This window comes from Mirounga angustirostris, unplaced genomic scaffold, assembly GCF_029215605.1.
Source record: "Mirounga angustirostris isolate CCGP_5_RB_7025 unplaced genomic scaffold, mMirAng1.0.hap1 SCAF_1, whole genome shotgun sequence".
Lineage (NCBI taxonomy): Eukaryota > Metazoa > Chordata > Mammalia > Carnivora > Phocidae > Mirounga > Mirounga angustirostris.
In genome coordinates, this window is record NW_026991709.1 from 132,668,264 (window position 1) to 133,244,979 (window position 576,716).

At 38.0% G+C, this 576,716-nt stretch overlaps 1 protein-coding gene, 1 non-coding gene and 1 pseudogene across 2 annotated transcripts; 2 read left to right on the forward strand and 1 right to left on the reverse strand.

Annotated features, from left to right (window-relative positions):
• The first annotated feature begins 58,079 nt into the window (after window positions 1-58,079).
• On the forward strand, window positions 58,080-438,626 carry KCNH8 (potassium voltage-gated channel subfamily H member 8). Its single transcript, XM_064575899.1, has 16 exons — window positions 58,080-58,155; window positions 182,701-182,934; window positions 219,646-219,777; window positions 278,941-279,068; window positions 283,885-284,125; window positions 317,727-317,884; window positions 323,241-323,448; window positions 363,772-363,969; window positions 375,078-375,277; window positions 376,126-376,375; window positions 382,348-382,562; window positions 405,163-405,201; window positions 409,097-409,455; window positions 412,209-412,315; window positions 414,863-414,939; window positions 436,458-438,626. The coding sequence occupies exons 1-16, from the start codon at window positions 58,080-58,082 to the stop codon at window positions 437,160-437,162; spliced, it is 3,327 nt and encodes a 1,108-aa protein (XP_064431969.1). The 3' UTR covers window positions 437,163-438,626.
• Window positions 222,133-222,239, forward strand: LOC123834946 (U6 spliceosomal RNA). Its single transcript, XR_006788521.1, has one exon. It is a non-coding gene; the product is annotated as a U6 spliceosomal RNA (small nuclear RNA).
• Window positions 438,627-515,574: 76,948 nt separating the features above from the next.
• Window positions 515,575-518,675, reverse strand: LOC123862943 (transcription factor BTF3-like; annotated as a pseudogene).
• Between the last annotated feature and the right edge of the window lie 58,041 nt (window positions 518,676-576,716).

Below are 576,716 nucleotides of genomic sequence, written 5' to 3' on the forward strand. Positions count from 1 at the left end.
ACTTGGATATTAAATAATGAGACAATATAAAATTTAAGTATTATAGCTGAGAAAATAAAGGTTAAAAGGTCATTAGAGAATAAAGTTAGAAATAGCAAATAATAATGGTAATAATAGTTAATATTTAGATAGCAGTGACTGTCAGGAAGTGTTCTAAACACGCCCACACTTATACACACACACACACACACACACTGAATCCTGAAAATGACACACTATGTTACATCTAACTTGACACTATAAACAAAAGTTAATTTGACGCAGAGCAGAGACTCACATGTGAAAGAAAACTCAAGGAAGCTTCCAGAGAAAAATATAGCAGACTATCTTCTTAACTTTGAAGTTGACAATGATTTCCACAGCAAAAAAACTTAAACAGAAAAAACGGACAAATTAGACTTGTGAAAGTTAAGAATTTCTGTTCACTGGGGCGCCTAGCTGACTCAGTTGGTGGAGCATGCGACTGATCTTGGGGTTGTGAGATCGAGTCCCATGTTGGGCATAGTTTACTTAAAACAAAAACAAACAAACAATTTCTGTTCATCATATAGAGAGTGAAAAAGCAAGGCACAAAGTGGGAGAAGACATTCACAACACACATCTGATAAAGGGCTTGTGTGAAAAATATACAAAGAAATAATAGAAATCGATAGGACAGGGAAACCTGTTTTGAAAAATAGCTAAAGAATAGACAATAAAAGAAGATAGTCTGGGGCGCCTGGGTGGCTCAGTTGGTTAAGCGCCTGCCTTCGGCTCAGGTCATGATCCTGGAGTCCCGGGATCGAGTCCCGCATCGGGCTCCCTGCTCAGCGGGGAGTCTGCTTCTCCCTCTGCCCCTCCCCCCTCTCATGTGCTCTCTCTCTCTCTCATTCTCTCTCTCTCAAATAAATAAATAAAATCTTTAAAAGAAAAGAAAAGAAAATGGTTGGGCGCCTGGGTGGCTCAGTCGGTTAAGCGACTGCCTTCGGCTCAGGTCATGATCCTGGAGTCCCGGGATCGAGTCCCGCATCGGGCTCCCTGCTCGGCGGGGGGTCTGCTTCGTCCTCTGACCCTATCCCCCTCATGTGCTCTCTGTCTCTCTCATTCTCTCTGTCTCCCATTATCTCTCTCAGATAAATAAAAGATCTTTAAAAAAAAAAAAAGAAATGATAAGTATTGGGGCGCCTGGGTGGCTCATTTGGTTAAGCGACTGCCTTCGGCTCAGGTCATGATCCTGGGATCGAGTCCTGGGATCGAGTCCCCCATCGCATCGGGCTCCCTGCTCGGCGGGGAGTCTGCTTCTCCCTCTGACCCTCCCCTCCCCTCATGCTCTCTCTGTCTCATTCTTTCTCTCTCAAATGAATAAATAAAATCTTTAAAAAAACGAAGAAGAAGAAGATAGTCTGGCGGTGCGCGGGCGTCCCCACTGTCTCTGCCCCAACAGTGCTTGCACCCTCCGCTTCCAGAACCAGCCGACGCCGTATTCTGAGCCCGGCTCCCGACTGCCCACCAACCGTGCGCTCCCAGGTTCCTCAGAATCAGGCCACAGAGCGGAGGCCCCATCAGCCGCCTGGTCAACCGGCATCTGCGGGCCTCCGCGCCTACCTTTGTCTGGGCTTCTGTTTCCACCGCGACCCAGCGGCTCTGGGGCGCGGGCCGCCGCCAGGGGGCGCGGAGAAGCGCGAGGGGCTGAGCGGCTCCGTCTGCCGCCTCGGCGCGCTTTTCGGGAGGGCTGAAGCCTTCCCAGCATGAGGGAGGGTAAAACCCAGGACTCCACGGAAGCCCCCCGGGGCTGGAGAAGACCGTGAACTGGGCCCTTTGGGAGCCGCATGCGCTGGATTCTGCCCGCAGAACCCCGGCCCCCTTTCCTGTGATTTAGGGAGAACCACTGCCTGGGTGAGGGCGCGAAATTCATCAAGATGGCGAGCCCCTGACTTGCCTCTTCGGGCTGGCATCACTGTGAAATGCTCAGCCTCTAGCGTGACTAGGAGCGGCCTGAGCCCAGCTGCCTTTGAGGGGCCCCTCTAGGAGTCCCCTGGTGCCAGGGCTTCCGCCTGAGCCTCTCCCTGCAGCCCCTAGGCAGCTTTTTAATCACCTTGGAGCCCTAGCCCACACTGTGGACCAAATGGAAACAATAAAGCTTTTTGCGACAAAAAAAAAAATAAATAAAAAAGGAAAAAAGAAAAGAAAGTCACATGACCAGTAAGTATATGTAAAGATGCTCAACATCACCAGCCATCAGAGAAATGCAAAATAAAACCTCGGTGAAGATCACCCTATATCCCCAGAAAACATTTAAATATTTAGGGCTGATGTTACCTAGTATTGGAGAGCATGTTAAGCAACTAGGACACGTCTGTATGGTTTGCAGGGAGATGGAAAACCTCCCTAAAGACAAATTCAGTGTTCACCACTGAGAATCTTGTTACATATGCTCTTTTGAAAACCTGTAAACTTATTTTTGTTGTTGTTTTTATTGATTTGTATTTCATATATACTGAAGAGATTTACATTGTAAAAGAATTCTGAGGTGGACGCATATTTCTTTTATAATATGAATATGCCATGTTGTATCTGTTTTCTAATTAAATATAACAGTATATAATTGACGTGTTGACATAATCATTAAGAGAGCACAAATATAAAGAAAATATTAATAATCTCATTAAATCCCATCCCTTTCACACTGCCATCCTGTTGAAGTAATGTGTATAAAGAGTCCAGTATTTGTCTTCCTACGTTCTTTTCCGAACTCAAACACAAGGATTTATAAAAATAACAGAGATGTTTATTCTCTGAAAAATGGGATGATACTGTATACATGGTTCTGAAACCTGTTTTTCTCACTGAACAGTATACATCATAAGTAACCATGGAAGTCAGCACATACAGAACTCTCTTTGGAGCAAAAGCTTCCCATTCTCTAGATACTGAGAATTTCTGCTGGTGACAGCAATCTCCCCTGAGCGCTACCTTGGTCAGAGAACTGCGTTACCCAAGATAATGCCTCCTCCCAGTGACTGCCCGCAGCTAGTGATTGACTGATGTGGGAATACAAAGGCCAACCTCTTGTCTGAACTGAGGATGATTCTAAACAGCTGTTTCACTCTAGAACACCCTCATAGCACTGGCTGAGGCCTCAGTGGAAACTTTTATGGGTCAGCTTGTCTTTCTGCCCAGTCTTGCCTTCTCCTACCTCCTAACCAGGGTAATCTCCTAAGAGCTCTAACCAAAAACCTTCTTCATGCAATTCCCTCTCTCAGAGTCAGTTTCAACCTGACCTAAGACAACTGCCTATGTGAGGGAGATGGGGGTAAGTAAAGGGGAAATAAATAAGACAGTAGAGAGATATTACATAGATTTTTATTTTAGTGCATCATAAATTTGGGCAATGATTCTCAAAGTGTGGTGCTTGGACCAACAGTGCCAGCATCACTTGAAACTTGTTAGAAATGCAAATTCTTAGGGCCCACCCCAAAACTGTTAAGTCAGTAACTCTTGGGAGGGGTGGTTAAGGCATCTGTAATTTAACAACACTTCCAGGTGATTCTGATGTCACTCACATTTGAAAACCACTGGCATAGGGAGTATGATGAATTCAACACTCAATACCTAACATTAAAAACAAGAGGACATGTGTGTCATTGATGGCAGAAATGATTATAGAGTAAGAATTATAAAGGTGAGCATTAAGTCTTCATTCTTCTATTTCTGGGCTACTATAAAGACTATGTATTTATTGTGGAATCAGTTACTGAAGCATGATAAAAGTGTGCAGATGTGGATATCAAGCTGTGGAGATAGTAATTTCCTTTCCACAAGACCAGTCAAGTGGCTTGAAATAGAGTAAAACCAGCCTTCAGAGCCCTGTGACCACTCTTGATCATTAGCCTCCTAGCCGCAAGCCTAGCTTATGAATGAACCGAAAAAGGGCTAGAATGAACAAATCCTTTTTTTTAATTTAAAAAAAACATACATATTATTTTTTTAAGTAATCTCCATACCCAATGTGGGGCTTGAACTCTCGACCCTGAGATCATGAGTCACATGCTATATTGACCGAGCCAGCCAGACACCCCTAAATCCTACTTCTTGAACCTACAGTGAACTACACGGGAGTCCCACTGATTAATTTCTATTAAGAGCTGCCATGGTTGTCATAACTTGTCCAGGATAAATACCTCTTAAGGCACAGTGGGTCCTCAGCGATGGACTCAAGAGGAGAGAGGAGTAAATTAGACAAGGAAAGAGCTTCAACAGTGATATTTAATGTAGCTAGAGGACTGGCTTCCAAGGAGGGTGGCTGTCAATGCAAATTACAGCATTAGACACAGCAGACATATTTAAATCTAGTAATCACTAGCCAAGAAGCTAGACCTTCATTTAATGGATTGATATCACAAGAAGTCACCCCCATGGAGAGGATGAGTGACCACATTTAGTATCCAATAAAGAGTAAATACATTTTTAAATATATTTTTTTTTAAATTTTGTATTGGAGCAGAAACATAGAAGACCCAAGGGCAGGAGTCCTAAACTCGGGATTGACGATTAGGAAATGCATCATAGATGAAGGAGAATCTCACCATGCTTGAAAACATGATCTGAGGGTCAGTAAAATCTGTTTTTAGCATTGGCTAAATTAGAGCTAGTAAAGTACATTCTCAGTGGCACACGACTATTTCAAACTTTGGGTTGCAAAGTTCAATTAAATCATCTATGTCAGCAGGTCAGCTGATCCGGGCTGAGTTTGGTTGGCCCAGCTGTCTCATTCTAGAACTCAGGCTGAGGGGGCAGCAGCTACACAGGCAAAGCTCTTTTCATGGCAATGACAGGCCAAAAGTGTTTGACCAAGTACAGAAGCACATTTCAAGCCTCTGTTTACCATCCCATCTGCCAATCTCCAACTGGCCAAAGCAAGTTATGTGGTTGAGCCCACAGTCAAGGAGTAAGGAAGAAGATTCTTCCCATGGTGATAGGAAAATTGCAAAAGTATGTGTCAGCAGGCCTGATTACCGAAAGGGATGAAGTATTGGGGCCAATAATTCAACCTCCAACTTACCTTAAGCAAGAAACATAAACTGTTTTCTCATCAGCAAATGCCAGGAACAGTAGCAAATTCACAGTGTTAAAAAAGTTTAATAAATTTCTGGATAATCGTAACTGATAGACACACACAAAAAAAGAAAATTGTCATTTGCTTATTACTAACTATTTATTCCAGCCACTGTGATAGTTCCTAGCGAGAGCTACTCATAGAGCGCTACTATTATAAACAGCTACTGATTAGCTCAGAGTCTGATAGGGGAGACCAAGATACAAAAATACAAAACACAGTGTATGTACAGTTTTGTGAAAATTTATAAATCTGTGTACTAATAATATGTACATTTCTGATATATCTCAATAAAAAGTTTTGGAAATACTAAGTGTAACAGGTGAAATGATAGGGATAAGTAGTAGGTACGGTGATAACACAAAAGACAGAGAGTCCACCTCTGTTTATGTCCTGGAAGGCCTCCCAGTGGAAAAGAAGCATGAGTTTGAAAAGAAAAAGTAGAAAAGAACAGAGGCTGTCCAAGTGGTTGGGATAGAAAGTTAAGTGGATAGAACATATTCAAGGAAGAGAAAACATCATCTACAAAGTGGATGAGCACTCAATGCTCAATTCCAAATAGTGTATTTAGGGACCAGGACAGAAGTGAGTCAGAGAGTGAGGTTCCACAAGAGAGGAGTGGTCTGCAGCCATTGAGCCAATGAATCCAGACACTCTAGAGATGGGGCATAGGCAGGAGCTCATGTCAAGTTCCATCTGCTGGTTAGGGTAGAGCTTATTGTATACTTTCAAGCCCTATCCTCTTTGATCTTGGGGCTGAGTAGGAGCTGATTCTACTGAAAAGTTTTAACATTTTTCCTCTAGGAATAAAAGACCAATTACCATAGACCTAACATATAGGTTTTGAGATGTAAACTGTATTTCATGATCCTTGTAAGCAAATGGCTTATAACATATTAAAAAACCAAAATGAGTTGAGAAGAGTCCTTACTTTAAATTTAAAGGATTCAGAAACAAATAGAAAAATTAATAATTTCAAAAAATTAATACTCTTCATTGTTAAAAATCTTACAAGAGAAATCCCAAGACAAAAACTAGTTTTACTAGAAAATTCTACCCAAACTTCAAGGTACAGATAGCTTTAACCTTAAACAATAGATAACTCCCTCTAATTAATTTTATGAGATAGTATAACCTTGATACCCAAATCAGTAAGGACACAATGAAAAAGGAAACTTGCAAATTGTTCTCAGTCATTAATATGTATGAAAAAATCCTAAACAAAATATTAGTAAGTCAATTCCAACAGTGTATAGGGAAGATATATCACAACCAAGTTGAGTTCATCCTGGGTGTGCAAAGTACATTTAAATTAGAAGATCAATTAATGTAATTCACAACATTAACAGGTGAAAGGGGAAAAAAATGTGGTCACCTGAATAGATGAATAAAAGCACTCAGTATAAGTCAATGTATATTTATGATTTTAAAAAAAATTATCAAACAAAGAATAGCTTGGATCTTCTTTAACCTCATAAAGACAGAGTCTGTGATTTGCCTCTTTCTACCCATTTTCTTCTTTCTTTGGTAAATAGTCTCACAATTTGGAAGAGAATAGCAATATGGGCTACAGTAAAATGACATTATTAACTTCACTTGTAGCTGGTTGGTTGTCCATGAAACATAAGGGCAAGCTTTATGTGAGACCTCTTAGAAGTCCTCCTAACGGGAACGGATTCTGTTTCTCTTTCCTTTTTTTTTTTTTACCAACTTCCTCCTTCTTGTTCCTAGAATGGTTGCTGTGATGACTGGAGTGGAGACCCAGCAGCTATTTGGGGCCATGAAATGACCTTGAAAGGACAATTCGTGTGAGGAATAGTGGAGGAAAAGATTAAAGAGCTGCATTTCTCATGATTTTATGTAGCTGCTGTATCCATCCTTGGACTGCTTATTTCTGTACTATTTTAAATAACAAAATAAATCCCCATGTTGATAAACTACTCTTGTTTTGGACTTTCTGAAAACAAATTGTGATGAATCTAATCTGGTTACAACTCTAACATAGAATTTGCCAAAAAGAAAACTCATGAAAAAGCATCATACTTCACAGTAAAATACTAAAAGTATTTATTTTAAAATCAGAGTCAAACAAGACTTAGGACTTCTGATTAGCATTGTACTGGAAATTCTAGCCAGTTAATAAGAACATAGACAGGTATAAAAATACAGAGTTTCCAAAAGAAACAAAAAAACTTTGTTATTTGCTGATGAGACTATTTTCTAAAGAAAAAAAGCAAAATAAACTACAAATAAATTGTTAGAATTAAGAAGAGTATTTAACAACATTACTGGATTGATTCTGAATACCAGGGCAAAAGTAGAAAATTTAATTTAAAATGTCATAAAAATGGGGGTGCCTGGCTGGCTCAGTCAGTAGAGTATGTGACTCTGGATCTCAGGGCCGTGAGCTTGAGCCCTATGTTGGGTGTAGAGATTACTTAAATAAATGAATAAATAAAAACTTTTTAAAAATCTTTGAAGTAATAAATTAATTAAATGCCATAAAAATATAAGGAACCTAGGAATAAATCCAACAAGAGATGTACAGAAACTTTCTGGGATAAATTAGAAAGTCTTACTAAAAGACAATACAGGAATTCTAAATAATGGAGAGTCATACCATGTTCATAGTTTAAGAAAGTACAATATTAAGATGGTGGCCCTTTTTCTCAAATTGATCTATCGTTCAAAGCAACTCTAACAAAATTTCCAACAGTATTTTTTATTGGTCTTAACAAACAAATTTTAAATATCGTTGGAATAACAAAAGATCAAGAATAGATAAGATATAATAAAGATGGTGGACAGCACGTTAGATTTACCTTATCAGATATCATTTATTATAAAATCATGAAGGTTAAGATACTGTGGGTATTTTTGGAGCAATAAATAAACAGGGCAATGGAAAAGAATCCAAGAAACAAAATAATATCATAATACAAACTTGTTTTATGATAGAGCTTGCATTTCATATCAATGGTTAGACTAATCAAAAATTGCAGTAGGGTCTCCTAGATGGCTCAGTTGATTGAACGCCTGACTCCTGATTTCGGCTCAGGTCATGATTTTGGGGTGTTCTACACATAAGATTCACAATAGCCCTGTTTCCGTTTCAAAAAGGAAAGAAAAGAAAGCTTTATTATTATTATAGAAACCTAATAGAAACAGAAGAGAAAATGAATCTACACAATAGATGAAGGTAGTAGTAAGGCAATAAGTGAGAATAGGCAAAGTTACACCAAATTAGGTACTTACAACAACCAACTTCATGAGCTGGGGAAGCCTGGTGGAGACAGCCAGGCTGGAGTCCGACTGAGAGGCCTGGGCAGAGCGTCCTTCCCCAGGTGAGACTTCCAACTGATCATTCGCATAAGGACCATATTTATAGGACAAATAATAGGGTTTGAAATTAAGCATCTGTTCGCCTATGTGCAGTTTGGAGCAAGCGGCATTTCCATGTTATCATGTTTCTATATTTTCAAGGAGCCTGGGCTCTGTGTGTCTGCCTCCCCTCCCATAGTCCAACCTACAGAAGGAGGGTCGTGAGAAAAGATTTGTAGCTCTTGGCATCCAGACCAGAGGGGCTAGTTCTGACCTGGAGGCCAGATAATATATTTCAAACAACCAAGCTCCCAAGGTTATTCAACAGCATGAGTCTCACAAACAGGGTTCCTTAACCCTACTTGTGTACATGCAGGCCCAGGTGGTCAGTTATGTGGGACAAATCACAAAAACATCTATCCATACAGAACCTGTGTCAGGCTCTGTGCTCAGTGCAGAGTCTGCTTGTCCCTTTGCCTCTGCTCCTCTCTCTCTCTCTCTAATAAGTACATAAATAAAACCTTTTTAAAAATTGCACTAGAACAATTGGTTATCTATATGGAAGAAAATAAAATCAAAGTATATTAAGTGCTTAAATTTCAAATTTAAAACTTTTAGTGCTTTGTAATAGAGTAAAAAGTCTTTATAATCTCGGTATAAAGAAATAATTATTGGGGCGGAGCAAGATGGCGGAGGCGTAGGAGACCTAGATTTCGTCTCCTCTCAGGAATTCAGCTGGATAGGGATCAAACCATTCTGAACACCCACAAACTCAACAGGAGATCGAAGAAAAGAAGAGCAACAACTCTCTCATCAGAAAAGCGACCACTTTCTGGAAGGTAGGACGTGCGGAGAAGTGAATCCGAGGCGATATTCAGGAGGATAGACGGCGGGGGAGGGGCCTCCGTTGGCCACTTCTGGCAACTGATAGAACCACGGAGCACAAAATCGGAACTTTTAAAAGTCTGCTCCGCTGAGGGACGTCACTCTGGTGGCTAAGCGGGGGGTGGAACCCTCCGGGACAGTGTGGTCTCAGGACCCTCAGGGTCACAGAAAGACCGGGGGTGCCTGAGTGTGGCAGAGCTCCCAGGGATCGGAGCGGGGAAGCCGGCTGCAGAGGCGGAGCCCAGGCGCGGGCTCTCAGCTCGGGGTGGCCCTAAACCGGGATCCGCCGCACAGTCGGGCCCCTGCTCCTCCAGCAGGGACCCAACAAGCGGCAGATCCGGGGAGACTCCCCTTCCTCCCCCGGGAGGAGCCGCGCGGGAGGGCACCGCAGGGATCTGCTGGGTTTGGAGACTCCACCCGGGGTCGGGTGCCAGAGACAGAAATGCGTGGTCACAGGCCGGGTGAGCACGGAGTGCGGCCGGAGACCGGGGAGACGGGAGTGACTGACGGCTTTTCTCTGTGGGCTCACTGAGGAGCGGAGCCCCGAGTTCTCGGCTCCTCCGGGGCGGAGAGTGGGAGGCCGCCATTTTCACTCTCCGCCTCCAAAGCTGTACGGAAAGCTCACAGGGAACGGAAGCTCCAGAGAGCAAACCCGAGCAGATGACTTAGCCCGGACTGGGGAAGGGCAGGGCAATTCCGCCTCCAGCAGAGACATTTGGAAACCACGGCAACAGGCCCCTCCCCAGAAGATCAGCGAGAACAGCCAGCCAAGACCAAGTTTACCGATCAATGAGAACGGCAGAACTCCAGCGCTAGGGGAATACTGCACATAGAATTCATGGCTTTTTTACCATGATTCTTTAGTCTTTCAAAGTTAAGTTTTTTTTAACTGTCTTTTTTTTCTTTTGAATTTTTCTTTTTCCCTTTTTCAACCAACATCTTATCAATCCCTTTTTTTAAAAAACGTTTTTATTTTTCATTTTTAGAGTCATATCCTATCCCTTTATAGTAGTTACCCATATTTTTGGCATATATATATAAGTTGTTCTCTCTTTAAAATTTTGAGATAGTTTCTTCTAACAGATTAAAATATACCCTAAATCTCTAGTATATGGTGTTTTCTACTCCCCTGCCTGATCACATTCTCTCCCTTTTTTTCTTTTTTCTTTTTTTAAATCCTCTTCTTTTGTTTTTCAAACAACTTCTTATCAATTCCTTTTATAAAATTTTTTATAATTTCCATCTTTACAGTCATATTCCATCCCTTCATCATATCAACCCTTATTTTTGTACATATATAAGTTTTTCTTTCTTTAAAATTTCGGGAAGCACTTTCTTCTAAAAGACCAAAACACACCCCAAATCTAGTGTGTGGCACTGATCTATATACCAGCCTGATCATATTTGATCACATTCTGGTTTTTTTTGTTGTTGTTGTTGTTTTATTTGTTTTTGTTTTTATCTTTATCTTTTTCTTTTTTTTCTTTTTCTTTTTTCTCTCTTTCCATTTCTTTTTCCACTGCTTCAGGTCTTTTCTGATTTCTTTAGATTATATTTTCTGGGGACGTTGTTACTCTGCTAGCACTTTGTTCTCTCATTAATCTATTCTCCTCTGCACAAAATGACAAGATGGAAAAAATCACCTCAACAAAAAGAACAAGAGGTAGTACCGACTGCCAGGGACCTACTCAATACGGACATTAGTACGATGTCAGATCTAGAGTTCAGAATCATCACTTTAAAGATACTAGCTGGGCTTGAAAAAAATATGGAAGTTATTAGAGAAACCCTTTCTGGAGAAGTAAAAGAGCTAAAATCCAACCAAGTAGAAATCAAAAAGGCTATTAATGAGGTGCAATCAAAAATGGTGGCGCTAACTGCTAGAATAAATGAGGCAGAAGAGAGAATCAGTAATATAGAAGATGAAATGATGGAAAATAAAGAAGCTGAGAAAAAGAGAGATAAACAACTACTGGATCACGAGGGCAGAATTTGAGAGATAAGCGATACCATAAGACGAAACAACATTAGAATAATTGGGATCCCAGAAGAAGAAGAAAGAGAGAGAGGGGCAGAAGGTATAATGGAGCAAATTATAGCAGAGAACTTCCCTAATTTGGGGAAAGAAACAGACATGAAAATCCAGGAAGCACAGAGAACCCCTCTCAAAATCAATAAAAATAGGTCAACACCCCGACATCTAATAGTAAAACTTACGAGTCTCATAGACAAAGAGAAAATCCTGAAAGCAGCTCGGGAGAAGAGATATGTAACCTACAAGGGTAGAAACATTAGATTGGCAACAGACCTATCCACAGAGACCTGGCAGGCCAGAAAGGACTGGCAGGATGTATTCAGAGCACTAAATGAGAAAAATATGCAGCCAAGAATACTATATCCAGCTAGGCTGTCATTGAAAATTGAAGGAGAGATAAAAAGCTTCCAGGACAAACAAAAACTAAAGGAATTTGCAAACACAAAACCAGCCCTACAGGAAATCTTGAAAGGGGTCCTCTAAGCAAAGAGAGAGCCTAAAAGCAACATAGACCAGAAAGGAACACAGACAATATACAGTAACAGTCACCTTACAGGCAATACAATGGCACTAAATTCCTATCTTTCAATAGTTACCCTGAATGTAAATGGGCTAAATGCCCCAATCAAAAGACACAGGCTATCAGACTGGATTAAAAAATAAGACCCATCGATATGCTGTCTGCAAGAGACTCATTTTAGACCCAAAGACACCCCCAGATTGAAAGTGAGGGGGTGGAAAACCATTTACCATGCTAATGGACACCAAAAGAAAGCTGGGGTGGCAATCCTTATATCAGACAAATTAGATTTTAAACCAAAGACTGTAATAAGAGATGAGGAAGGACATTATATCCTACTTAAAGGATCTATCCAACAAGAAGATCTAACAATTGTAAATATCTATGCCCCTAACATGGGAGCAGCCAATTATATAAGGCAATTAATAACAAAAGCAAAGAAACACATTGACAACAATACAATAATAGTGGGGGACTTTAACACCCCCCTCACAGAAATGGACAGATCGTCTAAGCAAAAGATCAACAAGGAAATAAAGACTTTAAATGACACACTGGACCAAAAGGACTTCACAGACATATTCAGAACATTCCATCCCAAAGCAACAGAATACACATTCTTCTCTAGTGCCCATGGTACATTCTCCAGAATAGATCACATCCTAGGTCATAAATCGGGTCTCAACTGGTACCAAAAGATTGGGATTATTCCCTGCCTATTTTCAGACCACAATGCTTTGAAACTAGAACTCAATCACAAGAGGAAAGTCGGAAAGAAATCAAATACATGGAGGCTAAAGAGCATCCTACTGAAGAATGAATGGGTCAACCAGGAAATTAAAGAAGAATTAAAAAAATACATGGAAACCAATGAAAATGAAAACACAACTATTCAAAATCTTTGGGATGCAGCAAAGGCAGTCCTAAGAGGAAAGTATATAGCAATACAAGCCTTTCTCAAGAAACAAGAAAGGTCTCAAGTACACAACCTAACCCTACACCTAAAGGAGCTGGAGAAAGAACAGCAAATCAAGCCTAAACCCAGCAGGAGAAGAGAAATCATAAAGATCAGAGCAGAAATCAATGAAATAGAAACTAAAAGAACAGTAGAACAGATCAACGAAACCAGGAGCTGGTTCTTTGAAAGAATTAACAAGATTGATAAACCCCTGGCCAGACTTATCAAAAAGAGAAGAGAAATGACCCAAATCAACAAAATCATGAATGAAAGAGGAGAGATCACAACCAACACCAAACAAATACAAACAATTATAAGAACATAGTATGAGCAACTCTATGCCAGCAAATTAGATAACCTGGAAGAAATGGATGCATTCCTAGAGATGTATCAGCTACCAAAACTGAACCAGGATGAAATAGAAAACCTGAACAGACCCATAACCACTAAGGAAATTGAAGCAGTCATCAAAAATCTCCCAAAAAACAAAAGCCCAGGGCCAGATGGCTTCCCAGGGGAATTCTACCAAACATTTCAAGAAGAATTAATACCTATTCTTCTGCAACTGTTCCAAAAAATAGAAATGGAAGGAAAACTTCCAAACTCATTTTATGAGGCCAGCATTACCTTGATCCCAAAACCAGACAAAGACCCCATCAAAAAGGAGAATTACAGACCAATATCCCTGGTGAACATGGATGCAAAAATTCTCACCAAAATACTAGCCAGTAGGATCCAACAGTACATTAAAAGGATTATTCACCACGACCAAGTGGGATTTATCCCTGGGCTGTGAGGTTGGTTCAACATCCGCAAATCAATCAATGTGATACAATACATTAACAAAAGAAAGAACAAGAATCATATGATCCTCTCAATAGATGCAGAAAAAGCTTTTGACAAAGTACAGCATCCTTTCTTGATCAAAACTCTTCAGAGTATAGGGATAGAGGGTACATACCTCAATATCATAAAAGCCATCTATGAAAAACCTACAGTGAATATCATTCTCAATGGGGAAAAACTGAGAGCTTTCCCCCTAAAGTCAGGAACGCGGCAGGGATATCCACTATCACCACTGCTATTCAACATAGTATTGGAAGTCCTAGCCACAGCAATCAGACAACAAAAAGAAATCAAAGGCATCCAAATTGGCAAAGAAGAAGTCAAACTCTCACTCTTTGCAGATGATATGATACTTTATGTGGAAAACCCAAAAGACTTCACCCCAAAACTGCTAGAACTGATACAGGAATTCAGTAAAGTGGCAGGATATAAAATCAATGCACAGAAGTCAGTGGCATTCCTATACACCAACAACAAGACAGAAGAAAGAGAAATCAAGGAGTCGATCCCATTTACAATTGCACCGAAAACCATAAGATACCTAGGAATAAATCTAACCAAAGAGACAAAGGATCTGTACTCAGAAAACTATAAAATACTCATGAAAGAAATTGAGGAAGACACAAAGAAATGGAAAAACGTTCCATGCTCATGGATTGGAAGAACAAATATTGTGAAGATGTCAATGCTACCTAGAGCAATCTACACATTCAATGCAATCCCCATCAAAATACCATCCACTTTTTTCAAAGAAATGGAACAAATAATCCTAAAATTTGTATGGAACCAGAAAAGACCCCGCATAGCCAGAGGAATGTTGAAAAAGAAAAGCAAAGCCGGTGGCATCACAATTCCGGACTTCAAGCTCTATTACAAAGCTGTCATCATCAAGACAGCATGGTACTGGCACAAAAACAGACACATAGATCAATGGAACAGAATAGAGAGCCCAGAAATGGACCCTCAACTCTATGGTCAACTCATCTTTGACAAAGCAGGAAAGAATGTCCAATGGAACAAAGGCAGTCTCTTCAACAAATGGTGTTGGGAAAATTGGATAGCCACATGCAGAAGAATGAAACTGGACCATTTCCTTACACCACACACAAAAATAGACTCCAAATGGTTGAAAGACCTCAATGTGAGACAGGAGTCCATCAAAATCCTAAAGGAGAACACAGGCAGCAACCTCTTTGACCTCAGCCGAAGCAACTTCTTCCTAGAAACATCGCCAAAGGCAAGGGAAGCAAGGGCAAAAATGAACTATTGGGACTTCATCAAGATAAAAAGCTTTTGCAAAGCAAAGGAAACAGTCAACAAAACCAAAAGACAACCGACAGAATGGGAGAAGATATTGGCAAATGACATATCAGATAAAGGGCTAGTATCCAAAATCTATAAAGAACTCATCAAACTCAACACCCAAAGAACAAAGAATCCAATCAAGAAATGGGCAGAAGACATGAACAGACATTTTTCCAAAGAAGACATCCAAATGGCCAACAGACACATGAAAAAGTGCTCAATATCGCTCAGCATCAGGGAAATCCAAATCAAAACCTCAATGAGATACCACCTCACACCAGTCAGGATGGCTAAAATTAACAAGTCAGGAAACGACAGATGTTGGCGGGGATGCGGAGAAAGGGGAACCCTCCTACACTGTTGGTGGGAATGCAAGCTGGTGCAGCCACTCTGGAAAACAGTATGGAGGTTCCTCAAAAAGTTGAAAATAGAGCTACCGTATGATCCAGCAATTGCAGTACTTGGTATTTACCCCAAAGATACAAAAGTAGGGATCCGAAGGGGTACGTGCACCCCGATGTTTATAGCAGCAATGTCCACAATAGCCAAACTGTGGAAAGAGCCAAGATGTCCATCGACAGAAGAATGGATAAAGAAGAGGTGGTATATATACAATGGAATATTATGCAGCCATCAAAAGGAATGAGATTTTGCCATTTGCAACGACGTGGATGGAACTGGATGGTATTATGTTAAGTGAAATAAGTCAAACAGAGAAAGATATGTATCATATGATCTCACTGGTATGAGGAATTCCTAATCGCAGGAAACAAACTGAGGGTTGCTGGAGTGGGGGGTGGGGTGGGAGGGATGGGGTGACTGGGTGATAGACACTGGGGAGGGTATGTGCTCTGGTAAGCGCTGTGAATTGTGCAAGACTGTTGAATCTCAGATCTGTACCTCTGAAACAAATAATGCAATATATGTTAAGAAAAAAAAAAGAAGAAGAAGAAGGTAGTGGGAGGGGAAGAATGAAGCGGGGGAAATCGGAGGGGTAGACGAACCATGAGAGACGATGGGCTCTGAAAAACAAACTGAGGGTTCTAGAGGGGAGGGCCGTGGGAGGATGGGTTAGCCTGGTGGTGGGTATTGAGGAGGGCACATTCTGCATGGAGCACTGGATGTTATGCACAAACAATGAATCATGGAACACTTCATCTAAAACTAATGATGTAATGTATGGGGATTAACATAAGAATAAAAAAAAAAAGAAATAATTATTTTTAAAAACATACAAATGAAGGGTGCCTGGGTGGCTCACTTGGTTAAGCATCTGCCTATGGCTCAGCGAATAATCCCAGAATGCTGGGATCAAGCCCTGCCCCGTGCAGGTCTCCCTGTTCAGTGGGGAGTCCGTTTCTCCCTCTGCCCCGTCCCTTCACAACCCCCTGCTCATTCTCTCTCTCTCAAATGAACAAAATCTTTAAAAAAAAAAATAGAAATGATGAAAACATCATAAACATTACAGAATTTTTACAACAGGAAACAAATATTTTTTTCATGAAATGATTTTCTGAGGAAATGAAAAGATTTATTTATTTATTTATTTATTTATTTATTTATTTATTTATTTATTTTAGAAACCTAATAGAAACAGAAGAGGAAATGAATCTACACATAGATGAAGGTAATAGTAAGGCAATAAGTGAGAATAGGCAAAGTTACGTCAAATTAGGTACTTACAAAAACCAACCTCATGAGCTGGGGAAGCCTGGTGGAGACCTGCCCCGTGCAAACAGAGAGAAAATATTTACAACACTTGAAATTGAGAAGGGATTTAGTATGCAGACTATATAAATAATTCCTGTAATACAACAGGAAAAAAGACCCAGTAGAAAAATAGGCAAAAATTACTGAACTGGCTTTTACAAAAGAGAAAATGTGAATGACAACAAACATATGAAATCTTGGTAATCTTATTAATAATAATCAAGGAAATGCAAATTAAAACCACAATGAAATACAGTTTTACTTGACACAATTGGCAGAAAATTTAAAATGTGACAATACCAACTGTTGATGAGGCTGTGGTGTAATGGCTCCTCACTTTTACTGCTATTGGGCATGTATATTTCTACTCCCATTTTAGAAAACAATGACAAGACTTGCAGATATGCATGATAGATTAGACAGAAAGTTCTTCCCCAGTGAAAACCCAAGATGTTTACATGTGTATTTTAGAAGACAAATACACAAATGATTATAGCAGCATTATTTTTTTTTAGTAAATACTACAAACAACTCAAATGCTCATCCACAGAACAATAGATATGCTAAATCCACAGAACAATAGATATACTAAATCAACAAAGGAATGCTAAATAATGAAATGACTGAACTACAACTATGCCATTAACACGGAAAAATCTGTAATAAAAACTTTAACCAAAAGAACAAGTTCCAGAACAGGACATACAATATCATTCTATTAAAGTTCAAAACCATGTGAAACAAAACAATACATTTTAATTGTAAATACTTACATGGTAAAAGGATAAAGAAATTCATGGGAATGATATGAACAGTGCTCCAGGTGGTGTTCACCTGTGGCTATGGGTAAGGAATGGCTAAGGGCAAACAGGGTCTTCAAACATGAAGGCAAGGGACCATTTCTTAACCTGGATATGCAGGTTTTATTTATTATTGTTCTTTACATTTTAATATATAGTCTTCTGTATGTGTGAAATATTTCGTATTTTAAAAAAACAAAGGCAAACAACAGAAAGTGAAAACTGCTCACAGCTCACTACGAAGATCTATGGGCATAATTCCTTTTAAGCAGCTAATGTTGATAACAACTTTTATGATCTCCTCTGGGTAAAAATGATGGCTTCCGACGCCATTTGATTACAACCATCCTTTTCTCAGTGGATATATTGGGGGCAAGGTTGTATTTCTACCCCCTTTCTCATCAGATTTCTGATAGAACATTTAAACAATAAGTAAGCATAATCTCTGGACAGTTGATTTCTCATAGGAATTTTCAAAGCATGCTGTGCTTCTTCTTTTTTTTTTTTTTTTGGTGGGACAAATACAAATTACATGTAGGGATAGGAAATTCAGGACCTTAATAGTAAATATAATAATAATATTGTTAAAAGTATATATTACTATATTTAAGCGGGGGAAATTTCTGAGTTTCTGAGTAAATATATTTACTCATTTGTCTTTATTGTAACCCTATGAGGTAGGAATTACTATTAGAGTTTACACAGTTATGAGGAGACTGTATTTTCTGAAAAGTATCCACATTATTTTCATCCCAAATTTTCTCCTAAAATGAGAAAGAACACTGCCACGACTGATGCCCAGGGAGCTCAGTCTATAAACATAGCTCTCCGAGAATCTTAAATAGTTGATTGGAGGACGTTCCATTGTCTGTTGCCTGCCTCCTGTATCTCTCCAGGCCTCACCTTAATCAGTGTGACAGACTCATGCATCAGAATGCAATCCCTTCTAATTCTGTTCTCTTGTCCTTCATTCCAGGGCACCCCCTTTATTTCTGTATTTCAGACTACAAATAAATTATAAAACAGATCCCCAGATATATAACAAAGGACATGGCTCAGAGTGGTAGGGAAAGAATGCTAATTTCAACAAATAGTGCTGGGTCAATTGTTTATCCATATGGAGAAAAAATAATATATTGATTCCTACCTCACATTGTACACAAAAATTAATTCTAGATGGATTGCAAATCAACATATGGAAAGTAAAACATAAAACTTTAAGAGGAAACATAGAATAATGTATTTGTGGCTTCGGAGTATCCAGAAATTTTTTTAACAGGGTGCAAAAAGCTCTAACCATAAAATTAAAAAATAATAAATTATATTAAAATTAAGAAATTCCATTTATCAAAAGTCACCACGCAGAAATCAAAAAGTAAGATCTTGACTAAAAGAATATGTTTGGAATATACTCATTCAACAAATAATTTTTATCTTGAATACAAATATTTCCTATAAATTAATAATAAAATCACAGATAATCCTATAGAAAAATGTGTAAAAGGCTTGTTATTAAAAGAAGATATCCAAATGCCCAACAAACACTTGAAAGAAATAATCTGGGGTGGCTGGGTGGCTCAGTCGGTTAAGCATTTGCCTTTGGCTTGGGTCATGATCCCAGAGTCCTGGGTTAGAGCCCCACGTCAGGCTCCCTGCTCAGAGGGGAGCCTGCTTCTCCCTCTGCCCCTTCGCCCTGCTTGTGCTATCTCTCTCTCTCTTTCTCATTCTCTGTCGGCCTGAAGTAAATAAAATCTTAAAAAAAAAAAAAAAAGAAAGAAAGAAGGAATCTATTTTGTTATCCATAAGTAAAATGCAAATAAAACCACAATGAGGTGTTATATACACCTACTAGAATTGCTAAAATGTAAAAGGCAGACACTATCAAATTTTGATCTGGGTGTGGACTGACTATAACTCCCATGCCCAGTGCATGAAAATATAAATTAGTATAAGCACTTTAGAACCGGCAGTATTTATTAAGTTTAATATATGGGTACCTTATGACAAAGCATTTCCATTCCTATGTATATAAATGGGTTCATACAGAAGCTTAACAAAAGACATGTACTAAAATGTTCATGGTAGTAATATTTTTAATAGCCTAAAACACAAAACTACCAAATGCTCAAAAGTTAAATGAAGAATAAGTTGTAGTAATCACACACAAAGTAATACTATACACCATTGAGAATAAACCATCTACAAATCTCAGAAACATAACATTGAAAGGGAGAAACCAGACACAGAGTACATATACTGTATGAGTTCTTACATATAATGCACATCTATAAGCAGGACTTCTCTACTAGATAGAAATCAGGATAGTGATTCCTTGGTGGAGGGATGGCGTAGTGACTGGAAGGAGGGAGGGCCTTGCAGAGTGTTGGTTATGGATGTGCCAAGTTTGTGAAAATTCACCGAAGTGTACAATTTTGAAATGTGAACCTTTATATATGCATATTATAGTTTGATAAAATAAAGTCCCAGTTCATGATGACATTACAGTCCATCCAGGTGGGGACTTGCTTGCCTGAGACAAAAATAAAACTCAGGAGAGAGGAGTAGCAGTTCTGGGATTTTGATGGAAGTGGAGCAATGTAACAGGTGGATTTACTGTGAAGCAAAGGACACATTTAAACTTCAGGGCTCCTCCCAGCCCTGGACCACACGACTTCAAGTCACGCCAACCCTGCACTTGGTTGTGGCATAGAACCATGTGTTTTAGGCTTTCTTGAGGTGCAGGTGATGCAGGTACCTCTGAAAAGCCCCTGCGGAGGAAATTGTTTGGAGGAAATAAGACTTGTTTCCTCTTATGGATGGATTCCTTATTTCCTTTGAGAAGACTTCCACACAGTTATATGAACATGTCAGACAACGTCGAAGGCTTAGGGAAAACTAAAGCAAATTGAATGAGAGCAAAAGAATTTAAAACTATGAGCTGACTGTTGTATTTCCCGTGCTCAAAGGGAAAAGTACTTAATTAAAATCCTTCACAGAGAATATCTTCGTAGGTGTTCCCCATGTTGCAATTCTTGTTCCCTTTATTTTGGGCTTGCTTTCTTTTCAGAGTAATGCTAACCAACCCTCAGGTATGAAAATCTTGATCCATCTTTGAGAAACCTCGGCCCTTACCTATTAGTGGTTAGAGCTATCCCAGCCTTCATCCCCTCCCCCTAGGTTTCATTTCCTCAGTTCTGAGTTATTCAATCTGGAATACTTCCCTGGAGACTCTTAAAGAACAGTTCAGTTTGACTTTGGTGTTCTAAGCTTCCCAGCATTGGGGTGCCTGGGTGGCTCAGTCGGTTAAGTGCCTAACTCTTGATTTTGGCTCAGGTCATGACCTCAGGGGTTGTGAGATCTAGTCCCGCGTCAGGCTCCACACTCAGCACAGAGTCTGCTTGAGCTTCTCTTTCTCTCTCTCCCTCTGCTCATACTCTCTAAATAAATAAATAAATAAATAAATAAATAAATAAATAAATAAATAAATATCTTTAAGCTTCCCTGGCACAACTCAGGCTGGGCATAGCCCCACCAAATTCAACCATTTTCAAGATCTCCCAGCTCCTGTGAATTACAGCTGTTTATTTTTTTCAAGTCTTCAGTGGACAACTGATCACAGAAACACATTCACACACACAATGAAAGCAAAAATTAATTCTCAAATATTCATAATCAATAAGGTCTAAACTTAGAAAGAAGAAGATGATGTTCTAACAGCTCAGTTGCCTTCAGTGGTGTTCCAGAGAACAAGAGAATCTGCACTTTTGCAGTGTTGGAGAGCACGGTTAGTTCTTGCATTTCAATTCCTCCTTAGTCCAGGTTTCAAACTGCAGTCCACAGAGCCTGCTGGAGATGAAGCTGCCAGTGACTGAAGACCTGTAAGGACAAAGCTAAAGTCTCAAAAGAGTGCTTTGTAAGGGCTGGATTCGCTTCAGACATGACACCAAGCTCTCTTTTCCCTTGGCCAGTATTTGTGTGTGTGTGTGTGTGTGTGTGTGTGTTATAAATTGGTGATGGCAAGAAAGGGGGACATTGTCATAGAACTGATTATATTTTTCTTGTTCCCTTGGCCTAGAAAAGTGAATCAGAATCAGCCTGACCTGGAAACTTGAGAAGTTCAAATTCCCAGGCCCCACTGCCAAACTACTCGATCGGAAGCCCTGGGGGTGTAGCCCAGCAATCTAGAACCTCCACCCAACTTCCTTTTAGATCTCTGCCTGGCAAGAATGGCCCCAAATATCACAGCTCTTTGTGGCACCTTCCCAAACCCAAAACCGAGCTTGCTGAGTGGAACAGCAGTGCCCTGAATTGTTCGTCCTCTGTGCTTTCAGGGCAGTTTGGACATATGTACAACTCTCCATTATAGCACATATCACATTTTCTAAAATAGCAGCTTTCCACCCACTTCCACCCACATCTATTTCAACTTACTTGTATCTTATGATGCCAGCTGCAGTCAAAGGTGGAAGAGAGCAGCCTTCTTTCGCTGACAATGTTGGCCCAGTGGTTGTGCATGTTGAAGTGAGTCACTGGAGAAAGACCGCATCCGTGACACAGTCCTGAAATTTTCATAGACATATCTTCTTCCATTCTCAAGCCTCAAGAGAAGCAAGAATTAATTACTAATAAAGTTGTTATTACAAAAAGAAAGAAGTTGATGAGTTGTGGAAGATTAAAGAGCAGGTCCATGATCAGGATGAAGGCTGAATCATTACCCTCTTGCTAGGTTGAGACTACTTTGCCATTTCTTAATTAAGCAGCCTTTTTGCCATTGCCACTCAGAAGGCTTCAGACATCAGTTCCTCATATATTGGGTTACACGTCTTCACCTTGTAAACGAATCATGTGGTGAGAAGATTTTGAACCAGGAGTGCCTGGGTGGCTCATTCAGTTGAGCAACCCACTCTTGATTTTGGCTCAGGTCATGGTCTCAGGGTCATGAGATCAAGCCCTGAGTTGGGCTCCAGGCTCAGCAGGGAGTCTGCTTGGAATTCTCTCTCTCCCTCTCTCCCTCTGCCCTTCCCCCTGCTCATGCTCTCTCTCTCTAAAATAATAAAATAAATAAACCTTAAACAAAAGAAGCTTATGAACCAGAGGTGGATGTTTGAGGTATACTTGCAAACAGGTTCGCAATGACTCATTAGAATGGCTCCTTGATCATAAATTAGGTGCCTTGGGAGACTGCAGAATTCCCTTTAAGTTAACTGAATATAATCAGAAAATTACTGCTCTAGCAAACTAAAAACAATTTTTAAATTTAAATATTAAGCGTGTAATTCTGGGAGAATTCAGCTCACTTTCCATTCTGTGTTGGTAAATCATAGCTGGGTATTTGGAGCTGTATAAGAGATCTCTGCAAATCAATTAATTCCTGTTTTAGTTTTGTATTAGGATCAGCTCCATGAAATGCTTTTCCCACCCTTGGGCTTTTGTGTGGCAGCCAAGTAGCTAGATTTTCCTTGCAGGTAATATTTTTGAAAAATTGAATAAATTCTTTTCATGGTTCTTCTCTCCTAGTCTTTTCAATAAAATTTAATGTTTTCTTATCATTGACTCCCATTACTTTGAAGCTTATTGATAATAGAAATGAGCAACAAGTCCTAATTGATAATGGACAATAAGGGAATGAAACTGTAAGTTATTCCTAAAATATTTATCATCTATCATATAATTTAGTTATGCTACTGTATATTGCTCCAATATTAGAAATAAACATTTTTCAATGCTTCTGTTCGTTTTTCTAAATATGAATTTTGTTTTATTTTAGAGAGAGAAAGAGAGAGACCGCACATGTGAGCAGAGGGAGGGGCAGAGGGACAGAGAATCTCAAGATTCCCTGCTGAGCATGGAGCTTGACACGGGCTCTATCTCACAACCCTGAGATAATGACCTGAGCCAAAATCAAGAGTCAGATGCTTAACTGACTGAGCCATTCAGGCTCCCCATACAATTTTTATTAAATATTTTTTAAGTGGATAAAGGTTATCTTCCCATTATGCTCTTTTAAATGTTAATAATAATAAATATAATAAATAAAAATAATGTGTGTCTATTATGGATAACTAGAAAACAAAAACATATAAACATATAATAAAAAGACACAATCTCACATAGTCCCACTATTCTGGAAAAATCTATTATTAATACTATTAGAAACTTTTCCAGTCATTTATTTATGTGTGTGTTTAATTTTTTTCAGATTTGGAATCATAAATCACTATACAGTTTTAATAATGCTTTACCCAGTTAATATATCTTGTGCATTTATGTCTTCACTTTAAAAAAATTATGAAATGACCTTATTGTTTTCCCATCTTTTTATTTTCTTTCATAATAAAATTTTAAATGACTTTAAAATTATCCAGAAATGATTTTGATTCAAAAGAATTTCCTCAGCTAGGGAAGAAGCTCCAGCCCAATGCAATCCAAGAGAAAGTGGGCCACATGTATAATTTAAAATTTCTAATACTGACATTTTAAAAGTTAAAAGAAAGTTGAAATTAATTCTGATAATATATTTTATTTAACCCAGTATATCCCCCAACTGCCATTTTAAGATGCCATCAATACAAAATATCATTAACGAGTTAGTTCACGTTTTTTTCTTCATTTTTAAAACTTTGAAATCTGGTTTGTGATTTACATACAGCACATCTTCATTCTGACCAGCCACATGTCAAGTGCTTGATAGCCTCAGGTAGCTTACTTGCCACATGGGATCGTGTAGCTCTGTATTGTCTCTCATCTTTTACTTGGCTGCAATAGATAACGGGACAAGCACAACGGTTAAGCTAGTATCCAAAGGCATATGATTTCCACTACAAGTCCCCTCTTGTACAATCTTATTCCTTTCTCCTAGCTATCACATTGTCCCAGGGATTCTAAGAAGTTTCACATAAGGGCGCCTGGGTGGCTCAGTCAGTTAAGCGACTGCCTTCGGCTCAGGTCATGATCCTGGAGTCCCGGGATCGAGTCCCGCATTGGGCTCCCTGCTCTGCAGGGAGTCTGCTTCTCCCTCTGACCCTCCCGCCTCTCATATGCTCTCTCTCTCTCATTCTCTCTGTCTCAAATAAATAAATAAAATCTTTAAAAAAAAAGAAAAGAAAAGAAAATGGTTGGGCGCCTGGGTGGCTCAGTCGGTTAAGCGACTGCCTTCGGCTCAGGTCATGATCCTGGAGTCCTGGGATCGAGTCCCGCATCGGGCTCCCTGCTCGGCGGGGAGTTTGCTTCGTCCTCTGACCCTATCCCCCTCATGTGCTCTCTGTCTCTCTCATTCTCTCTGTCTCAAATAAATAAATAAAATCTTAAAAAAAAAAAGTTTCACATAAAAATTCCCAATAATCTGGAGGTGCCAGCTCCTTGAAGCGTCACCCACACCCACCCCTACCCCTGCTGCTCCCGCCCTCATTTCCATCCCCAGCAGTCTAGGGCTCTAGAACTTTGGTCCTGAACTGTCTGCTTTCGCCATTTCATGCGCTTGTTCTGAAGAAAGTTCTCTGTCTCTGGCCTTGTTCTCCTGACTCATTTCTTTGAGTCCATCCTTCTAGCGGTATGTTCTGATTACTACATACACTTGCAGCTTCCTACACTGGGCCACTGTGCAGCCTGTCCTCTTTGGAAACACTCTTCCAACTGGGCTCTGGCAATCACTGAGTTCCCAAGAGACACATGGGCACATAGATATTCAATTTCCAAATTTTCAACTTCCCTATGTATGCTCATCTAGATTGGGAATTCTTCACAAGTTCTCCTTTCTGGCCTTCTTTTTTCCAACTACCCTCAGCTCATCTTTTCACTAATGCCTTCTATCACTCTATTGTGCCCAAGTTATAAAATCCTCTGGTGCATAAACAACAAAGAACCATTTCTAAATGTCGGTGCGGGTGCCAAGCAAGTGAATAAGTATAAGGAAAAGGTCACAAACCTTCTTCATGTCAGGCCCTTTCTAATTCTCTACTTTTCACAGTTCATCTAAATGAATTATGAGCCTCTAGATGATTAAAAATAATTCTTGGTGGTAGATCACTAAGTATTTTTTATTGTATAACTTGGAAGAGCTGTCAAAGAATTCAAGAGTCATTGCTAGTAACATAACTCTTTTCATTCCCATCTATTTACATATGCAAACACGTTTTCTCAGTACTTACACCAGAAAAAGACATTAAATAGGAGTAAAGCTGATGCTAAACCATGGGTTTTTTTAAAAAAGTAGAATCTACCCTGCATGCATAAAGTCCTTATCCATCTCCTTAAGAAATGCAATAAAATTTTCCTTTTATGCTTATTATTTATTAACATTTGTAATACATCTATGTCACTTTTATTAGCTATCTATTAATAATAACTATAAAGATAACTCAACTTGGAGCCTTATTGTCATAAGAAATGAAATATTTAAATTTCAATTTATATGCACCATGTCGTTACAAGAATTTTGGTAGTGTGATCAATTCAAGCCTTTCAAATATAAAAATATGTTTTTAAGATAAAATCCTATGAAGGAAGTGGAATGGAAATACGAGTTCAAGGTGGCAAAAAGAAATATGTAAGAGTTTCCTACTGTTAAAGAAAATTTTGTTTATATATATATTTTTTAAAGATTTATTTTTAAATAATCTCTACACCCAACCTGGGGCTGGAACTCATAACCTCAAGATCAAGAGGCATATGGTCTACCAGCTGAGCCATCCAGGCACCCCTGGATTTGTTACCTTTTTTTTTTTTTTTTTTTTTTTGAGAGAGAGAGAGAGCAGGGAGGAGGAAAGAGAGAGAGAAAGAATCTTATGTAGGCTCCACATGCAGTGCAGATCCTAACACTGGGCTCCATCTCACTACCTGAGCCAAAATCAAGAATCGGTCCCTTAACTGACTGAGCCACCCAGGAACCCTGGGATTTGTTACATTTAAAAGAGCGGTGTCAAAATTTCATTCCGCTAGAAATTACATCCTTTGTACTTACGTCAAAATATGTTGAAATTTCTTTAAATATTAAGTTAAAGTATGCAATGTGACACAGCTTCTTTTAAAAAATTAGATAGTACACAAACACTTTGACTCCTTAGAATTCCCCCAGCTCCCTGCATGTGGTCCGTAGGGAGATGCCACTGACCAGACCTTTAAACTTTCTGCATCTCTCCACGTCTGTAACATGGAATTATAATATTATTTTCCTGATAGTATTGTAAGGTTAAATTGAGATAACTAATCTAAAAGTATTTTGTAAACTATGGAGTATTAAGGAGATGTTTGTTAACAATAAGTTTTTCCATCCATGAATTCCCTTCAACAAAAAATGTATTTTGATCATCTACTCTGTGACAGGAACTCTTTTAGGTTTGTATTTTTGTAAATCTTATATTTTCGTAGGACTGGCAGAATACACAAATAAATGAACAAAACAAGATGATTGCAGGTAGAGATAAGTGTTGACAATTGCTGAACTTCCATTTCAGAGTTTTTGAAAGAAAAAAGCATTGGCTTCTTTACATGGAACATCTCTTTCCGATTGTTCCAGGGCAGCCAAGGACCTCACGGTAGGTGATACACCCTCTCCAACGTCGCGGGCTACACATTTAATCTTCTCAATAAAGCCTACCCTGACCCTTCTATACAACATTGTAAACTGTCTCCTCTCTCCTCCAACCCCACATTACCAATCTATTTTGCTCTACTTTTCCCCATAGGACTTAACACATTCTAACAAACTATATTATTTACTTATTTATTATTTCCGTCTGCTCCTTCTAGAATGTAAGCCCCAAAAAGGGAAAGGTCTCTGGAATTCTGACTCACAGTCCAATCACTAACCACAATTGAATTTAATTGCAATGTTCCCCCATATAGTACTAATTGTTTTATTATTGCTATCTCATTTAATCCTAACAACAACCACATGAGATACATTCTATTTTCGTTTCAGTTATCTATTGCTACATAATAAGTTACTCTCAAACTAAGTGGATTGATACACAACAATTACCATTTCTCACTGTTTAGCTGGCCAGAAATTCAGGCATGTCTCAGCTAGATGATTCTCTTTCCACACAGGATCACTCACTCATCTGGCTTTGCTGGCAGCTGGCTGGGCTGGAGGATCCATGAAGACTCTCCTCAGATTTCCGGGGGTCTCGGTGCTGCTCCCTGTGACCTCTCTGCCACTACCTGATTTTTTTCTCACCTCAATAGTCTCATCTGAGTTTCCTTATAGCTTGTCAGCTGGCTTTCGTGACCAGAGCCTCCAGACTTCTTCAGGATTATCACAGGAAGTGGCATAGAGTCATTTCCTCTATAATCTCTTGTAAGAGGAATTCACAATGCTGGTCTATATTCAAGGGAATGGGAAATAGAATCTACCACTTAATGGAGCAACATGGGCATGGAAAGAGACAAAAAATTATGGCATCCTGCTTTGGAGACTAGCTACTGCAATGGCTCTTATTTTTCAGATGAGGAAATTGGAACACAGTGAGATCAGGTTGACAAATTAATAAATGGCAGAGATGTGACTCAATTCCAGCTGTCACTTCCAAAGCCTGCATCCTTTTTTTCCTTTTTTTTAAATTTTTTTATTTTTTTATCTTTTTTTTATTATTATGTTATGTTAATCACCATACATTACATCATTAGTTTTTGATGTAGTGTTCCATGATTCATTGTTTGTGTATAACACCCAGTGCTCCATTCAGTATGTGCCCTCTTTAATACCCATCACCAGGCTGACCCATCCCCGCACCCCCCTCCCCTCTAGAACCCAAAGCCTGCATCCTTAAGCACTCTACTTAACAGCCTCTATGAGCGTGACCTCCACCCTGACAAGAGGGGGTCTGGGCCTGTCCAAGACAGATTCTTGGAGGGCTGGAAAGCAGGCATGCTGCTGGGGAGGTAAGCAGTCTGGGCTTCAGGATCCTATCCCTACTTTCATCAGTAGAGTTCAACCTCAGATTTTTGTACCCATTGGGCTTCCACAAAATTCGATTTGAAGAAGGGATTCCACAGATTTAGAACACAAAGCATATGAAACAAATAACTGATTCAAAAATGAGTTTATAGCTTTGCAAGTTAAAATCTGTAACATAGTCAAAAAAAATGTAAGTTCGTTTTTATGCTTGTTGTTATTCTTATTTTGTATATAAAGATAAACTTAAAGAGATAACTTCACCATTTCAAATAGGTATTTTATGCATAAGTTGAGGGTGATTTTTATTTTATTTTATTTTATTTAAAGATTTTATTTATTTATTTGACAGAGAGCACAAGCAAGGGGAGTGGCAGGCAGAGAGAGAGAGGGAGAAGCAGGTTCCCCACTGAGCAGGGAGCCTGATGTGGGGCTCAATTCCAGGACCCTGGGATCATGACCTGAACTGAAGGCAGATGCTTAACTGACTGAGCCACCCAGGCATCCTAATTGAGGGTGATTTTTATACAGTGATCTTAAAGTACAATTTTGGGGGGAAAATACTATTTTTTGGAAGGTTCCTTTCGAGCTCTTTTGAAATTTTATAATATATGATGTATCCAATTTCAAGCTGATAGGGAAACTGTACATTTCTGCTTTGTGCTTTGCAAGAATATAATTTGGGGAACAATTTTCCATACAGTTGGTGGGCATGTTACATTACAATTTTGTACAAACTTGGCACAATATTATTGTAAATTCTAATAATTCTGATTCTTCATAATACTGTAAATACTGGGAGAGGAGAAAATGGTGAGCAGTCATGCTTCCATGCCTCATCCAGAGAAATGTTTCTTTTTTACTTTTATATATTGCATTTCTGCACAAGATTTTATTTGAAGAAAGTTTATCAACTGTGACAGAAAAATACAACTTCAAAGCTATCTTACTAAATGACCTCTAAGCAATGAGGTTCAGCCACAAAGTCTAGGTTTTCTAGTCACCAAGTAATTTATTTGGAAAATCTATACTAAATATATTCCTGGAGTGGTTAAGGGATTTGAAAATTTTATGAAAGATTTTGGCAATGATGTCATTAATTGGAAACAAACAACATAAGAAAGAATGAATAACTTCCCTCCATATGCTGATGATGACCTGGTATAAATATTTTGCCCTACTAATATCCAAAATCTATAAAGAACTTATCAAACTCAACACCCAAAGAACAAATAATCTAATCAAGAAATGGGCAGAAGACATGAACAGACTTTTCTCCAAAGAAGACATCCAAATGGCCACCAGACACATGAAAAAGTGTTCAACATCACTCAGCAACAGGGAAATCCAAATCAAAACCTCAATGAGATACCACCTCACACAAGTCAGAATGGCTAAAATTAACAAGTCAGGAAATGACAGATGTTGGTGAGGATGCAGAGAAAGGGAAACCCTTCTACACTGTTGGTGGGAATGCAAGCTGATGTAGCCACTCTGGAAAACAGTATGGAGGTTCCTCAGAAAGTTGAAAATAGATCTACTCCACGACCCAGCAATTGCAGTACTTGGTATTTACCCCAAAGATACAAATGCAGGGATCCGAAGGGGCATGTGCACCCCAGTGTTTATAGCAGCAATGTCCACAATAGCCAAACTGTGAAAAGAGCCAAGATGTCCGTCAACATATGAATGGATAAAGAAGATGTAGTATATATATACAATGGACTATTATGCAGCCATCAAAAACCCCCAAAATCTTGCCATTTTCAACAATGTGGATGGAACTAGAGGGTATTATGCTAAGCGAAATAAGTCCATCAGAGAAAGACGACTATCATATGATCTCACTGATATGAGGAATTTGAGAAACAAGACAGAGGAGCATAGGGGAAGGGAGGAAAAAATGAAACAAGATGAAACCAGAGAGGGAGACAAATCACAAGAGACTCTTAATCTGAGGAAACAAACAGAGGGTTGCTGGAGTGGAGGGGGCTGGGAGGGATGGGTGGCTGGGTGATGGACATTGGGGAGGGTATGTGCTATGGTGAGCACTGTTAATTGTGTAAGACTGATGAAACACAGACCTGTACCTCTGAAATAAATAATACATTATATGTTAAAAAAAAAAAAAGAAGAAGAAGAAGATAGTAGGAAAGGAAAAATGAAGGGGGGGCGGAAATTGGAGGGAGAGACGAACCATGAGAGACTATGGACTCTGAGAAACAAACAGGGTTTTAGAAGGGAGGGGCGTGACGGGATGGATTAGCCCGGTGATGGGTATTAACGAGGGCACGTATTGCATGGATCACAGGGTGTTATATGCAAACAATGAATGATGGAACACTACATCAAAAACTAATGATGTGACTAATATAATAAAATTAAATTAAAAAAAAAATTTGCCCTGGTATAATTATCTAATTCAAAACCTGTTGAAGGTAGTTAAGATGCCCCCAATTTTCTCTAGACAAGTTCTTAACTTTCCAGAAAATTGCTCTAGATAAGAAATGCATAGACTTTCCATCCAAGAAATTAGTGGAGGACAAGAATAACCGGATTATGTTCAACCAAGGTCCACTAAAGAAACTATCCTGACTTTTCAATAGCTACAGCTCACATTTAATTCAAATTCCATTTGACTTTCTTTACTAGATTTAACTTTGTTTGATCAAAACATTATTTTCAATTTGTGCTTTTAATAAGCACTCTTTTCTTGGGACAATTTACTTTTGTTCCTAGAAGCAACCTGAGAAGCCAGTGGTCACTCAAATTCCTCTTGGATTGGCAAAGAGCACAACAGATATTCATCCCACAGAGTAAGTGCTAGAAATCATCAGGCACTATCAAATCACTAAAAAGTAAGTTGCTCTAGATCTGATTTGGCACTGGAAGTTCATGCACTTTGGATCTAGAAAATACAGAGCAGTTTATATCAGCAAAATAAATCACTTCCCACAGGCCAGAAATGGTCTCTTGAAGTAGCAGAACAAACAGATACCAAGGTTATAGCAGAGAGAAACTTCAGGCTCAAGGAATAGAGTTTAGAGGCCATGCGTACCCTGGGTTCACAAACTTGGAAATGATTGCTAAAATGGACAATAACGGAGCCAATGATGAAAACAAGTTAGCAGGCCATTCTAACAGACCAAATGAAAAATGGAGATGAACTAAGCTAGTAACAAATAGGACAGAGAGGAAAGGGATGGAGAAAGAGATGAGCTGATGTCAGGAAACCAACCATCCTGGTTTGTGCGGGACTGAGAGGTTTTCTGAGATGTAAGACTGTCAGTTTTAAAACCAGGATATTTCTGGGCAAACTGTTCACTTTTTAGGAGCTTGAGGGGTTTCCCAGAATGTGGGGCTTGTAGTGCTGAAACTGAGAAAATCCTAGGCAAACAAGGACAAATTAGTCACCTTACTGAAGTTTCCTTCATTTTCTCATAAGAACCCACTTTCTTCTTGCCTTGACATCATTGCAGAAGCTTTACCCTCCACTGATGGCATTGAACCTCTTTCCCCAGAACAATCAATTACAACTGGAAAGCTTTAGAGAAGTCTATTCTAAATGCCACAAGAACATCTTGAGATGAGTCAGAGAGGGAAAAACATAGTATATGGAGTATTACCACTGACTTTTACTAAAATCGATGCAAACCAGAAGACAATGGTCTGACATTTGGTTGGTTTAAAAAAAAAAAGGAGACTAAAGAAGTTTCAGACAAACACAAACTGAAAGAATTTATTACTGGCACCCCTGCACTATAAGAAATGCTACAGGAAGTTCTTCAGGCACAGGACAAATTATTGGATATCCATGAGGGGGATAAAATGAATCCTGATTCTAGGCATAAACAAAATAAATTCTAGGTAGGTTTTTAAAATAATGTAAAATCTAAGCAGTAAAGTGTCTAGAAGATAATACACAAGAATATGTTCTGACTTTACGGTATGTATTAGACTACATTAAAATTAAAAAACTTTTATTCCTTGAAATACATTAAGTGAATGAAAAGGGAAGCCACAGAATGGGAGAAGCAAGCCACTATATACTTAACTGAGAATTTATTTGTGTGTGTGTGTGTGTGTGTGTATATATATATATATATTTAGAGAGAAAGCAAGCATGAGCAGGAGGGGCAGAGGGAGAGGGAGAAAGAATCTCAAGCAGACTCTGTGCTAAGCATGGAGCTCAAAGTGGAGCTGGAACTAAGAAATTATTTGTATCCATGATATATGTAGAATATTTTTTTCAGATTTATTTATTTATTTTAGAGAGAGAAAGAGTACACTGGGGAGGAGCAGAGGGGCAGAAGGAGAGGGAGAGGGAAACTCAAGCCGACTCCTTGCTCAGGATGGAGCTGACACAGAGCTCAATCTCATGACCCTGAGATCATGACCTGAGCTGAAACCAAGAGTTGGATGCTTAACCGACTGAGCCACCCAAGCACCCGTGTAAGTAGAAACTTCTGATCAATAAGGGAAAGATGACAAAGCAGTAGAAAATGGACAATAGATTTAAGCAAATACTTTACACAAAAAATATCCAAATGACCAAAAATACTTAAAAAGCTGTTCAAGTCATTAGTAATCAGTGAAATGCAACTTTTAAGGAAATGAGATACCATCACAATGTGTGAAATAAAAAATGACTGATGGGGCGCCTGGGTGGCTCAGTCGTTAAGCGTCTGCCTTCACCTCAGGTCATGATCCCGGAGTCCTGGGATCGAGCCCCGCGTTGGGCTCCCTGCTCCATGGGGAGTCTGCTTCTCCCTCTCCCACTCCCCCTGCTTGTGTTCCCTCTCTCGCTGTATCTCTCTCTGTCAAATAAATAAATAAATAAATAAAATCTTAAAAAAAAAAATGATGATACCCAGTGTTTACAAGAATGTGTAGCAATGGAATTCTCATAAATTGTTGGTGGGATTGCAAGAGGCATACCTACTTTGGAAAAATATTTTTAATGAGATTAAACATATATCCACTCCACGACCCAATAATTCTAAAGAATATGCCCAAGAGAAATGAGAACATATGTCCATAAAAAAACTTATATGAGAATATACATTATAGATTTAGTAATAATAGCCCAAGACAGGAAACAACCTAAATGTTTATCACAGTAGAAAGGGTGAACGACTCATTGTAAATCATAGAATAATATATAGCGATGTAATGAATGAAATACGGCTAAAGACAACAGCATAGGTGGAGTCTCATCAAAATTTTAGTGAAAAAGCCAGACAGGAAAGAATATCTACCATATGGTTCCATTTATATAAAGTTCAACATCAGGCAAAATTAATCTCTGCTGTAAAATCCAGATAGAGGTTACCTCTATGGAGGAGAGTAGAGTAGTGACTAGGAGGGGCAGAAAGGGTGCTGATAATGTCTTGATTTGTGTGGTGATTACCAGCTTGTTCATGTTGTGATAATTTGTCCCACTGTATACTTATGGTTTGTGACCTTTCCTGCACAGATGTTGGAACTTAATAACATCTTAAAATAATAAAAATAAAATAGAGCAAAGTAAAGTGGATTGAGTTCCAAACTTGAGTAAAATTCATGACCATAAAATTGGCAACTATTTATTGTCAATTCGATACGAATTTTTTCTGGAAACCAGTATTTTGCATCCAGCAAATGACTGTGGCATGGGCTGTGTTCTTGATCAGCAGCCCTGCGGAGCCTGAAGTGTGAGTCAGTTCAGGTTACATTAGCCTTTGAGTGAGCAGTGCCCAGCAGGGGGCTTCCCTTTGCCCTTTTCTAGCAGTTTTTCCCTGTTTACTTTCTGCTCCTTTCCCGCTGAGAGGTCTCTGGTATTAACAACAAATAAATGGGCAGCTGTAGCCTACACAAAGGGATGCCTTAGGTAATCCCTTTGTGATGAATCATCTAATTTTTTATTAATTCTTGTCCTTTTGATTTCAAGAGAAGGCAGAGGGCACTGCCTAGGATCCCACCACTGATAAATACGACTTGTAGCTTACTTGCCAATAATTGAGGGGATTAATTTTTCTAAAGTGTATGATAATTATAACTATAGCTATGCTCATTTGTGCAGCATCTTACAAAACATTTTTATATACGTTCTCTCATCTGATCTTCCTAATAATCATGTCAAGAACGTGGGGCAAGCGTTGACTATCTCCTTTTTATTCAAGGAGAAATCAAGGTTCAGATATGTCTTACAAAATAAACACTTTATTTTAAATGACGAGAGAAAAGTGAAGATTTAACATCACTGTCTGAGTTTGGGTTTCCCCAGACGCAGATCCTGAGCCATAGATATAAATGTAAAGATTTCATTTGGGAGGATAAGGAAACACTGGATGGGGGACGGAGAAGGGAGGGGGAAGGAAAAGCGATCAATAAACTATGTGTTATCAGTTTATTTACCACTCAGCTATTGGGATTTAATCTTGCTCTGAGAACCAGGGTTATATGTGCACTTTAGAATTATCCCACCCAAATTACAAAATAGCTAAGAGCTGGAGTATTTATCCACCAACACTGGGGACATTAATTTCTATAACTACTGGCCTGCTGAGCCTGTATAAAAAGGATTTTGGAGACCAAAAATGTCCTTAGGCAAGGAGATGTCGGTACTGGCAGTTGGAAATCAGGCATGAGAGCACTGATGTGCGTGGTGATAGGCACAGGAAATTAATGGGCCTGTTATATTTAGTAAATAAGTGTATTTTCTCATCATTGCTAGTCCCCTTCCCTGTGTGCCTTCCATATCCCTTTCTTCTGGTCAGTCCAAGAGTTACCTATGACCTTTGTGGGCCCAGGGACGGTGCATATGACTATGCTGTCCAGAGTTATCTGCTAACTTTTTCTGAATTTCTAGGGGAAATTTCCCACTTTATCCTGATGGATGAGGAAAAAGCCTGTTCGCTCAACAGCTGCTGAGAGTTGTCTTGACATTATAAAAAGAGCTAACCTGGAGATAAAGTCCACAATGTGGAAGGCAGGGTGAGGACACAGAAGTCAATTCCTTGGTGATATTATGAACATCTGGTTCAGAGCTTACCTGAATCAAGCTGAAAAACTGGACTTCATAGTTAAATAAAGTAATTACCTTTAAATTTTTCAGTCTTTTTTACTTACACCGAAAGGATTCTAACTGATATGAAATAATATCTCATCTAAATCACTATCCATTGTAAGAATCATTATTATTTTATATATTGCTGAGAAAAAAATGTGTACAATTAAACTAAGAACTGTTGCTTTCTTAAGTTTTTACATTTTTGTTAACTTTTTGAAAGATCTCTGTTAGACTTTTTTTTCAATCATGTAAATTCGGGAGGCATTCATTAGGGCATATGACTGACATAAGCTAGTTAAAATGTGTTCCCATTCAGCATTCAACTCTTCTCACATCATCTCAATCATCATCATTACTCTTATGTTCATACCAAATATCCTCCTTGGGGACACAGCTTTTTAATATGCCCAACAGCTGTGTCTGCAATTTTTCTCTAAGTCCGTTCTACAAATTTTGATGCTTACTATTTCTTGTCTATGATAGACAATACTTGAGCATTTATATTAGTAACAAAACCTCACACATCATCTACCATGGATTTCTTCCCTTTTTGGTTCTCAGAAAGCATTCAGTTGCAGCTTTGCAAGAAAATGCAGAATGGGCTTATTCGTCCAATGGAAATATTTGCTTTGCAAACAACAAAATTTACGTCCCCATTGCTCTCTTCTGTTGCCTTTCTAGGTACACAATAACTTTTCATCTTTAAATCATAGTGAAATTTTAAAAAATAGGGATGAAACTCAGTATACACAGTATATTTTAATAATGTTTATAGCTCAATTGATGTCATAACAAATAACCAGCTATGACCAAATTTTGGCCATGCACACAGGTAATGATAACTATGTCATGATTGTTGAAAGCCATTTTAAGATGCCATAAATTGCATAGCACATAACAATTTCAGAGATATTCAGAGTAAACAAATGGAAAGATTTGTGTCTCAGAAGAAATATGTTATCACATATCTAGTAATGCAGAATCAAGTCCTCTCTATTTTTCTAGTCTCCTTTCAATACAGTTATGCCTTCTCTTTTTTTTTCAGTTATGCCTGATTTCAATGAAGATGTTTGTTTCCTTCCATTTCATTACTATAGTTAGAATTCTTTTAAGTTTTTGTTGTTTATATATTTTTTATTTTTTTAATTCTTTGAAACATGAGAATGTGGTGGTCCTTAAAATATATTCTAATATCTAAGCATTTTTAGAAATTTGAATAAAATAAGATTTGAATAAGTGGAGATTAATACTGAATTTCTGACTGTGAAGAATTAATACTGTAACTAAGTCAATTTCCAGTAAATTAACTTAGGAGTTCAGTGAAATCCAAACATAATTTTCTGTAGATCTCAACAAGCTAATTATGTGATTCTCCTGGAAGAGACAATGTATAAAAGTAGCCTTTTTTTTGAGCAAAAAAGGAAAAATTTTTCTAAAAGATATAAAATATCCTGTAAGAATACATTAATGATAACTAATGGTCGGCACTGGCAGGGACAAGTAAAATTAATAGAACAGAAAAGAGGGGGCAAACCCACACATTTATGTAGAAATATAGATTAAAAGTGGCATTGCAAACTAGTGAGGGAGAATGGTAAATTCTGTAAACAACATTGAAACAAATCAAAACAATGTGGGGTCTTACATGATCCAAAATTTAAGAAATAGAAACAAAACAACACAGAAATAATCCCATATTAATATTTGGAGAAAATGAAACTTAGTTTTTGTTGTAATTGGCTGGAGCAATTTTATTTTAAAAAGACATGAAATCTGCAAGAATTTAAGAAAAAATCAAAAGACTCTACTAGTATTTTAAAAATATAAGACATAAAAGACTTTATATACAAAGTTTGGGGTTAAATCATACATTGGGAGAAGATATAGACAACTTACATAAAAATAGAATAACTAATTTCCCAAATATGTATAAAATATATAAAGAAAGTAGGCAATACAATAAGCAACTCAGTTTTATATAATGAGATTTTGCAATTAAAAATTGATAAAAAATAAAACAAATTATAATATTGTCATACTAAGAATAAAAGATACATTTGTATTGAGATTATCATAATATATATGTTTTAATTCAGGCTATAAAATATGCAAATTGTAACTCTACTATTGAAAATTTCACGTATTTTTATGATATATGTCATGGTAGCAGTGGTTATATCTGGGAAGTAGGAATATAAACGATTTCATTTTTTTATTTTCTTTTGGGAACTATTTTCTGAATTTCCAACAACAAACATATCAATTCCCACCAAAAATAAAAGTTTTGTAAATGTACTATGGATGTTGTTTTTTTCTTCTTCCACCTTTTACCTGTTTTCCAAATTTACTTTATGAACATATTTATTTCTCAGGATAAGCTAGATTATCCTGCAATAAAAAGTAAACCCAAAATTTTCAGCAATTTAACACATTAAATGCATACCTGATTTCTATTTTTAGCTTCTTGGTCATCCGCTAGTCACATGGCACTACATGTAAGGGAAATGGGAAAAGGGATGAGATCATATTTATTCCATAACTGGTCAGTGTCTCCACCATCATCTGTCCTTCTGGTCAATAAACATGCCTTTGTTAATATCTTTCCACTCATAGAACACACTCAACCTTTCCCAAACAAGACAACTCGGTGTTAACAGTCACTTCACCCAGCTCAAAGTGAAAGCCATACTCCAGTTTCTCCCTTCTCTTGGGCCAGACATCTATCAACTAAAAAGAAGGGTTTTTTTCCCTTAAGATTAATTTATTTGTTTGAGAGAGAGCGAGCATCCCAAGCAGACTCCCTGCTGAGTGTGGAGCCTGGATGGGGAGGGGAGGGGCTCTCGATCCACAACCCTCAGATCATGACTTGAGCAAAAATCAAGAGTAGAAAGCACAACCGACTGAGCCACCCAGGCACCCCATTAACTAAATTGAAAGTTATCTGTTTCCCCCTCACCCAATATAACTGGTGGAACAGAAACAGGATAACCTCAGTAATATCTCTGACCAGAAAGGGAAGAATGGACACAAGCCTGCCCTGGTGGATAGCAATTTTGAAACCTCCCGCTAGCCTCCCTATCCTGGATGTACTTTTACTAGACCCTCATTCAACTGTCAAGGAGAAAATCCATTGACCATTGTTACTCATGGCTTTCCTTTTTTAGTTGCTTCCTGTCTATGGAAGTTTGGGATCCTGATCGTTAGGTTTTGAACAATCACAAATTTTTTGGTCCAAACTCTTGATTTTCATAAGAGTAAAACTCTTCTTTAATAATTTATTTATTTAAAGTAATCTCTACACCCAACATGGGGCTCGAATTCATGACCCCAAGATCAAGAGTCACATGCTCTACTGACTAAACCAGCCAGGCACCCCAAGTAAAACTCTATTAAAAATTCAATATACACACACACAAAAAATCAATATACTTCCCTATATTTGCTTGAAGTCACATCAATGTGCATTTCTCTGCTTTTTTCGCTCTTTCTCTTGCTTGACTTAATGGTGAATACCTTAAGGCTATCATAGCAGTAGATATGAAGGTCAAACCCTTACTCTAATCTTTGCCGAGTCATTTTAATCAGCTGCCCATTTTAAATCTGTTGACAAAAGCCTCCTTAAATGCTGTATCTTATGGGTTGATGTCTAGAATCGGTGACTTTGCCAATCCTACAAGGCACTGAATTTCTGGATTTTCATTATTCCTTTTTTTCCCCACTTACATCCAAGACAATTTTTCAAAATCTCATTTTTTCCTTAAAATAACTTGCCAAATGTAAAAACAACACCACCTCATACTACCAAATTTTACCAAGTGTTCTGCCATAAGATAATATGGGACCACCTTTCCAGACTCTGTATACTTTTTTCTTATTTTTGAGACAGAAAGAGAAGGAGGGTGGTGTGGAGGGGCAGAGGGAGAGGGAGAGGGAGAGAATGCTAAGCAGGACCCACACCCAGTGCAGAGCCCAATGCGGGGTTTGATCTCACAATCCTGAGATCATAACCTGAGCTGAAATCAAGAGTCCAACTCTTAACTGACTGAGTCACCCAGGCACCCTGGTATACTTTTTCCCCCCACTTCCTACTACCCAAACTATTAAGCTAATGCCAGACATTTTGATGTTTGGTTTTTCTTTTTTTGTTTCTATAGCAGCCCTCACTTCTAGTACCAATATTTGCATTGGTAAGTATAACAGTTGAAACTGAAGTAATAAACAAATCCTGAAGCCCCAGAGGCTTAACAACAAAGACGCATTTTTCACAAGTGTATATTCTGTTGCTCATTGGTAACTCCTTTGGTTAGCAGGTGTCTCTTAAGAACTCCTTCCACTCTTCTCCCCAGAGGGGGAAGAAAAATCTGCAGAGTAACATAGCCAAGATTCATCACATGGTCATGTCAAGTGAAAGGGAACTGGAAATCATGAGGTGAAAGGGAACTGGAAATCGTGAGGAAGCATATGGGTATTTGGTGAGTATTAAATGTCTCTGTCACTATGTATTCTAAGTATTAAATACTATATTGAAAAACAAAAATCCATTTTATACAGATTATTTCTGCCCCTGCCAAAAGAAAGAAAAAAACAAAAGAAGTTATTTTTCAAAAGGAAGGAGAAGAAGTTAAAAGATATATTCCAAACTGAAAAATAATACCTTATATTCAGAGAAATATATTCATGTTTTATTTATATGTCTAAAACATTAAGCATAATTTACAACTGTTTACCCACCTTCAACTGATAAAATTTTAGTGACATTGGTATCATAAATGTTTTTATTTGCAAATAGTAACAAGAATAATGCTTAAAATTATGTTATAGTTTTAATCCTAATTTTCTCACAAAATACTTGTAACTTGTGAAAATAAAGCTGAAAACTGCAAAGAAAATAACAATCAAAATCCTGCTTCCCAGTAACAATCACTGTTAGCATTTACATTTTTTCCTTAAATTTTCACATTCATAGTTTACATTATAACCATAATATTTTAATATTATTTGATATCTTTTCATTTGCTAAATATTTAATTTGGTATTTTCCCATACTATTCAAATTCATCTGTAAACATCATTTAATAGCTATTCAATCAACCACATGGATGTGCTATAATTTATATAATTATATCCTGCTTCTTGGACATTCAGGTTTCTTTCCAATTTTACAGGCTAAATTACAGTTATAGGAAATGAGTATATTTGAACATAAATCTTTGGACTTCTGAGTGTTTTATTAGTATAGATTCCAAGGAGTACAATTATTTGACCAAAGGGTATACCTATTCAGAAGCTATGAATATTGGCAAGTTTGTTTCTAGAAATGTACTTATTTGCATTCCTACCATCAGTATACTAATATTTCTATCTTGCCCAACTTTTATTAGCACTGATATACATACATACATACATGATACATACATAAATTATATATCTTGCCAATTTGGGAGAACTAAAAATATTCTTTTTGCAATAGCATGTTATTTCTTGAAGTAATTGATTTCATTTAATAGGAGAATAATTTGCATAAAATAAAATGAATAGATTTTAAGGTTATAGCTTGATAAGTTTTGACAAATGTGTACAGCAGATTGACCACCACCCCAACAGAAATATAGAAATATTTGATTATTCCAGAAAGTTCCCTTGTGCACATTTTGTCAATCCTCCCTCATAAGCAGACATTATTCTGGTTTTACAGTTTTTAAAAATCTTTATCAAAGTTGATGTCAAAATGCACCTATGTTAAGCGTGCACATCAATGAGCTTTAATGAATGTATACACATGTGTAACTAACATCCCAGGGGAGATAAGGAACATTTCCATTCCATTACCTTTCTTTTGTAGTCAGTCCCCTCTATCCCTGGCCTTAGACAACCATTGATCTGCTTTCTATTGCTACAGATTAATTTTGCCTATTTTAGAATTTTTCATAAATGGACTAGTAATACACTATATACTCTTGTTTCTGGCCACATTACTCTGTGCCATATTTTTTATATTTATCTATGTTGTCACGGGTAGCAGTAGGTTATTCTTCTTTATTGCTGAGTAGTGTTATATTGTATGGATATACTTTTTTTTCACCTGCTGGTGAACTTTGGGTTGCTTCCAATTTGGCACTATTTGGATTACTGCTGCCATGAGCATTCCTGTACAAGAATTTACATGGGCATATCTTTTATTTCTATTGGATAAATACCCTGGGATGGAATTAAGGTATCATATAGTAAGTATATGCTTAACTTGAACTTCACTGCAAAATCAACTTCCAAAGTGCTTACACATTCTGACTACCATGTATGAGATTTTCATTTGCCCCACTTTTTTGCTGACATGTGATATTGTCCATCTTTTTTTTCCTTCTTTAATTTAGTCATTCTGCCGGGGCTGAAGTGGTATTTTATCATTTTTTGATGCTTTTTGTAACTTAAGAAGTCTTTTTTTACTCTAAGTGAACAGATATTTTCTTCTTTGTTGTCTTCTAGAAATGTTGTAGATTTAGCTTTTATGGCTAGGGCCATGGTGTGCTTTGTATTAATCTTTGTGTAAAGTGTGAGTTAAGGGTCAAGGCTGATTTTTTTTTTTTTCCCTTAAATGAGCATCCAGGGGCGCCTGGGTGGCTCAGTTGGTTAAGCGACTGCCTTCGGCTCAGGTCATGATCCTGGAGTCCCTGGATGCTCGGCAGGGAGCCTGCTTCTCCCTCTGACCCTCCCCCCTCTCATGTGCGCGCTCTCTCTCTCTCATTCTGTCTGTCTCAAATAAATAAATAAAATCTTAAAAAAAAAAATGAGCATCCAGTTGTTTCAGCATTATTAGTTAGAAAGACTTTATTTTCCCGATGGAAATGCTTTGGTACTTTTATTGGAATTCAGTTAACCCTATATAAAGAGGTTTATTTCTGTAGTCTTTACTTTGTTTCTTTGGTTTATATGTCTGTCCTTGCATCAATACCATATGGAATTGATTCAGTAATCTCTTTGGAGGTGATCTGGGTGATGGTCCATTTAAAAGCCCCCTGACGCCTGGGTGGCTCAGCCGGTTAAGCGTCTGCCTTCGGCTCAGGTCATGATCCCAGGGTCCCGGGATCGAGCCCCGCATCGGGCTCCCTGCTCCGCAGGAGGCCTGCTTCTCCCTCTCCCACTCCCCCTGCTCGTGTTCCCTCTCTCGCTGTGTCTCTCTCTGTCAAATAAATAAATAAAATCTTAAAAAAAAAAAATAAATAAATAAATAAAAGCCCCCTGAATAACTACTGAGAAAGAATTTCCCAAGATATAAAGAAATGTATATTCAGGATACTTGCTGTGTGGTGGCCTTTTTTGGGTTGTTTTTTGTTTGTTTTTACCACCTAGCAAGAAGCTAATGTGGTTCACTTTTATTAAAGGCCTATATTATTTAAAAACTAGAAGGAATCTCAAATAAATGTCATTCCGTGTTTCTCAAACTGATGTTTGCATAGCCTAGGCAGCATTTGTTTCCCCATAACCAGGCTTCTCCCATCATTTAAAAACCTGTTTACTCAGAGAAAGACATGTATCATATGACCTCACTGATATGAGGAATTCTTAATCTCAGGAAACAAACTGAGGGTTGTTGGAGTGGGGGGTGGGGTGGGAGGGATGGGGTGACTGGGTGATAGACACTGGGGAGGGTATGTGCTCTGGTGAGCACTGTGAATTGTGCAAGACTGTTGAATCTCAGATCTGTACCTCTGAAACAAATAATGCAATATATGTTAAGAAAAAAAAAAGAAGAAGAAGGTAGCAGGAGGGGAAGAATGAAGCAGGGGAAATCGGAGGGGTAGATGAACCATGAGAGACGATGGACTCTGAAAAACAAACTGAGGGTTCTAGAGGGGAGGGGGGTGGGAGGATGGGTTAGCCTGGTGGTGGGTATTGAGGAGGGCACATTCTGCATGGAGCACTGGATGTTATGCACAAACAATGAATCATGGAACACTACATCTAAAACTAATGATGTAATGTATGGGGATTAACATAAGAATAAAAAAAAAACCTGTTTACTTTAGGGGTGCCTGGGTGGCTCAGTCGTTAAGCGTCTGCCCTCGGCTCAGGTCATGATCCTGGGGTCCTGGGATCGAGCCCCGTGTTGGGCTCTCCATTCAGCGGGAAGCCTGCTTCTTCCTCTCCCACTCCCCCTGCTTGTGTTCCCTCTCTCACTGTGTCTCTCTCTGTCAAATAAATAAATAAAATCTTTAAAAAAAATCTGTTTACTTTATTTTCACCTGTAGTATTATATATTTAATATTTTATATAATCTCTTTTAAAACCTAAGTATTTTAAGAGCATAAATATTAAACAATATTTTAATCACTACGGATATGGGAAAACTTTTTTATTATGTATTTTCACAATAGATAATTACTGAAATAACATAATGTCATCTTGGTACAATCTAAAATCATCCCACAAAGAATTCCAAGTATCATAGTCTGAGAACTGCTTGAGTCCTATCAAACTGCTGCGATCTTTTCGGGAGATTTCCACAGAAACATGAGCGATGTTGTCTATACTCAGTAAGTTTCATTATTAGGTTACAAAGATTCGAGTATTTATAATATGATTTATGTGTCATAAATTTTCAATAGTAGAAGTTGAGTCTCCTTATTCTAAGTCCTCTACTTTGTCAATTATACCACCATGTGTAGAATGCCCTTTTCCCCTCCATTTACTTTTTGAAACATGTGTATTCAAATTGTTGTTAGTCCAGTTTTTTTTAACTTTGTTTGTTTGTTTCTTTCTTTCTTTCCTTTTTAGATTTTATTTATTTGACAGAGAGAGACACAGCGAGAGAGGGAACACAAGCAGGGGGAGTGGGAGAGGGAGAAGCAGGCTTCTGCTGAGCAGGGAGCCTGATGCGAGGCTGGATCCCAGGACCCTGGGATCATGACCGGAGCCAAAGGCAGACGCTTAAGGACTGAGCCACCCAGGCGCTCCCATTAGCTCAGTTTTTATGAGAATGTGGAAAGAGTCCAACTGCTAAGTCAAGTTATGCTTTTGAGTTTTGCGAATTTATAATCCACAGAAAACCCCCAATTTTTTTGGTTTGTTTAAATTATATCTCAGGAAGCAATAAAATAAAACTTGAAATTTTGTAAATGGGAGAGATACATTTTCAATTTAATTATTAACTTTTGACTATCCAGTTTATAATTTCTAATTTTTTCCTGAATACAATCAATATGATTAAGGATTATTGATTCTCTGATTATAATAATATGCTACACATTTTTCAAAAGAAAGTAGAACTTTCAAAGGAGCTAATCCTTAAAATAAAAGAGAGAATAAGAGGTGATTTTTCTAAAAGATTTTATTTTTAAGTAATCTCCACACTCAGTGTGGGATAAGAAGTGATTTTAGCTACTTCCCTGAAATTCTTCCACATGTGCTTAAATAAGCATTTAATAGCAATTAAAATTGGTAGATGTTCCCGTTTTGTTGCCTTTGGCAGTGAAGAATGAGTAAGCTTACAAAATGCTATCCAGGGGAGTGTTTAACTGTTGAAATTTGAACTTAATATAAAGGAGCTGTAGTGTGGGCTTGTTGATCGATAAAAATACTCTTTATTTCCAAAATTCAAAGAAGTCCACACTTGTGCACCCCACTGTGCAGAAATAGCACATTCAGCCAAGGCACCTGCCACTTGATCCAGAAGTACTTGACTCCATACATTCATTCACTCACTCCTTCTTCATTGGGGCAATCACAGTCTCTACGGTACCTGAATCACTTTGTGAATGGCTTTTATTTTGTATCATTTTGTGCGTTAAGCACAGCAGTGATATTGATCTTTATGTATTTTTAATGAGAAGAATAAGCCATTGGGGGCTTACCCCACACAAATGTATCTTAGCATGTCCAACAATTTTTATGCTTTGCTTCTCCAGATCTAATCTCCCATCTCCCAAAAAAGACCGTGACTGCCATGTGAAATTATTACCTAAAAAGAAAGAAATGAAAAGTTAACTACAAATTGTACTCTTTAAGGCATTGATAATTTTCATTCTTGGGAAACAATTTCTCCATAATCTTTACCTTACAACGTTGAAAGTGTTGACATTTTTTTTTTTTGTGAAAGAAAATAAAAACCACAAATGTAAAGATTTAAAATTCTAATGATTTCATTATTTCAGAAACTGTATTTTTTCCTTTTAATTAAAATTTAAATATTATTTTTTCTTTAATGTTATAAAGAGGCATTTTTATGTGTGTTTCAGAAAAAATAAAATAAGGCAGCATAGAGCATCATGTAACTGTGTAATAAAATGATCAATTAATGTGCTGGTAAAAGTTACTGAACTATGAATGGTTGTTCTTATTACAACCCATGTGCAGAACAGGCTTTATTGAAATTTCCATCTATTTTCTCTCATGTCAGCAATTTTTTTTAAAGATTCTATTTATTTATTTGACAGAGAGAGACACAGCGAGAGAGGGAACACAAGCAGGGGGAGTGGGAGAGGGAGAAGCAGGCTTCCCACAGAGCAGGGAGCCCGACGAGGGGCTCGATCCCAGGACCCTGGGATCATGACCTGAGCTGAAGGAAGACACTTAATGACTGAACCACCCAGGCACCCCTCATGTCAGCAATTTAAAATGAAATTATTCCTCAAGGTAGTCTGGAATTGTCTCTTTCTAATATTTCTTAGAATTTAAAATATCCGCACAGTGCTGTACCTTCTCAATTCCTGTGATCCCTGCTATGGCATAGTTGGGTCTTCATATCTCTTGGGGCGATCTGATATTTCTTTTACCTCTACAAATGGTCTCAATAACTATTTGTCATCCTCAGTATATATTCTACATTTATTGGGGGATAATATGTATTGTGTTCAGTACTTTGATAAATGGTAGGAAACCCAAAGAATGAGATTGACAGATAGTCAAGGCTGAAGCACAAGTTGCATAAGAGACAGTTCCATGAACTGACATTGCAGATGTTTTGCAACTCACTAAGTAGTCTTACATTCTCTATGTCAACTTTTCATCTTGACATCTGCTTACCTCAAGGCAGCCTGAATGCATATTCCAGGAAGAATAGCCTGAAGTAGTAGCCACAACATTGAAATTAAAAAAAAAAAATCCCTTTATTAAAAAGGAAATATATAGCTGCACTTTAATATGAAAATAAAGTTTCTGGAAGATGGGCCTTGTTTATCTTGTGGCTTTAGAAGTAACTTTACCACATACCATGATCCATCAGGGGCACAAATACTTCAGGTCAAGAAGTTTTAAAGGTGATTTACAAAAGATGAACTGCCATGAATATTTTATCAGAAGAGTTGCAACTCAAAAGAAAAGGAGGAAATTAATCTTCTGTGGCCACATTTGGGGAGTGAGCATCAAAAAGCACATATCTTCATAATCCTTCATAGTTTGAAAAAATATTAATCCAGGAAAAGCAGAGATATAAAGAAAAGTCACAGGGGTATGCTGCTGAGACATTTTAGACTTAAGTGTTCCCTCTTGAATTGACTGTTTCACCTTGGAAATGTCATAGCCTTTTTTAGTGCACAACTCTCCCTCTGCTAGAGTCAATGCATGGCTTTTGTGGTCTCTAATTTTGCCAGCCGATGATTCAAAATTGTACTGAATTTCTTGTCACTTTACTGCACTCCACTTTCAATTAACGAACGCAGTAGAGTGGCAATGATCCCTAAGTGCCAAGCTCACCACCAGAAATGGCTTCAGCAGTGTAATTTTAAAACATGCTTTGACTGCCTGCAATTTTAAGGCAGCTACAAGGGGAAGAAACTAGCATTTATTGAGCTACTATAATGTGCCAGTTATTGCATATTCCACAATACAAAAAAAAGTGACTCAACACTGTTCCTTACAGACTATTTAGGAGCAAAGTTTATAGAATGGAATTACATAAACATTTCAAAACTGGGAGGCAGCAAAGGAAAAACTGAATCTTGAAAGTTAAAGTGACGGCCAAAGTGGGAAAGTCTTTCAGAGAAAGTGAATTTTGAGCTGAATCTGGGAGAAGACGATAGAAAGAAGGACGGAAAAGTACAAGTAATAAAAGTAATTAAAAGTAATAAAAAAATGCAGTTGAAGTGAATCTGCAGTTCAAGGATTTTGAATGAAGTAGTGGAATGAAGAAGTTGACAACATGGAGATCATAGTTAAGTCCTTTAAACCAATCCACATTGTGTAAATAACCCACTATGTTTGGAGGACACGTAAGTCTATATTGAAAACCTACAAAGAGCAAAGTTCAAGCTAGGCACCATGAAAGACACAGAGGATCCAAAATACAACCCTGGTACCTAAGATGTCTCTGATCTAGCAGAAGACCCAAGACATGCAGACAATGAAAGGTAATGAAACTAAATTTTCTAGAAAGAAGATATCAAAAGAAGACATGTCTTGATATTTCATGAGATATTACCAAATACAGAATTTGCTACTACAATTCAGAAAAGAAAGAGATCACTGAGCCAGCACTATGAGATTAAACAAGAAATAAACAGCATGATGTCTGACTAGCAAGAACTTATAACTTTTAAACTCTACTTTATCAACACTTAGAACTGTTCGATGCTTCCCTTCCCCTCTCTACCCTTTTATTTCTGTTTTCCATTAGTTGAGTGATGACAGCATTGTCATTTACATCAGCACTGAGCATCTATTCTCATCTTTTGCTAAAACATTGGGTTAAAATACATACAAAAGAGCAGCAGGAGACTTGAAAAAGACTGACTTTATATATATATTTTTTTCTTGTGTGAAAGTCTAAAAACAGAAACCAGGATAGAATCTAGGAAAGGGAAGGGGGTGTAAGAGTCACTCTTTTCATCTTTAATGCATTAGGCAAGACTCTGCATTGTCTTTATCTGTATGTGAGCAAACAGATACAGTTTTTCTTCTAAGTTCTCAGGGGTAGCAAGGATTGTTGCAGGGGTTCAATTTTCCAGTGTAAAGACATGACCTCCAATCTTATTTTGAAATATTCTCCCTAAACATGGATCACATTATATTAAAGCTGGAAGAGACCTTGGAGATCCAAAACTACTCTTCTTTCTCTCTCTGTATGAATCCCAGAGATACTAATTGATTCTTTCAAAGCCTCAAAATTAGTTGAGAATGAGCCTGTAGTGGAACTTGAGTTTTTAATGCCCAATATTTTGCTATTTCAATAAAACTAAGTGACAGTTTCTTCTTGGAATTTAGCACCAGGAAAGATTTTGATCTCACCCAAATGACTGAGATGCTTATGTATTCACCAAGCCCTGTTTTGGCCTCTACTTAACTCAGAGCTTAATTTAATGCTCAGATGAATAAATCACATTTCTTGTACGATAAATTGCTCTATCCTTTACATAATTTCTTTTTTCTTTTCAGGGCTTGAACTCACGACCCCGAGATCAAGACCTGAGCCGAGATCAAGAGTCAGACGCTTAACTGACTGAACCATCTAGGTGCCCCTCTTCTATATAATTTCTGATTCTTGGGGCCTGTGGGTGGCTCAGTCGGTTAAGCGTCTACCTTTGGCTCAGGTCATGATCTCAGTGTCCTGGGATTGAGCCCCACGTCGGGTTTCCTGCTTGGCAGGAAGCCTGCTTCTCCCTCTCCCACTCCTCCTGCTTGTGTTCCCTCTCTCGCTGTGTCTCTTTCTGTCAAATAAATAAAAATAAAAAATCTTCAAAAAAAAATTAATTTCTGGTTTTTCCGAGTGTATTTTAGATTTCATTATAGAGTAATACATATTCATTAGGGAACATCTGGAAAATATGTCAAACTATAAAGAAGTGATAAAAGTTCTTATAATCCCACCACTTATATTATGTACTTCATTTAAACCAACTTTCTGTGTACGTCTTAATAGTGAACTGCCTTGAAATAGTTTAAGAAGTAGGAAGAGAGTACTTTATGAATGTTTGTTTTATTAAGCAGAAATTACATCACCTCACTTTTCACAAATATTCACCTACCTGTTAATATGTGTAGTCCATTCAGCTTAACAAACATCCAACAACTGGAGCCCTCTTTTTAAAAATATGGATGTCATGGAGAGACAGAGGATCCAGCACAAGACAGAGTCATGGGAGCTTGCCTTGGACTCATTGGGAAAGGTTATAGAAGAAAGATTCTATAGCTTGAAATTTTCGTGATTTAAAGAAGGTACGTTATTCTTACATACATTAGAAAGTACCTGTTCAATAATTTGATCAGAGGAGTTTAGATCATATATGAACTTCTCCCTTCATTTTCTGCCTGTAGATGATCAATCCAAAAGAGATTAGATAGCAAAGGGAATTGTAATGAAGGAGCGGTGAAGTCTGTGTTGACACTTGCTGTAGAGGAAGACCTGCTATAGAATAACTTCATTCATCAGACATTTTTAAATATATCTTATGCCAGATACTTTAAATAAGAGATTGAATAAGATAGCTTTCTTAAGATAATAAACCTTTAAAAGTGGTGGTGCAAGAAACAGATAAACTAATAATAGAAAGTAATATATGGGTGCAATGATTGAGATAATAATTGTGATAACTAACATTTATTCTTTGAACAACTATCTCCATGTCTGCAATGTGCCAGAGACCATGTTAGTCACTGGGAATACAATGATGAGTAAATGGTGGTCACTGCCCTAGTCAATTTCTTTGTCTCTTCTCATTTATCCCTCATAATTGTTCCATGAAATGTATGTTATTAGAATTCCCATGAGATTCAGAAGAGGTAAGTAACTTACTTAAAAGCACAGAAGTAAAACTAGGTCAGATTATATACAACTGATATGCAACAGCTGTTGTGAAAGCAAAATGACTCCATTTTAAGGGACATCCAAATTAGGTGGGAGTAGAACGTGGGTATGTGTGTGTTAGTCATGCTAAGGAGGTTTAAAAAGCGCTTTCCAGGAAGTGAGGATAGTATGATCAAAGTCACAGTCTCTTGAAGAGCACTGCATGTTTTGGAAACTTCTAGGAATTTTGTTTTCCTCAAACAAAAAAATTGAGTATGATGAGAAATGCATCATGAAGAGATAAGCTGAACTCAGAACATAGACCTTTGACTTTACCCTCTAGGCAGCATGAGGAGTGACATGATAGATTTACCTTTTAATGAGATCATGCTAGCTGGAATGTCAAGAATGACTTTGAGGTAGATAACACTTGAGGTAAGAAAACCACTTAGGAGGCATTGCAAGAGTTCACACAAGACATGGAAAAGACCCAACTACGACATTGATTAGATGGAAAAATAAGAGAGTCTTTAGGATACAGTTAGGAGATAAAATAAGGGCCTAAATATTTGATGGATATTGGGACTAAGATATAAGAAGGGGGATGCCTGGGTGGCTCAGGTTGTTGAGTGTCTGACTTTCGATTTTGGTTCAGATCATGACCTTGGAGTCTTGGGATCGAGCCCCGTGTCAGGCTCTGCACTCAGCACAGAGTCTGCTTATCCCTCTCCCTCTGCTCCTCTCCCCTACCCCCACTCTCACTCTCTTGCTCTCAAATAAATAAATAAAATCTTAAAAAAAAAAAAAAGGAGGAGGATGTCTCCCTGGGGCCTTATAATGATGGATACAAAATTTGTGTGGGAGAAATATTCAAAGTGTAATATAAAGCCTATAGTTGGATATTGTCAGAAGCTTAAAGGAGAGGTCTTGGCTTCATATAAATATTTGAAAGGTATTCTCATAGAGGAGATATTTGAGATATGACAGTAATTGAGATGAAAATGTTTAGTAATCTAGTTTATGGAATCTTGAAGAACACTGGAATATGAAGACAAGTTGAAGGAAAAGATTTTTTAATGAAAATTAAACATTCAACAGGTAAGGGTCTTTTTACCCAAGACAAGAAAGTTTGCTGTCTTAGAAATTTATGGAGTAGAGAGTTTTAAGAAAGAATTAATTGGCAGAGTCAAATACGGGGGAAAAAAAATCAGGCATATATGGGCTGAAAATATCCATTAGTTTAGACAGCTAGGTCATCAGTGATTTCAATAAGAGACATCTTGGTAGAATGGCTGAAGAAAAATCCAGATTATAAAGGGTTGATGAGGAAATGAGGAGGTAAGAAAGTAGTCATGGTAATTTTAGACTAATTTTCAGGAAATTTGTATGTGAAGGAAATGTGAAAGATTATATAGATCAAGGAAGGATATTTATTAGGATCAGGGAATCTGGAATATTTATAGGTTAAGAGAATAAACCAGTAGAGAAATAAATATATACAAAAGAAGGGCTTGACAAATTGAACACAGTTCTGGAAGTCAGGTATGAAAACTTATGGGGGTTATGTGATACTTCTACAGAGAACACTTCATCTTCTGGGAGAAAAGGAAAAATGGTAGGATGAATGAAGTTACAAAATTACAGGCAGGGGGCGCCTGGGTGGCTCAGCTGGTTAAGTGCCTGCCTTCCCTCATTTCATGATTCCAGGGTCCTGGGATCAAGCTCCCTCGGGGCTTCCCTGCTCAGCAGGAAGTCTGCTTCTCCCTCTGCCTCTACCTGCCGCTCCCCTTACTTGTGTGCTCTCTCTCTCAGTCAGATAAATAAATAAAAGCTTAAAAAAATAAAAAAATAAAATAAAATCACTGGCAGATGAGAGAGCATGAAATTGAGGGTGTTCACCATTAAGGTCTGATGAAATTGGGGCAGCAGTGTTTTGCAAGAGGCCTGAGCACAATGTTGAAAACTTTGGATAGGCACTAAAGGACATAATGTTAAGTTTCCTGTGACAAAATATCTGCAAGGTAAAGGAAAGATAGTTAGACTTAATAAATTAATAAAGCAAATATTAGCTCGAGTTTTCACTGTCCACCCTCCCGAAGAGGCTCACATTCACTGAATGGCAAAGTGGTCTGGCTGCGTGACTTGACTACTGTGAAAATTTACCAAGAGTTGAGGATGCTATTAGATGAATCCCTGTACCTCTAGGAATCAGCTATCCAATTACTGCCCAAGGACCTTTGTAGTGACCTAAGTTCCTAAGGTGAGAGTCTGTATAAGGCAGCCTAAAATAATACTAATATCCTATGTTTATAGAGCTCTTACTATAATTTAGGTGCCATTCTATGTGTTTTATTATTATTAACTCATTTAATTATCACAAAGTCCAAGGTAGGGTAGGATTAGTATTAGTATTATTTCTCTTTTGTAGATGAGGGTTCTCATAGTGCTTCCAAAGTTCTCCCTCTTATAGGTGCGGAAGACCATGTGCATAATTGGTCAATGAGCTTATCTAAATCTCTCACACCAAGCTAATATTTCCCCTGTCCTAAATCACCACAGGGCCAGGTGCCAGGCAGCTACAGACCACCCCTGTAGCCTAAAGGCTGCCACAACTATTCAAACTAGCCAATCTTAAATTCTGCCCTGCTCTGCCTTTCCCACAGAAACCCCAGATTTAAGAGCTCCCCTCACTCCTGCTTCTGTTTCCTGACTAACATCTGGTGTTTCCCCTGTGGCTCTGCATAGTGAGTCATGTCTCTCATTTCTGGGGCAATTGTAAGTAACATTGAACCTCTCTTTCAATGGCATTGACCTCTCTCTTGTCACCTTTATAAATTAAGACTGGGCACAAAACAAATTGTATTTTACCACCCTTTTCAAATTCAGATAGTCATGTGACTCATTTTAACCATTAAGTTGTGGGCAGAGGTTTTAAAACACAGTGCATGTTCTGTCAGATTATCTTTTTCTTATCAAGGAAAACACATTTTGAGCAGAGCTTCCATCAATCTGGACCCCAGTAATGAGCAGAGGTACTTGCCAAATCATGTAGGAAACGTAGAGTGAGCAAGAAATAGCATTGCTGTAATAAGCCACTGCGATTTTATATTTTTATTGAAGCATAATCTAGATTATCCTGACTGTAATCATAACTTTGGAGGTTTTTGCCAGAATATATACACATTCAGTGTATTTTGGGAATAGGAGTCAGTAACCAGAATCCAGTTTAGTTGGACATCACAGCAGGACAACTCAGGAGCATCAGTAAAAGAAATGAATGAATTTGATTTTCTTTCTGAGCTTCTAGAGTCACTTATATTTAGAAGGAAAAACTCAGAAGCCATAGGTTGTGACAGGTTGTTAATACATGAATATGTTCTGAGCTAATAAGACCATATATTGTAACAGTCAGTGATATTTATGTGTGTAAAGTCAACTATATTATTGTGTATAAAGAACTTTGAATTAGGTGTTAGAAAACAACAACAAAAAAAGAGAAATAGATGATTGTAATAATCCCTTATATCATATGCCACACATTACAGGTTTCAAAGATTTTTCACAAATATGTTCTTCTATTCAGTGAAGAAGGTAGGGAAAGTATTATCCCAGTTTTTTTTTTTTAAGATTTTATTTACTTTTTGACAGAGAAAGACACAGTGAGAGAGGGAACACAAATGGGGGTGAGTGGCAGAGGGAAAAGCAGGATTCCCGCGGAGCAGGGAGCCCGATGTGGGACTAGATCCCAGGACCCTGGGATCATGACCTGAGCCAAAGGCAGACGTTTAACCGACTGAGCCACCCAGGCGCCCCATATTATCCCAGTTTTATGGATGAGGATGTGTTAAGTCACAAAGACTAAATGAATTGCCCAAAGTAGTGACAAAGTCAAAAAGGGGTAAGTGCTAGAGACAAAACTAAGACACAACACTTCTGAGTAGACACTCTTTTTTTTTTTTTTTTACCAGCCTATACATTAAAATAGCTACTTCTCCTGAGGACTAAAATTCTTGTTGCCAGAAAAAGTTTAACAATGTTTTCAAAGCCTACAGTCAAATACATGAACATCAAAGAAGATGAAGCATTTGTTTGTGCCAAGGTATTAAATGAATGCTATAATTATAAAATGGACAGGAAGAAAACCTAAAACCATCAAACAAATATGGGGGTGGGTGGGTGGCTTCTGAAGCCCCTTTTCAATCTTATCCAGCCTGAAAGACAGCATGAAATGTTGAGATGTTGGTATGAAACCTCAAATAAAATCTTAAATGTGTCTCCAGAAGGCAAGGAGAGACCAAAGAAAAAAGCAGGCCACTCCAGATTAGTAGGTGGTAGGTTTAACAAGCAAGGGAACTTACATACTAGGCTTGTCTTGAGTAGCTACACAATGAGTAGATGTCGGCATATAACCACCAGTATCTTAAAAGTTTACATGGAGGCCTTAGCTGTGGCTTAGAAGCTTGCTTTCTGAAGCCTGCATCTTTGAAAACGGCTCTAGGCTGTGGGAAAGGTAGGCAGAAAGTACTTAACAAGGATAGGGGAAAAGGTGAGGAGGCTCTGATGAGAGACCAGCTCCGGGGTCAACCAGTGGTCACGTCCTCTCCACGACCTCTACCAACAGGAGAGAATAAACATGAAAGAAGACAGTAACAATTGCCATTTATACGTGGCTTTAGTTCTCAAGTAATTTCAATGTATATTTTTACACTTCTGTCTTAACATTTTGCCTGTAAAGAATTATTGACTTGAGCCCAGATCTTATACCCCGAAATCCTAAACTCTTATGGAAATATTTAAAATAGGCAAAATCAGATTTTTAAATCAAATTTTGGAATAGCATTGTAAGGCAACCTCCTTTGAAACTTGAAATACTCACAACTGATGTGGAGATTTTAACACATGGACTTCTGTTCCCTCCCATCGAATCTGGATTCTGTGCCTGCTTTAGTTCTGGCAGTTTCTGGACCAGGCCTTAAGAAACTGGTATCTCCTAATGCCTGTCTCCTGGGATACTCACTCAGAGAAGGCCTAGATCCCAAGACTCAGAGAAGGCCTGGATCCCAAAAAGACCCTTAAGAAAGACTCTTTCTTGGGGCACCTGGTTGGCTCAGTTGGTTAAGCTTCTGCCTTCGGCTCAGGTCATGATCCCAGGCTCCTGGGATTGAGAGGAGCCCCATATCAGGCTCCCTGCTTAGTGGGGAGTTGGCTTCACCTTCTCCCTCTATCCCTCCCTGCCCTCTGTGCTCATGCTCTTTCTCTCAAATGAATAAATCCTCTCTCTCTCTCTCTCTCATGAATAAATAAAATCTTAAAAAACAAAAAAGACTCCTTTTTGGGGGAGATAAGCATGTAAGAGGTGGTGAAAGCCATCTACAGACCAAATAGGATTCAATAGGATCTCAGGCTTGGATATTTTAGGGCAGGAATCTTGTCATGTCTAGCAGTTCCTCACACATTGTAGGTACTGGAGAAGGGACTAAGACCGTGAGTGATAAATGCTGGACTTCTTTTGCCATAAAACCTAGGCTTTCTTTGGGGTGGCCATGCCATTCTTAAGCCCCTTTCGTTGCTTGTTTCTTGCCAAGTGATCTCATACATCTGGCAACGTACATCAAGCCCACGAGGCAACAGTTTTTACACACAGACACACACAGCCCTACAGTGCAAATTTTAGGAACCCGAATCCTGCTTTACGCCTAATGTATTTCATGCTGAACTTCAAGCCACTAGATGCGAGGCGTTTTTCAGGCTTTTACAGTCACAGCAGCAGAGTGGGTTTTCTAGGACGCAGCGCACCGCCCAAACAGAAACAGGGGCTCCCTCTTCTTTCTCTCCCCACTTTGCCTGAGAGAGCGCCAACAGAGCCACCCGCAGTTGTCTTGGCGCGCCGCGTGGGGGACACCGCCCACGTGAGCTCGGTTTCCGCACAGCACGGCCGGCTCGGGACGGAAGGACTCGGGGAGGGCGGGAGCGACCGAGGGGGCTGGCGAGGAGTCCAGCGGGGCGGGAGACCCCCCAGCCAAAGCCCTGACCTCTGCGTCTGCTGCCCCCGCGCCGCCCACTCAGGAATCCCCTCCCCTGCCCGGAGCCCAGCGCCCCGCGCCCAGACAGCTGCACGCGGCGGCCGGATCTTCTCGAATTTCAACACAAAGGGAATCCTCGGCCGCAGGAAGTGCATCACGGAGAAAGAGGGACTGGGGGCGGGGAGAGGGGGATGCTTCCCTCCCGCTCTACACCCCCGCCCTCCCGGAGCCCTGGGCAGCCGTGACGAAACCCTTAGGGTCCCCCCTTCTACGGGGGAATTCAAACAAGGAGCCCCCCCCCGCCCCTCTACCAACAGCAGAGGGAGGCAAGCGCTCTCGGCTCCCGCCACGCCCGAGCTCCCAGGCGGCGGGGACAGGAGCTGCCCCTCTCCCAGGCTCACACACCTGTTCGCTTCCCCCCGCCTTTCCTTCCGGGTGCGCCAGCACCTGGGCTTACGTTTGTTTTTCTACCCCTAGGCTCTCAACTTTTCCTTCCACATCCCTTCCCTTCCAGGCTTTTCTGTAGAATCCCAGCGCGCGTGTCCTCCTCCACGTCTCCAGGGCTGCGCCCCAGGCTCGCGCCAGGCTTTCCTTGGCAGAATGTTGGCAGACGGGGAGTCCCCGCGTGAGCAAAGGGGAGAAGGGCAGGGAGAGACCACTTTCGTTTTCCATGACACCTGCCGTTCCAGGGACTCGGCCAGGCTTACCACCCGGAGGTTCCAGTCTCGGAGGAAGCCTCGCTGTTGGGCGGGGGTGTGGGGTTGTTGGGTGGTGGAGAGGAGGCGGGCTAGGCTAAGTGGTGTTGAAGCTGTTTTTTTTTTTTTTTACAAGGCAACCTTACTGGTTTTACTCACATTGTATTTTGCAAATCAATAAAACCAGAAACTTTTCTAGGAATGTTTTATTTACATTTCGCCAGAGAATGAGGAGCCATCCATTGTCCATTAAAAACAAAACAACCCCCCCAAAACCCCTCTTACTATTTTCTATTACATTAGAATGGCTTGGGAAGACCAATGACAATTTGGAGTGAGGGGCCGAAACACCCCTTTTTGAGCCCAGGAAGGAGAGGTAGAAAAACCCGGGAGCTTTGGACTAGTTTTCAAGCTGAAAGACCCGAGTGACTAGGGAGGGGGCCGCGCAACTAACTCGAAGCTGCCCTGCTCCAGTCTCGGGCACTCGCAGTGTCAGGTGTGCCGGAAGGGGGCCACCTTCCCCTGGGGCGCCCAGCTGCCTCAGCTCTCTCGGACACCACTGGCGGGACTGCCCCCTCCCAAGCTCCTGGCTGAGGCCGGGTACCTGCCCCAACCTGTCTCCTCCCCTTCTCCAGTACCACACCCACGGGACTCCGGTCTCCCCGGGAGAGGGACGGAGCGGGAACAAAGGGGTCTTTGTTCACTGGCTCCTGGGGGTGGGAGTCGCGCTCGCGCGCGTTTCCCTGCGCCCCTTGGAAACCGGGAGGCTCAGCGCCACCCGGCCTCGCCCTGCAGCGAACGCCGTCCTCCACGACCCCAGCGCCTGAGGTCAGGGCGCGGCGCCCCGGGCCACGGCGGGCTCCTCCCGGGCGGGCGGGGTAGGGGGCGAGGCGGCGCTCGGCGGGCTCTGCCGCCCGCGGAGGGACGGTGGGGGGGTTTCGGCAGCTGGCGGAGGTGGAGGGGGCGGGAGAGGGAGCCTGCGCCGGGCTGAGCCCGGAGGTGCGGGGCGGGCTCGCCGAGCGCTCACCGGGAGGCTCCAGCCAGAGCAGCGGCAGCTGGAACGCGCTCCCTCGCTCCTTCCATCCTCCTCCCCCTGATCGGCCCCAGCACCACGCCAGGTCCCCGTCTGCTGCCGTCAGCACGCTCCCCTTCTCCCTTCTTGGCGCTTTCCTCTTGAGCCATCCTTCCGGACAAACTTTGATGGAGAATTTCACACCACGCTGGAAAAATGCCGGTTATGAAAGGATTACTGGCGCCCCAGAACACCTTCCTCGACACCATCGCCACCCGTTTTGACGGAACACGTAAGTCTTGCACTTCGACGAGTTGTATGGTATTTTCCGAGAAAGATTTTTCACGTATAAATTACTTTCTCTCCCACCTTTTTTTCCACCAGCGGAGTGAAATTCTTTCCGTTTTTGCAAAGGTGTCTTTTGTGCGGAGAAATTTCCTTCCATCCAAGGTTCGGTGTAGTATTAACACTTTGGATTGGTGTAGTTGGCCCCCTTGACTTCCTGGGTTTGTGAGAGCTAGAAAAGAGCCTGAAGGAAGACTGACGCCCGTGTTCAATGTGGGACCTGTATTTTGGTACCTCTTTATGAAATTGTGTTTTTTTAGATTAATTTTATGAGGTGAAAGTAGGAATGTCCATGTTAGTGAATTGCCACCTTATCTTTCTAGAGTTTCAAGGCTGTCTAGATTATAGGGTGAGTTTGGAATATCATGCTTCCATGGAGCATCATTCCTTGAGGTCTTTCGGATAGGCATGATTCCCTATCAGAGTTTAAGAAATGCAGACTAGAATCAGGATTGCCAAGTGTGAGCTTCCTGTATAATTCTAAGCGTTCCGAGTTTGTCAGAATCTTGATTCCTGCTTTTAAGCTAGAAGAGCGTACCTGGGAGGAACTGGGCAATATAAAGGCTGATCTGATCATATGAGAAAGTTTGGACATATTTTTTTGAGGGCGAGTATTATTGGACTTTTAGCTTGTTTCAGCTGTAGTTGAAAACAAGGATATGGTGTTGTGTGGATGCTGGGAGATTGTTCGTAATCACCTGCAAGTTGTTCTCTTTCAGGACCACGGTCAGGTCCCCGGTCAGGTCCCCGTTCCGTCCCAGGCTTCTCAGGCTTGCTTTAGAGCCCGTTGGTCTTTTCAACAGGCTTAGGAGCCTGTACTTTCACCACTAACAAATGCTCTCAGTTGGTTTCACTATGAACATCCCCACCTTCCTCCTAGCTTATGTTGCTTCTGTGTGCTATCTTTCCTTTTTCTGCCTCTTACACAAAACTCAGGAGCTCATTCTAAAGGCTTTTCTGTGGTTCAAGTATAATTATTTTTTACTATGATGGTATATTTCATGGAGCTGACATGAGAGAACACATCTAATTCTATTTCCACTCCAGTAGTCTATATACACATTCCTATTACAGTGGGAAGAAAGTCCTGGGCTTTGTGCTTTAGGAATAGTTGGAAAAGTTTACATGGGAGGGAAATGAAGAATTTACTTGATTTTGTTCAATTTTTATTTTTGATGTCCGCCCTACTTAGGGTAAAAGGTGTGGATATTCTTACAGTGTTTTTAACTTTTGCTTTAGCCATTCTCTCCCCTTTTGTATTCTACATGTATCAGACAGTATTGGTGAAGTGCCGTGTAATGTGTCTTCTTTGGATGGTAAGAGAAAATCTTGTAATAAAACTTATAGTCCCTGCCATTGTCATTACCTCCACCACCCGAACAGCACATAAAATCACCACTGCTTTCTTTAGCCACGTGTGAATGTGGGTACTACTAACTATTACCTTAGAAACTGATAAGTTTCATGTGTATGTTTCTTCTTGAAGTTGCAAATTTAAACCCCAAAAGCTCTCAACATGGATCCCAAAAAGCCTCTACTGAAAATGAGGTTATTGGTAAATGGTAGTTGCTCATCTCATTGTCATTTAAAGTTGAATGGAATGCAAAGTGTAGTGAATCATCCAAGGATAGCTCTGAGAATTACTGCAGCAATATATTCAGATATCAGTTACTAATGAGAGGGGCTTTGGATCATCAGAATGAGATACCTTTGTCTCCTTATGTCACTGTAACATTTGATGAGCAGAGGGCATGTAGATGGGTGTACTAGTAACTCCTTAAAAAAAAACAAATTAAGCATTAATGCTAATAAAATGGAAGATTAGACATTTTAAATTCTTATTTGGGAAGACCATCATTACCTACCAGCATTTAGAAAACAAAAACAAAAAGTAAAAACTAAAACCTAAAAGTGTTGGAGAATATGCTTGGTCTGTGCTCCACAGGGTTTGGGGGATTTCTGTAGGGAACCACTTTGTATGAAATCAGTCTGAAAATCAGTGAAACAAATTGCAAAATGAGGAGTAACATAAAGGTTTACTTTGGCAAGACTTTTGTTGTTGTTGTTGTTGTTTACAACATCTAATGAATATCCCTTGCCCCAACACACCCCCTCCAGGAAAGAAGATTGTATTTTCTCATTTACTTCTTTTTTGAATTGCAGGATGACTTGAATAATCTGAAACTTAAAAAATACTTTAAAGAAATTTTTAACCTCAAATTTTGCTGTATCTAGAATCATGGGCATACCATTTCCCTGGCTAAGTATTTTATCTTATTGTGCTATCTTTTCTGTGTTGACAAAATTTTAAGTATAATTAGTTCCCTGAAACTCTTCCTATGATCATCCTGCTTTCTTTTGCTTTTTTTACAGTATTAATTTCTTGTGCATGACAGAACTATTTGCAAGTTTTAAATTTGCCAAATTGCTACCTGCCCAAATAAAAACTCTATAGACAGTAAATGATGTTATTATACTCAAAATGTAATATGTTTACTTGGTACATTGCCTTATTTGTTAGGTATACTTTATAGTCATCTTAGTTTCTTATTTTATTTTATATTGGGTAATCCTGATGAAAAAATAAGAGAACAAACAGTAGCCCTGGCAAACCACCTTGCTAACTTAACCACCATGCAATATTATTAGCCTTACTGACTTAATACTGTAATGGAAAATAATAAAACTTAAAACATCACTCAAAATTTCTTCCAGGGGAAAAAATAAATATATAACAATAAAGGCTAATAACATAATCTTACTAATTTATCAGTTAAAATATTATCACAGGACAACATAAAAGAAGTTAATATATTTTATCACCTGGTGACACTTTATTGTTTTATATAATAGTTATTCCTTTTAATATTTAAGAAGGGAGCTTGTTGTCAGTATTGAAAGACAATCGTGGACAATTAATTAGAATTTTTTCTCATATCCAATATAATTTTTAAAAACTATTGGAAAATATAAATCTTTTTATATAAAACTACCCTAAAATACATTTACTTCTGAAATATGTTCTCCTGGTTTATGTTTAATTGAAGTGCAGTGAGACTGAGAAAAACTAAGAACCTTGCAAACATTGAATATGTATGCCCTATTTAGGACAAAAAAGTAATGCCAATGAATTTTTTTTAACTCATTACATGTAGCCACAGTTCTCACTGGAAACACTCTAAGACAGACCACACACACACACACACACACACACACACAAAGTGTTAACATCATGATCTGTATCTAGTTCACTTTTCCTACCTACATGTTTTTTTTAAATATCTTTAATGTATTAAAAAAAACTTTTCTGAGCAGACTTTTGTGTTAAGCACATGAATATTAATCTGGACAAAGAGAAAATGTAGTAGAGAACACATAAGTACATATTTTAAAAAATAGTTTTTAGGGCAAATATTTGTCATGGGGTACCATTTGAGAAAAACACATTTCTTTCATATTTTTTTGAGGATATAAAACTTTCAGAGGGAAGTGTCCAATTTCAAACATAATGGTAAAATAGCCTGCATTTTCATAGCTGTATATTTGCCTACATTTTCCAGTCATATCAAAATTTGGCCAGAGTACTTCTCCTTTGGGGTTAGTGAGACAAGATGTAAGCTTTAAAGGAAGTTTGTAGCCTAGTGGACTCTATCAAGGAGATTCCAGTCAAAGTACTCAGAATAACAGTAGTTTAGAAATTCATTCATATTTGCGTATATTTTATGTACTCTTGTATAGCCTGTTTAAAATGGTCCAAGGAAATTTGTTAAAATTGAAATACTTCCTTTACTGAGGTAACTGCAGTGGTTTTTCTTTTCATCTTTCCTTTTTTCCCATCTTTCCTTTCATGCTTTCATCAAGGAACATAGAGCTCTTAACATCACAATCATAGAGAGAAGGGTAATGAACCTAGTGCTGTAGGAATGGGGAAGAATATGGTGGGACAGTGGAGATCTTCCTAAGTCTATGCTGGGTTATAGTTTGGAGAATACCAGCAAAGGCATTTAGCCAGTAAAAAAGAATGAGCTCCATTATGTATGGGTCTGTCTATAAAAGGCTATTACATGAAAACATTCAAGGAAATAGCTAGCATTTTAGAAATATCTCTCCCCAAATAGAAGTTTATAAAGACTCTTTAAAAAAAAAAATTTATCCTAGTTATAGTCTTTTATCCTTATTCTTTATGTTTAAGGAGATAATTCTTTATTAGTTTTCTTTTCCTGTGTAGTAAATTACCACAAACTTCGTGGCTTATTATCTCGCATTTTCTATAGGCCAGACATTGAGGCAAGGACTTTAGGTGGGTCTTCTGCTCAGGGTCTCACAAGGCTGCAAACAAGTCCTTAGCTGGGGCTATGGTCTTTGCTGAGGCTTGAGGCCCTCTTCCAAGGTCATGTAGTTGTTAGCAGAATTTAATTCCTTGTGGTTTTATGAATGAGGTCTCTGTTGTCTTGCAGTCAGTCAGGCACTTTTTCTCAGCAACTAGCAGCTGTCCTCAGGTTGTTGCCACATGTCCTCTCCTATAGGCCCTCTCAGAACCCAACAGTTTGCTTCTTCCTGAGCAGGAGGGCCTCTCTTTTAAGAGTTTGCCTAAGTCAGGCCCACCCAGGATAATCTCCATTTTTATTAACTCACAGTCAACTGATTATGGATCTTAATCAGATCTCTTAAAATCATCTGTTCTGCCCACACTCAAGAGAAAGGGATTTCCATCTCTTTCTCATGCCTCTAGCCATGTTTCAGATTTAAGTAACTCCCCACTATGCACTCTTGCATTGAGATTGGCTGTGTTCAAGTAAATAATGTTCTTTATTTAAACTTCATTCTAGGTTTACTGAAAATTCGAAAGGAAGAGAGAGAAAGGGAAAGGGAGAAAGAAGAGAGAAGAAAGAAGAGGGAGGATGGGAAGAGGGAATTATTTATTCTCATTCTTTAACTGTGTTGATGAATTCTTTAGCCTGCAAAAGATTTATCACAGCAGTTCTCATAACTTCCATGCAATGAACAAAGTGTTTGATTTATAAAATTGGATTTATTAGACATATATTTCTTTTGATGAGTGAAATACACAAATAATAAGAAAAGTTTTATTATATAGTCTTTAAAATATTAGATAATTTTGTTTTGATGTCATTATATATAGGAAAATTGATAGCTAATATGTTAAAAAAGGAAGTTATGCTCATAATATATTTTTCCTAGGCTCTGGCTTTTAGTATCACCTGCAGACCAAAGGCCATGGCATGAACCCTCTTCTGGCATGAGAAACCCATTGAAGGTCCTGAGTTACCAGTTTCTGGGATATCCTAGACCCAACGTACTTCTAGAATGGTACAGTCCCTCTGATGAAATCTTTACTTTATTCATCAATAACCAATCAATCATTTCTTTAACAATATTTAATCAACACTGACTATATACAAAGCCATTATGCTAGGCTCTTTGGAATAAATCAGGCTTGCCCTTCTCTCAAAGAACATGATTAATACATGCAAAAACTACTGTAGTATAGATTGGAAAGAGATAAGAATATTCAGGAGATATAGGCAAAGGGCTGTACACATCTGGATGAGGGAGGAATAATTTCTGTGGGTGAATGATCTGGGAGGGTTTTATGTCATGAATGGCTTCTGGGTGGGAATGATTGGCTCATATATGATAAGGGCAAAGACGATATGCTGTTTACTCGGCTAATTTGTGTAGCATTGTCATTAAAGCTAAAAGGGGGGCGTCTTTAAGTATTTTAGAGGATGTGAATGGCAAAAGGTAGAGGCAAGAGGAGAATGGAAAGTCAATTAGGCCAGACATGGAATGTCTTTAAAGTCACAGTACTTTGTCTTAGTAAGCCATTGAAGGTGGTAGGTTCACATCTTGGTAAGAGAGTACAGTGCCATCTGTGCCTGGTGTAAAAGTTCCCAACATTTCCATATTCCACAGGCTGATGTGTAATGCAGGAGAAATGTCCACCTTGACACCTGAGAAATTTCTTCTTACTATCTCTTCTAAAAATGCTTTTACACTTCGACAAGGGTCTCAGAGAATGCAGTGGATTGATGTGTTCTTCATTTTTTACAAATGTCCGCTTTGCCTAGGAAGCTAATTTTTTTTTAAGATTATTTATTTATTTATTTATTTGACGGAGAGAGACCCAGCAAGAGGGGGAACACAAGCAGGGGGAGTGGGAGAGGGAGAAGCAGGCTTCCTCCTGAGCAGGGAGCCCGACGCGGGGCTCGACGCGGGGCTTGATCCCAGGACTCCGGGATCATGACCTGAACCGAAGGCAGAAGCTTAACGACTGAGCCACCCAGGTGCCCCAGGGAGCTAACTTTCATCTCTTAGGAAAGGGAGAGATTGATTTCTGACTGCATAGCTGAGTACTCTTCTCCTCCAGGGCTGTGTTATACTATAAAATTGTGCCTGTGGAGAAGAAAAAGAATTGAGGGTGTGCTAGCATTCAGTCCTAGTGAAGTCGATTGGAGAAATGCCAACAGGAAAAGGTACAACCTCTCTGCAGCAACTGCTGCAGAGATAGTAGGGTTCACCCTGGCAATGTACATTTGCTGAGATAGTCTAAATACTGTTTTAAATCCATTTTGGTTTAGCAGAGCCAACAAACAAAAAAGATGAGACTTCAACTTTACCTATGACATAGTTCATATTTAGCAACTGGAGCAGTTGAAGAGCTTTCTCAGTAATTTAAACAGTCAAATACAGTTCTTGGCTTATAAATTGCCTGGAAGTTATATTTTGGTTTTCCTTCATAGCCGTTAATACAACTATCAATCTCTCTTAAACCCTTCAAAATTCACATGTCCCCAGATGAATTAATAATCTTTCCTAGCCTATGAAACCTATTTGTCTTCTTAGGTTTTCTGGCTCCATTATTGGCATCACCACCCACCCATTTCTCCAAGCCAGAAATCTGAGTCGCCCTCGACTGCCCACACATCTAATTGGTTATCAAATCTTTGAGATTTTCCTTTAGAAATGCCCTAATCTGGCTCCTCACCTCCTGTTCATTATTTCTTCTTTAGTTTGGATCTTCTGTTTCTTATCTACACAGTTGTAAACTTACTCTCACTGGATTCCTGAGGCCATCGGCCTTTATCCTGCTTACTCCCCACCGTTCAGCCTACGTTGTCCCTAGAGTGATTGCCGATAAAAGCAGTATGATTTAATCATTTAACTCTCCTATTTAAAGCCACCCATCAGCTCCCTGCTACCTCTTGGAGAATGTCCAAAGTCCTTAGTGTCATATGACCCCAAGATGATTCTGCAGAATCTTTTCAAACCATTGTGTCCCAGGCTGCAGACATACTCACCCTGAATCCCCTGCTCATTCTTGTCTCTGGGCCTCTGCCGGTCACTTGAAGAGCAAGATCCTTTATTTTCTTCAAGACCCATCCTGAGGGTTGCCTTGTATCTAAACTTTTTCAATGATGCTTCAAGTTGAGTTGGGTGCCATTTGTTCTCTGCCTCCACATTACCTTGCCCCTCCTCACCTGTGTTCTGATTACATGCTTTCAGATTTCAGCACTCAATTCCTTTCAAGCCCTGACTGTGTCTTTATTCTTTTGTATCCCCCTTGCTCAGACTTATGCTTGGAACAAAGTCATTGCTCAATAAGTGATTCTTTGCGTAAATGACATATCAGATAAAGGGCTAGTATCCAAAATCTATAAAGAACTCATCAAACTCAACACCCAAAGAACAAAGAATCCAATCAAGAAATGGGCAGAAGACATGAACAGACATTTTTCCAAAGAAGACATCCAAATGGCCAACAGACACATGAAAAAGTGCTCAATATTGCTCGGCATCAGGGAAATCCAAATCAAAATCTCAGTGAGATACCACCTCACACCAGTCAGAATGGCTAAAATTAACAAGTCAGGAAACGACAGATGTTGGCAGGGATGCGGAGAAAGGGGAACCCTCCTACACTGTTGGTGGGAATGCAAGCTGATGTAGCCACCCTGGAAAACAGTATGGAGGTTCCTCAAAAAGTTGAAAATAGAGCTACCATATGATCCAGCAATTGCACTACTGGGTATTTACCCCAAAGATACAAAAGTAGGGATCCGAAGGGGTACGTGCACCCTGATGTTTATAGCAGCAATGTCCACAATAACCAAACTGTGGAAAGAGCCAAGATGTCCATCGACAGATGAATGGATAAAGAAGATGTGGTGTATATATATACAATGGAATATTATGCAGCCATCAAAAGGAATGAGATCTTGCCATTTGCAACGACGTGGATGGAACTGGAGGGTATTATGTTGAGTGAAATAAGTCAAACAGAGAAAGACATGTATCATATGATCTCACTGATATGAGGAATTCTTAATTGCAGGAAACAAACTGAGGGTTGCTGGAGTGGGGGCTGGGGTGGGGGAGGGATGGGGTGACTGGGTGATAGACACTGGGGAGGGTATGTGCTCTGGTAAGCGCTGTGAATTGTACAAGACTGTTGAATCTCAGATCTGTACCTCTGAAACAATGCAATATATGTTAAGAAAAAAAAAAAGAAGAAGAAGAAGGTAGCAGGAGGGGAAGAATGAAGGGGGGGAAATCGGAGGGGTAGACGAACCATGAGAGACGATGGACTCTGAAAAACAAACAGGGTTCTAGAGGGGAGGGGGGTGGGAGGATGGGTTAGCCTGGTGGTGGATATTGAGGAGGGCACATTCTGCATGGAGCACTGGGTGTTGTGCACAAACAATGAATCATGGAACACTTCATCTAAAACTAATGATGTAATGTATGGGGATTAACATAAGAATAAAAAAAAATCAAAAAAAAAAAAGAATTGCAAACTCCTTGAAGGCTAGGGTTGTGTAGTAATTGTCTTTATTTCCCTTTGGTGCTAACCGGTTTTCCTTTTATTCAGTATAATGTTGTTTAACTTTAGTTTTGAAATGTAATTCTAGACTGGCTTCCAGTACCTCATTTTCACATGGTTCAAGTACTAATTTATTTTATTAAAGTTTAATGATAATAGTGACTACCATTTTGGGCATGTCTACATATACTCTGTATACCATGCTGGTGCTTTCTTTGTTCCTACCACAACCCAACAGCCCAGCAAGGGGGAAGGCAGCTCCCCTTTTTGTTACAGATCACAAAACTTAAGCTCAGCATTTTTGTATGTTATCACACTAGCCTGTGATTTTTCTACTATAGCCTGTGATTTTTCTACTATATCACACTGCCTTTAAAATGTGTTTTTTTATAGCAAGTATAAACAAACTAGGGCAATCTGTGGTATCATTTCTAGTTTCTAACTCTTGCAAAAAGGAATTTCTGCTTTAAAGTTTTTAGCCACTTCTAGTATATATGCTGTTTTTTTTTCTTTTGATATATTATGCTTTAAGTACTTGTCACTTAAAGAATGTTTTTAGATTGGTATTTAAGACTCATATCTGGAACTACTTAATGCATTCACTGTGCAAAGCAGTTTTGCTCATCAAAGAATATCTACTGTCCTTTGGTGCTTAGAATTTGCTGATTTTAGAACTTGTGATTCTTTTATTGTCAGGCTAATCTCTCTATAGAAGTATTCTAATTCTCATAGCTATTATAGTGACATCATTTTGTGTTTTTACCTTGTTAGCATCTTACCCAAGAAATTCTTCGACCTATTTTGAGTCTGCTTTTATTGGGAGAAATATATTCTCCACTGTCAGGTTTTGTTGACATCTTTCAACAGAGATTATTTACCTTTCTTCCACAATGACTTCACAGGAAGAAATAAGGGTACCTAGCTCTCCAAATTGCAAATATAATCTAAAGCTCTTTTTTTTCATGTTTTCTTTTGCTTTGTTAAGTCTTTTGGATAGGCTTCCTTATTGTACTTGTCAGTCCAAATGAGTTTCTCATTCTAGTTATTGAACTAGAAGGAACTGAGACCAGAGCACTTATCAGTCTTTCCATGTTTTGTTTGATTTCCTAGAAAGAAGGATCCACAAAAGAAGTTCACATGTTATCGAAATACCAAACACCCAGTTTGAGAAGTAGACTTGTCCTTAACTGTGGTGTTCTGGTTATTTCTTCAATGGAGAGAATAATGTAGAAGATAAAAGTGGGCATATTTTTGACCTTCACACCTAAATAAATGTTTCTACTATGATTCTATAAATGGTGGGAAAGAATGCATGTTTTGGGACTGCAACTTTTGTATTGTATTAATTTGCTACATCTTTGGTTAGGTTACATTTCAGTCATCTGAAAATGAGCTTGCTACTCTCTCTCAAACAATATGTGGATTCAGGTTTTAGGATATATAGAATTAATAATCACTGAGGGCTCTTGTCCATCTGTACAGTGCTCCATATCGTGTAGTATATTTTCGGTTCAAAGAAATCAAAAGTTATAAGATTATTTGAAAGATAGTATTAGTAGCTAATATTTGCATAACATTTCAGTATATTCATTTTTTAATCCCATCACTTGAATTACTTTTGAATTTAAGATAAAAAGTGGCTTCCTATTTTAATTTTAAATACATTTTTTTTTTTCTGTAAGTGAAGTTCAGCATTGTTTAATATATTTAAGGTCTACTGAGTTTCCTTTTCTGGGCATTATTTGTCCATATTCATTGTCCTTTATTAATTGGACTATTGGTATTCTCTGGGAGTGTTTTTACATAGCAACAAAATTAATACATTTTTAAAAATTTTATTTATTTTTGCAAGAGAGAAAGAGAGTGAGAGAGAGCATGAGAGGGAGGGAAGGAGGGGCAGAGGGAGAAGCAGACATCCTGCTGAATGGGGAGCCCGATGCAGGGCTCGATCCCAGGACCCCGGGATCATGACCTGAACTGAAGGCAGACACTCAACTGACTGAGCCACCCAGGTGCCCCCAAAATGAATATAATATTTATTAGTAAAGTGAATTGTATATGTTTTTGTTTCCAACTTTGGTTGGTCTTTTTATTTTTATATAGATGAATTAATCAGTTTTCCTTATTGTGTGTTTTGTGTCATATTTAGAGAGGTATTTTCTATACTAAACTTGTTTTTAAAATTCATCCTATGTGCTTTACCATTTCATTTTGTATATTCAAATTTGTTCTCCTCCATTATTAAGTTCTGCAATTTGATCTACTAAATATGATGTAGGGATCAAAATTTATTCTTTTAGATGCCTATCCATGTTCCTGACATTATTCAATAATTCATCTTTTCTATGCTTATTTGAGATGTCTAGTTTATCATTCTATATTCTGTATTCCTATGTGTGTATAGATAATATTCTATAATTCTATATGTACTTTTCTATTTTATGACTTTCAATCCTATTACATTCATCTGTCTTTTTCTTTATATTAGTATCACAGTTTTAATTATAGGAATTTATGGTATGTGTTAAAACTCTATTTCACTATTTTTCCCAGAAACTTTTTACTTGACTAATCATACTTATTTGGAAGTCCCTATGAATTTAAGAACCAGATTATCTAGCTAAAAAAAGTTTGTTGATATTTTTAATGTAATCTGTAGGAAACATGACATTTTTATGATGTCAAAAATTCGTATCTAAGAACTGGCTATGTGTTTCTATCATTTATATCTTTTTAGGGTTTCTCAATAAAGTTCTTGCACATTTCCTATTTATTTTATTCCTAGTTATTTCATCTTTGTAGTGTCTATGTAAAATGGAGTCTTTCGTTCCACCATTTTGTTTTTCTAATTCAGTTATGTTTGTTTATTTGAAGGTTATTGACTCCTATGTGTTATTATTTTTTTTAACCAGCCAGCTTACTGAGTTTCTACTATCCTTTGCAGTAATTTTTCAGTTGGTTTCTTGGGGTTTTCAGCTAAGAAATAATACTATCTTCAAATAATAAAAATTTTTCTTGTTTGTTTCCAATTTTTACAACTCTTATATTTTGTTCCTTAATTTTTTCTATCATCTAATTGCTTTGGTTCATTTTATAGACATTATAAATACTATTAAAAATGGTAGTGGTTAAAAAAGTCCTTCCTGTTCCTGACTTTCAGTGGAAATTATTTTAGTGTTTTTCTAATAAGTATTTTCCTGGCTTTTAGTTTGAGAGATAGATATTTTATTATATATTTCTACTTTATTAAGAGACTTTGTTATATATCCCTATTTTATTACTCAATTTTATAAATTGGCTTTTCATCATCTATCTAAGCAATTCAGTGTTTCTTATTGAATCAATTAATATGATAAATTCAATTGAACTATCCTTGCGTTCTTTTTTTTTTTAATATATTTTTTTAAGATTTTATTTATTTATCAGAGAGAGAGAGAGACAGAGGCAGGCAGAGGGAGAAGCAGGCTCCTTGCTGAGCAAGGAACCTGATGTGGGACTCGATCCCAGGACCCTGGGATCATGACCTGAGCCGAAGGCAGAGGCTTAACCGACTGAGCCACCCAGGCGCCCCGAACTATCCTTGCATTCTTTCAATAAAAGTTACTTGACTGTGTTACTGGATTCTACTTGTTAATGTTTATTTAGCATTTTTACACTGGAAACATACACACACACAAACCCACACACATACATATATGTGTATGTGCGTGTGTATAATATTGACATTAATTTTCTCTTTTAATATATGTGTATTACTGAATTTTGGTGGGATACCCATACATCCATATTTGTGCTTATTAATGTAATCCCATTTAGTTTAGTATTTGTACCAAATTTTTCATTTTTAATAAAGTATCAATATTAAACAGTGCATTAAAATAAGTCAAAATGGGTTGGTAGATCTCCAGTTAATTTTTATAGGTTTTGACTATAGTCTTGTCTACTAATGTCTCAGGCATCTGTGTAGTGAAGATAGGTGTTACTTTAATGTGTATTTAAGTCTGAAAAATGCCAACAATGATACATATCTCTTATGCCAACCTTTTCCAGGTACAAAATATTTAATAATACTCTGTGTATATACAGATTTATATAAACACACACACACACATACACACACATATATATCTTTTCCTAGGACAACATGTGCATTGTGTAGGAAACAGTAGCACCAAGGCCTGTGAAATGTATGAAGTACTAGGCCACACTATAGCAGAGTCAGTAGGAAACATAGGAAATTATCATTTGGGTATACAATAAAATTTAAGTAGAATATATCCGTTTTTGATAGTTTTAAAAATTTTTGCAGTGAAACTTTCCTGGCATCAGTGATCTCATAAAAATGAAAAACGTGTTTAATGAAATACTGAATTCCCAATTATTAAGAAAGTTGATGATGAGTGTATAACTGGAAGAAAATGTTGACATTTATATTTGTCATGGGTGCCCACATTGGGGCAGTATCACTGCCCACTTTCAAATCAGAAGCAACACATCTGCTGAATAAGCATCACCATTTATTTAAAAATGAGTGGCTGAGGGGCACTTGGCTAGCTCAGTCGATTAAGTGTCTGACTCTTGATCTCAGCTCAGTTCTTGCTCTCAGGGTTGTGAGTTCAAGCCCATTGTTGGGCTCCACACTGGGCGTGGAGCCTACTTAAAATTAGTAGCTGATTTAACAAGACTATGTTTACAAATAATGATTCATTCTGCAGACAGTATCTTGGACATACTGCTCTGTGAATCATGATATTTCACTTAGATCAAAGGATTGTTCTTCTAAATGACTCATTCATTTTTCTTCTTTTTTTGGTAGGGTTTATAATGGTATAATTTACATATAGTAAAATCACTCCATTTAAATGTATAGTCCAGGGGCACCTGGGTGGCTCAGTCATTAAGCATCTGCCTTCAGCTCAGGTCATGATCCCAGTGTCCTGGGATCGAGCCCCGCATTGGGCTCCCTGCTCGGCAGGAAGCCTGCTTCTCCCTCTCCCACTCCCCCTGCTTGTGTTCCCTCTCTCATTGTGTCTTTCTCCATCAAATAAATAAAATCTTTAAAAAAATAATAATAAATCTATAGTTCTTTGAATTTGGAAAATGTATACAGTCATGTAACCACCAACACAATGAAGATTTAGAGCAGTATTTTCACTCTCAAAGTTCAAATACCCTCCCACCACTTCCACTTTCTAGTAACAATTAATCTGTTTTCTATCCTTATGGTTTTGGTTTTCCTAGAATGTAATATTAATGATATTATATGATAAATTGTATTTTTTTTTGGTCTGGCTTCTTTCACTTAGCATAATGCTTTTGCAATTTATATTTTTTGCATGTATCAGTAGTTTGATCTATTTTATTGTTGAAAATTTCATTCAGTTTTGATTTTGTTTTCTTAGACATATAAAAAAAGTGAAACAACAATATTTAGTGTATTGTTTGAATAGTAGAAGAACTTAGCAAGTATTAATACCATCAGAGTTTTTGATGAAAATCAGTTAATTTTAATAATGCTTGAGTTCTGTATCTAATTCATGGTATAAGTAAAGCTTTTCAAAGTTTATTCTATAGAAGGTGAACCATACATTATTAAAAATGTCATTGTAAATTCAAGTAAATGGATCATTAATGATAAAGTTACTTAGTGGTGATGAGAAATGTAAATTTTGGCAAAGCATAGTGTCACAGTAAAAACAATGTTTATGAACTTAAAAAAATGTATGAAGCAGAAATGTGCTTGGACTTGGTGGCGGTGTATGTATAATTCATCTTTCTGTCAAAAAAACAATGATATTCTATCAATTACTAAGAAGCTGTAGTGGTCAAAATTGCCAAATATTTTTATATATGAGGAATTAGTTATAGTAGTTACACTACACGATATATGATGTTAAATGCAGAAAGATATTTGGCATGGCAGTGCATGGTGTCTCTTTTTACTGCATCCATCAGTCAGAATTTTAAAATATTTGAGTCTTTGGTGGAGTCTTTCAGTCACCATTATAAACCCTACCAAAAAAAGAAGAAAAATGAATGAGTCATTTAGAAGAACAATCCTTTGATCTAAGTGAAATATCATGATTCACAGAGCAGTATGTCCAAGATACTGTCTGCAGAATGAATCATTATTTGTAAACATAGTCTTGTTAAATCAGCTACTAATTTTAAGTAGGCTCCACGCCCAGTGTGGAGCCCAACAATGGGCTTGAACTCACAACCCTGAGAGCATTTCTACATATGGTATCTTGTTATCTGCAAATAGTGGAAGTTTGACTTCTTCCTTGCCAGTTTGGATGCCTTTTATTTCTTTTTGTTGTCTGATTGCTGAAGCTAAGACTTCCAGTACTGTGTTAAATAGTAATGGTGAGAGTAGACATCCCTGTCTTGTTCCTGACCCTAGGAGAAAGGCTTTTAGTTTTTCCCCATTAAGGAAGATATTAGCTGTGTGTCTTTTGTATATGTTGATGTATGTTCCATCTATCTCTACTTTGTTGAGGGTTTTTTTTAAATCAAGGATGGATGCTATGTTTTGTCAAATGCTTTTTCTGCATCTATTGAGAGGATCACATGGTTCTTATCCTTTCTTTTATTAATGCGGTGTATCACGTTGATTGATTTGTGAATATTGAACTACCCCAGAAGCCCAGGAATAAATCCCACTTGATTGTGGTGAATAATTCTTTTAACGTAGTGTTGGATTTGATTTGCTAGTATCTGGTTGAGAATTTTTGCATCCATGTTCACCAGGGATATTTGCCTCTCAGTCTTCTTTTTAGTGAGGTCTTTGTCTGGTTTTGGAATCAAGGTAATGCTGGTTTCGTAGAATGAATGGAAGTTTCCCTTCCATTTTTATTTTTTGGAATAGTTGAGAAGAATCGGTGTTAACGCTTATTTAAATGTCTGGTAGAATTTCCCTGGGAAGCCATCTGGCCCAGGGCTTTTGTTTGTTGGGAGATTTTTGATTACTGCTTCAATTTCTTTGCTCGTTATGGGTCTGTTCCAATTTTCTATTTCTTCCTGTTTCAGTTTGGTCGTTTGTAAGTTTCTAGGAATTTGTCCATTTCTTCCAGATTGCCCAGTTTTTTGGCATATAATTTTTCATAGTATTCTTTTATAATTGTATTTCTATGGTGGTGGTGTGATCTCTCCTCTTTCATTCATGATTTTATCTATTTGGGTCCTTTCTTTTCTCTTTTTGGTAAGTCTGACTAGGGGTTTATCACTTTTATTAGTTCTTTCGAAGAACCAGCTCTTAGTTTTGTTGATCTGTTCTACTTTTTTTAAATTTATTTGTTTCCATATCATTTTATTTCTGCTCCAATCTTTATTATTTCCCTTCATCTACTGGCTTTAGGCTTTATCTGCTGTTCCTTTTTTAGCTCCTTTGGGTGAAGGTTAGATTGTGTATTTGAGACTCCATCAAAAAATTGCTAGCACTGATACATGAATTGAGCAAAGTCACAGGATATAAAATCAATGTGCAGAAATCTTTTGCATTTCTATACACCAATAACGAAGCAGCAGAAAAAGAAATCAAGGAATTGATCCCATTTGCAACTGCACCAAAAACAATAAAATACCTAGGAATAAACACAACTAAAGAGGTAAAAGGTCTGTACTCTGAAAATTATAGAACACTTATGAAAGAAATTGAAGAGGACACAAAGAAATGGAAAAACATTCCATGCTTATGGAATGGAAGAACAAATATTGTTAAAATGTCTATCCTACCCAAAGCAATCTACACATTTAATGCAATCCCATCAAAATACTACCAGCATTTTTCACAGAGATAGAACAAACAATCCTAAAATTGTATGGAATCACAAAAGACCCCGAACACCCAAGCATTCCTGAAAAAGAAAAACAGAATTGGAGGCATCACAGTTCCAAATTTCAAGCTATATTACAAAGCTGTAGTCATCAAGACAGTATGGTACTGGCACAAAAACAGACACACAGATCAATGGAACAGAATAGAAAACCCAGAAATGGACCCACAACTAAAAGGTCAACTAATCTTTGACAAAGCAGGAAATGATATACAATGGAGAAAAGATAGTCTCTTCAAAAAATGGTGTTGGAAAAACTGGACAGCAATGTGCAAAAGAATGAAACCAGACCACTTTCTTACGCCATACACAAAGTAAATTCAAAATGGATGAAAGACCTAAAGGTGAGATAGAAAACCATCAAAATCCTAGAGGATAACATGGGCAGAAACTTCTTTGACCTTAGCCTTAACAATTTATTAGACATGTCGCCAGAGGCAAGGGAAACAAAAGCAAAAATGAACTGTTGGAGCTTCATCAAGATAAAAAGCTTCTGCACAGTGAAGGAAACAATCAACAAAATTAAAAGGCAGCCCACAGAACTGGAAAGGTATTTGCAAAGGATGTATCTGATAAAGGCTTTAGTATCCAGAATGTATACAGAATTTACCAACCTTAACACCCAAAAAACAAATAATTCAGTTAAGAAATGGGCAGAAGACATGAATAGACTTCTTTTCCAAAGAAGACATCCAAATGGCTAACAGACACATGAAAAGATGCTCAACATCACTCATCGTCAGGGAAATACAAATCAAAACCACAATGAGATACTGGATAAAATTAACAACACAAGAAACAAGTGTTGGTAAGTATGTGGAGAAAAGGGGGCGCCTGGGTGGCTCAGTCAGTTAAGCCTGTTGGGCTCTTTGCTCAGTGGTGAGTCTGCTTCTCTCTCCCTCTGTGATCTCTCTTGCTTTCACTCTGTCTCAAATAAATAAATAAAATTAAATAAATAAAATTTAAAAAAATAAAGATGTGGAGAAAAGGGAACACTCTTGCACTGTTGGGGGGAATGCAAACTGGTGCAGCCACTCTGGAAAACAGTATGAAGTTTTCTCAAAAAGTTAAAAAAAGAACTACCCAAGATTCAGCAATTGCACTACTAGGTATTTATTTACCCAGAGGATACAAAAATATAGATCTGAAGGGGTTCATGCACCCCAGTGTTTATAGCAGGATTATCAACAATAGCCAGAGACAAATGGAGAGAGACAAATGTCCGTTGACTGATAAATGGATGACAAAGTGGTATATAGATACAATGGAATATTAATCAGCCATTAAAAAGAATGAAATCTTGCCATTTGCAATGACATGGGTGGAGCTAGAGTGTACTATGCTAAGTGTGGTAAGTCAGTCAGAGAAAGACAAATACTGTATGACTTCAGTCATATGTATAATTTAAGAAAGAAAACAGATGAGCATATGGGAAGGGGGGAAAGAAAATAAAGGAGAGTGGGAAACAAACTAAAAGAGACTTTTAATGATAGAGAACAAACTGAGTGTTGCTGGAAGGGAGGTGGGTGGGGGGAAGGGATAATTGGGTGACGGGCATTAAGGAGGGCACTTGTGATGAGCACTGGGTGTTGTAAGTGGTGAATCACTGAATTCTACTCCTGAAACCAATATTGCACTGTATGTTAACTAACTAAAATTTAAATAAAAATTATGAGAAAGACAAAAAGAAAAATAAAATATGAGTGTATGAATACGTGCTTTGTAAATAATCTAAGTGCCCAAAAAAGTTATTAGTCTTTTCTAAATGAGCCTTTATTTTTTCTTTTCATTTTGTTTGAAACATTTGAAATTATTTAATCAGGGGCGCCTGGGTTGCTCAGTAGGTTAAGCATCTGTCTTTGGCTCAGGTCCTGATCTTAGGGTCCTGGCATCCAACCTGCAAGGGGCTCCCTGCTCGGTGGGGAGTCTGCTTCTCCTGCTCCCTCTTCACCCCCCCAACCTCGTGCATGCGCGCTCTCTTTTCTCGTCTCTCAAATGAATAAATAAAATCTTAAAAAAAAGAAAATATTTAATCAAATATTTAATAAACAGAGTACCAAAAACTTCATTTTAGTGGATAACAACTATTGTAAACAAAATTAAAAATAGAAATACATTGAAATGTATCTCTAGATAATCAAGGGAAAAAATTAAACAATAAGAACTCAAACTATATACAAGATAATATTTGAAATTCTTTAATTTTCCTTTGGAATATTTCAACTTGAAAGACTCTTGATGCAGGTTGTATTTTTAACTGGGTATGTTCAGACTGAAACTGAATGCAATTGAAAAGAACTGTGATTTTGTAGCACCAGTATTTGGCAAAACACTAAAAAGAATCATAAAGACACCTTTTATTTATTTATTTTTTAAGTAGGCTCCATGCCCAAATGGGTCTTGAATTCACTTCTCTGAGACCAAGAGTCACATGCTTTATGGACTGAGCCAGCCAGGTGCCCCATAAGACAGTTTTTATAAAAATTTTTGTATTACAGAAATATTTTTTAAAAATATTTACTCTGAATAGGGAAAATGAGAACCTATGAAGCTTTTATAATGAAATATTTATACTTTTAAATATAAAAGGTAGAATTGAAATATTCTCAATGAGGCAAAATTTGGGGGAAAAAATAGAATTGAGAATATCATGCATTTAGCAAAATTTGCATGTGCCTACAAGGTATTTTAGCAACTACAGAGTATTTTTTCAATTAAAAATTTTTATGGTCGGGGCGCCTGGGTGGCTCAGTTGGTTAAGCGACTGCCTTCGGCTCAGGTCATGATCCTGGAGTCCCTGGATCGAGTCCCACATCAGGCTCCCTGCTCGGCAGGGAGTCTGCTTCTCCCTCTGACCCTCCTCCCTCTCATGCTCTCTGTCTCTCATTCTCTCTGTCTCAAATAAATAAATAATATCTTTAAAAAAAAATATTAGAAGTGGGGCGCCTGGGTGGCTCAGTTGGTTAAGCGACTGCCTTCTGCTCAGGTCATGATCCTGGAGTCCCTGGATCCAGTCCCGCATCCGGCTCCCTGCTCGGCAGGGGGTCTGCTTCTCCCTCTGACCCTCCCCCCTCTCATGTGCTCTCTGTCTCTCATTCTCTCTCTCTCTCAAATAAATAAATAAAATCTTTAAAAAAAAATTTTTTTTATGGTCTACAGTGAACAGTTAATTGAAGATGTCCACAATTTCAACTTTATTAACCAGAAAATGTACCATTGAGGAAAATTACAGGCAATTTTATGAAAAAAAAATTAAAAGTAATAATACTATATATAGAGAAAAAGATATATTCTTTAAAATAATACCAACAACTTGGTGAAGGAGAGAGATATGGCTAAGTGCATGACTTAAGTATGTGAAAATATAATGAAAAGATCATTGTGCTGAGATAATTATTTTATTTTCTGGTAATATAAAAATACAGATACTGTTTTACAGAAATAGTGTGTTTCAAAATATCTTTGGAAAAAAATTTATATGTTCATTAATGTAGTTAAACCAGTCAAATATAAAAAACAAGTATTTTTAAAATTATATGATTTTATTCTTTTGTACCTGTTTTCACTCTCAAAGGAGTCCCTGCATCATCTTTTGTTATGCTCACCTTATATCAAGATTTGCACAGCTCTTTGATGTAGGGCTTCTTGGCCTACCCCAAGCTGCCAAATATAAATTTCCTTAAATTAGACTTTTTATGTAATTTACTTTTTTAAAAAAATTTTTCTTTCTTTTTTTTGTAAGTAATCTCTACTCCCAACGTGGGGCTTGAACTCACAACCCCGAGATCTAGAGTTGCATGCTGTACTGAGCGTGCCAGCCAGCCACCCCCACCCCCCTTTCATTTACTTTTGATATTATCTTCTAAGGTAGACTAATAGAATTGGGGGAAAAATTTATCCCACAATTTTGAATGTTAATATAAATATTAAGATAAATATTTAATGGTTTATATAATCTCTTTGGTATCCTGTTAATTTTAATATGACAGAAACCTTGCAATGGAAGTGACTCGAGTCTTTATTGGCCTGTGATCACTTTAGATATTTGTATTGTCCTCACTTTAGAGACAAGGAGGCAGAGGACCCTAGAGGGGCTATTTATTTTTTCCCAAAGCTAGTATATGGGAGGGCTGGATTTTTACACTTGCCCTTTAATTTCAAAACCCATGTTTTCCCTTTAGATTTACTCTGATTTTACTCTGAAAAGGGAAGAGGGAAGAGAATTGACATCTAATGAGCAACCATACGCCCAATGTTGTGTTTGGTATTTTCACCTACATTGGTTTATTTTATGTCTGCAACACTGCAAGTTAGATGTTTTTATTCCTATTCTATGGATAAGGAAATTGAAGCCCAGAAAAGTTGACTAAATTGTCAAAAGTCACACACTTTATAAATAGTGAAGCAGGAGTTTATAGATACAGTTTTGACTATAGTAGTCTATGTCTAATAAAAAGAAAAAAATTGGAGCTAAAATGTAAAGCATTACATTTACATGATTAAGATCTTAACAGTCATGATTGACTTCACATTGAGACACAAACCATTTTCATGCTTTTTAAGAACACACATTATTGTACAGGACTATTATCCTGGATTACCCAGGAATTTACCTCCCTTGTTAGAAAAAGTACCAAAAATCATTCTTCTTACCTGAGGGATCATGATCCACTGGTGTTAGAGATCACTTGAGAGCTATACCACAAGCCCAGAAGTCTGATGATATTATAACAGATTCTGAGTTTTCTGTAGAACAATGCCACACTAATTTGAATTTAAAAATACTTCTGGCCAATTAGTGGTTGCTTAGGAGTGGGAGTGGGGTAGAGAGAGGTGGAATTACCAAGGCATATGAGGAAACTATTGGGGGATGATGGGGACTTATCTACTGAAGGGACTATCTCAGGGCTGGCTGTTAACCTATCCTTCAGCTCCCTTAGGGACCTGGCATGTACCACCTGTCCTTCCTTGTTCCCCACACCATCCCTCCCCCATCTAGAGTAACTCTGAGATCACCTATTTTACACATTGAGCTTTGCATCAGCTTTCCTTTGAAGAATGAGTTCTGTGGCTGAAAACAAATTTTGAAAACATCAGAATTGGCACTTAAACATTATGTAATTGTAGCTGTCACTGCATGTGCTCCCCATTGCCACCTCACTGCCTGTTTAACCCCATCTTTATGGGGCCCGTTGTTTCCTTCTACATGGAAGAAATCTAGGTCAAGGTCTGCGATACTTTGGGTTCATATTAGGTAATGAAAAGATCTTTCAGTTACTATAGTTTCAGTTAATAAAGATCCAGTGCAATATATAGTCACAATTTTCATCTTCTTTGAAAGGACAGTTCTTCCCTCCCCCAACATATGTCCATCTTGGCCTGGTTACCTATGGTAGGAAAGTTCCCGACTTTTGAGATTCTCCACCTCCTCCCCCATTCATTAGGCTGCCTTGGGTTCTTCCAGGGTTGAACCTGTAAGAGAGAGGAGGGATGTGGGACAGAAAAGTTCTTTGTTGACAAATATTATTGAAAGCTGCCATTGGCATTTTGGAACAAACCTGGTGTTCATTTGATATGTACTACTCTAGCCAAATTGGTAGGAGCCATGTTGATTGATTTTATTAGAAGCCTTGTTTTGATTGTTTGGTAGATGTGCCATCTGATTATTAAGTCTTTGGAATATGACATGTGTTTGGGGGGCATAGTTCTCTTACTGGGCACTTCGGTTCTTAAAACCTCTTTACACACACACACACACACACACACACACAGTACATCCCAAGGGGTTTGTCATCTGCTGTTTCCTTGACTTGAATGATTACATTTGTCTCTAGTTTAAGACTCTTCCGTCAACCTCAAGACACTCAGGGTACACCTCCATCTTCTTCTTAGGGGCTCACTTCAGACCTACAAGGGTCCCTCTTGTACAGAATCTTTGGTAACCCCATGCTGGCTCCCTTGTGGTCCTGGATTGAATCCATGGAACCCACAGGGAACACCTTCATGTTCTTTGCAGGTCATGTTCCATATAGAAATCTTTCACTGTTCCAGCAACACAGCTGGCCAGCCACTATCTCTCACTTTTTAAATTGTTTTTCCCAAATTTCTAGAGAATACTCTGTTACTGAAGGGCCATTTCCTGGGCTTGAGGTAAAAGCCAAGCCCTTCTATCTCTTGAAACCTCTTCGTAGTCTCCCAAACCCCACTGTTTGATAACCTCAGTGTGGATGAAGGGTTAAGAGTGTGCACAGCTGGTTTTTGTTAACCTCATTTTAAAATCCTGTGTGTAGTTTCTTACCTCCTTTTAGAATGTGGAGACATTAACACCTAATGTTTTAGGACCTCCACAGAAATGGGAAGTGATATGGGTACATTTTATTATCCTGTTGTATAACAAAGATACCTAGCATATACTTGGCCTTCAATAAATGGATAGCTTCAGCTAAAGTGAATTGATGGATGCTTTCAGGAGTCAGAAAATACTCTCCTGATGACTGAAAGATTGTTTATACACATCCCTTGTTTTCTTGTCAAAGAATTTCAACACAAATGTTTACGTTTTATGTTATGTTGGTGGAAAGTATTCATAAATACTTGATTACAAAGCCACACATATTATCTCATTTATTTTTTACAAATACCAGACTAGTTTGGGAAGGATGTAGATATATTTCTACTTGAGATCCATGGAGGAGATTCATATCCATGTGTTCCAACCTTATGTCTCACATCCTTTCCTTATATCACCTTATGTTAATATTTTAGTCTATCAATTTTTTGTGACGTGTTGAAAGAAATGGCATCATTTTTATTTTACAGATATGGGTATTGAAGAAAAAGCATCGTCTCTTAGGTAAAGTTCATGTGTAGTACCCTTACCTTCCTGTTTCTTTGTTTCCCTTCTTAATTAGTTCCCCAACACACACACTCACACACGCACATGCACACACACACAACTATTTATAATTTAGTATTACTTCATTTAAATGATAATTGTCCCCAAAGTATCATATCTTACATGTCATAGTGTCTCAGGCTTAAAGAATTAACATTTTTCAATATCTGAAAGTTAGGGAAAATATTTGGGGAATATTGTGAAACTGATCACGTTTCCTCCATGCATAGGCTTCAGGGTGCTCAAAGTTGAATATTCAGCCTTCCTGTAGCATTTGTACAGATTCTTGTGACATATATTTTAAGTAAAAATAACGTTCTTGGCTACATAGTCTCTTTCTTATTCTTACTTGTTCTAATTTCTTCACTTATTTATTTATTTCAATAAATTATATATATTTTTGTGAGCCACATAAATAATTTCTTTTTTGGAACATTTCATCATATAAATAAACCTAAGTTTTAAGAAAACTTGGTTTTTGACTTTCTGAGAAACTTCCTCACTGGTTTAGAGTTTTCTAGGTTAAATTAGATCCCTTGGAGGATACAGCTCATATTTTTTGTTCCTATTCATTCATTTCTATATATCTTCTTATTTTTCAGTGACTAGAGGGGAAATAACAGGAAAAAATGAATGATTCCTGCTGGCAATATATTTTTCAACTTGTCATTTTTTAAGAGTTGATGCAAATGATAGAGATACATGGCTTTTCTTCAGTGCTTTTTCAGTATTCAAGTAGATACTCAGTAGTGACATATCTCCTCCTCTGATTCCTAAACTCACTTCAGTGATTTCATGTATACTTTTACATTATTGTCTGTGGTGTTTTTTTTAAGTCAGTAAGGAAACGTGTTAATTGCTTCCATTGCTGAGTTTACAGATAAAATGAGAAATATCCCATTAACTCAGCGTGAGACTTGACTCTGAGTTGCCTATGTAAAGTGAGAAGCTGAGGTGGTTTTGAAATCTAGAATAACTTACAGGTAAGTGTGCCGTGCTGGTGTGTTGGTGTTGGTTAGCTGATTGAGTTTTCTCTGCTCATTCAGTTGTGAAGGATCTTCATGCTGGATGTGTATGAGAACTTGACAATGTTTGCACTCAAAGTGTAGCAGTAGAGTAATCTCATCTGAATAGAGTCAGGTAAGAGGAAGCGGGAAAGGCTTCTGATCCTTGTAGTTGCTGTCTGTCAATGAGTTTTCCAGGTAAACATATGTCTCTTTTTTTTCTGATATTTTTTACTTTACAGTAATGGGAGTACTTTGACTATCTTCTTGGGTTGGGCAAAGTTACAAAAGAGTAATATTATTGTAAATCATGTTGCTAATCTATGTACTAACCTAGATTATCGTAACAACATTTTTATTTGACACGATCACTTAGAGAATGATACAGCCTTGTTCATACTTATTATGGTATTACTTTATTATTATATTGTTACTTATATACTTGTTTCCAACGCAAGTGTGCATACTCCTTAGAGGTACCTCTTTTTTTAATTTAAAAAAAATTTTTAAGATTTTTAAAATTTGGGGCGCCTGGGTGGCTCAGTTGGTTAAGCGACTGCCTTCGGCTCAGGTCATGATCCTGGAGTCCCGGGATCGAGTCTCGCATCGGGCTCCCTGCTCGGCGGGGAGTCTGCTTCTCCCTCTGACCCTCCCCCCTCTCATGTGCTCTCTCTCATTCTCTCTCTCTCAAATAAATAAATAAAATCTTTAAAAAAAAAAAAGATTTTTAAAATTTATTTATTTGACAGAGAATGAGAGAGCTCAAGCAGGAGGAGGGGCAGAAGGAGAAGGAGAAGCAGGTTCCCTGCTCAGCAGGTAGTCCAATGCCAGGTTCAATCCCAGGACCCATCCCAGGACCCTGAGATCATGACCTGAACCGAAGGCAGACGCTTAACCGACTGAGCCACCCAGGCCCCGAGTTATCTCTTTATTATTATTATCTCTCTTTGGTCTTGCAGAGTGCCAAAAACACAGTAGATATACAAAAAATTTTTACTGAAAGTTTCAACCTGATAAGTGTGAAACAAGACTTAAAGGAAGTGTTTTTCTTTCAACTATCTAGGCTTTTCAAAATTCCTTGATCACTTATATTCAGGGATCATTATTGTTGTCATCATCATTGTGTCATTATACCTGCCATTTATTGATATGTTATTAAGTATGAGTCTCTCTACTCAGCATTTTTTATACATAAGCTCATTTAATTCACAGAATGATCTTACGTGGTATTAACCACATTTCCATTTCACAAATGAAGAAATTGAAGTATGGAGAAGTTGAGCAATTTGTCCAAGTGTTGCTCTGCAAAAGTAGCAGAATCAAGATGCAAACTCAGGTCTGAGCCACTGTATGGTTCGGTAGAAGGCACCACCCTCCCCTCAAATTTCTGATTGCATAATATGTTTTTTTGTTTGTTTGTTTCTTAAATCCTCTCATTCTATCCCCCACTATTTGCTTTGTTACTTCCTCCTTTCAATATATAAAGGAAAAGAAAGTTGTCTGAGTCAGGTTAACTGACGGAGTAAAGATAACAGATCTATCTTTATAGGTTAACAAACCTAGAAGATTCATTTCCTTCTAAGTAGTTCTCAACTCTGGCTGCAAAACTGAATTGCCTCGTGAGCAGCTGAAAGCTGCAGATCACCAGGCTCTGTCCCAGAGCTGCTGAATCAGTATCTCTGATTCAGGAGGGACCCAGGCGTCTGATTAAAAAGAAACAGATGCCATGGTGTGTTTCTTATGTGCAGCTGGGGTGGAAAATCATGGTTTGGCTCTATGAGATGGGGGCTTTGAAACTCTTGCAGTCTGAGCAATGGACCATCAATATGAGTGGTGTTGCCTTGAGAAATAGATGCCTGGACAGCTCCCAGGTTTTTCCTGGTTCTTTTATTCTAAAAATATTTATTGAGTATATACTACGTGCCCAACAACATGTGAGAACTTGGCACTTCTCCAAGTGTAGAAAGCAGGAAATACTTCAATCAATTGAACTGTTCTATTTTTCTTTTTAATTCAGATTATGAAGTAGATATACTCTGTCTATAGCTCACTCAGCTTCCCATTTTTTAAATCTTTGCTCAGCTGTGAATGTTGCAGAGATCAAGGAGTTAGAAAAGAGAAAGTGGAGAAAGACACAAACTGTATGTGGACAAATATATCATGGCAGAAGAACACACCCATTAACATAAGCTCTTCACAGTGTATGATTTATGAGAAAATGATAGAACATTTTGACCAATATTTAAATGAATTCACCTAAGAACAAAGAATTATATATATATGACTCTCTCTATTTATATATAGATACTATATATACATACGTATATGTACGTATACATATGTATACGTACATATATATGACGATAATTCTCTTGATCACTGCGCATATATGTATATATATACATATATGCATACATATATATTCATCCTCAAGAAAATAATTCTCCTTACCCCTAGGACTTGCATGAGCACAGATTCTGGGCAATTGTGTTTATCAGGTTTGGCACCTGAAAGTTCCCACAGGTGACTTTAATTGCTTTTTGGTATGTTCTAGTAAGCAGCACCTATGTGTAATGTTGCCATTCTGTTTCCCTCTCATCAACATAGTGACCCCTTCCCCTCAACACCCCTGCTTCCACCCCACCATCTCGTTCTCTTTCTTCTCTCCTCTGTGGCTGAAAGAAAGGAAGAAAGATTGGGGGCGGATACCCTGTGGCAGGTGGTGTTCCCTCCTTACTCTCTGCGGCTTCCTCTAGGCTCCATACCGACATAAAATGGGTTTCTTCCCTTAGCCCAGTAGTGTTTTGACATCTTTCCATCTAACCTTAGTTCTAGGCCCTTAGAAAGCAGCTGCATTTTTAAGGATTTTATTTTCTGTGTATTTTCAAATACATTTGAACAGAGTAATATTTAAACACAAATATGGTGGTTTTCTCAAAATAGTATTAAAAAAAACCTCTGAATAATTCTGTAAATATTGAGAGTTAAGTTTATACAGATCTCTTGGCAAGTTCATAAATCTTAGTATTTCCTCTACCTTTAGAGAAATGGAAAACCATCCTGGGTGAGGTCAAGCAAGCTAGTCAACAATCAAGGATTTACTTTAAAAGCTTTAATTTGGACATCCTTTAAATTTTTAAGGAATAGTGATTTTTTTTTTATGTTCTCGTTCTTAAGAAATAAATTAAAGCTGAATCTTCATATTTTAGTGAGTTGACTTTCCCATTGGTAAAGCATGTTCCTTATTCAACTTGCGTGGCATCTCCTCCTTGCTTTAGAATGTAATTAATAAAACTATATTCACAGGACGCCTGGGTGGCTCAGTCGGTTAAGCGGCTGCCTTCGGCTCAGGTCATGATCCCAGGGTCCTGGGATCGAGTCCCACATCGGGCTCCTTGCTCGGCGGGGAGCCTGCTTCTCCCTCTGCCTGCCTCTCCCCCTGCTTGTGTTCTGTCTCTCTGACAAATAAATAAATAAAATCTTTAAAAAACAAAACAAAACAAAACAAACAAAAAAACTATATTCATTATCTCAAGTAGGTGACATCTAGCATAAGAGACAGATATGAATGTTATTTCTAACCATAAAGTCTAGAGAATGTTATAATGGAGAGATTATAAAATTTGATTTTGATTTCTGTATAGTAAAAACTTTGTGCCTTTTTTTTAAGAAAAGGAATTTTGTTTTGTTTCTATTAGTGGAAAATATTGTAAAAGAAAGAAAGAAATGTGCTAATCTACCCCTTTGAATTAAACACTAGTCATTTTATGTTTTATCACATAGAGTATTTGACCAACTAGTGAGAATATAATATAATCTTCTTCCTTTTTTTTTTTTAATGATGAATTTGGCTTCCTCACCCTAGATGTAGTGCCACGAGTTCTAATGGACACTGTCACACTGGGATAAATACTTTTTGAGTCCAAACATTTGATAATGGATTAGCTTGGTCTAAATATAGTAATCCAGAAATACCCTGTTTACATTTATACAAAATATATGAACTCAAAGAAGTGATTTGAAACATGTATAATAACTTTTGTTATTTTATCACTCACACTTTTTCTGTACTGAATCTTTTATTTTATATCGGTCCATAAAATGACAATGAATATGTTACTCTTTATGTGACTCTAAATAGTTGAGATGTAATTTTATGGAAATATCTTTATAAACTCCGTGAGAACATAAAGACTAATTTTTGTACACCTCCTAGTATGTTTCTTCTGGAAATACTATAATACCACCTTTTCATCACTTCTAAAATAAAATTTGGTTCATCATCTTGATTCTTCTGTTGATCATATATTTATCCAATTAAATGTAAAGGCTGAATGTAAACTAGTTCTCCCAATACTCTATGACATTTCAGAGGGGGAAAAAGAAATCTGTGAGCTATTTATATTTACATTTGAATTCAAGTTTAAGTTCCCGTACGGTACTCAGACTTCACATTGCACATTTTCTTCAACTAATAAATTTCCAGCAGCTGTGTGGGAGTATAGGATCAATTTAGCTACATTAGCTTGTTTAGAAATAATGCTACCTGAAATAATAAAAATTCAAATTTGGTATTAGTGCTTTCCTGTGGACTTGTTTTCTATTATTGGAATTTTCTCAGAATATATATGTTGCTGAATTGGGGTGAGATATTTGTTCACCTCTTGTCCTTTAATATTTCACTCTGGTTTCCCTCTCATTTGGACTCAGAAGGCCCTTTTTTGGTAAAGTTCTGAAAGAGACCTGAAAAATTATCTTGTTTCAACTTCTAATTTGAAGATAAGGAAATGGGGCTTAGAAAGGCAATGTGACTTGTCCAGGGTCACATAGCTGGTTAGAACCCATGCTTCTTCTCCAATGTCATGACCAATCTGTAAGCAAATAAGTGAAATTGGAAAGAATATTTGACTTTGAGACTCTAAAATGTCTTTTCTACGTAGACTTTTATTCCATGGGAATTGACCTTTAAGATAATAAAGGTCTTAGAAGTTATGAGATTTGCTTGGACAACAATGACTACAATGTTACCTTTTTAGTATTTTCTTTGAAATGACCTTGGTGTAGACATTGTAAAGTTGAGGTTACGCAAAGGTAGAAAAGTGAAAACATATTGAGGACTCTGTAAAAAATGGAAGACTTATTGAGGTTATGCAGTATGATTCGGAGTTTTCCAGATTTCCCATATAGACAGTGCCTACCTTGGTAGAAATTGTCCTACAGGAACATTCTACGAATTTTTTTTCAGTTAGATACTAACATCCTTGATTATTGGTTGAATGTAAAGCCTCATATGGAGTGTTATGCATGTTCCATTGGGCACCACTGTTCTCTTAGGTTAGAATCTTCTTTTTGCTCTCTGAAGCAAAAGTGACTTTTAGTATCCATCCCTGAAGGTGCACATGAGGCAGGGAAAGAAAAATCACTTTTTAAAATCACTGTTTAAAAGACAAATTAAATGTACCTCATTGAAGATTTTATTTATTTATTTGACAGAGAGAGACCCAGCGAGAGAGGTAACACAAGCAGGGGGAGTGGGAGAGGGAGAAGCAGGCTTCCCACTGAGCAGGGAGCCCGATGCGGGGCTCGATCCCAGGACCCTGGGATCATGACCTGAGCCAAAGGCAGACGCTTAAAGACTGAGCCACCCAGGTGCCCCAAATGTGCCTCATTGAATCAGTGTTTTGGGATTTGGATTAAGGCTCCAAAATCCAAAACTAATAAAAAATTAAGTTAAATATTTGTGTTCAATGAGGCATGAATCTGTTGTTCTCTTTGTGGATAGTCACATCCTAGCCATACAGTGACTTTTCTTCCTATAAGCTTATAAAAGTTCATTCAGCACCATTCCAGTGCTTTCCTTTGGGGGCAGGCATATGAATGTGGACATAACACTATTCTTGACCACTTTAGTTCACAAGACTCTCCTCTTCCCCCCAATTCCCATAGCACTTCATTCTGTACTATTTTGTAATATGTATAATTTATCTTCTATGGTGAAACTCTATAAGCTTTTTTAGAGTGGTGCTTTTATTTTTTTAAGTTTGGGCATTTGCTAACTTGTTGCCAAGTCAGAGCAATGATTCATCCAATACACGTTTATTGAACACATACTATATCCCCAGCACTGTTTTAGGTACTGCGTATATAGCTGTGAATAATTCAGGAAAACCCCTTCCTTCATGAAGCTTATATTCTAATGGCAGAGGTGGGAGGAAATCCTAAGCACACAAATAAAATGAGTTTAGCGAGAGACACACAATAATAAGAAAATATAAGAGAAAAGGGAGAAGAAAAGTAACTTAAGGGAAAGAGGTTCTTTCTTTTGATAAGATGATCATAAAAAGGCCCTGTAAGTGACCTTTAAACTAATACTTAAATCATGGGAACGAACCAGCAATGGAAATACTGGGGTTGAGAAGGGCACATGCAAGACAGGCATGACAAGGCTATATGTTGGGGGTGTGGTGGAGGGTAATATGAAACAAGTTCTGAGTGGTAAGAAGCTGGATCACGTAGGGCCATAAAAGTCATCATGGAAAGGAGCTTGGATTATGTTCAAACTGAAACAGGAAGCCAGTATAAAGTTTTAAGAAATGGAGTGATACTGTACTATCACTTGTGCTGTCTTGGGAGAAAGCACTGTAGAAGGACATGAACCGAAGCCATCTATTCATATATTTTATTATCTTCTACAGATCTGGTTAGAAAGGCATCTAGTTGGTGGGTCTCCCTCGATCGTGTGTGTGCATGTGTGTGTGTGAGTGTGTCTTGAGGGGGATTGGGCTTGGGTTACTCTCCTTCATGCATGGGTAGTTACAGATCTGGGGTCGAAAATGATCTTGATGCTTGGAGAACACTAAGACTTGAAGGAAAAGATGGATTGTATTTGAGAAAAGAATTCAAACAGGCATGATAGAGCAGGCAGGAGGCCAGGCAAAGGGAGTTGCTGACCTCAGCCAGGGGAGGCAGGGAACTCACTAAGGTAGGGGTGGGATGAAGGCCAACTTGGGATAATTTAATGAGCATTATAAATTTTCATGTTTTCTTCCTTTTTCCTCCTTTTGTTGGGCCAAAGGCAATATGGGCTAGAGTGATATGGTGAGGTCCTACATAGTCACATATGTGCATAAAATACACATATGCATTTTACCTGCCTTGTCATTTATTTGTCTCAGCAAATCAAAGTTGGGTACTGCTACTCTACAACCCCTTATCCAAAACCCTGGGGACTGGATGTGTTTGGAATTAAGAATTTTTCAGATGTTAGTTAAGATATTATGGTATATATGCTAGATATTACCTAACACCCTACTGAAGTCTGAGGTGGCACCCTGTAATCAAACATATTAACATTTTTTGCAGCAAAACATACTGTTATTTGCACAATACGGGGAACATTAAGAATGCAAATGGTCTCACATCAGTTCAGAAGTGTAGATAAGAGTTTGTATTAATCTTTCAAAAAGCTTCTCATTTCTAGTGTTGCTGTTTTTTTAATTGGGATCAAGAGATTTTTACTGAGGAGGAAATTAAGGTTTAGAGAGGTTAAGTGACTTGGTAAATAGTTGGGCCAGAATTTAAAGAGTGCCCTGGCTGACCCCAAACTCTCTGTTCTTAACCATCACATTATAAGATCTCTTCAGAAATGGCGACTCCTGCTTACAGATATCTGTCCTATACGTAAAAATACATACCTGTATATTGAGAGACAGATTGCAAAAAGGAACTACAGTAAACAATGACTACTACCAAGGTTAAAATCTAACCATTTTGGGGGGATGAAGACTATGTCTCTGTAAATTGTTTTATACTGTTTCTATCATGGTGCCAATTATAATATTAATAATGAAAAATTATCTTGTAATACTTTGCAGATTGAATTATGATAAATGTAATTAATGACTTAATTAAATAACTTAATTTTGATAAATGATTTAAATTATGATAATTTTAAGGACCCCATTTTCTCCATTATCCCGTTGATTAGCAGAGAGAGTTTTGCATAAGTTGTAGATGAAAGCAATCTTATTTATTTTATTTTAACAAAACTTTAGAATATAAATTCAAGGAGTTGTTAAGGTTGGAGGCCGCTGCCTATCTGAATACATATTCTGCTGGATATATCTAACTAAACAGTATGGGGCCCTGGAAACACTGAATAAGAATATTCTCATACAAATACATCTCTTTATAAGTAAGAACATCCCAGAGATGGAAAGTGCTGGAAAGACCTGAAAATGCTGAGAGTATGGTTATTAAAGCATTTAGTATGCTTTTAATGTGGCAACCAAATGATTTCTTTCTTTCCTAAGATTCTTTTAGGACTGTTTTCTATTTAAGTTATCAAGGAAGTTAACAGAAAAATATGCTTCCTTTTACTGAAATTTAATATATATTTAGTTTGACTAAAGCATACTGATTTTAAGCAGGAAATTTTATATAGTTAAGGAAAAGTAATTTTTCTTTAACATTACCTATGTTTTCATTATTTAATTTTATAACTTCATTTTAGACTATTCTGTGTGTGTGTGTGTTTGAGTGTGATTGTGTTTGCATGTTTGTGTATGTGTATGCCTGATATATAATTGATTCTCATTTTTTGAAGTAGTTATGATCTATAAAGTTGCCATGAACACTGAATTAGCAAATACTGAACCAGTGCTCCTAGGGAAAATAGAGGGTTAGGTTCCAGGGAGCCTCTGGTCAGAACGCTTTTATCAATAATCAATATATAATTTTATTTTATATGTGTCTTTGTTTAAAGACACCTTATTTAATATGTAATTGATTCATTAACATTGAACTCACAGCCAGCAGCACTATAACTCATGCCTGAATGAAGCTTATCCAACACATGCATTTTCTCCATAAGGCACATCACAGCCTTTTTGGACTTAGGAATACCAGGGAGCACTAGGCTTGGAGACCATTTTAAACAGCAAAATCACCAACAGAAGGCAAAAAATGTGAAAAACTTGGCACTAAATAGACAGAAAAAAGACATTTGTTTATAGTATAAGAGCCAAAACAAGAAGACAGAGAAACACATTTTTCAACCTCAGGTGGGGCCCTGTCAGGTGACTCACATTTTTCAGTGCTCTTTTCATGTCTGTGAATGACTGTGAAAACTCTGCAAGTATTGATTTGGTGGTTACAGGTAATTTTAGTGAGTGGACAAATTCTCAAATAAGAAATCCACCAGTAACGAGGATCAATTGTACAGGGATGCATCTCTAGCATGTTTTGGTTAGTATAAAGTAGGAATTATTTTCTGTTACATTTTATCTTCTAATTCATAATACTTGGTGGATAGGGAGGCCCATTCTGTATTTCCATTTATTGTTAGTTATAGGCAAATATCTCTAAGTGTAATATTTATTATCTTTAAATATATGTGTATTAAATACTTGAGTATTTAAGGGCATGCATATTTAAATACATGTGTATTATTCATATATACATACAAAGATAGAGCAAGAGTGAATGAGGAGAGAGAGTAATGACGTGTTGATGTACAGAAGAAAATCATTTTTAAAAGTAATGAATGTCCTAATTATTCATGTGTTAGTGCAGCAGTCTGCTTAAAAATTCTTTGAAGTACATATAATTGACTTAACCTCTTCTGTTTATAGACAAAGTGAAAAGCCTTCATAATTAATATAATCTTAACATTATTTTAAAATGCAGTTAATGGGAAGTCATCCATCTTCTGACATAGTTAATTCAGTTTTTGCCACACTTACAGCTACTGAATTTGAACATGTCATTATATATTAGAAGGTGGTGCTTTGCTTTACTTTTTTTTCCCTCCTTCTTATTATGAAAGTCAGAAGAACGTTTGCTTAGTATATTACCAACTCAATTCTTTGTTCATTCGTCAAAATTAATTTATGCCTTCTAGTAACGCTGAATAGCACAGGAAAGTAAATACAGTAATTGGGTGGCTTTTTCCAGGAAATTCTGTATTTGATTATTAATAAGATTTAGCATTGAGGCCTCCTGGAAATAAATAAATTCACTTGTTTGTATTATGTTTTATACTTCGAGATTTTTCATTGCCATATCTTTGGAGAACTGAAATACTTGGTCATTTTAATTTTTTGGTTTATTTAAAAAAATAATTGAGAATAGGGGATAGAAAGTGGGTGCCCTGTCCATCCCCTAATCTTAAGGCTCTAATTCAGTGCCTCAAACATCAGTTCAACAACTACTTAAGTGTGCCATTATGTCACATATTGTTGAGGGAGTGGCTAAAACAGAAGAATAAGTCTTCTGTCTCTCAGGACACTTACACTCTAGTGGCAGAGGAAAGATTGGTACGACTAGAACACAGGGTAGAATGGAAAGGTTATAGGAGAACTAGTAACAAGGACTATGAATTGATAAACAAAGGGAAGGCTGCTTCTTAAGGAGAATAGAGAAGGGACAATTTAGACTGGGACTTGTATCCTGAGTAGAATCTATCTGTTAGGTAGGAAGGGGAGGTGGTTCTCCAACAGATTTTGCCAGACCAGGGAATTCTTGAAGGTAAATAGCAGGGTGGCTAACTATAGGAATGCTGGAATGGTAATTTGAACATAATAATTCATGTCTTGGAAGCTAGGTATTATAGTTGGACTTTAATAAGACATTAGGGAGCTACTGCAAAGTAGTCAGCTGGTAAAGTTAGAGCCCTACTTTGAGAAGCACTCTCTAGCAATGAAGTTTCAATGGATTAGAAGACGTGAAATACTAGAGACAAACTGGTTAGGAATTGTGTTAATGGTTTCAAAGGACTTGAACCAGAGAAGGAAATTTGAACTAGGAAGATGGGGATGAATGAGAGAGACATTATTGAGAAAGAATGTGTTGGTTTTTTGCTTTTTTAAGATTTTATTTATGTGAGAGAGAGAGAGAGCACAAGAGGGGGGAGGGGTAGAGGAAGAGAGAGAAGCAGAATCCCCACTGAGCCGGGAGCCCAATGCGGGGCTCTATGCCAGGACCCTGGGATAATGACCTGAGCTGAAGGCAGACACTTAACCAGTTGAGCCGCACAGGTGCCCCATGAGAAAGAATGTGTTTTTAATGTCATAAATACTTTTCACTTGGCTGAGAGATTCTTTGCCCCAAATATCGAGATTTTGAAGAGAATTCACTCCTGGAAATTGTTGTTCTGGTTTTATTTAGAGTGGGGAAATGTTTGTTATTTGTTTCTCTGAAGTTTTGCCAAATGTACTTATCAGTGGTGTTAGTCAGATATTATATATGAATTATCTCTTCTTGAGTAACAGGGACAAAATATTTCACTTAACCCTAAAACTATGCTGATTAATAATTTAATCTTTATTAGTTATTCAGGAGATACTTTCATATCATGGACCATAGTGTCAACATTAAAAATATCAGTTATCAAGAAAATGTATCAGTTATCATGATACTTTTTTTTCTATAGCATTGCTGATTAACAGAATTCAGAGGAAGAACCTAAAGTAATATACTCCACTTAATCAGTAATCCACAATAATCTACTTCAATTATCTACCATAGAAATAACTTTTAAACTCAGCTGTGTTGCCTATTTGTGCTACAGTGATTGTTCTCCAAGACGAAAGTTAACAGAGACAATCAAAATGCTTTCTGGCATATGTTATATTTAAAAGTAGAAATATTCTGCTATATCTCAGAGACTTTAGGAGATTTAATGGGTGTCTCATGGATAAATTTCATAAGAAAGATTCAAATAAATGTCTTTGACTAAGTTCAGCATTGCAGTGAATTTAACAGAGCTAAATAATAGTAGCAGTAACAATAAATTAATCCCATAGAAATACAATAATAGGATATTGGGTTTTTTTAAGATTTTATTTTTTTTAAGTAATCTTTACATCCAACATGGGGCTCAAACTCATAAACCTGAGATCAAGAGTTACATGCTCCACCAACTAAGCCAGCCAGGTGCCCCTAGAATATTGTTATTTAAGCAAAGGCATGAGGGAAACAGGTATTTGTTGAAAGATGCTAAAAGTTAGAAAGAGGAGAAGTCTGCATCCAAACACATTGGACTCTTTATCTCAAATTTAATCATTGTAGAGAAGACCAGAATAATGAATATAATGTAAATAGTACATAGTAAATAGTAAATAGTCATGGTAGTTTTGCAATAGAATTGAGGCATAGGAAGAGGAGAAACTTCTTAAGATGAGCATCCTATTAGAAGTATTTAGGGGCGCCTGGGTGGCTCAGTTGTTAAGCGTTTGCCTTCGACTCAGGTCATGATCCCAGGGTCCTGGGATCGAGCCCCGCATCGGGCTCCCTGCTCGGCGGGAAGCCTTCTTCTCCCTCTTCCACTCCCCCTACTTGTGTTCCTGCTCTTGCTATCTCTCTCTCTGTCAAATAAGTAAATAAAATCTTAAAAAAAAGAAGTATTTAATGAAGCATGGAAAGAGAGCTGGGTTTCTGATATAAGACTGATGCTTTTAAACATGACCAGAATGAGAGTTCATAGGTAAAACAGAGGTGCTTTGCACCAAGAAATTTTCATCAAGTTGTACCAACTACTTAATACGAACCCCAAAACATTTTAAAAGTCAAAATTATCACTATGCATCAGAATCATTCTTTTCTTCTGAAAAATTTGAAGAACATATGTTAGGACGAACTAGAATGTAGCACTGTAAAATCAATTATTTTTACCCTTTACCTACTTTTGGAACTTTGTAAAGGTGACCTGATATGACCTACATTTACCACAGGGCCAAGGCAGGTTTTTCCTATAAAGGTAAAGGTATTTTGGGCGCCTGCCTTCGGCTCAGGTCATGATCCCAGGGTCCTGGGATCGAGTCCTGCATCCGGCTCCCTGCTCCTTGGGAGCCTGCTTCTCCCTCTGCCTCTCTCTCTCTCTGTCTCTCATGAATGAATAAATAAAATCTTAAAAAAAAAAAAAAAAGGTAAAGGTATTTTGAAGTATATATTTCAAAATATTCACAGAGTTTCTTATTGAAACAATTAGGAAAGCCACTGTTGAACTGCCTGATATCACTGGATAAGGAGGAGGTTGTCAAAATGGAAGATTAGCTTTAGCCTTAGAAATATTGCACTTTTTGATACTAGTGGCTTCCAGGGTTATTACAAAAATAAACCATTACCAGTTTTATTAAGTTTGACTCTTGTAAAAGTGGTTTCATTTTGGGCAGTTTCCTATGTCTTCTCAGCTTGATTTCAAACATTCAAAATTGCTATTGTGGCTTTATTTATTTAACTTATTTTTTAAGTTGAAGTATAGTTGCTATACAATGTTATATCAGTTTCAAGTTTACAACATAGTGAATAGACAATTCTACACATCCACTATACATATAAAGCAAGTCAGTACCAAAATGTTTCTTTATTGTCGAAATTTTGTTTTTTAAATCACCCCAAAAGACTGTCTGATAGACTATGAGGATGTACTCTTGTAAAATTTTCTGTGAGAGCTTATTTTTAGATTGTTGCTCCAAGTCTAAAATATTTATTCCATTTAATACTTATACTGATAAGTGATTGCCATGTATAATTTCATAGAGTACAGGAAAAGGATATTGGGTAGAGGAAATGGAATAAAATAGGAACTAAATTATTTTAGTTGAATAGAGAATATAATACAGTAGTATAAAAAATATGCAGTTTTTGGGATGGTCCCAATATTATCTTAACAAATATAAACTAACTAAAGGAGGATTAACATCTTTATCTGGTTGTATTTATTTCCAAACATGCATATCTTTATTTGTTGAAGTCTATTTTTGTGAAAGACATTTTTAGTCATACTAAGACTGAGAAAATTCACCCTAAATAACCATTCAGAAAATAATTTTTAAAAGATAGACTTTATCAAGAGATAATTGAACATAGAAGGGTTGTGTGTTAGTCTTTGTTCTGTTCACATTCAGATCTATTTCTTGCCATTCTCTTGCTTTGTTCTGTTTTTCATTCAACTCCAGAAGTTAGAAAAAGAAAGCTAGAATAAAACTTAAGAAAGGATGAAGAACAAAGATAGATCAGAAATTTTCAAAATAAGGCAAAGAAAGAGATGTTCAGCAAAACCAAAAGTTTAGGTTTTTGAAGAAATTAATGATACATAAATATATGTCAAGATTGATCTAGAAAAAGAGAAAAGACACTAAGAAATAAATTTGGAATAAAAAGGGGCTCATAGATATTTTTTAAATCTCTATGACCAAATACCTAGATATCTGTTTCCACATCAGAAAAAAACTCTTAATGTAACATGCTACACTAATAAAGGAGATTCTAGACTGTAGAGAATGACAAACATTCTTTGTTGCTCATCCCATCAAGAGGTGGGCTCGTTTCTTGACCCTTGAATCTGGACTTGGCCATGTGACTTGCTTTGGCCAATGGGACATTAGCAAATATGATGAAAGAGGCTTAGAAAGTGCTCCTGCTTTAGGTCTCCTTCCTTGTTGCTGGGAACCGTGATACCATCTTGTGAAGAAGTGTGGGCCAGCCTCCTGCAGAATGAAAGGACAAAAGGAGAAACATTCCAAACATCCAAGCTGAGACCTAGTAGGCATGATTGGTAAGGATAGCCTTCTGAGTGAGCCCAAGTGAGAGCAGCAGAACCATTCAGCCAGCACACAGAATCATGAGAAAAAATAAATCATTGTTGCTTTAAGCCACTAAGTTTTGGGGCATTTTGTTACTCAGCAAAGGCTAAATAATACATTACTGCATTATCTTATGTTGGGAAAATTTAATTGTTTTCGATGCTTCTTCATTAGGAAATGCCATAGCAAAATAGCAGTAGAGCTTTCTTAGCTTGATTAAAGGTATTTATTTAGAGCTTACTGTTAATGTATGTAGTAGTGAAAATTTAGAAGCAACCCCACTAAAATTTGGAATCCATCAAAAATCCTATTACCTCTTCTATTTAATATTTACCAGAAGTTCTGACCAATGTAATCTAATAATAAAAAGAGAAATGAGATATACAGATTAGAAAAGAAGAGAAAATAGTGTCCTTACATTACATTGAGAATTTAATACCAATAAAACGGAAAGCACACATGAAGACATGTTGAAGAATAACAACGAAGTGTGGAGATTTGCTCTACCAGATGGGAACATTTATTGTTTGGTAAGTTGCAGCAAGTATATTACAAGGTCATGTGCAGGCATAGAAAAATGACCAATGAACAGAATACAGAACCAAGAAACAGACCTAGATATTTATAAAAACCTATTATAGGGCAGGATTGACATTACAGATGAGTTGGGAAAAGGTGAACTACCTATTAAATTCTAACTGAACTAAAAACTTAGGTAAATACATAAATAACTTTAAAAATGAAATATAGAAGAATATCTTTATGGCCAAAAGGAGGGAAGCATTTAAAAATACCCCAAAAAGCACAAACTATTACAACAAGATTGACAAATGCAATTAATTACAATTTAAAAATTACTTAACAACCACTACAACAAAACCTACAATGAATGTAGTTGAAATGTGAACCTGAAAGTAAATATTTGCCACCCTTAACAGCTGACAAAAGAGTGCATACCCAATTTTAAAAGAACTCCTTCCATTAGTCTAAAAAAGAAATGGACAAAGACAAATCACAGAGAAGGAAACTCACAGTAAGTCAACAGGAGACAGAGTAAGGGAAAGATGCTCAACCTCACTAGTAACCAAAGAAATGCAGATTAAAACATTTCACATCTATATGGCTAATGTATTGTTTTGAAAATCTGAATATAACATATGTTGGTAAGAATTTGGAGAAACAGGTTTTAAACATGCTTATTGTAGTGTGACTTGGAACAGCCACTTTGGAAGAGCAATTTGGCAAGTTTTAGTACACTTAAACATGGCATGCTGTTGGACAGAGCTATTCCACTTCTAGAAATATGTTCCAGAAAATAATTCACTACCAGTGCATAAGGAGATATGTCCAGAAAGCCTGTTGCATCATGATTTGTAATAGCAACATTTACTCTACATTCAATAAGTAAATTTTGGATATAATCATATAATGAAATATTACTTATGAAAGTGAACCATCCATAACATGGAAGAATCTCGAAAACACAATTTTGAGGGAGAAAAGACAAATATATTATTGCTTATATAAAGCTTAGAATTATGTAGACAATACCATATGTTAATTTTAGATATATATCTGTGTAGTAAAAGTATAATAATAGGCATGGGAATGAGAAACACAGTTTAGGATAACGAATATCGCTGAAGAAGAAGGGATAGAATTTGGATACATATGCATTTCAACTATATATGTAATATATTTTATTCAATAAAATCTGAAGTAAAAATGGAAATTTTTAATACTTAAAACTGGTTGAAGAATACAAGGACATGTCATTTTCTATAACTTTTTGAATGGTAATGATGCTTAATAAAAAAGCGGTGTTAAATAAAGCCAAAATGTGTTGTTGCTGATGCAGGACTTCTCAGAATCTTTGTTATTCTGTAATGCTCTGTGACTCTAATTTAAGAGGTAAATGTAGAATGCAGTCGTCCTCAAACATATTTGACAAGGGAATGAATTTTGAACATGTATATGGAGACACTAGATTATTGCAGGCCAGGTGGGAGAAATGCAAATCTAGAGATGGACAATGCTGAGGAATACTTTCCTAAGTAGGTTTCTGGGGTCTGGATGAGCATCTGACTTATTAACCAAATGGGTGAGGCTTTGTTATGTATGGTTCCTTTTTTTTTTTAACCAGTGGTTTATTATTTATTTATTTATTTATTTATTTATTTATTTATTTATTTATTTATTTATTTATTTTTGATGTAGTGTTCCATGATTCATTGTTTGCCTATAACACCCTCTGCACCATTCAATACCTGCCCTCTTTAATACCCATCACCAGGCTAACCCATCCCCCCACCCCCTCCCCTCTAGAACCCTCAGTTTGTTTCTCAGGTCCACAGTCTCTCATGGTTCATCTCCCCTTCCGATTTTCCTCCCCTTCATTTTTCCCTTCCTACTATCTTCTTCTTCTTCTTTTTTTTTTTTTTTTACCATATAATGTGTTATTTGTTTCAGAGGTATAGGTCTGTGATTTAGCAGTCTTACACCATTCACAGCACTCACCATAGCACATACACTCCCCAGTGCCTGTCACCCAGCCACCCCATCCCTCCCACCCCCCCCACCACTCCAGCAACCCTCAGTTTGTTTCCTGAGATTAAGAATTCCTCATATCAGTGAGATCATATGATACATGTCTTTCTCTGATTGACTTATTTCGCTTAGCATAATACCCTCTAGTTCCATCCACAGTGTTGCAAATGGCAAGATTTCGTTTTCTTTGATGGCTGCATAATATTCCATTGTATATATATACCACATCTTCTTTATCCATTCATATGTTGATGGACATCTTGGCTCTTTCCATAGTTTGGCTGTTGTGGACATTGCTGCTATAAACATTGGTGCACACATACCCCTTTGGATCACTACATTTGTATCTTTGGGGTAAATATCCAGTAGTGCAATTGCTGGATCGTAGGGTAGCTCTATTTTCAACTTTTTGAGGAACCTCCATACTGTTTTCCAGAGTGGCTGCACCAGCTTGCATTCCCACCAACAGTGTAGGAGGGTTCCCCTTTCTCCGCATCCCCGCCAACATCTGTCGTTTCCTGACTTGTTAATTTTAGCCATTCTGACTGGTGTGAGGTGGTATCTCATTGAGGTTTTGATTTGGATTTCCCTGATGCTGAGTGATGTTGAACACTTTTTCATGTGTCTGTTGGCCATTTGGATGTCTTCTTTGGAAAAATGTCTGTTCATGTCTTCTGCCCATTTCTTGACTGGATTCTTTGTTCTTTGGGTTTGAGTTTGATAAGTTCTTTATAGATTTTGAATACCAGCCCTTTATCTGACACGTCATTTGCAAATATCTTCTCCCATTTTGTTGGTTGCCTTCTGGTTTTGTTGACTGTTTCCTTTGCTGTGCAAAAGCTTTTTATCTTGATGAAGTCCCAATAGTTCATTTTTGCGCTTGCTTCCCTTGCCTTTGGCGATGTTTCTAGGAAGAGGTTCCTGTGGGCTGAGGTCGAAGAGGTTGCTGCTTGTGTTCTCTTCTAGGATTTTGATGGACTCCTGTCTCACATTTAGGTCTTTCATCCATTTTGAGTCTATTTTTGTGTGTGGTGTAAGGAAATGGTCCGGTTTCATTCTTCTGCATGTGGCTGTCCAATTTTCCCAAAACCATTTGTTGAAGAGACTGTCTTTTTTCCATTCGACATGTGTGGTTTCCTTATGGGCAATTTAATCTAAAAGTTATTCAAACTTGTGCCATAAATTATCTGCGGAATTTTACATGTTTTCACAGTTTTTGTTTGTTTGTTTTTTTAACTCTTTCATTGAGGTCTAATTTATATCCCATGGTGAGTGTACAGTGCAATGATTTTTAGTTCATGGATAGAGTTGTGCCACCATCACTGGCACTGTAGTTTTAGAGTATTTCCATCATCCACAAAATTCCCACCAGCCTCTTTGTAGTCAATCCCTATTACCACCCCCAGGCAAAAACTGATTTGTATTCTGTCCCTATAATTGGCCTTTTGGGGGTAGTTCATAAAAATAGAATCATATGATGTATAGTCCTATGTATCTGGCTTTTTACGTTTAACATAACGTTTTTGAGGTTCATCCATGTTTCACTGTGTGTCAATATTTTATTCCTTTACATTGCTGAATAGTAATCCATGCATGGATATGATACTTTTGGTTTATCCACTTACCACTTGATGGTCATTTGAATTGTTTCCAGTTTTTGGCTATGAGTAATGCTGCTATGAATATTCATGTACCAGTCTTTTGCAGACACATGTTCTCATTTCTCTTGGGTAGATTCATAGGAGTGGAATTGTTGGGTCATTGAAAGTTTATGTTTAACTTAAAATAGTGCCAAACTATATTTAGAATGTTGCACCACTTTACATTTCTACCAGTAGTTTATGAGCGTTCTAGTTTCTTCACATCCTTGTCAGACTTGCTGTTATCTGGGTTTTGATTATCGCCATTCAAGTGGGTATATAGTGGTATCTCAGTGTGGTTTTAATGTATATTTTTCTAATGATGAATGATGTTGAACAACTTTTCATGTACTTATCAGCTATTTGATGTCTTCTTTGGTGAAATGTCTATTCAAGCCTTTTGCTATATTTTAAATTAGATTACTGTTATTGCTGTTTATTGAGCTGTAAGAATCGTAGTCTGGATACAAGTCTTTTATCAGGTACAAGATTTGCAAGTATTTTCATCCTATGAGAAAGAAAAGGATTTTAAGTGGGTGTTTATTTTCATGTGTATCATATCTCTCACATGGTCTTAATTTGGGCAGAAAGTACTGCTGAGAAGACAATTTAAAAAAGGATCATTATCACTGTAGCTATTACTTTAGCTGGTTAGCATATTTGTGCTCCTATGATTTATTTGCCCTTTTTCTCTTCAAAGGAGTATTGAGTCCTATGAAAAATAGAGATACAAACTTATCATAAATCATGCATTACAATTATTAGTGATTTTGTCCAAGGACATTGATTCTTAAACATTGCAGGGGTTAAGGATGCTGACCCCCCTCGCTGTTGAAAATCCATGTATACCTTTTGACTCCCCCAAAACTTAACTACTAATAACCTACTGTTGATCAGAAGCCTTACCGATAACATAAAGTCAATTAATACATATTTTGTATATGTATTATATTTGTATTCTTACAATAAAGTAAGCTAGAGAGAAGAAAATGTTATTAAAAAGGTCATAAGGAAAACACATTTATAGTACTGTACAGTATATTTATCGAAAAGAATCTACATACAAGTGGACCCACGTAGTTCTGCTGAAGGGTCAAATGTAATTATATTTACTCTCCACATTTATTCCAAAAATGTCACTATTGTTCAAAACATTGTTTGAAGTTTTCTCAGGATTTGCATTCCAAGCCAGGGTTAAACCCCTTGCATGGTGTACATACACACACTCATTCATACATGTTCATTTTTTTCTGTTTCAAAATATAAATTAATGTTTTGCCAATTGCAGATATTACCCTCATAGTAGTTGGGCAGACTCCAGTTGGCGAGATTTTTGTCTCATGGAAAATACGGATTTAGTGAGAAAACAATAAAAACTATTCCTACATATTCTTTAAAAAACAATAGTAAGTAACAATTCTTGAAGTCAAATCCTTTTAAATGAACTAGATAAATCAGCATTAAAACTTGCTGGGGTAGGTAACTCACCTCCTGAATCACCTTCTCAGAATGTTTAGGAGACATTGCTGCATTGACAGGATCCACTGGGGTGCATTCTCCCACAGTTTTATTTTATGCAGAGTGTTCCTCTTAAAAAAAAAAAAAAAAGTTCTGCAACTTGCCCTTACTGGCTTGAAATGAATGTCCTTTACACTTGAATATGCCTTTTGTTTCATTTTCAAAAGTCTCTCCAAAAGAAAACCTTGTATAGGGGCGCCTGGGTGGCTCAGTTGGTTAAGCGTCTGCCTTTGGCTCAGGTCATGATCCCAGAGTCCTGGGATCGAGCCCCACATCGGGCTCCCTGCTCTGTGGGAAGCCTGCTTCTCCCTCTCCCACTCCCCCTGCTTGTGTTCCCTCTCTCACTGTGTCTCTCTCTGTCAAATAAATAAATCTTTAAAAAAAAAAAAAAGAAAGAAAACCTTGTATAAACACCTGGCATTTCACAAATTATTGTGTTGCTTAAGGGCACTTTTCCTGGGCCTTGTCTTTTATTCCTATATTGAAAGGGCAGAGCATAAACAGATCACTTTTGTATGCTCTACCCTCACGTGACATTAAAGGAGGGGCAGGGAGAATATTACATATTCTTTGATGTGTTCTTTTTGTTCTGCTGAAGGATAAATTTTAAAAAAAGGAAAAATCGTAACTGTCATACAGATACAAAAACAGACATATTTATACAGATATAAAATAAACATGTGTTAAAGATTTTATTTAACCTACTATTAAAAAGGGAACTATGCAGACATGACAGGGTTCAAAAGAAACCTCAACGAATCTCAAATGTATATGGAGTAAAGAAATATTGAAATGAATTCACAGGAAGAGGTGAAACTACCTTTTTCCATGGGGGGTGGTGAAGGGGTGGGGGCCAACGCATGGTATCACATTGGAGACATCTAGTAATCTTTTCTGCTTATTCCAAATTTCTGTATAGTTTTAAGCAGAGCTTGTTGATTTTTTTCTGTAATGTGCCAGATAGTAAATATTTTAGGTTTTATGGGCTTTATGATCTCCCACTCAATTCTGCTATTATAGCATGAAAGCAGCCGTAGATAATACATGAGCAAATGGGAATGATTATTAAATAAAACCTTATTTATAGACACTAATATTTGAATCCCATATTATTTTCACGTGTCATGAAATACTATTTTTTGTTTTTTTTAATTTTTCCCCAACCAAATTGGAATTACAGGCCAAATTTGGTTAACCTCTAATCTACAGGGAGTAACCTAAAAAACTCATAACTAAAATTAGCACAGATTTTCCAAGTATGTGATTTATGGTAATAAATTACCATATATAATAGCAAATATATTTAATATCTATCTATGTATAAATACAAATAAATAATAGCAATAAAAGAACAACAGTAAAGCATTATGCTAAGACAACTGGAAAAACCATGATTGGTTCAGTAAAGATTACTGTACCTTGTTGATGAATTGAGTTATATCACCCAGTTTATCACCCATTCTGCTCATAAGACTCAACTGCATATTATCAAGTTAAAACTGCTTTGAAAGTAAAGATCCTAAAGTGATTCTCTTTCAAAGTTGCCTTTACCAAACTCACATGGAATTCCAAATACATTTGGAAAAATTGATCAAAATTATATACTACTTTAACAAGATTATTCTGTAAGTTAGAAATACAAATTTAGGAAGCCATTATTTGCTTGACAACATGATTCTTTATAGAATTATATAAAGTTAGGTCATTATTACTGCTTTATAAAATAAAGAATTCCAGATTTAATTTTTTTTTTTTTAAGTAGGTTCCATGCCCAGCATGGAGCCCAATGTGGGGCTTGAACTCACAACACTGAGAGCAAGACCTGAACTGAGATCAAGAGTCAGGCGCTGGGGCACCTGGGTGGCTCAGTGGTTAAGCCTCTGCCTTTGGCTCAGGTCATGATCCAGGGTCCTGGGATCAAGTTCCACGTCGGGCTCCCCATGGGTTCCCTGCTCAGCGGGAGCCTGCTTCTCTGTCTCCCATTCCCCCTGCTTGTGTTCCCTCTCTCGCTGTATCTCTCTCTGTCAAATAAATAAATAAAAATCTTAAAAAAAAAAAAAAAGAAAATTGGTTTGCATTCTACAAGTTTTTTTACACAGACTATGAGTATCTTTTCCTTTTGATTCAGCCATCAGCCATTTACATACTTACATATTTGAGTAACTAAATAAATTGCTAACCAAATCCCTAGATATAGGACACATCTTTTCATGCTCATCTTGCAAGTGCAGACTTTTTAGATGTCAGCCAAATCAAGAGGGTTTGGATGAAGAACTTTTTTAATAGTTAAAATAATGGTAGGGCATTCTTTGACAGACCAAAAATAAAGTTTAAAAGCCCATCAGTTCTCCAAAAAATCTATTTGCTGGATGACTGATTTGCAGAATTTATTCTTCTCAAATATGCCACCTCTTCTTGAATATATTAAATGAATATTCAATTGCTGAGTTGATTAATTTTTATGAATGCATTTACAAACATATTGTTTTATTTACCATTTTTGATGACTCTAACAAATGTTTCATATGGGAATTATTTAGCTTATAGTAATCTCTTTTAAATTCCTTTTAAAGTCACTTTGATTATATGTCTGTTAAAGGATCTTTTTATCTTTAAAGGATCTCTTTAATCCTCAAGTAACATTGATTTAGCTTATTATTTAGTTATTTATAAAGATGTAAGTTTTATAGCAGTTCATTTTGCAGGACTACATTAATAGTTTTTAAATATTTCTGTAAATTTTAGTTTGTCTTCATAGTTATAAAATAAATAAGCCACAGGGATGAAAAGTATAGCATAGGGAATATAGTAAATAATACTGTAATAACTTTGTATGGTGACAAATGGTAACTACACAGCCTAATGTATAGAATTATTAATTCACTGAGTTGTAACCTTGAAACTAATATAACATTATGTATCAACTATACTTCAATAAGATCAATAAATGAATGCTTAAAAAATTATTTGGTTGAGGGGCGCCTGGGTGGCTCAGTCCTTAAGTGTCTGCCCTCGCCTCGGGTCATGATCCCAGGGTTCTGGGATCGAGCCCCCCATCGGGCTCCCTGCTCTGCGGGAAGCCTGCTTCTCCCTCTCCCACTCCCCCTGCTTGTGTTCCCTCTCTCTCTGTCTCTCTCTCTGTCAAATAAGTAAATAAAATCTTAAAAAAAAATTATTTGGTTGAAAAGTCATATTTTAAAAGGTCACACGATGAATTAGTTTTCTTATAAATACATTTAATATTCAGAAATTTGTAATTCATACTCAGCAACCAAAATTTAGAGTAAGATTACCACCCCAAATCTGATTTATAATGGTTTACCTATAAACAAAACAAAAAAATTGAGTGATTTTGCTAGTAATTACAAAATTATGGCTCATACGCCATTTGGTTTAATGATGGCAGACTTACCATAAAGCCTGAGGTATAAAAAGTGGAATTGCAAAGAATGTGAAAGAACTAAAGAAAAAAAGGCCCAAAATAATTCCATAGCATATGAAGTGCTGAAATTTTATATTTCAATTTTGTTATAGTTACAAAATTAAGGCTGATGTATTCATAACAGAATCATAAAAATAATATATAGTCATTGACTGTAATTTAAAATTCATTAAGATATCCCTTACAAGAGTTGATACATTTGGTAAAGGTTGATGATTATTTAATTAATTGACTTTTGGCAAAACTGATCCAGAACCAGCAGAGATGGCCCAGTTTTGGGAGAGAAAATACCTTTGCTTGTCTTGAGGAGAAAACCTAAGTTGGGGCATCAGAATCCATATTTCTGTGAAGTCTTGTAGTCAGGTGAACATTTTAAAACTTGTACTCACAGGTTTTCTATCGATTCAAGAACGTAATAAATGCTTTTTTTCCCTCCCATTTTTCACCTACAGAGGTTCTAAGAAAAAATTTTATTCACTGTTCTCTTTATTGTATCAGCAGCTGTTTGTGCTGGGAACAAATCTACTTCCTTGTAGTTCTCAGAAAACTCTAAGTCCCTTATCACATATACTCTGATGGAACAGCCCTTCTCACAAGTGGTCCGTAGGTGCTGATTGTGGGTCCCCGTCATTCCGTTCTAATTTCTCTTCCGTTCTGGCACTATAGCCTAGCTGGAAGCTCCATGGTTCCTTTAGAGCAGTTATGAAATTCCTCTCTCTCTGTTTCATCTTCCCCTCATCTTGTCAAGAGCGTAAGTTGAAAGTATTTATAAGTTTAAACAACCCAGGTGAAATTAATTTGACCTTTGATGAGGCAAAAGGAATAAAATTTACCTCCCTGGTTGTTTTGAAGAGATTTTTTTTTTCTTGTCCCCTGGAATAGCTCTGTGAGGAATAAGATGTGTCCAATTTATTTATAGCCAAAGACATGTTAGCTGCATGGGTAAGAAGCCTAATGACTTTAATGTGAAAGTAAATAGGATGCTGTTGGAGGTTAGCTAATTTCTGAAAGCAACAAGTGGAAATGACAATGTAGCAATCGCTTGGCTTTCACATTATATAATGGATGGCCTGGTTTAAGACAGGACACACAAAGAAACATTCATTGGCAACCTCTTTCAAATTTCCTTTAAAATCTCTCAAATGGAAGCCCTGTGAAAGTAGGAGGACAAGTTTGTATGGCCAGCCTATTTTAAGTATATTGTGTGAGTTTTATTTTTAAGGATTTATGTATTTTATATAAAATAATGTTTTTGATATTTATTAATTAGTAGTTTTCAGTACTACAGTTGTTCCTTAATTTTATAGAATTACTCTCATCAGCCCTGTGGACAAAATTATTCTGAGGAATTGCTATGATCTTATCTTAAAACTTTCAAAGAAACTTTTATCTTCGTAAAATAGTAATAAACTGCCTATGGAGGAATATTTTTAAATTACAAAATTAAAACATGAATGTACAATTCAAATAGTGCATATATACATGTATAGATTAAAAAGAAGAGTCCTCCTCCTGACTCCATGACGTCTTTACCTGCACGCACATACACCCCACACTTGCCTGGTAATCCCCTTCTCCTGTGCAAAAGGTTTTGGTATGCATCCTTACATATCTTTGTTGGGCATTTGCATTCATGTATATAATATAAATGGGTTCATACTTTGATATTTTGCAAATTTTTTCCCACTTCATATATCTTGGAAATCTTTCTATGCTAATAATATATATCTCTTCATTTTTTTTTCTTTTTTTTTTTTTAAGTTGGGGGGTGGGGAGAAGCGTGGGCCTTGAACTCATAACCCGAGATCAAGAGTAGCATGCTCCGCTGACTGAGCCAGCCAGGTGCCCCTCAAAGATGTAGCTTTTTTTTTTAAAGATTTTATTTATTTATTTGACAGAGAGAGACACAGTGAGAGAAGGAACACAAGCAGGGGGAGTGGGAGAGGGAGAAGCAAGCTTCCTGCAGAGCAGGGAGCCCGATGCGGGGCTCTATCCCAGGACTCTGGGATCATGACCTGAGCCGAAGGCATGGCGCTTAATGACTGAGCCACCCAGGCTCCCCATGCAGCTTTGAGAGAGTAGGTATTGAGACTGTCTGGATAGTATACATGACAGAATCCATGTTAAGGCCTCTGCATAAACATTTAGGATTCTGGTAGGTGGATGCCTTTTCTCAAGATAAGCCTCGCACGTAAATTCCCTTGCTTCTTTTTTCTTAAGATTCATTTATTTATTTTGGGGGAGGCACGCGGTGGGAGGAGTAGAGCAAAAGGATGAGGGAGAGAATCTCCAGCAGACTCCCTGCTGAGCATGGGGTTGGGGAGCCTTAATCTCTCTACCCTGAGATCATGTCCTGAGCCAAAACCAAGAGTCTGACACTTAACCGACTGAGCCACCCAGGCGCCCCAAATTCCCTTGCTTCTTAAGAAAAAGCTACTGACCCATCTGGAGTGGCCTGCCTCTTCTGTCTCTGCCTGCCCTCAACATATGGTGAGGGGCCAGGCTGGGACCCAACAATTAGTATGGAGTTGAAGCTCTTTCACATGTTAATTGTTCATTAGCATAGTTTTTCTTATCCTTTTATATCTTTAACTGTTGGAGGATTTAGTCTCTTTATTTTTAAATATTAATTTTATTTTATGAAGATTTTTTCAGGCATAAGGAAATTTTCTTTTGTGGTTTTTTTTTTTTCCTTTGCTTATTTGTTCTTCTGTTACCCTTCTCTAAAACTCCTATTAGGTGAATGGATGTTAGCCTTTCTATTAGCTACTCACTATGTCTTGTAACTTTTTTCTCCTACTATTCAACTCCTATTCACAGCACTCAGCAGAGAGGTCCCCATGGTCCGTCTTCTGGGTCACCACTTTTTATCAGGGTCCACTCTGCTGTTCTGTCTACAGATTTTTAGGTTTAATTTTGGTATTTATGCTTTTCTTTTTTTTTTTTTTTTAAGATTTTATTTATTTATTTGACAGAGAGAGACACAGCAAGAGAGGGAACACAGCAGGGAGAGTGGGAGAGGGAGAAGCAGGCTTCCCGCTGAGCAGGGAGCCTGATGCGGGGCTCGATTCCTGGACCCTGAGATCATGACCTGAGCCAAAGGCAGACGCTTAACAACTGAGCCACCCAGGGGCCCTGGTATTTATGCTTTTCTATAACTACTTTATAACAGCCTAATTTTAGAATGTTTGTTTGTTTATTCCTTCTATTCTCTGGAGTATTAGTTCTGAGGGCATTAGTTCTACTCATTTTTAGTCTTTCTTCTGTTTTGTTCTTAACTCTGTTTATTCGGATTTCCCTTTGGGATAGTAATACTTTCTCAAGTGTTTGGTTTCCCTCCACAGGTCTCAAATTGTACAGTCCCTGTAATGTCAGGGTATTTCTACAGACTGGGTGATAACTGTTCTTTGTTGTGCAATAAATCCCCGTTTTAAAGACAGGAATTTTGCCTGTGGCTATGGTGCAGGAGAGCAAATGGGCAAGGTGGTGACCTCCAACCAGTTTAAGCTTTCCTTGAATGTCCTAGGAAATGCGGTACCTAGGATTTTGTCTCAAATTTCTAGTATCTGTCTCCCTTGTCAGAATTCCTACTTTGATAGAATATACTCATGTTTGTTTTTGGTATTTTTTTTTTCCGGGTAGCAGAAATAGTAGTTACTAACCTTAAGAGTCATTGTCATTCAACATGCTGTATTTTTCTCTTGACTATCAGACAATTCTTCTCCGAAGAGTGCCTTCATTTTAAGGTTGTTTAAGGTCTTCTCTGGTTCAGATAATCATAACTCAGTTGGATTTTGACATCAGTCTGTTCCCATCTGCTTTATATCTTCCAGGAAATCCGTAATTGATTCAAATTTCCGGTGCTCTTTTGTATTTACTTTTATTTTTCAAAGGGATATGGGGAGTGAAGAGATTTGTTCTGTCAGCTCTCTTCCATTTTGACTTAAGAAAACCACATTTCTTTTATCATTGCCATAAAATGCCTCTAGTTAAACAAATGATGCATTCATCTTGAGTAATTGATTATATTTTTCCAAGTTACTCCTTTTCAGCTTTCTATGGATTTGGCTTGAATTTGTGGTTGAATTTGATCCCACTGTATTTATTTTTACTCAGTTTGATTCCTTGCTTTGATTTTGAAATACTTGTAGCAGGTATATTTAGAAATGGTCTTCAAACTTGCTGGAAATTTAAGCCAATCAAATATTATTAGAAGCATTATTCTTCCTTTTTTTTTTTTTTTTACTGTTTTAAGTGCAGGATTGCCTCTGATTGTCATAAAAGATTTAAGATTTCCACATCACTTTTTAAGATTTTTTTTTATTTATTTATTTGAGACAGAGAGAATGAGAGACAGAGAGCATGAGAGGGAAGAGGGTCAGAGGAAGAAGCAGACTCCCTGCCGAGCAGGGAGCCCGATGCGGGACTCGATCCTGGGACTCCAGGATCATGACCTGAGCCGAAGGCAGTCACTTAACCAACTGAGCCACCCAGGCGCCCTCCACATCACTTTTTAGAAAGATTCATTTATAGAGACTCTGAAACTTCCTCATTTTAAGGCATCAGTAATGAGAAAAAGTTTTACTTTGAAAGCTGAGGCTGCTCCCATGCAAGGATTATTTTCAGTCCCTATTTAACTGAAAGTTTTAGATTCTTAAACATATTCCATTTTTAAAAATAGTGAAGAGAACATCTTCTAATTCCAATATTTAATAAGTCCCCTCTTTGCAAAACCTGTAATTTAGTGCTCAACACAAAGTATATGTGTAAGAATTGAGTATTAATGTAATTTAGTGAAGTTTCTGCACAGAGAGAAATAAGAACAATCTTCTGTATCTCCATGGACACTAATCTTTCCTTGCTTTTGAGTCATATCATTCTCTGCCTTTCCTCCATGTTTTTCTTCACCTTCTTCCTTCACATTTAACATTTATTCAATCTCTCATAGATACCAGGCACTGTGTTAGTCCCAAGAGATACAAAGGTGAGTAAATAAGCCATGATTTTGACCTCGTGTCTTCTTTCCTTAAGTTTATTTATTTATTTTTAAGTACTCTACACCCAATGTGAGGCCTGAACTCATGACCCAAGATCAAGAGTCAATGTTCTTCTTTTTTTTTTTTTGGCTCTTCTGACGAGCCAGCCAGGTGCCCCTTGACCTCATGTCTTAAACTTTGAGTGTGTGCAAATTCAAAAGAGATGAAGAGATGATAGGTGTGAAAATGCTTTTGCAAACTGTAAAGTGCTCTATAAATATAGTGGTGTCATGGAAGGTTCAAGTAGGTACAGAACTTAATCAATTTAAATTTTAGGTAGAGATAAAAACAAATTGTAAAATTAGCCCAAAAAGCTTTCAAATTGTTGTCTTAAGTACTGAGTATTAAATTGAAGATAATCATGTTATGCTATTGCAGGAAGAGACTCCTTTTTTTTTCCTTCTAAGATTTTATTTAAATTAAAGTTAGTTAACATATAGTATAGTATCGGTTTCAGGAGTAGAATTTAGTGATTTATCACTTACATATAATACCCAGGGCTCATCACAGCAAGTACCCTCCTTAAAGCCCATCACCCATTTAACCCATCCCCCCACCCACTTCCCTTCCAGCAACTGCAAGAGGAGACTCCTTAAGGAAAGAGCTGTTAAGCAGAGAAAGACAGTTGTCATATGGTTTCACTCATACGTGGAACATAAGCAATAACACCGAGGACTACAGGGGAAGAGAGGGAACTCTGAAGGGGGAGAAATCAGAGACGGAGATGAACCATAAGAGACTATGGACACCAGGAAACGAACTGAGGGTCTCAGGAGGGAGGGGGGTGGGGGGGAGGGGGTCACAGGGTGATGGGTATTAAGGAAGGCATGTGTTGTGATGTGCACTGGGTGTTATACGTAACTAATGAATCATTGAACACTACATCAAAAACTAATGATGTACTATACAGTGGCTAACTGAACATAATAAAAAAAAAAAGAAAGAGCTGTTTCACTGAAGAATTTTGCTTTAACTTTAAGGCTTCATACATTGTGGTGAGCTTATAAGGTATTAACACTTTGCTCTTGTAGTTTTTGTTTGTGTGGGTGCAAAGATCAAATGAGATTGTAAGTGTGAAAGTGTTCTGTAAACTGTAAAGTGATGTATAAATATAAGGTGCCATTACTGCAAAGAGAGGTGGTGTTAAGAGACTATGGACCAAATTGGATAAGGTGCAGAACATGGGCATATTGGGACAGGAAAGGACAGCAGAGTAACTTTTAGGCAAAATTATAACTACCTATATATTTTGAAGCATTCTAGAATGGACTCCATTTCCAAAAACATGTTCTCTCTACAACCTGCTATGGCATTTGAAATTCTGCTAAGGAAATTACTTTTGTTTGATGCTAATCATTGATAATAGCATGTGTTCAAAAGTAGTATTTTTATTTTTATTTTTATTTTATTTTATTTATTTATTTATTTTTTTAAAGATTTTTATTTACTTATTTGACAGAGAGAGAGACAGCGAGAGAGGGAACAAAGCGGGGGCAGTGGGAGAGGGAGAAGCAGGCTCCCCGCAGAGCAGGGAGCCCGATGCGGGGCTCGATCCCAGGACCCTGGGATCATGACCTGAGCCGAAGGCAGACACTTAACGACTGAGCCACCCAGGCGCCCCAAAAGTAGTATTTTTATAATGCAGTGGTTTAACATTTGCAAGTGTTTTGCTCTATTTTTATTAGCTCATGGTAACGTTTTGAGCTAGGTGTTGGTGATGGTATGTTTATCTTCACCATCTTTATTGTTCCTTTTTACTGATGAAGAAGTAAGGATCAAAGTTGAATGAACTAGTCATCCCATAACCAACATGTGACAGGCTTAATCCAGACTGTCTCTCTTCTGTGTTCTTTCTGCTCCATCATGATTAAACCCCCGATGAAAGTGTTTGTGAAGCATCTATTATAGAGTTAGGGAATGTCAAAGTCCGATGATAGTTTCTTTGGAGGGCACCCAAAATTGATTGAAGAGACAGATCTTATGGGTCAGAATCAGAGAATGTCATAGACAGTGTTTGATTTTAAGTACTAAATTGTTAAACACAATTTAACAATTTAGTTGATGGAGGAAACAATGTGGATTAGTTTAGGTTGGGGAATGCTTTGTGAAGAGGTGGGATTGTCTATTTTAAAAAAGTTAGTTAAGAAGTAGAGACCCTTTCAGGGTAAGTTAAGTGCATTAAGAGGAAGGCCATCATAACTGAAAGTGGCAGTAAAACTGGTTAATAAAAACATAACTTGTGTAATCAAATGTTTCCCTGAGCCTCACAAGCTATGATCATAGGAACACTCCTCTTTGGCCAGCTCGAGGCCCCGGGGAACCACCATGCCTTTTTCCTGCCGTCCTCACCTACACCTGTACTGACTCACGGGCTGCTGCCTGGCCGCTGACAGTTCCAAGACTCCATTATGTTCATTCTTCTTGCTGGTTGTGAAATGATTCCTTTCCCTGCCCTTTTATTTTTTATTTTATTTTTTTAAAGATTTTATTTATTTATTTGACAGAGAGAGAGATAGTGAGAGCAGGAACACAAGCAGAGGGAGTGGGAGAGGGAGAAGCAGACTCCCCGCCGAGCAGGGAGCCCAATGCGGGGCTCGATCCCCAGGACCCTGGGATCATGACCTGAGCTGAAGGCAGACGCCTAACGACTGAGCCACCCAGGCGCCCCCTTTTCTGCCTTTTTAGAAGGAATCCTAGAGCAGAGCTGCTTGGCTCTGGCATTATGGGCTTTCCTCCCTTTGATTCCCATAGCCCTGTTCTTCCTCAAGGTACATTCATACTGACAGAGTAGATGAATCATAACGACTCATATCCCATCCTGTCTCCATCCCCAACAGAGAAGCTCTCTCTGATCTCAACACCCAGATAGGCTTGGACATTTGCTTGGTCACTTGACAGTGGAGTATCTATTACCCTGTTTGTGTTTTGGCAGAAGTTACCACTGTGTATTGATTTGGTTGGCTGCAGTGTGTTGCCTCTCAGTACAAAAGTGAAAGAGAAAGACACTCCATCTACCGGATAATTCCCCAGGAGCCAGGGTAGAGTGTGTGACCCAAGTTCAGCCAATCCGATGTTGCAGCCTGAGGCTGATTCTGGAGTAAGTGACCCAGGAAAAGAAGGATCAGTTAGGAGCCATGACGAATATAACAAAGTTCAGCACTGATGGCGATGGCTTCTAGCAGTGGTCATATTTTGTAGAAGCATCAGAGTCTTGTCATTGGACTTGCTTGCTTCTTGGTCCTCCGGCCCAGATCTATACTGGGTCCTGCTCTTTTTTCAGTTTGCACCTTCCTCTAGCCTTCTTGCAGATTCTGCCAAATCTGATCTATTTCGATCAAACGTTCGGAAGATAGAATGTTAGAAAATGTTTGTTCATTTGCTTTAAAAAAATATAGCTCAAATTAATTTATTTTTCTTATGACAAAGTACTCTGACTCTAAACAAAAGACTGCCAAGTTGCCAAGTCTGGCTTATTGGGCCATGCTGACTTTGCTAGTGCCAGATTCTCCCTAAGAGAACTCTGGCGTGCCCTTTGTTGAGCTGTCATTTTCCTCTATCACCGCAGAAGTGACCAGGTGTAAGTGCATATGCCTGATCGCATGAAAGACAACTCAACTCCTTTTCTGAAACTGCTAGTTCACATGTATATTGAGAAAAAGATTAAGTACAATTCAAGGAGTGAGGAGAAGGAAAGTACCACCTAATTCCATGTGTTAGGAACTTTACATTTCTGTTCTGATCCCTATTACTGATATTCTCATTTAATGCTCACACCAGTGTCGAAATGGGCACTTTTACCCAGTGATAGACTCTGAAAGGGGAAAAAAAATGATGTTTTCAGTAGGAAACTAGGTATTCTTTAGCAACATGCTCTTCCTAACTATCTGATTATATGGAGGTCTTGGTACCTTTCCTTGTCTTTGACTGTAAATTTTAGACAATTAAAAATGCAAATGATTCTTATTCCTAGAGATACAAGTGCTTAAACACTGCCTTGGACACATAAAACCCTATGTAAAAGCCTTTGATAACTCCTTATATACAAATAAATTTTGTTTGGTAAGGTTAAATTGACTTCCCTTCCTCTTCTATGGAAAAAGCCAGTTTTAAATCTATTTTTAAGTTCATTTCAACATTTCTTACTGCCTATGTATATGGTTCTTTGGATTCTCCTTTGATATACTTGTAACATCTGACTGGTTATCTCATTAATTAATAAGTTAAATAGGAACACAGGGCAAACAGGGATCCCATTACTTTTGTCCAAATCTGTAAAATAGTATTGTAAGGAGTTTCTTGTTTTCAGTATCCTTCTCCTTGATTTTGCTTTTTTTTTTTTTTTAAGATTTTATTTATTTGACAGAGAGAGACACAGCGAGAGAGGGAACACAAGCAGGGGGAGTGGGAGAAGGAGAAGCAGGCTTCCCGCTGAGCAGGGAGCCCGATGCGGGGCTCCATCCCAGGAACCTGAGCCGAAGGCAGAGGCAGACGCTTAATGACAGAGCCACCCAGGCGCTCCTCTCCTTGATTTTGCTTTACAAGCCACTAACAGATTATTATTCTCAAACAATGCTTTACTCATTTCATTTTGGCCATTTCTCCCAATGACTTCTAGTATCAATTAGAAATATTTTGAACTACTGACTTTAGAATTTAACTCCCCCCCCACCACACACATCTTGCCCTCCATACTCCAGTATTATCTCACAAACAACATACCTTGTATTACTCATCTTTGTTTTCTCTATTGGGAGGCCTTCTTCCACTCTGATTTACCAAGTCCAATAAATCCTGAAAAGTCAATTCCATTCCATTTTCACCTCTCCCATAAAATCCTCCCAAATCTGAGGTAGAGCCATTGTCCCCACTGTAAAGTCATAGCAAGTGTCTATTCAGCCATTCTGCAGTCAACCTCGCAATTGTTTCGGGGCCATGGAGGCATTTATGTGTCATGTTCTTAGAGGCAATATGGTACAGTAGTTAAATATATAGGTTTTAGAGCCAGGCTGCCTGACCACAAATCTCAGCTCTGCCTCTTCTTCCCTCCACAACCTTGGGAAAGTCATATAACTTCTCAGTGGTTTGGTTTCTTTACCTTTAACAAGATAATGAGAACTCCTGTATAGGGACGCCTGGGTGGCTCAGTCGTTAAGCGCCTGCCTTCGGGTCAGGTCATGATCCCGGGGTCATGGGATCGAGCCCCGCGTCGGGCTCCCTGCTCCACGGGAAGCCTGCTTCTCCCTCTCCCACTCCCCCTGCTTGTGTTCCCTCTCTCGCTGTGTCTCTCTCTGTCAAATAAATAAATAAAACCTTAAAAAAAAAAAAAAAAAAAAAGAACTCCTGTATAATTACATGAATTAATATATGTCAAGTGTTTATAAATATATTTGGTTCAAAATTAAGTGTCATGTAAACTTTACCATTATGTTAACCTTATTTCTATTTTACTCATTCTTGGCTTATTTTCCCAACTGAATTTTAAATTATTTGAGGAGAGAAATAATTTTTTATTGAAGTACAATTGAGATACAACATTGTATTAGTTTCAGGTGTACAACGTAATGATTCAACATTTGTATACATTTCAAAAAGGTCACCACACTGTCTATTTACCGTCTGTCACCAAAAAAAGTTAACATTTTTTTCCTTGTGATGAGAACTTCCGAGGATTTACTTTCTTAGCAACTTTCAGATTTTCAATAAAATATTATTGACGCTAGTCCCCATGCTGTACATAATATGCCCATGACTTTCTTATTTGATAACTGAGAGTTTGTATCTCTTGATCTCCTCCCCCCATTTTGCCTACCCCCAACCTACCTTGTCCTCTGACAACCACTATTTCACTATGTCTTTGAATTTGGCTTTGTATTGTTTTGTTTATTCATTTGTTTTGTTTTGTTTTAGATTCCACATATAAGTGAAATCATATGGTATTTGTCTTTCTCTATTTGACTTATTTCATTTAACATAATATTCTTGAGGCCTATGCATGTTGTTGCAAATGGCAAGACTTTATTTTTTTTTTATAGCTTAGTATTCCAGTGTGTATGCGTGTGTGTGTGTGTGTGTGTATGCCACATCTTCTCTATTCATTCATCCATCAGTGGATGCTTAGCTTGTTTCCATATCTTGGTTATTGTAAATAATGCTGGAATGAATGTAGGGGTGCAGATACATTCTCAAATTAGTGTTTTCTTTTTCCACATGTAGCTGTAGATTTGTTGTGTCTGTGGGAGGAGATGAGTTCAAGATTTCCTATGTTTTCATCTTGAACAGCACCTGGAAAGAAATGATTAAAAAACAGACAAAAAAACCTTTTGTACTGTGTATGTCACAAATTTGATGCTTGACCACTTGGTAAAAGGGACTTATCAAAGACTTCTGTATTATTTGTTTCAGAGGCACAGGTCTGTGCTTCAACAGTCTTACGCAATTCACAGTGCTATATGTTAAAAAAAGAAAAGATAGTAGGCAGGGAAAAATGAAGGGGGGTAAATCGAAGGGGGAGACGAACCATGAGAGACTATGGACTCTGAAAAACAAACTGAGGGTTCTAGAGGGGAGGGGGGTGGGGGGGTGGGTTAGCCTGGTGATGGGTATTAAAGAGGGGATGTATTGAATGGAGCACTGGGTGTTATGCACAAACAATGAATCATGGAACACTACCTCAAAAACTAATGATGTAATGTATGGTGATTAACATAACATAATAAAATAAAATCTAAAAAAAAGGCTTTTGTATAGGGTGTTATGTGTTGAAGGCAATGTTCAAGCACTGTGCAGCAAGGTATTGGAAAGGTTGGATCAAGGACTACTTCAGTAATTCCAAACATGCAATAATTTCTTTTTTATTTTTTTTTATTTTTTAAGATTTTTTATTTATTTATTTGAGAGAGAGAGAATGAGAGAGAGAGCACATGAGAGGGGGGAGGGTCAGAGGGAGAAGCAGGCTCCCTGCCGAGCAGGGAGCCCGATGCGGGACTGGATCCAGGGACTCCGGGATCATGACCCGAGCCGAAGGCAGTCGCTCAACCAACTGAGCCACCCAGGCGCCCCTAGTTTCTTTTTTTTTAAGATTTTATTTGAGAGAGTGCGCGCACGTGCCTAAGAGTGCACGGGGAGGGGGAGGGTCAGAGGGAGAAGCAGGCTTCCCACTGAGCAGGGAGCCCGATGCGGGACTCGATCCAGGGACTCTGGGATCATGACCTGAGCCGAAGGCAGTCGCTTAACCAACTGAGCCACCCAGGCGCCCCCAAACATGCAATAATTTCTTATTCATCTCTAATCAACAGACATTTATTGAGTATCCACTGTGTGCCAGACATAGAGATCAATCATAGGGATTCAGAACGAACAAGTAACCATTCTAATCTTTAAAGCACTTAACATTCAGTACAGGATAATTAATAAGCAAATGAATAGGGGCAGTTCATTGCTGAACTTTATACTAGAAGTATGCATAAGCACAGGATACAATGGAAAACAAAGTAATGACGAAAATGGTTTCTCCAAGGAGGTGTTTGTTTTTTTTTTTTAAGATTTATTTATTTGAGAGAGAGAGAGCGAGCATGGAAGAGGGAGGGGAGCAGAGGGAAAGGGAGAGAATCTCTAAGCAGACTCCCTGCTGAATACGGAGCCCAACGTGGGGCTTGATCTCGCAATCCTGAGATCATGACCTGACCCGAAACCAAGAGTCAGATACTTAACCAACAGAGCCACCCACGTGCCCCCAAGGAGGTGATTCTTAAGTGAGCCCAAAATAGAAGGCATTGGGAAGTAAAGTATGGGAGTGTTCTGAGAAAGCAGAGCACATTTGTGGCGGCCGGAACCAACATGGCAGGTAAGAGAACTCCAGTGGGATAAGGCTCAGCTACAACACAAAACAAAGCTGGAGAAGTAGTCGGGCTCCATCCTACCATAGAAAAGATTCAGACTGTTTCCTGTGGCCAAAAAAGAATGGGTGGAGATTTGATTTTCTATAAAATGATTAATAAAATTTATAGACTATTGTGATTCCAAGTGATGCTTCATTATAATATTACAGAGATAAGGATGTATCTTCTGTGAGAAAAATTGATGTGATAGTGATTCCAGACACCAAGAACAGCAGACTTTCCCAACAAGTAACAACCAACCAATCTCCACTCCTCAAAGATGTTTTCAGTGTTTTCTTAACACAGGGAAATATACTATATTTGGTTTTTAGGGTATCTCTGAGAATATAGAATCTTAATAAGTATGCCATAGCTTATGAGATGAATTAGCTGGCCCACTGAGAATAGGGGTTTGCAAAAAGAAGGACATCTCAGAAAATATGGAGGGAAGAGAGATGAGAAGAGAGAGGTCTCAAGCAAGGCCACCACCGAAGAGCCATAGAATAATTAGAACCTCAAAGTAGTGTTTGATGGCAGGTGAGCAGATGATGAAGACTGGCTGGCTGACCAACATCTGCCTGTCATCATCCTCAGGTTTATGGCAGGAAACTATGAAATAGAAAATGCCGTAGGAAGGGATGGCTTGCCATTTTGAAAGCTGTTTTTCTCTCGCCTCAAATATTAACTTCCACCACACTGCATGTTCTTGTATTCATTTTATTGTGTCATCCTATTAATATATAAAGTCTGATAGTTATTCATTGCTAATCAGGTTGAAATAAATCATGTTACATGTTAAACTGAGCTTAATTTATCCTCTCTTTTGCATCTGACAGGGTGCTCTTAGAACAATAGGTTCCACAAATGTCAGAGCACAAACAAACCTTCATTAGAAGCGGTTCTCTACTATTACATAAACTATGATGATAAACAAAGGACATCACATCCTAAGAGGTGAAGTTGTCAATCATCTAAGAAAAGAATACTCCATCAAATTTGTAAATGTTAATTCTTCGCTTGCAATATTAAAGTTCTTGTAGCTGCTGGATAAAAATTGTTACTCAGATAATTCATGCAGCGGAAATGTGCTTAAGTCATTAGTTCCTGGGAACAATTCATGTATATATTATATATTTATATACTTACATAAAACTAAGAAGATATGTACATAAAGATATCTATTTTTAAAATCCCTTAGCAATGGATACCTAAAGTTTCTAATTATAAGGAACTGTCTTTTATCCTCATAAACAAGGATATATTTAGTAAAATACGTAAATCACTAAGTCTTATGACAAGTGACAGAAGAAAGTAGTGTGTGATATAATATTGCTGTTTTAATTTAAACAGTGACTAATCCTGGGCGCCTGGGTGGCTTAGTTGGTTAAGTGACTGCATTCGGCTCAGGTCATGATCCCGGGGTCCTGGGATCAAGTCCCACCTCCTGCTCCCCCTGCTCAGCGGAGAGCCTGCTTCTCCCTCTCCCTCTGCCTGCCACTCCCCTTGCTTGTGCTTTCTCCCTCTCTGAGAGATAAACAAACAAACAAATAAATAAATAAAATCTTTAAAAATAAATAAATAAAAATAAATAAAAAGTGAGTAGTCCTGTCTGTCTTGATGAACTGGGCTTTATTCAGCTAATTGCATTATCTAGTGCCACAATTAATAATGAAGGAGCTTAGAGGAGGATCTCTTTTTAAACTATTTTGCTATAAACTCTGATGTGATATGAATAACTTGATAAATATTTTTATTGTGAAACTGAGGACTATAATGTCTTATTCTGTGAATTACTAACAAGGCCTGGTTTAAAAAAAAAATCAATTTATTTCCTACATCATTGCAGAAACTAATATGAGGCAACTTTCAGGGATATAAATAACTAATTAAAAATAAAATTGTTTTCCATAGAAAAAATAAAAACAAGACAAAAAATTGATAAAGGAATGAATGAAGAAAAAAATAAAGGTAGAAAATAAGATAAAGCCCTAAGGATCAGCTGGATGTAAAAGATGATTTTGAGAAGTTGCTAAATGTGGTTCAAAAATATATCCAGATCAAATAAATAGTAAGCATAAATAACTTGTAGATTTTTATTGTTAGATATTAATTTTTAAAGATAATTAGGGAATGATGAATAATTATTAAGTGAATAAAGCTTACAAAAATTTTATATTCTGAAGAGGAAAAAAAATGCATGTTTTTAGAATTTACTGGAAACCTAAACAATATGGTACCCAAGGAAAGTTGCAAAGCTTTTACTACATACACAGTTGGGATTCCCACTTTTTTTTTCTTTCTTTCTTTTTGGAACAATGCTTTATAATCAGGGTATAATTAGTGTTATCCTTAGCTAACTATGGTTTTCAATTTTACCTATGTCCTTTAAAATTTTAAATTAATGTTAGTTCAACTTCATCTTTGTCAACTAATTTTTGTTATAGGTTTAGTTTAACTCTGTAGTATGTACTAATGTCACTTTATAGGAACAGTAGTTTTGGCCTATGTGTTTTAAAGACTTAATTATTTGAGAGAGAGCAAGGGAGAGAACAGGGGAGGGGCAGAGGAAGAGTGAGAGAGAATACCAAGCCGACTCCCAGTGAGCCCAGAGCCCGACACAGGGCTCCATCCCAGGACTCTGAAATCATGACCTGATCCCCACAACCCTGAGATCATGACCTGAGCCGAAATCAAGAGTTAGACGCTTACCTGACTGAGGCATCCAGGCACCCCAGCCTATGAGTTATAAAAAGACAAACTTGGAGACATGAAGTTCCCAAATGATTACTTTTACAGTGAGACTTCATTGGTGAGATTATACCCTCAAAGTTGTGTTGTCTAATTTATGCATAATACATAACTGGGATATTTTCAAGTAAGTAAGTGAAATATAATTAACAATTATTTTCTTAAAAAATTCCATTAGATACTCGTAGATGCTAACATCTTCATGTGTTTGTTTTATTCTCCAATTCTTTGTTTCCATCTGATTATTTTTCAACATTCAAATTTCAACAAACATTTTTTCAGGGCCTACTTTGAGCCATTGTGTCATTTAATCTCACCTTCTCTCCCCCATGGCTGTTATCCAGGTAAGAAAACTGTCAAAGGATTATAGTAAGTGACAGTGGAGAGGTAATTAAAAATAAACTTGTAAACATTTTTTAGTATAATACCCTACCAGCTGCCATATAACACAATCCCCTTAGTTATGTCCTTAGTGGATGCCATAGTCAAGTCTGAATTTTTATGTCCCTAACCCTGGGTCACACACCTCAATTCAGCATTCTCTTGGAGGCTTGAGGGCTATCCACACTAACATTCACTGAGTCCTCAGTTCAAGACAGAATATGTACACAACATCATAACTCTCTCACCTTAGAACATGAGTTTTCTCTTCAGTAAGTTCTATTCATTTTTCTCTTTAAATGCTTCACTGTATTGTTACTCAAGGGACAACAAGCTGATTGCTTTCACATTTTAGATCAAAGCTATTGGATGTTAGTTTATATTCTTCGAAAACAATTAGTTTAATTCCATTCTGTTCTAGAAACAAAATAACACCAACAGAATAAAATAAAACGAGAGGTCAATTCATTGGGTTTGACAGATGCATCACTAATTTTAAAGATAAAAACTGGCAATCTCAATTTCATTAACAGATCTCCTGTACCATATTAGTGAGTTAGGAGAACTCGAGTTCTTGAATTCGAGCTGGAAGTACAAACAGGCCTCGTGAGGCCGGTGATCATACGTTTTCCTGGTCCAGTCTTGGCTTATGCCTGTTGTCCTATCATTCATTCTGGTTTAATGTCTGTCCAATTTTTTCAGTTTTTTATGGAAATATTGTTGTTATTCATTTTAAGATGAGTTGGGCTGTGTTTCATAGATTTCTGCTTTGCGTGCAGCTTCTGCCCTAGTCTGGTCTAGTAGTTTGTGAGACCCATGTGCAATGGAAAGATTTCTCACTCTTACATGTGGTTAAATCTGAAAGACAATGACCAGCCTGTCTCTCTACTCCCAAGCTTTTCCAGCTTCCCTTCAGCACGCTTTGTGCTTGCTGATAAAAAAAAGAGCTCTCAGACCTCAGGAACTAAGAACAGCTAACTCCTTCTATGCCAGGTGCACAAAACAGCCAGGACACCAGTGATTGGGACTAGTAGTTGCTCGTGGTGTGGGAAATGTATGGAAAATAGAGGATGAGCAGTCTGTTTCATACAGAGTTTCTTGTCGTTTATTGTATGGCCTAAATCTACAGCTGTATTTTGTGGTTTGAAAAAATTTATATTGCAATAAACTCCTTTGGCAGCAATAACAGAAAAAAAGAAACGAATGTTTAATGAAATGCTAGGTACTGAATTTACAGGGCTAAAAAAAAAAGTTGATGCTAAACATGTAACTTGCACAAAACGTTTGTTGATATTTACTACCCATTATGGGATCTATAGGTGTGTCTCTAACCACAACTTCTGGTGAGAAGATGAAAATTTGCTGAGGAAGCACCAGTGTTCATTTCAAATTCTATTTGCCTTTTTAAAAAAATTAGTTGGAAATTTAGAAACAAAGTATTCAAAGAGTGGACTGGCAAAAATACTCCTATTTTGGACATGTAACAAACTGTAATTATTGAAACAATGCTTGCAAACAAGAACACATTGAAATGGTTCCTGACAAAAGGAGCGACTAAACAAATTAAATAATGAGAGCTCAACCAGCATAAAAGACTTAATTTTGGAATTTTATAACTGCACTTTGGAATATCTTGGGTTATGGGAAGAATGTTTTGTTGTCACTCCTCTTTGATTGAATATATTTATATATTTTGAAGTATCTAAATTTGGCTTAATATTCAAAAGAGATGACTTGTTGGTGTATCATATAGAAATGTTTTACAAAGACTGTTATAAATAAAAGGAAAAACCCCAATATTTATAAGGATATTTACATATTTCAATTTAAAAATATTAAAATTGAGATTATACTCCATGTAGCATAATTTGCTTTTTATTTACCAGGTACCTTAGCATTTATAGAGAGAGTATTTTTTCCATTTAAAATTTTTATGGTGTTTAAAAAAAGATTGAAATGTCCCCAATTTCCCATGTATTATCCATAAAATGCATCTTTGAAGAAGTTTGCAGGTAATTTTACACAAAATTGAAAATAATAAGACCATATAGAAAAAAATGCATTTTCAAAAAAATGCTAGTGACATGGTAATAGAGATATAATGAATAAGAACCTGTTTAAGGGGGAGCTTGCTTCTCCCTCTGCCTGCCACTCTTCCTGCTTGTTCTCTCTCTCTTTCTCTCTCTCTGACAAATAAATAAATAAAATCTTAAAAATATATATATGTATATATATATTAAAATTAACCATATAAAGAAAGAGAGAAGGCCATTTCAGGAATCTGATTCTACTGTGAACTGAGGTTACCACTCTCTGTCTCTCCTCTTTGTCATAATTATTTGTGATCTTGGAAATGCAGTTACATTGGTTAAACATGACTGTGGAGCCCATCCCTCTCTCTAATGGACCAGTTTCAGAGTTGACCAAAGCTGAAATTGCAAATGATAGTTTTATTTTTTTTTAAGATTTTATTTATTTATTTGACGCAGAGAGAAAGAGCACAAGCAGGGGGAGCGGCAGGCAGAGGAAGAGGGAGAAGCAGACTCCCATGGAGCAGGGAGCCCGATGCAGGCTTGATTCTAGGACCCCGAGATCACGACCCAAGCCAAAGGCAGACACCCAACCGACTGAGCCACCTAGGCACCCCGCAGATGATAGTTTTAAATTATGATACCCTCTTCCACAAATAGAGAGAGCTAGAGTTCTCAAGGGGATTAAAAAAAAAATGAGGGATTAGAAAAACAAAAAAACACACATCACACAGATGGTCGTCAGGTTTTGTTTTCTTTTAAATTGATATTTTGTCCAAAATATTTTTTATAGTATTTAACCAAAACATTTTAAACTCATTGGGAGAAAAAAATTGGTATTGGGGAGGGGAATCACACTCCATTGTAAATGAGGTATTGGAAGAGATCTTATCTTCATTCTTATAAAGGGAATCAAGGTGCTTCTAATGAACTTCAGAAACATGGGTCTATTCATTCAAATGCCCCAAGAAATCTTTGTACTTGGTCTTCCTGAGTCCTGTCAAGATAGAGGACAAGTATATATACAAGGAGACCAAGTACTGAGGTATAAGAAGTGTTTTCCTAGCCTTATTTTATGAGTAGATGGTTATAAAAAGAAACCAAAAGAGAGATCAAATGAATACAGTGTTTAAACTACCCACCTACCCATCCACTTACCTGTCCATCCATTCATCCATCTACCTATCCACCTATCCATTCACCCACCTATGCATCCACTCACCTCTCCACCCACTTATCCACCCACTCAATCATTCATATGTTCAACTAATAGTTAATAAGTGCATATTTTTACATAATTTATTATTAAAAATACCAGCACCTGACCTTGATCTTAAGTTGTGTACAATCTAATGTGGGGATTAAATGTCAATGAGTATATTTCAGTATGGCTAGAGGATTTCTGCTTATATGCCACTAGTTGGGGGCAAGATGAGTTCTTTTCTGAGAACTTAGAAAAATATTATCTTAGAATTACCCTTTATGTTGTAAAATCCCCATCCTTAGGTAAATACAGTTCATCTCCACTTAACTTTTCTAGTTCATTTTGACAAAGGTTTATCGATTACTTAGAAGCCAGGCATGGCGGTACAGAAAAAACTGACGAAACACCATCCCTGCACACAAACAAAGAGCACAGGCACACATGAAAAATCTGAAAACTACCCCACTGGTGCTCTAACCAAGGCTGTGGGAGCACAGAGAATGTGCACCTAATCAGAACTCAGAGTGGTGGAGAAGGGAAATGGTATCAGAGAAGACCTCTAGGAAAAATCTTTTCTGGGGGGGCGGGGGGGAAGTGCAAATGATTTATTTATAAGTATCAGTCATTTTTTTCTAGTAATTATTAAGTAGTAACAGAAGGTAACATAACTAAGTAACACTTTAGCCCAAGAAAGGTTAAGCAGTGAATTATCTTTGTTCCATTGTACCAGCCCTCCAAGGTATAGGTTAGGATTATACAAGGCAAGAGAAATAATACCTGAGAAATTACCTGCTACCCTTAAACTTCCTGTGCAGGTTGGAATTTGGTTTCCGGACCTTTTTTTGACCTTGATAGGATTCACTTACATTGAGACAGAAGCCATGACCTCTCCCCTAGCGGGACCTTCGCTGCACCTCTAGGAAGTCTTAAAGGATGGATGAAAATTAGCCAGATAAAAAAGAGAGGGAAGGGCATTCCAGAAGTGGGAAATGTATGAGCAGAGGCACAAAGGCAATAAAAGGCATGGTGGAGAATTACAAGCAAACTGGTGCTGTAAAAGCGTAAAGAGAACGGCTGATATCGTGGGCAGGGGATGGGCTGGAGGGGAAGTCTGGAATCTGTCATGCAGGGACTTAGTGGGCTTTCAAGAAGATTGAGGCTTGAGATCACTGAACCAGTTTTAAGAAGAAGAGAAAGCTGGGGCGCCTGGGTGGCTCAGTTGGTTAAGTGACTGCCTTCGGCTCAGGTCATGATCGTGGAGCCCCGGGATCGAGTCCCGCATCGGGCTCTCTGCTCAGCAGGGAGTCTGCTTCTCCCTCTGACCCTCCCCCCCTCATGTGCTCTCTCTCAAATAAATAAAATCTTTAAAAAAAAAAAAAAAGAAGAGAAAGCTATCAAAGACAAGGAATGGGCAGGGGTAAGAGAAAAGCTAGGAAAATGTGACATCACGCCAGCCAAGGAAGCCTTTCAAGTAGGAAGCTGCCTTTGTAAAAATCTACAGAAATGCACATGCAAGTAAGAAATGAAAAATGGTTTTTGGACAGGGCAGTTAGTTTGCAAGGAAAATATTAAGGCTAAATGTAGACAGTATTATTCTTCTCTGTAGACTTGGTGGCTGGCACATATGGGTGCTCAAAAATGTTTGTGAGAGAACGAAAGAATAAATAAGTTACAGTTGGTCCTTGAGCAAGGTAGTAGTTGGGGTGCCAATTCCCATGTAGTTGAAAATATGTGGATAAATTTGACTCTTCCAAACTTAACCACTGATAGCTTACTGTTGATTGGATGCCTTACCAGTAACATAAACAGATTAACAGATATTTTGTATGTTATATGTTTTATTGTACTGTATTCTTACAGTAAAGTAAGCTAGAGAAAAGAAAATGTTCTTAAGAGAACTCGCAGGGAAATAGCATTTACAGTACTGTATGTAAAAATCCGCACGTAAGTGGACCTGCTCTGTTCAAACCTATGCTGCTCAAGGGTCATTGCATATTGAATTATACTGAATAAAGGACCTCTTTTGAGAATACAGAAGCAGGTCTCTGTGCCTAGATTACTATAATGGTCTAACATATCTAAGAAAATGGTGATAATACTTCACGCTATGTTCATGTTATGGTAATACAAAATAATCTGTTAATATCTATGAAGTGTTTTGAGACTCCCAGAAGTGGACATTGCAGCGATATATTTTTATTATGTCATTTTCCATACCAGTACGCACAGTTAGACGACTGAATTATGCCAGTGACAAAATAAGTCCAATGTGTAATTGGACTCATTTAATTTAGAAGTGATCATCTTTATGTCCTGAAATATGCCAAGTTGTGTCTAGAAGGCTGTGAACAGCTGTCTTATGTAGCTAATGGCTTTTCTCACCAAAAATTTAAAAGTATATATAATAGTCATCACCAGCATGATGCATTCTGGATATTGAAGGTGGAGTAGAGGGAGATTTTCTTGCATGAAATTTTCATTTAATTGGTATGGATTTAAGGATTACTTTTTTCTACATATGGTTCAAGGTATTCAGTGTACCTACTATCAATTGGCAATTCTACTAAGATTTTTAAAAATAAGAACCTAATTACAGCTGAACTTAATAAAACTCTAACAATATAGCCTTTGCCTGTTCATCTTCTTACTGTGCAAGTTGAGAGAGTCAAATGCTAAATGCTACAGAAATTAATTTCTCAAGACTCAATTGCAGTTTAAGGAAATGAGTCATTTACTCTCCTTGTCAACGCTGCAAGAGAGAAGCTCCGCAAAAGTTTGCCAGTTTGAAAATTTCTATATTATGTTTTTACTCATAAGTGGATATTTCAGTCTTTGTACTTACTTTCAAAGAGTATACATCTAACATTTCAAATGTCATTATTTTTATTTCTTTTTTTTTACTTTAAAAAAAAAATTATTATGTTATGTTAATCACCATACATTACATCATTAGTTTTTGATGTAGTGTTCCATGATTCATTGCTTGCATATAACACCCAGTGCTCCATGCATATGTGCCCTCTTTAATACCCATCACCAGGCTAACCCATTCCCCTACTCCCTTCCCCTCTAGAACCCTCAGTTTGTTTCTCAGAGTTGAGATACCACCTCACACCAGTCAGAATGGCTAAAATTAACAAGTCAGGAAATGACAGGTGTTGGCAGGAATGCAGAGAAAGGGGAACCCTCCTACACTGTTGGTGGGAATGCGAGCAGGTGCAGCCACTCTGGAAAACAGTATGGAGGTTCCTCAAAAACTTGAAAATAGAGCTACTGTATGACCCAGCAATTGCACTACTGGGTAGTGCAAATATACAAAGATACAAATGTAGGGATCTGAAGGGGTACGTACACCCTGATGTTTTATAGCAGCAATGTCCACAATAGCCAAACTATGGAAAGAGCCAAGATGTCCATCAACAGATGAATGGATAAAGAAGATGTGGTATATATACACAATGGAATATTATGCAGCCATCAAAAGGAATGAAATCTTGCCATTTGCAACGATGTGGATGGAACTGGAGGGTATTATGCTGAGCGAAATAAGTCAATCAGAGAAAGTCATGTATCATATGATCTCACTGATATAAGGAACTCGTAATCTCAGGAAACAAACTGAGGGTTGCTGGAATGGTGGGGGGTGGAGGGGATGGGGAGGCTGGCAGTGGAGCACAAAATTATTTTTATTTCTATTGTGCATCTTCAGTATATAATAAAATATTGTGAATGACCTGTTCAGAAACTGTCCGAGTGCTACCAAATAATACCTCTTAGTGTTATATTAACATCCTGATTCTATTTGGACATGTTTTCAAGGATTTGAAAGATTGAAAACAGTGACGTTTGATTCTCCTTCAAGCTTGTATGACAGAACACTTGTCTGTATTGCAATACTGCTGAGTACCACAAGGCACAAATAAGTATAAGTTTTAATCCTTATTCTCAGAAGTTTGCAAGGCTGTTAGAGAGAAGGAACCATATATAAGTAACTAAAAGAACAATTAAGTGCCGAGCATGTTTTTAAAAAAATTCTTTTAATAAATACATGTGAGCAAATTTGTTTTCTTTATTTATCTTTAAGCACTCTCTGTACCCAAAGTAGGACTTGAACTCATGCCCCTGAGATCAAGAGTTGCACGCTCTACCAACTGAGCCAGCCAGGTACCTTGAGTGCTGAGCACATTAGAGCCTCCTGCATGTGTAGAATGAGCCTAAGGATGGGGGAGAACCATAGGCTCAGGACATCGAAGGAGGCTTCATGGGGGAGATACTCTTTCTCCTATTTTTGTTGATGTTGACAGCAGTCCCAAAGAGAAATTTGTTTTACCCAATTTGTACTAGAATCCCCTTTATGAGTGGGAGATGGGAAAGAGGGAACTGAATTTGCTGTTCAAAAGAGCTGAGGGTTAAAGCAAGGGATCAAGAGATATCAAATCTTCAACATTTTGGGACCCGAGGTGTGTTTTTCCATCATCTCCTTGTTCAGAAAACAGAACAGGTCTGCTATGAACATAGCTAAATTTTACTCAATCCTTTGAGACTTGCAGTAGTAGGGAAGTGGGTCCTTAAAGGATTTGAAAGTCTTTTATGCTTTCCCAACTCCTTCCTTGGCTGTTTTAGTAAGAGCTTTTGTTTAAAGCATTACGACTTTTTATTGTAAAAGATTCATTGTGATCACCATTGCAAGCAAACTAATAATCTCTTTTATGCTTAGAAGTTTATTGATTAATGAAAATAAATCACTAAAACATACTTTTTTCATTTGGTAGAATAGTTTGTATTTCTTGAACACAATGTCATTGCACTTCCTATGGCCAAGGAAGTATACTCATCTAGAAAATAATGCTGATAAATTTAAGAAAAGATTTGAGTCATTTTAAAATAGAGTATGTTCTTTTTTTTTTTTAAAGATTTTATTTATTTATTTGAGACAGAATGAGAGAGAGAGCACATGAGAGGGAGGAGGGTCAGAGGGAGAAGCAGACTCCTCGCTGAGCAAGGAGCCCGATGCGGGACTCGATCCCGGGACTCCAGGATCATGACCTGAGCCGAAGGCAGTTGCTTAACCAACTGAGCCACCCAGGCGCCCTAAAATAGATTATGTTCTTGCAAGCAAAGCTGAATTAATCTTTAAGAGTTTGGAGGGTTATTTAACACTTACCCAGAGATTGGCTATTACATGGTCAAGCATTCAAACTAGTCATGTGGACTGCCTCAAATTATCCAAGAGATTTAAATTCCCTTGCAGAGGTAAGCAAATGATCCTGTTTTCACATCTGTTCTCAAAACACAGCTCCGTCTACTGGATTCCAAGCAAAAAGCAGCTTTGCTTATAGGGAGATGTACTGTCAATGGTAGTGTGAAAATGGAGAGAAGTGTTGCATGTTCACTCCAGTTGCCAATGATGGAAGTCACATCCACGAGCCGTATGCTTGCTGAGGAGGCCGGCAGAAATATTAGTGGAAGAGTTGCAGGTATCTGATGAGTTATCCATCATCTGTGTAATGTGTACTCCTGTTTTTCCACTATTACTACAGCCTGGGCTGGAATGAGACAGGAAGGCCTCAGGCTTCGAGCTCCAAGAAGAGAATTCTTGGGGGAGGCAGTGGACAGCCCTGAGACTGGAGATTCGGTTCAAGAGACCAGCATTCCAGACCTCCCTTTGCCAAAGTAACCAGGTGATCTTGGACAGTTAACACTCTTCTCTGGTGCTCTCTTTCTTTCTTTGCAGAATGTGGAGTTTGAGCTAGATGATTTCCAAGATCGCTCCCAATTCTAACAAAAGGCCCTTTTAGAATTTCTCACTTATTTCTAAGAAAACCTTTAATATTTTAAGAGTGAAGAGGGAAAGACAAAGAATGGACAGCAGCCCTAAGCTCTTAATTATGATTCCTTTTCTGTCTCCTTGCTTTCTCTTCTGCCCATTGTCTGATTTTCTCTAAAGTGACATTACCCAAATGCATAAAATGAAATTATATCCTTTCAGATTTTACATCTAGCTATGTGATGATTAACATCCTGATTATTACACAGGGCTTGGTAGAAAATAATGCAAGAGCCCTACCGCTAGCTTGAATAAAGCCTTCTATTTGGTGTTCCAATCTCATTTAAAGTGTAAGATGTGAGAGAATTAATTTTACTATTTCACCTTCTTTTGTATGATACTATTTTTTTTTCGACATTGCTTCCTTCAAAATTGTCTTTATATTTCTGAAATTTCACTGTGGTGGGTTCCGAGCCATTTTGAAATGGCTGTGTTAGTGTTATAGCATGTTAAGTTTCATACACCTATCTGTAAAAAAAAAGGTAATAAACCTGGGCAATCACATATGTCCTAGTAGGAGTTATTCACGTTTCCTGCAAGTCAAATGAGAGATAAAGGACCTTGGCAAGAATATGATGGTTGGTTTCTTTGATAGCACCACCTAGATAGAGCTCTGTTAGTACCACACTCTGGAAACATGGTGAATTGCTGATAATCTTGCTAATAGCTACCTTTTTCACAGTAATATGAAATCAAAGTTTTCTCAGAAAAACTTTTCCTTGCTACCTAATATTCAAATAGTTTTATTTCAGTAATGCCTAGTTAACATCACTATTCTCAACCCTCATTTAGATTACCTCAGTTCTTCAGTGTAACTATAGTACTTGATGCTCTCATGGACCACATGTTTTAGTCACTTATTCTACATATATTTACAACATGCCTGCCATTTTCAAAGCATGCATAGGGTAATATGGGCAGAAAAGTCCGTCCCCACCCACAATAACTTATATTGGGGAAGGAGTAAGAAAAACCTAGACAATGATAAAAATGCAAGAACAAAATGCCCATGTGACAGTGATAGAACAAATGTCATGAGGAAATGCATGATTTATTTCCAAATGGGTTAACACCAAGAACTTCGGTTTAAAGGCAGGGAGTTTACTGCTGAATGGAATAATCAGGGGAGGCTCCATGGAGGAGGTGGGGCTTGAGGGAGCATTGAGAGACATGGACTGGAATAAACAGAGAAGGCAGGATGGTATGAACCAAGGCGGGGTTTCTCAAAGGCTCTGTACCACTGCTGATATGCACAATATACAGAAGTAACATTAAATAATATTCAACTACGCAGTGACAGAGTTTTCTCTTTCCAGTCATCTTTCAACACTTCTATTCAGGAAAAAAAGGTCTTAATTTCATGCTGATGCATCTGTAACCTTTTTCCATACTGTTAGTTAACTTGTCCCTCTCTCCTCCCTTTGTTCTTTAACATATAGGCCCAAATATGATAGCGGACTACAGTAACTAGAATTCAACAAAAATGGCTTCAGATTGCATTTATTTTTTAATTCTCTTCACCTTATGGAAAGTAATGCTAGATTTCTATTTAAAGTTGTGGTATAAAGTGTTTTAATCAAATAAATGTATTTAAGTGAAAACTTCAATAATTCAAGGAAAAATGGAGGCAAATACTAATAAAGTGTTATGTATATAGTGCAAAATTTGTTTGGGTGGTATATGAATGAATTTGGGAAAACACTGAATTATAATATAATTTATACTTGGGATAGTAAGTAGTTCCATGTGGTAACAAGGAGAGTCATGCTGGAAATTTTAACCAGAATAAAATTAAAAAAGATAGGCTGTGAATAGATCAAGGAAATCAGGGAATACTAGATTCATGAACATTATTCATGTTGTATCTTCTTTTGGGATTCCATTACTACCTCCTTTATTCAAATATTAATAACTCTGGTTTACTGATTCCTTCTTAGATACTAGGTATTGTATTAAGTATTTTACATATAATTATCACATTTTTTATCACAACTATGGTAAGAGGAAGGTATTAGCTTGAGTTTGGAGTGATGAGTCTTACCAAAGGGTAAACGGCTAATTGCTAATACAGTTGAGTTTGGAGCCCAAGCCAGTTTGATTACAAAGTTCCTATTCTTCATTATGCCTAGACACCCTACTCATCGTCAGGCCCTGACCTGAATACTAGCTTTTTCCATCTAAGCCCAGCTTTCCAACAGATGGCCAATCTCCTCTTTGGTCTTTCTGCAGCTAGCACTATGCATTTCTGGGTAGTAATTTTCTTCACCCCTTCACTAGAATTGCTTATCCAGCCTCTACTGACAAGGTTGTGAGAGCCCAGATGGCCTGTTCACATGTCTTAAGGCATCCAGCAATGTACTTCCTTCTGGATCAAGGCCCTTATTGTTTGAATTGTGCTAAATTTTCTTCTTTTGCTATGGCTTATCACAGAAGTACAGCTGTACCACCTCAGCGTGGAAGTGGGAACAGGAGCTCTGGGGAAGATAACTCAGGAACTAACTGGAAAGGCTTTGCCTTTGTCAGATTCCAAGAATCTGATTAATTAATTTTGAATAAATCAGCAACTCTTTGGATTTGTTAAATTGTTTTAGATTTTTTTTTTTTATATCTGAGTTTTATAATGTCTGGGTTAAGTAGAACAGAAGTGGATATCTGGTAATTATAGACTTTTAGATCTCAGAATAGAATGTTAAAGAGTATCTTATCCAACTCCTTTATTTTATCACTGAGGAAATTGAAGACTATGCAGGTTTCATGAGTTCCTTAAGGGCATAGAACAAGTTAAGGGTAGACCTTTAACTAAAGATTTCTCGATTCCTAGTAAATTGTCTTCTATATTGATGGCTTTGAGCTTGGAGGTCATGTGCTCCTTCTTTTCATCCAGTGTTGGAATCCCTATAGTATCTCTGACTGATGGGCAACAGATGCAGAGCAGGAAACAGGAACACATTATCTTTGGAAGCAGTCTACTCCATTTTAAATTAAAGTTTCCTTTCTTTTAAATCCAGTATAACTTCACAATCATGTCTGTTGCTATAAACACCGGAGTGTTCCAGGGCTCCCTTTATGGAAGCTGTCCTCTTTACATCCACATCCACTCTTGTGATCCTGTCCTCCTTAAGACTTTAAATACCTCTATACATTGAGGACTTTCAAATTTGTATCTCTAGACCATTCTTTTCCTATGAACTCCAGATCCATGTATAATTGCCTGCTGGATACATGCCTTTGAATGTCCAGTAGGCATCTCAGATTTAATATCAAAACACGAAGTCTTAATTATACCTTCCCATGAAAAAGCTCTCCCCTATCCCTTAGTCTTCTTTATCTCATGAGACTTTATTTTTTCAGTTCCCGGGGCCAGGAACCTGAAGTCATCCTGATGTGTCTTACTCTCTTTCACTGTGCATCAAAACCATCATCTACCTTATTAGCTCAACTTTAAAATTACTTCCAGAATCCCACAAATTCTAACCAACTCCAGTGTTCTCATTGTAGTCCAGGCTATCAATTTGTCTTACACCGACAACTCCCCCACCACCTTGCCTGCACAACCTGTTCTCTTCACAGCAGCTGAAACATAAATCAATGTCCTCACTGTGGTCTGGAATCTCCTTCGCATGATCTGAAAGCTCCAGCTTTCCTCCTGCCTTTGTCTCCCACTCCTCTCCCTCTCACTCACATGGCTAGGTACCATGCCTCTTCACTGTGCCTTGAATGGGCCACACGAATTTTCACCTCCAGCCATTTGCACCTGAATGTGCAGACTCTCCAATTAACACACTCTTCCCTCTGATAGGCCCACTCACACCCACTCCATCAGCTGCCTTCACTTTTGTGCCCACCTAATCAGAGAAGGTTTTGCTGCCAATTGTCTCCAATACATTATCCCAATACTCTGAAAAATCTATGTTCATAGCCTTCATCACCATCTGACACACTATGCATTGACATGTTTGTTGTTTTTTAGCCTCTGCATATCACACAAAAAGTGTGAGCTCGATGAGAGCTGGGATTTTATTTTATTTTTGTTGTTTCCTGCAGTTTTCCTCAGTATCTAGAATAGTGTCTTCAAAGGCAATAAGTAAATATTCGTTAAATGAATTTCTCCTTCAACTTTGCTATTTAGCCAGGTCTTTTATTTGTACTGTGTTGTTTCTGCAACTCGCATGCAGGAATTTGCCCTTATTCCAATAAACACTATAATTTTAGTTTGGGGTCATTAGGCAAAGTTGGTAAAAATCTTTTCAAACCTGGATTTTTTGCTAGAAAAAGTTAATTTTCTATGTTAATTTATGTTTCTTTTATGTTAATTTATGATGATTATTAATATTAGCCACAGTTACCATGTATAGAACACTTATATGACTAGCATTCTGCCAAGTATTTTACGATATTATTTTACTTGATCCTTACAGTGACTCTGAGTCAACAGCTTTGGGCAGAGCAGTCTCTACTTACCCTCTTTATGGCAGTGCTGGAGGTAAACTGGATGCTTGGTGTTTCTAAAAAGAAGTAGGTAGGAGCAACCTACCATTTCTGTGAATGCTTTCCATAGCTTCGTATCACATGGCAATGATGAAAAGACCAATAGCAACTGCTACTATCTATTGAGTACTTACCGTATGCCAGGCGCTGTGCTTGGCACTGTACAAAATGTTATTTAATCTGTGCAATAATTTTACATAATGGATGTTACCCCTGTTTTCTAAAAGAAGAAACTGTACAGAGTGACCACTAGTAAGGGTCCAGTTGAAACCCCATCTAGGTCTCCTTTCCGGGGCTGGAAGTACTATGTGGGTTACCAATTTGTTGTCTCAGCTCCCAAAGCACTTTTCAATATATGCTCAGTGTTAACTGAATTCCAGTAGAGGGTGCTACAGGGACACTGCAGGTGTGTGTGGCGGGGGGCGTGGTGGGGGACGCGTTCTTCCGCCCATTTCAGAGGGGTGTTGGAGGTTGGCAGAGTGAGTGAAGACAGCCTAGCCTTAATCTTTCCACAGCCCTCTTGACAAAAACCAGAGCCTCAGTGTGGCTCCCACCTGACCCCCCTACTCCCATCAGCATCTAGATTTCCACCACACACACCCACATTATCAGTTGCTGATCATCCGCTCCCACTTGCTCTCTGAGCTCCAGCGGGTGGTGACCAATGGCTGGCTCAGCAAACCAGACCACATCCAGCCAGGCTGAACCAGTGTACTTCTCTGCTCTCTGGTGGCCTGAACCACATTTTTCTTCCAGTTTGCCCTTCCTGGGATTTTCTCCCTCAGTCCTAGCATGCTATACAGTTTTATCATAGTGATTACTTATGCTAAAATTTTTCTGTTTAACTTACTGAATGATTTCTATATCTGATTGGATCCAGACTGCTATAGGCCCATCCTGTAGCTGCTAAAAGTATTGGCTGGTAAACTTCCAGATGCCCCCTTCCTCAGATAATTGCCCTCAGCCAATGGGAGCTGCCTTGCCCAGGAGGTTAACACACTCCCCAATCCTTCCTCTCCACCTGTTGGCCAGGGCCAATAACTAACCCACAAAAGCCAGCTCCTTGGATTATAAGCAGGTACAATTCAGGGGTACATTTACCTTCCAGAGTTCCCCTATTGATCAGGTCAAGGTTAAACTTTACCAGAAACCATGGCATTTCACCCCTTCTCAATTCTGCTCCCCTTATTCTCTCATAAGCTTCTCCTGAGAGTCCTCCCTCAATAAATCAGGTATATCTTAATCTTTGTTTCAGGCTCTGCATTTGGAGAACTTGACCTCAGACATGTACCAAGGCCACAGAACTAGAAGATAAGTTGGTGATTGTACTAGGCTTATTTGACTCCAAAACCTGTATTCTTAACCTTTATGTTCTCATGACCGAGATATTCTCCCTCTTCTAGCATGTTCTCCCTAACCCATTATGTCTTCTATGCTGAGCCATCTTGGCTTTGAGGATGGACTGTCACTGGTTCAGAGAGAAGTTTGTGATTACTCTTCAAGAGTATCTAAGACCTGTGCCCACTGTTATGGAAGGTCCACAAGCCCCTTATCTGCTCTGTGAAGGTTTACATACCCCTTGCTGTTATTGCCTTGGTTCTGTATCTCCTTTTCTCCACCGAAGAGTGTGGATCAACATCCTAGTTGGAACTCTACCTTTCCAGTTCCCTGAAGTCAGTCGGCTTGTTTAGCGAAATCATGCTGCGCTTCTTCAATCATGTTTATTTGAGGTAAACTAATTCTCTGTCTTAGGATTTGTGCACGGGCATTCACTAAGATTCAGAAACTAAGGTGACAGCTTGACACTTGAATGCCTTTTAGGTAAATAATGGTTTTTATTGGGGGCCATAGAAGCAGGTTTATTTATAACTCCTGCTACCACACACTGGCACGTAATGGGGTTTGTGGGTAGGGGGAGACAGTTGAAAGGCTGTTCGGGGACCTACGAGAACTAGGAGGGCCTAGATTTGCCAGAGATTTTGTGTCAATCTTGAAGATAATTGGGCCAACACTGCATGAGAACAGCTTGTTTCAGCCCATTCCATTTTCAGATGCTCTGACGGAGAGTGAAAGATTCAGCAGACAAGTCAACCAGTCTTGGATTTTAATTGTCTCTTTTCCATGATCCCAACATGTATTCTGGTTCTGTGGTTTGTTCTTTTGATCACCATCTAGAGATTCTTTTGGGGATTTCTCTGCCTAGCCAATGCTCCCCAGTTGACCCTAAGTGACTCCTATTTTCTTATTTGGTATTAATTACTTGACAGTGACACAACTTCTCTCCCTTCCCCCCACCAAAAAACAAACTAATAAAGAAAGAACTGGTGTTCTTCTTAGTAGGCTCTCCTTTCTGCAGGGAGGCAATCTATTCCACTGCAGAAGGTGGTTCCAGTCTTCAGCACTGCCACATTTTCTTTATGGCTAGATGAAGTACAGCTGTAGCTAATTCGGTCGCATTTTTAGTTGTCCCACAGTTAGATGAAATTATTAGCCATCCCTACAGAGTGTCAGCAACTGCAAATAGAATGTGCCTTTGAAGGCAGCTGAATCCAACTGGGAATTGAGAAATTAATAGGAATTTAGAATAATGGGCATGCTTGCAATGAACCATTTATGAGTTCAGAAACCTAGTTCCTCTGGTAATTTGAATGAGCAGTTTTGCTAATAAAGTTTGTCTACGTTTAGTGAACCTGGGGGCTCTACCTGTCATTCACAAACAACTTGAATTATCACTCTCCCATCAAATTTTGCCCTTTCCCTTAGCTTGATGGGCTCTTGGAGCTGATTTTCTTCATGCAGGTGAGGAATGGAGAGAGAAAAAAATAGGAAGAGGTTTGAGCACTAGCTGGGGCAAGCTGGCCTCCCTTTACATCAGGGTGAAGTGTGTTTATTTTATGCAGGTAATGGATGAAATTCAAATGGTGCCACGTTTATTTGAAGATTTATTTATTATTTGAGAGAGAGAGTGAGGGTGCGAGCGGGGGTAGGGGCAGAGGGAGAGGGAGAGAGAAAATCTTAAGCAGACTCCCTACTGAGCCCAGGGCAGGGCTTATCTCACTACCCTGAAATCACGACCTGAGCAGAAATCAAGAGTCGGTTGCTTAACTGACTGAGCCACCCAGGCGCTCTGGTGCCATGTTTATTTGAAAGGGCACATGTTCTCAATTGAAATAGCCAATATATCTACTGGTAGTTCTTGACCCTTTTTCTTAGTAGATCTGCTCATGTCATGATCCCCACTCTTCTCACTACAGTGGATTTTACCTTCAGGAAAATGAGCAGATGTCACTGGCAGCTTCAACATTTTTAACAATTATAGTGATTCCTCATACCAGGAAAGTGAGTTAGAGTCTGCCTGCCACCTTGATTTACATGCCCCGAGCCCCTTTCGTAGAATTTCTGTTTTCCCCAATGAAGAGAAATGTCTGCCCCTTAAGGAAATGGAAAATGCTGCCCACCCTCCAAATACATCGGGAACCCCTTTTGTGTTCTCTGCAGTTTCCCCAGGGGTTAGAGTGGTGTTCTCCAGGAAACAGCTTTCAACAGGATTGATTTTTCCATTAGGCCCCTGAGATTGCAGCAGCATGGCGGCGGGCCAGGTCCCGGGTGCTCAGACTCCCTGAGAAAGGCAAGGAAGGAGGGCAGGCTGAGCAGGCTGAAAGCATGGCTCTGTGCACGTCAAGCAGAGGGGTGAAGAGCTCACACTGTAGGTTTCCCACTACATTGTAGCTGTGTGAGCAGAGGGCAGGTATATAATATCTCTGAGACTGTTTCTTCATCTTGAAATAGAAAGTGATGACAGGATGCACCTCATGAGGTTATTGTGAGGATGAAATGAGGGAATCATGTAAAGTCTTAGCCCAGCCCCTTGTAGACGCCTAATATTTTTGCTTGTGTTCCATTATCATCACCGCTAATAGAGCTGAGGGGAAATGATCTGCCTTTGTTGAAAAGCATTCTGTTTTAGTTTATCTAGCCAATAGGGCTTAAGAACTTTCACCTTGCATTTCTGTAATTTATAAAAATCTGTCATGTTCCAACTTTTGAAGCAGGTGACCATTTCGTGAGCAGGTGAGCACTCATACATAGGTAAGAGTAGTTGTAATTAACACATACATTGCTTTCTGGAGGCAAAACATTTTAAGAGCTTGAAGAGATTGTCTTTAATATATGACATGTTTTTCCTCTATAAGCAATTTTATTTTTTTATTTGTTCATCAAAACCCTTGTCCAGGAAAAATACATACTGGTTTATATATTTAACAAATACTTCTATAATTTTTACTGAGTGCTGAGCAAGTTCTATGTCTGTACAAATATTAACTCACTTAATCCTTATTGTAACAGTATCAAGTAGCTTCTATTATTATCCCCTTTTTACAAGTACATACATTGAAGCATAAGCCAATTAAGCAAGTTGCTCAAGATCCTGTAGGTAGTGAGCTTTCCAGGCAGGATTCTAATCCAGGCAGGCTGGCCTCAGAGTCTGTGCTTGTAGGTGTCAGGCTAGACTAGTCTAGTCTGTTTGTATAGTGAGGCTTTGATTTTTTTTTTTTTAAGATTTTATTTATTTATTAGAGAGAGAGAGAGAGACAGAGATAGCGACAGAGATCATGAGCCGGGAGGAGAGGGAGAAACAGGCTCCCTTATGAGCAGGGAGCCCGATTCGGGGCGTGATTCCATGACCTCGGTTGAAGGCATACACTTAACTGAGCCACCCAGGTGCCCTTTTATCCTGAGGCTTTTAAATGACAGGAGCTGGGATTATTTAAATTGTTCTGTGTGTCTGTCAATATGAGATTTCAGGGTTGACATACAGTCACCTTATTTAGTCATTTTAGGGCTGTGGCATTAACTAGGAATTTCCCCTTTGCATGAGGCCATGTATTTGAGGAGTTAGGGAAGCAGGGGATGCCATGAAGTGGGGTTACAGATTCCCTCTTAAGAACCTGTGTGACAGTTATTAGGAGCCGCTGGAGTTGAGTGAATTAAGCTGTTCTCATTGCCCTAAATGAATCTGAAGTAGATTCTAAGACCTTTGGTATTCTGAATCACCTTGTAAATCTCTGCTTAGTGATTCAAAGTAATTCTATTCAGCACAAATAGAAGAAGCCCTATACAATGAGACCAGATATTACCACTTACCTTCTTTTTTTCTTCTGATAAATAATGTGTGAATTTTAAGAAATTTAAAAACTCCACTAACCATAATGAACCCCATGGAATTAGGAAGGTTTTTTTTAATTTTTTTATTTTTTATGCTTCAACTGGCTTGTGTATGCTTTTGAAGAAGTTGATGGACTTCTCTGTCTTCCCTCTTCAGCGATGATCCCTGATCCACTGACAGTGGGCCGCTCTTACAATACCATCTGGCCATCTTTGAAAAGCACCATGAGCTTTCCCTCCTGTACATTCTCCTAGTTTTTCTCCTGCATCACTGGTGACTCTTCACCAGCCTCTTTGCCATGTTCTTCCCTTTTCTGAGACTTCATAAAGTTGGAGTGCTCCAGAACTAAGCCTTTGAGCAGATCATATAATTCCTCTGCTGAAAATGCTGTCATGACTCTTCATCCAGAGTCCTTGTATTAAAACCCTTCATCATCTGGTCCTTACTGTCTCTCTGGCCTAATTGCCTATTGTTGGTTTTCTAGGGCCGCCCTAACACAGTGACACAAACTGAGTGTCTTGAACAACAGAAATGTATTATCTCACAGATTTGGAGACTGATAGTCTGAGATCAAGCTGTCGGCAGGGCTGTGCTCCTTCCCTCAGAAGGCAGTAAGAGAGGCTGTTCTAGTCCTATCTCCTGGCTTCTGGTGGCTTCTTGGTCTGTGGCTGTGTCACTCCAGTTTTCACACTGTGTTCTCCCTGTGTGCATGTCTGTGTCCAAATTTCCCCTTTTTATGAGAGCATTAGTCCTACTGGACTCGGGGCCTGCCCTACTCCAGTATGAGTCATTTTAATTAATTACATCTGCATTGGCTCTAGTTCCAAATAAGGTCACATTGTGAGGTACTGGGAGTTAGGACCTCAGCATATGAATTCTGAAGGGACACAGCTCAACTGCTAGCACTACTATGCTGCTTCTTGTTCATTGGGGGCTGGGGCGGGCGGTGGGGATACCTTGCTACTTTCTTTGCTGCTCCTTGAATGCTTGAATGTGCTCCTGCCTGAAGGCCTTTGCATTGTCTGTTCCCTTGCCTGGAACATCCCCACACCCCAACTGTCCACATGACTCACAAGGTGTCCCCTGCTCAAGTCTGTCTTCAAATAGGCCCTCCTTAGTAATGCTTCCCTCTCCTGATCATCCTACTTAAAATCATATCTCAGCTCCTCTCCATGCCCCCCCCCAGTTCCCCTTGTCTATTTTTTTTCCCCTGTACTACTTACCATCTTAGAAGATGTCCAACATACCAACATGTCCAACAAATTACCAACATACTTGGTAATTTGCTTATTGCTAGTTTTACTGTTTATTGTTTGTTTTCTCCCCACCCTGATTCTGGAGTGGGGCTCTGTGAGGGGCTCTTTGTTTCATTCTCTGGTGTATTCCAAACACCTAGACCAATAGTACCTGGGGCATAATAGCAGCTCAAAAAAATGTGTGCAGCTTTCTTATTTCACCTTATGGGTTTAGTTGCAGAGACACATATTTTAATACATCGAGGGAAAGCAGGTGGGAGGAGGGTGAAACATAAACTGTTTTATTGAGCACTGTGGCATGGCTTTCCTGTAGGACCCTACACTTGGGACTTTTAGCCAAATGTCACACTCATGATGACTGCAGATCGTGGCAGGGGCTTGCCATCCCTCCCTTCTGAGAGTTCAAGTCATTTTACACATACAGGATGAAAGCAAAACCCTTCTGATGAGACAATGAGAGGCCTCTCTTGACCCATTTCCACTGTCATTTAGTACATAGAGAAGCAATCAGTGAAGCTCTTGGAAGAAACTGCTAGGTTGAGAAGTCAGGCATCATGACTTGCTGTGATTTTCCTACTAGCGTCAGAAAGCAAAAAGCTCCTAGAGTGACCACAAAGTGCTCTGGGAGACATTTCTTTGGCTTCACTGGAGTGGAAGGGGTTTAAACGGCCCATAGATGTCACATCCAATTTTCTTAATAATCTCATCAAGGCCTCTCCTAGGCCCCTGGTAGCCAAATGTCAGGAGTGATTCCCAGCAGAACCATGTAGTTAGGCAACTCACTGTGCATTTCTTGGTCTTGAACTCCATCATTTTCTATGAAGATTATCTGTGATCATCCTTCATCCTCATAAATATTGTCTATTCTGTATGAGTCCCTGGCCTCATAGAATGTGGAGCTTAATGATGGCGAGCGGAACGTGTCTCAGCCAATGCTGGCTTTCACTCTGGTGCCAGCACAGATGCTGGCCCCGAGCAGATGCCTGAGAAATGCTTCTTAACCTCCATCTGCAGCACAGCTGCAGAGCACAGCCCATGTCTCACGTAAGCTGCATCTCCAGCCAGCCTTGCAGTGGCCATTTTGGTTTGGTTTCTCCTTGAACTCAGGAATGGCTTTGAGAATAAATGCTAAAATACCACTTTAAGATATTTACCTGTCAGGGGGGAAAATTTGGCAGTTTGTAGGAGAGCATGGAAGGGGACATCACGAGGCCCAGGAGGTGAACCTTCTTAACAAGGCTTCAAAAACGGAGGAGACTTCGCAGGGGAAGGCCTGGCCACACAGATGTGAGAAACATGCCATTGATTTTTCTTCCAGCCACACTTATTCATGGATGGCAACATTATCCGTGACTGACCATAAAACAGCTGGGGTATCAGGAGGTAGAAGTTGACTGAGGCAACACATTTGATCCCTGAATCCACAGGTAATAAACCTGTCTTATTCCTCGTTCAGCCACCTGTCATATGCTTCCTGAACAATGTCTCTTTTCCCTATCCTGTTGGGAAAATTAGAATGGAAAGAAACAGTACATATTTTAACCACGACGGTTTCATTGTACTGTTTCTTTCCATTCTAATTTTCCCTCCACCACACTTTCCTTTGTGTTTGCTGTAGGCAGTTTTGGGATCCAGGTAAAGTGGAAGTTGAATTGGGAATATTTATTTGGTTTAGGTTGAGAATACATTTCTGTAGGTTGCAGTAATTTCCAAGTATAGCATTGCTAGTTATCCTGGCGTAGGAATGAATGGTTTGCGGGAATACTCAGGCCACCCACTGCATGACTCATCAGGTGTCAGGACACATAAGAGCAGGGCTAGAGATCTTGCTGCAGGAAGAGCAGCTCCTGTGATGCCCCACACCACACTTACCTGAACAGGGAGGGAGAAGAGGAGTGAAGCAGACAGAACCAACAACTTGTCTATAAAAAGTACCACAAAGAGTATGTCAGGCAGTCCATTAATGAAGACATTATGTCATTTTTCAGGATTTGATGATGCTTGTGTTTGTTGCCTTTTTACAATTTGCCCTTTTAGTGATTATTGTCATCCTAAATGAATCTTCCTCTCCACTTCTAATATATTTTCATTTTTTCTTACAAAATTCCCCCTATTTCAAAAAAGCTTTAGGACTTGCAAAACCTGGATCTTCCCAGCCTCTGCCTTATCAATTCTTTTTAATTTGTTACATTTTTATAAGTCTTCCGGGATCAAACGTACACAAATTTCAAATAAAATATAATGTCATTTTAAGTTAACATTAGTAATTTCACTGAAAGAAAATTTAGTAATTTCACTGGCCTCTGCATCTTCTAAAAAATATGTAGATGTTAAATAATTAGTCTTTATCAAGTCTCTAGGCAAGAGAAAGAAAGAACATGAGCATCCCAGTTTTATAGGACAAGTGGAGTCAGGCAACTTGGGTAGACTTTCCTAGCCTTAAAGCTTCTATAAATTACTCAAGAGTTCTTATCTATCTGCCTTCCAAAAGGGACCATGTTCATCTACATAGAAAATTACATTTCTACATTAGAATTTTTTTTTCCAATTATTTGCTGATAATGAGAAAATTGCTAGGTGCCATTTTTGCTGAATGTCTTTGCTCTCTCTATACAGTAGATACTTCAGTTAAAATAAATGTTTTATATAGCCAAAATATCCTCAAATTTTCAGGGAGAAAAGATGGTAGTGAAAGGTTTCATTGTTTCTACTTGAACTAGGATTGATTCATTAGACTAGGTCAAAGCATGTGTACTTGTGTACACAGGATAATTTTGTTTGGCCTTTCTGGTCATCAGGATAACTGCAGTAAAGGTTTCAGAAAACATCAGTAGTGCCTTGGAAAACTGGCTGGGGTGTGACGAATAGTCCCAGCTCACCCTTTAAATAAATTGCACTCCAAGAAAAATAGTGATAGTGAGCTCTGATAACAGTAAGTGGTTCAGAAGAACTTTCCAGCTCAAGGGTAAGCCAGCTGTAGAGACTTTAAAACCTTTGAAGCTTCTGCTTTGACCACAGGCAAATCTGCTACAATATCAGTAGCATCCATTTTGTTCAAGATACTCTTTAGGATGAAGCCCATTTGGGGAATAAAAGAAAGCCTCCATATGATGCTTTTCTTATGACAAAGACCTGTATTTCCTGTCCCCAGAAATTTCTCAGGTGCTCCAGTGTGCACTGCCCCATGCACAGAGAGACCTTGGTCAAATCCCTGAACTTTTGGGTGTTAGTTCCTCATTTTATAAAACAAAGGTTTAGGGCTCCATCTCCAACTCTCTTTCCAGCTCTGGCACAGATATTCTGTGTTCTTTATCTCTACCTATGTATTAAATGGGTCGGATTCCTAAGGGAGAAGAGCAATTAGCACTCTACATGTAATAGATGCTGTGGGAGAAGAAGATACCATTGGAGCCCTTAAGATTCCACTGCATTATTATTGCAGACACTTGAGCAAGAGTTACTGGAGAGGATAATTTTGGCTTGAGATCTGCAATTCCAAACATAGGGCATTAGAAGAGTGGCACGTCCTCTGCTAAGATCTCTTCTACATAAGATTAAGTTTGCATGTGGTTAAAATTACCCACCACTATCCCCTCTGAAGTAAGTCTATTGCAGACTGACATTTTATCTTTTACTAACACAGATTTTCCCTAGCATTGAACAGGTAACCGACTCTTGAGTTGAGCCTCTAATAAAATAGTTGCCTTGTGTTTTGGGGCCACATTATTAAAAAAAAAAATCTTAACTTAAACCATTCCAATTGAACAGGATAGTTACCTGTACTATTTAAATGCTTGCTTCTTTTTCCTCTCTTTTAAATTATTTGCTTATTTATTTACTTACCTGTATATCAACATATTAAGTTTGTGTAAGTTAAATGTGTTTATTTGGGATTGGAGTCCACTGTACTACTTTTCATTTGAGGTCTCAAAGCTTATTGTGTATAGCAGGGGTCTGCCTCAGCCATTCATTACCAACACCCATTACCAGAGTGGACCCTGTTTATAGCTCACCATCTTTGCCTCCTAGTCTTAGCATGATCATTTGGGACCATGAAACCACAAACCTCTGGCCCAGTTATTCAAGGGCTCACCATTTACTTGCCATTTTCTTCTATTTGTTTGGAAAAATTTTTAAAAATAATTTCTGCCTTTTTTTTTAAGATTTTATTTGTTTATTTAAGAGAGAGGGACAGAGATATCGAGAGAGAGCATGAGCCAGGAGGAAAGGGGGAAGCAGGCTCTTCATTGAGCAGGGAGCCTGAAGCAAGGCTTGATCCCAGGACTCTGGGATCATGACCTGAGCCCAAGGCAGACACTTAACGGAGTGAGCCACCCAGGCACCCCTAATTTCTGCCTTTCTGAATGTTACACTGCCACATCACTTTCTAATTTCATCTGAAATATTTTGATCTTTAATGTCTTAGATAAAAAGATATGCAAAGTCAAGGATGGGGAAGATTTAAAAAAAGTGATTTGAAATCATATTTGGTAATGCGAAGAAGAATAAATAAAGGCAGATTAAGACCTATAGTGACACATCTTTTATTGATTTGTGCTTCCCTGTAGGACAATATGTGCATATCTTAAAAGAGAGAGCCAAGATTTCTGTTAAGATTAATTGGCATTGACTGGTTATTCTCTTAGTAAAGTTTTTTTTTTTAACATGGGACATAGAGTAGCCTAACTCAAATAGGAGAACTTTTTTTTTCTTTGAATAAAGGCAAATTCTGACATGTTTCAGTGGTGAGTACATTATATGTTCCAATGTAGAAAATATTTAACCTTATCCAGCCATAGGATTTTGAAGCACTTGACAACATAATTCATTAAGAGTTGCTGTGAAGTCTATGAGAAATTAGACTAGTAATGTTTTTCTTGTTTCCCGAACTATGCTTGCTTTGAAAATTATGAGTCCTGGGTATTCTATGTTTAAAGATAAATAAACCTTTTGTAATGATCTGAAATGTTGTTTAATTCTCTCTCCTTTTCAAAGGCTTTCGTTTCCACAAGGATGAGAAGAATTGACTTCTGTTAAGGCCCACCTTGATTTTTTTTTAATTTTATAAATTTTCTTAATATTTAATATAAAAATTTTTTGAGTATAGTTGGCTCACAATGTTACATGAGCTTCAGTTGTAGAATGTAGTGACTCAGCTTCTCTGTATGTGATCCTGTGCTCATCACAAGTTGAGCTACACCTGTCACCATACAACACTATAATAGTATCATTGACTACATTCCCTGTGCTGTTCCTTTTATTCCCGTGACTAATTCAGTCCATAACTGGAAGCTTCTATCTCCCCCTGGCAACCACCAGTTTGATCTCTGTATTTATAGGTCTGATTCTGCTTTTTGTTTGTTTGTTTATTCATTTGTTTTATTTTTTAGATTCCATATATGAGTGCAATCATATGGTATTTGTCTTAGTCTGATTTATTTCATGTATTATAATACCCTCTAGATCCCTCCATGTTGTTGCAGATGACAAGATCTCATATTTTTTAATGGCTATGTAATATTGTATGTGTGTGTGTGTGTATCACATCTTCTTTATTTATCTATTGATGGACACTTAGGTTACTTTCATATCTTGGCTATTGTAAATAATGCTACAATTATCAGTCATAGGGGTGCATATATCTTTTTGAATTAGTGTTTTTGTTTTCTCTGGGTAAATGCCCAGTAGTGGAATTATTGGATCATAAGGTATTTCTAATTTTAAGTTTTTGAGGAACTTCCCAAACTGTTTTCTACAGTGACTGCACCAATTTGCCTTCCCACCAACAATGCATGAGGGTTCCCTTTTCTCTACATCTTTGCCAACTCTTGTTATTTCTTGTTCTTTTTATTTTAGGGCTCACTTGTTTTGATTTTTAACAAAAGTATAAATAGGCTTTTCATTCTTTTACCAAGATTAAAATCACCAGTCGTTCTCAAGGATATATTTTGGACAGGGTGTTGCTGGCTACTGAACTAATGGATGCAGCCATGCATAAGGCCCACCCTGTGACACTGAGGAATATATAGCTTCTAGTGATGACGGTTATAAAGGACTCTAACAAAGAGATCGTTTTGGAAAATGATAGAATGGAATAAAAGTTCAGTTGAAGAAAAGGGAAGAGAAACAGAGGTAACCCTGATGAAGAGCAAGAGAAAAAGAGTGTCTGAATCAAACACTGGTGTGGTTTCAGGAATAAAATAAGATAAAGGTGGAGACAAAAGCTGTTGTCAGTATATGGAGAATTGAATGCTAACCTGAGAGGTTTGGACTTTATTCCCAGTCCCTGAAACTAAATGCTAATGTGAAGGAAGATTTGAAGAGACATAATAGAGTTCAGAATGTTAGAACAGGAAAGGTCCATAAAAATCCAATCCATTGTTTCATAGGTAAGGAACCTGAGGACAGAGAGGTCACATAGAGTATTAGTAACATAGCAATGTCAAAAATCTTTCTGCTGACTCCCATCCTGGAAATCTTTCCATCACATCTGCCATATTAGGCTATTCAAGGTCAAAGACTTCAGCAGTTACTGCTTCTTGAATATGTAATGGATTAACCTAATTGTCATTGTTTTTAATATCTGTTTTTTTCCCAAGGACTTCTAAGAATTAGCGCCTTTTCCCTGATTCCTGAATGTGGCATGTATATTCACTGTAATAACATCCTTCATGTGTAAAACTCATAATTCTCCTTCTTACAAAATGATTGGCTTACTACATGGCTTGTGAAAGGTGGTATATTTTATTGATGTGGACTTGAGAGTTCCTTGGAAGCCTTCTACTCTAGAGTATGCTTTCTTATCTGTTCTGGGAGTCCTTTTGTTTCTTGTGCTTCCACATTTATAGATAATTGATGTAGATAATATTTATGTCCATGATATGTGACTAAAGTTAGGACAAAATTTATATGTTTAAAATACTTATGTTATTGGGGTGCCTGGGTGGCTCAGTCAGGTAAGCTTCTGCCTTCGGCTCAGGTCATGATCCCAGGGGCCTGGGATTGAGTCCCGCATCAGGCTCCCTGCTCAGTGGGGAGTCTGCTTCTCCTTCTGCCGCTCACCCCACTTGTGCTTGCTCTCTCTCTAATAAATAAATAAAATGTTAAAAAAATACTTGTTATTTTTTCCCATAAAGTATTTTGACTGTTGTGGTAGGTCAGGTGTACATACAATCCAGTGATTTTAAGTGAATATGCTGTTTGTATATTCACAGGTGTCTATTATGAATTTGATGCCTATGAAAAGTGATACCATGTGTAAATCACATTGTCAGGAACTATAAATATAAATTTTGAAATAATCTTTTTGATTTGAAATTCCTCTTGACCATATGGAACTTCCTCTAGTCTTAGATATTCCAATAGTGTAAATATCAAATGCCTATCTTGTAAGGCATAACTTGAAAAATGCTTCCAGCCTTCATACTGGGAATACTGATTTTATTGAGCAACGCTTGAACTATCAGCAGTGTTGGTAGGATAGCTTTAGGAAAAGCAGTACCTACAATGTTTATTTTTATAAAATGTCTGTGTATGTTTGGTATAATTGTATATAATATTTGTGTGTGTGTGTGTGTGTGTGTGTGTGTGAAATTTCCATCCTGGGTCCTACGAAAGGTAGTTTTCATCAGTCATGGTTGGAATACCCAGAGACTTTTTGCTTCAGACTTTGCTATTGGTATTTGGTGCTTCGTATTTTGTGGAAAACAAGACCCTCAAAAGAAAGTATAGGTTCTAAAATCCTTGTCTTGGCACTAAGAGACCAAGTTACCCTTGGAGGCATCATGCGTGGTTCAGCATTATGATTTCTGCTCTACCACCACACATAAGCACACATGCACATGCACACACACAAGGGAAAATTCACTCTGCAGGGGAGGCAGCTGTCTACTCACTAATGCTCAGGCTCTGCAGGCTGTGCTCTGCAGAACTCCAGCAGGTGCCATTTGAGTGAGACTACGAGACTACAGACTGAATAGTGCCTCCTGGAGCTCTACAGTATTCTGCAAGAGGAGTACTCATCTTAAAATGTTCCCAAAAGATTTCCAATAATGGGAAACAGCACCAGCACACATGAGATCTGCAGCTTATGCACAGTTCTGAAGATCCACAGTGTCCCATTTTCCTATCCCTGACTTTTCCACAAGACCATATGATTTAGGATCTGTTTTCAGAGCCATACTCACAAGTCTTCATCTGGATTCCTCACTGGGCTCCTTTTACCTAGATTCACCCAGTGACTCCTTCAAATCACTATCTGGAATTTATTGCTTATACTCACTCAGCTATAATATAGTAAGTGTCATGGTTCTCCTCTCAGAGCCAGCATCACTCTTTGGATGCCTCAATCTGGTTTTCCCACTAACCTTGAGGACTAGACAAAACAACTCCCTCCATCCTTGCCTTATTCTTTAGCCTGTCTTGTCCTTGACCCCCTCCTTTTATCCATGTCTTCCCAACCCAGGCAAAGTTGCCAATCTCCATAGTATTAGTGTTCTGTACTTCTGGTGAGCCAGTAGTTTATTCTTTTCTGATACCACAGAGAAGTGAGGAGGACGGGGAGGGAGTACGATGGTTACTTGACACTTTTCCCTTATTGAGAACTTTTGCTCCTAGAGGTGACCCAGTGTCTATATTGAAAACCAGCATACACATGAGAACTCAAGAACTCCCAACAATCACCATGGGTTATACTTGAATGTGAGTGCTTTGTTCCCAGTACAGAGCTTGACCAGAGATACACACAGACGCACACACGGGTTATAAGCGGTACAGAGATAGAAAGCATATCAACTATGTCCTGTGAAAATTAGGAAAAAGAGTTTAGCGTAAAACAACAATAACCAAAACTTTAAGAACATCTTGTTCATGCCAGCAACTCAGTGAAACATTCAGTAGGTGCTATACACCAAGCTTTCACAAGCAATCCTGCTTGTAGGCTCAGTGTTACATCTCAGTAAAGTGGGTAAAAATTAGTGGTCAGGGTTTAGGTGCAAGTCCGTCTGGATTCTAGGATCTGTTTCCACTATAGAGGATGCTTATAAAAATAAAAACGCTTATATGGGACAGGACCTACCATTTGTAGCTGCCCTCCATGCATAACGCAGAGCACTTTTGTGTGTTCCTCATTCAGGTCACATGAAACTCACATGAATGAGGTATAGGTTATTGTTCCAGTTTACACCTAAGTGGAGAGAGGAGACTACTTGGCTCAGGTGGCACAACCCACAAGGGATAAGCCAGAATTTGAGTCCAGCCAGTATGTCTCTAGAGCAGGGGTCTGGAAATTGCTGTCTGCAGTCAGTATCTGGCCCACCTCCTGTTTTTGAACAACATGTGAGCTAAAAATAGTGGTTGTATTTTTAAATAGTTGAAAAGAATATTTCATAATACTCTTTGTTTACGTATTTTCTATGGCTTCTTTTGTGCTATGACAAGGTTGAGCCTTTGTTACTGAGATGAGATGGCCCTCCAAGCCTAAAATGTTTAGTTCCTTGCCTTTTACAGAAAATTTGCTGATTCCTACTCTGAGAGCAACCTTCTTAACCTTTAAGCTATACTGTTTTCATTAGACCATGTTAGGCTTGTATGGAGTACTATTAGAATTTCTAGATTATTTTGCATCATGTGAGAGTTTCAAAATGAAAATGACAATCGTATGGGACCCGTTGGATGAGAGTGGCACAGATGTGAGATTTTTAGAAGCAGCTCAATCAAACCATAAAATAGATTCTATATTGTATTATAGGAAATATAATAAATGTTCTACTCACAGTACTGCTAGCTCTATGACTCATTAGAAAAAAATTATCCCTATTGACAAATAAAATGGTGGTTTATTCATGTGCTACATCACCAGTATATTTAGCTAATTGGTATTCATTTATATTCATCAGGCTGTTTTCCAGAGTAGATAAAAGGCAGAACACTAGCTGGAAAGTCATGAATAAAGCCACACACTTAATGGTTTGGTTAAAAAGGCCTATGAGAGAGGCTATAGGTACTGTCCTAGCTATGAAAAAGATTGTTATCCAAGACACCTACTGTGTACCATGCACTTTTATGGGTGGTAACTGATTTCATTCCTACAATACCATTTCATGGATAAGGGTACCAATGCCTTGAAGTAAAATAATTGCTGTAGATCAGTCAACTAGTAAGTGACAAAGCCAAACCAGATCCCTGAACTCCAAATTTGGCATCTTTATAGAACAAATTCTAAGACATTTATCATTTCAAGTTGTGAACTAATCTAGAATTACTCTTCCAGTGGGACAATTGATTCTCGTTCTAAATGTTGCCCATTATTTGGTTCTGTTACTTCTTTTTTTTTTTTTTTAAGATTTCATTTATTTATTTGAGAGAGAGAGAGAGAGAGCACAGAGAGAGAGTGAGAAGGAGAAACAGATTCCCCGCTGAGCAGGGAGCCCAATGTGGGGCTCGATCCCAGGATCCTGAGATTATGACCTGAGCCGAAAGCTGACACTTAACCGACTGAGCCACCCAGGTGCCCCAGTTCTGTTACTTCTGTTTGTAGTTTATTAGTTATTCAAAGGTAGGAAAGTAGTTGAGGAAGTAAATAATATTGCCATCAATTTGTATCTCACACACACAGAATAGTCGAAGACATTGACCAAAAATAATATGTTTTAATAATTTGAGTTTCAATGAATTTTACTCCCAGTTTTTATAGAAGTTGTAGAGATAACTTTCTTGATTTCCATCTATGTGACTACTTTTTGCTTGTTATTGGTGGTTAACTCAATTTTGTAGTTGCAAAGGGTAAACATAGAAGTTTAATAGAGTCTAAATAGTCAGTGGACCATTTCATGTTACTTGGAACCAGATGACACAGATACCTACTAGGTACAGATGCCTACTGATGAGAGGTGAACAGGTCAGCTGCCATGCCGTCTTGATACGTCATGGTTTTAGGTGGTTGTGATAAAAGGTTACAGCAAAATGTATAATGTGTCACTGATTACGTGATACTAAAATTTGTGTTTTCTTTGCTTTAAGAAAAGTTTTAATTTTGAAGTAGGTATCTTTTACAATCAGACAAAACCAATCATCTCTGAATCTTTATGTAATACAAACAGGTATTTACTTGTGCCTGTGAACGAACAGATTGTTTACACTTAGATAATTTTCAAACCTTGAAGAAATCAAGGAGAGTGTGAATATTTAAGAGTGTGTACTTTTGGGGCGCCTGGCTGGTCAGTCGTTAAGCGTCTGCTTTCGGTTCAGGTCATGGTCCCAGGGTCCTGGGATCGAGCCCTGCATCAGGCTACCCGCTCTGCGGGAAGCCTGCTTCTCCCTCTCCCACTCCCCCTGCTTGTGTTCCCTCTCTCTTCGTTGTGTCTCTTTCTGTCAAATAAGTAAATAAAGTCTTTAAAAAAAAAAGTGTGTACTTGTGTGTGTGTCTTTTAAAAAGCTCAACTCCTGGTGGGCATGTAATTTGGCACAATACTTTTCTTTGGAAAACAATTTTGCAATATGTGCCAGAAGTTTTAAAAATGTTCTTACCCTTTGAACTTCTAAGAATACGCGTTAGGAAAGATCCACCATTATGTTAGTTAAAGAGTGAAAAGTTTTAAAAACTCAGAACATACAAGCATAAGAAAAGGATCAACAAACTATAGTATATCCAAAGTATGAACTACTTTGCAACTAGTAACATGATGTTAAAAATGTATATCTATGGTCGAGGCAACTTGGTGACTCAGTTAAGTGTCTGACTCTTGGTTTCAGCTCAGGTCACTGACTTAATGGGTCTTGAGATCAAGCCCCAGTCAGGCTCCGTGCTCAGTGGGGAGTCTGCTTGAGATTCTCTCCCTCTGCCCCACCCCTGAATTGTGTGTACACATATGCGTGCTCTCTCTCTCTAAAATAAATAAATCTTTAAAAACATATATATATATATATATATATATATATCTACTGTCATAGAGAAAGTTTACATTAACTGAAAATGAAGGATGCAAAGTTTTAAAAATTTGATCATATCTCAATATAAAATATACATCTGTATCTCTATGATAACACTGATCTTTTGATTTTCCTTTGTGTTTATACATATTCCTCATTAGATGACACTAATTTGAAGGCAGAAATTGTCTTATTCAGTGTATTCCTTTTATTACACATAATACTTGGCATGTTGTAGACAATCTATAACTTCTTTTGAATGAATAATAAAGGTGAAAGAAAATGATCTGGTTATCTTTAACAGAATCATGATTTTTCTGTATTTTACATTTTATTTAGTACCTTATTATATGATCAGAACAATTTTAAAAATAACAGTAAATTTATATATTAGAGAAGAGAGGGGCATCTTTTCTGTAGAATTGTTGATATCTATAGTGGAAATGGTTCATTGTAATTTGGCTCTAGTTTAAATAACCCTCTCTTAATGGGCCAGCCTACAAGAGCAAATCTGTTGCTTGGCTTCCTTTCTACCCCAAGGTATTCTTTTACAGAATGAAAGTACCCAACGATGCAATGCTGAATCATTTTTAACTCTAATTTGAGGGACTGAGCCTTGAGGTAATGCGTGTTTGGGGTCTGATTCTCTGAGCGCTACTCACTGTCAGCTTTCATCAGAGGATCTCACCTTTGTGTGCAAACACTCCTTTTCTCCTAGAATCATCTTCCACGGTGTTCTAGCCAGGTAAATACATCTCTGCCTGAGATATTGAATCAATATGTCAGATTAATTGTAATGAGTTGAGACTTGACCCCACAAGTGAATACACGATACCTAAAGTCAGAGGTCACTTTGCTGAAATGCTTTAAAATTTTTTGAATCATACATTTGAGATGTTTGCTCCCGTATCTCAGTTGGAATTTATTTTTAGCAAGAGAATAATTGAGAGGAATCAGTGCCACAGATTTTTGTTTTGGTTTGGTTTAAAGAAAAATACATGGTCAAATGGAAGCCTGCCGCATGATTGGCAAACAAAACACACCTTACAGGTTTATTAACTTCAGTCAATAGATTGCAAATATCCTAATGTCACTGGAATATGTCATCTCTGCTTGGTTGCCAAGAAGATAATCTTACTCTTGCTTTTATTTCCCCAACCAAACCCTTCACTCAGAGTCTAGAACTGAAAATCTCTCAACTTCAGCAGAGGGATTTTTGATGTAGAAAGATTTGAACTACAAGAAAACCAAGGGTCCCTTCTAATAGAGGAGAGTCACCATTTGTATGAGCTATGAAGGCCCAGCCCACCATTCCCTCCCATACCCAGTTCATTTGATACTTCAGTTTTCCAGGCTTGTATAGAATTTAAGAGATGATCAATAGTAGCCTACAGGATGCTTTTGTGAAATTAGAAAAAGGCACACCTGGTGGGCAGATCCGTTAGAAAAAAAGACTTCCTTGGGTGGTCTAGTAACACCCTGCGGCATGAGGTTGATCACCAACCCTCTACCTCCACTTTGGTTGAGATCCTTTGTGAGGTCACCAATGCACAACTCTGGATGGCAGCCTGGATAAAGGGTGGATCTCCACCTATTGTGTGAGAATTGTCTGAAGCAATCTGAGAGGTACCATAGGAAAGGAACACTTCCAAATCTCAACTGGCATGGATCACACATGTTTTGGTCTGTACAGGTCTCTTAGAAATAGTTCTTGACTATTTCAGAAAATACCAATCCTGTTAATGCCCAATCCAGAAAGTCTGAGTAACAGCCTATTTTGACATATTGCCAACATTTGACCTACAAAATGGCAATTTTCTGTTGTTTAACCTAAATAGCTCCCCCATCACCTGGCCATGATGTTCTGATTATAAATGCTACTTGCTTCGTATCCTTACACCTCATGCCTTGATAGTCTTTCTCCATATGTAAACCAAGCTGGTCTCTTAAGTGGCTCCCATCTCTGCCTGGCCCTGTTAATGTTAACTCTTGATACTGTTGAAAAGAGCTTTGATTTGATATTATTGTTACTGTCAGCACACTGAGTGGGTTCCAGTTTCAGGATACCGTAGTAAGTGAAGAACTTTTGTAAGTGGGAAGTTTATATCAGAAGGGTCACCAGCATCATTTGTTAATTATACTTAGAAAAAAGAAAATAAGTGGATTAATTGCTGGATAATTATTTTACAGAATACATACAGTGCTTTTGTAGGTTATAATGCTTAGGTATGCTTTAGCTGTTTGTATGGGATAAATGACTTCTTGCCTCCTAATAAGAAGGCTTATTCAATTTGCTATTCAAAATGTAAGGTAAAAATGAACTTCCAGAAACTCTCACACGCATACTCATGTGCTTTGCTACTTTGTTTATTATAGGAAAAGAGAGGGAGCAATAAGGAAGGAAGGATGGAAGAATAGAAGGAAGGAAGGAAGGAAGTTAAATATCCACCCATAGAGGAATGGGTAAAGAAATTGTGATATATGCCTACAGTAGAGTAGTTAAAATGAGACAATTAGATGCATAGCATATGATGTATGCATATCTATATGTCCTACATATAGATCAATGTGGATTGATCTGAAAAACAAAATTTACTGGGGAGGGGGGGAACAGACTCCAGGATGATCCATAAAGAATAATAAAATTTTTGTAAATTTTACAAACACATAAAACATTTCTATATGCTCTTTATATATGCAAAAAAATGATGACAATGTAAAAACAAAGGCGAACTGGGCATATGCTCACTCCAGGATTTTGTGCGCTTCTAGGAGAGGATGACAGGAAATACCATTGACAAAGGCATGTCAACTGCATCTGTAATATTGCAAAATTAGAAATTAATATGGAGGGACGCCTGGGTGGCTCAGTTGGTTAAGCGACTACCTTCAGCTCAGGTCACGATCCTGGAGTCCCAGGATTGAGTCCCACATCGGGCTCCCTGCTTAGTGGGGAGTCTGCTTCTCCCTCTGACCTCTCCCCTCTCATGCTCTCTCTCTCTCTTTCTCTCTCTCTAATAAATCTTAAAAAAAAGAAATTAATATATAAATATTTTAATATTCATTAATTCTGGATGATAAGGACCTAAGTGTTGGTCACATTAATCTCTTTAGCTTTTGTATTTGAATATTTTATAATAAAAGCCATATAACAATGAGCATCTGTGTAAGTCTGTTATAACTGAAAAAGATACATATTATCAAATAAGTAGATTTTCCCTAAAAGTGTAGGAGCTGACTGCAAATCTTTTGAATGGCCTTAAATTGTCTTAGCTACTTTGAATTCCCACAGAGTTACAGTAACCCAAGATGCTGAATGATAAGTATGCTAGTTGGAGTGACCTCATTTTTAAAAAAAATTGTTTTAGGGAAAATGGCTACATTAAAACTAGCAACAATGACTTTTGGCTAAGATTCAGTTGTACACACTTTGGGAAATAGACATTGCATATTTGTTTGATAGAGTGGTTAGATTACAACATGGGGGCTTGTACGTAGAGATTAAAAAACAAAGTCATTGAATAAATGGTATTTGTGTCCAGATGGGGCACAGTGGTGGTGGAAAGCAGGGAAAAGCCTGGTGGCACAGTCCTGGACCTCTTAGTATAACTAACAGGAGCATCTTATACTAGTATATAAAGGGCTCCACAGATTCCTCTGAGGGAGTTAAATTGTTGGTCTGTCTTTGAATCATTTGAAGTCTTCCTTTGTATGGGGTTTGGTCTGTGCAACTTTTTGGCTAAGAACCACAACCACAACAATAACAAAGGTGTGGAGAGTCATACCTTGATAAATCACATATTATCTATTCTCTTCTCCTCTCATCCTGTCCTCACTGCCCTCTCCACCTGTTAATGTATTTGAGATGAATTACTCTACTGCCTTTTGCTGGGGAGGGAGGTGAAGAGGAAAACACTGCTATGTGCCCCGTGTGAGTGTTTGCGTGTGTCAAGGTGGAGGAGGAAGGCACTGGTTAAAGTCTAGTATGAAAAAGAGACAGGAACATGAAGACTGAAGAAAAGAATATAATTTGTGAATCTTGGTGTTTTGGAAAAGTAGTCCTGAGTTTCCCAACTACTCTCATACTACACTTCACTCTGACACCACATGTGTGGGTTTTTCCACACATGAAGCAATTCCGCGCCACCAGCTGCGTGTCCTACAATTTAAATTCAGATCCCACAGGTTAAGGGCTCAGTCCAAGGATGCCAGTCTCAAGTCTCAGTTGTCACCTGTTCTTACTCACTGGCTGTGAATCAGAGGTTCCCATGACCCCCTCCTTGGGTTCAATTAATTTGCTAGAGCTGTTCACACTAACTTAGGAAAACATTTAACTTATTACATTATTGGTTTACTATAAAAGACATAACTCAGGAACAGCCAGGTGGAACAGATGCATAAGGGAAGGTGTGAGGAAAAGATGCGGGGCTTCTGTGCTGTTCCAGTGCCCCATTCTCCCAGCATCTCTGTGTATTCACCAACCCAAAAGCTCTTTGAACCCCGTCTTTATAGAAATTTCCTTATGTAGGCATGATCATTAAATCATTGGCCATTAATGATTGGTTTAACCTCTAGCTCCTCTCTCCTCTCTGCAAGTGAGGGTGGGGCTGAAAGTTCCAGCCCTCCAATAACATGATTAGCTCCACTGGCAGCCAATCCCCATCCTTTGGGGCTTTCCAAAAGTCACCTCATTAGCATAAACTTAGGTATGGTTGAAAGGGGTTAGTTCTGAATAACAAGACACTTTTTACCGCTCGATTCTTTCATCTTTATCATCCTGGAGCTATTTCACTCTACAGGTATTTGAGGACAAAAGATCAAATATTATAACAAAAGTTTCCCATTGCTCTTATTACTTAGGAAAATTACAAGAGTTTTAGGAGCCGGTGCCAGGAAGACCATATATATTTCTTATTATAAATCACAATATCACATATAGAATTAGGTAAAACCATTAACCTAATGTAATGTAACCACATTATATGCCAGTTTCACAGAACCGGGAAAGGAGGGTATGGTGTAAGTTTGAGCAATGCCTAAAATTTATTCATCCAAATTGCAGCCTTAGCATGACATGGTCTTCATTAATAGGTGTCTATACAGAACATGACTAAATGGAGATAACTAAGACAAGAAAAAGGAAAATAAAAATGTAATTTTAAATACAGAAATTATCCATACTTTTTTTGTAATACAATAGGTCTCAATATCCTGTGTGCCATACATATAATATGCTAAAAAGTATTTTAATACAATTGTTAAAAAAAAATCAATTGGTTCTAAAATCCAGTTGAACTTGGTGTTATTATTCTCCTTCGACCAATTATAATTCCTCTGGAAGTCACTTAACTTATTTATATTTCAATATTTTTATCTGTATTATAAGAAGGGTATGAGATTATAAAACATAAATGTATTTTTCATGGTCAAGTTAAACAATACATGCTAATGCAGCAAAGAGCAGTATAGGCTTTTTTCATTTGTTTTGTTTCTATAATTGTTATTTGTAAATCTCCGGGGACTGGCCATTTGATGGGAGGTATATGGCCAGTGGACATGACCCAATACTAGGGCTCATGGCTTGGTGAGTGGGTGCAAGCTGGATTTCAGTCCCCACATAACCATCAGTTTGGCATACGTGCTCAGGACATGACCTAGTCAATTGTATGTGGCAACCTGGTTCTCTCCAAAAGCAATGATGGTTTATAAAACCCTACTCTTGACATCAGCACAAGGACCACACACCTGAGTATTAGAGGGCAGCCATAGTCGGCACACGCATTGGAGAGCAGTGCATTCATTGATTTCAGTGATTAACATGACTCTGTACAGAAGCAAATAATAAGGGTCGTACAAATGCAGGCAATGAAGATCTTGTACTTCATATACTGAGCTTGGAACAAATGCAAACAGTAACACTGAGAAATCTGTGCAATTAGTATATCCCTTGATCCTGTTTTGAGTCCCACAGAATAGATCCAGGACCTGTGTGTATGTGTGTATGTGTGTGTGTGTGTGTATCTTTCATTTCAAAACAATTTAAATCCAAATCATATCTCTATTGCTTAGGAAAAATGTGATTAAAGGGTCCATTTTGAAACTATTGGCTGTGGGGTAAATATATACATATATTTATAATAACTTACAATTTATAAATACCCTATACATTTTATAATGAGAAATTTAGCACTTAGGCTTGGAATACTTTATATTTAGAAGTAAACACCAGAATTCAAGGCTTGGTTGGAGGGAAACCTTCAACAAAATGACAAGATTATCTCTTAGAGTTTTTCAAATGTCCTTCGAAGTCATCTAGGCCAAGTTTCTGCCTCTCATTGTAGTCCCCTTTCTGTTGAATCTGTGTCAGTCATCCGCTTCAGTGAGTGCTCTTGGAAACAGGAAGCTCACTGTGCTTGAGATAGCTTGTGACCTTTTGGGTAGTGTTAGCTATTAGATACAATTATATTCATGTTAAGATGAAATCTTTTCCCTTATGATGTCAATCCATGGACATTGCTTCTACTTCCCGGGCAAATCTAGAACAAGACCACTCTTCTATGTGGGAATTCTCTAAATATATCAAATGGTACAATTTTCCTGTCACTGGACTGAGAAAATAGTAGACTAGACAATCATAAAACAAACTGGGAAAGGAAAAAAAAATTCAGGAAGTAAAGATTATTCCCAGTCTTTGTTTTTTTGCAGACACTTGCACCCCTTTCTGAGAATTCTTATTTGTATAGAATAATAACTTTGTTTTGTGATTTAATCACCACCTGCTGAGCAAATACACCTTGCTTTCTTATTATGGATGAATAGCAATGCCAGGAGAGCCTTTACAAGGCAAAGAACCAATTACCCAACACTCCTGTCTCTTAAATTGTATTCTAAGATAAAACAGAGGGGAGAAAGGATTTAGGGAGATGATACTTCATACCATATGTTTATATCATGAGATACACATCTTAATTTTTTCCCTCGTTGGACTTTTTGTTGGAAATTACAGAATTTGGTACAAGTCTTCAAGATCATTTGGTATCAGTAAGTGTCTAGGAGTAGATGAGAGGGGAGAGTAATTTTAAAGTCTTTTTTAATTCTAGAAGATGTATCCAAAATACTAACTTTAATTTCTGTTAACATCAAAATCTTCTAAGGAACAGACCTAGAAGGTTCCTAGAAAACATATAATTCCAGAAGAGAAGATTAGCTTAGAAACTTTGGTATATTGATTATTATATCACCATTCAAATTATGTTTATAAAAACAGGAATAAATGGGGAAATATTCATGATATTGTATATTTCAGTTAAGAATGCTGCCATTTTCAAATACCAGGAAACTCAAATATTAGTGGTTTAAATACATAGAACTTCATTTTTCTTACCTAATAAAGTGTGGATATAAGTTTTTGCTGGAAATTCTCTAATCAAAAGATATAGAGTGGCTAAATGGATAAAGAACAAACAAAAAAAGCAGGACCCATCTATATGATGCCTAAAGGAGACTTGTTTCAGATATAAGAACACACACTGAAAGTGAAGGGATGGAAAAAGATATTTTATACAAATGGAAACCAAAAGAACTGGAATAGCTATATTTATATCAGACAAAATGACTTTGAAACAAAAACTGTAATCAAAAAGACAAAGATAAATGTTATATAATAACAAAAGGGTCAATTGAATGAGAGGATATAACATTTGTAAATATTTATGCACCTAACTTGGGAGCACCTAAGTAATTAAAGCAAATATTAACAGACCTAAAGGGAGAAAAATACAGCAATATAATAATAGTAGGGGACTTTAACACCCTATTTAAATCAATGGATAGATCATCCAGAGAGAAAATCAATAAGGAATCATTGACCTTAAAGACACATGAGATCAGATGGATATAACAGACATATACAGAACGTTCCTTCCAAAAGCAACAGAATACACATTTTTCTCAAGTGCACATGGAACATTTTACAGGTTAGATCATATGTTAGGCCAAAAAACAAAACTTAATAAACTTAAGAGGACTGGAAACATATCAATCATCTTTTCTGACTACAATAATGTGAAACTAGAAATTAATTTCTAAGAAAGCTGTAAAAGTCACAAATATGTGGAGATTAAGCAACATGCTACTGAACAACCAATGGGTCAATGAAGAAACCAAAGAAGAAATAAAAAATTCCTTGAGACAAATGGAAATACAACATGGGATGCAGCAAAAGCAGTTCTGAGAGGGAAGTTCATAGTGATAAATGCCTACCTTGAAAAACAAGAAAAGTCTCAAATAATTTAACTTTACCCCAAAGGAACTAGAAAAAGAACAAAAGAAGCCCAAAGTTAGTAGAAGGGAGGAAATAACAGATAGTAGAGCAGAAATTAAATGAAATTTAGACCAAAAAGACAATAAAGATGATCAGTGAAACTAAGAGCTGGTTCTTTGGAAAGATTAACTGAATTGACAGGCATTTAGCTAGACTCACAAAGAAAAAGGGCCCAAATAAAATCAATAATGAAAAATGAGATGTTACAACTGATACCACAAAAATTCAAAGGATCTTAAGAGACTATTATGAATAATTACATACCAACAAATTAGAGAACGTAGAAAAAATGGATAAATTCCTAGAAACATATAACCTACCAAGACTGAATCATGATGAAATAGAAAATTTAAATAGACCAATTACTGGGAAGGAGATTAAATCACTAATCAAAAACCTTCCATCAGACAAAGTTCAGGACCAGATGGTTTTACTGGTGAATTCTATCAAACATTCAAAGAAGAATTAGTACCAATCCTTTTCAGATTCTTCCAAAAATAGAAGAGGAGGGAACGCCTTTTGGGGCCAGCATTACCCTGATTACCAAAACCAGACAAGGATGTCACAAATAAAATTTCAGGCCAATATCCCTAATGAGCATAGATGTAAAAATCCCCAATAAAAATATCAAACTGAATTCAAGAATACATTAAAAGGATCATAGACTATGATCAGGTGGGATTTATTCAGGGATGTCAGGATGGCTTAACATCTGCATGTCAGTCGATGTGATGACACTTCATTAACAAAATAAATGATAAAAAATCATATTATACCTCAATAGGGATGAAAAAACATTTCACAAATTCAACATCCACTAATGATAAAAACTCTCAACAAAGCAAGTATTGAGGGAATGGACCTCAATGTGATAAAGGCCATATATGACAGCCCTCAGTAAACATACACTGCAGTGAGAAGCTGAAAGCTTTCAGGAACAAGACAAGGATGCCTACCCTCACCACTTTTATTCATAGCAGTTAGGCAAGAAACAGAAATAAGAGGGATCCAAATTGGGAAGGAATAAGTAAAACTGTCACTATTCGCAGATGACATTATATATAGAAAATCCTAAAGACTCCACCAAAAAACTGTTAGGACTAATAAATAAATTCAGTAAAGTTGCAGGATACAAAATCAATACAAAAACTCAGTTGTGTTTCTATACACTGATGGTGACCTATCAGAAAGAAATTAAGAAAACAATTCCACTTATAATTGCATCAAAAAGAATAAAATGCCTAGATATAAAGCTAAACAAGGAGGTGAAAGATCTGTATATATATTTGTTAAAGATTTTATTTATTTATTAGAGAGAGTGCAAGTGAGAGAGAGAGAGAGAGCACAAGCAGGGTGAGGAGTAGAAGAAGAGGGAGAAGCAGAGCCCTTGCTGAGACCCTCCCCCTGATGTGGGGCTTGATCCCAGGACCCTGGGTTAACCGACTGAGCCACCCAGGTGCCCCAGAAAGACCTGTATATTGAAAACTACAAGATATTAATGAAAGATATTAATGAAAGAAATTGAAGAAGACACAAATGGAAAGATACTCATGGATTGGAAGAATATTGTTAACATGTCCATAAGATTCAGAGCAATTTACAGATTCAATGCAATCTCTTTCAAATTTCCAATGGCAACAGAAATAGAGAAAATAATCCTAAAATTTGTATGGAACCACAAAAGATCCTGAATAACCTAAGCAATCTTGAGAAAGAACAACAAAGTTGGAGGCATCATGATCCTTGATTTCAAACTGTATTACAAAACTGGAGTGATTAAAACTATGGTATTGGCATAAAAAAACAGACACATAGATCAATGGAACAGAATAGAGAGCACAGAAATAAACCCACACGTACACATTTATGACAAAGAGTTACAAAAATACAAAGAGGAAAGAACAGGACAGTCTCCAATAAATGGTGTTGGGAAAACTGGACAACCACATGCAAAAAAATGAAACTCGACCACTGTCTTACACCATACACAAAAACTAACTCAAAATGGGTTAAAGACTTGAACATAAGACCTGAAACCATAAAACTTCCAAGAAGAAAATATAGGCGGTAAGCTTCTTGACATAGGTCTTGGCGATGATTTTGAATCTGACATCAAAAGCAAAGCACCAAAAGCAAAAATGAACAAGTAGGACTATATCAAACTAAAAAGCTGCAGCACAGCAAAGGAAACCATCAACAAAATGAAAAAGCAACATACTGAATGGGAGAAAATATTTACAAGTCATTTATCTGATAAGGGGCTAATATCCAAATATATAAAGTCTTCCTACAACTCAACAGCGAAACAAAGAAACACAGAAACAAATAAAAAACAAATAATCTGATTAAACTGCAGGCAGAAAATCTGAAGAGACATTTTTCCAAAGAAGACATACAGATGGCCAACAGTTATATGTTCAACATCATTAATTATCAGGGAAATGCAAATCAAAACCACAATGAGCTATCACCTCACATCTGTCAGATGGCTAGTATCAAAAAGACAAGAAATAAAGAGTGTTGGCAAAGATATGGAGAAAAGGGAGCCCTCATGCACTGTTGGTGGGAATGTAAATTGGTGCAGCCACTATGGAAAACTGTATGGGGGTTCCTCAAAAAATTAAAATTAGAACTGCAGTATGATCCAGCAATTCCACTTCTGGGTATTTATATGAGGAAAACAAAAATGCTAATTCAAAAATATATGTGCATCTTTATGTTCATTTTAGCATTATTTACAATAGCCAAGATAGGAAAGTAACCTAGGTGCCCACTGATGGATGAATAGGTAAAGAAGTTGTGATATATTTTTTAGCCATAAAAAAGAATGAAATCTTGTCATTTGCAGCAACATGGATGGACTTCAAGGGTACTATGCTAAATGAAACAAGTCAGACAGAGAAAGGTGAATACCATATGATCTCTCTTGAATATGGAATCTAAAGTCCCCCCCCCCGCAATAACAACAAAAAAATCAAGTTCATGGATACAGAGAGAAAAAATTAGTGGTTGCTAGAGTGGGAGTGAGGTTGGGGGGATGGATGAAGGGGGTGAACAACAACAACAGCAATTTAAAAAAAAAGGAATGTGGGGTGCCTGGGTGGCTCAGTTGATTGAGTGTCCCACTCTTGGTTTTGGCTCAGGTCATGATTTCATGGTCGAGAGATTGAGCCCCGCATTGGGCTCCGCACTCAGTGGGGGGTCTGCTTCTCTCCTTCTGTCTCTCTCCCTCTGCCTCTGCCCCCCCATCCCGCTTGAGTGCTTTCATGCATGTATGTGTTCTCTCTCTCTCAAGTAAATAAATATTTAAATCTTAAAAAAAAAAAGGTTACCACAAACAATTAATTGGTGAGCCTCATGGTAACCACAAAGTAAAAACCTTAGTAAATACACAAAATAGAAAGAGAAAGGAATATAAGCATGCCACTAAAGAAAGTCATCAAACCACAAAAAAAGAATGGGAAAGAAGAAACAGAGGAACTACAAAAATAGCCAGAAAATGTAACAAAATGACAATAAGTACATATATGCTTATGTACTTTATCCATAATTACTTTAAATATAAATGTTGGCATTAGTTCTGCTCTTCAGAGATGTAAAAAATCCAGACTTTTTCCATCCTTTAGTTCTGCCATATGCAGAAAAGGTGTCTCAAGGTCTCAAAATGACTGACAGAGCTCTAGATACCACAACTAAGTTCCAAGGCAGGAATGAGGAGTAAGAGAAGGTAAAAAGGCACAGTGGCCTGCATTTCTCTTTTCATACCAATTTTTAATGGAAATGAAAATATCTTACTGGATATCTTCAAACTGACTTATCCAAATGTCTCATTGGACAGAACATATTAACCTGGCCATGCAATGACAAGTGAATAAAACCGGTTTCACCATTATATGATTGTTCATGATTGTTTAATGTGTGACTGGCAAAAAAATTTTAGAAACTAGTTTAAAATGATTACCAGTAACTGAGAAGGGTTGAATGGTGGGTAATATTTTTATTTCTTCTCTGGTTTCCTAATGCTTTGTAATATGGCTAAATTAGTGTGATGATGAAAGGATACCTGTATAGTAAAAATAAATTCATTTGAACTAAAAATAATTAGGCTTTTGCTGAAAGTCTCATTGATCTATCTAGTGCTTCATCTCACTTCCCATCATCTCCCATATCTGCACTTAACCAAGGCAGGGAAATGGGGTGGAAGTCCTTCTGGTATCTTGAAGGTCATTCTTTTCAGCAGAGTGTGTACAACGTCACAGCGAACATCTTCTCCAGAGTCTCCTGACTCAAAACATGATTATATTGATTCATTTAAAAATCTATACTGCAAATCATATTTAAAACATACAATGTACTTAGCATTGACCTGGAAACATGTGATTAGTTTGCCTGCTTTCCTGACCTCCTTGGTTCTCCTATCTTACTGGCCACTCTTTCTCACTCTTGTTCGATGGCTTCTCCTGAATTTTCCAACCTTTAAATGTTGACATCTCCTCTACTTAGTACTCAGACCTCATCTTTGATTTGTTTATACTCATTTCCTGAATGATCTAATTCCTGCCAAGTCCACATTTATATCTTCAGCATAGATATCATCTTTAAACTTCAGACTCCTCCTTTATCTGGCTGCCTACTTCACATCTTCTCTGGGATGCTTAATGGGCTTCTTAATTTTAGCATATGTAAGACCAAACTCTTGAAATCTCTCAAATCTGCAGGGTTCCTTTTTTTCCCCATCTCATAAAATGCACCTCTACCCTTCTGATTTCCAACAAACACAAAATCACTGGCATCATTTCTTGATTCTTTTTTTTTCTCCCATTGCAATAGAATCCATTGGCAAATACTTTCAGCTAATTCTAAAGATGCCTTAGATCTGGCCACTCCTCACCAAAGCCATTGCTACCACCCTAGTCCAAATCATTTTTCTTTCTTTCTTTCCCTTTCTTTCTTTCTTTTTCTTTCTTTCTTTCTTTCTTTCTTTCTTTCTTTCTTTCTTTCTTTCTTTCTTTCTTTCTTTCTTTCTTTCTTTCTTTCTTTCTTTCTTTCTTTCTAAAGATTTTATTTATTTGACAGAGAGACAGCAAGAGAGGGAATACAAGAAGGCGGAGTGGGAGAGGGAGAAGCAGGCTTCCCGCCGAGCATGAAGCCCAATGTGGGGCTCGATCCCAGGACCCTGGGATCATGACCTGAACGACTGAGCCACCCAGGTGCCCCAAATCATCTCTTTTTAAATAGACTCTTGGGATAGCCTCTTACTGTTCTTCTCAGTCTGGCGCATGTTTTCTTACAGTCTATTCTATACAAAATAGCCAGAGTGGGCCTTTCACTATAGAAGTCAGAATAGTTACCCCTGGACATGAACCCAGGCCATCCCATTACACTCAGCAAAATCTAGAGCTCTTACCAAGGCTTACTCTCCTTGAATGATCTGGAAGGCTCCACACTACCTCTGTGACCTCATCTCCACCCAGGTTCCCTTTGATCACTATGTTCCATCCCCTGGGCTGTATTTGCTATTCCACAAACCTACCAAGCATGCTCCCATCTCAGTGTCTTTGAACTTGTTTTCTTCTGCCTGGAAGTACTTCCTTTATGTATCCTCATGGATCACTCCTCATTTCCCTTAGATCTCTCTTCAAATGTTACTTTATTGGAGTTTTTCCTGATAATGCTAATTTAAATTACACTAATGAAAAAAATTCTTATCAGTACTTTCTCCCACCTTGCTGTATTTTGCTTTCACAGCATTTGTCACCAACTGACTCACTTTTCCTTCCTTCCTTCCTTCCTTCCTTCCTTCCTTCCTTCCTTCCTTCCTTCCTTCCTTCCTTCCTCCTTCCTTCCTTCCTTCCTTCTTTCCTTCCTTCTTCCCTCCCTACCCCCCCTTCTTCCTTCAATACTTAGCACAATGCCTGGCACATAATATGTGATCAATAAATATTTGTTGAATGAATGATGAATATGTCCCTAGAATTAGAATACAATACAAATTAGTTTCCTGAATCAAAAACCTTTGTACAATTTTTAACTGATCTGAGTGCCAAGTCCCAGAGAGGGAACTATTTGAAAATAATTAAGGAAATAATAAAGTTATGATTTATTGAGCAATGTCTTTACATGCCAGGCATTAGGTTAGGTATTTTATGTGAAGGAATAATCACCTCTTCTTTTACAAGAGGAAGACAATGAAGTTCAGAAAACTTAGACAGCTTATCTTCTTATCAAAGATAAAAAGTGGCAGAATCTGGGGCACCTGGGTGGCTCAGTCGTTGGGCGTCTGCCTTCAGCTCAGGTCATGATCCCAGGATCCTGAGATCGAGCCCTGCGTCAGGCTCTCCGCTCCGCGAGAAGCCTGCTTCTCCCTCTCTCACTCCCCCTGCTTGTGTTCCCTCTCTCACTGTGTCTCTCTGTCAAATAAATAAATAAAACCTTAAAAAAAAAATGTCAGAATCTGGCTCTGACTCTAAGTGTGTACCAGTATCTCATGCAAACCCTTTCCTGCAACTGCAGAAGAATTTTAGTGTGAGACATTCCATGTTGTTTTAGGATGCTTCTTTTGCTAGATTCTAATATTCAAGTTCTTTTTCCTTTTGTCTGTCTTTACTCTTTTTTTTTCTCCCTGCCTCCCTCCCTCTTTCCCTTCCCTCCCTCCCTCCTTCCTTCCTTCCTTCCTTCGATTCATAAGATTAAAAGTGTATAGTATTTTAAGTCATTCATTACAGTCACTAAGTTCCAGTCACTGTTGACACATACTTCTGTGCCCATAAGTCATTGAACCACCCTGTGTCTGAGCTGGAAGGGATCTTAGATATGAACTCCCTCATTTTCCATATGACGTAATTAAGGCCCAGAAAGAGGAAGTGACTTGGGCACAATCACACAGCTTATTAATGAGAGAGCTAGAATCCAATTTTAAGATATTTGGTATGTAGACCAGTGTTCATCCAAAGTGTAAAATGTCCACTAGATATGTTATATTCATACCTCCTCATGACTGAGGTCTAGAAGGTGCTTCACCTAAAATCTAAACATCAACAGAAATGAGGTTTCCTATGAAAAGACAGTTTTCTGTGTTGTGGTTTAGGTGGCTGCCCCAGTGTCAGGACAGCAGAACCCAGATACACTGATATCATTCACTGAGGAAAAGAATGTGAAAGTGAGTGTGTATGTGTGTGTGTGCATGCACGCACATGTGGGCCTTAGATAATACTCACTCAGAAAAAAAATACACACCCACATCACATGTTTGATGATAGGATATACAACAAGACAGATAATTTCCTTATGGAGTTTACAGTTTAGTGTGTGTTTGTAGTTTTGTGTATAGTGGGTTTGGGTGTGAGTGGTTAATAAATCATAAATAAATAAACTAACATGTTGAGATATCATTAAAAATGGTAATACTCAGTCTTAAGAGAAAAAAAGGCTACAATGATAGAGAATAATGGGGGGTGACCTATTTAGATAAGATGGTCAGGAAAGAATCTTATGAAAAGTGGACATTTAATTGAGACCTAAAGATGAATCACAGGGAGAGGAAATGAGTGAGCAAAATGCCTGAAAGCTGGAATGAGCTGTGAAGAACATTCTTTTTTTTAAGATTTATTTATTTATTTTAGAGAGACAGAGAGTGCATGTGAGCAGGGGGAGGGGCAGAGGGAGAGAATCTCAGGCAGACTCCCCGCTGAGCTTGGGGCCCCATGGGGGGCTTGATCCCAGGACCCATGAGACCATGACCTGAGCAGAAACCAAGAGTCAGATGCTCAACCGACTGAACCACCCAGACGCCCCTGGAAAAAGCTGGGAAGAACAGCTCTGACATTCTTAAATGTCAGATACCAGGAAAAGAGTAAGCGAAATCTTAGTAGTTTATTACAGACCATGATAGAGGGCATTTGGGTTTCATTCCAATTGCAATGGAAATTCTTTAAGGAATTTAAAATGGTAGAGTGGCAGGGTGCCTGGGTGGCTCAGTCAGTTAAGCCTCTCTTGGCTCAGGTCATGATCTCAGGGTTGTGAGATCGAGCCCCCTGTCAGGGTCCCCATTGAGCATGGAGCCTGCTTAAGATTCTCTCTCTTCCTCTGCCCCTTAAAAATAAATAAAATAAAATGGGAGAGTGGTAAGCATAATTTGCTTTACAAAGAGTATTCTAGGTAGTAAGACCAAGAGCAGGTGTTAAAGCTATATGTGGGGTAGGTCAGTACCTTTCATAATCACAGCATTCACATCACCAGTTCGTGAAACAGTGGGGTCCCATCGCTAGGGCACTCGTGCAACCACAAGATAGGATATTGTAGAGGAGGATTAAAGGATTGTGGATTGGATATTAGGTCATATATTGATCTTCTAAATCCTCCCCGAAGTTTGAGCTCCTATAGTTTTATGCACTGAGCTAATTATTGAAAGTCTCTCTAGGAATTATAGAAAGCCATAAAATCAAAGAGGTTATTATATAGAGTGGAATCCTCCTACACTTTAAAGATTGAGTATGTACTCTTGTACAAAGATGATGCCACCTTCTCAAATTGGGGTTAGGGTATATAATCAGATCTCCTTCCATTAGGCAGAAGATCTCAATTTTTTGTGTAATAAATCAAACCTAGTGATTCTGTTTAAAATGGAGATCCTAGGCTCCCATACCTTGGAGATTCTAATAATAGACCCCCAGGTCTGCAAAACTGCCACCTTAATAAGTGAACTAGGAGATTCCAATGGACAAGGGGGACCAGGGCTGCACTTGGAGAAGCACTGGACTTGGTGACAAGGAACCCTTACTCAGATCCTAGCTTTACTCCCCTCTGCCTGTCTTCCACTGAGATCAGAAATATTGTAGCCCTAAGAATATTTCAACTTGCCGTGGAGCATTGTTAGGCTATTCAGCCTTTCTGAGCCAAAGTCCCTCCATCTATAATGACACTTACAGTAAGATGCTTTTGTGAGGGTCAGAAATTTAAAATATAAAACGCTGACCTGAGCGCCTGCCATATCACAGCTGTTTAATAAACAGCATCTCTTACCTGCTTTATTTCTGCCTGTCTGGTTTATTCTCCTGCCTCCTTTCTGTTAATCAGTCTCCTAATGCAGAGACAACATTCACCTGTGTTGGTTTGTTTCTCAATTTTTACTGTCTTCCTCTGGCTGCCACCTCCCCTACAAATTCTCAGAGATCTGTCTCTAGCAGGTATCACCTTAATTAAAGTTTCGCACTCTCTCGGTCTTATTACAAAGACACTAGAATAAATGCACTAATATTACAGCCATGGGCTATCTGTAACAATCAAATTAGTTTACTCTTGTGATTCCTGCTATTTAACTAACAATTACCTCTTGCAAAACCACTCGTCTTTCTTGTTTAATCTAACATGAATACTGTGAAGCAGAGAAGATTATGCAGTGGACAGATGAGGTTCTGGAAAATGCTACCAAATTATGAAAAACATTTGAATTGCATTAGCTCCCACAGAATATAAACAACGCTTGAATGGGGAGAGAGAAGCCAGTCCATCCTGGGGCATTGGACATACTAATTTATATAGTGTGTTTTCAAAAATTCAAATTTAAAAGGCCTTTAAGTGTAAAAATATAATAGAATATGGCTGAATTAATCACTTTTTTTAAACCTTTATGTATGTTTGAAGTAAAGATCCTGTTCCAATCTGTTTGAAATTAAAAGGAAATATTCTTTGAATTAAACATAATTGCGAGCAAACTGTAGGTTGCTCTGGGGGATAACCAGGGGACAAGTTAAATTAAATATTTTGGGGATCTGGGTATTCATAGAACGTGGCTGGTTACATTTGCCAGGTTCCATGTAGACTGCCTTTCAATAGGACAAATAAGATGCCAAAATAAATAAGTTTGTTAGAACAAAAATATTGTCATGTGGTCTTACTTTGTCTTTAAATAAACTACTAAGAAAACTCTTACAAAGGTGTAAAATTTAAACCACGATTAGCTACATATTTGGTAATTTACATTTATTTAAGAGAATAAAATTATACTAAATGAGAATTGGGCCAGAAAATCCAGGCCCCACGACTACCAAGGCACAAAATCTTCCCGGTCATCTAACTGCCTTACCCTTCTTCTGGGGGAGTTGGCAGTGTTGAATCATCCAGTCGTGTATACTGAAAAGGGGGAAAGAGGATAGAGAACACTGAGCTTTCTCTTCCCCTGCTTTTTGCAAAAGCAGGGAAAAAAACTTGTCCTTCCCAGGAGTCTCACCCAAGGTTCATATTTGATTTGGGGGAGGAAGGTAGAGTGGGACAGGAGTTATAAACATGCAAATACAGAGATAATAGATATGCAAAGGCAGAGATATTTACAACATACCTCCTTCTTTTCCCTAGGCTCTGTTTGGAACTGGTTAGCCTCCCTTCACTAGGATAGTGGCCAAAATGTAGCATCCTGGGTTAGAAAATCAGAAAGGGGCTTCTTAATGATCCTAAAGAGTCCCTAACAATTCCAAAATGCTTAATTCATGTTGTTCACATGGTAGTTTTCTTTACTAAGTAGAAGTGCCTTATAATGTCTTCATTTTATATTTTGGAGAAAGGGCTTTGTTTAGCATTATTTAACCTACTGTTTTTGCTTAATGGGATTTTCTAATAGAAAATGAAGTTGTCTATTTTTGCTTACCAAAGACTTTACAAAAAGTAGCATGTCAGGATGAAAAATGGGGGCACACGGTGAGCTGTTAGGGACCAATCTGGTTTTATCTTTAAAACAAAGATAGTAGTTGTAAATGATCCCTGCTATATGATAAAACAATAGATTGAGCTAAACAACAATGCCTTCATTTGGTATACTTTCATAAGAGCTTATAGGTTACACATTTATTTCAGTCACGTGTTTAATAATTGTTGAGCATCTACTATATGCCAGGCACTGTTCTAGAGGTTGTTGATGTGGGAAACAAAGGCAGAAGAAAAATTATTAAATTTCTTTACTACCTAGAGACCACTGACAAGTCCTTGAAACAGGCAGAGTGACATTCCTCTAGGGACTCAACTGCCTCAATGTTAATACTTTGCTAAGGGCAAAAGGTAATCCTAGCCTGATCACCCCCGCCCCCCAACAGTCCCACACCAGCATCCTGTAAGTCTACTTTAACGTATAAAAATTCCTTTGGAAACTTCCTTTATCTCTAACCCCCCCCCCCCAAGATAGTGTTGGTAATCATCCCCCAAGCATATGGCCCACAAATATATATCTGAAGGGTCTCATGACTAAGGTTTTATTAGATGGTAATAAATGACCTTTTCCCAATAATAGCTAGGCCGCTCAAGGTCCTGGAAACCTTACTTCCAAAATTCCAGAGAGACTTATGCTATCCCTAACCCCCTCCCAACTTGAAACTATATAATGGGCGGCTCCTCATGACCCCAGTGCAGCTCTTCCTACGTACGGGTCCTGTCCCTGTGCTTGAATAAAATCACCTTTTTGCACCAAAGACGTCTCAAGAATTCTTTTTTGACCATCGGCTTCGAACCCTAATAATGTCTTTCCTACATCAGTTGTGACTACAGTAATGAACACATAAACCAAACCCCTATCCCAATGGCAGAGTATAGATAGTAATACTAACTTTTAAAAAGTAAACAGATGATGCAAAAAGATCATTTCATCTAAAAGATTAACTCTGTAAGACAAGACCTAGAGAAAAGTTTTTAACTTTTATAACATTTTAACATTATTTTTAACATTATTTCAAATGTGTTAGGGAATCAATTGCAGATAAAACACTAAATACATTTTTATTACTGTCTTTGAGATTTTCTGAAGTTTCTCCCTCATTCATTTTACTTTTGATAAGTACTGTCACCCTGTCATAAGTCAAAATCATTCTTTTTCAAAATTAAACTCATTTCCTGAACTCTTAAGAGACCATATACCTGAGAATTAGTATAGCTCAACACTGAAGCTCACACCATTGAAAAAGTGGAATTTGCAAAACTTAGTGATTTTGCTATTACCAACTAATGATAAAGGGTGTACTAAATTTGGGGCACCTGGGTGGCTCAGTAGTTAGGCGTCTGCCTTTGGCTTGGGTCATGATCCCCCTGGGTTCCAGGGTCCCCGCATCTGGCTCCCTGCTCAGCGGGAAGCCTGCTTCTCCCTCTCCCGCTCCCCTGCTTGTGTTTCCTCTCTCACTAAAGGAGTTTCTCAACCATTAATGTGCATATGAATCTTGATGAAATACAGATTGTGATTTAGGGGCTCTGGGGGAGGCTTGAGAGTTGGCATTTCCAAGAAGTTCCCAGCTGAGGCTGATGTTGCTGGCCTAGGACTGCACTCCCGGTGGCAAGATGGAAAAACACATTTGTTTATATTTGTCTGTGTGTTTGTTCTCATAGATAGATACAGCTTACTGCCTTCTACTACAGCTTCAGCACTAGAATTCCAGCTCTGAGCTTTGCTTTGTGACAGTGTTCTTCTCGTTTTTGTCTGTCTGGAGTGATCATTCATACAGTTTTTAAAAAATCAAAACATAAATAAATGATGAAAGCTACCAATATGACCATTTGAAGCATGCTACTAGGTGATACATAAATCACAAGGACCATAAGAATCTCTCTTTGCAAATTTTTCATCTTTTTTTTTTTTTAATAAGGTTAGAAAAGTCCTCAATCTAAGCAACCTCCTAAATTTGGATACAAGGCACACTGAGGATTTTAGCTTGCAGCCGGTACCATCAATCTAATAAAGATGCTATCATACTTGGAAATGATACAATTAAGCTCCCTGAAATCAATATAAAGTGCAAAGATGGCTTAAATATTTTAAAGTCAGAGACATTCATATTCTATCTGCCTGAATAAAGTATTCTCTCGAGATGACCGTGATCAATATCACGAGGGGTCCAGATGTCTTTCTTGGACCTGTATGTAAATGTTATTCAGAAAGCATGGGGGCAACTCCTAAAAGAAGATTAAAAGTTCATGTTTTCTTATTCTCTGCAAGAATGTGAGCACTAGAGGACTCAAATTTGCCCATCTACTTTGTCCGCAGAGTATTTGCTAGCATGACACAAGATTTGGTTTTAAAAGAGAACCAATACCAGAAACACGTTTCAGAAATAGATTTGGACCATCAAAGTCTCTATTTCTGTGTCATTGGCAGAAAGAGCTAAAGGAATACAGGTTCCTCCTTGATGCCAAGTATCACTGACTTCTTTGGTTTGAACGATTCCAGGGGTCTGCCATGATGGAGAATTTTTAGACTGGATACTGAGATGATTGTCTTGAAGTATTTGAGGCTTCTGGGACAAATTAATTTGGATCTGCCTAATCCTTTTGAGCATGCACTAGTCTATGATGTAGAAATGTTGGGGTTTGGAACAAATGGTCAAAAAAGAATTCTTGAGATGTCTTCGGTGCAAAAAGATGGTTTTATTAAAGCATTGGGACAGTACCCATGGGCAGAAAGAGCTGCACTGGGGTTGTGATGGGTGACTGGTTATATACTTTCAAGTTGGGAGGGGGTTAGGGATAGCACAAACTTCCAAGGTATTTTGGAAACAAGGTTTCCAGGTCCCTGAGGGGGCTAGCTATTGTTAGGAAAATGTTGTTTAGTAGAATTTCAGTCATGAGATCCTTCAGATGTATATCAGTGGGCCATAAGCTTGGAAAATGTTTGCTAACATATCTTGGGTGGGGGGGTAGGGATAAAGGACGTTTCCAAAGGAAATTCTATGTTACAGAAGACCTAGAGGATCCTAGAGGTTGGGATAATGTTAAGATTGCCTTTTGCCCTTAGCAAAGTATTAACATTGAGGCAGCTGAGCTCCCTGAGGTGAGTAAGAGACAGGCGGGTCTATGTAGGGAGAGATAGGGACCGGGCTACAGATCAGGCTCACAGAAATCCCCAAAATGTTGAGGTGTAAGGAAACCAGAGATAAAGGAACAAACCAGGCCACCCTGCCCTAGGCATGTGTGGAGGGGTGTCTTTTTTAGGACAGTCACCTGTGACTAACGAAGAATAACCAGACCCTAAATAGAAGTAAGCCATTAAAGATGTTATCACCAGTCCTTACTCATGCCAAGACATCACAAGAATGATAAGGCTACAAGGTCCCTGGTCAGTTCTAAATAAAAGACTGTCAGTGGAGGCCCACTTTGGCAACCCTGTTGGGACCCCTCTCACTCTTGAGAGCTTTTTCTGTATCTTCATTTAATAAAACTCTATCGCTTTTTTCACTCTCCTTTGTCCGCAAGATTTATTCTTCGATTCCATGAGACAAGAGGAAGGTAACTCTACCTGTTTCAAGGACTTGTCAATAGGCTGTAGGCAGTAAGGAAATTTAATTTTTCTTTTGCTTTTGTTTCCCAGATCAGTCTACCTTGAGTCATGATTCTGAAGCATAGGTTCTGTTGAGGTGTGCTAAATGGTATGCACAGAGTCATAGAAAACAAACAGCACACTTTCCCGAAGTTTCAACTGAGTTAAAAATTTGGTAGGCCCATATTAAAACAAATCAAGAACACTCAAACGTGAATATGCAACACAATAGAATACAAAATTTTGATATATTGTTATTAAACATGAGATTTCAAAAACAATATTGAACTTAGATCTATGCCCCCAGGTCCCTTGGAATACAAATTTATGGCTTCAGCCAGTGGAGGGACTTTTTTTTTTTTAAGGGATATTTTAATGGAAGAGTTTTAGAAGTACTCTGATCTACACTGAAAGGGCATGAGAAGATCAGAAGTCTGATCTGTTGAAAGCAGCTACAGTTCTTTGCATCTGGAGTGAGCCTGTGCAAAATATTTTGGAACCAAGAAAGTTGCTGTCATGTTTTTGAAATATTGATTGTCTGGAGAAAATGAGGTGACAGAGAGGTTGCTGAAAGATGCAGGCTGGTTTGGGAGATGTCATCAATGAACTTTTTTTTAAAGCTGAACTTGCTATTTTATTTATTTATTTATTTATTTATTTATTTATTTATTTATTTATTTATTTATGAGTTGATACATGTCAATGATCTTTTAATAAATGATCTCTGTAGACAAAAAAACTATTGATTGGGCTGTCCACAGAGCAGAAGAGGTAAAAAAATTTTTAGAATAACCCATTTTCTAGAATTAGCTTTTCTATTTTTCTATTTTCTAGAATTATTTTTCTAGAATTAACCCATTCCTGCTGGAAGTAGAGAACAAATCACTTCTTTACAGAAAGAATGCAGGGTATAGTAAACTGAGAACCAGTTTTAATCCCTAGCTTCACACCTTGGGCCAGAAACTAAAGCTCTCCAGGCCTCAGTGTTCTCAGGAGAAAAGGGGACACTTACAAGGATGAAAGGAATTAGTAGTGGTTTCACGTTTACCCTCTCTTCCTTTTTTCTTCTATACCTTTCCATTTCTTCCACCATTCCCATAGAGCCTGGGAAGTTGACAATGAATAGTACATCTCCATTTGAATGGGAAAATGGTGCTGTGTTTTGAGAAGTTGGACCAAATGACCTGGGTCTCTCCCAACCCTGAGATTCCCTCTGATGATCTACACAAGCTTTTTGCTAAGGAATCAATTAGAGAAAGGATCAACTGCCTAAAGTGTAAACACATTTAGATCCTACTGTTTACTGGCACTTCAAAACTGAATTTGCACAAAAGGATGACCTAGAAACAAGCAGGGAAAAGCTGTGTGCCATTTAGATGCATATCACATATGCATAATTGATTCCTTAAAATGTTAAATACTCTTAGCATATGTAAGGATAGTGATATACCCATGATAGGTTCATAATCATTACGGCAATGGCTTTGTTTTACATAATTCTAAAGTAAATGTCATGTTTCTTTGGAGATTCCAGGACTGGTATTCAGAAAAGCATATGTCTCCAAATAGATAGCTGGGTAAGAGGAGCTACTCTTTCCCAAACAGAAGGACTATTCATGTAGCTGTACACTAGCTTTATGAGGCACCGACTGCCGCTAAATTCTCTTTGGAATTGAAATGCAATTACATATCGAGGACAAGTGCTAAATATAAACAGAAAAACCAAAAGATGACTTTTTTTTTTTTTGCTTTGTTTTTGCAGTATATTTGCAGGAAGAATTAAACACCCCAAACACACTATAATCCTTAATTGAAACACACAGTTCAGGCAATTTGGTGAATCCGTTAGCAGCTTTTTTCAAAAGCTTATTGCAGCTCAGGAAGAGCTCGTCTCTTCTTATGTAAACAATTGTAAGGATGCTAAGGAAATTAATAAAAGAACCAAGGCACTAAGAAATATGTAGAAGGAAATACTATAATATATGCCATAAAATCAGGGAAAAAATAGGCAATATGTTGTGTGAGGATACATATATAAGTGGTGAAACTATATGAATGGGAATGGTTATTACAAAAATTCAAGTTTTGGGTTTCTTCTTTGGGGAAGGAGGGAAATACCACCTGGTGGTGCACGCAGGGGGTTTTGTTGGATGTACGATCTATGGCAAATGCTTACTGATGACGTTAAATATTGCTGTACAATTTTTTAGGTAAGCTGTATTTCTTAATTTGTTAAGAATGGAAAAGGCAAAATAACACAGTGAAGAAAAGCACAAATTAAGTTGGTAAAAAAAAACAATGTAAGGTAGTAATAATGATAAAAAGTAAATTTATTGATCTCAGGTTGATCGAAGTATCTTCATATTGTACTTTTTTTTTTTTTTTGATGGGGGAGGCAGTGGGAGAGAAAAAGAGAGAATTCCAAGCAGGCTCCATGCCCAGGGCAGAGCCCCAGGCTCTCACGACCCTGAGATCATGACCTGACCAGAGATCAAGAGTCCGACACTTAACTGACTGAGCCACCCAGGTATCCCTTCTTCATATTGTACTTCTTAAAAATTTAAATACATGCCATGTGCAAGACACAACTAAAATAGGTCCCTAGAAGGGTTGAAAGTAACAAGATGAGAAAGGGTATAGCAGATAAATAGCAACAAAAGAAAACTTTTGTAGGCCTTTAAATAATGGGAAAACTGGACCTTAGGACAAAATGTAGTGTCGTTTATTCTCTGTCTTCAATGACAGTTTCTCCATCCTGAGCCCATTCCATCCATGCATCTGCTTCTGACCTTCCAGGACTTTTGATAAATCAGCTCCACCTATTTCTGTCTTACGTCAAGCTCACCATTTTCAAATCTTAGAATCTTGAATCTCTCAACTCTGGTAGTACGTAATATCTGTGTACCATCGATTTGTTACTTATCGTAAGCTGTGTTTTAGTGTTATTGATGATATTCATGCATTTCTTCAATAAATTGTAGTAATCTAGAGCTAGAGACTATATCTTCTTCATCTTTTAACACCCACTGTCACCTCACCCTAGGACCTGCCATATGGTAGAATCAAGTCACCTGGCATATAGTAGAAAGTCAATAAACATGTCAGCAGTCGACTGAAAAATGGCTTCTTTTTGCATTAAAAGTTCTTTCAGGATGTTTGAGTACTTTACCAATGCTATGTATTTACATTTTCTAAGCAATCTCTCAGCCAAAGTTTTAGAATGGGCAGAGGAAGAGATACTATGGTTAGAGAGGGATCCATAGCTGTGCAGAGTTGCAGGGTGAAGTAACCTAGTAGGAGGGTGCCCACCTCTGGACCTCGCTGGGAACTCATGCAGGTTCATTACTGATCTTCAAGGGCAGAGACTGCATCCAAAAAACTTCTTGTCTCTACACCTGGAACAAAGTCCAACATGTAGTCCACAGTCAATAAATGCTTCTGCAAAGTGGTAGAATTAAATATTAGTCTCGGTTAATCTAATTCACTCCCACTTCAAAATAACACGCCCTCAAAGACTTCCCAGTGTAGGGCTTCAGCTCTGGCTTTTCTCCACAGGGAGAGGGTGACTGGGAGGGTACATGAGCCAGCCCAGCTCAGGCAGGGTGTAAATGTGTGCACTAGAACTAGCATTCTAGGCACAAGGGCTGATTGGAGCAAAGCTGGATGGAGTGGATTTGGTTCTGCCAGCTGATAGTGAACTATGGAAACACAAAACAGACATTTAAAAAGTGAGGAAGCCCACAGAAGAGATCTTCAGTGCTTGTCCTACCGGCCATTGAGAAGTAGCTAGAATTCCTCCTTTCTCATGGCATATAAGATAGGATGTCTGCTGCAAACCTTTTTTAAACATACTGTTTTTTGAATGGGCAATATATAAAGCATATAGTATAACATTCAAAGGATACAATAGGTGTATGGTAAAAATAAGTGTGCCTACCACCTTTGCCCAAAGTTCCTCTCTCTAAAGATATCTACAGTTGCCAAGTTATTCCACTTATTTTTAGGTACACACAAGTATTTCATATTTGGATATACATATACATGTTTATATGTGTTTATATATTTTCAGACAAATACTCATCTAATAACATATTACATTGAATCTTGATTTTTTTCATTTAACAACTTGTACTGTGGTTCGTTCCATTTTTGCCTGTGTTATTTTAAAAATCCCAGCCTCTAATATTATCTGATACACAGTCCAACATTTGTTTCGTGAGAGAATGAATGAATGATTTAATAGTTTCTAATTCATTCTGAACCTAAAGTCACCTACCAACAGATTTTATAAATGCCTTCTACAGCCCATCTCCCATATGCATCTTTTTGCTTATAAATATCATATCCAAACCGCAAAATTAATCTCAAAAGAAATTCACCCGGCAGGAACCTTCCCTGAATATTGTCTCTCAGACTGTTCCCCAGGAGTTCTCTTCAAGCACTTAATACTCTGCTATTTCTGATTGTCCTCTGATTCTTACTTGTTAACATAATAACCATAGGAGCCCCTGGGTGGCTCATTCAGTTAAGCATCTGCCTTTGGCTCAGGTCATCCCAGCCAGGGTCCTGGGATCTAGCCCTGCATTGGGCTCCCTGCTCATCAGGCTCCCTGCTTCTCCCTCTCCTCCCTGCTCTTGATCACTCTTGCTATCTCTGTCTCTCAAATAAATAAATAAATAAATAAATAAATAAATAAATAAATAAAATCTTTTTTTTTTTAAAGATTTATTCATTTGACAGAGAGAGACAGCGAGAGAAGGAACACAAGCAAGGGGAGTGGGAGAGGGAGAAGCAGGCCTCCCGCAGCACAGGGAACCCGATGTGGGGCTCGATCCCAGGACCCCGGGATCATGACCCGAGCCGAAGGCAGACGCTTAACGACCGAGCCACCCAGGCGTCCCTAAAATCTTAAAAAAAATAATAACCATAAAGGTGTGAATAATACTCAACAATTTTTATTGAATACTTATTTGTGCCAGAGACTTCCCTAAGCACGTTATGTACATTTTTCACTAATCCCTACAACATACCTTGCTCTCCCCTTAGTGGGAAAATTCCAACTTGTGGTCCTTGGTCACTTCTGGGGTCCCTATACGACCTCAGCTGCCATGGCAGTAAAACCCTTTTCTCCTACTCTTTATTACCTTTCCTTCCTTCCCTTTCTCAATTCCCCACTTGCTCACTCCCTGAAATCACCTGCCAAGTAAATGACTTACACTCGAATCCTCGTTCAGCGTCTGCTTTTAGAGAAATCAAACCTAAGGAAACTGGAGGTTAGTGTGTGAATAATTTGTTCAAGTTTATGTATACATCAAGTGGCAGATTCAGGGTTTGAGCCCAAAGCCATGCCTGAAAGCACCCTACCTGACTGCCAACTAGATAGTAAGGGCCTCGAAACAGACCAGTGAATACCGTATTTCTTCTGTAGTATGTTTGAAAATGCAAGCCAAAGTCAGAGCTTAATACATATTTCTGCTGGTCAGTGTTTTGGAGTGTCTTCCCACCCTAGCACATCAGGACATGCACTGTTAGCTAGATACTCAAGCTTATAATTTGTTACTGAAACTGTGATTTAAAAGCAAGAGTTCCTCATGCTTGTGTAGTGGCTGAGTGTCTTCCTGTCATTTTACAGATAGCAACTTCATCCTTGCGAATGCCCAGGTGGCAAAGGGGTTCCCCATAGTCTACTGTTCGGATGGCTTCTGTGAGCTCGCTGGATTCGCCCGGACTGAAGTCATGCAGAAGAGTTGCAGCTGCAAATTCTTATTTGGAGTTGAAACCAATGAGCAGCTGATGCTTCAGATAGAAAAGTCACTGGAGGACAAAGCGGAATTCAAAGGAGAAATTATGTTCTACAAGAAGAACGGTGAGTGGCTTTCTTAGACTGGTGCTTATTGAGCAGTTGTGAAGGGTCACCTTCTTTCAACTCAGTAGTTAATCCATAACTGCCATTCAGGCTTAATGGCATTTCACATAAATATATAGACTGTTACTGAAATTCCACAAATGACTCAGGCAATAGCCTCGTTTTAGCCTTTAGCAGCATAAACTGCTTGAAAATTTAGCATTAGAATTAAACCTGTTCAATGTTGATATATTAACTGAGTGAATATATATTAAAATAAAGTGTATTACAATTTTACTAGGTCGTTCTTAAAATACATATTAGATAGGATAGTTGTTAATGTATTATTAATAGATGATCTTATCCAGGATATTCTCCAAATTGTATGCCTTTAAGAACCACATCTCAACCTCAGTCATTAAGGCAGAGGTCCAGGTGTTCATGGGCAGAAAAGGAAGTTAATTTAAAGGACAACAGCATAGACATTTTCTCTTCCAGTTCCCTGGCCACAGAGTCTTTCTCACTACTTTTTTAAAGACAAAATAAGAGACACATGGTATAACTCAAGGTGGTAGTAAATTTGCCTGGACCCAAAACTGCCACTGAGGAAATACAAAGTGTTTTCTTGTGGCTGCCGTTTTGTGACTCTTTTCTAAATAAAAGAAGATGTAGGGTTGGGTATGGTATCTGCTGTACTGGGGTTCTATGTAGGAATTGGTTTCATTATCTCATGGGCCCTGGTAGTTGGGATGAATCCAAGAGGCATTATATTGGGAAAACACTAAATCAAAATTAGAACAGATTGTCATTTTCCAGTTTCTAAAATTCTATCTCTTTCTCTAATAGTTTTTCCTAAAATAACATTGCCGTCTGAGATTTTTCTGTGCTCATGGCTACCAAGCTAGAGAATAGATTTCCCAGCCTATTTTGCAGTTGGGCTAGGCAGGTGACAAAGTTTTGGGCCAATGATATGCAAGAGAACGATTTATGTAACTTTTAGGAAAAAATCTCTAAAAAATGTAATTGTTTGCCCTCTAATTTCTCTTCCTATCCATTATGTTATGGACTGAATTGTGTGTCTTCAAAATTCATAGGTTGAAGCTCTAACCCCACTGTGACTGTATTTGGAAAGAGGGCCTTTAAAGAGGTGATTAGGGTTAAATGAGATCATAAATGTGGGGCCTCCGTCCAATATGACTAGTGTCTTCAAAAGAAGAAGAGATACCAATGATATGGGCACACAGAGGAAAGGCTATATCAAACAGAGTGAGAAGGCAGCCATCTGCAAGCCAATGAGAGTGGTCTCAAGGAAAAAATAACCTGTCAGCACCCTGATCTCCACTGTGAGAAAATAAATTTCTGTATGGCCATCCCATCTGTGGTGTTTTGTTAGAGCAGCCCTAGCAAAGAAGTACATGTGGGTCAGAATGTTCAGGCGAAGCCACAAAGGCAGCTTCAACCATTTGGCAAGGACAAACCATAGAGGAGTGCAGAGCAACAATATGGAAGGATCCTGGATCTTGTTACAGATCCGTCCTCCCCACCCCAGACAAAAGCAAGTACATTCCTGTCTTGTTGGAATCATTTCATTTTGGGGTCTTTTTGTTACAACATCTAAGTTGCATTCTAACACAGGGTTTCTCAGCTTTGGCACTGTTGACATTTCGGGTTGGTAATTGTTTGTTGTGGGAGACTATCCTGTGCATTGCAGATGATCAGCGGCGTTTCAGGCCTCTATATTTTGTTCTCAGTACTTAGTATTGGGGTCACTGTCAGGAAGAGGAATAGGGGCCCAAACATGGGAACTTCATCTTCTTTTATAACTTATTTGTCTTTGGAGGACATTCTTGGATCATGTAAATTTTGGATACACGGTAGTCATGAAATATTGGAGAGTACCATTCTGGGACAGACAGAATATCCAGTGCTTTGGCATTAGAAACATAGTTCAGACCATTGTGTCCTTCCTGGTGTCAATAGATAAGACCTTTGTAGCAAATATGATAAAATAAAAGGACTCCAGCTCTGTGTAATTATACCACAGTCACTGAAGAGAGCCTGAGATAGAAGAAAATAGGAGATGCCACAGAAAATGCAGACTGGACGGGAATGATAAAACCACCCTCAGATGGGGCGCCTGGGTGGCTCAGTTGGTTAAGCGACTGCCTTCGGCTCAGGTCATGATCCTGGAGTCCCGGGATCGAATCCCACATCGGGCTCCCTGCTCGGCGGGGAGTCTGCTTCTCCTTCTGACTCTCCTCCCTCTCATGCTCTCTGTCTCTCATTCTCTCTGTCTCAAATAAATAAATAAAATCTTTAAAAAAAAAAAAAATTAAAAAAAAAAACAAAAAAAAAAAAAAACAAAAAACAAAAAACCACCCTCAGATGGAACAAAGAGAAAAAGGATATCCTTTGTCTAAATTATCTGCTGACTGCAGACTTGTCCTTTTCAAGATAGGCACATTGTATCGGTGACTCCAAATCCATCTGAGTGTCTTCCTTTTTAAGCCACCTCAAAATATCCAAATGTGGCAACACTGAGAAAGGTTTAGGCCGACCAGGAGAATCTAGATGGGAAGCCCAGAGGGCAGAGACTTTAGAGGCCAGAAAAGTAGAAAATATGGAGCACAGTGTGAGAGTCAACACCCAAAAAAATTTCCTGAGCCCAGGGTTTTATGTCTGCAGCCTTGGACCTCTAGGTGAAATCACTAAAGGCACCAGTCCCCTCTAAGCCAATCAATATGGAGATTTGTCTGACATTTTGAGCAAACAAATTGATCCAGTTACAAGTAATTGAAAATTGCTGCCTCTCCTATGATAATCATGCTGTATTTTAGCTATTTTTATAAATACCTCTTTCCACACACAATGGTGAACCTTTGAAGGCACAACCTATGCATTACTTGCTTCCACATGTCCAGTGTTTAGAGCTTCAGTTCAGAGCAGTGTCCATCAAACGTTAGTTTCTCAGTAAATGCTTGCTGATTGGAATTGAAATTGATCATTAGAGGGACCTATGGACACTTCAGAGGATGTCTGGATTTCTGATTATTGAAAATAAGCTTATGCCCTCAAGGGTCCTCCTTCTCTCCTTCAAGGCTCATTTTCTTTTAATTTACTTTAGAAAGGAGGTGCTTGTTTCTCATTCTCCCCAGATACATTTCAACCATCTGTGATTGAGCTTCTTTGCTCATCGACCCCTCCTCAATTTTGTGCTTGTTCTCCTGACCTCATGGGAAAAGGCTGCCTTTTCTCTTCCTGCCCAGGCCTGTAATTCTGATAACCTGACCCGAGGCTGGTGATGTGCAGCAGAATACTCTAAAGGCTTAGGGCATCTAATGGGACTTGACACACTGTAATCAGGATGGCAAATATGCCAAATTCTCACTGGCATTACACACCTGGCAGAACCCCAACTCCTAGTCATGTCTTAAGTCTGTAAGTCTGCCTCCTTTCCCTCTCCACCCCACCTTAAAGACAGCCCCTTCCTTCATACTTCACAGGCTGAATGCCTCTCCTCTTTAGGAAAACCTTGTCTACCTACTAGAGTTGTCCTCCCTGAAGGGTCTATTGTCCTCTCCTGACTAGAGAAAAGTGTGGGACACAGCATTCTCTGGAAGAATTCATCCCCAAATGCAGAGTAATTCAGCCCAAATAAAAATAAAATAAAACCATAAAGAAATTTGGAAGAATAGGTCACATCTGGTCCCTTTTCTTTTTTTTTTTTTAAAGACTTATTTATTTATTTGACAGAGAGAGACACAGCAAGAGAGGGAACACAGCAGGGGGAGTAGGAGAGGGAGAAGCAGGCTTCCCACCGAGCAGGGAGCCCGATGTGGGGCTCGATCCCAGGACCCTGGGATCATGACCTGAGCTGAAGGCAGATGCTTAACGACTGAGCCACCCAGGTACCCCGTGATCCCTTTTCTTATCTCTGCTCCAACATTATGCTTCCCTCTCTCTGGGTTATTGTGGTTTCTTCTAGGTAACTAATAGAAAACAGACATATATAGAACTATATGTAGACACACACATGTACACACACAGAGCCCTCCTAAAATATAGTTATCAAAGAGAGTATAATCTTTTAAACAGTCAATAATGACAACTACAAGAATAATAATGGCTAACACTTAAACAATATGTGCTAAAAACTTTCTCACATATTTAACTTTTACTTATATTAGTCTCTTTAATCCTGGAACAATTTTACTTAAATTTTTTAATTCAAATTTTAATTTTAATGTAAACATACAATGCAGTATTGGTTTCTTTCTTTTAAAAAAATATTTATTGGGTGCCTGGGTGGCTCAGTTGGTTAAGCGACTGCCTTTGGCTCAGGTCATGATCCTGGAGTCCCCGGATCGAGTCCCGCATCGGGCTCCCTGCTCGGCAGGGGGTCTGCTTCTCCCTCTGCCCTCTTCCCTCTCGTGCTCTCTGTCTCTCATTCTCTCTCTCTCAAATAAATAAATAAAAATCTTTAAAAAAAAATTTTTATTTATTTTTTAGAGAGAGAGAGAGCAGGAGCAGGGGGAAGAGGCAGAGGGAGAAGCAGACTCCCTGCTGAGCAAGGAGCCCGAAGTGGGGCTGGATCATAGGACCTGGAGATCATGATCTGAGCCGAAGGCAGACAACCATCTGAGCCACCTAGGTGCCCCTGCTATACTGGTTTCTGGAGTAGAATTCAGTGATTCATCACTTACATACAACACCCAGTGCTCATCACAAGTGCCCTCTTTATTTATTTTTTTTCTTTAATGATTTAATTAATTTATTTATTTGAGAGAGAGCAAGCAGGGGGAGGAGCAGAGGGAGAGGGACAAGCAGACTTTGCAGAGGATGGAGCCTGATGTGGCTCGATGGGAGATCATGGGAGATCATGATCTGAGCTGAAATCAAGAGTCAAATGCTTAACCAACCGAGCCACCCAGGTGCCCTGACAAGTGCCTTCTTTAATACCCAGTACCCATCTAGCCTATCCCACACCTACCTCCCTCTATCAGCCCTCAGTTTGTTCTCTATTGTTAAAAGTCTCTTATGGTTTGTTTCCCTCTCTCCTTTTTCCCCCCTTCCCATATGTTCATCTGTTTTCTTTCTTAAATTCCACATATGAGTGATTCATATGGTATTTGTTCGACTTATTTCACGTAGCATAATACATTCTAGCTCTATTCACATCATTGTGAATGACAAGATTTCATTTTTATGATGGCTGAGTAATATTCCATCGTATATATATACCACCTCCTCTTTATCCACTCATTAGTCGATGGACATTAGGGCTTACTCCATAGTTTGGCTATTGTTGATAATGCTGCTCTAAATATCGGGGTGCATGTACCCCTTTAATCTGTATTTGTGTATCCTTTGGGTAAATACCTAGTAGTGCAATTGCTGGATCATAGGGTAGTTCTATTTTTAACTTTTAACTTTTTGAGGAACCTCCATACTGTTCTCCAAAGTGGTTGCACCAATTTGCATTGCACCAACAGTGCAAGAGGGTTCCCCTTTCTCTTCATCCTCACCAACACCTGTTGTTTCTTGTGTTGTTAATTTTAGCCATTCTGACAGGTGTGAGGTGGTATCTTATCATGGTTTTGATTTGTATTTTCCTCATGATGAGTGATGTTGAGCATCTTTTCATGTATCTGTTAGCCATCTGGATGTCTTCTTTGGAAAAGTGTGTATTCAGTTTTCTTCCTATCCTAGAATAATTTTAAAAAAGAGATACTCTTATATTGTCATATTACAATGAGAAGGCCAATACAGAGAAAGAATAAGGTTTTTAAAAATTAAGTAATAAATGGTTTCACAGATAAACATAATATAAATCTACACTTAGGATGAGCATAGCAAAATGTGTAGAACTGTCAAATCAGTACATATCTGAAACTATTATAACATTATATGTCAATTATACTTCAATAAGATCATCTATTTTCAAAAATAAAGTGATTGCATAATTACCAGAAAAAAGTAATCATTGAGTTATAGAAATTGTTCAGTATTGCATTGTCACATTGTGTATGATTGCATTAGGAATTCCACTTATTTTGAGTAAAATACCTAGATATAATTCAGACATAAAAGAACATAATATGCAAACCTTTCTTTGTCTAAAATGGAGACAGTAATATTTTACACTTTCATGTTTAGGAGTTAACATTTCTTATTACTTGTCTTCCCTTTAGATAGTCAAGGGTCTACCTATATATCAGAAATGAGTACCAGTAAGATGCCTTTTCAAAAAGCAGTCTCCTCCATTTCTGTTGATATCAAAAGGCATTAACCAGAGCTGTTCTGGGCAAGCAGATGTATGGCTACCCTAACTGAGGGTAACCATTTTATTAGTTTTGTGTTCATTCTTTCATTGTTTTGTGTTCATTCTTTCATTGTTTCTTTTATAATATGAGCAATACTAATATCTTTGTGGTTCTCTCCTTTTCTTCTGTATAGCATACTTTGTACACCGTTCTGCACTTCAGCAGAACACTATGTATCTTGTAGGACTATGTATCCCTTGCAGAACAGTATATGCTGGAGGTCAGTCATTCTTTCCGCTGCATAGTATGGTATCATATGGGTCTATCATCATCGATTCAACCATTCCCCTACTGATGGACATTTGGGTTCCTTCTAGAATGTGGTCTGTTTTCTTTGCTTTTTCCACCCCTCTCTCTTTTAAATACTTTTGTTATTTAGAAAGTTTGTATACTTTTCTAAAAGTTTTCCTTTACAGGAGTCATTTACCTTTATTGTACTTACAGTCCCACTTTTTAAAGATTTTGCCTTCATTTCCTACAATAAGCAATGTTGTGACTAGCCAGGAGCCTTGATAATTTAAAGTAATGTTCTTTTTGTACCAGTTAGTATCTGTAAGACAGCATGCTTGTTCTGCTTTCCTTGTATTCTTACTTTGTTCCTCCCTGACTGCTTTCATAGTTATAGTTACATTGTCAGAGCAAATAACAATTACATGTATTTTGTCATTTTTATCTTCCATTATTTAATCTTATTGTTATGATTAAATATGCTTAATGTTTATTAACAACTATATATTGTTAGCCCAAAGCTTCTCCAATCTTTTCTTGGTTTCCTGAAGCTTGTTCTCTGAGCCATCTCAGAAAAAGCTCCTGGGAACTGTTTTCCTTGAGTTCTTGCATGTTAATCACAGTGTGACTGTGGCTTTTAGACTTGTAGATCAATTTGGCTGAAAATGAAACTTTTGGTTCATATTTTCTTCATTTAAATATCTCAATTATGTTATTCCCTTGTGTACTGGCAAAGAGCATTATTTTAGCTTAAAAGTGCTATTTAGCTTAAAAGTTTGCTATTTAAGTATCTTGGGTGTTTTATCCTGGATGTTCAGTGAATTTGTGGTATTTTATTTTGTTTTGTTTTTATTGATTTTTTATTTTAACCCAATATTTTCAATGGAGTATATTTTGGCATGGGCCATGGGTCAGCACACCTTTTTGTAAAGAGCCAGATAGTAAATACTATACGTATTGCAGGCCATACAGTCTATGTCTCAAGTACTCCTCTCTGTCATTGTAGTGTGAAGCAACCCTAGAAAGTATGTAAATGAGTAGGTGGGCCATCTCCCAGTACATCTTTATTCACAAAAACAGGAAGTGGGTTAGATTTGGCCTTCAGAGCAGTTTACAGACACTTGATATAGAATATTTGGGATCAGATTTTTCCCCTGATACAAGAAATGTTCTTTAGTATTTGTTAATGTCTCTTTTATTGCAGGAAATTTTTCTTGAATTGTAATTATCATTATTATTCTTCCTATTGCTTTGGTTTTCCTCTTTAAGAACATCCAATTCTATGTATATTGGGTCTTCTTTGCCTGTTCTCTATAACTATCACTGTCTTTTTTTTCCTTTTTTTCACCATATGTAGTTTATTTCCTTTCCCTTATTTTTGTGGTATTCATTCACACTGTATTTCTTCTCTTTAAGGTCTTCAAGTCTATATCTTTTGTTTATGTGCCCTCCTGAGCTCAGCTTGCTCATATTATTTATATCATTCTTCCCTAGTATATTAGTTGCTGGGGCTGCCATAACAGAGCACCACAGACTGTGTAGCTTAAACAACAGAAATTTATTTTCTCACAATCCTGGAGGCTGGAAGTCCAAAATCAAGAGGTTGGTGGAGTTGCTTTCTTTCGAGGCCCTGGCTTGTAGATGGCTGCCATTTCCTCTCTGTGAATTCATATGGTCTTGCCTCTCTGTGTCTTTGTCCTAATTTACTCTTATAACAAAACCAGTCATATGGATTAAGGTACATCTATATGACTTCATTTTAATTAATTAATTCTTTCAAGATCCTGTCTGCAAATACAGTCACATTGTGAGGTAATGGGGAATAGAACTTCAATATATGAATTTTGAGGAAATCCAATTCATTCTGTAACACCTATTCACCTATTTCTGAGCCTTTATAAATTAATGTGTGCTGTTGTTTCAGAGTTTGTAAGCTTTTCTTAATTACTTTTGCCTTGTTTTGAAATGTTTTGGTTTTGTGTGCCCTACGGAATATGTTAGGTGTGTTTTTACTTTATGTAGGTATGTTATTCAGATAATTTTTGTCTTTAGCTTCTCTTTCATCCTTTTCTGTTGTCATGCTTGAAAAAGATGTGTTTTCTTTGACTTTTAGAAGAATATTGGAAATAGAGGTACGCTAGGAAAACTTTCTTAAATCTATGGCTTTAAGTCCCTTCTGCCATCACCAAAAAGTTTTTTATATTAATTGCTTCTTAGTATAGTTATATTTTTGCTACTTCCTGAGATAGGTTTCCTTTCCTAGCATGGCCTCTCCCACACTAGTATTTGAAACAATTACTCTGATCTTCATGATCTGACCAAGTAGAGTCCTGGTTCCAGCAATTTCCAAGAAAGATTTTCTCAGAATGTTGAAGGTTCAGGCATATCTTTGTGTAGCTTACTTGTACTCACCTTAAACTGGAGACTGTAAAGCACCTTTCTATTTTGTTTTTTTAAGATTTTATTTTTAAGCAATCTCTGCATCCAAGATGGGGCTCGAACTCACAACCCCAAGATCAAGAGTCACATGTTCCACCCACTGAGCCAGCCAGGTACCCCTCCTCTCTAGTTTTAATTGTTTTCAGATCTGCCTTTGGAGTCCTCCACTCTCAGAACATTTCTTCTTTTAGGATTAGATACCTTTTGACGATTTATGAGACCCCAAGCTCCTAGGCCCTATGAGAATTCTCCTTTTCCTATACAGCTGTAGTTCCTATGAGGACCTAGCTTCTTAGTCAACCAATCTTTCACAAGGGAGCCAAAAATAAACAATGAGGGAAGATAGTCTCTTTAATAAATGGTGTTGGAAAAACTGGGTATCCACATGCAAAACAATTAAATTGAACCATAATCTTATACTATACACAAAAGTCAACTCAAAATGGAGTAAAAACTTAAATACTAGGGGTTGCCACATCATCCTGTATTCTGAGGTTCCAGGGGGCACATTGCCATACAGTTTTGCTTATGAAGTTTTTCATGGATTTCTGATTTTTCTACATTAGTTACTTTAATTTTGTGAAAGGATTGGGGATGTTTCAAAAACCAGGTATTCACCACCACTGCTCTTTCATGTAGTAGTTTAAGCAATCTCTTTAGACAATGTACAGTGACTTTGGGGATATAAGCCCAATCCCTGAGAGTTTCCTTCTTTTTTTCTTCCTAAATTGCCATTTGCATGGTTGGGGTGTGAGGGGCATATCTGAACTCAAGGCATAGTATAGAAAGGGCCCCCTGACCTCTTGCTGACCACTGATTCATGCATGGCCTATCTGTCTGATGCTTCCCTTATAGTATTTACACCTGAGTTTTGTGCTGGTGGTACTCTCTAAAGCACTTCATCTCCCTTTAGCTCTTAAAAGGTGAGCACACCTATCCTTCACACATGGAAGCAAAGGGACTGTCTGAGAAAATAAACTGGAGCATCCTTTATGCTCTCACATTTGCTCAAAAGTAGGCAGCTACCTCCACTTTCATAAAGAGGTAGCCTGACAAGCAGTTTCTCTCAAGAGTTCCAAATACAGAAGGAAAAAGCTCCCTAATGCCTTCACTGTTTCCAAAAAACTATCCAACACAGCTTCTTCCTGCTTCAAGTTATGAAACCGGAGTGGAGAGATTATCTCCTGCCTCCCCTACTCTTTTTCACAAGCCCACAACCTAAGAAGGGACAGGCTAAGATATCATTTCATATTGCCGTCTTCCAGACTCTAGCTTCTTGGCTAAGTTTTTTAATAGTAGAATGTTATATCCTCCACCCTGGAAGACCATCATGATTGGCTGTGTGAGCCCCAACCTTTATATGTTAGTCTTAGCATATCCTCTCTACGGAAATCTTATCTTTCAAAGCCCATTTTCTTTTTCTTTTAATTTATTTTTTACTTTAAAAAAATTTAATTCCAGTATAGTTAACATACTGTTATATTAGTTTCAGGTGTACAATATAATGATTCAACAATTCCATACATCATCCAGTGTTCATCAGGACAAGTACACTCCTTAATCCCCATTACCAATTTCATCCATCTCCCCATCCACCTCCCCTCTGGTAACCATTAGTTTGTTCTCTATAGTTAAGAGTCCCTTTCTTGGCTTGTCTCTTTCTCTTTCTCTTTTTTTTTTCCTTTGTTTTTTTTCTTAAATTTCACATATGAGTGCAATTATATGGTATTTGTCTTTCTCTGACTGGCTTATTTCGCTTAGCATATACTTTCTAGATTCATCCGTGTTGTTGCAAATGGGAAGATTTCATTCTTTTTAATGGTGGAATAATATTCCATTGTATCAAGCCCATTTTCATATTAAATAGATCCCAGGAAGAAAAATGCTGGAGAAGAACAAAAACATAAAAAGAATATTAAAATGACATAGTTGATTTTGCAAATATAGTATCCTGATGTATCAGTTTGCTAGGGCTGTCACAACAGAGTACCACAAACCAGTGGCTTAGACAACAATTTATTGTCTCACCATTCTGGAGGCTGGGAATCCACCATTAAGGGGTCATGTTCCATGTTCCATGCCTCTGCCCTAGCTTCTGGTGGTTTGCTGGCAATCTTCAGTTTCCTTAGCTTACAGAAACATCATCCTGATCTCTACTTTCATCCTCACATAGTATTTTCCCTGTGTGAATGGCTGTGTTGAGATTTCCCCATTTTTATAAGGACTCCTGTCATATTTGATTAGTGCTCACCTTAATGACCTCACTTTAACTTGATTACTTCTGTAAGGACTCTATCCCCAAATAAGGTCACATTCCAAGGTACTAGGGGTTAGGATTCTTTCCTATCTCTTGGGGAAACAAAAGTAAACCTAAAACACCTGGTTACATTCACATTAAATATTTTATAACTTAAGTGACTTGCCCAAAATTGTAAACTAGTAAACAAAGAAACCAAGTTACATAAACATCCTCTGACTTCAAGATCCTTGCCCTTAAGCCACTGACCCTCTGTGGAAGTAGGGATGGTACCACTTTCCAGGAGCATTTTGCAAATCTCTGGTGATGTTTGACTCAATAATTGGGGTGGGGGGGTGCTTTTGTCATTTAATGGACAGGAATCAGGGATGCTAAATGTACTATAATGTATGGGTTGGTCTTACAGTTGAAGAACTGCCCAGTGTCTAACATGGCTTTCTTTCTTTTTAATTTTTTAAATTTTATTGAAGTATAATTGGTATGCCAAAAATTACACATATTTAATGTATATGACTTGATGAGTTTGGACATATACCCATGATAACAGAGCAAATCAGATACTAAACGTATCCATCGCCTCCAAAAATTACCTTGTGTTCTTTTTTTTTTTTTAAAGATTTTTTATTTTATTTATTTGACAGAGAGAGAGAGACAACGAGAGAGGGAACACAAGCAGGGGGAGTCAGAGAAGGAGAGCAGGCTTCCCGCGGAGCAGGGAGCCTGATGCAGGGCTCGATCCCAGGACCCTGGGATCATGACCTGAGCTGAAGGCAGCCGCTTAACGACTGAGCCACCCAGGCGCCCCTGACCTTGTGTTCTTTTGTGGCTAGTTTATTTGTGGTAAGAACACTTAACATAGAAGCAGAAAATAAAAATGGTTAGGGGAGGAGGAAAAAGGGAATGGCTGTTAGCTGGGGAAAAAGATTCAGTTTTGCAAGATGATTAAGTTGGAGAGAACCACTGTACGACATAGAACCCAAAGTTAGTAATACAGTACTGTGCACCCTATGACTTTCTAATGCCCCATCAGGTTTTCCAGGAAGTAAAACACTGGTTTCTAATTATCTGAATTTAGAACTTAACACACAGTGTTTTGGGGAAGGCTTTCATTTCCCACTGAATTTCCAAGCAGAAAACCATAGTGTAGTGAGGAATGATTAAACTTTATCTGGTTCCGAATTTCACCCATTTCAGAAACCTCTTGTCACTGACTCACAGTACTTGTCCTGGATGCAGCACGTCTGCATGGGCTCTGCACCCAGAGCTCTTGCATTCCAGATATCCTGCATATTGGTCCAATCATCCAGCTGCCGAATTCTATCTTCTATTGCAGGCAGTCACACCTGAGCATTTCATGTTGTGATGTGTATCAATTTATCAGAGATGACCTCACTTTTATTTTCTGTTAGATTACTGTTAATAATACATAGTGCTGCTTTTCTGAAAACAATCTGTATAATCATATTAATTATGATTTTTCAGTTTTAAATAGAGAAGAGGGAAATACAAGTATTTGTTACAAAAGGGAATCTTGAGTCTGATAGAATTTTAGGTAACTCTTTTCACTCACAGATTCACTCATTCCTAGATCACCTACAAGATTTGCCATTTATTTCTGTGTACCTCCTGAACTATTGCTTAATGTTTTTCAGTTGACTCACTTTTTTAAAATTCAAATTGCAAGCAAATGAAAACTAAATCACTACTCTAAATGGAAAACTGGGATCACTAGCCTCAAAAAGAAGGTAACCATAAATAAATATGCAATGACGGGGGGCCGGGTGGCTTAGTCAGTTAAGTGTCAGACTCTTGGTTCTGTTTCAGGTGTTGATTTCAGGGTTGTGAGATTGAGCCTGGTGTTAGGTTCTGCACTGAGTGGGGAATCTGCTTGACTTTCTCTCTCCCTCTTCCTCTGCCCCCTCACCCAATTCTCTTGTGTGCACATGTGCGTGCGCTCTCTCTCAAATAAATAGATCTTTTAAAAAAAAATATGAAATGAAAACATTGTAATTTCACTTCTTGAAATTAAAAAAAAAGTATACCACAAAATCTAAGTAATAATAAATTTAATGGATTATAGTGTGCCAACCAGCACATACATTATTTTATTTAATTTTCCCAATAAGAATTCAAGTAAAAATGAATTGTCTCACATTTACAGATAAGGAAACTGTGATGCAGAAAAAAATTTGAACACAGAAGTGTGTGTTATGTGATAGTCCTCAGCTTGTTAAGACATGGAAAAATGCCTAGAAATATCAATGTGTTTTTTTTCTTTTTAAATATAGTTAGATTTTCAACTTTCTGTGATAATGGACTTTAAATATATATATTTGTGACAACAAAAATAATTTATTCACAATTTACTATTTGTTTGTTTAGGGAGAATGGGGGGAGTAAGGGAGGTGGGGGGTGGGAATCCTTTTTTCACCCAGCTGCTAGATGTACATTCAGATGCAAATCAGAAGCTGAAAAACTAAATTGTTCAGTAAATAAAAAGTAGTGTGGGGGAGGTGTTAGGGAGAAAGCTGGAACCCTGAAGTGAGGAGGCTTCTCTTGGGTGGCCAAGGGTGGAAGAAGAGAGGACAGGTAGGGGAAGATGGGGAGAGAAGATGAGAGAAGGAGAGCGAGAGAAATGGGGAGACATTGGGTGGTGTTTTGCTCATTTCCCTCAAAATGTCTAAAGGTAGACTGGATGTACTAGCTGCATATTTCTAGTTCAATGGACATTAAAACTAATAGATATTAATGTAATAGATATCTAATAGATATTAAAATGTAAGATATTTATAGAACTACCTAAAATAATCTGTGTTCTACCAAGAGTATGCATACCCCTAGTTGGGCAACAAACTGCCTTTACACACGTAGACTGTCTGAATCAAGCATATGCATACTCAAGTCTCATGAGGTCAGTTCATGATCAAAGACAAAAGGAGGCAGACTTCCTCATGAACTTCCTCTTTTTTTTACAATGAGCTGCTCATAGCAGATAATTATAGTAAGGAGCATCACTTTCCTTCTAACACTAAGTTTATATGTAAGATATTCTTAGTGTGTTCTGTTACACTCAGTTTTTCAAAAGATTCTGCAGATGATTTTTAGAATATTTGATTATGCCTTCTAGGTATTTTAGAAATGGAGCTCTATATAGGAAAAGAGACAAAGCCTTGGGGTTGGAGAATGTCAAATGATTCTCAAAATTAACATTTTAAATGTGCCACATAGTTCCTTCCCATTACTGTTAAGAGATGGGCTTGTAGCATTGCAAATAGAATGGTTTCGTGTAAGATCCAAATTTCAGAGCAAGGGGTGTCATGCCGATCCACGTAATAAATGAACAACAAGAAAGTGCGCTTTAATGGAAACTGTAGTGTCTGAACGAGTGCCTTCTGTGGCTGTGGGGGTTCCCGGCATGGGCGTCACTCACCTTCGCTTTAGCTTTCCACCACGTGGAGGGAACAATGAGGCAAGTCAGCCGCCCAGGAACCAATGTCAACAAGAGTTAGAGAACCAGGCTTGAGATTACAGAAAATAAAAGAAACTTTATCTTGAGGTTGAGGGAGCCCTGGGGTGGCAGGAAAGGTAATTCTAAGTGAAGCAAGATCATTTTTGCTCCTAGCCCGACCCCGAACTCAGACCAGAGTCCCTGAGAAAGGCAGCACAAAGGCAAGTACCATCCCTTCATGGGACCTCCTCAAGCTGTTGAGACTTTCAAAGCCATGGACATTAGCCTGGCTTGGGATGGTCCTTTGGCAGCAACTGAAGGTTTCACAGGGATTCTGGAGGACAGAGCTTAGAGTCTGCAGAGCTTAGAGTCTTGTATTCTTGGAAGCCAAGAGGACTAGATTGTGGAGACACTCCGAGATTTTAGAAGTATCTGTGAAGAGCCCGGTGGGGACTCATGCGTCCTGAAAAGCTAATGAAGACAGGAGCTTGGAGGCTTTGTTCCTGCAAAATGGATGCAAGCATATTCTTACTCGCAGGCGTGTGGAGTCAGGGAGGCAGAGTACAGTTTGTCTAGCGTCCCAGTTAACTATCGCTTTGCCACAGCTACCACAGAATTTAGTGGCTTAAAACAGTGGCTGTTACAGCTTACAGTATTGTGGGTCAGGAACCCAGACTGGACTTGGCAGAATCATTCTTCTTCCTTTTGGAGCTGGCGGAGGTGGGTTGTTAGGCGGTGTGCAGATGGGGGATGCTTGCATGTTCTGACCAGAAAACCTTGGATGACTTCACTCTCCTGTCTGGCACCTTAGAAGTCTGGGATCCATTGGGACAGTGGCCTGAAGTGCCTACACAGAGCCTCTCGTGGAGGCCTCCAGGTAGTCTAGTGTTCCATGAACCAGGCAGAGGCTGGAGACCTTTGGTGACCCAGTTTAGGAGGTCACTTTCATCACTTTTTCCATACTGTATTGGGATTGTGGTTGGAGCAGCTGCAAGGCTACCCACATTCATGAAAAGGGGACCTAGCTCCCAACTTTTAATAGAAGGAGTGGCCACAAATGTGCAGCCATGTTTTACAAACTAGTCTAGATTTGGTGAAACACATTTGCTGAGAGAGAGAGAGTAGCAAGAGGCAAGAGGACATTTAATTCTGATGCTTATAAAATTTACAGTTTTCCTAAATATCTGAAGGGCCACAAAGAGGGACCATGCTTCCCACAACTAAGTGTATTAGAGAACTGCGAGTCCGATTGCTGCAGCTTGCTCTCAGCTACTTTCTAGTCTGATTCCTGTGAGGCTTCCCTTCAGATTTTGCATGCCCCCAATAGAACCGAAATAGAAGGCGTTTTATGATGCTTTTACGATTTCATGATGATTCTCCGGTATGTCTGTTCAGTCTTGGTAGAAGATTAGTATTTTGTATTTCCCTCCGGTGTCGTTTGCATTCAAGAAGTGAGGCTCAGACACGCAGCTCCAGCAAACCACCTTACGGCGATGGTAGCGGGCAGGTGAAGGGCTGGGAGGGGCGGCGGGCACGTGCAGCCTGCGTGGGACGCTGCCCGGCAGTTCACCTTTCTGCTCACGTGTGCGCAGGCTTCGTCCTTGTAAAGGAGGCAGCTTCCTGGGCTCTTTCTCGTCCACCTGAACGAGCTACTCTGAGAGCGAGCGTGCTCTTTTCCGGTGCCCACGGTGAAGGTTGCATTGTTGCGTCAACCAGCGGGAGTTGTCCGTCAGTCCTTTTATTGACGTGCCCACGCCGGCTCTGCGGCCAGGGTGATCAGAACACAGTGCAGCGGACCTGTGGATCAGGCCCCCGGGCCTCGGGCGGGAACGGCGTAGCCCGGCCTGTCCCGTGCAGCCTGAGTGGTCGCTGTTGCCACCTAACGAGTCCCTGCGTGCCTTCACTTCTTCACACTCAGCCTTCCAGCCTCCACGCAGACGACTTCACACAGCAGTCACAGCTCGCACTTCCTGCGTGTTCGCTGCGGCCCGAGCTCTGTGCTCGGCTCTTCGCCTGTGTTGTTATTCCATTTACTCCTGGCATCAGGCCTTTCAGGCCAATCCCATGAATACCCTGTTTCACAGTTAAAGAAACTCATTCACAGAGGAGCGAAGTGGACTCCTGACGCGTGCACTCTCGGACCCTAGGTCAAGCTCATGGGCACGGCCGACCGCAGCTTCGGGCTAGGGACCCCATGACTCCGCCTCACCGACCTCTGCGTTAGGAGAGAGAGCGGCTTCCTAGGTGCTATACGTCACTCTCTGGGAAGAACTGGCAAACTGCCAAGGAAAGAACCTATTAAGTGACTCGTTTTTGTACCTGTGGCTATTCATGATTTCATCTTTCTGAGCCGGAAATGAAGTATAACCACAAACAATGTTTGAGAATCTTTGGAGTGAAACGAGTTCCCTTTGAAATAAGAAAAGCCCGTTGTTTTAAAGGTTCTCTCTCTGTGGTGCCAAGAAGAGGTTTTGAACTTGGAGGATCAAGCCCTGGCAAGGAAGGATCTTCCCACTATATTTACTGTGCCCAGGCCAAGGACCTGCTCTGAAGAGCTAGTATAATCAAAGCAATAGTTAGAATCGGAAGGGCTTGAGGTGGAATCTTTGCCCTATACTAAGTCTGTACACTAGCTAAGTGACTTGGCTTGTCTGAGCCTCCGCTTGACCTTCCCTGAGACAGAGATGGCCATGCTACCCTTACAGAAGTCTGATGGAGGACCAAATGAGATAACCATTGTGCTGCACCCATTATTAGGAAAAGCTACATAATTTGTAGGGTCCATTGCAAAGTGAAAATACAGATCCCCTCCCCCCCAACCACTCACTTTAAAAAGATCTACTAAAAATTTCAAGATAGCAATAGTGGATCATTTAATCAAAGCCTGGGGCCCTCCTGAGTGCAGTCACACTGGTTGCATGCCCATGAGGCTGGTCCTGAACATTATAACCCTTCACCAAACAGCCCTTCTTCCCCTGGCATGTTTCCCTCACAAGAAGAACCTGTCTGCTCCCATTTTTCAGAGCACCAGACCCTCAGAACCTCCCACTTAGATGTCTGAATCCAGTGTCTGAGCCCTGGCCTGTGGCCTGGTTTCTGGTCCCTCCTCACCTCACTAGAAAAGCCATGGCCCTCTAACCATCTTCAGAGGGATCCCATACAGATTCTGTGATGTCTTAGCTGAGAGGCTCTACATCCCCTGAGTTGTAGGAGAATTACAATACTCACACAAAAACTTAACACCATTCTAGACATGCTGTACTCTCACTGTGAATAATTATATAATATTGATCGGTTACAATCGCATAAAAACAGACCTGTGCGGGCGCCTGGGTGGCTCAGTTGGTTAAGCAACTGCCTTCGGCTCAGGTCATGATCCTGGAGTCCCGGGATCGAGTCCCGCATCGGGCTCCCTGCTCGGCAGGGAGTCTGCTTCTCCCTCTGACCCTCCTCCCTCTCATGCTCTCTGTCTCTCATTCGCTCTCTCAAATAAATAAATAAAATCTTTAAAACAAAACAAAACAAAACAAAAAAACAGACCTGTGCTTTATTTCTCAGTGATAACCCTTACTCGGTGACTCTCACCAAATTTACACACTAACTGGTACCAGAACTTCAGATCTCTAGAGCACCTGCATGGACCCTTTTGCCCTGATAAAGAAAGTCATTCATACTGCCACTGCCTTAGTTCAGACTGTCATGATTCAGGGCCTGAGTTGCATAGACTCATTTAACCGGTTGCCTGATCTACAATCCGGTCTCCTCCCTCCCTCCAAATCATCTTCCTACCACACACATCTGACCCCGCTATGTTCCTATGACAAAGCCTTCAGTGATTCTTCCTTGTCCTTCACGGTAAATGCAAACTCCTTAGCCTGGTATGGAAAGCCACTCAGGGGCTAGCTCTGTTCCACAGTCTACCTCTTGAGACTCATCTTTTCTCAATTCTGCCTTCCCTCCTCCCCTCGTTCCTCATCATCCCTACTCTAGCACAGCCTCGCTTCACATTGATTCGTCATTTTATAGCTTTTGAAAAATGCCCCATGTTCTAACTTGCTTGTGCCTTTTTACTCGGCCCTCGCCCTGCCCACACCCTCCCATCGGACCAATGAAATCATCACAGTTCGGTTCAAGCCTGTCTCATCTGTGAGGCCTTCACCAACTGGGACCTTCTGTTTCACATCATGCTTCTGTTCTTCATTGTAGGTACCATCCTGCAAGGAGCTGGATGTGTTTGCTCCCTCAAAATGTAGATGTTGGAACTCAAATCCCAACATGACCATATTAGGTGGTGAGGTTTTGGGGGTGATTAGGTCATGAGGGCAGAGCCCTTGTGAATGGGGTTGGTGCCTTTATAAGAAGAGGTCAGAGAGCTAGCCTACTGTCTTTCCACGGTGTGTGGACGCAACGAGAAGTCAGCAGTCTGCAACCCAGGAGAGGACTCTCACCATAACCTGACTGTGCTGGCACCCTGATCTCAGACTTCCAGCCTCCAAAACTGTGAGAAATGAACTGCTGTTGTCTGAAGCCTGGTCTACAGTACTTTGTTACAGCAGACCAAACTGCCTGATGCACCCTTTGTTACAACTTTCCCTTTATACATCTCTCTCTCCCAGGAGATTGTGCCTGGTTGAAGGTGGCTTTTTTTTCTGGTGCTATATTAATTAATCATGGTATCTGCTGTGCCTAGAACAGTCGTTGGCGAATAAGAAATGCTTAAATACTTGCTGACTGAGTAAAAATGTTTGCTTTACTGTTTCAAATGAAGCCCTGTATTGCCCCCTATTAAAATAGCCTTGAGACACTGTCTGAGTCTATCCGTACAAGCTCCTGTAAACTCATTTTGCTCTCCTGGTTCAGCTTCATGGTACCTCTCCTTCCAAGTTTCTCCAGATCTTCGACCTCAACCTTCCCTTTTCTTTCTGTTTCTAGACATTGGTTCTGTTGCTAGGATATTTTTCTTTTTTTTCTATTTGGAGAACCTCTTCTTGTTCTCTATCTTGCAGCGATAGAAGGAGTGGCATTCTGGAGTTTTCTGCTGGATTCATAAAGCAACATCTATTTGCATGGGAAGTGAACTGGTTGTCCTGAGGCATCTTGCTCCAGGAATGCGGACTGGGGACTTGATTATTCACTGAATCCCTCTGCTTTTAGGCCTTTCTATCTGAGAGCTTGGGCCAATGCAGGCACAAAGGAGGTAAATAAATAAGGCAGCCAAGAGGTGAATGTCTCCCTGGAGCAGCTAGCAAGAAAAGGCAAGGGGTAAACAGCTGGAGAGACAGCCACCAGAGATTGCAGACAAGGCCAGCAACTTGCACACAACTCAGGGATCCTTGTGCATGGTGTTGGAGACACTGGAACCCTTCTGAATGTAAAAGGAACTATTTCACTCTCCCTATAGGTTCTGGCATGTGAATATCTCTCAAAGCTGAAAGAGCTCTCTGAGTAGTCCAATTGTCGGCCGTTAGCAACTTGGCAAGATTGTCAAATGAATTCATATTTTCAGACGCACATTTGAGAACAGAAATGTAGTAAAAATCATCTTATTATAGAGAGCACTTTTTTCCATTTCCAGCACATCCGAATGGAAGGAATCATGAGCTGTGTATGTGAAGATTTGAGTTCAAGTGCTCACTCGGTTGCTGACATGCTATACGTGACCTTAGCCAAGTCATTCTGCCCTCCAATCTCTAGGTTTGCCTATAAGAAGCAAACAGGAAGATAATATTTTATATCTTAAAGCTGTGAAGGGGATCAGATAAAGGAAGTAAGTGATAGAGAATATAAAGGACGTGTAAATGCTAACAATAATGTTTTTCAGAGTCTAGATTTGTATCTACCAGGCAAAAAAGCTCCCATAACTTATGAACTGTGATTTGGGGCAGTTTACTTCAACTTCCTGAGCCTCAATTTTCTCACCTGTAAGACGGCAATAAGAGAGCATTTACTTCTTAGGTTTAAGTGAAATATTGCTTTTAAAGTGCTTTGCGTGGAGCCTGCACATGGGTGCTCAGTAAATGTTAGCTGTCAGTCTCGCAACCAGCAGTATTATTATTGTAAAGTTGGAATCCATCTTATAAAAATTAACTATGTTCTCTGGACACAAATGGTAGAGCCCCCTGCGATGTTTGGGCCAGGCAATCAGCTTTGTCCCATGGGGGAGTGCAAAAGAAAGGAAGTCATAATCCTTGCTCTCTTGTACCTTCTAGTCGGCTGAGAAAGAAAGACTCATCAAATCATCATGGACCTGTTAAGTAGCTTGCAGGCAAGTTGCAGGCTGCCGTGGGATGGAATAATAGGAGGATCTGATCAAATCTGGGAATGAGGAAGAATTTATCAAGAAACTGATGTTTGAGTTGAATTTTGAAGGATGAGTATAGGTTGACTATATGGAGGAAGGAATAAAAGCTTATTCTAGGCAAAGAGCTACATGTGCAAAGGTTCTGGGAAAGACTGCCTCATCTGAGAAAGAGAGAAGGCCAGTGGCACTGGAGAACAGGCAGCAAGGTATCACATCACATGGGAGCAGGACAGGGCTTGCAGCACAGGGTTTGTAGACAATGCTCCAGCTGTGGCCAGTTAACTGAAGGCAGGCAGGGTTCTGAGCAGGGAAGTCACATGATGACTATTTAATCTTACAAAGATCATTTTTTCTGCCTTGGGAGGCAGGTGATCCACATAAGCAATGCTTAGGTGTTACTCGGAGTGTGATCTGAAGACCCGGTAACAGGGACATCACCTGGGACTTGTGAGAAATGCGGATTATCAGGCCCCACCCAAGACCTACTGAATCAAATCAGGAGGTGGGGCTCTGCAACCAATGCTTTTACAAGCCCTCCAGGGGATCCTGTTGCATATTAAAGTTTTCGAAGCCCTGGTTTAGACTGGGATGTGACCAGTAAAGATACCGGAGTGGATTTAAAACCCATTTCAAAGGTTTAGCCACTGGAATTGACAGGATTTGGTGATCTCTTTGGTTTGGGGGTGGGGGTGGGGGGATGAGAAAGAAGGAAGTGTCAAGAATGACCTAAAATGTGTATCGGCAATGGAATCCACCTAACCTGGCCTTTTATATTTTGTTGGGTGTGTATGTTTTGAGATGAGAGGGGAGGGAAGGCTGGGGCATGGCTTGTAGTTTTAGTGTGTTTGTTTTTTTTTAATATTTACTAATCCACAGAGCACTGATGATCAGATCCCAAAACCATCATTATTAAAAATGACATCGGGCACCTGGGTGGCTCAGTTGGTTAAGCGACTGCCTTCGGCTCAGGTCATGATCCTGGAGTCCCGGGATCGAGTCCCGCATCGGGCTCCCTGCTCGGCGGGGAGTTTGCTTCTCCCTCTGACCCTCCTCCCTCTCATGTTCTCTGTCTCTCATTGTCTCTCTCCCAAATAAATAAAATCTTAAAAAAAATAAATAAATAAAAATGACATCAAGTGAAAAAAAACTTATGGCTTGGAGCATCTCTAGCGATGGGCAGTAAAACCAAGCTATAACTGGAGAACTGATTTCATCTATGATAAGGACAGCTATTTTTCTTAAAGCCTTTACTTCCCCAGAATTCTTCAATGCTGAGTCCACTAAATTATCTTTTGAAACAGTATGTTCCATTATTTAAAAAATAAAAAATAAAAGCACCATGTTTCAGAAATTACAGTAGGAGTCAAACAGCAAAAGAAATCTTGTTAACAATGCTACTAAGAAAAGATACTATTAAAAGGGAAAACATCAAACTCGGAATGTATCTTGAGGTTTAAATAAAATCCACTTTTGCTTAAAGTTGTTTCATTGTGTGTAATTATCTATAATGATTTAGAAAACTACCTGTTTTTCTCCCAGCATAAAAGAGATCGCCAGAGTAGAAGTTTCTCACGTATTTGAGCTTCTAGTTGCTTTGGCCTGAGTCTGTACAGACTTTTGACCAGTCTCCATTTGACTCCTTTCTCTTCTGATTTGCATGTATTTCGCTTTTGGGATGCAGCTCACAAAGTTCATACTCAGTGTCATAATCCCCACATAGCTTCTGTTAATGGAATTGCTAGACATGCCTTGTCAGAGATCCCTCTAAGGTCATTAAGCTCGTTTTTAGGTGAAGGATAATTAAGTTTATTTTCATTATCAAAAGAGAAAGGAAATGATTACCCTCTATTTAGGAAAATAGGATCATTCGGATTATCTTCCTTGAGAATGCACCACTATGACATTCACAGTCTACTTGGTTCTTGCACTAACAAATGGTGCTTCTTAAACAGTCTGGTAGTATAGAGTCTGGTCAAAACTCCCAAGGAATGAAGAATTAACTCCTAGAACACAGTAATTTGTAGGCTTCTTCCTAAAGAGTTGGCAAAGTATGGATTGTAGATCTTCTCTGGCAGGATGCCTGTTTTATAAAGGACATTTTATTGGAAAATGGCCATGCTCATTTGCTTATGTGTTGTTTATTACTGTTTTGTTACTACAATAGCAGAGCTGAATAGTTGAGACAGATTCTATGAACTGCAAAGCCAAAAATATTTACTATCTGGCCCTCTACAGAAGTTTGCTAACCTCTGAAGATGAATGTACCAAATCCATTAGGGAATATCCAGTTGGGGCCCACATGGTTTAGAAGCATTCTAAATTGTCATGTTTTAATTACATGTACAGGATCAAAATGTACTTTTGTTGTTGTTGGAGGAAAAATGCCTATAATCATGTGGAAGCTAGTGAGAAAATATTATACATGAATTCAGATTTCACAAAATAATGTCTTGGGACAGACTTGCCAGCGCATGAAAGGCACAGCAGTACTCTCCTGGGCAGTGGGGTTTGGCCTCAAGTTCTGGTGAGGGATCAGCTCCATTTTAGGGGAGGAGCAGTAAATTGGGGAAGCGTCTAACTGTTTTGCTTTAATATGCCTGCCAAGTTGTGACTCAGGGCAATCTGGCACTGTGTTCATGAGTCTTTGCTAAGAGTCGAGTTTGCACAATGGAAGAAATGTTCAGTATGTTTGTTGTCTGCATGTTCTTGGAAAGTGCTAAAATGACACCTAAAACTGCAACCATGTATTTATACACTGGAGAATTGTCATGAGATCCTTAACTACTGCTTTTCAATTTGTTTCCTTGTTTCCAAATTCTCATTTCAAAATTTCTGCTTTCTCCCATAAAACATATTTCCCATCATTCTCACTTGCTCAACCTTTTAAACACATATTCTAATCCCAAATCTACTTAAAAAAAAAATACTGGACTGGGGTGCCTGGGTGGCTCAGCCAGTTAAGCCTCTGACTCTTGATTTCAGCTCAGGTCATGATCTCAGGGGTCATGAGATCTAGCCCCTCATTGGGCTCCACGTTCAGCTCAGCTAGGAGCCTGCTTCGTGCTCTCTCTCTCTCTCCCTCTCCCGTGGCCCCTACCTCTGCTTGTGTGTGTGCATGTGTGTGTGTGTGTGCACAAGCGTGCCCAAGCTTTCTCTCTCAAATAAATCTTAAAAACAAAACAAAAACACACAAAACTTGGGTGCCTGGGTGGCTTAGTCAGTTAAGCATCTGCCTTTGGCTCAAGTCATGATCCCTTGATCCATTGGGCTCCCTGCTCAGGGGGAAGCCTGCTTCTCCCTCGCCCACTCCCCCTTCTTGTGCTCTCTCTCTGTCAAATAAATAAATAAAATCTTAAAAAAAGAAAAACCTAAACTTGATCAATGACGAATTTGTTATGTGTCCTGGATTATTTTATCAATAATATCAATAATATAAATAATATAGGCAAGTATAATTTTTCCTTTTCAAATATCAAAATCAGATTATTCACTCGTGATTATTCCTTTGGAGATTGCTTTTAATCTTTGGAGAAGTGCACTGTGTTTTAGCACAGAGCCCATGAAACTGAAAGTCCTGTGACTTGAGGTCTAGTCCCACCTCTACCGACAATTAACATTAATCATTCGGAATGGTTTACTTAACCACTCTGAATTCAGCATTTTCATCTTTCCAGTAAAGAGTTTCATCTCATCATCTCAAAGATCTTTCTAACCCCGCAATCTGAACTGACTTTATGTTACAATTTAATACTAGCTTAGATGTTCAAGTAAATGCTGAATAATTCTCCATTTTCCAAAGTAATGTTTCCTTAATTAAAAATAAAATCATGAGATGTTTCATACATTCACAGAGATTTTTATAACCAAAATCCACCCTATACCATCAGCTAGCTTTAACAAATATTAATACTGAACCATAGTTGTGCCTGATTTTTTTTTAAAGATTTTATTTATTTATTTGAGAGAGGGTGAACGCGCACAAGTGGGGGGAGGGGTAAAGGGGAGAGGAAGAAGCAGACTTCCTGCTGATCAGGGAGCCCGATGGGGCTCCATCCCAGGACCCTGGGATCATGACTTTTGCTGAAGCTGTGTGCTTAACCAACTGAACCACCCAGGCACTTCCCTGATTGTTTTTTAATAGGTAAAGAATGAAAGCATTACATGTATAGGTAAAGTCCTTATTTTATATAACTAGTCAAAAAGTGTAAAATACTTTGGCACATATTGGCCTCTTCAAAGCTCTTAACCGTGAGAAGTAGCTGGATATCCAGTATGCAGATATGGTGCAGACAGGTGTAAAGCATGCTCAGTGAGTAAATGTAGAATCCAGGACTCGACCACATGCAAGGTCATCTAAGCCTTATATTCTTTCCATCTTGACTCTCCTTTTCTAAATATATCATTTTTGTAATTAGGGTTCCTCATAGGCAACACAAATTGATTCTGGTTATCTTAAGAAAAATACTAGTTTATTAAAAACATATGTTGTAACTTATAGAACCAAAGAAAGTAATGAGCAGCCAGCTCTTGAAAAAGACAGGAAGAAGTTTTCTGTAAAGTCTAGGTAGCAGGAATAATTGAAAGGATTTTTCCGGCCTTCACTGTTAAATGAATCTGCTTCCTCCATTTTGGATTTTGGGTCCCTCTGTTCAAGATCAAAATTACTGGAAAAGAAAGACTGATCGGCCCCGCGTGGGCTATTTGCTCATCCTTCCAGTGAGGGCTAGTCAGAGCACTGGGTTTGATGGTTCTACCAGGGCTACCTGGAGAGGGGTGTTTCAGTTTCTGGTGGAATATGGAGGTTCAGTAACAGGAGGAAGGGCATGGATGCTATTCTGTCAAAAATGTGAGATAATCTTCTCTGCTAATTGTGGGAACCATGAGAACGTGCATCTTGTATCTCTGACTACAGGATAGTAATTGGCTAACGGCCCCAGCTGCTGTGCTCTGAAACCATTTCATTGTGTTGGCCAAGAGGCCAAGCTTCCTACGGGCAGCTTCCAGCCAATGACTGAGTGAAGCAGAGGTGCTAAACAGTTCTGTTCCTGGGAGATACGGACCAGCCCTGATGGTCGTCTTGGCTGGGTGCCCTGATGACCTTGGTGAACTTTCTTTACAACTGCACTGCAGTCTAAGACACTGTTGTCCAATTTTTCTTCCTTCCCTCTCTCCTTTGCTTGACCTGAGACCATCATTATGGCTGTCTCATCATTGCTTCTAAGAGGACCTGCAATGGCACACATACAGTCATTAATATTCAAAAGCAATATTAAGTAGCATTTCCATGAATAATTCCCTTAGGATGTTATTCCCCCTTTCCCACATTCTTTAATCCCCCTTTTGTTGTTGTTCTTATAGCATTTAAAACCTTCTAATAAACTATACAGTTCTTTATAGTTTATTGTTTTTCTCTCCTAAAAGTAGAATATAAGTTCTCTTGGGGCGTAGGACAGAGATCTATTCTGTCCAAACACATAAAACAGTTCCCAGCCGTAGAGGGCACTCAATAAATATTTGTTGAGTGAAGGACTAACTTTATTTCCAATCGCTTGCAATGTAATCTCCAAATATTTTCTTTTGGGTTCTAAACTAAGTAATCCTAGAGTCCCAGACCCCCTTGCCCATGCTGGATTCTTGTGGGCATTATGATTATTATTGGGACCAACTATTATTCCCATTGCCCTGCAAAGACCATAGATTCCTCCAACGAAAGCCTTGTGCAATCAGAGTTAACCTGATCCTTTAATTCTCATTTAAGGCAAGTTCTTTTTCACTGAGCAACAGCAAGTTTGAAGAAATCTTAAATTGCTTTTCTTAAAGTCAAGTACCAAGGGGGCAAGTTTGCTTCAGTGTCTCGTTCTCAGAAGGAAGTGGCTTACAAGTAGCAATCATGAAGCCAAGCCCGTTGGATCAGACATTTTTCTGCTCACTAACAGTTGTCCATCACATTTGGCCTTCTTTCCCCCAGAGGACCGTTAAAATAGAGAGCCATGGCCCAGAGTTGATTGGGACTCAGTGCTCTTTGTTTTTTCCAGTCTTAGAAGAGATGAATCCAGGAAATGTCACTGTGTCTTAGAAGAGATGAATCCAGGAAATGTCACTGTGTGTCCTACCTACCTTGAGTTGCCACAGTACAGAGATTATCATTTCTGAAGGTTCCTAAGAAAGCAAGAAACAAAAACATTGGGAAGATGTGTCAGACAAATGCTTTGTGAATGAGGTCAGAATATGGTGCTAATACATTAACAACTTAGGTTACTACCCTTAAAAACTGTAATCAGGAGGCTTTTATGAGTACATTCCCTTTATCTCAACATGGGGGCTGAAAGCAGTACCAGTGGTGGTTTTCAGATCCCAGTGTCTCATTGAATACTGAAGCAACTTTAAGAGCCATATGTATCTTAATGAAGGATGTATTCCAGTCTGACACTAAAGTAGCTGAATCTTGTTTCAAAGAGTAGGGCCTGCCTGACTTAGTTGGTGGAGTGTGTGATTCTTGAGATCTCCAGGTTGTAAGTTCGAGCCCCATGATGGGTGTAGAAATTACTGAAAAAAAAAAATCTTAAGAAAAAAGAGAGAGAGAGGTTCTACTCTTATTCCTGGTTGAGAGAAATTTGTTGATTATCTTAAGGCTCTATTTCATTTTTTTCTCTCACTATGGCATTTAAGAAAGCATATGTGTCATTATGTCTTATAGCATGGGGAGAAAAATTAAATGACAGTGAAATTCAATTCCTGAAACACTGTTTATAGAACAAGATTATTCCCAGAATATTGTAGTAAAGCAAGATTAGAAAATCAAACTCAGACTTGTGTTTAAATTCTGCTCTGTGGCACTTAATAGCTGTGTGACCCTGAAGAAAATACTGCATATCTCAATGTCTCCATTTGTAAAATGTGGTTCAGTTTGGTAAAATATTGGTCAGGTTGATCAATGAGACGTTTAGATATAAGACATGTAAAGCATGTGGCATAATGTCTAGCACATAATGGAAACTTAAGTGACAGCTATCACTAGGTTCTTGCTGTGTGCATTATATTGTTCATCATCAGGACCCCTTTACCTCTATTTTCTCATTGGACAGTACCCAATTGTCCTGGCTCCTCCTCTAAACCTATCCCAGCTGGATTTGTGTCTAACCATATGTGGAAAATCCTTTCAATTTTAGGTAATAATTATCTCTGTTTACCATCAGAAGCAGTTTGGTTTTCTTAAAGCAAGTAATAGCTCTACTGGTCAATAATATATCCATGATTTGTTGGACAAGGATGGTGCAACTATTGACAAAAGCACATCTTGGGGAAACTTTTTTGGATCTCATGTTCCCAAGCTCTTCTTTTTCCTAATGATTAGAGATTTCTTAAAATGGGCTATACATACTCCTGGGAGAGGAATACGATTTTTATTTAAGGAGAAAAGGAACTTAGAACAAAATGGAAAGAGAAAAAAAAAAAAGTTGGCACATTCAAATCAATCAGTTAAGCATCTCTTGATTTGATATCTATTCTTCCTTCCTTCTTCTCTCTCTCTCTCTCTCATCTTTGGGATATCTGTTAAAACTTAAATCATTGGAATATATAAAAAGTGATCTCCCTAGAAATATGATCTCATCATTCTTACTGCCCTGTCTTGAACTTCTTGTCATTTCTTACCTCAAATCTCTAGAGTTGCCAGCATCCCACTATATATTTCTTCATGCTTATTCTAGAAACCCTGAAAATAAGGATCCTGAGAAGAAAGGAAAAAAGAAGAAACTATAATTCCACAAGCCACCACTATTAATATTTTGTGTGTGTTCTGCCAGTCTTTTTTTTCCTACATAGAAACAAATTTAAAACACATTGTTTTTATGAGATCCTCCTTTTTCATTAAATATTGAAACAAAAGGTATCTTTAGCCACTGCCCACCTCAGGGGGGTCTCCAGCTGGTTCTGTTCATCTCTTCCCAACTCCACTCTACCCTCTGCTGTTTCACAGGTGTCAGGGTCCTAGTGCCCTTTACTTTGGGTCACTAAGATCCTGGGGCATGTGGAGGAAAAGTGTTCACTCAAGGTAAATCCAATGGGGACAGAACAAAGACCTGAAACTCCACTGCACTGTAGATGGATGGCCCTTGGAAGGGTTCTCTGCACATAAGGTACAGATTTCACCTGATATTTCACCAAAGAATCTTTGCTTTCATCCCTTAGTATACAAACGCCAAGAAGAGCTGGTGAGACTGCTGTAGGGCTTGTCCCCCACAGTTCTGGGTACTTCAAGGGACTTCCCCCTCCTTTTTAATATGACCCTTCCTTTAGGTCACCTCTTCACACTACCAATCTCATTCCTGGTTTTTTTTTTTTTCTAGTCCCTTGAAAATAGACCTTCCATATTGGTAAAGACTCTGGAATGTTATGCTAATACTTTAAGCAAGCAATGAAAAGCCATTGAGTGTTTTTATTCAATACCCTATATTTTCACAGCTTATTGGAAGCAACATGGGAAGAAACCTAAAAGCAGGAAGAACACTTTTGAAGAGTGGGTGAGAGATGATTAAGGCCAGAAGAAGTCAGTAGTAGCAAATGTAGTAAAGAGGAAGGGTAGCTAAGGGTTCCATGATAGACTCAGTTGGTACTCCCATTACTGCTCCCCTCCTTCTGCTACAGTTACGAGTGTCCCATCATCCATTACCATCAGGGGTAGCCTTGCGTACTCATCTGCAGTCCCTTTCCCACCCCTGCCTCAGTATATAACCCCTGGACTAATTTCTAAAAACTGCCAAACTCGTCACTACATCATTGATAAGTAGCACTGAGGCAATGGTTGTTGGGAACAAGACTCATCAGACTTAGTGTGAAATATGAAGAGCATCTGAAAATGTTTAGGTCGCATGATATTGATCCTCTTAACACTTAAGATATTATATTACTGTAGTAATAATTTCAAAGACTAAATGTTACACATATTTATCATAAAAAATCTAATCAAAATCCTGCTTGATAGAAGAAACATGAGGATATGCAAAGTGTCCGTATCCCCCTTTCTGCTACTGAATTACACTGGGAAATGCAACTTGAATCTCATCACAACAGCAGTCATTAAAGAGAAAGGAAGAGCTCAAAATTCAATTTACTTTTATATCTGACCTCCTTAGATTAAGTTATTAAACCTTGAACTCATATTGGAAACCTTACTAGTTTTTGCTTATTGCCAAATTTAACCTTTTGGGGATGGGTAGAAAGCATATAAGTCTTCTCACAATTATAAATAATAGCAAGTCAAATTCTCAAATACCCTTGTTTCCCAATGAAGAAAAAGGAAGTACCAAAGTGGACACATGGGACATTCCACCAGATTTAAGCTCTGTGTAATTATTTATGCAATTCCAAAAATACATTTTACCATATAGGGTATAAACCCTGTTTTCTCCCCATGAATTGTATTTATCCACGGAAGTCAAAGGTGTTATTAACTTAAATCCTGGCAGAGTCTCATCTGTTTTAGCACTTACTAACCCACATGGTAATTACTACTGCTATACACAGAAGGACTTAAAATTGACACAGGATTTCTGCCCTCTAACCTGTTTTAAGAATCCTTCATCTCTGGATTTGAGAGTGAGGGATATGCTGCCTCCCATTTTAACCTTATGAGAGATTCATCGCACCAGGCTTGAAATACTGTTGACTGGAAGATGTTGCATGATCATCATTGTGCCCGTGGGTAAGAGAGGAAGAAGCCAGCCTTGGGGAATAGCTTTGAATGATTATAGTCATGCAAGGATGGAGATTTTGTCAGAGAGCCAGGGCAGAGGGCCTGGTAGAGAGATTCAGGAAAGCAGGGAAGGGATGGGTAATAAGTGAGCACATTAATTGTGAAGGGTCTTGCCTACCTGCTATCCTCTTTTTCTGGAAGAAGCAAGTGTGATATGGTTTGCTTTCTAATTTTAGAGGTGGCCAAAGCCATATTTGTAAGGCAGTTTTGTGGATAAATCTGAAGGAGCAGTTGAAAGAAGAAAGGAAGAAGGGAAGGGAGGGAGGAAAGAAATAAGCCTGTATCTCCCTTGAACTGTTTCCCTCATACAGGCCTACCTCCTTTTATTGTGCTTTACTTTATTGTGCTTCGCAGATAATTGTGTTTTTTACAAATCAAAGGTTTGTAGCAATCCTGCCTAGAGCAACTCTATTGTGCCATTTTTCTGACATTTGCTCACTTTGTGTCTGTGTGTCACATTTTGGCGGGTCTCCCAATATTTCAGACTTTTTCATTATTATCATATTCATTATGGTGATCGATGATCAGTGACTTTTGATATTACTACTGTAATTGTTTTGGGGCACCACCAACACTGCCCATATAAGATGGCAAATTTAAATCAATGTGTGTGTTCTGACTCCTGCACCTACTGGCCATTCCCTGTCTCTCTCTCTCATTCCTTGGGCCCCTCTATTCCCTGACACAAAACAATATTGTAATTAGGTCAATTAACAACCCTACAGTGGCCTCTAAGTATTCACATGAAAGGAAGAGTTGCATGTCTCTCACTTTAAGTCAAAAGCTAGAAATGGTTAAGCTTGGTGAAGAAGGATGTTGAAAGTCAAAATAGGCCAAAAACTAGCCCTCTTGGGCCAAACAGCCAAGTGGTGAATGCAAGGAAGTTCTGGAAGAAAATTAAAAGTGCTACTCCAGTGAACACACGAGTACTAAGAAATTGAAACAGCCTCATTGCTGTTAAGGAGAAAGTCTAAGTGGTCTGGATAGAAGATTAAACCAACCAAACATTCCCTTAAGCACACCCTTCTATTGGAAGAAGTTGCCATCTAGGATTTTCATAGCTGGAGAGGAGAAGTTAATGGCTGGCTTCAGAGCTTCTAAGAACAGGCTGACTCTCTCGTTAGGGTTAATGCAGGTGGTGACTTTAAGTAGAAGCTAATACTCATTGACCATTCCAGACAAAATCCCAGGACCCTTAAGAATCATGTAGATCTACTCTGCTTGTGCTCTATACATGGAACAACAAAGTCTGGATGATAGCACATCTGTTTACAACATGGTTTATTGAATATTTTAATTTTAAACCCACTGTTGAGACTTACAGAAAAAGGATTCCTTTCAAAATATTACTGCTCATTAATAATGCAGCTGGCCATCCCAGAGCTCTGATAGAGATGTACAATGAGATTAATGTTGTTTTCATGCCTGCTATCACAACATCCATTCTGCAGCCCATGGATCAAGGAGTAATTTTGACTTTCAAGTCTTATTATTTAAGAAGCACATTTTGGGGGTGTCTGGGTGCCTCAGTCGGTTAAGTGTCCAAAGCTTGATTTCTGCTCAAATCATGATTGCAGGATCCTGAGATAGAGCCCTGTGTCAGGCTCTGCACTCGGCAGGAAGTCTCCTGGAGATTCTCTCCCTCTCCCTGCTCACACACACACACACACACACACACACACACACTCTCTCTCTCTCTCTCTCTCATATATAAAGAAATCTTAAAAAAAAAAAAAGGAAAGAAAGAAAGAAAGAAACACCTTTTGTAAGGCTGTAGCTGCCATAGATAGTGATTCCTCTGATGCAGCTGGGAAAAGTGAACTGAAAACCTTCCAGAAAGAATTCACCATTCTAGATGCCATTAAGAGGGAAGGGGTTATGGGAAGAGATCAAAATATCAACATTAACAGGAGTTTGGAAGAAGTTGATTCCAACCCTCATGGACGACTGTGAAGGGTTCAAGACTTCAGTGGAGGAAGTCACTGAAGATGGGTGGAAATAGCAAGAGAACTAGAATTAGAAGCGGAGCCTGAAGATGGGACGGAGTTGCTGTGATCTCATGATCAAAATTTAATGGATAAAGAGTGGATTCTTGTGGACAAGCAAAGAAAAGTGGTTTTTGAGATGGAATCTTCTCCTGGTGAAGATGCTTTGAAGACTGTTGAAATAACAACAAAGGATTTAGAGTATCACATAGACTTAGTTGCTAAAACAGCAGGAGGGTTTGAGAGGATTGACACCAATTTTGAAAGAAGTTCTATGGGTAAAATGCTATCAAACAGCACCGCATGCTACAGAGAAATCACTCGTGAGAGGAAGAGTCAATTGACGTGGCAAATCTCATTGTTGTCTTATTTTAAGAAATTGTCACTGCCACCACAGCCTTCAACGACCACCCACCTTTGATCACTCAGCAGCCATCTGCATTGAGGCAAGACCTTCCACTAGCAAGAAAGATTGCAACTCATTGAGACCTCAGATGATGGTTAGCATATTTTTTAAAGAAATTATTTTTAATTAAGGCATGTACATTGTATTTTTAGACACAATGCTATGACACACTTAACAGACTACTGTATAGTGTAAACATAACTTTCATATGCACTGGAAACCAAAAATCGTCATTTAACCCAAGGCACCTGGGTGGGTCAGTCGGTTGGGCAGCCAACTCTCGGTTTCTGCTCAGGTCATGGTCTCAGGGTCCTGGGAACGAGCCCCGCATCAGGCTCCGCTCTCAGTGGGGGGAGTCTGCTTCAGGATTCTGTCTCTCTCTCTGCTCCCCTCACTCTTTCTCTTTCTCTCTAAAATAAATAAATAAATTTTTAAATTACTTTAACCCACTTTATTGCAATATTTACTTCATTGGGGTTGTCTGGAACCAAACCCACATTATCTCCAAGGTATGCCTCTACACATTTTTTTGTCATATGTGCAGTGGGAAGGCAGACATCAGCCTAGTGCCGGCCAAATCATTACAAAATTTGAATTTAGAGAGATCTATGTTAATGAACTTTTACAGAATTCATAAAATGTCAAAGGTTACATCTCATTGTAACTTTTTTTTTAAAGATTTTATTTATTTATTTATTTGACAGAGAGAGACACAGCGAGAGAGGGAACACAAGCAGGGGGAGTGGGAGAGGGAGAAGCAGAGGGAGTGGGAGGGGGAGAAGCAGGGGGAGTGGGAGAGGGAGAAGCAGGGGGAGTGGGAGAGGGAGAAGCAGGCTTCCCGTGGAGCAGGAGCCCGATGCGGGGCTCAATCCTAGGACCCTGGGATCATGACCTGAGCTGGAGGCAGACGCTTAACACCTCAGCCACCCAGGCACCCCCATCTCATTGTAACTTAAAAGACAAACCTCAAAGTGATCTTTCGACTTCCCAGAACACGACGTGAAATGACTGCTGTGTGATTAGAGGTACTGTCAGGTGGGCAGCGCTTTCCTTGGCTGTATCTCACCTGATACGCTTTTGCGTCTCTCTAAAATTTTCTGGTCCACCTGTTCAAAGGCTCTGTGGAGACAATAATGATGCTTGTCTGAGTGCCTAGATAAAATGGATTTTCAGGAAAATTAATAGCTTCTGTTCTGATTTGGGTGATGTTTTTGCAAGATAATTGACAGAGAGATGCTTTAAAATGTGATCCACAATGTCAGATTCATACTGTTTTCCATGTCCCCACTATTACTATGTCTAGGGTCTGATTGATAGCTTGCCCTGGTGGGTCTTTTTGTTCCTACCATAGCTACAGAATTAGTGAAAACATCTCCCACCTTGAAATGGTGGCCATAGAAAAAATTAGAATTAAGAGCCATTCTGGGATGATGGGGATAGTAGTGTTTGGCCAGGGATATAGCTCATTTAGAAGGATTCCCCATTAGTCATAGACAATAGAGTTGATTTATTGCCTCATGGTTTTTGAGTTGCTCTATCTACTACTGGACTGATGGATATGAGAATATTACAATTAAGGGAACCAAGTTAATTGGAGAGGAGAAGTTAATTGACTCCCCCATGGTCTCGGGCTAGTTAATGTTGGAGCTCTGGTTAGATCCCAGGTCTCCTGGAGCCTGGTGATGGGATATTGAAATGGCATTGCTGTGGCATGGACATTTAGGAAGATGAATGAAAGGAAACCATAGATCTGTGTCAAGAGAACACGGAGGAATTCATGATGCTGAAGCTATTAGGAGGATGTACAGATCAGGTACATATTCCATGCATTCTTTATATAGTAGAAGCTCATTATACACATGTTTATTGTATGTGTATCCAACCACACTTTTCAAAAAGTACAACAGCAGCTAAAGTAAAATGTGATTTTTATGTCTATATCAATGCCTTCATCTGGTGCTTAAGTAAGGAAAAAAACCTGGTAGATTCCAAGGTTGGATGGATACGTCAGCTGTTTTGGAAATTGTGAGATCTAATACAGTATACACAAAACAACTTAAAATAGCAAGGGTATTTCTGACTGTTATTTTTGTTTTATACCCAACTTTGAAATCAACTCCCAAATAAGGTGGAAATTCACAGTATTAGGGTTTTCCCCCATCAAAAAAAATGTAGGAAAAATATATGTGAATAGATTAATAGTTTTGTTTTTAAGCAATAACTTTTTTGCCGTTTTCAATTTTTTTTTTTTGCCCAGGAATGCTTTTTAGTAGGAAATCTAATATAAGAATTTTAATATATTCTTAAAATATATATTTTAATATATATAAAAACATTTCAAAATATGAGCCTTAGGTTTGAACCAGAAGCTACTAATGGTATTTCTCAAGGTTCTTTTGCTCAAAAAATAGAATTGAACTTGATTATCGCTTCTTAAAATATGTTCTTGAGGAATGCCTGGGTGGCTCAGTCGGCTAAGCGTCTGCCTTGGGCTCAGGTCATGATCCCGGGATCCTGGGATTGAGCCCTGCATCAAGCTCTGCATCGGGCTCTTTGCTCAGCAGGGAACCTGCTTCTCCCTCTGCCTGCCACTCCCCCTGCTTGTGCTCTCTGTCTCTGTCTCTGTCTGTCTGACAAATAAATAAAATCTTAAAAGAATATATGTTCTTAAAGTAAAACATATATACAGAAAAATAGACATGCATAAGTGTAGAGTTTGATGAGTTTTCAAAAATTGAACACTCCTATGTAATTAATATAAAGGTCATAAAGCAAACTTGACCAGGATCCCAGAATTCCCCAACCTGTGTCCCCTTCGAATCACAATCTCCCAAACCACCAACCTGACTTTTAACACTGTAGGTGAGTTTTGCCTGTTTTGTACCTAATGTAAATGCATTCTGCTCATTTGTTACTGGCTACTCTTGCTCAATATTATATTAGTGATATTCATCCTGTCAATTATTGCAGAATGCTCATTCACAGTGCTGCTTGGTGTTCTATTGTGGGAATGTATCTTAATACTGCTGTACAGTTTTTAAAGTATATATGTACTAATTTGCAACCAGCCACCAATGTAGGAGAGTTCAAATGATGATCCATTTTCCCCAAAACTTGGTATTTTCTATCTTTTTTTTTACTTTAGCCATGCTGGTGGGCAATCATTGATTTTTAAATTGACTAAATAAACCTCCAGCAAAGTCTTACCAAACAAAGGTCTTTATTTAGCAACTCATGTGTGCTGGGGGTGGGAAGGGGCAATGTTTCATAAAGTGGAATGCTTCAACAGCAACAAGTTCAAAAAAGAAATACAGTTTGAATTACATAAGCAGAAATATCTCAGCACAGACAAGTGTTTTTGTTTAAAATACAGCCTTATTTTCAAAGAAAGCATTTCATTTGTGAATGAAGAGATATGCATATGGGCTAGGTATTTATGGAATCTGAAAACTGACATTTTTAAGATTTTGGAGGGGAGGTGTGGGATAGAAGAAAACAGTAAGGACTTTATTAACTGCACCACTAATGATTGAGATTTTCATAGAAAAAACATGAGGCAGTGGTTGATTTGTATTTTTATTACTGTTGCAGGGTCTCCATTTTGGTGCCTATTGGATATTGTTCCTATAAAGAATGAGAAAGGAGATGTGGTACTTTTTCTGGCCTCATTCAAAGATATAACAGTTACAAAAGTGAAGATTACTCCAGAAGATAAAAAAGAAGGTTGGTACTGTTTTCAGAAAACATTGACAGATGGAGTAACATTTTGAAATTGTTTACTCAAAAACTCTGGGAGGGAAAAAAAAAGCTGTCTTAAAACAGCAACTGATAAATATTCATAACTGTTAGCAGTCGGTATTTGGTGCCTATTCCAAGATCACAAAGACATTACATGAATTTACATTCTCGTCTTGGTAATAAAGACTCATTTGACAGGAACCAGAAGTTCATATTCCTATGCAAATAGGATGAGGAAGGAAAATGGTTTACTAGAATATGAAGAGTCACACCACCTTGCTTTATTAGGGGAAAAAAATGAGTCAGTAGCAATATAGTGAACTTAAAATGATGTGATTAAAAGTGTATCTCTTGGTTTCATTTAAAGTGCAGTAGCTCAAAACTTAGAAGTGAAAATTTCATGTGCAAAATTAAGAATCAAGTTTAGTGGTTGCTAGAGTGGACTGTCGCAAACAAATATGTATCTGTATCTTATAGTATACAACAGTGTAATAATTTGTTTTAAGGCACAGATAAGCTTTTCGATGATCTTTAAAGCATTCTAAGACTATGTTGCTTTCCTTTTACCTTCTGTTTATACTTATGAAGAAATTTCTTGCAATTCATGCAAAGTGACAAAAATTGACACTGAAAAAATGTTGATATTGTTTCATTTAAACAGGAGTAGGATTAGATACTTTGGTGACCAGAGAAAAAGCAATCGTCATTGCAGGGATGTCCTACGTAGTAAGTTCTTTATGAGAACAAGCTATTTGGCATATCAATGATTAGGTCTTTTTAAGAATGAACTCTTTTACTCCAGCTCTTTTAAAACATGTATGGGAGGGTTTTAATACACAATATCTCTTGAAATGACAACTCAAAGGGAGAACTATCATGGTGTGGTGCCCCCACCCACAATTCCATCATTTAAAATGTTTGCCAATACACGACTATTTTCCTGTGTGTTTGCACGACTGTATAGTGAAGCATATTTTACATACATAAGGAAAGAACAGTCTTACAATGAAAGTTACTTGGATATTAGAGTAAGTGTAATACCTGTCCAGCAAGAGGAAAGAAAATGTGGGAGTCGGTGTGCACAGTTTTTGTCTTTAGTATTTCTTTCTTTTGTCTTTAGTATTATAGGAATACAGAAGATAAGTATGAACTGTATTTGCTCACAGCACTTATGACACCACATGTGTGGGTTTTCTCCATACCAAGAACCAGTTCTACAACTTTCTGGACACCAGCTGGGGGTCCTGTCATTTAATTCAGCTCTGACACTGCTCAGAGTTAGTGTCCGACTCCACAGGTTTAGGGCTCATTCCCACAAGACTGCCCTCACTCCAGATGCCAGTCACAAACACTGGGTGCCCAGGGGACCCGTACACTTCTGTCCAACTTGGCGATAAAGTTGGGGGCTCCTCCAATCCCCCTTTTCAGATTTGATAATTTGCTAGAACAGCTCACAGCACTCAGGGAAACACTTTACTTCTGTTGTTACAAAGGATACAACTCAGCAACAGCGCAATGGAAAAGATGAGTAGGGCAAGGCATGGGGAGGAGCGATGTGGAGCTGCCACGCTCTCTCTGGGTGTGCCAAACTCCCAGGACCTCGGTGTGTTTACCAACTCAGAAGCTCTCCAAAGCTTGCTGTCCAGGAGTTTTTATGGAGGTTTCATTATGTAGGCATGATTGATCCCATCATTGGCCATTGGTGATTAACTCAGTCTCCAGCCCCTCTCCTCTCCCAGAAGGTTAGGGATGGGGTGAAAGTTCCAACTCTCTGATCTTGCCTGGGTATTTCACCACTGAAGCTATCTAGGGACCACCAGCCAGCAATCATTCATTAGTGTATAAAAGACACTCATCATCTCAGAAATTCCAAGACTTTTATAGTGTTGTTTGCCAGGAACAGGAGATAAAGACCAAATATATATATTTTTATTATACCACAGTAAGGATTATTTTTGAATAAAATCACTATTCATATATTAAATGTATATATGTATATTATGTGCACTCACATTTATGTGTAGATAGAAATATAAAACTAAAAAGAAATACATGACTACTTTTTTTTTTTTGCTTCAAAGGTAGCAATTTAATCAACCTGATTTGCTTTGAAAATGAGAATCATGTGTAATGGTTTTATAAAATTTAACTCATCACCTTTGTCTTAGGTCTGTTATGTCTGCAGATAGGGAGAAATCCCTGTCTTCGAAGACTGAAAATTGGTAAAAGGAGCAAAATACACTTACTCATTTGCGGTTTGAAAAGAGCTCAATTAAAACACTCCTTTACTCCACCCAAGTGCTGGACCAACTCATAAGGAAATAAGAATAAAGCAGATAGGTGCTCGCTTCAGCAGCACATATACTAAAATTGGAACGATACAGAGAAGATTAGCATGGCCCCTGCGCAAGGATGACACGCAAATTCGTGAAGCGTTCCATATTTAAAAAAAAAAAATAAAATAAAAAATAAAGCAGATAGGAGACCTCCATATCACCTTTCTTTCTGATAAAACTGATAACAGAGGGTCTGACATATATCTACAGCAAGTGAGCTTCCCCTTTGTGAGCTCCAGATTTAGGTAAAGTTACCCCTCAGTCACAAACAGAGCTATAATGAGGCAAGGCAGAGCTCCCCAAGTTATAATTTCAAGCTTGAAGACCAGAGCAGATCAGGTGTTCCCCAAAGGCAGCTGAGCCTTAAAGAGAAAGGGGCCACCCTATACATACCAATATGTCCTTCCAAACTCAATCCAATTAAGTTCCTCCTCTTCCCCGCCCCGCCCCGGGGAAGAAGTGAGTACAGGAGCAAAGAGAGGCCAAGTGGGTTACACTAACAGAACTGCTTGCACATGAATGACTATACATGTCATTTGGGGGTGGAGGGCATGAATTTGAATACTCTGGAGCCAATAACAATTTTACTAATTCAGAGTTCTATTTTAAAAATGAGTTTTACATTTATATTTAAATAAATATGTTCAGTTATGCTCCGTAATAGTCCAATTTATTTAGGGAACATATACAGTCATGTTCTATCTCTTGAAAAGTTTAAAGCAAAAAATATCAACAAAACGTTTTTAACATTAATTATATAATGCAAAATGTGATTTAAGAATTTTGAAATACTTGATAGCAGCCCCTAAATTTTTTATAGCTTTATAACTTTTTCCTCAAAAGATTGTTACTTTATATGAGACTATGTATTATTTCTAATATGTACTGAACACTTAAGAACATTTTTTGTTACTGCCTTATTATAAATGTCCCACAAGTATATATAGTATTTTTATAGAAGCAAACTATTGTAAGCCAACATGGTTAAAAAATGATCATAAAAAAATAGATATATATTTCTTTACTTTTTTTTTTTACCTGTACTTAATAGAGGAAAATACATTAAAATCCACCAGTTGATGCCATGTCTTGCAGGAAAGGCACATCTTAGCGTATGGTATTTTTAGAACTTCAGGATAAGTGTTTGCAAATCATTAAAATGTCACTGTGTAACTGGAGCAATATTGTATCATAGCACTAGAAAACTCTAAGTGAGCATGTAGCCTGACTCCACCCGATATTGCATCTCATACAAATGTATCACTGAAGTTCCCTGAGTTGTGGAAATAAGATTTGTGTTAACTAGATTAATTTCCTACCGAGGCTCAGACGATGGTCCTTAAGAGGTATAAATCATGCACTTCTATTTTTAAAAAATACTTTAATCATTAATATCTTATATTGTTTGGGGTTTTATTTGAAAGGAGGAAAAACATTTTATAGAGCGGGCTAGCAAGGTATGGGATACAAGGGACAGCACTGATAGGAGATCAGCATAAAATGCAAAGTATTGTTTGTGCACTCAGTAGCTCTCAGCTAGGTGATCTGGGGTGTGTGTTGGGTGGGGAGAGTTGGAGGAGAGGGAAAGGGAGGGACAGAGGGTGTGGGGGATTTCAGCAGAGATCTGGTGATTTTTACCACCTAATTACCCTCCCTTTTTTGGGATACATATTTTACTTCCATTCTAAAAACAGTGTATAAAACACTAACTTCTGTATCTATGTCTAGCATTACTGACGGCGTAAGGTGAAACCCTGTTCACCTCTTTTACTAGCAGTAAGAAATATTTTAATATAACTTAAAAGCGGATTAATAGTGGATTAAGTAATTCGACAAATTCTTATTGAGCACCCACTCTGCCTTCAGATTTGAACTATTGTTTGGGGATGTCAAAATGGAGACAGTGTGCTTTGGATCATCTATACTTTAGCTCAAAGCCTGGTTCCACCACATGTTGAGTATTAGATCTTAGACTAGCTGCTTATCCTCTCAGAGACTGAGTTTTCTCATCTATAAAATGGGGTAATCATACACGTCTGCATTTGTTTCAGATTGTCAAATGACAAAAATTATACAGTTGAATGACGGGCTTGATGCCCTCTATGCAAGGGAAAGCACTCCATGGGTTGGGAGTGTCAGGGCCTCACAAGCAGTGGGTTGCTGTCCCTGAGGGATATTGGATAAGAATGAGTTTTCTAGGGAGAAGGCACAACATGGAAACAGGGCATGATTAGCAAGGAAGTGTAGGGGATTTCCCTCTGAGGCTCGCAAGGTCCTATGTTTTAGGGTAAGGTAAGCTAGCTAAAGCTGATTGGGAGGATTGTGCTTGGAGTATGTCTAGATTCCTTGACGGGTATTTCCCGTAAGTGAAGGCTGCATAGGTTTCGATGTCAGGCCACTGGGTCCCCTTTCGTGAGTCCCAATGTATATATCAATTTTATCAAGGTTTATAAGAAATAATATATGCAAATCACATTAGACACAGGATGAAATGTAATAGTCTCAGTAAAAGATAGTTGTGGTAATTGTTATATTCTCTCTGTTTTATTTTAATACCTAGCTCTTATTCAGTCTCTGCTTCATACCAACAGAAACTTCACTTATTTCTCATTATAACCATATGAATGAGGCATTATTCTTATTCCCATTTACCAGTGAACTTAAGTAACTTGATAAAGTTGATAGAGTAAAAAAAAAATCTTAATAGAACTAAGATTTACATTCATGTAATCAAACTCCAGAATGTACATTCTTTTATTGGGATTTTTTTTTTTCTCTCCCAAAAGGACACAAATCCAGTATTTGTGATATAGTATATTCAGTGATAGTAGAGTGGCAGAAATGGTAAATTCTTTCTAGAAAAGGGAAAGAGTTAGGGTGGGGTCAGTGAGAATTGGAGCAGAGTCAAGAACTTCGTAGGAAAAGTACTATTGAAGCAAATCTGAAAGATGAGTGGAGTTTGATACACTGAATGGAGGGATGTTAATTACAGGAGCTGGACTAGCAAATAGTTGACCCTCTTTTGGAAGCAGATTATAAAAGTCAGGGAGTTGAAGTTTATCTCTACATAGGAAGGCAGAGCTTAAGTCTTAAATATTTTATTATGTGTTTTTTTTCAAGTTTTCATTTAAATTCCAGTTAGTTAACATTTTATTATGTCTTTCTAAGGAGTTTAGGTGGAGCTAGAACTCACCATTAGAATAAGTAGGACTTGACAGAAAGAGATGAAGGAAGACTGATTCCAAGTTTCTGGCTTGGGGACAGTTATGGGCTGAATTGTCTGCTCCCCAAATCATATGTTGAAGTCTTAAACTCACCACTTCAGCATGGGACTGCATTTGGAGATAGGGCCTTTAAATAGGTAATTAAGGTGAAAAGAAGCTCTGATGGTGGGCCCTCATCCTGTCTGACTGGTGTCCTCATAAGAAGAGGGGATTTGGACATAGGGAGACATGGGGGCGTGCATGCACAGAGGAAAGGCTGTGTGATGAGGAAGGAAGGGGGCAGCACCTCCTCTTTTTACTCTAAACAGATGTGCTTTTATGAAAACAGGTCTACGTTCAAATTACCCCTGCAACCCATTTTCTAACAACCATTCATGTTAACCTTCTTGAAGTATCTGGACAAACCAAGCTGATTTGTTCACGCTCAACTAATATAATTCATCCTCTTTTTTCTCCACACCCAGTTCTCAGATTTTTCCTCACTTGAATTGTCTTTGTCACTCCTAGTCACTAGGAGAATCCTACCTCTTTTTTTTTTTAATGTTTTATTTATTTATTCATGAGAGTCAGAGAGAGAGAGAGAGAGAGAGGCAGAGGCAGAGGGAGAAGCAGGCTCCCCGCCCAGCAGGAAGCCCGATGCGGGACTCGATCCCAGGACCCTGGGATCATGACCTGAGCCGAAGGCAGATGCTTAACCATCTGAGCCACCCAGGTGCCCCAGAATCCTACCTCTTTTCTTTGTCATCAGTTTACCTGAACCACCTGAGCTCACAGTGGGGGTCCTTCCCTTAGACAGCTCTGTTTTTGCTGCTGGTTTCATTCATCTAGCTTGTCTTTCTCAAACTGTGAAGGGCCTTAAACCTGGCATACTGCTTCATAGTCTTTGAATTTCCTAAGTACCTTACATATAATAGACACAGAGGACACACTTGCTGATTAATTAATTACTTTTATTAAAGGAACTTCACTTATAGCGTTCAGCTTCTTTTAAAAGTTCCTTTCCTCTGTACTCAGTTGCATGTGCCTCAGTTTTCCAAACTTCATTTCACAGCAGTGCATTCATTATACATCTGGTTGTCCATTCAAACCGGTTGAGTGTATAACGTGTGCCTTATTGTTCCCAGCACAGGGTCCAAGGCAATTATTTTTGTCTATTTCTTGCAGGATATCCCAGATTTGGTTTGAAATGATGGTTGACACTGAGCTATGCATTATCAAGCAACATCATCAGTTATCCCAGACCTGGAGACTTTTAATTATAATTTCTAAAAAGTGGACCCTTCAGATTTGTCTTGAGAATTTAGAGGTTGATGTGTGAAGCTCCTCACATTATCTTTGGCGGTAATACAAACCAGTATTCCAATGCATTGGCTTTGTTGGTAGCCTCCCCTTTGGCAGATAGCAGCAGGTTGGCAGTATTAAGTACATGACAAAAGTTTTACATTGCACCTACCTTTTCCTCTTACTAAGTGGCTTCAGAAGAAATAATAATAATGAATAACTGCACTCCACAATTAGATATCAATTACAGTTAGCTGCAAGAACCTGAAAACCTAACAACATAAGCTTAACCCAGTAAGGGCTTTATTTTCTCATATTGCGAGGGGTCTGGAGCTGAGCAGCCCATGTTTGGAATGGTGACGACATACTGATCGGCACTCACAGGCTCTTTTCTGCCTTTCTGTTCTGCTGTCTTCACGTGCTGCTTGTCATTCTCATTCTTTTCATTTTTAAGTTTTATTTATTTAAGTAACCTCTACACCCCGCATGGGGCTTGAACTCACAACCCCGAGATCAAGAGTTGCATGCTCTTCCGACTGAGCCAGCCTGCACCTCATTCTCATTCTTGTCACCTCGTGGTTGTAAGATGCCTGTTGCACCTTTAGAACTCATTTCTGTTGAGACAGAAAGGATAGTGAAAGACAGAGAGCAAAGGCTTCTCCTTTTGAGGCTTTGTCTTTGTGGACAGGAAGGAGTGTCTGGGGATTTCCATCAAGATGTCATTGACTATAACTCTTTCACATGGCCATCTCTAGCTAGAAGAAAGGCTGGGAAATCAAAGTTTTCCAGTCTATTTTTAAAGTTTTCACACCTTTAGAGTAGAAATAGCCAAAAGAAAGAGGGCTTGGAAGTGAGGTTGGATCAGCCAAGCTAGAGTGTCTATCATTTACTGATGATTTTCTATAAGCCAGACAGATTATCCAAGGATTCTACTAGAATGGAGAAGAGTAAAACTTAAAAAAAAAAGTGCAAGCAAGCGAACTGTCCAAAACCTCAGTGCCGTGAGGAGGTGGAGACAGGATTGAAGCCCAGAACTGCCTGGTCTCAGAGCAGGTATCTTTCCACCATGCCCTGGGACCTCCTATGAAACAAATGATAGAAATTTGGAAATGAAGTGGACAGAAGGCTGGGCTTCTTGCAGTTCCTTCCCCAAGCCTCTACATGTGATTGTCATCAAAATAGAAAGCTCCTGACCCAATTCTTTTTACCGTTCTCATTTCTTACTTCAAGTCCTTATTATTCAATGTGAGGTCTGAGGACCTGACACATCAACATCACCCAGGAGTTCATGAGAAATGCAGAATCTCAGGCCCTACAGCACCCTCTGAATAAGAAGAATCTGCATTTTAATAAGATTCTCGGGTGAGTCACCTGTGCATCCGAATTTGAGAAGACTTGTGCCAGACACATTTCCTAGAAAGGCCTCTGTGACCACCCTGTCTGAAGGAGCCCACCTCCAGCCACTCTGGTACATCAGCTTGTTCATTGTCTTCCTAGCATTGGCTATGATCGGAAACAACCTCTTGCAATAGCTAGTTTCTGTTGTAATAGTTCTGTCCTCCACTAAAATTTAGTTTTCATCAGGGAATAGGCTCTGCCAATCTCCTTCCCGGTCGTATCCCCAACACATGTAGTGTTGAGTGTCTAACACTCAGGAAGTTCTCAAGAAATGTTTGAGGGATGGATGGATGAATAAATGAATGTAGAAATGATGTCCAATTTAGCAAGTTTTATTATTCAGAGAGAAAACAACATAGCCTTCTTGCTTTTTCAAAATCATCAGATCATAACTATCAAAGCTGCATGTCTCAGGTGTACATTCTGATGAATATATTGTTTGGCTCTGTTGTGCTTGATTCAAGTCAAAGACAATTTGACATGTATTTACCCAAAGTCAGCTCCCTCTCAGAATGTGTTCTTACTGCTGGCCCTTAAGTGGCCCTTTCACTTCAAACAGAATCTCTGCTATTGGTCAATTTCTTGTTCTTTTGATTTTTCTGTTTATCTTTCAGTTTCTGGGAATCTCAATTTGGTCAGTATTTTTAAGATAACAGAAAGCGTTTAAAAAAAGGCATTTAAAAATATATATATAAATATTCTCCAAAACATTAAGCCCCAGATTAATTACATCTGAGATGATTTTTGTATACTTTGAGTATTTTCATTTTCAATGTGGAACATTGTAATAATGTTCCCTTCACTTTCCGAAATATTTTGCCTGCTTTGTTTTTGTTTGTGTAATGGAAGAAACAGATGCAAAAATCCTAATAGAGAGTAGTTGTCAAATGGGAGAACTATTGTAAAAATTGATACTTTTTCTGAGGATATCGATTTCTGCCTCCAGGAGATCTATAGCAACTCTTTGTCAAATATATGATGAAATAAGAAATGAAGAGTCCAGGCAGATGCTTAAGGTGATTAAAGAATCTTTATCTCATCTATATTATCTATATTAAAGAGAAAAAGTCCTTTGGGTTTTCTATACATTTTCACTATCATCATTTCATTTTTTTTTTTTTATAATCTTCTAAAGGCAAATAGTGAAAGCCAGGAATTACAAACTAAGTTGCCTTTAGAGACCATGGGATAATAAGATGAGTGAAATTTGTGATAGACTATGGTGGATACTGAGGCCTAATACACATGGCATGCTTCACACAGAGTCATTCCATTTTAAAACTTTAAATATTTTGTAACCAATTAAAACATACCTGTGCACTGAATTTTTTCTTGTAACTTGTCATCCTTGGACAAATCTTTATGAAACTAATACCTTATTAGTCTGATTCTTATAAAAAGTATTATAGTTTTATTACCTCAAGAATGGAGACATGATTTTAACCATTTTGGGGGTGAATTTAACATTAAAACCTTTTTGCAATTGAATGGCCAACTAATAGAGACACCAGACAAATGGGTATTAAGAAGATTAATAAATTCAGGCTGAGAATTTTAAAAAGCCATATAACTGGACCCTCTCTGGCTGGATATATGTGGTCTTAGTGATATTCTCTATATCCAACAGAATTCACCTGGATGTTGGTATTAGGGAATGTTCCCAATTCAGGGATTATAGCTGTCATGCTACTGTCATGAATAATATGGTACAATCACTGGACAAGCTGGAAACCATAGGACAGAAAGATCTGCAGGTTCCTGTGTCTCTGGCATCAGCATTTTATGGAGAGGCATACTTAGGACAGGCAGGACATTGTGGGTTTGTGCTGCAGAGGGTGGTGGTGTGGGAGTGGTTTCCCTTTTTGCATTTCTTTTTATATGGGTTAGTGTGGTGATGGCTTTGCCAGTGTGAGAAAAACAGACTGTTGAGTGCCAAGAGCTTAGGTGGCAGCCTTTCAGAGAAGTGGTGGGAAACATCGGGTGCCCTGAAGAGAGGGCCTGGGTCCCCAGTTTCAGGGGGTTTGAGTTTAGTTTCCGCCTCTCACACCAGTAAAAATCAGCTGTCCATCCCAGCTAGCTTGTTTGCCGACAAGGAGAATGTCTGGGAGCTACACTGAGCAATCCTGCTTGTCTCCACAATGGGCTTCCCCCAAATTCCATGAGGCTTTGAATGTATCTATTTGACACATTTCGTGGGGGAATGATTTTGGCTCAGAAAGAACATAGAAGTTTCACTAGATAAATGTCTACTGAAATGTTCATCTAATTGCTTCAATTTCTTGAAATTATGTGGTAACTCAATTTTATTTAATCTACTTTAAAAATACATCTTTCAGTTCTTGAGAAAAATATGTACAGACTCAATGTGGAAAATCAAATTTTTTGCCTAAGTATTAGCATTTCATAGCAAACATTCATATTAATGTTGATGCAAGATGGGAGGTGAGATGAATATTTATTAGCTAGAAAGCTGCTAAAATGACTGATTATATTGAGGAGAAACTTTGGAAGCTATAAATGGTGCTTATGAGCTCATTGGTCTATGCAGTTGTTTCTTTATTGTGTTCCTTTTCTCCTTCTAGACTCTGAGATGTATGAAGGCAGAGGCCATGTCTGATTCACTTTTGAGTGAATTTAACCAGAATAGAGATTAAGGTGGGCACATGAAAGACTGAACTGAGTGGCATTAAGAGATGAACTTGTGGCTATTTGGAATTAGTTTAGAGTGATTTTTTAAAAATTTATTTACTGAGAGAGAGTTTTTGAGCTAGGGAAACTCCAGCAATAATCCAAGATTTAGTAGGCAAATGGGGATTTTTAAGCATATGGGAGGTCATAGGTAACAAGGTAAAATAAAGTAGCAAAACAGGCAGAGAGAATAAAAGTATTGAAAAGGAAAATAGCAACCTCTAATGGTTAATGAAGAAAACCAGTGTATTACAATGTATTACACATGAAAAAAAGTCAAGAGAAATAGTGGTTAGAATAAAAAGATCTAAAATATGTGGGCTTTTAGAAAGAGAGAAGAGAATGGTGGGTAATAAAATATTAAGGAATTTTCAAAATTAATGCAACTCAATATTCAGATTTAGGAAGCCCCCCAAAATCTGAACAGAATAAATGGAAAGAAACCAAACCTAGAAATGTCATTGTGAAATTAAATACTAGATGCAGAGAAAGTCTTAAAAGCAGTCTTAGAGAAATGACTTTATCTGCAAATGGAAGCCAATTTGACTGGCAGCTCTCCTCTCAACACAGTAAAAGCCTAAAGAGAATTCAACACTATCTTCAAACTGTTGATAAGAATCAGTGCCAACCTAGAATGTTTTATCCATTGAACTCTTGAAAAAATGGAGATAAGATACAGAAACTTCAGCCAAAAACATAGATCATTCACTAACAGCAAAACTTTCCTGTTAGAAACTGTAGTGTTAGAAATGAACAAGAGGAGGGGCGCCTGGGTGGCTCAGTCATTAAGCATCTGCCTTCGGCTCAGGTCAGGATCCCAGGGTCCTGGCATCGAGCCCCGCACTGGGCTCCCTGCTCAGCAGGAAGCCTGCTTCTCCCTCTCCCACTCCCCCTGCTTGTGTTCCCTCTCTCGCTGTGTCTCTCTGTCAAATAAATACATAAAATCTTAAAAAAAAAAAAAGAAAGAAAGAAATGAACAAGAGGAAATGACAGCTGGTACAGCAGAGATTAAGGAGGTAATATAATAAAAAACAACCTTTATGCCAATAATTTTTTTAAATTAGATGAAATGGAAAGTTTGTAGAAAAATTTTTAAAAATTGACTCAAGAAGAGAAAGGAAATTTGAATTATCTTGAATTATCTTGAGTTAAACATAGCAAATCACTTGCTTAAATATTTTCCCCACAAATATTAAACTCAAATGATTTTATGGATGAGTATTCCCAAACATTTAATAAACCTATAAACTCAATCTTCAACAGGTTCTTTCAGGGGATAGAAAAATTATATAATCTTGGCACTAAAACCAGGTAAGGATAGCTTATAAAGCAAGGGAAAGAAAATGACAAGCTAATCTCACGATAAATGTAGATGCAAAGATTCTAAATAAAAACAAACTGAATCCAACAATGAAAAAAAGCAACAATGCATTCTGAGCAAATTGAATTTATCACAGCAAAGGAAGTTTCAACATTAGAAAGTCTATTAATAAATTGCCATATTAACTGATAAAAAGAGAAAATATGCTCATCCCTAAGTTCAGGAGTTCCACCAGAATACACATTAAAAAATATTTTTGTAGAGCTCATGGCAAAAGTACAAATAAGGAAATCTTCTGCTTTTTGACTAAGGTTATGTCTACCAAAAAATTTTAGAAAAATAGCCAATATAATAATCAACTGAAATGCCAAAATTATTTCCTCTAAAAATCAGAATCAAGATAAATAAACACATTGCTGCCCATTTCTGTTTAGCAGTACACTAGCAACTCTGACTAGTGGCATAAGAAGGGAAAAATAAAAGTAAAGATTGTTATGAAAGTAACAAAATTTTCATATTTTCAAATGATATAATTGCTTACACAAAGCCCGAAACAATCTACAGAGAAATTACTGATATTTATTAATGACTTTAGCAAAATTGACAATTCCAAAAAAAAATTCTAAGTCAATTACATTTCTGTACATGAACAACAAACTGTAAGTGAATGCAATTAAAAAAATTCTATATGTAATAGCAAACAAAAAAGATTCCTAGCAAAAAATGTGCCTGAACTTTAGGAAGAAAATTTTGTCCTTATTGAAAGACATTAAAGACTATCTAAATAAATATCTAAATAAGTTCAATAAAATATTTACACATGAATAAAATTTTAATATTGCAAAAACATCAGCTAACCCATAATGGATGAATAGATCCAGTGAAATTCCAATGAAAATCCTGAATCTCAACAAGATTTTTTTTTCTTTTGATTTTTCTTGTTTGTATTTTTTTATGGAACCCAGCAAGCGGACTTTAAAATTTGTATGAAATAACAGAATTGCAAAAATAGCTGACAGTTCTGACAATGATGAACCAAATAGGGAAACCCGTATGAGTATTTATAGTAAACTTATAGTATAATATATTGTTGTAGATAAACATATCAATGAAAAAATGAACCAGTGGAACAGAATAGGGGGTCCAGAACCATACATGTATGTATGTGAAAACCTGATACATGACAGAGCTTGCATTGTATACGCTAATGTCGAAAAGGTGGGCTATTTACTAAAATGAACTTGGAAATATTAAGCATCCATTTATAAATAAAAATGTATTTGGGTTCCTACGTCACATGATAGACAGAAATCAATTCAAAGAGAATTAAGCACATTTTTAAAAAGAAAGAAATATAGGTAAATAATCTCTACTGACTCTGGTGTAGGAAAGATTTTCTTAAACTTGATACTAAAAATATAACTTATGTTTGACTACATTCAACTTGGAACTCTTATTTATTAAAAGACAATGCAGTAAGAACAAAAAGGTGAATGATCACTAGGTTGACAAATGCCAGTGGAAGCAACATACAGTGGAATATTGAGACATAGTAACCACCGGGGTAAGTGATACAAGGGTCATTTATCTAAAAGACAGAAGAAGAAGTTAGATCACTCAAGGTACTTAGCAGAAGGACTTGAATTATTTTCTAATGACAGAATATGATGAAAGCTTCCATGAATGCTGCAAAAGGGTCTCACCAGTGGGCACAATTGCAGACAAAAAGACTATGAGTGATCAATACATCAGATATTCGAGAAGTTCAATTGTGTCTCTCGAGCCAGTCCTCCATACATGAGGCAAGAGCACTTCTACATGTGATCTGAATGTGTGCAGAGGTCCACCTCATTTAGGGAAGTAGAAGTCTTGTTCTTCATGTCATCCATTATACAGTATGACTCAGACAACTGTGGAGTATAGCACCCTCAGACTGAACGCAGTCCTCTCTTATCACTCTTGGCTCCCCTGGGCTAACACAGCCTTAGTCAAAGGACTTTCCTGTACTTGGAATTGCCAGACAATAACAAGAGCCTGTTACTCAGACATTTATGGGTGGCAGAGATGTAAAATTGGTAGGTCCATCCTTCAAAAGTCTGGAGAAGATACTTGTAATCCCCTAAAAACAGGCTAATAATTAGTATCAGGAATATGTAAGGAGGGGTGCCTGGGTGGCTCAATCAGTTAAGCATCTGACTTTGGCTCAGGTCATGATCTCGGGGTCCTGGGATCGAGCCTCCAGGTCAGGCTCCCCACTCAATGGGGAGTCTGCTTGTCCCTTTCCCTTTGCCCCTCCCCCCACTCATGTGCTCTTTCTCTCTCTCTCTCAAATAAATAAAATCCTTAAAAAAAGAATATGTAAGGAATTCCTACAAATCACAAAAATACAGACAACTCGACATAAAAAAATGTCAATAGACATAAACAAGTCAAAGGAGATGAAACATGAATTGGTCATAAACATATCAAAAGACTCAACCTAATTACTAATTAGGAAAGTTCAAATTAAAAACAAAGAGATAGACTTTCAAACCTACCTTATTGGCAAAAATGAGCACAGGACACAAGTGGCTATTTTACTTATTAGATTCTCATTAAGCCTTAAAAAAAAAGGATGAAATCTTGCCATTTGCAAGGACGTGGATGGAGCTAGAGTATATTGTGCTAACTGAAATAAATCAGTCAGGGAAAGACAAATATCATATGATTTCATTCATATGTAGAATTTAATAAACAAAACAAATAAGCAAAGGGGAAAAAAAAAGGAGAGAGGAAAACCAAGACACAGACTGGACTCTTAACTAGAGAGAACAAACTGATGGTTACCAGAGAGGAGGGGGGTGGGGGATGGGTGAAATAGGTGATGGGGATTAACGAGTGCCCTTGTGTTGAGTACCGGGTTTTGATGGAATTGTTGAATCATATTGTACGACTGAAACTAAAATATTACATGTATGGTAACTAACTGGAATTTAAATTAAAAAAAAAAGACTAATTGAAAGACAGCTATAATGATGCTAAATAAACAATTTAAAAAATAGGGAGGATTCACTCAATTTATTACTTTTTTTAAGATTTTATTTATTTATTTGACAGAGAGATACCCAGCGAGAGAGGGAACACAAGCAGGGGGAGTGGGGGAGGGAGAAGCAGGCTTCCCGCCGAGCAGGGAGCCTCATGCAGGGCTCGATCCCAGGACCCTGGGATCATGACCGGAGCCGAAGGCAGACGCTTAAGGACTGAGCCACCCAGGCGCCCCTCAATTTATTACTTTAGATAATTTTGGTATGTTAACAGTGGCTGAAATTTGTGGGTAAAATACAACATTATCCTAGTAAGGAATCAGGAAAGGCATTCACCATTCCAGCTAAGTAGGCATGGCTTTATTTTAGTAGTAAATGTATCCTCAAAACTTCCCTTCTTGTTTTTTCATTTAACAAGGGAATATAGTTTTCACTTCGATGTTGGATATTATTAACTTCACATTTTAAAATAAACTTTAATGTGAATATGTATGTCAATGATTATTCTTTTAATCTAATGTTTCCCAAAGAGTAGTAAAAGTCACGAGTATTGCTGGTAGTGCGCAGTGATTTTAAAGGACACCCAAACACTTCTTAAAGAAAAATATTATACTAACATATAGATTAGAAAAACAAACAAACAAACAAAATGTAATCAATGTGCAGGTATTATTACAATGGTCTAAATACAAATAAGAGAGTTGTTTGGAAGTAAATGTTTTAAAAATATGTACAAATGTTATATAAGTATGACAAGTAAGGAAAATAATATTTAAATGAATGTAATTTGGGACACATTCATCAATTATAGGAAGACTCACCATGGGGTAGGTAAGGGGATGAATACAGAAAATAGAAATGCAGAGTTAACTTCGAAAACATTTCTCCAGCTATTGATTTGTTTACCTATAACTCACGGGGGGGGGGGGGGGAGGAGGGAATGTATGTCCCTGCATTGAAGCATTTTTGTCATGCAGCTGTGTTTGATTTTTGTAGTTTAGAAAACAAAAAGCATACTTGCTTACCCTAAGGAAGTCTGGACCCTTGGGTACTCATTAATATTTACAAATTTAGTTTTAAGAGCATTTAAGAGTGGAGATTGTATAACTTTTTTACATTTTATGTTTAAAAAAAGTTAAATAATCCAGTGACCCCTTTATGAGAATCCTGGGGAAAGATTTCCTTTAGGTCAGATATGAGTTTTGAAAATTTATTTGTAGCTACTATAATTATTATATTCAGCCATATTTTCCTTTTTTAAATTGTGCTAGACATTTAATAATAATATTTAATAATATTAATAAATTAATATCAAATTTTTAGCTCTTTTAGGCTTCATTTTGTTCTTTTCTACCCTTTGCCTAAATTCTTTTTACTTTTAAAAACCTTCCTAATCTATAATTTTGTAAGTTGCCTTAAGTGTTTTTTGGAATAAAAATAATATCTAACATCATTGAATGCTTACCATAAGCCAGTTGTTCTTCTAAATGCTTTCGTATATTTATAAACTTAATCCTGTCAACAACCCTGTAGTGTAGGCGATATTATCATCAATGTGTTTAAGAGTTAAGTAGGGTGCCCACCGTCACAAAGCTGGTGAGTAGTGAGGCCGGGACTCAAACCTAAGCCTTGGTTAGCTTCAGAGTTTGATCTCCTATAATCTCTACATTAGAGGGTTTCTATATCATGGTATAAAAGAATATATAATCACTGTATCCATTACAAAAATGTCACATAGTCATGCATGAAAAAAATGAGGAAAATACAGAAAAAACCTGAAGAATTACATGATTCTTAGCTTCATTATACTAAGAAAATCCTCTTGCATACATTCACTGATATAATGCATCCATTCCTTCTTCTATGTAAATTTCAGTACATGTTTTTAAAGCAATAAACCCATTTTACAATAATACTTCTAGGGAATTCTTACATAAAATTTCATTCCTTTTTGTTGAAGTTAAAGACCATTTTATCCTTCTTAGATCCTTTAAGAAGGAAGAAAACTAACATTGAAAGGCCTGCTATCAATAAGGTACTTTTACCCACCAATTATCCCATTAAATTTTCTCAGATAAAGCACTTAAAAATGTGAAAACGAATGAGTATTGCTTTATATGCTTTAGGGCCATTAGAAAATCATGTAATTCTCTTCTGAATAAACTGCATGTTTTTCTGCTTACTACTTAGGTTCTCCCTATCCCCAACCTTATAATCATATTTGCCATTTTCCTTTAAGCCCTCTTGAAGTTCATTCTACTCCTTTTGAGTCTAGAACAGTACATACTAAAGCATATTATATCTCATCAATAAGGAGTTTAATAAAAGGATAGCTTTTAAGTGCCTGCATTTTATGTATTTTACCCCATCAGGATGGCTGTTAAAGACAGTTACGACTATCATTCAATTTGTGAGCCACCATGATCCTTGAGATAATGTCTATTTTTCAATCTAGACTCATTTATATCATTTTATAATTGCAAAATCTGTAATAACTTCTTCTGTACTGAACTTCAATATGATAGTTAGTTTCCCATCACTTAACAATATATCAACTTTCAAGATATACAATCTCTTACCTACCTCCTCTCCTTTCTGGGATTAGTGCAACCAGAAAGCTTTAATGATGAATATTTCTCTTTACTATACACTATGATCTGCAAATAAAAATGTCAGAAGTTCCAGAGGCAGAGTAAAGTCTACCTCAAGAAACTGGCCAACTAAATGTACATATTTCCAAAATGTCACTAAAATGACAGTGAAAGATTTTTTAACAAAAGACATAAACCTACAGGTCAAAAATAATAGCAACAAAATTTTAGAAACTGAAAAGCAAATTGATGAGTGCGAACTGACTGAATGGATCTGGGAAACCTAAATCCTAACCAGTAGTGTAAAAAGCTCAGAAGCAATGTGATTTCCACTGCAGCGCCTTCCAAAAGCTCAAGAATAGTTTCCTTTGAAAGTGACAATGATGGCAAAGTTAAAACACGAATGTTATTTGAAGGTATTTTTAAGAAGCATCTAAATTCACAGATTTCTTCCCTTCCTTTGTGCAACCAGACAACTGCCCTTCCCAAACTATCCAGTGCCCTGGGAAGCAAGTATTAGTGGGATCACTATCTGTGTGAGAAGGAAAGAAAGCAGAATGGAGCAGAAGACTTTGGGTTCTGGTATTGTAACAGGACGACCTCTCATAACTGTCCTGAGTTGGGTGAAAGGCCTGGACACTCACACTAACCAATCACCATAGACAGACTGTCCCCACAAATAGTGCATGATCATCGGCGAGTGACCCTCTTCAACCATGGGCACTCCCAACAACTGGAAAATAGATCTTTGGTCTATTAGACACACTCTAATAGGTGTCTAATACACTTCCCCACCCTTGCTGAAAATGTGAGACTTATCCTTTCGTGAGGGTGAGATTGAAGGTCTCTGGGCTGAAGAAAATCAGGCACATTTGGGGATACAGGTGCAGTACTAAAAAAAGGAGGAGATAAATGTGTACATCCCAAGTGCTGAGACCCCAGTCTGCTTTCTCAATTTGGCTCCTAGAACACTAGCAGCCAAGTCTATACTCTGTCGATGAGAGTTTGGAAGAATCTTTCAAAATGATATGGACAGCGCACGAGGAAAGTTCTAAATATGTTGGTAGCAGGGTTTGCTCATGGAGATGGCTCAGCCAAATCACCCTATAACAAAGAGCAAAGAGCACATCTTACTCCTGTGCTTAGACCTTCCATTCAGATTTATCATGTTCCACTCTTAAATATGAGCAAATATCAAAAACTGCCTGGACTTCTACTAAAATCTTTTAATATAAAGGATATGAACCAATATAAACACATGAAAATTCTACCTGGAGTAAGAAGAAACTCTTTGGGAATAACAAAACTTAAGCTTAATATTCAATAGCTCTAGACACATAAGAATAGATATTAAATCCATGAGACAAATATAGGGTGATGTAGGAAAAAAAAGAAATAAAAAAAAATTAAATTCCAAATTTTAAAAAAAGCTTGGAAATTAAAAAGATAATGATTTTTTTTTAATTTCAATAGAAATATTGGAAGATTAAGTTGAGGAATCTTTCAGAAATTAGAGAAGACTGACAATGATGTGGAAAATAGAAAAAAAAGATAAGATTTGAGGACCATCTAGGACTGCCTTGTCCTAGAATTTTCTGTGATGTTGGAAATGTTCTATATTTGTGCTAATACGGTATATACAAGCTACATGTGGCTATTGAATACTTGAAGTGGGGCTAGTGGGACTGAGGTGAATTTTAAAAATCTATTTAATTTCAATTAATTTAAATGTAAATGTGAGAAGCCACAGGTGTCTAGCAGCTGTGATATTGAACAGAACAGATCTAGGAGGTTAAGCAACTAGATTAAAAACAGTATCAAAGAAAGAGAGAGAAAGAGATAGGGAGAAAATGAAATTAGAGGGGAGGAATCTGTTAATCAACTAGTACAAGTTTCTAGAACCGAAGGATGTGAGTTTCCACACTGAAATTTCATAACATTGCAAACAAAAAGATGATTCTTTTGGTTTCCTGAAAAAAAAAAAAAAGGTAACATACAAGGGATCAGAAGCCAGAATGACTTCGGACTTCTCAAAAGTTATCCCGGAAGCTGGAAAACAGTAGAGTATTGCCTTAAAAATCGGAACCCTTCTGCACTGTTGGTGGGAATGCAAAATAGCGTAGCCTGGAAACCAAGTATGGAGGTTCCTTACAAACTTAAAAATAAAACTACCATATGATCCAACATTTCTTTTTTTTTTTAAGATTTTATTTATTTATTTGACAGAGAGAGAGACAGTGAGAGAGGGAACACAAGCAGAGGGGCATGGGAGAGGGAGAAGCAGGTCTCCTGTGGAGCAGGGAGCCCGACACGGGGCTCGACCTTAGGACCCTGGGATCATGACCTGAGCCGAAGGCGGATGCTCGATGACTGAGCCACCCAGGTGCCCCTGATCCAGCATTTCTACTTCCGAATATTTATCCAAAAGAATTGAAATCAGGGTTGCCCCTGGGTTGGCTCATTCAGCTGAGCATCTGCCTTCAGCTGGTCATGATCCTGGAGTCCTGGGATTGAGCCCCATGTCAGGCTCCCTGCTCAGCGGGGAGTCTGCTTCTCCCTCTTCCTCTGCCACTCCCCTCACTCCTGCTCTCTCTCCCTCAAATAAATAAATAAAATCTTAAAAAAAAAAAGAAATCAGAATCTCAAAGATATTAGCACTCCTGTTCTGACTGCTGCACTATTCATATCATAATAGCCAAGATGTAGAAACAAATTAAATGTTCATTGATGGATGAATGGATTAAAAAATGTGGTATATACATACAATGGAATATTATTTAGCCTTTAAAAAGAAGGAATTTCAGCCATACGTGACAACATGGATGAACCTTGAGAACATTCTGCTGAGTGGAACAAGGCAGTCATAAAAGGACAAATACTGCAGGATCCCACTTACATGAGATATCTAAGTAGGTAAACTCAGGAAAACAAAGAATAGAATGATGGTTGCCAAGGGCTAGGTTTGCTGCTAATCAACCAACCTGGAATCTATACCCAGCCAATTGTCAATAAAGTCAAGGGTAAAGAAAATAAATATTTTTTTCTTAGACATGAAAGGTCTCTAAAAATCTACTTCCCTTCCGTGCACGTTTTCTGAGGAATTTACTAGAGGCTGTGATACACCAAATGAAGCCGTAAACCAAAAAAAAAAAAAAAATGAAGACATGAGATTTAGCAAATGAAGATGTAATTTGAGAGAGTATATATTATCTTCAGGATGACAGTTCAGGATGAGAGCTGTGTCCTGGGTTGAGCAAGCCATCCTGCCCAGATCAGAGCAGGCAGAAGGCTCTGGAAGTCTTCAAGATTAGTTGATATTCCACCTGCTGCATCAAATTTTATTGAGAGAAAATTCACATAATTGGTGAAGAGTTTGGATTTTTATTAGTGGTAAATATATAGAAAACAAAGCAAAAAAATCCAGATAATTATTAACTCCAAAGAAAGAAAAACTTGTGTAGAGAAGAAAAAGTACTTATCATACACCAAATGGCTCAACTGTCACAATATTGTGAACATTGAAGACTGATTTAACCAAAGTAACTATGTAACCATACTGGGAGGGCGGAGAGATGTAAAGATGTTGTGTGTGCTTGGGGGATGAGATATGGGAGAATTAAATTTTCATCTTTTATAGTGAGAAATAAGTCGGTAGTGCCTAGAACTGGAAAATCAAGAAAGTGGCAATGTAGATATTGGAAGTGATTACTCAAAAAAAAAAAAAAAAAAGCCAAAAGACATGAAAAGTTTTGTTTCTGATACATGAAAAATGGGATGAGGGGATCTGGAAAACTCTGGTTTTCTAAGAACTTTTGGACTATTGACAGCCAAATGCATGTGTAACTGATTTTAAGAAAAAAATTAATGTTTAATTAACTGCACCTGGTGCACTCAGAAATTGTTAACCTTCTGCTCTGTCAGTACTCATCCAAACCTGCCCTAATTTATTGGTAAGTGATGAGAAATTTCCTGAAATCTTTGGGAAAACCTGAACAAAACAAAGTAAAACAAAGAGCACTTGCCTTTTCTCCCCATCAACTATTTAAGTTGATGATATGACACTTAATAATAGGGAGAAAAAAACCCCATATTACTCAAAAGGGAAGAATGACATTCAAAAGTCATCCTTATATGAAGAGTCCATGGGTGCTTCTCTCCTGGGTGCCAGCAGGCATACTGATGGGTGATTTCAGCCTTTGCTAAGGTATCCAACCTAGGTCTGACTCCAGAGCCAGAAGGGGACACTTCATTCTAAAAATCAAGCAAAATCAGGGCTGCATGGAGGCAGAGTGGAGAGCACGAGAGGAGGAGAGCCCCAAGCCCCAGAGCCAGAATCGTCGCCCCATCTTCTTTACCAATAAAGTGAAGCAATATGCAGGATGTGAAAGGTGGCTCCTTTGATTTCATTTTGCCTATCAGGAGGTGTCATATTTTCAGGATTAAATGTTATAGATCATTTACGTCCTTCAATTTTCAGCAAAAGGTCCATTTTTTCAAGGGTTTCTTGGATCTACCAGGGAAAAAAGTGCTCTGTAGTATTAGAAGACCTATCCTGTAAAGCCTATAGATTTTCTAAGACATAAAAACAGGGGATTTCCCCTCATGTTTCTCAAATGATAATTAGAATTTGTACGGCCTCATACTAGCAGGTCTCTGACTGATGTTCACGTAACAGCTTTAAATGAACATTATTCCTATCTGACCTACGGCCTGAGTGATCCCATTGTCTGATTAGAGTCTGATCAATCACCTTTCGGGAGAAGGAATTTCAAGGTCTGTCAGCTCAACAAAATAAAACTTTTGCTGATTCCATCATAATGTTTGTATTTGGGTGAAATCTAGAATGTCACATTAAATTCAATTCCCCTATGGCAGAAGTATTCAAATGATCAAAGAATCCAAATATTTTCAGAAATTCCAGTGAGCCCTTTTTCAGTCTGCTTGGGCTGCTCTAACAAAATACCGTAGACTGGGTGGTTTAAACAATAGACATTTAATTCTTACAATTCTAGAGCCTGGAAAATTTGAGATCAAGGTGCCAGCATGATCAGGTTTTGGTGACAGCCCTCTTGGGGGCTTGTACACGCTGCCTCTTGCCATGACTTCAAATGGAAGGTACAAAGATGGGGAGAGCTCTGGTCTCCTCCTCTTCTCATAAGGCACAAAGCCCATCATGGGAGCTACCCCCTCATGACCTCATCTAAACCTAATCACCTACCAAAGGCCTCATTTTGTACCATCATATTGGGGGTTCGGGCTTCAACATATGAATTTGGGGGGGACACAAACATTCAGTCAATAACAAGCCCATACATAATGAGACCCTGTGAGTGTTGCCTTTGTTTCTAAAAGAAACTCAAGATTTTGATTGTGTTGGGTTTTCAGCCTCACTTGTGATACGTGACAGGCAAGTCATGGAAGCTTTCTGTTTACATTTCAACAGGGAGTTGTGGTCCTGCATTGGCCTTTGGGTGATCAAGTATCTCATCTCAAGGGGATCCTGTGGGGGCAAATTATCAGCAAACCTCAAAGCACTATGCTAACTGCTGAAATCACTCATCTTCCCTTCTTCTCAAATCTCTATCACCTTTAGGCAGAAATTAGCCACACTATCGCAAAGAAGGGGGTTTACATCTAAGTATTTTGTTAAGAAAGGTATAAATAATCACTTTTAGTTTTAATTCTTTGATAAATGAAACAGAAAAGTGATTTCAGAAGAAATGACTAACAGATTTGTCCCATCTCTTCATATGAAAAATATGACTCTTTAATTTCATAAACAGGCAGTGAAAGACATTTTTGTCTTCAAAGGACCAGTTCTAGCTGATGAAAACAAAACCAAATCAAACAATAAAAAGAAACAAAACAACTTTCTCTCCATATGGAGTAACAGAACTATCAAGTCTGTTTTATAGATGAGAAAAAATGGAAGATTCAGTTATTGATTTGCTGGTTCTCGGTGATCTTTCCCACTGGTATCTCCCAAACACAAGATTTGGATGGAAAATACTTATTTAAAATGATACATGTGTTTTTTTATGCTATTGAATTGTCACAGACACTGTGCTATGACACCAGATACCCCACTGCAGGACTGAAGCGTCTATAGCCTCTAGAAGTGCTGCTGGCTGACAGCCCTGAGCTGTTAGCTCCCTCCCAGGGTTACCTGAGCTGAAAGGAGGACCTATCCAGGGAGGTAGCTCTTCCCAGGCAACCTTCATCCAATGACTGGTCAATGGTATGGGAAGAGTGAATTTGAAGGCCTAGTTCTCTCCCCTTGGGGTAATTGTGGAGGATACTCCCAGCTCCAGAACTCCCCAACAATGGCTTTGTTGAGACAGTAGCACAACCCTACTTTTTCCTCTGTCCAGTCCTGCTTTGTTCCCTTCCCCAACAGATGTTGACCCTGAGGGCACTCCCTAATGATTGATCTGCCTAAATGCAATTCTCTGCTTCAGTCAGCTTCCTGGGGAACTTAACCAATCTCTCTCCCTCCTTCTTCTTCTCCTTCTTCTCTCTCTCTCATACACACACACACAAGCACACATAGCAAATTTGCCTTCCATTACCATGAAACCAAGGATTAAATTAAATCTGTTTTCAAGGGAGCAAGGCAGACTGCCTTAATGTAAACTCCAGTGATGTTAACAAGCAAACATTAGTAATATGAGCAACAGTGTCAAACCTGGAAATAACACCAAATCGGAACTCTTTCAGGGTTCAAGCGGAATCAGAGTGTGACAAGATTAAAACTTCATGCTGGCCAAATGCTTATTTTCTAATCTCTCTTTTAGCTTTGGCAACCTTGGTTGTCTTTTGATTCTCCATAACATGAGCTCAGTGGTTTCCAAACTTTTTCAATCCATTAGTGTTGTTCTGTTTTCTTCCTCAGGGGGTCCAGCTGCAAGGGCCCCTATTGTATGAGACACTAGGGCTTCCCTGTAGCTATGAGAGGGATGCTCACTCAAAATGAGAGGGAAACTTTATATAAATTACTGAAGGAGAGGGAAAAGCTGCCTGAAGAAAGGCTTTATCAAACTTGATGTTTGTGGAAAAATTATTTGGAGGTTTAATGGTGTTTCATAAAGTCAGAAAGCACAACTTCTTATGTGTACTGTTTCGAAGCTTAAGATTTAGCCAAAATGCTACCCCTAGATTCATTGTCTTACATACCTATTCAGCAAGAATCATCAGACATCTAGAGACACAAGGGTGAAAAGGAAAATTCTTGCCTTTGCAGAAACCACTGTCTATTGGGGAGTGACACCAATAACTAAAATACACTGTTCTATATAGTAAAGCAGTTGTAGAAAAAGTTCCTTGAGAAAGTGATATGATTATTTCTGAGTAGGAATGGAAGAGGAAGGGAGGCATGAGGCAAAGGCTTCTCAAAGGAGATAACCGTTTCAGAAGAAAAATATTTGCATAAGATGGTGGAACATAAACCAAAACCCAGATTCTTGTAACAAGCAGCCACAGCCTTATTGGAAGCAAGTGTAATAGTTGAGCTAGAAACTGCATGGAAATATGGCGTCACAATAGAGATGGAATACGGCAATTTGCTTTGGCATGGGGTTCAATTTTTTGGTGGGTTAAGTGTCTGCTCTCACCCATAAACTCTGTGTTCTCTTGGGCTTGTTTATTGCTTTAAGTAGCTTTTTGGATTTTTTATGTGCAAGAACCTCCTGGGAGGAAAGTATGTGGACTTTGTATCTCAGAAATGTTAAAATATGTGTGAGACAGGGCTATGACTTTGTTTTCTAGCTTCTAGTAGACTGCCTGCCACACCGCAGGCATGGATTTGAAAAGCAACAACCACCACCACCACAACATATTTTGGAATGCATGGATGCACGAACCATCAACATACTGACTTTTAAGGCGTAATGGGATGAGAGAATTTTCCTTGTGTTTATTCTTTACCCAAGTAAAATTCTGGTGTTACTCTACATAAATAACTGTTATAAAGCTAGTTAATTGTACCACTTTGGTTAGATTTTGACTACTTGTTAAAAAATAATGCCTTCTTTAACATAAAGCAACTCACAAAAATAATTATCCACCAAGGGAGGTGCAGAATTCTTACCTTCAAGAAAATGTTGCCAAATCCTACCCAGGGATGGACGGAAAATACCATGAAATGTCAATATAAAGAATATCATTTTTGTGTTATTTATGGATTCTTGTAACTTAGGAATCATAACAGCATTGCTTTTATGAAGTCTCTGAAGAGAGGCTATGTATGAGAAAGGGGTTAGCAGGTCTGGAGGAGATGAAAGCCATCAGGAGGGTTAGAGTCTTTGCAAGTGAGAATAATAACCCGCAGATCAACACATCCATATTGGCAAGATAGATTGCTGTTCTTGAGTTCAAAGGGTCAGTTTTTACAATCTGTTTCTTAATGGAGTAATTTTACAAATATGTCGTAAACATCACATGGTGATGCCTTCATATAAAATTGTTTTTAGTGAATGGCTTAAATAAAACAGGGGATTTATAATTGTTTCACAATAAAGGACCTATAAATCCAAAATGTAAAAAAGATTTTTTAAAATTACATTTTAGAAGGAACACAACCTGACGGATTTACCTATGCCCAGCATTTTTGAAAAACTCCTGGCAGTTAAGACCTTGTTACAATTTTCCTCTTCACTCTAGACAGACTGTTTAGTCTACTGTGCCTTTTGTTCTTTCCTGCCATTACACTTTGCATCACCCAGAATGCCATATTTCCCCCCTTTCCCTATCACAAGGACCCATCCTGCAGTGTTGAGCACGGGTCCACAATTTATCCCACTCTTAATTCCTTTGTAAGTGTTCTCTCCTTCCTCTGATCTCTTACTTATGATGTTTGCCTCTCATATCCAATAATAATCATCATCATCATGAGAATTAATGTTGACTGAGTGGTTACCATGTGTCAGAGACTATTCTAAGCACTTATACGGGTTTCATCTCATTTAATTATCACAAAATGCCAGTGAGTAGGTACTATTTCTCTCTGTTTTTAGAGATGAATACATGAAAGCCCAATGAGGTTAAGTAGCTTGCCTAAGCTCACATGGCTAGAAAGTGGTGGAGTGAGGATTTGAACCTATACAGTCTGGTTCCAGAGCCAAATTATTAGCCTCTCCACAATTTTGCCTGTCATCTGAACTTCTTGCATATCATTTATATTTTTAATCATTTTTATTGTGTGCATGTCCTGGACATTTTTTGGTCTCTTGGCCATCTTGTATTCATTTGCCCTATTCCCCGTACTCTATTTGGAAGGAGGAGATCCACTATTTCTCCACTCTCAGACCATAACTCTGGTGGAGCTTGCCCCATTCCTCATAGATTTCAGGGGTAGGTCTGACTCAGACTTGCCCAACTTGAGGTGTATCTTCCTCTGACACAGAAATTGGTGAGACACACAGCCCCACCAGAGCCAAGGAATCATGAGATACAGGCATATGTACTTTCTGTTAGATTTGAAACTGAGAAATGCAGTCTTAGAGCCTTTCTGAGAATTGAGTCAACCCACAGCCTGGACCAAAATTCCTTTTTTCTGCTCTTTATTGGAGTTGACTGGGATTTTCTGTTTGGTTTTTTTTTTTTTTTTTGTCAATTGATGAAAAAAATATCCTAACTGGTATAAGATTGACTGCTTCTTCCAAATTAAACGGTGATTTTTTTTTTCGATGTAAAGACTGACTTTCTCAAACTCCCTTCTGCACAGTGCTTTGTTTGCACTTAGATATCTTGCATAATATTAATTGAACCCATTTTGGAAATCAGCTGAATCAATATGCTAAACCAAAATTCATGCTAAGTGTACTGCAAATTACATACAGACTTAGGTTTAACTTTGCTGTGAATTAAACTTTTATCTATTTACTTAAAATCATACATTCAAAAATTGCAAATGTGTATAGATAAATCAATGGCATTGAAAAAAGTTGAATTACCTCTATTTTTATTCTTCTATTTTCCCTTCTTATTTCTTTCCTCTTTTCAGAACATAAGGATAACAGGGCTATGTGACTAATTTGCTATAGAAGATTCCATAGCATACTCTGGTGGAAGGAACACTAACTCAGAAATGGGAAACTTGGCAAACTGTAAGCTTGAGTAGGTCTTTAATACTCTGTCAGGTTTGGGCTTGAGTTTCCTCATCCATACTTTGAATGTACTAAAGTATATCTCTTCTTGGCATTTACCTTGTTAAATGAATGTGAACTATCACTACATGACATGTTTCTGCACTTTGGTCCTTTCAAGGAAATCCTTCTGATGTTATCAGTAGCCAATCAGAGCTTCTGGTCATGTGATATTAGTAAATATTATTCTAGCTAACGTGTAGATTAGGAAAGTATGATTTAATTATGGCTCTTATGGGTATTATGATGCTAAAAATTATTTTTCCTAAGTTTTATGCAATATTAAAATTAGCTCAAGGAGCTTGCTCTAACTTCTCAGCTTTTATGGGCCATAAAATTGAAACTGTGGAATAACTGGGTGAGATGTTCCACAGGGTCCCTTTCAGCCCCTGCTTCCTGTGAAAATACACAAGGCCACTATCTGGAATAAGCCACGTGGAGTACCTTGTGTAGTAGATACCTATTCTTGTTCTAGATACCTATTGTTCCAGATACCTATTCTTGTTCTACATACCTATTCTTTTGGTATTGGATAAATTCTAGTGTCCAGGTTTTTCTGAAGACACTTGTCTTCCTGAACTGCCCTTGGCTACTTGGGCTTCATGAAGACATGCTGGCTTGTGAGCTGTTCTAGAACCTCAGGAATATGAGTGGTGGCCTTGAATGGAGAACCAATAAGTAGTTCAGGCCTCCAACTATAGGTCATGCTAAAGAGTTTGGTCTTTATTCTTCATTCATTGGTGGTTGAGTCCTGTCAAGGCATGCAGTCAGAAGGGAATTTGAAGTTTATGGTTGTCTGAGGACAGCTTTCCTCTATTTCATAATTTTATCTGGTTCAGGTCAGCTTGCTAACTCTAAGATATAGTAAAAAGATCCCAGGAGTTATAAGTTCAAGTCGTATCTCTGCCGCTAGCTAGCAGTGTGCCCTTGGGCCAGGTATTTTGCTTCTCTTAATTGCAGTTTCTCCAGCTACCGTATAAAGTAATTAGACTAAATAATTTCTTAGGCATCTTTTATCGCAAAGATCTATAATTCCATAGTCCTACTACATGACAGGAAATCTTGTAGCATGCTGGGTCACAGAGCCTATTTACAGACTGTGAACTGAAGAATGTATATTTCAAATCTTCCATCTGAGTTCACCAGAGGAAGAGGACACTCTGTATGTTCGCCACGTTCAGAATTACCAGCCAGAAAACTCTTATTCTGACCTAAGTTCTTGAAATTGAAGTGTACGTGTACACTTTCTTTTTCTGATGCTCCCACAGATTCAATTAGAAAAACCCAGTAAGTAGCTTTGTGGCTAAGTGAAGAAGCACTCACTAAGGAGTGTGATGTATAAGACACTAGATGGTCATACAAAGTTTCCAAAGGTCCCTGGTTACTTTATGGTCTTATTCAGGGAGAAGGAAGATAAAAATAGACTTTAAGATCTATACTGAATTTAATGGAAATTAGCATTTCAGTGCCAGTCTTTAAATGGTTTGAGTCTCATAAACCTACATTTTATGGAGTGTTTGATATTACATAATGGTGAAATGAATAGAATTGGGAAATATTTGAACTTCAAATGTACTTGCTGGTGTGCTTTTTTTTTTTCTTTAAACCACCTACATACATAAACCCAGGATCAATTATGCAAAGTTTAATTTTTAAAAGTTTTGATAAAGCTGGGCCATTATACTTTCTCCTCTAGTGAGTTAGTTCTCAAGTAGGAATATATTTGGAAAAATGGTTAGTTCACATTTTCATCCTCATTTGCTCTTTCTCATTTGATCTAGATCAAGGATCAGCAAGTTTTTTCTGTAAAAAGCTTGATAATAAATATTTTAGGCATTGTGAGCCATATGTAGCCTCTATCAAAACTACTTAATTCTTCCATTATGGTAGAAAAGCAGTCGTAGACAATATGTAAACAAATGAGTGTGGCTGTGTTCCAATAAAACTTTATTTACAAAAATAGATGACTGGTTTATGGGCCAGAGTTTGCAGATTCCTGATCTAGATAATTAATTAACAAGTGATTCCTCCCTCACCCTCTCCCCAAACTAGATTTTGTACTAGAAATAGCATTGGAATAGGGGATCTGAATACCTTCTAATTATGACACTTCTAATACTAGGTATGATACTCTGGAAAGTCTCATTGATGTGGGTCTTATTTCAGTCATTACATTCAGCACTTAATATGTGTTAGTTAAGTGCTAATAAGATTTTTGTGCCTTATATCCTGTGTAATGCTTTAACTATCAAATCACAGGAACCTCTGTAGTTTAAAGAAGTTTAGGTCGGGGTGCCTGGGTGGCCCAGTTGGTTAAGCAACCAACTCTTGGTTTCAGGTTGTGATCAAGGGATCGTGGGATTAAGCCCCACATTAGGCTCTGCGCTCAGTGTGGAGTCTGCTTGGGATTATTTCTCCTTCTCCCTCTGCCCTTCATGCTTGTGCTCTCTCTCTTTCCCTCAAATAAATAAATAAATCTTAAAAAAAATGCATAGGTCACATTAGGACTCAGATCAATAGGACCATGTTTCTCATCTAGAGAAGAGGGAGAAAGGAAAAGAACTCCTCCATATGGTCTTGGAAGTGGTCATGTTCCAGAATCATTAAAAACATGCCACAGAATTGTACAGTGTTAAAACTGGGTAGTGAGGTGTTAGTACCAAAAATGGTAAAGAAAATCATATTTCAGTTTCTGATTCAAGAGGTAGGAGGGAGAGGCAGGTCTATGTGAGGAGGCTTAAGGAGACCCTACAGTCAAACTGGCTGAGTATTAGAAGCACAGGAGAGTGGTGGATTCAACCAAGATAATGAGAAATGGAAATCTGTGAGCTCTACAAACCCTTGTCAGCTTCTTTCTTATCCAAGAGTTTCTTTTATTGGACTTTTATTTTTGCCAACTCTTATCTCATAAATCTTATAGGTGCATTTCCTGGCATCTAACACATGGTTAATAGAGGCATAACCATAAAATATTGACATAGAGAGATCATTTGGGGGTCTATTTGATGACTAAAAAGGAATACGTGTTAGTAGTCGATTGCTAGTTTGCTACTATGTTGACTCATCTGGAATGTTTTAGCATGCCTCAAAAATTGTTCTTATGAATTAAGTTTATGATCTTAAACTAATTAATGAATCATAGAGTCAAGGCTAGAGATAGGGCCTTTTATCTTAGATTTTACTGAGATTGTAACAGATTCAAAATCTGGATTCAAGTGAGTGAGACACTATTATTTTTCTTTTCTTTTTTTTAAAAGGTTTTATTTATTTATTTGACAGAGAGAGGGAACACAAGCAGGGGGAGCAGCAGGCTGAGGGAGAGGGAGAAGCGGGCTCCCAGATGCGGGGCTCGATCCCAGGACTCTGGGATCATGACCTGAGCCGAAGGCAGCCGCTTAACGACTGAGCCACTCAGGCACCCCTATCATTTTTCTTTTAAGGAAAAAATCAGAGAATATCATAGTATGCCACTGTGTTTGAGCAGTGCTTCAAAAGAAAATCTCTGAAATTATCAGAGTCTTAGATCATTATTTGGTGAATTGATGGGCATAACTGAAGAAATATGGACCAATTGAGAATTGACTATCTCTGAATTGAATACTTAATGTCACACTGATTGTTAAAGCATGGCCCAAAGCTTTAAAAAGAATTAAGTCATTTATTGATTTCAAGTCATTTGACTTCTATGTAATTTTATTTCCTTATTTTGTAAGAATAAATAAACCTAAAAATTTCTTTTGTGTATGGATGGTTGCATCATTTTATGATTGAATATTATGAAAAGGTTTTAAAGTTCATGTAAAATGGGCATATAGGTAAGTAGTTTTTTCAATCCTGTCACTATTGACATTTTGGGGTCAGATAATTGTTTGCTGTGGAAGGTTGTCCAGTGTACCGCAGAATGTTTAATGGCAGCCCTGGTTTCTACGTATTAGATGCCAGTAGCAAACCACACCCCAGTGTTGGCAACCCGAACTGTCTCCAGACATTGTCAAAATCTCCCCTCGTTGAGAAGCATTGGTACAGAGCAACCAAGTCATCACCCTGTAACATCTAGCATTAAGGAAAAGATGAGGGATCAAATTAATACCATAAATTTCTTTAATAGTTGAATTTTGGTGTTAATGTAAATTAATTTGTTGTTCAGTATTTTTGAGTGGTGCATTATTATGCAAGACTTCCAAGGAAGCCATTCATTTAGAAATAAGGGAATCTTCCATAAAGGGCTCTCTCCCTATTCCTCCAGCTCTTGCATATCATGTTATCAATTTTATGCTGTGGTTGTAAGAAGAGGATTGTAGTATTGACTCTGTTCTTCACCCAGAGATTGCATGCACAGTAGCAATGATGGAGTTACATCTCAGAATGGAAAGTGAATTGAGCCTTATCTTGGGACCTCTGTGAATTAGCTGGATCGCCTTCAAACTTCCCAGCATCCTTTTGTCTGCATAAATCAGATTGCTTACTTTTCCTTAAGGTCAAGCAATGTGAATTATTTATCTTTGTCTCCCCAGCTTAGTGGCTGGCACAAAAATAGATGCTTTAAAATGGAATGAATAGGTTAGATCTATTTGTTGATCATGTAGACAAAGAATTGGCATACTTTTTCAACATCTTCTGTCCTTCTTTTCTCCTCCTTTATCCTTACACTTTCATTCCTGGCTATTTCTTGCTGACCTGAATTCTTCATGGATATTCTATTTTATTCCTTCACTGACTCAAAGGATGGCCAAGATTTTGTTGCTTTGCCTCCTATAAACTGAGAAGAACCAGAACAAAAAAAGCACTAAGGAATTTTAATGTAGGACACTGGGGAATACCAGTGAGAAAAATATTGGATCATTTCACCACCCACTGTCATTGTGATAATGTTTCTGCTACAAATTATAAGGCAAACCTTTTAAAATTATTATTATTTTTACTTTTAATTGACTTCTACACTAGAATTCCTATAAACTTGTTTCTCATCATAAGTAATTTTTAAAGTATTCTATAACTCTAAAATATGGGCCAATTTCCTATAGAACTTGATTATTTTTCAAAGTCAATTACCAACATTTAAAAAAAAACTGGAGGATTGGCAGTCCTCAAGAAAACAGTACCTGAAAACTATGAGAAACTGATAAAGGCAAATGGCAAAGTCTTTGGAATTGGGCAAAACTATGTACTAATTGTCATGCTGCCTTTTGTGAGTTATATGGATTTGAACAAGTTATTTAAGCCTATTGCACTTTAGTGTCATTAGCTTTAAAATGGGCCGATGTCTACCTCAGAGTGTCACTGTGAGAATTAGAGAAATATAAATTAAGTTTGATCTAGGATGATATTTGCATAAAGTAGGTAGTTGTCAGTCAATCATAGTCACAATAGATGATCATGATGGATGGTGATTGTGAAGATGATGGTAGTGGTATTAACTAGACATGGACAGGGCCAAGCCATTGCAAAATCATGAAGTCTCTCTGCTACCTTTCTTATTCCCTTTTTTCTAGGTCAGCCTTAAATAGAATCTTTCCCTCTATCCTGTGCCATATGTTGTGCTCTTTGGCTGTCAATGAATCCTTGCTAAGCAGCTAAATATCTTTTCCAGGGAATATTTATATTTTAATAGAGGTATTTTTAAATGTCATATATAGGGGGCGCCTGGACGGCTCAGTCATTTAAGTGTCTGCTTTCGGCTCAGGTCATGATCCTAGGGTCCTGGGATTGAGCCCTGTATTGGGCTCCCTGCTCGGTGGGGAGTCTGCTTCTCCCTCTCCCTCTGCTGCTCCCCCTGCTTATACACACTCTCTCTCTCTGTCAAATAAATAAATAAAAAATCTTAAAAAAAATGTCATATATAGGCTCAAGGATCTGAATGAAGATAGAGACTAAGGTGACATTACCCTATTGCTCTATCTTTTCCTGATGATTTGTTTTCTCTACTCCAGGATCCCAAAACTAAGTGCATCAGTTAGGCTTTGCTGCATAACAGATTTGGCCCCAAAGTGAAAACTATAATAGTTTATTGTTTCTCATGATTTTTTGGATAGACTCTGTGGTTCTTCTGTTCCAAATGGTGTTTGCTGAAGTCACTCATGTAGCTACTATCATTTTGAAACTCAGCTGGGACTGGAATATCCTAAAGAACTTAACATTTCTGGTGACTTAACTGAGGAAGAGAGAATGACAGCGTTGTCCAAGTTTTTATTTCTCTTTCTTTCCCTCTCCCTCTTCCTCTATCCCTCTCCTTCTACCCCTCTATCCTTATCCTTCTCTCTATCTCTATCTCTCATTATTCAGTAGTTGAGCCCTTGCTACATTGCATAGAGGCTAGATCCAAAGATGACAAATATGGAAGCTGCATAAATCCAGAAGTCATGCACCATCTCTTCTGCCATATTCTGTTGGTCACAGGACCAACCTAAATTCAAGGGGGGAGGAAACAAACTCTGTGTTTTGATAGGAAGAGAGGCATGTATGAATAAGAATGTGAGCATTTGTTAGGTGGCTATATTTATAGACAGTCTACCACTCTCTGGGAAACTATTCCATTTCACCCCAGTTTCTACCTTCTGCTCCTCCTGAGTCCCTTTCCATATTTCTTCTGTCAGGATCAGGGGAATTAATGTTTTCTGAGTTTATAAGCAGTGAGTGGTTCTTATCATTTTCTTTAATGCAGTAGGTTTAGTGAAAGGTACATGGGTTTTAGAGACATACAGGCCTCCAAATGGATACCAGATCCAGCCATTTCTATTGTATGATGCTGAGTGGGGTACATCAGCTCTTTTACCTCAGTCTTCTCATCTGCTAACTAAGCAGAGGAGATTTATACTAACATAGTTTATCCACAATGACTAACTGAAACTCAATAGATGTTCAGTAAATGTTAATTCTTCTCTCCCTCTCTGTTTTTACCTCTTCCTCCCAGTTTTTCTATCTGTTATCTTTTTCTAGAAGAGAAATTTTTTTTGAAAATTTCTAACATTGCTTGTAATAATCAAACACATTTGTCCTAAGCCTCCTGATGTTTCTGAAAAATGCTTCATGATTTATAGAGATTTATAACAATTACTATCCTCTTAGCCTGATTGCTCTATTCTTTCCTGAATTTGCCATGTTATTGCTACCACTAAGCCTTGGTTTACATATTCCTCTTGCCTAATAATCCACCTTCATTGCCTGCTCCTAAATCCACATGAAATCCTTTCTTTTCTGGAAGCATTATCTAATGTTTCTGGTGTCTAATATTTACAACTTTGTGTTTTAATATATTTTATGTTCCTAAACCTTTTTCCCCTCAGTTTTATGTTCCATAATGCTTTTAGGGGTCTTTTAAAGCACATATCCCCCAACTACCCACTCCAAATTCCACACACTATAACTAGAACTCAACCATTGACAACTTTTAATTAACAAAATATTGACTTGAATTCTTTTACAGAACATCCAAAGAAGCATTAAAAACTTGTTTCTAGGGGTGCCTGGGTGGCTCAGTCGTTAAGCGTCTGCCTTTGGCTCAGGTCACGAACCCAGGGTCCTGGTATCGAGCCCTGCGTCGGGCTCCCTGCTCCGTGGGAAGCCTGCTTCTCCCTCTCCCACTCCCCCTGCTTGTGTTCCCTTTCTCTCGCTGTGTCTCTCTCTGTCAAATAAATAAATAAAATCTTAGGAAAAAAACAAACAAAAAAACTTGTTTCTAGGGATACCCCACCCATGAAATATTCCAGAAACTGCATTACTCAATGTCTTGATAAATCCATGATATAATATGTATATATAATAGCAGTGAATAGGGACAATTGAGTAATTGCAATTTTTGAGAGGACAAAGTTGAAGAAAATACATATCTTGCTTGATTAAAATTTCCATTAAAAAAACTCCTAATCAACATGTGACTAAGCATTAAAAAAAAAATCATGAATGGAAGAATTCTGCTTACACCACATTATAGTACTTGTTATATTTAGAATATGCAAGGACTTTCTTTCTTTAGTGTGTATTGCTAATTTCTTTATTTATTTCCTTGGTAAATATTGTCAGAACAATATCCTAAAAGAGTAAATAATTAGACGATGTTCCTACCAATCCATTAGAGTTTTTATGGCTAGACAATATTTGTTTGCTCTTTCTGCCTCTAAAATATTCCTTCAGTGCTTACTTCACTCTAAATCCAAAAGTGAAACTCAAGTCACATCTTCCCCTTCTAGATTACTCCAATATTTCATTTAAGAGTTAAAATTAAATTCTTTAGCATGATCCCCAATAAGCCAAGCCAAAAATGTTCTGTGTCTGTTTTCTACTAAACTGGCAACTCTCAAAACTGAAAGAAATGGCGTAGAAAGCAGAAGTGCGTGGTCCTGTGGCACCTGGGTTCGTTAAGCGTCTGCCTTGGGCTCAGGTCATGATCCCAGGGTCTTGGGATCTAGCCCCGCCCTGGGCTCCCTGCTCAGTGGGAAGCCTGCTTCTCCCTCTCCCACTCCCCCTGCTTGTGTTCCCTCTCTCACTGTGTCTCTCTCTGTCAAATAAATAAATAAAATCTTAAAAAAAAAGAAAAAGAAATGCATAGTCCTATTGCAGGTTGGTATGTTTGTTATTTCTGATTTGTGTAACATACAGCTCTTTCAGTGAAATTATTAGTGCTCACTAAAATATGATTACCTCAGCCTTGGTCCAGTTATTTGAATTTATCACTGAAAGACACTTTCATGAATTCAAAGAATCACTCATCAAGGCATTTTCAATTTCCTTTTTTTTAAAAAAAGATTTATTTATTTATTTTAGAGAGAGAGGTGGGGGGCGGTGTGGAGAGTGTGCCGTGCGTGTGTGAGTGGGGTCAGGGAGAGGGAGAGACTCTCAAACAGACTCCTCACTGAGCATGGATCTCGGGATCGTGACCTAAGCTGAAATCAAGAATCGAGGCTTAAGGAAGCTTAACCAACTGAGCCACCCAGGCGCCCGGCATTTTCAATTTCTATATTTTCTGAAAATTTGTTTCCACCAGTATTGATAAGAAGCATGAATTTTTAAAAAATAGCAATATTTACTCTTCCATTTGTCACTCTGCCTTTGTCAACTGTTCGGTGGTTATTTTTTTCTGATTTTTAAATTTACATATTTTAATTTTCAAATGTAAGGAGTGGTCCCTTTTTAAGGTTCAAAATGGCTAGTGGTTAGGTACCTACATAGATCAATAACCACAAACTTGGATATTTTTTAAAAAAAAATTATTATGAAAAGTTTTAATCAAAACAAAAAGGTAGAAAGGAAATTACAATAAACCTCATACAGCAATTATTTAGTTGGAAAATATTAACATTTAGAAGTGGATAAATATAAATTTGCTCTATCAAATATCAAAGAGTAATTTTTGAGTCATTTTGAAATTTGATATGTTATATAAATGAATTTTATTGCTTTTTATGGCTATTTAAACTAACCATGATCTTCACACCTAGTATCTATCATAATTGTTAGCACTTTAAAATTTCTGAATTCTTGGGATGCCTGGCTGGCTGAGTCAGTAGAATATGTGACTCTTGTTCTCAGGGTCATGAGTTCAAGCCCCATTTTAGGCATAGACATTACTTAGAAATGTTTTTTCTGAATTCTTAATATTAGTTTATCTTAATCTCTCACTTTATTTCCTGCTGTTTCGCTGCTTGGACTTCTCAGACTTTTAAAAAAAATTATTTTAGTTATTTCAGCTTTTCACTCTCAAGGGAAAACTACTTGTTCTTGTAATAATCCTCTGGCATCATTCTGATTTCTTCTAACTCAATCAGAGGTCTTTTCAAAGGAAATCAAGTTCTGCCATTGAATTCTAAAACAATTCTCCTTTGTCTTTTTAGCCAATTCTTGTATAAAGGCTCCTCCCAAACTTCCCACAATCAGTGACTTAAATTCCTCACACAGAACAATTGAAATGAATATATCCACTACATGAATAAAGAATCTGATTAAGTAACTCTAGCAACGTTAGTAACTTACTTCCCTCTGTCCCTGTGCTGAGTAATGAGGAGCAAGATAAACAACATAATACATCTTCCAGACCAGAGCTTGTGGAAAGCCAAAGCACCTACTAAAAATACCCAATACACTTCTCTACTAAGTGTACATTTTTTTCCAGTTTGAGAAAAGCAGAAAGAATAGTAATCTTTTGTTTTGACCCAAGATTACCTATTTAGTAATTTCCATTTTCTCTAAATGACAGAGTTCTTTCATTGAATAAAACCTCATTCCAAAGCTCATTTTTCTAAAACAGACACAAAGAAATGGGGCTTCCTGACCTAGTACATTGCCTGGTGACTTTCTTCTGTCCCACACTCACATATTTCCATCCCTGCGGCACTTCCTCTAAATCCTGGGAATCTAAGTATCCCAATTAAAAGCCACAGTTCCTCAATGACTGGGTATTTGATTATTTTAAAGAATGTGGGTATGTATTTATGTGATATATATTGTGATTTGCTTTAAAAACTTTTTATTATATATCTATGTGTACATATGTATGTAGAGTGTAGGTAGATGTGATAGATGATAGATAGATAGATAGGTAGATAGATAGATAGATATGATGTCTTGAATTTGCCTCAAAAGAAACTGGAGGAGTGGACTGGGTAGAACTACATAAGACCATATGTGTGTTCATATTGTTGAAGCTCGATGATGAGTGAACCAGAGATGGGGTTCTATAGAAAAACAGAATTCATAGGATATATGTATAAATCACACACACATATATTTTTTTTCTGATTTAAATATTTAAGATCAGTACTAACCAGAAATCCAGCTGCACACTTTTGATTTGTCTCTTCTTTTTTGTATATATGTTGTACCTAATAAAATGTTTACTTCAAGATGTAAATAAAATAAATAAACTGAAGATAATTACAACAGAAGTGGGATAAAACATATATGACTTTATACAACACAGAATCAAGTTTTATGCACAGCAGTCTCTTGAGGATTTCTATGGAAAATGAAAAAACAAGAGATGAAAACAATGATGGTGAATATGATCATCTGATAAGCATAGCATCCAGCCACATTCCCACTAATCAATAGATACTCAAATACATAATGCCATACAATTATATAATGGAGAAATATATTTCTTATTTTGTTCCTTAAAAAAAAGTTAAATACTTACTATATGCCAGGCTCTATGTTAAATATTAATAATACAACAATAAGACACAGCATGTGTAAGAGTGACAGATATAAAAATACACACACTTGCTTTGTAGATGTGTACATTTGTATGCCATTAATGATAAATTTTCTGGCATATGACAGTAAAGTGTCATATTCTAACAAGATGGGTTCAGTTTAACAATTTTATAATAGATGGAAGTAACATGTGTTGAGGAAGGACCCCTTTTCCAAATTGACAAACTCTTGGGATGAGCAAGCCTCACTGAGTATGAAAAACCAGCTCCAGGCTTTCATGTAACTTAGATTCTCAAATACTGAAAGCAATTAAAAGGCCTCAATGTACTGCACTCAAAATCACTAAAAACAGACCAATACCTAGACACAATGTGAAAAATATTTTTTGACTCTTATTTTGAAATAGTTATAGATTCACAGGAATTAGCAAGGATCGTAGAAAGAGAAAAAGAGGTCCCAATTGTTCACAGCAGTTACATCTTATATAAGTATAGTATAATACAAAACCAGGGAACTGGCACTGGTACAATATGTAGGTATAGATTTATGCCATTTTATCACATGGATAGATTGGTGTGACTACCACCATAATCAAGATATATGACCACTTTATCACTACAAATATCTCTCCCTTGCTACCCTTATATAGTCATACTCACCTCCTACCCTCCACCATCCCTAACTCCTGACTACTGCTAGTCTGTCCTTCATCTCCAACATTTAGAGAATGTTACATAAATAGAATCATAGAAATATCTATTTGTGACCTTTCGAGATTAGCTTTTTTCACTGAATATAATGCCCTGGAGGTCCATCCAAGTTGCTGCATACATCAATAGTTTGCTTCTTTTTATTCCTGAGTGGTATACCAGGATATATTTAAATATTCACTGATTGAGGGATATTTTGTTTCCAGTTCTTGGCTAATACAAATAAAGCTGCTATGAACAATTGTGCACATGTTTTTGTGTGGACATACGTTTTCACTTCTCTGGGATAATTGCCCAGGAATGCAATGGCTGGTTTGTATGTTTAAGTATATATTTAGTTCGTATTTTTGTTTTTCAAGAAACTGCCAAACTATTTTTCAGAGTGACTGTTTCATGTTACATTTCCATCAGCAATGGGTGAAACATCCATTTCTCCACATCCTCACCAGCAATTGATATTGTCACTGTCTTTCATTTTAGCTGTTCTAGTAGGTGTATAATGATATCTCATTTTATCTCAATTTCCTTTTCCCTAATGGCTAATGATGTTGAACATCTTTTCACATGATTATTTGACATTTTTATGTCCTCTTTAGTGAAATGTCTTTTTATGTGTTTTGCTCATTCTCTAATTAGATTGTTTGGATTTCATGATGTTGAGTTTTGAGAGTTCTTTACATATTCTAGGTATGTAGTCAGTTCTTTGTCAGTGATTTGGAAATATTTTCTCCCAGCCCATAATTTCTACTATAAATGTGCTAGTTTTGAAGCTTACATATATTATTAAAATTCAATAATAACCACAGCAATTGTTTTGAACCAAGACCAACAAAAGATTTTTGGGGGGAGAAGAGTGTTTTTTTTTTTTAAGATTTTATTTATTTATTTGACAGAAAGAGAGAGAACAAGCAGGAGGAGCAGCAAGCAGAGGGAGAGGGAGAAGCAGGCTCCCTACTGAGCAGGGAGCCGGATGTGGGGCTTGATCCCAGGACCCTGAGATCATGACCTGAGCCGAAGGCAGACATGTAACCTACTCAGCCACCCAGGTGCCCCAAGAGGAGAGTGTTTTTGTCACTAAAATTACTTAACATGCCTTCACATGGGGATGAAAAGCTGACCAAAGGTAGTTGGATTTATTATTGTTTTCAAATTGTCTGTAGACAACACTCCTTGTCTACACTTGGTTGGCTCTGCTCCTCCTACCCTGTCCTGGTATTCCACGGCTCCAATAGCCTGAGAGATAAGCAGGCTTTGTGACACTCTCAGAGTATGAAAATTCACGTAGAGGATTATACGGTTCATCATATGGAAAATCATAAAGTATATAACCCTTAGATGTCTCTTGAAAAAAATTACTTGAAGATGCATCCCAGCCAATAGAAATGATCCAGATTATAAATTTAAAAATGCAGAAGTTACAAATTTGTGTCTTTCCTTAACCAGTTGGGACCAGTGATATGTTAGTCCAGAAGAATTCTTCAGTCCAGGGAGTAAGTCAGACCCCATAACAATTCACTACATTTTTCTTCTTTCGCTTCTAATCATTTCTGGTAACTATTTTGTTCTGGTGCACGTCATTACCCCGCAGTTCAAATGTTAACTCTCACCATGTCAGATCACCATTTAAACACCAACGAGTTGTGTTTATTCTGACCTGGTGACGAGTGGTTAAGCTCCAACACTGCTGATGTAGGTCGGGATGGAGACTGCAGGACATTTATTAGGAAATTCTCTCAGGAACAATGCTTGAATAAAGGAAGAGAAGAGAGGGCAGAGCTGAGGGGGAAGATGGGGAGCAGTGCAGCTGCCACAAGGTGTTCTGCAGACTCTCAAGTTCACCACTAGCTAAAACCTGTGCCCTTGGAGTTGGGCAGGAGGGGGACCACCCATTACACTCCCATATTGACTGGTTATTGAATGCAAGCTGCTCTGGGAATGGGTGTCACTTTGATCAAGGTCACTTTCTATAGCTGAGAGCAGTTCCAGAGTGGTCTGACGACTGAGGTGGGGGCTCTGGGCAGGCACACTCCCAGCAACTGCAGACTTAACACCTTTTAATTTAGAGGGGGCATCTGGGCAGTATGGTGCAACATGTGCTACATCTCTGCTACCAGAATCACTGACTTTTTTCATTTCTCATCACAGAAGCAAAGCTTAATTAATGGCCAATGACCATGTGCATTACAAATCTTTTAAAAATGGTTCTATATGGGGCGCCTGGGTGGCTCAGTTGGTTAAGCGACTGCCTTCGGCTCAGGTCATGATCCTGGAGTCCCGGGATCGAGTCCCGCATCGGGCTCCCTGCTTAGCAGAGAGTCTGCTTCTCCCTCTGACCCTCCTCCCTCTCATGTTCTCTGTCTCTCATTGTCTCTCTCGCAAATAAATAAAATCTTAAGAAAAAAAAAAAATTAAAAAAAAAAATGGTTCTATATATATATTTAAAATTCATATTTTTCCATTTTATTTTTTTATCTTACGTTTTTATTTTAATTTCAGTTAGTTAACATTCAGTGTTATATTTGTTTCAGATGTACAATATGTCTTTGAACAGTTCCATACATCACCCAGAGTTCATCACAATAAGTGCCCTCCTTAATCCGCATCACCTATTTCACCCATCCCACCCTCCACCTCCCCTCTGATAATCATCAAATGGTAACATTCCTATTTAATGCACTGAGTTAAAGACTTTTTTTTTCTTAATTGGGTAAAGCTAAGAATCCGGTCCCACGTCCATTGACAGATATTTTCCCCTTCAGCCCTCTTCATTTCTAGGATCTGTGATTATTACTGTATTAATTATTTTTAAGGTTAGTTTACAGTTTGAGGTCAGTAATATTTTTTTTAAAAGCCTAGAACAAAATCAAAGAATAAAACCACCAGAATTTAACTTATTTCTGGAAGATGGTGTTAGGAAAGACATTCATTTCCTGCATTATGCTGTTCTATATTTCTAAATTTTATAAAATGTACATATGTTAGTTTCTGATATTCAAGGAACAAATGTGTATTACTATACAATTGCAATTGAGTTTATAAAAAAATAAATGCAATACAAATTTGGAAGAAAATACAGAAAACCCTTGATGAGGAAAACAACTAGGCATTCTTCATTTTTAAAATTTTTCTGTATGTTCCAAGTGAAACTTCTAATGTCACCCATTAAATAGGAGTTTTCCCTTGGTTACTGCTAGATTCTCTATCAAGTTAAAGAAGATTCCTCCTATTGCAGCTTATTATAAAGTTTTCTTTAAAAAATAAGAATATTTGTTGTTATATTTTTAAAAATTATATTTATTGAGGGGCACTTGGGTGGCTCAACTAGTTAAGCATCTGACTCCTGATCTCAGCTCAGGTCTTGATCTCATGGTTGTGAGTTCAAGGCCCATGGTGGGCTCCATGCTGGGTGTGGCGCTTACTTAAAAAAAAAAATAGTATTTATTGAGATGATACTATGCCTTTTCTTCTTTATAAATCAGCTGAATAAAGATCCCTAAGTTGGAACCATGTTGGCATAAATGCCACATGAGCATGGTATATTTTCTTTTAATACACTTCTATAGGCAGTTTACTAATGTTCTATTTAGGATTCTTGGATTTTTATTCAGAGTAGTCTATACTTATCTTTTTGTATTATACTCATCCAGGATTGGAATCAGAGTTTTCCAGACTTGTAGATTAAATTCAGAAATTTTCAGGGTCTTTTTGTTTTCCAAAGCTTTAAAAGAATTATTTGTTCCTTCAAAGATTAATAACACAGACTTTTTTTTTTTTAAGATTTATTTATTTGACAGAGAGCAACACAGCGAGAGAGGGAACACAAGCAGAGGGAGTGGGAGAGGGAGAAGCAGGCTTCCCACTGAACAAGGAGACCGATATGGGGCTCGATCCCAGGACCCTGGGACCATGACCTGAGCCAAAGGCAGATGCTTAACGACTGAGCTACCCAGGCACCCCAATAACATGGACTTTTAAAACTCTCTGAAATAGCTTTAGTGGAGAGTGACAAGCAGTCTGGGTGAGAGGGTCTCCTTCTCAACTTCCTTCCAAAGTTATTGGTTGGTTCAGGGTGATTATTGTTTTGGGGACCTATTGTGGTGATTGTCTACACCTACCCCAAAGTACTTTTTTTAATCTAGAAGACTGTGTTGATATAATTTTTCACAAATCTCACAATTTTTAAGGTCTTCTAAACTCTTGTACTTTAAAAATTCCTAATATTGTTGAATTGTCTGAATTTTTTTCCCCTGAATACAATTGCCAAAACTTAATTTTTTTGTCTTCCTTTGTTTTTATAGATCATATATTTTTAACTTTGTTTTCTATTTCACTTATTTCTACTTTTATTTCTATATCCTTCTAGTTTACTCTTATTTGGCTTTCTCTCTCTCTCTCTTTTTTTTTATTCTTATGTTAATCCCCATACATTACATCATTAGTTTTAGATGAAGTGTTCCATGATTCATTGTTTGTGCATAACACCCAGTGCTCCATGCAGAATGTGCCCTCCTCAATACCCACCACCAGGCTAACCCATCCTCCCACCCCCCTCCCCTCTAGAACCCTCAGTTTGTTTTTCAGAGTCCATCGTCTCTCATGGTCCGTCTAACCCTCCGATTTCCCCCGCTTCATTCTTCCCCTCCCGCTACCTTCTTCTTTTTTTTTTCTTAACATATATTGCATTATTTGTTTCAGAGGTACAGATCTGAGATTCAACAGTCTTGCACAATTCACAGTGCTTACCAGAGCACCTACCCTCCCCAGTGTCTATCACCCAGTCACCCCATCCCTCCCACCCCACCCCCCACTCCAGCAACCCTCAGTTTGTTTCCTGAGATTAAGAATTCCTCATATCAGTGAGATCCTATGATACATGTCTTTCTCTGTTTGACTTATTTCACTCAACATAATACCCTCCAGTTCCATCCACGTCGTTGCAAATGGCAAGATCTCATTCCTTTTGATGGCTGCATAATATTCCATTGTATATATATACCACATCTTCTTTATCCATTCATCTGTCAATGGACATCTTGGCTCTTTCCACAGTTTGGCTATTGTGGACATTGCTGCTATAAACATCGGGGTGCATGTACCCCTTCGGGTCCCTACTTTTGTATCTTTGGGGTAAATACCCAGTAGTGCAATTGCTGGATCATATGGTAGCTCTATATTCAACTTTTTGAGGAACCTCCATACTGTTTTCCAGAGTGGCTGCACCAGCTTGCATTCCCACCAACAGTGTAGGAGGGTTCCCCTTTCTCCGCATCCCCGCCAACATCTGTTGTTTCCTGACTTGTTAATTTTAGCCATTCTGACTGGTGTGAGGTGGTATCTCATTGAGGTTTTGATTTGGATTTACCTGATGCCGAGCGATATTGAGCACTTTGTCATGTGTCTGTTGGCCATTTGGATGTCTTCTTTGGAAAAATGTCTGTTCATGTCTTCTGCCCATTTCTTGATTGTATTATTTGTTCTTTGGGTGTTGAGTTTGATGAGTTCTTTATAGATTTTGGATACTAGCCCTTTATCTGATATGTCATTTGCAAATATCTTCTCCCATTCTGTCGGTTGTCTTTTGGTTTTGTTGACTGTTTCCTTTGCTTTGCAAAAGCTTTTTATCTTGATGAAGTCCCAATAGTTCATTCTTGCCCTTGCTTCCCTTGCCTTTGGCGATGTTTCTAGGAAGAAGTTGCTTCGGCTGAGGTCGAAGAGGTTGCTGCCTGTGTTCTCCTTTAGGATTTTGATGGACTCCTGTCTCACATTGAGGTCTTTCAACCATTTGGAGTCTGTTTTTGTGTGTGGTGTAAGGAAATGGTCCAGTTTCATTCTTCTGCACGTGGCTATCCAATTTTCCCAACACCATTTGTTGAAGAGACTGTCTTTGTTCCATTGGACATTCTTTCCTGCTTTGTCAAAGATGAGTTGACCATAGAGTTGAGGGTCCATTTCTGGACCTTCTCTCTATTCTGTTCCATTGATCTATGTGTCTGTTTTTGTGCCAATACCATGCTGTCTTGATGATGACAGCTTTGTAATAGAGCTGGAAGTCCGGAATTGTGATGCCGCCGGCTTTGCTTTTCTTTTTCAACATTCCTCTGGCTATGCGGGGTCTTTTCTGGTTCCATACAAATTTTAGGATTATTTGTTCCATTTCTTTGAAAAAAGTGGATGGTATTTTGATGGGGATTGCATTGAATGTGTAGATTGCTCTAGGTAGCATTGACATCTTCACAATATTTGTTCTTCCAATCCATGAGCATGGAACGTTTTTCCATTTCTTTGTGTCTTCCTCAATTTCTTTCATGAGTATTTTATAGTTTTCTGAGTACAGATCCTTTGTCTCTTTGGTTAGATTTATTCCTAGGTATCTTATGGTTTTGGGTGCAATTGTAAATGGGATCGACTCCTTAATTTCTCTTTCTTCTGTCTTGTTGTTGGTGTATAGGAATGCCACTGACTTCTGTGCATTGATTTTATATCCTGCCACTTGACTGAATTCCTGTATGAGTTCTAGCAGTTTTGGGGTGGAGTCTTTTGGGTTTTCCACATAAAGTATCATATCATCTGCAAAGAGTGAGAGTTTGACTTCTTCTTTGCCAATTTGGATGCCTTTGATTTCTTTTTGTTGTCTGATTGCTGTGGCTAGGACTTCCAATACTATGTTGAATAGCAGTGGTGATAGTGGACATCCCTGCCGCGTTCCTGACCTTAGGGGGAAAGCTCTCAGTTTTTCCCCATTGAGAATGATATTCGCTGTAGGTTTTTCATAGATGGCTTTTATGATATTGAGGTATGTACCCTCGATCCCTATACTCTGAAGAGTTTTGATCAAGAAAGGATGCTGTACTTTGTCAAAAGCTTTTTCTGCATCTATTGAGAGGATCATATGATTCTTGTTCTTTCTTTTGTTAATGTATTGTATCACATTGATTGATTTGCGGATGTTGAACCAACCTTGCAGCCCAGGGATAAATCCCACTTGGTCGTGGTGAATAATCCTTTTAATGTACTGTTGGATCCTATTGGCTAGTATTTTGGTGAGAATTTTTGCATCCATGTTCATCAGGGATATTGGTCTGTAATTCTCCTTTTTGATGGGGTCTTTGGTTTGGGGATCAAGGTAATGCTGGCCTCATAAAATGAGTTTGGAAGTTTTCCTTCCATTTCTATTTTTTGGAACAGTTTCAGAAGAATAGGTATTAATTCTTCTTGAAATGTTTGGTAGAATTCCCCTGGGAAGCCATCTGGCCCTGGGCTTTTGTTTTTTGGGAGATTTTTGATGACTGCTTCAATTTCCTTAGTGGTTATAGGTCTGTTCAGGTTTTCTATTTCATCCTGGTTCAGTTTTGGTAGTTGATACATCTCTAGGAATGCATCCATTTCTTCCAGGTTATCTAATTTGCTCACATAGAGTTGCTCATAATATGTTCTTAGAATTGTTTGTATTTCTTTGGTGTTGGTTGTGATCTCTCCTCTTTCATTCATGATTTTGTTGATTTGGGTCATTTCTCTTCTCTTTTTGATAAGTCTGGCCAGGGGTTTATCAATCTTGTTAATTCTTTCAAAGAACCAGCTCCTGGTTTCGTTGATCTGTTCTACTGTTCTTTTAGTTTCTATTTCATTGATTTCTGCTCTGATCTTTATTATTTCTCTTCTTCTGCTGGGTTTAGGCTTTATTTGCTGTTCTTTCTCAGCTCCTTTAGGTGTAGGGTTAGGTTGTGTACTTGAGACCTTTCTTCTTTCTTGAGAAAGGCTTTTATTGCTATATACTTTCCTCTTAGGACTGCCTTTGCTGCATCCCAAAGATTTTGAATAGTTGTGTTTTCATTTTCATTGGTTTCCATGTATTTTTTAAATTCTTCTTTAATTTCCTGGTTGACCCATTCATTCTTCAGTAGGATGCTCTTTAGCCTCCATGTATTTGAGTTCTTTCCAACTTTCCTCTTGTGATTGAGTTCTAGTTTCAAAGCATTGTGGTCTGAAAATAGGCAGGGAATGATCCCAAACTTTTGGTACCGGTTGAGACCTGATTTATGACCTAGGATGTGATCTATTCTGGAGAATGTTCCATGGGCACTAGAGAAGAATGTGTATTCCGTTGCTTTGGGATGGAATGTTCTGAATATGTCTGTGAAGTCCATTTGGTCCAGTGTGTCATTTAAAGTCTTTATTTCCTTGTTGATCTTTTGCTTAGACGATCTGTCCATTTCAGTGAGGGGGGTGTTAAAGTCCCCCACTATTATTGTATTGTTGTCGATGTGTTTCTTTGCTTTTGTTATTAATTGCCTTATATAATTGGCTGCTCCCATGTTAGGGGCATAGATATTTACAATTGTTAGATCTTCTTGTTGGATAGATCCTTTAAGTAGGATATAATGTCCTTCCTCATCTCTTATTACAGTCTTTGGTTTAAAATCTAATCTGTCTGATATAAGGATTGCCACCCCAGCTTTCTTTTGGTGTCCATTAGCATGGTAAATGGTTTTCCACCCCCTCACTTTCAATCTGGGGGTGTCTTTGGTTCTAAAATGAGTCTCTTGCAGACAGCATATCAATGGGTCTTGTTTTTTAATCCAGTCTGATAGCCTGTGTCTTTTGATTGGGGCATTTAGCCCATTTACATTCAGGGTAACTATTGAAAGATAGGAATTTAGTGCCATTATATTGCCTGTAAGGTGACTGTTACTGTATATTGTCTGTGTTCCTTTCTGGTCTATGTTGCTTTTAGGCTCTCTCTTTGCTTAGAGGACCCCTTTCAAGATTTCCTGTAGGGCTGGTTTTGTGTTTGCAAATTCCTTTAGTTTTTGTTTGTCCTGGAAGCTTTTTATCTCTCCTTCAATTTTCAATGACAGCCTAGCTGGATAGAGTATTCTTGGCTGCATATTTTTCTCATTTAGTGCTCTGAATATATCCTGCCAGTCCTTTCTGGCCTGCCAGGTCTCTGTGTATAGGTCTGTTGCCAATCTAATGTTTCTACCCTTGTAGGTTACATATCTCTTCTCCCGAGCTGCTTTCAGGATTTTCTCTTTGTCTATGAGACTCGTAAGTTTTACTATTAGATGTTGGGGTGTTGACCTATTTTTATTGATTTTGAGAGGGGTTCTCTGTGCTTCCTGGATTTTCATGCCTGTTTCCTTCCCCAAATTAGGGAAGTTCTCTGCTATAATTTGCTCCATTATACCTTCTGCCCCTCTCTCTCTTTCTTCTTCTTCTGGGATCCCAATTATTCTAATGTTGTTTCATCTTAAGGTATCGCTTATCTCTCGAATTCTGCCCTCGTGATCCAGTAGTTGTTTATCTCTCTTTTTCTCAGCTTCTTTATTTTCCATCATTTCATCTTCTATATTACTGATTCTCTCTTCTGCCTCATTTATTCTAGCAGTTAGCGCCCCCATTTTTGACTGCACCTCATTAATAGCCTTTTTGATTTCTACTTGGTTGGATTTTAGCTCTTTTACTTCTCCAGAAAGGGTTTCTCTAATAACTTCCATATTTTTTTCAAGCCCAGCTAGTATCTTTAAAGTGATGATTCTGAACTCTAGATCTGACATCATACTAATGTCCGTATTCAGTAAGTCCCTGGCAGTTGGTACTACCTCTTGTTCTTTTTGTTGAGGTGATTTTTTCCGTCTTGTCATTTTGTGTAGAGGAGAATAGATTAATGAGAGAACAAAATGCTAGCAGAGTAACAACATCCCCAGAAAATATACTCTAAACAAATCAGAAAAGACCTGAAGCAGTGGAACAAGAAACGGAAAGAGAGAAAAAAGAAAAAGAACAGAAAAAGAAAAACATAAAGATAAAAACAAAAACAAACAAAACAAAACAACAACAACAAAATAAAACCAGAATGTGATCAAATATGATCAGGCTGGTATATAGATCAGTGCCACACACTAGATTTGGGGTGTATTTTGGTCTTTTAGAAGAAAGTGCCTCCCAAAAGTTTAAAGAAAGAAAAACTTATATATGTACAAAAATAAGGGTTGATATGATGAAGGGATGGAATATGACTGTAAAGATGGAAATTATAAAAAATTTTATAAAAGGAATTGATAAGAAGTTGTTTGAAAAAAGAAAGAAGAGGATTTAAAAAAAGAAAAAGAGAAAAAAAAAGGGAGAGAATGTGATCAGGCAGGGGAATAGAAAACACCATATACTAGAGATTTAGGGTATATTTTAATCTGTTAGAAGAAACTATCTCAAAATTTTAAAGAGAGAACAACTTATATATATATAAGCCAAAAATATGGGTAACTACTATGAAGGGATAGAATATGACTCTAAAAAATGAAAAATAAAAATGTTTTTTAAAAAAAGGGATTGATAAGATGTTGGTTGAAAAAGGGATAAAGAAAAATTCAAAAAAAAAAAAGAAAAAAAGACAGTTAAAAAAAATTTAACTTTGAAAGACTAAAGAATCATGGTAAAAAAGCCATGAATTCTATTTGCAGTATTCCCGTAGTGCTGGAGTTCTGCCGTTCTCATTGATTGGTGAACTTGGTCTTGGCTGGCTGTTCTCGCTGATCTTCTGGGGAGGGGCCTGTTGCCGTGGTTTCCAAATGTCTCTGCCGGAGGCGGAATTGCCCCGCCCTTGCTCCCTCCCGGCGAAGTAATCTGCTCGGGTTTGCTCTCCGGGGCTTTTGTTCCCTGCGAGCTTTCCGTACAGCTTTGGAGGCGGAGAGTGAAAATGGCGGCCTCCCAATCTCCGCCCCGGAGGAGCCGAGAACTCGGGGCCCCGCTCCTCAGTGAGCCCCCAGAGAAAAGCCGTCAGTCACTCCCGTCTCCCCGGTCTCCGGCCGCACCCCGTGCTCACCCGGCCTGCGACCGCGCGCCTCTGTCTCTGGCACCCGACCCCGGGTGGAGTCTCCAAACCCAGCAGATCCCTGCTGTGCACTCCCGCGCGGCTCCTCCCGGGGGAGGAAGGTGAGTCTCCCCGGATCTGCCGCTTGTTGGGTCCCTGCTGGAGGAGCAGGGGCCCGACTGTGCGGCGGATCACGGTTTAGGGCCACCCCGAGCTGAGAGCCTGCGCCTGGGCTCTGCCTCTGCAGCCGGCTTCCCCGCTCCGATACCTGGGAGCTCTGCCGCACTCAGGCACCCCCGGTCTTTCTGTGACCCTGAGGGTCCTGAGACCACACTGTCCCGGAGGGTTCCCCCCCCCGCTTAGCCACCAGAGTGACGTCCCTCGGCGGCGCAGACTTTTAAAAGTTCCGATTTTGTGCTCCGCGCGCGGCTCTATCAGTTGCCAGAAGCGGCCGACGGAGGCCCCTCCCCCGCCGTCTATCCTCCTGAATATCGCTGCGGATTCACTTCTCCGCACGTCCTACCTTCCAGAAAGTGGTCACTTTTCTGATGAGAGAGTTGTTGCTCTTCTTTTCTTCGATCTCCTGTTGAGTTTGTAGGTGTTCAGAATGGTTTGATCCCTAGCCAGCTGAATTCCTGAGAGGAGACGAAATCCAGGTCTCCTACACCTCCGCCATCTTGCTCCGCCCCCCCATTTGGCTTTCTCTTTGTAAATAATTATATTTTGTGTCCTGAAGAAAAGTTCTACATATTTTACATTTTAAATATTTATTTTGCTCTATGTACTGGATATTTTTATATGATAACTTTTAGAACACATGTACTTTAAGTATTAATTTTCCTCTGATCCATCTTCACTCACATTCATTAGGTTTGGATATCAAATACTCTTGGTAACATTGTTTATTTATTATTTTTTTTAAAGATTTATTTATTGGGCGCCTGGGTGGCTCAGTCAGTTAAGCGACTGCCTTCGGCTCAGGTCATGATCCTGGAGTCCCTGGATCGAGTCCCGCATCGGGCTCCCTGCTCAGCGGGGAGTCTGCTTCTCCCTCTGACCCTCCTCCCTCTCGTGCTCTCTGTCTCTCATTCTCTCTCGCAAATAAATAAAAAAAATCTTAAAAAAAAAAAAAGATTTATTTATTTATTTGAGGGGAGAGGGGCAGTGGGAAAGGGAGAAAGAATTTGAAGCAGAGTGCACTCTGAGCACAGAGCCCAACGTAGGGCTCAGTCCCACAACCCTGAGATCATGACCTTAGCTGAAACCAAGAGTTAGATGCTTAACTGAGCCACCCAGGTGCCCCAACATTGTTTATTTTTTATTTATTTTTTTAAAGGTTTTATTTATTTATTTGACAGAGACAGCGAGAGAGGGAACACAAGCAGGGGGAGTGGGAGAGGGAGAAGCAGGCTTCCTGCCGAGCAGGGAGCCCGATGCAGGGCTCTATCCTAGGACCCTGGGATCCTGACTTGAGCTGAAGGCAGACACTTAACGACTGAGCCACTTAGGCGCCCCACCAAGATTATTTTCTAAAACAATATTTGTTCACTTCCAAAAGTCTGTAATTTCAGTTACTAATTTCTTTTAAAATCAAGAGTTATATGGGATTTTAAAAAATCCAAATGATGAGAGTTAGAAATAGGTAGAAGGTTTTTTTATGCACATGACTTCTACATTTTAGGATACTTTAGAAATTGTCTTTGCAGAACAAAATCAATTGTTGTGAAATTTCCACAAGCATGTGAAAATAATGGGCATTCCATGTTGGATGGAACCATAGATATATGTTCATTAACTATAGATTAATTAATATAAATAAGTAAAATATAAATAAATAAATTATAAATAAATACAGAAAATAAATACTAAATAATTAAATTTCTCTATAATTTTAATTTATTGCCACCATGACCTATCAATTTTTGAGACAGTGAAATGATTTCACTCTGATTTTAGTTTTTAAGATTTCTTTGTGGTTTTTAACCATTTTTCACTTTCAACATTATAGAATTTAAAGCATAAAAATTCATGATTTTTTTATGTTCTTCTTATAATTTTTTAAATAAGGGGGAGTTTTGTTTTGTTTTTTTTGTTTTTGTTTTTTAGCCATCTTAAATCAGAAGTCTCTGCCTTACTATCTAAATGGGAATACATATATGCTCGAATATAAACCAATATATTATAAAAGTATTTTACAACGTAAAAGGAGATGTGAGGGGAAGTGGGAAGGACATGGAGCCTAAAAGTGACAACTAAGGCGGTGTGTGTTCCAGTGTGTGTCTTTTGTGATGCAAAGGAAAGAGCAAAATGGGAGAAAAGACAGCAGAGGAAATAATGCCTATCTAGGAGATAGACCCATTCTGACCCAACTGGATGACACAGGGAGGTGAGAACATCTCATTAGAGGCTACTGCCTAGTTGTCCATAATCTATGGTGAGGTGGAAAGAACACAAGATTTCAAGGAAGATTATTCAGGATTCAAATATTAATCAGTCCACCCATTTTGAATTTGGGCAAGTCACAGGATTTCTCTGACCTTTCATTTGCTTTGCAATAAATCGAAAAATTGATGCCTTACAAAGTGAGGATGAAATGAGAACCAAGACAACATTCCTAGCCTGATGCCTAGAACATGAGAGGGGTTAAGGGAATATTGCTAATACATAATGTTTTTTTGAGAAGGTCTAACTCCCTGGAGTGTAAACGTAACTTTTAATTTTTTTCCTTGAAGTTACCGGTATTGCTCAGTAACTGAAATTGCTTCGTGATCGTACTGCTTACAGACATAGTACCTCCTCCCCTTATATGTTACTCATTTACCTTTTTTGAGCTGATGATGATGTACAGGTCACTGGAATCTTCATCTTCTTCCTTTTGTTAGTTCACTACTGTTTTCATTTTCCTTCTGCCTTAGCACTCATATATCATCATTTTATTTTATTTTATTTTATTTTAAAGATTTTATTTATTTATTTGAGAGAGAGAGAATGAGAGAGAGCAAGCACATGAGAGGGAGGAGGGTCAGAGGACGAAGCAGACTCCCCGCTGAGCAGGGAGCCCAATGCAGGACTCGATCCGGGGACTCCAGGATCATGACCTGAGCCGAAGGCAGTCGCTTAACCAACTGAGCCACCCAGGCACCCTCATATATCATCATTTTAAAGTCTCTTGTGCATAGACCCTAAACTCTCTTGCATCTCCATATTTTCTCTATATCCATCTGACAAAGCTGCAAACTCAAAAGGACCAACAATACGTTTTCTTTGGCCTAAACACAAGTGGCTGTGAACTGCTGGTATAATACTTGTGTTAGGGAGGATGGAAATCACTCTAAATTTATTTTTAGCAGACTCAAATGGGGCAAATTCCCCAACAAATTTATCACTTTCCTTACTGGGCTTGACAGCCCATCCTCTACAACAAATATTTCAAGCATTCCTTCTTGTCTTCAAACTACCAGCTCCTACTAATTACCCCTCATCCTCAGCATTTGACTTCACCACCAAAGTCAGTGAGAACAAAAAGGAACAGAGAAATAAAGAAAGGGAGAAGAAAAGAAGGAAAGGCTAGGGGAGGGGAGAGAGGAGGGGGCACCGGGGGAAGAGGAGGGGAGGGAGGGAAGAAAAAGGAAGAAAGAAAGAAAGAATCTCTCAGACAGGAGCTATTTCATCTTCCTGCCATGAAACCTATATGTTCACCTCCATATATATGCAATCAGTGTCCTCCTTCCTTCCTATTAAAAGAGAGGGATGGGGTGTCTCTTCCAGCTGAGGAGAATCACTCAAAGTGAGGTGTGCAGACACCATGGCCTCTCTCTTTCCTGGACCCTTCTTCTCCCTCAGATTCTCTGACACCACAACTATCCTTTCCCTCCTTTTTGTATTTCTCTTTTTCAAGCTCTTTTTAGGCTCACAGTCGGCCCATCATGTTTTGGAGGGCCTAGATTTTCTCCTTTCGCTGTCTTGCAAGATAATTTCATAATCTATTAAGTGACAAAGACATGCAGCTTTTCTCTAAATATATTTCGAACGTGTCAGCCATGTCCCACCTTCACTGCTAGGGCCTGTTTCCACAGACCTCCTAAAATCGCTGCCTGGGTGATTCCTAATGACCTCTATTGACTCTTTCTAATCACTTTCCTCACTGCAGGTTAATGTGTTATTTTGAAAGCTCAAATTTTCTTGTGGCATTTGAACGCTTAAAACCTTGCTATGGTTTCAGTGCCAGAACTGTTAACTATCCCCCAGAACTCATCCATTAATAATAGAACCCTCTCCAGCTTACAACAGAGATTCAACAGGGAACAAGGTTGCCCAGCTAGTGGCTCTCTTTCCTCACCTCTTTGTAGCCAGGTGTGGCTAATACGGGGTGAGTAAAGGATGGGAAAGCTTCATGCCTTCTACTTACTTCCTCTTCCTGTTCCCCCACGGGAGCTGCCTTGGACTCAGAGATGGAGGCCGCTAGTGAAGGATGGCAGAGCTGCTCCACCACTTTAGTGTGCTCTCCTCTGCTGTATTACAGGAAAGAAGAGAGTGAGACAGACACACAGACCCACACATAGAAAGAGAGAGAGTCATTTTCTTATTCAAGAGAGTCATTCAAGCCTAAGCTGTTCCCTGATTAATACTTTTACCATTGCACTTAGGGTAAAAAACAAAATTCTTAATGTGGCCTCAGAGGCCCTGGGTGATGGGTGATCTGTCTACCTCCTCATTTCCCCCTTTACTTCGTTTTCTCCTGTTCTCCCTATGCCAACTCTCCTGGACTTCTTTCAGTTTTTCAGGGATGCTGAGCTCTTTTATGCCCAAAGCCCTCATACATTTTATTTGCTCTGTCAGAAATGTTCCTCCCTCTGCTACCCCTCACCTTGTTTTATTAACAAATAATCCTTTTTCAGATTTTAACCCTAAGTCATTTTTCTTAAGCAATTGATTACCACCCCCCAACCTGGCCACCACACCAAAGAATTGACACAGTTCCCACAGTTAAGTGATCTGATACCACTTTAGTCTTATCTTTTATTTGTTGTGAAATATTTTTTATTAAAAAATACAATATATATAATATATGTATAAGTTAGTTTCCTGGATCCACTCTTTTTTTCTTTTTTTTTTTTTAACATTTTATATATTTGAGAGAGAGAGAGAACACAAGCAGGAGGGACGAGGGAGAGGGAGAGAAAACCTGAAGCATACTCTACACTGAGCCCGGAGCCCGACTTGGGACTCGATCTCATGACCCTGAGATCGTGACCAGTTGAAACCAGGAGTCAGATGTTTAACTGACTGCACTGCTCAGGTGCCCCTGGATCCAATTATAACACACATGTATGTGTGTTGATTATGTGTAGTTTTACAGCACATACATTCCCCTAAACCTATGTTACTTAGTTTTGCATGTGTGTGAACACTATAAATATGTTGCCTTGTTGTCTGTGTTCTATTCCCTGCTTTTGTACTCATTATTATGTTTTCGAGATATTTCTATGCTAACAGGTGGACACTATTTCATTCATTTTCCATTTATTTCCACATATGTCCATTAATAGAATTTTAATATTCTATGTCATAACTCTACCACAGTTTGTTTATACATCTTTTTGTCTATGAACATTTGGCTTATTCTAGTTATATGCACAAACACACATGTCTGTGTTACATATATATATGTTTATGTGTTTGTGTATATGTGCAACTTACAAATATTGCTGTCATGAGTACTTTATATATATTTTTAAAAATAAGTTGTTCCCTATTCTAGTTGTGATTTCTTTTTTTTTTTTTTTTTTTTCAGTCAGGAGCCATCAACCCAGGAGCATTTTAAATTCATTTCTCTGCTTGGGAGATTTTATTTTATTTTATTTTGCTTTATTTATTTTCTTCTTCAGTGTAAAAAGGGGGTTTTATTAACGCACAGGAACAGGACCTGTGGGCAGAAAGAACTTCCGCTGCTTGGGAGATTTTTAGATCGCATAGGTAGAATGATTTTCAACTTCAATCCTGCACAAGGATTAGACTGTAATGAAAAGTTTTCAAGGAAGACTTCTTCTTTTCTTCCATTTAGAGCCAAGATCAAGACAGATAAGTTTTGGGGTTTTTTTGGATATTTCCCTTTGAGGGACCCTTTTTTAAGACTATAAAATTGCTGTTGTTTCCTTTGGAAAATCTCAACTATTAATTAGATTTCTCCACTGAAGGGAATTGGCTTATTATCTGTCATTAATGTCTCTAATCTGGTCCACTTGGGAGTCACATTGTAATTCCACCTGGCATTTTGATACCAGCTGATACAGCAGAAGCAGCCCCCTGGCCTTCCCACTATATTCCTGTAGACATTGTTTTAAAACTCTTGCAGTTTTTATATTTAAATATATTCAAATTTACTCCCTGCTGGATTAATAATTACATTTTCAAATACAGTGTTCAAGAGTTCTGTGTAGACCGAAAACATGAACACACAAACACATGATCTTAACCTTTAACAGTATAACAACATGTGCTTGTCAAGCCATGAGTTTCAAAAAAAAAGTGCCCCTTTTGATGTTGTGTTTTGTGTTTCTTAATATGTGTTTAGTGATTCAAGCCTATAGTAATGTATCATATTTTATTTTAAACATTCTTTCAAAATAAGAGGCAAAACATGAACAATTTAAAAAACAAAACAAAACCAGGTAACATCAGATTAGACTTTTGCAGGGAATAAAACACCCGACTTTCTGGTCGTTAAAAGCATGCCAGGATAGAGTGGAAATTGGTTGTGGTTAAAGCCCTTGAAAGATTTGGAGTCCAAGCTCAGATGGGTCGGGACAACCATCCACATTAGTCTAAGTGACACTCAACACCAGGCAGTTTTCCTGCTCCATGCTCCGTGTGGGAGGAGTAGGGACTTTCAACCAGTCAGGCTTCACATCTTGCCTCTGTTCCTTACTAGCTGCGTGATCCTAGTAAGCCTTTCCGTTTTCTCATCTGTAAATGGAGGATATTAAAACTAATCTCACTGGATATTCATAAGGATTAATTGAAATAATCAATAGAACAAAGCCAGGCACACAATAGCTATCAATAATAGTTATATGGTTTCCCCATGGTAGCAACCAAACCACATCATTTTTATGACAGAGAAAAATCAAAGAGCCTTTGTAATGCTATAGAGATTGGATGATGAAGCTTAAGTAAATAATAGTTTTTAATTTTTATATTTTGCAGCCACTGTAACATAGATACAATTTATTTAGGATGAAATTGTATGTTGATCGACTGACCAAATAAAGACAAAGTGTTTCTTAATGTCATATAACATGTTTTTTTCCTCCTGGACAGTAGCCCTTTGGGAAGAAAATAAAATAGCTGGATATATACCTCATTTTACTGAAATAGAGTCCAATTGGATTAAAGATTTAAATGCCAAAAATAAAAAAGACATAAAGATGTCGGAAGAAAGCATGCATAGATTTTTTTAAAACAATTTTTTAGTGATGGCAGTTTGGCTATATGCAGGACATAAGGTTTAGACACCACAATGGGTACATCATTAAATCTGACAACATAAAAATTAAAAATTTCTATACTGAATAAGTAAAATTCAAAGACAAGTAACAAAATGGGAGCACTGTTGGCAGCACATATAAGAAAATGGCAATTAGTACACAAAGAGCTCTTACAAATAAATAAAAAAATACTAATGTAACTTTAATATTGACAAAAATAATATGAATAGACTTCATAAAAATAAGTGCAAATAGTGTGCATATTTAGAATGATTTACAAGTTACGTTGATGTGAAAAAAAGATTAAATAAAGAGTTTTTATGGGGCGCCTGGGTGGCTCAGTTGGTTAAGTGGTTAAGTGCCTGCCTTCTGCTCAGTTCGTGATCCTGGGGTCCCGGAATTTAGCCATGTCAGGTTCCCTGCTCCACGGGGAGTCTGCTTCTCCCGCTCTCTCTTCCTCTCCCCCCGCTCATGTTCTCTCTCTCTCATGCTCTCTCAAATAAATAAATAAATAAATAAATAAATAAATAAATAAATAAAATCTTTGAAAAAAAAGAGGCTTTCTTGAAAACTTCCATTTATACAAAGAAGAATAAATATAAATGTTGATATAGCGTATATATTAGATATTTTTCTGGAAAAGTATCAAGAAAAAATATTGGGAGCTGAATTAGGGATATGAATGTGGAATAGCAGGAAGATAGGAGTAATATTTTTTGACTTTTGATTTAATGTTTTTCTGAACTGTTTGAAATTTCTTCTATGCTCCTGTATGCTTTACTGTAATTTAAAAAATTATGCAGCTAATATGATGACAAAAATATATAAACTGTAAAGGACTACAATTAAATAAATGTCATTAGGAGCTCACAGATAATTTTAAGTGCTGAAAAACGTGTACTATGTGTCTTGAAAAGGAACTGTCAAAACTTGACTTTCTTAGGATGAAATGATGCATTCATTGGTGCTTAATGAGTTTTATTTTCCCCCAGATAAAGCCAAAGGAAGATCAAGAGCAGGGACCCACCTTGACTCAGCCCGGAGACGGAGCCGAGCGGTCCTTTATCACATCTCTGGGCACCTGCAAAGAAGAGAAAAGAACAAATTGAAAATAAATAATGTAGGTGGTATGTGAGTACACTATGAATGTTAGAGCTTCCCCTGGTGCCAATATTTGATTCACTAAAGAAAGGCTCCAATTACTCATTTATTGGTTTTCCTAGATTTTTTTGCACTTTGGTTTGTGCTTTCCTATAAAGAGTAAACTAGAAAAGGTCAGCAATCATGAAGCATTTCTGCAATAAAAGTGCTTAATCATAGTGTTATCACAGCACAGAGATTAGAATATTACTGTAGTCAGTACAATATGGTACAGGGGACACTGTGAATGGTGACATACTGGGTACATTTTATGAACAAGATGATGCACCAAGTCCTATTACACATTCATAGTTTGTTGATTAAAATTTCTCAAATTTAATTTTAGTTCCATCTATTTTGCATTTTATCTAATTTCACTTAATGCTTTTATCCAGGAGGACCATGAACAAATCAAAGTCATTACTCCATTTAAAAATTCACATCTTGTACAAAATAGAGTTGGAAATGTCACACAACGGAACATTGGATTTGAAATTCTATGCCTTATATCATACGGTTTTGTCAAAAGTTGCACTCCTACTAAATGACAGTAGGGCTACTTTCTGAAATCTAGTACTTGTCTGTCAAAAGCCACAGCAAATAACTGGGCTTCAAAAAGGTGATCCTTTGCAGAGTTTTACATTACACACATCTTACAGGATTTCACATGAATTTTATAATTAGTTCTCAGCACTGAGAGATGTCACTGAGAAACCCAGAACTCTTTGTCTGTTTAGTTATAGATATTTAGAGATACTTTTTCAAATGATGGTGATATAATTAACGTGCATTGTGGAGTCTTCAGAACGTAACATCTTTGTGGGCTGTGTGACTATGGGTGGTAGATACAAATACTCAGGGCCTAATTTACCAGCGACATTAGAAAAAGTCACATCAAACAGACAGAGCTATTTTGGAATCAATCCAAGATCCAGAAGTTCTGGGAGTTAGGGACACAAGGGGTTTCTTTGGCATCTTACTTTCTACATAGAAAGCTGGAGACTAGCTAATACGCATGTGCCGGTAAAACAGCCATGTATCAGACATACAAAGTATCCGCTTCTCTGTAGTGAACAAAGAAAGATGCCTGAGCCAAGGCCGAGGGGGAGATCTGACAAGAAAGTTCTGCAAAGCTAGCTCTGCTGCAGTGTGATTTCTTTCTGGAAACCAGAACAGGCTGCTTTGATCCTTTTGTGCTCTAGGACCATCACCCATGCAGGTGCCGATCTGCCAGGCACCACCATTAAGAGCCACACACCGCTTATTTTGGCCTGACTTAGTATAAAGATTTTCTGGGGATACCTGTGCCTTGGTGTCCACTGATTTGCTGAGAGTCCAGGGATAGACTTGAAAGAGTGCACACCTCTTGATCTAGGCCTCCTTCCACTGGTTCCTATTTACAACTCCCTTCAGTTACTAAGCTAGCCTTAGCGACATTAAACAAGTTCCAGGAAGAAACAAAGGTAACCGCATCTGGGCTTGACTCTATGCAGGTCAACCAACAAAGCACCTAAACAAATATTAGCCAGAGATTCTATAATGCTGAAAGCTGACACTGTCTTCTGCCCTTTAGCTGAAAATCATTTAAACATAGCAAGTATTACTAAGCTTCAAAATGTGTTCGCTGAACATGCTGTTTTTCCCTTTAGATCCAACAAAGTACAGAACAGTACTTAAAAATCTAATTTAAAAAATCATAATTCCCACTGCTTAGCTAATTTGCTAAATTGCCAACCATTTAAAAAATACAAATATGGGAGGGGGGAACATTAAAATAATACCTAGAAATAAGGATGTCTAATCAACGAAATGACTCCAACATACATGTAATATCTTACTTCTAAAAGTAATGTGTAAACTCAGGACTGGCCCTGTTCTCTTTCTCTTTTCAAGGAGAACAGAGTAGAATGGCAAAAGACAGCAGGAAGAGAGAAGGAAGAAGAGGAAAAAATGATCTGGATCGTTTATCAGCTGAACAATCTATTTTGGGGGAATTCTGGTTAAAATAACATTTACACACAAATTCTCAATATTTTTACAACTCTTTCCTATTTACAAATTCCTTGTATTTACATCATATTATTTGATTTTTATAGTAAGCCAGTACTAGATATGATTTTTTATTAATTCCATTTTAATGATGGAAAAGAACTTATTCAAGATCTCAAAAGTAGAAGCAGGATGTGGGACCCCGCTGTGAATCTTCTGACTCAAAGCCATGGTGCTTTGATACAGTTCTGTGGAATAGGAATATATGATTCAACCATAGGCCAATGAACCCATCAGGCCATTAGCCAGGTTTGAGAATCAGTATATAACACCTTTGAGTCCTGGCTCTGACTGCCTGGTACATCTTAGAAAAGGCACTTAATTTCTGCTTTCTTTGATTTGTTACTGTATTATACGACCATGTGAGCATGCAAGTGTCTCTAACGCAAGGAAATGTAAAGATCACATGAGCTCCTTGGGAACTTGAAAGGAGAGTGCTTTAAATGCCCGATTATTACCAGCTGGATACCAGTGGTCCTCAAAAGGCAAGGCAAACGCTTTCCTGGGACTTGGTGCAGTGATTATAGAAATATTTTCCCATCTCTTTACTCATTCAAAAGTTAGTTTCAAAGAAAAGTTATAAAAATGGTTTAGGAAACAGTTATCTTAGTTAGGCTTTGGCTTTAATCATTGTGTTTCAATAATTCGTAGAGGTTAAAGAGCTAAAACACCATTGGTACTAAAGAATATGCTTCAAAATTAATAAATAATATATAACTAAAATTGAGAATTGTTGCTTGCATTTTTCCTTAGGCAAACCCTGTGTTTCAGGGTTATAAATAATAGACCTGTTTTCCCCCAACTTGCTAAAAGCATACTTTCCAATTATAAGAAATTTTCTTCCATTCAAAAGGTTTTTTATAAAACTACGAATCTGGTGTAAGAGGAGAGGAGCAATTATTTTTTTACTCAGGTCAACATGTCACAATGTGCAGGATTTGAGTTAAAAAACCCTTCACAATTTAAGCCTAATCTGAGGTATAATGAATTCTTAGTATCTTTTAAAATAATTTTAAGGAATATGTTTTAAGTACCCTATAAAAATGAAATGGTGTGAATTATTTTCTGACTTGTGGAGAAAACTGATATATTGCTGACTTTTTGTGCCAGCCTCACTAATGCTTTATGTAATCAGCATAATCCAAAGAAAATACTTCCTGAGTTTTCCTAATCCTCTCTCCCAGAGCTGGCATCTCCCTCAAACAAGGTAAAGTTTTAATCTCTATAATATGATAGCAAAAGACTTACTCCGATAGAAATTGAGGTATTCCTCCATGGCTTTTCTACTAATGTCTTATATTTGAAAAAAAAATTTATATAAGAATCCATCATGTCCTTCCGTAAGCAGAAGTACTTATCAACCTTCAGGTGATTAATACTTACTGACCCTAACTCTCTCTTCTCCTATGCACCTACCTAAACCTTTATGAGAAGCCCAACAGATATGTCATCTTCCTCTTCCCAGTTTTGTGCCAAAGCCCACCCTTTACATTTGTTTCCAGAAACCAGAGAATGAGGCAAAAGAGGCAGGTCAAGTTTCAGGGAATTAAATGGAACAGAGATGCAGTGGCAGATGGGCATCCAAAGAACCTTCTGGAAGTAGTGAAGTAGTCCCTCGCCATGAAATCCTGGCATTAAGAGGCGCCTGTGTGGGTTGAGTGAGAATATTAACAGGAAGTAGAAACATGTTGGGAATGCCTACCAAGGGGAAAAGGTAAGACAGGGGGTGCATTACTATGAAGGTAGCAAAAATATTTGGTCACTGATAGTTACCACTAAAGAGCTAAGTATTCCTGATGGCTCTGACCTTTCTTGAATCCTCAAGTACTTCAGGAATCCCTGAACATTCCACATGAATTTGCCCTTTCTTCAATTGCTGAAACAAGAAAACACACTGTGACCTGCAAGTCACATGTATTCCAAAACTTTTAACTGTTCACTTCATTCAGTTTAACTTTCAAATTTAAATTTCCATTACCGACCTTGTATTTCTCATTAATTGAGGTCAAAGCAAGGTCTGCAAGTATCTGGTCATAGGTTTGTCAAATTTCTACACATGCTATTGTTGGGCCTCCCTTTGTCTCATAGCAATAAAGAATTGTTCATCAATTTGGGACTGCCTTCAAAGTGAAGTGCTTTTGCAGTTATAAAACTCCAGCTATTCTTCTGCGTTTAATCGGCTGCACAGTGAACACTGCCTTTCTCCTCCTATGACTTGAATAACTCTTAATAGCTGTTAACCATAGAATGTTGACCATACATCTCTATATCCTTTCTGGGAAGAAAAATGGTAACTTTGCTACTATTAGAAGAATTTCAGGTCAAATATACCCTTTAGATAAGGACGGTCATCTCAAAACTACAAGTATATGGAATGTCCCCATGACAATAGGAATATGAATGCATCTTTGTGTTTCCAGTGTGTATAGGACTATACTTGCCACTGTGGATGTTTATAGGTGACATTTTAGGTAATGATCTTTTTGCTCTTGACGAACAAAGTCTGGATTATTCACTTAACATTCATGACTAAATTCTGCATATTCCTGTTACTTATAACAAAGGTCTTTGCCCAATTTTAGTATGTACATCTCTACCTTTTGCATCACCAACTTCTCAAAGTCACTTGTAAAATACGTTGGCATTGTGTGTCTGAATGATCCTCCTCACAGAAGGGTGTTTAAGGCTGTGTGATCCTTGCTTCTAATGTTGTGTCTCCCTTCTCTCCTTTTTGTCTTTATCCACAGAATGTTTTTGTAGATAAACCAGCATTTCCGGAGTATAAAGTTTCGGATGCAAAAAAGTCCAAATTCATACTTTTGCATTTTAGCACTTTTAAAGCCGGCTGGGACTGGCTTATTCTGTTGGCGACGTTTTATGTTGCCGTGACTGTACCTTACAACGTTTGCTTTATTGGCAACGATGACCTGTCCACGACTCGGAGCACAACAGTCAGTGACATTGCAGTGGAGATTCTTTTTATTATAGGTAAGAACCACCGGCTGCTTTCCTAGAGGATTTGCATAGAGGAAGTAAGTGTGTTCCAGATTTTTCTGACATGAATTTGAACTAAGATCCATCTGCATGGGCATGACTAAGCCTCTGATGCAAATTTTGGAGAAGCACATATTTGGATTTCTGAAAATTGCCTCTTCCAGCTTTCTCACTGTTCCTTTAGTCAAACAGATCTAAACCCATGTTTTGTGTTTCTATCCTTGTTTTGTCAAAAATAGGCTAAAAAAGACTTAATGGCTATTTTGTTGGTACTCTCGCATCCATCATGATCTTAATTGCACAGGGTCAAAGAGGGGGCTTGGCAAGAACCTATCAGTGGTCTGATAATGGTCCAGTCTTGGGCTTGATTCTCCATCCCCTTCCATGCCTTTCTGGCATGTTGGTGGCTGTTACCACAGGTGGCCTGGTTGCAGAAGCAAAGGATTACATAAGCCTTCCAGTCAATCAAGAGAAGCAGGGAGTATCCGATTTTAACTTAAAAAGCGGCCCCAAGGGATGCTTGCTAAAAATATTTATCTCTAGAATATTGGGAACCTCAGCTGAAGCTGTCTGTGCTCCACTCTCATAAGCCTCTTCCTATTTCCCTGTCCCTTAAATCTTCATCTGTTTAGACCAAAGCCTAGCTCTTTCTTGTTCCTTCTAAGACAAATCCTATATCTCCATTAAGGCTTTGATTGACTCCCTATAGAGGGGTGTGTGTGTGTGTGTGTGTGTGTGTGTGTTTTAGATTCGCAGGAAATTGCAAAGGTAGTACAGAAATGTCCCTTGTCCCTTTCATCTACCCCTGTGGAGTTCTTGACCATCATTGGTAACCTTGATGCCTGCTTCTTTACCTAGTCATGGTGATACAGGGCAACATCCTTATTGTAAAGATGAAAAAATGTTCGGAAAATGTTTTCAAGCATGTAGGTGAACAAAGGAATGAGAAATGGATCTTAAAAGTTCAAAGAAAGAAAATAAATGAGGCAAATCCAACCCTTATTTCAGTGGTGATGGTACTTTTTTTCTCTGTGGAGCTGGTAAAGCTCTAACTGAATGTCAGCACATTTTCTCTGGATGAGTTTGTAGGCTCTTGGTGTGGCTTTGGCACCACTATTACCATTGCATTGACTGGGAACCTCCCTCCAAGCTGTTAGGACCCCGGCTCCCACCCCAAAAACGGTGGCTGTAGTATGTGTAGACCACTAGATGGCAATGTTGTCTACTTGGGTAGCTCGGCAAGGCTACAAAGTCAAGGAAATAGATCTTTACTTTTTTTTTTTTTTTTTTTAACTTAAACCATTCTTCATCGGAAAGGTGTAACCGTAGTAAAGGGATATAAAATCACTGGTAAATGGCAAATAACAACATTCCAGCTTGGGAACAAATTGGGTGTATCCATAGGCCAATCCACTGTGGTTTTATATCTTTTTCTTTGCTAACCTTCCACGTCTTCTCCTACCCACCCATGACACACGCATAAATTAGCTCTCTAAAAAGACTCCCTGTGACCCGTTCAAAGTTCTCAAGAACATGAACAGTCACTCAACATGTCTATTATGCCTGAGTATCTACTTAACAAATATTTCATATCATTATTAATAATAATATTATTTACAACTCTGTCATTGGGACACGGTTATATCTTGAACTTTCCACTCTTTCTTGTTCTTAGATATTTGAAAATCTAAGGGCTTAGAAGCCACTTCTGTACTACATGCTCACTGGCAGATGATGACACTTGACACTCAGAACTGACACTTATGAGAAAGAAGTTTCATACAATTTGGGGGGTTGAGTTGGTTGGTTGACTTTTTTTTTTTAAGGCTGCTTTCTTCTACTAAACCAAGGGAGTCTGGCTTGCCCCCCGCCAGTTGCCCCTAAATCTTCTGTGTTCTTTGTGACTGACATTTCTGCTATGTTGGGGCAGCAAGAGGTTCCTCTAGGTAGGCAATACCCACTCCTTACGAGCAGCATGACAAAGAAATGGAAATTCACTCCTGTTTTTATGCAGCTTACCTTCTATAAAGATTACTTCAGAATTTGAGATTTTGGCTGCCAACAGTTTTAGAGTGATCCCAGCCTGGGATCCCTTCTTGACTTGTGTGTGGCAAAATCTGTATGTATATTTAACATGTTTCTTTTCTATTTGTAAAATAGTGTTATTAAACTGGCATCTTATAATCAACTGGGTCAGAACTGTTAAAGAGTAGTTTAAAAAGAGGCTTGGGAAGGAAAGGCTTTCGTACAGCAAAACATGATGCTTTCCAAACATTTTCTTATTTGAACCACTCTATATAAATGTAAGGGGATGTGATTATTTTCTAAATGGGGAAAATGAAGTGTTCCGTGAAACAAGAACATATAGTCAAAATGAAACTTGGAAGATAATATATCTCTTTTGGTGATTCAAAATGCTCATTAGCTTTATAAATTCTCTGAGAAATTCAATGATAAAGAAATGTTTAACTGTGATTAATCCAGCACCTCCTAAAGTTATTTTTACCTCTGAACTCATTCTTCTCCAGGCCACTTAGTAGTACTCTTTTGAGAAGACTGACTTAAAAATATTCTTCCCTGATAAATTCACAGTAAAGTATCTGAGTGTTATTATGCTAGTCAAACTATAAATATGAATGGTAAGCTTGAATCTCTCCTAACTACTCTCTTAATCTTAAAATAAATTGCTTTGTAAACCACATTAATTCTTTAGGATCAATAGGGCGCAAGGTTTGACTGTAAGTTACAAAGTGGTTATAAAATTACTTTAAGTTTGAAAATCATCATGTATAATTTAGCTGCTGACTCAAAGCCTTACAGAAACTTACAATGAGAAGTGACCTACTAATAATTTATCTAATCTAATCTTTCTTACTTTATGGGTGGGAAACTGAGCCCTAGTGATATGCCCAGGCCCTAGAACTAATTCATGGCACACTCAGATCTCCTGGTAATCGGATCAGGTTTCTTAAAGGTTGATAACCAATATGATTCCATTTTCTGAAAAATTCTACTCAACTTGCTTTCTTTTATTTATAGCAATGAGACAGAAAATGAGAGAAAGAAGTGCCAACTTCCTTCTCTTTCTTCCATGAATGCAAAAATCAATAGTTTTAATCTCTGAAATCTTGGTGGCAAAAATTGTGGTATGCCCATAGGTCCAATAATCACCCCATTTCCTTATCAAAAACCCAAAGAACCTAATTTTGTGCAGGCAGCAGGATCCCAGACCCAGGGAATGAATTTGGAGAATTCCAAGCCAGTGGTAATTCCTGTCCCCTTAGCCAGTTTCAGGTGTAGGGGTAAGTATGTGACCAGTTATATCCAATAGAATATATAGAGATTGTTTCAATGAGATCTTTTGGAAATTATTTTTCCCCTGAAAAAAAAAGAGAGACATATGGGGGAAAATATTTGTGTCCCTATTCCTTTCTTTCCCCTAGGATGTGTGGATGGAAGGGTATGAGGTACTAGTTACTGCAGCCATCTTTAAACACGAGGAGAGACATAGGGGAGATGATGTGGACTCCTGGTTGAGTGATATAACGATGTTCTTATTATTGGGGCCACTGTTAATTGGATATTTTGTTATTGATAGCTATATTATTCTAAATTTTTTTAAAAACCACTGCTCTGTCATCTGTGAACCCTTGCACTGAGCCATTTCAGAGGTTCAATGATAAATCCTTTCCAGAGGAACAGAATGCTCTTTCTATTGCCATTCCACTGTGAGCCTATCTAGGATGTGGTTTGCACATACTTCTTATTAGCTGTTATAATTACAAAGCCCTAGAATCATAGACCATGCCATAAAGCTCTAACTCTGACTTGGTTTCTCTAAGAATCCTCAGAAAGGTCAAAGGAAACATGGTATGAAATTGTACTTTCTGTTTACTCTATATTCCCCTTAGTCAGAAAAGGACAGTGGAGAGTCATGTGGGATAAATGGCAGTCATACACTGTGTAGACCATACATTGTGTAGATCATACATTGTGTAGACCATGAACATCTAGCATCCTTACTACCAGCTACACACCACCAGTGCTCCCCAGCTCATATGACAACCTAAACACCCCATACATATTCAAAAGGTATTTTTTCCTCAATGTCATGGTTTTAAGGTTATGCTTCGTGCTAATTTAGGTAGTTCTATTTCACTGGTTCTTGGTGGGAACCATTTTAGAAATATGTAGGTTTGACTTTAATTCATTAATCAGCACTACCATCATCTGGTGTTTAATGCTTTTAGATCACAATTTACTTACCTACGAATGACTTTACCCCAACTAATGAATAGAACTCCTCTGCAGGTAGTTTATCTTGTGAGCATATATTTATATTTTCATTTCTGGTTGTTTTATTTTTTTCCCTTCATAATGCCTTATTAATTCATGCTTCTATTCATTCACATGTCACCAAATTTTGCTATCTCAGAATCTTTATTTCCTCCTATCATTTAATTATTATTACAACCTTGTGACATAATTAAAGCAGGTGTATCTGTTTATACATAGGAAGGAAAAGAGAGAAAACAGTAAGCAGTTTATCCAAGATCTGGCTGATTACTGACCAAGCTAGGACTAAAACCCTAAACTCACTTGTACGATAGGTAGTAGCATTATTGTGAGGAGTTAGTGAGGTTATTGTATCAAGAAATAAGTTTACTCACTGTTTAATCAATACTGATAAGTATTGTCAATAATGTCACCAAGACTGTCTCTTCAGTTTGTTTTAATATCCACTATTTTTCAGAAAACAAGCACTCTTTAATACAAACTGAAAGTTCAGCTAATCGTGGCAGTAAGGTAGACCAGAACATTCCACATCGCTTAGCTTTCAAGAACACGAGTGTCTGGGGACTTATTTACCACTTAAAGGATCTAAGGCTTTTATAGCTATTTCTACAGATTTGCCTTAGCATCCTTTTAGAAAAGCTACGAGAAGATCTCTCACATCTACCTAAGTCAGGCATCCTTTATCTGGCATGCATTACAATGACCACAAATAATATTAGAGGCCATCATTCCAGGTGCATCTCCCATCCAATCTTCCATCAGCACTTGTAGGAACACGGAAAAAAGCTGACCTTCATTTCAGCTCCTCGTCCTTTTTCCTGCCCTGCTCTGATGAGGCCTGAAAGGCGCTAGCTAGGCTTCCAGTAACAGTCGAGAAGGAAGTCATTAGCTAAAGGCTTAATCACTAGCTTTAGAGTAATGGATTATCCTACCTGACGAGACTTCTCTCTGTTCAACAAATTCATAATTTTACTGGGTCTGTATTCAATTTCTTCTTTTTTAAAAGATTTATTTATTTATGTGAGGAGAGAGAGAGAGAGCTCGCGTGCAGGGGGAAGCCAAGGGAGAGAGGGTCTTTTGAGCAGACTCCATGCCTGAGTGCAGAGCCCAAAGGCAGGGCTCGATCTCATGACCCAGAGATCACAACCTGAGCTGAAACCAAGAGTTGGATGCCCAACTGACTGCCACGCAGGCGCTCCTGTGTTCAATTTCTACTGATATTTATAGATACATGTTTGTTTTATAAAACTTTTTTCCAAATCCTGTCTTTGTTGTGCATAATCTTTATGAATATGCCTTTTCCCATTAAATGTGTAAGTGAAGAGTAATGTTCTTATACCATTCAACTGCAGTTTGTTACTCTTCGATAGAAATTCAAGCTTCAAAAGAAATACTTTAATTCTTGGGGCACCTGGGTGGCTCAATCAGTTAAGTGTCTGCCTTCCGCTCAGGGCATGATCCCAGGGTCCTGGGATGGAGCCGAGGGTCAGGATCCCTGCTGAGCAGGGAGTCAGCTTCTCTCTCTCCCTCTGCCTCTCTCCCCGACTTGTGTGCTCTCTCTCTTTCTCAAATAAATAAATAAAATCTTTAAAACAAAAGAAATACTTTAATTCTTTCAGCATTCTTGGGTGTCTTTTTCTGTTAGGATAAAATATATAAACTACAGTGGAAACTGAAAGACTATAGACATTTTATTGCTACTTCATTGCATAAGCAAAGCCCAACTTAGTCATTTTCCTGAAAATTGCAAGCAAAGATATGTCATTTTCCCATTTAGTCAGATGACTAATATTAAAGATACAGACGTGGATACTGAAGGGAAATGTTTTTAACAATAAATAAAGTTGAAATTTTGTGGTCATGAGGGAATTCAAATAAATCTTACCACCAAATGCTTTGGGCATCCTGGTATTCCCAGACTACATATTTGGAAGGCTTAAGTTAGCATTCATTCGTCTCTTAGTATTTGAGTCCCTCCTTCTTTTTCCTCTCTCCCTCCATCTGCCCCATTCTTCCTCTCCTACCCTCATGTACATTATTTCTCTTGTTCTCCCTCTTCCTTTCAAATGGAAACCTGCACACCTGTATACCCCTATATCTGTACCCCCATATCCCTACCCTTCACATTGATCTTGGATTGAGTAATAGGGTCTCTTAATAAGTGGAACTCAAGATGGCATTCATAGCCATGGCTCAGATTTGAGCCATGTGGACATTTTTAGGTATTTTTGTCTCATGTGGGCATTTTTAACCCGACTACAAGAATATCCCAATTTCTACATTCCCAGATAATACATTTGGAGTACTGAATGAATGGAATGTGTTGTATTGAGCATTAACCATTGACTGGACATGAATCAGTACCCACTTGGCTACTGACCAGCTATTTTCTGGTGAATAAATTTAAACCTGAGGATACAGCAATAATTAAACATTAACAACAACCAAAAAAACCCAGAAAACTACTCTGCCACTTCAGATTCCCACAGAAGTGTAACACACCCACTGTCTTATCTCAAAAGTGAAAAGACTTTGATTGTCAGAATGCCTCGGGGAAAAAAAGAGTGCATTGAACAGTAAGGTACTATTTTCATTATTGTTATTAGGGGCTCCCAAATAGGTTGACTTGAAAGTACCTACTCAAACACTTAAGCAAAGTCTAAAATTGCATTTATTTTTGCAAATAAACTGTCAGTTTCATTGTTGCTTCTTTAGGCTTTTCAGAATAAATAAACCTAAAAATTTCTTTAGGGGTAGTTCGTCTTTTGGGTATGGATGGTTTGCATCATTTTATGATTGAATTATATGGAAAGGTTTTAAAGTTCATGTAAAATGGGCATGTAGGTAGGTAGTTTTTCAACCCTGGCACTATTGACATTTAGACCATGTTAATTACATAAATTTTAAAATAGAAGGAGTAAAGAAAACAAACCAGTCACCCCCATCCCAGCACAACTGCTGCTTCCATATTAATCTTTCTGGTTGTTGTTTTCCCTACTTACTTTCATGTGATTGTGATCATAGTCTACACAAATTTTGGTGACTTTTTTTTTCCACATAAGATTTTAATGTACATATTTCTCTGTGTTTTATAAGTATTTATAAACATTTAATAGTTGCATAATATTCCATTATATAAATGAATTATTCTGTTTACTTAACCATGTCTTAATTGTTACACATTTAAGATGATTTTTTTTGCTACTTAAAAAATTATAATGAGCATCTATGTGAAAAATATATTTATTCACTAACTAAACAAATACATATTGAATGCCTATGGTTTGCCATGCCGTGTTTTAGTTGGTAGAGATAGAATAGCAAAACAAATCAGATCTTTGCTTTTATAGGATTTATATTCCAATAGAGATAAACAGGAACCAAAACAAATAAATAAAATGTATAACATGTGAGATAGTGGTGAGTTGCACAGAGAATAGTAAAGCAGAGAAGGGAAAAGAAATGGGTTGCAATCCTAAATGAAGTGGTCAGGGATGTGAATTAAGAACATGACATTTAAATAAAGACAGAAGGGAAGCAAGGAAATGATCAACTGTATGTCTTGATGAAGAATATTCCAAGGAAAGAGATCATCAAATGCATTTAGAATTATTTTAAGGGGTGGAATTATTGGACCAAAAAATATGAACATATACAGCTTATAACATATTTTCAGAGTTTCATTTCTTAATCACATTATCCTTAGAGCATTTATTGGTCAGTAAAGCTCTAGTTGAAATACAATTTGTTCATGCTAATATTTTTTATAGCAATAGCTATTGTGCAAAGTTATAGGCACATGTCACTTTCTGAATTTGTTTTACTACTAAACAGTCATTTCATTTAATGGAGTAATTCAGATAAAAGTGTTATTAATATTGCATCATGATTATTTCTTTCTTTCTATTTTTTTTTCTTTAGGAGATTAGATATATATGGAAAATAGAGTTGTATTTGCCTGACAAATACAAAACTTATTACATGATGTACCTGAATCCATTATGTTTATATCTGAAATGTTTGTGAGGTGGTATATTTGGAGGAAAATTGTCTTAGCGCATCTGAGAATGATGCTGCCCTGTGACTTACATATTACTGTCAATAGACTATGAGAAGGAGCACGTGCTCATAAAATATGAAACAATAGTGCTTGTTTTGAACAAGGCAAGGAAATTAAAAATGGAATATTACTAAATTTAGAAACCCAGAGGAAAATTGTGAGTTCTTGATTTAGAAACTTATTGCAGACTAACAAGGGATTTTTTTCCATTTGCCTCTTACCAAACATGAACTCTGCTAGGTCATTCTCTCCTTTTCCCACTTTTTCAAGTATGTTTCCTTCCAGTATAAAAAAATCATACTCCCTAAGTAAAAATGACATTATATGGTTTATATTTCCCATTTCATCCCATGCATTTCGCATTTGCCATTGAAATAATCTCCTCTCCAATTATGCCAACAGTTTTAAGATAAAATAAATACATAATTTTTAAAGCAAATATATATTGAATATATTGAAAAGTTGTTTAAATATTTTATTTGATTTTTTAAAAGATTTATTTATAGAGATGGGGGAGGGGCAGAGGAAGCGGGAGAGAGAGAATCTCAAGCAGACTCCATACTGATCGTGGAGCCTTATGAGGGACTTGATCCCATGACCCTGAGATCATGACCTGAGCCAAAATCAAGAATCGATGCTTAACCTATTGAGCCACCCAGGCACCCCTTTAAATATTTTAGATAACAGAAAACATTATGGTCACCTGGGCCTAGGTGTAATTCATTATGTATTATTCAATTCATTAAATTTTTGTTGAGGACCAATATGATGTCACTCAAATGATTGCACATGGCAGTTCCTCAGCATAGTTTAGAAGACCCTCCATGGTCTAGACTCTTCTTTTTTTTATCTATCATCACTTTCTCCTTTTTCCTGTGGCTTTAGCCATACTGGACCACCAACAGTTCTTCAACTGTGCCATTCCTTACATACTTTGTATTTTCATATCTTTAATAGTTGCTACTCTAAAAAAAAAAAAAAAGGTAGCAAGAAATCTCCTTAGCTCTTCTTTATCCAATAAAATTCTCCTTATCCTTGAAGTAGCATCTTTGGCCTCTTCTACCAGATCGTCTTTTTAACACTTCTTACCCCTATCACCAGGAGTCTGGGTTAGGTTTCCCTCATGCATTATTTAAATGCTTTCCCTCCCCCACTTTTCAGCCCTATATCATAATTGCCTATTTATACCCCCCTCCACACACATACCATAAATAAACTATGAGCTCCCAGAGGACATGGACTGGATAATATATTTATTTCCCTAGTTCCTTCAGCTAATACATATCTGACCCATAGTAAGCAGTAGACTAATGTTTACTTACTACCATGGTGCAGATAAACAAAATAAGAAGTGTGGCTCATTGAGCTGAACAATAGCCTTCTTTTCCAAAGGCAGGCCTCCATGGTTTTTTCATGTGGTCCCACAGGTGGCTATTGTTTATTTTTAAACAGTATAGCTCACTTTATTTTTTTAAAGATTTTATTTATTTATTTTAGGGAGGCAGAGAGGCAGAGAGAGAAAGCACGAGCAGTGGGGGAGAGGGACAGTGGCAGAAGCAGGCTCCCCACTGAGCAGGGAGCCTGATGCGGGGTTTGATCCCAGGACCCCAGGATAATGACCTGAGCCAAAGGCAGACACTTAACCGACTGAGCCACCCAGGTGTTCCAGTATACTTAGTTACTTTAGAGTAACTAATCCTTAACAAGTCAATGCCAATAAGCAAATAGCAGGTAACTTGAGAAATCCCACAGGTTGTGGTGCCCTGACTGCCTTTTGCATACATTCCAAGAGCTTCTCAAAGTCCCCCAAATGGTTCACTAGGGTGAGTGTGAGATGTACTCAGCAATTCAAAAAGCTAGGTATTAGGATGCCATCCATGTCTGGCAGAAGAGAGACCTATGGATGTGCAGAGAAGCAAGGAGATGCTAGTCTCAACTTGGGTGGATATCCTGCCCACCAGAAAACTAGAAATCTTTTTTAGCAATTAGCTACTAAGAATTATTTAAAGGCAACCCTGACAGAAACCTGATACCATACTTTGGGCGATGAAAAGTGTATTGAAGAAATTGAAGGCGTTCTCCCTATATTTGAGAAGCTTATACAATGATTGGGAAAATTTGCCTAAGTGTGAAAAACGTTTAGCAGACAGTGAAAGAGCAGTGGTAGCCTTGCTCCAGGCTGTGTAGATGATTCCATGATTGTAGGGAAGACATCTCTGGTGTATTTTGAAATAGATGTAAAGCTGGTCAGTATTAGTCATAGAATGTGAAGATGTGATCAGAGAAGTTGATAGGAAAGTGGGGTGAGATACCATGAGGGCTGAGCATCTGGAATGAGGATGAACTTACTAAGGCGGCAATAAGAAAGAAGCTGTGCTTGTGGTTATTCATCCATTTGCAATTCTACCTAAGCCTGGCTTTACAGGCAAAATGAAATTCGCCTCTGGAGTGGAATGTTTCAAAACCCTAATACAAAGTGGGCTGTTGGATAAAGACCAGAGCAGAAGCAGAGCAGAGCATAAAGACATTGGATTCCAGGTGTTGGTGTACAGTAACTGTGCAGTAAATCAATGTTGAATGTTTGAAAGTGAGCATGACTGGGAATTCACTGTGATCGCAAATAAGACAGTCATCATCTTCTTTTCCTAAACTACTCACCTCTTCCCTTCCTGGATTTTCCCATATCTGTGAATATGACCCCATGAGCCATGAACATAGGGCTTTTCACAGATTCCTCCCTCTCCCTTAATCCCCTAGTAAAATCAAGCTCAAAATCCTGTGTGGTCCACTCCTAACCATTTATTGGTACACTGTCTCTTCTTACTCTTCACTGCCACTACTTCAGTTCCAGTCACCATCAGTTCTGACTGGATTACCATATCCTCTGACTAACTTTCTTCCTTGCCTACACTCTTAGGATCTATTCATTATGCTAGAGTCAGGTTTTTGTTGTTGTTGTATTAATATAATGTATATCTGATCATGTCATCTCATTGCTTGAAAAACCCTTCAATCACTTCCTATTCTTTTTTTTTTTTTTGAGAGAGAGAGAGAGAGAGAGAGAATGCACATGCATGAGGGGCAGGGAGAAGCAGAGGGAGAGGGAGAGAGAGACTCTTAAGCAGGCTCCATGCCCAGCATGGAGCCCAATGCATGGCTCAATTTCATTACCCTAAGATCATGAGCTGAACCAAAATCAAGAGTTGGTCCATTAACTGACTGAGCCACCCAGGTGCCCCCCTTATTTTTGAAATTTAAATAAATGCATACTTGCAGTCTCCATCCTCTTCCTCCTTTGCCTTGATAACTCTTATTCATCCCTCAGGACAGAGTTCACTTGTGATCTCCTACCTGTCTGTGCCAAGCTTCACCTTCTAAGTCTTCACCTTCCAAATCAACTATTCCTTTTTGAGTATAGCTCTTCCTCCGGAACACTCATCACATAACTTTATAATTTCCTGTTTATTTACCTATATCCCCTACTAAATTACAATTTCTTTGAATACATGAACAGATTATTAGTATTCTTCTTACTCCCAGAATCCAGCCAATACATGTACATATTAGGCAATCCATAAATATTGGCTGAGTAAATAAATGAGGGGCAATAATTGTTAGTTTCATTACTTAAATAGAAATTAGAACTTAGAAAAGGTAAAAAGACAAAACAAAAACAACTTTTCAAAGTAGACACGGCTACTAAGTGCAAGGGCTGAAATTAGAATCCAGTTATATATATTTTTTAAAGATTTTATTTATTTATTTGACAGAGACACAGCGAGAGAGAGAGGGAACACAAGCAGGGGAGTGGGGGAGGGAGAAGCAGGCTTCCCACCGAGCAGGGGGCCCAATGAGGGGCTCGATCCCAGGACCCTGGGACCATGACACTTAACGACTGAGCCAACCCAGGCGCTCCAAGAACCCAGTTACATTTTTTAAAAGCCATTGTTCATGGGGCGCCTGGGTGGCTCAGCCAGCTGAGCATTGGACTCTTGGTTTCAGCTTGGGTCATGATCTCAGGGTCATGAGATCGAGTCTCACATGGGGTTCTGTGCTCTGCAGGGAGTATTCTTGAGGTTCTCTCTCCCACTCTGCCCCTCCCCCTACTTTTTCTCTCTCTCGAAAAACAAATAAATAAATCTTTTAAAAAAATAAATAAAAGCCAGTGTTCATCCCAAAGAGTCATGACATATTATCATATCATCACATTTAACCAAATTAAGATTATAATTTAAAAGAATAAAATACAAAAAAGTAGTTATATCTTAAATTTACTAATGCTGTGCCCATAGCATGGTTATTATTGCAGTTTTTGTGGGAATCAGTAATTTTGGTGGTATTCATTTGGAAGCCTTCAAAACAATTTTATTTATATGTATAATAAGAAAGTGTAGAAAAACTTGAAATAATCTGGAATGGAGCAAAATTCTAGAATACTGAACAAGAAGTATTCTTCTCATTCATCTTTTTAGGAGACCAATAGCAAACCAAGAGGGAATGTCTAATATTCGCAACTCTTTTTTAAAAATGTGAAGACCTAATAAGGTCATTCCAGGGGTATACAGCAAGACAAAGCATGAGAATGTACAACCATAAAAGCGGATGGGAAAAGGTAGATGGAATGTTTCTTGCTGTGCATGAGTTGAGGATAGAAGTAAGATCTACAGGAAGAAACCACAGGGACGTTAATAGCTTAGCCGACAACAAAGATATTATTTTTCAAAGAATGGAAACAACAGACACCAGTGGAAGAGAGGCAGATGAGGAGGTGATATTTCATATTTGTGTGCTGAAAGATGTTACTTCTGCATAGTGCACTTCAGCATCAGTACCCATCTGGTGGTGTGCATGTACATGCATGCACACACACACACACACACACATATTTAAGGTTCCTGATCAGGACATTGGGTGGATTTGTGCACATGTTTTGGGAAGATGAAGAGGGATGGTCAATTTCAGGTCATCTGGATATCTCTTAAAAGATTTATTAATCCAAGGATGGTTGTAGCAATAAAAGGACTTTTTCTTCTTACGCGACTTATTTATGCTAAAACATTATTCATTTTTTACCTGAAATTCAAAGTTAAATGGTTGTCCTGTGCTAAATCTGGCAAGTTTATACTGGGATAACCTCAGCGGATCATACTAATGCCTTGGCTTTAAACAAGCAACACCAGGAGATTGAATGCCCAGGAGCTGTTGCAGGAAAGGTTTATGATGAAATGATGCTGACCAATTTTTAGCTGAAGATTGTAAAAGAAAACTACTACTTAGGAGTGCGGCCATCCTTAGAAGAGGCTAGAGAACTAGGTGAGTCCCTTGCTCATAATGATAAAAGGTCACATTTTGATTGGACTGTCAAGAACAGCTACCAAAACACTATTTCATGGGAAATGTTAAATTACTAAGTTAATGGAAGGGTGAGAGCAGTGGACTTTGCTTTGTGTATTAGTTAGGTTCAATAAGCTATTGTAACAAGAGATGCAACAATAATTCAGTGGCTTATGAGATGTAGAAAGCTATTTCTCTCTCACTTAATGTTCTGGGGATTGTATTGAAGGCTGGTAGAAAGAAAAGGGGGAAGGTGGTTCCCTTATGGAGTCGTTTAAGAACTGAGATCGACAGTGGCTCTGTCATCTTTAGTGGGTTGCTTCTAAGGTCACTCTGTTCTCCATTCCAAGCAGCAGAAACAGAAAATCAAAGAGTGTGGAAAGGCAAATATGCATGATTTTATGTGCAAAATATAAAATTTACATACAATACTTGGATTGCAAGAGCCTTACATGTGACCACAGCAGTGGCAAAGGGGGCAAGAATTGTCTTCCAGCTGCAATTCTGTTACTCTGGATAAAAAGGAATATGAACTTTGGTGAACAGCTATCTTTTGCTGCTATATTTTGCATGATAGACTACAGTTGCATTACAGGGCTTTTAGACTGAGAGAGAGAGAGAGAAGGAAAACAAGGTACTATTTTAAATATTCAAGGCAATTTCCCCCATCATTCAGCTTAAAGACAAGATGAGGTAAGGTGTGAGATAGGTCTTATTTCCTTTGCTTCTCCCATACAGTGGGGATTTTATTGATTTGAAGGTGATTAGTATTTTGAAGAAGTTACAACATACCCACTGGATGTGGGTCAGCTGCTTCATCTGCTACTTAAGATGCCACAATCTCTTTTGATGGTGAAGAGAGAGGTGATATAGTGGACTTGATGAGAGATGACATTTTAGAATGACATACTTTATGAGTTGCTAAGATTCTTTTGGGTATAATTTTGACTCTATGTGAATTACTTTTTACTCACTGACTTCCCAACCTAATATCAACATAATATGCAAATCTTCTGCTTGCAAAATAAATAGATATGCTCTTTCTCCACATTCATTTATTAAGAGCTTTGCTGTTACATGTTTTGAATGAATTTCAAATCTTGTGTATTACAAGGCACCACGCCAGTTCTTCCCAAGTGGTGAAGCAAATGGAAATAATCTACATGCTCATTAAAAGTACTACCTAAAGGAAAAGAGGAAGAGTAGTGAACAGTTACAGAAGGTGATATTTGATCAGATCAGCCCCTGTCTTGGACATGTTTATTAAGATAAGACAAATGAATCCTTATCACTAAGAGATGTATCTTTGTAACAGATTGAAAATCCGAACTGACCATACACATGAAAAGTCTGATAACAATTGAAATATACAGAATGCATGGTCAATAGCAATCTTGAGGCACATTGAAAAAGTTATGTTTGAATCTCTCAAATAGCAAAGGAGACATTACTGCTTGTACTTAAATACGTATTCCGATTAGCATCAGTACTGATGGACATTCAAATGCTAAATAAGCAGAGAGCATTAGCTCAACTATAGAATATATCAAAACCACTCCAAGGCAAGTAACATACTAGTGATGGCCAAATACCACTTTGGAGTACTCATTTGTTTGAGTAATGCCTCAGAAAACAACTTCTTGGAATAAAACCCTAGACTTCCAGTTTGTGGCAATGTTCAATCCTGAGTAAACTGAATTTTGTAGCACTTTCTGACTCTAGCCTGACAAAGACAATGTGGTTTTATCCATATTGCTAGAAAAACAGCAGTAAAACTATCTTAATTTAATAAAAAGTTAATTTAAGGACAAGACCTTTCCTGAATACATGAATAGATGATTTTTAACAAATAGATGTGTCTTGGTAAACTTTTGGTTATTTATCTTTACATCAATAACCACTGCCCTATAAATAGAAGATAAGTAGAAATAAGTAATTAAAATATGTAGAAAATATGATAAGTAGAAAGACAGAGAGTTGGTAGGTTTTGAGAGTTATGTTTTGCTCTCTGTAGAGTATCACTGAGAACACTATATTTTATTTATATAAACAGATACAGAAGCACCAGACATTATATTTTATTTGTATAAACAGATACAGGAACAGTTCCTTCTCTAGCCTCCAGATACATCCTAAATAAGTTTAAAGGATAAAGTTTGTAAGAACTTAAAAAAAAACAACAACTTGTAATGTGAAATATAAACAAATAAAAATAACTAGAAACTGTTTCTTTTAAGGCTATAGCTCTAATTGGTAACCCTTTGATATTCTACATTTCCAAAGGATAGATTTATCCTAAAGCTCATCTTCTACTCTCACTCTGACTATAAGTGCATCTTGGTATTAACTGGCTCTGGAATTCCTCCTGTCCCACTCTAGTACTGCCTTGTCTTGTTGAGTTCTATATGTGATTATTTGGATTCTATTTCTGCTTGCTTTGTGATTTCCCTTCTTGGTTTTGGTGATCCAGCTACCATGATGAGTTCTTGGCTCTTAAATTCCTGGTGATACTGACTTGTCATTGGGCTTCTCTCTCTACTCAGACAACCCTAAGAGAGAATTAATGAAACCCAGATACTGTCTTACTTCCCCAACCTTCCTTTTGATTTCAGTGACCTGGATTATCGTGCAACTAGAGCAAAGAACCACTCTGTACCCCAACTTTGTCATTATTGCTTGATCTTACTTGTATCTTACTGAAATCAGATAGGTGCGGCTTGACATTATTGATCTTTTTATGATTTTACTGTTCACAAAGACTAAAAGTAGACTAAATTATAGAAACCACAAGTAGAAATGCAATTATGGCATAACACAAATACATGAGCAATTTCTACTGATCACAATCGTAAAAATAGCTATGAAATCATAATGTGCTAAAGTGAGAATCTATTTTTCTCTTAAACATGGTTCCAGTATTTCACATACTGAATATTTTTTCCATTTAGGTTTTTTTTTTTTAAATATAACACTTCAGATTTGTGACTAATCAACTTTTGCATTAAAAGTCAAATATGTTAGTCATATTTTAAGTGCATTTGAGAATCCTTTGATAGAGTTTAAGCTTATCCATTTCTGACTATACTGGAAAAGCTGGTATCTGACACATAGGCCATTGAAACAAAATGTAGAGACCAGAAAAAATCTACACATATACGATCACCTGATTTATGGCAAAAGTGCCACTAAAATACTTTGAGGAGAATGGTAGTGTTTTCTAAAATGGTGCTAGATCAATTGGATATCCATCTGGGAAAATACAAATCTTGACTCTTGCATCAAACCATACACAGAATCACTCTCAGCAAACGATTGTAGATAAAATGTTAGTCAAAAAATAAAACTCCCAGAAGACATCATAGTAGAATATTTTAATGATCTTGGCAATAGGCATAAATTACTTAAACAGAACACAACTCACAATCAGAATATATAATAACAATTTTTACAAATCAGTAAAAGAAAAAGGAGGAAAACATATTAAACAAAAGTCCTGAACTGACATTTCATGAAAGCAGATATCCAAGTATGCAATTAGTATGTGCTTGATATCATTAGGAAAATGAAAATAATTTCACCACCACTAGAATGAGTAGAAAAAAATTAAAATAAATTAAGAACCAAGGATTGTGGGAAGATATGGAACAACATGAAATTTCATACACTGTGTGTAGGAATGTAAATTAGTACAGTCTCTGTTAGATGCTTTGCCAGAATCTACTTAAGTAACATATATAATTATGACCCAGCAATTCTACTTGTAGAGTCAACAGGCCTACCTAGAACTATACAAGGGAAGGTATAGTGTGTGTGTGTATGTGTGTATTTCTAAGAACACTAACTGTAATAGCCCAAATTGGAAACAACCCAAATTTTCACCAACAATAAAATTAAGAAGTGAATTTCTGTATAATCATACAATGAAATATTATACAACAATAAAAAAGTGAATGTGATACCAAATTGATGAAATCACATGCAATGTCTAATGAAAGAATCCATACACAAGAGTACACACTATATGAACCATTTATATAAAGTTCCTAATTAATTAAGCAAAATTAATCTATGGTAATCAGGACAACAGGGATCTTTTGGGAGTTAATGACTGGACAAGATCATAAAAGAAGTTTCTGATATTCTGGTCCTAGTTATATCTCTATCCATTGGTGATAACAAAAATGGTCAGCTTTGGGAAAATTCATCACGCTGTCCGCTTAAGACTGGTACATTTTGCAGTATATATGCAATTCTTGAATTAAAACATTTTTTTTAGGAGAGGAGTTAAGATGGGGGGTGGGGGGACCCTAAACTTGTCCTATCCCTGGAACACAGATTGATAATTATCAAATCATTCTGAATACCCAAGAAATCAATCTGAGGACTGAGAGAACAAAACTGCAAGTCTTTAAGTAGAAAAGCGACCACCTTCTAGAAGGTTAGAATGTGCAGAGAGTTGATTTGGGGGAGATAAGAACTGCAGGTGCTGTGGAGGGGAGGGATCCTTGCTTACAGGGACTACCACAAGGTATTGTAAGCAAGGGAGCACAAAATCTGAAGTTTAAAAGTCCACCACCACCTGGGTCATGCCTGGTTTAAAGGTGATCTAGGTGGGGGAAGAAGGGCAGAGTTCCAGGAGTGGACAACATGGTCTGAGGACCCCCTAGGTCACAAGAAGAACGGGTGGTGCCAACATTCTGCACTGTTCCCAGGCAAATGAGCAAGAACACCAGCTGAGGGCAGTGAGCCTGGGTGCTGGATATTTGGCTCCACTTTGCCATAAACTATGAACCGCAGTTTGGTCGGGCATCCACTTCTCCTGGGATGGGCTGGCAAACATCGAAAGCAAGACAACACCCTCACCAGAGGATTAGCACATCATGGGAGTCCCTAAAATTTGGAGTTTTGAAACCCAGCTGTGCACCTGAGATAAAACACAGGAGTATGGTGCTGCCTAGCAGGCTCAGGCTTGGATACAGACAGGGTGAAGGCAGGGATCTGATGGAAGCTGGGGTTACTAGAGGAGTGATTGTTTGCTCTTCTGTAAGGGCTTTCTGAAGAGTGGTGGGCACAAACCCTCAGCTCCAGGAACAAGAGAGTGGGGCCACACTATTTTGCCCCCTGCCTGTCAGTAAGGACCAACTTCAGTGAGCTAAACAGCACTGCCAAGTGAAGACTGGAACTGCTTACACCAAGCCCTATCCCCCTGTGCCCTGTAAGTATATCTCCACTAGGGCAAGTCTGTCTGAGAATCAGCACAATAGGACCCTCCCCCAGAAGACCAGCACAAACTCCTCACTCACACCAAGTCTGCTGTCATAGAGAGCTGCAAAGCTTCAGCTCTATGGGAAACAAGATCTAGCTTCCTTTTTACTTATATATATATATATTTTTAAGATTTTATTTATTTATTTGACAGAGAGAGAGCATAAGCAGGGGGAGCCACAGAGGGAGAGGGAGAAGCAGGCTCCCCGCTGAGTAGGGAGCCCGATACGGGACTTGATCCCAGGACCCTGGGATCATGACCTGAGCCAAAGGCCAACAATTAACCATCTGAGCCACCCAGGCACTCTTATTTTTATTTTTTAATTCCTTTTTAATTTTTATTTACATATATATATTATCTATATATATTTTAATACGTATGTTTTTATTTTTATTTTTTTGGATCTAGCTTCTTTTAACAAACAGACCAAAAAACACCTAGGAACTAGATTTTCTTTTTTTTTTCCCTCTGGAAAAAATGACAAGATGGAGGAATTTACCCCTAAAGAAAGAACAGGAAGCAGAAATAACAGCCAAGGATTTAATCAATATGGATATAAGTAACATGTCTAAACTAGAATTTAAGACAATTATAAGGATACAAGCTGGGCTTGAAAAAAGCATAGAAGACACTAGAGAATCCCTTCCTCCAGAGAAAAGAGAACTAAAATCTAGTCAGGCCAAAAGTAAGAATGCTATAACCAAGATACAAACCCAAAAGGATGCCAATGAGGATGGATGAAGCAGAGGAATGAATCAATGGAAATAAAATTATGGAAAATAATGAAGCTGAAAAGAAGAGGGAATGAAAGGTAATGGATTATGAACGTAGACTTAGGGAACTCAGCAACGTATTAAAACATAATAACATTAATATCATAGGAATCCCAGAAGACGAAGAGAGAGAAAATGGGGCAGAAGGCTTATTTGAGCAAATTATAGCTGAAATTTTCCCTAATCTGGGGAAGAACACAGATATCAAAATCCAAGAAGCATAGAGAACTCCCATTAAATTCTACAAAAGCCAACCATTGCCAAGGCACATCATAGTCAAATTCACAAAATACACAGACAAGGAAAGACTCCTAAAAGCAGCAATGGAAAAAAAGTCTTTAACCTACAAGGGAAGACAGATCAGGTCTGCAGCAGATCTGTCCACAGAAACTTGGCAGGCAAGAAGAGATGGCAGGATATATTCATTGTACTGAATGGGAAAAATATGCAGCCAAGAATACTCTATCTGGCAAGGCTGTCATTCAGAATAGGAGAGAGAAGAGTTTCCCAGGTAAACAAACACTGAAGGAGTTCCTGACCACTAAACCAGCCCTGCAAGAAATATTAAGGGGGACTCTTTCAGTGGCAGGGGGAAAGACCAAATGCAGCAAACACTAGAAAGGAACAGAGAACACCACCAGAAACTCCAACTTTATAGGTAACGCAATGGCACTGAATTCATGCCTTTCAGTAATCACTCTGAATGTAAATGGACTAAATGCTCCAAACAAAAGACATAGGGTATCAGAATGGATTAAAAAACAAGACCCATCTATATGCTGCCTACAAGAGACTCATTTTAGACCTAAAGACACCTGCAAATTGAAAGTGAGGGGATGGAGAACCATCTATTATGCTAATCAACATCGAAAGAAAGCTGAGGTGGCAATCCTTATATCAGACAAACTAGATTTTAAAACAGAGACTGAAAGAAGAGATGAAGGACATTGTATTATAATTAAGGGGTCTATCCATCCAGAAGATCTAACAATTGTAAATATTTATGCCCCCAACTTGGGAGTACACAAATATATAAATCAGTTAATAACAAACATAAAGAAACTCATTAATAATAATACTACAATAATAGTAGGGGACTTTAACACCCCACTTATGGCAATGGACAGATCATTGAAGCAGAAAATCAACAAGGAAACAATGGCTTTGAATGACACACTGGCCAGATTAATTAACAGATACATTCAGAACATTTCATCCTAAAGCAGCAGAATACACATTCTTTTCAAGTGCACATGGAACATTCTCTAGAATAGATCACATACTGGGTCACAAATCAGCCCTCCCCAAGTACAAAAAGATTGAGATCATACCATGTATATTTTCCAACCACAACACTATGAAACTTGAAGTCAACTACAAGAAAAAAATCAGAAAGACCACAAATACATTAAGATTAAAGAACATCCTACTAAAGAATAAATGGGTTAACCAGGAAATTAAAGAAGAAATAAAAAAGTACATTGAAGCAAATGAAAATGAAAACATGACAGTCCAAAACTTTTGGGATGCAGCAAAGGCAGTCCTAAGAAGGAAGTATATTGTAAAACAGACCTACCTCAAGAGGCAAGAAAAGTCTCAAATATACAACCTAACCTTATGCCTAAAGGAGCTAGAAAAGGAATAGCAAATAAAGCCTATAGCCAGTAGAAAAAGGGAAATAATATAGACTAGAGGAAAATAAATGATATAGAAACAAACAAACAAACAAAAGTCAGTAGAACAGATTAATGAACCCAGGAGCTGGTTCTTTGAAATAATTTATAAAATTGATAAACTCCTAGGCAAACTTCTCAAAAAGAAAAAGAAAGGTCCAAATAAATAAAATCACAAATGAAAGAGGAGAGAACACACCAACACCCCAGAAATACAAATACTCATAAGGGAATATTATGAAAAATTATATGCCAACAAACTGGGCAATCTGGAAGAAATGGACAAATTCTTAGAAACATACTACCTACCAAAACTGAAATAAAAAGAAACAGAAAATTTGAAGAGACCCATAACCAGCAAAGAAATTAAATCAGTAATCAAAAATCTCCCAACAAACAAGGGGAATTCTACCAGATATTAAAGGAAGGATATGTATTAACATATCCTTCTCAAATTTTTCCAAAAATAGAAATGGAAAAAAAACTTCCAAACTCCTTCTATGAGGCCAGCATTACCTTGATTCCAAAACCAGACAAAGAACCCACTAAAAAGAATCACAGGCCAATATCCCTGAGAACATGGGTGCAAATATTCTCAGCAAGGTTCTAACAAATCAAATCCAACAGTACATTAAAAGAATTACTCACTATGATTAAGTGGGATTTATTTCTGGGCTGCAGGGGTGGTTCAATATTTGCAAATCAATCAACGTGATACACCATATTAACAAAAGAAAGGATAAGAACCATATGATCCTCTCAATAGATACAGAAAAAAACACTTGAAAAAATACATCATCAATTTTTGATAAAAAGTATACCTCAACATCATAAAGGCCATATATGAAAGACCCACAGCTAATATCATTCTCAATGGGGAAAAACTGAGAGCTTTTCCTCTGTGGTCAGGTACAAGATAGGGATGTCCACTCTCACCATTACTATTTAACATAATACCAGAAGTCTATGCCTCAGCAATCAGACAACAAAAAAGAAATAAAAGGTATCTAAGTCATCAAAGGAAGAAGTCAAACTTTCACTATTTGCAGATAACATGATACTCTATGCAGAAAACCCAAAAGACTCCACGAAAAAATTGCTCAAACTAATACGTGAATTCAGCAAAGTCACAGGATATAAAATCAATGTACAGAAATCTGTTGCATTTCTATACACCAATAATGAAGTAGCAGAAAAACAAATCAAGGAATCAATCCCATTTACAATTGCAACAAAAACCATAAGATACCTAGGGAAAAAACCTAACCAAAGAGGTAAAAGATCTGTACTCTGAAAACTATAGAACGCTTATGAAAGAAATTTAAGAGGACACAAAGAAATGGAAAAACATTTCCATGTTCATGCATTGGAAGAAGAAACGTTGTTTAAATGTCTGTACTGACCAAAGCAATTTACACATTTCATGAAATCCCTATTAAAATACCACCAGCATTTTTCACAGAGCTAGAACAAACTATCCTAAAATTTGTATGGCACCACAAAAGACCCTGAGCAGCCAAAGCAACCCTGAAAAAGCAAAGAGAGAGGCATCACGAATCTGGATTTCAAGCTATATTACAAAGCTGTAGTTATCAAGACAGTATGGTACTGGCACAAAAGCAGACGCAGAGATCAATGGAACAGAGCAGAAAACCCAGAAATGAACCCACAGCTATATGATCAACTAATCTTCAACAAAGCAGGAAAGAATATCCAATAGAAAAAAGACAGTCTCTTCAACAAATGGTGTTGGGAAAATTGGACAGCCACTTGCAGAAGAATGAAACTGGACCGTTTCCTTACACCACACACAAAAATAGACTCCAAATGGTTGAAAGACCTCAATGTGAGACAGGAAACCATCAAAATCCTAGAGGAAAACACAGGCAGCAACCTCTTTGACATCAGCCATAGCACCTTCTTCTTAGATACATCTCCAGAGGCAAGGGAAACCAAAGCAAAAATGAACTATTGGGACTTCATCAAGATATAAAGCTTCTGCACAGCAAAGGAAACAATCAACAAAGCTAAAAAGCAGCCTAAGGAATGGGAGATGACATATTGGGAATGACATATCTGATAAAGGGTTAGTATCCAAAATGTATAAAGAACTTACCAAATGCAACACCCCCAAAACAAATAATCCAGTTAAGAAATGGGCAGAAGACATGAATAGACACTTCCAAAGAAGACATCCAGATGGCTAACAGACACATGTTCAACATCACTCATTATCAGGGAAATGCAAATCAAAACCATGATGAGGTACCACCTCACACCAGTCAGAATGGTTAAAATTAACAGCACAATAAACAACAGGTGTTGGCAAGGATGCAGAGAAAGGGGAACCCTTTTGAAATGTTGGTGGGAATGCAATTTAGTGCAGCCAATCTAGAGAACAGTATGGAGCTTCCTCAAAAAATTAGAAATAGGACTACCCTACAATTCAGCAATGGCCCTACTAGGTATTTACCCAAAGGATACAAAAATACAGATTCAAAGGGGTACATGCTCCCTGATGTTTATAGCAGCATTATCAACAATAACCAAACTATGGAAAGAAACCCAAATGTCCATCGACTGATGAATGGATAAAGAAGATGTAGTTTATATACAGCCATCCAAAAGAATGAAATCTTGCCATTTGCAATGATGTGGATGGAGCTAGAATGTATTATGCTATGCGAAATAAGTCAGAGAAGGACAAATATCATATCATCTTACTCATATGTGGAATTTAAGAAACAAAACAGATGAACATATGGGGCAAGCTGGAGGAGAGAGGGAAAAAAACCCTAAGAGACTCTTAAAGACAGAGAACAAACCAAGGGTTGATGAAGGGAGGTGGGTGGGGGATGGGTAGATGGATGATGGGTATTAAAGAGGGCAGTTGTTGTGATGAGCACTGGATGTTATATATAAGTGATGAACCACTGAATTCTAATCCTGAAACCAATATTTCACTGTGTGTTGACTAAGTAGAATTTAAATAAAAATTTGAAGAAATAAAAAAACAGAAGTTTTAAAGATGCTGAATAATGTTATATATAGCAATCTATAGTCAAATACTACATATTATCTTCTTATGACTCTAAAAAGTACCTAAATTTCAAAAGGTAGTTCATAGATCTCACCAGAAGAATTCTCTTCCTAAACTGCAAGAAGGTGAAGAATTATAATAAAAAATGCTTTGTGGTTGTATACAGGCAGACTCTAAGTATAAATTCCAGCTCTCCCATTTTTTAATTGGGTAACCATGAGCTAATTAATTCTGAGCCTGTACTCTATCACTAAATGGACATAAGACCTAATTCATAGTGACCATGTAAGGATCAAAATAGGTAATATATATATAAAGCACTTAAGGGGCACCTGGGTGGCTCAGTTGTTAAGCATCTGCCTTCGGCTCAGGTCATGATTCCCAGGGTCCTGGGATCAAGTTCGGCATAGGGCTCCCTCCTCCGCAGGAAGCCTGCTTCTCCCTCTCCTACTCCCCCTGCTTGTGTTCCCTCTCTCGCTGTGTCTCTCTCTGTCAAATAAATAAAGTCTTAAAAAAAAAGCATTTAAAACAAACCCTGTCAGGTAGGAAGACCTTAAAAATGCTATCTATTATTATACTCATTGTTTTTATAATTTTATTGTCATGTTAGCACCATATATTATGTGTATCAGATCTATAAAGTAACAATAAAAGTAACAGTATGAATTTCTTAGGCAACTTTAGGTAAGTCATTCATTGTCCCTGTTTCTCAGTTTTGAATCCTACAGAATGGTAGTAGTATTACTACTAGTAATATTACTAATACTGATAACGACAGTAGCAGCTAATGCTGCTCAATGGGTTATAACCCAAGAAGTGTGATTCCAGATACTCACTGTTAGCCACTCTGCTCTACAGCCTCTTAGGAATACGTATTTGTCAGGATGGGCTGTGGTAGCCTCAAAATCTCAGTGGGATATAACACAAAATGGTTTATGTCTCCCTCACGCTATGTGTCCATTGTGGGTCAGCTGTGAGTTCTGTCCACTGGAGTCAGTCAGAAACCTAGGCTGACAGAGACTCCATCTTGCCACATGTTCCCATGATCATCAAGGCAGGGAGAAGAAAATGTGAGGAATTGCACATTAGCTCGCAAAATTTTGCCCAGAGTGTTTCAGGCTACTTCTGCTCTTGTAATTTTAGCCTAAGTGAGACACACAATCTCTTCAGGTGGTGGGGAAATATAATCATAAAATATAATCCTACCAGGAGGTAGAGAGCCAGGAATTCTTGGTAAGCAGCACTAAAGACTGCCATAAATACTAAGGGCACTATTTTCCTCAAATATGAAAATGATCATGAAAGTCCTAATTAAAGTGTAATAACCATAAAAGACCTTATTTAATCTAAAGTTTTTCTTTCTAATGAGGATATATATGTTGGATTTCACTTTGGGGCAAACATTAATTGTATCAATACATTTTTTAATCTATCTCAGTTTTCATCAATTCTAAGTTTTATTACTTGAATAAGCAATATGTACTTCATATGAAATTAGTAGACTTCAGCGTTTAGGGTTTTTAAAAAATTTCATGACTGGATATTTATAGATATGACAGTCCTTATATTTTCTATTGTACTTAAATTTGGAAAGTTTACCACCTGTTCAGTATAACTATAGACAGAATAAGCATGCCAAAGGGATTTCTATAATTAAGTGGCATATGCATGAATCATCGTCTTAAAGTAGGTTTATGTTTAATCATCAAATTATTATTAAAAATGATCTGGTAATTCTAAAGTTAAATATCTAATTTAGAGCTATGTATCACTGAAACAAAGTTGAATAATTTATAGGGACCCCAAATTGGTAGTTTTTACACATATCAATGTGCATGTTATGCAGAAGTCTTTTTACATGTTAACTTATACAATAAAATGAAAACAATGTACAAAATCAATATAATAAAATAGTTTATAGACAGTAAGTGGGGGGTTTAATAGAGATACATTGGGAGCATGTGCTATCTCTCTTGACCTGGCAGCATATTCACAGATGGGGCTTCCTTATGCACCAAAAGGTGGAATGATACCAGATAATAAAATCAGAGTCTGTGGCTATGAGACAAGGCATCATTTTTTGCACGTTTTGTCCATCTTTAAGTGCCAAGGGCCCTGCATGGGGCAAAGAGCACAACAGGTCATCAGTAGGGTTATTTTTATAGTGCTTAAGGATGTTGCAAAGCTGAAAGAGATAGCTATACTTTAGCCCTTTCAATAAAGAATGGGAGCAGTCTGTATAAAAAACGGGTGGAGATTTAAGTTGGCAAAAGTTTACTTCAAGTTATAGTGACTTTTAGGTCCCTTCCCTACTACGTAGGTCCATGTGATGTTGATATCGAAGGTCAAAACCAATGTACGGGTCCACCATGATAACACAGGCCACACTGGTACAAACCAGAAGTCAATACCAGCATCAATCACCCCTTGATGCACCTGCTTGCCGCCTTCTTCAGGCGATTGCTCTTAAATGCTATTTCTCAGAGTCTGCTGCCTTTTCTTTATCATAGAGCTCTCATTTAAAGTAAGCAAGCCTCTGAAACAAATAATGCAATATATGTTAAGAAAAAGAAGAAGGAGGAGGAGGAGGAGGAGGAGGAGGAGGAGGAGGAGGAGGAGGAGGAGGAGGAGGTAGCGGGAGGGGAAGAATGAAGCAGGGGAAATCGGAGGGGTAGACGAACCATGAGAGACGATGGACTCTGAAAAACAAACTGAGGGTTCTAGAGGGGAGGGGGTGGGAGGATGGGTTAGCCTGGTGGTGGGTATTGAGGAGGGCACGTTCTGCATGGAGCACTGGGTGTTATACGCAAACAATGAGTCATGGAACACTACATCAAAAACTAATGATGTAATGTATGGGGATTAACATAAGAATAAAAAAATAATAATAAAAAAATTTTAAAAAATAAAGTAAGCAAGAGGAACAAATGCTGACAAGATGAGCAAGGATGGAGTGGTATGAAAATCTCATCCACTAACATAGACAATCAATTACATTCTTAGGATTGTTAGTCCCTCAAACTTCTTCATTAATTAGCTCTCGGTTATTCAATTTCCCACACCTTTAGCTCAATTTGCTGTGACATCATACTGTGTTCAGAGTGCCTCATCAGCAATGAAAAAAGACTTGGTATCTTTAGAATATGAGTCGGCAGCTGGTTTAGTTAAATAGCCTTCCACCCACGCTGTACTACATTGATTAATTTTTAAAGAAATGGCTAAATGAAGATATTAATTATTTGTATGTGATGCATATGCTCTCATGAACATCATTATATTTTAATTTACTTCTTAACAAGTAAGCCAATATGATTTTTAAATTATTTCCCAACTGGCTTACATACTAATAAAGAAAAAAAATCTATTAATTTGTGCCATATCAAATTCACCCTTTTTTTCTTTTACTTTCTAATTATATAGTTCTCAAAGAAATCAAACTAGAAAAAAAAAATGGGTTTAACCTTCCTGCTTTTTAGTCCACATACATAGCTGTTTAGTGTGGGAGTGAAATGAAATACTTATTTTTGGAGGTCTTAACAATATGAAAACAGAACATGTACACAGTTAGCTCTCTATTATTTGTCTTTATTTGAATCATGCTTATGTAAAACTGAAATACAACAAGGCAAATTGATTATCCTGAAAATAATTAAGTGCTATCTGAATCGTCAGAGAATTTAATTATATTTTGCCTCATTTTGGTAGTATATGTTATAACCAATTTTTTGGAAATTCTATAAACCACATAGAGTAGATATGATGATTCTCTATTGCCCTGCTTATTTACTCATTACACATGATACCAGCACCATGTGTTACAAGGGATTATGTATGTACATACAAGCACATGAGACAGCAAGGTTTTGAGGCAGTAAATTCTTATAAATTAATTTGTTATGGTTTTTAGAATACTTTTCCTGGTTCGAACTGTGTGTGTGTGTGTGTATTTATGGACAATTGTGCATGTTGATGATAAACAGAATTAATGAGAAAGATTACACAAAGAAATTTGGATAATAATAAGTATGCTTTCTTTTTTTCTTATATTTTAAATTTTATTATATGTTAATCACCATACATTACATCATTAGTTTTTGATGTAGTGTTCCATGATTCATTGTTTGCGTATAACACCCAGTGTTCCATGCAGTATGTGCCCTCTTTAATACCCATCACCAGGGCGCCTGGGTGGCTCAGTCGGTTAAGCGACTGCCTTCGGCTCAGGTCATGATCCTGGAGTCGCGGGATCAAGTCCCGCATCGGGCTCCCTGCTCAGCGGGGAGTCTGCTTCTCCCTCTGACCCTCCTCCCTCTCATGCTCTCTGTCTCTCATTCTCTCTCTCGCAAATAAATAAATAAAATCTTAAAAAAAAAAAAATACCCATCACCAGGCTAACCGATCCCCCCACCCCCTCCCCTCTAGAACCTTCAGTTTGTTTCTCAGAGTCCATAGTCTTTCATGGTAGTATGCTTTCATGTATTTTCCAACATATGTCAAGAAACATTATACTTATGCTTTCCGGATTTCTCAAAATAGAAACCATACTGTTGCCTTTCAGGTAGATTGTGGACTGCCTGGAGGAGACCACATTCTTCCTGTAACTTTTGAATGAGTCACTGATTTAATTGCCAAAGATACACAGCCTTTAGAGGAAGTGAGACAGGCACAGGGGGGAGGAGCAGCTGTAGCCAACGTTTGCCAAGCTCCGCTTTGCTGCTGTGATTCTCTTAGAAGGGACACCAGCTCTGGAAGGAAGGCTCTTTTCTTCCTCATGAGAATCTTATTTTATTCTGTGCTTCCCTCATTCTTAGAGAACTTGCATAACCATCTCTGCCCTCCCATTTAAGCGGATGTTTATAAGCATCGTGTTCCCTTGGTTCTCGAACACAGATACCACATTCTGATCAGTGGAGAGAAAACAGAGTGTTCCCTGTTGTGCCTAGACAGAATCAAAGACAGTTCATTACCTTACATTCAATTCTGTGACTCCTATGTCACTTCTGTGACATTCTTTTACCTGGGTGGTGCTGATGCCGTGTCTGACCCAAGGGCTATGATCAGAAATGCATTTCACTGCACCGACCTATTGTTACTCCCTCTAAAATATATTGGGAAGTGTGGTAATCTTGAAGATAATGGAAAGAAAATGGGATCAAGTGTCAATAGATGCCCTGTCCTCTGTTGCTTACTCTCTCCATGGCTTTAAACAAGGTTCTTAAATCTCCTGAGTCATAAAATAGTACACCTGAGAGAGTTGGTATTGTTACACAAACTCATGAATGTGAGAAAGTTTTTGTAAATCACAATACACCAGGATTATGTCTATTTTTATGCATATGACAAAAGTAGGTTTCTTAGAAATGAGCTTTCCAAAAATAATACTAACCATGGAATAAACCTACAGTTTTGCACAACAATAAGACCATTATCCTGGAAATCTTAGAATATGATATATATGTAGTTTTTTTCTCCCTGAAAATAAGCCTAATGTATTCATGTATTTCAAAAATAGATTTGTATCCATAGATTTAAAAATAATCACTTTTATATTCTTTAACTATTATTACTATTTGTGTATAAAAGTCTTATAATTACTTCTTTTTAAAACCTGAAATTAGCATATCTTCTGTTCACCCAATTAACTCAAATGAGTAACAAATTATTTTTTAAAAGCTTTCTAAACTGATATTCTGTAATGACTCATCCAAGAAAATGTCTTTTCTATTCAGAAGTCTGCACCTCTTTTATTTTTTAGTCAAACACATAATTTACTACACAGCTTTAAAAATGTTTGCTGCATCAATCAACCAAAGGCCAGTCATTTTATTCATTCCTCCATTCATGGGAGTGCCCCAGGAATGTGGATGGTGGCAGGGGATTTTCTGTGAAATTTCTAGAACGGGTGATCAGTTAGTAAATATGCAAGGAATTTGTCCCTCCAATCTTTTTCTTTTCCTTTTTTTTTCAAATCTTTATTTAAATTCTGTTTAGTTAACATATTGTGTAATGTTGGTTTCGGGAGGAGAATTTAGTGATTCTGTCCCTCCAATCTTATAATGAACTTGCAGACTTATGGAATTGGATTCTGTCCCTCCAATCTTATAATGAATTTGCCTGTGTTATGGAAACCACAGATCACCGGAAGGGTTTGGTAAACAACTCTGGATTTCTCACTCATAAGATGAAAACCTAAATGCCTAGGGACGCCTGGATGGCTCAGTTGTTAAGCGTCTGCCTTCGGCTTAGGTCGTGATCCCAGGGTCCTGGGATCGAGTCCTGAGTCAGGCTCCCTGCTCTGCGGGAGGCCTACTTCTCCCTCTCCCACTCCCCGCTGCTTGTGTTCCTGCTCTCGCTGTCTCTGTCTCAGTCAAATAAATGAATAAAATCTTAAAAAAAAAAAAAGAAAGAAAGAAAACCTAAATGCCTAATCTGAGTTTTCTTTTGGAAAGCAGGAAGTTGAAATCCCTGCTTTATTTCAACAGCTGGTGGCCTGACCCATTAAATTGGCTTCCTGATAAGGAAATACATGAACCCAGAAAGTTAAGAGAAAGAATGGGAAGTTCACATGCTACCATAACAGCCTGATGGCATTCCACTGTGTTCTGTTCCTTCTTGGTGGCCATGATGCTTTGCAACTTGGCCATGATAACACTTTTACTTTGCAGCAAAAATCACCTTGGGATTGTTTTCATCTTTTGTGAATGGTTTAGCCACTGCTTCTTCGTTTCAGATTCTCAATATTAGCAATAGAACTATTTCAATATTTTTTATTTTTTTGACAAAAATGTGACTTTTAATAATGCCATTTTAAAAAGTTGGATCATTCACAGTAGACTAGAAAAGTTTGTTTGCTTTTTAAGTCATGTAGAACTTGCTTCCAGACTTGGGAGGTGACTGGCCTCTGTGAAGGTACCAAAAGCCAAAGTGCTGAATTGGAAATTAGGAGACTTGGATTTGGGTCTTGCTCTTTGACTGACTAGCTGAGGAGTTTAATCCTATGCTTCAGTTTCATCATTTGTGTGACCCTGGACAAGTCACTTCAGTTCCTTTGTGCCTCAGTTTCCTCATCTGTAAAAGAGCATAATAAAACTGTCTACCTCTTAGCATTGTTGTAAGGAGTCCATGAGATTATGATTATACAGGGCCCAGAAGAGTACCGGGCTCATGCTAACTGCATGTGTGTTATCTATAATAATGTAATAGTAATCTGTCTTGTCATAGTTCCTATGTTGTATTCATTTTTCTAGTGCTGCAGAGCCAATTGCCACAAACTTGGCAACTTAAAACAACTATTATCTCAGTTTCTATAGGTCGGATAGGTCTGGCCTAGCTGGATGCTCTGCTCAGAGCCTCATAAGGCTGAAATCCAGGTGCCAACTAAAGTGTGTTTCTTTCTGGAGCCTAAGATCCACTTGCAAACTCATGTGGCTATTGGAAGAATGCATTTCCTCAGGATGGAAGTCCCCATTTCATGATAGATGTCAGCAAGGGGCCACTCTCAGCAACTGGAGACTGCCCGCCCTTCCCTGCCACGTGATCCTTTCCACATTGTGGCCGTTGCTTTCTTCCGGGCAAGGAAGAATGTGTCTCACTGGCTTCCAATCCCTTACCACCAGCTGAAGAAAACTTGCTTGGACAGGGCTTACCTGATCAAGTCAGGCCACCTAGGTGACTCTCCCGTTAGCCATATACTACAACATGATCATGGCATGATATCTTATCATGCTCACAGGTTCCACCCCCACTTAAGGGGAGGAGATCATATGAGAGTGAATTCTGTGTACCACAAGTGTGAACATGAAGTGAAAAGTAAAAATGACATGCCAAGTGCACATTATTGTATGTCCTATCACTGCCATCATCACCGTGATGATGATACCAAAATTTATCCTCACACAACCCTATTCTGCTAATTTTCAAAGGTTTAAATTAACTGTAAAGAGTATTCCAATTCATTCAATAACCATGTAACTCAGAGCTTTGCATTTGCTTCATAACTCCCTCAATTCCTATTCTCTTTGACCGGCATATTTCCTTCCCACATTCACTTCCAAGACCAAAGTTCCACGGAGAAGTATGTTCTATTGAATTCACCAGCCCATAAAATACTCATCCATTATCCCCCTTACATGTATGAAGCAATCCCGAAATTCCCTATGGCCTGGTTGTGCTCAACTCTAAAACAAACTAAGGAAAAGGTAATCTTTTCCAGTGCTTTAATAATATTTAACCCAGGGACTAGTATAACAGACTCTGAGATGTTTATTCATAGATAGCAGGAGTGAGCCTAAGATGATCTTTGTGGTTCTGGCTGTCATTTGACCAGCGCTCAGGAGGGCCTCATATTTTGTAAAAAGCTCAATAAATAATAAAATATAAAATAAAAATATAACAAAAGAATGATGTAGGGAAATGATTACATCATCCGTGAAAATGGAATGGGGAAACTTAACCTAGAAATCCAAACAAGAATCTTCTGGTATTTTGTTAATATAAGTGCCTTTAGGGCAGAGATGAGTTCTGTGCCCGCAGAGATTAATAAAACTTAGCTCATGAAATAAAGTAGAATTTTATTAAAAAAAGAATACAGAGTAGAAATTATATCTGTGCTCAAAATCATCTTTGCCACTGTTAACATTATGATCGTGGATGTGTTACTTTTCCTCATTAAGACTTAGTTTTTGCCTCTTTAACATGGAGGTAATACTGTCTACTTAAGACCATGTTCTGAGGATTAAGTGAGATAACCTATGCTAAGTTCTTAGGACAATGCCTAGTACGCAGTGAGCATTTAGTAACTGATGACTATTGTTGTTATTGCTATTTTTACTCGTTTTAATTATGCTAACGTGTGTCCCAATGTCTGGAATGTATTAAGTGCTCAGAGAATATTATTTTCTTCACCCTTCTTCAATACCTGTTTGTTGAATTGAGCTGGATCTGTCAAGAAGAGTATTTCAGGTATTATCAGTCTGAAATACATTAAGAGGTTACCGTTTGTCTGATTTTTTTAATTTTATGCAATTTTCTTCCTCCCCCTTCCTCCCTGCCTGCATGCCTGCTTACCTCCATCCTTCCTTTTTTCCTTGTCTTTCCTCCTTTTCTTCTCTCTGTTTCTTTCTTCTCTTTCTCTTATCTTTTTTTCTCAAGCAGATATTATTTTAAATTTCCGAACAACCTATGTTAGCAAGTCTGGCCAAGTTATCTTTGAAGCAAGATCAATTTGCATCCACTACGTCACAACCTGGTTCATCATTGATTTAATCGCTGCCCTGCCTTTTGATCTCCTGTATGCTTTCAACGTCACAGTGGTGAGTAAAGAGGACTCTTCCACATGACCTTGAAGGTTATTTTTAACCCTGTGTTTATTTTCCACATGTTCAGGTTTTAAGTGTTTGTGACAATTTATGCATCCAGGACTTTGTGCCCTCCTGAATAAAGACACCAAAGTGGCCAATGGTACGGAGGCCACAGATTGTCCACTTGAGGAAGTTAGTTCCTTTTGAAATTTGCATTACCTGTTTGAGTTATTTAAGTACCTAGACTGGGATATACCAAAAGCCTGAGTTTATCATCAATACTGACTCAGAACAAATCCTTTGGTTAGGAAACCATCTGCGGGAATGCAAGCATTACTTTGTGTTACTTAAGCAGATATTTGCCTCCGAAGTTCAGTTGAGAGTTTAAGATTTCTTCCAGTTTTATGACTTTTACTCTCTATCCCTTGAGTATTTCATTATTCACCGGCAAAACAAACAAAAGACCAATCAAGACACAGAAAAATACTGAAATTAAAATAAAAGAATTCAACCACTTCTTAGAAATTCTTGTAAAAATGTTGGGTGGGGCAGAAACCTAAATGACACAGTGACCATGAGCTTGAGAGCTCTGTTGGATTTTTAAATTTTCTCTAGAATTGTAACTTCTCCACTTTCTTCATGGAAAACCTTTATAAAACCTTATGCCTCCTCATGCAAAGCAAATATGTCCACTTGTGGTAGTAGCTATTTTTACTATTAAACAATTGTTCTTAAAAGCATTAAGTGCTCCCTTATACATAGAGAGACTTTTAGGGAGGTATAATAGCATTTTGGGGTCAGTAATGCAATTTGCTGCTAGAGGAACCAATTATAGGCAAAAATTGATTAAACATTAGTTGAAATTAAACATATTTCTTACTCAGTCAACAACCCCTTGAGATTCTCTATCAAGAATTTAAAAGTACAGTTTTCAATATTAAAGTGATCAGTGTTTTTCAAATACAGTCCTTATTGACTTCAGAATGAAGATTGAACTGTAATTCTGCCTATTTAGTACAGATTTGTGCATTTGTTAATTACCTATATAATAGTATTTTTCTTTTCTTTTTCTTTCTATTTTTTTTTTTAAGGTGGAAAGTTGAGAGTGTCAACATCTTTAAGAGGTTTATAAGTCAACTGAAAGGAAACCTCTGGGGAAAAATTTAGTATATAATCTCAATCAGTGCCACATTGAATTGTTATCCAAGCTTCTTAAAGTGCTTTTTAAAATTGAATTTGACTAGATAAGTGTACTATAATGAAAGCATAATGACTTAAAACAAGGCTTTTGCAAGACTGCAACAAAAAAAATTTCAAAAGAAATATATAATTCACAAAATGCTAAGAAAAATTTTCCACATTCTCCTGGAGAATTGTTAAATAAACGGTGTTCAATAGACTGTGCTCTAAATTAACTTACTGCTTTGCTACTAAATACTAATAATATTTTTTTATGTTCCATTTCTCTTTGGGCACTGAACAAATAGAATTATTTAAAATATCTGTTATATAATTATTTATAAAATATATACAATTTTAAGATACATAACATGTGTATATATCATTAACATCCTCATTGTCTAAAATTAACACAAAGGATTTTTGAAAAAGTCCAATTCTCATATTTTGATGAATTTTAAATACTTGCACACTTTTACTGCGTTCTTGCTCCCTTTCCTCCTTCTGTCTTGTGAAATCTGTCATGAAAATTTTATAAAGAATGCAAGTTATAGATCAACATCTGTGTTAGAAAGAAAAAGAGGAAGGAATAAAGGAATTTCTCTTCTCAGTAATAATTTTTCTGCTTCTCACAGGAGTGAGCATATGATCATTAACAAATTGGTGCATAAATTTTCTATGCCTGCAAATAAATTAGTCAAGATGAAATATTCTATTTGAACAGAAAATCTTGTTTAATGTATTATATTTACTCCCCAGGAAAACATAGGTTATGAGGAAAAGTTTTTATACTGCACAGACTTACCAAAAAAAGGGCGGGTGGAAGAAACAGATAAATAAGCAAACACAGATGTTGGCTTTCCAGATTTGAAATACATTCAGTTAGGGGCGCGTGGGTGGCTCAGTCATTAAGCATCTGCCTTCGGCTCAGGTCATGAACCCAGGATCCTGGTATCGAGCCCCACATTGGGCTTCCTGCTCAGCGGGAAGCCTGCTTCTCCCTCTCTCGCTCCCCCTGCTTGTGTTCCCTCTCTCGCTATGTCCCTCTCTGTCAAATAAATAAATAAAATCTTTTTTAAAAATAAATAAATAAATAAAATACATCCAGTTAGTGCATCTCTGTAGATGACATTCAAAAATGCATTACAACCATCAAAAACGTATTGGATGCTCTAATTTTGACGTTGCCCATAATTGCTGATGATAAATGTTTTATACACAGCTCACACATTTCTTTAATAAAATTTACTATGTGTAAGTCACTATGAAAGGCACTCTGAGAGACAAAGTTGTGAATGAGACAGAAAATATGATAGAGTGAAAAAGGCAAAAGTATAAATCCCAGTCTTATCACTTACTGTCTGAGTGACTTCCTTGGGGAAGTTAACATCAAAATTGGCAAAATGAGCCTGAAAATCGCTACAGGGTCTCTCAGCAGCCTAAAAAGGCAACATTTCTATAAAATACCTTGCTAAGTATCAAACACCCAGAAAGACCTCAGTATATGTTAATCAACTTCTCTCTCTTTCTCTTTTTCTCTCTTTCTCCCCCCTAGTGGATAGCCAGGGAGTGATCATGTCCAGCTGGTAATAGGGGAAACTGCCATTTGATAAGGGGTTCTGATAAGTACATCACTGTCTTGCACCTACCTATAAGCTGCTTCTAATTTTTATCAGTGAAAAATTCAGAACAGCATCCCAAGAGTAGAAAGAATACTTTCCCTTTTCCAGATTATATATTTCCATCTAAATCAAATATGCTTCTTTTTTCTTTCATTCATTAAGAGCCCAAACTCACATTTTTAGCAAGAAGCTGTTGACTCAGATGGGAATAAGTATAATTTATTTCAAAAGTGTCAGCAAAATCACTAAGGCTGCCTCATCCTGGACACCAAGTTTTGTGTCCCTTATCTTTCCAAATGACTATTATTCTTTTTTTTTAAGTTTATTTTTATTTATTTATTTTTTTTTTTATTTTTTTTATTCTTATGTTAATCCCCATACATTACATCATTGGTTTTAGATGAAGTGTTCCATGATTCATTGTTTGTGCATAACACCCAGTGCTCCATGCAGAATGTAAGGACAGCCCCCCATTCTTTCCTCAAACTTCTGCTTTCTGGTGAGAGAAAATGGAGAGATTGCCCATATCAATATTCTATGTTCAATGGTGTCTTAGTCTGCTCAGGCTGCTATAACAAAATATCATTCCCTGGGTGGCTTAAACAATAGAAATTTATTTTTCAGTTCTGAAGGCTGGAAAGTCTAAGATCAAGGTTCCAGCCAATTTGGTTCTTAATGAGGGCTCTCTTCCTGGCTTGTAGATAGCTGTCCTCTTGCTGTGTTCTCACATGGTAAGGGGAGAGAGAAACATTGGATTAAGGAGAGAGGGGGCCAGGGAGAGAGGAAGAAAAGATGGGGAGAGAGAGCGTTCTCTGGGCTCTTCTTATAAGGGTACTAATCCCATCTTGAGGACCCCACCCTCATGACCTCTTTTAAACCAAATCACTTCCCAAAGGCTCCATCCCCAGTTACCATCACACTAAGGGATAGGGCTTCAACACGTGAGATTTGGAGGAACAAAATTCAGTCCACAGCAGATGGCTTTCTCCATCTGGGATTTCTGTTTGAGGTTTCATTTCAACTACAAAACTGTCATCTATCTATTGGATTCCTCTACGTATAAAATAAACTCCACCCCTGGTAATTCCTCTAAGCTACAAAGTAGATATTGCAAAGTACTGGCATGTAATCGTCTGGTTTACAATGAGCTGGAAAATGACAGATGAGCACTTGGTTGTGAAGGAGAAGAAATAAAACTTGACACAGAAGAATGAGAAAAAGAAATAAAAGCACAGCTAGCTGGCAAGTGCTTCAAATGACCTTACGATTTTATTATATTTCAGTACAGAATAATTCACAAGATTACAACTGAAAGCACTCTTACTGAATTTCTATTATTATATTGACTGTAGAGTGTTTTGTATCTCTATTACCCATTCATTCATTTAACATATATTTATTGAGCACTTACTATGTGTCAGGCACTACTCTAGGTATGATTTTCTTAGACATAAGGGGAGATCAATAGTGGAGGAAGGACCTAGAAGTCAACAGCTGACTCCAGGACTAATTATAAAGGCAAATTTCCAGAAGATGCTGACCTTGTTTATGATTCTGTCTGTTGAGGTGTAGTCATACAAACCACTTTCTTCCCCTTTATTTATGGTTCCTTCCATAAACACACACCCCAAATTAAAAAAAGGTCAAGTAATTTGTCAAACTCTATTTGCATATGAGCTAATACTTTATTTGCCTTTTCTATTTTAGAAAGCTCATTGAGGCTCTTTGAGGTGTGAAAGAGTATGCATTAGTACACCACATATGTTGTTAACAACGACATCAACCATTCTGGTGGTCACCAAAGGTGCACATTTTTCAGATGGGTCCTGAAGTCAGGAAAATAATCCCTTAGCTATAAGTGTATTGTTTTAGTGCATATGAAGACAGGACCTAGGAGAGTTTTCAAAAATTTTGTTCCATTTTAATTTTGGTTCCCTAAGCATGTCTGTTTGAGAGAGGGCTCAGGATGTATAAGCTTCAGACATGTGTTTTCTCTATCGATGATGTTAGAGAGAAGAAAGCACAGCACGTGAGACAGGAGGTGCTACTGGTATTTGTGAGTAGATCTTACACAAGTTTGATAGATCTAATCACTGTTTGTTTCAAAAACTGTTACCTTTGTTACCACTCCACACAGTTTTACTTCAGTGGGTACAAATTATTGTTATAAGGCCACTCTTACATGGAGGAAGGGATGTGGAATTGAAAGAAAACGTATGTAAGAGGTGGAGACACCCTGATGTTCAATCCTGAAACCTTAATGTGCTTCAGTTGTGTATCAGAATATACAAAATTATATTCAATCAAATCAGTAGAGGAAAAAAGATAAATCTTAAGGAAAATAAGTATTAATTCAAAATTAAATTGTCTTATCATCTTTTATTCTATCACCTCTTGATATAATATGTTGAGAAGGGGCATTGGTATGGTCATAAAAATGACCATAGTGTTGGACTCATGATTATATTTAATTTCAAGAACTTTCCAGAATGGCTGTAAGTTAAAGTAACTGTCGTAGCATGGAATGAGCCGTGTGCCAAGTTGTGCTGCTCTGTCTCCTCCCACAGGTGTCTCTTGTGCATCTCCTGAAGACCGTCCGGCTGCTGCGTCTTTTGCGTCTCCTGCAGAAGTTGGACCGTTATTCCCAGCATAGCACAATCGTCCTGACTCTGCTCATGTCCATGTTTGCGCTCCTTGCACACTGGATGGCGTGTATCTGGTATGTCATTGGAAAAATGGAGAGGGAAGACAACAGCCTTCTGAAGTGGGAAGTTGGTAAGGGCTTACATTTGTCACATTTTCCATTTTTAAGTGAAAAGGAAGATTGTCTAGAATTTGGAGGAGGTGAAAGATGAGTCCATAAATATGTCCTCTGACTGTCGATTTGTCTAATGTTTTTTAGGGGCTGAGTTGGGGGGTCTGTGATACACGTGATTTCTTTTGAGAAAGTTTTCCAGAAAATCCTTATATATTTTTTAAAGAGTAATGGGTTAAGATTTCAATGGGTTCTTTAAAGTGACCGGCCAGGCTGTAGAAGTGTTTAGATAAGTAATGTGTGATCTTATCTGACATATCCAATGCAGGGCTAGTACCAATGAATTACTGGGTAACTGGCCTATGGCAAATCATTGCAGTGAGAGAGAGAGTGAGTGTATTATAATGACACACTTTCCACATTTCGTATACTTTGAGAATTTGTGATGATAGAGGGAACTGGATATTCACAAATATAATTTGTAGAATTTTGTGTCCCTATAATACATGGGAATTTAAGGGAGATTTTTCCAAGTGTTACATAATTCTGCATAAATGAATCTGAAATGTTCTGCACAGGAACACATTTTTAAACTTATGTTAACCACAAGAACTTTACAGAAAATGAAATTCTGAAGGCTATAACCCTCTATCCAAAAATTCCTGCCTTCTTCTCCCAGTCATTGCCTTTAGAGAATTGTCATAGTACCCCACGTAGAATTTTTTTTTCTCTTATTCTGGCATTTCATCAAAAGAATCTGTTTCTTGGTTTGATAGAAAATTCTTCACTTCTTTTCTCCAAAAATCAATCTGGAACTTTTGGAAGCTCAGACCTTTGCACAGGGATGAAGCCACAAGAGATTCTCAAGAGAGAAACATGCTCTAACTTTTCATACCAACACTTAATGGCAGAATGCATTTGGAACATCCCTGGCTTGGCTCTCATAATGCCACCCTCTCACCAGAGGGCATATACAAAGACTTCAAAGTATGTCTTTGGAGAGCGAGCTGAAGACCCTAAGAAAACAGATTCCAGGGAATGAATCGCCTGTCTACATTCTTAAAAATGCTCCTACAGGGCGCCTGGGTGGCTCAGTTGGTTAAGCGACGGCCTTCGGCTCAGGTCATGATCCTGGAGTCCCGGGATCGAGTCCCGCATCGGGCTCCCTGCTCGGCAGGGAGTCTGCTTCGTCCTCAGACCCTATCCCCTCTCAGGTGTTCTCTCTCTCTCAAATAAATAAATAAAATCTAAAAAAAAAAAAAAAAAAAAAAATGCTCCTACACATCTCAATTTTGACCCTAAGCTACACCAAAGCAATAAATGTGTTCTGATAATTTTCATCTCAGACTGGTTTTATCTTCCTTATCAAAGTACTTCTTCTGTGTCTTGCCATGGATCTCAATTCTCAGAAATGAAGTCAAGGGATGGGCACCTGGGTGGCTCAGTTGGTTAAGCGACTGCCTTCGGCTCAGGTCATGATCCTGGAGTCCCTGCATCGAGTCCCGCATCGGGCTTCCTGCTCAGCAGGGAGTCTGCTTCTCCCTCTGACCCTCCCCTCTCTCATGTGCTCTCTCTTATTCTCTCTCTCTCAAATAAATAAATAAAATCTTAAAAAAAAAAAAGAAATGAAGTCAAGGGAGAAAAATAAAACTGCAGCATGAAAGCAGGAATATTCTACATAAAGAGAATATGGGGTGAGATGAGATGTGAGAGTGAGAGAGGGAAGACAGGGAGAGAAAAGACAGTGAGAGAGGACAGAGAAGAGTTGATCAAAAGGAGGACCAAAGTCTAGATTATACTTGGATTAAAATATTTCCTGTTCCTTAGTATTGTTTCCCTTTCTATTTTCTTGTCCTGAAGGCTCCCTCATCACACTCTGGTGTAGTCCTAATGGTGTTCAGTGAATTATAGCATTAGATCTCTGCCCTTTGTTTTGAATCCATATTAAAATTCTGACTTGTGGTCAGCCACCTGATTCCTTTCTGGGCCTGACCTAATTTCCTTCAGGCCCCAGACCTATACACTCTTATTAATTTGTAAGTCTTGTCTAGTCTGAGAGTCTCCAGATGGGGAAATTCAGCTTATTCACGCTCTCAAATTTAGTTAGATGAGGAAAGCTTTTTGTTTCATTTTCAACACACCAGTTATGCTGCAGATGTACAAACTAGCTCTTGTTTTTCTTCCCACAAACACACAGAGGTATTGATTTTCCAGGAAAAAAAGAAGCCAACCATCTAAACTGCTTCAGTATTGCCCATACCACTCCTACTCTTAAACCTGATGCTATGGTTCAATGTAATGAACAGGAACTTGTGAGGTGAAAGTCAACCCACCAAGAAAGCACTGGCATTATACAATAATGGGAAGAAAATTGGGTTGGGGCAACTGAACTCTCCTCATCATGGCTCCACCACTAACCAATTGTGAGATTTGCAGTAATTTTGTTCACCTCTACAGGCCTCGGTTTCCTCATCTAGAACGTGAGAAAACTCACCATATAACTCAAAAGTCTATTTTAGTTGCCATGATTTATGTCTTTAATGGAAGAACAAACCCAGTATTCTGTGCTTATTTTTTTTTTATCATAGTTCAGGGTCCACATAAACTGTCAATAGCAACAACCCAATGTCAACAAGTTTGAGGGAAAGGGGTGTGTCAGGGAGTACATCTTGTGATCACCGCATGTTAAAGAATTGATATGTTTTACCCAGTTATGATAAGAATAATTCAACCTTTATCTTTAGAGAATTAGATTTCCTGTCCAAACACCTCTCAGAATATGATCAGGAAGGTAATATGCTAATAATGTCTGTCAATATTGGGTTTATAGGCTTGGCTACAAGGACTTTCCCTTCCCTTAAAATTACTTGCATTATTGTTCATTTAAAATGTCCTCCAGGGGGGCGCCTGGGTGGCTCAGTTGGTTAAGCGACTGCCTTCAGCTCAGGTCATGATCCTGGAGTCCCGGGATCGAGTCCCGCATCGGGCTCCCTGCTCGGCGGGGAGTCTGCTTCTCCCTCTGACCCTCCTCCCTCTCATGCTCTCTGTCTCTCATTCTCTCTGTCTCAAATAAATAAATAAAATCTAAAACAAACAAACAAAAAAAAACAAAACAGAGCTTTAAAAAATAAATAAATAAAATAAAATAAAATAAAATGTCCTCCAGGGGCTCCCGGGTGGCTCAGTCATTAAGCATCTGCCTTCGGCTCAGGTCATGATCCCGGGGTCCTGGGATCGAGCCCCGCATCAGGCTTCCTGCTCCATGGGAGGCCTGCTTCTCCCTCTCCCACTCCCCCTGCTTGTGTTCTCTCTCTTGCTGTGTCTCTCTCTGTCAAATAAATAAAATAAAATAAAATAAAATAAAATAAAATAAAATAAAATATTCTCCAGCTGAGATTTGGACATAAATTAAATAATTATGACCTCTTCTACCTAATTTTTTAATGAAGCAGCTGAGAATCCAGGCTAATTTAGTTTTTACTATGGAATTTGTACACTAGTATTGTTTTACCTTTTTTAGTCCAACTACCATGAATTAAAAAATTCTTCACACAAATAAAGTTTTATTAGAGAACATGTTCTTTATGTTGTGACTAACATTAAATGTATAAAACAGATTCGTATTCCTAAGGAATAAAATGGAATTTTCTTTCTAATCACTGTTAATTGTCTTGAAATGATTTTTCCCCCTTTTTGTCCTTGTCAGGTCTACTACTTACAGCTAAAGAGAGTGCCAATATTTTGCATCAGATCAAATCAAAGTTAATCTTTAAAAAAGATTGTAATATTGTCTCTCTATAAGATATCTATTTCTGGAAGGAAGAATTAGTACTCGTGGACTAATTATACCAGAGGCTGGTTATGAACTGATTTGCCTGGTGTTATTTTTACGTCATATCCTTATGCACTTTTATACTATATTTTAAGAAATTTAAGGTGTGGTTTATCGTTTCATGGAATTTTAGACTTGGGAGGACCTTAGTCTAACTTTTTTGATTTTATGCTGAGAAATAGACCTCTAGGCTATACATGCTCTGTGATGTAGGGGTTATTATCTGTTGTACCCACTGCTGTATCCTCACTGTGGTGTATAGTTCCTGGTACATGGCAAACGTGTGAAAAAAAAATGTTGAATGAGTCCGTCTTCAAGGTCATTCAATTACTAAACGACAGTCATGGGACAAGAACCTAAATTCCTTAACTCCTTGTGTAGGACTCCTAATAATTTTGAATATTATGAAACTAGAGGAAATGGCTGTTTAGCAAATATTTCCAAGCAGGAAGATTGAGAGAAGAACACATAGGGTGATCACTTAAGATTTGGTTACTCATTCAAAAAATATTTTTTGAGTGCCCACTGCATGTTTGCTTGATCCTGTGTAAGGCACTCGAGTTATCAAAACTAATATCATACTTAATGTCATGGAACTTAAAGTCCAGTAATAGAACAGAGACAAATAGCTCAATGGATGTATCACAGTGTGATAATTCTATAACTGGAACATGCATAGAGGGGAGGTAGCTGGATCTAGCTAGAATATCAGCAAAGGCTTTTCCAAGATGAGCTGGTTTTAAGGGATGAATAGGTCTGGTCTCTACAGATGCCGAGGAAGGGGAATGAGTGAGAGCAGGAACATGGCTACATGAAGCAGGTCACTAAGAACCAGCATAAAGGGTGAATGGGGTAGTAAGGTGATGAAGCTAAAGAGGCAGGTAGTCAGGAATGGGATCTTTAAAGACCATTCATGCTAAGCTTTAGAGTTTGGACTTCATCCTAAGGCTACAGCGAAGCATAAAGGATCAAGCAGTGATCCTTTGAATATAGAACACCAGGGAATAGGGGGAGATGTTTTGCTCTGCTTCATTTTCAATATCTATAAAATGGCAATAATAATAGTGCCTGCCTCATTAGGGTTGCCAGTATTAAATTAGGAAATCTATGTGAAGCATTTAATACTGTGCCTGGACCTAGTAAATTCTCAATAGATAGTAGCCATTATAGCCATCATTACCATTTTATTATGACAGCTACTTCTAATAAGGAAAGTACCATGAACTGTGACTAGTGATACGCATGATTTTATATGGGAAGAGTATTAAGAACTGCTTTAAAAAATATTTCCCTTTAAGTTTAGTTGTAGTGCTGGGCAACAAATTTTATGCTTTTGCCTATCTTCAAGTTAAAAAAGCCCATGCTTTATATTTGAGTCAGTCTCTGAAAAATTAGTAAATTTCACATAGCCTGACAGTTGCACACATACAGATTTCCCCTTCCAGGATAATATAGGCGACAAGTCCAACATCTATCCTATAAGCCTGTTGGGATATAGAAAATTTTCATGGAACTTAGACAGTGCTTCACGGGCAAGATTTAACACTACATTAAAGAGGCATAATACAACTGGGTCTAAGTGTGCTTTTTATTTTATTTTTTTAATTTTTTAAAGATTTACTTATTTGAGAGAGAGAGAAAGAGAATATGGGAGGGAGGGGCACGGGGAGCAGGCAAGAGAGAATCTCAGGCCGGCTCCCCACTGAGTGCAGAGCCCCACACAGGGCTCCATCTCAGTACCCTGAGATCCTGACCTGAGCTGAAATCAAGAGTCAGACGCTGAACCAATTGAGCCATCCAGGCACCCCTAACTGTGCTTTTTAAATTAAAGTTTTTATTCTGGCTGCAGACATGTGTCAGAATGATCTCTTTGGGGGGGTCTTCACTTGTTTTCTATAAGAAGTCTTCAATAAATATCCAGCTAGAAATGTGTGAGAAGACATGTATATTTCTGTACATCCCAATTAATGTAGGGATATATTATTTTAATGATCACTTATGAAGTTCAATTAATGACTTATAAAGTTCAATTAATGACATTGAATTAGTCCTTAAGGAGCTCCTTAGGATACTGAATAGAATGTAATGGTTCTGATTTAAGTGAGAAAGATTTGGATTTGAATCTTGCTTCAGGGATTTACTAGGCATGTGATTTTGGCCAAGATGACTTCAGTGTGTGACTTTTTATACAAAGATCTTTGGTTTTCTTGTATGTAAAGTGGGTATGGTAGTACTGACCCTCGGTGGTTTTGAGTATTGGAGGTACTCAAGTTGACATACCTAACATAGTCTGGTACATAGTACGTTCTTGCAGCTGATAACCACCACCATTACAACACCTCCTCCATTCTTTATAATAATTAGGGCTATTCTCCAACTGCAGCTCCTTGCTCAAACTTACGTCAGTGAGCTATGTAGAATTGAAATAGCAGTACTATTCAAGTCTAGTGAAGAGGTGATATTTCTGTAACAGTCAAGATTCTTGGTTGCAAACAAAAACAGAAAAGGAATCCATCAACAGGACAGGCAGACTCAGAAATAGAGAACATACTACTGAAAGAACATGATCCAAGGCAGCTGCAAATATCCCAATGCAGAAAGCACGGTTGCTGACATTTTGCAAACATGGCCTGGACATGGTTCTGTCTTTGTAGATGCTATGAGAGAGTCCTAAGCACCTGTTTGTCTCTGAGTCACAGTCCCTGAAGGGAGAATCCAATCGGCCAAGCTTAGTCACATGCTCAGACACTGACTTATGGGGTCCCACCTTCCACTTCCCACCTTCTACTTCCACTTTCCATTTCCATGGTGGGAAGTGGGGCCCTGTATCTCTCCCTGCTTCGCATAAGATTTTAGACAGCCCCCCCCCCAAAAAAAGATGAATGTCTTCTACAATAACATCTTTACCCTTACATTTAAAAACAAACAGTACAACTTACAAAAACATTTATTAAAATGCTTCTCTGAATCATACCCTTCTCGGACATCATCATGTCAAATGGAATTAGCTGAAAAATGGAGATGTGGTAATTATCAATGCTTCTTGCTTACTGCAGTACAGTCCGTGCTCCTTATGTGAACGTCACAGCGGCCTTCTACTTACCAAACTGTGCTCCTTCCGCTAGACTGCATCTTGGTCAGTAGCTCCCAGTTGTAGCCAAAATGCTTCCTTATATTCTTTCTCAAAGCTATCTCTATTTCTAAAGCTATGACATGCTGAACTTTAAAATAGATAATCTGCTACAGAGGTTAGAGATGAGAGTGTACCGTAATAGAGAGAAGCTTTTTTATCTTTTAATCCTTTGGCTGGAGTAAGCTTATCCATTGTAGATGCCTAAAAGTGTATCTGTACCAGTGACCAAAAAAAAAAAAAGGAAAAAAACAAACCCAAAAATCTAGAATGGGAAGAAAAGGATTAAGTGAGATATAATTTTCAAATTTTCATTGACCATTTTAATCCTAAATCTGATCCTCATTGGATAAAATATCATAAAAGCTGATTGATTCGAAGGGCTCTCTAGTTATTTACTGCTTAGCATTTACAAGCCTCATGCAATGGGGAAAAAAATGACCAGTCTTATAATATCGTGAGCTGGTTATTTCAATAACTATACCATTTTTTCCTTAAGAAGGTAAAATTGACTAGTACTCTACATTTTTAGGTTTTATATAAAGGATTATAAAAAAAATTTTTTTTAGATAACCTTTATCTATAGATTCTCATTTTTGGGAATATCTGAAATAAAGAAAGGGGAGGAAAAGCCTAAAATGGAGGTTTCCAGCCATTAAAATGTACCCTAGTGAGGGACACCTGGACTTTTTTTTTTTTTTTAAACACAAGATCTTAAACTTTAATGTGTACTGAAATTACCTGAGGATTGTATTAAAATACAGATTCTAATTCAGTGAGTCTGAGGTGGAGCCTGAGACCCAGTACATTTAACATGTTCCCAGGTGAAGTCCGAGCTGCTGGTCCCCCCACCATACTTTGAGTAGCAGGGTTTTAAAAAGTCTTGGAGATTTCTGTGACTTTAATATTCCCGGTTTATAAACAGTCCTAAAACCAGCAACAACTCAGTCCTTCCTATCCTTTTCCATATTCCTATCCCTTTTCAATCCTCATCACATCTGTGAATTTATTTGGACACAGTAATGGACTGGGGAGGTCCATTGAGAAAGAATTAACCTCAATGCTGAGGCAATACAACACGGTGGTTTAAATATCATCAGAAACAATTTATATTATTTGTAGTTCTGAGAAACTAAAATTGAATACCATCAGTTTTAAAAGAGTTGCCAATGTTTTCTATTCTATTTTGATAAAGGTTTCTAGAAAATAGAAACGTTTTCATGTTTTCAGAGCAAGATTTTACTCTTTTGCCATAAAGAGCAAATGGTTTATTCTTCTTTCTTTCTTTCTTTCTTTCTTTCTTTCTTTCTTTCTTTCTTTCTTTCTTTCTTTCTTCTTTCTTTCTTTCTTCTTTCTTTCTTTCTCTTTCTTTTTTTCTTTCTTTCTTCCTTTCTTTCTTTCTTTCATATAGTTGACGCACAATGTCACATTAGTTTCAGGTGGCAAATGATTGATTCTTAAAATTCAGATTTCCATTGTACTTTCTGAATATAATGATAAACTTTGTAAAAATTGAGGAAATAAAGTATATATGAATGTCCAGTTCTGAGGTTGAATTATCTCTGTAGTCTGACCTTGGATGTTTCAAAATTATTTGGGCATTTATAAATCAAGCAGCACAAAATTAGCTTTTAATTGCATAATGTTCTCAATCCTTTGATAGGGAAATTCTGGGTTTCAGGCAGCAGACTGGGAGTTAATATGATTTCACATTGCCAGGGTTGCTCAATAAAAGGGCATACTTCATACTTAACAATTAGAAAATACTGAAGCTGAAATATACTCAGGATATCTTCGTACCAGAGTTTCCAAATACGTTCAAGCTTCAGACGATACACTCCAGGCAATAAATGGTTCTGTTGTCATATAAGTTTGAGAAATGAAGCCACTCCATCCCATTCTGAAGGACTGACAAGGTAAATTAGCACAGTGTGAGATCAGAGAAATCCCAAAGAAACTGATTAAACTTTATTTAACCCAAATGTTGCATATATTTATTTTACCTCATAACCTTTCCTTTTTGTATATGCATTATTAATATTCTGTTAACATCCTATGAATTTGTAGTTAAAAACTCACACCTAAGCAAAAGTTACTAGACTTAGTATCATAGTAGGAGGAATAATTATGATTTAAAAATATAGGATACCACATATATCATTTCACAGTAAATCTATAAGAACAGGGAGAGAGATTATCCTCATCTATAAGACGGAAATAATAACAAATACCTACTTTACAGAGTAGTTGTGCTGCAGGATCATTGAGTGTGATGGTCAAGAAAGAATTCTTGAGGCCTTTTATGGTGTAACCTAGTAAGTTTATTTAAGCAGCACAGGGACAGGACTCATGTGCAGAAAGAGCTGCACGTTTGCTGTATGAAGCTGGTGGTTATATGCTTAGTGCTCAGGGAAGAGGGGATGTGCAGGGAGTATTAAATCATGAGTGTTTCTTTGAATTTCTACTTTCACTGAGATCTCTCTGGTGCTTATCATTCAGCTCTATATTAACTATCGGTGAGGGTCATGAGACCCTTTAAGAACGTAGCAACCAGAACTTACTTGATCCTTATAGAAACTGCAGGCTATAGGTCAGCCTTCTGGGCTAAAGGTGAGCATTTTTTCTGCTTCTATACCTCATCAGATGGGTGAGCTTAAGTAAGCTAATATATATAGAAACAGTTTGCAAACTGAAAATTGCTGTAGAATTATGACACAATCATTGTTGTGTTAGTAACATACACACAAACACACATACATGCATATATGCATATGTTTATATGTATAAGTGTATCTCTCTTTCCAGAGAGACATTATGTACATACTCTATACCACAAACTCCTGTCTTTATGTTCTTCCCATGATATTGATCTTGGTGTGCCTATATAAAGAACCCATGCATAATACATGTATTTGGGCGAATGCAGGAATGAATGAGTGGACCACAAATAAAGGCTCTGTCCCATATCAATGGGTCACCCCACTCAGATTCAAAGAGGAAGAGGTTCTGAAATCAGTTTTCCTTCAGTGTTTCGAAGCAAGTCACACAGGGTTTGTCTTTCCTTATATTATCTCATCATTTATACAATTAAAGAACAAAATTCTCATTGCTCATTTGGCTAAACTGTATTGCCATGAAGTATAGATCATACAATAATAGGAAGCCAGAGGGAGAGAGAGAAAGAGAGAGAGACAAACTAAGAAACACACTCTTTATAGAGAACAAACTGAGGGTTACTAGAGGAGAGGTTAGTGGGGGGATGGGTGAAATAGGTGAAGGGTATTAAAGAATACACTTATGATGAGCCCTGCGTAATGTATAGAATTGTCAAATCATTATATTGCACACCTGAAACTACTATAACACTGTATGTTAACTCTACTGGAATTAAACTTAAAAACTGAATTAAAAATAAATAAATAGCCAAATGTCAGGATTCTATTTCTATTGAATAGCATATTTCTTTAGGATATTTTGACTATCCAAATATTTAATTTCTTCAGTATTCAAATCACATTTGAACAGGAACTGTTTTGTTTCTATGGAAGGAGAAAAATCATTTTCCCTCTACTCTTCCAGATTCTTGGTAGAGACACCCCTGTAATAAAAAGACAGATTAACAGGAGAAAACAGAAGTATAATAACATGTATACATGTTGTATACATGAGAGAAACCCAGGAAAATTGAGTAACTTGCAAAAATAGTCCATACCTTCATCTTAAATACTACCCTCAGCTAAAGACAAAGGATATTGGGAGTGGGGAGCCAGATATGGGAGTTATCAAGAAAGCACAGTAAACAAGGATATAGTTGGGTTAAAGGACAAAAATTCAACTGAGTAAATTTGAACATCAAATTAACTTTTTCAGTGATTCAGGGAAGCATCCCATCTAGCAAGTAGAAAGCAGCCCCGAGGAGGTGTACTAAGCAGAAGATTTTTACAGGCAGAAATGGTGCAGGACAAGGAAGTTATTAGCACAAGAACAAAAAAAGATTGTTGCAGGCAAGGTCATCTTCCCTTAGCAGGAAGGACAGAGTCTCACTCAACATGCAAATGACCTCACCAGTGATGATGAGGAAATTCCCGACTGATTGGTTTAAAATTCCACTCCTGGGAGAGGCTGAAACTGCAGTTAGTTTAGGTATTAGGTTTTGGTGGGGCTTAACAATAGTGACTCAATTTTGGGCCTGTAGTTTCTTTTTAACAATTGATATGAGTATCAATATCATATTAATAGCAATATCCAACTTCAAAACCATATCGTTAAAGCAAGTTATTCAAAACAAGTTCTAATCACAAACGACTTTATTCAAAACAAGGTTTCAAAACATGGATTTGAAATCAACAATTTAGTACACAGGTGGCAATTGGTGATTGATGCAACTTCCAGCCCCTCTCCCCTCCCTGAAGGTCTGGGGTGGGACTGAAAGTTCCAACATTCTGACCACATGGTTGGTTCTCCAGCAATCAGCCCCCATCTTTAGGTTCTGTGCTAAAAGTCACCTCATAAAAAAAGGTGTTTTAGGAGCTGTGTGCCAGAAACAAGATGAAGACCAAATACATATTTCTTATTATAAATTACAATATCACATATACTATTAAAATACATAGACTTTTAAAGGCCATATTCTTCACTTAGGGTCTTGGGATTTGTGTGATGTGGCAGTGAATAAGTCAGTTCTTAGTACGTTTTCAATTTCTTACTGTGTAGAATATGATAAGAAATGTTTCACCCTTACAGGATACCAGAGATGGCTCATCATTTCAACTCTTTCATTCCCTATCCTGATCCTTTTTTGTGTGTGTGTTTTCTGAATTAGTAAATGGTTCAAACATGCTTCCATTTTCTAACTGGAGATAAATTTGGGTTGGTACTGCTGATAGCTCTCATTAGATCCAAAACTCTCCAATGAGCTGTTTCCTAGTCTCATTTGTGCCTCACATCCCTGGAGGAATATGCTTAGTTCTCAAATATCTTGAGCCCTGCCCTGGTCCTCGACTTTGGAAGGGAGAGTCTCCTTTGAGTATTTTCTGCAAGAAGCCTTTGTTTTGAGGTGATGCTTTGCTGACCATTCATTGACTTCCTATGTTTCTCCCAAAGGATCCTATGATTTACTTACTAGAAATTTTGCGTACCTCTGACCTCTTCCTTTCTACCTTATAGGATTTTCCTGAGTTATGTGGTTGTCAAGCTCAGGGACAGTAATATGTTTCTGGCTCCCAGAGTGCCAAATGCTCTTGTTCTTAAATAAGTTCAAAGTTGAAGACACTAGTTTTAGGGTGGTCCAAAAGGTAATGTGAGCATCTAAAGAAGAGAAAGAGTGGTCAGGGGGAGTTTAATATAGCTGATTGAGGCTTGGATCTAACTTCCTCTTTCTTTCTTTTCTTTTCTCTCTCTCTTTCTCTCTTTCTTTCTTTCTTCCCTTCTTTCTTCCTTTCTTTCCTTCTTTCTTTCTTTCTTTCTCTTTTGCATGCATATTTTAAAGCCTAAATAATTTCTCAGTATTATTTATTGAATAATCTATTTACTCACACTAATTAAATATGGCATTTTAATCATACTCAATTATTATGCATACTTATGGCTATTACTAGATTTCATTTTTCTTTCATTGACAATCTAATTTTATATCAGTATTGCAGAGTTTAATTACTGTACTGTTTAAATTTTGGTACAGCAAGTAGAATGAGGCCATTCTGACTCATTTACTCATTTAAATCAATATTAGAAAAAATCCCCTCTCCAAAAAATCCAAATGGCATTTTAATTGGAGTTAATTTCAAGAATTAATTTAGGGAAATTAATGCTTTTAAAACTGAAATATTTTTGTCATCTAAGGTATGGTACTTAATCTCTAATTATTTAAAAGTTTTTATATAATTAAGAGAAAGTGTGTAGTTTTCTTCATACAAGTTACACGTATTTCTTATTGAGTTTATTTCTAAATATTTTACATTTTTGTTCTTATGTGGGTGGGATCCATTTTCCATTAATTTTGTTCCAGTTATTATTGGTATAAGAAAATCTAGTGACTTGAAAATAATATTGTATATATATTTCAAATAATATGTATCTAAGTTTTGATTAAGTTAAAATTAAGTTTTAATTAACTAATAAATTTATTTAATTACATTAATGTTTAGGAAAACAGTCTTATAATCTAAAATACTAATAAATTTCTCCTTGACTTATCTAATGTCTATACTCTTTTTCACAAGGGCTTGAGAAAATTATCTGTTTTATTATTTACTCTAACTTCACTAGATGTTACTGAGATGTTTTATAGATCACTAACAGACATTATTATTGATACTTGATACTCCACAGAGTTACACCAAACTTTAAACTATGGCCCTCAAAAAATATATTTTGTAACAGAACATGGTATAATAGAACAACTCTTAACTTGGAAGTTGGGATCCTCTATTCTAACTGCAGCCCTGCTGCTAATTAGCTATATGACCTATGAAATTTTATCAAACCACATCTGTCCCAGTTATCTCTGTGGAAATGAGATACGAAACTGATTCTTACTGAGTCTCAATTCTTGAGTCATAAGCCCTTTTGGAAAATGAATGGAAGCTGTAGTTCTCTGATGATAAATCCATACCTGTATATAAATACTTTGCATAAAATTATAGTTTGTGTATTCCATGATGCTTTTTCATGAGCTAGTAAACAAAACAAACAAAAACGTCCTAGAGCTAGATGATCTCTAAGATTGTTTTCAACTTGAAGAAGATTTAGTTACAATTCCTTTAAGAAAACTGCCTTGCCCCTGAAACTTGGGTGTGTTGAGGAAATAATACCTTAGCCTGTTGACATTATCTTTCACCATGAGGGAGACTCAATCAGAGCTGCCCTAACTCATTAGTAGAACATTTTTTCAACTTTCTGTTCTTTCCAGGTTTTGTACCATTGGAGTGTAATTGTATTCTGTGCAATAATATACAAGCAGTGAAAATCCCCTCCTTTAATCCACTTCTTCCTAAAGTTCTTAGCCATTGGAGGAATTTAGCTACAGCCATGCCCTGTCAATTTTATGATGCAAACAAACTCAATACACAATTTCACTTTACATGCAACTTTAAAGAAATGCAATGATTTCTTAAACTGAAAGAAAGCAATACTGCTCTCTAGATTGGATATAGAAATAACTTGTGATTGAAATGTTCAAATTTTCATTTCTGATTTAATCTCTAAATGATAGTCAGATGCAAAGCTAATTTCCTAGTATCTTACAACTCCAGTCATTTGGACAGCATTGTGATTAGCCCCGCTGGGGAGTCCCTCTGCATTGCAGCCTTTAACTCCAGCATTTTTTTTCAACCCCTGTACTCAACAACCTTAGGCAATTGGGTTGGCTCCAGTTGAATTACTATTTTATTCCAGCGAACTTTGGTTCATAGATCACAGGATGTTAGTGTAAGGAGAAGCCTTAGAGAGAAATATTCTAAACCTCTAATTTTACTTGCTTGCTTCTCATAATGCGCTAGGAAGAATAGTGGACTGGGAGTTGTGAAATTTAGAGTCCAATCCAGGTTCCAGGCTTGATATTTGTTCTGGGTAAAATGAGGTGGTCAGAATAGATGATCTTCAAAATCTTCAGGACATCAACTTATTTTTTATGTGAAGAAGACAGAAACAAAAGACTTTCAATGGATATTTTCTACTCTAAGGCCTTTCTGAAGCTGGAAATACATATTTCTACTTCCAAAAATATGTGAACTGGTTTTTGTGATTTCTGGCCTAATTCCAAAGAGGGAGTAGGACTGACCTGATGGAGGTCTTTTTAAAATTACATTTTAGCCTATGTGTTCCTTTCCTCAAATCCAAATATAATTAAATTTCCAGTGCTGAAGGGTAAAGAGAATACTTTTAAGAAGTAATAGAAAATAACTTGTGATTTCAATGGAGAAGAATCAGGGTGTCAGGATATTTCTTAAATTAGTATCTTTGTTACCTTTCTTTATCTGTTTCCTCTATCACTAAATTTAAGAAGATTGGATCCAGATAACAGTTTTTCTGACTAGCAACCCTTGATGCATCCTCTCCCATCTTCCCACTAACATTTATATAAATGACCAGGATAAAAACATCTTAACCATCTTAACCATCACTGAAAATTAAGATCAACCATTGATCTCTTATTACAAGAAACAAAAAGAATTTCCACTAAATGACACATAAATAGGTTTGGATTTTAAAATATAACCAACAGACAGCTTGAACTTCAACTTTTGAGAGACCCACACTAAGGGAAGCCTTTCATTCCATACTCATACTCTGCCCTCTGATTCAGAGGGTGCAGGTCTGCAAGGAGATGGGACAATTATCTTTACTGCACAGGTATCACTTTAAAGCAGAGTGATGTCTCTGTCAGGCTCAATAGCTTTTCTATTCCATCCAAGATTAGGAGAAAGTCTCAAGTGTACAAAATTTCCCATCTTAGAGATGTGGGCAGGGAAAGGAGGTTACTACAGTGGTAAATTGTCAATATTAATTAGTAAGTGGAAAAGTATAGATTAGATAGACTTGTGAAAAATTAAATGTCACCACCAAAGAGAACTTAAAATACATATACCTTATAAATCACACAAACCATGGAACATATAGAAAAAGACAGGAAAAAAGGGAAGTATCAAGAAAACACAAATGTAAGAAATAATACATCATGATTTTAATGAAAATTTAATGACATGGGGAATTCTCAGGTTATTTCAAATGATGAACTCAGGATACAGATTTCTCTGTGTAGTAGGATTTCTATTTGGGATAAAAAGAAAGTACACACATACACACACACGGACTAGAAATAAATTCAATAAGTAGTGGAGTTATTTGTAATTTTTTTACAAGTTTAAAAACAATTGACTTAGATCAAATTAATATTTAGCTTACATTTATTTAGTACAAACTACATATATGGTTCAGTGCTTAACATATTTGTGTACACTATCTCATCTGATTTTTATTGCATTTTCATGAGGCAGATATTTTCAACCCCATTTACAAAAAAGAAACTAAAGCTTGAAAAGTTTGAGGTTTCCTAGAAATTTCTTTTTTAAATAACATTTTAACATACAAAAAATTTAGAACAAATGTCATAGACACTATTTGAAATTATACATTTAACATTTTGCAGTATTTGCTTCATTTGTATTTTTAAAATAATACAATATTACAGATAAAGCCAAAACCCCATTACCTGCTAATTCCCACTTGCTCCCTCCTTGGTGCATGAGCTTTTACTTAGATGCTATTTTTCACTGTGCAAGTGTATTAATAAAACAATGTGTTATTTTGTCTCATTAGCTTCCATATCAATTATCACAAATAGAAGTCATAGTAGTAATAATAACAGCAGATAATTAAATAGCAGATACTAGCAGATGATAATAATAACACATTGTTCCAGTGTCTTATTTGGTAGTGTTATATGTGTTCTTTCCCCAGATCTTCACCACCAATTATTACCAATTTTAAACTTGCAAAAATCTGGGGGCAGGGAGAAGTGGCGGGTATGAAATAGTGTCTTGTTTTTAATTTCCATTTCTCTGAGTAAGTAAAGTAGAACATACTTTCCTTTTTTTTTTTTTCCTTTTCTTTTTTGGCTACTACAGTTTCCTCTTTGGTGAATGAGACACTTAACTCATTAATTTGCAAGTTCTTTTCTTTCCTAAATAATCTATTTGGTGTTCTATATTTTTAAGTGTTGAATCTTTAAGAATTATTATTCAGGGCGCCTAGGTGGCTCTTGGTTAAGCGACTGCCTTCAGCTTAGGTCATGATCCTGGAGTCCCAGGATCGAGTCCCACATCGGGCTCCCTGCTCAGCAGGGAGTCTGCTTCTCCCTCTGACCCTCCCCCTTCTCATGTGCTCTCTCTCTCATTCTCTCTCTCAAATAAATAAATAAAATCTTTAAAAAAAAGAATTATTATTCAATCTGTATGTGACTTGTGAATTTAAGTGTCTATTATTGATTTCCAATTGCATGCATTAGTTGTCACAGAATTTGGTCCCTATGACACTGGTTCTTCAGTGTTTGTTGAGGCTCAATTTGAATATATTCTTCGGGTGTTTGGATAAAACATACATAAACTTTTTTTGCATATAATTCTGCAAGGTTTTACATATGTTCATTAGACCAACTTCTGAATTTAGTTATACATATATTATAGATCCTTACTAACTATTTTCTATCAAATATACACCGAAATTTTATTTGGTGTTCTTTCAGATCTCTGTTCATTTACCATGATGTCTGGTTTCTCTTTAATAGTCCTAGTTCCTTATTTTATGTCCATCAGATCAAACTTCTGAATTGAAATTAAGTATTTTAAATAGATTTTCTTAATTATATTTCCCCATTTTTATTTTATTAATTCAAGTTCACTGTGTGTTAATTTTCTTTTCACCTAATTCTTGCAAAAGGTAGACTATTTCCTCATGTATTTTGTCATTTTTTTCATTTTTATGGTCAGCTCACCTGCAATAGGGCTTCTTTTAGAAATCCTGTGCAGATTGAGGTGTGAGAACATTCAGAATTTTGGTTGTTTTTGTTTGCTTTTGCCAAGGACAGTAAGATTATCTCTTGCCCTAGGATCAAATTCTTTTTTTTTAATTGTATTATATTATGTTATGTTAGTCACCATGCCTTACATCATTAGTTTTTGATGTAGTGTTCCATGATTCATTGTTTGCGTACAACACCCACTGCTCCATGCAATACCTGCCCTCCTTAATACCCATCACCGGGCTAACCCATCCCCCCACCCCCTTCCCCTCTAAAACCCTCAGATTGTTTGTTAGAGTCCATAGTCTCTCATGGTTTGTCTCCCCCTCCAATTTACCCCCCTTCATTTTTCCCTTGCTACTATCTTCTTTTAAAAAAAACAAAACCAAATAATGTATTATTTGTTTCAGAGGTATAGGTCTATGATTCGTCAGTCTTACACAATTCACAGCGCTCATCATAGCATATACCCTCCCCAATGACCATCACCCAGCCACCCCATCCCTCCCACCCCCACCGCTCCAACAACCCTCAGTTTGTTTCCTGAGATTAAGAGTCTTTTATGGTTTGTCTCCCTCTCTGGTTTCATCTTATTTCATTTTTCCCTCCCTTCCCTTATGGTCCTCTGTCTTATTTCTCAAATTCCTCGTATCAGTGAGATCACATGATACTTGTTTTCTTTGACTGACTTATTTCTCTTATCATAATACCCTCCAGTTCCATCCACGTTGTTACAAATGGCAAAATTTTGTGGGTTTTTCTGATGGCTGCATAATATTCCATTATATATATATATACACCACATCTTCTTTATCCATTCATCTGTCGATGGACATCTTGGCTCTTTCCATAGTTTGGCTATTGTGGACATTGCTGCTATAAACGTTGGGGTGCACATACCCCTTCGGATCCTTACATTTGTACCTTTGGGGTAAATACCCAGTAGTGCAATTGCTGGATCGTATGGTAGCTCTATTTTCAACTTTTTGAGGAACCTCCATACTGTTTTCCAGAGTGGCTGCACCAGCTTGCATTCCCACCAACAGTGTAGGAGGGTTCCCCTTTCTCCACATCCCTGCCAACTTCTGTCTTTTCCTGACTTGTTAATTTTAGCCATTCTGACTGGTATGAGGTGGTATCTCATTGAGGTTTTGATTTGGATTTCCCTGATGCCAAGTGATGTTGAACACTTTTTCATGTGTCTGTTGGCCATTTGGATGTCTTCTTTGGAAAAATGTCTGTTCATGTCTTCTGCCATTTCTTGATTGGATTATTTGTCCTTTGGGTGTTGAGTCTGATAAGTTCTTTATAGATTTTGGATACTAGCCCTTTATCTGATATGTCATTTGCAAATATCTTCTCCCATTCTGTTGCCTGCCTTTTGGTTTTGTTGACTGGTTCCTTTGCTGTGCAAAAGCTTTTTATCTTGATGAAGTCCCAATAGTTCATTTTTGCCCTTGCTTCCCTTGCCTTTGGTGATGTTTTTAAGAAGTTGCTGCAGCTGAGGTTGAAGAGGTTGTTGCGTGTGTTCTCCTCTAGGATTTTGATAGATTTCTGTCTCACATTTACGTCTTTCATCCATTTGAATCTGTTTTTGTGTGTGGTGTAAGGAAATGGTCCAGTTTCATTCTTCTGCATGTGGCTGCCCAATTTTCCAACACCATTTGTTGAAGAGACTGTCTTTTTTCCATTGGACATTCTTTCTTGCTTTGTCAAAGATTAGTTGATTATAGAGTTGAGGGTCCATTTCTGGACCTTCTCTCTATTCTGTTCCATTGATCTATGTGTCTGTTTTTGTGCCAGTACCATACTATCTTGATGATTACAGCTTTGTAATAGAGCTTGAAGTCCGGAATTGTGATGCCACCAGCTTTGCTTTTCTTTTTCAACATTCTTCTGGCTACTCGGGGTCTTTTCTGGTTCCATACAAATTTTAGGATTATTTGTCCCATTTCTTTGAAAAAAGTGTATGGTATTTTGATGGGGATTGCATTAAATGTGTAGATTGCTCTAGGTAGCATAGCCATTTTAACAATATTTGTTCTTCTAATCCATGAGCACAGAACATTTTTCCATTTCTTTGTGCCTTCCTCAATTTCTTTCATGAGAATTCTATAGTTTTCTGAGTACAGATTCTTTGCCTCTTTGGTTAGATTTATTCCTAGGTATCTTATGGTTTTGGGTGCAATTGTAAATGGGATCGACTCCTTAATTTCTCTTTCTTCTGTTTTGTTGTTGGTGTGTAGAAATGCCACTGATTTCTGTGCATTGATTTTATATCCTGCCACTTGACTGAATTCCTGTATGAGTTTTAGCAGTTTTGGGGTGGAATCTTTTGGGTTTTCCACATAAAGTATCATATCATCTGCAAAGAATGAGAGTTTGACTTCTTCTTTATCGATTTGGATGCTTTTATTTCTTTTTGTTGTCTGATTGCGGTGGCTAGGACTTCTAGTACTATGTTGAATAGCAGTGGTGATAGTGGACATCCCTTCCGTGTTCCTGACCTTAGGGGGAAAGCTCTCAGTTTTTCCCCATTGAGAATGATATTTGCTGTGGGTGTTTCATAGATGGCTTTTATGATATTAAGGTATCTACCCTCTATCCCTACACTCTGAAGAGTTTCGATCAAGAAAGGATGCTGTACTTTGTCAAATGCTTTCTCTGCATCTATTGAGAGGATCATATGGTTCTTGTTCTTTCTTTTGTTAATGTATTGTATCACATTGATTGATTTGTGGATGTTGAACAAACCTTGCGGCCCAGGAATAAATCCCACTTGGTCATGGTGAATAATCCTTTTAATGTACTGTTGGATCCTATTGGTTAGTATTTTGGTGAGATTTTTTGCATCCATGTTCATCAGGGATATTGGTCCGTAATTCTCCTTTTTGATGGAATCTTTGGTTTTGGGATCAAGGTAATGCTGGCCTCATAAAATGAGTTTGGAAGTTTTCCTTCCATTTCTATTTTTTGAAACAGTTTCAGAAGAATAGGTATTAATTCTTCTTTAAATATTTGGTAGAATTCCCCTGGGAAGCCATCTGGCCCTGGGCTTTTGTTTGTTGGGAGATTTTTGATAACTGCTTCAATTTCCTTACTGGTAATGGGTCCGGTCAGGTTTTCTATTTCTTCCTGGTTCAGTTTTGGTAGTTTATACTTCTCTAGGAATACATCCATTTCTTCCAGATTGTCTAATTTGCTGGCATATGGTTGCTCATAATATGTTTTTATAATTGTTTGTATTTCTTTGGTATTGGTTGATCTCTCCTCTTTCATTCATGATTTTATTTATTTGGGTCATTTCTCTTTTCTTTTTGATAAGTCTGGCCAGGGATTTATCAATCTTATTAATTCTTTCAGAGAACTAGCTCCTAGTTTCGTTGATCTGTTCTGCTGTTCTTTTGGTTTCTATTTCATTGATTTTTGCTCTGATCTTTATTATTTCTCTTCTGCTGGGTTTAGGCTTTATTTGCTATTCTTTCTCCTTTAGGTGTAGGGTTAGACTGTGTATTTGAGACCTTTCTTGTTTCTTGAGAAAGGCTTGTATTGCTATATCCTTTCCTCTTAGGACCACCTTTGCTGCATCCCAAAGATTTTGAACAGTTGTGTTTTCATTTTCATTTGTTTCCATGAATTTTTTTAATTTTCCTTTAATTTCCTGGTTGACTCATTCATTCTTTAGTAGGATGCTCTTTAGCCTCCATGTATTTGAATTTTTCTGACTTTCCTCTTGTGATTGAGTTCCAGTTTCAAAGTATTGTGGTCCGAAAATATGCAGGAAATGATCCCAATCTTTTGGTACCAGTGAGACCTGATTTGTGACCTAGGATGTGATATATTCTGGAGAAATTAGGATTAAATTCTTAAAAACTTCTTAGCTTCAAGGTGCCTCATGGATAATGTATATTCAGACTCCAATGAATGCAAGGCACTAGTCTGAATTTTAAAAATTTCTTTCAAGAGACTACTTTTTTCAAACTTTAGTTTCCTTGTCATTCCCATAAGATGGTGGGTAAATTATTTCTCCCCTTCCCTGTGCATGTGTCATGGTTTTATACCAGATGTCAGTTCCAGTGTTTGTAGGATTTAAGTGTTCTCTCCTTTGCCTGCATGAGTGTGAAACCCAAGACCATAGACATCATTACTTCTGGTTAGCTGCCTATCCCTCTCTCCCTGTCAGCACCACCTTCATGTCAGAGTTCAAAATCGCCTCTCCTTATTTTTGCATATGGAGGTTTCACCTTCTCTTATGGAAGAATGTATATATTACCAGTATTTCCAGGTATTTCTATCAGAAACGCTTACACACTACCCAAGTTCATAATCTTGCCAGAACTACAGTATCAATTTCTGCCCCAAATAATGTAACTTAAATTCCATTCCATACAATGTGATTTCATTGTATGTTTTGTTTAAAATATAAGAATGGTTGTCATCTAACCCTAAAAGGCCAATTGAATAAGGGTTAATTATTAAAGACCTTATTCTCACTTATGATGCCTTTATAGGGGAAAATCATTTAAACATAAGACATCAAATCTCCAGTCCTTCAAACAGTTGTTCAGTTACTAGGAAAATAAATTATTCTGCTGTCTAGAGAAGACATCATCAAATATGCTTAATATAGAATTATTTCTTCCAGCTACTATATTAATCATATTCTTTTGGAATAGGTGACAGTTTAATGTACTGCAGATTATTTTCCTAAGACACTATAGATATAGAGAAAAGTAGGATAGAAAAAGAACTGAGACTTTGAGATTGTTGCATTTAAACTCTATGAGGTTTTCAGTATTTACTATAAAATAAACATTTGCTGAGGACCGAAGAAGGACAGTGCTATGAGCTGCAAGCAATACAAAGAGTTGTAAATTAGAGGCCCTGCCTTATAGAAGTGTACTCTCTTCTTAGAGAGTCAAGAGGTAGACACAAAACTACACAAAAAATTATTTTTTAAATGTTGGTTTGGTGCAAATTTGAACAGGCAAAAACTTAAAAAGTTTAGAAATAAATAGGAGTAATTTTAACTGAATCTCCATGAAGATGACATTGGAGGTGGACTTCAAAATGTGAATACTATTTTGGAGGAGAATATTTAGAAAACATTTAGGTGAGGTGCATAGTGTGAATAAATTCATGGAAGTAGGAAATTTCACAGTGCATTTGAGGAACAGTTAGTAGATGAGTTTGTGTGGAGTAGAACATTCTTGAATAAAATACAAAGCTAACATGAGAAAGGGTTATAGCATATATGGATGAAGCAGGCCAGGTACTAAACTAAAGGTTACTGAAATTAAGTTCTGAAAGAAGTGGAGAATGCAAACCCTACATGAGGGAACCAACTGTGGTTCCAGCTCCAGTATCTGATTTTTCTGGAGAATTTGAAAGTCAGGATTTTTTGTTAAGTGTCTGATATTTAAAGATTGGCAAACAATTTAAAACTTGAAAAGCAGAGTGGAAGCACAGTGTAAATAACTGTGGACCTGATCAAGTCCATAAGTTACCAATTTGCCTTTTCAGACACACAATGAGTAAAAAGAGAGATAAGACCAAAATAATGGGTTGGAGTCTTGGCTGAGATGTGCAGATACAATCCCTAAGACAAGAAAGACCAGAGAAGGTGTGACCTGATGAATAGAGTATTTTAGGAATCTTATTCCAAACTCAAAAGGGAGAAACACAGACAATAGTTCTCTTCCTGGTATTTGCCAAACTGCTTAGCCCAGCTGGACATTTGCGTGAAAGGGAATGCACATGCTATTTTTAGGAAATTGGTCTCACACTTCATATACTCGCACTAATGAAAAGTTTTCTTCTGTTTGTTATCCTAATTGTGTGATTATTTTTATAAAGTGGTATTGAATTTATAAAGAATTTCCACTGGAGTACTTTCTCCATCTGAGGTTTTAACAAACATGACTGTAAATTATAGATACATGATAAAAGAGAATTAAACATTTTATCTAAATGTCCATGCCTCTTTTCTCTGTTCTTGTCATGTGTATATGTGTGGGTGTTTGCTTTGTATTTAGAATTTCTCCAACTAGCCACAGACCGAAGAATTCATTAAAATGTGTGTCATAGTCTAAGACCCAATGGAGGTTACTGCTAAAATCTCCTTGCTGACATGTCATTTATTTGGACATGAGTCTTTTGGTTTTTGTTTATTTCTACTGAGATTAATCAGGAAAGACAGAGACAAATCCCAAATTTAATTCCTCAGGAACTCAGAGACCAGAGCCCTGTTAAGATAGAAATAATTTATGAAGTCTCTCTTTGCAAAAACGGTAGATTTGTTTCCTTGTATATTTGTCCATGTCCCTGTCCTCTACCCCAAAATTAAATAGAGTGGCAGAAATTGGATGCTAGAAGATTCCCTCCATGGAAATATCAAGGGCGGAAATAAAAGTTAATGTACATCTAGCTTTATGCAGCTCAATATCCATTTTCTCTTATGAAGACATCGAAAATTAATCTTTGGCTGGACAGCTTCCTGTGAACCTACATTTGGTCTCAAAGGATCAGATGTCACATGACGGTTTGTAAGAATGTGAGTTCTAGATTCGGATATCAAAACCTGGATCCTTTCCTTACCATCTGTGTGGATTTGTGTGTCACTCACCTGTCTAAGGCACTGGCTGCTCATCTGTAAAATAGAAACAGGATTAGCTTCCTCACCTATAATGGAGACGAAGTGATAGAAAGTGATTCTCAGATGCTCAGCTCATGATGCCTCTGCCACCGCAGCTGTTGTAGCTATCGTTATTCCTGCCATTGACATGTGATATTTTATTAAAATCATCGACTCTGGCAGCTGGTTTTGTTTTCAAGAAACTTTGTGTACTTGCTTTACAGTGTTGAAGCTGGAACCCAAACTGCCTGCAGTCCTTACTGAAAAATGTGCTGCTGATGGTCAGATTATAGGCTTATTTTTAGCAGTCTTTCTAGCCTGAAATGGAATTCTGTTAAGGTTGGCTTTTTTTTTTTTTTTTTGAGTGTGATACACAGGAGGGTGGTATTTCTAATTTTACCATTTGCCCATAAAATCATGTTTTAAGTGCTAGCTAATCTCATTAATTTTTAAAATATACTGGTTTAGGCTTACAGGTTGCAAAGCTATTCTGTGGCCGAAACGCTGTATCTTGGAATATGTGATGACTCCGACCCTCTAAGAAATAACCAATGAATGATTTCGAAGAGTCAATTAGCACTTGGTTTAAAAGCATGTCATAACTGAGGAGACATGATTCCTGTCTCCAATACAGTGTTTTGTATGTTTTATACAAAAAATGCTTATTCATAGCGATGCAAATATATTCGCAAAAATACAAAAATAATATCATAGTATAATAGAATTCTGAAGAGTTGGATCTTCTTAAATGAATAATCCAGTATTATTTTGTTGACAACTAAGCATGTGTGACTCTGCAATTTTTCTGTCGACAACATGCTCGGTGAATGGTGTAAGCAAGTCATGTTATGGTAGTCATGCTTTACAAATGCCATGGCCATATTGAGTGTGTACTGGGGGGAGAGGGGGACAGACAGCAATTCATTGCCACTGCCAACTTAGAGGATTTTACATTCTTTAAAAGTGGTGAATCACATTTTTTCATTCTCTGCAAGGGAAAGATTCCATCTTTGGAGGGCAAGCACAATGGAATTATTTTTAGTAAAAGTCTCTATTTTCTATGAGTCAATAAAACATCAATCAAATAATTAAAAAATTAAAAAATCTTTATTTGACCAAATATTGAATTGATTTACCATTTTGAACCTTGCATTTTAACTAACTCTGTGGATGTTTATCCTTACTCTTTTGACCTCTCAGGACATTTCCATTGTATACTTAGTACTACAGATATTTTCACTAGAACAGCAACAGTTCTGACTTCTCATCTAGAAAGCACTTGCTACAACTTCATTATACTTTTTAAAATTTTTGTATCAAATACCTATACAGCAGTATTAAATAATTCCTTTCCATTTCCTTTTTAAAATTTCTATTGAAATTACTTTTATCAAGGTAAGTTTTTTTATATGTAAACTATACCAAAGACTTAATTCATCAATCAATTTTTTCAAATCCCACAACAGGTAGAATGAGTTTTCTTTTGTGACATTTCTACCAAGTCCAATTTTCTCAATGTAAGTTTTAAAGAACAAATTTTTGTTAAGAAGATTTTATTCTTCCTTCAATTTTGGAATGTCAATATATCAATAACAATTTTACTTTGCACAGTTTTAGCTATTGTGAATTTTATTTTTTATTGATTATTTCTACTGTGTCTAATTTGTCCCCAATCAATGTTTGCTGTCTGAAGTGTTCCTAAAGAATGTTTATCTTCAATCAGGTCATTTTGTTTTGGGAACTAGCCAATTTGAACATGCTCTGTTGTAAACATCATCAACTATATTTGTTTCATTTCTACTCACCATGCTTATTAATTGGATAGCATAATTAAAATATGTTTATTTCTTTGAACAAGGAACAAAGAGCATGAGATAGAACCATGATGGCATCTAGATGGAGAGAGGCGTCAAATGTTTTTGCAATCCAAATAGTGAGTCAATATGTCCTTTAAATTTTTAGACACCTCAGTGGAATCAATCAGGAAACATATGGTTTTGCTAAGTGATGGTGATGCCTCAATATACTTTATTGACTGTCTATATTAATGGATCACGTTCTTCTAACACCCAAATTTCCCCACTGGCATATGTCCATTTTTAGTTATATACATGATATATGATGAAAATTAATTGTCAACACATCTTCTAATTTAGAAAGCTAATTTGTTTTGGAATCATCTAGTTATTTGTGACAAAGTGATGGAAGACTGCAGAAAAGGTGAAAAAGATCCAACATTTCACACAGTAATCATACCCCAGGCACCATGACAGATGTTTGACAAAATTATCTTCTTCAAGCCTCTCAACAAACAAGAAGGCATTTTTAGTTCCTTTTTTAGTTGCAGGAACCGGAACTTAGAGGGCTAGCTGCCCTGAAGTCAGATTGTTAAGTAGTCAGTGGGGCTGCAGTCGAAGCCATTCTGCAAACCCAAAGCCTGTTTTGTATTCATGGCAAGTGTCTCTATTCTGTGGTCTTTATGATTGAGAAGGATATGCTTTATCGCTTAATAAATATGTACTGAGTGCATATTAGGTGCCACACCCTAAGCTAGGCTTGGGAATCAAGTGTATAAGACCACGATAATACCCACTCTCAAGAAGCAGCGTCTAATGGGAGCTGCAGGCAGATAATCAGATGAGATTAAAGGGCAGTAAGACCTCCAGTGGCGGGAGGGGAAGGAGAGGAACAGAGGGCTAAGCGATGGAAATGAAAGATTGATTACATAGATTACAGCAAAGTGAGAGGGGATAAAAATAAGTCCTAAATGAAATCACTGGAGGTGCAAGAGTTTTGCAAAATCCTTAAAAATGTTTGTAAGTGTTGCCTCGTAGTGATGATGATTCATAATCATTAGAAGTTATAATCTAGATACCAGCAGAAGACTTGAATGCCAACAACCCGAATTCTTCAATATGAGCCTGTCTGAAGACTGAAAAGTCTTTCTCCTTCTTCTACATTTCTTGAGCTTTGTCAGACCAAATGACCCTAAGATGAACCCCCAGAACTTTCTCCAGCAGTTTCTCAAGGCCTCAGTAGCTTTGCCTTATTGTTTCTTCAAAAGTTAGTTCTAGATTTTAAGAATGTGCATTATTTTTTTGCATTATGAGTATTCTCAAAATAAAGTGGAAGGAACACCCCTGACTCTAGCAAGAATTATACTAAATTCATCCCCATATTATTTGTGATTTCTCTCTCTCTCTCTCTCTCTCTCACACACACACACACACACACACACATGCATATACGTAGAGGAGAATGATTTGACAACTTTTCCTGTTAATTTATTCAAAGGCTTAACATTCTTGCCACAAAGTTATCCATTATATCAAACATTAGTTCTTGATGTAGCAGTCTCAACCCAACTTTTCTTTTGGTTGATTGCTTTTGTTGATTTTTTATATCTTGGAAGAAAAGGAGGATATTTTTAAGTTTGCAAACTTGCAGGTTAAACATACTTTTCATGACTTCCTGTCCCATACCCTTCACTTCAGCCAAATTGCATAAACTCCTTTACTCCATTGTGCATTAAGTGCTCCTGGCCAAGTGCCTTTATTCAGCTTCCCAAAATGCACTTTCCCTCCATCTCTATTATTCTTTGCAGTACAATTTGAATACTCTCCTTCTTTAAACCATTTCTGATTGCTCCAGCAAAGGGCACTGAGTTCAGGCAAACATATGCTATGATTAGTTTCCTGAGTATACTGCAAGGCAGTGATGATCCAGCTCGTTTATCTTTACATCTCACACAGCATCTCCATCTCAAGCATTATGCATGGTTACTAAATATTTGCTAAGTGAGTGAATTAGTTAATGAATGGATTAGGGGCTACTAAGAAAGGGTGGGGAACCAGGGGAGCCAGATTGGGCTCAACCCTAGTCTTAGAGAGAGCCAGGACTGTGACTACAGGATAACTCTTCAGCAATTGAAACTGGGAGCCAAATCCTGCCTCTGCCACAGCCTGTGCTCACCAGGGCCCCGCACTGCTCCCTCATCCCTGCCTGCGCATGCTACTGCTGCTTCCTGCCACTTTCTCTCCAGATGTTCTGGTATCCTTGGACTTCCCTGTTTCCATCACTGCATGCTTCTTGCCACCTTTGCTATATGCCCAGAGTGGGACAGCTTTCTCCCTGAATGACACCTATAAAACCTGCCCCATGGCATTTGAAACATGTTATCCAGAAAAAGGACTGAAGGAGGGGCGCCTGGGTGGCTCAGTCGTTAAGCGTCTGCCTTCAGCTCAGGTCATGGTCCCGGAGTCCTAGAATCGAGCCCCGCATCTGGCTCCCCGCTCAGCAGGAAGCCTGCTTCTCCCCCTCCCATTTCCCCTGCTTGTGTTCCCTCTCTCCCTGTGTCTTCTGTCAAATAAATAAATAAAATCTTAAAAAAAAATGGGACAAAGTATTTCAGAAGATATCATCCAATGAAAGTATAAACACATTTTTTCCCCCAAACTGCTAGGGTAGGACTTAGGCAAATATGTAAATAAACTACATACTGTAGTTTGATTACAATGTGAGTTAAACCAACTTTTGCTTGCCGGGCTGGAGACCAAACCATCTCTTGCCCTTGCTTCCATTGTTTCAAATCCATTACAAAGGCATTATGGTTGCCAAATAATGAATTTGTAAACAGAGTTGGTGTCTGTGGGTGAAATGAAAAGTCAGATGCCAATGAATGGGATGGTTAAAACATGATTCCAAGTGCTTAGTTTATCTAATATTTTTAATAAGGTCTAAGAAACTATGGAGGAAAGCGGGTTTTCATAAGAAAAACAAAAGCTGTGTGGTCTCTAATTTCTCCACAGCATGGGCCTGACCTATATAAAGTCTCTTGCAAAGTCCACGTGAGGGTAACCAAAGAGTTCTATTCCTGGAAAATGAAACCTTGGGGACTTGCTGAGAGTTCAGTCTACAGTTCCAAAAAGCTTTCACATTCCCCAAGCTTTTGCTTACACTGACCGTTAACACATCAATCCCTGCCAACCACCTTTGGAATAATAGCTAAGGCTTCTGGTGGGGGTGGTGGGGCAGCGAAGAGCATCACAAAAGTTTGCAGGCTGAAAATAAAAATAACGCCACCTCTCCAGACCACACGTGCTAGATGATGGTGAGTATAAGCAGCGGAAGACAGTATGGGAAATTTCTATTTGCAGGTGGAAGGGAATAGCAATTACACAGAAAAATCAACTGGGGCAGCCCTTTCTATGAGAGAGATGAAGACGATCAGGAGTGTGCTAATACCAAAACCTTGACTGACAAGGAGGATCAGGAGGTAGCATGTCATATTAACAAGTGTAAAAACTCTCAACTCAGACAAACCCAGAATCAAAAGCTGGTCCTTCTTAACAGATGTCTACTCTTGGTCATGTTTGATTTGGCCTTTCCAAGTACTAATATTTTAATATCAGCATTTTAGATTATAATGCTTGGCTCTTATAGTTGTAAGAAACTGTTACACAATAGAGGATTAAATTAAATACTATATAAAATATTCAGCACATCGTGTGATCAGTGTGTGGTTTCCAGACACAAAGGCACAAGCAGGAATATTATGACAAACTGTTTTTACCATAACAAGTCAAGTAACGGTAAAGCAAATTGATGACAAAATATTCAGAGCCTATGTCTTTCATGTCTTCAGTACCTCGTGATGGAAAGTGGCATTTGTAATATGAATGGTGCAAAATCCCTGATTTGCAAGAATGATGTGATTGTGTACATCATTTCTGCTACTGTGTTCATTATTTTCTATGGATGAAAATGATATGCTGGGTTAATATTTTATACCAGTCTTCAGTAATTTTAGAAGTTTGCATTACTTTCAGTAAGACAGAAAACCTTCATTCCTTTCAAACAACCGCAGCAACAATAAGAATAGTTTTTATCTAGTGCTTGCTATGTTTAATCTTGCATTCCACTAAGCCCTCTATGTGACCTGTGTCACTTGGTGTCACCACAGCCCATGAGGTGAGTTACTGTCATGTTCTTCATTTTAGCCGGGAGGAGACTAGGGCCCAAGAGGATGAGTGACTTAGCCAACATCACACAACTAAGTAGCACTTTCCTATGCTGCATTGCTTGGCTTCTGGATTATCCAGGTTTACTGGACTCCCTGGTCGCACACATTTCTCTGTTGTCGTGTTTCTCTTCTGCATTCTCCCTGCATCTCTTGTTCCTTGATTGGTTGTCTCTGGCCACTCTGTCTATGTCTCATTTGTAAAAATTTCCATGCCACCTGTAGGTGTCTCGGGCACACCCCGTGCCCTGTGTTAACTTCATATCCGATCACTCAGCCACATGCTGGCTAAAAACTTATTTTGAAATGTTCATGCAAACTCCCACCACTTATTGTATTTCATTCCCCATCAAGCCATCAAACAAAGTTAGTTATATGTTTTTAAAGGCATTACTGGACATATGAGTCAGAATCAACTCTTCTAGAGGAGAACAAAGGCTGACACCTCAAAGTTGGTGTTTTGACACGTGGGCATTTCCTAGAAACTTGAAGAGAATGCCTTTAGAACAGTCCCAATACCAAGTAAAGGTAAATAAAATCCAGAGGACTCTTTAATGGGGTATTTGAATGCAACATTCCAGCATATTTTATGGTTTAACTTACTTGAGTTACTTTTATAATTGAGATGTTAGAAAATGTATCTCCTTTAATGCATTTGGAAGAAATGTAATTAGAACTTTATTCTGAAGTTCTACAAACCAGAGAAACTTGAGATTCCTTTTTAATGGATGTCAGAGCCTATTCTTCTAATTTAAATCACTGCCAGGCAACTACTACAGCTGAGAAATGGTTTGCAAACGTGGGACGTGTCGATTCATTTTTCTTCCCTCGGTTTGTAGCAACTCTGAATCTTTGAGAGAAAAGAGAGAACAAAAAGGCAATTGGGGGCAGATAATGAGAATAAATTTTAGCATACCAGAAAAATAAAATTACTTGGCTGGATTCAATTATTTTCATCTGAAATTATTTTCCTGAAACATGTTTTTGTCCCTTTGTGCAAAGGATGAGTGCTTTGGATTAAAATTTTCTTACTGAGTGACAAGTTGTTGTCTTTATAAATGATACTCTGAGCTCAGACACCAACGTATGTCTCACAAACTCATTAAGCCATGAAAAACATATGAGCAATTACTCAGGAAAAAATGCTCATGTTGAGGCAGATCCGAAAGCATTGTGAACTGTATGAGCATTTTATATAGGACAGTTAGTTCATAGTTTATGTTCTGTTAACTTAGCCATGAGCCTAATCTTTGTTAGAATTTCCTCTTTTTTTAGCCAAGATTTGAGAGGCATCTGGAAGTACCTCAGTTGGTTGGAAACAGATGGTCTGTACTGCCTCTTCACTAGGATCAGTCAGAAAACTCTACAGTAGCTGCTCAACTGTGGTTTCAGGTTGTTGCACATTTCTCGTTCTTTCTAGAGTGTGTTTGTTTGGTTTGGTTTGGCTTGGTTTTGGTTTTTTGCTGCATGTGATGATGGTCTGTTTTGATAGTTTACCATAGTGTATAACCTTTAAATTCATCATTGCTTAAGTGAAATGCTATACCTTAGTAATCAATATTCAGGAAATTTCTTTTATACAAATTTAATATTCAAGTAGACTTTAGAGGACTGGCAAACTCTGGACTGGTTTTAGCACAAGTGGTACATTTTTTTCTTGACAGTACCAATATCTCATAAAATTGCTTCTGAAAAATTGTTCAGCAGTGGCAATAGAGCAGAAATGATACATGCATCAAAATGTGAAAACCTTCCATCCTTATCCCATCAATATTTGCTGATGGGTCATCACTCAAGTAATTAAAAACAAATAAGAGATGAATCCATAAGATCATGGATTATTACACAAGCATTTTGCTTTAAGAAAGTCAGCCATTTGTGATGAAACGTTACAGGATCTTATTTCATAAAATCTTAGATCTGAGAAAGATTACTAAAAGATTACAGAAAAAGAGATTACTCAATCCAATCACCTCATATTCAAGATGGAAAAATGGAAGACCAAAAAGGCTAACTGGTGCATAAAGGATCATAATCAACTTAATTAATTAATGGCAGGACCAAGATTAGGACCCTCATTTCCTGACTCAGAGTCCAGTCTATATCATTGTATGGTTAATCCTTTTTGTTTCAGACGTTTACCTCGAGAGTAAGTTAAACCATTTCAGAAATGTAAGACACCTCTTGGTTTATGAGAACCAAAATGCGTGATTAGTGGAAACTCCAAGTGATGGAGTTCCTGTTCAAATTGGGACTTCAGATTTACTGATGCCTTTCCTTAATGGAATCAACAAATCAGTATCAAATACCACTGTAGCCTGGTGTCCTTCTAGTCTCATCCACGGTCACATCCTGTAACATGCGGTTGGAGTGGAAGGTGAAGAATGAGTTCTGGAATCTAAGTCTCTGAACTTCTTAACTCTATTTCTTACATTAAAATATAGAAATTCCATAGTTTAGTTATTAGTAATGTATCAATGTTAATTTCATAGTTTGATAAACATTAAGATATTAATATTAGGGGAAACTGGGTGAAGGATATACAGGGATTCTTTGTACTCCTTGCAACTTTTGTATTAGTCAAAATTATCCCAAAATAAAAAGTTTGTTGAAATCAAAAAACAAACAAAACAAAAACTTATAGTGACAGGTGCTAGTTGAACCTTAAGGAATGGAGATAAATATATAGATATTTTAAGAGACAATGGAGATGAAATCTTAAGCTTTTTTGTAATATTTTGTTTGGGGTTAACAACTCTTTTTTGAATGTGTATAACAGTAGATACAACACCTCACAAATGCTTTGGCTTTCCATTGCCACATCATCACCACCCCCACAAACCCACATAAACACATGCACACACTCAGACTTCTGACACCTATCTTCATATCTCTCAATCACCCCTGCAGCTGGGCAGGCCCACACCTTAGCCCCTTGTGGGAGGCTGAAGAGACCAGAGAAGTTCTCATGTTGTGTGCCACAGCCATTGTCTCTCACTGCTTTGCCTGTCCCAGTCATACACCTCCTGCCTTAGGACTCATAAGACTCATAGTACTTTTCTACCTCTCATCTGAATGAAGTCCAGAAGGATTAAGTATGGAGGGAGGGGAAGCAAATATTAACTATAGTATTTTCTATGCTTGGAATTTACATTAGAAGCCTCTTGATCCCTGTTGAAGTAATATTCAGGTTTTAAATGCCATGTTATCCCATGTCTACAATGTGGATTATGTTTGGATTATTCTTCTATTTTCTCTGATATGATATGTGCCTTTGGGACACAATCCACTGCTCTAAGCAAAATGGCCACTGGAAATGCAAACTTATTTAATAATGGTTTGAACAAGCACAGTTATAAAGATCATTTAAAATGATTACTTCTTTATAAGAGTTAATATAGCAGAAAGAGCATGGATGTTTAGTTTGAAAGGTATGGATTTGCCTCTCAGTTCTAAAACTCCCTAAAAGAAGGGAGAAAATTGCTGAACTTCTCTGTTGGGACCCCATCCTTTAAAAAAAAAAAAAGGCAGAGTAATTATGATAGTCATATGAAAATAATGTTATGTGAAAGCCTAGTAAAATACTTAACATTTAGTAAGTGTTGACTGCTGTCAAAAATATTGTTGATACTCCACGATGTCCACTCAATCTGTATGATTCCCACCCTTAGGATCTGTATCTATGCCTGAGGCACTGTCTTCTGATGAGGAAGGTAGAAGGCTCCTTTGCTAGCAGTCATGGCAATGATGGGGAATTCACACTCCTTCGGAGCTGCCCTCAATCAATGATGGCTGATAGTTGGTGTATATATTCCCCTGTCCCAACATGGGGTATGTTCCACACTGGTCCCAGAGGTTCTCCAGTGAGATTAAGCTCCAATTGCCTATAGCAATAACTTGCTTGATTAGGCATACCTCATTGGATCCTCCACTCTCTGTGTCCCTTCCCTATTCTCTTCTAAAAATATTTACTGGGCTCAATACTTAAATTACTTAGAGTTAAAGTCATGTCTCAGGGTCTGCTTCTGAGGAGCCTTAACTAAGACTCTTTCTTTCTTATTGTGTATGTATACCATAATAAAGAATGGCACCTCGCTTGTAAAGGCATTCAGGTACACTGCAACATTAATACTCTTGGGTCTACAGCACGTTCAAGTACTGTGCATAGTGGTCAAGAACTTGGGCTCCAACAGCACACATATCTGGATTAAAATCCTGATACCGCCATATTGAGCAAGTTATTTAATCTCTCTGAGCCTTAGCTTTCTCATCTTTAAATGGGGATAATAATTTCTAAATTGTTATAATGACTAATGAAATAATGAACCAAAATATGGATGATAATTGTACCTATTCCATAGAGTTACTGCCTGTAAATAAGATGGAAGATGTATTGCCCTAGTAGAGTGTCTGGAGCACAGAAAGTTCTCAGTAAAATGTAAACCATGTGCCAGCTTAGGAACAAGAAAACCCTACCATGGGCTCTGTTCTTGCTTCTAGCTAAATCCTGATACAACATGGTTCATTCATACCGAATTAAGTAAAGTACCATTTTGAATTATAGGTGTGATAATATATGTGCTAGTCCCTTCTCTCTTTTCCCTATCCATACAAGCACACCTTAACACACATATAAATCTGATTTAATAAGCTTATATTTTACTGGGTAGTTTTTCATATTACTAGGGTATTTTATATGATAAAGAAATTCACCGTAGGATTTCCTTAAATAACATGCTGCTATTTCTTTCATTAAACCTAAAATACCTGTTAATTTACCAAATGCTAACCTAAACTGAACTTTTCAAGAATACGTGTGTTGTATATAGCAGGTCACACCTGTACAAACTGCGCACACATATGCATCATAAAAGTAAGTAAATTAATGTAGGAAACCTAAAGAGTAAAATAATTAGAAACTCCCATCTAGAGTTAAAAGTATGTAATTAAGCAAAATATTGGGCCTATGGTAAGCATGCAATGAAAAATATATGGATTGAATTATACTAAATTACCGGCTCTTCTAGGCATGATCATTAAGAGTCATTCTATCTTTGATCTTTATTCCACAAATCTACTTTTATATATCTAGTCAATTTCACTAATGACAGGATTATTTTATGATATCTTTTATTTTTATCAGAGGGCAATGTATTCAGTATATTTAGATTCTACTTTATGTTGTGTATGTTTTTTCCTTCAAATGTTCTTTAGAAAAAAAAAAATTGAGCAGAAGCAGACAGATTGTTCTAGGACATCCCTTCCTTTAGAGACGAGTTTCTCCAGCATAAAAAAAGATTGGCTTCCAAATTGGTTAAACTGTTTCTTCTGTACAGTACAATGACATGTTGTCTTGTTACAGTGAACATGTGCTCTCATTTTGGACAAGCTGTTCTGTGAAAAAGTTTTATTTAGCCCACAGAGACAATCCCTGGATTTGTGGGTGTTACCTCCTTTCCGTGTTACCAAGTTTTGTCATCATCATTATTGCTTTCATTCTGCCAGCTGTAACACCGTTTAGTAGCAACCTTTCTTAAAAAACAAGATGTTTCTGAAAATAGACAGAACAGTTGGCTAGACAGAAAAGAGATATCAACAAAAGTAGGTTTGTTGTTCCTCTGTGTTTTGCTCCCTGAATCACTTCTGAGATAGCTTCACACATTGTAAATGAACATGAACTGGATGAGGATATAATCTAATATAATCTGTATGTCTTAATACAAACCTTTATCCTACTTCATTACAGAAATCAATTTATATGGACACCGATTTGTTTCAGAGAATTCTTAAGTGTTTTACTTCTGTTCAAACTAAGGAAATTTTTTTATTCTTATGTTAATCCCCATACATCATTAGTTTTAGATGTAGTGTTCCATGACTCATTGTTTGTGCATAACACCCAGTGCTCCATGCAGAATGTGCCCTCCTCAATACCCACCACCAGGCTAACCCATCCTCCCACCCCCCCTCCCCTCTAGAACCCTCAGTTTGTTTTTCAGAGTCCATCATCTCTCATGGTTCGTCCACCCCTCCGATTTCCCCCGCTTCATTCTTCCCCTCCTGCTACCTTCTTCTTCTTCTTTTTTTTTTTTCTTAACATATATTGCATTATTTGTTTCAGAGGTACAGATCTGAGATTCAACAGTCTTGCACAATTCACAGTGCTTACCAGAGCACATACCCTCCCCAGTGTCTATCACCCAGTCACCCCATCCCTCCCACCCACCCCCCACTCCAGCAACCCTCAGTTTGTTTCCTGCAATTAAGAATTCCTCATATCAGTGAGATCATATGATACATGTCTTTCTCTGTTTGACTTATTTCGCTCAACATAAATTAAGGAATTTAACCAAATACATTGACTGGGTTGGTTTGTTTGCTTTTTTTTTTTTTTTTTTTTTTGTAAGTGAGAAAACTGGCTTCTGTAAGTAAATGAATACCTTAATTCAAGATCAATAGATGGATCCAGTTGTTTCTTCACGGTCTGATTGTATAGCTGATTCAGCCATGAGGAAGTAGTAGCTTTATTGTTTCTGATTTTTTCTTCCTCTGTGCATCAGTTAAAACAAAAATTGGGTCATGCAATATTTACTCATTGGGCGAAATGACATTTTTCAGCTTCCCAGTAATTAGCAGAAATGACCAATATGGAACAAAGGGACAAGCCCCTCTAATCACTTCCTTGTCCAGTAGAAAAACATGACATCCCTTTCAGAGCACAAGTTGGAAGACACATGAGAAATAGCCAACCCACTAGCCATTCAGCATCCTATGGTTCTCATATTTGACAATGTTTGGATCCAATGCTTACAAGGGCACTATTCTGAGAAATCAACATCCCAAATATGATGATAAATTCAGATGTTATCTCTGCTTCCTGATTTTACCTTTGTGTCTGGACTGTCTTCCTACAGTGTACATAAATATACCAGTAATATTTTTTAAATGCACATTTGATTTGTTTTTGTAATATCTCTTCAATTAATCTTGGATAAGTTGTCTTTATTTCTAAATCTTTTTCTATACAAGATTAAACTAAGTTTTATCAAATCGCCCTTTATCACTTCCTCCTCCCCCTCACTTAAACTTCTAAAATAGAGCTTTTTAATCTGATATGTATGAAAGGGCTTCAGGAAGCCATGAGCCAACTGAAAATGAATACACAGTGGTACAAGTGTCTTCACATGTACTTTGTTCTGACAAAAGGATCATGTCTTTTTTCAGATTCACAAATGGGTGCATAACTTCCCCAATTTTAAGAACTACTGCCATCTGGATTTTCTCCCTCTTGTTGCTATTAGGTAGGAAATGCTAATCCCTACCTTAGGTTCTACTGAATACATGGGATCACCACCTTCCTTTTCCATTACAGTTCACTGGTGGTCCCTTATTTTCTCTTACCTTTCTGGATTTTGTACTTTCTTGTTCCAATGTAAGTAAGAGAAGCAAGAGAGAGAAAAGAGATATGATGCACTAACCCTCTGTCAGTGACAGTGGTTGGCATTTTCATGTGTGGCACCTCATTTAACCCACTGCAGCCCTACGAGTTAGACAGTATCCTTGTTTTTAGAGATGAGAAAAGTGAAGCTCAGAGAAGTTAGTCCTTCCTACAGCCTATACATGGAAGAATCCATATTTAAATCTGTGTTGAATCTGTCAGGGAGGAAATTTTTTCCTTCTTCCCTTTTGGGTTCTTTGGCTGGCCTAATAATTACATTGACATAAGACAAGCAAACAGAAGAAAAACAATTTAATTTAGTATATATAGGAGTCTCACATAGACTTGAGAGGGTCAAAGACAGGCAATTGAGGGCTTATATACCATCCTGAGCTAAGGCAAAGGGGGCTTCAAAGAGAAGGAAGACAATTCATTGGAGGATGAGAAGAGCAAATGTTTGGTAAACAAATGTTTGCTGTTCTGATGTAAAAAGTTACCCTGGTAATAGCTCTCTTCTTGGTACAGGCCCCATAACTAAATTCTTTTAGGTAGTTGAGGAAGAAGTAAAAGGCTCTTCTTGAGTCTGTTAAGCCTTGATTGCCTTCAACTCAAGTAATTCACATGCCAAAGTGGCACATTCTGGGGCATCCTGCCCTGAACCCCATCACTAAAGTTTATTCCTTCACAAAGCCTTTCCAGACAGAGTAGATGGTCATAGCTTACTAACAGCATCACCTTTTATAACTTCTAACTTGCATTTTATTATTATTCTCTATCATCAAAACATACATTTGTTATTCTAGTACAAATTTACAAATGCACATATGCTGTTTTATTGCATCAGTGTTATCATATTGTCTCATACTGTGACAGAGTGCAAGAATCATTTATATATTCATTAATTCATTCACTTTTTAAAATAACATTTATTAAACCTTACTCTTGTCAGTGCTTTGCTAAGTTCTGGAATAGGGATTCTAAGTTCTAACTTCACATTAGATTCTACTGGGGGACTTTTAAAAAATGCCAGTACCTGGTCTTGGCAACAGAAATTTGATGCAGTTAGTGGAGGTGGCACTTGGGCAGTGTATTTGTAAAAAGCATTCCCAGCCGAGGCTGGTGTTGAGAACCACCGTTCTAGAGCGGTGGCTTTTCAAAGAATGGTCCCCTCCATCTGTGGGAGCCTATTACAAAGACAGATTCTCAGCCCCCACCCAACCTCCTGAACTGTACCAGAAATTCCAGGGATAGGACTTGACTATCTCTGTTTAACAAGCCCTTTAGATGTTTCTGAGGCAAGATAAAGGTTGAGAAATACTTCTCTAGACACACAGGGTGAATAAGGCACAATACTTGCCACTAAGCAATTCTCCTTGGTCTCAAGGAGTTCCCAGTTGTTTAAAATATGCATTTTAATTACCTAGCACAGTTCCATGATCTATAACTTTAGTTGATAATGACAGCATTATTACTACTTAAAAAGTGTAATGACTTTCATCTCTTCTGGGGCAGCCATTAAATGAAGTGTTTATAAGAAAGTAGTGGTCAGTGGATAATATCTCTTAACACGTCTTATGAACTTTATGGGTTCAGCTGTGTGACTTTCACAGCTGAAAGTCTATGATGTTGGGGCGCCTGGGTGGCTCGGTTGGTTAAGCGACTGCCTTCGGCTCAGGTCATGGTCCTGGAGTCCCAGGATCGAGTCCCACATCGGGCTCTCTGCTCAGCAGGGAGTCTGCTTCTCCCTCTGACCCTCCTCCCTCTCATGCTCTCTGTCTCTCATTCTCTCTCTCTCAAATAAATAAATAAATAAATAAAAAGAAAGTCTATGATGTCACAGTGTTTTGTTAACATACACACATACAGTGAGAGAGACAGAATTTGGAATGCAAAACTTTAGAGGATAACTATTTCCAAGAAAGGATTTTAAAGTGGTTTTTGTGTTGTGTTTCCATTCTATTATTGTCAATATCACACTTGCTATTTCCAATCTTTATTAGTGTAGCTTTTTTTACAGCTTTATGACAGCATAATTGACATACAATAAACTGCATATATTTAAAGCACTTAATTTGATCAGTTGGGACACATATATACACCAGGACTATAGAACAGCTGCAAGGGGCATCGAGTTCTATTACAGGTACCTCTTAGTTGTGCAGATCTTCCCCTCCAGCCCCAAATGGCAGAATGGGGTTGCAGAGAAGGCTTCCTGAGGACGGTAGCATGAGCTAAGATTTGTAAGCCAACTAGATGTCAGCGCAAGTGAATAAAATGGGGCAAGGTTGTGCAGGATGGAAATTAAGCGCTTCTCATCTGTGTGAAGTCTAGATTCTTGTGGTTGTTGCTATTTATCATCATGTAGGGTTGAAAAGTACCTACTAGACCCCTTTGTCTCTTAAAATTCCAATTGAGAAAGGAGCTTAACCACGAAGGAAATACACAACACTGTTGCTGACACTAGCAATGCTGGTTTCTATCTCTGCAGGTAATCAGCATTAGTGTAACCTGTTTAGCTTTGACCACCCATCTGCTCTTGGATGCCCACCTCTCTGCTGTGTCTTAAACAGAACAGCTTGCATAAAAGTGGTATTTTTGCTTTTGTAGCAGTGGAATCTCATTCCTTGCCTTCAACTTCCTTTTAGCTTTTCTCTCTTCTTTCTTCTGAGCAAATTCGTATGTCCCTAAATGTTCATTTCTCATTACCGCCAGGTGCTCATACTGGGACTTTACTCTTTGGGTTTAAGTTCTCATTCTTTCTTCCATTGCAGGCTGGCTCCATGAGTTGGGAAAGAGACTAGAATCTCCATACTACGGCAACAATACCTTAGGGGGCCCGTCCATCCGAAGTGCTTATATTGCCGCTCTGTACTTCACCCTCAGCAGCCTCACCAGCGTTGGGTTTGGGAATGTCTCTGCTAATACAGATGCAGAAAAGATCTTCTCCATCTGCACCATGCTGATTGGTGGTAAGGGAAATTCTTCTTTCACACCAAGAGAAAATGCCATACCATTGCTGTTCTGTTTACTTGGTCCTAAAACACAATAGCGATATATTATTTAAATTGGAAGAGTCTAAAAGCACTAGTTAGAAAATCAGTGACAAACACTTTAATATACATATAGATTAGCAGTGAAAGTCTATGATGTCAAAGAATTCCATTTTCTGGACAGATGAAGAAGTAACCATTTACTTGATGGCTGATTTTGAAAGGACAGGAACATCGTTTTCTCCGCGTACTGTTTACCCCTAGTGTTTATGAATTACATGAGTCTGAATTGCAGGTATATGTTTGAAACTCCATTCTATAGTCTCAAACAGGTCAGTGTTATCAAATTTTATTAATACTAATATAGTACATTAAGGATGTTTGCTATATCACTTAGTTAAAAATAACAAATAAAGCAAAGAAAAACACCCAATACAATAATAAATATTTAACATTTTAAAATTGTTTTTATGTTCCATTCTCTGTGCTAAATGCTTCAGTACAATACCCTGAGTAATCCTAAAGGCAAATCTATGGGTTGGGCACTATTACTATCCCATTTAAGAAATAGACAAACTAATATACTATTGTCTCCAAGCTCCAAACCCACCTTCTGGGCTGTGCTTTGTAATGCCAGAGTTTGGACTCTACAAACCTCATTTTTCTTTGCCAGCTGACTTCCGTGACTTCTGCCCATAGGGGCGCCAGAGGGAGACTGGAAAGCAGGAAGTGGGGAGAGACCGCCTGCTTCTGATGTGTATGATGCACCTTCAGGGGCAGACTGCCTCAGTCAGCATCAAGCGGTCCCAGCGTTGAGCATCTTCAGGCGCTCCCAGAACCAGCCTCACTGGATCTTGGAGATCCCTGCATTAGTTGGGAGCGCCTCAGCATCCAAAGTCAGAGCCCTGGTTTCTAACGGCTCCTCACAGCACCTCTTTTGGGCTTCTGTGTTCTGATAAGCGCACTTCTTCCAAGAACTTTGTCTATCCATCTCAAAGGACAGAAGCTCCTTCTCGTGGTTATTATATCCACATGACCTCTATACTCTCTTTTTGCTCATTTAGCTCTCTAGCCCCAGGAAAACCAATTCTCTGTAGTGAATTTCCTCTGTAGAAACCGTTAGTTCAATTTCCCTTTTCTGAACCTCCTAACTTATACAGGATTGACACCATTCTTATCCACACTTTTCAGATGATAAATCTAAAGCTTGGCGAAATACAGTAACTTTCCCAATGTCATACCATCAGTTAGTAAAAGAGGCAAGGTTTGAACCCAGATAAATGCTTACTTCCACCTACAAATTCATAATCGGAAACTTACTGAATTACAAGATGGCTCTCGTGGGGTCGTAGGAGATGTGGATATTTACCTGGATCAAGTAAACATTCTTCTTAGACCAGAATTCTTCAACTAGGGTTCTATCAGTGCTTTTTACCCCATGTGCTTCTCTCCAAAAGCCTGTTTTATCGTATTCTTTCAATGGCCTTAATCCCAGCTATCAGAGTTTCGAACCTTATAATAGGGGATGGTTCCTACCAGCTTCCTTGCGTGGGAGATATAAACTGAGTGTGCGGGGCTTTAAGCAATGACTCCTCCAGCCTCTGGCGAAATCAAAGGAGTATCCAGCCAACCCTTCCCTTAAGGAACTTACAATCCAGGTTGGAAGAGATGGCCTGAACGACGTGGAAAGAGTTTTAATTATAGCAGGCGGTAAACACTACGTGCCGCATTTACATTAGGAAGTTCAGAGGCAGTGACAGAGCAAGGGCCAGGGATGGGGAGAATTTCTTGGAAAGGCAGTGCTTGTTGCTGAAATGGCGTGCTGGGACTGCAGCAATTGTCGCAGGCTCTTGGCTGATATATAGCAGCAACAGCCCAGGGAGCCGAGAACAGCAACTCTCATTTTCTGAAGAGCTACAGTGTGCCAGACAGCGTGGTGGCTGTTTTATACCCACTATTATGACTTCTCTAATTGCCAGTCTCCTTGATTGCCTATCTTTCAGCTTAGCAAAATGACAAGCATTTTGCCAATATACACAGTTTATACTTATTTAATATTTGCCCGTGTTTCTTCTCTTCCTGGTGGAAATTCGAGGAAATGTTCAAAGGCTCAAGGCTTAACCTACTGATTTGACATTTCAAGAATCTGCTAGATAATTGAGCTTTTATTCTCTATTGATCCATTTACTGTATTGTGAATGGTCCTGCATCAGAAATGGGTAAGGCAAAAATTATCCCCTGCTATTCACTGTAAGTAGAAAGCAATGCTGGTCACTGGGCCAAAAGACAGGGGAAATAATCAGATAATGTTACTTTGTCACTTGTTTATTGTTCGTTGATCAAGTTATCTCGGTGCGAAACCAGTGTTCATTTGTCAGGAGCATTAAAGCATTTAAGTGACTTGAATAGAACTGAGGAAACCATCATTTTTGAATGGCAAATGGCATCTAAGCAACTTGAATTTATTAGTTAAAGCTTCTCAAATTTGTGTTTGTGGGAAATAACTCTGTATTACTGTGACAATTACCCTAGGCTAGAAGAAATACCTGCATCTTCATATTTCCTAATTAATTAACTAGCATAACTTTGAGAGCTAATCAGAAGCGCTCACAATATGGAACATTTTGTTCACTTAATTCTCATAACACTATGAGATAGAAGTTATTAACAACTTAATTTAGATATAAGGCAGCAGAGGTTTGGTAAGTTCAAATGCCAGGATTCACTGAGACCTAGCAAACTTCTTACAAAATATCCATTTTATTGTATACCATGAATTAATTTTATTCCCTTAATTTCTACAAATATATACAAATAATTTATTTTTTTTAATTCAGGTGTATATTACTATGGAATCAAGTCTGAGGTATCTTATTAGGAATCTCCACCCAAAGCTAATGAAATTACTAATGACAGGGATGCAATATTTACTACAAAAACAAGCAGTAGCAATATTAAATGTTGCAGGTAACTGCCAAAACCCCAGATAATTATCTCGGGCAGAGGCACTCACTGGTTGGGGCGCCTGGGTGGCTCAGTTGTTTAAGCGACTGCCTTCGGCTCAGGTCATGATCCTGGAGTCCCGGGATCGAGTCCCGCATCGCGCTCCCTGCTGAGCAGGGAGTCTGCTTCTCCCTCTGACCCTTCCCCCTCTCATGCTCTATCTCATTCTCTCTCTCAAATAAATAAATAAAATCTTAAAAAAAAAAAAAGAGGCACTCACTGGCTGAGTGAGGACGTGGGAAAAAGGGGAAGATTTCATGTGAGCATCTGTAATGACAATGTGTGCAAACCATTGATTTATGGGAAGAATATTTAAAACTTATCAAAGAGATTCAGCAAAAATAATGAGAAAAAAACCCATACCTGGACAAATCTATGTGAACTTTGAGAATACCCAACACGAAAAATAACCTTAAAAGTTTCAAACAACTATGACAATTAAGCGAATATTGCAAAGCTGACGGATACATGTTCAATATGCAAAAATTAATAGTATTTCTATATGCTGGTAACAAACAGCTAGAAAATGAAATATAAGAAGTAATTATAAAAATTTCACATATCAAATGTGCGATTCTACTATACAGAAAACTACAAAACATTAGTGAGAAAATTTACAAATGGTTTAAAATAATGGAAGGATATACAATGGCGATGGTTTTAAGACTCAATATTATAAATATATCAGATTTACCCAAATTAACCTAAAGATTCAATTCAATGCCAATGAAAATTCTAGTAGATATCTGTTTATGTGTGTTGGTGGGTATGTGTGTGTGTTTGAAAAATGACAAGCCATTTCTAAGGATTAGTGCAAATGCAGAGCTAAAACTCGTCAAAGCAATTGTAACAAAAAACAAAATTAGCACTAAGATTTGCATTACAGATATCAAGATGCATTGTAACATTACAGCAATTAAGAAAGCACATGTTAGGGGCACCTGAGTGACTCAGTCGGTTAAGCGTCCGCCTCTTGATTTTGGTTGAAGTCATGATCTCAGGGTCCTGGGCTTGAGCCCCGTGTTTGGCTCCATGCTCAGCGGGGAGTCTGCTTGAGATTCTCTCTCTTCCTCTGCCCATCCCCAGAGCTCTTTCTCTTTCTCTCTAAAATAATAAATAAATAAATCTTAAAAAAAAGAAAGCACGTGTTAGCTCAGGAACAGACAAATAAACCAGTGGAATAGAAGAGTGTAGAAATAGGCCCATGCACATATGGCCACTTTATTTATGACATAGGTGACGTGAGGTATGAAGGGAGGATAATGATTCTTTCCATAAATGTTGCTGGGTCAAATGTATATCTGCATGTTGAAAAACAATCTTGGCTCCTCCTAAAACTGTACGTTAAAATTAATTCCAGCTGGAGCCCTAACCAAAAAGAAAAAATGGGTAAGTTGAACTACAGAATTTGTATTTATCAAAAGACATTATTTAAGAGTGTAAAGAGAGCCATAGGATAGGAGCAAGTATTTGCAAACATTTCTCTGACAAAAGGCTCTTATCTGTTATATATACTGTCTACAAATCAATAAGAACAGACAATCCAAAAATGCATAAAAACTTTAAAAATTACTTCACAGATTTCCATGCCAAATAAATAAACAATACAAATATAAAAAGGTACTCAACATCATTCATCAAGGACATGTAAATTAAGATCAAAATTATATAGCATTTATATTCACCGGAATGCTATTCTTAAAAACAATGACAACCCAAAAGTCTGAGAGGATATGGAACATCTTGACTTCTCCTATGCTGTTGATGGGAGTGCAAGTGGTACAATAATTTTGTCGATATCTACCAAAGCTGAACATACTTGTACTCTGCCACTCAACACGTCCAATACTTATATATATTTATCAAAAGACAAATAAATGCCTGTGGGAGCATTATTGTAAGAATCTCAAACTGGAAATGCCCGTTAATGGGAGAATAAATAAGTAAATTGTGAAATCATTATTCATTTTATTTTATTTTTTTTAAAGATTTTTTATTAATTTATTTATTTGACAGAGAGATAGAGAGCACAAGTAGACAGAGAGGCAGGCAGAGGGAGAGGGAGAAGCAGGCTCCCCACGGAGCAGGGAGCCCGATGTGGGACTGGATCCCAGGACCCCGGGATCATGACCTGAGCCGAAGGCAGCCGATTAACCAACTGAGCCACCCAGGCGCCCGTGAAATCATTATTCAATAGAGTAATATACAGTCATGAGAATGAATGAACTATTACATCATGCAACCACGTGGATGAATTTTACAAACAATGCTAAGCAGAGAAGCCAGACATCAAGAAGTACATATTGTATGACTTTGTTTAGAGAAAGTTTAAAAGTAGGCAAAGCTTATGGATTGCAATATAATTCACAACTGCGGTTACCTTTGGTAATGGGGCTGGTTAGTGTCTGTGAAGGGGACACAAGGGAGGCCTGGGGTAATATCCTGTTTATTCATCGGGAGAGTGATTCACTTTAAGAAATCTCAATGAGCTGTACATTTAGAATTTGTGTAATTTTCTTGATGTGTCATTGATATTAATTTCGCTTTGTCAAATTATAATAGATGAGCTAAAAAAGAATAACTACGAAGTGTGGGATGAGAATGTAGATAAACAGTGAGCTGAGTTCTCACCTTTTATGTCAGATTGTTTTTAGGTCTTGTCTTAACATGATGAGTCAAGCAATAGAAGTAAAATTATGTTGTCTAAAATATGGGTGATAATCACAAGAACACCTAAAATAAACAATTGTAAAAGATCGCCTTTGGGGCATGGGATAGGGATGGAGGGATGGGTTTGGGGCTGAACTATTCATAATACATTTTCTAAGCTAATTGCTTGTGATTACAAAACTTTTTAAAGAAAGTATCAAATGACCAGAGGTTCACTTCAGTTCCATAAATATTTATGGCACACTTAAATTATGCCAGGCACTGTGCTAGAGGCTGGGGAAACAAAAATGACTAAGACATGATACTTTCCTTCGAGGAGTTCACAGTTTAGTAATGAAAATAGAAACTTGGGCAGATGATGTTCTTTCTTTTTCCATTTTAATTTTTCCCATTATAATGCACATTTAGAAAAGACTGAAAAATCCACACAAAAATTAGAATTACATAAAATCCCATTACCAAAATATAGTTTTTTCAGCCTTATATATATATAACTCTCTCTCTCTCTCTCTATATATATATATATAAAACCCTCTTTTCGACAATATTTATATTAACTCTGCATATCATTTTTGCCACGAAACAAAATATATTAGAACTTTTCCCCATTTCTTTAAAAACTCTTCTATCATATTTAGTAACGGCTGCCTCATCGTCACCTAACAAGTCAGCCCCAATTGATGGGTCCGTCGGGTCAGGCTCGAAGGTTAGACAAAATTTCCTAGTGAAGGTGACTCATCCCTGAGGACATGTCCCGTTTAAATCAGGCATTGTTGTCCTGAAAAAAGTAAAGTGAAATTAGTAACAGTTAAGGCTTTCCTTGGGTCCTCTCATCCTATATATATTCTCCTGACATAATTTTATCGGACTCATATGGGCTATGGTGTTCACAAATTCAGGCTTTTTAAAGATGTCTACACTGCCATCTGAATTCGTCATTTAGGAAATTGTTCTCACTCTCTTTTCTCTGCCATCTGCTATCCACAACCCAGTGTACTCTAACAGGCGTGGAAAATTCCAGGTCAGTGAGTAGGTGGGAGAGAGGAGGAGGGCAGCTAAGATTACCCGAAGCCTGAGCTCTGGTCTCCTTTTATATCAGGGGTACACAATCTGAAGGCCCTGCAAAGTGGTTGGCGGAAGAACTCAGCAAGGATGTTATACCTCAGGAGAACAGTGTTGCCCACAATGCAGAGAGAGAAGTGGGGAGGGAAGAGATGGGAAGGGAAGAGAAATGGGAAGGGAAAGGAGAAGGCAAAGAGGAAGAAAAAGGAGACAACGAAAAAGAAAGCCAGGCAGCGCTCTAAGAATGCATTTTCATTGAAGGTCTGTTGACTTTCTTCCGAGACCCTAATTGTGGGGCCTCCTCCCAAGAGCTGATGTTAAGACGAGATTTTACAAAATGCATTTTATACAAAATTCGTGCACAAAGCAAAAGAACCTCCCACACACTCAGCAGCAGCCCTAGCATGCTACTTTAAGAATTATATACATCAGATTTGCTAGGAGTAATAGGAAAAGTGAATGATGACTTCCAAACTGACCTGGATATTGCAGTTCTTAAGTCAAACTGCCAAAGCAGATGAGATGATTTGGCCTGACAGTTATATTCACTCTTTGCCAGTGGGAAAGTGATAAGCAGTAACAGAGAGGCAAAATAACTTTGGAAGCTGAAAAATTATGGGAGTTGGGGGTTTTATTTTTTAACCACTTAAATGAGAAGTATTTGCCTCTGCTGAAATGAGACAGTGAAATTATGGTGACTCAGAAATAGATGAGGACTTTCCAACAACACTTAGAATGCTACAATTAATCCAGTAATTCATTTTATTGATAATGTACAATTAGGATGCTAAATGATCTGAACATATTACTTCTCTTACTTTAAGTGCTTTACACACATTATAATTAAGTAAAGCAAAGTTAAAATCATACAGATAATTAAGGAAGGCAGTGTTAAAATAAATGAAATAAAATTGTTCTCAGTACTCAGTTTAATCTCCACGAAAGACTATTACATACTTTTACAGATGGTAGGGCTTCCAAACACTGAGCCCATACGTATATTAACTGAGCCTGAAATTGGGGCTTAATTTCTTTGACTTGGAGCAGAATTGTTTCCTTGCTTTGCTGAGTGTTTACTTTAAATGAAGGTCTCTTCTTCCAAACAAAGTACTTGACATCAGAACTACCATGCTTTAACAAACATACAGAAGAGTGGACCTCTATTTAGAATTTACCAAGAGCCATTCAACAGTAAGTTATTAGGCAATATACAGTTTTCTTCTAATAGTTTTCACCTGTTGGAAGACATTTCATTTTGGAAAATTTAAGGAGAATATATACTTACGTTGGTATGGAGCAGGCACTTATTAAATATTTCTTGAATTTCTTTCATTAAGAAGTTATTTCCTCTAACAACCACTCTTAAATATTTAAGAGGTTGCTGGAAAACCTTAACTGAGTCCTTTTCCCCCATATTTTACATCACTGAGTGTGTTAAAAATTCGTGATTACGCTTTCCACTCTCATGGGAAAAACTAACATAAATTGAGCACCCACTGTTTTTCACACAAAATATTAGGCACTTTTAAATATATATATATATAAACTCCTTAGATCTCAAAAAAGCCCTATGAGTAAATACTATGCATATTTATACATTAGGGAACTGCATCCATGGGAATTATGCATCTTCACAAGTTCACAGTTAGGAAGTGCCAAAGTCAGGTTTCAGATCCTGATGTGTCTCATTCTGAAGCCCATATTCTCTCTGTATACAGGAGTAATATAGACCCTAAGTTTAACCTTATTCTAGTAACTTTTCCAATATGTTGGGGGCTTCCTTATTATTACAACTATCTTTATAGGCATGGTGACCATATCTTCCGTAAAGAAATGATGATATATAACCTGAAAGAATTTTAATTCCAGTGTTAGATTAGATTGAAATTAGCATGCCAGTGGTCATTAATTTCTGGCAAATGTAGAGGAAAGAAAGAATTTTATTTGGGGCTATCGTGAAATAGGATGGAGATTCAGGAAGATAGATGCAGTAATATGTCGACATATTTGCACAAATGTATCTATTTTGATGCTAAGAAACTTTAACAGAACTCCTTGGACATTGAGATTTTGGTACAAGGACACTTTGATAGATCCTAATAGACAAACTACTAAATTTTTAGTCTTTGTTTTTTTTTAACCAAAAGCTGTTGAAACAGATGATTTCACCAAACCCCTGAGCTTACGTCATTGTCAGTCCTGTCCAGGATGGGGATCAGGGCTGAAATCCGAGTATCACTGAGAGTTGATCTGCCCATAAATATAACTACACCTGGCTCTCAACTCTCGCAATGCCACAGCCCCAAGTGGGTTCAAGGCCTTCTTGGACTATCTGCTGGAGTCTGCAGAGGCCATTCCATTCTGTTTGGCTAATGACTATTTAGTGCAAATTCCTGTCCTGCCTTTTCTGACTTTTAAGTTTCTTGACCACTCCTTATAGTGTGGGCAACTCCTAGAAATCACTTTTTTTCCAGTAGAAGACCCATCTCCAATCCCCATCAACTCTTGAATTCTTGTGAACAAAGTCTTCTCATTATAATCTGGTGGTGGTCTGAGAAGGGGGGAGGCTCAGCGAGAAAGTGGGGATTGAATACTATCTGACTGAGAAATCTCATCGAAACAGGAATCGCATATATATGAACCATCTAGCTCCTCTCAGAATGGCAAAAATGATTCTAAGCAGAATACCTGTTTTTCTCTATGAATGCATTTGTTTCTTTAATGGTCTCAGATTTTCTGATATTTCCCTTAAAATTTAAGTAACCGCAGAGCTAGAGCGAGGTTGGTGATTGGAGCCATATTAATCTCAGCTTCAGATTGCTCAGAAAATCCTCAATTACATTTCTAGCAACTTTCTCCGTACCTTTATTAATAAAAATGTGTTATATTTAATATCCAAAAACTAATTTTAAGTGATGGCTTAGGGGAAAAGACTAGTAAAGGTTAACTGGTTATAACAGACTTATATTTTTAGGATTTTATTCATTTATTTTTGAGAGAGACTGTGTGCATTCACTCGCAAGTGGGATGGGAGGTAGAAGGACGGAGGGAAAGGGACAAGCAGACTCCATGCTGAGGGCTCTCCTGACCGTGAGGTCATGACCGGAGCCGAAATCAAGAGTTGGACACTTAACTGACTGAGCTACCCAGGCACCCCTATAATAGACTTATTTTTAAAATGTATTTGTTATTATGATAACCATTGAACTATAACTTTATAGTTTATTTTATGAGATTATATTAAAATATTTTCTCACGCTATTAAACTTTACCTAACTATTAAAATAATATAGATGCAAAAAGTACAAAAGTTTGTCATAGTCAGAATAGCAGCTAACAGATTAAGTGTAAGTCAGAGGGGCCTATTTTGCCTATTACTGAATATTTTTAAAAGATATTTTTACTCTGATCAAGCCATTTGGATTCAAATGACTGCATCAACTACTGGGTATTTACCCCAAAGATACAAATGTAGGGATCGAAGGGGTACGTGCACCCTGATGTTTATAGCAGCAATGTCCACAATAGCCAAACTGTGGAAAGAGCCAAGATGTCCATCAACATATGAATGGATAAAGAAGAAATGGAATATTATGCAGCCATCAAAAGGAATGAAATCTTGCCATTTGCAACAACGTGGATGGAACTGGAGGGTATTATGCTGAGCAAAACAAGTCAATCAGTAAAACACATGTATCATATGACCTCACTGATATGAGGAATTCTTAATCTCAGGAAACAAACTGAGGGTTGCTGGAGTGGTGAGGGGTGGGAGGGATGGGGTGGCTGGGTGATAGACATTGGGGAGGGTATGTGCTGTGGTGAGCACTGTGAATTGTGTAAGACTGATGAATCACAGACCTGTACCTCTGAAACAAATAATACATTATATGTTAAAAAAAAAAAAAGAAGAAGAAGATAGCAGGAGGGGAAGGATGAAGGGGGGGAAATCGGAGGGGGAGACGAACCATGAGAGACTACGGACTCTGAAAAACAAACTGAGGGTTCTAGAGGGGAGGGGGTGGGAGGATGGGTTAGCCTGGTGATGGGTATTAAAGAGGGCACATACTGCATGGAACACTGGGTGTTATACGCAAACAATGAATCATGGAACACTACATCAAAAACTAATGATGTAATGTATGGTGATTAACATAACATAATAAACAAAACAAAACAAAACAAAAAACAAATGACTGCATCAAGATCACTCTGTGACAAAGTAGCTGTACCAACATGGCCACATAAGCATACTCTGCTGAATTCAGGATATATAAACCATAAATTTAGACTTAAGGGGTGAGCCCCCCCACCAACTTTCTCTCCCATGTATGCTGTGTTGTCTTCTCTAGCTTTGATGCATGCTTTGGTGTTTGGAAACGTGACAGCGATCATACAGAGGATGTATTCCAGATGGTCCCTCTATCACACTAGAACTAAGGATCTGAAGGACTTCATACGGGTCCATCACCTGCCCCAGCAGCTCAAGCAGAGGATGCTCGAATATTTCCAAACAACCTGGTCAGTCAACAATGGAATAGATTCAAATGAGGTAATGTTCATTTCTCATGTTGACGTTTTCAGGCAGAAAGCACATATTCTTAGGAAAAGCAAGGTGCTCTAATGCAGGTCTCAGAGGCAAAGTACACACCTACCAACTTCTTTATCTCTATTTTTTAATCCCTCATGAAATTCGGTCCATCTTCTTTCATCTGCTTTAGCTTATGTTTTCATGATGCCATTTGGATGGACCAATGTTTTACATTAGTTTGCTACTTTGGTCGATTGGGCGGACTAATTTTCATTCTCATTGACCCTCTTTAGAGGAACCAATCAATTCTTGGAACCATTGAATTGTGTAATGTTAGATTATTAGATTAACCAAATTAATGTGTGCCTTTAAAACAAACAAAGTAAGAAAGTAAACATCTTCCGGCACATGTGTTATCTGTAGACTTCCAGGAAGACCCCAGACCACCACTGTAAGAAAAGTATCCTATAAATAAAGCAACCGTGCTACAACCCCCCAATCACACTGTAATCCACACTTCTAAGTGACTATTTGGTTTCTCTTCTCTTGACATGATCATGATGCCAGAGGAAACATCAGGGGGTCCAAATTCCATATCTTCGGTCCTGAGTGAGAGTCTTTATGAGAAGCAAGTCACAAGAAGCCATACATTTTCATTCTAGAGTCTTTTATTAATTTATCCTATTTCTCCAGACTTATCAGCTGATTTTTCAGTAGTCACTGAAAAATCGCCCCACGGTTGTATAGACATGATTTCCTCTTCTGTACTCTGGTTGGTCAAACAGTGGGAAGAACACCCCTCTTCTCTTGCAGAGTAAATCAATCAGACCAGACTTACCCCAGCTTGATTTCTTCTTTCATCTTGACAGCTTTTGAAAGACTTTCCTGACGAGCTGCGTTCTGACATCACTATGCACTTGAACAAGGAAATCTTGCAGTTGTCCCTCTTTGAGTGTGCCAGCCGGGGCTGCCTCAGGTCTCTGTCTCTGCACATCAAAACCTCTTTCTGTGCTCCGGGGGAGTATCTGCTGCGTCAAGGAGATGCTTTGCAGGCCATCTACTTTGTATGCTCAGGCTCCATGGAAGTTCTTAAAGACAGCATGGTGCTGGCTATTCTTGGTAGGTCGGAGCTGAAACGCTTCATGCAATTTTACCCTAGAGCATAAGTTAAGAAGAGAAAATGGGGGGAAAATACTGCTATTGCGAGTAAGAAAATTCTGGATGAATATGTGGAATCAGGATTATTCTTTAAGTGGATTTAATTTGCCAACTGTTTATTATTAATTGTTATGCCACATAGTGAGTTTACGCTATGCTGTTACATCCAACATATCATTCATTCTTGTTAAAAATCCAGCAGTATGAATCTTAACCCCATTTTACAAATGAATAAATAGTATCTTAGTTAACTTAATTTGTCCCAAATAACATGATAAGAAAACAAACACAGTTCTTTCTGATTCCTAAAGCCAAATTTTTAGTCGTGATGCCTGCTGCCTTTTGGTGAAATAGCTGGTCAATTTTAAGAGGGCATTTCCGTATTTTTGTGGAGAACAAATTCAGAGAAGAACATGAAAATTATTGCATCTGGGCTAGAAATAGTGCAAAAATGATTATGCATTGAGAATAAGCTCTCACTGCAGTCACTAATCCCATATTATCCAGGTGGCCATAAGCTTTTTTTTTTTTTACTTCCTCAAAGAAATTCCACAGGATGGTTTGTGAAGATTTTGTACCACAAAGTTGACTCCCATCTATTAAGACATAATTGGTTTTCATTGAAATATAAGGTCAGCTGACAGAAATGACATGTAGAGTTAATGTAGAAAAATTCTGACTCACATTTTTATGTGTACTTCTTTTAAAATCACTATCTCTTGTTTGTTTGTTTATTCAACTAATATTTATTGAAGGCCTAAGAATGTGTCAAGTTGTGGTCTAAACAATAAATACATTTTGAAAACCAATGTAGTACATCAATGTTTAGGATTTGTGTTAATAAAAAGGGGCAAGTTTTTTTATTTTTATTTTTTTAAAGATTTTATTTATTCATTTGAGAGACAGAGACAGAGAGACAGAGAGTGCACAAGCAGGGGGAGAGGCAGAGGGAGAGAGAAAAGCAGGCTCCCCTGCTGAGCTGGGAGCCCGACATAGGGCTTCATCCCAGGACCTGGAGATCATGACCTGAGCCGAAGGCAGATGCTTAACCATCTGAGCCACCCAGGCACCCTGGGGCTAATTTATTTTTAATATTATTTAAGAACTAAGATTTATAAATAACTTAACTATTTATAAAATTTTTTTTACATATGGAGTCTTATTTAAGCCTTCCTAACACAAAGGGACAGATGGGAGTGGTATTTCCTCTGTTTTTCCAAAGTTAAAGCTAACCTAGGTCTTTTGACTCTACCTCCAATACTCTTTCCACCTCTAAGTGATGCCCGTCATTCTGTATCTATATAATCATCGTAAGCCTGCTGTCACTGATTTTAGTTCATAAGCTTCAAGGCAGATGATACTTTGGGAAAAGGGAAGAGAACTAAAATTTATTGAATCCCTAATATGAACCAGGTGTTTTACGTCCATTATCCAATTTAAATCATACCACCATGTGAGGTTGGTGTGATGATCCCTGATTAAAGGTGAAGAGGTGGAGGCTAGTGAATAGTGAAATACCTGCAGGCTTCTCATTGCTTCGTATTCACTCAGTTTGCCACTTACGGGGGGAAAGGTAGGGCTTGTCTTTTATTTTTATTTATTTCTTTTTAAAGATTTTATTCATTTATTTGAGAGAGAAGGAGAGCACAAGCAGGGGGAGTGGGAGAGGGAGAAGCAGGCTCCTGGCTGAGCAGGGAGCCCGATGTGGGGCTCGATCCCAGAACCCCGGGATCATGACCAGAGCTGAAGGCAAACACTTAACCGACTGAGCCACGCAGGAGCCCTGGGCTGTCTTTTAAAGCTTTGGCTCATTTCTTGACTCACCCTCTTACGTTTTTTCTCCTTAACAGAAAGATTGGATGGGGAGGTGGGGGATGAGGGGATAGGGCAATTGGGTGATGGGCACTTGATTAAATGAACACTGGGTGTTACATGCAACTGATGAATCACTAAATTCTACCCCTGAAACTAATAATACACTATATGTTAACTAAATTGAATCTAAATAAATTTTTTTTAAAAAAAGGTACAGAATAGCAACTGACAAGAGTTTATTTTCAGCTTGGCCAGGTCATTATCAGTGTCAGAGTGAGGCTCTCTATGTCTGTTTTTAAAAGGAGAATTTAACATTCCTGCTCATTTATCAACTTTGCAAAGTTAACGGCCATTCTGTTATTTTGCAATTCCAAATTAAAATTGACAATTATTTCTAAATTTGCTTCGAAAACTTATCTTTAATCATGAAATACTTTTCCATGGGTTTCCTTAGGACCATGTAAGTTTTATATTGACATAGGCTGCTTTTAAGAGGGCATATAGTTATTTTTCCAAAACTATATGGATTCATATGCTTGTAAGCAAAAATAATGTAGCATGTTTAAATATATATAATCTGTCTTTTTCCATAATCTTGGTGTATTTTTACAATAGCAGCAATTCTAGGAATGGAATATGAAGGTATTGTCCATAACATTAGAACATAATAGGTACAAATTCAATGGCTTCTAGGTAATTAACATTGTTTGTAATACATAATTCAACTGGATCTTTTATTTGAAAAAATTCTACTCACAGCTGAAAGACTTAATCCATTGCCTTTTGCTCTTGGCCCCAATTTCCTCCATAAATTATGATTTTCATGATTAACATTTTCACATCTTCGTTTCTACTGTGTCGAACATCAAAAGTGATCTAAATGCAAATTGCCACATGACCATTCTAAATACTCGTATGTGGTATTGGGACTAAACCCAAACAAGGATAAATTATTAATATTTCATCTCTGTGAGTAACATTATTTCAATGGAGATTGGGTATTTTACTTTCCCTATGGTAATATTGTCTTATAGGGCCAATTAAAATCAATACTGACTTTGATAAACTTAATCACATTTGATCTGTAGATATTTAATACATGTTCACTCTGCCAACAAAATGAATTAATATATAATGTTGTAGGGAAGATGTATCGCCAAACAACTGTCAAGCCATAACTTATTCAAGCAACTCAGTTGTCCAATCAATACACGAATGCATTTCTTAATCTGATGTCTGGGGAAGTAGTTGACATAGAGTCAAGGATTTGTTACGGGGATAGAATTTGTTTGCCTTGTACACTTTCATTTCATGTCCTGGTAATTGTGTTTTTCTACCAATTTCTTCATTGTTGTTTAAAAGAAAATGACAAATCACTGATAAATGTGCTCTTCACAGATGGTATTAGTCTGCCTAATTATAATTAAACATGTTATTGCTCTAACCCGGATGGTTTGCAGATGCATCCCATCAGCTTCCCCCTCCCCACCCTCCACCCCCTGTGGAAGAGTAACTGGTTAGCAAATATCAGTAATAGAATTCTGAAAAATGGAGATAGTAAGAGACCACAGAAATCTCTCTCTTCTTTTAGAAATAAGGATACTGAGACCTGGAGTAAATAAGAAACTTAGATCAAAGTCCTAAATCTAGATAGTGAGAAATCCGCCAAGACCATAAAATCGGTGAGGGTAGGGACCATGTTATTATTTACCAGTGCACATGCGCTGGGGCTCAACATGAGGTCTGGCTCGCATGTCAGTGCTTCATAAATACTCCTTAAATGAATAAATAAACTGGAATTCTTTCTAGAGTGCCAAAGTTGGCAAGATGTTGGTGGTGTTTTTATAGCTGGGGTCACTATGGCTTAAATAGCCATGCTGTGGTCACCCAAGGTATGGAAGTATGATGACCCTAAAGTCATTCCAAACACCAATTGCTTAACAGAAAATATACATGCTCTTTGTAGCAAGACACTGAATCATGATAAACTTTCCTGAGTTTTACAAATTTCAAAATTTCTTATATTCAAAGCATCCTGGCTATATTTACGTCTTGCATCGGTACCCAACTTTGAGTTTTTGAGCACCAATTTAGATTTCTAACAAAATATGTAAGAAACCAAATTGCCAAGTTTAGCTGTATGGGTGACAACAATAAATCCAACTTGAATTCTCTAGCACCATGTGGTTGTATATTCCCTTAACATCTAGAAATGCAGATTTCAGTCCTTTTTTTCTTTGAACCAAAAGGCTCAACTTCAAGGTTTGAATCTAATGTTATTTCAGAGATAATACTCGCATGTAATTCAATAATTTTAAAATGATCCATTTTTATGTATTTATGAATATTTCAAGTATTCATAGTTAATTTGGCATGTTTCCTTTTCCTATGGAACTCAATAAAACGGAATTTTACCGAAGCCTGTTACAAGTCAGAGACTTTCCTTCCAGAAATGCTGGGCACCATAAAAAATAAAAATTTAGAAGTTAAAAAATTAACTGAATGGGGGACAAGGCAATTTGTTCTATACCATTCCAAAGATATTCTTTGCCTGGTGGTTTCTCTGTGGATCAGTGGTTGGTTGTTGATTCCCGGTGAGACAGAGCAAAGTGGCCGTTAAAAAAATAATAAAATTTCAAGCCCAGGCAGGAGGACAAAGCAAAGAAACTCCTAAGTTGTAGCCATGAATCTAATGCCAGTGTCCTCTGTGAACGTAGGTCATAATACTTCAGCGTTGATCCTAAGTTTGTCTGAGGATGCAATGGATTTTCTTTCATGGTTCTCACACGGATGCCGAGTGAATTAATGGCTGTGTCTAAAATAGATCTGAAGCTGCAATCAGCTCTTCGTTAGCACTTACATTTATGCTCACTTTCCTGCTAGGCGAAACTGATTCAAATCAACTGAAAGATTTTAAAGATTCAAATACATTGTCCAATATGATCTAATCAGCAAACTCAAGGAAGCAAGCCGGTTCCCAGGCAGGGGAATCCAGCCTAGGACTGGTTGGCGGCAGCATTGCAGGCAAAATAGCAGGGGTGCTGGGTGTGGCGCGGGCGCAAGTGACGAGGTGGTGGTGGGTCTCTCTCCCTGCAGTGGCGCAAGCCGAGAACTCAGTTTTTATTTATTCGCTTTCTTTTTTGATGGGAAAATTGGCCTTCTACACTGTCACAGAGTATTAGAAGTAGGGTGCGTGTTTTACATTTTCATTTGGTAGATTTCACCATCCATGATGTCCAATACCTCTCTCTGTCCCACCCCGTTCTTTTTTTTTTTTTAAGATTTTATTTGTTTATTTTGACAGAGAGACAAAGAGACAGCGAGAGAGGGAACACGAGCAGGGGGAGTGGGGGAGGGAGAAGCAGGCTCCCCGCCGCGCAGGGAGCCCGATGCGGGGCTCGATCCCAGGACCCTGGGATCATGACCTGAGCCGAAGGCAGGCGCTTAACGACTGAGCCACCCAGGCGCCCCAGCCCCATACCACCCCCTCCTCGCCCTCCTGTCTTGTAGACATGTTCAGAGGTAAATAAAACAGCCCGAGTACATTAGCAAGCTGACGATGAAGCCAATTATTGTGTTAGAATCAAAATTATTAACACACATTTTAATGGTCTTCTACAGAGCCTTTTTGTACTCAAAAAAAAAAAAAAAAAAATTGGAGCCATTATTATTTCTCCTGAACAGTTGAGGCAACTGTGACAAAAATGTCAACTGCTTTAACTAAAGTCATTTATTGAATGCCATGAGGAACTTTCTGGAGCCCGTCTATGACCGACAGTTCCTAACTCTGGCTCTGTTAGTCCTTATCCCCCAGACCACCGTTCTCAACCAGGAACAGTTGTGCCCACCACGGGACATTTGACAATGTCAGAAGATATTTTCGGTTGTCACTTCTGGGGGTCAGGAATATGAGATGGCGCTAAACATTCTACTATGTACAGAAAGCACCCCCTCAACAAAGAAATACCAGGCCCCAAATCTCAACACTGCCAAGATGAAGGTTCTTTTTCTTTTGCAGTGTCATCTCAGAGAAGGGAAGCCTGTAAGTCAAATGAAGTTTCCAGTCCCGGCTTGCTTTTCTTTAAAAGTGACGTGTCTCTTTTTTTCACTGTTTCAAGGGAAAGGGGACTTAATTGGAGCAAACCTATCAATTAAGGACCAAGTGATCAAGACCAATGCAGATGTGAAGGCTTTAACCTACTGTGATCTTCAGTGCATCATCCTCAAAGGACTCTTTGAAGTGCTAGACCTTTACCCAGAATATGCTCACAAATTCATGGAAGACATTCAGCATGACCTCACATACAACCTTCGAGAAGGTCATGAGAGTGATGTAAGTCTCACTTCTAATTAGTGCTGAGACCTAAAACATGGGGACTGGAGACCATTTATAATAATAAAAGCACATGTCATGACTTCACTTGTAAAAATCTCTGAATGAATAAGGTATGATTATTCAGCCACTAGTTGAACAATTAAATAATTAGTTAGGAGTCAAGCCTGGAGTTTATCAACATTCTAGGAAAGTATTGTTTATAGATGACCTCCCTTAATTCAGTTTCTTTCTTGTTTATTTTCATGTGCTTATAACTAGAATCAGTTTCAGTGACATAGAATATTTAGCTACAGTTGTGTGATTTCTCCACAATTTAAAGATTTCCAGATAGAATATATGGCTCAGAGTTTGCTGTGTTTCTGTTTACTATTCTGCTTGCTTGTTAGGGAGTTTACTTAAGAATAATCTTTTTTTTAACCAGTACCCAAAACAGTCTATCTTAAAATGACTGAATATGCATAAAGGATTCAAAGCCAAAGATTGTCACGCTGAAAGCATAATGAGCATTTTATGAAATTATATATTTGCTGCATGTTTCAGTTTATACAAACAGCTTTCCTAACAAAATAGGTACTACATTGCATCCTGGGGTTAAGCTGATCGCAAACATAACTTCATTAGATGTGTCAGAGACACAAATGATTTAATAGGAATGATTGTTGAAAGGCAAGCCAGAGCATGAATAGCATTCTGTAACAACAAAAGCCTTGCTCGCTGCCTTGAGTTTGTCTAAGATATTTGCAATACTCGATTTTTTTTCCCTGAGATTTTAAGGAATTTATTGTTTTGACTAACCCATATTGTGCAGGCATTTTGTTAGTCATTAATATTCCTCACTTTGAAAGGTAGAGAAAGAATACAAATTGTGTATTACTTCATCTTGGTTGAGGATATCAAATGACAGTCAATACGTAAATGACAGTCAATACGTAGATGGTATCCCATTCTGAAGTTCAAGATTAACCGTTTTGAATGTGTGCTTCTCTCTATTGACGATAGCAAACAGCAAAAGAGGTATCAATATTTATTGGGAATCTATTTGTGCTAAGCTCTCTGCCTAGATAAAGCATCTCATTTAGTGCTTAAAATGACTTTGTAAGGTAAGTATCAATTTGTATGGAACAGAAAACAGATTCAGAATGGCTAAGTAACTTGTATGTAGTCACATTGTATACACTATTAGTTATGTTGTCCCTGTTGAAAGCACTTTTCATATCTTCTGATTCAACAGATGGACTTATTTTTTAAGATTTATTTATTTATTTTAGACAGAGAGAGCATGGGAGGTGGGAGGTTACAGGGAGAGGGATTGAGAGCATCTCAAGCAGACTCCCCGCTGAGTACAGATTGGGGCTCAATCCCACCACCCTGAGATCATGACTTGAGCTGAAATCAAGAGTCGGTCATTTAGCTGACTGAGCCACCCAGGTCCCCCTCGACAGATGGACTTTTAAAACTACAGTTGTCTTTTGTACTCTCTAAGACAACCTATTTTTGAAGTGTGGAAGTGTGCTAGAGGGTGGAAGCAACCGGAAAGGAGAGAAGAAATGCGGGAAGAGAGAAAGAGCCAAACATGCCTCAGCCTAGTGAAGTGGAAAATATTGGATCTCAACCCCCACCTTCTTTTTATTTGATTCCTTTTTAAGGATCTGTATCTCTGATCAAATTTTTTATCCCTTTTTTTCTGTTTGCTGGAACATAAATCAGAGTGATTTTTAGACTCCAATACCTGAATTGCCTGTGGGATTACTTTCATTATCTGTTCTTTCTCTTGCATTGTTTTGTTTTGTTGTGGTCATTTGGTTCCTTCTTTTTAGCAGATGTTATACTTTTGTTTAAATGTAGATGTTGCTTATGAATATTATTCTATTATTTTCCTCCATGCAGGTAAGATTTTCTCTTGACAGGCAGATCAAGTTCCAACCAACCAATTTCATCCTGCCCAGAGTTCCTCTTAGGTTTTGTTCAGCTGCTCTGTTTCAGCTTTGCCCATCCTCTGGGGCTATAGCCTTCACCCTTAAGATGTGGTTTTTCTAGAATCTCCAGCTGAAAGCCTGAGATGTTTACCAAGGCCTCTCCTATTTGGTGGGGCTTAAACTCCACCCTCCATCTCCTCAGCACCACACGGTGGCTGAACTCTCTGCTCGTCCCAGGTGCTGTTTTCTTCCGAGTCTCTTGGAACACTGCCCTGTGCATGCTCACGTGAGCAGTTGACTCATGCATCTAGGGCCACACTGACGCAGTTGACAGCTCTCTGGGCTTTTACTCCTCAAATCCCAGGTGCTTTAGTATCACCTGAACTTAGCCTCCTTAGCCAGGAAGATGGCTCCTTTCTGTTCTACGCTATTCCACCTCACAGGGAAATAGAATATTCCCCCCAGAAGATACTTGGGTAAATGCAGAGCACACGTTGGTGTGCCCCTCTTTTCTCAGGGACCACGACCCTTCAAGTCTTCCCTGAGCTGATTGTGCTCTGGTGCTTTCAAACAGTTATTTTATGTATTTTGTCCAGCTTCATTTTTTACTTGAGAGTTAGTTCAATATAAGCTATTTCATTACAGCTGGAACCATAAGTATCGCTTCTTTTCAGAAGGCTTATCAGCTGCATTTTTAAGGGCAAATGGGAACTGGAGCTTACCCCTAAAATTTTTATTGTTTTGTTTTTCCTGATCACTTATCACTCAAAACTTCCCTCTCTTAATCTCTGTGTGTGTGTATATACATATATATACACACACATATATCTCCAAGATCTTGGGATGCTATGCCTTCTAAGGCTCGATAAATTTGGACCACCCTTCCCCATAATTCCATACCCTGGGGAGAAAGTCTTCTGCTCTTTCTAAGCATACTCCAACTTCTTGGCGCATTTGTATTCTGATGGTAACCAATGGTTATGAATTCTTGCTTTGCTTTGCAACTCTGCTCTGCTGTCAGACCAATGGGAAACCCAACCTCTTTCCTTAATTTCTGTGAACACACAAACAAAATATCTAATCACACAGGACGTTTAGTGGGTTGAAGCCTTTGATGATCAATGGGTTTAGAAGAAGGACATTTGCATAATGGAAACACAAACAATATAAATGTACAGTATCTATATATCCTTATTCTTAAAAATCATGTGGCCACTGGGCCATGTTGTTCAGCTCTTTCTTATTGCTCTCATCACTCTCCTCTTCTTGCTCTCTCTTCATCTCCAAATTCCCCATTATTTCTGATACATATTAGTTTAACTCCCACTCTTTGGCTGCCTTTCGTCTTTCTGATTTTGCCTTCTGGATTCACCTTGTGCCCCTAGGAACTTATACACTATTAGGTGACACAGAACATCTGGGTAAAGTGAAGACTGATGGTCAATCCTTTTTGAAATAAAGATCATAAAAGCATTTCAAGAAATAGTCAAAATTTAGAAGGGATATGCATGTAGCTTTAGTAACATATAACTCCTAGAGCTATGATAAATTATGTAACTTGAGACTGACAGCTCATCCAATTCTCACAGGAAAATTAACTAAAATATATAATATTCTAAGTTTATGGAGAGGCTAGCTAGCATGATTTGGACCTCATGCTAATTATGCATCTTATGCACCCCGTGTTTTCTATATTTGTCTTATTTATTTATATCTCCTGCATGGCTCAAATAATGATGTGGATTAATTTAGCTATTTCTGTCCATGCAGATTATGAGAAATTTGCTTCACTGCTTCTCATGGTAGACTCTATAAAATTGGCTTTCGCACAATCTCATGTGTTGTTGGTTGTGAAATTTAATGCCTTAATATAAGAATTTTGAATCTGTGATAAAAAAATAAAATGATTGAAGAGTATCTAAAATATGTTTTCAAAAATTAATAATGCTAATACACTGAAAATTGAATATTGATATGGCTACATATAAATACCTATGTGCTTCTCACGTGGTAGACACTGACTGAGTGGTGGTATCATGGTTAGAGAGCAACAAACAGCAATGGTTGTTGAAAAAGGAAAATAAATTCTTACTGAGGGGTTTATCAGTGATGAAACCTATTAAATTTTAAGTGTCTTATCTCATTTTTCCTCAATTTCTCATTGTCATGTAATCCTATCAGCTTAAAAAAATAAAGTCTCCTCCTTTGGTCTTACCACCTCTTTAGTAAAGGAGGGGTGTTTCCCCAGTTTCTTGAGGGTCAGTGACCTCTAGGTGAAGGACTCTGAATGCCCATCTCCAGCATAACACAAGAGGCTACAGCAAAGTTCAGAGAAGGCTCCTGAGGCAGAGACAAGGGAGCCCTCTAGGATGTGCACGGTCAGCTGCTTCTTCCCACTTGGACGTATTTGATCATACTTGGGTGGTTTAAGGTGCTGACCTATCATAGCTGCTTAAAACCTCCACATTATCTTAACAACCTAGTTCCCCACAACCTACATCTACTCTCTATATAGACCCAGCACCATGCTTAAACAGTATAGTTATAAAATTCAATACATCCAAGTCTCAAATGACCCTCAAATGAAACAAATGCATATATAATCATAATTTATTGCAAAAGTTCCAGAGTGGTCATATGCAATAGTTAAAACATATATAAATAAACGTAGTGGAATAAACAAAGTTTCATAGTAATGGAAGAGTCAACTTGCCATCACCAGCCTGTGGGGGTTGTGTGCATGTGTGTGTGTGTGTGTGCGCACGCGCACACGCATCTGTATGTGTGGAAGGTGCTGAAAGAATCTGACCATGACACATGAGAAGGGGTATCCTAAGTGGTCCTCCTGCCCCTGTTCTTATTCCCTTACCACCCTCTCTCCTCAAGGCTCCAGAAGCAACCTTTTCAAAATGACAAATTGGATCATCTCATTCAGTTGCTTAAAATATTTCAACGGATCCCCATGGACTGTTAATAAAATCCAGACTTCTAACCATAACTTTGAAGATCCTATGCATTCCAACAACTGCCTGCCTTTCAGATCCATCCAATGACATCTTGTTTCCAGCTCACATTCCAGGAAACTGGTCTGCTTTCCCTTCCTGCAATGGTGCTCCTCCTGCCTTACCTGACCACCTGCTCAGGAGTTTGCCTTTCCAGGTTATCCTCTGGCACATCACCTTGTTTATCTTTCTTCAGAGCGTTTAGCAAGACCTGAAGTTCTTTTAATGTGTATATTTGCTTGTTCATGGTCAGTTTTTCCTACCAGAATGTCTACTTTATGTGGGCTTTGTTTTATTCTAGACTACAGCCTCAGTGCCTAAGTCAGAGCCTAATGTAGAATTAACATTTAATATATATTCAATGAGTGAATGAATGAATGTCAAAAAGTTTACTTTGGGACCTGGAACTTCTGTGAAATTTTAAGAAAATGAATAAAGTCCTGAAGACAGCAGCCACATAGCCAGTAAATGGAGTTTAAAATGAAAAGTTGAGGCACCTGGCTGGCTCAGTCGGTAGAGCATACGATTCTTGATATTGGGGTCATGAGTTCAAGCCTCATGTTGGGCATATGGTGTACTTAAAAAATAAAATAAATAAAATAAAATAAAATGAAAAATTAAGAGAATTCAGAATTACATTCCTAAGAAGTAACAAAGCCAAAGAAAGTATCAGTGGTAATACTAAAAAGAACAAATTGAAAGAATAGCTAAATTGGAAATGCTATTTTTCACTTCCCTTAAATTCAAGACAAGAGGTTTTCAAGAGCCATAGGAGGTGTTTCAGCTGAACAATAAGGGAAAAAAAAAACCTTGCAATATAGGTAAAATAATTCCTCCAGGTAGTTTGGTATGGTAAGCTGTGTTAAGATGAAAAAGGATCTGCCTTCAAATCTAAGCTCACACACATATTTTCTATAAAAATAGATGAACAGTTATAACACTAATACCCCCCAGAAAGTAGAGAATCAATACTTTTAACAATTAAATCATTCTAGACTGTTATTCACCTCACATTTATTGCCTAGGGTATGAGACTACAAACTTTCTGGGTGAAATGAATTTACATGTGGAAAATTCCAGGGTCTAGCAAAGCAACTGATCTATGCTTATAAAATACTTCATCAAAACGGAACACATGGGCCTGTTGCACTTAATGGTTAGCTGTGAGGTATAAGGTCTCTAATGTGTGTGGTGGAATCCGGTCAAGTATATTTCATGTTCCTTAGTTAGCATTAGCTTCAGTGGTATCTGAATGTGGGTGTCTAGACCCCATGTCTTTTATATGCCAAGGTGAATCTTTATTTTGTTTAAAGTTTTCAGTAGGCAGCCCCTATCTCAAACACAAATAGCACTGGAAAAAGCATCTAATTCCCAAGTACTATTGAGATGTGTCCATTGGACCACTTGGCACTGGACAATTTCTTAAATAATTAAGCTGTACTATATCCATGAGGTTTGACTCTGTGCTTCCTCCCATAGATAAAAACAAGCCTGAGTAGATCTTTCAAGTGAAGTCTGTGATTTGCCAACATCCCTTGCCGCCTATGTGACTATATTATAATTTAATTCAAGATTGTACTGAAAAGAGAGCTATTTCCAAAAGAAGGAGTTGGTTTAAATTTAGTCCCCATTTCAGACTGGAATAAGATTGGGCTACTTGGAAGCAATTTTCTTGAAAATGATTTACCAAATGGTAATAACTTAAAAAGTTGTATCTGACAGCCCAGATACTTAGCTCTTCAAGAGTAGCCTGTGTGTAGGTGTGCATCTGCTAGCCCAGTCTTGGGTAATAAGAGAACATAATTAATTCTGCACCTTTTTGAGATAATTGTTCCTTGAAAATTGCATATTGAAGGATTCCCGTGTTATTTGATCATGTCAGCTTTCCTTGCTATCGTGGGAGCAACAGGTGTTTTGTTTGTCAGTTGTATATTTTAGAATACTCTCCCTACAAGATATATCTTGTAGTCAATTGTTTTACCTACCGTACACTTTTATGATGCTTCAGATGGTTTCAGATGTGATAGGAAAAGCTCAGTAAATAAGGGCCTAGAAATTCGACTTGTATACAGTATATTTTCTAGGTTCTGAAACTTTTCTCATACTGGTCTTTCAGTGGATTCAGAAGTTGTGGCAAACATATTACCTTGAAGGAAAAGATTGCGTGTCAGGTAGTGTCCCCGGAGCGCAGCATCGTGTTTATGTTCATGGCTTTCAGTAAATGAAGATTGCTGTTGAATTTCTGGCACTTAATGAACATCTTACTTGCTCTGACTGCAGCAAAAAGACCCTCAGTGTCCTCTTTTCTTCTAGCAATTACCCAGGCTTACTGCTTCATTCCCTCCATTACTATCAGTCTTGTCCCCGTCTGTTTCCCCCTGAAAGATCTCAGGGTGGAATGGACTCCACTGGACCCATTCCTCTCTAACCTTAAAATTCTCTTTCTCCTGCCTCAGAGAGATGAAGTCTCCATACTCCTAAGAAGAAAAAAGGTTATTCTTAACCTCTTCTCAAACTACAGACTGATTCTTTTTTAAATTCTTATCTTAGGACAGAGCTAGTGTGGGACTTTGGCAAAGGGGCCCAGCCTGAGGACCCTAGTAAGTTTGGGGGCAATTGAGAATAAGGACATTAACTGTAGCCAATAAAAATCCAACTCAAATAGAGCATCAGAAGCAGAGGAGATTTATTGTAAGGATTCGAAGTATCTTATGGGATTAAAAAAAATACACACATGTGCACATGCACACACGTGGATCTCAGGAATTCTTATAATCAGGTCAGGATTCTCTCTACATTTCTTATTTTTTCTTTCTTCTCCATTTCTTTCTCCTTCAGTCATCACGCCGTCTGTCTTTCCTTGTCTAAATCGCAAGAAATGGTCACAGATAGCAGGTCCTCAATTCAAATGGGGAGCAGATTAAGCTGGACTCTCTTAGTTGATTCTAGATTCCTGTAGAAGGACTGAGTGGTTCAGCTCAAGTCAAGTGCCTACCCAGGTTTCATCAATTATTGTGTGTGGGAGTGTTTGTGTGAGGGGATCAAGGGTGGAGGGAGATCACACTGTAGTAATATGGTGGTTTCCATGGCAACCCATGGACTGAAGAGTTGAGATAAGGAAGATCCAGAAAAGTGGTGGGTGGTCAGAGGTAGTTGTTGGACAAATGAAGCTAAACCAGTGACTGTATGAACTGTGGGGAATCACATCATTGCAGGTTGTGCAATCATATCGCAGCAACATTTTATCAGAAAACAAATCTTATTTAAACATATATTAAAAAATAAAGACAAAGTAGAGAACACATAAAAAACTTTAAACCACCCTGAATGGGCTCTTGTTTCACCTCCTCTGGATTCTGTCCCGTGTAGCCATTTGTCAGTCAAACAGCATGAGGCCTATCCTGCAAAGAGATCAGCCAAATTTTGAGGACATCTGGGTATTTCAGCTTGTGTTTGCAAGTTGAACAGTGAACATTTAGATTTTTATGCTCCTTGGGGAAAGCAGGGGTTAGCCGAGTTGAGAAAGTCAGAGGATAAAAGGCCACCTGCCATCCCATAAACAAGACAAAAAAGTCTTTCTTTCCCTACTTTCCTAGTTACTGTCATCCTGCAGGGAGCCGCAGATGTTCAGCCTGTAGTGAAAGCGTCACATTTGCATATGCGCGTGTGCACGCGTGCACACACACACACACACAAAGGCGGGACTCGACTTATGCACATTCCTTGAGAATGAAAAACTACCTGTATCCACCAGGAATCCTCCACCCTGCCCCACTGTTACCCCAGGTCCTCCATTCCCCACTGCACTTTTGATGGGTGTTTTAACCACCGTAGAAGCCCAGAGCCTGCCCCCAAGTTCTGCTGTAGGCTCCGGTAACAGAGCCCACTCTCTTGACAAGGCTCCGTGAAGTGAAGATGATGTTGATGCTGCTGATGGTATAATAGCTCCTGTGAACCAAGCTGTATGCTCAGCACTTTACAAACACTGCCTCCTGTTAACTCTCACAGTATTCTTGGAGTTAAGTTGCTAAGTTCATGTACTAGATAAGAAGACTAATTAAAGACGAGAGAGGGAAAAACTGGTCCAATTCTTCAGCAAGTAAGCAAGGGAGGTCAGGAACTGCAACTTCAGTCCCACACCACCTGAATCCTAAACCCAATGGAAACGTAGTGTAAGTTTATCCATCAAAACAAAGTTATACATTTTTCCTCTGTCCCTTAGTCCTATGAGCAGTGAATGCCAGCTATGTTTTAGGTTAATGGAGCATTCATAGGAAACATGTTTCCATGGGAAAACAAGCTTCACATGAAAGAGAAAATGAACCATTTTTTGATAATTCTTCAAACTGTACACTTTTTATTTGTGCATGTTTTTGTATATGTTATACTTTCATGAGAAAGTTTTAAAAAGATGTATTTTAAAAAATAAATCGTTGAAGAACTCAAATTATCAGTGGAGAACTCAGTTGTATACATATTAGTTGTTTGAGAGCCATAACTATATTTTATTCGTGTTTCTATCATTTTCCTCGTAAAACTGCTGGTACAAAGTATGTGCTTGATGAATGCTGATTGGAATTTAATTCATTCACACACACACACACACAACACACACACACATATGTTTCCATATCACAGAATAATAAAATGTTAGGGCTGGAAGTGACCTTAAGTGCCATCTATTAAAACTCAGTTTTTCCTTTGATTACAAGTGACTTAAAGGGAAGAGCAAAGAAAATTTATTCATTCAGAGAACTAAAAATCCGGTCATTGGTTAGGTATATAACTTAAGTGAATTATATACCTAAATGAGTTAGAATATTCCCTTTGCACAAAGTAGACCTTTACTTTGGGATGAAGTCTTCCATCAACCATTCCAAGTACGTGTTTCAAATAAGATTCAGTCAAAAAATCAAAATGCTTCTCAACAGGTTTTATTTTCTCTTGTCGATTGCATATTTAGTAGCACATCTGCTGACAAGGAAAGGGTGTTAATGTTTATTAAGTATGTATTAGGAGCAAGCAAGTTTGTTTACATTACCTCCTTTCATTTAATGTTTAATCCTGGTGTCACCCCTGAATCCTTGCTTAACAGATGAAGGAACTGGCTGTCCCAGCAGTTCCTGCCTGAGATTACAGAATTAGTGAAAGAATCAAATAGTATAAAATTGAGTCAAATGCTGGTATTCTGAATCCCAGCCTAGTACATTTGTCCACTAAAGCACTCTGCTACAAATCAGAACATAATTCCCCTAAAAGAGTTGGTTTCCTTCAGGCATCCTGACTTACAGCAGTAGCTATACTGAATTTCCAGAATAACATTCACTTTAATCTTCTTAACCTTAATGCTATTACTCGTCATGTCTCATCAAAAACCCACTGTGCCTAAATGTTTCAGGAAAGACATGTCCTTAACAAGAAGGATGAGTAAGATGACAGAGCTATTGTAGCTTGGCCATCCAACTTGTCCTTTCACTTAAGTATTTGTGCTTTCATTTGCTCATAAATCCATCCACCTATTAATAACCCTGTGGTCACTGACTAGCTCTGGGAAAATGTCTTCCCATTCAAGTACATGTTTTTCAGCCTTCTATACATGTAATTGTTCTTCATCCTTCCTTTGTTCCATGTTTGAGAATAAATCTGTGAAATCTCTACTCCACGATCATTTCAGATGTACAAAATAGTATTTCCATTCTTTTCAGATTCAGTTTCATCCTTGTAAGAAGTTGGAGGCCTTCTTATTAATTGAAATAAAATGTTCTCAGCACTTCCTTTATGTGCATATACACACAGTGATGGAGAAGTTATGGAGAAGGATTAAGAATATAGGTGAAAGGAGTGCCTGGGTGGCTCCATCGGTTGAGCATCCAACTCTTGATTTCAGCTAAGGTCATGATCTCAGGGTTGTGAGACCAAGCCCCACATTGGGCTCTGTACTGGGCATGGAGCCTGCTTGGGATTCTCTCTCTCCCTCTGCCCCTCCTCTCACCTTTCTCTCTCTCTCTCTCCCCCCCCCCCTAGCTACAACAACAAAAAGAATTCAGGTGAAAGAAGCAATATTTTTAACATTTCTCAATCAATCTGCCAATACTTTACCTCTGCATGTTAGGATTTTTTTGAAAACATAATTTTATTCTGTTTTTTTCATTCAAGGATTGGATCCTTGGAGTCTTGTTAGAATAATCCTGAATGTTTTACTAAAGTATATATTTCACTGTTTACACTCTGCTAGTCTAATAATATTTCACCGGTCATCCTTGGGCATGTACACCATCACTTCAGTTAGCCCTTTAATCCTAAAGCCAAGCTCAACTGATAAAACATACAGTCAGTGGGTGGTATAATTAAAACTGTTCTAAATGAGCTAAGTTGGTAGAAATTAAATTAAAATTAAAAACAAATTACAAAATCCCAGGATAAACATCTCTAATAGTGCTTTTCCCGTGAAGTTCCCCAAAAGGGTGTAGACAGCAGAGACGATGACATATGGTAGAAACAGTCTGCTTACACCACAGCACAGACTGTGCTCAGCAGGCAGATCTGGAGGCCCCCGGTTCATCAGATTGGAGGCATCTATTTGCTCGCCATTTAAACCCAGCATCCTGGGATGCCAAAGGAGTGGTGGCTTTGACTGAAGGAAACAGTAGTCAAGTAGTCAGAAATCGGAAGCAAACAAGATGCCAGGCTGGAGCGGGGGAATGGAAGTATCTCATGATTATGAATTGGCAGGCCAGCACGGGGTACTAATGACAACTCTGTAAGGGTGGAGGGATCCATGGAGATAGAGAGATGTGAAATGAATTGGGATTTAAAGGATTTGGTTTCCATGTCATTGAGGAAAATGATTAAGGAAAAATTCTGAGATGAACATCTGCAAGATGCTGAGCTTTTAGTGCTGTGGTAATCCCACTTATACGTTCCACCCGGAAGATTAAGTTCTTTAAAAGCAGAGCATATGGTCTCACCGATCTGTGACACTGCGTTTTGCCAGGATTCATAAACAGTCCCAGGTCTGACTAGGGCTAACGAAGCATATTGATATTCCAGGTTGTACAGTTTACATTTTTTCCTTTTATTAGTCACATTTCCGTCTTGATGGGACAAAATGTTATCATGATATATGCGGAAAAGACCGAAAAACCAAAACAGGATTCTGTCAAAAAGAGCAATGAATACAAGGCATTAGACTCAATACGTATAGAAGTTGTATGACTTGGAGCAAGTTGCTTGCCTTCTGCGGGCCTCCAGGTCCTCACCTCTGGACCAAGTGGTCGCTAAGAAACCGTCAGTTGAGCCAAGCTAACTGCTTCAACAAACAACCCCAAGTCTCAATAACTTGATACAATAAGTAGAATAAACGATTTATGCAGTTATTCATATCACAGTGTACAGGCGGCAGCTTCTCACCCGATGACTCAGGAATCCAGGCCTCCTCTATTTGGTGGCCCCATCACCCTCCAGGCCTGAGGCCTTCGCCAGACACGTTGTATGCAGCCAGCCAACCAGTTAAGAGAGAGAGGGTGGCGGCTGCCTTTGCATTCCGGGGGGGCCAGCCCCAGAAACCGCACGGTGCTCTTCTGCTCACATTCCATCGGCCAGAATGAGTCATGTGGTTCAGGCTGGGAAATCTCACCCAGCTGTGTGTCCAATGGGATGCACCTGCCCGGGTGAACAGCTGACCGGTTAGTGAACGATTAACCAGGCTGAACCATGGGCCCCTCTAGTAGGACCTGTCCATTATTTTTTTATTCCAGCTCAAGAAAACTTTTAAACATTGAGAAAGGTGTGCAGCCAAATTAAATGATTTGTTTTTGCTCTCTGTATGTGTTTTATTTTACTACTGTGTTTTTGTTTTGCCTTTAAATGAGAATGTCTTCTTCGGGAAACACGGAATGGGCACACATGGTATCACTTAGTAATTTGAGGAAAACGGGAGGAGCGGCAGATGAATGCAGCTTGCTGGACAGATGAGTGTTCCATCGTTTTATGAAAGCCTAGCCTATAGGAATATATATCTGCCAAATTCATTAATAAATAGGAGGGTAGTCATACCTTAAAATACTTTTTTTCAGTTTTTCTAAATAATTTACCACAGAATCACTTTAATGGTTCTTCTCCAAGTAAAAGTGTTTATTTAAAAAATCTGAATGAGGGGCGCTTGCGTGGCTCAGTCGTTAAGCGTCTGCCTTTGGCTCAGGTCATGATCCCAGGGTGCTGGGATCGAGCCCCACATCGGGCTCTATGCTCAGCGGGAGGCCTGCTTCTCCCTCTCCCACTCCCCCTGCTTGTGTTCCCTCTTTCACTGTGTCTCTCTGTCAAATAAATAAATAAAATCTTTTTAAAAAATTAACAAAAATTAAAATTCTGAATGAATTAACAAAAAAGCAAGAAGAGGAGGAGATGCATAAAGTCAGTGGTTTAGAGCCAGTGGCAAGTAGAAGTTACACCTCCTGAAGATCTAATGGAAATTAGTAGGAAAAATATGACACCCACTGTGGGACTCCAAATGACTTATTTTGGAAGCATCTATATTACCTAAAAGTAGTATGCCTTCAGTCCAACTAAGGCCAAAATTATTCCTTCAAAGAATCCAACATGCCAGCTTCCCGCAATCCCCGAAGACACAACTTCACAACCACGGCCTGATCCAAGAGATTGGAAACTTGAAGGGCCAGAATTGCTTTGCACAAACTCGTGTAAATACTTGTGAAAGCATCGTCCTTCCAGTAAAGTCACTGATGCATATTTTGCAATCATGAAAATAATCACCTTAAAAAAAATTTAATAAAACGTGGAGAGAAAAGTTTGTTCTGAAGAGAATTATCTCTACAGATTTCATGTGTGTAACTAGAAGAATGTCGTCTTTGTATGAACCTATAAGTAACTGACTTAGCTCTTAAGTTTAGAATGCCTCACTCTAAGAAGTTATGCCGATTCTAAATGGATCTGCTTTATTCATTGTTCACATTTTTATGAAGAGGAATTCCACAATCGATACTGCTGTGATTTTGTCCAAACTTGGAAATGGCCATTCTGTAACTAAGCTGTCACATGATAACGCTAAAATCTCATCCACATAGTGTAATTGCAGGAAAGAGGTCATTACCTCACGTCTCCCCACAAGCCTCTCCCCTAAATCCCTCACTTTTTTAAAAAGATTTTATTTATTTGCCAGAGAGAGAGAAAGAGACCACAAGCAGGGGGAGCGGCAGGCAGAGGGAGAAGCAGGCTCCCCGCTGAGCAGGGAGCCCGATGCAGGACTGATTCCAAAACCCTGGGGTCATGACCTGAGCCGAAGGTAGATGCTTAATCGACTGAGCCACCTAGGTGTCCCCCTCACTGTTTATTTTTAAAGGTTAAGGAAAAGTCTATCCTGGGATGAAAACTCAGGCTCAAAATACAAATTTAATAAGAAAAGAAATAAAAAAGACACACCACTATATAAATACTGGGGAATGATTCCTTCACAGACTTTGGGTGAGGATGTTATTAGGAGAGACCAGAGAAGGAAACAAGATATATCAGGCACATTTGATCTATGACAATTGTTGTTCTGGAGACTTCTTGGATCACCACTGGGGGAGCAAAAATGCCAACTCAGACACATTTCTTCCTAAATTTCAGTGGTTTGTACTCCTATTGTGAATTCTCACAAAGACTGTTTTCAGTCGATATATAATTAGTCAGTAATATCTTCCTTACAGTGCTCCATGCATCACCTTTGAGTACAACAAAATGGTAACCTAAGAAGCTTGGCCTTCATCTACTAACTGTGAGAGTTTCTTCTTCACCTAGAAATTATTGAATATTTGGTAAAAGTGTAAATGCTGTGAAACACAATATTCTTCATGCTTAAGTTTCACAGTGCTTTAATTTAAAAAGATATGCATTTGGGGGCTCCTGGGTGGTGCAGTATTTAAGCATCCTTTTTGGTTTTGGCTTAGATCTGTTCTCATGGTCATGGGACTGAGCCCCACGTCCGGCTCCATGCTCAGTGTAGAGTCTGCTTGAGATTTTCTTTCTCCCTCTCCCTCTTCCCCTCCTGCTCATGCTCTCTCTCTAAAATAAATAAATAAATCTTAAAAAAAAAAAAAAAAGGATGTGCATTTGGTCATGTGGAAGCTGCCTATGGCCCCTCTATTATGGTCCCATATAGGCTTCTTCTTTTCTCTGGCTAAGTGAGCTTAATTAAGGCACTGTGGTTTAAATAAGGAGAGTAGCACATTTCAGTTTGCTGGTACAAACACTATTTTCAACATATAGGGCTGTTCACCTTTTTTGTTACAGTGTATAATTGACAGTGAGCTTCCTTGGCAGCAAATTGGGCATTTCACATTAGCTTTAGAAGTGCCATTGGGAGTTATGATGCGAAAACTTCTCATACCAAATTGAGCATCTTCCTTCACCCACCTGGTTTGGAACCAAAGTACTCAGCGTGTATCCCGAAACTCTTATGAAACCAGCTATTGTGTTTCCTTACAATTACATAGTAGCTGATTTTACAAGCTAACCAAGGAGCCATTGTACCCTAATCAGAAGCAGGTCATTGGGGGGCATGGAATCTCAGCTCAATATAATGAGTTTAAACTGCAAATTCTTTTTAGCACTGATTAACTGCTGAACTCCCAAATCATGGAGTTGGTACATAGCTCCTGAAGCCTGAAACCTTTAAAACCCTATGTCAGTGTGGAGAAATTTCTAGTTTTCTCACATAATGGTATGTATTTTTGTCCTTTGCCTTTCTAGAATGATATGAACCACATATTTATAAGTAACTCTCTCTCCCTCAAAATCATCCTGCATTTTCCAAGTTCTTGAATAAGTATTAAGAGACTCTTTGGGTTTTCTTTTAATCCCAAAGCTTTGTAATTCATACATTTGAATTTAGAGATAGGAAGTTAAAATCATGCTTGAGTTAATTTGCATACATTATCAGTGTCTTGACTGTATGGACGATTTGAAAGTGCTTTATTTTGTTTAAGTGAAGCAGGTGAAAGTGTTGAGAGAGAAAAGAATAGAATACCAAGTCATTACTTTATGCAAAGTATTCCACCTAGTGTTGCACAAAGAAGATTTCCGTGGCATGGGATGATAGCCCTCTGCTAGGAGAGCAATGTAGGGAAACTCATGTTTAACAATTTCATGGTCTCTTTATTAAGGAGTCCTACATATATATTAGTTTCAGTTGGACAAATCCATCTGTGTGAGTGTTTGGATATCCATTGCTAAAAACGCCCTTTTTCCCATTAACCCAATTCAAAGAAAACTTTTCTTCATAATCAATATATCAATAATAACATAACTAACATTTATTAACAGGAATTAATTGCTTTTTATGCCAGACACTGGACCAAGTACTTAACAAATGCAACAATGTGAGGACTTTTTTCACGATAAGTCCCTTGTATATCATAAAGTTGAAGCCATAAGAGACTTACATTGCTCGGCGGGCTCCTAATGCTTTCACTCCCTAGAGAAACGAGATGGCTGGAAGGCATGGCACCACCTAGCGGTCAGCTCTGACAGGAACGTTGGGCATTATGACCAGAGGGGAAGCAGGAAGGGAAGTGTGAACCGAAGGGATCCAGAGTTTCAGTGAGAGCTCTGAGAGAGCACCTTCATTATTGCTAATGGAATAGAAAGGGAGGGGTAATTTTAAAAAGTCTTACTGTAGTTTATCAACACATAAGCTTTAAGGTTCTTGAAAACACAAAAGAATAATTATTTTTAAAAAATTACAGTTGACTCTTGAACAGCACAGGTTTCAACTGCATGAATCTACTTATATGTGGATTTTTTTGATAAATACAGTACTGTAAACATATTTTCTCTTATGATTTTCTTAATAACATTTTCTTCTCTCTAGCTTACTTTATTGTAAGAATACAGTATATAATATTTTATAACATACAAAATGTGTATTAATCAACAATTTATGTATTTGTAAGGTTTCTGGTCAGTAGTAGGTTATTAGTAGTTAAGTTTTTGGGGAGTCAAAAGTTTTAAATGATTTTCCACTGGGGGTAGGGGTGGTCGGCACTCCTAACACCCAATGCTGTTCAAGGGTCAACTGTACTTTGGGTGTTATACATTTCTCTTAATGTCCGATGTGGCCAACAGGGTCTCCAAGATTTGTTCAGTTTACATTTATATATCTCATTTAATCCTCAAAACAACTTTAAATATTATCATCATTTTTTACAATTATTTATTTATCTGAGAGAGAGTGAGAGAGAGAGAGAGAGAGAGAGAGAGGTGGGGGAGGGGCAGAGAGAGTCTTAAGCCGACTGAGCTGAGCTCAGAGCCCGACGGAGCCCTGACTTGGGGCTCAATCTCATAACCCTGAGATCAGGGTCTGAGCCGAAACAAAGTCAGATGTCCAACGAACTGTGCCACCCAGGCACCCCATCATCATTTTTCAGAGGAAGAATGAGAAATAAAATTCTTTAGGGTTGGGCACCTGGGTGGCTCAGTTGGTTAAGCGACTGCCTTCTGCTCAGGTCATGATCCTGGAGTCCCTGGATCCAGTCCCGCATCCGGCTCCCTGCTCGGCAGGGGGTCTGCTTCTCCCTCTGACCCTCCCCCCTCTCATGTGCTCTCTCTCATTCTCTCTCTCAAATAAATAAATAAAATCTTAAAAAAAAATTCTTTAGGGTTAAACCATTAAAATTCACCGAATTATTCGTTACCTCATCATTACCTATTTATCCCAATTACTATGCTTCCCAAGGTCACATAGCTAATAAGTGAAAAGACTAGGAAAATCCCAGCTCTTAGCCACTATGCTATACTATCTCCTGAATGGGTCCTCTCCACCCCACCCCCTGAGACACAGACCTTTTATCATAATACACAGCGAAGAAGAGTTTTTGTGGTGTTTCCTATACCATAGTCTCAGCAGTTGAGCTCTCCAGAACTAGAAAATAAACTCTAAATTCACATCTCGGTTATTTGATATGTGCTTTCTGCATCAGAAGTGATAGTATTTATGTAGAGGAAAAGAAGTCTCCTCTAAGTCTTAATAGTTTGTCTTGACCTCAAGGCTCAGGGTGAAATTAGAAAAGTTCAAAATCATCAGTTTTTTTATTAAAATCTCATTTCTGTTTCTAAGTTATACAACAAGCAAGGAAACATACTAGCTACTGTATTACCCACTTAGGGTTTCAGACCAGCTTCAAAAATATCTTCTTTAGATTAGATGGTAGTGAACTCCTAGACTTTTTTTTAGTTGAAAACAAGTGCCCCCTTATTCAAAGCCTATTCTTTCTCCAGAGCTTTCCAATTCCTCTGTCTTCCACCTGCCTTTGGTGTCATTTACTATTTCTTGGTACCTCCACTTAAGTCTACAAGAGAAAGAAGCAGATCAGAAATAAAAGTGAGACCCATTGACTTGCTACTTGCCATATCATATGACAATTATTTATGGTTTTGTAAAAATGGGCCTTTTAACGATGTGAGTTACTGAGTTATGTGGGAGTATCCTCCATTCATACTCTATTTATCCCAAACAGCCACCAGTACTGGTAATGTTGTTGTCCAGAGAACAAGATAAAATATGTGATGATTCCTTTTTCTGAATGAGGACACATGTTCCTTCAATCTGCTTTGTGATTTAATCAGTGTGGCATTATTAACAAAGCAGAGGATATCATGAATCACTCAGAAAGAAGAGCCTTGTAATTTGCATCTCATTTCCCAATTGAGCAATCAGCTGTAGATAACATTCCTACCAGAGCACTTTAGTGTCTTAGGAGATTCCAGAGTTGAGAGGACATTTGCAGACTCACACAGGGGCTTGTAATTCTGACCTGCAAACCAAGTAAACCATGAGAATACCTTCCTTGGGCCACTGGTCCACTGGGTTACAGTTTAGGATTCCTAAGTCTCTGTGGTGGGTTCCATTCCCGTTTGCTTCCTTCCTACCTCCTAGTAGTTAACTTCTTGGTGGTTCAGTCTCTTGAAAAGATCTTGAGAGTAAGAAAAGCTTATCGGCAATGCCTCACTATTACTGAAAAACCAATCAGCTTCTAAAGGTGAGGCGTTAGCATCCCATGAAATCCCAAACCTTATCGTCATAGTACCGTGTGTCAGAATTCAGAGACACTTTAATCCGTGGGCAGAAATAGGTGAAACAAATCAAAGAGCTTGTAGCCCAGCTCAAAGAAAATCCTAAAAGCAAGAAAATTTACTACTGGGGAGTTTAGGAACTTAAGAAAAAAATAAGTTGAATGGCCAAGGTTAGGTATGAGCCTTTGAAAGCTCTTCTAGAATGTCTTCATTCAGTAACATAGACAACATTAAAGAATACAGTGGCATTTTTTACATCTATAATCACCATTAATTTTAGTACATTTGATTTCTCTTTGCAGTTCAAGCTCAATAGTAGAATTTTGAGACCTTCCTTACACAGTTCTTTTTTCAAAAGGACATTGTGAATTTGTTTTGCTTTTTTGTAGCAGATTGTCTGAGTAATAAGAGACCATTTTCCTTCTTCTGGTTCTCCATGCCAGTGAGCAGTGTTTTTTCAATGTAAGGGTCCTCCCTCTTAGCTCCCACTGGACTTACAGAGTGATAGAGTAAGTTAAGTGGTTAGGACCGGGGAATAAAAGAGGAAGAGAATTTATGCAGAAACGTTTTAAACCAACTCTGTATAGCTGAGAATGTGTTTCTTTCCTAGTCCACAAGGTTATAAAGCCTTACCTCATTTGTGATAACCTTGTGCCAAGACATGCCCCTGGTCTTTCTTGCCCACACTTGGCTTCTTCTGTCCTGGCAAACTGAAGGTACAATTCTAAGATCTGAGTGGGTTGACCCTCAGCCTTCTTTATTTCTCTCAAGATTTTATTGCAATGACCTTCATTCCTTGTTTTATGTCTGATTTAGAACATTTTATCATCCCAACCTGTATTACTTCAGTCTTTTTTTTTTAATCATCCCCATTAGAGATTACCAGCAGTTCTGTTGTCTAAAAGTTTTAAAAATTTCATGTGGGAGGGACTCAAATTGGATAAGACTGTCTTCCTCAAAACATCCAAAACCTTTGAGTCTTCCAGTTACTGGAACAAGAAATGAGATCTATAAACATTATCTATTCAAAGGTTGTATTGTGCATTTTTTTTTCCATGGGGGTAGAATGTCAAGAATGCATCATTTTTCTGTAGAGATCTGTAACTCAGAAAAGGCTAACAAGGTGCTTGGGTAACTTAGTATCATGAGATTTGGGTATCTGCTTTGTGGCAGTTATCAAACCTCATGCTAGATTCAGTTCCACAATATGTCAGGCATTTAGTCTTTCAGTTCAAGCAACAGCATGAACTGCTGGAGGAGGCAGCTGAGGCAACTTCCGATTCTGTGCAAGGAACACACACAGTCAGGGCACCTGGCGTCTGGTAGGGTTCTGCCAGAACTCTAACCTGATGCATGGATCGGGCAAGTCACCTCATCTCCCTGGATGGCAATTTCCACATGTCGAGGCAGAGTTCGACTAACTCAGTGGTTTCAGCCTTGACCTGGGGACCTGGTCCTACCCACCACCAACTGTAGGAGACTCTTTGGAGTTGGTGCTCTGGAATCTGCTTTACTTAGGAATGCTTCTCAAACATTCTACTGTTTCCCAGGTTACAAATCATTGTAGCAGACACTCTTTAGGGTGACTTCTAGCTTTAAAATACTGGGTTTCCATTAAACTAATATTCTCTGCAATTGGCAGAATCTGGATCAGCATGAACTGTTGGTCAATGGAATGAATATATCATAGTACTCTTTTAAAATACATGTGCTTAATGCCATATGCAAATGAAATGACTTAATCAGAGAGCCTATCACAGTAGTGCTGGTTATATGATGGATACTTCTTACCTCTAGGATTGCGATGAAAACTGGTGGACATAATGGCTGGGAGCATTTTCCAGGATGCTTGTCACATAGTGAACACTTAATGAATTAATAGGTGATAGGATGATAATAGCAGTGATGTTGGTTATGAGATCAAAGTACGCCCCATGGGCCAGCAACATCAGTATTGCCTGGGAGGTCATTAGAAATACAGAGTCTCAGGCTCTACCCCAGACCTCCTGAACCAGAACCTGCATTTTATAATGAAGTCCCCAGGTGATTTGTGTGCACATAAAAGTTTGAGAAGCACTGATACAGAAAAACAACCTTGGGATTCAGCAACTTGACAGAAGTCATGCTACCAGTAAGTAAACCAGGGAGCGAACAGTCGCACCCAAATCAAAAGACGCTGAGACCAGTTTCTTTTTCCTACACCTCAGAGGGCACCTCTGACCTGAAGCTGTTCAGGCTTCCTAAATCCCACAGGGCTATTCGTTCTCTCATCCAGGCTGTAACTGAAAGGCTTTTTAAAACACATTTTTGTGTCTATGACACTGTAATTTTGGTTTTCACATTTTTAATTATTCAGCTGTTTTATTTGTAACTATTTAGGGAATTATTACAAAACTTATGTCTACAATGCTTCTGATTAATGCATATTTAGGCAACTAAGCAGATGTAGAATGGGTTGACTTCTTTGATAAAATTAAACATTGATGAAACATGTATTTGCACAGCAATAATGACGCCAGCATTTGTATAAATAATAACACATCTATTTCCCTAATCATCTAGGAGAAAACAACAACAACAACAACAACAGTGAGAGTTGACAGAATTACCAAATATGTCTCACTTCCTAGGCAGATCATTTTTGAGTGTAAAGGTTTTTTTTTAATGTGAATAAAGTTATGCTAATTTATAGCATCTATTTACCACTTTAAAATGAAAGAAGTGTCTTTGCACAAAAAACAATGTAGATGAGACCTGAAGCATGTTTCCAGGATATATCATAAGTTCCAGAGCTTCTTTGTCCAGCATGGAAAGCTGCATGTTTTATAATGGACTCCTCCACAGTACTGTAGTTTGATTTTATATAAGATGTAGTCTGAAACCCTGCTGAAGTAATTCTACAACACTTACTTGTTTTGCACCTTTTAGCATCTCTAATATTGGGGTCTCTCTTATCATTGATGGCATGTCCCAATTTGATTGGCAGGATTTTCTTTCTTTTTGTAATCAATGGAATCTTAAATTTGATCAAACAGGAGATCAGGATCCCCAGTGAACTTAATTGTAGTCCACAAGAAACATCATGGTGAGGAAAACAAATGGGACAGAAAGGAGACATCACCCCCACCCGTATTCAAATAAGAAGGGGAGGTGAACAGATGGAAAGAAATCAGATTAAATAAGAAAAGATTCCATGGGTTTCTGTTTTCACAGAGCCAGAGAGAAAAATCACAGAAGACGTGAGAATTTAGCAGAAGGGCAGGAAAGAGGAAATAGGGAGATGGAAAACAAAAGGGAAGCAAATAAAGCATCAAGATGGAAAATATAGCCAATACGTCCACTCTTTCGATCATTATTTCCTAGGTGTGACATTCAATTTGCTGCTCCCTTTTCTTAGTCTGTACACTGGTCAATAGAGCTCCCAGAAGCTGGGCTGAGGGAGGCTTTTTCTGCATCTTTTAGGAGGTGTTTTTCCTTCTGGCCCATCCAGGTGGATCCATCATCCCCCACACTTTCTCTCCCCTGTTTCCTACATTTTACCCAGTCCCAAACCACCTGGAAAGGCTTAAATGATCCTCACGACTTCTGTTTGTTTGTTTGTTCTTTCAGGTGATATCAAGATTATCAAACAAATCTACGGTCTCACAGGTATGGCTTTTTCCAAAGAGCAGAACCGTTATCTAAAATCTGTAGGATTTCCAATAAATCTGCCTCCCACTTCAGGGTCTTATGTATTTAGTTTCTAATTTCCCTGATACACTCACTTCCCAGTGAAATGTATTGATTGACTTTCTGGAGTTTGGAACAGAGAAGTATTGAAACTCATCTCTCTATTTAAGGGTTATATTGTCATTGAAAAGTAGTTGTCACCAGAACCTGCCAAAAGTAGTAAGATCCTGAGGTATTGATCTTGGAAGTACATTTATTATGTTTAAAATTAGTAGCCAAATGTTTTCTTGTAGGCTTCCAACTGATGGTGCAACATGAGTATTCATGACATATATAAAAAGAAATGGTTCAGAGATATTCTGGAAGTGGTTTCACTTGAACACTTATGGTAGTTCCAACTTCCAAGAATCCTCCAATTTCACAGAAAATTTTCCCAAGAAACAGTGATTTATCAGATTTATTACCTAGACTTGTACTACCAATAATCCTGTGACAGGAACCCTATGAAAAGCTCCTTGCCTTACTCAGTACTCTCCTTGAAGCAGAACCCAACACCTTTCACACACGTGTATACACACAGACACACATACATGCAGAGAAACACATATCCAATTATATAACACCTGTCAAAGACATTGATAATTTACTGAAGATAGTTGGGGCTGTGGGGGCACAAACAGGGTTTACTTTTAATACTATTGAGAAACTTCTTAAAAACCCTTAAAACAACTCAGTGCATTCAACCAAGTTTCTCCTTGGCAGTAGCTGTCTTTTCTTTCTCATCTTACAAAATCCCTCCTCAGGAGCTGGCAAAATGTTACTATGTTTCAACTCTTCTCAACAGGCTGCCTTTTGTCACAACTATACCCCTTTTCCCCCAGGCCATTCCTATATTCTCTTTCTTATGAAGAAAAATTTAGCTTTCTTTTGGATTTTCCAATTTGAATTCCTCACCCCGTCATAGCACTCTGAAAATGAAGATCCCTTCCAAGAATGCAACATCTTTAACTTTCAAAAACATTATTGTGTATAATTAAGGTTTAGGTTCATTTACAATAACAAAACCACTAGAATAATAGGGGCTTCAAGGCAACAGATATTTATTTCTCTCTTGTGGACAAGGCCAGAGGTGGGTGATATAACTGTGTCAGTAGGGTCCTGAGCTTTCTTCTTTTGGCTTCATTATCCTCAGTGCATGGCTTCCTTTTTTAAGATCTTCTCATTGTCTAAGATGGCTGCTGGAGATCTCTCCACTTTATCAATAGTCCAGACTAGAAACTAAAAAAAACCAAAACAAAACAAAATGAAAGAGCAGCATAGAGGCTCCCCTCTTTCCAGACGTCTTCCTGAAAGTTCCTTTTAACCTGTCCACTTGCATGGTATCACCCCAGAACTTAACCTCATGGTCAAACCAACTGGCAAAGGAAGCAGAGAAAGGAGATCTTTGGGCAAGGTGCATTGCTAAAAGTTCTGTTAACTAGCAAAGAAAGGGAGATTATGTAAAAAGAGGTAACCAACACTCTGTAGCACCTGCCCTGAGGCAAATGTTTCCATTTTCTTCATGATCATCATCATCACCACAAGGGCAAGCATCTATTAAGTACTTCCACTGCACATTGCTAAGTGTTTTAACGTCCATTATCTAATATCTATTTCCTCACACCGTTCCCAGTTTACAGGTGAGGAAACAAAGGATTTAAGCAATTATATTACTTGACCAAGTAATAGGTAGTAAGTCTCAGGACTTCTAGGACTGTGTGACCAAAAGTCCATGCATTCAGCCACTAGACTTTTTTCTGCTTCCCCTGTAGTCATGACAGGTTTGATTGAATCTAGTCACCTGTGAGTTCGAAATGGCTATATCCCAGTAGAATGTCATGAGCTAAATTAAAGATTCTTTTGACTATGGGGATAAAAACCTCATTGCCCTCATAGAAGCATTTGTCAGGGGAAAATGAAAGAGTGGGTCAGAAGAGAAGGGGGAAATCTGTGGTCGAATTTTATGGCAGTGTATACATGGGTGAATCCAGCTACACAAGGGAAGCAAGCGTTTCTGTGTAGATGGCCTGAAGAAAGTAACCAGCACTCTTGCATAGAGGCTGCATGTGGGACTAGGTGTTTAATAATCTAATACATTTGGCTCCTCTCTGCAATAATGTTAGGAGGAATAGTTAATTCTTCGTGTAAGTACTGTTGGCTGCCTTGATCACAAGAGTCAATATCTAAGCAACTTGCCCAAGGTTCCAAGTCTCCATGATAAAATGGAAGTATGAAATTTAAACAAGCTTGTAGAAGTACAAACACTATAGATTATTAGTCGGAGAATTCTTTTAGGGCCAGCAGAGCCTCCTTGAACCAAAGGAATGATTAAATTGCCAATACAAATGTAAACAGAAGTCCAATTAAAAGAATTCACTCATTGTTTTTCATTTCTTTGATAAGTTTGCCCTGTTGTGTCTTTAACTGGGTGAACTAATTTTTCTGTTCTACGTTGCTACCAAACAAATGTTCCCCCGCAGTTCCACGTGGGTCCAACTTTTGTTATAAGCACAGAACTTTAAAATGCTGTGAAAAGCAAAAACAAATAAAAGCCAAACCATGACTATCCCAATAAAGAACTAATGGCTTCACCATTAATTAAAATAATCATATCTAGTTGGAAAGATGAGTCTAATGCCATTTCCTCAAGAAATTTTGAGCCATTACGATTAAAATACAAGAAAGCTTCATGAGTAAACTAACTATTTTGCTTAGGTTGGCCTAAACTGAATGATTCAGACTATTGCCTGTAAAGTCACCACAGGTTCAAGTTCATTTTTTGTTGTTGTATCTATCATTATAACTGTTACAGGAAAATAAATATATACCAATAAACCAACTGTTTATTAAGATGAAGGAATAACCATGACAGCTCATGAGATTTAAATAGCACTCTTAGATCTGTTCAATTTGTTGTCTTATTTCTCTTAGAAATTATTGATGAGCAGGTAGAAGCAATTGTATCCTCAAAAGAGAATGAGCCACAAAAAAATGAATGACCTTTGGAGTGGGGAACCCACATTTGGGGCAGAGCAAGTAACACCCATTCTGGTAGTGACTCCATTGCAGGCCACTCACTTAGCCTTTACTGTCCTTTCTGCCCTGCCTCTCCATCATTACCTCCATTGCCTTTACCCATCCTCTCCCTTGCTTTTTTTTAGCCCAAAAGTTTGAGTGACTCCAGCCAAGAGTCTAAGATGGGTTTAGCAAGACTTCTCCTTCCCTTCCCAAGGTTCTCAAGGGGAGCAGACCAAATGGTTTGCTCCATTTCCTGCCAACTGACATCTGAGAATAAAAATAACAGGAAGCAGAGTAGCTGCAGATGCTGCTGATCTTACTCCATCTATGTTATCCAAAATAGGAAAGATTTTTATTCTCAAAGATAACATTTTTCTGGTTGATCTGCACATAAAGTTCCACTAAAGACCCTATGACTTTACAATAACAAGGCCTAAGACCTTCCTGTAAAACTGAAAATGTCCTAAGAGCATGTCACCATATACTATTACAGATGACAGGCTGAGTAAAATCTGGATGCAAACCAGGTAAAACACATGTTTCACACAGCTCCCCACCAAGACAATTTAAAAAGACCAAGAGAGGCATTAACAGGCTGACACCAGGATAGCAAAGAGGGTAAACCTGGGGAATATCACAAATGGGGAGACACTGAACCCCTGAATAAATAATAGCAAAATCTGCAAAGTCTTAAGTTTTACTGAGAAGTAAGTTTCTAAAGGATTTGATTTTGCTTAGATGGGCCCACCAGCATGAATGATCAACCTCTCAAGCAGTCTTCGTGATCTGTACTAATCTATGTTATCCACTGATTTAGTCAGAGCCCAAGGGAAATGGCAGCATCAACAAAAGACTCCCATCCATTGTGGAAGATGAAGAGGAGGAGGAGGAGGGAGAGGAGGAGGAGACAGCCTCCCTCTCTCCCATCTACACAAGGGGAACATCCTCTGCACGCAGCAAGAAGGTTGGAAGCAATAAAAGCTATCTAGGCCTAAGCTTGAAGCAGTTGGCCTCGGGCACTGTGCCGTTTCACTCACCTAGCAGAATCTCCAGTTCACCTTCCCCCCAAAACAAACAGGAAACTGACCCCCGTAACCAGGCTAAAAGGAAAGAGAGAAACTTGAAATTGCAACTGTCAGCTTTGAATAGTGCTGGACCCCCAGACCTCAGTCCAAGGTAAGAATCACATCATGCAATTCTTTCCTAGTGAAAAAGGCTGCCTTTTGTCCAAACTAGTACCTAGCTAGTAAATTATCCAGCCTCCTGGGCCTCTCAACCACGCAGGTTCCTAGCCAGGCTTCTTCAACTTTCCTGAATTTTGTGTGCAATTTTTGCTTCTACATGGAGGTGTGTACAGTATGAGAATAATTAGTGTTAGTTGTATTCTCAAAAGGGTCCATTAAATATTCAGAAGTCCTTCTCTACTCCTTTCATCCATTTAGCTCTACCTATTATTAGAAGTGTGTATTTCTACATTGTAGTTTTATAATTTATAGATTTAAGTGAAAATAAAAGATAGAACAAGGCCCATCGATGTGATTCCCTCAATGCCTGATCTTACCAAATGTTTTATGGAACAATAAGTTAAAATCATAAAGGAAATGAAGTGTTGATGTTCATTTTCAATATTATTTTCTTCATCATTGTGGACAACTGAAGCCTGGTTTTATTTCTGGCCTCTTCTCTATGTAACATGGAGTGGCTCTACTCTTAATTTTAAAAATTCACTTTAGGATTAACTAGAGGTGATTGAGAGAGTGAAAAATCCTGACGCAGATAATGTGAAAGGAGTAGTCTATGGTGAATACAAACAATAGTAGAAAATCACATCATAGCTGAGTAATAAGTAGAAGCAAGAAAAAAAAATGGAACGCTTCCTATGTGCCATGTTCTCTGCTAGGTAATTCCACATTCACTATTGCATTTAGTCTCCTCAGGAATTCAGGAGTCCTGGAAGGTAGTTCATATTATCTGTGCTACGAAGATATAAGAAGTGAACTATTTTGTCCAAAATCTCAGAGATTAAGATTGGAAATCTGGATTCAAATTTTGTTTTTCTACTTGTAAAGCAAGTGATATTTGTCAATATATTTAACTAGTCATTTGAAGGATACAATTTATCCATTTAGAGAGAATATTTTTAAAAATAAGCAAAACAGACTTAGTGAAAAGTAGGTGGACATTAAAGGTTCAGGAATTCAGTTGAGGATGGTAATTTGAAAACGTTGCCTTATTTGTCTCCTTCCTAAATTTTTAATAAGAAGAAAGACAATAAATTTTAAATAGGGGAAAATATATCAGAGATGGAAAAGAAAGGTTTATATACAATTGATCCTATGCTTATAAAAAGATTTTGAGAACATACATCAAAATGCTAACAGTAGTGGTGGATTACAAGTGATTTTTATTTTCTAATTTTTGTTACTTTTATGTTTAAATTATCTATAATAGACATAATATTTTTTAAATAATGAGTGGATTAGACATTATTTAGCAAGGAAAGAAGACTAGCCAGTCTTAATAGTCATTTATATGTAATTCTTTAACTCTTGGTTTTGTCCAGGTTCAGAGTAAAGGTGTCATCAAAGTTATTTAATGTGATGCTATAATCATTAGATTAAAACATTTTAATTCTAGATAGAGTGGTGATTTAATATGAATTCAGATAAGAGGACTTCTGTAGCTTAAGGCTTTGAATCCTAGAATAAATAAGATTCTAAATTCTATAGTATTTCTATCCAACGGAAATATAATATGAGCTAAAATTGTGAGCCAAAAATGTAATTTTTTTTTTACTGAGGGATGATTTTATTTTGCAATTCAAACTTACAGAAAAATGATAAGAACAGCACAAAGAAATCCCAATAACAATTGCTCAGCTAGACAATTTGTTAACATTCTCTCCCATTTGCTTTTCATCTGCTCACTCTTGCTCATTCTCATTCTTTCTTCATTTTCTCTCTCATGATCTCTCTTTGTTCTCTCCATTTCTCTATTCTTTTTTCTTTCTTTTTATTTTATTATGTTATGTTAATCACTATACATTACATCATTAGTTTTTGATGTAGTGTTCCATGATTGTTTGCATATAACACCTAGTGCAAATGTAATTTTAAATTTTCTAGTAGCCACATTTTTAAAAAGCAAAAAATAAATAAAGTGAAATTTAATTTTTTTAAAGATTTTATTTATTTATTTGACAGAGACAGACACAGCAAGAGAAGGAACACAAGCAAAGGGAGTGGGAGAGGGAGAAGCAGGCTTCCTGCTGAGCAGGGAGCCCGATGAGGGACTCGATCCGAGGACCCTGGGATCATGACCTGAGCCAAAGGCAGACGCTTAACGACTGAGCCACCCAGGCACCACCTGAAATTTAATTTTAATGATATATTTTATTTGACTCAGTATGCCCCAAATAATATAATTTCAAATGTAAATAATATTAAAAATTTACTAATAAAACTATTTCCATTTTTTTACTCAAATCTTCGAAATCCAATGTGCATTTTATTCTTACAGCATATCTAAATTTGCCTGAGCCACATTTCAGGTGCTCAGTAGCCATATAAGCCTAATGGCTACCATAATGGATAGCATAGCTTTAGAATATGTAGAATTTAGAAATTAAGACAGTATTTTTAAGTCTTCTAGAAATACTAGAATCCAGGGTGCCTTGGTGGTTTTGGTTAAGTGTCTGACTCGTGGTTTTGGCTCAGGGCATGATCTCAGGGTCATGAGATCGAGCCCTGAGTCAGGCTCCTTACTCAGTGGGGAGTCAGCTTGGGATTCTCTCTCTCCCTCTTCCACCACACGCCTCCATGTGCACTCACTCTGTCTAAAATAAATTAAAAAAATATTTTTTAAAAAAAGAAATACTGGAACCCATAAATATAAATGCACAACTAACCAATGCCCTTTATTTTAAACAGGATTGTTGATGGAATTGAAGATGGAAACAGCAGTGAGGAAAGCCAGACTTTTGAGTTTGGCTCTGAACGCATCAGGCCAGAGCCCAGAGTTTCCCCTCCTCTAGGAGGTAAGCTCTATATTTAGCCTTCTATCAAAGGGTGATATACCTTTTTAACTTGTAATGTTTAGCATAGGCACTTTTTTGCCTTCCCATTCTCTGAATATTTTCTATGATAGAATTTTACCAATGCCATGGAACAATTCAACTTGAGTTTGTGCCATCTCCAAGTTATTAAGATATAATTTGTAATTGTTCCTCCAAGCTAGATGTTCTGCCATTTACCAACCAAGGTAAATTGTCTGTCAGGAGACTCAAATTTCTGCTATTCATTAGAAGGTGACCTTGTTTTCTGATTACAAATGCAGACTAATCCACAAAAACAACATTACCCAGAGGAAAAGCTGTGTTGGTTGTACACTGTAGGAATATTGGTTATTTTTAACCAAATTATTGATGAGAGATTATGTACATGCATTTTGTCAGAGGATAAACAACTTCAGAAGGATGTAAGAAGGTTGGAAATGATGGAGACCTATGTGAAGCACTACCCTCTAGTGATGGTGAATTAATGTAAGGGTACCCGCAAACCTAACCCAGCCTCCTCTCTCTCCCTTGCCTTCTTGAGTTCATTGCCCATTAAAAGGAATATATCAACATAATGAAGGCCAGAAATGACAAGTAAATTCTAAAGAAGACACACCTGTAGTTAATAAAGAGAGAATAATGAGCAAGCATAGGCTATCCCAAACAATTTACCAGCAAACTACCAGATGAAAGGCTAGCCGTCCCCTGCCAACTCTGTCCTCCCCTTCCCACTCAGCTCTGTCAGGATCTATTACCGGTTAGTGAATACGTCCATGAACAAAGCCAAACCCAATAAAAAATTTTGAATGTACAGTCCTGGGTGTGTCTCCTTTTGGTAGAATACCAGTATTCCATCTCAATCAACAATCCCACTTCCTGGTACTTATCATCTTCTAGAGAAGTGGAAGGGTCCTTGTAAGTCTCTGGGGAAGGTGGGGGAGTGAGCAGAGGAAAGGAAGACAGGGAAAGAAGGGGTGCAGATGTCAGTTGACAATCCTGATTCATTCATTCAGTTGACTTCCCTGTGTTGATGTTACTCTGGGGAAAGAGGCACAGAAATCATAGTTATAGTCACACTTATGTATCTGCTATGAAAGCTGATGGTAGGTTCCAATTGTAAGTTTTCCTTATTGACTAACCTAGACCTGGAGATGATACACAGAGCCTCACCATGTCCATCCACCTATTTCTGGTCCCACCACCTCCTTAGCCTCCTCTTCCCCTTTTCCCAACATCCAATCCTACACTCATGCATTCAAGCAACAAATTTTCTTGACTCTATCTCCTAAACCCTCAATTCTAAGACTTTGTATCCTTACTGCCGCCATACTTTTCTTTGCCACATCCATCTCTTGCATGCATTGCTACCAAAGTCTCTTCTGTGGTTCTGCTCTCCATACGGAGTAAATTTTTAAAAATACAAATTTATTCTTATAACTCTGATCCTATGCTTAAAACCCTGAGATGGCTTCCTGGTGCCCTTAGTGTGAAATCCAAATCTATTGCCTAATTGTTTTCTCTTTTCCCAGCTAGACTCTAAGCTCCATGAGGGTCAATTATATATATTTTTTTCATTGCTCTCTCCTCTAAAGGAGATTTAGCCTATTGTATATGTTCTCCAGTCATTCATTGAATTAATAGATTAACTTTGCAAAATTCTTTGCAAAATGAGCTTCTACTACTACTCTGCCATTTTGGATTGATTTCAGTGACTTTTTTCTTCCACAACAACTTCTTTACCCATAATTTACCAGAATTAGGGTATTAGGAGGGTCATATCATTTTATATAAATACATTTAAATAATAAATATAAATTATATATATATTCCTTTCCACTCCAGCTAACAGCAATTCATCCTTTCCACTCCAGCTAGCAACAATTCATATATATATATAATTCATTCCTTTACACTCCAGCTAGCAGCGATTCATCTATACTCTTGTCACTGACAGAAATAAATGTATTTGGAGGAGTAACGTAAAGAAAAAGTGGAGTTAAGAGAACGAGGAAATGGGAGATAGTATCTTTCAGAGCAACAAGGGAGGAGATAGGAAACGTGCAGTGGAGTTTAGCACCTGAAATAGAAGTGGGAAAATGTTCTCATGGGCACAGGAATTAATATTTGGGGAAAAAAGAGGAGGCAAAGAACACCCCTATTCTAGGGTTTAGGCATTGACTGTGATATATTTTTAGAGAATGGTCAAAAAAGAGAAACTCTGCCATCTTGGAACATGGTGGTGAGGAAAGGGGAAGTTCAGGGGAAAGGAAGATTTGCCGTGGACACATCCAATTAGTGTGGTCACAGTCCCCACCATGATGTGTGCCTAGTTTCAAGGAGTGTATCAGGCACAATCCAGAGGATTACTAGAAGCATGTCCAATCCCAGGGAGACAGAACCTACAGTGCACAGGCGTCAGGAAAAGGTAAAGGTAGTAGCTTAGGCTTCCTTCTCCATTCCAACTGCCCCAATCCTCAAATATGAGGTTTATTGCTAACAGACTCATTCTGAGTGTGTTCCACTTTTCAGACCCAGAGACTGGAGCTGCTGTTCTCTTTATCAAAGCAGAGGAGACCAAGCAGCAAATAAATAAACTCAACAGTGAGGTATGGAGCTTTCTTTTTCTTTGGTCATGCTGGAATGGTAAGAGCTATAAATCCTAGTTACCAGCAAAAGCGGTATAATAGAGTAATTACAGGCATGTGCTCTGGTGTCAGACCACCATGGATGAATTCCCGCTAAGCCTCATATGAGTTATGTGACCTTTCACAAGTTACTTACCCTCTCTCATGCTCTATTTCCCCATGTATAAGAAGAGGACAATAATTATGCCTGCCTTATGGCCCATGGTGAAATTGAGATAGTATAGGCAAATCATTTAGCATAAACACTAAATAAATGATAATTATACTAATTAGCATCATAAATGTATTGATACTTGATGTAACTGGTGCTTTTTCACTTTTTTCATGTAATTTTTAATGAGTTAAAGCAAGATAATTAATCCAAAGATGAATGCTATTTCTCAGAGTAATCAAATGGCCTGAAATGCTCTTCCTTTCCCTGACATATTTTTGCTGTGTAATTTTAAGCATTTTACCTCTCTGGATCTTATATCTATCCATGTAAAATCAGGTAATTTTTTAAACAACTTTATTAAAATATATTTTACATATCATAAAATTCACCCATTTCAAGTGTACAGTTCAATGATTTTTAGTAACTTTATTGAGTGGTTCAACTGTCACCATATCAGTTTTAGAACACTTTTATCACCTCCCTCCCCCGTACCCCCGCAGCCCCCTGACGAGACTTCTCGTTGCCATTTATGATTAATCCCTGTTCCCACATCCAGCCCTAGGTACCCACTTACCTACTTTTTGTCTCTTCTGGCCATTTCATATACATAGAGACGGTAATTTCTGAATCACTGTCCTAATTTGGGTGCCCTCCCAAAAAAATTTAATTAAAAAAAAACAGATTTGAGACAACAATTTGGGTGCAAATAGTTTATTTGGGAGGTGGTCCAGAAAGCAAGGAGTAGAGAACTAAGACAGATGAGAAAGGAAAGCACATAAATAAGGGTGTGCTGATGAGATAATTAACTCTGTAAGCAGTTGGGGCTCAATCCTGCTGGGGACATTCAAAACTGTTCCCCATAAGACAAGGAAAGGGAACTGAGGGTGGTTCCTGAGACGCTGACTCCCTAGCTCTTCATGCAGGCCTAGCTGCAGAGGAGACTCAAAATGTTCTTCAGACAGGAATATGCAGGAAGACCTGGACCTGTCTTTGATGACCTTCAGGGTTGGCCTAAGGAGAGGACAGGTGGACAGGCACAGACAGTCCCTTTCTAGGACTAAAGTTTTAGATTATCTGATGAGATCTTAGCAAAATGTAACCAGTTATTGACACTGATGAGATATGTGAAAAATGAAATCATATAATCATAATTAGTTTTTCTTAAACCTGTGTGTCTTCAGTTTAGTGAAGATTTACGAGTTACTACCATCTCTCCTTCTGCGCCCACTCTCTCTGGAAGTGTGATTGTTGCTAACAAGACTTAAGAGCTCCAGCGGGCAGACTAACAAGGTAGATAGGGATGGAAAACTAACCAGATTGAAACTCCTTAAATCACAAGGACTTGGCCGTATACTGGATTATCTAAATAACCTCTTGTTTAAAATCCACCAAACCAAACCAAACAAAACAAACTAAATACCTTGTTGGAGAAACTTCTATTGAATAATTTCTTTTCAAATATTGTTCTTGGCTAAAAGCACCCATTAATACTGTTTGAATTCTTTTCCCTCACATTTGAGATCATTTCATGGTTTTAAGAACTGACTGACCAATATTTTAGCTCAAAATACTGGAGTTAGTAATTATTCTGGGGAAAGAAATATATTTATATCTTCACCTTTTCGAATGTACATAATTTTCCCAAGTCACAGCTATAAATCCACACACTGTATGATTTTCCTTTGACAATGTGAGCTAGTGGTAGATACATTAAAACAGATAACCACTTGAAAAACAAAATATTTCCCCAGTGTGATTTGGTATTCATGATTGCTTTTCTAGTGAGATGACATAAATCTTTTTATCTTGCCATATATTGAAATAAAAAGGGCAAGTTAAAATACCAATGGTCCAATTATTCTTCCCTAAAGAATTAGTTTTTCCTTATAGGAAATATCTGATTTCTTCATGGTTGAAGCTTAAGTAAAAAAATCTTATCCTTTACACATAATTTAATTTATACAGTCTTGACCCTTTGGTGCATTAAAACCCACTGACAGGCAGAATGAAAATACAAATTGGTTTCAAACTGTAAAATTATCTTCCTTCCAACCTCCTACTTGTTTTTTCCTCATATCTCCTATAATGTAGCAAAAAAAAAAAAATCTATCTTTTAAAATCCAAGCCTAATTTTTCCATTTCACTTGTGTCCTACTGCTCACCCATGTGATCATTTGATTGCTTTATTCTTCATTTATTCTATTCCTTGTTAGTAGTAAACAGAGAAGAATTGATAATGAACATGGGATGTACTGCATAATAGTAACTCTTTAATAAAAAGGTCAATCCCGAGTATATGTGGGCCGTGTCAAGTATTGTATCCAGTTTGAGAACATGGCAACAACCTCATTCTGATATTTGCTTAAACATTTAAGATACAAAGAAATTGTTCATTGATGTGTAGATTTCATAATTAGCTGGCTAAATACAGAACAAAAATCAGAAAAGGAATAATGTTGGTAATAACCTACATTCACAGAACAGTGAAGAGAGTTTAAAAGATGTAGGGCAGCAGCTAATATTAGAACGCTTTTGAAAACATTGCCATTGCTTTACGGCAACAAAGAAAGAGTGCAATTCTAAGGAAATTGTTTAAAAATAACAACAAACTGTCACCGTGGGGGCCATGGACTGTGTAAGTCAAATGCCCCATTTCTGAAAAGGTCTGTAGGTAAGAGTTAGAATATTTCCTCATTTCTGAAATCTGGCTGGCTCAGAAAGTACTGTGGCGAAGCCGACAAGGGGAAGCTGCATGCTCCACCACAGCGGGCATAAGACATAAAACACACTAGTAGAGAAAGAGAACAAGCTTTGGAGAAAGAAAAATATTCAGATCTCTATTCATAAAATTAACTGTCTGATTTCAGCAAAGTGTTCACCTTCCCTAAGTTCAGATTTTTCTTCTCTCAAATGGTAATGATAAAATCTGCAATACAGGATTGTTGCAAAGACTTAACACCATATATAAAGCACCCAGCATGATGTCTTCTGTTAATAAGGGGTCAAATACTCATTTTCTCCTTATACAAGGTTATACCTCCGTTCAACAGAAGGCGACTCTCAAGTTAGCACCCCCTGCTCCCTCCTGCCCAGTGCAGAGTAGTAGGAGAGAATTAGTCTCGGTGCTTATGGGGGAGAAAATGAAAATGAATGGATTTACGGGAAACATTTGATCATGAAAATGACTACTTTTTACCTGAAACTTCTCTTTTGTTATGAAAATACTCAATATAAAATTAGAATAGAAAATGATAGGGCAGGGGCGCCTGGTGGCTCAGTTGTTAAGTGTCTGCCTTTGGCTCAGGTCCTGATCCCAGGGTCCTGGGATTGAGCCCTGTGTCACGTTGGCTCCTTGCCCAGCAGGAAGCCTGCTTCTCCCTCTCCCACTCCCCCTGCTTGTGTTCCCTCTCTCGCTATCTCTCTCCCTGTCAAATAAATAAATAAAATCTTTAAAAAAAAAAAAAAGAAAGAAAATGATAGGGCAAAATGTTTATATTTTAGTGCATTTTAGCTAAATAGTTTGATGGGATAGGGTCACTGTATTAATGTAAAGAACACTTGCTCTGTAAGACTTAGAGATGTAAGGGCAAAGACACCCAGTATGTCACTTTAACAATGCTTAATCATTACCTGATATTATACTAAACATATAAATAGCAAAATGATTATGAAACTAGGCAGAAAAGAACCTGACAAGCTTACTGGAAACAAAATCATAGCCAAATATTCATTTCAAAATGAAAGAATGCAGGTGGCTTGTTAAATCATCCTTGTTCACCAAAGGGCATTTTGGCTGGAATGCTCTGATCGCCACTTTTTAGCATTTTATTTTGTATGTACACAAAGGAACCAGTTAATATTAGACCATTTTAATCCACCCCAAATCTTAACTATATTCAGAAGAATGAAATGTATATAACATTTCTAAACAAAAAATGGGCTTTGTAGAAACAACTTACATTGACTTTTTAAAGGGAGAAGCCTGTCTTTTCATACTATTTATTAACTCTCTTTTTTTAAACAACTTTTTTGAGATATAATTAACATATCATATAATTCATCCATTTAAGTGTATAATTTGGGGATGCCTGGGTGGCTCAGTCGGTTAAGCATCTGCCTCCAGCTCAGGTCATGATCCCAGGGTCCTGGGATGGAGTCCCGCATCGGGCTCCCCGCTCAGCGAGGAGTCTGCTTCTCCCTCTGCCTGCCTCTTCCCCTGCTCGTGCTCTCTCTCTCTGGCAAATAAATAAATAAAATCTCTATAAAAAACATTAAAAAAATAAAGTGTATAATTTGAAGGCTTTTAGTATGTTCATAGAGTTGTGCATTCATCACCATCATCAATTTTAAACCATCTTATTACCCCACAAAGAAACTCCATACCATACAGTAATCACCCATAATGCCTGAAGTTCCCCTACCCTCAGCCCTATGAATCTACATCCTCTGCCCATAGATTTGCCTCTTTTGAACATTTCATATAAATGGAATCACACGATATGTTCCTCTGTGACTGGCTTTTGCCACTTAGTATAATGTTTTCAAGGTTCACCCATGTTGTGGCATGGGAGTACTGTATTTGTTTTTATCCCCAAGTAATATCCCATTGTGTGGATATACCACTTCTTGCTTATTCATTCATCAGCTGATGGACGTTTATGTTGTTTCAACTTTTTAGCTAATATAAATGATGTTGCTGTGAACATTCATAAGACAATCACACAAGATTTGTGTGGACATGTTCTAATTTTCTTGGGCAATTAAGTGGAATTGCTGGGTCGTATGGTAACTCTATATTTAAACATTTGAGAAACTGCCAGACCACTTCCCAAGGCAGCAGTCGCACTTTACATTCAGTAGATGAAGGTTCCAGGCTCTTGACTTCCTTGCCAATGATTTTTTATTTGTTATAAGACTTTTTTATTTTAAGCATACTAGAGCATATGAAGTGGTATTTCATTGTGGTTTTCACTTGCATTTCCTTGATAGCTAATAATATTGAGCATCTTCTCATGTGTTCATTCTTTGGAAAATTGTCTATTCGGATCCTTTACCCACTTTAACATTGGGTTGTCTCTTTGTTACTTAGTTGTAAGAATTCTGTATATATTCTAGATGCAAGGTATGATGTGCATTTTTCTTCTCCCGTTATTGAAGTTGCCTTTTTGTTTTCTAAACATTTTTCTTTGAAGCACAGATGTATTAATTTTGGTGATACCCAGCTTATCTATTTTTTCTTTTGTTCTTGTGATTTTGAGGTCACATCTACGAATTTGTATCATGAGATCAGTGAAGTCTCCTTAAGTCAAAGAAATAGAATCACAGTAACGGAAGTTGCTCCTTACCTAAGAGTTGCTTTACTACTTTTCTAAATGGCTATGAAAATTTAGAGTTCTATTAATAATTCACACAGGGAAACCTACATGAGTAATACCTTATGGTAGAGGGTAGTCCTCTGTCCTCTGAATTAGTGTTATTATTATATCTTCTTGTTGACAATTGGTTCAACCAAAATGCACTGACAGAATTGCCAGACCATTCCAAGATCTGACTGTACAATCTCTTTTCTTCCTCATCATGATCACATATGCATTCTTGACCATCAATTCTCAAAAGCAAAATAAAAAAAAAGGCTGTACATTCACTTTTTGACATAGAAAAACAAAATCCATTTAACTGCTGACAAACCATTCTGCATTTTTCATTTTAAAACATAAGTATTATTGATTATAATGCTACATTTTGTGGACATAGCTTTCTAAACTGGAATATACCCAACTATTTAATGATTTGCAGGATGCTTTTTGCTTATTTTCAGTTCTTGAGCCTATATGCATAGGTAGATTTGTACCTCTCATGAGAGATTTACTGATAATACATACATACATACATACATACATACCCTAAAGAATACTGAGGATCTCCCAAAAGAAAAAAAATATGCCACTCAAAATTTATCCTGTGAAGTGTGAATTTAACATGGATATAGGTTTTAGATATTAGCTATTTTTGTCCTCCTGGCCTGTAATTACTTATATATAGGCCTCTTCTTATTTTGAGTAGAGGGACTAAATGGACATATCAGTAAGAGTTCAAGGAAGACCAATGCCACATTCCAAATGGACAATTTGAGCAGGGTTGAATAAAAGGAGTATTTACAAAGAAGTTAGTGAGTGTAGGGAAACCATAAAGGATATTACTGTCCCTCCTACTGTGGGATAATAACAACAGAAGTTCACTACAACTCCTAGGTCTAAAGGTGTCAGAGTAGAGAGTGGTTACACAATACTGAGTCTGAGGAAGGTGGGTGGAGAAGGCCACCTGAAAGGAGCTGTGATCTTTTGTTGGGACCCTCTGTGACCTTCTGCCCACCTCAACCCTGCAGGGAAGCAGCCAGAGGAACATATACCCCGACCTCCCTCTCCTACCTCTCTTCGATCTGCTGATGTTCTACAATGGCCAAACCCAACCAGAAGCCAAAGAGCCAATGAGCCTGTTGATGGAGTTCATACATGTCAGCCTCCAAGGAGCAGAATTGGTTGGAAAGTGGATCTATTCTAGGAATAAAAATGGGAAATATTCAGTAAAATGAGTTACTGTATATTCAAGCAAGTACAGAAAATGTAAAATGAATTTTAAACAATTGGTTATTAATTACTTATTACTAGTAATTAGGCAGTTAGTGGTAGCTAGTTATTAATTGGCTACTAACTGATAGCTTCAGAATAACTGGTTATTTTTTAAAAAGATGGATATGGGTGTTTCCCCACCCCTCCATATTTCCTAAATAATTTGTAAGTTGAAATATTTTTTTAAAGATTTATTTATTTTAGAGAGAGAGAGAGCAAGTGAGAGAGTGCAGGCAGGGGGGAGGGGAAGACAGAGTTTTAAGCAGACTCCATGCTGAGCCCAGAGCCAGACGAGGGGCTTGACCATGAGACCCATGACTTCGAGACTACAACCTGAGCCAAAACCAAAAGTCTAGCGCCCAACCAACTGCACCACCCAGGAGGCCCATAAGTTGATAAATTTTTAAAAGAACATACTCCTCTGCCACTTTCCATTCATCAGTAGGAAAATTAAGTTCAATAATTGATCCAATCCAGCAGCTACAGATAGTATTAGAATTTTTTTATAGAATCTTATGGTTGGAAGGGATTACAAGGAACTTTTTCTTTCTTATCTTCCCCTAATACATGAATTTCCCCCTTTTAAAAATGCGAACATCATACATCTTTCAAAAGGGCTCTGATTCTGCCTCCAATCTCCTATTAATTCTCTTGATTCTTCCATGATGAATGCCAATTCTTAAGTCCCTTCTCTGAGCTTTAACACCCGCTTTCTAACCTTGCCATTCAGTATTTGCTTTTATAAACTTTTATGTTATTTTCATTTGTACATTTCTCCCTTCCCCAAGACTCTTGTAAACTTTGATTATATCTCAAAAAAATTCTGTGAATTGCCTCAAAATTATTATTATTGTTATTGTTATTATTAATGTTGTTGTTAAAGTACTCAGACTTTACTGAAGTATAACAGAGAATGTTCTGTATCTCAAGTAAGTCAATGTTCAGTACTAGAAAATAATCATATATGAACTTGGAAAGGTTTGGGGATTTTTTCAGTCTTTTTTATTTTGTTTTATTTTATTTTATTTTATTATGTTACGTTAATCACCATACATCATTAGTTTTTGATGTAGTGTTCCATGATTCATTGTTTGCGTATAACACCCAGTGCTCCATTCAGTACGTGCCCTCTTTAATACCCATCACCAGGCTAACCCATCCCCCCACCTCCCTGCCCTCTAGAACGCTCAGTTTGTTTCTCAGAGTCCATAGTCTCTCATGGTCAGTCTTTTTTAGAGAACGATAAGACACCTAGATAAATGAGAACTAACACTTCCCATTTACTTGTGCCCAGTTAGAAATAAATGTCATAGATCAATACGAAATTAGTCAAACTTCCTTTTTATGCTTATATGACTATATGATAAGATAGAATTTGAAATAATCAATTTTTATAAATAATGGGTAAAAAAATTGTTCTGAAACAAATATTTAAGCAACCTCCTTTGATATTATTGTATTTTCATAATGTGGTAAAATCATAAAATCTGAAATTTGAGAGATATCACAGAGGCCACCTATTTTGGCTTATCTCCCAGTATGGGATTTTTATTTCTGAGGTGATTAGTAAGAAGTTATATTGCCTGAACATTTTCTGTAGTAAGGAGCTCACTATGCCCCCAGAAAAAGCTACACCAGGAGTTCCCAAACCTAGTTGTGCTTTCAGATTCTCTAGAATTTTTTGCATGATTATATATATTTTTATAAATTAATATATAAAATATATTTAATATTAATAAATATTTTTAAAATAACTATTCCTTTGGCCAAGCATAGACTAAATGAATCTCAGAACCTCTAGAGTTGGCACTGAGTATCTGTACTTTTAAAAATTGTCCAGGGGCACCTGGGTGGCTCAGTCACTTAAGCGTCTGCTTTCAGCTCAGGTCACGATCTCAGGGTCCTGGGATCGAGCCCTACATCATTGGGCTCCCCGCCCAGCAGGGAGTCTGCTTCTCCCTCTCTCTGCTTATGTTCTCTCTCTGTGTGTCTCTCAAATAAATAAATAAAATCTTTAAAAAAATAAAAATAAAAATAAAAATAAAAATTCTCCATATGTAGGGTGCCTGGGTGGCTTCATTGGTTAAGCTTCTGACTCTTGATTTCAGCTCAGGTCGTGATCTTTGGGTCCTTGGAGCCCTGTGCTGGGCTCGTGCTCAGCAGGGAGTCTGCTTGAGAATTCTCTCTCTCCCTCACGCTCCTCCCCCGAGTCATGCTCTCTCTCTCTCCCCATCCCTCCCTCTCTCTTTCTAAAATAAATTTAAAAATACTAAAAAAAATCCCCAAATGCTTCTGATGACAGCCAACCTCATTCCTCAATTAGTTTAGCTATTAGAAACCTATTCTCTATATTTAGCTCATGTAACTCTCTGTAAAGCCTTTTATTAATATTTTCTACTTCTATACCTCTTGAGTTGCATAGAAAAAGCTACATAAATGGTTGTTTTTAATGAAAATATTTTAAATTTTGAAGGTAGCTAATATCTCTCTTCCTCCCCACTCTGTGGTCTATTTTCCTCTTCTCTAAATGCTCTCTCTTCCTTGAAACTTTACTCATATGACATGAAATACAGACCCTTAATCATCACGATTAACTTCCTTTGCCACTGCCCCCTTCTCTTGTCCCAATTTCTTAAAGACAACCACAAATGATCTCAGTGTCCTACAGATGACATTTCCAGAACAGACATTATTGTTTATCTTGTTTTATTTTTTTTTAAGATTTTATTTATTTATTTGAGAGAGAGTGAGATAGAGAGAGCATGAGGGGGGTAGGGTCAGAAGGAGAAGCAGACTCCCTGCTGAGCAGGAGCCCGATGCAGGACTTGATCCTGGGACTCCAGGATCATGACCTGAGCCGAAGGCAGTTGCTTAACCAACTGAGCCACCCAGGTGCCCCTGTTCATCTTGTTTTAGTTTATGAAAGCACCTGAGGGTCTTGTATTTGTTCTCTCTGTTCAGAAAGCTCTTCCCCAATATCTGCATGGACAGCTCTCTTCCCTCTTTCAAGCCTATGTTCAAATGTCAACTTCTCAGTGAGGTCTTCCTTGCAATCTTTTAAAATAGAAGTCCCCTCTCCCCAAATTTACTTCCAAATTTGTCTTCCCTCATAGCCTATCAAACTTCTCTTATGGTACATAGTTAATTTATCTACTTTTTCATTGTCTTTATCCCCCCATTAGAATGTCAGTTATATGAGGACAAGAATCTTTATCTGCCTTTTTCTTCGCTATGATTGGCATACAGTAGACACACATTTATGGTGATGAATGTATAAAAAATGCTGAATTATGCATTATATCTATTTTAACCATCAGGCATTAGAACATTGAATAGAAGAGAAAAATGAAATTCCAGTTTTGAGTTTGAAGAGACACTAGAAATCCCATCATGTGAGATGCTTCTATCACAGATGAGTAAATTGAGGCCCAGAGATAATCACATATGCAGCAAGAGGTATAGAAAGGCCTAAAAACAAGACCTGAATCCCAGTTCAGTGGGTTTTCTTTTTATTGGGTCAGCTTTCACAGAAGGCCATCCTTGGTGTGCACTGAAAAGATTTCCTTCTGAAATATTAGATACCCTTGTTAAGACGTGAGTCTTTGGTTCCTTAAATTACCCATATATACTTAAATGTAATATTTGATTTAATCATGGACAGATAACTTTAAGATATGATAACTTTAGAAAGGACTTTTCAAAAAAAGCCTGATAAAATATATGTTTATTCAATGGGAGATATACATTTTTCACATATGTTTTCCTGTATATGTTTCCCATTGATGACTATTCCACATGTTAGCATTTTCAAATCCAGAAAAAGAAAGAAAGAAAAGAAAAGGAGTACATTTTAAAGCAAATTAAATGATAGGTGGGGAGGAGTCCACTGGTAATATGCTGATTTTTTTAAAATGTATTTTTAAATCAAATATGGTAACTGGTAACAAAACACTGTTATTACAGCCTTATACTGACTTCAGTTGATGGTCTGAAAGCCCACTCTCTAAACTGAATCCCCTCAGCCTTGGAGATAAAGGAGTTCTATTCAAATAGCATTTATTAAAGAGTTTGATAGGGAAATTTGTTTTTGTTTAAAACTGTATTATCAAAAAAGCTTGAATTGGGTAAGGTGTCTGCTAGTGGTTAAAAAAAAACTTTTTCTAGACCTCTGAACAGGCTTTAGGTACCATGGTTTCATGATGCTTTATACTAGACCTTGCTGAACCAGACTTTCTCACTGGGGTGTTCATTGCTCAGTTGCTGTGAAAGTAAAAGAAGAGCCTTTGCATTCATTCAAATAGGAATCTACTCTTTTGGGTTTTGTTTGTTTGTTTGTTTTGGACACTGATTTGCAGTAGTTAAAAATCAGTCATTGAAGTTTATAACAACCAGAGATAAAGGTGAAACAATTAATGAAAATCAGTTTTATTTTTCAGTAAAATATTTTGGGGATTTTTAAAGGAATTTCATGATCTTATAAGGGACGTGCAAGGGAAAAATCTAGACTGTTAGACTTTTAGACAGCAACATTTTTATGCAAGAGAATGCATAACATACAAAATATACAAAATGTAAAGAAAATGTAAACTAAGGATTTTATATCCAGCAGAAATGACCATCATGTACCAAACTATTAACATGAAAAAACTCAAGGAATATTGTTCCCATATACATTTCCTGAGGATGTTCTCGAGAACAAGATTCAGAAAACCAAGATAATTTGAAAGACGTTGTCATAGGACAGGTTCATCAGCATTAAATATGTACTTATTTATAGTATGAAGTCTAAATGAAAGTTAAAGAAGAGAAGGTATTAAGTTGTCAAAGGTCATATGATCTGACAATGTAAATATGGATGAACCATTGAAAGGAGAGTGGGGAGAGAATTAGAATAAAATATGCCTTACCCCAAATTTTTAAATTGTTTTCAGTAATCATAATTTATAATGGTAATACTGGTATTGATATACTGCAACTGTTGTATGTATAATGGGGGATAAAGCAAATGAGTCATTATGGGATATCCTAATTCTATCATCTTCTATACCTCAATAACCAGAATTCACAGTGTAAAGGAGTTACAAATGTAATATATAAAATGTTAAAACCCTGTAATCCTGAGATAGACTTAGCAATACTAATATGAATCTATCATGTAGTATCATGTACATGCATACATTTCCAAGCTCTTTCAACAGGAAAGGAGTATAAACAATGACCAGCCCAATAACAGTGAGTATCTCTATGTATCAGTTATGGTCTCAGATATAATTTCCCAATAAAAGAAACCAGAGTCTCTTTAAATAGCTGTTTCCACTTCTGAGGACATGAAATACAAATAAGTCTAGGACACCTTAGTGTACAAGACAACAAGAAAACCATCAAACACTACTAGGATGGTGTCAAAAGAGCTCAGGAGCCAATATAAAGTCTCCCACTCACCAAAGATGGGATAATTTTGGTAAGGATAACAAATACAGTGGGTTGGGACACCTGCATGGCTCAGTCGGTTAAGCGTATGCCTTCGGCTCAGGTCATGTTCCCAGGGTCCTGGGAGTGAGTCCTGCATCAGGCTCCTTCTCAGCAGGGAGTCTACTTCTCCCTTTGCCTGCCACTCTCCCTGCTTGTATTCTCTCTCTCTCTCTCTCTCTCTCTCTCTCTCTCTGGCAAATAAATAAATTTTTTTAAAAAATACAATGGGTTAGGGGCGCCTGGGTGGCTCAGATGGTTAAGCGTCTGCCTTCGGCTCAGGTCATGATCCCGGGGTCCTGGGATCGAGCCCCACATTGGGCTCCTGGCTCAGCCGGGAGTCTGCTTCTCCCTCTCCCTCTGCCTCTCCCACTGCTCATGCTCTCTTGCTCTCTCTCTCTCTCTGTATCTCTGTGTCTCAAATGAATAAATAAAATCTTTAAAAAAAAATACAATGGGTTAAAACACATAAAATAGATAACAAATGTCCCAAAATGACAGCATAATAAGCTTATGAATTTCCCTCTTCCTACAGACACACTGAATGTACATCTATACACCGAATAATTCCCTCTGAGAGAAACATAAAAACAAGAAATAATTTTAAAAAGCTGAATGACTCTGACATATCAGGTGAATGAGAAAATCCCCACATGGAGACAGATAGGGAAGGCTGGGACACATAAACCATAAACACCACCCCAGATAAAGTGCCATGCAATCAAGAGGGAACCCCTAACTCCCAGCATTGTAGAGTTTGGACTTAGTGCCCCCAACTAGGGCCCTCAAAACACTTAGCTCTGAAAGCCAAAGGGGCTTATGTTCACAAGTCCTACAGGATTATAGCAAACAAAAGTAATTTTTAAATGTGTGTAAAAACATATCAGATAAAGGGCTAGAGTCCAAAATCTATAAAGAACTTATCAAACTCAACACCCAAAGAACAAATCATATAATTAAGAAATGAGCAGAAGACATGAACAGACACTTCACCAAAGAAGACATAAATGGCCAACAGACACATGAAAAAATGCTCCACATCACTCAGCATCAGGGAAATACAAATCAAAACCTCAATGAGATACTATCTCACACCAGTCAGAATGGTTAAAATTAACAAGTCAGAAAACAACAGATGTTGACGAGGATGCAGAGAAAAGTGAACCCTCTTACACTGCTGGTGGGAATGCAAACTGATATAGCCACTCTGGAAAACAGTATGGAGGTTCCTCAAAAAGTTAAAAATAGAGCTACCCAATGACCCAGGAATTGCACCACTAGGTATTTACCCCAAAGATACAAATGTAGTGATCTGAAGGGGCACCTGTACCCCAATGTTTATAGCAGCAATGTCCACAACAGCCAAACTATGGAAAGAGCCCAGATGTCCATCGACAGATGAATGGATAAGGAAGAAGTGGTATATATATACAATGGAATACTACTCAGCCATCAAAAAAAAAATGAAATCTTGCCATTTGCAACACCATGGATGGAACTAGAGGGTATTATGCTAAGCAAAATAAGTCAACCAGAAAAAGACAATTATCATATGATCTCACTCATATATGGAATTTAAGAAACAAAACAGGATCACAGGGGAAGGGAGGGAAAAATAAAACAAGACAGAATCAGAGAGAGAGACAAACCATAAGAGACTCTTAATCATAGGAAACCACCTGAGAGTTGCTGGAGGGGAGCAGAGTCGGGGGATGGACATTAAGGAGGGCACATGACATAATGAGCACTGGGTATTATATAAAACTGATGAATCACTGAACTCTGCATCTGAAATTAATAATACACTAAATGTCGATTAATTGAATTTAAATTTTAAAAAGAAAAAAAAATGGGTGTAAGAACATCTCTAAGGTTGTATATCCAGGTTCAGCAGAGAGGGAGCTTGCAAAAATGCCCATCTCCTAGATTCTCCCTGGAAGAGATATGACTGCATACTTTCCCAGCTGGTACCTGAGGGTCCAGGTCCTAATCCACCTGCACCTAGGTGCTCTCTATGATCCTCCACTTTGGGACTCTGACAGATCTTGGGACACCCTCAACTTCTGGGAGCCACCAAGAACAAAGACAACAACTTCAACAATCACGAAGACCTTAAACCCTCAAGATTCCACCAAAATCTGTTAGAACTAATAAATGAATTCAGTAAATTTGCAGGATACAAAGTCAATATACAAAAGTCAGTTGTATTTCTATACACTAATAATGAACTATCAGAAAGAGAAATTAAGAAAAACAATCCCATTTACAGTAGCATCAGAAAGAAGAAAATACTTAGGAATAAATTAAAATTTAAGCAAGGAGGTACAAGACTTGTACACCAATAATGACAAAATATTGTTGAAAGAAATTAAAGAAGATCTAAACAAATCAAAAACTCCAACTACAGACTTGCCAAAGGAATTGAGGAAAGCTGTTTAGACTAAATTCTCAGCTCTTACTGAAAGACCAGTACATGAGGAGTTAACCAAAGGGACTAGATCCATAATAGGAACTCATGATCTGACCCCTTGGAGTACAAGCTAGCAGCATTGGCATCAACTGGGAGCTTGTTAGAAATGCAGAACCCCACCCCACACCTACTGAATCTGAATATACGTGGTGTCAAGATCCCCAGGTGATTCCTCTATACTTTGTCTTGATAAGCGCTGTCTATACAGTTGGTATTCTGAGATGAGACAGACTTTTGTTTGGTGTTCACTAATAGCAGTGAGGATCACTTAGCCAAACAGCAATTTGGATAGTAATCAAACTTTGTCACAGGAAGTAGGAAAATAGATGAGGAAAGCAATCAAAGGGTTGATAAATAATGGATTACAATAATACAGCTAAAGTAATACAGTTGTGTCCAAAGGCCTGAGTTTGCAAAAATTCAATGAAACCATTGGAGTAATCATTTTCAAGACTTGTAATTCTTCTCTTATTATAATTTAAGAGGCATCAGATGCACCTGCAAAAGTAAAGCCCTTGGTACTATTCCTGTGTGACCTCGGATAAGCCATTTCACCTCCCAACATTCTAGCCTCTCCAGCTGTAGAACAAGATTTACAACTTTCGTTAGTAATGGGATTGAGATTCTCATTTGGATGAAATTTATGCAAGTGCCGGGTATGAATATTATTTTAGCTGACAGATAAAAAGATTGTCATTTGTTTTCGAATGTGTTGTGAAGCAAAAGACACAAGGATGAAATTATGCCGATCGTTCTTTTTGTTTTGCCTGCTTATGGACTTTGATTGAACTTGTCTGAATCCCATGATAAATACGCAATATAACAAAAGATTAAATGAAAGACCATTTAATTACCTGAATCAGAGCTCGTAAAAATGTATATGTGTTCATGGCAGGGGGGAGAGGATTGGTGTAATTAGTACCCGGAATTTAGGAAAATTGTGTCTAGCAGGAAAATGTGTACATGTTTGGCAAAAATTGAGTGACAGGTCAAGAACTCTTCAAGCTAAGAAGATTATATCAACGGATGCATTCCCCATCTGCTCACTGAATGCACAAAAATGGAAATGGCATTTTTTTCTATCAGTTGAAGTTCCAGTTATACTCAGAGGCCATGAATCATACCATGCCAATAGCCAAGATTGAAAAATGTAAAACATGAATAATAGAAGGCAAAAGTTAGCTACTTTCGATGTGAAATAAAAGGTATTGTCAAAGACACGTTCTGGTCTTCCTTATGAAACTCACACTCCTGTTCCCAAAAGGCACAATCCAAAGACACACCAGAACAGCAAATCTGTGTTTACACCAAAAGACACACAATCTAACTGTAAAAACTGACAGTGCACAGTCTTATTGGACAATAGGGCACCAGCACCACAGATGGATTTTTTCAACTATGTAATTACACAATGGTTTTTAAATTTCCCATTTGAAGTGATGGGGGTGTCCATGAGACACTGAGATCATATAAAACATTCTTACCTGCTAGAGGTATAGTGATACTTACTTCTGTGTCTTGCAGTGCTATTTATGGGAGATTGGTGAAAGTTATTTAAGTTGAAATGAAAATACCAGAAACTCATATTAAGAAATTAACCATGCAACTTATTATTCATTAAATTACTCATGTATCAACAAAGATTTATAAATGGCAGGATTTATGCTGGGACTAGCGTTATTATAAAGAACAATAAAGACAGTCATACCTGCCCCCATCAAACCCCACAGTGGTCCTTATTCAATTGTTATCAACACCAAGCTGCACATTGTTGTATTTTGGCTCACACATCCTTTATAGAGATTTCTCAATCCATCTGACTGCAATCACTCAAACCTTAGAATGGAAATACGGAATCTTAATCAACATTTTTCAAAGGCTCTGGTTATTGCTATTACTATTTGTTACTGCAAAGATCTACACAAGGTGACGCTAAAACTTGGAGACTGTTTCTTCCAAATTAATTATGTAAAAGTGTTAACAGCATGGTTTGTCTCTCCATGCCGAGGCTGAAGAGGAGTTATATAGATAACTGGCTTTTATTTGGGGGGGGGGCTAAATGTTTCCTGGGCCAGTATTCCCTACCATGAAGAAGTTTCCAACTAAGCTGTTGCATTATCAAATGCAGATACTGGGATCCTGACAAAGTATCAGTAGTATGGGGACCAAATTTTAACATCCATTATATTATTTAATCCTCACAACAAAGCATCTGTGGACATATGATTGAGAGGAGGGTGAGAAGTAACATCACACCAGTGGAGCAAATCAAACATAAGAGAAGAAAACCAGGATACTCTGGAAATGTAGGCAACAATGACTAATTCTAAGCCAACAGAAGTTCTGAGCAAACCTGCAGATAGCCAAAATAGAAGAATTGTGGCAATTAGTGAGTTCCTTCTTAGAGGTATGGAAAGACCACTGTGTAGATTATCATGGATAACTGACCAGTCTGTTGTTGCATGGGTGTTTCTATTCATGACAGAAGGTGCTGCTCAACAAGACCAAATGCACTGCCCCCAAACCTGCTAAACACCTAATGATTTGTGTGGTAAAATACACGTTACTGGGAGAACAGCGGAGGGAAGAATCTTTAGATGCTCCAAAGTTTTGGATAGAAAACTGAACCACTTGGAAGCACAGATGGTGTTTTCAACACTTCTTTCTAGCAGTTGGAACTTTGGAAGGGATAGAGAAATCTTGGATGTGAAGAAATGGCTCTGCAGATGGTGATGGTGAACTGGTTTGGCCAACAGTTTTAAATCCCAGACTGATGGGTTCTTATTCACAGAAAAATTGGGAGAAGGAAGAGGAAGGAGAGGGAAAAAATGGATAAAGGAAATATAACTTAATACACACAGAAGAGAAAATGTGTATTAAGTTATGGTTTATTTATCTATTTTATCTTTATAAGTAGAAATAATCAGAAGGCCACATCTAAAATAGCCAGTGAGGGTAGCAACCAGGGATGCAAAAAGGTTTACCAAATTTCAACTGATAAAACAACTCTGAATAACTTAGTTAAGTTTGTCCCTTGGCACTCAGAACATAGTCATGAAATATGGGAGTCAGTAAATAGACGACACTAAAAAATGTGATGGGGGAGCATCTGGGTGGCTTAGTTGGTTAAGTGTCTTACTCTTGATCTCAGCTCAGGTCTTGATCTCAGGGTCAAAAAAAAAAAAGAAAGAAAAGAAAAGAAAAAAATGAGATGGGGCTTGTGAAGGGTTTTGTAATACCCACTCAAAAAGAGGTTGTATCTTCTGAGTAGCAGAAGACATTTAAAGAATATGATCAGGTGTTGAGGTAAGTGGGAAAACTTTGGTTCATTTGATCTGAATGATTTTTTTGTTTGTTTTTACTGACCTATTTCTGTAGTACCCTGATTTTAAGTTGTATTTTGAAGGCATATCTCCTTAAATGGGTGGAGTTTTGTTCACAAAGTAGCCCCAACAACCTTTTTTAGCAAATGCACATCTTCTTAGCATGCTATAAAAAATGCATTAAGCCTCACCCTCCTTGGAAAGTAGAGACTGCATTCTTTGCTTTCCACATTTGATTAAAAATAAGGTCTTCCCTGTTTTAGAATGAATTCTGTTAGCAAGCCCAGCAGAAAGCAGTAAGCAAAAGCACAGAACTTTCTGTGGCAGTATGTTGTCACCTTCGGTGTCACCAGTAGATGCCATCTTTCCTTGTGACAGTTGCCTTTGTCCTTGTGAAGGGAGAGATCCCTTACCCAACAGGGATTAATTCTCTCATGTAATTTTAATAAGGTGCAGGGGTGTGTCCCGATACAGTGACAGAATTCTTCCCTGATATATATTGATCATTACCCTTCAGAGCTAAAGAAAGCTCTATTTCCTTGGATTCTTTGCAGCTTTTAGTTCAAGCTGATATAGTGATTTTGTTTTCTGGAAATATTAATGCTTGTTTACGTTCCGGCAGCCGGTCAAGACTCTGGATTCCCATTCAAAGTTCATAAACTCCAAGTTGGACAAATGCACGGTAAAAGTTTGATGTCAAGGATGTGGCCATCAAATGGTATTTCACCTGTGGAAAAATACCTGTTTACTTTGAAGTCTAGAAACAATAGTTCATCAGAAATATGTATGTTGACATATTGTCTGGCTCCAAATTCCTCTTGCTGTTTTTGTTGTTTTATTTGTATAATTTGATATGAGGAGATTTTGCTGTGCTTAATTGGTTTCTGACTTAGAGATGATGGTATTTACTTACTTGATGTTGAATTAACATTTCAGATAGATTTTACACACGAAGCTACCTTTTTGTGTCATCTGGACCCTTCACAAATTCTGAACACGTTAGCAAAAATCTCTCAACTCAAGCAATAGCTCCTTTCCCATGTGATAATATACTATAACAGAAAGAGCACCAAACTTAGAAGGCCTGAATTCTAGGCCAAAGACTGTCCTTCATGAAATAAGGAACCTTAAAAATGTCATTTAACCTCTGGGCCTTAGTGTCCGCATTTTACAGGTGGGGAAATAATAGCCAGGGATACATTATCTTAGCACTGTTTATAGATCCAACAGAGAAAAAGGTACTTGAAAGCATATTGTATTATAAATTTACTCAAAGATTTATTGAATAACATAATTGTTGGTGTGCCTAAAATGCAAATGGTTCTTCAAAGACTGGGTTTTTATTCAATCCTAATAAAAGACCTATTGAAAGCATTTTACTGGGAGTTAATGTACCCCTGGTCAGTTTGATACAGGAATGAAGCTTAGACAGTCCACAGAAATGGGTGGTCAATATATCCCTTCAAATATATCATTTAGTGTCAGCCTTCTCTTCTGAAATTTTGATAGAAGAGCTTATCAATTCAAGATGGAGCCCATGGGTATATGTCTGCAGTGCCAAGATTCCGATCTTGATTTAAATGTGAGCCATGCACTTTAAAATTGAGGCTTGGCAGGGACGCCTGGGTGGTTCAGTTGGTTAAGTATCTGCCTTCCGCTCAGGTCATGATCCCAGGGTCCTGGGATCAAGTCCTGCATCAGGATCCTTGCTCAGCAGGGAGCCTGCTTCTCACTCTGCCTGCTACTCCCCCTGCTTGTACTCTCTGTGACAAATAAATAAATAAAATCTTAAAAAAAAAAAAATTGAGGCTTGGCAGGTCACGAAATTAGACAACCTGCAGTGAAAATTTCAAAACACATAGCATCTTTCTCAGATTCATTGTTTTGCTTCTTCAATATGAGGCTCGGAGGTATCTTTTTATCGCCAGAAGTTTCAGATCTGCTGAAAAGCCCAGACAAGCGTTCGATTGAGTCCCTCGAGTTCCATGCTAGCAGAAAGGCAGAAATACTTTTGGCCTGGCAATTTCAAGACAGGTGTTACCAGTTGGTTGCCTGACCCATGGAAAAACCTCCTTCTGGCCTTTTTTAAATGCCTGATTCAAGTGGCACTACCTCCTGATGGGCCTGCCAGGGAGAATTAGTTTCAGAACGCACTCGCAGGAAGTGGAATGAATTAAGCTGCTGGAGGAATTAGGAATGTATACGTCAATGTTGAAAAAAGTTTGCCCCAAACAGCAATCTTGGATCTGGCATCACTAAAGTGGAACTGCCTTTTGTTTTAGTTTTTTGAGGATAGTCAACAGGTTCAGCTGCTTATATTGGAGTTTTTCGATTCATGATAGTAAACTCAAGTCATAGAAGGTCCTTTATAAAATACAGTCTTGCAGCAGTTGAAGGCAAAGTATTACAACATTGTGTTAGTGTTACAAATCTCACCAAAGTTTAGGAGATACATGTTTGTATCCTGCTTTCTGAAATACAGGGTTTCCTCACTCTGAAGAATGTAAACACTCCAGAAAAGCTAGATTCAATCTTCTGGTGGTCTTCCATGGTTAAAAAAAAGTGATGTGGTTGGTAAGAAAACAAATCCTCTGGCAAATTTTATTATTGGTTTTAAGTGTAAAAGGAACAATGAAGACTCTTCAGGGGTTCTTAGGTGTTTGAGAGTTGTGTCTACTTGGAAAATCTCACAAAAACTAAATGACTTACATAGAAAAGTGAATAAAGCACATACCACACAATCTGGGTTATAATCCCACAAGGTTCCAGGTTCACTGATCAACTGCAACACCCCCAGGCTCTCCACTATGCTGATCTGCACCTACCTGCCTAGCAGGTTTCTCTTATTTTGCTATTTTCCCTCCTTCTGCGAACTCCCTTCCTCGCAAACCTGGTGTGGGTTCTCGCTTACCACCTTCATCACCACTGAAGGCCAGTTTGCCCCTGAGCCTACAATAAGCATGGATCTTGGCCAGAAATGACAAAAGTGAGAGCTATCATTTACTATCTACTCTGGACAGATGGTGTGCTGAGTGCTTTACATACAACACCCACCACTCCATACTGGCTTTTGAGGTGTCCAGGATGATTTGTGTGCACCACTGTGTAACCCACTAACTCAGGGGAAGTAAAAGATACTGCCTGTATTTAAGAGATACATGAGATAATTGACCCCTGTCTCTTGATTTTGTTTAAGACCGCCAGAGTTACTGATTAAGAATGCCAGACTATGAATGTCTCTCTAGGTTCCCTCAGAATAAGGATGGCTTTATATCAGGTGCCAACTTCTCCATTCACCCCTTGGATTTGGCTGGAGTTGGACACGGAGCAGCCTTTCAGACCTTGCTGAGAAATCTCGTTTCTCTGCCTCACTGCTCTGAAATCAGTGCCATGCACCTCTGACTATTGTCTTCTGCTTTGCTTTATCCCCACAGGTAACGACATTGACTCAGGAGGTCTCTCAGTTAGGTAAAGACATGAGGAATGTGATGCGACTTCTAGAAAACGTTCTGTCGCCCCAGCAGCCGCCGCAGTTCTGCTCCCTGCACACCACATCTGTGTGTCCCTCCAGGGATAGCTTACAGACCAGGATGACCTGGAGTACGCACCAACCTTGCCTACACTTGCAAGCAGGTGGAGCTGCTTATACTCAAGCACAACTCTGTCATGGTAATGTCACCTCAGACATTTGGAATGTGGATCCCTCCTCTGTGGGGAGCAGCCCCCAGCGAACTGGAGCTCACAAGCAAAATCCAGCAGACAGTGAACTTTATCATTCTCCAAACCTTGATTATTCACCTGCCCACTACCAGGTTGTCCAGGAAGGTCATCTGCAATTTTTAAGGTGCATCTCTCCACATTCAGATTCTACACTGACACCTCTGCAGTCCATTTCCGCGACTCTCTCATCCTCTGTCTGCTCCTCCTCGGAAACGTCATTGCACCTGGTTCTCCCAAGCAGATCAGAGGAGGGCAGCCTCAGCCAAGGAGCCACGAGTTCCTTCAGTTTGGAAAACCTGCCAGGATCTTGGGACAGGGAAGGAGCGGCATCGATGTCTATGGAACCTTTGGAGAACTTTCCACTGGAAATTGTCACAAGCACAGCGGAAATGAAAGATAATAAAGCCATAAACTTATGATATTCACGCACGTGCAGCGGCTGCCAGTTTCAAACCCACCACTGCATGACAGCTTCCGTTTGCCTTTTTTGCCTCGGGCAGGTGTAAAGAGGGGGCAGAGCTGGGAGTCCAGCAGGCGAGTGCGTGAGGGGCCAGCCAAAGGCAGAACCACATCCGTACTGTAGCAAACACTTGCTAGATCCTTAGAAACACAGCAGAAACAGTTCCCTATACAGGTATTCACTTACTGGTCTGTTTGACAGACTTTTTAGAAGTCCAAAGACCCTGAGGGTCTGAGCAGCTAGAAGTCCCAGACAAAGAATTTGTGGATTCGTTTTGTCCTAGGTGACTTTTGTGAAGTGCAGCAAAGGTTTTTCCCGAGTGCCTGTTGGTCATTGCTGAACAATATCCACAGCACTGTTGGCCTCGGGAGTGCACAGCTCCTGCTGATCTATTTTTCTTTTTGTGAAGGCAAAGGGACAATTATCACTGCATGTCATCTCCTAGACAATCAAATAGAGCTGATGGCCAGTGGTTAGCTCTTGCATGTTATTTGCCATGTAAATGAACATGTCTTTATTTATCAAAAAAAAAAAAAGAGAGGCTATTTTTATATCCTTGGTATGAAATATGTATTTAAACTATTTAAAATATTTATAAAGAAATGAATGTTTTCTTTTCATTTTGGTAAAAAAGAAAAAGCTTGCCGTTTTAACAAGAAATGCACTACTGTTATGTCTAGTAGATCAAAAGTTATTTATTATTAAGAGGATGTAGTTTCAAAAGGAATCCCCCTTTTATCTGCATGCAGTTTGCAACAAATGTATCCTCACGCTTCTGGATTACAAAAGAACAGTGAGGTCATATTTTATTAATGAAATAAAAATATGGACGGAGTATCAAATATGTGGGCTCTGGCATGGTGGTAGGGAGGGCTCCACCCAGTTAGGCTCTGCTGATTCACGCCAACGACCTGAATGAAGGCTGCCCCCACTAGCAGCGTAATGTCTACCATAAATGTCTCTCCTCCAGGCATCACACTTTGTTGTTCAGGAGCCCAAAATTGGTCTGTGGGATATGAGAGCACAACTACTTTAAGCCATTTTGACCTCAAAATGAGGGAGAGAACCTTGGCTGTATCCTTCCCCTGTGCTATTCTTGCAGAAGAGGTTGTAGACCAGTGCAAATTCCAAAATGGAGCCAAGACTTCTGAGCAGTGACATGTGAGATTCAGGCCAGCTTACACTGGATCAGCATTTTCATTTTTTTCCATAAATCTCCCAATAATGCTGTAAGTTATGCGGTGCAGGTGTTTTCATTCTCATTTTGCAAAGAGATAAAAAGTCCCAGAGATTACACAACTTGGATGCTGGAGATGGTCTAGAACCTATAATGTCCCCTGCATCTCAGCCAACATGCAAATTCAGATGCTGGCTTGGTAATGATTTAAACACCTTCACTCAACTTTTATTTGATGTTTAAGAACATTTAGGGCCCAATCATCCCAGACATTCTTAGAAAACATCGCATTTACATTCTGGTGTCCCCCTGTTCTTAGTTTGCATCAGAAAGAATAAACTGAGAATTGTACCATTAAAAACATATAAACAAACCAAAACCTCTGATGTGTGAATCTTGTACCCTAAAAGTGGCTAAAGCAGCAGAAAGAAATCTGTAAGAAAAAAGGAAACAGTACCTGTTTATCAGGCAAGTTACTCAAGGCAATGCATTCTACTTCTCCACCTCCAAAATTCACTCTCTCCTTACCTAAGTGAATGGGAAAACTGAGGCAAAGGCAACTTTCCAGATTTAGTATATTTATGTTTGTATTCATTCTCCCTTTTGCTCATCCTGACCTATATAATCATTTTTAGTATCATTCAAAGAGGACTAATTGGTGTTAGTGTGTGAATATTCTGGCAAGCTAGCACTACTATTACTGACTGACATTCTGTTTTTTGAGTAGTGACTATGTACCAACAGATGTTTAGAAATTAACATATGTTATATTTCCTCATATAATTGTCAAACAATGCTAAAAGTGACTTACTATTATCCCCATTTTGTAAATGAATAATTGGGCCATGGACTTTGTTTTAAATTGCCCAGTCACATTGTTTTAAATGATAAATCCAATATACCCATGGCCACTCTAAGTACCCTTCCCTTCATGTCCAAATCCATTCTTGTTGTCTTTTAAAACTTTACTAGTAATTACTTCCTTTTGAAATATGTGAATAGAATAAAATAAAATATTTGGGTTTTGTTTTTTTTTTAAGGAAGCATACATATGGGAAAAATTAGTTAAACTGTGAGGATTTGAGGAAGCTCCAGTGAAATGCCTGGAAACATGCCCATATTTTTCCAGCCAGTGCCCCCTTCTCTGTATCTACTCCTAACAGCTGACTGTAGTTGGCTTAAGAATCAGATGCCTGCCCTCAGAGATCTGCAGCTGGACAAAAATGAATGAGCACCCGCAACAAAGGAGGGCTCCCATTGATTTCTTGGAGGAGGGCACCTGCCTCATCTGAATCAGTCCTAACCTGCTCCTTATTCACCTTTTCCCTCATCATCATTATTCTGCTCAACAGAACTCCCCCATATCCTGGGCAGCTCAGAATGACATGTTTTGCTTTTTTTGTTTATGTGTGTTATGATATTATTCCAGGAAATGAGAATTCCCAAGTTTTTCTAGATATTTGATTTTCTAAACATTATTGCAATATAAGTAGCAGAAGAAGCCCTTCTCTTCTCATCAGGGATGCATGTTTAGATCTCTACATTTTCCTCACCTACACACTCTGCTGAAGAAGCAAAACAAGGATCCAGAGGAAAGAAAAGCACTTATTTTCTTGGTCAAGTATATTTTCTTAAAAACAATGTTGGGGACTAAAGTCTTCTGTGTAGCTCTAATTAAGAGAACCAGACAGACAGATTAACAGGACGTTATTTTAATTCAACATAAGAAATTTCTGGTGATAAAAGCCACTTATAAATGGAGTTTATTGCCTGGAGAGGTGGTAAAATCACTAACAAAGGGTCCTTTCGAGGTTGCATAACTATGCAACAGGAATACTGTTTTCCAGAAGAGCTCTGTATGGGGTGTGAGGTTAGCAGCATTCATGCATCAGAATCACATGGGGTACTTGTTTAAACTTTAGATCTGGCTTCAACCAAGTGCCTTTGGGTGGGGCCTGGAAATCTCCCACTTAGTAAACTCCCTCGGTGACTTATATACACTAAATATTGGGAAATATTGGTCTGGAATCTATAGTAGTACAAGACTGAGTCCTAGCTAATGTATACATAGGTGGACTAGCATCTGCATTCTGTTAAAGATAGGCCTGAGTCTATGATCATATAAGAGACACCTGTTCAGCCCCTATATCAGTAGTTTCAAACTTTCACTCAAATGACGTATTTCCAGGGGATCTTAATAAAATAGAGACTTTAGAGACCTGATCCCTAAGATATGGGCTGGGTCCCAAGTGATTCTGATATAGATGTTCCAGGAAGCAAACTCCAGAAACATTACCCTAAGCCATGTAATCATCTCTTAGATAATGAGGAGTTGGTTCTGTGGGAGGCGGAACAACTAGAATCAAACCAGTTGAAACTGACAATTATGTACAATACTATTTCCATAGCATTCCTAACACATCAATGATTTTTTTTTTCATGAAAATAATTGATCGCTTTCTTCAGAGCGCTTTGAACATTCATTCATTACTTCAACTAGTAATGGCTGAGTGCCTACTATGTGTCATGTACTGGTTCCTCTTGATTTGTTTTAGGTCTTTGTTCTCCTGTTTTATTTGGATTTTCTAGTAAGAAGAAAAAAGTGAAAATGCCTTTTGAAGCCTTATAAACTGGTCAGTTCTTCCTGGATAGGGAGGAATCATATTTGGATGTGAAGCAAGCCAACCACTTGGTTAGAGAATGACAGTTGCTATGGATGGCCCCTGTGTGAAATGGAACTGCTCATGTCAAGATTATGATTTTATCCAGAGCAGTGACCATAGCTTGCTCCGAATAGTTCTTGCTCCGGCTGCTTCTTTTCATGAGGTGTAACGTCACACTTATAAGACATCACCTTTACTATAGAACTCTGTAACGCTCCAAATGTAGTATCCCCTTAGACCACCATCACCACTGAAAACAGAGCCTCAGAACCTGTGCAGTTTCAATGAAAGACTGTTCCAAATGGCTTTTCCTTTGCCTACTTCTTTCAGTTCATCAAAAGGCACACACTCCAAATAAATACAATGTTGAGAAAGGGGCAGGAGTTTTGGAGGGACAAAAATGAGTGTTTGCCTCAAACCATTTTTCCTTACTCTGTGACCTCAGACGAGTTATTTTACACTTCTGAGCCCCCATTTCTTCATCTAAAAATCAAATATTAAAATATATCTAATTTGCAGTCTTTGTGAAGAGTCAATGAAGTAATTTATGTGAAAGCACACTGCCTGACATATAGTGAATGCTAAGCAAATGTCATTTGGTCTCCCCTGGCTCTCCTACTTCCTCTGCCTCCTCTCATCTCCCTCCCCCTTCCCTTCCTCATTCCTCCACCCCTCTTTCCCCCACCTCTTCTTCCCCAGCTTCCTCTTTCCCTCTCTCTTCTCTCTCCTTCTCCCTCCTTCTTCCCCTCCCCTAAGAGTCCCAGGCTAACTTCTGAAAAAAGAGCCCCCTTTGACGTTTTCTGTACAGAGGCCATAATCTAGCTTTTACACTGTGTCGCCTGCAATCTATTCCTTACCTGTATTACCAATCAAGTCAACATTTATCTTTTTAAAAAGTTATGGGGGAAGCACCAGGGGAAAAATATGCCATCTTTGTTCCTAACCATCTTAGGCCCAACCTGTGTGGCTTCTGGATCTCTATCCAAATTTTAGTCATCAAAACTTTATTTTAAACTCTTTACAATTACAGAAAGATCCAGCAAATTTATTCACTAACATGAACATGTTTTATAAACATGTATCTTTTTTTTTGCCCATAAAATTTCTCTACAGAAATTTGCTGTTGCCTCATAAATCAGACATATATATATGTCATGCCCACTACCTGGGACACAGAAGACCTGAGCATGGTCAGCCAAAAGCCTCAGAATGTTCCCTGTGGCAAGGGGCCTTGCCCTGTTGCCCATAGCTCCTCTAGCTGGAAGCAGATGAGGAAATGTGTGCCACTTCACACGGATGCCTTCAAAGGTTCCCCTCGTTATCCCATAGAGAGAGTAGGTCCCGCCAGAGGGAATAAGCTAAATGTCACTCCCTGCAGCTTGTGTCCTGAAAGAATCTGTTCCTTGGGTGGTGAAATTCAACAGAGCCCTGAATAAAGAGCTCACAAAAGACATGAGGACAGCCCAGTGAGGCAGAGACCAGCACATCTGCACCTGTTGTTCAAGGGAATTAAATAAAATATATATTCTAGAAAACACAGCTGGGTGGGCAAGATGCTTCCTATGGGCAAAACTATGCTTCCTCAGACTATTTCCTTCTGCCTTAGATTTTTCCCCTATGGAGATAAGCAGCTGGGAATGGGGTGGAATTTAATACTGAATTTAAGGCTGTTTTGGGTTATTTTTTTTTTTTGTCTTTGTTTTTTCAGTTGGCTTGGTAAAAATAGAACATATATATGTGATATATTTGAGTACAACAGAGAATAAAATGGGAGGAAGTGAACTTAAAAGTGTGTCCATGCTGTTTGTTTTTGTAAGAAACCAGTATACTAACCTGAAGGGACCATTCTTATTTAAGAATTCCCTCTGGGGTAAATAGTGAGTACTCTACCCTTTGGTACTCTTGCTTTCAATGGTAAGTTTTCTACCAATACTAAGGCTCCTGAATTCCAGCTGGCAGTTCATTCTTCACTATGGTTTATCTGTCCTGAGGGAGAATTATTTCTGAACTCAGCACGGAGGTCAGTGTTAACTGCTGCTGAGGAAGGGGCTCAAACTCAGTCATATCTCAGGGAACACAGAGCCATCTGAGTGGCTGCAGCCACATGGCTAACACTCTCTAATGTCTTTGAGGTCCCTTGCTGTGATTGGCAGTGATGTTCCGGAGCCCCCAGGTTGAAAAGCAGATTTCTGAAAGTTGCCATGGTAACCCATTGCCCAAAATGAGTCATGAGAGTCCCTGCTCTAGTCCAAGGACCTGTAGAACATAATCAAATTGTCGTCTCCAGCTTCTAGTACTCAAAAATATTTGAGCCCTAGACCTGAGTTATTTAGTATATCTCTGGTTAACTTACAGAAAAACCGTATCTACAGAAAAGAGCAGCATTTCTGACTCTTGGTCCTCAAAATATGGTCCCCGCAGCAGCCCAGTTTCATCTGGGAGCTTGTTAAAAATGCAAAAGCTTAGACCCCATCCCAGAGCTACTGAATCAGAGTTTGCATTTTATCAAGAGCCTCAGGTGTACACATTATGGTTTTGTAGAAACACTTGGATAGACATTGATTCTTGACTCACTGCCCATTAGAATCACCAGGGAAGCTTTCATAAACCAGATTCCTGGCCCTGACCTCAAAGATTCTGATTTAGTTTGAGTGGGACCCAAGTACCAGTAATGTTTAAAACTCCCCAAGTAACTCCAGGATGTACACAGGGTTGAAAAAACACTGCTCTAGAATAGTGGTTCTCAAAATGTGGTGCCCTGACCAGCAGCATCAGCATTACCAGGAACTAGTTAGAAATGCAAATTCTCAGGCCCCACCCCAGACCTACAGAATCAGAAACTGGGGGTGAGCCCCCTGTGATGATTCTGAAGCCTGCTAAAGTTTGAGACTACTGCTCTAGTCTAGAGAGCAAAGGAACCCAATAGGATAAAGCAGGTCATAAGTGGAAAGGAGTTTGAATATATATCATTCAATATATATATATTGAATATATATGTAATATATATAATGATATATATTATTATATATTGATGTTTAATAAAAAGTACATCAATATTGACCTTCCAGGAGACTCATTTTCTATCTATTTCAAATATCCCTCTATGTTTTAAAACCATTCTAATAGGTGAACATGTCACTTTCTAATTAGCATAGGCTCCTTACATTGCTATCTTTTCTATTTCTAGAGTTTAGCCTAATGATATCCTTGTGAAAATTTTTATTCTTAAGATGGCATTGGTGCATCTCAGTTTTATAAGGCCTACCTTGGTAAAAGAATGGTATTGGTTATAACAGCAAGTCAAAATTATAAGATTAGTGAACCATGGTCTGAGAGAGGAACTTCTCCCCCAAGAGTACAGACAATGTATCCCAAGAAAAACCAGTCTAATGTTTTTTGCTAGTTTTAATTACAGATAGTTTTTGTGCTTAGAAATCAGGGCATTATATTTCAACACAGAAACAGCTGTGTATATAAACCATAAGAGCAATTGTATGCTGTTTTGATCACATTTGTAGATGTGAAGCACCTATAATCTAGGATTTATGTATTTAGACTAGCCTAATAGGTCTGAATTTAATATGCGGTTAAAATGATCTTTATAGAGATATTTGTTGAAGTAAATGTAAATAATGACTTGGACTGAGATGAACTGAGTTTTTAACTCCACTACTCAACTATTTGACTTCAGACAAAACAATTACATTCTCCTCCTCTTCATTCCTTCAGCTCTGAAATGGGATGAATTGAGTTCACCTAGAAACATATCCTGAGATAAAAATTGTAGTGAAATAGTTTATTTGGGGGATGACTTCAGGGAACAGTGGTGGGGGAATGGGGAAATGAGACAAGGAGGGGAAGGAAGCCCATAAAAAATGTGTTATTGAGCAGATAATCACTGTGAGCGACTGAGGCTCAAAAGCCCCAGGTTGCTCTGGAAGACACTGTAGAACATGACCATGAGTTGCTGCACTTGAGGAGGAAGAAGATGGTGTATTCATCCCCAGGTCCCCATCTGTTAATGGCTGAGGGCTGCTCCCAGAGATGTAAACTCCTCAGTATGCCTGGCCTGCCCCATGCAAAGGCAAAGACAAAGCCTTAGCAGAGAGTCACAGACGCTTGCAGAAGAATGCCTTGGGCAACGAGTGGAATGGTGTGTGCACAGCAGAGATGGGCAGAGCACCAGAAGCATCTGCTACCTGAGGTATGTATCAGGTCCAGTCAAAGACAGAAACCACACAGTAATTAGAACAGAAAACACTTGATATAAAGAATTATTATTTATGGAGGATTACCTCCAAAGAAGAGATGAAAGAGAATGCTAAAGAATACCCTAAGGTGGAAAGAGAGTCCCCAAGAGGAACAAATTTGGAAAAAGGGACTCCAAAGCTAGAATCTAGACTTTGTTTGAGTTGTAGACATAGCCCACTGAATGGCAGCGGGGTTTACCTGGCTGCCTGGTTGAGAAATGTCCATGGTCGCTGGACTGAGGCTGGAGGGCAGAAAAATCCAAGCAGGGCAAACAGGAAACCCCTGCTGGGTTCAGGTGGACCAAGGCTGGTGCCAGAATTGCCAAGCCAAAAGTGAGCTTCACTAAATGTCCAGCTCAATACTGGTCATCATGTTTCACAGAAGCCAACCAAGAAGCAGAACACAGAAACCAGAATCCCCTCTCTTCTGCAGGGTCTTTCTAACACACTCACTGGCAAGGGAAATATTTATAAGACACAGCCCAGCATCTATAATGGCAATGAAGTAGGTCAATAACAGATGGATTTTGAGGTAAAAGGCAATAATCTGACACAAAATAATGTTATTCACATAGTATCATTCCATATGAAGTAAATGAAATAACATATATTAAGATTACTTTTTAAAATATAAAGTTCTTTTTGATAATATTTTTAAATGAGTGTTTTTATTCAAAAACATCCTCAGAATTACTGTTTATGGTAAAGCCATGTTTTTCACTGACGCTACTGATTTATTATTTTTTTTCTAAAAAATCTTTAGCATATGATCTTAACAGGGTTTGTCTTCTGTGTAAGAATGTTATAAATTGACTCCTGTGTCCATATACCTCTCCTTTCGTCGCCTAAAATTCCTTTAATGGGGACCAAGTCTTTCATCTACAATTAATGACAAGTGCAATATGTCCATTTTAATGCATGTAATAGAAGGACTCTGGCATATCTTTATTTTTTTTTTCTGCAAATTTTGATAAGCAGCAGGGAAAGAGAAGAAAATGGCTGGGGTACACAGTGAATGAGCATCTGCTGGGCAGCTGATATGTCCTTGCCATCTCCTCTCAAGGACCTTCAGGAAACCACATCTCATTCTCTACCCTTATTAGTGCAGAGTCAGAGAGAGTGTAATCAGAAACACTGAGTTGAAATTCTCTAATGTAACACTTTTCTCTCTTATCCTCCTCACCAATGATATGACTGTCAATTAAAATATCACCTTGAGATATCTTTATCACATACACATCCAATTAATTAACCTTTCCACTAAATAAATTAGTCTCTTGACCCATCAATATGCTTCTGGCTATTAATTTATTGTTTCCTTTCAATTACCATTGATGTTCATAATCACTCATAATTCTTAAAAATAGAAAAACAATCTGTCTTAGATCAGAGCATCCTTCTTTCTTCCTCCTCCTCCTTGCTTCATGAAGCTTCAAAAGACAAAAAGAGATATAACTCACGGGCACAAAAATTAAATGATAAGAAGTAACCATGAATGGGGATACATCCTCCTTTTTTTGAGAACAATTGGCATTTTGAAGGAAATTGTAACAGTGATCAAAGAGTTTCTAGATGACCACTGGTCAAGCCCATTGTGGAGGCAATGTATACAGGGTGAGTTGAATTGGACCAGGTGGCTTCTAAAACCTTTTCTGGTTTAAGATGCTCCAATCATGGGGAAAGGGGAGAGAAGTAAGATTAAGGGAAAAAATTCCATAGGTCACTCGGATTCTACTCAGATGTGACCAAAATTAAAATTGGTAGTTCATAAAAGTATGGAAGGAGACAGTCTAATCAAGACTGAGAAACAACTTGGATCGTAAATATCAAAGTAGTTCATGCACCAACTCTCAAAGCTAAAAAAACTCAGCTTCTAGAACCACCAGAGAGAACTGTATCCCCTCTTCTGTCTGACACAAGGACTGATTCTGGCCAGTTACTTAACCTAACTGTGGTGTTCAACATAATTCTGGGGCTGGAGCAAGAGACAGCAGATATAAGGTGAATCAAAGTGAAAAGTAGCAGAACTGGAGAGTATGCCCCACTACATACACCTGGTGTGTCTGCTCTCTGGGGAGACTTGAGTTGGGTTACTGGGGTTTGTGTAAATGAGTGTCCATGTTGGGCTTCAATACCCTTCTTCCATGGTCTTCCTTCCATGTTTCACCTTTCCCTCTTCTTTTCATATCAACATAAGGTGACTTTTATTGACTATCTGCTATATGCCAGGTACATGAAATATGTGCTGTCTTTTAATATTCACAACAAATCCATAATATGTCCTTTATTATCCTTTTATCACAAATAAGAAAGCAGAGGCTGAGAAACTATGCAATTTTCCACTACAAATAGGAAGCACAGTCCTTCCTCTCATATTCCAAAGACCACATTCGGCACAGCTTCACAGTGTTGTTGGATCTCCCTCACAGCTTCCTGGACATTTACAAACACAAACTTAACCCTGTCCTGAACTTGAACTTGAAAAACAAATCTCATTAATAAACACATACATTGTGCTTTCCCTTAAAAGTGTAAGTGCTTTTATTTGAGTCTCCTGACAGATCTGTTACATTGTCAGAGCTTATGATATCAGGCTTATTTTATTGATGAGGCTATTAAGGAAAGGTCGAACAAGGAGTCTAAACCAGAAAGACACGAAAATAGCTAATATTTAATGGAAACTTACAGGGTAACAGGCACTACACTCAGAGTTTTATAGTATATCAATTCATTTTTTCCTAACAATAATCCTATCAGGATATCACTGCTGTTATCTTCATTTTATAGCTGAGAAAACTGAAGATAAAAGTAGTTAAATAATACATGCAAAGCCACACTCTTAGTAAGTGGCTAAACTAGGGTTTAAACCTAATTACATTGGTTCCAAAATCCTTGCTCTTAGCTCTACTTCATACTCCAGTTTTATGCTTGTCTATTACCTGTGTGCCTCTTTGGGTTATAAGGCGTCCAAGACAGCCAATCTTTTGGTCGATTTATATTCCCCACACAGCAACCAGGACAGAGCCTGACACCGGATGGCTGCTGCAAAATTGTGACTGAAAGACCCTATAATCTCAACAACGACCATTATTTGCAGGAGAATTAATAAAAGACTGGCTTCACATGTCATGTTTAGAACTCAAAGCAAATAACTGAAATGACATTTAAGTCAGCTGCTCCAAAAGATCTCTTCTTGTGCTTCCAGATTTCCAATCAACTGTGCAGCCAAGGTGAGATACAAACAGGATTTGACAAAGTGCAGCATCTGTGTTCCAATCTGGAACCCAGAGAGGGACAGGATCTCCACTCAGCACATTCTATACAGTCTTCCTAATCATTGTTAACTTAAGGTAGCTCCTTTGAGGGACCTTGTGAGAATTTGTATACCTCAGAGTATCAATTATCCAGCATATCAATAACCTAAGTACTTAGCATCACCATGCTTATTTTCTAAGAAATGGAAGTCAAAGGAAATGGCATCTTTTTTTAGGCTTAAGATCTTTGAATTGCCCCAGTCAATAGTTCAGATGCTGCTAGTGTTAAAAAGAACAGAAATAGGGACGCCTGGGTGGCTCAGTCGGTTAAGCGGCTGCCTTCCGCCCGGGTCGTGATCCCAGGGTCCTGGGATCGAGTCCCACATCGGGCTCCTTGCTCAGCAGGGAGCCTGCTTCTCCCTCTCTCTCCCTCTGCTTGTGCTCTGTCAAATAAATAAAATCTTAAAAAAAAAAAAAAGAAGAAGAAGAAAAAGAACAGAAATACACACAAAAGGTTTTATTCCTCTACCCAAACCAAAACAGCAAGGCATTCACGCACAAGCATTCCAGACAGGCAGACACCTTTCTCCTTAGTGTCTCATTAAAGCAGGTACAAGTTAATGTGACTCTTGTCCCCCTTGAACTATTCTGAGTTAAGCATGAATTTTTTTTTTAATCGAGGCTCCCACATCCTTATGTTTGCTACTGGAGCTTTCCTTTAGAATCAAGCCCTTATTATTTATAAAGCTTGATACTTAACAAAAAATGTCTCTGCTCTTATTTCCTTCCCTTCCACCCATCCTTCACCATTGCCTCTCTTCACTCAATTCATCTCTATATTCTAAGTTGAAATATCAACACAAGAGAGTTGGCCTCAATGTGAGGTAAAATATTTCCATCATCTGCTCAGAGACCTCTGCCAAATATCAAGGTTATTGACCCATGTGGAGTGTAAATATACTTTGGAAAGCACATGTCAAGGGACCTCAGTTTACATTATTCACATGGGCTTGCTCACAAGTAGGCTGCTCAAAGAAGAGCTGTTGCCTGAGGCCACAGTAAGAACAAGGCCTCAGTGTGGTTGCTTTTTTATGCCCCTAATTAATATCAGTTATCTTGACTCCTTTACTGAAAAACAAGTGGCTAAATTTTTCATTTACAGAAGGGATATTTGACAGAGTAAAGGGGACTTCAGATTTTTCCTAAGTCATCTGCATTAGTTTTTAGTAATCACGATTGAATCCTATCTTTGCTACAGCAGTTTGTAGATAGCTAAGTGTGATACACAGCTTCTGACATGGCTCTCAGTGCTCCCTCTCTCCTGGTGTTCATGCCTTTGGGTGATCCCCTCCCTGTGAGTGTGCGATGGACCTAGTGACTTTCTTCTAACAAACAATACATGGTAAAAATGATATGCTATCCCTTCCATTTTTTAGGTAACAAAAGGCTGTAACTTCTCTCTTGCTGGTATTTTCTCTCTCAGGTTCTTCTCACTTAATTACTGTGATGGAAAGCATCTCAAGGCAAGGAGCTGAGGGTAACTGCTGGCCAGCACCCAGCAAGGAACTGAGACCTTCAGCCCAACAGCCCACAGAGAACTGAATCTCACCAACAACCACACGGTGAGCATGAAGCTGATCCTGCCCCAGTTGAACCCCACACTGAGCCTTGAGGTTTCTGCCTATATCTTGATTGTAGCCTTACAAGAGACCCTGCAGGGAGGACCCTGCAAATCTGTGCTCAGATTCCTGACTCATGCTAATTATGATATAATAAGTATGCATTGTTTTATGCCAATAAGTTTGGGAATAATTTGCTATCCAGCAATAGATAACTCATAAAGTAAAAATTGGGGAGTATGCCCTTAAATTGAGCAGATGCCCTAACCCTCCTTCTCAGTATAAAAGTAGCTACAAAAAAACCCAAATATTCATGGTCATTGGTTGTTGATTAGCATGATGTAAGATAAAAAAGAATTCATTGGCCTTAAAAGTTCTTTCTCCCAGGGCACCTGGGTGGCTCAGTCATTAAGCATCTGCCTTCGGCTCAGGTCATGATCCCAGGGTCCTGGGATCGAGCCCCACATCGGGCTCCCTGCTCAGTGGGAAGCCTGCTTCTCCCTCTCCCACTCCCCCTGCTTGTGTTCCTGCTCTCTCTCTCTCTCTGTCAAATAAATAAATAAAATCTTTTAAAAAAAAAGTTCTTTCTCCCAGAGTTGAACAGCTCTTAGTCTAAACACTAAAAAACAATTTTCTCTCCTTTGGACAGGGCAGGAGAGCACTTGTAATTTTTGCCCTTTCTTCTACACAGCCTTTTTCCAGACCATCCAGTTACAATACAGTTGATTAGGTTTCTGCTTTCCGTAGTTATTTCTCTGAATTCACAACCCTTTGACCACACTGATTGGCTTGCATGGTTTTCAAGTGTCATGCAGATGGTTCTACTGTCCATCTTATGCTGATTGTTACTAGCTTCTATCTCAAACTTATCCCAATAACTACAGTATTATTAGCTCCCATTTATGTATAAGGAAGAGAGAGAGGTCACATGACATATAAGTGGAAGAGCCAAGAATAGAATCCAGTCTCTAGGGCTCATCTCCTGGATCATTCATCTTCTCAATACCATTCCTTCTGGATTGTTTGTGGAAATATAATATGAATTTCAAGATTTGCAAAATGAATAGTGCTCATAGCTCCCAGTTCTATCTATTTCTACACTAACATCCTGTACTTAATACCAACTTCGTGTCTTCCTGGGTCATATGGTCCCTCCTCCAGCTTTGTGCTTTCAAAAGTTCATTCTGATCTCTTCCCCAGAGTCTTAGAATCCTAGAATCCAGAATCTCAGTATCCTTATCAAATATTCTCTCTCGTCTCCTTGAATGGCTTAGAAAAGGCATGGATCTTGAAGTTTGACATTCCTGGGTTCCAATTCTAGTTCTATCATTTACTAAATGTGGGCCTTTTGAGAAAGTTGCATAATATATCTGGTCCTCAGTTTCCTAACAGTTTCAGGAGATGGGGGGGGGGAGGAATAATCATGTGTGTTTTAATAATTAAGCGAGATGCTAGATATAAAACATCAACACAGTGTCTGCCATGTTGTAAGTACTCAGCAACTCCTAATTCTGTCCTACCTCTCACCCTTTTCTATTATCTCCTCCATAGCCTTTCCTATATAAATAAAAGGGAATAAACTATTTTTCTTGGCTAACCAGTTCTTTCTCTACTTTGGCAAAACCCAGTATCAATTGAATACACTATTGCAATGTTTAAAACATATGCATCCTTCAAGGGCTGATTCTTTCTGTTGCGTATTTCTGGGTAAGTGCTAAAGTTTCTTTCAACATCACCACACAATACTACTACATAGTGTGTTGGATACCACACAACATTTCAAAGTGTTGGGGTAAGGGGACTTTGGTGATGATGATATTAAAGCCCAAGTAATGTGAATGTTGGCTCCTAGGTAAATCAGCAAACAATCCCATGAGTTAATCTGCTTTTAGGAAGTGTTGTAACCCTGACAAAATCCCCAAAGTAAGTCCAAAGATGGTCAGTGTGAGATCATGAATCAGATAATATGACAAACATTGTTTCTTGGCATCTGTGCACTTCTGAGTCCATTTCTCTCTGCTGAGATTTCACATTGTATGACATCAGAATGACACTTCACAGACCTGGTCTGATCTCAGTCCTTCCACATCAAGCCATGTGATAATCATCCTATGTTGATTTCCAAAAAACTATTTGTCTTTGATAGAGTTTATTCATTTTTCTGATTAGTTCCTGCTTTTTGTCTGTAGTAGAGAAAAAGGCCTCCAGTTTTTTGTATGAAACTCTGTTCTGAGCATTAATGTTTGGATGTCTCCACTTCACTCATACCTTTAGACTGTGACACATAACACATGCTGGGCTCACTTAAGAACCAAAGAGGAGCCTAATAAGAAATCTGTTGATGACTTACGGCCCAGCATAGGATAAACTTTTATCCTTTATCTTCAAGATCTCCAGATCCCTATTTAATGATTTCTTACCCACATGATACAAATTGCTTTCTTATATTCAGTGCAAGGTTTCAAGCTTTGAGTACTTTCTTAAGGGATCTAAGAACTGATGGAATTCCTGCTTAATAAAGTTTATATGTGAAGAGTCAGGTACTGTCATCTTTCTTTATTCTCTTCCCCATTGAATCATTTTTTTTACAACCTGTGTGCAGAGATTGGACTAGTTTCTACAAAAATTTTAATATGAAAGTGGAAATTTCAATAAGACACATATGGCAATTCACCCTTCAGGTGCCAGCTCAATGTCACTTTTTATGTTTATACTCTTGGAGCACTATGAGATATCTTTCACAGGATTTAAATTTAAAAATATATGCTACTTATTTGGTTAATGTCTGTTTCCCAATCAAACCATCAACTCTTTGGGAGCAGGCACCTTGTCTACTTAGCTCATCATTATATCTGCAAACAACATAGAAGTTAATAAATGTGTGTTTAAATGAGAGAATGAATGAAGGAATGAATGCATAAATGAATAAAAAGTTGGGATCAGATTTTTTTGTATCACAGAAACTGTCCATAAGAACTCTTATTGAGGGGCGCCTGGGTGGCTCAGTCGTTAAGCGTCTGCCTTTGGCTCAGGTCATGATCCCAGGGTCCTGGGATCGAGCCCCGCATCGGGCTCCTTGCTCTGCGGGGAGCCTGCTTCTCCCTCTCCCACTCCCCCTGCTTGTGTTCCCTCTCTCACTGTGTCTCTCTCTGTCAGATAAATAATAAAATCTTAAAAAAAAAAAAAAGAACTCTTATTGACCCCAACCCAATTTCTAAGTTGTAGTCCCTATATTTGTCATGCTTTCCATTTCATAGGATAGTGGGTCCAACCTGAAATTCATAACAGTAGCTGCTCTGCTAGGTACATGCCTACCAATCTCTAGCTTCCTCAAACTCTCCAGGTCCTAAATCAGCAGGTGATTAGACAACTATCAACATCCCAGACTTCAAGGTTTCTTACCTAAAGAACATGAAATTCGATCAAAGAGTTACCCCAAAACCTGAAAGAAGTTTTGGACCTAAAATTCAACCATACTTGAGTACAGAGGAAAGAAGTGAAGGAGGGAAAAAGATTAAAAGTAAAAGGAGAAAGGAAACATTAAAAAATGTTGATTTTTTTTAAACACAATCTTTGGAAATAAGGGAAAAAATAACAATTCTTATGTAACTAATTATATTGCTACATAATTACCAAAGAATTACAGCACATTTCTCAAAGCCTAGGTTTTTAAAATTGATAAATAGATTGTTAAAACAATGGGATTATCTCTTACAGTTTAATATGTTGCTAGTGGGAACATAGTAAGATACCTGGTGTTTATATTTAATATAAATTTCTATGTTTTATCTATCAGGGGAAAATTGAATAAGGACACTGTGGTTTAGAATACCTCAAATTTCCTCAGCTGTAGCTCAGTATGCAGATATAATTAGTGGTGGGAATGGAAATTCCCTGCACTGGGAATTCTGGCTTTATTGCTATTAAATCCTCTACACAGAGGTTGGGCCAGAAGGTCTTGGAACCACATGTTCCATTTCCCCTTCCTTTCCTGTCCCCATTTCTGCTGCTGAGTAGATTTTTTCCAAGAACAAAACCATAAGATGTAAATGGTACCTGTTGCCATAGCAGCTAAAATGTTCAGTTCTACTTTCCTCCTCTCAAAGAGAGCTTAATATATTCAGTACCTTTCTTGAGGTTAGAACATAAGCTGGAAGGTGGACTAGGATTAGCTCAGATATTCTCTCAACCACTGAGGTATAGCATCTGTGTGAATTCATTGACTGTTGATGTTCTAAATCATCATCAAATCACTTGTGGTATGAAAAAGAATCAACGAGATGATTGACTGTTGGTTCTGTATTAATACCATCTGTCCAGAGGCTCTTCTAAGAGTTCTATGGCAAGAGACAACAAGGAACACTAACTCAGCCTGAACTTCTGTGGCTTGGAAAGTTGGTTACATCTCAAGTGAGATTTACATGTTTGATTTCCTGCAGTTTATTTTATTTTTTTTTTAATTTTTTTTTTTTAAGATTTTATTTATTTGAGAGAGAGAGAATGAGAGACAGAGAGCATGAGAGGGAGGAGGGTCAGAGGGAGAAGCAGACTCCCTGCTGAGCAGGGAGCCCGATGTGGGACTCGATCCCAGGACTCCAGGATCATGACCTGAGCCGAAGGCAGTCGCTTAACCAACTGAGCCACCCAGGCGCCCCTATTTCCTGCAGTTTATTTTAGCAAGCAATACCCCATTAAGGTTGGCCCTCCCTCTGATTAAGATAATTACTTGCTTAACAAACAATGAATCATGGAACACTTCATCTAAAACTAATGATGTAATGTATGGGGATTAACATAAGAATTAAAAAAAAAAAAGATAATTACTTGCTTATACTTCCAAGCTCTCACATCCCTTCCAATTTATCTTGTTCTCTCAGTGGAACTGCTGTCTGCTTGGTTAGTTTTAAGGAAAAAGAAGAAGAAGAAGAAGGTAGCAGGAGGGGAAGAATGAAGTGGGGGAAATCAGAGGGGTAGACGAACCATGAGAGACGATGGACTCTGAAAAACAAACTGAGGGTTCTAGAGGGGAGGAGGGTGGGAGGATGGGTTAGCCTGGTGGTGGGTATTGAGGAGGGCACATTCTGCATGGAGCACTGGGTGTTATGCACAAACAATGAATTATGGAACACTTCATCTAAAACTAATGATGTAATGTATGGGGATTAACATAAGAATAAAAAAATAAAAAAAATTAAAAAAAAAAGAAACAGGAAAGACAGGATGTCCCACAAACACTTGTCATCACATTTATTGCTAAGTTTGTCCATATCTGTTTATTTTAAGGCATGGCTTTATGAAGCTGTGGAAAATAAAATAGGCAGATGGACTATGAAAAAGAAAAACAAAACAAAACAAGCATATAAGAAAACATATAAGAAAGAAAACAGAAGCAAGCAAGTGTATATCTACACAAAGACATACATAAAAGTTCACAGCAGGTTTACTCATGATAGTTTCAAACTGGAAACAAATTCAAATGTTCATCAACAGGGGATGAAAAGTAGATCATAATGGAATGAACACAAGGGGCCTGTGTGGGGGTAATAAAAAATGTTCTGTACATTGATTGTAGGTGTGATTATACGAATGTATAAATTTATCAAAACTAATTAGAATGCTTAAAATGTAACATTGTATTGAATGTAAAATATATTCAATAAATATATATTCTTCATCCCTTACTACCAAACCATTGTCAACTCTGACACTGCCTTTTACCCTGCCCTTCACTTTCAAATAGAGAAACAGACTCAACATTAAAAAATGTTATATTTCTTTGGATCAAATGCTATATACCTGTAGTAAGATGGATGATATCCCAAAGCTGTCAAGTCCTAATCCCTAGAACCTGTAATTGGAAAAAGGGTCTTTGCAGATATGATTAAGTTAAGGATCTTGTCCTGGACTATTCAGGCAGGATCTAAAATACTATCATCAGAGTTCTTATACAAGAGAGGCAAAGGGAGACTGCACACACACAGAAAGTAATGTGAAGACAAAGATTGAATTAATGGAATCACAAGGCAAGGAATGCTGGTAGCCACATAAGCTGGAAGAGGTAAGTAATGTACTCTCCCCTAGAACTTCCAGAAAGAGCCCAGTTTGATTTGGGCCCAGTGATACTGGACTAGTGGCTTCCAGAACTGGGAGAGAATAAATACTTTTATAAAATCCCAAACATCTAGAACTTTTAAAATTCCATTCACTCATAAAATGATTTAATGAGTGAGAATTATAAACAAGACCTCAAGGAGATCTGAGCTCAAGTCACTTATAATCAAAGAAAGGAAACAGATGCTAGAATACAGGGCAGAAGAGACAGAGACATAACATGAGAGGCTACGTGATGGAAAAACAGAAGAGGAAAAGATCATATCAAACCAAAGAATCAAAGAATGCTTCTGGAAAAAGCCACCTTCAAATCTGGCTTTGGAAATTGTCAAGACTTTTGGGAAACAAAAGCAAATATAAGCTATTGGGACTATATTGAAATAAAAAGCTTCTGCACAGCAAAGAAAACCATCAACAAAACAAAAGGGCAACCTACTGAATGGGAAAAGTTATGTGCAAATGATATATACAATAAGGGGTTAGTATCCAAAATATAAGAAACATATACAACTCAACACCAAAAAAAACGAAACACTCTGATTAAAAAAATGGGCAGAGTACTGAATAGACATTTCTCCCAAGAAGACATACAGATGGCCAACAGATGCATAAAAAGATGCTCAGCATCATTCATCATCAGGGAAATGCAAACCAAAAATGCAATGAGATATCACCTCACACCTGTCAGAATGGCTAAAATCAAGAAGACAAGAAAAAACAAGTGTGGACAAGAATGTGGAGAAAAGGGACCTCTCATATGCTGTTGGGAATGCAAATTGGTACAGCCACTGTGGAAGATAGTATGGAGATTCTTCAAAAAATTAAAAATAGAAATACCCTATGATCCAATAATTCCACTACTGGGTAATTTACCCAAAGAAAACAAAAACAGTGAATTGAAAAGATGTATGTACCCCTCTGTTTATAGCAACATTATTTATAATAGCCAAGACAGAGAAGTAACACAACTGTCTATCGATAGATAAATGGATAAGGAAGATGTAATGTGTATGTGTGTATCTATCTATCTATCTATCTATCTATCTATCTATCTATCTATCTATCTATCTATCTATCTATCATCTATCTATCTATCTATCTATCATCTATCTACCTACCTATCATCCATCTATATAATGGAATATTACACAGCAACAAAAAGGATGAGATTTTGCCCTTTGTAACAACATGGATGGACCGATAAGGTATTAAGCTAAGTGAAATAAGACTGAGAAAGACAAATACCGTATGATTTCACTCATATGTGAAACCTAAACACCAAAACAAATGAATAAACAGACAAACAAAAAGCAGAATTAGATCCATAAATATAGGAAACAAACTAATGGTTGCCAGAGGGAAGGGGTGATAGAAAGATGGGCTAATGGGTGAAAAGGAGAAGGAGACACAGGCTTCCAGTTATGAAACGAATAAGTCATGGGAATAAAAGGCACAGTATAGGAAATATAATCAATGATATTGTAATAGCATTGAATGGTGACAGATGGTAGCTACACATTTTTTTATTTAAAATTTTATTCATTAATTAGCAAACTTGGGGGGAAAAAGCCACATTAGGACTTGGAGAAGTTGAATCACTATGTTGTACACCTGAAACTAATGTAACATTGTGTGTCACGTATACTCAAATAAATTAAAAAAAAAAAAAACGCACAGGCAAAGGAATGTTAAAAAAGAAAACCAAAGCTGGTGGCATCACAATTTGGGACTTCAAGCTGTATTACAAAACTGTAATCATCAAGACAATATGGTACTGGCACAAAAACAGACACATAGATCAATGGAACAGAATAGAGAACCCAGAAATGGACCCTCAACTCTATGGTCAACTAATCTTTGACAAAGCAGGAAAGAATATCCAGTGGATAAAAGACAGTCTCTTTAACAAATGGTGCTGGGAGGGTGCCTGGGTGGCTCAGTCGTTAAGCATCTGCCTTCAGCTCAGGTCATGATCCCAGGGTCCTGGGATCGAGTCCTGCATTGGGCTCCCTGCTTGACGGGAAGCCTGCTTCTCCCTCTCCCACTCCCCTTGCTTGTGTTCCCTCTCTCCTGTGTCTCTCTCTGTCAAATGAATAAATAAAATCTTTAAAAAAAAAAAAAGGTCACATTTTTTTCTGCTGCATGTGGACAGCCACATGCAGAAGAATGAAACTGGACCATTTCCTTACACCATACACACAAAAAAAGATTCAAAATGGATGAAAGACCCAAATGTGAGACAGAAATCCATCAAAATACCAGAGGAGAACACAGGCAGCAACCTCTTTGAACCTCAGCCGCAGCAACTTGTTGCTAGATACATCTTCAAAGGCAAGGGGAACAAAAGCAAAAATGAACTATTGGGACTTCATTGAGATAAAAGCTTTTGCACAGCAAAGGAAACAGTCAACAAAACCGAAAGACAACCTACAGAATGGGAGAAGCTATTTGCAAGTATCTTATCAGATAAAGGGTTAGTATCCAAAATCTATAAAGAACTTATCAAACTCAACACCCAAGGAAAAAATAATCCAATCAAGAAATGGGCAGAAGACATGAACAAACATTTCTCCAAAGAAGACATACAAATGGCCAATAGACACATGAAAAAATGCTCAACATCACTCAGCATCAGGGAAATACAAATCAAAACCACAATGAGATACCACCTCACACCAGTCAGAATAGCCTTAATTAACAAGTCAGGAAATGACAGATGTTGGTGAGGATGTGGTGTTGGTGGGAATGCAAACTGGTACAGCCACTCTGGAAAACAGTATGGAGGTTACTCAAAAAGTTAAAAATAGAGCTACCCTATGACCCAGCAATTGCACTACTAGGTATTTACCCCAAAGATACAAATGCAGTGATTTGAAGGGGCACTTACACCCCAGTGTTCATAGCAGCAATGTCCACAATAGCCAAACTATGGAAAAAGCCTAGATGCCCATTGACAGATGAATGGATAAAGAAGAAGTGTTATATATATATATAATGGAATATTACTCAGCCATAAAAAAAATGAAATCTTGCCATTTGCAACAACATGGATGGAACTAGAGGGTATTACCTTAAGTGAAATAAGTCAGTCAGAGAAAGACAAATATCATATGATTTCATTCATATGCAGAATTTAAGAAACAAAGCAAATGAACATAGGGGAAGGGAAAGAAAAATAAAATAAGACAAAATCAGAGAGGGAGACAAACCATAAGAGACTCTTAACTATAGGAAACAAACTGAGGGTTGCCGGAGGGAAAGTGAATGGGGGGATGGGATAACTGGGTGATGGGCATTAAGGGGAGCACATGATGTAATGAGCACTGGGTGTTATATGTAACTGATTAATTGCTGAACTCTACCTCTGAAACTATTAATACACTATATGTTAATTAAATGATTTTAAATTAAAAAAAAACACAAAAGAAAATCGGTAAGATTTCAGCAAATGTGGACAGGAAACCTGAATGTATCTGAGGGTCACTTGGACAAGTTCATTCATTATTAAGCTTCCTTGGGACTCTTGATATCATGGATACAGCTGACTCATAGTTCACAAAATGTCCTGTGAAATCATAGTGCCACCTCACTCAATATGGAAAACATATAATATTGATGTCATTCTGAGATCCTTAATATAATTCTTATACAGGTATTCCTAAGTATTTGTTCTATAGGAAAAGTCCTAATGCTCAGATGAATGCTAAAAATATAGCTTCTCTTTGGGCGCCGGGTGGCTCAGTCGTTAAGCGTCTGCCTTCGGCTCAGGTCATGATCCCAGGGTCCTGGGATCGAGCCCCGCATTGGGCTCCCTGCTCCGCGGGAAGCCTGCTTCTCCCTCTCCCACTCCCGCTGCTTGTGTTCCCTCTCTTGCTGTGTCTCTCTCTGTCAAAAAAAAAAAAAAAAAATCTTAAAAAAAAAAATATATATAGCTTCTCTTGACACCATCCTTTTAAATTTGTGTCTAAGAGGAGAGGTCTAAGTTTTGTAGTTGTTAGCTGTCCCAATATCTCAGACTCATTTGTCCAAAAGGAATAATCCACACATAATGTTGTAAGAAAAACATGAAGAAACACAATAATGCCTGAAGTGTGATACACCAGAAGAATAAGCACATGTACAAACACTCTGTAAAAAGCTCTGAGTACAGAATTCCTTTCCAATTCATATACGAAGCTTGGAGTATAGAATGCAAAACCTAGTACTATAAAGTTAAAAAGATTGGAAAGATAAATTAAAAAGGTTGGTAAATCTGACAACACAAAAATGAAAACTTTGTACCAGAAAAAAAGGCTATAAACAAAGTGAACAGTCTGGAGAAAATATATGTAATCAACGACGAAGTGCTAATTTCTTTGTATACAAAAAAACTAGAAATATTAATTAAAATAAAGGATCAGCCTCTCGTGCTCTCTGTCTCTCAATCTCTCTCTCAAATAAATAAATAAAATCTTTAAATAAAAAAAGAAGCTATTAGTATGGGCGCCTGGGTGGCTCAGTTGGTTAAGCGACTGCCTTCGGCTCGGGTCATGATCCTGGAGTCCCGGGATCGAGTCCCGCATCGGGCTCCCTGCTCGGCGGGGGGTCTGCTTCTCCCTCTGACTCTCTTCCCTCTCGTGCTCTCTGTCTCTCATTCTCTCTGTCTCAAATAAATAAATAAAATCTTTAAAAAATAAATAAATAAATAAAAATAAAGGATCAGTTACCTATGGAAAAATTGAGAAAAGGGAAGGATAAATGGTATATGTGGCCAAGAAAACATTAATTGATGGTATGTTACATTAATATCATCTCCTTAAAGGCAATTTTGCAACATCTGTCCAATTCTAAAGTGTATATACAATTTGGTGGGGGTTTCCATTTCTAGAAAATTATTCTACAAATATTCCCAACCAAGTGCCCATAGATATTTATGTACAGGAATATGTTTCCATGTGGCACTGTGATATCCCTTGGCATATAAAATCATTTCATTAAATTTTTTCATTAAGATCAGAGATTTAATTGTTTGTAATGGATGAGTATCACCATCACTCTATGGAAAGAGGTATAGATTTGTTGAAAAGGTTTTTATTATTGTTATATGTTGAAACGATTTTTATTGGAGAAAAGTCACCAACAATGTTTAGGGAGAGGAAGAAGCAACCTATACGGGGCGCCTGGGTGGCTCAGTCGTTAAGCGTCTACCTTCGCCTCAGGTCATGATCCCAGGGTCCTGGGATCGAGCCCCGCGTCGGGCTCCCTGCTCCGCGGGAAGCCTGTTTCTCCCTCTCCCACTCCCCCTGCTTGTGTTCCTTCTCTCGCTGTGTCTCTCTCTCTGTCAAAAAAAAAAAAAAAAAAAAAATCTTAAAAAAACAAACAAACAACCTATAGTTACAAAGCCATCTTCCATCATTTTATTTCAAAGAGAAGGGCAATAGAATTTGCAAACATATATGAAGCTTGGAGTATAGACATCTTCTAGAACTGTAGCTCTGCTGAAACCCGTTAAAGTCACTCATCCTCATTTCCTAAGGCTTCCAGTTAATCACCTTAGAAGTATCTCTTACTCCATTAGCAAATAACAGAAAAAGTCGTGTAGCAGAAGTTGTTTAGATGAGGGTTCTCTTCCAAATGATTTTTAGCCAGTCATAATGGACAACTCATCTTCCAAGTTACTAACAACAAAGAAAATCATGAGAGTAGTCTAACCTGAGGTGAAAGCAAAGAATACAGAAAGCATTTCATAACTCGCTAAAAAGAGATGTCACTCCCAATTGTCCAAGAAATAGCTTTTATAAATTTTCAGAATTAAAAATATATGATACATTTCAGACAAGAAACTTCTTCAGACCCTCAGTGATTGCTCAAGTTTTTCTAAATATACAGAGTCGCCTATGGAAAGCCACATGAGAAAAAGAAAGATCTTTGATTAGCTTCTACTTGTGATTTAAACCTTTGGTAACTTAGAGATAAAGCTTTTGTTCTACTCACTCTCTACTAAAAATCTTAAAATATCCACCAAGGTCTTTAAAATTCAGCAGCAAACTCATGAACCCCTTGTCAGTTAATGGGAAAAGTTATCCCCTAGGAATTCTAATTTAGGCCAATAGAATAGTCAGGAAGCAGGGGTGGTGGGTGATTATAACACAACTATCTATCCTCACAGGTGGAGGATCAACCTTAAGATTTAATCTCAGGTGATCGGAGAGACAATTCCAACCATAAACTAAGAGGCATCAGATTTTAGGATTTGCTGCCAGTAACTGTGATCATTACCCTGGTTACTATAATAATAGAGCCAACCCTTGTCCTTATTTTCAGAGAAATTAATTCACCCAAACATACACAGCTATAAAGATGCAAAAATGCTAAATATAAACCAATACTTTTATATGCCATTTTGACTACCCTATTTTGATATAGTCTCTGTTTAATCATACCATTTGCTATGTAGAAGCTTTATACAGGTTAACATAGACTTCACATGAGGCTATAACCCACTCTCTCAACTGGATACAAAATAATTTATTTATTTATTTATTATCCACTTACAAATTTATTTTTCAATAATAAACTCTCATAAAAGTCATATTTTTGAAATGTAGAGAATACCTATTGTCAACCCAGTTACTTTTCTTTTAGTTCAAAGTGTACCAACTTAAATACACATACCAATTCCACCCCAGTGTTATCAACACAGGGTGTTATAACTTTTTTAATAATTTGCTTAGTTAATGTTCTATTTTACATTTTTATCAGTAGATAGTATGAACTATTTCTCATATTAATGTTTTCCAATTGTATTTCCTTTTTTATATTGTCAGCGTATGTCATGTGCTTGCTTATTTTTTGTGGTCTTGATATCTTGCTCATAATTTTGTGTGCATCCTCAATATTTTATAGATATTAAATTGTGTCATGCCTGATGTAAATATTTTATGATATACTTTATTTCTTTATGATTTTTTCATCGTAAATATATTTTAAACTGTTTTATATAAACTTATTTTCATTTTTCTCATTGTTACTTAGAAGTTGAAAATGTTATCATTCCTCTATAAGTGAGATAAATTATTCTATTTTCTGCCACTTCTCTAATTTGATGTTTTATATTTAACCCTCTTATTTGGTGTTTCTAGACATTTCATTCTTCTTCAGGACACAAGCAGAAACAGATAAATTACAATTCCCACTCTCATTATAGCTGTAAGCAACTGCTTTTTCTTTCACCCAGGAAAGAAGGCAGCATGATTCTGCAAAGAACACCCCACACCTCACCACCCACTCCCCGAACCCCACCACCATGAAAATCATTGCCCTCATTCAAATGGAGGATATTTTAGTGATTAGTATAAAGTGACATTTTTATATTTCAAAGTGCTAACCAATAACTTCAATGTGACATATTTAATAAATTTTCTTCACTACCCACTTAAAACATTTTTTAATTTTAAAGGCTATTATTTTAGAATAGTTTTAGATTCACAGCAAAATTGGGAGGAAGGTGCAGAGATTCCCAATATATCCCCTGCCCCCACACATGCACAGCCTCCCACATTATCAACATTCCCCCACTACATGGTACATTTATTACACTTGATAAACCTCCAATAACATATCATAATCACCCAAAGTCCACAGCTTACATCCCTACCCTTTTATTAAATAAATTTACTCACCTTTGTGAGGTATATTTATACATACTTGTGCTACCCCATTATTTTGTATTTTTATTTTTCTACCAATATCAAAATGCCTTAAGCATTATTGCTCCATTATGGATTTTAATATCTAGTAGGTATTTATCACTCTGGTGCTGCTCTTTAATACACTTGTCTTGATTTTTTTACATATTCATTTCTCAAGTGATTTAGAAGTTTTTACTGAATTTTTAAAACTCCTTTTGAGATTTTTATGGAAATACCATAAAATGTACTTTTAAAAAACTTGGGGCACTTAAAATTAATATGATGCATTGAGTTACTGTGGAAAATTGACTATAGTGCCTCAAACATTTAGAAAACCTGGATAAAATATAATAGTAATCCTAAATATTTAAATGTTTAACCAGCTCCAAACTAGAAAAAGGAGAACAGATAAGGCAACAAAATTTGCAAAAATAAATCTAATTGAAGATATTAAAATTATGCAGAAAATTATAGCACCATATAAAATAATACCAAAAATAAATGAAAAATTTAGAAATACTTATTTGTAAGTAATTGCATATCAGTTATACTTTTCCTAAATTTGTAATTCCTTTTATGTTTTGTTTTAATTAATGGACTTAATTTTTTAGAGCAGTTTTATGTTTATAGAAAAGTTGAGCAGAAAGCACATGGAGTTCCCAAATACTCCTTCTCCCTCTATCCGCCCCACCCAGTTTCCCCTATTGTTATTTTTTATTAGTGTGATACATTTGGTAAAATTAATGAACCAGTACTGATATAATATTACTAACTAAAGTCCACAGTTTACATTAGGGTTCACTCTGTGTTCTATAGGTTTTGACAAATGCATAATGTCATGTATCCATCGTTACAATATTATACAGAATAGTTTCACTACCTGAAAAATCTTCTGTGCTCCAGCTATTCCTTTCTCCCTCCCTCTCTCTCCTGCAACTCCTGACAACCACTGATCATTTTATTATCTCTAGTTTTGCCTTTTCCAGAATATCATATAGTTGAAATCATATAGTATGTAGTTGTTTCAGATTGGTTTCTTTCATTTTGCGATAGGTATTTAAGATTCCTCCATGCCTTTTAGGGCATGATAGTTCATTCCATTTTATTGCTGATGATATTCCATTGCATGGATATACCAGAGTTTGTTTATCTAATCACCTATTAAAAGACAATTAATTAGTTGCTTCTGATTTTCAGAAGATCGCATTCATTTTTTCTGTCCTTTAGTGTGATTCGAATTACATTAGTAAATAGGAAAGGTGATAGTGGGCACCATTATTATTTTGTACTTCAATTTAAAATGAATGTCTATACTTCACAAAATACAAATGTTGGCTTTGTACTTATACATGTTAATCATTCTCCCCACTTTTCTGGATTCTTAAAACTGCATATGGTTTAAAATATATTTATATTCTATGAAGCGTGGATCACTACAACAAAAACTAGTGATGTATGGTGACTAACAAAACATAATAAAATAAAATTTAAAAAGAAAAAGAAAAAAAATATATATATTCTACTGTATGTTAACTAACTGGAATTTATATAAAAACTTAAATATAGGGGTGCCTAGGTGGCTCAGTCAAGTGAGCATCCAACTCTTGATTTCAGCTCAGGTCATGATCTCAGAGTCATGGGATCAAGCCCCAGCAGAGAATCTGCTTGGGAATCGCTCTCTCTCCCTCTGCCCCTCCCCCACTCACATGTGCGCTCTAAATAAGTAAATGAATAAATAAAATCTTTTTTAAAAAAGCTTAAAATATATAAAGTTTTTATTTAAATATATTTTAAATATATATATGTTTAAATTTTTTTAAGTTGTAAAAGATCAAACGAGGAGTTTAAGGAGGGCATGTGATGTGATGAGTACTGGGTGTTAAATGCAGCTGATGAATTATTGAACACTACATCTGAAACTAATGATGCATTATATGTTGGCTAATTGAATTTAAGTAAAAAAAAAACTGCACTTAAAAGAAAAAAAGAGGAGAGATTCTTCTAGGGATTAACTATCTCTTTCTCTTTATTCAAATCTTGTTTAAAATACATCAGTGTGGGGGGCACTTGGATGGCTCAGTCAGTTAAGCATCTGCCTTCAGCTCAGATTATGTTCCCAGGGTCCTGGGATTGAGCCCTGGATCAGGCTCCCTGCTTAGCAGGGAGTCTGCTTCTCCCTCTCCCTCCATCTCTCCCTGCACTCATGCTGCTCTCTCTCTCTCTAATACATAAAATCTTTAAAAAAATATGTCAATATGGTTTAATAATTTTAGAAAATTCTATACAGTAAACTTTTTTAAATACCCATTTTTTACCTAACTGAATTTTATGGTTTTTTGCACCACTTTACATATTTGTTAAAAAAAAAAAAAACTTTAAAAGCTTATCAGAGCAAGGTGATCTATAAATAATAAAATTCACATTTTCTGTCATGAATTTGAAAGGTATCTAGTTTGCATTGTTAGTGGAACTCGATTTGTATGTGTGTATATATATGTATACATATATATCTGTGTGTATACTTACACATATAGTTATACAAAACCTTTCTAGTTACTTTCTCAAGTATTTCCATGAATTCTAGTGTGGGTTTTTTTTTCCCACTGATATTTTATCAGGGTAGGGACCTAAGATCATTTGCTCTATAGAAGCTTTCAGAAGCTTCTAGTTTCCAAAATGAGCTGTGTAACATACCATTTACTTTGTTAAATGTAATACTTTCCATGTATTTAATTTTTTCTATTAGATCTTTAGTAGATTAATTAAGGTAAGTTAAAATCTTTCTTTTCTGTGTATTTCACACAATTTTTGTTATTTGTGAATATATTAGTGTATTATTAGTGCATATATTAGTGCATTAATAGTATTTGAAACATTTATACCTTTTGTCATATTGTCATGATTCTATTTCACTTATAGCTTTTTAATATTATTTATTTATTTATTTATTTATTTATATGAGAGAGAGACTGGAAGAGAGAGAGAGAGAGCATGTGAGCAGAGGGGAGGAACAGAGCAAGAGAGAGAAGCAGGCTCCCAGCTGAGCAGAGAGCCCAACGCAGGGCTCGATCCAGGACCCCAGGATCATGACCTGAGCCGAAGGCAGACACCCAACTGACTGAGCCACCTAGGTGCCCCAATATCTTTTCATTTTACTCTCTATTTTTGCTACCTTGTTATACTTTTTGGTCTATTTGTTTCAGTACATATCGCAAGAGCTAGAAATCACTGGGCCTCTTAAAAAAATCTAAGATTCTGAGTGTTATATGTACAAATAGGAAGTGTTTATATTATTTGTTACATCTGTTTTATGCTTTTCTAGAGAAGTACATTTTCTTTTTTTTGTTTGTTTTCCTATTTTCAGATGATACCAAGTTAGGAATCAGATCAAGCTAGCTATGATAGATGTTTTCTTTTTCCTCAGTTATGTATGATCATGTTCTTTTTCCTTTTATACTTTTAGTATAGTTAGAAATAATTATTCCACTCTTATTTACAATGTAATTCATGGGATTATTCACCTGTGTCTAAAGTGAGTAACTGATTTCAATATTCTTTATATGTATTTCCTACAAAGTTCTAAATTCAGTAATTTTCTTTTTCTGTTTAGTTAATCATTGAAAATCTGAAAATCATTCTTTAATGCTGATAGGTAAGATTAAAGATAAGATTTTTGGAAGACAAATTTTCTGAAGTGTGCTGGACTATATACTTCACATATAGCGCCTCAGCCAGGCATAGCATTCCCGCATCACATTCTTTCCTCTGAGAATATTTCATATACTACTCTATTACCTTGATTTTGATAGTATAATACATAAGTAGAAGCTATCCAAATTTTGATTCCTTTGATAATTATCTTTAGTTTTTAGATGGGAAGGGAAAATGTTATGCTATGGAAATATGAAATAGCTGGAGTATGCCTTGTAGAGTGTTTTTGCTGTTTTAAATTTACCTAGGATAGAGTGAGACACTGCTACTTGTTATTTTTTAACATTTTTATTTCTTTTTCAAGTATGCCATGATTATCAACATGTTCTTTTATTCTGACTTTTCATTCAGGAGCTTCTGTTTTCTCTCATATTCATCTTTTAATTACTCTCTTAGGTTCTACCACATTCTATTCCACCAGCCTGACTTTCTGCACCATTACACTGCTGTCTGTTTTTTTCAGAGATGATGTGAACTGGTTAGCACAATCCTACATTTTCCTTCCACAGCTCTCATTCTCTTTTATCACTGAAAAATAGATAACTACTACCTTCTAAAATTCTATGCAAAATCCATTTCAACTATTGTTACCTGAGTATTAAGAAAATAATCTTGGGAAATTTGGGGGAAAATCAATGATCTGGCCTAAGTCAAAAGTTCTACACTACAAATTAGAAAAGGAAATGGGAAAAATTTTTAAAAAGTTCTTTTCCTTCTTTTTTATACATCTTTCATACACCATTATAAGGGTCATATTCTTAATTTAATTCAATTAAATTTAATTCCATGGGTGTGTCACTGAAGGATAAGCACTCTCAGTATTGGAAGTCACCTCTTAAGTCCTAACTACTTCTGGATTTTATTTTATTTTTTTTATTTTTATTTTTTTTAAAGGTTTTATTTATTTATCTGAGAGAGAGAATGGGAGACAGAGAGCATGAGAGGGGGAGGGTCAGAGGGAGAAGCAGACTCCCTGCTGAGCAGGGAGCCCGATGTGGGACTCGATCCCAGGACTCCAGGATCATGACCTGAGCCGAAGGCAGTCGCTTAACCAACTGAGCCACCCAGGTGCCCCACTACTTCTGGATTTTATATGTAGCCTAGACATTGGAATGATTTATCCCATTCCATCATACCACACTGGTTTCATACACTCAAGTTTGGGACTTAGAGGTTTGAAAGGCCTCCCCTCTACTCTTGCCCAGAGCAGTGAGCACCATGGAGCCACTGAGGTCTTTGGCCTTCCAATCTTTGTTTTTTCTTGGCTTGTAGGTGCATCACTTTAATCTTTGCCTTCATGTTCCTTTGGCATTATCCCTGTGTGTGTATCTGTCTCTGTGTCCAAACTTCCCCTTTTTATAAGGACATCATTCATATTGGATTAGGGTCCACCCTACTGACCTTATATTAACTTGATCATCTGCAAAGAGCCTATTCATATCTGCAAAGGTCACATTCACAGGTGCTGAGTGGTGGTCAATGTCACAACATCCTTTTATACAGTTCAACCCACAATAGAAGGGGACATCAGATTAGCAAAAGGTCAAGTAAGGTCTTCAGCTTGGATCAGGAGCAATCTTCTCATACTTACATTTCAGTCAGATGATACGAAGTTAGGAATTAGATCAACCTAGCTATTACAGAATTTTTTTTCTCAATTTTAATTTCAAATGTGGTAAATACTTTTTTCTTTTTTAAATTTTTATTTAAATTCTAGTTAGTTAACATATAGTTTAATATTGGTTTTGGGAGTAGAATTTAGTGTATTACAAATGTTTTTAATCCTGCACCTTCAGTATGGAGTATATAGAAATCCCTTCTTTAATTTTCAATATTTTTTAATATTTTTATTTTAATTGTCAAGTGAAATCTTTTCTTCTAGATTAAATAATCTCCTATACCTTTTCTTGAGAAATTAGAAGGGAAAGCCTGTTGGTTTTTCCTAACTCAGCCATCTTCCTAGACATCATCCATTGGAGATTATTATCAGGAAGAACAATTCCCTGACAACCTCAATCAAATTAAAAGGAAGTAATAGCAAATATAATGGTATTGTTTCTACTTTTAAATATCCAATAGGAATGCTCAAGACAACATCAATGGTGATTATATGATTTTCAATGGCTGATCATTTTATTATGCCCTGCATTCATTCATGCACACAAACACATGCACGCACACGCACACACACACACACACGCACACACACACTCATTCAATTAGTGGTAGCCAACCCAAATTAAGTGGAAAAGGTCTTATTAACCTGTAGCTTTCATGCCAGTTAAAGGTAATAACAATGGAAACCCTCAAAGATACTCATTCTTTCTGTTTTTCCTTTATACTTTTATTTTGGCATGGATACTTCCATGCAGATACTTTCTTTTATCCAAAGTTTTACCACATTAGACTCCAGTGTTTAATAGGATTTAGGTTTTAATGACTGTGCAAACAAATGGTTATACAGTAATAACTGAATAAATGAATGGACATAAGATCAGTTTTACTGAAGAATGTGGCTTTCAGCCAACATCATCAATTCTCATTATTTCCTGTGATAGCCCTAATTTCTAAGGCCCTTTATTATTAAAATACTCCTGATGAAATAAATTGAACTGGTACTTAAAAAATATTAGTTATGTTTCAGGCTAAATTTATAAATCTTTCTACTAGATTTACACATACTATTTTTTGAAACAGCTTCAGTAGAATAGGTTTTTTTTTTTTTTTTTGAATGTTTGGTAGAATTCGCCAGGGAATCCATCAGGCCCTGGATTCTTGTTTTTTGGGAGGTTTTTGATCACTGCTTCAATCTCATTACTGGTTATTGGCCTATTCAGGTTGTCAATTTCTTCCTGTTTCAGACTTGGCAGCTTATAGGTTTCCAGGAAGGCCTCATTTCATCCAGATTGCTCAGTTTATTGGCATATAGTTGTTGATAATAATTTCTAAGAATTGTTTCTATTTCCTTGGTGTTAGTCGTGATCTCTCCCCTTTCCTTCATAATTTTATTAATTTGGGTCCTTTCTCTTTTCTTTTGGATAAGTTTGGCCAGTGGTTTATCAATCTTATTAATTCTTTCAAAGAACCAACTTCTAGTTTCGTTGATCTGATCTACTGAGTTTCTGGTTTCTAATTCATTGATCTCTGCTCTAATTTTAATTATTTCTCTTCTAATGTGTGGCTGAGGCATCGTTTGTTGCTTTTTCTCTAGTTCTTTAAGGTGTAGAGTTACAAAGCTGGGGGCATCACGTTGCCCAATTTCAAGCTATATTACAAAGCTGTGATCACCAAGACAGCATGGTACTGGCACAAAAACAGACATATAGACAAATGGAATGGAGAACCCAGATATGGACCCTCAACTCTATGGTCAAATAATCTTTAACACAGCAGGAAAAAACATTCAATGGAAAAAAGACAGCCTCTTCAATAAATGGTGCTAGGAAAATTGGACAGCCACATGCAGAAGAATGAAACTTGACCATTCTCTAACACCATACACAAAGATAAACTCAAAATGGATGAAAGACCTCAATGTGAGACAGGAATCCATCAAAATCCTAGAGGAGAACATAGGCAGTAACCTCTTTGACATCAGTCACAGCAATTTCTTTCAAGATACATCTCCAAAAGCTAGTGAGACAAAAACAAAAATGAACTTTTGGGACTTCATCAAGATAAAAAGCTTCTGCACAGCAAAGGAAACAGTCAACAAAACAAAGAGGCAACCCACAGAATGGGAGAAGATATTTGCAAATGACACCTCAGATAAAGGGCTGGTATCCAAGATCTATAAAGAGCTTCTCAAACTCAACACCCAAAAAACAAATAATCAAGTCAAAAAATGGGCAGAAGATATGAACAGACACTTCTCCAAAGAAGACATACGAATGGCTATCAGACACATGAAAAATGTTCATCATCATTAGCCATCAGGGAAATTCAAATCAAAACCACATTGAGATACCACCTTACACCAGTTAGAATGGCAAAAATGGACAGGGAAAGAAACAACAAATGTTGGAGAGGTTGTGGAGAAAGGGGAACCCTCTTACACTGTTGGTGGGAATGCAAGTTGGTACAGCCACTTTGGAAAACAGTGTGGAGATTCCTCAAAATTTAAAAATAGAGCTACCCTATGACCCAGTAATTGCACTACTAGGTATTTACCCCAAAGACACAGATGTAGTGAAAAGAAGGGCCATATGCACCCCAATGTTCATAGTAGCAACGTCTGCAATAGCCAAACTGTGGAAAGAGCCGAGATGTCCTTCAACAGATGAATGGATAAAGAAGATGTGGTCCATATATACAATGGAATATTACTCAGCCATCAGAAAAGATGAATACCCAACTTTTACATCAACATGGATGGGACTGGAGGAGATTATGCTAAGTGAAATAAGTCAAGCAGATAAAGTCAATTATCATATGGTTTCACTTTTTTGTAGAATATAAAGAATAGCATGGAGGACATTAGGAGAAGAAAGGGAAAAATGAAGGGGGGGAATCGGAAGGAGAGATGAACCATGAGAGACTATGGACTCTGAGAAACAAACAGGGTTTTAGAGGGGAGGGGGGAGGAGAGATTGGTTAGCCCGGTGATGGGTATTAAGGAGGGCATGTACTGCATGGAGCACTGGGTGTTATATGAAAACAATGAATCGTGGATCACCACATCAAAAACTAATGATGTGGGCGCCTGGGTGGCTCAGTTGGTTAAGCGACTGCCTTCGGCTCAGGTCATGATCCTGGAGTCCCGGGATCGAGTCCCGCATTGGGCTCCCTGCTCGGCAGGGGGTCTGCTTCTCCCTCTGCCCTCTTCCCTCTCGTGCTCTCTGTCTCTCATTCTCTCTCTCTCAAATAAATAAATAAAATCTTTAAAAAAAAAAACTAATGATGTATTGTATGGTGACTAACATAACATAATAAAATTTAAAAATATATATATTAGTTATGTTTCAGGCTAATTTTATAAATCTACTAGGTTTACACATACTATATGGAATATTCTGCCATCAAATTTGTCTTCTGTCATCAAGTTTAACTCTGTATTAAAATACTTCTCAGTCTGAAATCATAAAAGCTCTTACTTCCACATGGTTAAGTGAAATGGATTATTCCATTTACTGAGTTTCCAGTAAACCCAGCTATAGGACCAGTAAACCCAGCAGATCATTGTGTACTGGAAAAAGCAGTCTTAGTTCCAAAATTTCTCCTCTATTGCACAGAAAAATTGGCAGCTCCAATTTCATCACCCAGAGGCCAAACTAGTCTGGAATTTCAAATGTAGTCAGAGTGGCTGTGTCTCTGGTGGTTGGAAATGGTCATTGACATTCAGACAGATAGTCACCTTTTTAGCATTTCTTTTTTTTTTATTCTTTACCTTCAATATGACTGTCATTGCTCAAAGGAACTAGGAAAACAAAAAGAAGGATAAAGAATGACAATGTGGTAGCAAGAATGAGGGCTGACCAATCGCAGCATGACTACATAATATCAGAAAGGTTATAATGCAGTTATCTTCCAGAATTATTTTCTGTGTATACCAAATTGATTGTCATGTCAGGACCCAATATTTCATATTCATCATATAACTTAGGGATACTTTAACCTGTCAGGGATAATATGAGGAATGAAAGAAGAGTAAAGATTCAGAGACAAAGAAAAGAAAGTAGAAAACAAACTCGGGATTCAGAGAATTCTGATAATGCAAACCAATACAGAGGAGGGTGTGGAGGTGGCAGGGAGGATAAATACTGGAACCCAACTTGAGACAAAACTTCCTCCTGTGCTTTCTGGGAATCAAAATCCTATCTGTCAGAATTATACTACTGAAATGGGATAAATGCCTTATGTAAACAGGATGGAAGTGGCTCATATGAATGGGGAATGTGAAGCAGAGAATGGTGTGCAAAATCTTGGTCAGTGTCCACTGCCTTCAGGATGATGTCATGGCTGTGAAATAAAATGTATTGTGATACTGTTTCAATTGGATTAAGGAGTCTAGAGTGAGTTCAGAGCTCCTTCTAGTCTATTGCTTTTGTCTGTAACACAGGCCTAGAAGTCATGAAATTTGAAGTCCTAGAGATATCAAAGATTTCTGTGGATTATATTAATGTTGATGGGTGGACATACCTCTTTGGGGTGGCAGTGACAAAACTATAGAAGGAAGAAGCCCTTCCATACACAGGTCTTCTTTTTTTCTTTTTGGGGGGAGGTGCAGAGGGAGAGAATATCTTAATCAGGTTCCACACCCAGCGCAGAGCCTAAAATGGGACTTATTCCCACAACCCTGCAATCATGACCTGAGCCGAAATTAAAAGTCGGATGCTCAACTAACTAAGCCACCCAGGCACCCCCATACACAGGTCTTCTAAGGCCATCTCAATATGTCCCTAAATCTTAGGCACTGGTGCTCATGGACACTGGGCTGAATATCCATGAAGAAGCCTTCCTGGGGTGAGACTATCTCACTTGTTTCCAGATAATACAGCCTAGACAAAAAGACACCTACCTGATGATATCAGGTGCTCATCAAATATGCTGTAGAGAACACTCAAACATGGCCAATATCTTCTTGGTATCATGTGAACTTCTTGGCTGGACCGAATTTGGCCTACATATTACATTTCTTGGCATTCAAATTTAATTTCTTAAGACTGACTTCTTTGTTGTTCTATCACAGTTGCTACAGAAATACCCAAACCAGTAGTCCACATGAGAATAAATTTATCAAGCAATTCCAGCAGGAGATCTGCAGTATAAGCCCTCATGTGTAGTCTTTGAATATGGTGAGTAGCCAGGTAGATATACTAATGCCCCTCCTTCCATCACAGGCTATACTTTGTTGGTACCACTAGCCTGCAAGCCTACAGAAATGATTCTTGGTTGGGGAGCACTGGGATTGCAGGATGAACACTAGACTAGACTAGTTCCTCTTCACTAGTAGATTGGCAGGATTTCCCTATAGTGAAGGAAGTGTCTCTTAAACCATGCAACCTGCCTCACCACACATTGTAGAAGCGTGCCCTCCCCATATTTGCCATCACTTGCAATGACCTACTTTACAGATGCCAACAAAAAAGGGAAACAAACTGATACATTCATGAGCTGTGTATTTATTTATATATTAATTGGTCTCTCTCTCTGACAGGAGCATGTCACATCTTCATGTTCTTGCAACTGAACCATACACCTCTGCCTGTCCTTCCTAGGAGATGTAGGCAGGTCACTAGCCTAGCCCCTGCCTAGCTTCTCAAATACTTGTCAGTTCAGAAAACTCAGAGGTTAACAATAATAGCAGTAGGATAATACTGTAAGATAATAAAAACAATAATAAATGTTACTGAAATTTTACATTCTCTTTTGCATTCTCTTTCTTATTCTCACAAAACTCTATGAAACAGGTACTATTGTAATCTCAGAAATAGGAAATGTAGATAGTATAATAACTTCCCTGATATCACATATCTAATATGTAGTAGAAAAGAATTGAAATTCAATTCTGTAAGACACCAAAGCCCATACTTTTAAACATGCTCAGGAAATACACACACACACACACACATACACTTTATGTATATGCATATACATTTGCATGTATACAAATGAGAGAGAAAAATTATTCTCTGAAAATTTTGTTAATCTCTCTACTTATCTACTAAATATACATTCTCCCCTTCTCCCTTACCAACCAAAACTCTGATTTTCATAGAATATGAATCTGTTCAACTAAAAATTGGTTTCCCAGCTATTCTTGTAACCACGGGTAATCCTGTGACCCACTTCTAGCCAATGAGACATAATTGGAAATGTGGTACAAAGTTCATGATAAGTTTTTCTCTCTCCTGATAGAGGAGCTGCGTCTTTTTTCTGCTCCCATTTTTGCTCAGGTTAGGATATGGACTTGATGTTTGGAGGTGCAGAAGCCATTCAGACTTTGAGGAGAGAATCAACACACAAAGGATGGTAGACTGGGAAGATGGAAGAAGCATGAATCCCTGATGACATCCAAGTCCTACTGAATGATTTCTGGACTTTGTGTGGTGAAAAGAATCCCTTATTTAAGCCATCATTTTGTGGATTTTCTTCTCCTTTCAACAGAGTACAATGCTAACTGATATAAATAGTAATGAACACATATCTCAAAGCTCAAGTTTTGTGATTTAAAAACTCTTTTTTCCTAAATCTTCTTGTAATAGGGTCACCCTTGGTAGTGGGCACTTCTAGATTGTAGCAATACCCCTCTCAAACTACAGAACTTTTATATATGCCTGTTACCATGGTTAAAACACCCACACAATTATACACCAAAAAAAAAAAACCCCAAAAACAAAAAAACAACTATGTACCAAGTACATAACAGCTTTGATGCTGCAACCTGATTAGTTAAGCTAAGTCATGGGAGGGGTGGGCATAGCTCCTGCTGCTCTTCAGCCAATTTGCACATTTTCCTAGAATTATTTTAGATGTTATTATCACCCAAAAACCTGCTGCTGTGTAGGCAGGAAAACAAGCCAAAACCAAGTGAGGAAGCAAAACATACTAAATTAAAAACAAATGTGTACACTCCCTAAGTATAGAATACAAATATAGCTTTCAAATTTGAGGGCCAGAATGCCTGGTTACTAACCAGTCTCTAAGCTACTGTAAATGCACAAACCCAGATAGGAAGAAAAAATGATCTGGATAATTTCCATGTTGTTTATTTCTTCTTATCACTCTGTTTTCTATAGGATGAAGAAAAAATTATTTCAAAAGATACATGCTTATCTCCTTTCCTTTTTTTCAGTAAACTCTGTTACTTAATTTACATCAACATTTTTGCCCAAAATGGTTTTGAGCTTCTTTACTCAAAAACCATACAGATACAAAATAGTAGGTAGTAGGGAAGAAATGTTCATATTAAATATAACTTTATATTATTTGAACTTTGAAAATTGTTGCTTTTTTTGAGCTGTGGTGACACAGTGTACAGAAGTAGGAAGTTGGAGAAAAACTCAGACCTTCTAAACTGAATAATTTAGGCTGATTCTTAGAATAAATATTGCATTCCCAGAGCATTTTCTTTACACCTAAGACTGCCCCCTGAAAAGGTTTCCTCTTGAGACCACACCACCTTCTCAAGGGTCACACACAGCTGTTCTGGGATGGTATATTGCATATGGTATGCAATTGGGGAGGAGAAAGTCAATGGGACATGGAGGTGGTGATGGGACTCTGTGAATGCTAAAGGTTTTTAGCAGTTGCCTGCTTTAAGAACAGAGATCTAAAGAGGATATTTAGAGAAAGCTTTCTGTATTGGATGAAAATCCTTGTGCTACCCCTTGAACACTGACAATAATGATTGCCACTATTTTTTAAAGCCTCTAGCAATGGAGAGTTATGCTGTGAATGCAATATGAATCAGTTGGTAATCCAGAAGAATACCATTTTAAATAGCATATTCTATGCAGAAAACTGAATATAGCCAGCATTATATGAATGTTCTAAATTTATGGAAATCTAAAAACTTGCTCATGAAATTACCTCCTGGAAATTGTTTTTTAACCTAGTCTTAATGATCTCTCAGTTTCTTAAGAAATTAGCCTTCTTTCCTCTGGAAGAATGGAGAGAAAGTGCAGATATCCCCCAGTATTTTGCCCTTCCTAGTACACTAAGAGCTGATATTTTAGGCCTTACTTTTACTCTAGATCCTGCAATTAAAAAGATTTATGAATTATTGGTCTTGTCTGCTGTCTATCAGAAACTGAAAAAAACTAATTTAAGGCACAATTAAGAGATGTTGTAGGACCAAGAACAGCCCCATGATCCCTGCTTCCTTTGCACTCTTATGTAATTTTCTCCTGAGTGTTGGCTGAATCTAGTGACTCAGTAGTCAATAGACTATGGCAAATGCAATCTGATGTCATTGTCCAATGTGGATTACAAAAATATTATAGCCTCCATCTTAGGAAGCTTCTCTCACTCTTTTGTTAACTTGTTCTGAAGGAAGCCTGCTATCATGTTGTGAACTGCTCTCTGGTGAGACCCACATGGTAAGGAATTGAGATCTGCAGTCAACGTCCAGGGGAGACCAGAGGCCTGCAAACAGCCATGTGAGAAACCTTGGAAGCAGATTCTCTCCCAGGTCGGCCAGAGATGACTGCAGCCTTGGCTGACACCAGACTGCAGCTTAAAGACAGGTGCTGAACCAGAGGCACCCAGCTGAGTTACACCTCCTTCTCAGCTCACAGAAACTGTAAGATAGTAAACGCTGTTTTAAGCTGCTAAATTTTGGGGTAAGTTGTCATGCAGCAGTCGTTAACCAATATTGTTGTCATGACTGTAACACCTCAAAGGCTGAAAAATGCAACAGACTAGATAAGAATATACTGAGTTTAAATTTAGAGGTTAATTACAGACTTAAGTCTATTGACTAGGACTTCCAGTTCATTATCCAGTTGTCTCTCCACTCTAGAAAATGTACCTCACAAGACAGCAAATAATAGAGATTCAGGTCAAGCAGCCAAGGAGAAATGTCTTGTCTTTTGTTGCTATATCTAAACTCTATAATGAACTCTTCCTCAGGACCATGGAACATGGCTTATAGAACCAGAGAAGCATGGAGGGAGTCCAGGTCCAAGTGATTTATACATAATCAGTGGTGTACAATAGCTGGCTACATGTGGCTCAGTAGAGTCTACGGTGCACACTTCTTCCCATCTCCACAATCAATACAGTGAAGTTGATAGCTTAAAATTGACAATGGTGGGAATATTTACCCCAACAAAATTAGCAAATGCTACAAGTCATATTTTTCCCCAAAGAGTCAAGTATTAAACATTTACTAGCACATCACTGTTTATAACCAAGACCTACTAATTATCACAGACCCAAGGAGCCACCTCAGTTCCATTTCTGGCAAAGTTAATTAGGGCTAAGAAAAAGATGACCATGGCTGCCCTCAGGGAGGAAGACAAAATGGATAGTTGAATTGGGATTGGAAATATCAATACAGACTTGGGGAGCTTAAATTGACACAAGTATGCCTCAGCCCCTTGAATTTAGATTCACAGATGCAAGACACTATACTGGGGGACCTGGGTGGTTCAATCAGTTAAGCCACTGCCTTTGGCTCAGGTCTTGATCTCAGGGTTCTGGGATGGAGCCCCAACGCAGGGCTCCCTGCTCAGCAGGGAGTCTGCTTCTCCCTTTGCCCCTCCCCACTCCACTTGTGTATGTGTGTCTCTCTCTGTCTCAAATAAATAAATAAAACTATTTTTTTAAAAAAGGTCATTGTAAGCACTACTATTATCACCATTAAACAGATACAGAAACTGTCCAAGACCACAGAATTAGTAAGGGCAGAGCCTACACTTGACCCCAGGTCTGTGTGGCACCACAACATATTAACACTATGCTATTGACTCCCATTCGGCTTTGTCTTCAGCCCTTTGGCATTTTAAATCTCAGTAACAACTGTGGGATCAATGGAAAATAAGAAATGGTTAAGGTGAAAGTTTCATCAAGAAAACTAGGAACATACCTGGGGATTATATGATACAAAAATTAAAGAATTCCATTCAAGATGTTTTATAAAAACACAGCATAAAACCCACTGCACAGGAAGGAAGCTTTGCACCAATAACCCAAAAAAAACATGTCTAATGTCTTTAGGTTTCCATGTTCTTGAACTAAGAACAGGACACAATGTATAGCACTAAATTTTTAGTCTTTAGAATCTGAATTACATTTTCTAAGGTTCATAGTTCCCATTATTTGGAGGCCTCACTAGTGAATTTACATAAGGTGAAATGCATGAGCTAAACAAATATAAAACTAATTTTTTAAAAATTGAACAGTCCAGAAAAAAATTTAAAGTCATGTAACAGGCAAACATTAAGTAAGAACCTGAAAGTCAGACTAATCTTGGGGCACCTGGGTGGCTTAGTCATTAAGCATCTGCCTTTAGCTGGGGTCATGATCCCAGGGTCCTGGGATTGAGCCCCGCATCGGGCTCCCTGCTTGGCAGGAAGCCTGCTTTTCCCTCTCCCACTCCCCCTGCTTGTGTTCCTGCTCTCGTTATCTGCTATCTCTCTCTCTCTCTGTCAAATAAATAAATAAAATCTTAAAAAAAAAAAAAGAAAGTCAGACTAATCTAAAGGCAAAATAAAATGTGGAAAAGAAATCAGAATATATTTGGCTTTTCATTTGCATTAGAATTATGGATTAAGCAGAATTCTCTAATTCCAACCTTAATAACAAGAGAAACATGTATAACATAAAAACATGAATAAAAATTTCTAAGTGGACTTGTGTGAGAAAGTGTGCTGCCAGGGTAACTTGCTGAAGAAATAAAAGCTGGAGATAGAAGATCCAAATGCTATATTTGTACAAAAAACACTAGAGATCCTATAAGCAGTCTTTTCCTATACTACAAAATTTAAAAAGGAAATTATAGGGGGAAAAAAGTATTTGCTAAAAGAAAGAAAATTAAATATCACAGGATGAAACTCCTCCCTCAAAAAATGATAAAACCCTCATCCAATTAAACATTAGAGCCACACCTTGCTTTCTGTTGGGCCACCACATATCTCAGTAAGAGGTCAGAAAACCTATTTGGTTTTCAGTGTACAAGCCCATTCCAGGAGCTAGATAATTTGTACCACGTTAGCATCCTTTCATAAGAGTATTCTTGGCAGGGCGGTGGGTGGGACATGGGCGCCCAGCAGAGTTGTTTTGGCCCTGTTTGCAGAGACGTGAGGAGGTCTCTTCTAATTTGCTTAGTGTATATTTTTCTGGGGTAGTTTTTACCCTGTTAGCATTTTGTTCTTTCATTCATCTATTCTCCTCTGAACAAAATGATAAGACAGAAAAACTCACCTCAAAAAAAAAAAAAAAAAAAAAAGAATAAGAGGCAGTACCAACTGCCAGGGACCTAATCAATATGGACATTAGTAAGATGTCAGAACTAGAGTTCAGAATGATGATTATAAAGACTAGCTGGGCTTGAAAAAAGCAAGGAAGATACTAGGGAAAGCCTTTCTGGAGAAATAAAAGAACTAAAATCTAACCAAGTCTAAATCAAAAAGGCTATTAATGAGGTGCAATCAAAAATGGAGGCTCTAACTGCTAGGATAAATGAGGAAGAAGAGAGAACTAGTGATATAGAAGACCAAATGATGAAGAATAAAGAAGCTGAGAAAAAGAAAGATAAATAACTACTGGATCACAAGGGCAGAATTCAAGAGATAAGTGATACCATAAGACGAAACAACATTAGAATAATTGGGATCCCAGAAGAAAAAGAAAGAGAGAGGGGGGCAGAAGGTATATTGGAGCAAATTATAGCAGAGAACTTCCCTAATTTGGGGAAAGAAACAGGCATCAAAATCCAGGACACACAGAGAACCCCCCTCAAAATCAATAAAAATAGGTCAACACCCAAACATCTAATAGTAAAACTTACGAGTCTCAGAGACAAAGAGAAAATCCTGAAAGCAGCTCAGGAGAAGAGATCTGTAACCTACAATGGTAGAAACATTAGATTGGCAACAGACCTATCCACAGAGACCTGACAGGCCAGAAAGGACTGGCAGGATATATTCAGAGCACTAAATGAGAAAAATATGCAGCCAAGAATACTATATCCAGCTAGGCTGTCATTGAAAATAGGAGAGATAAAAACCATCCAGAACAAACAAAAACTTAAAAGAATTTGCTAACACAAAACAGCCCTACAAGAAATATTGAAAGGGGTCCTCTAAGCAAAGAGAGAGCCTAAAAGTAACATAGACCAGAAAGGGACAGAGACAACATACAGTAACAGTCACCTTACAGGCAATACAATGGCACTATCATGTAAATGGGCTAAATGCTCCAATCAAAAGGCACAGGGTATCAGATTGGATAAAAAAACAAGACCGATCAATATGCTGTCTACAAGAGACTCATTTTAGACCCAAAGACACCTCCAGATTGAAAGTGAGGGGGTGGAAAACCATTTACCATGCTAACGGACATCAAAAGAAAGCTGGAGTAGCAATCCTTATATCAGACAAATTAGATTTTAAACCAAAGACTATAATAAGAGATGAGGAAGGGCACTACATCCTACTTAAAGGGTCTATCCAACAAGAAGATCTAACAGTTGTAAATATCTATGCCCCTAACATGGGAGCAGCCAATTATATAAGCCAATTAATAACAAAATCAAAGAAACACATCGACAACAATACAATAATAGTAGGGGACTTTAACACCCCTGTCACTGAAATGGACAGATCATCTAAGCAAAAGATCAATAAGGAAATAAAGACTTTAAATGACAACTGTACTGAATGGACTTCACAGATATATTCAGAACATTCCATCCCAAAGCAACAGAATACACATTCTTCTCTAGTGCCCATGGAACATTCTCCAGAATAGATCACATCCTAGGTCATAAATCAGGTCTCAACCGGTACCAAAAGATTGGGATCATTTCCTGAATATTTTTGGACCACAATGTTTTGAAAATAGAACTCAATCACAAAAGGAAAGTTGGAAAGAACTCAAATACAGGGAGGCTAAAGAGCACCCTACTAAAGAATGAATGGGTCAACCAGAAAATTAAAGAAGAATCTAAAAAATTCATGGAAACCAATGAAAGTGAAAACACAACTGTTCAAAATCTTTGGGATACAGCAAAGGCAGCCCTAAGAGGAAAGGATATAGCAATACAAGCCTTTCTCAAGAAACAAAAGGGGGGTGCCTGGGTGGCTCACGTCTTTAAGTGTCTGCCTTTGGCTCAGTTCATGATCCCAGGGCCCTGGGATCGAGCCCTGCATTGGGCTCCCTTCTCCACGAGAAGCCTGCTTCTCCCTCTCCCACTCCCCCTGCTTAGTTCCCTCTCTCGCTGTGTCTCTCTCTGTCAAATGACTGAATAAAATCTTAAAAAAAAAAAAAAAAAAGAAACAAGAAAGCTCTCAAATACACAACCTAAGCCTACACCTAAAGGAGCTAGAGAAAGAAGAGCAAATAAAGCCTAAACTCAGCAGGAGAAGAGAAATGTAAAGATCAGAGCAGAAATCAATGAAATAGAAACCAAAAGAACAGTAGAACAGATCAACGAAACTAGGAGCTGATTCTTTGAAAGAATTAATAAGATTGATAAACCCCTGGCTAGACTTATCGAGAAAAGAAACATATAATAATTAAAATTAGAGAATAGAAATGCTTCACTCTGATAACAATTTTGCAGAATTTAACATCTCTGTTAAATTACAAATTGCAATTTCTTAAAAGCTGTAGACTGAAGATTAGACATTTTAATGACATGTTGATGTATATACATTTATTTTTTAGTTTCTTTAAATTCAATTAGCGAACATATATTACATCGTGAGTTCCAGATTTTTAACTTTTAAAATAAAGTACATTTTTAACATAAGTGTAATATAAAAAAAAGAAAAGGAAAAATGACTCAAATAAATAAAATCATGAATGAAAGAGGAGAGATCATAACCAACACCAAAGAAATACAAACAATTATAAGAACATATTATGAGCAACTCTATGCCAGCAAATTAGATAACCTGGAAGAAATGGATGCATTCCTAGAGATGTATCAACTACCAAAACTGAACCAGGAAGAAACAGAAAACCTGAACAGACCTATAACCACTAAGGAAATTGAAGCAGTCATCAAAAATCTGCCAACAAACAAAAGCCGAGGGCCAGATGGCTTCCCAGGGGAATTCTACCAAACATTTCAAGAAGAATTAATACCTATTCTTCTGAAACTGTTCCAAAAAATAGAAATGGAAGGAAAACTTCCAAACTCATTTTATGAGGCCAGCATTACCTTGATCCCAAAACCAGACAAAGACCCCATCAAAAAGGAGAATTACAGACCAATATTCCTGATGAACATGGATGCAAAAATTCTCACCAAAATACTAGCCAATAGGATCCCACAGTACATTACAAGGATTATTCACCACGACCAAGTGGGATTTATCCCTGGGCTGCAAGGTTGGTTCAACATCTGCAAATCATTCAATGTGATACAACATGTTAATAAAAGAAAGAACAAGAATCATATGATCCTCTCAATAGATGCAGAAAAAGCATTTGACAAAGTACAGCATTCTTTCCTGATTAAAACTCTTCAGAGTGTAGGGATAGATGGTAGATACCTCAATATCATAAAAGCCATCTATGAAAAACCAACAGCAAATGTCATTCTCAATGGGGAAAAACTGAGAGCTTTCCCCTAAGGTCAGGAACGCGGCAGGGATGTCCACTATCACCACTGCTATTCAACATAGTATTGGAAGTCCTAGCCACAGCAATCAGACAACAAAAAGAAATCAAAGGCATCTGAATTGGCAAAGAAGAAGTCAAACTCTCACTGTTTGCAGATGATATGATACTTTATGTGGAAAACCCAAAAGACTCCGCCCCAAAACTGCTAGAACTCATACAGGAATTCAGTCAAGTGGCAGGATATAAAATCAATGCACAGGAATCAGTGGCATTCCTATACACTAACAACAAGACAGAAGAAAGAGAAATTAAGGAGTTGATTCCATTTACAATTGCCCCCCAAACCATAAGATACCTAGGAATAAATCTAACCAAAGAGTTAAAGAATCTGTACTCAGAAAACTATAAAATACTCATGAAAGAAATCGAGGAAGACATAAAGAAATGGAAAAACGTTCCATGCTCATGGATTTGAAGAACAAATATTGTGAAGATGTCAATGTTACCTAGAGTAATCTACACATTTAATGCAATCCCTATCAAAATGCCATCAACCTTTTTCAAAGAAATGGAACAAATAATCCTAAAATTTGTATGGAACCAGAAAAGACCCCGAATAGCCAGAGGAATGTTGAAAAAGAAAAGCAAAGCTGGCGGCATCACAATTCCGGACTGCTAGCTCTATTACAAAGCTGTCATCATCAAGACAGTATGGTACTGGCACAAAAACAGGCACATAGATCAATGGAACAGAATAGAGAGCCCAGAAATGGACCCTCAACTCTATGGTCAATGAATCTTTGACAAAGCAAGAAAGAATATCCAATGGAAAAAGGACAGTCTCTTCAACAAATGGTGTTAGGAAAATTGGACAGCCACATGCAGAATGAAACTGGACCATTTCCTTACACCACACACAAAAACAGATTCAAAATGGATGAAAGACCTAAACGTGAGACAGGGGTCCATCAAAATCCTAGAGGAGAACACACGCAGCAACCTCTTTGACCTCAGCCACAGCAACTTCTTCCTAGAAACATTGCCAAAGGCAAGGGAAGCAAGGGCAAAAATGAACTATTGGGACTTCATCAAGATAAAAAGCTTTTGCACAGCAAAGGAAACTGTCAACAAAACCAGAAGGCAACCGACAGAATGGGAGAAGATATTTGCAAATGACATATCAGATAAAGAGCTAGTACCCAAAATCTATAAAGAACTTATCAAACTCAACACCCAAAGAATAATCCAATCAAAAAATGGGCAGAAGACATGAACAAACATTTTTCCAAAGACATCCAAATGGCCAACAGACACATGAAAAGGTGTTCAACATCGCTCTGCATCAGGGAAATCCAAATTAAAACCTCAATGAGATACCACCTCACACCAGTCAGGATGGCTAAAATTAACAAGTCAGGAAATAACAGATGTTGGTGAGTATGCGGAGAAAGGGGAACCCTTCTACACTGTTGGTGGGAATGCAAGCTGGTGTAGCCACTCTGGAAAACAGTATGGAGGTTCCTCAAAAAGCTGAAAATAGAGCTACCCAATGACCCAGCAATTGCACCACTAGGTATTTACCCCAAAGATACAAATGTAGTGATCCGAAGGGTTACGTGCACCCCAGTGTTTATAGTGGCAATGTCTACAATAGCTAAACTATGGAAAGAGCCAAGATGTCCATCGACAGATGAATGGATAAAGAAGATGTGGCATATATATATAGATATAGATAGATATAGATATAGATAGATATATAGATATACACACACACAATGGAATATTATGCAGCCATCAAAAAAAACCCAGACAAATCTTGCATTTGCAATGATGTGGATGGAACTGGAGGGTATTATGCTGAGCGAAATAAGTTAATCAGAGAAAGACATGTATCATATGACCTCACTGATATGAGGAATTCTTAATCTCAGGAAACAAACTGAGGGTTGCTGGAGTGGTGGGGGGTGGGAGGGATGGAGTGGCTGGGTGATAGACATTGGGAAGGGTATGTGCTATGGTGAGCCCTGTGAAATGTGTAAGACTGTGGAATCACGGACCTGTACCTCTTAAACAAATAATACATTATATGTTAAAAAAAAAAAAAAAAAAGATAGTAGGAAGGGAAAAACGAAGGGGGGAAATCGGAGGGGGAGACGAACAATGAGAGACTATGGACTCTGAGAAACAAACTGAGGGTTCTAGAGGGGAGGGGTGTGGGGGGATGGGTTAGCCTGGTGACAGGTATTAAAGAGGGCACGTATTGAATGGAGCACTGGGTGTTATACGCAAACAATGAATCATGGAACACTACATCAAAAACTAATGATGTAATGTATGGTGATTAACATAACATAATAAAATAAAAAGAATATTGAAAAAACAAAAAAACAAGAGTATTCTTGGTTGAACACCTTATTAGATTTTTAGTCCTTGCTAGATTCTGCCCTGTAGCACAGCTTTAGATTCTTGTGAGGCAAAACATCAAAAGGTTACATGATGGTGGTATTCCGAGAGTACTGAATAGGGATTTTATATCATTACATAGCATATTTAAAAGATATACCTTTGTTAGACACTGTTAAAAACAACAAGCATCTTATATTATTCCTAGAGCAAGTAGAGATTGCAATCAGCACAAAGGATCTTTTGGGGGTACTAGCTCTGTTTTTGTTTTTGTTTTTTTTTATATAGGCTGCTCACATGGGTGTTTTCCAATTTGTGAGACTACATCAAGCTGTACACTTATGATTTGTCCACTTTTCTGTGTGCACATCATACTTCAACAAACATGTCACTAAAAGCAAACAAACGATGGCTACTTGAAATCACTATCCTACCTCTTTTGGGAAGACTATCAGAATATTTATGAAACACTAAAAGAGAGCAGGGGACTGTTCTAAGTACTGTGTGACAGGACTTCTTTTCTTCTGGGAGCTTTCTAATCAATAAAAGAGAGAAAAAAGGATACAACACCAATCCACGCTCACTGCAGTGTGAATAAACGACATGGAGTAATAAGTGATAGGTATTATAGACTGATGTAGATGCAATTTTATAGAAGCTGGAAGGAGGGAAAATCACTTTTGGTGGTAAAAAACATAATATGGAATGTTCTATGCCCACCAACCCTCTATCCTGAAACAAGTTATATATTGTTGGGCATTAGCTAGATCAATGGAGGCACATAGGGAAACAGCAAAGGTTTTGGAGACAAAGGCAGAGACAGAACTGGTTCCATTCCCAGCTCCATCATTACAGATTTGTAAGATCATGGGTAAGTTACCCATAGCAATCAACTATTGGTTTTGTTTTTCTAGTCTTTCTCCCCTTTTTAAATTAAAATTATTATGGGAAAGTGAAGTGGACCCTTTCTCTCCTGACTCCAAACTTGAGGCTGTAGTGGAAGCAATCAATCTTACTTAGTACCCAATCCCCTGCCACTTTCATTGGTCCAGGAATGGGCACATGGTCCATATCAAACTAATCAGAGTTATCACCTATGTCTATTGGGTGGGGTTGCAAAACTGTAAGAGAAAGAGCTGCCCAGGGCTATGTTCCCAGTGATAATGCAAGAGCCAATGTGAAAGAATGAAGTTCATATGCAGAAAAATGAAGGGAGAGTAAGAGTCAGTAGGAGAGTGGGGCCTGGCACCAATACCTTCCCTTATTCCAGAAAACTCTGGGACCTAGCCTTATCCCTGCCCTTTTTGTGGTTTGGGTATTTAAGCCAATTAATTCCACATTTTGCCTAACCTAGCTCCAACTGGGTTTTGATATTCTGCAATCAAAAAAGCCATAACTAATACATTTCCTCCATTGAGCTTTGGTTTTCTCACCTGCCAAATTGAGAAGACAAATACATAATGCATAAGTTTGTAATAAAAGTTAAAAACTTCACTATCAGTAAAGACAGTTGTTCAATATTAATTCCTTACCATGTCCAATCAATGTGAGGATTTACACAACCCATTCAAAGATACTCCAAACTAGGATCACTCTAAATTACCTCTGATTAAACAGCAGCTGAATAATTCATAAACCATTCTCCCATAATCCAATTAAGGCAAAGGGTAGACTGATTCAAATATTTCCTATGACCCTCCTTCTTCCCCACCCTCATCAACTTTCATTCCAAACCCATTCTCCTCTGAGTTACCAGATTGTTCTCCATCCCAGATTTGATCCTGCCTCAGACCTGATATGGAATTCCATGCTTGTTCTCCACAGCATTTTACTTTCCAATATCACAAAAGGTGTTTTTTATATGGCACACCCTCCCATCCCCCTCCACAAAACAAACTGAGTTAAGCATGTACTTAATTTGGTCCCTTGAATTTTAACTCCTAGCACCAGCCATATGGTCAACACTTCTGTTTAAAGAACTAAGCCAACTTTCACCCTTTTCCAAAAGTCTCAAATGATCTCCAAAATACTACAAGACCTCACAATGATAGCTAAAATTTACTGAGTACTTATTTTGTGACAGGTTGTATGCTAAGCTCAATGTTTGCATTATTTCATTTAATTTTCTCTGTGACATTATATTGGTACTGTTATTTTCCCTAGTTAGGAGAAAAAGAAACTGAGAAACAGAATATTTATATAAAATTTTTAAGACTTTGTAGCCAATAAGCTGTAGAATTCAAATTTAAACTCATGCAGTTATGACATTAGAGACTACATTCTAATACTATGAAAGAATATGAAATAAATATTCCAGATTTCAGCTTTGTCCCAGCCTTCCTTCCTATAACCTCCCCCCCATGCCCGACCCAGATCCAAGTTAGAACACGAATTCCCTAAGCTGGGTCTTCTTAGGAGTAAGCTAGCAGGAACACTGGTATAAAAGTTTGCTTATAAATTTGTGTTGGGACACCTGGGTGGTGCAGTAGGTTAAGTGTCTGATTCAGTTTCAGCTCAGGTTGTGATCCCAGGGTCCTTGGATCAAGCCCCAAATTGGGCTCTGCACTGGGCATGGATCCTGCTTAAGGTTCTCTCTCTCTCCCTCTGTCCCTCTTGCTCACGTTCTCTCTCTCTCTCTCTCTCTAAAATAAATAAATAAATCTTTAAAAAAATAAGTTTGTGTTATATAGACTCAATCAAAGAGAAAAACACTGCCTATTTTTAACTCCTCTTACCAACAGAGATATTTCCATCCTAGGAAACAACAAAAGCAGGTTCATGTGAGAGGAGGACAGACATCAAAGCACTTAGAAAAGAGATTTGCTTATGAAAAAGTTGGCAAAAGTCAGACTTCAGGAAGATTAGCTTGTAAAAAAAACCCTACAACATAAATTTAAAGGAAAAAAGCTGCAAAATTACCAAGGTTATATAGCTTACATTAATCTATTCACAGTAGAAAAACAACTTTCTCACACAGTTATTATATCCACAAAGGATATCACATATCCTTAGAAATCAATTGTGCAAAAGTCAGGGTTATAGTTATTTTGCTAGGGAGTGAGTAATTTAGAGGAAATGCTTAAAGTTTCCTTTATTTTATGGACCAGAACTAGACAGGGTGACCCTGTTATTTTTGGTTTATCACATTCTGAAACATCATGTATATGTTTATTCATAATGGTACCAGGGCAAGATGTTCATTTTCTTCCACAGTGGCTGTGATTGACATGGCTAGGATGGCCCTAGACAACAGTTGGGTCATCTGGGTAACCTGGAGGATAATGAAAATACCTTGTGACTGACTCAGAAACCATGTCATTGATAAAGTGGTTTTTACTATTAATACTTCATGAAAGCAAATGTTATAGGAAAAGCTGAAACACTTTAATGAGCTGAGACACTCACATTTTTCCTTGCTTTAAAGAAGATAATGTAGTCCTGCTGAAAGAACATGGATTCAGAGGTAGTGGACCTGAATCCAGACTCCATAAATTACCCGGAGTTTGACCCCGACAAAGTCACTGTGTTGTGGGTAATATGGAACATGATGATTGCACTTTTCCTGTTAATAGGGCTTTTCTTCGGGCAAGTGATTTAACTTTTCTGTGGCTCAGTTTCTTTATCTATAAAATGAGGAAAACAGAAAAAAAATAGGACTTTTGTACAATGACTATTAATAGTAGCCAGAGTATAATCAGAGAAGCAGACCTCCTAAGAGACATACATAATAAGAGCATATTATAGGATTTGATCTTACACAATCATGGAGCTGGTTATGCAGTGTTTTTAAGGCTATTGTTTCAATGTCTTGTTCTGGAAACCAAAACCTATAGGGAAAGCAATCAGAAAGGGAAAACAGATGTAAAGTTGGGGAAGTAACAGAGAATATATAAAGAACTACAACTCAACAACAATAAAAACCAAATAACTCAGTGCAACAATGGGAAAGGTCTTGAAGGGACACTCTCTAAAAAAGACACACAAATGGCCAATAAGCATAGAAAATGATGCTCAGTATCACTAATCATTAGAGAAATACATATCAAAACCACAATATGAAACTGCTTCACATCTGTTAGATGGCTATTCTAAAAACAAAATAAAACAGAAAATAACAAGTGTTGGCAAGGATATGGAGAAACTGGAACACTTGTGCATTGCTGGTGGGAATGTAAAATGGTACAGTTACTGTGAAAAAAATATGGCAGTTCCTCAAAAAAATTAAACAAAGAATTGCCATGTGATCCAGCATTTCCCCTTTTGGGTATATGTCAAAAAAAATGTCGCAGGGTCTCAAAGAGATATTTGTAAACCCATGATTGTAATAGCATTATTTTTTGCAGATTTACTGAAATATAATTGACATATATGATTGTGTAAGTGTAAGGTCCACAATGTGATGATTTCATACACATATATATTGCAAAACAATTACCACAATAGAGTTAGTAAACATCTCCATCACCACACATAATCAACATTTGTGTGTGTGTGTGATGAGAACATTAAGATTTTCTTTCTTAGCAACTTTCAAGCATATAATTACAGTATTGTTAACTAAAATCACCATACTGTACATTACATCCCTAGAATTATTCATCTTTTGATTGAAAGTTTGTTAACCTTTGACCAACATCTCCCCATTTCTCACCCCCAGCCCCTGGTAATCACCAATCTGCTATTTCTATGAATTCAGCTTTTTTAGATTCCATATATAAATGAGATCATACCTAGCATTATGCCCTCAAAATTCATCCGTGTTGTTGCAAAAGGCAAGATTTCCTTCCTTTTCATGGCTAAATATTCTTTTTTTTTTTTTTAAAGATTTTATTTATTTATTTGACAGAGAGAGACAGTGCGAGAGAGGGAACACAAGCAGGGGGAGTGGGAGAGGGAGAAGCAGGCTTCCCACTGAGCAGGGAGCCCGATGCAGGGCTCCATCCCAGGACCCTGGGATCATGACCTGAGCCGAAGGCAGAGGCTTAATGACTGAGCCACCCAGGCACCCCTCATGGCTAAATATTCTGTTGAATATAAAGATATACCACATTTTCTTTATCCATTCATCCATTAATGGACACTTGGATTGTTTCCATGCCTTGGCTATTGTGAATAGTGTTGTAAAAAACATGGGGATGCAGATATCACTTCAAGATAGTGATTTCATTTCTTACAGACATAAACTGAGAAGTGAGATTGCTGGATCTTATGGTAGTTATATTTTAAATTTTTTACATGAGTTGAAATCATAACTATAATTCATTTGCTTTGTGTTTCTGGGCCTTTAAGAACCTGTTTCTTTATATCTAAAAAGAATATAACAATAGTATAAACTTCATAGTGTTTGTTGAAAGATGAAATAAAACAATATAAAGTGCTTAGAGTAGAACCTTGCATATATAGCAAGCACTCAATCAATGCTACCTATTGTTATTAATTTTGTAGCTGTACAATAATAGCTCCTTAATTGAAAGTTAGGGCTTATAACTTAAAAGGAAGTCTAAGCATGTGGTACCTGAATTAATTAAAAATAAATTTGAGGGGCGCCTGGGTGGCTCAGTCGTTAAGCGTCTGCCTTCGGCTCAGGTCATGATCCCAGGGTCCTGGGATCGAGCCCCGCATCGGGCTCCCCGCTCAGCGGGAAGCCTGCTTCTCCCTCTCCCACTCCCCCTGCTTGTGTTCCCTCTCTCGCTGTGTCTCTCTCTGTCAAATAAATAAAATCTTTAAAAAAAAAAAATAAATAAATTTGATAGAATGTTAATCATAAGCATAGACTTTTGCCAAAACTTGGTTCATTATTTTGACTTTTAGCCAGTCATTAGCATTAATAATATTTCTGAGTATTCAAGTAATTTCTCAAGAAAAAGGCATTACATTTCCTCCATAATTTATAGTTTAATGAAATTTCCAATATGTGAGAAATCATTTCAATGGCCAGAAAAGCCATTCTGAGCAGCCTCATTTTAAAATCATTGTCAATGGCTAAAGACATTGTGTAAAGTTTGTATTCTATTCTTACATGTAGATCGTTTTGCTCAGTAAAGGGATTTCCAAAGAAAGTTGCCTGTCAATCTAATTATTGTAAATCAAATAATATCCCCCTGACTTACATTATAATTTTAGAAACATGAAGCTATTTTAATAGCTCATTAATTGACTATGACATCTATTCATTAGATTTAAGATTCTCTACTTAATAATTGAGCAGAACGCAAGCATTTACCCACCCAGAGAAAAATATGTACTAAAGGAGATCTGTATGTATTCATTTTAAATTTAGGTCTTTCTAAACACAGCTATCCCTTAATAATTCAAGTTTGAGTTTTCATGTAATTTTTTTCTTGGTAGGTCACATTTGTACCCTATTTTTGGCTTTGTTTTCCATTTCCAGGTTGATAATGGCTCCCACAGCAGAGGTCTGATGTAGGGATCATTTCCCACCATAGGGAAATGCAACCACTGAAATGAACTATTTCACGTCCAAGAAAGGCTGAGAGGACTTTGAATCGCACAAGCTGTAATTTCCCAAAGGGGATTTACTTAGGGCAGTGAAGTTCATGGATTTGGAGAAAACTTAATGAAACTTTTACAGTGATCAAGACCTCAAATTTAGCAACTTTTTTTAAGGCCATGAACAAAGTCAAGGAAAGGGCATGTCATGGCAAATTGAGTCAATTCTAAAAAAGGAGGTCTGATAGAATTGTCCTTTTGCAGCCCCAGTGTATTTTTAACTTTTTACACTTAAAATTATCAGGGATATCCAAAACTTTTGTCTATGTGGGTTGTAACTATCAATATTTATAGTATTAGAAATTAAAATAGAAATATTTGAAATATTTATAAATGTATTTAAAAATGCATTTTATTAGTTGGCAAAAATAGCATATTTCATGAAAAAATAACTGTATTTCCCAAAACAAACAAAAAATGAAGAAGAGTAGCATGTACACTTTTGCATATCCCTTTAATGTCCAGCCTCATAGGACGCAGCTGAATTCTTAATCAGCTTCTGAATTCAGTCAAATGCTATGCGTTTTTTGGACTGAAGTATATGAAGAAAATTAACCCTTTCAAAAGTATGCAGTTGGAAAGAGAGGAATATTTTAATAGCCTTTTCAGATATTTGTGGATTTTCTTATTTGATGCTATGTCAAAACTCAACAAGAGGTACTTACTGAAAGGGAAGTTGCAGTAAGGAATCAGAAACAATCTCAGTGAACTTTGCATACTCTATGACATTAAACTCTGTTGGTGTTTCTTGTACTCTTAATGGATCTTTTAACATGAGTGATTTTGTAACCTTATGGTCATTTGGAAGATACCAGTCCACTGAGCTATGCAGATGTTCAAGATGTTGACACATTTTATTATATAATATCAAAAAATAATATTTGTTAATATCACCACTGATCTCATCATAAAAGCCTTTTGGAAAATGTCAAGATCACATACATGAGGCAAGTTTTCTAAAATTCTAATTTTCACTTGAAAACTTAAGTGACAGCTTACTTCATTTATTTTTGAGAAAACGTTTGCAAATACTCAAGTCTAAATAACCATATTTTGTCTGTTAATAGATTTTTCAAGTAAAAATGGAACTTCTTTTTTTGTTTTTTTCCTTTTCTTTCTTTTTAAAAAAATTTATTTTATTTTAATTCAATTAATTAATATACAGTGTATTATTAATTTTAGAGGTAGAATTCAGGGATTTATCAGTTGTATATAACGACCAGTGCTCATTACATCACATGCCCTTCTTAATGCCCATCACCCAGTTACCCCATTCCCTCACCCATCTCCCCTCCAGCAACCCTCAGTTTGTTTCCTAGAATTAAGAGTTTCTTATAGTTTGCCTCACTCTCTGATTTCATCTTATTTTATTTTTCCCTTCCCTTCCCTATGATCCTGTTTTGTTTCTTAAATTCCACATATGAGTGAAATCATATAATTGTCTTTCTCTGATTGACTTATTTCACTTAGCATAATACCCTCTCTAGTTCCATCCACGTTGTTGCAAATGGCAAGATTTCATTTTTTTATGGCTGAGTAATATTCCATTGTATATATATATATACCACATTTTTACCCATTCATCTGTGGACAGCTTTAAACTCAAAGCACACAAGTGCTTTATGCATACTTCCCATTATATCACTCCAAATATTTAAAAAGTATACTCTAGGGTGATTTAATAAGATTAACAATTTTACTGCTTCATAAAGGACACTCTTAACTAAAACTGACATTTGTGTGCATAGCAATTAAGAATACACGATTACTAATACAGTTGGGTGGAATTGCCTTGATTTATACTTAGTTTTATAAGCCACAGCTTTTGTACTGTCAGCACAATATCAATACAATCCAAAAGGCAAATATTGTCTTATATTATTACAAAAATAATTTTGACCTCACTGACTTCCTGAAAGGGCCTAGAGTACCGCAGCAGCTCATGGAACATATTTTGAGAACTCCTGTTCTAAAGAATTCCAGGTCTATTTAGTGGGGCCAGTCTGAAAAAGCCTTTTTAGAAGGGCCTGATGTCTTCAGTTTTAGTTTTCCTTTCAAGATCTAGCTGAGGACTGGAAAACTGGGGTTCTTAGTTGTCTGATGGTATAAGGTAACCCAATTTCTCAAATTCGAGAAAAAATAAAATAAAAATTTTGTTCCCTCTTTTGAAACAAAAAGCTGTATGAGTCATTCTGACAAATTCCATGTCACTCTGTATAAAGTTCCAAAAACAGTACATTAATTAAATGAGAATAAAAATTAAAATAACAGCATAATCTAGAAAATCTTTAGTTGTGATAAACCATGGATTTTGTTCATTTTAAACTTGCCTAAACATGTTCAATATTTTTGCACAAAAGTTTATGTAGATATACCTTAATTGCTCTGAAAACCCTCTCATTCTACAGATAACATAAACTGCATAAACTGAAGTTCAAGGAATTTCCACTTAAATCTTAGAACCTTAGAATTGAAATTTAGACCACATCATTCAACCTCCCTACTAAATGAATTTAATCCTTAGATGAACTTCCAGGATTGCTTTGAACACTATCAGTGACACATGGCTCACTGCCTCAGGAGGCATTCTTGCATTTCAGACTGGACATCATCAGCAATTCAGATATTTCTCTTTAAGTTGAAACAAATGAGTCTTAGGTAAACTTTCTAAAGTAATATATTTCTAATTCCTAAGACCATATTTGCTTTTTCAACAATCTAAGCATAATATTAGTTTGTGTTAACCAGGTGGCTTATAAAATTCATGTTTTTTACATGAATTTTTATATGAATTATTAATATTACATTTACTACCCTCAAACATCTTTGTATTATACTATATTGTTGATATTTTACTCCAAAAATAAGTTTTCAAAATTAAATTTCATACGGATCACTTTGGTCCAAAGTCTAATTTCTTATGATCAATTTTAATTTTGATTTATTTAACAGTGATATCACCTACATGCAATATATGTCATCAGAAATATTGATGTAGAGGACAACCATGTCTTCTTATAATTTTATTTCTAATGGAAATAACAATAGGGAGGAAGGAGGTCTATGGCATAATATTAGAGATACTCGTTTATTCAATCACATTTGTTAAGATTTCCCAGTAGTGTTCTAGGTCCTTAGCTAACTATCTAGTATAAAGGAGAAGAGAAAGAGAAAGAGACAAAAAGTTTATTAAAGTAATAATGGCTGAAAACTTCCCAAACACTGGGGAGAGAGACAGACACACAGATTCAGGAGGCCCAAAAGACCCCAAACAGTTTGAGTCCAAAAAGGGCTACACTATGATACATTATAATTAAGTTGTCAAAAGTCAAAGACAAGGAATTATGAAAGCAGCAAAAGAAAAGGGACAGGTCACATACAAGGAAACCCTCATATGACAATTAGCATTTTTCTCAACAGAAATTTTTTCGGCCAGGAAAGAGTAGGATGATATATTCAAAATATGGCAGGGTGCAGGAACCCTGCCAATCAAAAATATTATACCCAGCAAAGCTGTCCTTTAGAATAGAAAGAGAGAAACTTTCCCAAACAAACAAAAACTGAGGGAGTTCATCACCACTAGACTGTCTAAAGGGAAACACAAAAGGGTCATTTTCAATTGGAAATAAAATATTGCTAATTAACTTCAGAAAACATGAATGTGTAAAACTCATTAAGAATAGTAAATATATCAAACTCAGATTCTCTAATATTGTAATAGTGATATATGTCACCTCAACTTCAGTTGAAAAGTTAAAATCAAACATATTAAAATTAACCATAACTACCATAATTTATTATTTGTTATTACAATAATATTTGTTATTAAATTAACTTGTTATTTGACATAAAAAACCCATAATATCAATAACCTAATATGAAAGGGGGGAAGAAGTAAAAGTATAAATTTTCTGTATGCTATTGAATAAGTTGTTATCAGCTTAAAATGGGACATTATGGGGGTGCCGGGGTGGCTCAGTTGGTTAACCATCTGCCTTCAGCTCAGGTCATGATCCCAGGGTCCTGGGATAGAGCCCCACAACAGCCTCCCTGCCAGTGGAAGTCTGCTTCTCCCTCTCCCTCTGCCTGCCTGCTTGTGATCTCTCTCTCTCTCTGTCAAATAAATAAATAAAATCTAAAAAAATGGGACATTATAAATATAAGCTATTTTATGTAAGCCTCATGGTAACCACAAAGGACAAACCTGCTGTAGATACTCAAAAAAGAGTCAAAGCATATTGCTATAAGAAGTTGTTAAATCACAAAGGAAGACAGCAAGAGAAGAAGCAAAAAACAAAGGATATACAAATTGACAGTCTTTACCTATTAATAATTATTTTAAATATAAGTGGATTAAATTATTTGATCAAAGGACAGAATGGCTGAATGGATAACAAGAACAGATTCAACAATGTGCTGCCTACAAGAGACTCACTTCAGCTTTAAGGACACCCATAGACTGCAAATAAAGAGATGGAAAAAGATATTTCAAGCAAATGTTAATCAAAAGAAAGTAGAGTACTTATATCAGACAAAGCAGACTTTAAGCTAAAAGTGAACAAGAGGAACAAAGGAAGTCATTACATAATTATCAATCCATCAAAAAAAATAACAGCCTCTTGGACCAGGGGGAGTCAGGGGCCTGGCCCTGGGATCAATCTCATGACCCTGTGATCATGACCTGAGGCAAAGTCAGCAGTCCAAGGCTCAACTGAGTGAGCTACCCAGGTGACCCGCCGCTCAGCAATTCTAACGGCAGTCTTACACCAACTCCCTGAGCATCCTTGTGAAAATGGGGAGGCTTGCACTGTCACCACCTGGCCTTGAGGGGAAATCCTTGAGAACTATAAGGTGTGGGGCAGGGGCGAGGGGCCATTGGAAAACTGGCACAGTCTTCATCAAGAGAAGTACTAATACCACGGGAGAATCGTATCAACTTGAGCAGAAGCCTGCCTGCCAAGTCAGACGGTGCCCATCCCTCTTGGACCTCCACGCACTTAGTTCTGGTCAGGCCAGGCCTGTGTCCTGGGAGAAAACAGAAATACTGGTAGTTTCACACTCAGCAGAACTAACTGTCCCTCCCAGCTGGGTGACCTACTTTGTGAACTAGGGCACGTGAACATAATTGTGATCCTTGAGGTCTCTTAAGCTCTGAAAGATTACATAGTGCAATGATCTGCCTACAACCCTATCAAAGATCACATCTACGTGCAAGGAAATTGTGATGTAGGAGGGAAGGTTCGGGAGTCACTTCTGCAATAACTTCAGGACCTGTTCGCACTACAACTCAAGGATTAAAAGATGGAACTTCTGAATTTGCTGACCAGTTTGAGGATGAGATCACTGTTTTAAGAGTCATCTAGCTCAAGAGACAATTCAATATCATGGAGCCAGGCTGCCTGTCCCTACCTGTCCCAGTGCTATACTACTTACTTGGCAAATTTCTTAATCCCTCCGCCCTTGTTTTCACTTGTTCAAAACAGGGATGATAATAGTATCTACCTCTTAGGGTTATATGAAGGTGGAATCATTTTACATGTAGAGGGAACTTAAAACCATGCTGGCATATAGTAGGTCCTCACTAAAAATTAACTACAAGATTCATTCATTGTACCAACATTTCTTGAGGACCTGCTGGTGTAAGGAATTGTTACAGGCATTTTTAAAGATACAGAGACTGGGGCGCCTGGGTGGCTCGGTCGGTTGAGCATCTGACTCTTGATTTCGGGCTCAGGTCATGATCTCAGGGTAGTGAGATCAAGCCCTGAGATGGGCTCTGCCCTGGGGGTAGAGCCTGCTTAAGGTTCTCTCTCTCCCTCTCTCTGCTCCTCCCTGCCTTCTCTAAAAAGATAAATAAAAATACAGAACCCCCCCCAAAAAAGAAAAAAATAACAGTTGTAAATATTTGTATACCCAACAATTGAAACATGTAAATAAATAAAGCAAATACTAACAGAACTAAAAGAAATAAACAGCAATGCAATAAAAGTTGAGGACTTTAATTCCATACTCTCAACAATGGATAGATCATCCAGGCAGAGAACCAATCAGGAAACAGTGGATTTGAACAATACTATAGACCATATTGAAGCTAGGAGACATATACCGAACATTCTATCCAATAGCAACAGAATACACCTTTTTCTTAAGCTTATTGAACATTTGTTAGGATAGATCATATGTAAGACCACAGAACAAGTTTCAACATATTCAAAAGGATAGAAATTATATCAAATCTATTTTCTGGCTACAGTGGTGTGAAACTAAATGTCAATAACAGGAGGAGAGCTGGAAATTTCACAAATACATGGATTTATAGAAATTAAATAACACATTCCTAAACAACCAATGAGTCAAAGAAGAAATCAATAGAGAAAAAAGTCCAGCTCTCAGTAACTTAAATAGATTAAATACTTACTGAAAGACCTGAAACAATAAAACTCCTAGTAGAAAACATATAGGGAAAGCAACTTTAATGTGTTATGACAATGATTTTTTGGATGTGACACCAAAAGATCAAATAACTAAAGCAAAAATATACAAATGGGACTACATCAAACTAAAAAGGTTCTGCATACCAAAAAAAAAAAAAAACCAAAAACATATATATATATATTTACATATATATCATCAAAATGAAAAGACAACTTACGTAATGGGAGAAAATAGCACATATATGATCAGGGATTAATATCCATTTCATAGAAGAAATTTAGGCAACTCAATAGCAAAAAAACAATCTGTTTTAAAAATGGGCAAAGGAACTGAGTAGACATTTTTTTCAAACAAGATATTCAAATGGCCAACAGGTACATAAAAAGGTGCTCAACATTATTAATCATAATCAGGAAAATCCTCAAATCAAAATCACAATGAGATATAACCTTACACTGGTTAGAATGGTTATTATCAAAAAGACAAAAAATAACAAGTATAGGCAAGGAAGTGTAGAAAAAGAAACATTTGTGCACTGTGGGTGAGAACGGTGCAGCCACGATGGAAAACAGTATGGAGCTTTCTCAGAAAATTAAAAATAGAACTACCATATGATCCAGCAGCCCCACTTCTGAGTATATATTCAGAGGAAATGAAATCACTATCTCAAAGAAATATCTGCACCCCCATGTTCATTGCACCATTTACAATGGCCAAGACAGAAACAACTTAAGTGTCCATCAACAGATGCATAAATAAAGAATATATGCTATATGTATAAAATGGAATAGATTCAGCCATAAAAAAGGAAATCCTGTCATTTGCAACAACATGGATGAAAGTTGAGGGCTTTCCAAGTGAAATAAATAACAGAAAGACAAATACTGCATAATCTCACTTATATGTGGAATCTAAAAAGCACACTCATAAAAACAGAGAACAGATTGTTGGTTGCCAGGGTTGGGAAAGTGTGGGTGGGGTAGAAATGAGTAAAGATGGTCAAAGGGTACAAACTTCCAGTTATAAGATGAATAAATTCTGGGGATGTAATGTATACTACTACAGTATCGTGACTGTAGTGTGACTATAGTTAACAATACTATATTGTATACTTGGAAGTGCTGAGAGTAAGACTTAAAAGTTCTCACATCATGTACCAAAAAAAGTAATTATGTTACTAATATATTAATTAAACTTATTGTGGTAATAATTATGTAACATATACATATTTCAAATCATTATGTTGAATATAGTAAATTTACACAATGTTATATGTTAATTATATCTCAATGAAGCTGGGGGGAAGTGAGAAGAATCTGAGAAGCCCAGCTTAATTCAAGTATCCTTTATATTATGTACAATGGTGTCCTTTTATAATGTAAAAGGAACAGTAATACCACCGAATGGGGAAACTCTAATTATAGGTACATTTCCCTTATATGTCATGTGTAATTAATTCCATAGGCCGAGGTACATTAAGATGACATAGATGACATTAGTACTCATTTGAAAATCACTCCATTTTTTTCCTAAAGTATGAATTCTGTATTTGGGATTGGTGGCTGTCATTTTCAGAGTAAAATGGGCTGTTATTTCTTGGCATTTAAATTACTCCACCCATAATCCACCCTCATAATTTATTCTGTTTCATCCTTTGTGCACCAGGGTCTCTGTGATTGATGCCTGAATTTGAATACATGATTGTTCCCCAGTGAACTGCAGTCACATTCTACTCACTTATTCCTGACTCCATTTATTTATTTATGCATGCATCCATGCATCTATCCATCCATCCATCCATCCATCCATCCATCCATCCATCCATCCATCCATCCATCTAACCATTCACTGAGTGCTTGCCATATGCTTGTCATTGAGGATTCCAAGTATAATGCAGAAACCCACTAAAGATTAATTTTTTTAAGAAAAGTGAGAACCATCATCTTTTCAAGAACTTAAATAAAAGACTGAAAGAAAAAATATTCCAAAATTTTAATAGCGGTTGTCTCAAGTAGTATGTTTATTAATCTTTTCCTTCTATCCATATTGTCTACCAAAATATAACTAATCTCATAATCAGTAAAATGTAATAAATTAAAATTTTGCTAGTTTGAAAAGAGGATATTAATTTTTTCAATCAAGTCTTATGATATCAAATAGTATGATGAGATGAAAGTCATATATATGGGTAAATATGTCTCTAGAGTAGCTAGAGCAATGAGCTGGATAACTGGCTGCTCAAGGTTCACAAATTTATTGATCATCTAGAAAATCAGGTATGTTTTATCTTTCTCTCATATTAACAAGTTAATATACTTTTATTTTCTTCCTGCAGTTTATGATGACCATAAGCCCAATATTGCTCTGCTTTCACCTCTAGTAAGAATACGTGATTCCATATTCCCAAAGGAACCAGTACTTATCAGATGGATCATGTGACCTGATTTGCAGTTCAAAGAATATGCTCCCTTGGGATGTTTAATTGGCATTGCTTTCCTGGGAAACTGATTGCAGATCCCAGGGGGAGAGGTGGAGATGGAAAAGAAAAGCGGATGAAAGAGAATATGAGACCTCTACCACATCCTTTAGTCTTAATTTCAGATTCTACTGAGGAATAAAGATTGACAGTGCATTTTTGAGTAGGACCATAGAGAGATACTAGAGCATAGAGCATTTTCTAGCCCAGAGACCAGAGTCAGAAAGAGCTACCAAGATGATTAAAAACATGCTGGTATGTGAAATCACATGTTCTTATTCCTATACCTTCATAGACAAAACTGAGAAGGATTGAGGCTGTCACCAGAGGAATCAGTGGGTATTGTGTTGTAAGCTACTCTCTTTTCACCATCTTATTTTTCAACTACTTTCTGTTTTGTGCCATTTAATTTATTATTAAATAATAAATAATTTAATTTATTGTTATATTAATAAATGTTTGGATATTTCCTTCTTTTCTCCCTCTGCTGGAGAAAAGTGGAGGTTACTCTTAAATTGTTTAACATACTTAATTTGGTTCTTCGTTTTCCTAAGTTTGAAGCTGTTCAAGATTCCTTTCTTCCTTTTGAAAATGATGCTGATCTTAACACCCTTTAATTTTCCACAAAACAATGTGCCCCCTGTTGTCATTGCTTCCCAGAATATTACTCTTTTCCTTTTTATTCACACATAATATTTGTTCTGCATTGTTTTTATATCCAATAGTTAATTACTACTATCAAAATTTCATATTTAATTTCTGTGCTCATATATTTAATTTCTTGTATCTCACTCTCCTCAGGTTTTAACATTCTTCTTGTTAAAGAAAACAATTTAATATTTCTTTCAGCAAGAGACTATGGCTGGAAAACCTAGGGTTGTATGTATAAAATGTCTATCTTAAGTTCTCCTCCCTCTTTCATGATAATCTAGCTGGATATAAAAGTGTAAGTCATCAGATATTTTCCCTCACTATTTTGAAGAGATTCCATCATTGTTTTTGGCATCTCTTGTTAATGGAAGTCAGCTGTCTCATTAATTGACATTCTAGGTAGTCTATCCTTTCTCTGTGGTAGCTTTTAAGAATCTCCTTTTCTTATATGCAACTGATGAATCATTGAACACTATACCTGAAACTAGAAGAAAAAGAAGAAGGGGGGGGGAGGAGGAGGGGGAGGGGGAGGAGAAGAAGAATCTCTTTTTCTCTTGGTGTTCTGCTGTTTCAATACCAAGTATGGGTAGGTGTTTTTATTACAGCCCCTTTTTACAGGGTCCTTCCATCCTGAGTACTCTGCCTTTGTTACTGCCACTAGGGTTTCAAATCTTGTTTCTTCAAAATTCTTTCCCTTCTCTTCCTCCAGAAATCTCAGTAACATATATGGAAAGTTATCAATAATTTCTATAGCTCTCAACTGCTGTTTAATATTTGATATCCATCTCTCTCTGCTGTTTTCAAAGTGGATAACCCAGAACTCCTTTCCATTTCTCTAATTCTTTACTTGCATGCAGTCTAAAGTTTGTTTCATTGACTTTTAAAATCTATTGATTCCTTTTCTATACACTTGCTCCTCTTTAATATAACCTGATTTCATAATTCCTTGTTTTTAAAGAACTTCATTGCTATAAATATACAAATTTTAATATTTTTGTCACCCAAGACTATAACATTAGCTTTACCTGGAGTGACTAAATGTTCCTGTTTTATTATAGGCTATGTTTCTCCAGAACCATATTAATGGAACATTGCAGAAAACAGGGAATAAATATTAATATGTGTTCCCCAACACTCTTCTGATAAAGTAGTTTGTTTGCTCATTAACAAGGAAGTAGAAAGGCAAAGGCAAAATCGGAGGTGATGTTGGTGATTCCTCCCAGATGGAATTACTTTCTCCTTAATTTATCCCAATTTTAAATTCCATTTTCCAAAAATAGTTTACTTTGGTAAAGCAATAAAATGAGAAGTTAGAGTCAGGGGGCGCCTCGGTGGCTCAGTCAGTTAAGCGGCTGCCTTCGGCTCAGGTCATGATCCCAGGGTCCTGGGATCGAGCCCTGCATCGGGCTCCCTGCTTGGCGGGAAGCCTGCTTCTCCCTCTCCCACTTCCCCCTACTTGTGTTCCCTCTCTCCTGTCTCTCTCTCTGTCAGATAAATAAATACAATGTTTTATTAAATAAATAAATAAATAAATAAATAAATAAATAAATAAATAAATAAATAAAAGAAGTTAGTCAGGACAGCTATAAATAATCATGCACAGTGCTGGTATCTGTGAAAAGTATTAAAAATAAGATTCCTGGGCGCCTGGGTGGCTCAGTTGGTTAAGCGACTGCCTTCAGCTCAGGTCATGATCCCAGGGTCCTGGGATCGAGTCCCACATCGGGCTCCCGGCTCAGCGGGGAGCCTGCTTCTCCCTCTGACCCTCTCCCCTCTCATGCTGTTTCTCTCCTGCTCACTCTCTAATAAATAAATAAATAAATAAGTAAGTAAATAAATAAGTAAGTAAATAAATAAAAAATAAGATTCCTGCTACAGGAAGAATCATGTACTTGATCTGAAATCATTCATTATACAATCTCCACTACATTGGTCACTCTCTTACAACTTTCTTTTCTGTAGTAAACACCATATGATTTATATTTTGTTATGCATTCAGGTTTAAAGACAAACTCTGGGAGTGTAAACCTCCATCAGAAGCATCTTAGTGAGACCAAACTGTTTTCATGATGCATAATGATCCCTCTACCAGGTACAGCACCATAACATAAATTCAAGGGAAGCATTAAAATTGCCATATAAAATTTAAAATACTGATCAAAGATTTCATTCAGGAAGTTTTTCTATTTAGCCCTGAGATCAGAGTAAGATGCCATGTCACTTTACTTATTTTTTTTTACAATTGGCTTAATTATGAGTATTGCCATACTGGGTTATTTTCTACACCGGTCATATCTATAAGTTAAACCATAATGGGTTCAGCTACTGGTTTGGCAAACAAAATAGTTCTATAACTGTAGTATCAAGAGAAGTTCTGTAGATGAACATTGTAGCTTCTTTCTTTAAAATCAGCTAAACTACTAGACAAATGTTTTTAAAAGATCATAACTTCTCCCTCAAAAACATATTGTAGATTCATAATTAATATGTTCATCCAAGCTTTTCTTAAAACTGTAATCTGGTAGATCAATCAATTGCTGATCACTCATTCTATATAAAATGATATACAAATTTCTTCAATTCCAAAATTAGCAAGGCACAATCCCATATATGCTACTTTTGTCAATTATAGTAAGTATAAATATCCACATAACTGCTTGGATTTGGATTAATTGTGTTGTTACCAGTCAATCTGAAAGAGGATTTTTAAATTATCCATCCAATGATTTTTTTTTTTTTTTTTTTTACTATGTAGAAGACTTTGTCTCTGCTCCATCTGGATCCCTCAGATTCCCTTTACATTTTCTGTGCACCCCTACTCCAACATCTGTGCCTTTGCTTTTAATGGCCTGCCCTTGCTACCCTCTTCATAAAACTTCCGTGGGCTATAAGAATCACTTTGCCTGCTTTCCCTCCTCGGACAGAGAACCAGAAGGGCCTAAGAGTTTATGTCCCCCAAGAGTGGTCATTTCCAATGATTGACTAGTGGAAAGCTAACTCCTGGCTTTGGCTGAGAAAAATAGGAGATGTAAGATTCCAGAGCTTTCATGGGGATCAGGATGAGGCTTACTTCATCCCCTCATCAAGTGGGACATCACCTGAAATTACACCCTTGCTGGGCTTCTGCTTTTTCCCTGTCTTGTCCCCCACCCCCACCCCCCCACCCCCATCCCCGACACCAACTCTCTTTCTCCTGGGAACCTTTTCTAATAAAATCATCTGCACACAAATCCTCACCCTGGGGAGCCCAACCTAAGGCATACTATGTGTCACATTTGGGGCTGAATTGTAAGGACATAACAGTGAGCAAATGAAATATAGAAATAGACATTTAGAGCTCACAGTCTAATGAAAATGGGACACTGAACCAGCATTAAAGTACACTGTGGGGGGGGGGGGTGGAGCAAGATGGCAGAGGAGTAGGAGACCTGGATTTCGTCTCCTCTCAGGAATTCAGCTGGATAGGGATCAAACCATTCGGAACACCTACAAACTCAACAGGAGATCGAAGAAAAGAAGAGCAACAACTCTCTCATCAGAAAAGCGACCACTTTCTGGAAGGTAGGATGTGCGGAGAAGTGAATCGGAGAGATAGTCGGGAGGATAGACGGTGGGGGAGGGGCCTCTGCCGGCCGCTTCTGGCAAGTGATAGAACCACGGAGCACAAAATCGGAACTTTTAGAAGTCTGCTCCGCTGAGGACGTCACTCTGGTGGCTAAGCGGGGGGTGGAACCCTCCGGGACAGTGTGGTCTCAGGACCCTCGGGGTCACAGAAAGACCGGGGGTGCCTGAGTGTGGCAGAGCTCCCAGGTAACGGAGCAGGGAAGCCAGCTGCAGAGGCGGAGCCCAGGCGCGGGTTCTCAGCTCGGGGTGGCCCTAAACCGTGATCCGCGGCACAGTCGGGCCCCTGCTCCTCCAGCAGGGACCCAAAGAGCGGCAGATCCGGGGAGACTCACCTTCCTCCCCCGGGAGGAGCCTCACGGGAGTGCACCGCAGGGATCTGCTGGGTTTGGAGACTCCACCCGGGGTCGGGTGCCAGAGATAGAAACGCGCGGTCACAGGCCGGGGGAGCACGGAGTGCGGCCGGAGACCAGGGAGACGGGAGTGACTGACGGCTTTTCTCTGGGGGCTCACTGAGGAGCGGGGCCCCGAGTTCTCGGCTCCTCCGGGGCGGAGATTGGGAGGCCGCCATTTTCACTCTCCGCCTCCAAAGCTGTACAGAAAGCTCGCAGGGAACAAAAGCCCCGGAGAGCAAACCCAAGCAGGTTACTTAGCAGGGAGGGGCAAGGGCGGGGCAATTCCGCCTCCGGCAAAGACATTTGGAAACCACGGCAACAGGCCCCTCCCCAGAAGATCAGCGAGAACAGCCAGCCAAGACCAAGTCTACCGATCAATGAGAATGGCAGAACTCCAGCGCTAGGGGACTACTGCACATAGAATTCACGGCTTTTTTACCATGATTCTTTAGTCTTTTAAAGTTACTTTTTTTTAACTGTCTTTTTGTCTTTTTATTTCTTTTTGAATTTTTCTCTTTCCCTTTTTCACCAACATCTTATCAATCCCTTTTTTTAAAAAAAAACTTTTTTATTTTTCATTTTTAGAGTCATATTCTATCCCTTAATAGTAGTTACCCGTATTTTTGGCATATATATATAAGTTGTTCTATCTTTAAAATTTTGAGATAGTTTCTTCTAACAGATTAAAATATACCCTAAATCTCTAGTATATGTTTTTTTCTACTCCCCTGCCTGATCACATTCTCTCCCTTTTTTTTCTATTTTCTTTTTTTAAATCTTCTTTTTTCTTTTTTCAAAGAACTTCTTATCAATTCCTTTTATAAAATTTTTTATAATTTCCATCTTTACAGTCATATTCAATCCCTTCATCATATCAACCCTTATTTTTGTACATATATAAGTTTTTCTTTCTTTAAACTTTTGGGAGGCACTTTCTTCTAAAAGACCAAAATACACCCCAAATCTAGTGTGTGGCACTGATATATATACCAGCCTGATCATATTTGATCACATTCTGGTTTTTTTTGTTGTTGTTGTTTTGTTTTGTTTGTTTTTGTTTGTTTTTATCTTTTTCTTTTTCTTTTTCTTTTTTTTCTTTTTCTTTTTTCTCTCTTTCCGTTTCTTTTTCCACTGCTTCAGGTCTTTTCTGATTTGTTTAGAGTATATTTTCTGGGGACGTTGTTACTCTGCTAGCATTTTGTTCTCTCATTAATCTATTCTCCTCTGCACAAAATGACAAAATGGAAAAAATCACCTCAACAAAAGAACAAGAGGTAGTACCGACTGCCAGGGACCTACTCAATGCGGACATTGGTACGATGTCAGATCTAGAGTTCAGAATCATCACTTTAAAGATACTAGCTGGGCTTGAAAAAAATATGGAAGTTATTAGAGAAACCCTTTCTGGAGAAGTAAAAGAAGTAAAATCTAACCAAGTAGAAATCAAAAAGGCTATTAATGAGGTGCAATCAAAAATGGGGGTGCTAACTGCTAGGATAAATAGGCAGAAGAGAGAATCAGTAATATAGAAGACCAAATGATGGAAAATAAAGAAGCTGAGAAAAAGAGAGATAAACAACTACTGGATCATGAGGGCAGAATTCGAGAGATAAGCAATACCATAAGACATAACAACATTAGAATAATTGGGATCCCAGAAGAAGAAGAAAGAGAGAAAGGGGCAGAAGGTATACTGGAGCAAATTATAGCAGAGAACTTCCCTAATTTGGGGAAGGAAACAGGCATCAAAATCCAGGAAGCACAGAGAACCCCCCTCAAATCAATAAAAATAGGTCAACACCCTGACTTCTAATAGTAAAACTTACGAATCTCGTAGACAAAGAGAAAATCCTGAAAGCAGCTCGGGAGAAGAGATCTGTAACCTACAATGGTAGAAACATTAGATTGGCAACAGACCTATCCACAGAGACCTGGCAGGCCAGAAAGGACTGGCAGGATATATTCAGAGCACTAAATGAGAAAAATATGCAGCCAAGAATACTCTATCCAGCTAGGCTGTCATTGAAAATTGAAGGAGAGATAAAAAGCTTCCAGGACAAACAAAAACTAAAGGAATTTGCAAACACAAAACCAGCCCTACAGGGAATCTTGAAAGGGGTCCTCTAAGCAAAGAGGGAGCCTAAAAGCAACATAGACCAGAAAGGAACACAGACAATATACGGTAACAGTCACCTTACAGGCAATACAATGGCACTAAATTCCTATCTTTCAATAGTTACCCAGAATGTAAATAGGCTAAATGCCCCAATCAAAAGACACAGGCTATCAGACTAGATTAAAAAACAAGACCCATCAATATGCTGTCTGCAAGAGACTCATTTTAGAACCAAAGACACCCCCAGGGGCGCCTGGGTGGCTCAGTTGGTTAAGCAACTGCCTTCGGCTCAGGTCATGATCCTGGAGTCCCTGGATCGAATCCCGCATCGGGCTCCCTGCTCGGCAGGGAGTCTGCTTCTCCCTCTGATCCTCCCCCTCTCATGCTCTCTGTCTCCCATTCTCTCTCTCAGATAAATAAATAAAAAATCTTTAAAAAAAAAAAAAGACACCCCCAGTTTGAAAGGGAGGGGGTGGAAAACTATTTACCATGCTAATGGACACCAAAAGAAAGCTGGGGTGGCAATCCTTATATCAGATAAATTAGATTTTAAATCAAAGACTGTAATAAGAGATGAGGAAGGACACTATATCCTACTTAAAGGGTCTATCCAACAAGAAGATCTAACAATTGTAAATATCTATGCCCCTAACATAGGAGCAGCCAATTATATAAGGCAATTAATAACAAAAGCAAAGAAACACATCGACAACAATACAATAATAGTGGGGGACTTTAACACCCCCCTCACTGAAATGGACAAATTGTCTAAGCAAAAGATCAACAAGGAAATAAAGACTTTAAATGACACACTGGACCAAATGGACTTCACAGACATATTCAGAACATTCCATCCCAAAGCAATGGAATACACATCCTTCTCTAGTCCCCATGGAACATTCTCCAGAATCGATCACATCCTAGGTCATAAATCAGGTCTCAACCGGTACCAAAAGATTGGGATCATTCCCTGCCTATTTTCAGACCACAATGCTTTGAAACTAGAACTCAACCACAAGAGGAAAGTCAGAAAGAACTCAAATACATGGAGGCTAAAGAGCATCCTACTGAAGAATGAATGGGTCAACCAGGAAATTAAAGAAGAATTTAAAAAATACCTGGAAACCAATGAAAATGAAAACACAACTATTCAAAATCTTTGGGATGCAGCAAAGGCAGTCCTAAGAGGAAAGTATATAGCAATACAAGCCTTCTCAAGAAACAAGAAAGGTCTCAAGTACACAACCTAACCCTACACCTAAAGGAGCTGGAGAAAGAACAGCAAATCAAGCCTAAACCCAGCAGGAGAAGAGAAATAATAAAGATCAGAGCAGAAATCAATGAAATAGAAACTAAAAGAACAGTAGAACAGATCAACGAAACTAGGATCTGGTTCTTTGAAAGAATTAACAAGATTGATAAATCCCTTGGCCAGACTTATCAAAAAGAAAAGAGAAATGACCCAAATCAACAAAATCATGAATGAAAGAGGAGAGATCACAACCAACACCAAAGAAATACAAACAATTCTAAGAATATATTATGAGCAACTCTATGCCAGCAAATTAGATAACCTGGAAGAAATGGATGCATTCCTAGAGATGTATCAACTACCAAAACTGAACCAGGAAGAAATAGAAAACCTGAACAGACCCATAACCACTAAGGATATTGAAGCAGTCATCAAAAATCTCCCAACAAACAAAAGCCCAGGGCCAGATGGCTTCCCAGGGGAATTCTACCAAACATTTCAAGAAGAATTAATACCTATTCTTCTGAAACTGTTCCAAAAAATAGAAATGGAAGGAAAACTTCCAAACTCATTTTATGAGGCCAGCATTACCTTGATCCCAAAACCAGACAAAGACCCCATCAAAAAGGAGAATTACAGACCAATATCCCTGATGAACATGGATGCAAAAATTCTCACCAAAATACTAGCCAATAGGATCCAACAGTACATTACAAGGATTATTCACCACAACCAAGTGGGATTTATCCCTGGGCTGCGAGATTGGTTCAACATCTGCAAATCAATCAATGTGATACAATACATTAACAAAAGAAAGAACAAGAATCATATGATCCTCTCAATAGATGCAGAAAAAGCATTTGACAAAGTATAGCATCCTTTCTTGATCAAAACTCTTCAGAGTATAGGCATAGAGGGTACATACCTCAATATCATAAAAGCCATCTATGAAAAACCCACAGCAAATATCATTCTCAATGGGGAAAAACTGAGAGCTTTCCCCCTAAGGTCAGGAACGCGGCAGGGATGTCCACTATCACCATTGCTATTCAACATAGTATTGGAAGTCCTAGCCACAGCAATCAGACAACAAAAAGAAATAAAAGGCATCCAAATTGGCAAAGAAGAAGTCAAACTCTCACTGTTTGCAGATGATATGATACTTAATGTGGAAAACCCCAAAGACTCCACCCCAAAACTGCTAGAACTCATACAGGAATTCAGTCAAGTGGCAGGATATAAAATCAATGCACAGAAATCAGTGGCATTCCTATACACCAACAACAAGACAGAAGAAAGAGAAATTAAGGAGTCAATCCCATTTACAATTGCCCCCAAAACCATAAGATACCTAGGAATAAATCTAACCAAAGAGACAAAGGATCTGTACTCAGAAAACTATAAAATACTCATGAAAGAAATTGAGGAAGACACAAAGAAACGGAGAAACGTTCCATGCTCATGGATTGGAAGAACAAATATTGTGAAGATGTCAACGCTACCTAGAGCAATCTACACATTCAATGCAACCCCATCAAAATACCATCCACTTTTTTCAAAGAAATGGAACAAATAATCCTAAAATTTGTATGGAACCAGAAAAGACCCCGCATAGCCAGAGAAATGTTGAAAAAGAAAAGCAAAGCTGGCGGCATCACAATTCCAGATTTCCAGCTCTATTACAAAGCTGTCATCATCAAGACAGCATGGTAATGGCACAAAAACAGACACATAGATCAATGGAACAGAATAGAGAGAAGGTCCAGAAATGGACCCTCAACTCTATGGTCAACTCATCTTTGACCAAGCAGGAAAGAATGTCCAGTGGAACAAAGACAGTCTCTTCAACAAATGTGTTGGGAGAATTGGATAGCCACATGCAGAAGAATGAAACTGGACCATTTCCTTACACCACACACAAAAATAGACTCCAAATGGTTGAAAGACCTCAATGTGAGACAGGAGTCCATCAAAATCCTAAAGGAGAACACAGGCAGCAACCTTTTCGACCTCAGCTGAATGAACTTCTTCCTAGAAACATCGCCAAAGGCAAGGGAAGCAAGAGCAAAAATGAACTATTGGGACTTCATCAAGATAAAAACTTTTGCAAAGCAAAGGAAACAGTCAACAAATCCCAAAGACAACCTACAGAATGGGAGAAGATATTTGCAAATGACATGTCAGATAAAGGGCTAGTATCCAAAATCTATAAAGAACTCATTAAACTCAACACCCAAAGAACAAAGAATCCAACCAAGAAATGGGCAGAAGACATGAACAGACATTTTTCCAAAGACATCCAAATGGCCAACAGACACATGAAAAAGTGCTCAACATTGCTCAGCATCAGGGAAATCCAAATCAAAACCTCAATGAGATACCACCTCACACCAGTCAGAATGGCTAAAATTAACAAGTCCAGGAAATGACAGATGTTGGCGGGGATGCGGAGAATGGGGAACACTCCTGCACTGTTGGTGGGAATGCAAGCTGGTGCAACCACTCTGGTAAACAGTATGGAGGTTCCTCAAAAAGTTGAAAATAGAGCTACCATATGATCCAGCAATTGCACTACTGGGTATTTACCCCAAAGATACAAAAGTAGGGATCCGAAAGGGTATGTGCACCCCAATGTTTATAGCAGCAATGTCCACAATAGCCAAACTGTCGAAAGAGCCAAGATGTCCATCGACAGATGAATGGATAAAGAAGATGTGGTGTATATATATACAATGGAATATTATGCAGCCATCAAAAGGAATGAGATCTTGCCATTTGCAACGACGTGGATGGAACTGGAGGGTATTATGTTGAGCGAAATAAGTCAAACAGAGAAAGACATGTATCATAGGATCTCACTGATATGAGGAATTCTTAATCGCAGGAAACAAACTGAGGGTTGCTGGAGTTGGGGGTGGGGTGGGAGGGATGGGGTGACTGGGTGATAGACACTGGGGAGGGTATGTGCTCTGGTAAGCGCTGTGAATTGTGCAAGACTGTTAAATCTCAGTTCTGTACCTCTGAAACTAATAATGCAATATATGTTAAGGAAAAAAAGAAGAAGAAGAAGAAGGTAGCAGGAGGGGAAGAATGAAGGGGGGGAAATCGGAGGGGTAGATGAACCATGAGAGATGATGGACTCTGAAAAACAAACTGAGGGTTCTAGAGGGGAGGAGGGTGGGAGGATGGGTTAGCCTGGTGGTGGGTATTGTGGAGGGCACATTCTGCATGGAGCACTGGGTGTTATGCACAAACAATGAATCATGGAACACTACATTTAAAACTAATGATGTAATGTAGGGGATTAACATAAGAATTAAAAAAAAAAGTACACTGTGAGAAGGACTCTCTCAGGAGACAGTGCTTTAGGAGAAGGAGCAATTACCAGAGGAAGTTGTATTGAAACTGAAACCTAAAGGCTAAAGAAGTTATCCATGCAAAGAGCAGTGTGGAAAAGTGCAAAGGGAACATGAAGGGCAAAGGGCCAGAGTGAACAGAGTGCACAGTTAGATCATTTAGTGAAGAAATTAATATAGAGCCTGTGTGTTACTGCATTGTCCTACAATCCAAGAAATAATTATAAGCAGGACTTACTTAAATGAGACCTTTGGAATGGTCATTCTTGCATTTAATAAGCATATTTGTGTACCTCTGTTTCAGTATTTCATGTACTTTACAAGAGATAGGACAAGAGAGCCTTGGGAAGAACTATATTATGAAGTACCTATTGAGATCAAACAAATCAACACCTTTAGAAGTTCAAAATCACAAGGCATCACTTTGGGCTACAGTGGTCCCATGAGGATTCTGTCATTCAGCTCAAGTTAGGCAGGGTGTTAGTTAGCAGAGAGAGGTAAAGATCCCATCCCAGGTGGTAAGTCCCAGAACAGGGAATAGTCAGATAATATTCAAAGATGTCAAAGGACAGATCTTATTGAAACTTCATCACCTCTTTATGTTCCCTGACTCATCTAGGTAGCTAATCACACTTTTCTCTATATATACACAGTAATATACAATTTTTTCTGCAATCCCTTTTATTAACTCTCTGACTTCTTTAATAGACTATGATTTCTTCACAAAGGAAGAGATGTTGATCTTTAATATGCCAAATAATTAGCACATAGCATGTGTTCAAAAATGTCTACTTGGGGCACCTGGGTGGCTCAATCAGTTAAGCATCTGACTGTTGATCTCAGCTCAGGGCTTGATCTCAGGGTCATTATTTCAAGCCCCATTTTGGGCTCCACACTGGGCATGGAACCTACTTTAAAAAAATGTCTCCTGGGTGCAGAAATTAAAGAACAAATGAAATATTATTTCTTTTAGTTTTTGTTCTTTTCCAATGAGAATATCTTCTGTCCAAAATCTCTAATTCACTAGCTTCTCTTTTTCTAGGCCAGAGCTGTCCAATGGAAATATGAGATGAGCCACATATGTAACTTAAATTTTCTAGTAATTCATATGAAAAAAATGTAAAATGAAACAGGTGGAATTAATTTTAGTGATTTATTTTATTTTATTCAATATTTCAAAATTATAATTTAAACATGTAAAGAATATTTTTAAATTATTGTAAGAAATTATATATTTTTTCATACTAAGAAACCCAGTGTGTATTTCACATATGCATATCTCAATTCAGACTAGTCATATTTCAAGTGCTCAGTAGCTACTTTCTACTCTCCTGGACTATGCAGTTCTATATACTACCTCAAAATATGAAGTTAACATTTTCTAAGACAAGATTTTTTTTCCAATACAAAACTTTCCTAAGAAGCAAGAGAGTTTCAGTCATATTATTTAGACCAGAATTTCTCAATAGTGACACACTGACTAGATAATTTTGGTTAGATAATTCTCTGTCATGGGGGCTTTCCTGTGTGGTGTAGGATGTTCTGCAACATCCTTGTCCTCTACTCATTAGATGCCAGTAGCAACCCTCTTCCTTGGTTGTGACATCAAAAATGTCTCTAGACATTGCCAAATGTCCCCTGGGGGGTAAAATTGCCCCCACTGAATTAGGTTATCCCTTTAAACTTTGGAAAGCAGGAGTTTTGTGACACCAGCAATCTAGTGGGTCTCATGAAGACTTATCTCCAAAAGAATGGAATTTCTGCATGTTGAGGTTTTGCTGATCTGCCAAGAGCATCCCCACTTCCCCACCTCTGGCCATTGCAGGACACTGCATTTGGTTTGACTGGTGTTGTTCAGGGAGTCCACTAGACAGAGCCATTTCCTAGCTTCTTCTGTCACACTTCAGAAGGCAAGATTTCTTATTTGCAAGCAATATGAATTGATTGAGTAGGAATTCAATTGGTTTCACCAGAGCCATTGACCTTTTTTTTGTGAGCCTCTCCCTTTCCTTTGTCTCCCTGAGAGTTACCTGTAATGGTCCCTGGAGTGTCCACTGCAAGAATGTCTCTATTTCTGGGCCTGACTGGTCTGCACCTACTTGCTATGTTGTCCCTTGTGATTATTAAATAATAACAAACAAAGATCCTGGCTAAGTTGATTCACTATAATGACACTGCAGGGCTATGGTCCTGTTTTTCTTTTTTCTTTTTTTCTAGGCAAAGAACGTTATCAACCTTGTTTCAAACTTTATTCCCAGGCTTCTTCAGCTTAAGGCTGCAAAGAATGAATTGTGTATAAGCAAAAACTGAACAGAGCTGCAGTGTCCAAGGGGCTTGGGCTTAAAAATATTAGAGATCTAGATTTTATCAGATCCATGAATAAAATCTTGAAAAGCAGTCATAATATAAAAGAGCAGCTCCCAGTAACTTCTTCAAGTTTTATCTTCTTCAGAAGCTGACTCAATTCAGTTTGCTTCATTCTTGGAAGCCTCATCAAAATTCTCCACAAGATCAGGAACTTCATCATCATCCTCTCCAGTAGCAAGGGGTGCTTTTCCATCCACAGGCTGTTTGGGCAGAGCTTTAGCCAGTCTTCTTAAACTAGTCAGACTGTCTGCACCAAGTTGGTTTAAGATACTGCGTAGCATTTCTGTCAGCTGCTTTGTCTCAGCATGGCCTGTGATGGTGAAAGTGTTCACAGCCAGCGATGCCTGAACTTCAGGATTTAGGTAAAGGTGGGTTTAGGTAAAGTGGATCACTATTCCTTGGTTTGTGAACATATTCACTTCTTCAATACCAGAGATATTGTTTACCCCTAACTTCTTTAAGAACTGAAGTTTTTTATCATCTGCTGTAGCCGTTCTATGAACCACCTTCTTCTTTCCATGAGCAGTTCCTTTCCCACCAATATGCACTTGTACTTGCAGTTTGGTGAGTTTCTCCTAGTTCCTGATAGTTTCTTTTATCGTACTGGAGCAGAAATGAGACCACGAGGGGGACTAGTGTTGGTGCTCAGGAGTTCTCAGGTGGACCAGCTGAGGTTAGGTGCACACATGTGGGGACACAAGATGGCAGCTCTGGTCCTATTTTTCATTCATCCATTTACTCACTTAACAAATATTTATTGAATGCATACCATGTACTAAGCTCACTGCCAAACACCAGATGAAAGTAACCCAAATCAGCCTCTGTATCTCTGGAGAATATAGACTAGTAGAAGAGACAGATATTTATCAAATAATCACAGAAAGAAATATTAAATCAACCAGGACAAATATATGAAGGAGAGGTGTATTTCCCATATGGGTGAAATCCCATATTTGGAAGGCCATTGTAATGTTATGATAGTCAGAAAATCAGTGATGGTTTCCCAAAGGGAGTGACACCTCAGGAGAACTGAGGGACAAGCAGAAGTGAAGTAGATGAAGAGGATAATAAGGAGCATTCTATGAAAAATAAAGAGCAGGAAGAAATGTGAGGAATTCAAGAGAATAAAAAAGGCCAGTGAGGTTGAAGCAGAAAGAGCAAGGGAGAGCATATGTAATTATCTACTGAATCTCCAACTTTGCTCAATCAAATGTAAGTCAAAGCAAAAGTTTTAATTAAAAAAAAAAAAAGTCCTCCATACACAAAAATAAACTCAAAATGGATTAAGGACTTAAATATGAGACCTAAAACCATAAAAATCCTAGAAGAGAGAACAAGCAGAATGTCTCTGACATCAGCCATAACAAACATTTTTCTGTATATGTCTCCTGAGGCAAGGGAAACAAAAGCAAAGATAAACTATTGGGACTACATCAAAATATAAAGCTTCTGCACAGTGAAGGAAATAATCAACAAAACTAAAAGGCAACCTACAGAATGGGAGAAGGTATTTGCAAATCACATATCTGATAAAGTGTTTGTATCCAGAATCTATAAAGAACTTATAAAACTAATCCAATTAAAAATGGGCAGAACACATGAATAGACATTTTTCCAAAGAAGACATACAGATGGCCAACATGAAAAGATGCTCAACATCACTTATAATCATCAGTTTTGCAAATCAAAACTACAATGAGTTATCACCTCACACCAGTCAGAATGACAAAAATTAAAAACACAAGAAAGAAGGGTGCTGACAAGGATGTGGAAAAAGGGGAACCCTCTTGCACTGTTGGTGGGAATGCAAACCAGAGCCGTCACTCTGGAAAACAGTATGGAGTTTCTTCAAAAGTTAAAAATACAACTACCCTATGATCCAGCAATTGCACTACTAGGTATTTACATGAAGAATACAATAATACTCATTCAAAGGGATACACACACCCCAGTGTTTATAGCAGCATTATCTACAATAACCAAATTATGGAAGCAGCCCAAGTGTCCATTTACAGATGAATGGGTAAGGAAGAAGTATATATATATATATATACTTGATTGAGAAAAAAAAAAACAGGTAGAGCTAGAAGGAAAAAGGGATACCTGTACTGGGTATACAAGAGAAAAAATATTCTTCCAACAAGAATCTATGGAGCAGATTCTATGTGAGGTTTCTGTGTTAGCAGGCACTGGGACCATAAAGATAAATCAAATAAATAAGACAATGCAATGAAGAGCAGTGATATGCTCTCTGAGAGAGTGCTTTCTGAGAGAACATAGCAGGAATACTCAGCTGGTATAAGTTGGTCTGGCACCTTCTGGGAGAGTTTCAGATCTTTTTTTTTTTAAGATTCTATTTATTTATTTGAGAGAGAGAGGGAGAAAGAGAAAGAAAGAGCACAAGCAGGGGAAAGGGCAGAGGGAGAGGGAGAAGCAGACTCCCCACTGAGCAGGGAGTCTGACATGGGACTCAATCCCAGGATCCTGGGATCATGACCTGAGCCGAAGGCAGACACTTTACCAACTGAGCCACCCAGATGCCCCCAGATCTTTTATTTTAATAAATGTGTAAGAAAAAAAGTTCAGAGTTTACAAATAGTGGGTTCATAAAGCTGAATTTTATCTGATAGGCAGCTGTCCTAGATATTCTCCTTTGAACCTCTCCTTATCAGAGTTGCCACTACCCCACATATAGCAATATAAAAACAAACAAAAAATTCTTGTCTTCAAGGCAATTTATTTCCATCTATTGGAAAATTGTCATAATGTGCTGACTTTCTTAGAACAAAATACCACTATTGGCCAAAAAATTATCTGAATAATTGCATGTATCCTTCATTTGTGCAATGTCAATGATGACTCACAATATGTATGCCCCTGTACAGTGCTCCAGTCCGTACAACAATACTCAACAGCTGGTATTCACATCTCTTCCTTAGGCCAGGGCTTCAGAATTAAAATAAAGGAAAACTTCTTGCAAAGTCTACAGGCTGATGTACCCCATAGGTATGTTTGCTTTTATCTGAAACTTGAGGGATCTGAGTAGTTAAGATAAAAACCCAAATTCCTAGCTTCTCTTGAAAAATTACCTCTGATAATAAGTATCTGTTTCCTCATTGCTATAACTGGCAGGAACAGAGTAGCTCTCTCCCTTACAGCCAAGGCACACCCTCTGAAGAGCACCCTTCTTCCACTCCATTGTCAATCTCTGGAACACTGAGACCAAGAGTCAGTGCTATTCATCATAAGTCTTTCACTGTTATCTTATTTATATTTGGTAAGCTTCTCATTTTTATATACACTGGCCTTTATAGGCAACTGAATCTGAAAACTTTGATCTAAAGCTGTATTGTCTAATATATTAGCCAGTAGTTACATGTAGGTATTTAAATTTAAATTACTTAAGATAAAATAAAATTTAAATTTCACTTTCTCAGTTGCACCAACCACAATGCAGGTGCTCAGTAACTACCTATAGCTAGTGGTTACCATAGCACAGATATAAACCATGTCCATCAGTGCAGAAAGCTCTATTGGATAGGGCTAATTTAGAGAATGAAGAAGGGCTGAGACTATCATTCTCCCCAAATTTTGTCCCAAGTTTGGATACAAGATCTAGGAGATATTAGGTATTCTATGGTCATATGATTTTGTAAAACACTGTATTAGTATCTTATGGCTGCTGTAACAAATTACTACAAACTTGGTGGCTTAAAACAACACATATTTATTATGTGTTTTACGATTCTGGCAGCAAGAGGTGCAAACAGGTTTTCTCCGGGTTAAAATCAAAGTATCAACAGGACTATGTTCCTTTTGGAGGATCTAGGGAGGAATCATTTTCTTGGCTTTTCCAGCTTCTAAAAGTCACCTCCTTCCATCTTCAGAGCCAGCAATGGCCAATCAGTTCTTTCTCTGACTCTAAAATTGACTCTTCCATTTCTAGCCTCCACACCAGTCTGAATGACTAGTATCAAAAAGACAAGAAATAACAAGGGTTGGCAATGATATGGAGAAAAGGTAACCCTCATACATTGTTGATGGGATTGTAAATTGGTACAGCTACTATGGAAAACGGTATGGTGGCTTCTCAAAAAAAAAACAAAAGCAGAACTACCATATGATCTAGGAAATCCACTTCTGGGTATTTATCTGAAGAAATTGAAAACACTAAATTGAAAAGATATATGCACCTTTATCTTCACTGCAGCATTATTCACAATAGCCAAGATATGGAAACAACCTAAGGGTCTATTGATGGATGAATGGATAAAGATGTGGGGTACACACACACACACACACACACACACACACACACACACTAGAGTATTATTCAACCATAAAAAAGAATGAAACCTTGCCACTTGTGATAACATGGATGGACCTTGAGAATATTATGCTGAGTAGGGGTGCCTGGGTGGCTCAGTTGATTAAGCATCCGACTCTTGATTTCCACTTGGGTCACGATCTCAGGGTTGTCAGATCATGCCCCGTGTGGGGCTCCATGCTCAGCAGGGAGTCTGCTGGAGATTCTCTTCTTCTCCCTCTCTCTCTGCCCCTCTCTCCCAATTCTTGCATGCTCTCTCTCTCTCTCAAAAAAAAAGAATATTATACTGAGTAAAATAAGTTAGAGGAAAAACAAATATTATATGATCTCATGTACATGTGGAATCTAAAAAATAAAAAAAAAACAAATTCATGAATGCAGAGAACAAATTTGACAGTTATTGGAGAGGGGAGGGGTTTGAGGAGTTGGAAAATGGAAGGCGGTAGGAGATACAAACTTTCAATCATAAAATAAGTCATAGGGATGTGATGTACAACATGGTGACTGTTGTCAATAACACTGTATTGCATATTATGTAACTTTATAAGGTGGCAGGAAGAAACTTACCTCATTGTGGTGATCATTTCACAGTGTATAGAAATATAGACTCATGTTGCATACCCAAAACTAATATAATTTCATATGTCAATTATACCTTAATAAAAAAATTAATGGGAAAAAAAAAGAGTCAGGCCCACCCCCATTTGGTTCCTAACAAAGATTTTGTGGTGAATTTGAAATCCTTTAATACTGTTAACAAATTAACTTAGTTATTTTTAAAATGCATTTTTCAGGCTTGTAATATGTCTTATCGGTTGTTGATGACAAGCCAGCCCCTTGCAGGGGAATAAAGCTTAAACACAATATTAATGTTTATGTTAGAAATGAAACCAGAGGGATGCCTGGGTGGCTCAGTCAGTTAAGCATCTATCTTCAGCTCAGGTCATGATCTCAGTGTCCTGGGATCAAGTCCCATGTTGGACTCCTTGTCAGCAGGAGTCTGCTTCTCCTTCTGCCTGCCACTCCCTCTGCTTGTGCTCTCTCTCTCTCTCTGACAAATAAATAAATAAAATCTTAAAAAAAGAAAAAGAAATGAAACCAGAAATATTCAGGAAGTAAAAGCCATTCAGAAGTTGATGAAGATGGTTGGTTTTGGAATCAAAAAAGACATAGAATATTCTATCTTTAAGTATTTTTGGATAAACTGATATAGGAAAGTAAAATAGACTTTGTGAAAGACCCCACACTCATTCACATTAATCTTACAGAATATAGAGTTCATGCAACTAGGTTAAATGTATGACCACAGAGGGATTGGTCCATTTTCCAAACATGGTGTGAACTCTCCTCTCATTCACTAGAACCAAGGCAGCAGAGGATCTTTCTCAAGTTTCCAGGAGAGGAAGATGACCCCAGTGAGATTGGAGGGACAGGCTACAGTGAAGGAAATAACCCTGAACCATAAATTTGTTGATACTTGAGTCAAACTCTACCTTTCACCTTAGGAAATGCTTCCAAAACACTGATTTCTCATTAGTAAAATGACAGGGCTACATTCACTCACCTCTAAAATCTCTACTTCTACTCATGAGGAAAAGATGGAAATCAGAGAAAGCTCCTCTGACAGATTTTTAGTCTGACCTCCAAATAGCTCATCTCACCATAACATGAGCAGCTGAAAGACAAAGCCAGAAGGAAATCCAGGGATGCAGGATGCCTCCTGCGTCCTGGCTAATAACTGAGGATAGAGAAGGGAATGGGTGTGATATCCTAAAAATACAGAAGGCAGTTACTGAAGACCAGAATAAGCAACGTGCTGTGTTGAACAGATTTGTTGCTTTCAAATGGTAAAACTTCAACTCAATGTAATTTTAGAACAGAGAGAGAAGGAGAAAAAGATAAGAGAAAGGGAGCGAGAGCCAGCACTTGGTCCATGCAACTGGGAAAAACATTCATTGTAACTAGACTTAGAGGTGTCATCAATTCATATGGTACTATCTAGACTTCCTTTCACCATTTCTTGGATCTGTTTCTCCGTGTGTCTCACTCATCCTATTCAACCATATCTGGATCTTCTCCTTTTGGTAGAGTAAGAGGAGAACATGACCACAGACAAATGCAGGCATATAGCATCTGAACTTAGCATTCACAAAGAAAAGATGGAGCTTCTCTCTTCTATCAATAAATTAAAAATTCATAGAAGAATTCTTAATGGCCTGGCTTAGTTCATGTGCCTTAGAGCTATGACAAGGGAGATGGTGTGCCATGGATGGCCAGACTTAGTAAAGCCCCAACACTTTGTGGCCAGGAGGTGCAGGATAGTATTACTGCTGGTCCTTCCAGGATCACAGTGAAAGGAGGAATTCACCAAAGAATAAGGAGAAGAGATGGGAGAAGTCTCAGACAAATGAAAACAATAAACATTCAATTGTGCACGGAACAAAAGAGTTCAGGAATTGTATAGAGAAAGGGTCCCAGTGCCCTGAGTACCTCTCAGTGTGCATCTTTGAGAGCTTCTTTTTTTCTGTTGAGGCACTTCTTTTCATAGCAGAGAGACTGCAGATGGGAATCTGCTAGCTCTGACAATGAGGGATATTACAGAAATCCTCTAAACTTTCTGAGTCTCATTCATAATTTGAGAGGGTTAGCAAGATGATTTCAAAGACCTCTTCTACCAGGAATATTCCTGGTAGATAGGAGTCTTCGATTTAGCCTGATATCCAATGTATAAAAATGTGTATGTGTCAAGTAGTCCTCATCCCACAATCACCTTGAAATTGCTCTACCTGCAGGTGTGCCTCCTTCTTGGTTGATACTGGCAGAATTGGTGATAGTGGTGGTAATGGTAATGATGGCTGTTAGCATTTACTAAAAGTTTGCTAAGCATCAGGTATTATGCTAGGCATTTTAAATACATTTTCTCCAATTCTTACATTTCTGCCAAGTAAATAGTATTATTTCTACTATTGTTTTGCAGTTGATAACATTAATTCTCAGAGAAGCTAAGTAATTGGCAAATGTAACATAGCTGCTGTAAGGTACATATTCTTATTCTTCCTTTATCCAATCTCTTGTTCTGCTGTAGTGCCAGGGAATCATACCTAAATGATAGAAGGCAATTATCTATTGTTAATAACCTGCTTTTTAAACAATGTATTATGAGTATCTTTCTATGTCAATAAACATAGTTATATCATTTCAAAGGCTAAATTCTTCAAAATTATTTAACCAATCACTGATTTTTAGACATACTGTTTACAAATTTTCACTATTATGAGTGGACTGAAATAAAAATGCTATTCATTAAATCTTTTTGGGGGGGTACCTTTCAATCATTTCTCTAGGTTGAACTCCAAAATGTAAAATTCCTTATCAAAGGCCATGTACTTTGTTTTGTTTTGTTTAAGATTTTTATTTATTTATTTGTCAGAGAGAGAGAGAGCACAGCAGGGGGGAGCAGCAGGCAGAGGGAGAAGCAGACTCCCTGCTGAGCAAGGAGCCTGATGCAGGACTCAATCCCAGGACCCTGGGATCACGACCTGAGCTGAAGGCAGCCACTTAACCAATGGAGTCACCCAGGCATCCCAAAGGTCGTGTACTTTGGATACACATTGCTAGGTTGACATCCCCTCCTCCAAAAAAAAAAAACTATACCAATGTATACTCCCATAAACAATGTATAAGAGTATCTATTCACCCACATCATACCGACCATACCAACACTAAGTACTAGAATACTTTGTAATAGTTGCCAATTTTGAGTGTTTTTTGTATCTTAATTTTTATTGTATTATGATTATTCATGAAGCTAATGATTTTTTATATGCTTATAGGCTATTTCTATTATTTTTTATGAGTTGTTTGCTTATATCCTTAACCCAAGTGTCATAAACCTTAAAACCCTGGCTTTTATTCATAGTCACATTACAAACTGGAACACTCAATCAAAGGTATTTGTTTAATGTGAGCTATAATTTTACTGTTGAAACCATTGGATGCTATATTAACATAAGAATAAACTATTCTAGGTGACTGAATATTTCTAATTTTCCAAAGATTAAAGAAAAATGAGATAGTTGAAATCAGAGATACATAAACTACAGTTATATAAAGTAAAAGCACAGAGGGGTGAAAAATTCTAATTTAGTACATGTTTTAGATGCTGTTGGGGCCCCTCCATATCATATTTACTGGGTCCTGGGTGTTGAGAGTGCTGGCTATTAAGAGCTCACAACTGCCCCTTGTTCAAGAAAATTACCCTCTGTTGATGGCAGCCACATGGCTAGAAATATATACTAACTCCCCAAATAGCCTATATTTAATGACTAATCAATATGGGGGTACAAAAGACTGGCCCCCCATCTCATGAAGGGAAAACTTTGTGGTATGGTTAATGTTTTAGGGGCACCTAACCCACCACCAGTGGATTAGGCCAAGGCAAACTTTTCCTAAGGTAACAATCTTGCTCTTTGTCTTTTGCTGTCCTGTTTTCCTCATTCACTTACAGGTGCCTCCTAAGAGCAATTCCACCATAAATCAAATGCACCTGAATCCTTGCCTCAGGCTCTGCTTCTTAGAAACCAATCTAAGATAGCAGGAGTTAGCAAAATTACATAGAGGAGGTGACCTTTCATCTGAGCCTTGTTAAGTGGGTGGGCATCTAATGTTCAATGGGTAGAAAAAGATACGAGCATTTCATTTAGATAGAATGAGTAAAGGAAGACACTGAGACATACTTGGTGACCATCAAGTGTCTCTGTGTGGCTAGAGTAAAAGAAACTTGAAGAGCTAAGGATATATATGATCCTTACACATAAAAAAAAACTTGAGACCAGTTAGGAGGCTAATGCAGTAGCCTCATTTAAGGCTGATAAGTAAGTGCCTGGACTTCAGCAATAACAGCCAGAACCCAACTCCCTAACAACACTTCAAAAATTGACGCTGAGTCTCAGGAAATTATGTAGGTTAGGTAAAGACAGACTAGATGTGGTTAAATATGTTTTCATATGACACAGAAAGAGACTATAGGGTCAGATTTCAATTTTAAAACATTCTAACCTGGAGCAAAACCACATTATTCAACACTGGAGCTTAACCATATGACTAGTCAAAAAGAGAAAGCATAAAATGAAAATAAGGAAGGAAAAGAACCTGCCAACTCAGCAAGACTTGACAGGTGTTCAAGAATTTAGGCTAATTAATTGACCACATGGTTGATGAATTAAGACAGTATTTTTGGAACAAAGTATACTTACTATCCAATTTGTGGTGATTAGAGAAACAGGAGATATGTAATTGAAGTTGAGATAAAAAGTAATGAAAAGCACAAGAAAAAGGAAAAAAATTGAGTAATAAGCAAATAGGAAGTATAGCAATTTAGATAACCATCCCACAGTAGAATAATACATTGGTCTAAGACCTGGATGTCTTAAAGGGCTGGGAAAAATTGTCTGACTTTCAAGTCTTTTAAAGAGAACTATTTGAAAATGATGATGAAAGATAGAAGTTAATGGACTAAAGATATATTTACCACCCACCACACCCTAGGAAATAGACTCTGAAACAAGCCCTACCTTCAAAGCTAAAAATATTCATATTTTCCAAGGAAAGCTTATTACCTTGATAACACAAATGCCCTCTAACAGGCTTACTGAAATACTCTGATAATGAGCAGGGAGGAACATCTAGCCTAGAAAGCATAGAACAAAGTAAATATGACTTTCTTTGAATGGCCTACCACTTCTTCAGCTTCTACAGCTCAGCCAAAATAGTAACAATTCTACCATTTTAGTTTTCCCAAAGGTAAGATGGTGTAAGGGAAAATGCACCATCTTAAAACCTGGAGCCTCACTCTGTTTCCATTACTAACTAGCTATATATAACCTTTCCAGATCTCTGTTCTCCTACCTGTAAAATGAAAGGACTTCATAAGAGGTTAAATCCAACTCTAAAATGCTATTCCTCTACTTTGAAGTCTGCAGCAATCATTATTAGACACTAAAATGACAAAGTAGAATGGCTCAGTTTATATTGCATCACAATCAGCTCTATTGATGGCTGTATCAACTAGTTTGACTTACAAGTATTTCACATAAAATAGTTTCTATTGCTACTGAATAGCACTTCTTTCCTTCTGGATCTGACTTGGCATTAGTCTCACTGATGATGGATCATTAGATTTTTTTTTCCTGAAACTATTAAATAGCCAGTTAACCCCAGTTATGTGAAAAGAACATGGCATTATGGAGCAGAAGCCCTGAAATCCAATTCTTGCCTTATTGCTGTTGGATTGCATGGACATTGGGAAACTTATTTAACTTTGAATGTAAAGCAACTATAATTTATTTGTCTTCTTTGTAATATTATCAGGGTCAAATGACATATAACACAAAGCCATTTGAAAGTGCTGTATGTTGGTAAACTTGAATCTTGGGCCACAAACTGAGTTTTGCCAAGATATAACTTTATTTCTACAACTGAATTTAATTTCTATTTTGAGCTTTCATTTTTCTGGATGTGAAAAATTAACCTCTGTCAATCCAGGTGCTTTCCCATTTCTAATGCATGTGTGCCCTTGTCCCACAAGGGCTGCATAGTGCCAAGGTGTTGAGGTAGTCTTCATTGTCACTTGTCCATGCTGACATCTGCTATGACTGCCCCTTGTCTGACCCCGATTGGTTTCTGGTTGTCAGTCCCTCCAGGTCACCACTGCATCCTCCTCTTCGCAGTCGCAAAGCCACTCCAAGTCTGGCAAAACTTGCAAAGGGGAAAGAAAAAAGCAACCAGAGAGGTAAAAAAACTAACATAAAGATGTGTTATGGAAGCCAAAGCAGGAGAAAACACCAAGGAAAAATGGTGGTCAGAGGCTTTAAGTAACTCAGACAAGTCTAAGAGTAAAGGAAAAACAAAATGGAGCTATAGATAAATTTTGCAAGAACAGTTTCTGTTGAGTGGTAGATACACAATGCTAATTGCGGAGGCAAAGAAGGAATACTAGGGGTGACTGTGACAATTTTGAAATATTTTTCTAAAAAAATATGATTGCAATTATCTTCACTTTGAAATAGTGTGAGAGTTATGCTCAAAAGTTTTAATTTAGAATGTAATAATTTGAGTAAATATAAGGGGATAACTCTTCATATGGGTCAGCAAGACCTGACCACAAGAGTGATTAAAATTAAGTATTATCAAATGTTGTCTCCCTAAGTAAGATAAAATATTTAAGCCCTTAATAATTAGGCCACCACTTCTCTGATCTAGTCTTGGGAGTAAATAGCCAATGAAAATGAAATCCCTTCTTCTGCTGTAACAACCTGAGACAATGAGTGACCAGTAGGTAATGAAACAGGCACTACTGCTGATGGATGGGGGGAGGGGGGAGAAGATAAGTGGAATTGCTCTGGTTGCCCCAACTGTCTAGTTTGCATGATTCCATAAGGCCAACCTGATTGCTTTTAATTTAAAGAGTATCATGTATAATCAAGTCAACCACATAGGGGTGATCATTATCGGATCATTCAATGCCAGTCACATCCAACTTGCAGAATGGCCAGACTATGAGAGTATTACATGCTAAATTATTCTCCTACAGGGCTGTGAAATGGAGGGGGATACGAGCAAGTATCACCATAACTTTTTTTCGTTCCATCTTGACCCACTAATCCCAATAAATTCACATTTTTTAAGTTTCAAACGTTTATAACACTGTATGTTAATTACACTTCAATAAAAAAATAAAGTTTCAAACATTTAATGCTAAGAGTATTCAATTCAGTTGAACAATGGAGTAAGAAAAACTTTTGTAAGTTTATTTTTCCCCTTAATTCTCTTGCTTACTGCAGATAAGCCATCCAGAATAAGAGGGGGAAATGATATGCTTTAGCAATTTATGTCAAATTGGCTCAGTTGTAGACTCACAGAATAAGTACAGCTCAAATATGCTTACATATTATCTAGACTCACTGCATTATTTTCATATGGGCACAATGAGGCTCAGGAGTATTGTGTCTTACTCAAGATTATCACAATGAGTAGAGTAGAGCTGGAAATAGAACCAAATTTTCTAACATTAAGGCCAATAGTCAACAAATATTTACTGAGTGCTTAGTCTATGCTAGACAATGTCCTAGCCCCTGAGAATTAAGAGCTGAAAAATATTACTTGGGGTATGGAAAACAAATTGATAATTGGCATAACCACTTATGGTGGCAGCAAAAAATATGGAATAGATTAGAAGACTCAATATTGTTAAGATGTTGGTTCTCCCCTATTGGCTTATAAATTCATTATAATCCCAATCAAAACCTCAGCAGGATTTTTGGTAGATATTAACAAGCTGATTCTAAAATGTTTATGGGAAGGTAAAATACTAGAATAGTCACAAAATTTTTTTTAAAAGAAGCATAAAGTTGATGGGGCACCTGGGTGGCTCAGTTGTTAAGCGTCTGCCTTTGGCTCAGGTCATGATCCCAGGGTCCTGGGATCAAGCCCTGTGTCAGGCTCCCTGCTCTGTGGGGAGCCTGCTTCTCTCTCTCCCACTCCCCCTGCTTGTGTTCTCTCTCTCGCTGTGTCTCTCTGTCAAATAAATAAAATCCTTTTTAAAAAAAAGAAGCATAAAGTTGAGAGATTCACACCACCTGATTTCAAGTCCTAATATAAAGCTGTGCCATTTACAAAAGCATATATAGACAACAGAGCACAATAAACAGTCTTTAGACCCTCACAACTATGACCAATTGATTCCTGACCAAATGCAAGGCAATTCCATGTAGAAAGAATAGCCTTTCAACATATGGTGCTGAAGCAGTTCAATATTCACACTTGTAGAAGAAACTTTGATCCATACTTTGTACTATATAAAAAGTGACTTAAAATGGGTCAAAGACATAGATGTAATACCCAAAGCCCTAAAACTTCTAAAAGAAAAGAGGATAAAATCGTTGTGACCATGAATTAAGCTAATCATTCATAGAGAAGACACCAAAAGTACAGTCAATAAGTGAAAACACTGATAAATCAGGCTTCATCAAAATCAAAAACTTTTGCTCTATAAAAGATATTACTAAGAGAGTGAAAAGACAAGCCATGGACTGGGAGAAACTATTTACAAAACAAATCTGATAAAGATCTTGTACCCAGAATATTAAAAAAAAAAAAAAACACTCAAAACTCAATAATAAGAAAACAGACAACCTAAAAAAAGTGAATAAATATCTAATGCTGGAGGATATACAGAGAAATGGATCACTCATGCGTTTCTGGTGGGAATGCAAAATGGCACCGCACTCTGGAAAATGGCTTGGCAGGTTCTTCTGAAACTAAACATAGTACCCAGCTATCCTGTTCCTGGATATTCCCAGGGGAAAAAAAAAAAAAAAACTTATGTTCATACAAAAACCAATACATTAGATTTCATAGCAGCTTTATTCATAGTAGCTAAAAGATGGAAATAACCCAAATGAGTTTCAGTGAGTGAGTGGATAAACAAACTGCATTACATCCACTCCACAGAATACCAGCCAGTAATAAACATGAATGGGCTACTGATACATGCAACCATTTTGGTGGAGCTCAAAGGAATTATGCTGAGTGAAAAAAGCCAATTTCAAAAGGTTACCTGCTGTATGATTCCATTTATATTACCTATTGATATACATAACAACTTTGGTGGAACTCAAGAGAATTATGCTGAGTGAAGGAAAAAAAAAAAAGCCTCTTTCCCACCAGGCTCTCAGGATGGAAAATGAAGAATTTTGTCTATGGAATCTGAACAGCCCAGAGGAGAGACCAAGGATATTTATATGATGGACTTCCCAATAAAATTCCAACCTGGGATACCTGGGTGGCTCAGTTGGTTCAGCATCTGCCTTTGGCTCAGGTCATGATCCCAGGGTCCTGGTATTGAGTCCTGCATCGGTTTCCCTGCTCAGCAGGGAGCCTGCTTCTCCTTCTGCGTGCCACTACCCCGTTTGTGCTCACTTGCTCTCTGTCTGACAAATAAATAAATAAAATCTTAAAAAAAAAAATTCCAACCTGCTCTCCTCTATTGCAATTCACAGTTGACACCCTCTACAAAAGCTCTCAGAGCTTCTAAATCAGCTTTTTCGTCCTTGAGTCTTAAATAAGAGCTGGCAAACAAGGACTTCCAGCCATCTGAAAGAAGGGTTCTAATCCAAGAGATAAGGACTAAAACAAATAGGAAACAAATTGGAGGAAAACAAGACTGTTGGGTGAAGAAACTTCTCACATAAACACACACCAATATACTCAGAGAAATAATGGACTACACTGCACTCATGTAATAAGAAGGATGCTATAAAAAAAAAAAAAGGACCATTCCAGGAATAAGAAAGAAGGCATAGAGATGTAAAACATGACAGCAGAAATAAAGAAGTTGAGAGAAGGTCAGGGATATATAATATGTGAGAGAGAGAGAGAAAAAAAATGAAGAAATAGAAAATAAGGGAGAAAAGAGAAGAAATTAAAGGATCAATCCATCCAACAGGTCCAGAAAAAAAGAAGTTTAGAAAGAATGGAGAGCAGGAAACCATCAACGAAATATTCAAGAAGATAAACATAACTCTACTACAGCAGTTTCATAAAATACTCTCAAAGGAAAAAACTCCTATGGCAAGAATTTGTGTAAAATTTGTGAAACACATCACAAATAACCACAAGATGTCTTTTGAGTGTATTGAGATTGACAAAAACCCCTTATTATTTCTTGAAAGTGCACTGTCATTGTTATCAACATTGGGTCAGAAGGACAGGGAGATTCACAACTTCTTCTCATCAATATTTTATTTTCATTTCATTTTTTGTTTGGAAATTTAACCACAATTTAATTTAAAAGAACTGAACAAGTTGTAGCAGTGAAATCCAATGACTGATTGTGGCATTTTATTTTATAGCAAAGATCTATATTTAAGGAAGAAAAAGAACTACCCAGCTTTCACTTTGAGAATATATATCAGGCTGCCTATAGCTCTGGATGTCTTTTTGGTTTTAATATTCAGAACCCTTACATGCCTCTGAGGGCACCTGTTGACAGTTCTCTGCTATTCTGATGTGACCACATGGGGACAACAGTGGGTAGGTGGCATTTCAGCACTTCCCACCCCTCCTCCCTCACCCCAGTTCAGACGGCCTTTTCAAAGGACACAAGGCTATATTTTCTTGATGCAGGGATGTGAGTTAGCATAAGAGGCCAGGGTCTCAGTAAGACAGATCTTGAAAATGCCTTCATTTTATCACTAAAATAACATTTAAATCTGATTCTTTGGAACAAATTGTTCATATGCAGCCAAGAGTCTGTTTTGTCTTATGCCTTGAATTACTTTTCTTCAACAAACATCACCAGAAAATACATGCACAGTTCCTTACTGTTTGAAGAGGCAATGTTGTACAAAGAGCTAAACTCTTTGAAACCCAAGAAACCCAAGAAAAACAGCTAAACTGATGGTGGCTTTAGAGGTTAATGGGACAGATTCATGTCACTCTCCCTCTTCAAAATCCTTTGTCTTTAATTTTCCTCTGCTTTTTCATCATTCTACTTCCTATCTCTCAGTCCTTCTCCAAAGTACAACTTCTTGTGGACTGTTTCTTTTAGATAATAATATACAAATGTAATAAATATTTATCCATCAAAATATACTGATTTTCTATTATAGCTCACATACTGTGCTAGGAATTCAAATTGGAAGTATTAATCAAAAAGTAATCTTTGTGAGGTTTAGAATGTAATGTGGATTAAAATTTGATATTCCTCGGGTGCCTGGGTGGCTCAGTCAGTTAAGCATCTGACTCTTGATCTCGGCTCAGGTCATGATATCAGGGTATCAGAGTTGTGAGATAGAGCCCTATGGCAGGCCCCACCCTGGGTGTTGAGTCTGCCTAAGAGTCATTCTCTTCCTCCCCCTCTGCCCCTCCCACCCTGCTCCCACACATACTCTCAAAAAAAAAAAAAAAGGCAAAAACTTGATATTCCTGCATTATTGCTACATCTTCCTCCATTTGTCCCTTTATCACTTTCCTCTGTATACATATTCATTGCCCATCATCCTCTCCTGTCACATGTACACAGGACATAGACCAGTATCATTTTAATTGATAGATTCAAGAATCAGTAATGCAGAAGCTGTGAAAATGCCAAAAATAGATGTAAAAGCTCCCCATTCACAGTCAACAACAATGAAAACAAAATAAAAGATTTAAGATCATGAAATCAATCAGTTTATTTTAAGCACCTGAGTTGGCTATCAGATTAGGTATGACTAGAATTAGGAAGAAGGTATGCCAAACACCTGTTCAAACTCCTTAGCACCTGTGTTTCACCAAGCCCTACCAGTTAGGGAATGACAGAGTCACATTTATAGAAACACAGTAGTTTCTAATTCTTCCCTTGTCTATTATTTAATATCTTCCAGATCCTCTTAAAAGCCTCCCCGTAAGAATTCCTGCATGTCCCCTAGAGATGCCCCACTGGTATTGAAAAGCAAGGCCTCTCAGCTACCAATTTCCTCTTTTGCTCTGGCTTTAGCTCTGGCTCTGTGCGGCACTATCAGCAAGCCTCCAATCTCTGTGAGGCCTAGTGAATGTGCAATTTCACTGATGCTGCCTCTGATGACATTTTTTATCAATGTCGCCTGAAGTCATGCTGTGCTCATGTTGTGCTTTGCTGGAGCTGCCAAATTTCCAATATGGCTGGTGCCCTCCCCTGCTGATTGCCCAGTGTCCTCAATGGGGCAGCTGCATTCTGTATTCTCTGCTGTAGTGCATAAAAAAACAGCCTCATCTTTGTTACTCACCACTAAATACACCTAGTTAGTAGTTCAGAATGCCACAACACACACAAGACAAATAAGAAATAAGGTACTGGTTTATTTGTATGGGAATACAAATTTTGGATGAAATTCTGCACCAACGGAAAGGATAGTTAGGAAGGCAAAGCAGAGCCTCCTGCCTCTCATTCTAACCCTAGATCTTAGAGCCTATAAGCTCACACATGCACACAAACCTCACTCCATATCACTTACACAAACAGTCCTACCTTATACACCCAGTTAAACACAGAACAGATAGAGGGAAGGGAAGCCAACCACAAATACTGCTTCATGGAAGCCTTGCCCCAAAGATATAGCATGCAATAAACTGAGAATGTATGCGTGTATAGGACATCAAGGCATTCATTTTTAGGTAATTTGACTTGCCCATCTTCCTCCCACCTTGTGTGTTCTTCTGGCCTAGAGGATTCTTCACTCCTCACAGGCTACAGAGACATAGCTTCTGGTGTGCTTCCATGAGAACTGAGGAGGCAGCAGGGAGCTGCCTTCATGTGCACCCCCAGGTGTCCTTATCTCATGTGTATATTTTCCACTGCTTGCTAAATGAGACCGTTGTAAAGCAAAGTCATTGTAACTGTGGACTATTTAAGGAAATCATCCTGATAATCCTAAATCGAGACCCACTGTTTGTGTCTGGTCTAGTTCATAGTACCTTCTTCAGAATATGGGCTGTGGGCTCTTCCCATGGTAAGTGCATGGAGACAAAAAGGCCAGGAAGGAAAAGCTTGGAGAAGGTATATCACATGTACACATCCTGCTCACTAGTAGATATGTCCCAGTGAGCAAATTCTCCACATAGGATTAACTCCTCCACCTCCCCTAACTCTGCACTCCCTAAGGGGTGTGAGGAGCAAAAGTTCATTCAACCCTCAAGCCCATTATATACTGAGACAAAAATTGAGGAAAGAGATACAAATGTTTCTTCCTACAGGGTTAAGAAGAGTGAATATCTAGGCCTTCAGTATCACTTAGAATTTTGGAGAAAGACTCAGTTGCATTGGTAATCCTCTCCTTCCCCTTCATTTGTATCCCTCTGTCTTTTCTTCTCCCTCCACACTAAAAGTCAAGCCAATCCATCTAGGCAATAACTAAGGATGATCAGCCTATGGTGCTTAGAATCACCCCGAACTCACCTCTTCCTTAGAACATTCCAAATTACCCCTATTTATAGAACAACTTCTCCTGAAGAACTGAGGGCTGACTGAACAGCTTCTGCACAACAAAAGATAGAACAGCAAAAGAGAACAGCGAGAGAGCTGGGGACATGGTAACGAAGAGGCCCCCAATGATGCTGTTAACTACAGTGGGGAGGGATAGTACTGAGAACTGGGAACAGATTCCTCTGTCTTTGTACACAGAAAAAAAGCCAAAATTAAAAGAGCAACTAGGATATAAAAAAGCCAGCTCTAGAACTTCATCAAATGGAAAGCTCTATGGGTGGGAGGGGCTGACAAACAGGGTCTACACTCCCCTTCCCCCTTGAAAGCACAGACTAGTACACAGTCTGGGTGCCCTAACTGGCCTGCCACCTCAGTGAGCCCAGGCCCCTAGCCCACACCAGCCCCAACCGTCCCACCAAGGCAGCCACAGGGTGGTGGTGCACACTGGTTAGTGCTCACTACAGTTCCAACCTTCATGCCAAGATGACAGAGGCACAAAGCAGCCTGGAACACTCCAGGCCCACACCACATTGGCTTCAGTCAGCATGCTAGGGCACTCTCGGTGCAGAGCACTCTTGGATTTCTTGGCTGATTTCTGCTTCAGACCCAGCCACGCTGCCAGGGTGCCTCCTATGCAGAGCACCCTAGAACACTCCCACCTACACTGGCCTTATTTCCATTCACCTGGCCCGGACACTCCCTGCACTGAGCACCCTGGGACACTCTGGCTTCCACCCAATCCAGCTTCAGCCCAGGACCACACTGGCCGGCAGCCACTTTAGCTTTAGCTGTCCTGCCAGGGCACCCCATGCACAGAGTGCCCCAGGACCTCCTAGCCTATACTGTGCCTCAGCTTCAGCCACCCCTCCAGGGAACCTTCTGTACAGAGAGTCCTGGAACACCCCAGTTTACATCCACGTCAGCTTCAGCTATCCTGTCAAGGTGCCCTCTGTGCATAGAGCCCTGGGTCTTCCTGGCTTGCACACTTTAGTTTCAGCTGTCCTGCCAGGGTACCCTCTGCACAGAGAGCCAGGGACCTCCTGGCCCACACCAGCCACAACTCCAGCTGCCCTGCCAGGGCATCTTCTGTGTGTAGAACTTTGGGACACTGTGGCTTGCACCCACTTTAGCCTTAGCTGTCCTGCCAGGGTGCCCACTGTGTGGAAAGTTCTGGGACTCCCAGCCCACACCACCCACAGCTCTAGCCAGCCAGTGAAAGTCACCAAGAACACACAGTCAAGCATCCGCATAGTAGATGACCACACACAAGATCATTCTTTTCAAGTTTAGGAGAAGTAGTTGTTTCATCTAAACCATAGAAACTAACACAGATAGTCAACAAAATGGGGAGACAGGGGAATATGTTCCAAAAGAAAGAACAAGACAAGGGTGCCTGGGTGGCTCAGTTGGTTAAGCAACTGCCTTCAGCTCAGGTCATGATCCTGGAGTCCCGGGATCGAGTCCCACATTGGGTTCCCTGCTCAGCAGGGAGTCTGCTTCTCCCTCTGACCCTCCCCCCTCTTGTGCTCTCTCTCTCTCATTCTCTATCAAATAAACAAATAAAATCTTAAAAAAAAAAAAGAAAGAACAAGACAAAACCTCAGAAAAAGAACTAAGTGAAACAGAGATAAGCAATGTGCCTGATAAAGAATTTATAGTAATGATAACCCCGTATTTTAACTATACCGGAATTGAAATAAAATAAAGTCAAAAATTTAATTTAATTTAAAAAAGAATTTAAAGTAAAGATTGTAAAGATATTGGGCTGGAGAGAAGAGTGGAAGACTCAGTGAGACCTTCAATAAAGAAATAGATAATATTAAAAAGAACTAATCAGAATTTAAAAATACAATAACTGAAATAAAAAATACACTAGGGGGAATCAACAGATTAGTGGATGCAGAATAACATACCATCAATCTGGAAAACAGGGTAATAAAAAGCAAAAAGAGAAGAATTTTAAAAATGAGGATAGGTTAAGGGATATCTTGGACAATATAAACTGTACATTCACATTAAAGGGGTCCCAGAAAAGGAAGAGAGAAAAGGGGCAGAGAACTTATTTAAAGAAATAATAGCTGAAAACTTCCCTAAAATGGGGAAGGAAACAGACATCCAGGTTCAGGAAACAGAGAGTTCCAAACAAGATGAACCCAAGGAGGTCTACACCAAAACGCACAATAATTAGAATGTCAAAGGTTAAAGATACAGAATTTTAAAAGCAGCAAGAAAGAAACAAAAAGTCTCATGCAAGGGAAACCCTATAAGGCTTTCAGCTGATTTTTTGGCAGAAACTTTGTAGGCCAGTAGAAAGTGGTATGATATATACAAAGTGCTGAAAGGAAAACACCCACAACCAAGAATACTCTACTTGGTAAAGTTATCATTCAGAATTGAAGGTGGGATAAAGAGTTTCCCAAACAAAAGTTAAAGGAGTTTATCACCACTAAGCCAGCCCTACATGTTAAAGGGACTTCTTTAAGTTGAAAAGAAATGGCCATAAGACATAAGGAAATTTATGAATAAGAAAATGTAAAATATGATAGCATATATACAATGTGGAGGAGGGAGTAAAGAAAGAAGTTTGTTGCATGTGTTTTTTCAGAATGCAGTTGAATTTAAGTGACCATCAAATTTAAATAGACTGCTATGTACTTGAAATGTTATATATGAACCTCATGGTAACCACAAACTCCAAACCTGTAATAGATAGACGAAAAATAAAGAGAAAGAAAGCCAAATATAACACTACAGAAATTTATCAAACACAAAGAGTAAAATCACCGTCTCCCTGCCAATGCTTGGGAGCTGTTGTTGTTGTACCAACATACACATTTTATATTTTCAGGAAGATTTTTTCCCAAAAGGTCTCCTAACTTCATACAAACACACTCCTGGTAAGCCCTCCCCTCCAGTCTTGCAGGAAGGCCCCAACACACCTTAATCTAGGGTAATCACAACCTTGGCTCTGCTGCAAAATCAAGATTCATCTTAAAATAGCTCTTGCAGATGTTTGTAGTTACCTATATTTACCTTTTTGTCCAGTTTATCAAAATATTTACATTGTTCTAGGTGTATGTATGGCCTCTATAACTGCCAAAAAGTTGTTAGCCACAAAACAAATAACCAAAGCTTTTTGGTCAAAGACTTCATGGAAATATAAACCTGCTGTAGTATATGCAACCCCTTGTTCTCTTTCACTAGGAAATTAACTCTGGTTATTTTCAGAGTTTACATAACCATCAGCTAGGGAAATACCCTTATGGGTCTAGGCCTAAATTCTAGACTGCTACTATAAAAGATATTTCAGTTGTTTTCACTTTTATGATGTAATTAGTAAAACTTAGTGAAGATTTGGATGTTGCCTTTGGACTGAATTATTTGTATATTGTCTTCAATGTTTCTGCAATTATTATACTTTTATATTTCTCAAATTACAAGGTCTTAATTACACTTACCAAAGTGAGATCAAAAACAGCAAGCATTTTGATTAGCATTTTTTGCAAAGGAGTACAAAAACCCCTAGAATTATTTCCTAATTTGCTCAAGATAAGGTAGATTGAGTTTTAGAATACAGTGGGAAAATGAAGTTCTAAAGAAACATCATGTAGAAGGAACCAGCCCAGTACTTTGCAAAGTACCATTGGGTTTAAATAGAAAACCGAGAAAATTAATTACATTAAATGATGTTGGATCAGATGGTCTTTGTGGTATATTACATCATTAGCCTCAATTCTTCACATCCACCCCTATGTATCAATACCTCTTGATGTCTGACTCTGTAGTTACTCACACTAAAAAATATGCCTTGCTTTGGCCAATAGAAGAATGAAATGGAAGTGAAATCATGCCAGTTCTAGCCTAGGCCTTGAAGTGTCTTGAGTGATTCTGCTTGAATTCTTGTGTTTCTGGCATCTTTCTGAGAAGTTCATGCCTGAGCTTGCCCACCAGCCCCAAGACAAGGTGAACATGTGGTGCAGAGACACCCAGCCAAACTGCTCCAATCAGCCAGCCTTGATCAACTGATCCCCCAACCAACCCACAGACACATGAGTGAGTCCAGCCAACATCAACAAAGCTGGCCAGCCAATCCCAGTCTAGATCAATCAACTCCCAGCTGACCTGTAGATATATGAAGAAAAATAATGTTCACTGTTGTAGGCCACTGATATTTTGTGACCATTTGTTATTTAACAATAGTTAACCAATACAGTCTAATAAGTGGAATGTATAAGCTGTAAAAATAATTTAAATTCCATATAGAAATTTGTTCCTTTGGAAAAGCCAACTCCTCTTGAAATTAAAGTTGCCAGATAGAAGCAAAACATTGGACTTTCAAACCAAGATATGATGCCGTGATCAGATGTATTTTTTACCATATATTTTAAAGGTAAATGAGATGTGAAGACACACATACACACACTCACGATCTAAGTGACTAGACAGAAATGAGGAGAAATAGAAATCAAGATGGCAACCCATTGATCCAATGGTGGAACTCTAAGCAATTACACCTCACCAATATAACAGATTTTTAACTTATCAATGGCCAGGTATCATTCCACAGATTTTCTTTTCTTTTTTTTTTTAAGATTTTATTTATTTATTTGACAGAGACAGAGATAGCGAGAGCAGGAACATAAGCAGGGGCAGTGGGAGAGAGAGAAGCTGGATTCCCACTGAGCAGGGAACCCAATGCAGGGCTCGATCCCAGGACCCTGGGATCAGGGCCTGAGCCAAAGGCAGACACTTAACAACCGAGCCACCCAGGTGCCCCATTCCACAGATTTTCAAAGGAAGACTGTCTCACCTCACCAATGATTCCCCAGCACTCCAATTTAGGAAGAGACCACCCATCTCAATATTGTGTAATCCAAGTGAACTTTCTAGGAGGGAAAAATAGTGATAGCAACTAAAAAAGTACCATCTTAGTGTGGTCACTACTTAAAGATTCAGTATGAGAAAGATATGTCAACATCTATATTCTACCCTTTCAAACTATTTCTATAAGCCAGTCATTAGCATTAATCAGTAAGCACTTCTCAGGCTCATAAAATCTCATGAGAGGACACAGCTTCATTAATGCTAATTTCTATTTCTTTTCTTGTTCTTGTCTAGGTTGAAAATAAAATTCCACAGGTCTCTTGCTAACAAATAACGTAAAAGTGTTGATTTAAATTAAATCAAATTATTGGTCTTTTAGCTTCTAACAAGGTATCTTCAATCAATTATTGAGTGCCAAAAAGGTGGTATTTCCTTGCTTTGTTTTAATTAATTACTGTAGACTCAGCTCTCTGTGGCTTATTAAGAAATTAAATCTTTATGAATGTAAAATACATTTAGAAGAATAAAAGACAAGAAATCTATGTTTGCATGCCAAGTAGCTTAGAATTTTATATTTAAATTCATTAAAAGTAATCAGAAATGTTCTAAATTCTGTATGATGTGAACATTCACTGAATCTTTCTTTAAAAGTTAGAATTACAAGAGTCTCACTTATTAGACATGATATGAAGATATATATAAAATTTAATAAAAATCTGAGAAAGCCTCCATTGCCCTTAAAAATCTGTTTTTTAGCTGGAAGGAGCAAGATGGCAGTGGAGTGGGAGACCTAAATTTCATCTGGTCCCAGGAATTCAGATAGATAGTTATCAAAGCATTCTGAACACCTACGAACTCAACAGGAGATCAAAGAAAAAAACAGCAGCAACTCTCTGAACAGAAAAGCGACGACTTTCTGGAAGGTAGGACTTGTGGAGAAGTGAATCCAAGGTGATATTCAGGAAGATAGACGGTGGGGGAGGGGGCCTCCATCAGCCGCTTCTGGCAAGTGATAGAGCCCCAAAGCACAAAAGCAGAACTTTTAGAAGTCTGCTCCACTGAGGGACATTGCTCCAGTGGCTAAGCGGGAGGTGGAACCCTCACTGGGACAGTGTGGTCGCAGGACCCTCACGGTCACAGAAAGACCAGGGGTGCCTGAGTGCCGCAGAGCCCCCAGGTATCAGAGCGGGGAAGCTGGCTGCAGAGACAGAGCCGAGGAGTGGGCTCTCAGCTCAGGGTTGCTATAACCCGTGATCTGCGGCACAGTCAGGCCACTGCTCCTCCAGCAAGGACCCAACAAGCGGCAGATCCGGGGAGACTCACCTTCCTCCCCCAGGAGGAGCGGCGCGGGAGTGCACGGCAGGGATCTGCTGGGTTTGGAGACGCCACACGGGTCGGGTGCCAGAGATAGAAATGCTCGGTCAGAGGCACCTGGGTGGCTCAGATGGTTAAGTGTCTGCCTTCAGCTCAGGTCATGATCTCAGGGTCTTGGGACTGAGCCCAGCGTCTGCCTCCCTACTCAGCAGGAAGCCTGCTTCTCTCTCTCCCTCCACTACTCCTCCCTGCTTGTACTCTCGCGCTCTCTCTCTCGAATAAATAAAATCTGTAAAAAAAAAAAAAGAAAGAAAGAAACGCTCGGTCACAGACTGGGTGAGCACAGAGTGCGGCCGGAGACCGGGGAGATGGGAGTGAGTGACTGATTTTCTCTGGGGCCTCACTGTGGAGCGGGCCCCGAGTTCTCGACTCTGCCAGGATGGAGATTGGGAGGCTGCTATTTTCACTCTCCGCCTCCAAAGCTGTACCGAGAGCTTGCAGGGAACAAAAGTTCCAGAGAGCAAAGCCGAGCAGATTAGTTAGGCCAGACCCGGCAAGGGGGGGGCAATTCCGCCTCCGGCAAAGACATTTGGAAACCACGGCAACAGGCCCCTCCCCCAGAAGATCAGCAAGAACAGCCAGCCAAGACCAAGTTTACCGATCAATGAGAACGGCAGAACTCCAGCACTAGGAGAATACTGCACATAGAATTCATGGCTTTTTTTTTTTAACTTCCTTTTTCTTTTCTTTTCTTTTTCTTTTTTTTTTTAAATTTTTCTTTTTCCCTTTTTCAACCAACATCTTATCAACCACTTTTTTTAAAAAATCTTTTTTATTTTTCATTTTTAGAGTCATATTCTATCCCTTCATAGTAGTTAACCTTATTTTTGGTATATATACATAAGTTGTTCTCTCTTTAAATTTTGGGATACAGTTTCTTCTAACAGACCAAAATATACCCTAAATCTCTAGTGTATGGCTTTGTTCTAGTCTCCTGCCTGAACATATTCTCTCCCTTTTTTTTTCTTCTTAAATCCTCTTCTTTGTTTTTTCAATGAACTTCTTATCTATTCCTTTTATAAAATCATTTATAATCTTCATCTTTACAATCATATTCCATCCATTCATCCTATTTACCCTTATTTTTGTACATATATAAGTTTTTCATTCTTTAAAATTTTGGAAGCACTTTCTCCTAACAGAAAAAAATATGCCCAAAATCTAGTGTGTGGCACTGATCTATGAACCAGCCTGATCATATTTGATCATATTCTGTTTTTTGTTTGTTTTTATCTTTTTCTTTTCTTTTTTCTTTCTTTCCCTTTCTTTGCCCCGATTTTGGGTATCTTCTGATTTGTTTAGTGTATATTTTTCTAGGGTTGTTTTTACCCTGTTAGCATTTTGTTCTTTCATTCATCTATTCTCCTCTGGACAAAATGACAAGACAGAAAAAATCACCTCAAAAAAAAGAACAAGAGGCAGTACCGGCTGCCAGGGACCTAATCAATGCTGATTAGTAAGATGTCGGAACTACAGTTCAGAATGACAATTTTAAAGATACTGGCTGGGCTTGAAAAAAGCATGGAAGATACTAGAGAAATTCTGGAGAAATAAAAGAACTAAAATCTAACCAAGTAGAAATCAAAAAGGCTATTAATGAGGTGCAATCAAAAATGGAGGCTCTAACTGCTAGGATATATGAGGCAGAAGAGAGAATTAGAAGACCAAATGATGGAAAATCAAGAAGCTCAGAAAAAGACAGATAAACAACTACTGAATCACAAGGGCAGAATTCGAGAGATAAGTGACACCAAGACGAAACAACATTAAAATAATTGGGATCCCAGAAGAAGAAGAAAGAAAGAAAGGGGCAGAAAGTATGGGAGTAAATTATAGCAGAGAACTTCCCTAATTTGGGGAAGGAAACAGGCATCAAAATCCAGGAGGTACAGAGAACCCCCCCTCAAAATCAAAAATAGGTCAACACCCCGACATCTAATAGTAAAACTTACGAGTCTCAGAGACAAAGAGAAAATCCTGAAAGCAGCTCAGGAGAAGAGATATGTAACCTACAATGGTAGAAACATTAGATTGGCAACAGACCTAGCTACAGAGACCCGGCAGGCCAGAAAGGACTGGCAGGACATATTCAGAGCACTAAATGAGAAAAATATGCAGCCAGGAAATACTTTATCCAGCTAGGCAGTTGCTGAAAACAGAAGGAGAGATAAAAAGCTTCCAGGCCAAACAATAACTAAAGGAATTTGCAAACATGAAACCAGCCCTACAAGAAATATTGAAAGGGGTCCTCTAAGCAAAGAGAGAGCCTAAAAGTAACATAAGCCAGAAAGGAACACAGACAATATACAGTAACAGTCACCTTACAGGCACTACAATGGCACTAAATTCATATCTTTCAATAGTTACTGAATGTAAATAGGCTAAATGCCCCAATCAAAAGACACAGGGTATCAGATTGGATAAAAAAACAAGATCAATATGCTTTTTGCAAGAGACTCATTTTAGACCTAAGGAAACCCCCAGATTGAAAGTGAGGGGGTGGAAAACCATTTACCATGTTAATGGACATCAAAAGGAAGCTGGGGTGGCAATCCTTATATCAGACAAATTAGATTTTAAACCAAAGACTATAATAAGAGATGAGGAGGACACTATATCCTCATTAAAGGGTCTATCCAACAAGAAGATCTAACAATTGTAAATACCTATGCCCCTAACATGGGAGCAGCAAATTATATAAACCAATTAATAACAAAAGCAAAGAAACACATTGACAACAATACAATAATAGTGGGGGACTTTATATGGGCAAACAATGAAACATGGAACACTACATCAAAAACTAATGATGTAATGTATGGTGATTAACATAACATAATAATAAAAAAAAATAGTGGGGACTTTAACACCCCCCTCACTGAAATGGACAGATCATCTAAGCAAAAGATCAACAAGGAAATAAAGACTTTAAATGACACACTGGACACAGTGTGGTTCACAGATATATTTGGAACATTCCATCCCAAAGCAACAGAATACACATTCTTCTCTAGTGCCCATGAAACATTCTCCAGAATAGATCACATTCTAGGTCATAAATCAGGTCTCAACCGGTACCAAAAGATTGGGATCATTCCCTGCATATTTTCAGATCACAATGCTTTGAAACTGGAACTCAATCACAAGAGGAAAGTTGGAAAGAACTCAAATACATGGAGGCTAAAGTGCATCCGACTAAAGAATGAATGGGTCAACCAGGAAATTAAAGAAGAATTTTAAAAAATTAAAGGAAACAAATGAAAATGAAAGCACAACTGTTCAAAATCTTTGGGATGCAGCAAAGGCAGTCCTAAGAGGAAAGGATATAGCAATACAAGCCTTTCTCAAGAAACAAGAAAGGTCTCAAATACACAGCCCAACCCTACACTAAAGGAGCAGGAGAAAGAAGAGCAAATAAAGCCAAAACCCACCAGGAGAAGAGAAATAATAAAGATCAGAGCAGAAATCAATGAAATAGAAACCAAAAGAACAGTAGAACAGACCAACGAAACTAGGAGCTGGTTCTTTGAAAGAATTAACAAGATTGATAAACCCCTGGCCAGACTTATCAAAAAGAAAAGAGAAAGGACCCAAATAAATAAAATCATGCCTGAAAGAAGAAAGATCACAACCAACACCAAAGAAATACAAACAATTATAAGAACATATATTGAGCAACTGTATGCCAGCAAATTAGATAATCTGGAAGAAATGAATGCATTCCTAGAGATGTATCAACTACCAAAACTGAACCAGGAAGAAATAGAAAACCTGAACAGACCTATAACCACTAAGGAAATTGAAGCAGTCATCAAAAATCTTCCAACAAACAAAAGCCCAGGGCCAGATGTATTCCCAGGGGAATTCTACCAAACATTTCAAGAAGAATTAATACCTATTCTTCTGAAACTGTTTCAAAAAATAGAAATGGAAGGAAAACTTCCAAACTCATTTTATAAAGCCAGCATTACCTTGATCCCAAAATCAGACAAAGACCCCACCAAAAGGAGAATTACAGACCAATATCCCTGATGAACATGGATGCGAAAATTCTCACCAAAATTCTAGCCAATAGGATCCAACAGTACATTAAAAGGATTATTCACCACAACCAAGTGGGATTTATCCCTGGGCTGCAAGGTTGGTTCAACATCCGCAAATCATTCAATGTGATACAACATGTTAATAAAAGAAAGAACAAGAACCATATGATCCTCTCAATAGATGCAGAAAAAGCATTTGACAAAGTACAGCATCCTTTCTTGATTAAAACTCTTCAGAGTGTAGGGATAGATTGTAGATACCTCAATATCATAAAAGCCATCTATGAAAAACCCACAGCAAATATCATTCTCAATGGGGAAAAACTGAGAGCTTTCCCCCTAAGGTCAGGAACACGGCAGGGATGTCCACTATCACTACTGCTCTTCAACATAGTACTAGAAGTCCTAGCCACAGCAATCAGACAACAAAAAGAAATAAAAGGCATCTGAATTGGCAAGGAAGAAGTCAAACTCTCACTGTTTGCAGATGATATGATACTTAATGTGGAAAACCCCAAAGACTCCACCCCAAAACTGCTAGAACTCATACAGGAATTCAGTCAAGTGGCAGGATATAAAATCAATGCACAGAAATCAGTGGCATTCCTATACACCAACAACAAGAGAGAAGAAAGAGAAATTAAGGAGTCAATCCCATTTACAATTGCACCCAAAACCATAAGATACCTAAAAATAAACCTAACCAAAGAGACAAAGAATGTGTACTCAGAAAACTATAAAATACTCATGAAAGAAATTGAGGAAGACACAAAGAAATGGAAAAATGTTCCATGCTCATGGATTGGAAGAACAAATATTGCAAAGATGTCAATGCTACCTAGAGCAATCTACACATTTAATGCAATCCCTATCAAAATACCATCCACTTTTTTCAAAGAAATGGAACAAATAATCCTAAAATTTGTATGGAACCAGAAAAGACCCCGAATAGCCAGAGGAATGTTGAAAAAGAAAAGCAAAGCCGGTGGCATCACAATTCCGGACTTTAAGCTCTATTACAATGCTGTCATCATCAAGACAGTATGGTACTGGCACAAAAACAGACACATAGATCAATGGAACAGAATAGAGAGCCCAGAAATGGACCCTCAACTCTATGGTCAACTAATCTTTGACAAAGCAGGAAAGAATATCCAGTGGATAAAAGACAGTCTCTTTAACAAATGGTGCTGGGAAAATTGGACAGCCATATGCAGAAGAATGAAACTGGACCATTTCCTTACACCATACACAAAAAAAAGATTCAAAATGGATGAAAGACCTAAATGTGAGACAGAAATCCATCAAAATACCAGAGGAGAACACAGGCAGCAACCTCTTTGAACCTTAGCCACAGCAACTTCTTGCTAGATACATCTTCAAAGGCAAGGGGAACAAAAGCAAAAATGAACTATTGGGACTTCATTGAGATAAAAGCTTTTGCACAGCAAAGGAAACAGTCAACAAAACCAAAAGACAACCTACAGAATGGGAGAAGATATTTGCAAATGACATATCAGATAAAGGGTTAGTATCCAAAATCTATAAAGAACTTATCAAACTCAACACCCAAAGAACAAATAATCCAATCAAGAAATGGGCAGAAGACATGAACTGACATTTTTCCAAAGAAGACATCCAAATGGCCAACAGACACATGAAAAAGTGCTCAACATCACTCGGCATCAGGGAAATCCAAATCAAAACCTCAATGAGATACCACCTCACACCAGTCAGGATGGCTAAAATTAACAAGTCAGGAAATAACAGATGTTGGCAGGGATGCGGAGAAAAGGGAACCCTCCTACATTATTGGTGGGAATGCAAGCTGGTGCAGCCACTCTGGAAAACAGTATAGAGATTACTCAAAAAGTTGAAAATAGAGTTACCATACAACCCAGCAATTGCACTACTGGGTATTTACCCCAAAGACGCAAATGTAGGGATCCAAAGGGGTACATGCACCTCGATGTTTATCGCGGCAATGTCCACAATAGCTAAACTATGGAAAGAGCCAAGATGTCCATCAACAGATGAATGGATAAAGAAGATGTGGTATACATATATACAATGGAACATTATGCAGCCATCAAAAGGAATGAGATCTTGCCATTTGCAATGACGTGGATGGAACTAGAGGGTATTATGCTCAGTGAAATAAGTCAATCAGAGAAAGACATGTATCATATGACCTCACTGATATGAGGAATTCTTAATCTCAGGAAACAAACTGAGGGTTTGTTTCCCTCAGTTTGGGGAACTGAGTGGGAGGGTGGGAGGGTTGGGGTGGCTGGGTGATAGACATTGGGAAGGGTATGTGCTATGGTGAATGCTGTGAATTGTGTAAGACTGTGGAATCACAGACCTGTACCTCTGAAATAAATAATACATTATATGTTTAAAAAAAAAAAAGATAGGAAGGGGAAAAATGAAGGTGGGGAGATAGGAGGGGGAGACGAAGCATGAGAGACTATGGACTCTGAGAAACAAACTGAGGGTTCTGTAGGGGAGGGGGTAGGGGCATGGGTTAGCCTGGTGATTCGTATTAAAGAGGGCACATATTGAATGGAGCACTGGGTGTTATATGCAAACAATGACTCATGGAACACTACATCAAAAACTAATGATTTAATGTATGGTGATTAACATAACAATAAAATTTAAAAAAAAAAGAAGATATGAACAGACATTTCTTTAAGGAAGCCATCCAAATGGCCAACAGACACATGAAAAAGTGCTCAACATCGCTCAGCAACAGGGAAATCCAAATCAAAACCTCAATGAGATACCACCTCACACCAGTCAGAATGGCTAAAATTAACAAGTCAGGAAATGGCAGATATTAGCGAGGATGCAGAGAACGGGCAACCCTCCTACACTGTTGGTGGGAATGCAAGCTGGTGCAGCCACTCTGGTAAACAGTATGGAGGTTCCTCAAAAAGTTGAAAATAGAGCTACCATATGATCCAGCAATTACACTATTGGGTTATTACCCCAAAGATACAAATGTAGTGATTGAAGGGGTACGTGCACCCCAATGTTTATTGCAGCAATGTCCACCATAGCCAAACTATGGAAAGAGTCAAGATGTCCATCGACAGATGAATGGATAAAGAAGATGTGGTGTATATATACAATGGAATATTATGCAGCCATCAAAAAAAACCAAAATCTTGCCATTTGCAATGATGTGGATGGAACTAGAGGGTATTATGCTAAGCAAAATAAGGCAATCAGAGAAAGACATGTATCATATGATCTCACTGATATGAGAAATTCTTAATCGCAGGAAACAAACTGAGGGTTGCTGGAGTGGTGGGGGGGTGGGAGGCATGGGGTGGCTGGGTGATAGTCATTGGGGAGGGTACATGCTGTGGTGAGTGCTGTGAATTGTGTAAGACTGATGAATCACAGACCTGTACCTCTGAAACAAATAATACATTATATGTTAAGAAAAAAAAAAAAAGGATAGTAGGAAGGGAAAAATGAAGGGGGGGAAATCGGAGGGGGAGATGAACCATGAGAGACTATGGACCCTGAGAAACAAACTAAGGGTTCTAGAGGGGAGGGGGTGGGGGGATGGGTTAGCCTGGTGATGGGTATTAAAGAGGGCACATATTGAATGGAGTACTGGGCGTTATATGCAAACAATAAATCATGGAACACTACATCAAAAACTAATGATGTGATGTATGGTGATTAACATAACATAATAAAATTAAAAAATCTGTTTTTTAATCATTCATTTGAAAATACTGAGCACTGTATAAGTCAGGGCCTCAGCAGGAAACAAATGGCATACTCAAATTAGAATGTTTTCAGTAGGGACACATTACCAAAGTGTGGGCAGGGTGAAGGGAAACCACAAGGAGCAGTGTGGTAATGCTAGACTCAAAACATCCCAAATCCACAGGTACAAAGGCAAGGTAGCATTACCAGAAGTCATAAGGAGAGAATCCAGTAATAGAGGTCTACCTTAAGAGAAGCAGTGACTTCAGGGAATACTGCTAACTTGAGGCCACCTCATAGGGTGGGAGCCAGCAGCCACAGCAATAAATATTCTCTTTCTCCCTCCCACTGCTCTCTTGCTGGGGAATTGGGAATCCAGCAGTGAACAAAAGGAACAAAAATGGCTGCTTTCATGGATGTGACATGCTAGCCAAGGGAGACACAGGAAACCAACCTAAGTGCCATGGAGAAAAATAAAGCTGGGTAGAGTCACAGAGAAAGCTAGTAGTAAAGTAGAAGAACTGAAATTTAAACAGGATAGTCAAGAAAGACCTTGTTGAAACAAGTGGTATTGGAATAAATGCACAAAAGGGGTGAAGGAGCTAAACATATAGATATCTAGGGAAGAACATTCAAGGCAGAGAGAGAAGAAAGCACTTAGGGGACTGCCTGGCCTATTTGAGAAACATCCGGGAGGCCAGTGCGACCAGAGCAGAGCAAAGCAAGGGGAAGTAGTTGGAGCAAAGGGCAGAGTGTAAAGGACAGGTGATTAGGTAAGGCCTTGTTGGTCACTGTGAAGACCTTGGCCTTTATTCTGAAAAATAGGAAGCAATTAAAGGGTTTTCAAGTTGAGAAATGGTATGATCTGATTTCAACTTTATCAGTATCACTCTGGCTGCTGGATGGAGAATAGACTAAAGGTGGTAGGGTGGGAGGCAGAAAGGCTTGTTAGGCATTTACTGCAATAATCCAAGCAAGAGATCATGGTGGTTTAGAAAAGTGTGGTAGTAGTGGAACTCGTGAGAAGTGAAATTCATTCACATATGAATAGTACAGTGGTTTAAAAAGGCAAGCTTAGGCATCAAAATCCCTGGATTTATGTCTATCACTTAGCTGTGGCTAGGGCAAGTCACTCAACCTCTCTCTGTGCTTCATTTTCTTCATCTGCAAATTGGATGTAATAATAGTACCTAGCTTATAGGGTTGTTTCCAGATTTAAATGATATAATGCATCTAAATGGCTTAGTAAAATATCTGGCACATAAAAAGCCCTCATAAACATTATGATTGTTATCTGCATTTGAAAAGCATCTTGAGTTGCTTTTTTAAAGTTATCTCTCATTACTAAAATGATGGAAGACCCTTTCCTGCAGGATGAAAGAAGTCTGCAGGATGTCACTTATGGTGAATTTTTAGGCATTTTTGAAAGTCCCTAAGGGTCTCCCTGCCTATCCCTGAATTCTCTAGGCAATGAGGAACATACTTCTTTGCCTAGCAGGCCCATGCCACCGTGCATACCTCTGACTAAAAGAAAGTTCCTAGTTAGTTTGAATTGGAATCTGTTTTCCATTGTCCCACCTGCTGGTTCTAGATTTCTCTTTGGGGATTTACAACTCAATTCCTCTTTCATGTGGCAACACTTTTAGTATCTGAAGAAAGTAACTAGCCCCTTCTTCTCTCCTCTTCTAAACAGTTTTTAGACAGCGGATTTTTTTTGTTTGTTTTTAACCAGCCTTTTAGAACAAAGCTCAATGGAAGGGGTAAGCAGTTAATGAAGAGCCCTGTGTCTGGAATCATGAAAGCTAGCACTTTAGGCTGACTCATTTAACATTCCATTGCATACCCTGTTTCCATTCCATTCTCAACTACAGTCAATGGAAGGCTAAAAGCTCACCTTTTCAGACTTCAGTGGTTAGAGGGAAACATGTTGGTTCAGTGTTGACCAATGAAATGCAGGTGGATGTTTTACCTTGTGTTTCATCCTTCTGCATGTATATATTTGCCTTCATTTTTCTTCATGTTAATTGTGAGTGCTGGACTAAATGCTCTCTAAATCTCATTCTGGAACTAACATTCCACACTTTAATATTATCACTTTTTTCTTTTCTTAAGATTTATTTATTATTATTATTTTTTTTTAGAAAGAGAGAGTGGGGGGATGGGCAGAGGAGAGATGGAGAGAGAGTCACAAGCAGACTCAGCACCGAGCATGGAGCCCCACACAGGGCTTAATCCCACAACCCCAAGATTATGATCCAAGCAGAAACCAAGAGTCGGATGCTCAACAAACTGTGCCACCCAGGTGCCCCTCCCCCCACTTGGGATTTTTCTCATCAAAATATCTGTTCCAATTAATCTGTTTAATCCAGGTCAAATAAGCTACCTGAAAGCTAGATTCACTCTTTTGATTTATCTTCCCTCATTTATATAGCTTTATTGAATCTAGCCTAATGTCTTGTGCATAGAAAACACCTAATAGATGATTGCTGAGTTTAATATAGCTAGAAAGATTATAATAGGATACCATCATTTATCTACTTCATCTACCCACTGGATTACCCTCCTCTGATCTACAGCAACTTGGTAAGCAAAATAACACTTGCAAACAAATACATCAGACATCAGTTTTTTTAGGCTTTTCACACTTGTTACCTCATTATATTGTCACGGATTCCTTTCCTAGCATTTTTTCTGCTCATAAATAAGTGTATTTTAATTATAGGAAGCTGAGAGATATTTGAGAAGCTTAATTTCAATATGTTTGTATTCACTATGTTTTACTCTGTATATTACAAATTTGAGATTATTTCTGGAAGATTATTGCATTCTTTTCATTTAACATAAGGATATCCCATCTCTTTAAGTAGTTTTTTAACATGATATGAAATCATTAGTGATTTTTTTTTCCTGGAAAAGTTATTTTTTCTCAGAGCATGGTATTTGATAGATAATTTATAGTAGCAGAAACTTAAGCACAGGAAAATTATAATTGTCTAAGGTTATATAGTAAGTTAATATTTAAGATTACTCTCTCCTTCTAACCTAACTTTTTCCTTTGAGATATGAAAGTATCCCCAAAAATGTTGATGTTGGTGATCAATAATTGTGACAAATATCAAAGAAAAATCAACTTGTCATATAAAATACCTGAAGAAATTACAAATAAGACATATAGATAAGAAGTGAATGTATACATATAGATAGATGAATTAATGGATGGATGGATGGATGGATGGATGGATGAATTCAATGAATAAATGGATGAATGGATAGATGGAGGTTGGTTGGATGGATGGATGGATGGATGGATGGATGGATGGATGGATGGATGGAGATGAATGGATTCTATGAAACTGAGTTGGACTGCTTTTCCATTAGAGCAAATGGTCAAAGTCTGCATTAGAGAAGAGTATCTGGAAAAAGATTGGAAGTTTAACATTTCCTTTATGCATCAGAGCTAAAATAGGGAGCCTGAAACAATCTCACCAGAAAATGAAAACCTGTGAATCACTCCTGATAGGAATGGATCTTTTTCCAAATTCAAAGTTGTCCCAGCTGTATTCCACCAGCACATCTCATTGTGTTGCAGAAACACTGTAAACAATGCAAAAAGCCACTGTGGAGCTTTGTGCAGGACAAGTCAGTACCCATAATGACAAGCATGCCAATCTAACACATCCAATCTCCTATATAATGATAAATAATGATATGTGTTCCTTCTAATCCTAACTAACTCCAAGTTACCTTAATTCTGGAGAAAGTATTTAGGTAAAATGAGATCAATTACAATATCTGAAATACAGAAAAACATGCATTGGAATAAACTCTTTGATATTGCCAAAGAAAGAGGTATTGAGGAAAGGAACCAAGGAGCATGTCCTTAATCCACCTGGAGGAAGGAACCACAGTTCTCTAGAGTACGCTCAGTATCATACACATGACCTGCTACACTAGCTTCTGGTGCCAATAAGGCACACTCTCACTTAAACCCTCTCAATTCACTCTTAAATATTTAAGTGTGCAAGTTTCATTTATGGATGAAATGATAAAACTCCTTTTAAAAATTATAATACTATGTCAACTTAAGAAAAATTATTAATTTTTTAATGTTATTGAATATCTAATCACTACTTGGATTCTTTTCTGTCTCTCTCTGTGTCTCTCTCCTCTTCATTTTCACTGTGTGCGTACAAACCAGGATGGAAGAGTGTCATTAGTCTTATGACAGGACATAGGTTGCTATGTCCTTCATTCAGTCTCTTTCAATCTCTCTTTTTCATGCTCTCACTCTCCCTGCAATTTATTTATTATATAAACCAGGTTGTTTATCTGGCAGAGTTCCTCCCTATCTGCATTTTACTGGTCATTACCCATGTTGTCATATAACATGTTCTTATGCCTTTATCTTTCCTGTACGCTTTTTTACTTTCTAAGTTCCCATAGATCTAGAGGCCTCATCAGATTCAGACTTGATTCTTTTTTTTTTTCAATCTTCTCTTTTTAATATCTGAGGGAAGTATCTGGGCTTCAAATGCCACATTATCAGAGAACAATTTTTGCTTATTTTTAATGTCTGTTCCACCTCTAAATTTTCCAAGAGACCATGAAAAGGACAGACACACTCTGGCTGCCACCCCCTCACTCCTGCTATGAGGAAGGACTGTATGTCCTAAACTCTGAGCCATCTCTAATAACTCCAGGTTAACAGCTGGCCACACATATGCCAATCTCAACCTCTCAAAGTCTTAGCTCTAAAATTAGGTTTCATTTCAGATTCCCTCTTCCCATTGTGTATTTTGTTCTACCAAATTCTTCAGTAAAGTTCCTCTCAATCCATTCCATAAGTTATCATAAAAGAAATGGTCTTGGCCTTGAGCCTTGGCTCATAGAGTTTCCATGATTTTAGAACTTGTGACCTGCTCCAGCCTTTTTTTTTTTTTTTTTTTTTTGCTGCTCCAGCCTTTTAACTGTTACAACAAAGACCTACTGTCCTTATAACTACATATCTGAGAAGAAACATTCTTCTTGAAACAAAGAACATTTTCTGGCAAATGATCTGCTGTCTTCATCTACATAGTGAAATAGTGGGCAACTCTATTTGATAAGCTCAGCCTCCAATATACAGGATTTAACATAAGTATAGTATTCTGGGACTACAGAATTTCATAAAAAGGGTCACAGTAAGTCTAGAAAAACTTTCACAAAGATTACCTGATAAAATCCTTCAAGGAAAATTATGAGTTTGCCCCACCACCCTCATTCTAAAGGTTGGAAAACCAAGGCTCGGTAACTTGCCAAGGGTCATAAAAATCTCTTTTCATTACAACATATGGTATTTAATCAATATTTAAATTAACAATGGTTGTCCAAAGTCAGACAATGACATAAAAAAGAACCATATTTCAAAAATCTGCACAGGTCTGGCTAAAAGCAGTATGCATTCTAAAACTGGTGCAGCAGTCTTTTAGAAGCAAGGAAAGGAAAAAAGAGAAAGAAAAACTCTGCATACTTCTCTGGGCCCAGGAGATTGGCAGTGCACCCTGGGGGATAATCTTCTGTTACTGATGGAGATGCAAAGAGCTGGTATGGCAGAGGCAAGACTCAGTTTGGCATTGTTCTATATTTTTGGCTCCAAAGACATAGCTTTCTCCTTGCTAAGCTGTTTATCTATCCTTGCCCCATTCTCTCATGTGGTGTCATCAGTGCTTTTGTGTAAACATCTTCCTTTTTTCTAATCAGCACTGTTTTTCTTTAATATCAGAATTTATGTGATATTTAGGATTTAATTAAACACCCAGGTTTTCTATATCAAACTGAAAATGAATTTCATTTGCTTAACTCTATAACCTTTCCTGCTTGGTATCCAACACTGAAGAGTCTGTTTTTCCACCATCTAGGCCTTAGGTGTCTTCTGACTCGTTCAAAGCTAAATAACAGGGAAAGGCCTGAGCCAGAATCTGTCATTTCATGCCATGTTCAGGCAATTGGAACCATTGCCAGTTTTTGGTTTTTTTTGGTTTTTTTTTTTTAGCGGATACTCCATAAAAGGACTCAGTCCATAGAGGCAAGATAGGATTTTGTTGTACCCATCTGTCCAAACTTATCTTTTTCAAGTCAACTTATTCCATCCATCCATTAATTCATTTATTCACATTTCATCCATTCACTCTTTCACCCACTCATCCATCTATCGATTCACTTAACTACTCGTTCATTCATTCATTCATTCAAGAAAAATCTGTTAAGTCCCCGCTCTATGTCAGGCACCACTGTTGAATCATTCCCTCTATTCTCCATCCTATCCTGTCCCTTCTTATCTTCTTCATTTATTTTTTCTTGTTCTACTCAAATTTTTGAATCCACCTCAAAAGTTCTATACTTCTTTATTATCACCCAAAGTGCATGTAATACTCTTTCAATATTTATTTGATGATTAATAAGAAAAGTTTAGAGAACAAGAAATGGGAAACCATGGTGAGTAAACAAGCTAGAAGAAAGATTAGGAGGGGTTTAGAATATGAGGTGGCCAGATGATTACCTAATCTGACAAGATTTCTAGGAATATGCATTATATACCACTTGGAGTAGTGGTATATAATTTAGGCTCTACAGAACATGAGAGGTAGAAGGAGGAAATCAATTTATTTAAAAGATGAGCAGCTCTCCCAAAAAAGACATGATGTGATGAACACTGGGTGTTACACACAACTGATGAATCATTGAACACTACATCTAAAACAAATGATGTACTATATGTTGGCTAATTGAATTTAAAACAATAAAATATAATAAAATATGTAAAATAAAATAAAATATGGAGATTAAACAACAACCAAAAAAAAAAAAAAAAGATCACTTAGCTCTCTTAAAGCTAAGTTGTTGGGGGCAATTTTATCTCCTAAATTGATGTATATTCCAAATTGTGAAAGTCAGCAGCTTGCACTAACTCCTTTGATATAGGCCAAGTGATATAGTTTTGTTAAAACAGTCCACCTGAATTATGGTCCAACCAGGACACACTAGGTAGTATATACAGGTTTGGAAATAACATAGACCTGAGTGCAAGCTCAAATTGTAATATTTTCTACCTATGTGGCCTTGGGCAACTTATTAACTTCTCTGAACCTTTGTTTCTTCATTTATATAATAAGAATAATAATACTTGTCTTTATGGAGTTTTGAAAATTAAATGATATATATGATAAAATTTTTAGCCCTGCCCCTAGCATTTAGTAAATGTTTAATTATGGTAGCTATTAGTACCATCACATGGATTTGATAATTCTCAGAAGCAAACTTAGTCAATTCTTGGTTTATTTTCATACATGTCTACTTCTGCTTCTGTTCTTTAAATAGGAGTCATCATGACCAATATTAAAATATGTACTAGCTTCAGTTTTCAAGGAAGAATATGTAATTTATCTAATATTTTCCATCTTTAAAAGCAATTCCAAACTGCCTACTATATTGACAATAAGTGTCTAAACTAACATGAACTACTTCTGAGAAAGTCTCTGGGCTTCATTTATTAAATCAATCATTTCCTCCTATTGGCTTTACTGCATAATGGACAATAACCCTGAACAAATCAATCCTTTATGTCCTAACTTAATAAAATTTTTAATGTACAGGTTTTGGCCAGAATATAATAAAATGTGAATCAAATAAGATTATGGGGAAAATAAGCCAATCATTAGGAGGATTTTTTTTTTTTAAGTAATCATATGCCAGCTAGGGTCACCCCGCCCCTTAAAATGAAGATTAGCTTAAACCCTGTGCCATAACACTAGGAAATCTAATACTCTCTTTAAGATTCCTGCAAATCGACTGGGAACCTGGTCACTTGGTCTCCAATTATCTGATTCTGCTACAGATAAATTATTCAATTTATTAATAATTTCACCTTGATCCTCACCTTCTTCCAACACTGCATTGAGCCAAACTTGAAACTTGGCCTCTTCTCTTGATTCCTATAGACAAACATCTCAAAAAGAGCATTCGTATGCAGAGCTGACTTTACTGAAGGTTTACAGAGAAGGCAGAAAAGGACGCATTTAAGCATCACAGTAATGCCAAAAAAAAAAAAAAGTTAAAATTATGAGACAAATTTCCCTGAAGTTCTTTTGTTGACTCTGCCACTACAGACTGTTTACCCTCTGCTGTGTTCCAGTTTATGTCCCAGACGCCAGCCAATTTCTTTTTTTTTTTTTTAAGATTTATTTATTTTAGAGAGAGAGAGAGTAGGGGGCAGGGGGAGAGGCAGAAGGAGAGGGGGAGAGAGAATCCCAAGCAGACTTCCCACTGAGTGGGGAGCCAGATGTGGAGCTTGATTTCAGGACTCTGAGATCATGACCTGAGCTGATATCAAGAGTTGGACACTCAACTGACTGAGCCACCCAGGTGCTCCCCAGCCAATTTCTCAATACCGCTCTTCTCTCCTACTTCTCATTTCCTACTCCCTGTTGAAATGTCCCTGAAATCTACCAGTTTTTCTTACCATTTATTAGTATATTCAGTTCTCTCTGGCTATTATTTCTAAGTTTACTGCCAAATCTACTTTATGTTGGATGAATCCCAAACTGATCATGTGTTAAATATATCAAATGGCCAATCTATTTTCTTGGCAACACAAAAGGCCAGCAGAAACCTAAGATTTCCTTTACCAGGGTCTTCCCTCTCAAAAATACTAATTTTAAATAGTGATTTCTCCTTGTTATGTAAATATTTAAGAGAGTAACTGGGAAGTGAGCCAAATAAAATTAAGCCAGCAACCTCTGTTTTGTATAATGTAATGGGGTTATGATTCTTCAAAGGTTAGAACTGTGACCACAGAGAATATTCAGTGGGATCCTTCATCAAGACTGATGTGGAGAAATTTCTATGCCTTTCCCCAATCTGATACATCATTTGACATGTGGACATCTTATTGGTCTTAGATACAGAAATTTGCTTTCAATTTCTACTTATCCAGTACATCAACCCATGATTTTATGAATTTTTTTTTTACTATTTTATTTATTTATTCATGATAGACAGAGAGAGAGAGAGAGAAACAGAGGGAGAAGCAGGCTCCCAAGGAGCAGGGAGCCTGATGCGGGACTCGATCCCAAGACCCTGGGATCATGACCTGAGCCGAAGGCAGACGCTTAACCATCTGAGCCACCCAGGCGCCCATCAACCCATGATTTTAAATAAATAAGAACACCTTCTTAGAACCTCATGTAAAAATAGAAATTAGTTCCAGCTACATTACTTGGTTGGTGTGAGGATCAGATGAAATAATACATACATAACTAATTCACATAATAAATAACAAATACATAAGAGCTACTAGGAGACATAATTGGAGTCTTTAACATTTTAAAATATGGAAACCTGCCCCAATAGTCCAAGGTGGCAGAGGAGTAGGAGACCTTAGTTTCATCTGATCCCAGGAATTCAGCTAGATAGCTATCAAATCATTCTGAACACTTGTGAACTCAACGAGAGATCTAAGAAAAGAATAGCTGCAACTCTACAATAGAAAAGCGACCACTTAGGGTGCCTGTGTGGCTCAGTCATTAAGCGTCTGCCTTCAGCTCAGGTCATGATCCTAGTGTCCTGGGATCGAGCCCCACATCCAGTTCCCTGCTCCACAGGGAGCCTGTATCTCCCTCTCCCTTTGCCTCTCCCCCTGCTTGTGCTCTTTCTCACTATCTCTGTCACTATCTGTCTCTCTCTATCAAATAAATAAATAAAATCTTAAAAAAAAAAAAGCAACCATTTTCTGCAAGGTAGGAGGTGCAGAGAAGTGAATCCAAGGTGATATATCAGAAGATAAACCATGGGGGGAGGGAGCTGCCATAAGTTGGCACTGGAAAGTGATATAGCAGCAGAGCACAAAATCAGAACTTTTAGAAGTCTGCTCCAGTGAGGGACGTCCAGGCCTGAAAGGTGTTCAGGTGTTGAAGCGGAGTGGAGTCCTAGGTGGACGGTGTGGTCTCAGGAGCCCTGGGGTCACAGGAAGACAGGAGTGCCTAAGTGTTGCAGAACTCCCAGGCATCAGAGCAGGGAGGCCAGCTGCAATCAGTAAGCCCAGGAGTGGGCTCTCTGCTCTGGGTTGCCAAATACCATAAACCATGGCACGACTAGGTGACTGCAACTGCTCTCCAAGCAGGGGCTCAGAGAGCAGAAGAACTGAGGTGAGACCCCTGCTTCTTCCCTGGGAGAAGCAACCATACCACAGGAGTCTGCAGCATTTGGAGACTCAAAATGGGGTCGTGTGCCTGAGATAGAAACACTCAGTCACAGGCTGGGTGAACACGGAGTGCAGATGGAGACCAGGGAGACAGGAGTGAATGACTGCTTTTCCCTGAGGGTGCACTGAGGAGTGGGGCCCCCACTTGGGAGGCTGCCATTTTCATTCTCATGCTCTAACGCTGTGTGAAAAGCCTTCAGGGAGGGTGCCTGGGTGGCTCAGTTTGTTAAGCAACTGCCTTCGTCTCGGGTCATGATTCTGGAGTCCTGGGAACGAGTCCCGCATCGGGCTCCCGGCTCGGCGGGGAGCCTGCTTCTCCCTTTGACCCTCTCCCCTCTCATGCTTTCTCTCTCTCTCTGTCTCTCAAATAAATAAATAAATAAAATCTTTTTTTTTTAAGATCTTTTTTTTTAAAAGATTTTATTTACTTATTCATGAGAGACAGAGAGAGAGAGAGAGAGAGAGAGAGAAGCAGAGGGAGAAGCAGGCTCCCAAGGAGCAGGGAGCCTGATGCGGGACTCGATCCCAGGACCCTGGGATCATGACCTGAACCGAAGGCAGACGCTTAACCGTCTGAGCCACCCAGGCGCCCTAAATAAAATCTTAAAAAAAAAAAAAAAGCCTTCAGGGAACAAAAGCCACAAAGAGTAATCTGGAGCCACTTACTTAGCCAGGACCCCTGGCAATGGTGGTGCATTTCCACCCGGGGCAAAGACACTTGAGAATCAGCACAGCAGGCCCCTCCCCCAGAAGATCAGCAAGAACATCCGGCTAAGACCAAGTTTACCAATCATAGAGAACTGCAGAACTCCAGTGCTACAGGGAAATAGTATATAGAATTCAGGTATTTCCCCCCCACAGTTCTTTAGTCTTTCAATTTTAATTTTTTTCTTTCCTTTTTCAACCAATTTCTTATTTTACACCTCCTTTTTAAAAACATTTTTAGTTTTCATTTTACAGTTACATTCTATCCTTTTGTTGTATTTAATTTTATTTTTGTATTATATATACACACACACACACACACACACACAAAATAGTTTTCTTTCTTTACAATTTTGGGATGCAGTTTCTTTTTTTTTTTAAGATTTCTTTTATCTATTTGACAGAGAGAGAGACAGTGAGAGAGGGAACACAAGTAGGGGGAGTGGGGATGGAGAAGCAGGCTTCCCTCCAAGCAGAGAGCCTGATGCAGGGCTCGATCCCAGGACCCTGGGATCATGACCTGAGCCAAAGGAAGACGCTTAATGACTGAGTCACCCAGGCGCCCCGTGGTATGCAATTTCTTCTAACAAACAGACCAAAATACATGCAGAATCTAGTGTATGCCTCTGGTCTGATCATATTCTCTCTCTTTTTTCTTCTTCATCTTTTTTGTTGTTGTTAGAATCTTTTTTATTTTCATGTTTACAGTTACATTCTATCTTTTCAATGTATCTAATTTTATTTTGTGTATATATATATTTTTTCTTTTTAAAATTTTTTTTTCGGTTTTGGGTCTCTTCTGATTTGTTTACTGTATATTTTTCTGAGATTGTTGTTGCCATTTTAGTATTTTTTTTCTCTTGTTCATCTATTCTTCTCTGGACAGAATGACAAGACAGAAAAACTCACCTCAAAAAAGAAAGCAAGAGGGAGTACTAACTGCCAGGGACCTAATCAGTATGGACATGAGTAAGATTGGAACTAGAGTTTCAGAATAACAGTTATAAAGATACCAGCTGGGCTTGAATAAAGCATAGAAGACCCTAGAGAGTCCCTTTCTGAAGAAATAAAAGAACTAAAATCTAACCAAGTAGAAATCAAAAAGACTATTAATGAGGTGCAATAAAAAATGGAGGCTCTAACTGCTCAGATAAATGAGGTTAAAGAGAGAATTAGCGAAATAGAAGACAAAATGTTGGAGAAAGCTGAGAAAAAGAGAAATAAACAATTACTGAATCATGAGGGGAAAATTCTAGAGAAAAATGATACCATAAAGCAAAAACAATATTAGAATAATTGGGATTCCAGAAGAAGAGGAAAGGGAGGTGCAGAAGGTATATTGGAGAAAACTGTAGTGGAGAACTTCCCTAATCTGGGGGAGGAAATGGGCATTCAAGTCCAGAGGCACAGAGAACCCCCCTCAAAATCAATAAAAATAGGTCAACACCCAACATATAATAGTGAAACTTGCAAATCTCAGAGACAAAGATAAAATCCTGAAAGCAGCTCAGGAAAAGAGGTCTGTAACCTACAAGGGTAGAAAACATGGGGTTGGCAGCAAACCTATTCACAGAGACCTGGCAGGCCAGAAAGGACTGGCATGATAAATTCAGGGTGCTAAATGAGAAAAATATGCAGCCAAGAATACTTTATCCAACTAGTGTGTCATTGAAAATAGGACTGATAAAAAGCTCCCAGGATAAACAGAAACTAAAACAATTTGTGATCACCAAACCAGCCCTACAAGAAATATTAAAAGGAATCCTTTAAGTGAAAAGAGAGCCCAAAAGTAACACAGACCAGAAAGGAACAGAGACAATATACAGAAACAGTAACTTTAAAGGTAATAAAATGGCACTAAATTCATATCTTTCAATAGTTACTCTGAATGTAAATGGGCTAAATGCCCCAATCAAAAGACACAGAGTATCAGATTGGATAAAAAAGCAAGACCCATTGATATGCTATCTGCAAGAGATTCATTTTAGACCCAAAGACACCTCCAGATTGAAAGTGAGGGGATGGAAAACTATTTATCATGCTAATGGACATCAGAAGAAAGCTGGAGTGGCAATCCTTATATAAGACAAATTAGATTTTAAACCAAATTTAAACTATAATAAGAGATGAGGAAGGATAGTCTATCATAATTAAAGGGTCTATCCAACAAGAAGATCTAACAATTATAAGTATTTATGCCCCTAACATCGGAGCAGCGAATTATATAAGCCAATTAATAAAATTAAAGAAACACATCAAAAATAATACAATAATAGCAGAGGACTTTAACAACCCACTCACTGCAATGCACAGATCATCTAAGCAGAAGATCATCAAGGAAACAAGGGCTTTGAATGATACACTGGACCAGATGGACTTCACAGATATATTCAGAACATTCCACCCTAAAGCAACAGAATACACATTCTTCTTAAGTGCACATGGAACATTCTCCAGAATAGATCACATCCAGGGTCACAAATCAGGTCTCAACTGGTACGAAAAGATTGGGCTCATTCCCTGCATATTTTCAGAACACAATGTTTTGAAACTGGAACTCAATCAAAAGAGGAAATTTGGAAAGAACTCAGATAAATGGAGGCTAAAGAGTATCCTATTAAAGAATGAATGGGTCAACCAGGAAATTAAAGAAGAATTTAAAAAATGCATGGAAACAAATGAAAATGAAAACACAACTGTTCAAAACCTTTGGGATTCAGCAAAGGCAGTCCTAAGAGGGAAGTATATAGCAATACAAGCCTTTCTCAAGAAACAAGAAAGATCTCAGGGGCGCCTGGGTGGCTCAGTTGGTTAAGCGACTGCCTTTGGCTCAGGTCATGATCCTGGAGTCCCTGGATCAAGTCCCACATTGGGCTCCTTGCTTGGCAGGGAGTCTGCTTCTCCCTCTGACCCTCCCCCTCTCATGTGCTCTCTCTCATTCTCTTTCTCTCAAATAAATAAATAAAATCTTTTTTTTTTAAAAAAGAAAGAAACAAGAAAGATCTCAAATACACAACCTAAACTTACACCTAAAGCAGCTGTAGAAAGAACAGCAAATAAAGCTTAAACCCAGCAGGAGAAAAGAATTAATAAAGATTAAAGCAGAAATCAATGAAATAGAAACCCTGGCCAGATTTATCAAAAAGAAAAGAGAAAGGACCCAAATAAATAAAATCATGAATGAAAGAGATCATCACCAACACCAAAGAAATAGAAACAATTATAAGAACAAATAATGAGCAACTATATGTCAACAAATTAGACAATCTGGAAGAAATGAATGCATTCTTAGAGATGTATAAACTGCCAAAACTGAACCAAGAAGAAATAGAAAACCTGAACAGACCCATAACCAGCAAGGAAATTGAAGCAGTAATCAAAAATCTCCCAGCAAACTCTATGAGTCCAGGGCCAGATGGCTTCCCAGGGGAATTCTACCAAACACTTAAAGAATTAATATCTATTCTTATGAAGCTGTTTCAAAAAATTAAAATGGAAGGAAAATTTCCAAACTCTTTTTATGAGGCCAGCATTACCTTGATCCCAAAACCAAACAAAGACCCCACCAAAAAAGAGAATTACAGACCAATATCCCCGATGAACATGGATGCAAAAATTCTCACCAAGATACTAGCCAATAGGATCCAACTGTACATTAAAAAGATTATTTACCATGACTAAGTGGGATTTATTCCTGGAATGCAAGGTTGGTTCAACATCTACAAATAAATGTGATACACTACATAAATAAAAGAAAGGACAAGAACCATTTGATCCTCTCAATAGATGCAGAAAAAACATTTGACAAAATACAGCATCCTTTCTTGATTAAAACTCTTCAGAGTGTAGGGATAGAGGGTACATACCTCAATATCATAAAAGCCATCTACGAAAAGCCCAAAGCAAATATCATTCTCAATAGGGAAAAACTAAGGGCTTTTCCCCTGAGGTCAGGAACATGGCAGAGATGTCCACAATCACCACTGCTCTTCAACATAGTACTTGAAGTCCCAGCCTCAGCAATCAGACAACAAAAAGAAATAAAAGGCATCTGAATCAGCAAAAAAGAAGTCAAACTCTCACTCTCTGTAGACAACATAATACTCTATGCGGAAAACCAAAAAATTCTACCCCAAAATTGCTAGAACTCATACAGGATTTCAGTCAAGTGGCAGGATATAAAATCAAGGCAGAAGTCAGATGCATTTCTATACACTAGCAATGAGACAGAAGAAAGAGAAATTAAGGAGTCAATCCCATTTACAATTGCACCCCAAACCATAAGATACCTAGGAATAAACCTAGCCAAAGAGGCAAAGGATCTGTACTCAGAAAACTATAGGACACTCATGAACAATACTGAGGAAGACACAAAGAAATGGAAAAATGTTCATGCTCATGGATTAGAAGAATAAATATTGCTAAAATGTCTATGCTACCTAGAGCAATCTACACATTCAATACAATCTCTATCAAAATATCATCAACTTTTTTCACAGGGCTGGAACAAATCATCCTAAAATTTGTATGGAACCAGAAAAGACCCTAAATAGCCAAAGGAATGTTGAAAAAGAAAACCAAAGCTGGTGGCATCACAATTCTGTACTTCAAGCTCTGTTACAAACCTATAATCATCAAGACAGTATGGTACTGACACAAAAACAGACACATAGATCAATGGAACAGAATAGAGAACCCAGAAATGGACCCTCAACTCTATGGTCAACTAATATTCTACAAAGCAGGAAAAGAATATCCAATGGAAAAAAAGTCTCTTCAAAATGGTGTTGGGAAAACTGAACAGCCACATGCGGAAGAATGAAACTGGACTATTTCCTTACACCACACACAAAAATAGACTTAAAATGGATGAAAGACCTAAATATGAGACAAGAATCCATCAAAATCCTAGAGGAGAACACAGGCGGCAACCTCTGTGACCTCAGCCCATAGCAACTTCTTGCTAGACACATCTCCAAAGACAAGGGAGACAAAGGCAAAAATGAACTATTGGGACTTAATCAAGATAAAAAGCTTTTGCACAGCAAAGGAAACAGTCAACAAAACCAAAAGACAACAGACAGAATGGGAGAAGATGACATATCAGACAAAGGGCTAATATCCAAAATCTATAAAGAACTTATCAAACTCAACACCCAAAGAACAAATAATCCAATCAAGAAATGGGCAGAAGACATGAAGAGACATTTCTCCAAAGAAGACACCCAAATGGCCAACAGACACATGAAAAAATGCTCCATATCACTCAGCATGAGGGAAATACAAATCAAAACCACAATGAGATACCACCTCACACCAGTCAGAATGGCTAAAATTAACAAGTCAGAAAACGACAGATGTTGGTGAGGATGCAGAGAAAGGGGAACCCTCCTACACTGTTGGTGGGAATGCAAGCTGGTGCAGCCACTCCGGAAAACAGTATGGAGGTTCCTCAAATGGTTGAAATAGAACTACCGTCTGATCCAGCAACTGCACTACTGGGTATTTACCCCAAAGATACAAATGTAGTGATCTGAAGGGGGGCCTGCACCCCAATGTTTATAGCAGCAATGTCCACAATAGCCAAACTATGGAAAGAGCCCAGATGTCCATTGACAGACGAATGGATAAAGAAGAAATGGTGTATATATATACAATGGAATATTACTTGGCTATCAAAAAAAAAATGAAATCTTGTCATTTGCAATGACATGAATGGAACCAGAGGTGTTAAGTTAATCAGAGAAAGACAATTATCATATCATCTCAATGATATGTGGAGTTTAAGAAACAAAACAGAGAATCATAGGGGAAGAGAGGAAAAAATAAAACAAGATGAAATCATAGAGGGAGACAAACCATAAGAGACTCCTAATCATAAGAAACAAACTGAGGGTGACTGAAGGGGAGGGTGCTGGGGTGATGGGTAACTGGGTGATGGACATTAAGGAGGGCACATAATGTAATGAGCACTTGGTATTATGTAAGAGTGATGAATCACTAACCTCTACCTTTGAAACTAATAATACATCACACATTATTGAATTTAAATTAAAAATGTTTTTAATTAAAAAAACAATAGATGTAAAATAAAGAATGAAAACACAGTGATTATAAAGATGAATAAAAAAGAACTTGAATTATTTCAATTCTGTCATTCTAAATGACCACTTGAAGTTTTCATTTGTATTTAAAATTTTTTGACTGTGGGACAATTGAAAACTGCTAGTATAGATTCTGAAGAAACAGTGACACAGGCAGGATTGCACTTTCTTTGTGCATGAAGTGTGAATTTTTTGTGAATCTCCACTAAATCTACCTTTCAAGACTTCCCTCAACTTATTCGTATATCTGTTGTTTCATGTAAATTAAAATTAATTAAATTAATTATTTTTATAATTAAAATTAATAAAAAGGTTCCTCAACTATGAGTGAAGAAAGATTGACAGATATGCTGTACCATATATTGAGCATGGATACAGGAGGATCAATTTTGACTTTGACAAATTTGCAGAATTTAAGGCTCAGCAACAGAATCTACATTATTATTCATTACTGCCACAACCAATATGTAGGTGCAGTTTTCTCCATTTTTATAAAAAATAAATTAAGGTACTTTAAAAAAAATAAAATAAAATATGGAGACTCATAAGAAGGTACACAAACTTCTTGAAAGGCACAGGATGATCTACTCTTAAAATCTGAAGTAAATATATGGTAATCATGTACTAGTTTCTGCAGTAATGTTTTAGTTCACTTTCATGAATAATCACATTAAATACTTTCTTGGTACAGAATATAGAAACCAGAACGTGAAGGAAGGTAAATATCAAAGTAGAGAGACCACCAGGAGAATCAAGCTTACATTAAACAAAGAAAATGATGGATAAACAAGATACCAATTATTATATTCACAATAAGGTAGAGTACTTTCAATCAGCCTAGAATGCCCATTCTGTTGTGATAAGCACATTCTCTTCCAAGAGAGAACTCCTTGTAGAGCTAAGAGTGCATGGTGAACATGGGACTAAAGTAGGGAAATTAATTATGTAATTCTTGCTTTGGTTGTTAGCAGACAAATGATAGTCCCAAATATCCATTTCCACAATAGAAACATACATGCATTTGGTATCAAGTGCTCATGTTAGTTACCAAGATATGGGATTTCTTTTACTCTAGAGATTGTTGGCATGGATAGAGTCCCTCTATCTCTGACTTTCCTTTCCTACATTAACCAGTGAACAGCCACTTCTTTTTGTTATCTTCTTTTCCTGTATATGCAAATACCTTCAGTCAAGGCTAGTAGCCTAAGGGCGATTTGATCTATTAAATTGTCTTCACTTATTTCTGAAGGGACCAACTGTGTACAATCCAAAGTTATCATTTCACTCTCCAGGGTCTATATATTATTCCTCTTATTTTAAGGCACCTCACTGTTAGGACTCCCCTTCCCCCTCACGTAGCCAGATGAATATGTTCAAAGAAGGAAATGTCAGCTTGCCAATTACACCACCATCCACTTCCTCTCCAGGGTAGAAATTCACCTACACTCGTCTTTTGAAAAATCTGAGGGACCTCCCTCAAGGCAATGAACAGCAGTCTAAGAATAGTCTCCCTAAAAAAAATCAGAAAGTCCCTGAGTAATAGCAAGGCATAAATCATAAAGACCTCTAGAAGTTGGTCTCTAGAGGTTAAAAATAAAGTTTTAAGAAATAGTGATAAAGAAACTAAGCTTAGGTTTTTGAATTCTCCTAGTGCTCTCCTTACTTTGCTCAAGATATTTCAAAATGGCAAAACTTTTAATGAACACTGTAAAAATAGGAACATATCAACCAATGTATATTTCTGAGTACCAACTATATGCCAGTTCTTGTAGCTGTAAGCAAGATTAAGTTAAGGTCATGGTCCTAGCTCTCCAGGACTTTACATCTAAGGTAGAAGGCAGAAGAAATAAACCAACAATTAGAATAGAGGATGAAAAGCACTTTTGAAAAGCAAATAGCTAACCCCTTGGGAGAGGCTAAACCCTCAGCATCAGCAGGGGTAAAGAATATAATCAAAGCAGTGGACTCTATTCTTTTCCCATCCTTGGGCTTTCTTCCATCTAACAATGGCCAGTTGGAACAAGAGGCAATGCATATTCATAAACATCCAATTTATTTACCCTCATTATAACAGCTTTGGGAGAAAAGACAACAGATTTGCAATATTCCTAAAATTTCCCAGTCCACATGCTCCATTCAACCATTTACTTAACACCCAAGAAGATTTCTCTTTGACACATCCTTTGTGCACCTCACAGAATCCTCCAAAACTACTTCCTTTAATTAGATAGGGTCAGTTAAATCATTGCTTTTTAAGCCTCTCATTAGAGCTGTGTGCACTTGTTTTATCTCCATGTAACATCCCTAAAATGAGGAGGGGCCAGAGAAACTGAGAGAGAAGCCTATACATTTTGGTCCTCATTAGACTCTGCTCCCTTAGGTTGAACTCCAGTACTGCCCTTAACTCATCTGATGTGCATGGCCACAAAACTGTAAGCACACAATAATCTTACCCTCATCATCTTTGTTTTTACAAATGTCCACCAAGAGTTCACTTAACATATTCAATTTTGACATCAAATACAATACATTTTCCTCCCTTTGTGTAATAGATTTCCTAATTGACCAATCCTACCCAATGTAAGGAACTGTGGGGAATGAAGGAGAGACATCTACCCCAGTCCAAGAAGACCTCTGAGAAAGATGATAGCCAACATGGACTGAAGCTAGCTAGTTAGAGAAGAAGAGGAAGGGACATTCAAGAAGAGAGATCACAACAGGGACAAGACCCAGAAGTGTGGGAAAATGTGATTCTTTCAGGGAAGCACAAGTTTGGTTAAAAAAAAAAAAAAAGGAGCATCTGGGATATGAAAGAGAAGGTCATAGAAGGGCATAAACAAACCCAGCACCCAACTGATGAAGAGAACTTGAAATACTGGGTCCAGCTGTTTCTTTCTTCTTTCTTTCTTTCTTTCTTTCTTTCTTTCTTTCTTTCTTTCTTTCTTTCTTTCTTTTTTTAAGATTTTATTTATTTATTTGACAGAGAGAGAGAGAGAGAGCACAAGCAGGGCAAACCCTAGAACAGAGTATGGCACAGAGTAGAAAATATACTTGATGAATGTGTGAATGATTGAATGGACAAATGAATATATGTTATCCTTTATGTATAGCACTCATACATGTAGCACTCCCAGTATAGCAGTCCTATCAAGGGAGCTATTAATGAAAAGTAAGAAAAAATTAGTGCTAGTAGGTATTCAGATAAAACATGACACTTTGAATGTGCAGAATGCTTCTCTTGCCTAGCCTGGGTATGTAGCTAGAGAAGCCTACAACTTTGGCTGAATACTGGAATCAACTGGGGAGTTTTTTAAACTCTCAAAGCCCAGTTCCCAATTAAATCAGAATCTCTGGAGGTAGAACCCAGCAGCAGTGTTTTCATGACTACAGGTGATTTTAATATGCAGCCGCAGCTGAAACTCCTGAGCCTGTGCATTGACATAAGCCAAGGTTTAAAACAGAGGTTCTTTGTCTTTGGCATAGATATGAATAACCTAGGGACCTTTTTGCCCCCATAAACCACATGCATACTCTCAACTCCTGACTCAGCAAGAGTGAGAAGGGTCTTCACATGTGTGTTCTGAAAAAGCTCACTAGAGGATTCTGCTAGATGCCAAAATTTGAGCACCACACCTTTAGAGAAAGGATAGTCAGTTTGGCAAATACTCAAGAGCACCTAAAGGCCGAGAATAGAGATGAGAAAAGAACTCTATCTTCCATCATGAGCCATGAAACCATCACTGCCAGAGAGACACTGCGCAAGAATGAAGATAGAAGTTGCCATAAGACAAATGATTAAAAGCATCTCTTCATTCAGAGAAGTGGCGTGTTTATCTCTCCAGACACATGACTTGTTTCCTGGGAAATACATCAAGAGATGAGACCACCTATTGGGCTTCAAGTGTAAACCTAATAGTTGATCATCTACATGTCTTGACTTATCTACATGTCTCTCAGCCAGTGGTAAGAACCCCCAAGTCCTACAATGAGGGCTTCTGGGCACTCTTACTCATATTGAGGCTATATTATGCATCACCTGCTCCTGCACTGCTGACTGTGAGCCTTGTTCTTTCTTTAATTAAATCCCTTGAGTGAAAGGATCTTTCCAATCAAACAAATTCTGGAATGCTCTGCAGAGGTAAGCAGATTAAAGAAAAGAAAAATAGGGTCAACCAATTATTTAAGGGAGTGGGAAGCAAGAGCTATCATGTAGTACACTCTTTTCAAAAGAACGTGAATCAAGGACGTAAAAATTTCCTAATAGTCCTCTGCATTGTCTTCTCCACAAGGCAAAAAAGACTTTTATAATTTTTTTCAAAGTCTTTGAAGACAGAATCAATGAGCTTCACTGCAGCACAGAGACAAGAGTTTCTCAGACTGTCAAAAAAAAAAGAAGTCGGCATTCATTAGTATTAAATGGAGCGTTTTCTCTTATCAAAGTCAGTATGCATTCTCTTGTCTTTATAATACTGCATTTATTAGCTTGTCTACTTTGCTCTTATTAAGTAAATGAAAGTGCTTGCAGACCCAAAAGTTACTTTGTTTTTATATAGTTTGTTCTTGATTTCTTTTTTTTTTTTTCTCATGGAAAATGACTGAGGGTGTGTTGCATTGCTCTTATTATTTTTATAATTATTAATGAAATTTAACTTTCACATGTCTTTATATACTACCATTTAATCAAGCTGCTTTGCCAGTTTTTTTTATGCTTTGCTAGTTTTAAGACAAATAGTCTTATGCTCAGAAGCTGTGAGCCTGTCCCACACTAGAACAATTCATGATTCTATGACGCTTGTCACTTGCGCACATTTCCTCAAAAGAAAGAGCTGTGTCGGGCGCCTGGGTGGCTCAGTCGTTAAGCGTCTGCCTTCAGCTCAGGTCATGATCCCAGGGTCCTGGGATCGAGTCCCACATCGGGCTCCCTGCTCGGCGGGAAGCCTGCTTCTCCCTCTCCCACTCCCCCTGCTTGTGTTCCTGCTCTCGCTGTCTCTGTCAAATAAATAAAATCTTTAAAAAAAAAAAAAAAAGAGGGCGCCTGGGTGGCTCAGATGGTTAAGCGTCTGCCTTCGGCTCAGGTCATGATCCCAGGGTCCTGGGATCGAGTCCCACATCGGGCTCCCGGCTCAGCGGGGAGGCTGCTTCTCCCTCTGACCCTCTCCCCTCTCATGCTGTTTCTCTCTCGCTCGCTCTCTAAAAAAATAAATAAAATCTTTAAAAAAAACAAAAAAAGAAAGAGCTGTGTCTTGCTGACTGACCTCACATGCACTTCTGTCTACTTCAAAGGCCTTCTATTTCTAATTCAGTAATTAATATTTGCCCCACTCAAGAAGGATTTGTGTTGGGGAGGGGACAGCAGCCTCTGTATCCCTAAGAACTCTGGTGAGAGTGGCTGTCATTACTCTGCTACTGCAAAGGTATAAATAGGACCTAAACAGGGAAAAGAAGGAAAAAGAAATGTATACTGACTTTAATAAGAAGAAACAATTTAATACTAATGAATGCCAATTTCTTTTTTTAACAGTCTGATAAAAAAGTAGCAAAAGTAATAAATGCAATTATTTATTTATTTATTTATTTATTTATTTATTTATTTATTTATAAATGCTAATATTTATTAAACAATGGTGAGAGGCTGGCATCTTGTTAAATCTTTTCCTTGAGCTACCTTTCTTTTTTAATTTTATTTTATTATGTTATGTTAATCACCATACATTACATCATTAATTTTTGATGTAGTGTTCCATGATTCATTGTTTGCATATAACACCCATTGCTCCATTCAGTACATGCCCTTTTTAATACCCACCACCAGGCTAACCCATCCCCCCATCCCCCTCCCCTCTAGAACCCTCAGTTTGTTTCTCAGAGTCCATAGTCTCTCATGGTTCGTGTCCCCCTCCATGAGCTACCTTTATCTTAGTTCTTTATCTTCCAATAATTTTATAAAATAGGAAGCATTGTTATCCCCATTATAGAGCAGAAAACTGAGTCTTAAAGAGATTTAGTGACTTATTTAAGGTTACACATGAACCACAAACCCTCTTTTAATTCCCATGGAACATTAAGGATATACATTCCAATCATTTTCTAAACCTAGAGTTGATTTGCTTTCAGTCTGTTTGGGGTATAAATATGCAGCATTTGATGGCTAGTGGATAAACTCAAAAAAGTTTTGCAGGGTACCTGCTCTGTATTCAACAATGTGATAAATATGATAAAAGAAACATGAGCAAAGGTCCTTGCCTTTGGAAATTTCACAATCTAATTGGTGAAATGAGACACATTCATATGAAGTAATTCATAAATGAGAAAAGCATGTCATAAAATGATAATCATGTGAAAGAAATAATACTGTGATAAAGGTGTTGAAAATAACTATAAGATGAATTGTATATTTGTTCATTTATCAAATATTAATTCACTACTTGTCAGGTATTGTGAGATTTCAAAGAGGAATCAGATATAACCTCTGTCCCCTAGTCTATAAACTTATCTAGTTTAGGAAAATATAAACCTATGAACAAAAATAAATATAATACAAACCAAACATGATATATCTGAGAAGAATATATGATATGGAAAATCAGAGAAGTTTTTATAAAAGAGGTGCCAAATAAGCTTATCTTAAGGGCCAAGGAGAGTTTCAATGAGTGAAGAGATGTCCAGAAAGAAAATTACACATGTGAGCCTGTGTGTGCATACATATAAGCATGCATACATTTTTAAAAATTAAGAAAGAAATGCATAAAATTTAACTGGTTATTTATGGGTGGGAGAACCACAGGGGACTTTTCTTTACTTCTTGACAAAATTCTGAATTTTCCAAGTTCTTGACAGTACACGTGCTTTTCTTCATAATCAGAAATTATTTCAAAGCCTTTTGCACACCTTTGGTAATAACAGGTAAAGCTGAAACAAAAACCAGACAAAGCAGATATCCTTCTTACTTTGTTTAAAGGAGGAAAGAGGTACCATGGGAATGGAAATGCATGGGTTGAACTTCCTTCTCCATCCAAAGTTGAGGTAGGTATAGTTCTTAACTCTATTATTACTGGCCTCATATCAAAGGAATTAATGTCTTCTGTGTTGAGCTGTAAATAGAAAGTGTAATCCTGAGACCTTTCCAAGGCCTACGTCCTGTGTATAACCTCTTTCAAAATTGATTTCTACTTGCCCCCAGTTATTCTGTATTATCAGCAACCTAGCAAAAGCCCTCAATGTCCTGTGTCTTAGTCCAAGTACCCTAGAAAACAAGCTTGAGACAAGTTTTAAATGTTGAGAGATATAATTCCCAAACAGTAAGAGAGACAGAAAAAGATGGGAAGTAAATATAAGGTGATATATTACCATGCCAGCCATTGCTTCACAAGTCACAAAGAGACATAGCTGGTCATTCAGCTGTATAAACATCTCCAAACAAGATGCATAGAAAACTATGTTTTGGTACCACCCATGAAAAGGAAGGAGGAAGAAGAATATATCTGATGGCTCCCCATCCTCACCTCCTATCTCCCATTTGGTCAGAGTTTCCCCATAGAAAATCAACTCTTCTGCTCTTCCAGTTTACATTATTTGGTCACTTTTGACATTGCTGGGGAAGCCAGGTCCCATGCCCTGTGGTATGGAATCTGTTCTAAGTCTAGTGAAAAAGAAAGGAACCAGGGTCCATGGATCAGACTGGTCCAGGTTCACACCATGGTGGGTGCCGTGGAGTCATTCTAGCTGAAGAAGTTCTGATGGTGTTGGCAACTGGCTTCCCACGAGCCAGTGGCCGAAGTCCCATAGACGTGATTCTGAGAAAATCTAAGATACTGCTTAATATGTGTCCAATACAGCTTGTTATCTTAGCCTGGGATTTCTCTGTAAAGCAGATGCTGAGACAGGGCCCATATGCAGGGAGTTATTTTGGGATGTGATTTGGGCAACAGGAATGGAGAGGCAGAAAAGGGAGTGAAACAGAAAAGGAGAAAGCCAGTGTAAGTGTTCCTCTTGGTTCAGTCACCACTGTGTGCACCTGCTGGATCAGTCCTGCTAGGACCTTCTGAGAAGCCGTGTAGACCATGCCTCAGAGTTGAACACCTCAGGGACAAAGAGGGAGCATCTATTCCCTGGCTTCCATTCTCTGTTGGTCAGGTGTTGCCCATTGGATGCTAACTCCCTTGTACTTTCAGGTTGCCCATTATAGAAATACTGGGTGGATTCCCACAAGCTTCCCAGGCAACAGGGTCAGAAAACCCCATGGCAGAAGGTTGAAGATATGTGGTGTGACTGAGGGGAGGTCACACCAGCACAAAGTTGGTTGTGATAGGAAGGACTGGGGTAAAATGTGGGCCAGGAGGCTATGAGGAAGAGTACACACCTGTCAACAAGCATTTCAACAACAGGATTATTCCTTATTTTTACTTTCAAGAACTGGTTAGATTTTTCATTGTCAATTGTCAATTTTTATTATTGGGATATTTAATATGTAATTCTATAAATAGGGTATTTGCATCTTGACTGAAATTAAGCCATAAAAAAAATAAGTGTGTTAATTAGGTTTATATTAAGGTAGTTAAACAGGGAAAGTATTTTTCTTTCTCTTTCCTCTGAAAGAAGAATCTGGGGAAGAAGAAAACTTACTTTTACTGTACTAAATGCTATTCCCTGTGCTAAGCATTTTGGACTATCTTAACTTTCCATAAACTCTATGAGAAAGCATTGTAATCCAGATGAGACTTTTTGCACCTCAGAGATTTCAGTTTCCTAGGCCTGGCACCTCTTTCACAGCATGCTCAGCAAAAACTCACTCCCTCAAATTCCTATAACTTCCAACTTTACTTCTGCAGGGTTTCCTCTGTCTCAGCCCCTTCATCTGGAGTAACACCTTAGTAAGTTTCATTCTTGTAGAGCACACAGAAATCAGTCCTTTGGGGCTCCTGGGTGGCTCAGTCGTTAAGCGCCTGCCTTCGGCTCAGGTCATGATTCCAGGGTCTTGGGATCGAGCCCCGCATCGGGCTCCCTGCTCAGCAGGAGGCCTGCTTCTCCCTCTCCCACTCCCCCTGCTTGTGTTCCCTCTCTAGCTGTCTCTCTCTCTGTCAAATACATAAATAAAATCTTAAAAAAAAAAAAAAGAAAAAGAAATCAGTCCTTTGGCTGTGAGCCCCCAAAAATCCAATCACATTCATGGTTTCAGGAGTACAATTTGGGTTTTCAAAGCATGAGGAATAATGGAAAGAGATCACATCCATCACCACCCATCTTCCTGCTTCTCTCTGAATCCCCTCATACCCTAACCCTCTTCCAGAAACCTGCTCAGGATACATGACCATCTGACTACACATGGCTCTGAGAATAGGAAGGGTAACCTTCTGGCTCTGGCTGTCATTGGGAGCTGCCTGATTGAGTTTGTAAGCCTTCCCCATCTCCACCAGGACATTGCTGAATAAAATTACATGATTTCCACAACATTAATTCGGCCAAGAAAGCATATATTAACTATCTACTCTATTATGCATCAAGTTCTGTGCTAAGAACCAGAAATTATGGGCACCGTCCATGCCCACGTGGTAGTCAGAGTTTTGTGGAAGAGACAAACATAATCATTATTCAAAGTGATAAGTTTAGTAACATAAACACTGTCAAGTAACAGAAGAAATGATTGAGGCAGCCAGCAAGGCTTCAAAGAGGGTAATGCCTAACTCATATTTTAAAGCATGAAGGTGAGTTTATCATACGGAGAAAAGATGGAAAGATGTTCTAGAGGCCACATAATTTATAAGGTAACATAGGTAGGAAGTCCCATGATATGTTTGGAATTAACATAGTTTTAAACTGATAGATGCAAAGAATAAAAAGAAAGAAGTGTGAAATTAATTTGAATAGGTAGATGATGGCTAGATGATGAAGTCTGGAGTCATGCTAAGGAATTTGAACTTCTCCTATGGATGGTGAGAGCTGGTGAAAGTTTTGAAACAGCACCATGACATGGCTAATTTTATATCACTCTGGTTACCACCGGCGGGGGTGGGATGTGTGGAGGGGAATCAGAGACCAGTGAGAACAAGGGTAGGAAGACCCATTAGGGCTCCACTGCAATAGCCCAAGTGAAAAAGGATTAGGCCCTAAACCCAGGCAGCAACATTGAGTATGAGGATGAAAAATAGGTTTTAGAACTAGTTGGGAAATGAAACTGACAGAATTCTGAGACAAGGGATGTAGAGGGTAAGGGAGAAGTTAAAGTCAAGAATGATATCCTGATGTCTGGATGAGTGATAAAATGAGTAGTAAGGCCACCAACCAACAAAGAAAATAAAGGACAAATGAGGTTTATGGTGAGTGGTAGAAAAGGAGTTTAATTTCAGGCAAACTGAATTTGAGTTGCCTGTAGAACATTATATTGGCTAGCTATTTATGCAGAACAACTCCAAAACTTATTTGTTTAAAAAAACTTATTATCACTCATGTATCTATAAGCTAACAGGTTCAGCTGGGCAACTTTGCTTTAAAATACTGTGATGGAGGGGCACCTGGGTGGCTCAGTCGTTAAACGTCTGCCTTCAGCTCAGGTCATGATCCCAGAGTCCTGGGATCAAGCCCCGCATCGGGCTCCCTGCTCTGCGAGAAGCCTGCTTCTCCCTCTCCCACTCCCCCTGCTTGTGTTCCCTCTCTCACTGGGTCTCTCTCTGTCAAATAAATAAATAAAATCTTTAAAAAAAAATACTGTGATGGATGGGTCTGCTTCTCATTACAGGCCTTGGATTTGATGGGGATTCTCTACTCCATTCTTCATTCATTCTCCTTGGACCAGCAGGCTAGCCATGGGGTTCTGTGTGTGTGTGGAGGTGGGAGAGAGCAGGTAGAAATAGACAAAGGCTCTTAAGACTTGAGCTCAGAACTGTCATTCTATTACTTCCACCCATATGTCAATAGTCCTTGCAAGGCATACCACATGGCCAACCCCAGAGTCAAAGAATGGGTTATCCATCATCTACAAATCAGCTCTGGTAAGGATGTAGATGCAGACAAAGGTGAAATTTTCAGTCAATAATATGTTGGCTGAAACACACCAGTAAAGATTTTAGGAAGGTAGTTGGATACATATGAAACAGAAGCTTGCAAGAAAAATTAGGGCTCAAAGTTATAGATTTGGGTTTCATTAGGGTATAACTAATAATTAAAGTGATTATATGTAGTACATATAGTGATAAGAAAGACAGGCCAAAGACAGAACCCTAGGAATAACCAACATTTATGAGAAATCCCCTGAAGGAAATTGGAAAAATAATGGTCACAAGGGTTGAAGGAGACACAGGAAGCTTTGTTGTTAAAGAAGCCAAATGCGGGGGCACCTGGGTGGCTCAGTTGGTTAAGCAGCTGCCTTCAGCTCAGGTCATGATCCCAGGGTCCTGGGATCGAGCCCCGCATCGGGCTCCCTGCTCAGCGGAGAGCCTGCTTCTCCCTCTCCCTCTGCCTGCCACTCTGCCTACTTGTGCTGTCTCTCTGTCAAATAAATAAATAAAAAATATCTTTAAAAAAAAAAAAAAGAAGCCAAATGCGTGGAGACTTTCAAGAAAGACACAGTAGTTAAAATTATATTACATCTAGTAGCAATAATAAAATATTTATTGTTTACTAAGAACCAAGTATTATTTTAAAATACAGATTTGAGGCCCACCCCAAACATGTGGTAGCAGAATCTTCATTTTAGCAAAATCCCTAAGTGAATTTTTGCACATTAAAGTTTGAAAAACATTATAATACTCTTTCCCTGCTTCTTCTATTTCACCTACTTATAAGGACAAAATGAAGTATGTAACATTACTATCTCCATTTTGCTGATATAGAAATTGAGGTGGATAAAAGTAATTTGTGCAAATTCACTTAGCAACTTATAACAGACTCCAGAACCCATAC

Bases quoted from the DNA above. Each gene is read 5' to 3' on its own strand.
- KCNH8 (XM_064575899.1), top strand. From the start codon at position 58,080: ATGCCGGTTATGAAAGGATTACTGGCGCCCCAGAACACCTTCCTCGAC. The intron at 279,069-283,884 runs GTAGGTGGTATG...CTTTATCCACAG, and splicing joins ACAAATTGAAAATAAATAAT to AATGTTTTTGTAGATAAACC. The intron at 376,376-382,347 runs GTAGGTCGGAGC...CACTGTTTCAAG, and splicing joins CATGGTGCTGGCTATTCTTG to GGAAAGGGGACTTAATTGGA.